The sequence below is a fragment of the Pelodiscus sinensis genome, chromosome 6, assembly GCF_049634645.1.
Source record: "Pelodiscus sinensis isolate JC-2024 chromosome 6, ASM4963464v1, whole genome shotgun sequence".
NCBI classification, from domain to species: domain Eukaryota; kingdom Metazoa; phylum Chordata; order Testudines; family Trionychidae; genus Pelodiscus; species Pelodiscus sinensis.
Window position 1 is genome coordinate 96,817,484 of NC_134716.1, and position 498,559 is coordinate 97,316,042.

At 43.8% G+C, this 498,559-nt stretch overlaps 6 protein-coding genes and 2 long non-coding RNA genes across 16 annotated transcripts; 5 read left to right on the plus strand and 3 right to left on the minus strand.

Moving 5' to 3' along the window:
- The first annotated feature begins 19,094 nt into the window (after nt 1-19,094).
- Nucleotides 19,095-108,979, plus strand: SLC38A9 (solute carrier family 38 member 9). Of its 4 annotated transcripts, none has more exons than XM_006139553.4 (15): nt 19,095-19,292; nt 31,953-32,104; nt 44,324-44,456; nt 45,103-45,224; nt 45,361-45,424; nt 45,540-45,633; nt 46,684-46,854; nt 51,525-51,584; nt 53,554-53,751; nt 56,246-56,353; nt 64,552-64,658; nt 77,543-77,656; nt 79,337-79,485; nt 100,874-100,963; nt 103,642-108,979. In XM_006139553.4, exons 2-15 carry the CDS (start codon nt 32,001-32,003, stop codon nt 103,805-103,807), a joined length of 1,680 nt encoding a protein of 559 aa, XP_006139615.1. In that variant the 5' UTR covers nt 19,095-19,292; nt 31,953-32,000; the 3' UTR covers nt 103,808-108,979. The 4 variants fall into 4 exon arrangements, with proteins under 4 accessions (XP_006139615.1, XP_006139616.1, XP_014437238.1 ...); XM_006139554.4 differs by lacking the exon at nt 19,095-19,292 and adding an exon at nt 19,312-19,546; XM_014581752.3 differs by lacking the exon at nt 19,095-19,292 and adding an exon at nt 22,249-23,036.
- Nucleotides 108,980-109,113: 134 nt separating this feature from the next.
- Nucleotides 109,114-132,090, minus strand: LOC142829951 (uncharacterized). 2 transcript variants are annotated; one of them, XR_012904910.1, is made up of 4 exons: nt 131,940-132,090; nt 118,816-118,945; nt 110,101-110,243; nt 109,114-109,769 (listed from the first exon to the last, which is right to left on the minus strand). It is a non-coding gene; the product is annotated as an uncharacterized LOC142829951 (long non-coding RNA). The 2 variants fall into 2 exon arrangements; XR_012904909.1 differs by having other exon boundaries at nt 109,114-110,243.
- A 289-nt stretch (nt 132,091-132,379) lies between these two features.
- Nucleotides 132,380-300,886, plus strand: PLPP1 (phospholipid phosphatase 1). 3 transcript variants are annotated; one of them, XM_075932459.1, is made up of 7 exons: nt 132,397-132,619; nt 161,880-161,984; nt 163,230-163,384; nt 200,179-200,459; nt 241,326-241,383; nt 297,019-297,195; nt 300,404-300,886. In XM_075932459.1, exons 1-7 carry the CDS (start codon nt 132,562-132,564, stop codon nt 300,530-300,532), a joined length of 963 nt encoding a protein of 320 aa, XP_075788574.1. In that variant the 5' UTR covers nt 132,397-132,561; the 3' UTR covers nt 300,533-300,886. The 3 variants fall into 3 exon arrangements, with proteins under 3 accessions (XP_075788576.1, XP_075788574.1, XP_075788575.1); XM_075932461.1 differs by lacking the exons at nt 297,019-297,195; nt 300,404-300,886 and adding an exon at nt 280,298-281,894 and having other exon boundaries at nt 132,380-132,619; XM_075932460.1 differs by lacking the exons at nt 161,880-161,984; nt 163,230-163,384 and adding an exon at nt 190,482-190,633 and having other exon boundaries at nt 132,402-132,619.
- On the minus strand, nt 259,329-260,043 carry LOC142829950 (uncharacterized). Its single transcript, XR_012904908.1, has 2 exons — nt 259,755-260,043; nt 259,329-259,632 (listed from the first exon to the last, which is right to left on the minus strand). It is a non-coding gene; the product is annotated as an uncharacterized LOC142829950 (long non-coding RNA).
- Nucleotides 300,748-398,111, minus strand: MTREX (Mtr4 exosome RNA helicase). The gene is made up of 27 exons (XM_075932456.1): nt 397,854-398,111; nt 396,987-397,124; nt 392,381-392,447; nt 388,237-388,299; nt 387,612-387,724; nt 386,423-386,597; nt 379,933-380,023; nt 377,032-377,156; nt 373,954-374,052; nt 373,029-373,131; nt 372,729-372,860; nt 370,553-370,632; nt 363,771-363,881; nt 360,490-360,591; nt 358,294-358,419; nt 348,682-348,832; nt 347,574-347,746; nt 347,121-347,189; nt 338,607-338,735; nt 329,654-329,764; nt 329,071-329,259; nt 327,721-327,884; nt 314,402-314,507; nt 311,328-311,384; nt 309,962-310,124; nt 301,948-302,052; nt 300,748-301,028 (listed from the first exon to the last, which is right to left on the minus strand). The coding sequence occupies exons 1-27, from the start codon at nt 397,955-397,957 to the stop codon at nt 300,976-300,978; spliced, it is 3,099 nt and encodes a 1,032-aa protein (XP_075788571.1). The 5' UTR covers nt 397,958-398,111; the 3' UTR covers nt 300,748-300,975.
- Nucleotides 398,112-398,176: 65 nt separating this feature from the next.
- Nucleotides 398,177-443,335, plus strand: DHX29 (DExH-box helicase 29). Of its 3 annotated transcripts, none has more exons than XM_014581743.3 (27): nt 398,178-398,538; nt 401,046-401,119; nt 402,363-402,476; nt 403,813-403,942; nt 406,396-406,535; nt 407,193-407,318; nt 407,859-407,985; nt 408,600-408,749; nt 412,104-412,269; nt 412,861-412,981; nt 413,940-414,542; nt 416,965-417,108; nt 417,216-417,392; nt 419,568-419,708; nt 423,332-423,476; nt 423,727-423,847; nt 424,812-424,896; nt 426,174-426,262; nt 427,687-427,815; nt 429,831-429,906; nt 431,301-431,525; nt 434,272-434,408; nt 435,682-435,775; nt 436,850-437,044; nt 438,686-438,817; nt 441,858-441,954; nt 443,036-443,335. In XM_014581743.3, exons 1-27 carry the CDS (start codon nt 398,349-398,351, stop codon nt 443,089-443,091), a joined length of 3,984 nt encoding a protein of 1,327 aa, XP_014437229.1. In that variant the 5' UTR covers nt 398,178-398,348; the 3' UTR covers nt 443,092-443,335. The 3 variants fall into 3 exon arrangements, 2 of the variants coding, with proteins under 2 accessions (XP_014437229.1, XP_006139610.1); XM_006139548.4 differs by having other exon boundaries at nt 398,179-398,538; nt 436,742-437,044; XR_001369342.3 differs by lacking the exons at nt 438,686-438,817; nt 441,858-441,954; nt 443,036-443,335 and having other exon boundaries at nt 398,177-398,538; nt 435,682-435,880; nt 436,742-436,882.
- A 2,061-nt stretch (nt 443,336-445,396) lies between these two features.
- On the plus strand, nt 445,397-448,906 carry CCNO (cyclin O). The gene is made up of 3 exons (XM_075932458.1): nt 445,397-446,882; nt 447,613-447,798; nt 448,171-448,906. The coding sequence occupies exons 1-3, from the start codon at nt 446,550-446,552 to the stop codon at nt 448,648-448,650; spliced, it is 999 nt and encodes a 332-aa protein (XP_075788573.1). The 5' UTR covers nt 445,397-446,549; the 3' UTR covers nt 448,651-448,906.
- Nucleotides 448,907-454,809: 5,903 nt separating this feature from the next.
- Nucleotides 454,810-465,930, plus strand: MCIDAS (multiciliate differentiation and DNA synthesis associated cell cycle protein). The gene is made up of 7 exons (XM_075932463.1): nt 454,810-455,030; nt 455,325-455,403; nt 455,564-455,649; nt 458,378-458,450; nt 458,851-459,059; nt 459,368-459,478; nt 459,772-465,930. The coding sequence occupies exons 1-7, from the start codon at nt 454,926-454,928 to the stop codon at nt 460,216-460,218; spliced, it is 1,110 nt and encodes a 369-aa protein (XP_075788578.1). The 5' UTR covers nt 454,810-454,925; the 3' UTR covers nt 460,219-465,930.
- The last annotated feature ends 32,629 nt before the right edge of the window (nt 465,931-498,559 follow it).

Genomic DNA, 498,559 nt, shown 5'->3' on the forward strand with positions numbered 1-498,559 from the left:
TAGTATGGGTTTTTCTCCCTTCCATGCACACAACTTTCACAAATAAACTAAAAACAACAAATAATCTGGTAGCACTTTAGAGACTAACAAAATATGTAGATGGTATCATGGCACAGCCCACTTCTTCAGATAACCGGAGTTTTGAGTTTAGGACGTCCAGACCCAAAATAAATACGTGAGAAGGGGGTCGGGGGAAGAAAAAAATGGAAGGGGAGAGGGAAACAAGAAGCAGAGGGTATGTAAATAACAAAGGGAAAATCAAACAGGCAAAACTGGTAATCTGTAAGCACCTGGATAGTTAAAAGAAGCAGATAAGGATCATAGGACAGCAATTAGAAGGGAAGAGTACTAACACAAGAATCTATACAGACAAAGAGCTGTTGGCGCCTTCATTGTTTGTTTGGTTGATATATCCCAGCCATCCATTATCTCGATTGAGGCCATAGGTGTGAGAATTAAATTTCTGGATGAATTGTAATTCCAACCCTTCTCTGTGTATTTGACTTGTAGAATTGGTCTGTAAAAAGACAGCCACTTAGAGATCTTTTAGGCCATGGGTTCCCAAACTGGGGGGCATGAAGAAATTCCAGGGGGGGCGTGAGGCGACCCAGACCCCCTCAAAATTAATCTCTCTTCCCAAGTTTTGCTGCTATTTTTGTTTTCCAACCCCGGTCAGTTCCTTTTTTTTTTTCTCTCAACAAGTTTTGCTGCTATTGAGGGGGAGGGGGCATGAGGGTTTCTCAAAACTAAAAAAGGGGGCGTGATGCCAAAAAGGTTGGGAACCACTGTTTTAGGCTATGTCTACGCTGCCAGTTTTGCAGTGAATTTGCAAATGAGGTGCAGATTAGCATATTGTGCCTCATTTGGATAATTTATGCAAGCTGTTTTGGAGGGGGGGGAGTAGTATGGATGTTTTCTTTTTGCTTTGTGGATTGTTTTTCTTTTTGTGAATGACAGTATGTTGGAATCCTAAGCAATTCAAGTATCAGAGGGGTAGCCGTGTTAGTCTGAATCTGCAAAAGCGGTGAGGAGACCTGTGGCACCTTATAGACTAACTGAAGTGTAGGAGCATAAGCTTTCGTGGGCAAAGACCCACTTCGTCATGCATCTGACAAAGTGGGTCTTTGCCCACGAAAGCTTATGCTCCTACACTTCAGTTAGTCTATAAGGTGCCACAGGACTCCTCGCCACCTAAGCAATTCAGTTTGCTCTCCCTATGAAATTACTTTTGCGGGAATTCTGTACACAACATTAAAAATTCTGCACATAATATTTTTACATTTTGCAAAATTCTGCATATTTTGCTTGCCAAAATAACATAATATAATCATACCATTTTCATTTATTGTTGGTAATTTATTTCAAAAATACCTGTCAATAAGTATGTCTCTTACAATGCAGATCACAAAAAAAATTCAGGAAATGTTTATTTGACAAATAGATTTCTTATTAGGCATATTAATACAGAACTCTGAGTAATAATTAATTTAAACTATAATACAGAACTGTATTTCTCACACCCCTCAGAAGCCATACAGAGGCTTGGGGAGGTCCAGGGCAGTGTAGCTAAAGGAGGGGGAAGTAATTGCAGGGAAGGAGCCTGGGTGTAAACTTGAAGGATTGTTGGGTATGGGTATGAAAAATATAAAACAGGTCTTTTGCGGGAGCAGAAAGGAATTAAGGGACCTTCCCCCATGCAGTCCCTGGCTGAGCCAGCCTCTCCCATTCATTCAGGCACATCTGCCCCTATGGACATGTCTCTCCCCCCTTCTCAGACATCCATCCGCGTGTGGTCCTGTACACCCTTCCACGTCCCCATTTGTCTCTGTGCCCCCACTCAGCCAACCACTGCCCTTAGGTGGCTCTGCATCCCCTCTTCCATCTCCATGTGGCCCTGTGCTTCAATTCCCATTCAGCCCCTGCCCTTGTCTGTCCTCCCACAGTAGCAGTAGCCCTTATGAGCCCCTGTCTGACCCCCAGAAGCTCCACTCTGTCTGTCCTGACCTGGCCCCATAGTAGGCACCAACTTCCTCTGTATCTGGAGGACGTGGGTGGTTGGTTTCCCATTTCATTTCAGGCCAACCTCCAACCCACCCTTTCCTACAAGCCCCCACCCAGCCTCTTCCCACTTCTGCTCCATCCCTAGTCAACCCCGTCCCCACTCATTCCCTTCTGCCTACTCCTCTCTCCTGCCCTGCTGCTTCCCTCCCAATGTATCCTGCACACCACAAAACAACTGTTCTGCAGCATGCAAGAGATGCTGGGAGGGAGGGAAAGGAATTGATCAGCAGGGCACTGAAGAGGTGGAGGCACTGGGGAAAGAGAGGAGTTTGGCTAATTTTTTTTCATGCATGGTCTAGGGCATGGTTTCCTAACCTATGGATCGGGACCCAAAAATGGGTCGCCATTACATTTCAAAAGGGTTGCCTAGTGTCTCCCCAGGTGTCTCTGCCCCCTCTTCTCCCCCTGTTTTTGAATTGCCTTGGGTCACCAAGTCTTCCTGAATTGTCAAATGGGTCCCCATCTGGAAGAGGTTGGGAACTGCTGCTCTAGGGGGCCTGGCCTGACAAGCATGGTGAATAAACCAGGCTTTTCCTCTTCCCTCCCTAGCTATCAGGGAGCTGTGGCTCTACTTTAGCACCACCGAGCCTCTGGTGGTCAAAAGGCGGAACTGCAGTAACTTTCCAGCAGTCTCAGTTTCTGCCCAGTTAAAAATATGCACAACTTGTTAGTTATGCACATGTACAGTGTCGCAGAATTTCTCCAGGATTAATATCTCAAATGCACCATTACAGGAGTTACAGCGTGAGATTCTGAGACCCTGCATCAGAATGCAAGAGTTTTAAATGTTTGTTTGTTTACTCACTCTGTCAGGTTTTATAACAAGATGCAGAATTAGTTTGGTTAACTCACCCAGATATATATCAGGTGTGATGGGCCTTGTTACCTTCAATACATATTGGAGTACTTTCTTCAAGAAAGTGTGGATGAGAGGGGACGTGAATAGCAATTCTATCCTAGGAACAGCTAGACTCTGAAGAGAAAAAAATTTTATGTTAACAATACAGAAAAACTCAAGGAGGGGAGCAACTTTGGACTATATTCACTGGGTTTATACTTCATTTGGAAAACGGTGGGAGCTACAGTTGTTTACAATAATTTACACTGACTGAGAAAAACTTAATGTTGTGCTTTTTTATTGCTCTGTGTATATAAATAAATTCTGAAAAGGTTTCTTAAACTATTTTATTTTTTGTTAACCTTACACATGTGAGGAATATCAAGTCTGATCTTCCTTTGTTAGAAGATTTCTTGGGGATATGAGAGATGATCATTCTGATCTTAAGAGAAAGGGTGAGACCTGGACTGAGCTAGAAAATTAGATACATTTAACTACATTGGTTAAGGGTGAGAATAATCCACAGACTTATGCAGCATACTTAAGACAACCGAAGTCCCTTTCTTCCATTGAATTCTTCTGGTGACATAGTTACTGCCTCTCAAGCAGGTGGACCACTTGCACTGAAGCCCTGCAACTGTAGCATTTTAAGTGTAAACAGATTCTGAGAGTATAGAATCTCTTAAGTGTTCATCAGACAAGATGTGAAATTTGTGTTAACAAAACAAGCAACACACAGTCTGAATAATTAAACCCCCAATCAAGCAGAAAAAACAATTTGACAAAAATGTCAAGATGTTCTATCTACATCATCAATATTAATAACAGTGACAAAATACCCACCTCGGCAGAAGCCTAGGGTATGTCTACACTACCCCCATTTTGCGTTAAAATATGCAAATGAGGTGCAGCGTGGAATATCGCTGCACCTCATTTGCATAATTAATGAGGCTCTGTTTTTGGCTTTTGCGCAAAAAGGAGTTGTTTACACAGGTTCTTGAAAAAAATGACGAAGAACAGCTCTTGCGCAAAAGGGGGGTTTGCACAAAAGCCTCTTGCGGAAAAACAGCCTAATTAATTATGCAAATGAGGTGCGGCGACATTTCACGCTTTGCCTATTTGCATATTTTTTGCACAAAACGGGCAGTGTAGACATAGCCCCTGTGTTTTGTGATAGCACTTTCTCAAAGGTCAGTCAATCGCAGGCAGTAAAAAAAGTACATAGATACCTCAGGGTATGTCTACACTACCCCCTAGTTCGAACTAGGGGGAGGTAATGTAGTCATACGGAGTTGCAAATGAAGCCCGGGATTTGAATTTCCTGGGCTTCATTTGCATAAAGCCGGCCGGCGCCATTTTTAAATGCCGGCTAGGTCGGACCCCGTGCCGTGCAAAATAGACACCTAGCAGGTATAATTCTCATCCCTGCGTTCCAGACTTGGCGTGACCAGCATCTTTCAATCCCTAGGGAAGAAGTAGGACGAGGTTGGGCGTCCCACACACCTCGGGAGACAATCAATACCTGCCAGCAGGTGTAGATGATTGGAGCTCAAATGGGGTGGGCTACTAAACCCCTCTTTATACCCCTTGGGTCATATAGGCTTCTTCCTGGGCTCAAGTGGCCAATTAGGAAAAATGGCTTTGAATGCCAAGTTTCCCACGAAGGGTGCAAAGCATAATTCACACCTGGGAAAATGCAGACAATGGGCACCTCTGGTATGTGATGGGCGAAGATTCCTCTCCTGGGACAGTACAGGCGTGTCAACTACTGGTACTAGCCATCAGGGTGACGGGAGGCCCCAGGTCGTCAGCTAGCCCATTTACTGTCTGGTTTCTGTTTATGGTAGAGTCAGGGACAGGCAGCACACCTGCGTTCCCAGGGCATCAAAGGCTGACTGCCTTTCTCTTGCTCTCTGGCGGGGGGGGGGGGTAGAGGGGAAAAACAAGATGGGGTTCATGTCTGGCTACAGTGGCAGAGCCTCAGCCTCGGTGCTTGGGCAGCTGGGGGTGCCTCTGCTGCTGCCGGACTGGAGGGTCCCCGGCTTGAGCTTGGTCCCGTTGCAGGGAAGAGAAGAAAGGTTGGGTCAGTCAGGCAGCCCGGCCACTGTCCCCACACCTCATGCCCTCCACCCCTGAGCCCAGGTGACACTATAGTAGTGTGGCTTGGGCCCACTCGGTTCCCCCCCCTGCCCTCTGTGTTGTATGTTTGCAAAGAGGACCGCCCCTGGAGTAGGGTCCTCCTCCATGTATTGTAACCACCAGTCTGTGTCCTGGCCCCGTGGAGGGCGGGAGGGAGCTTGTGTTGCATTAACCTGTAGAACTCTCTGCCGGTGGAGGCTGTGAGGCTTTGGGCTAATCACTGGTGTTTGACAGGGAGCGAGATGAATCCCCACACAGTGCCTGGGAGCACATCTGGCAGACGTGGTCTGGGCTCTCAAATCCCCATCATGTGGGTTATCTCCTGGACGGAACCAGGAGAGTGACTGGGGAGTGTCCGATCCTTGTAGCAAAACTCAGGCGGCCCTAGGGGCTGCCCGAGCACTTCCCCCCCTTCTCCCTCCCACTATCCCTCACACATGTAGCCCAGGGACATGTGTGGCCGCAGTGGGGACTTCCCTCGGGGAGCCAGCCAAGGCACTGGGAGCAGGCGAGGGGCTCAGTGGGGGCCACGTTCACAGGGCTGTGAAGCTGTGGTTTTCCCAGGAGCAGCTGGCTGTGCCTCACAGCCAGGCATGGGACAGTGTGCCTGCTGTTCTGCGTGCTGCACCCTTGCGGAGGTGCAGGCTCTGGCCTGAGTCCCTGGGGCCCTGGCTGGTTCCAGCCGGCATCCACCCTTCCCCCTGGTCCCGCCGGATGTGTGTGAGCAGCACGGTTCCAGGCGTGCCCTGGAGCTGCTTGCCGCGGCCACATGCCACTTGGTCTCCAGACTGCACGTGGTTGCACGTGCTGCTTCCTGCCTAATGCTACACAGCATGCAGCTCACGTGGCCTGAGTGACATGCTCCTCCCCCCCGCACCCTTGTGAGTGCAAAGTGCAAGACTCACCGGTGGATCCTTCCCCGGCCTCCGAGGATGCGCGGGAGACGTCGGGGCTGCCAGAGGGTGCCTGCAGGGTGGTGGTGCTGGTCTCGTCTTCCGACGCACTGCTGTCTCCTTCCCCCGGCTCGGTGGTCCTGGTGACGGGGGGGCGCACACTGCTGTCGACAGGGACGTCCGGGGCTTGCGGGGCTGGCTCGCCCAGGATGGCGTGGAGCCAGTCGTAGTGGGGACAGGTGTCTGCTCCTGCCCCCTGGCCCTCGCTGGCCGCACATAGCCCAGGCGCAGCTCCTTCACTTTAGCTCGGACTTGCTCGAGGGTCCGGGCTGGATGGCCCTGCTGGGCGAGCGCCTGGGCCATGCAGGCAAAGATGTCAGTGTTCCGGCGCCAGGAGCGGGTCTCATGGAGGGCCTCCTCCACCTGCCACAGGTCAAGCAGGCTGTCCAGCTCCCCCGAGGACCAGGATGGGGCCCTTTGTTTGTTCAAATTCTTTCTCCTTTTCCTAAAGGAGGGATTATTGAAGTTGAGTCTGCCAAATTACAGCTACGCATTCTAATCCAGTTACAAAATGAGCAGCAGTACCTCCTCCTTGGACAATTTTTGTGGAGCAAGGGTGAAGCCTGGCTTACAAGAAATAACATAAGCTCCTAAGTCAGGGGTGTCCAAACTTTTTTCAAAAAGGGCCAGATTTGATGAAGTGAACATGCGTGAGGGCCGACCATTTTGCCTGACATTCTTTGAACCATTAAAATTAAATGCAAATTAACTATTTTATGCAAAGTTTATTGCAAATGGCATACTTTTCATTTCGTCACATGGATGACAAATCTAAACAGGTGTTAAATCACTCTGCCTTTCATATCTGAAGGCCAGATGAAAAAAAAATCCAGGAAGCTGAAATATATGTCAGGAACATTGTAAAGTACATTACATATTATTGGTAATAAAGGTTTTCTGTCAACTTTTAAGTTCAAAAAATATGAACAGGAACATAACACCAAGTCTACATGTTGTGTCCAAATATATTTATAACCGATTTAGACCGACTGACATTAACTGAGATTTTACAATGTATTCATCTCAATACATATGGATTCGTTGGGGGCCATAAAAGATAGATATTGCCAAATTACCTGTGGGGCCGTATTAAACCAGAACACGGGCCGCAATTGGCCCGCGGGCCGGACTTTGGACATGCCTGTCCTAAGTCATCTGACTCCAAGAAAGGTGTTCCCAGGAATGAATCATAAGCATCAGTAGGCACCAACTTGCAGCCTGGATTTCACAGCCTATTTCTGTTAAAGGAGAGGGTCTCAGAGCACACCACTCTCAGGCACATCTCTCATTTGCTAGTTTAGGCAGCTTCCTACTTAGCATATTGGCTTTGCAGGTTTCAGTCACTTCTTTCATTGTTTTGGGGATGTCTACATGCCTAAGACAAGCTTTGTGGATTGCATTGTTGTTCCAATGATTTGTAGGTGCCTAAGTCCCTTTGTAATTCGTTCCTTCCAGTATAAGATGGTGTAAGGGATATTGGAAAACTGAAGTATTTTTTCTTTCTGAACAGGACTACACTAGAGCACTGCAACCAGTTCAACATCACAGATAGGCAGTTTGTTATAGCACCATCTGCTTCTGAAATAACTTAGTGTATCTGCATGCATTTCCTCCAGTGATGCACAAAGTTATCCTCAGGTTATCAGTTCCACAGTTCTAACCACCACACATTCCTAAAACCTGGGTTTGTAGGATCCAAAGAATGTTTGAGAAAACTGTGTGTTTATCCCTCAATGATCTAATAATCACTATTTTCTTCAATTATCCCAACAAGGGTAATAACTCCTCTTTGCCATTTTCTGATGGACAGACTGGTAATGCAGAATTGAATGGCTGTCAAGGCTGAAAGACAGTCCTAGAGGAAGATTCGGCTGCTAGAAGGCAGCTTCCGCCGCAGCAGCTTTTTTGTCTTCAGTATGCCGGGTTCCCCCGTCTTTAAAAGATGTGATACCTGCAGAGACATGATGCCTACCTCTGATGGCCATGCTTCCTGTGTCAAATGCCCCAGGCGCACGGCGAATGCGTGGGGCCCGCCTCCCCTACAGAGCACGGGCGGGGGCAGAGAGTGCATGGCGGGGGCAAAGAGTGGTGAGGGGGTAGGCATCAGGGAAAAAGAGGGCAAAGGGGGCAGGGGCAGTGAGGGAAAGGGAAGGCACTAGGAGGGTACAGGGCTAAGGGAAGTTTCAGGTGCCAGGAGATTCTGGGGGTGAAGCAGAAGGGCAGACACCTGCAGGGGAGGGACCAGCACCAGAGGAGAGAGGCAGGGCAGGTGTGTAGAGGGAGGTGTTAGAAGAGGGGATGAGGAGGAGTCGCTCACATGATCAGAGTGGGGCTACTGGAGGAGTGGGCACAGGGAGGAGAGAAGGGCTGGCAGAGGGGGGCAGGTCGCAGGAGGCCTGAGGGCAGTGAGAAGAGCAGGAGTCAGGACTACAAAGGAGGGTGAGGAGTTGGGGGGCAGCAGGCACCAACCCTGATGGAGCAAGGGGAGGAGACATAGCAGCAGAGGGAAAAGGTAGAGGTTTATAAGATGTTTATTAATAACTTGGGTGCCACAGTGGCACATCCAAACAAGCCACATGTACTCAATGCAGGTGCACAACACAAAATCCATTCTGCTAATGGGAGGAAACTCTTAAGCTATGTCTACACTGGCGGCTTCTTGTGCAAAAACATCTTGCACAAGGGATCTTGCCTTGTGCAAGAACACATCCATACAGCAATGTGCGAGCTGAGCTCTTACCACGCCATACTGTATATTTCCTTGCGCAAGGGCAGGTGGGCAGTGTGGCTGCTCTGCGGGTTCTTACGCAAGAACGGCTGTACTTGCGCAAGAAGCCACTAGTGTAGACATAGCCTTAGAGGGAACACTTCCCCAAGCCTCTCTGCCCCCGAGTTAATGTCACACACATTGGGTTAATGCAATTGCAGGATAATTGCATGAGGGGGGTTTGGTGGGGGCCAAACTAATCCCTGTTGGTAGGAGGATGGTGGGAAAAGTCCTTCGAGAGGGGTGACATGACACCTTTTACTTCTGGTCATGTGTCCATCTTGCTCTGAGCGTGTTACCTCCAGAGGCCTGGTTAATGGGGGTCAAAGGGTGTGTCTAATAGGGATTGGGGCATGGTTAACGAGTCAGGGGGTGTGGCTAATGGGGCACCACCAAAAATTATACAAACCTGCCGCCCCTGCCAGGCACGCTGCGGGTGGGGGTGTCAGCCCCAGAGGAGGAGTGCGTAGGCTGCCTGTGAGTTAGCGCAAGGTGTTCCTGTGCCACGGGAGGGGGGGTATTGGCGGGGGATTTTTTGTGTGCTGTTTTTTTTTTCTTTGCTCAACCAAAATTGCTGTGGGGCCCCCATCGAAATTGTTCGAATTGGGCTCCACACTTCCTGAAGCTGGCCCTGCAGCCCAGAGTTCTGGCCAGGTTGAGTTCCAGGAAGGAACTAACTGACCTTTACTCAACAGCTCCTTATATACCAGGCTGCCGAACCCTGATTGGCTGCAGGGCCGGCTGCCCTTGTGCCCTGCTTGGAGGCCCTCTCCACGATCCACACTGCTGACCAGGGTGCTGAACGGCCTCCGGTGGAAGACAGGCTCTATCCCCCTCCATCACAGGCTGCCACAAGTTTGTAGTCCTATTTGCAAGGCTACACATGAGATGCCTTCAATATTGGCTCGCAATCAACTATATACAAACCCGACACAGCCTCACGAGGCATCTCACACTTCCTCCACCAGTACTGCAGTCTCTAGAGTGGTGGACATCTCCAGTCAATCTGCTTGCCAGCATACCCTTTCACTGGCCAGACCCCTCAGTCACCATAATGACAGATGCATCACTCATGGGCTGAGGAGCCCATTGTGGTGTGGCATCAATACAGGATACATGGGCCCAACACGAGAGACACCTCCACATCAACATCCTGGAGCTCAGGGCCATTTGCAGGGCTTGCGCCCTTTCCTTCCACTGGAAATGGGCAGAATATCCATGTCCTCATGGAGAACACACCTTCTATGTTTTATGTCAATCAACAGGGGAATGCCCGATCCCACTCTCTATGTGCCGAAGCAATCAGATTTTGGAACTGGTGTATTAGGAACCAGATAACTCCAACAGCCATGCATATACCGGGACAACAGAATGTGAGAGCCGACAAACTGAGCAGACATTTCTCAGATCAGCACGAGTGGAAGATCAATACCAATATCGTCCTCTCAATCTTCCGCAAATGGGGCTTTCTGACTATAGACCTCTTTGCAACACCTCATAACCACAAATGCCACAGATTCTTCTCCTGGGCAGGACTGGGCAAGAGGTACAAGGGGACGCCCTCCCCATTCGCTGGACAGCTCCCCTACTCTGCATTTTTCACCAGTTCCTCTTATCCCCAGAGTGATTAACCAGATTCGGTTTGATTGGGCCACAGTAATCCTAATAGCCCCTGCCTGGCCGAGACAATCCTGGTTCCCTTACCTCCACTACCTGTTGATACATCAACCCATCCCTCTCCCAATGGTGCCAAACCTCCTTACGCAGCACATGCCACCTCAACAACAAAACTCTGAAACTTATGGCATGGCTTCTTCATGGTACCAAAATGAAGAACTCACCTGCTCGGACAGAGTCCAACAAGTCCTACTAAATAGTCGGCATCCTGCCACAAGAAGCATCTATCAGAACAGATGGACATATTTTCAACAATGGTGCTCAATGCGCAACTTGCATCCCACTAAAATCTGTATACGCACCTTAGTCGACTACCTAATGGACCTTAGCGACAAAGGCCTCTCCATCAGCCTTTCCACCATCTACCTGGTGGCAAATACAGCTTTCCATGACCTGGTAAATGGCTTCTCCCTCTTCGCACATCCCATGGTGCAGCGTTTTCTCACAGGTTAACAGAAAATGCAGCAAAACCTACGCCCCCTGGTACCACTGTGGGACTTCAATTTGGTCCTTGACACTCTTACTAGTCCATCCTTTGAGCCACTAGCCACTACACCCCCACAATACCTTCCATGAAAGTGACATTCATAGTTGCAATAACATCAGTAAGAAGGGAAGGAGAAATCATGGCCCTCATGGCAGACCCACCTTTCACTACCTTTACCAGGGATAAAGTCATACTCAGACCTCACCCCAAGTTCCTCCCTAAGGTTATATCTGACTTCCACATAAATGAACCCATTTACTTACCTGCCTATTTCCCCAAACCTCCTGCCTCCCCAAGGAGGCTATATTACATACTCTGGATGCAGGGAGGACAATTTCATTCTATGTTGATAGAGCTAGGGCAACCAGGAAATCGGACAGACTCTTTGTGGCATGGTCAGGACCACGCACAGGAACAGCAGTTTTGGCACAGTGCCTATTCAAGGCTACATATGTACCGTTTATGAACTTAGGGGCAAACAGCCACCACAGTCCATCAGGGCTCACTGTACACGTGCGATGGCCACTACAACGGCCTTCCTGACCAATGCACCATTGGTGGACATTTATAGGGCAGCCACATGGTCCTCACAACATTCTTTCACACAGCACTATGTCCTACAGAAGGGGCCAATACCCTTCACATCTCTAGCAGATATGGTCCTTCCTTCTTCAACTAAAAAGATGCCAGTGCCCACCTCCATCAGGCAGATACTGCTATGGAGTCACCTGAGTGGAGCACCCACAGGGACACCACTCACTGAAGAAGAAGAAGTTACTCACCAGGTGTAGTAACGATGCTTCTTCAAGATGTGTGTCCCTGTGGGGCTCCACTACCCTCTCGTCCTCCCCTCTGCTTGGAGTCTCCATGGACTTCAGGTAGAAAAGGAACAGATGGGACTTGCACCACATGCGCACGCCACAAACAGCGGGGGGAAGGAGAGAGACACTAGGTGCGCAGGCGTGGTGCAAGAGGCACTGCTAACTAAAAATCTCCGATCAGTGGTGCGAGGATGCACTGAGACCTCAGTAGAGCACCCACAGGGACACACATCTCGAAGAACTATCATTACTGCACCTGGTGAAAACTTCTTCTTCATGCCAGGATGGTGACTTGAACAGTTGTGAACTAAGAAGCATGGTCCCCTTTACCTCCCAAAAATTGCTTTTCCCTAAATAACATATTACTAAAATACTGAAAATTGGCATAATCTAGGAAAAAACAAATTGTAAATGGAAAAGACACTGAAAGTTTTATAAATGCTGAATTGCAATTTCAAATTACCTGATTTCATAATAATTGAGATATAACTCCTTGCCAGAGGATGTTGTGAAGACTAGGACTTTAATAAGGTACAAAAAAGATCTAGATAAATTCATGGAGATTAGGTCCATCAATACCTATTATCCAGGATCAGTAGAAATGGTGTCTCTAGCCTTTGTTTGTTTGGAAATGGATGACAGGAGAGGGATCACATGATGATTAACTTTTGTGCTTACTTCCTCTGGGGAATCTGGCATTGGCCACTGTCAGAGTCTCTTGGAGAGCAGCGCCACTGGTGAGTGCCACACATCTGAACAAGCGCACATGACCTCATTGTTGATGCACAAGACAAAACTCTCTCCGCTTGTGGATGGAAAATCTTAGAAGGAACACTGGTAGGGCAAGGTGGAAATTTCAGCATATCTTTACTTTTGTTCCAGAAGTTAAAAGTAAAAAGCCCCTTTCTTTGGTCTGACCCAGTATGGCCATTCTTATGTTCTTATAATTTATATGTGATCAAGAGAAAACTTTGTTCTCCATTTTTGTTTTTTGCATGTGAATCATTTTTGGCATCTGCAACTTTGATCCTTTCACAAACTTTAGAATAACTCCTGCGCCCTCTCCCCCACATCTTTTCTAAACCACAACACTGAGTTTGCAAGAACTGATTGCTCAATCAACTTCTCTTTTTCTTTTGTACCACCAAAAGTTAAAGTAGTAATAGTCACTGAAAAAGAAACAGTTTTCTTGTGGTGCTACGTTCAGCTGAGGTTTGAAATGAATTGGATCAGCCTGGAAATCCTATTCAACACTTTTCCCTTGTTGTTACCTTACCAAAAAAAACCAACCAAACAAAAAAACCTGCAACCTACTTAATGATGTAGTGCAGCGTTTCCCAAAGTGTGATCCTGAATATAGACCCAATACTGGTCTTTGGAAACAAAATATCGGTCCTTAGAAAATATACAAATTATCACGCACAATCCTATTAATTTGGTACATTTAGTATTTTCCCGTGTGATGCGCACACGTTTTCATGCGGCTTAGTCTGTGTCATCGGTTTTTGTGTCACGTGACACAGCAGTCTCGGTTTGTTTCTGCGTGGTGCGACAATGTATACATCTTTTTAGGTTAACTGCTTAAGTTTTCTTCGTTTATTTTCAGTTAAATACACTCTTGTTTTCATCTTCAATATGGATAAATGGCTGAAGAATGTGACTGGACATACAACTAACAAATGTTCAAATGATGTGCAGCCTAATACAAGTGAGGATAAGAGGAGAAAAACTTTTTGGACCCACAAGTTTTCCGACAAGTATTTGAAATTTGGTTTTATAAGTTTTGGTAGTGATAATCATTTGCCATTATGTATAATCTGTCACGCAGAACTATCCAATGAGTGCATGAAACCATCAAAACTGAAATGCCATTTGGAATGCAAACATCCAGAATACACACAAGTAAGCCCATAGATTTTTTCATAAATAAGAAAAATGAATTATATTCTGCTAAAAAAAGCATGAAAAGTGCACTTTCTATGTGCTCTTCAAATGAAAACTTTGTTGGCTTCATATGAAGTTTCAAAACTAATAGCCAAGACAGGTTATCCACATACTGTTGACGAAAAGTTAATACTTCCTGAATTGTATATTATTACATCTCGTATTTATGGAGGAAAAAAAGGAAATCAGTTGGGTTCGCTGTCTTTATCCAACAATACAGTGAAACGTAAAATTGAAGAGATGGCAAAAAATACTGATGAAACTCTTGTACGTCGAATACAGAATAGTCAGTTCTTTGCATTACAATTAGATGAAAGCGCTGATATAGCAGAGGCTGCAAATTTGATGTGTTTTGTTAGATATGATTACGAAATCTCCATTCAAGAAGATCTCTTATTTTGTAAGCCACTTCCAACAAGAACAATGGCTGACAAAATTTTTAAGTTAATCGATTATTTTATTATTCAAAGCGATATTGACTGGAAAAAATATTTTGGACTCAGTGCTGGCCTGAGCCCTTTTTGGCACCCTGGGCCCAGGCGTGTGGTGCTTCCCCCGGGCGCAGGGCGCATGCACAGGCCTGCCTGTGGGGCGCGGGCCCGCCCCCCCTCCAGGATGCGCAGGCCCGCTTCTGGGGTGCACAGCACATATGCTGCCCATCCCGGCCCAGGGCAGCACTGCTAGCACACGCGCCGGGCCGTGCATAGCCCCGCAGCCGTAGGGGCAAGGGCACTGCTGTCCGACGCTGCGGGAGCCGGGCGCGTGGCTCCTGATGGCAGCTGCACGGGATGCTGTGCACCTCTTATAGCTGCCATGAGGCGCCCCCCGTGGGTTGGCGCCCTAGGCAGCTGCCTGGCTTGCCCATGCCTCCGTCCGGCCCTGGTTAGACTGAGCAGTGATGGGACTCAAGCAATGGCAGGGTCTTGCACTGGGCTTGTCCCGTGGATTCGAGCTGTAGCGCCAGACTGTGCATGAGTGTATTGTAGTATTCACAGAGAGGCACTATCTGTGAAAACTATGCCATCTCTTTTGAGTTCAGCTCTTCAAGAATGTGTGAAGCTTATAAATTATATAAAATCTTGACCTTTGAATTCCAGAATCTTTACTGCTTTGTGCAAACAATTAGGAAGTTAACATGAGCATCTCATATTACACTGTGAGGTTCGATGGCTATCGAAAGGAAACATTTTGAAATGACTCTTTGAAATGAAGGATGAAGTTTTATTGTTCTTGGAGCAACACTCTCCATCAGCAAAAGATGCTATATTTAAATTTAAACACAGGTTTCATGAATTTGATTGATTAACAATGGTGGCTTATTTATGTGACAGATTTTGTCTTTCAAATAAGTTAAGTCTGAATTTACAAGGCACTAAAATTAATATTTTCAAAGTTCACAAAAAAATTGAGGCAACAATTAAAAATTTTTTGTTTATGGACATAGGGAGTTAGCAAGAGAAACTTTAAATCTTTTTGTACTTTAACTGAATTACAAGAATAATATCCTGAAACTAATATCTCAGATGTGATTTCTGTAACAATCAAAGAACATCTCTTGGGGCTACCATCAAGCTTAAATGAATATTTTCCTCCAATTGACACCAGTAAAATGTGGATTAAGAACCTGTTTACTGTTGACACCAAAAATGAAGAAATATTACAATTGAATGCATCAGAAGTGGATCCATTAATTGAACTTTCCTGTGTCTCTGCCTTAAAAGAGATCTTTGTTAAACTCTCCAGCTGTGTCTAGACAGGCCAGTTTTTCCGGAAAATTAGCCACTTTTCCAGAAAAACTTGCCAGCTGTCTACACTGGCTGCTTGAATTTCCGCAAAAACACTGACTTCCTACTGTAAGAAATCAGTGCTTCTTGCGGAAATACTATTTTGCTCCCATTCGGGCAAAAGTCCCTTTTGCGCAAAGCTTTTGCGCAAAAGGGCCAGTGTAAACAGCTCAGATTTGTTTTCCGCAAAAAAGCCCCAATCGTGAAAATGGCAATCGGGGATTTTTTGAGGAAAAGCACGTCTAGATTGGCACAGACGCTTTTCCGCAAAAAGTGCTTTTGCGGAAAAGCGTCCATGCCAATCTAGATGCTCTGTTCCGAAAATGCTTTTAACGGAAATCTTTTCCGTTAAAAGCATTTCCGGAAAATCATGCCAATCTAGACGCAGCCTCCTTGATTGATTTTTGGTTTGAGTTGTAGAAATGAATATTCACATTTATCTGAGAAAGCAATCAAATTCTTAATGCCTTTCATCACAACATGTAAGTGTGAAACTAGTTTCTCGTCTTTGGTTTTCTTCAAAAATAAATACAGAAGTAGATTGAATGTTGAACCAGATTTGAGGATAAAACTTTCTTCTTTTGCTCCTGACAAAAAGTTGCTATGTGATGCAAAACAACATCACCCTTTCAATTAGTTCTCTTTTGAGTTATTTAAAAGCTATAAAGTGTACACATAATAAATGACTTATATTCAATTCATTAAATTATAAATAAACAAACTTTACAATTGTTGAAGCAAAACACAGGACTATGTAGCACTTTAAAGACTAACAAGATGGTTTATTAGATGATGAGCTTTCGTGGGCCAGACCCACTTCCTCAGATCAAATAGTGGAAGAAAATAGTCACAACTATATATACCAAAGGATACAATTAAAAAAAAGAACACATGTGAAAAGGACAAATCAAATTTTAGAACAGAAGGGGGATGCGGGGGAGGGGGGGAGAGAGGTAAATGTCTGTGAGCTAATGATATTAGAGGTGATAATTCTTCCACTATTTGATCTGAGGAAGTGGGTCTGGCCCCCGAAAGCTCATCATCTAATAAACCATCTTGTTAGTCTTTAAAGTGCTACATAGTCCTGTATTTTGCTTCAGCTACACCAGACTAACACGGCTACATTTCTATCACTATTTTACAATTGTTAAAATTCTACTGGTTAAATTGTAATTAAGGTAATAACAATAAGTTAGTCACTTAAGTATTTTATATCAAGATTTATATTATGTACTATTATTATTGTGAATAAATAATAAACTGTGAAAATTTATTCATTTTTCTTTCTTTTTTTTTAATATGCGTTTATATTTTTGGGCCGCAAAAAAAGGTACAGAAAAAAACGGGTTCCAACTATATAAAGTTTGGGAAACCCTGCTCTAAGGGATAGGGTTGGCACTGGGGGCTCTGGGGACTGGGCTTTTGGCAGACCGGTAACATTTTATTTGCACAGTCGCATGTTCATCATTTGTATAATGAATATGCAAATAAAATGTTGTTGGTCCGCCAAAAGTTTGTGACTGGGTTTGCTGTCCCTGTATCTAAAAGATTAGGAACCACTGATGTAGTGTAATGTTGAAATATTAAAGACACCAAACTTGTTACAATAAGATGGTTAAATCCTGTCTATGTTAAAAAAGTCTCAGTGGCATAGCTGTGTTAATTGTGTATCTGCAAAATCAGCAAGAAGACATGTGGCACCTTAGAGATGAACAGATTTATTAGGGCACAAGCTTTCATGGGTAAAACCTATTTTATCAGATGAACTGAAGTGGAAGTCACACAGGTAGGGGTGTATATATTGTGTTCATTAGGCTAATCAAGTTAGAGTGGAAGTTGCTCATTCATGGCATTTGGTGTAGAGATGTGACTATTAACAGGGGAAACTGCCTTTATAGTGTGTTAACCAATTAAATCCTTATTCCGTCCTATATTGTACTGACTTTGCAAATGAACTCATTCAGCTGTCTCCCTTTGTAATTGGGTTTTGAAATTCTTTTGTAACCATCCAATGTGATCTTGAGTTTGTGTTTTAATAGTTATACAACTTTAATTTTTTAAATCTTAGCATCTTCTGTTCTTATATACTTATTGCCCAACCTATCCATATTTTCCAACAACTATAAAAATTTAAATGTAAAACTTTTAAACACTGAGCTGCAAAAATCGATAAATATTCTAAAAGCTTAAAACTGAATGTAATCTAGCACTGTGTCAATTAAGACCATTTGACCCATGCAATTAACTCAATTAATCATAATTGCAATTTTAGTTACACTTTTAGAAACAGAATCAATTGAAATGTATTAATTATTTTTGGATATTTTTCTACATGTTCAAATATACTGATTTCAGTTACAACACAGACTACGCAGTGCACAGTACAATATCTTTTATGCCACCATGTCGGTCTTGATCTCCTGGTTTTCAGTTTCTGTCTCTTGCCTACAGAGGGTGAACTCAGGGCGCCCAGGCCACATAACCCACCCACCTGGGGAAGGGCTAGGACTGGGGTGTCCAAACTTTTTTCAAAGAGGGCCAGATTTGATGAAGTGAACATGCGTGAGGGCCGACCATTTTGCCTGACATTCTTTGAACCATTAAAACTAAATACAAATTAACTATTTTATGCAAAGTTTATTGCAAACGGCATACTTTTCATTTCATCACATGGATGACAAATCTAAACAGGTGTTAAATCACTCTGCCTTTCATATCTGAAGGCCAGATGAAAAAAAATTCCAGGAAGCTGAAATATATGTCAGGAACATTGTAAAGTACATTACATATTATTGGTAATAAAGGTTGTCTGTCAACTTTTAAGTTCAAAAAATATGAACAGGAACATAACACCAACTATACATGTTGTGTCCAAATATATTTATAACTGATTTAGACCAACTGACATTAACTGAGATTTTACAATGTATTCATCTCAATACATATGGATTCGTTGGGGGCCATAAAAGATAGATATTGCCAAATTACCTGGGGGGGCGTATTAAACCGGAACACAGGCTGCAATTGGCCCGCGGGCCAGACTTTGGACATGCCTGGGCTAGGACAACCCCTCTCCGCTCAAGGTCCCACCTCTTCTCTCAACTGAGCCAATGCAGAGTGGACGGAGAGGCACAAAACAACTGCAGCTGCCTTGCTTCCTGTCCCCCATCGCTGCCAGTCTGTGTGTGGGGCGGGGCAGGGCGCGGACCTCTGCTGCCGGCACCTTCCAGCCCCACTAGCCCCCTAGCTCCCTTCCAGAGCACTGAGTGAGGCAGCCCAGCGACAAGTGGACGCCCGCCTGGGCGCTCAGTGCGCGGAGGGGACGGGGCTCTCCGCCCAAGGCACTCTGGGAGATGTAGTTTCAGAGGGGTTTGCATTAGTGTCCGTCTGCAACTGAAAAAACCATACAGAAGCAAGGAACAGTCTGATAGCACCTTAGAGACTAACACAACATGTAGATGGTATCATGAGCTTTCGTGGGCACAGCCCACTTCATTGTTTTTAGTGTGGTTTTTTTTCTAGGAGATGTAGGTAGTCGCTCAATCCTGCTATTTGCCCTCCCCTAGAAGAGGGCCCGGGAAGAGCCTAGCGCAAGGCTCTCTGGGAGTTGTAGTCCGCCGGAAGCAAGCGTTCCCTTCGCTCGCCTGAGAGACTCTTCCAGTGAAAACTTCCGAGTCCGCGCGCCCTTTGGGCTCCAGCCGCGCTCCCCGGCACCCGCCCCGCCCTTCCTGTTTGCGCTTCGGAAACGCCGGGCTCTGGACTTCGGCCGGCCGGGCGGGCGCGAGGGAGCTGTGGTGGAGCGCAGGTCCCGGCTGCTGAAGGTAGAGCTCTCGCATTGATGCGTGCTGGGCCCGGCGCTGCCGTTCGCGGGGAGCCCTGTGTGGGGGGCTCCTGCCTCGGGCCAGCACAGCTACCCAGACACAGACAGCCTGTTATCGCTGCCCCCAGCCCGTAGACCCTGCTTTGGGCGCTGGCTGCAGGGTGCTGGCAAAATCCTCCCTCGGAGGCCAGGGGAAAGAGTTATGAGGAGAGGAGCGTAGCGTGGCAGGTAGCTGTTTCCATATGCAGAGGAAAGGTAAAATCCGAGCCCCACTGCTATGCAGGGGAGTTTTGCCATTGAGTTCAGAGGGGCTAGCATTTCACCGTAGATCTTTATTGCTTTTCATTGGCGGCTGCGATTAAAGTGACAGCCACGTTTAATAGTCGCAGTGACTATCTTAGAATTGTAGGTAACAGATCTTGTATCACATGGAAATGACAGCTGGAGCACAAAGCTTGGAAACGAAGTATCTTTAAATGAAGCAGTGGTCAGCATGAAACTACTTTAAACTGGACTGAACTAGGCTATAGCCACAAAGTTGTGGAGAGTTAAGTTTTTGTTATTTTGTGGTGTGTGTGTATATATATATAACAGTGACATAGAGCTTATTATTTATCTGCATTGATGAACAGTACAGCATGTATTGTGATAGCCATAAAGTCTTGCAATGCTCTGAACTGTGTGACTTACAGCATATGATACATATCTCTGTTAACAGGGCTGCCCTGTTTTACACATAGTGCTTTTTTACACAAAGTTGTAGAGATTGTATGTACTGTTGTAATGAAAATGAATGTGATTGTGCTCTATCACATCATAATAAAATTTAAGCTAGCTATGATAGCTATATATCTAGAATTAAGTGATTGATATCTTCTACATCTAATGTAAAAGCTGCATTGGAGAGATTAAAAGACTTGAGGGTCCACGAAGTGGCTAGTGCATTTCCTGGCTCTGTCTCATTCAGACCCTAGAACAGAACACACATTGATGAGTTTAAATCAGTCTTATCATCCAGATGTTGCCTATTCTGCTATTTCCCTTCACCCTAAGGAAGGTAGTACGAGTTGTGAGTTGGTCTGTGGAGAAGAATTTTTTTTTTAATTGAATGTAGTTTGTAAAAAATCTTTTCAGATGGTGTCCAGTAATATTTGCAGAATCTTGAGTTTTTAAAAAGGTTAGGTAAGTTACACATTCAAATCATTCTATTTTAGGCTAAGATACATTGGCTGACTACTGCCACATTTATTGATTTGTTTCAGATACACTTCCTTGGAGTCTGCATTAGGGATTTCAACTTGTAGTCGACTATACATTTAACCAATAAGTCTAGGCTTACTTACTGGGTAATCTTGTTGATTACATGCCTCTTCTCCCCCCCCCCCCCCCCCAACCCCCGCTCTTGCTGCCTCTGTATCAAAGTCAGCAAGAGGGAGGGAAACAGGAGCTGGCTTAAAAGCTGGTTCCCCTCAGCACCAGCTCGGCTCCGCAGTGCTGCTGCCTCCTGAGCTCTCCTTGGACAGAAACTACTCCATCTCTCATGGAGCAGCCTCTGTCTGCAGTGAGCCTAGGCCCACCGTGCATGGAAGTTGGTCTCCAGCAGCAGCCCCTGTCCACGGGAGACCCAGGCTCGCAGTAGACAAAAGCAGCTCCCTGGGAGGTGGAGCAGCTTCTGTCCACAAGGAACTCTGGCCCATCACAGACAGAAGCTGCTTTGCAGCAACCTCCCATATCTCTCTATGCTGATGGGGGGGAGGCAGCACTATGGAGCTGGTGCTGGGGGGAACTGGCTTTTAAGCCAGCTCCTGCTTCCCTCCCCCTTGCTGCCTTTGATACAGAGGCAGCAAGGGTGAGGCTGCTGCTGCCCCTTTTCCTCCCTCCCACAGTAGTCTATGTCTGCAGGGAACTTGGACCCCCACAGATAGGGGCAGCAGTGTGGGGTAACAGGTCTGTGTGGGGAGCTTATTTTTAAACTTGCTTCCCTCGCAGACTGGCTCCTGCCTGGCACCCTTTGCTGCTGCCTCTGATACAAATGCAGCAGCTCAGGGTGGAAGGGGGCTCCCTGGGAGTAGGCGCACTGGCTGCTGGCCCCACCTCTGGGGACTATAGAATAGTCGAGTAACCAATAAGAATTCATGCGGTTGTTCAACTATTCAATTCCCCGATATCCAACATACCTCGTCTACACCCTTTTTATGTAGTATTTTCTTTCACTAATCCAGTATATATTATGTTCTGTGATCAGTGAGATGGCCTGGAAATGGTTTAGTTAGGAATGATGCATCATAATTTGTCAATACTTCAGTTTCTTTTGAGTAGATTGTACCAATTTCATCTGACTACTGCCATTAACATTAAAAAACTACAAGTTTATTTCATTATAAAAATGCTATGAAATCTCTTAATAGGAGTTATGTTTAAGCAGACTGGGCCATCTGTGGTTGGTTTCCAGCCAAATTCAAAACTGGTCAAAGAACAGAATTTAGGAAACTAGTTTAAGTACAGTAGCTAAATTGTTAAAAGCCAACCCACCAAACCAAATCTCACAAGTCATATTTGAAGTGTGTTAAAAAGACATGCCTTAAATATGTTTAAAATGTAGTTCTGACATAGTTTAGCTTTGTTCATAAAGACTGGACAAACCATAATGGGCCTTTTTACATTAGGGAATCTTAGAAAACTGTTTAACATAATATGCACAGTTTCAAGAGCTTTTGTAACAATGGACGCCTCTTACTCCCAGGGGAATTATGTACCAAAATTTTTAAATTCTGTACACATTTTAAAATTTTACAATTTTTTTGTGTCAAAATAACACTGCATAATCACTCCAGTTTCAATTATTTAGAGTTTTATTTCAAAATATCTGTCAGTAAGTAAGTCTGTAACAATACAGATACTCACAGAAATTCCCTTAGAGATAGAAACAATCCTGCCCCTAACCCCACTACTTTTCTGCCTCCTTCCTCAAGCCCAGACACTCATACTCCCTCAACCTACCTCCCCCCTGGCCCACACTCACACACATTCGTTCCCATGTTCAGCCCTCACCTCACCTCCCATGGCCCAGAGACACTCCCTTGTCCCCAGAGCTCAACTGCTGGGACCCCCCCTTGCCAATATGCTCTCACTCCTCCCTTCCCCAGCTGCTGCCCTCCCAAATGAGTTACTAACACCCCCAGAGCTCAGGTGCTCCTTCCCTCAGTTCACACACCCATGTCCCATATTTCCCAGGGATCCAGAGGGAGCAGCTGAGTCTTATGTCTCCATGGAATTTCCTGTGCACTACTCCTTCCTTCAGGGTGTGCTGGGAACTGCACCTGTTGGGAAGTCCTCCAAGATCCTCCCCCTAGTCTTGTCTTCTATTTGGGAGCTGGGCTCTCCTGGATACTGTGGCCCCTAATGGTGTTCAATAGCTTTGCAGACCATTTCTGTGGGGGAAAGTAGGAAATTATGTGCACCTAACATTTCTATGCTGCACAGTGGCACAGAATTCCTGCAGAAATAACTGAGTGTTAATGGAATTTTGTTGTTACAAGTCTTCAGGAAGAGTAGGACCATTAAGTCTATCTGTTCTGTTGTGTGGTTGTATTACCCAGGTTAGATGTCTGTTCTAACAGTTTTGTATCTGTCACAGGGTGGGCACTTACTCCCATATCACCTCCTGCTGGTCAATTTGGGAATTGGTTCTTCAACCCTGGAGCGACACCTTTCAGCTAGTGTTCCACCTGCTGGTACCATCTAGGTCAGAGCTCCTGCACTCTAGGGTCCTTCCTTCAGGCTTGGTTTGTTGGGGGCAGGAGACAATTACTCCAGCCTTTTTATGGCTTCTACGTATCACCTCCATTTAGTTAATGAGTGTTAAAACATACATAAATACTGTTTCTAGTATTTGTTTTTAGACCAGTGCAGATAGGACCTAAAGAAAACTATCTCCAGCTAACTGTAGTTGCAGACTACCAACCATTTCACCTTGATTACATATTAACTTGAAAGCCATGTTGATCCAAAGCTAGGAGAAAAAGACTTTACCTTTTCTTCTGATTTAGGATTCCTCAAGATGGCCTCAAAGGTTTGTGTTTACTGTATGATTTGTTTTCATTACAGATTGAAACTTCCTAGGGTACAAAAGTCATGAGTCACGCACTCAAGTTACAGGGTGCCGGATATGGGGTTCAAACTCTACCTCTTCCCCTGTCCACTACACCGAATCTCAACCGGGCATCTTTACATAAAATAAAGAAACACTTTGGCTGTCTACACTACGGTGATTTATCGGAAAAAGGTACGCAAATTGTGAAGCGCAATTTGCCTACCTTTCCTCAGTAGTTTTTTCAGAAGACTCTTCAGAAATTTGGCCTGTCTACACTGGGCCAGATTTCGGAAAAGTCTCCTCTTTCGGAAGAGCCCTTCTTCCTCTTTCGGAAGAGCCCTTCTTCCTCTTTCGGAAGAGCACTTCTTCCTCGTGGAAGGAGGAAGACAGGGCTTCCAAAAGAGTGTCTGCTTTTCCACAAAAAAAGCGGAAGAACAGACGTGTTCCCTGGATGCAGGGGAGTGTTTCCAGGATACCTCCTGTATCTCAGAAAACCCCCATAGTGTAGACATAGCCTGCAATAACACACAAAAGAGTGCTAAGCATCAACCAGTACAAAGATCTGTTCCCTATAGCAGTGATCTTACACATACTACTGAAGCCCAAACTTTTTCCAGCTGTAGACATGGAGTAATAGCTTTGTAGCACAGTTGAACTGATTAAAGCTTTTTGGAACTCACCCGTGGCATTGTGAGGTTTAGGAAATTAACTTCAAATATTTAACAAATATTACCCGTCCATTTTGAAAGGCAGTCCTAGGACACTTTAGATTATAAACTTTCCCAGGTATTTCTGTAGCATATAATTCACATAAGCATCATGTGCACAGTTTACAATAAAACCCTTTTGAATTCTCAGACAACCCACAGGTTTTTGATCAACAGCATCCATCTCTTACCACAAGTTCACATATCACTCACAATTGTCAGCCAGTTATCTCACCAAGTACTCTTCCTGAAGTGAGACATTCACAATGTAGCATGCTTTCTATAAATTGCTAGCTTCTTGACAGCTAAACTTAGGCTATATCTACACTAGCATTTTTGTCAGTACAACTTATGTTGCTCAGCTGTGTGGGAGGGGAAAAAACTACACCCCTGACTGTCATAAGTTGCACTAAGAGAAGCACCAGTGTGGACAGCATTATGTCAGCAGATGCTCTCCTGTGGACATAGTTACTACCACTTGTGGGAGGGAATTTAATTATGCTGATGGGAGAGCTTGCTCTGTCAGCAATGAACAACTATGAGAGCAGGGAACTGGACTTGATGTAAATGTGTAACTATTGAAATTTTCAGCAGTTTCATGTTTATAACCCCTCTCCTCTGCTTTTTAATATCCCTAATAACTACACAGAAGATCTTATAGCTGTAAAGTCACTAGTGTAGATATAGCTAACAAAATTGATTTGTAATATGCTTTGAAATTCTTGGGTGAAAAGCCCTAAATAGGATTTCTCTGGCATTTCACAGCTGTCCTATATCTTATCAAAGGCTTTTTCATTAGGTCAGTGATTCCCTGAAGCTTTTTCCCTTGGAATCCCTGGCTATGTCTAGACTGGCATGATTTTCCACAAATGCTTTTAATGGAAAAGTTTTCCGTTAAAAGCATTTGCGGAAAAGAGCGTCTAGATTGGCACAGACGCTTTTCCGCAAAAGCACTTTTTTCAGAAAAGCGTCTGTGCCAATCTAGACGTGCTTTTGCGCAAAACAAATCTGAACTGTCTACACTGGCCCTCCCTTTTGCGCAAAAGCTTTTGCACAAAAGGACTTCTGCCTGAACGGGAGCAGCATAGTACTTCCGCAAGAAGCACTGATTTCTTACATGAGATAGTCAGTGTTCTTGCAGAAATTCAAGCGGCCAGTGTAGACAGCTGGCAAATCTTTCTGCAAAAGCTACTGCTTTTGCAGAAAAACTTGCAAGTCTAGACACAGCCCCCATGTATACCCCTGCCTTTATACTGAGGCACAGTATAGTAGTCATGTCTATTTTTTTCTGTCTGTGCTCATCTCTTTCTCCACCCTCTCTCCCCCTTTTCTATTTTCTCTTTTTTTATTCCTATTTTTCCTCATTTACAAGGAAAATTCTGCAGTGTTTTTGTTCCTCTCTCTCCTCTAGAGATCACCAGAAGCCCCCACACCACTTTTGATAGTGAATTGTCTTATGAAGGCAATGCGCTATAGGCCACATTCCTCTTGCAGCTGAGTGGTGTTCTAAGAAGAGACAAGCTTATGCTCATGAGCTGTTTTCCAATTCCCTGTATGTGAAAGTTGCTTCTATGCCCATATCTATTTGGGGCTCCCACGGGCACAATAAAGATGAGTTTCAAGAGCTGCCCTCTACTTAACCTACTACATATTTATTGTGGAATATCTGCACTAGAGCCAACTCCTCTGTTTTCTTGTCTTTTCTGCCTCATGTGTTCACTGGATTAGACAAGGAACCCCAGACTGGAAAATACTACTTGTAGTAAGATGAAGGCCTAAAACATAAGCCAATATAGCACAGGCCTGGTCTGAGGCCTAGCTACTGTAACCCTTCTGCCAGGCTGAGTTAATAGCAGCAAGGGCTGGGTTCAGTATCTAGGGGCTACGTCTAGACTACATACCTTTTTCATAGTTGCTAATGAAGCAGGGATTTAAATCTCCCCCACTTCATTAGCATAAAAATGGCTGCCGCTTTTTTTTGGCACGGAGCTTTGCCGGAAAAAAGTGCCAGTCTAGATGCTGATCTTGCGGAAAATAAAGCCTTTTCCGAAAGATCCCTTATCCCTCTATGAAAAAGGGATGTAGTCTAGACGTAGGCAGGGGCTCCCCTCCCAACAAGGTAATACAACACCAGCTCTAGCCCCCACCCTGTGACCTGGGAAATCTTACATACACCTCTGGGTGCCTCAAAGAGGCCATTCTTCCCCTCTCGCAAGCACAGAGCCTCAGTATAGCAGCAAACCTTTAATAACATGAGGTAACAGACATCAGCATTAACTTAGGAAAACACCACATCTCGGATTCATAGACCAAACATGAGTAAAGACCCTCCCCCCAGCCACAAATCCCCAAAAGTCCAACACCCCAAGAGTCTCTTAAGTCCAGCAACCCGAAAAATCACCCAAAGTCCAACACCGAAGGCTGTGTCTACACTGGCCAGTTTTTCTGGAAAATGAGCCGCTTTTCTGGAAAAACTTGCCAGCTGTCTACACCGGCCGCTTGAATTTCCACAAAAGCACTGACTTCCTACTGTAAGAAATCAGTGCTTTCTGCAGAAATACTATGCTGCTCCCGTTCGGGCAAAAGTCCCTTTTGTGCAAAACTTTTGCACAAAAGGGCCAGTGTAGACAGCTGAGATTTGTTTACCGGAAAAAATCCCCGATTGCGAAAATGGTGATCGGGGCTTTTTTGCGGAAAAGCGTCCGTGCCAATGTAGACGCTCTGTTCTGAAAATGCTTTTAACAGAAAACTTTTCCGTTAAAAGCATTTCCGGAAAATCATGCCAGTCTAGACGTAGCCCAAAAGTCTCTGCCCTGGGTCAGTGCCGCCCCAGGGTTCAAAAGTTCACCCGGCAGGGTTTCACCATCCCAGGGTTTTACCATCCCAACCTGGAGGGGTGGTGATGGATGGCTCCGCCTCTCTGTAGGGTTCTGCTGCCACCGTCAACGTGAGTCACTCCGCCACACTCTACCTGTCGTCCAGTGAACCGCCTCAGCTGTCCCACGAACTGTCCGGCTCCACCAGCAGTCTCGGTCCACTCCCCTGGCCGCCAGCTGGTTGCTCCTGCAGCTGCTCCACTGGCTGTCTGCTGCCGCTCCTACCGGCCGCAGGTCATTCCCGCCAGCCGCTCTGCTGCACCCCCTGGGGCAAACTGCTCTGCTGTCAGCCTGTGCTTGCTGGTTGTCCCTGCAAGCTGCTCTGCTAGTAGCTCAGCAGCATAGCACCAGGCTCCCCACAACAATAGTGATTTCAGCTCTTTCGCAGTATAGCACCAGGCTCCCCACAGCACACAGTGATTTCAGCTCTTCAACAAGTTCAGCTCACAGTAGAGAAGCCTCAGTGCTAGGGTTCCACAGTGAAGTCAACTTTGCAGCTCACAACTAGACTTCTAATAGAATCTAAATTAGTTCTGATATTCTACAGAAAAAACAGAAGGGGGTACAACCAGTATTGTTTAGGCCCTCAGACAATGCCCCACCATCAAGTATAAGGACCTGTCCCCAACCTCTTTCAATTTGACTGGGTTTGGAACCCATGCCCCATGTGTAGTGAGTGCTCCTTAGTTCATGGAGAATCCCTCTGTCATAAACAGTTCCACCATTCCATTGTCCTTGATTTGCATAATCAGGGTAACAACACTTTTATCCCCCCTGCCTCAATAACAGAGAGACTGGGGATCCCACAAAGGCCAAAGTAACCATTTGGGCTGCTGTGAGCATATACTGGATGTGGTGGGTGTGTCTATGCAAATTGGGATCAGCCCCTGAAGTCTCTTTGCACCACTTGCCACAGTTCACCACCTGATTTCAGGATAGAGCTTACCCTGACTCCGCTTACACTACCAACAGTCAAAACATGGCTAACAAAGCTAAGCTGTGAGCAAGAGGCAGGCCCCTGCTCACAGAACTTGGCATGAACAGGGCTGAGAGAGCAAAACATTAATTAGTAATAGGCCCAGGTGTAGAACAGTAATTGGTACTGTTGAAAGCACATGGTACCACCATTTCATTAAAAAAGACATTGGAACCCACTCCCCATAGATACAGACCGAAGTTCAGGAAAGGGTCTAAAATGACAGCATAATGGATAGAGATGATCTAATCAAACCATGAGGTGATGGGTGATATCTAAGTAGCATCAGAGAGTGGTAACCTGACAGTGTCAGAGGGTAGCATCCTGATACGTCAGCAGTGACATGTAAGTTGTTAGTACCTGTATATAAGGTGGTATCTTGGAGGAACAGTCTTTGTATGACTGATGGGGGCAGTGGAAATTTCCCACTGATTGAGTCATTCCATTGTTGTGGGGTACATATGTGTAGTGGTTCAGTAGAGTCTACTGACAACTATTACTGTCGTTTGCTTAACAATAAACCTGGCCGTGTGCCTTTGATCCTTATCTGGTTTGTGGTCTTTGGGGGCTCTCTTGGGATCTGCTGTGGAGACTTAAGTGCACAAGCTGATACAGCCCACATCATTGAGAACACACGCAAGCAGCCTTCTGGTTATCATCAGCAGAGCCAGAGACCTGTGAGGACACCTTCTCCGCTGTAAATCCTGACCACCTCCTAAATAACCCCACTGCTTAGTTATTTCTTAGCATTAACACAATTCTTGCACTATTAATAGTATCAGCACCAACAAGCTTTTCTTCATAACTCAATTGGTGCTATACAGCTTTTGCTAATTTTAAGTTCTGTCTCTTCCTGTTTTAGTCATGGAATGTTACTTTGTGTTCCTGTTCTTATAGTTCATTTATTTCTTACCTTTCTCCCTTTTAATCTGTAAAGTATTCACTAGTTTCACCTGTGGGAGCCTACACCACACAGACTTCACTCATTGTGACAAACTTTTCTCATTTACAAACTTAAGCCATCTGCAGATCAGGATTCTCCTCAACCTGAGTTCAAATAAATATTTTAAAACACATTCTGATAAGCTCACTTCAAGGCTGCAAGGAGATTGCTGTACAATAAAACCTAGTAAACTGAATAAATATGTTTCATGAAAAAAGTCTCTTTCTGTCTTACTATAGTGAGTGTCCTATATTGGGGATTTGTAAGTATTGTAGGACTCAAGTTTTGTTTCTGCCATTACAAAATAAAGACATTTAGATCTGGGATTGTAGTTTAAATCCATCTCTGTTTTAAAGGCAGAATTCTGTAAAAAGAGGGAAAATGGTCTTTTGGCCAAAACACAGGACCATAAGACAAGAAGTCTAGGTTCTTATTCCAGACTCCTAGAGATATCCCATGTTGCTGTCAGTAAATCATTTAATCTTTCTGTGCTATGTGGTAAAGTAGACACTACAGCAACTTAATTGGTTTTTCCATCATGGTAGTTAATTTACCTCTCTGAGCGGCAGTAGCTAGGTAGACCGGAGAATTTTTCCATCCATCTGCTGATGTCTATTCCAGGGGTTATGCACAGGGCACAATTTTTTCACATCTTCAGCAGTGTAGTTAAGCCAACTAGACTTAACAATGTAGATCAGCCTCTAATATGTTTGAAAAAGAGTGGTAGGGAGGAATTGGAAGTGGCAAGGCAAGTTGCTGATGCCTTGGGAAAGAGGTAATAGAAGAAGCTGTGTGACAGGGTGCAGTAGCAGAAGTGATGTCAGATGGTAAGAGCCAGGTTTCAGGGAATTCAAGGATATGGAGAGAAAATGAAGTGGAGAGATTATGAATATTGGTAAGTTTTGTAGTTGGAGCAGGAATTCTAGAAAGAAGAAGCCAGAGAAGGAAAGAGGCAGGAATGGGAGAATAAGCACAAATTGGTTAGAAAAGAGCTATTGGGACAGAGGTGGTAGCAGAGAATGAATCAACAGAGGGATGCTAACCAACATTAAAATAGAGATTGCCAGAGGTGAGACGAGTCATTAGAAGAGGATGCAGAAGTGTACATGGATGTAAGAGGTGAGGATTAACTAATCAAAGTCAATGGGATTTCCATGGACTATTTGATTAGTTGATAAGGACTAGTGCAGCATTCCACCTTTGAAATAAGATTGAAATGCCCAGTGCAGCCCCCCTCTTTCTGACAGAGGCAGCAAGAAGTGTGGGGAGCGACTAGTTGACTAGTGTGTTGACTATCCAATAAGCTTTTGCTTATCGGATAGTTGACTAGTCAATTAATCGCTTATCTCCCTAGTTTGGGGAAGAGCTTAGAGGAGAGATGGGTTAAAGGAATAGAAGATAATGCTTCTGGGAGGAGAGGTAGTGAAGGAAAAGGGGAGGAGACTTTGATGAAATAAGTGATGATGAATGTGTTGAAAACCGTGGGAGAGGCTGTGTGGAAGTGAAGTGAGGAAAGCAAATAAGCATTTATGGCAAAATGATGCCACAGTGCACATGCATGTAGGATAGATTTTCATTTGTAAGAAGATTGTCACATGTTCTCAATATTCAGATGTTTATCTGCCATATTCTGAGACACCTATGCATAGTTATGCTGGTATTTGTTGCCTAAGTTCTTAAGCATTTAATTTCACAATTCAAGCAAATATTGGAAATGATGTGCAGTATAAAGGATAGGGAATGTATTTAAATTGTCCTCTCCAGGATTTCCTCATGTCATCTTTGACACATCCACAAAATTCTCATTAACTCATTCATTGTCCAAGATTCCCTTGCTGAGACATGAAGATTAAAATAAAATTTTAGATTCCTAATTTTAAAGTTTGATTCTGATCCCATATGTTTTAGTTTCAAACTGTTGCAACTCATTTGAAGTCTGTGAAATTACACCAATGTAAAAACAACATAAATCAGATTAGAAGCTAGTCAATATCTTTTTCAAACTACCATGCACATTTATAAAGCATTTTAAGTAGAAATTTTATTAAGTGTGAGCTGAGCTTGGGGTAATGGGTTAAGATGAGGGAGGGGGTTCAAACTGTAGAAGAGTGCTCAGGGAAGAGGTTTGTTGTGGAAGGGGGTCGGTGTAGGCTCCAGCCAGACAGCTTATGCCTAAGGCAGCTCCAAGTCCTGGTCAGCAGCATAGCGACGCTAAGGCAGCTCGCTGCCTACCTTAGTCCTGTACTGCTCCTGGAAGTAGCTGGCATGTTCCTCCCTGTGGCCCCTAGGTGTCTCCATATGCTGCCCCTGCAACTCCTAGAGGCCCCATTTCCTCATGCAGGGCAGAGGCAACACACTGAGAGCCAACCCGCCACCTGCCCGACTAAGGGTCACAGGGAGGGATGTGCTGGCCTGCCTTTGCTCCGCTACGTCACTGGACTTTTAGTGGCTGATCTCCCAGTTTGTCTTCAGGAGCCTCCTGAATATTGAGTCTGATTCCAGAAGACTGCAGAAGGGTTAGATATATGGCTGTGAACTGAAAGTAGTTTCATTGGAATCAGTGAATTTATTTGAAGCTTACACTGGTATAACTGAGAACAGAAGGTAGTTTCATGTTATGAAGGTCTGAACATGATGAAAGTTTAGAAGGAAATCACTATATTTAACATTTATTTGAATGCCATGGGCCTGATTTTCAGTTGTGATTAGCATAGTTTGGGAAAGAGGAAGAGTGATGGTTGTGGCCCCTGGATCCTGAGGCCAGCTAGGAAGGGACTGATCTAGTCCTCAGCAAGGATGCTCTAATTCATTTCTGGCTGTTCCAGAAGCTGGAGAGTATTGGTATTTTGGTTGCGTCCCTACACTGGAAACAGTAGCATGCTGTAGAGAGACTCTGTGCTAGCTATCCACCACCCCAACCTCCTTCCTTTTATGAAATGGGAGTTTCTAGGTAGCTAGTTAACTTTCTGGCTGCTTTGTATGACCTGGATGAACCCTGTGCCCAGATAAACTCATAATGGTATCAGGACCTTAATTGCTAATAATTGTCTTGTTTCACTTGTTTAGGTCAGAATAATTTACAGGACCTACAAGAAAAAAATACATTATTCAAATATGGAAGAGGATACCAAACCTTTCCTGATCCCAGTTGGAGGTGATGAGGGTGATTATGGAATCATGAACATTCAGTTTAATCCAGCAGACCTAAAATGCAAGAGGTAAGGGGAAAGTTTAACCTTATACAATGATGATGATAGTGACTTACCTTTACCTTTAAAAGAAGATTTCAATGAAAATAGAAGCCAAACCTTTCTGGTCTGGTTATTTTAATAACTAAAATTCCTATTTTGTGTCATTTGGTGTTATTTTTAAACACACAAACACATCCTGAGTTGAGTAATAAATATTCTTTTCTGGAAAAAGATTTCTCTATGGAGTTTTGTGATACTGCTGAAAACTTAACAATTCAGGGAGGATAATGCAGGATTCCTGTCCTTTTACACAAGAACAAGATAGAAAAGAGATTTTGAAAGTTACCAGTACTTATTAAACTGAATAGATGTAGTGAGTACATCTTGATTCCCTTGTCTATTAAGACTTTTAACCTATATTATAAAATGTAAAACCTCAGACTTAAACGGTGAGATTATGCCAGTGACAAAATGCTCCTGGACCTCAGGGCTGGGGCTGTTGCTGCCACTGGCTCCTGGCCCTGCTGGGGCAGCCCTCTGTCCGCAGCAGGCTGTGGGCAGGGGGACTGCTCTTGGGGTACCAGTTAAATAGTTACCCGTTCACATCTCTAGTAATAGGTTGCTATCTTCTCTATGAACCAGCATTAGAGAACATTGTGCCAGCTTTACAGTTATTTGCTGATGCAGAGGGATGATGAGACTCAGGAATCTTGGGTTCTGTTCCATGCTTTGGAGGGGAACTGGCTTTAGTGGGCTTGGACTTTTCTGACCATTTCCCAAACCTTGACCCCTTTTGCCAGTTCCCCTCTAACCTGTCCTTATCTCATTCCTATCACTTCCCTAGCTCCAGATTCTAATCTGTCTCCTCACTTAGAAGGCTTTGTTCTTTCTTCTTCAGGTTTCAAATCCCACTCTCCTTATCCAGCAAGTCTTCATCTCTCCATCCAGACACCAAATCCCAGTCGCGCTGCCATACCCAGTCTTTACCACCACAGTCTCCTTGCCCAGCCAGTCTCAGATCTTCCCTCCTAACTCATCATATGAGCTGACTCTCTTTGAATGTAATGTGATGGCTTCCATTTTTCTCCTCCTCCCACTTTTTTCATTCCCATTCATTCCCAGTGCCAGTCTTCTTTCATAGGCTCCTCATCCAATCTCCGTGACTCCTGCTCCAACCTTCTTGTCCAGCCTGTTTCAGTTCTATACCCACAGCATGGCTCCTCAAGAGATGAAGGAGGAGGGGAGAAATATTTGCTGTCTCCAACTCACTGATTCTTAGTCTTAATCTCGTTACCCATCAAGTTCTAGTCATCCCCCTGTTCCTCATATTAGTCAAGTCTTCCCCATGCCCTCTGCCCCAGGCAACCAGTCCATCTCTGCCTATTTCCATCCCCACTTCTTAGTCCAAGACTTCTTAGTCCAAGAATTCTACACTCTCAACCCAATTGCCATTTCATATTCTAGTCATCCCTGGCAGCCTCCAGGATCTCTCTGTGTACTTCCTTATTCGCCCCCCCCAAAGACTGGTACTTTGCCCATTACATTCAAATCAGATCAATTCCTCTTTCCTGCTGCCTGGGCCCAGAATGGGAGGCTATTGAGGGCACAGGAGAAAGAGGCGCTCAGCTATGGTGCTTGGTCTGCCCACAGCTGTGATGGCAGGGGAAGTCTTGCTCATCTCCAAGCAGAAGCATGCTCGAACAAGTCTGAGGATCTGCAAGCTTCACGTTTTAAGAGGTTTATATCTTGCACAAATTTGAGAAGATTTTCACAGGGACAGCAAAAGACACATCCTTGACACAAAGGTCACCTTGCTGTCAGATTCCTGCTCCAGTGGGTCTTAAAGCAGAGGGTCTGAAAGAAAATGTTGAGGTTTTTTAATATGGGCAAAATGGCATACTTTGCTCAGCCTCGTTCTTGGCAATTGATTAACTATTTTGGCTGAAAATTTCCAAAAAAGTTCAGCTTGAGGCAGACATGACTATGGAAACAGATAGAGCCAGAATTGTTAAAATTTGACAACATTATAAGCAGCTGACAAGGTCTTACAATGGGAGGTGCTGGGAAAACTTAATGTTAGGTGGTGCTATCAGCCCTGTCTATTATACACATTCTTAAAATTCAAAATTATCGTATAGCTAATAGAGTAATATAATATGCCAGGTACAACTGCATCCCTTTAATAAATACTGACTGCAAGACAGTAAAAATATATTGAGTAAGTGCTTGGAAAAAGCCTGTATCACCATTAATGGACCCCCTGTCTAATCATCAGGTGGAATGAGCCGCACCACTTTCTTTTGTGAAGTTTACTGATTGATCTATTTTACTCTACTACTTTGTCTTTTTACCAAGCACTGTGTCTCTGGCTGCAATTTGCACAAAAGGACTACAGATGGCAACTTCTCTAAAAAGCTTGACTGCTCAGTAAGGATGTAAAAGAGTAATCAATTAGTCTACTACCCGATAAGCTTAAGATTATTGGGTAGTCGAGTCTACTACTCACATTCTCCTCCCCCCTTGCTGCCTGTATATGAGAGGCATATAGTTAATAGAACTTTTATTGACTACACGATTAGTTGACAAGGGCAGAAGTGTTCAGTCCTGACTTGTGCTGGGTCCAGGAGCTACACCTGTGGTGGCTCTGCCGTTTAAAAGTAGTAAGAGCCAGGTGGGCAGGCAGTCCGGCCCCTACTGCATTGAAACTGCAGAGCTGCAGCAGGAGTAGATCCCAGACCTGGCGTGAGCTGGGACTGACCTGGGCTGTCTGACCAGCTAGAGCAGCCTCTGACTGCAGCCAACCTTGGCCTGCCGCGGGCAGAGCCTGCTTCACAGCAGCCTCCTTTCCCCCCCAGCTGCTGTCTCTGATAGAGGCAGCAGGTCAAGGGAGGCAGCATCGCAAAAACAATGCTTAGGGGAACTGGCTTTTAAACTGGCACCCCCTCAGGTCCTGCTCCTCTCTGCTTGCTCTGATAGGCAGCAAGGGGGGGATGCAAGTAGTTGACTCAGCTAACGATAACCCTAGGTTTACTGGTTAGTCAACCTGTCAACCAGTTGCTTACATCCCTAAGTGTGGTTCATGCACTGCACTCAGGATGCGTTGATGTCATTTTCGTAACTATGGGATATTCAGCAGGGTCATCAGTGGTAGCGAAGGGTTGTGTTTATGTTTTCAACTTGTATTTACTCATCCACCAGAAGAAACTGAAGCCTGGACTTTGTTGTTTGTTAGATGAGTGGGAGACTCATGGGAGGGACACAAAGGGGGCTCCAGCAAAACAGAGGCAGGTGACTTGCCCACATAATTCCTCCCAAACTCAGCCCTGAGTACAGGGCACCCATGCTCCCCCATCCCATCACCTCCCCATTACCATTCACCATAGACAGGTTTCTGAGCCATAAGGCTCTTTGGAACCACAGTGGTGAGAGAAGCAGAATGGCAGCCCCCATGCCAGCAGCTCCTTTGGCATGGTTGTACCATCTCCAGCTCTTCCACACAGCTGCATTTCCTGGGCTCTGTACAGCCCTGTTGGAGAACAAGGCTGTAGGTGAGGCCCAGCTGAGGAAAGGTTCAGTACAGCCACATCAGAGGAGCTACCAGTGTGGGGCAACTCCACATTCTGCTCTTTTCACCATGCCGTTCAATTCAGTGCTGAATCGGACCACAGCAACAGAAGGAGCAAAACATGGGACCAGCTGGTGGCCCCATGCTGGCAGTTCCTTAGACACAGCTGTACAACCCTCAGCCCGACCATCTGCCACAGCAGAGGGAAGGGCCAAGCCAGATGCCCTGACCCATTTCAGCTAAAAGCAGTTTGAGAGAAACTGCTGCTTCTGTCACCCAGATGTAGCTTTTCATCTCTGCTCTGATTACCAGTTGTGTCTGGGGTGCAGTTTGCCTAAAAGACCCAAAGATGGCAGTTGTGTCTGTAGAAAGCCTCTTCTCTGACATATGCTTGAAAGCTAAATAGTAGCATAGACACCAGAATAAGTATGCATCCCTGTGGTCTGTGTTGCCTCAGTCTCTCATTCCTGGTAAGCTTTTGCAGTGGGGTTCTCCACTCACTACTCATCTGGTGCTTCTTCCTCATCACTCTGGCAATAAACTCTCAACATTAATTCTTCCTGTGGTTGCATGTGGTATCCATCTCTGGGTCTTTCAGGTCTGGACTTAGCACACCAGTCCCATCCCTTAGCATTCTCCCTTCTGAGGTATGTCAAAGTCCTAGGCAAACTTCCCATTCATTGTCTCAGGTGCTATTGACTCAGTGTCCTGTAGGGGAATCCAGGCTTTGTTTCCACTTTACATTCTAAGCTAGCAATCCCCAACCTAACAATTCTGCATCTTTCCTGGGATGCTTTCTACTACTCTTGTTGTCATTCCTTTCTGGGGTATATGCTCTTCTCCAGAGAATAATTGTAGCATTTCCTCACAGCCCTAATCTGTTGCCTATTTCCTGGCTTTGTAGGTCCTACCTATTCCTGCTCAGCTGAGCCTACTTTCAATCAGTTCTTTGCTCTCTGACTCCACTGCAGCTGCAGCCTGTGTGGTGTTAATTGGCCTGCCTGGCCATCTTACTCCCTTCCAGTAGAATGTGGGGTGAATTGACTAGTGCAATATGGATAGCCTGATTTTATGGTTTTAGGAGCCAGAGATAGGAGAGGAAATATTTGTTGTTTGCTGAGTAGAGGATGAAAGAGATTCATACATGTGTACTAACCAGAAGGCTTTAAAAAAAAATCTGTTCCTGTGGGTATCATGATCAGAAACAGGTTTGTGATGTTAATAGTAATTTTTATTGGTTCTAGAATATTATTTTATTTTGTTTATATCTTACTTTGATTAGTTAGTTTCATAGTTGAATACTCTTTGTCCAGATAATTGGTCTTGTTAATTATTCTGAATAGTCTTAGAGGGGTTTTTAAAAACTGTAAGTTGGTCTATTGGGTTAAATTTAATGTGTTTAATTACATACCTGTTATAAACTATTTTTGTGCAATTATGTCTCTTAGAGATGTAAATGGTTTTTTTTTTTCTAGCATATTCTATTAATCTGGTAAAGATTAAAAGAAACAAAAGTAAATATAGTTGCTTTTTATTTCTTTAGCAGTCTTAACTATTCAGACTCAATTATTTGCTCTATAATTCTTAGGCTGGTGTACATCTTGGTATAGTGATTTTGTAGAGATTTTAATGTTAGGACGTTCCCATGCAGGTGTAGCAATGGTAACAGCTGATTTTGTGCTTTTCAGGCTTTTTTATTATAATATTCTCATGTAAATACTGTAACTATCTTAAGGAACATTTGATGTTGTGAGGATGATACTTGAAGTTGTTAGTGTTAGAACTTACTCTCCAATATAAATGTTTTTGAAAACCATGGTAGTGGATGTCCCTAATGTTCATAGCAGAAGGCTAGGAACATTGGGACCATCCAAGAGAAACTAACGAGAGCGAAACACAGGGGATTTAAAAAAGAATGAAATGGTGAAAGTTAGACCTCACTGGAGGCTAAAATCTTCTAACCACGGAGCTTGTGTAATTAAGTACCTACCACAAAGAGATAATGGACTATTTAATTGAGCAATAAGCTTCTTCTTACTGTCTTTCTTCTTACAGGAAGAGATTTGTTACTTTCACAGTATCCATAGCATTAATTATGAAATTACTACAAAATTCAAATATTGGGGCAAGGGAAGGTCTATGGTGAAACCTGAAATAATGGTAACGTTTAGTATTATTGTCAGTTTGTAAGGCATATTGTAGTAAAAAAGCTACATAAAAAACTACAAATAACTAATATCGGTACAGTATACTGATACATGCCTCTATCAATATAAGAATATGGATAGATATTATAAACTTAACATCTTCTGCTTTCAATAGAAAGATATGCTATACAAATAGTAACATTCCTGCCATAAAGAGTTTATGGGGCACCATTCTTTCAGTTGGCTCTGTATTAGTAGATACTTAGCCCGTGCAGTTCTGATTGCAGGATAGGGGTCTGCAGACACAACTACATAAAATATACATGGTTATGACCCCAAATAGCATATGGGCAGTACTGTTGATGAGTTTTACAGAGCAGATGGATTTCCATGAGTGAACTGAAGGAGAGGAAAGGCACTTGGTTCTGGTCTGTAGATGTTACTAAGTTGAGGTCCCATTGTATGATTGTGGAGCTCCTAGCACAGTGAATGGAAGTGCTTGTCAAAAGAGATTACAGCTAGACATTTTTCTGCATTAATAATTTTTCCCTCTCTTGAGCCCCAAAATATTTTACATGTTAGGGAACATACTGATAGCTCACATGTTGTTTCCTCTTCAGTTTTGTAACAGCTGTAAAGCTTCATGTATGAAAGCAAATGGTCTTTTTGAATTAAATTAAAATGGAAAAATTGTCTCCTTTTTAAAGGCCTCATATTTTGAATATCATTCAGCAGATGCGCAGCATTGGTTATTCAGTACTGAGTAAAAAATGTTTCATCTACAAATAAGGTAACTGTGTGCCATGAAATGTTGTTGTCAGAGTGGTTCTATATATACCCCTTTCCAATTATTCTGAAATTCATTCTGTTTTGAAGGACTCACGAAATATTACTCACCATTGAAAATTGACATCTTGCTTTTCTGTAGATAAAGTTACTGAAAATGCAAGCAGATCTCTTTCAGTCTTCCCTCAGAGGTCATGTTTTCTAACCTTTAATCTTTTTTGTTCTTTGGACCTTCTCCAATTTCTTCACATCTTTCTTGAAACGTGGTGCCCAGAACTAGACACAATATTTCAACTGAGACCTAATCAGTGCAAAGTAGAGTAGAAGAATTATTTTTTTCAGGTCTTGCTCACAACATTCCTGTTAATGCAGTCCAGAATCATGTTAGCTTTTATTTGCAACTGTGTGACACTGACTCCTATTTAGCTGGTGCTTCACTAAGATCCCTAGATTCCTTTCAGCAGTACTCCTTCCCAGACAGTCACTTCCCATTCTGTATGTGAGGAACTGATTGTTCCTTCCTAAGTGAAGAACTTTGCATTTGTCCTTAATAAATAGGATGGAGTTTACCTCAGACCATTTCTCTGGTTTGTTCAGATCAGTTTGAATTATGACCCCAATCTCCAGAGCACTTGCTACTGTTCCTAGGTTGGCATAATCTGCAAATTTAATAAGCCTACTCTGTGTGCCATCATCTAAATCAATGAACATATTGAACAGAACCAGCCCCAAAACAGACCCCCTGAAGGACCCCACCTGCAGATGAATCCCTTCATTACTTGCTCCATTATCTTCCCTGGCACAGAAGTCAAACTGATCTGTAGCTTCATGGGTTACCCTTTTTACGGATGGACACTATGGGTACGTCTACACTACAGGCTTTTCTTGACAGAGGCTTTGTCGACAGATTCTGTCGACAGCAAGTGTCTAGACCACAGCCAGTTCTGTCAACAAAGCAGGCTGCTTTGTCGACAAAGTCTAGATGCTCTCTTTTTTTGAAAAAGTACAGTGTGGATGAAATAGCGCCTTTTGTCAACAGAACTCTGTCGACAAAAGGCGTTATTCCTTGTAGAATGAGGTTTACCACCATCGACAAAACTGCCGCGTTCTGTCAACTTACTGTCTACAAACTTGGCGGTAGTATAGATGCAGGTATAGTTTTGTCGACAAAACCCTGTAGTCTAGACACACCCTAAATTTGCCATTTTCTAGTCTTCTTGAATCTCTCCTGACGTCCATGAGTTTTCAAAGATGATAGCTAAAGAATACTCAAGGAGCTGATAGAGGAGGTATTTCATCAGGCCTTGGTGATTTGAAGACATCTAACTTTTCTAAGTAATTTTTAACTTATTCTATTTTTGTTTTAACTTCTAAACCTATCCTATTTCCACTACCACTCTCTATGTTAGGCATCCCATCACAACAGTCTTCTTGGTGAAAACCAAAACAAAGAAGTTATTAAGCACCTCTGCCATTTTCAGATTTCCTGTTATTGTTTGTCCCTCTTCAGTGAGCAATGGACCTACCCTGTCCTTGGTCTTCCTCTTGTCTCTAATATATTTGTAGAAATCGGGGAAGAGAGGAGAGTGATGACGTGGGAAAGGATATAGTGCAGCGGTGGGCAAACTTAGGCCCAGGGACTGGATCCAGCCTGCCAAGCATTTCTATCTGCCCTTCTCAGCTGATGAGCAGAGGTGCGAACTTAGAGCTGTGTGATGTACTGAGCCAGGTCTGGGCACAGCTGAGGGCATCTGCTCAGGGTGAATTGCTCAGAACTCGGGGCTGCTTACGGGAGACCTTACCAAACAGGCCACAAACAAGTCACAACAAGTGCTTCAGCTGGCTAGCCTGAAGCCTCACGAGCAAAACCCCTCTGACACTCCAGCTCTCTCTGTGCCCCAATCAGCCCCAGGCCTAACACACAGGTGAAGGGTTTTAGAATCCAGTCTCACCTATCCTGAATGGGTTCTTCCGGTCCCAAGAAACCAGCCACAGGTCCCAATCAATTTACACTCTGGACCTTGCCCACAAGAGCACGCTGAGCCAATCCTTTAGAATCTAAAGCTTTATTAATAAAAAGAAAAGCATGAGAGGAAGTTTGTTAAGGAGAATGCATTACAAGCATCGAATCACCAAGTTCTCAACGCAGGCTCTTAGCAGCGATGTTATAACTGCTATCTTAAGTCTCTGGTGTACATCCTATGTGAGGATGGGTCCACGGTCCTTCCTGGCTTGTTGTTCCCTGCAAGGCTGCATCTGAGTTCAAGAGCTGAACTCAAGACAAAATGGAGTCTGCCACATGGTATTTTATATCCATCCCTGGTCTCTTTCAAGCTGGAGTGGGTCACATGGCCCAGGGACCTATTCTGGTGTCCCAAGTCAGAAACCATTATTCTAGCTGGTCTGCAGGCATCCAGATTCATTCCTCAGGTGTATCTTTGGCACCTAGAGATCTATTGTCCCTGGAGCCTCGCTAATTAGCATAGCCATTGAATGAACATTCCTGGTACATTGCTCTGCCTCAGACAGAGAATTTTCCAGCATCAACACAGAGTACATATTTTTAACTCTACATACAGATATTATACAAGTACATGAATAGCATATACAGAATCAGTAGAACATAAGCTTTCATGTGACACCTCACATGACCCCCTTTGTACAGACTTTTGGGGCAAACACCCCCTCTTCCCCCCATGGGTGCAACAGTGATCTTAAGAATCCAATAATGTGACAAGCTGGCAGTGGGCACCATGTGTTCAGCCATCCCTCCCCCACCTGGCTCTGTCTTTCAGCCAAGCTGCTTCCAGGATTCTCCTGCTAGCTGTGTGGGGGTGTGGAGGGGAATGCTGAAGTCAGGGTATCCCCCTGGCCCTGTACTCCCATCTCTGCAGAGCAGTGACAGTAGAGGGAGACAGTCAGCAGAGCTGCTCCAATCTGAAGCATGTGACTCAGAGGATTGCAGAAGGGGTGTGGTGGGGGAAACAACAGAGCAGGACAGATTTTCCTTAGAGACGGAGTGTGGCTTCTCTCAGAAATTTAGCCAGCACACACACACCCAGTCTCTGCACCACACACTGTTACGTACACATTGCCACACACACTCAATCTGTGTCACAAAGTCTGTTTCTCCCTGTGTATCCCCATCCTTCTGGGGGGGAGGGGAAGGCAGAGCTGGCCATGTATTACTTTCCTTTCATGTTTGCAGATGGACAGAGCATCATGTTGTTCCTATCTGCTTACATCAGGTCAAAATAAAAAGTGCATTTTTGTCTTGTGCTGTTGAGAATGGGGATTCAGCATTCAGGGATTGGGCAGCAAGTTCCATCTCTTTCATCATCTCCTAGCAGCCGGTCACAGAGCTGCATAGCAGTTCCAGATCAGGCTTTATTAACCTCCTGATGTAGTTGTCCATTCAGGAGAAATTCAAATGCCTCCTAGCTGATCAACCGAGTCTACAGCTAGGTTTGTTTCTATTCATGGTGCAATTCACCATGAATTTATGTGCCTTTGTGCACATAAAATATTTATTCTGCACAAGGATGGAAAAATGCACATATGAATGGGAAAGATTAGAGGGAATATTAGATATAGATGCTTAATTTTGTAGCTAGGAGGAGGACTATACCTTTGGACAAAGAAAATGGTTTGCATAGGGAGCTGGTTTTTAAACCAGCGCCCTCCTGCTACCTCTGATAGAAAGGCAGCAGTGTGGGATGGCAGGAGGGTACCTGGAAGCAGGAGCTGGGAGAGCACTGGCTGCTGGCCCCGCCTCTGGGGATTATTGAATTTGATGCGGTTACACAACTACTGAATTACATGCAAACATTCCTACTCCCTACCTGCTTATGTTTTGCAAAACTACTGGGTATGCAGCCTCTAAGAAGTCTTTCTCACTGCTATCACTGTGCTAACAGTAGAGATGCCAGAAGGAAAGGTGGAACTATTACTCAGTATTGTATATGCTGCCAAATGACTGCTTAGGGATGGGCCATGAGCTGTTCAATATCTTCATCAATGATTTAGGTAATAGTGTAGAGTATATTTATAAAGTGGTTCATAACAGGCTGGGAGGGGGTATATGTGCTTTGGAGGAAAGGATTAAAATTCAAAGGGCTAAGGGAAATGGCCTGAAGTAAATAGGATAAAATTCAATAAGGACTAATGCAAAGTACTCCAATTACGAAGGAACAATCAGCTGTATGCATACAAAATGGGAAATGACTGTCAAGGAAGGAGTACTGTGGAAAGGGATTTGGGGTTCATAGTAGATCACAAGATTAATATGAGTCAATAGTGTAAAGTGTTGCACAAAAAAAAAAAAGCAAGCAAGATATTAAAAGTAATTCTTCCACTCAGTTATGGGTGGCATATTTCAGGGAAGATGTGGACAAACCGGAGAAGGTCTAGAGAAGAGCAACAAAAACTAATAAAGTTCTAGAAAATATGACCAATGCAGGAGATAAAGGAACTGGGTTTGTTTAGTCTGGAAAAGAGAGGACTAAGAGAGGACATAACGGTTTTCAAGTACGTAAACAAATTGTTACAAGGATGAGGGAGAAAAAATATTGTTCTTAATTTCTAAGGATAGAACAAGAAGCAATGGGTTTAAATTGCAGCAAGGGAGATTTAGGTTGGACATTAGGAAAAATCTTCCACAGGATGGTTAAGTGCTGCAATAAATTGCACAGGGAGGTTGTAGAATTTCCATAATTCTCTAACCTGCTCTTAGAAATCTCTAAACTCCTGTGAAGGATGGTCTAGATCAAAGGTGGGCAATATTTTTTGATGAGGGGCATTCCAAGATTTTGGTAAATGGTCAAGGACCATACTTTTCTTTGGAGGGTATGTGGGGTCTGGGATGGAGTTTGGGTGCAGAAGGAAGGTTGGGGTAAGGGACTGTGGTGCAGGAGAGAATTTGGGGTCTGAGGGAGTTTGGGTAAAGGAGGGTGTTGTGATCTGGTGCAGGAGGGGATGGGTTGCCACAGGTGGCTCACATCCAGCATACCAGCAGTACCCTCAGGCAGTGGCTCGTTGCTCCATGCGCTTGTGGGGGCAGAAGGGGAAAGACTTTGCATACTGCCCTCGCTCACGGCACGATTATAGCAGCTCCCATTGGCTGCAGAGAGGCCCATGGAGGGAGCAGACAGCCACTTTGTGTGGTCTGGGGCTGTAGCAAGCAGGGAGACTGCCTGAGGGTCCCAGCAGGGGAAGCTGCGGCCTGAATCAGCCTGCAGGCCATATCTTGCTTGTCTCAATTTAGATAATATTTTGTCCTGCCATGAATGCAGGGGACTGGACTAGATGATCTTTTGAGGTCCCTTCCTGTCCTATGATTCTCTGATCTGTCCCTTAGGATTTTTTATTTCATGATTTTTTTTATCATGTTCCCAGTGAGTCATCAAATGCCATTCCAAAGGAAAATGAGGACTAAAGTTTTTAAAAAATATACATTGGGACAAAATCTGGTATAAAGCTAGAATAACTAATAACTTAATTGAGCTTTGGACTTAAGCTAATGTAACACAACACAATGTAGTCCATTATTTTCAACTAGATAATATGGATTATATAAGGAGATTAAATATTTCATTTTTGGTATGCTTCTTTGCATCTTGCAGTTAGAAAGCAGTGCAATATACAGTTGACTTCTACTCCTGACAGACACACTTCATTCAGAAGATGATTTTTGTAATTTATTTCTCTTCTTTTAACTGTTGCATAATGTCTGTGCCTTTTTTCCTTTAGACCATTCCACATAGAGCCTTCAAATATTGTTAGCGTGAATGATGACACACACAGAATTACAGATGAAGCCTCGGCAATGAATAAACGGATTCATTACTATAGCAAGCTCATGGCTCCTTCAGATCGGGCACTGGTAAGGGAAAGATGGGTTAAAGATGCTGTTAATTAATAGGCATGACATACAGAGTGCAGTGGGTATTGTAAGTGCCTGATTTCTGCAATACACAGCTGAAAAATAAAAAGGAAAAATCCCAGTTAAAACAAACCTTGAGGATTGCTTGCTAATGAGAACTTGCTGACTGAACATGCTTGAATTTACATAGAACCACAAGTCACAACTGCATTCTTAGGTGATGGAAAAATATGACCAAAATATGCAGACAATCCTGAATCTTACAATATTGACCCAGTCTTAACACTTTGTCACCAGAACCTTCATAAATATGTATTTAAGTTATCAACATAGAAATGTAGGCATTTAAACTTAGGTAATACAGCCTGACAACTTATGTCATTTTCTGTGTATAGCCTGACACTGAGAAAATACTTTCATAAAGTAGTTGGTGAATTGTGATGTGTATGGTAGCAAATGCGGTATTCTTCTACTGAAGAGTAAATCAGGCCTCAGGTTTTCTATAAAAATAGAACAGATTTGCTTGAAAATGTACTTTTTAATGAGAGTTTCATGTTTTTGTTTATAGTAAGTTGTTGATTTACTATAGTTGGAGCATTGGAGAGCTTTTGCTGTTACTAATACATTTTGTTTATCCATCTATTAGGTTGCTCCAGATCATGTACTTCCAGCTCCAGAAGAAATCTATGTCTATAGTCCATTAGGAACTGCTTTCAAAATTGATGGTTGCACTGATGGTTATGGTAAAAATTCCAGCATAGTTACAATGTATGTTAAATACTTCTTTTTAGAGTAGCCCAAAATTGCATTGTCTGTTGTAAATTTAGTAACTTCTGTGTTGTTTCTAAAAAGGTTAAAAGGTTACATGAAATAACAGTGCTCCTTAATTTTCTGTGTTTTTCAGATTTATGATCTGGAATACAATGATGGGCACATCTATACTAAGTATGCCATGGGGAATAAAACAGGTAAGATCAATGTGTATTAGAAAAAAAATATTTGTATGGAAAATATTTTCAGTGTTCCGTTCATGTCAACAATAAATATTGTTAATAAACAAGTGTATTTCTTCTCTTTAAACAGGCAGGATTCACCACTGGAATCTTTTTGATCTTGCTAATGGGCAGCTTGACACTTTATTGCTGTTACAGAGTTGTGAAATCACGAACAATGATACGTAAGAATTTGTTACGCAAAGGGTTCTTGTGTAAAGTGTGAGATCTTGAGAACCTGAATGATGATTTTGTATTTTATTTTTATTGTTACTGGGTTTTGGGTGGGTGTGTGTGTGTGTGTGTGTGTGTGTGTGTGTGTGTGTGTTTCTTTCTGCCAGTGTTTGCATGTCTTCAATTTAGTGTTCATTAGGCATGGAATCCAAAAAAAATCATTTGGATGCCCCTGACTTTTGGGGAAGTTTGGATTCCAAGCTGAGATGTGATTTGGGGCCCATCTCCATCTGTCATATTACTGCTTTACTTGTAAGGACCTGTGTCTTTTTAAGCAAATTTAGCCACATCTGAATTCCTACCATATTGTGTTTTATTGTCCACCAATATGTTTGGAGAGCACATCAAGTATGTGTAAAAGAGAGAAATCATCATGACACCTTCTGGTACCTAAATAAAACTATGTAATCTACAATACTAGAGTATGTGTTATCTCTAAAGTACATCTGTATATTGCATATGCTGAATTATATTGTCAAATGGAATTTGTCACTAACCAAATGGCTATTGACAACACTCTCATTTTTTTCATTTATTTTAAATATATATATTTTCAGAACCACCTTCTTTATAAATACACATATTCTAGTTCATGCAGTCTGGTTTTGTGGATTAGCTGATTTCTGACTTCCTAAAATACATAATTAAGGGCTAGATCTGAAGTCATATTCCACACTTATTGGGGAAGTAGCCAGCAGCAGGCTGGAGTCTCACTGACTTAGCCATCCTTCCACCTGGAGGCAGTGCAGTGCAGACTCTATGCCCCATTCCAGTGCCCTGAAGGCACTCAAAGCAGGATGATGGCCACAGTAAAAGGTTACAGCTCTTCTTCAGCAAATTCCTTGCTGAATGTTTTCCCCTAACATGTGTTGTACTTTAAGCTTATCTAACAGTAGAAGGAGACTTTTTACTTAGAGTTCTATATAAACAGCACAATCTCTCAAAGTATTCTGACGTTTAATCATCTTTTTATTTTTATACATATTTTTGTCTTTATTCAGCTTTAGAGGATACCTCAAACTGGGAATTCCCAGATGTTTGCAAGTACTATTTTGGATCCTTTGGTCAATGGTCCAGTCTTTTATTTTCAATGGTGTCTCTAGTGGGAGCCATGGTTATTTACTGGGTGCTTATGTCCAACTTCCTGTTCAATACAGGAAAATTTATATACAGTAAGTATTGGTGTTTTAAGTCTCTCAGCTTGGTTTGAATCAAAATTCTAGGAACTGAAATGCAGAATGAATTGTCCAAAGTCTGCTTCTCAGTCTGTGCTTGCAACTTTGTTTGTCACTTGTGTAACCAAAGAATATTTGCATACACAAATTGAGTAGTCAGGCTTTTGTGCTATTCTTTTATATGCCCACATGTTCTGAGGTGTTGTTTTTTTGGTTGTTTGTTTTTTTAAAATTGCAAATGCTTCTGCAGGTAAAGGTGTAGATGCAACAGTTTTTTTGTTTTTGTTTTTTTGTTTTTAAATTTGGCTCGTGTGATTTAAACTAGTCACTGTTTAGTAAAGGCAACTGTTGATGGCTATATCCCAGACTCTTTGCACAGCCCCATACAAATTTTTCACCATTGCTAGAACAATAGTAGTGATCCTTATACTTAGCCAAGACTGTTTTTAGCAAAGGTGAACTTGGGTTTCTACCTTCACAGAAGAACATAGTTACTAATCAATAAGATATTACAATTTGTGAATATTAAATAAAAATTAATCATTAACATCAAATTTCATACTGCTTGAAAAGTTCCTACTTCAGGACTAATAGTCAGGCTCAGGCTGTCAGCTTCCTGGGGTAGCAGCAATAGCATAGATGTGCTAACAGCGGCTGAATCTGGACGCCAGTTCTGACTTACATACGGATTCAACTTAAGAAACCCAGGCGTCCCCAAGTCAGCTGCTGCTGAAACTGATCAGCGGCTGATTGCAGGAACCCCGGGGCAGAGCAACTCTGCCTCGGGCTTCCTGTAGTCAGTCCCTGGTCAGTTTCAGCAGCGGCTGACTTGGGGACGCTTGGGGCAGAGCTGCTGGGTTGCTCCAGTAGCGCCGCTCTTCGGCACTACTGGAGCAACCCAGCAGCACCCCAGCTGCTCTGCCCCAGGCGTCCTGATTCAGGTGCTGCTGAAACTGACCAGGGGCTGACTACAGGAAGCCCGAGGCAGAGTGCTCCGCGGCTTTGCTCCCGGTCTCCCTGCAGTCCAGAGAGACGGGGAGCAGCTTTTCTCGCCCTGGAGGATGGGGGCGGCGGGACTGCAGCTCATCTGGGCGTCCCGCCGCTCCAGTTCTCTGGGGCGAGAAAAGCCCCGTTCATAACTGCGGATCCGACATAAGTCGGATCCGCGTAACTCGGGGACTGCCTGTATTTATATCTGTAGCTTATTTATAGAGAGTAGCAATATCCCTTTTCAGCCTTCTTTTTTGATAAACTAAACAAGCCAAACTTTTCCAATATCATCTCATGGGACAGATACTCCATTCCTCGATCATCCTAGTAACTCTTCTCTGAACTTATTTCTATTTTAATTTCTTTCTTGAACAGGGGTGACTACAGTGGTACACAGTATTTCCTGTGTGGTCTTATCAGTGCCTTGTGTAGTAATTTTATATACTATATAGTGTAATAATTCTGCATGGCTGTTAGAAATGCCTCATCTAACACACCTTAAGAGCCCACTTGTTTGTTTCACAGCTGCATCACATTGGTGGCTCATAGCCCTCTTCTCTTCTCTTCTCTTCTCTTCTCTTCTCTTCTCTTCTCTTCTCTTCTCTTCTCTTCTCTTCTCTTCTCTTCTCTTCTCTTCTCTCTCCAACTGATGAGGCCCCAGTTTGTTACAGAAATTCTTCTTATTACAACATACGTGCATGATTTTGCATTTTATACCACTGAATTTCATTCTACTCCCCACTTTCTTTAGAACATCAGAAAGGCCATACTGGGTCAGACCAAAGGCCTGTCTAGCCCAGTATCCTGTCTTCCAACAGTGGCAATGCCAGATACCCCAGAGAGAGTGAACAGAACAGGGAATCAAGTGATCCCTCCCCTGTCACCCTTTCCCAGTTTATGATTAACAGAGGCTCAGGGGCACCATTCCTACCCATCCTGGCAAATAAGCAGGGCTCGACAAATACACTCACTTGCAACGAGTAGATTTCACCAGCTGGCGAGTGCAGGGGCGGATTGGCCCGGTGGGCTGTTGTGACGGGCTGGCTGAAGCCCTCATTATGAGCAGCGCAGCCCCATCCAATCTGCCGGCCAGTGGAGGAGCAGAGTGCCGCTGGGAAGGGGGAAGTGTGGCGACTCTCAGCGCCCGGCTGCCTGTGTGCAGCTCCAGCGCGAGGGGGCAGGGCACAAGCCAGAGGGCGGGACACCGGCAGATGCCAGGATGCTGGCGTGACGTGACATCCGGACGTCACGGCTGGTGACCATCGGATTCAAAAAGGCTCCGGCAACCCCACAAAGTGGAAGGCAGAAGCCGGGAAGGGGCGGGGCTTGTGCTGTGCTGTGCTGTGCTGTGCGGTGGGAAGGGAATGGAAGGGGAAAAATTGGGGAAGGGGCTTGTGCTGAGGGGAGGGGAAGGGGATGAGGTCAGGAGAAGAAGAAGAAAGGGGAAGGCACCAAGGGACGGGTGCAGGAGAGACAAACACCAGGGGGCCAAGTGCAGACAATGAGGAAAAGGGCAGGAGGGGAGGTGTCAGTGGGAGGGGGTACAGGGTGATGCTGGGAGAAGAGAGGGTAAGGAAGGTACTGGGAGAAGGCTTGGAAGAAGGGGGGCATGAGGAAGGCAGGGATGAAGCATGGCATGTGTGAGGGCACAGGGGCATGAGGGGAACAGGGCAGAGGATGGTGAGGGGGTTGGTATCAGGGAAAAAGGGGGCAGGGGCAGTGAGGGAAGGGGGAGGCACCAGGAGAGTGCAGGTGCCAGGGGATTCTGGGGGTTAAGCAGAAGGGCAGACACCTGCAGGGGTGGGACCAGCACCAGAGGAGAGAGGCTGGACAGTTGTGTAGAGGGAGGTGTTAGGAGAGGGATGAGTAGGGGTAGCTCACATGATCAGAGTGCCTACTGGAGGAGTGGGCACTGGGGGGGAGAGAAGGGCTGGTGGAGGGGGGCAGGTCTCAGGAAGGCTGAGGGCAGTGAGAAGGGCAGGAGTCAGGACTGCAGAGGAGGGTCAGGGGTTGGGGTGCAGCAGGCACCAGGGGAGCTGATGGAGCAAGAGGAGGAGACATGGCAGCAGAGGGAAAAGGTAGAGGTTTATAAGATATTTAACAACTTGGGTGATATTTATTAATAACCTATTAGTAATTACTGTTCTTATTCTTATTAGGAATTTATGCCATTAAAAAAACACTTTTTTGGGGGTAGGGGTGGCAAGTCCCTTTTTTGTCTGGCAAGTAGGGTTTTCCATAATTTGTTGAGCTCTGCAAATATGTATTGATGGACCTAACCTCCATGAATGTATCTAGCTTTTTTTTTTTTTTTTTTTTTTTTAAAACCATGTTAAAGTCCTAGTCTTCACAACATCATCTGGCAAGGAGTTCTACAGGTTGACTGTGGACTTCGTGAAGAAACACTTCCTTTTGTTTGTTTTAAACCTGCTACCTATTAATTAATTTGGTGGCCTCTAGCTCTTACTTTGAGAACAAGCAAATTAACTTTTCAGTATTCATCTTTCTCCATACCTGTCATGATTATATAGACCTCTATCATATCCCCATCTTGGTCTCCTTTCCAGAGCACGCTTACTCAGGGGAACCAGGGGTGTATGCATTTGCACCCTCATGGTCCACATTTAAAAAAACATCTCACACCCCTACAGAAATTCCTGTGTATGGTCCTGACCTAGGGTTAAAGCCCAAAGGCTTCAGCCCCAGGCTCAGATTACAAGCCCCTTGTCTGAATGGAAGTCTTTGGCCTCTGGCCAAGGGTGGTAGAGATCAGGGAGACTTAGGCATCCAGCTCTCCTCCTGAGATCATGTAATAATTTTTGTTCTCAGAAGAGGATTGCAGTGCAGTGAAGTTTGAGAGAAGAAATCCCAATTTAAACAGCTTTCAAAAACAGCTCTTTCAAAAAAGACACACTAAATAAAATGCAACATTGTGTCTCATTTATTGTGTGTCCTTTAAAGTTAGATGCAGCAGTGTCATTTGATAGTTTTAAGACTCTTTTTGCAGCGCTGGAAAATTTTTAATTTTGGTCACCAGTTTATAATCTCTAAACATTCTCTAGATGCATTCCTTTGTCTGATCTCCAGTCAAGACTTTTTTCTCCCTCTTCTTGAGGAGCATCACAAAGCGAAGATGACTTTTTTTGTTACATCTTCTGCTCACTTGTATCTATTGTGTGTGTTACTTTTCCATGCGGATGGACCTGTCTTTTTTGGTGTGCGCGCGCGCGCACACACACACACACACACACACATACAGAGTTTGGTCCAATAGATTTCTTTAATTCAGTAAATGAGAATTTTTTTTCAGAGGTGTAAATCAAAGCCTCTTATACAAAGAGGACAATGTTATATTGATCATCATGCATTATAATGCCCTGAATCACTGGAAGGTCTCCTATAACTATGAGAGAAGTTTAATGGATATATGGGAACTGACACCAGTAAATGACCCATGTCATTGAAAGTTGCTTTTAACATTGTGGCAATAGGACAGTCAAGCTGCTTGTGACATAATCAGCTGTCTTAGCGGGTTTCAGACTATTCATTTGGGCAGTACAGAGAAACTGCAAAGCTATTCTACCCCTCTCATTTCAGTTCCATAAATTTATAGAAAGAAAGAACAGGCTAACTGCAGGACTAGAGAATCATAGTAAGATTATTTTTCTTCTTTTCAGATTACGTTCATGACATTAATGTAACAGATCTTGTTCCTGGTACTAATGGGAGTAATAGAGGTAAGAAAAGCATAATAGTACCTCCACAATAAAATAACTCTATTACAGTACTGTACAACAATAACAGTATTGTTGTAGCCATGTTGGTGCAAAGATGTTAGAGAGTATATGGGGAAGGTACAGGAGAATGGATGTTGTTTGTAACTCTGAACAAAACATTATGGTTGTTCATTCAGTTTACAACTGAACACTGACCTAATGCCACTTTGAAATTTTAGTAGTCAGAAGCGAATGCTGCTTTCTCTGCCTGTTTTTTTTAGAAGTTTGCATTCAGCACAGTAGTGTACTGTACATACTTTTTTTTTTTTCATCTCTACTGCGTATTTCCAGTTCCAAATGAGCTGTGTGCAGTTAACTGGTCAGTTTGCAACTCAGGTGTTCATAACTCTGAGGTTCTATTGTGATATTTTTCATTGGACCAACTTCTGTTGGTGAGAGAGAGAAGCTTTTGAGCTTACATAAAGCTCTGCTTTAGACCTGAAAAGAACTCTAAGTTCAAAGGTGTATCTCTCTCATAGCAGTTTGAGGGAAATCCCATGAGCCTGGCATTTATTTTCCAATAAATGCAGGAGAGCTGAGGGAACACTCAGCCCAACTCTGGGAGCCCTTTATCAAATATGTATGACCATAAGCTTCAGCTTTTATGGTCAATACACCATTCCAGGGAGAAGAGATGGAACTGCACAGAACATGGAGGGAGGGGAGAGAATGAGAAATAAGTGTATTGGGGAGGAGGCATGCCTGCTTCCGTCGGTGGTGCTGCAGGGTTTCTGGCTGTTGTGATGTTTGGGTGTGGCTTAGGGGTTTCTGGGTTCAGTGGGTAGGAATGTTGTGTGGGTTGAGTGGGTGCTGAGGTATATGACAAGGGAAATGGTGTGCCTCTCTTTGGGGTACTAGTGGTGGGAGGTTCCTGGGAAGAGGCTGAGACACTCTAGGGTCCTGTCACCTACTGTCCCCACCAGTCAGGCTACTTGCTGCTGTTGCTGTCACCCTTGTTGCTCTTGCAGGCTCTCACTATTGCTGCACCTTCTCCATTCAGATCGAATAGGAGGTACAGCCAGAGAGGCAGTCAGTGTGTCAGACTGCCTGAAGCCTTGTGCCACCATCTTCTACAGTGACCAAAAGTTGCAACTGCAGATTCTGCAGCCAGGCAAGACAGGGATGTCCTATGCTTGAGTAAACTTAAAAAACAACGAATAGCACTGGTAGCACTTTAAAGACTAACAAAACATGTAGATGGTATCATGAGCTTTAGTGGGCACAGCCCACTTCTTCAGATGACCAGAGTGTTGGATGGCTGTGTGTTGCTTGGCATCCCTGAATTCTTTTCTGCTAAACAGAGATCAAATCAGTAGGGACAAAAGCATTTTTCAAACGTTTGTGAAACAACAGGGAGAAAATAAATTGGAAAACAGTAATTAAAATTATTCTGCGTCCTCACTTTAGACATTATTTTGACTTTTCTGAAATTTAGAGTTTTGTCTTTAGGTTATTGTAACCTGGCAGGCATGCTGCCAGTGGGGGAGGAAGAGATTTACAGGGTACAAAGAATTCTGAAGTACGAAGGTATAATGGAGTTTAGGAAAACATTAGGACAGGTTTGTATTTCAACATAAGGCAGGAATTGCTCTCCAAGTGCACTTTGTGTTAACATTTTAAGTGTCCCCTGTTCTAGGTGTCTCATCCTCCATATTTTTTGGTGGCTATGGTTAGTGGCATATTGTTGATGTACCAACATGCATTAATTCAGGCATTTCCGATCAGCCTGTGATGGTTTTGTGCACATCTCAGAGTGCTACCACAAGTCACCTATGAGCAAAGCAGAACAGCAGTAGCTGAGCTGCTTGCCTGCTGCTGAGTGCTCCTGGTGGCAGAACTGACTCCCTTGGAGTTTCAGGTACTGGCAGTGTTAATTCATTGTGCAGCTTTCATATACACAAATCCCTGATCTTGTTTGTTTGCTTTTCAGTTATCTGTCCAGGTACTCCCAATGAGGATCAACAGGGCAACAAAAGTGGGATGTGGACAAAAGCAAACCATACTGGCTTTGAGCTATTTGAGGAGTGGTGGAGCAAATCACAAACTGTACCATTTTATCTGATTGTTGTTCTTCTGCCCCTTTTAAATTTTAAGTCTCCCTCTTTCTTTGCCAAGTTTAACATCCTAGGTAGGTAATAGCATTCCCGTATTGTTGGTTTATTATTAATCAAATACACAGCAAATCCATAAAACCTTCAGTAATTACCTCACTGTCAGTCGCCAGCTCCTTTTATTAGGCAGCCTCTTTGAAATATCTCCCAAGATCTCCAGTACTGGGTTGTTTGAATTTGCCTGAATGATCAGCCTATGCAAGGCAATTGGGTATTGCTGCTCCCTTGGGTAAATAGTTTTCATTGTATTTAAAGTTAATATTAAGTGGTTAAATGTGTATTGCTCTTATTTTCTATGTAAACAGCTAATATCCATACAACAACATTCAGCAGAATTTCAGTCCTCTCTTGTGTCCATGCTTGAAAATAGACTATCATTATCTGACTGCTCAAAACTGATACTTTATAGAACACTAAAAACTGAAACATTACATAGAATAACTTACAATGCAGTGCTATTCCTTTCTGTGTTGACTTTCTTTTTAAGCCTGAAAGAGCAATGGTTGAAGAAAATTGTTACTGTGGATTTAAATTTGTGAATGTTTTGAGTCAGCAAATAGAGAGCTTATTTATGTCTTTAGTCCAGGCCAAGGCAAAATACGGCCTGTGGGCCGGATCCAGCCCACGGAGGCAGCGGGGAGCCCCAGGTAGACTTCCCTGCTTGCCTCACACGCCTTGCAGAAAACTGGCTCCAGGGCTCTGTTTCTATTTTGAAACTGGAGTGGAGGGGGTAAATTTTAGGAGCTGCCAAGCCCCCAGCACATTTCCATTGGATGGTTTCTGGCAGAAACCAGTCAGTGTGAGTTGCTTGTTAGAATAACATGCAGCTAAGAAGAATCATACCCCCTGTCCTGGGCTCAGTTATTCATGAAGCACGTGGCCAGGCAACCAGGCTGGCTGGCTGAGAAACATTTTAAACTTGGCTGGCAGGCAGGCAGGCATGCTAGTTTGTCAGCTGACAAGTAAGTCAGTCTTTTGGCCACAGCCTGCTTCTGGCACCCTAGCCCTTTCCTGCCCCAACTCTGCTCTACCCCACAACACACCCAAACCCTCTGTTCCCTCTTACACCCATACCCCCTCCCAGATCTGGCACTCCAATCTCCTGCCCCAGATCACAATCCTCTCCTACCCTAGGTCATACCCCAAACCCCTGCACTGCAGTCCCCTGCCCTAAGTCTCAACCACCTGCTTCATCCCAACTCCCTCCCAGACTCCAGTCTCCCTCCTGCACCCCAGTCCCTTACCTCGAGCTTCCTTCTGCACCCAACCTCCATTCCAGACCCTGCATCTCCATTAATATCATGGAAGAGTGTGGCCCTCAACCACTTTCCTAAATCTTGGCGTGGCCCCTCCATCAACAATTATTGCCCACCCCTGTTTTAGTCCTACAGAAACCTAGGCCAATTTAGCATGTTAGAAGATTGTGCAGCATATTAGCTTTTAAATTGATCTCCATATTCAGAACTTCTTATTGAATTCCTTCACTTGTTCTTTTATGTTCAGTGACTGAATCATTCCCTTCATTTATTTTATTACCTTGAAGATAGCACTTGGCTGGAGTAACGTGTTCCTACCTGCTCAGTCTGTTTTTTAAACTATACAAGTCCTGCATTCTTCTCCCCTGTCCCTGGCCCCACCCCCACATATATATATTTAAGTATTTTCTCTGATGTCCATCACTGTAGCATCAAAGTACATCCCAATTATATAGCATTAAAATAAATGGACAGATTACCCACAATCTGAAAGATAATTATTACTGTCCTTCTTTATAATTTTCTTGGGTTATTTTCCCCTTCTCAGACTTTGAGAGCCAGAACTGCACACTCTTTCAATTGTAGTCACATTAAAGCTTTACACTTGGCATTGTTATCCATCTCTGATCACTAACATGGTTCACCTGAGTTAGTAGTCTGGACATGACAGGATCCATATTACATCATTCTCAGGAGTCACAGCACCCACAATTATGCTCCATGTACACACAGAATCATATAAAAATCAAAGGTCACTGCTGCTAGTCAATCCTGATCTTACTAAAGAGTTTGCACAAATTGCCGTCTTGATAAACTTTCACCCAAAGGCCAGCAACTAAATGGGTATAGAGCAAGTTACTTTGCACTACTAGGATAGTTCCTACAGGCACACTGGAGGAAGTTGGTTGGTAATCTCATTCTGCTCCTGCCCGTGCTGTGGATAATTGGGTACTTGAATTTCCAAGGTTATTAATCTCTGCACCTGTTGAGGGCACTAGACTCCTAAAATTTAAATAAATGGATGGTACAGTGCAGCAGCTCTCTTTTTAGCTTTGTAAAAAGGAAATTTGGAATCTCAGAATTAGTGTTTAAAAATTCAGATTGGCCTGCAGTTTTGGGATTAAGTACCCCCAATTCTTTGAGTTGGTGGCAACTAATTAGATGGGGCCAATATAGAACGGAGCATAAATAATTTTCTATAACAATTTAGCCTAATGATTTGTTTGTGGGTTGTAATTTTTTTTTCTGTGTGTAGGTACCATTTCAGTTGTCTACTTAGTTTTTCTTGTTACTCTGAAGGCTTCACATCTGGGATTCCATTTAGAATTCAACTGGTTAACCGCGAATGAATTTTTTGTACCAGGTAAGTATCTAAAATTAAACACCGTGATTAATTTGAAGCATGTATGTGGTGTTTTGAATCTTTAAAACATGTTAAATCTTCATTATTATCCTCGCAACACTCTTGTGAGGAACAATAGGTAAGTAAATGTTGTTTGCTAATGCTGCCAGAGACTTTGGGGAACACTGGACTTACTGGTGCTTCCTGAAGGTTGAGTAACAATGGTACAGGGAACCAGGAGTTGAAGGCTATTCAGTGCTTGGTACCTGCATGATCTGGCACATAAAAGAAAATGTGATTCCATCCCTCCTGTGTGCTGGAAAATGCTGACTTCACTTTTTCCTATGATTCATTCTTAAAATAGTGCTCAGTAGTCAAACTTCTAAAAGAGAGTGATTTCATAAAGTGTAGCATGTACTCCACTAATTTCTTGTATGGTATTCATCATCATATGTCCAAATGCACTTCACCTTTACTCTCTGCTTTCTCCTGGTCCTCAACCTTTAGCCCTGAATTTGTAAACTCCCATTAACTATCGTATACTTTTCTCTGTTGCTGGCAACATTGGTTGCAAATTTTTTAAGGGATATTGCATTTCAACATATGGCTGTCACAAACACAAGGATGTATCATCACTGGATAAATGGTGTAGGAGGCTATTCATGAAAGAGAAAAGATTCTAGTGGAGAATAAATGGCATCTATTTCTTGGGTAAGGCTTGGGAAGAGAATCTAATATTCTCTCTCTCTCTCTCTCTCTTCCTTTACAAGAGGAAGCATCACATGGGAGCTCTGAAAGGTGGTATGCCTTATTGGATCATTGTGATTTTCTTCTAAGAATGGGGGAGTAATTTTACCTTTCATTAATATTTAATTATTGACTCAAGCATATTATGAAGCTCTGAGGTATTCATCCATCTGGTACATTTGTTTTCTGTTATGGAAGAAAAAATGGAAATCCACTTACTGTATTTCAGAAGAAAGAAAAATATGTATGTTTCCCAGTCGTGATACAAATTACACCACCACCTTTACAAATGCAAAACTTGGCTATTGTTACAAGTGAACTAAGAAAAATGACCTGAAGAGAAGAAAAAATATGGGAAAGAAAAAATATGGGAAAAAATTTTGAATTTATATAGTAAAATAAAAGAGAACTAGAAGATGGGTGGTTCAACAAATGATGGGCAGAGGTGGAATCTGTGTCTCAGTGAAATTAAATAGCTGCCATTACCACACTACATTGTTTACTTCCTCCATTAGGATGTTGATTAACTGGTAAACATGAAGCTTAATGGTATCCTTACCAGTTAACTAGCCCTTGCACCAGCAAAATCCAGCAGTAGCCAACCACAGAGGGGCCAGCAGACCAGGTTGTGGAACATCATGGTGGGGGAAAGGGTGCAGGTCCTGAGTTAAAATGGCTAACTGGTTAACCATTTTAATATCCCTAGCTAAGATCAGTGATCAGTCAACAAGCCATAAACAAGGAAAACACCATATTGGTTTTAAAAAATGGTTTAGAGGTAAAGGGAGGCCAGGAACATGGGAGCTCTGAAAGAGTTAATTTCAATATAATTAACTATATTTTGAAATTAACTCTTTTCAAACAAACAAAAACAGGGAAGCTGAGGATGATGAATATAAATTAGAAGCTAGGAATTGTGGAAAGTTGATAAGGGGAACAAAGGGACAAAAGGAGAGATCTATGGCCAGCAGAGTTATGGACAATAAGCAACAGTCTCTTAAGAAGTATGTGGGAACAGAAAGAATATTAACAATGGTATTGGTCCATTACTACATGGAAATTGCAGAATTATCAATAATGCAGAGAAGGCAGAAATATTCAATAAATATTTCTGTTCTATATTTGTAAAATAAACAGAATATATAAACATGTCATATATGATATATATATTCTTTTCATTCCACTAGTTTTTCAGGAGGATGTTAAAATAGTAGCTACTGAAGTTAATATTTTAAAATCAGAAGGTACAGAGCAATTGTGTCCAAGAATTTCAGAAGTGCTGCTGAAAATCTTTGGACCATCAGTATTGATTTGTCCATAAGTCTTAGAATTCTGAGTAGTTCCAGAGGTTTGAGAGAAAGCTAATGTTTGCCATTATTTAAAAACATAAATGGGATGACCTGGGTCTCACAAGTCCCTTGCAAGATAATAGAATGGTTGATACAGGAGTTTATTAATAAATTCAAGGAGGGCTATGTAATTGATGTCAATGAACATAACTGTATGGGAAACTGATCCTAACTAACTTGATATAATTTTTTTAGGATATTATAAGGTTTACTGATAGTTAACAGTACTGTATTGATGTGATACCTTGTGCAAGTCCAAGTCTATTTGATTTACTACCATAGAGCTTATTTGATTTTTTTTTAAAAAACTATAACAGTATAAATTTAATGTGTCATATATGAAATGGATTAAAGGTTGGTTGATAGGTCTTAAACTGTAATCCCAAATAAGGAATCATCCTCGAGCTGATGTGTTTCTAGTAGGGTCCCTCAGGGGTCTGTTCTTGTTTCTAAGGTTTTTTTTCCCCCCTAGGTCATTGTTATTTAAGATTTTGTTATCAATTAGTGACATTTTTGTGTTTCAATTTGACACCTAAATTGGTGAAGTGGTAAGTAATGAAGAGGACAGGTCATTAGTATAGAGCAATCTGCATTGCTTCATAAGCTGAATGGAAGCAAATGCTATGCATTTCACATGGCTAAATGTAAATGCCTACATCTAGAAAAAAGAATATAAGCCATATTTACTGAATAGGGACTCTACCCATGGAAATAGTGACTTCGACAAGATTTTGGGGTGATGGTAAATAGTCTACTGAACATGGGCTGCAGTAACGTGCTTTAACTAAAAGGACTAGCACAATCATTGTGGCATGAACCGTGGACTCTCAAGTAGAAATAGGTAGAGGTTATTTTACTTCTGTATTTCGCACTGGTGTGACTGCTGCTGAAATACTGTGTCCAGTTCACATGTCCACAAATCAAGGAGAAGGTTGAAATTAACTCTTTTCTGAACTCTCTCCATGAGACTTACTAAAGGATTAGAAAGCAATCCTTTAGAGGTTGAACCTCTGAAATCCGCAAGCCTCTGATTTGGCAACATCCTTGTCCCTGAAGAGAGCCCCAGCTGGCCAGGTTCAGGAGCTGCGGTGGTGTGGAGCACAGCACCAGCTGGGACTGGTGGTAGAGAGCACAGCCCTGCCCAGTAGCACAACCCTGGTGGCAGTGGGGCTGGCACAGCATGGAAAGCAGCCCTACCCAGCAGGATGCAGCAGTGCTAGCAACCAAGAACACAGCCCTGGCCAGCAGTGGCTGACAGCGAAGCGCAGGCCAGGTCAGCATAGCGGGGAGCATAGCCCTGCCTGGACCAGAGGCAGCAGGACCGGCACCTGAGAGCGCAGCCTGGACTGGAGCTGGGGAGTAGAGCCCCAGGCAAGATCAGCACTCTAGGAAGCACAGCCCCAGCAGGGTTTGGGAGCAGCAGGCCTAAGGTGAGGATCAGAGCCAACAGCTGGCAGGAAGCCTTGATCACGGTCCAGCAAACTCTGTTGTTTGGGAATGCTCAGGTCCTGAGAGTGCTGGATCAGAGAGGTCCCACCTGTAGTGATAGATTCCAGGTGCTCAATCTGTTTAATTAAACTAATAGAAGGTGTGATTTAATTACAGTTTATAAGTATTTACAATTGGAACAAATATTACTGGTGGGATTTTCAGACTAGCAGAGAAAGGTGTACCATGATCCAATGGTTGGAAGTTAAAACAAGACAATTCAAACAGGAAATAAAGTAGGCATTTATAACAGTCGAGTAATTTAATCATTAGAACAGTTTACCAATAGTTGTGGTTGGTTGTAGATCACGGTCTTTTAAATCAAGAACGGATTTTTTTCTAAAAAGATATGCTCTAGAAAGGATTTTGGGACAGTTCTATAGCCTGTGCAATTGCTGTACGCAGGCTAGGCCTATAGCTGATCCGTAGGGTGAGTTCTCCTGGGCAGCTACAGGTGGAAGTAGGAGTTTTTTGCAGCACTGGGTTATTGGGCATTCTGCACCAAAAGGCTTAGAGCCAGTGAACCAATTTATCAGTCTGTGGAAAGACACTTTGCATAGATGGAATTAATGAATAGACAAATGCTTTTAGAAAACGTGCTCATTGGTAAAAGCCAAATAAAATCACAAAATAAATGTTACTGTAACATAAGGAAATAAATGCTTGACTTTACCCAGGACAGCTTGACATATAGTGCAGTATTTCCATCAAATCTGCTACAAACTTCTCTGGAATGTTTCCACAGCTATGTTGGCTGACTTACTGCTGGAGGTGAAGAGTCTTGCAAAGAAAGCTAAAGTAATAGACATTATTGGAATAAACTCTCTACCATAGTACAGCATTATCGAAGTATTATACAGCCACAATTTCTGTGGTGGTGTGTGTGGATTTACTTAAATTTAGAGGGTATGTCTACACTGTGGGACAAGGTTGAATTAAGATACACAACTTCAGCTACATTAATTGTGTAGCTGAAGTCGAACCTTAACTTGACATTTGGTGGTGTCCATGCTGCAGGAAGTCAAAGGGAGAGCACTCGCCCTTTGACTTCACTTCTTCCTTGTGGCAGCAGGGCTACCAGCATTGACCAGAGTGCCCCTCTCAGTTTGAATTAGCATGTCTTCGCTAGACCCGCTTATTCATACTCTGGAAGATTGACAGCAGCAGCTTTGATTTTCCTCTGTATAGACATACTCAAATTGAAATGGCGTAGAAGGTAAGAAACTAGGCAGCTTGAATAGTATGTTCTGTGTATTCCTGGCTAAGAATACTGCTCTAACATCAGTTTTCTAGCTAGTACCTAGTCACTAATATTTGTTCTTTAATGTTTCCATGAATGGAGGTCAGTGGTATCTGTTTTTGGAAGGAGAACCTGAGTGCCAGACAACAAAGGGGTACATGGGTTAAGTAGTTCCTTTATCTTAGCCAAAATAATTTTCCTTTCTTATTGCAACGCTCACCTTCTGAGATGATGAATTCTTGCTGGTTTCAGCTGTACACAAGACCAGAACATAAGCCTTTAGGGTGTATAAGCGGCAAGAATGAGACTGTGAATCTCAAGATTCTGAGAGCATCAACACACAAAGCACCATGTCAGTGATATCGAACCTTTTCTCTTAAAAATAAAAGCAGCAGAGGGAGAGAGACTGGGAATGAAGGGGTAAGCCAGTTAGTTTTATTTGTCTCAGGTAAAACAATTTGCACTCAAAGCATTTGATTCCTGACCTCTATATTAATGATATATATATCTGATGGTATAACGTTATTTCCTCTAACAGATGGAATTCAGAGTAATATGCTTGCTTGGGCCACTCAGAGTCAGCTGATGAGACACAAAGCTTATGTCTTTGCTCTGATGCATGACTTGTATAGATAAGATGGACTGCTATCCACACTTCCAGAAGTTAGGCCTTGGAACTTTTCCCTTAGTAAAATCCCTACAGTAATATGTGTGATTAAAATGAGTCCTAAAATAATTGGTTTCCAGCTAATGGTTGGTAAGTTTCCAGCAATAGCTAGTTTCTAGCTGGCTAATGAAATTAATGATGAAGTGCTATAGTTGGCTGCTTCTTGACAATCTCAGACAGTGAGAATACAGTGAGGCTAGGGTTGCAAACCATATATATAATGTACATGGTGTATCATGGAGTTCAGATGAAATACAGCCTCTGCTCTTGGTCTCTGAGAGACCTCAAACTGAGCTTTGTCTGAAAACCTTCTTTGATTTCAAATTGCACCAGCAAACAATCTCAAAATGTTCAGTGCGCTCATGAATATCCGAAGAGGTCAAAAAAAGTTCATCTCCAAATTTCCTGAGAAGTCTGGATGTTAACTAGCTGTAGTTTGTTTGAATTTTGTTAACAACCATAGGGCAAATGTGAAACTAGACTGGTTTAAAGTGCACTTGAGGTTCAGGTCTAATGTTCTATTGAGCAGCTTCAGTATAGATTGATATATAGCAATCCATAGTGCAGTATGTGGTCATAAGATGTTGAGTGTTCAGCTCTTATGAATACAGGCAGTCCCCGAGTTAGGCGGATCCGACAGCCCAGACGTGCCGCGGCTGTCCCGCTGCCGGCGTCCTCAGAGGCTTTGCTCCCCGTCTCCCTGGTCTGGGGAGACGTGGAGCTAAGCCGCGGAGCACACGGGCAGCGGACAGCCCAGATGCGCCGCGGCTGTCCCGCTGCTGGCGTGTTCCGCGGCTTTGCTCCTCGTCTCCCTGATCTGCTGGAGACCAACAGACCAGGGAGACTGGGAACAAAGCGGAGCAAAGCCGCGGAGCCCCTGGGCAGCGGACAGCCCAGACGCGCCGCGGCTGTCCCGCTGCTGGCGTGCTCCGCGGCTTTGCTCTGCTTTGCTCCCCATCTCCCTGGTCTACTGGAGACCAGCAGACCAGGGAGACGGGGAGCAAAGCTGCGGAGCACGTGGGCAGCAGGACAGCCGCGGCGCGTCTGGGCTGTCCCACTGCCCCCGTGCTCCGCGGCTTTGCTCCGGACGCCTGTGGTACAGCAGCTGGGGCACTGCCAGTTGGTCCCGTAGCACCGCTCTGGGCGCTACTGGACCAACCCGGCAGCACCCCATCTGCTCTGCCCCAGGCGTCCTGATTCAGCCACTGCTGGTCAGTTTCAGCAGCGGCTGAATCAGGACGCCTGGGGCAGAGCAGCTTGGGTGCTGCTGGGTTGGTCCAGTAGCGCCAAGGAGCGGCGCTACTGGAGCAACCCAGCAGCACCCAAGCTGCTCTGCCCCAGGCGTCCCCAAGTCAGCCGCTGCTGAAACTGACCAGCAGCTGACTGCAGGAAGCCTGAGGCAGAGTTGCTGTGCCCCGGGCTTCCTGGAATCAGCCGCTGATCAGTTTCAGCAGCAGCTGACTTGGGGACGCCTGGGGTTCTTAAGTTGAATCTGTATGTAAGAACTGGCGTCCAGATTCAGCCTGTTGAAACTGATCAGTGGCTGATTCCAGGAAGCCCGGGGCAGAGCAACTCTGCCTCAGGCTTCCTGCTGTCAGCCGCTGGTTAGTTTCAGCAGCGGCTGAATCTGGATGCCAGTTCCGACTTACATACAGATTCAACTTAAGAACAAACCTACAGTCCCTATCTTGTATGTAACCCGGGGACTGCCTGTATGTCTGCAAAGATAAGTATGCCAACGATATAGCAACTTTGGCTGATGTCATTATGGTGGGAAGGATAAAATGCTGAGTAATGAGCGGTTTTGAATCTGCCAATGTGGTTTATTGTTAGAATTAAAGTAGTGGGAATTAAAACTAAAGTGAGACATTGTTTTCTATTTGTTAGCATTGGTACTGCATCAGTGCTAATAAAATATTTAAAGACAGAGAAGCCAGCATAATGCTGTAGAGATAGACAAATGTTCTATTCTCTTAGACCAGCTGTCTCTTTGCTAGTATTTGTGGTATACAAGCCAAAATGGTGCTTAATGATGTTCTAGCATAAGTGAATTAGCACTCTGGCACTAAAAGCAACATTGCTGTTTCCAGAGGAGGTAAAGACATTTGTTGACTGGTGCCCTTTATATTCTCCCGGTTGAAGGTATCTTGATATTTTTTTCCTAAGCCTTTGTTTTGTAAACAATCATTTGACTCCCCTCTCTTCTAAAAAGCAATAGAGATATCACTTGTCTTCCTAAAAATGAGGGTCAGCAGCCTCCTTCACAATTGGTCATTGGTGATGCTCTGTGTATTGACCAACAAGAGGCTATCACACAGCAGACAGCTTTTCCTGGCCGCCGCCATCGCTGGTACAGATGGAGTTTCTCCAAAATGAGTTTGCCTATCAAGGCATTGAACTGCTCTCTTGAGAAATAGAAAAATGTATATTGTTTAAGTCCTGGAATAACAAGACTTCTAAGTACGGCAAGTTAGGAAGAAACTTTTCTGCATAGTATGTTTATAAACAGTTGGCTTTTACTGGGTATTTGCTCCTTCTGCTGAAGCATCTAGAAATAACTGCTGTCAGAGACAAGTTACTGAACTAAATGGATGGCCTGATACTGAATAGCAATTCCTACATTCCTGTCATCCAGAAATAAACTTTGGAAATGAACATTTTGGCAGCTGTTGTTTATTTCACTGATAGAAATAAAAAACTAATTTTTGTTTTGTTTTTGTTTTCCTAGAGTTTAGAATTCAGTTTCCTCAGCTCACAGGGGTCCTGACACTTGCTTTCTTCATTCATAACTGTGTTATCACTCTCCTTAAGAACAACAAGAACCAGGAAAACAATGTAAGTAACTTCATGAGAAATTATTCATTTAAAGATGATAGGCCACACTAATGCTTCCTTGTTGGACATCTCTCAAAACGGATATGGAGGCTGTTATAGGTGCAGAACACAGATATCTCTTGTTTTTTCCGGTAAGTGTGAAGGAGTAATTTATGTGTGTGTGTTTGCCACTGCCTGCTGACACACCAAAAGCGCATTTGTAAGTGTCACTCCAGGTTTTTCATTCTAGAGCAATTAAAAAAAATTGTAATGACCTGAATCAACAGTATGCACCCTTTTAGTACTATGTTGGTTAATAACTACTCAATTCTTCTCTTTGAATTGGTGTTCGTTAATACAATGCTGTTTGTTAATGCTGACAGATTCAAAGAGATTTATTAATTGTGAGGCTATTAACCAATATAAAGGCATTTGGGGACATATTGTAGACTTGTATAACTAGGATTTCTATGTTGGTGAAACTGCAGCTCAGAATAGCACTTCTGTGTATCCAGAGGTCTAGTTACCCAAATATTTCAGCTGTGCCCCAGGCATTTGGATAAATGAGAGGGTACTGTCACTGAAATGTAATCAGGCTTTTCAAATTTATTTGCTGTCAATTTGACGACAAACTGTCAAATTTCAACCAAGAAGATACAAGTTTGACATCTTAAAGGCTCTAAAAAAATCATTTAAAATGAAAACACTTGAGCAGCCTTAACTATAATTATCATTATGTCCAGAGAATTGAAGTATGATATTCACAACTAAATGCAATTTCCCCAGAGTTTGGTGTGTTCAGATTCAGGGCTCCGGGACTGGCAAATCAAGATCTTCCATGAAAATGTAATTAGCCTGGCATCACAAAATAGATAAATGTTCAGCTGTGGTTGAATCTCTGACTTGATAGCTTAGAAGTGGAGTTGAAACTGTCCCTAGGTGTACAAGATACACAATAAGATCACCTGCTATTTAATGATCCTAGCAGTACCTTCTTAGGCACATTGTGGTAAGTCAAGGATTGATAGCAAAAAAAGTAAACTCCTTTAGGCAGGGCCAGACCTTTTCTGTTTGGGAAGCATCTGGAATGTTATGGTGCTAATGGTAATAAATTTAATTAATTAAAAGCTGGGGTCCTGGAGAAGGAAACTTGCTGAGTTTTCTCACATTCTTCCATTATGGAAAGAGGCAGGATTTTCCCTCCCATCATCAAGAGAAAGTCAGTAATTTTGGCCAGCCAACACTGTGGATCCCTCAGGAAACCAAAGTTGTCTGTGTGGAGGGGACCTGATGCCTTCACACAAGCTTCTAGGTCTCCCCTGTGGTTTTCCCCTCTCACTGACGGTGCAGCTTTGTTTGATTCCTCTGCTGACTGCAGCATGAGGAATCCCTTCTTTAACTGTATAAGGAAGCAAGGTCTGTATTAACTTTTCCAAAGGTTTTTCCATGGGTTTGAGGAGGAGAAAGGGGGGAAGAATGTGTATACAGACCAGCACCACACTGATCTCAGATACTCCCCCGCCTCCATTCCCAAACCTATTGTAGGACTCCTGGGCATCAGTCAGTTCCACTGTTTGCTGTTTCACCATTTCCCCTCCTTTCATGGGGAGGAGGTACAGTTAGAACCCATTGTCGTGCATGGTTTCAGGGGAACAATCTAGCCCACAATCTCTGCCTTGGTTATAAAGTGCATTGCTTATATAAGCTCAAATAATATCTTTAATCCATCAAGGCTGTATTCTTAATTTCCGTTGATACAACATTGAGATCTTTGGATGAGAAGGTACCATAAAACTCAAAGCACTTGTTAGACATTAATTAAGCCTGAATGCTTCTGTGTAGCTGATGCATCTTTTAATCCAGCCAGCGGTCAACAAGCAGAAAGAATGTATCTGTTGTTAAGTGCTAGCTTGTGCTAAATGTTCCTGACCGTAGTGGTAACTTTTACAAATTTGCCCTGAAGAGATTTTCAAAGTTAATCAGAATTTACACCCTGACTAGTTTCGAGACCAAGTTTTCATGGGCTCATGTGGAAAGTTCATTTTTAACACAGCCAAACCCATTTTTTCCCTTGAATCCTCTTTTAATGAGGAGTCTGTGAAAAGGCACAAGTGCACAAAACTGAAGTGTGTTATAATATAGGATCATAAAATTGGAGAAATGTAGGGCTGGGCTGACCTCAACAGGTCATTTGCTCCATTTCCCCTTTGCTGTGTCAGGATCAAATAAACCTAGAGCCTCTCATGATAGAAGTTCCATAACCTCCCTTAGCTACATATTCCTACACTTTTAGTTTAGCTAAACTTTTAGTTAGACAGTTTTCCCTAATCACTAGCCTAAATCTCTCTTGCTGCAGGTTAAGCCCCAATACTACTTGTTCCCCTTTCAAGGGTAGATGGAAAAGAATTGGTCACTATCCTTTATGTAACAGCCATTAATACATTTGAAGACTCTTATCTGGTCCCCTCAGTCGTCTTTTCCCAAGATGAAATAAGCTCAGTGTTACAAATCTTTTATCATTTTATTACTCTCCTTTCAGCTCTCTCCAGTTTCTCCACATCTTTCCTAAAGTGTGGTGTGTAGAATTGAAGCTTCACCGTTGCCAAAAAGGGTGGGAAATTTAGCTCCTGTGTCTTAAAAACTACACTCCTATTAATGCACCCTGGAATTATATTGGCTCAGGTTCAATTTATGATCCACTATAATCCTCCAATGTTTTTTCAGCAGTACTACTATCCAGCCAGATATTCCCTATTCTGTATTTGTGTGTTTGATTCCCCCCCCCCACACACACACACTTCTGTTCCTAAATACAATCGTTTGCACTTAGCCTGTCACTTACCTCTTCTCTCAACATTTGTTTGCCTCAAGGGGTCCTGAAGAGAGGTGCATAGAATGAGCATGTAACCTAGACCTTAGAACAGAGGTCTTCAATCTGTGGGGCATGGCCCTCTATGGGGGGCACAGAGTAACATTTAGGGGGGGGTCTGGGATCAGCCTCCCACCGGGGCAGGGGGGAAGGAGCACTGCCCAGCTCTGCTTCAGGCCCCGCCTGCCCAGAGATCGACTCCTACCCCCTGCTCCCAGCTATGACCCTAGCTGCCCACCCGACTCCATGGGAGTGGGAGGGAATAGACAAGGGAAACTCATGGAAAGCGAGAGAAATCCTGGATGATTGGAAAAAGGCAAATGTAGTGCCCATCTTCAAAAACGGGAAGAAGGACAATCCAGGGAACTACAGACCAGTCATCCTTACCTCAGTCCCTGGAAAAATCATTCCATTTTGAAGCACTTGGAAGAGGGGAAAGTGATCAGGAATAGTCAACATGGATTCACCAAGAGCAAGTCAAACCTGACCAATTTGATTAGCTTCTATGATGAGGTAACTGGCTCTGTGGATATGGGAAAGTCAGTGAATGTGATATACCTTGACTTTAGCAAAGCTTTTGATACTGTGACTCAGCGACCAGGAACAGCTAACAGGAGAGTTTGGAGAGGGAGTTCTCCAGGTAAAAGAGGTGTAAAAACGGGACCCTTGTGGTAAGTGGCTGTCTGGAGTGTGTGTTTGTGTGTGGGGGAGTTATTTGCAGTGTGCTGAGCTTGTGTTTGTCTGTTTGGTTTGTTTGTTTGTTTGTTTGATTGAAGGAGCTTCTAAACGGTTTGAAATCTAGAAGTCTCTGTTAATTGGCTGAGCCTCAGTCAGGGGGAGGGGCTACCAGAGCTATATAAGCCTGTGACTCAGCGACCAGGAACAGCTAACAGGAGAGTTTGGAGAGGGAGTTTAGAGGGGGAGGTTAGAGGGCACTAGTGACTTCTGACCTTCTTTAAAACATAACTCTTAGAATAATCTATATTCCAGAGGTTTAAAAAGAATCCCAGTTTATACTTAAACTTATTCATTAGAAAAATGGAGACAGAAGCCCAGCAGCAGAGTGGGGGCTATCCTTTTTATTGCGTCGAGTCTAACATGTATGATTACCTGCCCTGTGGGCGGGTGGCATATGTGTGCACCTGTTGCAAGGAGCTCCTGACTCTCAGAGACCGAGTTCGGGCTTTGGAGGCCAGGGTGGCTGAACTGAAGGAGCTAAAGGAGGTAGAGAGCTATGTTGATGAGACTTTCCAGGACAGTGTAGTACTGTCCCACCTCCAGTCTGAGAGCCCCAGTGCTCTTAAGGAGGATGAAAGTCTCAAGAGAACAGAGCATTCAATGGGAGCAGAGGGAAACCATCCCGTAGTTGGGACCCTCCTCCCAGAGGATGTTGCGGTATCCTCTCGCACTGAGGATACCTCTGAGGGGGAGGGAATGCCAGTTAGGAAGAGGCAGGTGTTAGTAGTGGGTGATTCGATGGTTAGAAACATAGATAGTTGGGTTTGTGATGACCGGGAGAACCGTATTGTCACTTGCCTGCCCGGTGTGAAGGTTGCGGATCTCTCGAGGCATCTAGACAGACTTATGTGTAGTGCTGGGGAGGACCTGGTGGTCGTGGTACACGTAGGTGCCAATGACATAGGGAAGGGTAGGAGAGATGTCCTGGAGGCCAAATTTAGGCTGCTAGGAAAGAGACTGAAATCCAGGACCTCTATGGTGGCATTCTCGGAAATGCTTCCAGTTCCACGCGCAGGGCCAGGTAGGCAGGCAGAGCTTCAGAGTCTCAATGCGTGGATGACACTATGGTGTAGGGAAGAGGGGTTTGGATTTATTAGGAACTGGGGACACTTTTGGGAGAGGGGGAGCCTATACAGGAAGGATGGGCTCCACCTAAACCAGGGTGGAACCAAACTGCTGGCACTAAACATTAAAAAGGCCGTAGAGCAGTTTTTAAACTAAGAGATGGGGGAAAGCCGATTGGTGTGGAGATGCACGTAAATCGGAGGGAGACTTCTCTTAGAGGAGAATCCATTGATAGGGATTCTCTAAGCTGTATTCAGAAAGAGAGGATGGGAGAGGGCAAACTATGGGCCAGAGCAGACAAACAACTGCATACAAAGGAATCCAGTGCATCAGAGAATGGCAGACAAATAAGCAGGGGCAAATTTTTAAAGTGCTTGTACACAAATGCTAGGAGTCTGACTAATAAGATGGGCGAACTAGAGTACCTCGTATTAAATGAGGAGATTGACATAATAGGCATCACCGAAACCTGGTGGAATGAGGAAAATCTGTGGGACACAATTATACTGGGATATAAAATATATAGAAAGGATAGAGCAGGCCGGGTGGGTGGCGGAGTGGCACTGTATGTGAAAGATAATGTAGAATCAAACGAAATAAAAATATTAAGTGACTCAACATGTTCAATAGAATAGCTATGGATAGTAATTCCATGCTCCAATAATAAGAAATTAGCAGTAGGGATATATTACCGACCACCTGACCAGGACAGCGATACTGACATTGAAATGCAAAGGGAGATTAGAGAGGCTACCAAAATAAAAGAACTCTATAATAATGGGGGATTTTAATTACCCCCATATTGACTGGACACGTGTCACCTCAGGAAGAGAAGCAGAGAGAAAATTTCTCAATGGCTTAAATGACTGCTTCTTGGAGCAGCTGGTGCAGGAACCCACAAGGGGAGAGGCAATTCTCGATTTAGTCCTGAGTGGAGTGCAGGATAAGGTCCAGAATATAAACGTTACAGGACCGCTTGGGAATAGTGACCATAATATAATAACATTCGACATTCCTGTGGTGGGAAGAACACCTCAGCAGTCCAGCACTCTGGCATTTAATTTCAAAAAGGGGAATTACACAAAAATGAGGAGGTTAGTTAAACAGAAATTAAAAGGCACAGTGACTAGAGCCAAATCCCTGAAAGCTGCATGGAAACTTTTTAAAGACACCATAATAGAGGCCCAACTTAAATGTATACCCCAAATTAAAAAACATAGTAAGAGACCTAAAACAGAGTCACCGTGGCTTAACCACCATGTAAAAGAAGCAGTGAGGGACAAAAAGGTATCTTTTAAGAAGTGGAAGTCCAATCCTAGTGAGATAAATGGAAAAGAACATAAACACTGTCAAATGAAGTGTAAAAATGTAGTAAGAAAAGCAAAAAAAGATTTTGAGGAACAGCTAGCCAAAAACTCAAAAAGAAATAACAAAATGTTTCAGTACATTAGAAGCAGGAAGCCTGCTAAAAAACCTGTGGGTCCCCTAGATGATCGAGCTATAAAAGGAGCAATCAAGGACGATAAAGCCATTGCAGAGAAACTAAATGATTTCTTTGCTTCAGTCTTCACGGCTGAGGACGTTGGGGAGATTCCTGAATCTGCATTGTCCTTTGTGGGAGGTGAATCTGAGGAACTGTCCCGGATTGAAGTGTCATTAGAGGAGGTTTTGGAACAAATAGAAAAACGTAATGTTAACAAATCTCTGGGACCGGATGGCATTCATCCAGAGGTTCTAAAAGAACTCAAATGGGAAATTGCTGAGCTATTATCTGTGGTTTGTAACCTATCCTTTAAATCGGCTTCCGTACCTAATGACTGGAAGGTAGCCAACATGACACCAATATTTAAAAAGGGCTATAGAGGCGATCCTGGCAATTACAGACCGGTAAGTCTAACTTCAGTACTGGGCAAATTAGTCGAAACAATAGTAAAGAATAAAATTGTGAAGCATGTAGAAGAACGTAATTTGTTGGACAAAAGTCAACATGGTTTCTGTAAAGGGAAATCCTGTCTTACTAATCTATTACAGTTCTTTGAAAGAGTTAACAAACATGCGGACAAGGGGGATCCAGTAGATATAGTATACTTGGATTTTCAGAAAGCCTTTGACAAGGTCCCTCACCAAAGGCTCTTGTGTAATTTACACGGCCATGGGATAAGAGGGAAGGTCCTTGTTTGGATTGAGAACTGGTTAAAAGACAGGAAACAAAGGGTAGGAATAAATGGTAAATTTTCAGATTGGAGAGGGGTAACTAGTGGTGTACCCCAAGGGTCAGTCCTGGGACCAATCCTTTTCAACTTATTCATAAATGATCTGGAGAAAGGGGTAAGCAGTGAAGTAATAAAGTTTACAGATGATACAAAACTGTTTAGGATAGTCAAGACAGAAGTAGACTGTGAGGGACTCAACAAGATCTCACCAAACTGAGTGACTGGGCAACAAAATGGCAAATGAAATTTAATGTGGATAAGTGTAAAGTAATGCACATTGGGAAAAATAATCCCAACTATACGTACAGTATGATGGGGGCTAATTTGGCTACGACAAATCAGGAAAGAGATCTTGGAGTTATCGTGGACAGTTCTCTGAAAACTTCCACGCAGTGTGCAGCGGCGGTCAAAAAGGCAAATAGGATGCTAGGAATTATTAGGAAAGGGATAGAAAATAAGACCTAGAATATCTTACTGCCCCTGTGTAAAACTATGGTATGCCCACATCTTGAATACGGTGTACAGATGTGGTCTCCTCACCTCAAAAAAGATATTTTGGCCTTGGAAAGGGTTCAGAAAAGGGCAACTAAAATGATTAGGGGTTTGGAATGGGTCCCATATGCAGAGAGGTTAAAGCGACTGGAACTTTTCAGTTTAGAAAAGAGGAGATTGAGGGGGGATATGATAGAGGTTTATAAAATCATGAGTGGTGTGGAGAGGGCGGATAAAGAAAAGTTATTTATTAGTTCCCTAAATAGAACTAGAGGACACGGAATGAAATTAATGGGGAGCAGGTTTAAAACTAATAAAAGAAAGTTCTTCTTCACACAGCGTGTAGTCAACCTGTGGAACTCCTTGCCAGAGGAGGCTGTGAAGGCTAGGACTATAATAGAGTTTAAAGAGAAGCTAGATAATTTCATGGAGGTTAGGTCCATAAAAGGCTATTAGCCAGGGGATAAAATGGTGTCCTTGGCCTCTGTTTGTCAGAGGCTGGAGAGGGATGGCAGGAGACAAATCGCTTGATCATTGTCTTTGGTCCACCCTCTCTGGGGCACCTGGTGCTGGCCACTGTCGGTAGACAGGATACTGGGCTAGATGGACCTTTGGTCTGACCCAGTACGGCCGTTCTTATGTTCTTATGATACAATCTCCCACAGTATTCTTGCCAACAAGTTAAGGAAGTATGGATTAGATAAATGGATTGTAAGATGGATAAAAGCTGGCTAGACTGTCGGGCCCAACGGGTAGTGATTAATGGCTCTGTGTCAGATTGGCAGTCGGTTTCTAGCAGCGTGCCCCAAGGATCGGTTCTAGGGCCGGTTTTGTTCATCTTTATTAATGACCTGGATGAGGGGATGACACTGCAAGTTTGCAGACGACACTAAGCTAATAGGAGAGGTAGATATGCTGGAGGGTAGGGATAGGGTCCAGAGTGACCTAGATAGATTAGAGGATTGGACCAAAAGAAATCTGATGACTGAGGTTCGACAAGGACAAGTGCAGAGTCCTGGGATGGAAGAATCCCAAGCATTGTTACAGGCTGGGGACCGAATGGCTAAGTAACAGTTCTGCAGAAAAGGACCTGGGGATTACAGTGGATAGGAAGCTGGATATGAATCAACAGTGTGCTCTTGTAGCCAAGATGGCTAGGTTGCATTAGGAGAAGCATTGCCAGCAGATCTAGAGAAGTAATTATTCCCCCTTTATTCGGCTGTGGTGAGGCCACATCTGGAGTATTGTGTCCAGTTCTGGGCCCCCCCACTACAGAAAGGATGTGGATACATTGGAGAGGGTCCAGTGGAGGGTGATCAAAATGATTAGGGGGCTGGAGCATATGATCTAGGAGGAGAGGCTGAGGGATTTTGGTTTTAGTGTGCAGAAGAGAAGAGTGAGGGGGGATTTGATAGCAGCGTTCAGCTTCCTGAAGGGAGGTTCCAAAGAAGATGGAGAAAGGGTGTTCATAGTAGTGACGGATGGCAGAACAAGGAGCAATGGGCTCAAGTTACAGTGGGGGAGGTCTAGGTTGGATATTAAGACAAACTATTTCACTAGAAGGGTGGTGAAGTACTGGAATGGGTTACCTAGTTAGGTGGTGGAATCTCTATCCCTAGAGGTGTTTAAGTTTGTTTGACAAAGCACTGGCTGGGTCGATTTAGTTGGGATTGGTCCTGCTTGGGTAGGGGGTGGGACTTGATGACCGCCCGAGGTCTCTTTCAGCTCTGTGATTCTAAGGGAAAGGTGGGGCAAGAGGTAGAAGTTTGAGGACCACTGCTTTAGAAGATGTTATAGGAGCTCTTACATTACAGTGATTTTTGTTTAGGGGTGCAGTAATTCGCCATTTTAAAGTGTGGCTGCCCTTCGGAAAGAGAAACATTTTTGAATGGTCAATCACAAGCATTTAATGTATTGTATGTATTTAGTCATACCTTGCAAGAATAAATTTATTTTCTAAGGGGATAGATTGTTTGGCTAATTCCCCAACAGAATTGTTAAGCGCTGTTAGTACAGGTTGAACTTTCTAAAATCCAGGCCTCTGATCAGCAACATCCACAGGCCAGAAAGACTATGGATATTGTTGGATTAGAGAGAGCCCCAGCTGGGCAGGTTCAGGGTCTAGGCTAGTGGTGGGAAGCTCAGGGCTGCCGTAGTAGGGTGCAGTCTGGGTGGCAGCGGTGCTGGCACAGAAGAGAGCAAGTCCTGCTTGGCAGGAGGCAGTAGGGCCAGGCTAGCATAGCGGGGATGAAAGTCTGCTTGGGCTAGAAGTGGGGTGGGGGGGGGAGACCGGGGGGCTGGAGCCCAGGAGCCTGGCAGGGCTAGAGGCAGCAGGCCTGCTATGGGGAGCAGGGCCAAAAGCTAGAGGGGAACCTTGATGGTGGGGCAAACTCTGTTGTTGGGGACTGCTCAGGTCCCAAGGTTATTGGACCAGGAAGATCCCACCTGTAAAACCTTTGTTATGTGTGAGTCAAAAGAACCAAACTTGCTGGATATTTCAAAAACCATTTTTGTACTGGCAAACTACATATTTAATCTGTAGACCATTGGGACGTAGTACCTAAGGGACGCTGCAATGCCATTTTAACAGTCATTTTCAGAACAGAACCATACTTTTATCAAAATATCTTTTTTTGTCTACTATTCCATTTTCAAGGTAGAATATATAATACATTTCCTGAGTGTAATTCCCTTGTATGGTGGTCAAGCATTAAACATTGCAGCTTTTTGTGTCTGAGTCATCCTCTGCCATACTTCATTTTGAATGGTTGTATCCACCTTCTCTAGGTGTCAGGTACATTCTGGCCAAAACTTAATTGTTAATGTGGGGGGGATGCACATTTTCCCTTGTCCTGCTAACTACTTCATTTCTGTGTCACCACCATCCTTGTGTTAGAGAGATATGGTGGGCGAGGTGGTATCTCTTACCTCTCCAACTGTTTGAGCTTACACAGAACTCTTCCTCAGAACATCATCCCCATGTAACATTTATATCATCCATTCAGGTAAATTAGTTAAGCAGCATGCTTTGTCCTGATGCCTCCTTGTTTGCTTCTTGTCTAGGTAGTAGTCTAGCATTCCATGTGCACTGACAACATTTTCCAGCAGTAGGCTGTAAATTAAACTCTTAAAATATATATGAACATAGTTGTCATTGTATATTTGTGTAGTTTTGTAATGTGTTTAAAGAGCACTAATCACAGTATATAGGCACTGATATGGGTGTTGGTATATTTGCTTGGAGTAACTATTCTATATGTTGTTCATTGTTCTGTGTGCACACCTGGTGCAGAGTCAACTTACATGCTTGTGTTTGAAAATTTAACCCCAGAGATTTTTTTGCTAAATATGATATAACTTTCAGCAGTTGTTTACCATTCTTATTTTGAATGTGTTAGCTGAGTTTCTAGTGGCTAATTTGGAAATCTAACACAGTTGCAAGCCTAGAAATGACAGGCTTATGTTCTGGCTACAGAAAGTCAGCAGAAGTAGGTGCTTTGATGCATCCTATAGTGGGAAAAATAACTGATAACTAGAGAGAAAAGGGATCTTTCAGATACATTTATAAAAATATAGTGTTCCACTGGGGTCATGCACATCAACTTGGTTCTTCTTGGGTGGGTGTGTGTGTGGGGAGGGAGGGAGGTAATTAAAGAAAATGAGTATTTGATTAGAAGAAAAACATGTACCTATGTGGACTTTGTGAACATATATAATAAGCAGGGAAAATTAGGACTGATTTGGAAGCCGACTAAGCATAATCATGTTCCTATAAGTCCTAGTAAAATAAGGCCATGTGTCAAAAGTGTTGCCTGTAATCCTTTAAGAAAGCTGATTATTAGCATCATCTGAACAAATTGTTTGGCAAGTGGTAGTGAATGACCTGGAGAAAACATGCAGATATAGTACAGAATTTAGGTAGTTAATAATGGTGTCATCATGTAGTCCTAAAAAAGTGATTGATGTAGGAAATTAAAGTAGCTTAATTGTGACTAATGTACTTAAAAGAATCATGTGTCAGTGAGTTCTACAGTTTTGAATTTTTTCAAATGCATAAGTGATTGCTTTCCCACTAATTAATATTCTTTGTTATGTGAAATTTATTAGTAATTTAAAAGTGTAGTCCACACAAATTTTGCATGTATTACATTGTAGGTTAAGGTTTTCAGTGATTACCTAAAGTTAGATTCCTAAATTCATATTTAGGTACCTAAATTAGAGGTCTGATTTTCACAGGTGCTAAATGCCTAGCAGTTCTCTTTGACTTTGTTGGAAGCTATTGCATCCTCAGCATGTTAGGAAATTTCATGATTTATAATTTGCTACCTACATATGAATTTAGGAGCCTAACTTTAGACACCAACATTTGAAAATCATAGCCATAATGTATCGAGAATGCTATAGTGAAGGCAAATAATTATAGTGACAAGATTTACTATAAAATATGTTTCTAAAAGCATATAATGCCTCTGGGAGGAAGGGAGTGATTTAAATGGAAAAATATGGTTATTCTGGATTGTGTATCTGGCCTTGAAAAGTAAGTACATGCACTCAGAACCAGCAGTCTTTCCAAGCTGTGCTCTTGAAGCATATTTTTATATATATTATAGTATAAGACGTTAGGTTATGCTCCGTGGTTACATCCATAGGAACTAATATGATAAATGTGTGCATTTTGAAGGCTCCACGACTATAGTCTTGAGTTTCCAAACACTTTGTATTTTTTTTTAAATATCATTTTCATTTATAGCTGGAATCTGGCCTGTTGATGTGTGTAGCTGCCAGTTTTTAGTCTTGCCAACAGACTTGACACACATGGTTTCAATGGGCTATTTAGCTATCACTGCTAGTTGTGATGAATGTGTCCTGAGACTTGTTAGTGAGTGGGGGTATATGAAAAGGTTGAAGAAGCTCTATTTAGTCCTTGTATTCTTTGTGCATCTGTGGCATTTAGCAATAACCCCCTACATCTGTTGAGGAAGCTTTCCCTGGGTTCTTGTTGTTGCTGTCTGGATCTTATTCATCTTTAATACCTGCCTCGTATCTACTTTTGTGTACAATCTTCCTGCAAAAACAGCCACATTCTGAAGCCTTCACTCAGGCAAATCTCCCATTTAACCCTGTAAGAACCGTACAGATTAAGGACCACGGGATTTGGCTCATACGTTATGCACTAGACTTCATATTTTTGTAAAACGGGGGAGCATACTTAAATCTGTGCATGGATCCAAATCCCAATGGGAATTTTTCCATTCACCTTCAGTAGCTCAGACCCCAAAACTTATGGTCATTGTCTAAACTAAGCTAAAATTATATTTGGCTCTTTATCGCTGTCTGTTTTGAATCTTGCAATGATTTCTTTTCATGTAGCTGCAGTAATGATCAATGTTTTATCAAATAACTTGCTTTACAAAGAAACTAACAGCATGGTATATCTAGTATATTGTTGACCAGTAAGATAGTTCACCATATTTGTACTTTGCTGTGCATGTTAATACCAGAATAAAAATAAAATTTTGTTTTTGCAGGTGAGAGACCTTTCCATTGCTTATTTCCTGGTGGGATTAACCTATCTCTATGTTGGATTGTTCATTTTTGCTGCATTTCCTTCTCCACCGTTGTCCAAAGAGTGCATTGAACAGGTCGGGAAGACACTTTACTGCACTGTTTTCATCCCTGCTCTTCTAATTACTGTGGCAACAGCTACAATATGACTTTTGCCGCAAGAGGCAATGCAAATGAAGTGTAGATTAGCATTTTCCCACGCTTCATTTGCATACTCTCTTTCATTCCATTTTTGCGCTAGGGGTTTTTACACAAAAACAGGCAGTATGACCATGGCCATTTTGCACAAAATCCCCTTTTTCCGCAAGATCCTTATGCCTCTCTGGGACAGGCATACGGATCTTGCAGAAAAAGGGGGTTTTGTGCAAAACGGCCGTACTGCATGTTCTTGTGCAAAAACAGAACGAAAGAGTATGCAAATGAAGCGCGGAAAAATGCTAATCTGCGCTTCGTTTGCATTGCCTCTTGCGGAAAAAATCATAGTGTAGCACTAACCTGTGTGTATAAAATTCTGTAATTGTTCCTCATCCACTAAACTTTTGTCTGTATATTCCTGTAACTGGTGGCCCTTGGGGTCAGGGACTGTTCTCAAATGTGTTGAAAGTGACTGGCATATTGAGGGCATTTGTACAAACAAATACTAATGATGGCATTACATTTCTAATCTGCCTGCCTGCCACTGATTCCATACCCATGTAAGGATAAACATGGTCAACAAAATGTCTAATCATTGTAACTGAAAAGTAACAGAGAGGCAGTCATGTTAGTCTAAACTTGGTAAAACAAAAAAAGCAGTCCTGTAGCACTTTAAAAAGTAACAAAATGGTTTATTAGGTGATGAGGTTTCTGAAAAAGTGGGTCTGCCCCACAAAAGCTCATCACCTAATAAACCATCTTGTTAGTCTTTAAAGTGATACAGGACTGCTTTTTTTTTGTTTTACATTGTAACTGAGCAGACCAAAGAGTGCTCAAAAACAAAATAAATCAAACTTGTGAGCTGGTTAATTTATTGGAGGACTAATAGAGCATGAGCTGAACAATTGGGCCTTCTGAAGGCTCTGATCTTGCAAAAACTGTCAAACACATGTTTCTTTTATTGTTAGTGATTATAAGAAAATAGTTATGGATTGGTTTGTATAATTAACAGATATTTCAAGTTGTTGAATCCATGCATTCCTTATCTGTATAGGATCCAGCTTGAATTATTACATGTAGGTCACAAACAAGGTGGATTTGTCATGACAGCTGCAGTTTCCAAACACAAATGTAAGGTTTCATAAATATTTCACGGGGCGAAGGATCTTCCACTGGCATCAACAGATATTTATGCACTTTTGGGGGCGATTGGTGCCTGCTAGAGCATCATTACTCCCAAGGTAAAGAAGCCTAGAGCCAACAGAATATTCTTATGAGTTATCAATAGCCTCAGTTTATTAATGTAAACACATTACTGTGGATAATGGGGGCATTTGAAATCTTTTGCATATGGTGCCTGGTCTCAGCTCCATATTCTGTATTCAGAAATGTATGCTGTATGGAAAAATGGCATTTAATGATGACCATATACAAATCACTAGCCATTCGTATTTCAAACCTTAGGTTATATTTAGTTGTATTCAAGCTGTACAAGAAAGTTCCATTTTATATCTTTGATTTGAGAAATACAATTCATACTTCCTTTTTTCTCCCTCACAAGACTTGTTAGGAATCTAAAATCACTGTTGTCAATCCTGCCTAATTAAACTTTCTTATCTTAGAATTTTTTAGATAATTTTCCTAGCAATGACATCCTGACATTTGTTGCAAGATTGTTCCTGCTGTTCCAGATGATAACTGTATACCCTCTGCTGGGCTATTTGGCACGAGTTCAGCTATTAGGACATGTCTTTGGCAATGTTTACCCCAGGTAAGGACTCTACTCTGTGTCAAGGGGTTCACATATGATGCTTCACTGGTTTCTTGTGGTGCCAGAAATTCTGCAAGCATTGTGGAATTTGCAGTGGGGAGAGGTAAGTATTTCTGTTTTGCAGTGACATTTTTAATGGCCATGTTTAATGATTGGATGAGCATGAAATATAAGCCACACTTTTGCCTTTGGAAGTGGGCCCTACAGGTCAGGACTCTGACACATGTTGTTGGGGCAGGATGAGAAATCTTGTATTTCAGCTGCCTGTTGTGTGGACTGCTTAAACTGGGGAACGGGCTCATAGAGCTTAGGAACTCAGTGGGACCTCTCCAACAGAGTGGACACTGACTAGGGTTCTGTGCATTGTGTCCCTTCTGACTCCCTGCTTGTGACTCTGTGATCCCCATGCCCTTCCCTGTGTTTTCATCTGTTGCCTCCCCCCATTTGCTTCAGCCCTGGGTTCAGTGGCTTTTCCCCTTAGGCTGGGGGAAGGGTCTTCAGATCTGCATTTTCAGATGTGGGTAGGTTTGCACACCACCCTCTCAGGAACTCAATAGGTGTCTGTTCTGTGAATAAACAGGCAAAGCCAGAAGTCTGAGGCAAGAGAGGAGCAGGAATAGGAACAAGGACAAGCACAGCTGTGGGCATGGGTGGCATTGATCCGCTCCTAAACTGTTATGGAGGAGTGGGGGAAGGCTTATGAGCAGGATTGCTAAAGCAGTATCTAGCTTGGCTGTGGCAAATCAGTTGGCTGAGGCAGTGCAGCTGGGTTCATTAGTTGCCTAGCAGCACTGTTAGTCAAGGAGCAGGCCAGCAGTTGCTTTGGGCTAGTCTGGTCCCTGACACTATCCAACTGTTTCTTCCCAGCTGCAATCAGGAACAGAGTTTAGATAAAGGATAAGTATTCCTCTCTGGGCAGAATCTGCTCTCTTGTGTTGACTCCATAACTCAGATTGGTTGAAGGGGAATTTTTTTGCTAGTTTACATTCCAGCAGATTCCCTTAGCCAAACCAGTGCTACTCAGTTCAGACATTTTAAACAGTTATAGCTTACTTGACCCAATAAGGACAAAAAGAGCTCCAGGAGATCTCCATAGGCAAGTCTGATAATTCTTTACAGAGGAAGAAAGGGAATGCCTCATTGCTCTGATCTGTTGTGCTTGGCAAAAAGTAAGCTATCTCACAAATGTTCCAAAGGAAAACTTGATCTTTTGAAGAGAGTGGGTTCTCCTCACTGCCATGTTCCACTTCCTGGTACATAAGTGAAGGATTTCCACCATTGCTCTCCCCATCTCCGAAAGATTATTTCAAATAGATTAGCCCTCTGGCAGATACTCACACAGTGAATTGTGTAAGTGTCTTTTTTTCCATATGTTAGCCTTGCTGTTTTTCTTCACAGGTAATTGAAGGAGTTAAGTCAAAAGGACACAGGCCTGCTGATGTGGGGGTAGGCGGGGAGCGGGTAGGCAAAGAGGGCAAGTACATCAAGACCCGGTAATTCTAAGGAGCCTGCAGCTCCAGCTGCCATTGCTGCAGCCAAGCCCCAAGCCCTTTAAAGTGCTGCACAGCGAGCTATCAGCGGCCCTTAGGACCTCCTTGGGAGGTAGGGGTGCCATGCTCTAAGCTGTGCTGGGGGGGACACCCCGCAGTCTGGCAGCACTGGTGAGCTGGCTTCCCTCAGCTTTGTCCCTTCCGCCTGAGGCCTTGCGTTTTCCGGGAGTGCAGAGCCAGCCCCCGCCACCTTTCCCAGGGGCCTGCCTGGCTGAAAGGGCAGGTAACATTCTCGTGGTCATGACATTGCCAGGATGCATCCTGAGTTTATAGAGTGCTAGTGTAGGAATTACCACACTGGGTCAAACCTAAAGGTCATCTATTCTGGCATCCCGTCTTCAACAGTGGCCAGTACCAGATGGTTTAGAGAAGGTAAAAAAATGTTGTAGTGGAATTATGGAAAAATTGGACAATTAAAAGGAAGCATCTTTCTACTCATTACTTAATGATTGGCTTATACTCTGGGCATGAGTGTTTTACGTCCTATCTAATGTAGCTGTGGATGTTCTCATTGCCTTTATAAATGGCTAATCCTTTTGGAATCTCACTGAGGCTCTTGGCTTTCATGATATTTTGTAGCAGTGGGTTACCTATATGTTGTGGGTTAGGTATAAAAAGAAACGTCTGCTCTTCAGATTGCTTTTTAGCTGTCTTCATGTCCACCTTGTGTTTCATCTGCCATGTTTTGTGCTTTCAACTGGCATCACTTAGGCTGGGTTTCCAGTTAGGAAGAATAGCTCTCTTTGGCTTCAGTGACCTGGTCAGGGACACAACTCCATGTTTGTGTGTCCCTAAGCCTCTGACTGTCAAAAATTGTCCTGTTCTGACCCTTTATCCTAAGTGCCACTCAGTAAGAGGACAGAGTTAGGGGTGGAACATAAATGGCTTTCAGCCATCTTTGTTGCGTCCAAATTGTGGGACCATCTGGGGCCCTGCCTGGCTTCCAATATAAATTAGAGCAGCATTGGGAGAGTTCTAATGTGTGTTTGAATGCAGTGATTCGTAGGGGACTTTTCTGGCAACCAAATATAGCTCGTGGGCCACAAGCTCATCTAATCCTCTAGCCTCTCCCTACTATATTTTCCATGATGGGGGCTGTGAAGGGTCAATCCTGAGTCAACTATTTCTCACCAGGATGCTTACTTCAGACTGCTTCCAGAAGCAGCTGGTACATCCCTCCAGTTCCTTGGTGCAAGGACACCTGGGTGTTTCCACACCCTGCCCCTGCCTGTGGCACAGGCACAGCTCTAAGCTCTGGTTCTGCAGCTCACATTGGCCACAAACTGTGGACTATGGGAGCTGCAAGGGTGGTGTCTATGGATGGGGGCAGTGCACTGTGCTCCCCTAGCCTCCCCCTTGTCTAGCAGCCAGAGGGGGACACTAGCAGCTTCTGGGAGCTGCCTGAGGTAAGTGCTGCATGGACCCTGCTCCTCAACCCCTTGCTCCAGCTCTGAGCCCAACCACCTCTAGAGCCTGCATCTTCTCCTGCACTCCAAAACACTTAGCCCTAGCCCAGAGCCCCTTCTTTCATGGCAAACCCCTGAGCCCAACCTCCTGCCCTAGACTAGAGCTCCCTCCCACATCCTGAACCCCCTCAGCCTCTGCTCTTTATCTGCACCCCGGCTCCTGCACCCCAACTCGGGCTCAGTTTGGTGAAAATGAGCAAAGGTGGGGAAAGTGCGTGGTGGAGGAAGGGGGGGATGGAGTAACTGGGGGCAGACTGTAACTGGGTGTTCTGTTTTTTGCAGTTAGAGAGTTGGCAACCCTAATGGCGATCATTCAGGTGCTCAATGTAAGACCACACCTCCTCTAGTCAGATTATACCCAAACAGATTGTACCTACCCTACTGCTCAAAATTCTGTGTAATAACCATCCTTTTGTAGGCTGTTTCTCTCAAAATTCCTAATATTTGAGAGCCTTTCTCTTGCAGCTATTGTGTCTGACCTTTGTGTGCCTGGAGCTCTTCTCTACAGGCCTCTTTTATTAGTTACCGTCTTTTAGCAAATTTAACCCCGGCACAGTCGTGTATACCATGTGGGTTATACTTGTGCGCGGGGTATACAAGATTCTTTTTTTTACTGAAATAGCAAAAACCGGGGGATATATTTGAGTGCGGGGTATAGTTGCTAAAATATGGTAGTTGTAAGGATAACTTTGTTTATAGGGATTTTGTTTTCATCTTTTCACACACATCCTCCTGAATTATATCAAGACTAAAATGGTCATTCTTCCCTGTGCCCTCTTTGGTAGAGGAGTAAATGAGGTATAGCCTGGAGATTATATGGGCCGTGAATTTGTACTTAAACACTGTGTCTAGACTACATCCGTCTGTCGACAGAGGGATGTAAATGAGGCACTTAGAAAGTGCAAACGAAGCGGGGATTTAAATATCCCACGCTTTAGTTGCATAATCGCATCACAGTGGTCTTTCGAAAAAGTGCCATTTTGAAAGTAAAACCGCGGTCTAGATGCGGTTCTTTCAAAAATGGCAGGCTTTTTTGAAAGATCCTGTAAACCTCAGAAAAAGCCTGCCTTTTTTTTGAGAGAACCACGTCTAGACCGTGGTTTTACTTTCGAAATGGCGCTTTTTCAAAAGAGTGCCATGACGCAATTATGCAAATGAAGTGTGGGATATTTATATCCCCGCTTCATTTGCACTTTCAAAGTGCCTCATGTACATCCCTCTGTCAATCACAGAACCATAGAACTGGAAGAGACCTCAGAAGGTCATCAAGTCCAGCCCCCTGCTCTAGGCAGGACCAATTCCAGCTAAATCAACCCGGCCAGGGCTTTGTCAAGCCGAGACTTAAACGCCTCTAGGGATGGAGACTCCACTACTTCCCTAGGTAACCCATTCCAGTGCTTCACCACCTTCCTAGTGAAATAGTTTTTCCTAATATCCAACCTGGACCTCTCCCACCACAACTTGAGACCATTGCTCCTTGTTCTGCCATCTGTCACTACTGAGAACAGCCTCTCTCCATCCTCTTTGGAACCTCCCTTCAGGAATTTGAAGGCTGCTATCAAATCCCTCCTCACTCTTCGCTTCTGCAGACTAAACAGACCCAAGTCCCTCAGCCTCTCCTCATAAGTCATATGCTCCAGCCCCCTAATCATTTTGGTTGCCCTCCGCTGGACCCTCTCCAATGCATCCACATCCTTTTTGTAGTGGGGGGCCCAGAACTGGACACAATACTCCAGATGCGGCCTCACCAAAGCCGAATAAAGGGGAATGATGACAGCTCTGGCTCTGCTAGCAGTGCTCCTCTTAATGCAACCTAATATGCCATTAGCCTTCTTGGCTACAAGGGCACACGGTTGACTCATATCCAGCTTCTCATCCACTGTAACCCCCAGGTCCCTTTCTGCAGAACTACTACTTAACTGGTTGGTCCCCAGCTTGTAACTTTGCTTGGGATTCTTCCGTCCCAAGTGCAGGACTCTACACTTGTCCTTGTTGAACCTCATCAGATTTCTTGTGGCCCAATCCTCCAATTTGTCTAAGTCATTCTGGACCCTATCTCTGCCCTTAAGCGTATCTACCTCTCCCCCCAGCTTAGTGTCATCCGCAAACTTGCTGAGGGTGAAATCCATCTCCTCATCCAGGTCATTAATAAAGATTTTGAACAAAACCGGTCCTAGAACCGAACCTTGGGGCACTCCGCTAGAAACCGACCGCCATCCTGACATCGAGCCGTTGATCACTACCCGTTGGGCCCGGCCTTCTAGCCATCTTTCTATCCATCTTACCGTCCATTTATCCAATCCACATTCCCTTAACTTGCTGGCAAGAATATTGTGGGAGACCGTATCAAAAGCCTTGCTAAAGTCAAGGTATATAACATCCTCTGACTTTCCCATGTCCACCGAGCCAGTTACCACCTCATAGAAGCTATCAGATTGGTCAGGCACGACTTGCCCTTTGTGAATCCATGCTGACTATTCCTAATCACTTCCCTCTCTTCCAAGTGCCTCAAAAAGGATTCCTTAAGGATCCCTTCCATGATTTTTCCAGGAACCAAGGTGAGACTGACCAGCCTATAGTTCCCTGGATCGTCCTTCTTCCCTTTTTTGAAGATGGGCACTACATTTGCCCTTTTCCGGGATTTCTCCCGATCTCCACGACTTTTCAAAGATAATAGCCAAAGGCTCCTCAATGACATTTGCCAACTCCCTCAGTACCCTCGGATGCACTAAATCCGGACCTATGGATTTATGTACGTTTAGCTTTTCTAAATAGTTCCTAACCTGTTCTTTACCCACCAAGGGCTGTCCATTTTCATCCCATCTTGCGTCACTTAGCGCAGAATTCCAGGAGCCGACCTTGTCCGTGAATACAGAGGCAAAGAAAGCATTGAGTTCTTCAGCTTTCCCCACATCAACTGTCACTAGGTTATCTCCTTCATCCATTAGGGGCCGCACACCCTCTCTGATCACCCTCTTCTTGTTAACATGCCTGTAGAAACCTTTCTTGTTTCCTTCACATCCTTAGCCAGTAGCAATTCCATTTGCGCTTTCGCCTTCCTGATAACCCCCTGGCATTCTTGAGCTATACCTTTAAACTCCTCCCTGGTCATTTGTCCAAGTTTCTACTTTTTGTAAGCTTCCTTTTTGTGCTTAAGTTCACCAAGGATTTCCCCTGTAAGCCAATCCGGTCTCCTACCATGTTTGCCTCTCTTGCTACATGTCGGGATGGTTTCTTTTTGTGCCTTCAATAAGGCTTCTTTAAAATACTGCCAGCTGTCCTGGACTCCTTTGCCGTTCATGTTAGCATCCCAGGGGATTCTGCCCATCAGATCTCCGAGGGAGTCCAAATATGCTTTTTTGAAGTCCTTTTACTACTCTCTTTTCTTCCTTTGGTCAGGATCCTGAAATCTACCATCTCATGATCACTGCTTCCCAGGTTAGTGATAGAAATGTAGCCGTGTTAGTCTGGTGTAGTTGAAACAAAATACAGGACTATGTAGCACTTTAAAGACTAACAAGATGGTTTATTAGATGATGAGCTTTCGTGGGCCAGACCCACTTCCTCAGATCAAATAGTGGAAGAAAATAGTCACAACCATATATACCAAAGGATACAATTAAAAAAAGAACACATATGAAAAGGACAAATCAAATTTCAGAACAGAAGGGGGATGCGGGGGAGGGGAGAAGGTAAATGTCTGTGAGCTAATGGTATTAGAGTTGATAATTGGGAAAGCTATCTTTGTAATGGGTAAGATAACTGGGGTCTTTGTTGAGACCCACGCGTAGAGTGTCGAATTTTAGCATGAATGACAGTTCAGAGGATTCCCTTTCAAGTGCAGATTTAAAAGGCTTCTGAAGCAGGATGCAGGTAATTAAGTCGTTGAGTGTCCTTTCTGGTTGAAATGGCAAGAAACTGTTTTTTCTTTGTGATCCTGTCTAATATCTGTTTTGTGGGCATTGGTCCTTTGGCGAAGTGTCTGAGACGTTTGTCCAATGTACAAAGCAGACGGACACTTTCGGCACATGATAGCATAAATTATATTTCTGGATGCGCAGGAATATGTATTCTTGATCTTATAACTCACTTGGTTAGGTCCAATAATGGTATCAGCAGAGTGAATATGTGGACAAAGCTGGCAACGGGATTTGTTGCAAGGGAAGGTACCAGGGTTGGTATTAGTGTGGTATGTCCTGTGGTTGTTGGTAAGAATCATCTTGAGGTTAGGTGGTTGTCTATAGGAGACTATGGGTCTGTCTCCCAGAGCCTCTTGGAGTTTAGTATCCTGTTCCAGTATAGGCTGTAGTTTATTGATAATGTGTTGGACAGGTTTAACCTGCTTCCTAGGTTGTCATCCACCTCCACTTCCTCTATTAGTTCCTCCTTGATTGTGAGCAGAAGGTCAAGCTGTGCATGGCCCCTGGTGGATCCTTCAGCACTTGTGTCAAGAAGTTATCCCCAACATTCTCCAAAATCTTCCTGGATTGCCTGTGTACTGCCGTATAGGTTTCCCAGCAGATGTCAGAGTGATTGAAGTCCCCCACAAGAACCAGGGCCTGCGATCTGGAAGCTTCGCTCAGTTGTCCAAAGAAAGCCTCATCTATCTCATCCACCTGATTCAGTGGCCTGTAGCAGACACCAACCACAACATCGCTGCTGTTGTTTGCTCTTTTAAACCTAACCCATAGACTTTCAACAGGTTTTTCTCCCTCTTTATACTGGAGTTCAGAGCAATCGTAGTGCTCTCTTACATATAGTGCAACTCCTCCTCCTTTTCTCCCCTGCCTGTTCTTCCTGAACTGTCTATACCCTTCCATGACAGCGCTCCAGTCATGCGATTCATCCCACCAAGTCTCTGTTATCCCAATTAAATCATATTTCTTGGACTGGGCCAGGGCCTCCAGTTCTTCCTGTTTGTTGCCCAGGCTTCTCGCATTAGTGTACAAACACTTCAGGTAACCAGTTGATTGCCCTATCTTCTCCATTCGAAACAGGGGTCCTCCTTTCTTGCTCCTTCCTCTCTGCATTTCTTCCCGGTATTCGACTTTCCCACTCCCCTCAAGGTTTTGGTCACCGTCCCCCAACGAACCTAGTTTAAAGCCCTCCTCACTAGGTTTGCAAGCCTGCCCGCGAAGATGCTCCTTCCTCTCTTTGTTAGGTGGATCCCATCTCTTCCTAACAATCCTTGTGTCCGGAATAGAGTCCCATGGTCGACGAAACCAAAGCCCTCTTTGCGACACCACCTGCGCAACCACGCATTTACGTCCTCAATTCGATGATCCCTGCCAAGTCCTTTCCCTTCAACAGGGAGGATGGATGAGAACACAACTTGCGCTCCGAATTCTTGGATCCTTCTTCCCAGTGCTACATAATCCACAGTAATCCACTCAAGGTCATTCTTGGCCGTATCATTAGTTCCCATGTGGAGAAGCAGGAAGGGGTAGCGATCTAAGGTTTGATCAACTTGGTAAGCCTCTGTGACATCCTGAATGCGAGCTCCTGGTAAGCAGCCCACCTCTCGAGATTCCAGGTCCGGACAGCAGAGGAATGGCTCAGTCCCTCTTAGGAGGGAGTCCCTGACCACCACCACCCGTAGTTTTCTCTTGGGGGTGGTGGCCGTGGAACCCCCATCCCTAGGACTACGCGTCTCACGCCTTCCAGTAGATGGTGTTCCCTTCTGGTTTCTTCCTTGTGAGGTCCCTTCCAGAGCTTTCAGCACTGTAGAGCCTGTGGAGAGAGCTTGAAAGCGATTACTTACCTCTATAGCATTGTGGGATTCCCGTGTTGGCCTTTTTCCCCTTCTAGAAGTTACATGCTGCCAGTTCTCTTCTTGGTCACGTACTGCCCTCTCTGGCTCCTCTGCCTGATGTGCTTGAAGGATTAAACGCTGCCTTCTATCGAGGAAGTCTTCATCCTCTCTGATTGAGCGTAGGGCCGACACTTGGGCCTCTAGTCCTCTAATTTTTTCTTCCAAAATGTCGACCAACTTGCACTTCATGCAGATGAAATCCATTCTTTCTTCTTTCGGGATGTCCCCGCGGGTGCTCCACTATGGGTGCTGGGCTTGCCCCGGCACCGCAGATGGAGACTTGTCATTAGCAGTGTCCGGCCGGACCACGCATGTGCCGCAGGCTCGCGGCTTTCGCGCTCTTTCTGTCGCGTGGTCCGGCCCTCCCGCCAGTTCCTCTTCACCGCCTCAGGCTGCAGACGCCTGTAACCGCGCTCCTCACTCCACAGAACTAGACTGCTTCTACTTCTCCCTTCTCCCTTTTCCTCCCTCTTCCCCATAAAGTAAAATAAATAAATAAATAAAGTTTCTTTCAAGAGAGGAAGGACAAAGAAAGAAAGAACTATTGGGAGTGAAAGCAGAGACCGCTCTTACCCTCCCGCCTCTCAGCTGTTCTCCTGTCAGCTTCTCCGTATATAGCTCGGTTCACCTTTTTAAAAAAAAAAAAAAAAAAAAAGAGAAGACAGACTGTTAAGATAAAAAGAACAAAGATAGCTGGGCAGAGCCATTACCGGGCTATCAGCCTTAACAACCACCTACTGTTCAAAAACAAAAGATAAGAAGCAGCTGGCTGCCGACAAATGTCAGGGACCGGCTTTAAAAAATGTGGCTCCTGCCGGGAGGCAATGCCAGCCACTGAAGGCCATGCAGAGTGTATTTGTTGCCTGGGAGAGTCTCACATCCCCCAAAAGAGTCACCACTGCTCAAGGCTCACCTCCAGAGCCAGGAAAGACAGGGAGAGGCGCCTTCGTATGTTCCTCTTCGATACAGCTCTACAGCCGTGGCAGGCTGACTCGAATCAGCAGCCTCTTAAGCGCCAGGCTTCCTCCCCTACTGCGGGACTTCAAAGGAAAAGGACCTTGTCCCCAGCAAGATCCCTGCCAGCTGCCTTTAATGGCAGGGACAGCCAGGCAGAGACACCTGGGACCTCTGGCATTCCAGAGCCATGTCCCCCTGCCTCAGTGGCTTCAAACCATAAGTGGCTGCAGGAGTCTGCAAAGATGCCAGCTCCCCAGCCGGCATCAGCACAGTCGCTTCTCCCTCCTCCAGCGTCGAGCGTTGAGCCGGTGCCGGGAGCAGCCTCGGACCCGACCACGGCACTGGCCCTGACACCGGCCCCGGCACCGCCTTCGAGTCACCGCACGGTGCCGGACTGCACAGCGCCGGCCTGTTCCGCGGCCAGCGCGGTGCCGATCGCTCCTGCACCAGGAGTCGATCAATTCAGCGGCTAACGCTTCAGCGCATGCCGCAACTCAGTCACCTCGGAGCCCTGCAGCTCTCCGTTCCCCACGCCGTCGCAACTGCTCCCACTCCCGCTTCTTCTCCCCGGCACCGTCCTCTTCTCTGCAGGCACTGAGATCCCCTCGCCGGTCTTCTCATCGGTGCCGCTCTCCGCGCAGGTCGTCGAGACTGCCCTCCCCGTTTCTAGCTGCTGCATCTCCCCATCGCAGGCACCAGTACAGACATCTCTCTGCTTCTCCTGCCTCGTCCAGGGCATCACACCTCCACTCCTGCTCGCCATGCTCCCCGTACCATTATCGGTACGGAAGCCGCTCCAGCTTCCATGATGACCGTTCGCCACACCATGGCTCCTACCATCGCGACGACTGCAACTTTCGACCGGTTTCATCTCCTCCGGAGGTTGCAGTGAACCCCGATGACAGCTCTTCTCCAGACAACCTCCGTCAATTCCAAGAATTATTTAAGCGGGTAGCGATTACACAGGAGATTCCGCTGCAAGAGCTCAAAGATAAGCAGCATAAGCTTTTCAGGAATCCCCAACCGCGACACAGTTCACGCCTCGCCATCCCTCTCGACGAAGGCATCCTGGAACTGGCTGATGAGGTGTGGCATGCTCCAGCATCGGCCCTTCCCACCAACAAAAGAGCAGACAAGAAATATTTCGTGCCACCAAAGGGCATGGAATTCCTCTTGGCCCATCCACGGGCTAACTCTTTTGTAGTCGACGCAGCTCAACAGAGATCTAGAGCCCCTCACCTCAAACACCAGGGCTCTGATAAACACTTAAAAAGGCTCGACGTCCTGGGCAGGAAGGTATACACCTCAGCGACTTTACTCCTCAGAATCGCCAATTACTCGGCGCATCTCTCCAATCATACATTCGATACATTTCACGCCTCACTCCTCTCATGGATCATCTCCCTGATTCAAAAAGAGAGATCCTGAGATCAGTCATCCAAGAGGGCTACACATCAGCTAGAACGTCCCTCCAGATGGCCATGGACGTGGCTGATACTGCTGCTCGTTCTGCCGCTATGGCTATTGTTATGCATAGAGCTTCTTTCCTTCAAGTGGCAGGCGTTCCAAAGGAACTACAGACAAAAGTTGAGGACTTACCCTTCGACAAAGATAAGCTCTTTGCAGAGACCATGGACGCAATCTTGCACTCATCTAAGGACTCTAGGACAACCCTGCGAACTTTGGGGATGTATACGCCCCCCTTTAAGAGACGTCGCTACTCACCCTATCAGCGCAGATATGATTACCCCTACATTAGACACCAGTGGCAACAGCAGCACCAACAACAGAGGCCTTTTGATAACCAGCATTCTCGCCAGAGGCCTCAGTGACGCAGAAACCCTACCGGCAGACCAAACATGCCTTCCAACAGCAAGCAACAGATTTGATGTGTTGGTCGAGGGCAAGCACACAGCCACAGGCAGCACCGTGAATCGTTCAACCCAACTATTCCACTACTGTCTAAGACCCTTTCTACATCAGTGGGCAAAAATCACCACGGACAAATGGGTCCTCGAGTTTGTTCAGTTCGGCTATCCTATCCCTCTTCAATCAGTCCGATGGTGGACCAGCCACACACACCTGCTGCCGGGCGTACCATTTCACCCTCAGCAGCCTCTCCATCAAATCACAACACCAAATCTCCCTACTAGGCTGGGGGGCCCACATGGGTTCCCTTTCGGTACAAGGCCAATGGTCCCCACAAGAAGCAAGGTTGCACATACACCTCCTAGAGCTTCATGCTATTTTCAATGCATGCAAATCCTTCCTCGTCTACATTCGGAATACCACTGTGACGATACTTACAGACAACATTGCAGCCATGTACTACGTAAACCGCCAGGGCGGCGCTCGCTCCCGTTCGCTATGCACGGAAGCTATCCGCTTTTGGAATTGGTGCATTCACCATGGGGTGACTCCTTTGGCATCCTACTTACCTGGCACCATAAACGTGATGGCAGACTTCCTGAGCAGACACTTCCACTCGAAACACGAATGGGAAATGCACGACGGCATATTACGCGACATCTTCCAACGTTGGGGGACTCCCCGAGTGGACCTCTTCGCAACTCCCGGCAACACAAAATGCCGCAAGTTCTGCACCAGAGCGGGCGTGGGCCATGCATCTCAAGGGGATGCCTTCCTCGTGACTTGGCGCGGACCCCTCCTTTATGCATTTCCCCCCATACCTCTCATTCCCAAGGTCCTTCAGAAGCTGAAGGCGGACAGGGCTACGCTGATCCTCATAGCCCCAGATTGGCCTCGCCAGCGCTGGTTTCCATTCCTGCACCTCCTCTCTGTGCGGACACCGATCCACCTTCTCCCTCTCCACGACCTCCTCACACAATACCGAGGATGCCTGAAACATCCCCAGATACAAATGCTGAACCTAACAGCATGGTTCCTAACTGGCTAAACCCACGTGAATCTCTCTGCTCTGCCACAGTCCAACACGTCCTAGTACAAAGTAGACAACAAACCACGAGGAAAACTTACCTTCACAAGTGGCACAGATACTCCTCCTGGTGTACCTCGAACCACCACGATCCAACACGTCCGTCCATTTCCTCCGTACTGGACTATGCACTTCACCTAAAAAGCAAGGGTCTTGCGTTAGCCTCCATCAGAGTGCACCTCCCAGCAATATCAGCATTCACACCACCTATAGAAGGCGTTTCTATCTTCGCCCATCCTACGACTAAACGATTTCTCAAGGGCCTTATCAATATGGACCCACCACGCAACCCAGCCCCTCCTGTGTGGAGCCTGGACCTGGTACTCGACGCCCTAATGAGGCCACCGTTCGAGCCTCTGGCGACCGTATCCTTACAATTCCTCACTTTGAAAATGGTTTTCCTGCTCGCAATAACCTCTGCATGCAGGGTTAGCAAGCTTTCTGCCATGATGGCCATTCCACCATATACGATTTTCTGTAGTGATGGGGTAGTCTTGAGATTACATCCGAGGTTCCTACCCAAGATTGTCTCCAATTTTCACGTTAATGAACCAGTCATCTTGCCAACCTTTTTCCCGAAGCCCCATGCCTCGCCACGAGACGCGGCCCTACATTCCTTGGACATACGCAGGGCCTTAGCGTTCTACATAGATCGTACTAAATCGTTCAGGCTTACGGACCATTTATTTGTCTCTCTGGCACACAGGTCAAAGGGTCAACGTCTGTCTTCCCAAAGAATTTCTAATCTTGTGACCGCATGCATAGTGCAATCGTACGCAACGAGTGGGTTACCCCTTCCGTCTCAACCACACGCTCATTCCACTAGAGCCATGGCCACATGTACAGCGTTCCACAGAGACGTATCTCTGAAGGACATTTGCAGGACGGCGAACTGGTCCTCTCATGAGACCTTCGCTAAGCATTATTCTATCTCTCTCTCTCACTCAGATGAGGCAGTGGCGACTGCGGTGCTCTCCACGGCGGATAAATAGGGTCTCCTTGCCCTCGTTCTGTTTTTGGCAACTACCGCTACTCAGTCACCCATAGTGGAGCACCCACGGGGACACCACCTCGAAGAACAACAGTTACTGCACCGGAGGTGAGTAACTTCGCTTTCTTCCGGGAGGAAGACACACATGGCACACGCTGCGCAGGTAACAACAGCAGACCCATCACCATCCATCGCTGCTGTCCTGGAGAAGGGATTTAAAAAGAAAGGCAAGAGAACCTCACGCCCTTCCCAACTCCCTCTCTAAACTCCCTGTTAGCACTCAGCTGTTCGCAAGCTCCTTGGTCGCTTCTCCACTGCCTTATAAAGCCCTGGAGTGCCTGAAAGTCCCTCCCCCTACCAAAGCTGTCAATCAGCAGAGGCTTCTAGAATTCAAACTTTAATTAGAAGCCAACAGTTTTCACCTACCAATCATAGCCAATCACAGCACAAACTCCATCAAGTAGAGGAGGAGGGCAAACGGGAAGTGGAAGAAAAAAAAAACCACAGAAGAAGGGATTTGCCTATTAGAAACGTACCAATTTCTGTATGAGATCAGACTAGTAGTCTGGCAGTGAGTTTCACAGACTAATTATGGGTGTTGCCTTTTTTATTAGCTTTAAATTTGCTACCTTTCTATTTAAATGAATCTCTCCTTATTCTTGTATTCAGAAAAGGTAAAGAGCAATGTGCAATTTACCTTCTGAAAGTCATCACTAGCATTGCCAGCTTTTGCAGTTTTACCGGAAGACTGAAGAAATCACTGGTAGTTCAGTTAATTCAGAGAGAGCCAGAATGGCTCAATAAGATCTGTCACCAAGACAAAAGAAAAGACATGACAGCAGAAGGAAAACGTCTAAATCTGGAACAAGATGAATATATGGGCTAAAACATTACAGCAAGTAATTGATGTTACATTCATGTGGATTTAATGGTGTTGGGATATAGTTAAATGAAAACTATAACGAACCCAAGATACTTTAGGGCATGACTACATGGCCCTGTAGCCTATATTATGGGGATCCGAATAGCAACATGCATTGAAGTGCTCCACTGAAACTCCCCCATGTGATCACTGCAGGCATGCACTTAAAGGTTCCCAGTTCGCAGTAAGGTAATTTTCTAACAGGAGTATATTAGTGTGAACTAGGCACTTTAAATTCATGCCTGCAGTATCCTCACAAGACACTCCCCACATTCCCCTTGTACACCAGAGCCCAGGGAGACCCAGGCTAGTAGATTGTGTGCTTTAGCCCTGTGAGTGAGGGGGGACTGGACCACCAGTGCAGGCTCTCCAATGCTGAGCCTCGGGCGTTGGACCCAGGCAAGCTGGGGGCCATATCTGGCCTCTGGGATTGAGGTTCCCCACCCATGATATAACTCCACAGGAACTTAAAGTATATAATAAAACTAGAAGACTTAGCCAGCATTGCTTCGGTCCTTTGGGGCAGGAGGCTGCAGGTGTGTGGGGTGTTGGGAGTCAGGCTTGGGGTGTGAGGAGGGGCTCAGGGCAGGTGATTGGGAGGAGGGGGAGCTTAAGAGATGGGGTGAGGACTAAGGGCAGGGCGAAGGGGTGGCTGCCAGCTTCTCTCTGGGGACAGGCTGCATACCCCACCTGCTGACTTCTCCGGTTGTACCCATGGAAGCTTCATGATCCCATCTACATGTTTTGTTAGTCTTTAAGGTTCTGCTAGACTGTTGTTTTTTAAGTTTTTCCGGTTACAGACTAACTTGGCTACCCCTCTAAAGCATTAGAGGTTTAATCTGTTACAAACAGATAAAGCTGAGCAAATGGATGTACTAAACAAAAACATAATGAAAAAACCAGTAAAGCTGATAGGCTTTAAGCCAGAAAGTTGACAGAACAGGATAAATCGGTTATCCCTCGGATTAGAAATAAAAAGGAAATTTAATAACTGGCATCCCATAGATCTCTAAAACATTTGCTAACTTTTTCCATGCTTTGTACACTTCAGAAAAGCCAAATTCTGAACTTCTAAATAGGTATTTGAGAAACGTGAAACTACCTCAGCTGTCAGAGGATAACATGGCAGCTCTTGATAGGTAAATGGCTGCACAGGAAGTTGAAGATGTAATTAATAATTTAAATCCAATAGAGCTCCCAATCCCAAGAGGCTTTCTGGGAAACATTACAGAGCTCTTAAGCAAGTGTTGGCCCTACTCTAACTGAATTATTTAATGGTATATTGCAGGGATTCCAGATTCATGGAAAGAGGCAGATATTGTGGCCATTTCTAGCGAGGGAAAAGATCTTACAAATTGTGCATCACAGACACATTTCTTTGATGTGGCTGCTAACATTTATGTCAAGGTGCTAACAAACAGATTGTGTCATTTTACCCACATGTGTTCACCCAGACCAGTCTGGATGTATTGCTGACCAGCACCTGTCAGATATATCAAAACTCTGAATTTGATTCATAATGTTTAATTCTTACAATTCTTCCTGTGTGCTGCTTTCACTGAACACTGAGAATGACTTTGATGGCCTGTAGTTGGGAGTACCTCGGCCAGATATTTTGGTAAGGTTTGGTTTTGAAAATGAGTATTACAGGGGCATATCAATCCTGTATGTTGATCTTCCGAGTATCTACTTTGGCTAATGGTCATCAGTCTCTTCCCTTTAATTTGTCTTGGTGTACAAAGCAGGGTTGCCAATTTGTTTGCTTTAGCAATGGAGTCATTTGCCATCTATGTGAGAATTAGCCCCTTGAGAAACATCTGTTTTAGAACACAAAATTGCTCTGTATACTACTAATGTCCTGTTATATTTGCAGGATCCAGAAGCCTCATTTAAAAATTATAGAAAAATTGACTTTAGAATTTGGGCAGGTATCAGGCTTCAAATTAAACTACAATAAAACTGAAATTTGGGGAATTAATGTACCTGAAAGGATGAAAACCAACCACTGGCAGCTACATAAATGTAAATGGATAAGAGAATCTTTAAAATATGTTAGGAATAAATATTGTGGAGAAACATAAAAATCTTTTAAAGGCAATTTTTACTCTCCAGTGCGGAATAAAATAACAAAAAAATTTTCTTGGGTAAGTAGGGTAGCCATGGTAAAGATGAATGTCCTCACAAAGTTATTTCAGTGGGTGCTGATTATTACTAGTCTCTTGGTTTCCACCAAGAAATTGCTAATAATGAAGAGTTGTCAAACAAAAGGCAGGTTTACAAAGCATCAGTCACGGAAAGAAACATTGGGAGCCCTGGCTCCTGTGTTAGGGCAGGATGTAGCCCAGAGAATGCAGGGAGCGGTACCCACAGTACTCCTCCTTGCCCTGACATCCAGAGGCAGCTTCCCTCCCTCCCTGCTTTTCTCAGAACCCTTCAGCCCACCCCATAGCATAAGTGTCCCCTTCTGGGCAGTGTTGCTGGCATTCCAGCTCTTTACCTTCTATGACAGTGGTCACCAACCAGTAGATCAGAATCTACTGGTAGAGCTTGGAGCCTCTGACAGGTGATCTTGATTGGTTTGGCCAGGAAGCTATCAAGCACTAGCACTTCAGTTGCCCCTCCATCCACTGTCCTGCTGCTCCTGCCCTCTGCCTTGGAGCTGCCCCCTGGGAGCCTCCTGCTGGTTGTGCAGGGTGTGGGAGGGAGAAGGGGGGGCACTGATGTCAGGGTGGCCTTCCTCCCTCCACTCCTGTATCTTATCTCCACACAGAGAGAAGGGGGTGCAGCGAGCTTGGCAGTACAAATCTGTCACTCACACAGTGTGTCTGTCTGTCTCATTCTCACAAACACACTGTCCTTCCCACTCATCTCCTGACCCAACATGTATGTGGGTGGTGGTTGTTATACTTTTACTGCTTGCAGACTGTTTTATTTTGCGGGTTTTGACTGGTCTGTTTATTTCATCATTTTCATTTCTCTCTTACACTTAAATTTAATTCTTGGAGTAGTGAGTTCTAAAATGCCTAACCTCTTGTGGCTGGAATAATTATCCCTATGGTAAATCCTGCTCCTGGAAATGGCTGGCATGTCCCTGCAGTCCCTGAGAGAGGCAGAGCAGGAGGTCTCCACATGCTGTCCCTGCCTGCAGACACCACTCCTGCAGTTCCTATTGATCAGTAACTGGGAGCCGTGGGCTCAGTGCCTATAGCTGGGGGGCAGCGCATGGCATCATGGAGCTATTGATGTGCATGCCAGCTGCCTTCAGGAGTGGTGCAGTGTCAGGGCAGGTGTAAGCCTGCCTTTTCCCCCACTGATTCACCACCCGGAAGCCATTTCAGCCAGAGCCTGCTTCATGAACCCCTGTCCCAGCCCTCAACCGCCCCTGCACCCAAACTCTTTCCCAGAGCTTGCACCCTGAAGCCCCTCTTGGACCCCAATCCTCCACCTTGGGCTAAGCCCTGAGCCCCTCCCACACTCCAAACCCCTTGGCCCAAGACCAGAGCTTGCACCTTAACCTCCTACCCCAGCCTGGTGAAACGGAGTGAGGATGGGGGAAGAAGGGGAATGGAGTCAGCAGGGTGAGGCCTTGGAGCAGGGGCAGGGCCTCAAAAATGGGTGTGAAGGAAGCGGGGAAGGGTATTTGGGTTTGAGGTAGATCTTGCGTTGCACTTAAATTGAAAAAGCGGTCTTGTGGTTAAAAAGCTTGGAGACCACTGTTCTATGAGGATAGTGGGTCCCCAGCCACAGACAGGTTTGCAAGGCTGCAATCAGAGAAGGAAGTATTGGAATGTGCTGAGCCCAGGCTCCTAGTTCCAGGGCAGGACACAACCTGAGAGCACAGGGAGAGGTACCAGAAGCTCCATGTGCCTCTTTCTCACTGCTGCCCCACACACCTGCCTGCTGTGGGATCCTTTCTTCTCAAGAAGGTTGTTAGTAAGTGATATTGACATTGCTGGTATCCAAATCCCATTAACATTGAATTAAATGTCATTATTAACCAAAAGTTGTTTAATTTGGGGAACACTGATAAGTAGCATCAATTGTATTTTATGTTAACATATGGACTTCATTAGTGCAACCGGCCATGTTTTTAGTGTCAGGGATGAGACAGGGATGCAGTGAAACAAAAACAGAAAATACAAAGGGTGAATTCTAAGTTTTAAGCTTGCAAAGTAAGGTGGGCCAGTGTTCCATAGTTTGGTTTATTTATGTATCACAATTAAGACATGATCAATTGGCTAAACAATAGACCATCCAAACACTAGGTAAAACTGGAACAAGAATGGAGCCCATATTAACTATTCATCATAATTGTTGGATTAAAAGAAAGTCAGGTCACTAAAAATAAAAAATTGCCCATTCATCTAGACCCCCTTAGAATTTTTGCTCCAGTTTTTTAAATTCTAATTACTTAGATACCTTTCCCTAGTTACTTTGATTAAAAATCGGGAATGTATCTTTAGGATGTATGTTGCTGTTTGTTGTGGGCAAAGAGCAGAGACTAGTCAGTTGGGGCAGCTGTTCCTGGTTCTGAGCTGAAATCCTACCTATAGGTATGTAATAACGTAAAGATTTCACATTTTCAGTATTTATAAATCAAACATTTTTATGGTGAAATCTAAGTCTGAGCTGGCTCTAGCTGGACCTTTAACAAGCACTTCAGGAGTTAACCCAGAAGCAGGCTGGAACAAATGGTGTATACAATTCATAATGAAAAAGATGTTAAGAAAACAATCCAGATGGAGGGGGATTTGGATAAAGAAATTGATCTAGTTAAGTTATTCTCTGTATGGGAAATGGGATATATATCTTTAATTTTTGCAGCTCATAATTTTTACATATATTACTGCATAGATTACTCCAATTAGTATCAGTCATATCTTTGCTATTAGGAAGGTGCTTGGTTGGAGAGGCTGCAGGAAGAGGGAATGTTCTTGTATACTTGTTGACTCGGTTCATGAATTTAGATGATTTTGGGAGGAAATCTTATTAAGACAATTAATCTTATGACAAAATGCTGGCTTCCTGGTGGTCCCCTGACTTTCTTGCTTAATGCTTCAGTAAAGATTTACCATTTAAATAGAAGTACAAATTACTTTTTATCTTTTGCCATTACTCTATATTGCATATTATGGGAAATACTTGACTCCTCCTGTGGTAGTAAAATATGGTGTGTCCTTGTAATGGAAAAGCTTTCACACCAAATATATACCCAAGAAAAGTGCTTAAAAAAAAGATGGGCATTTAGAAATTTGGCCACCCTTTCTAGTGTACTCAGAGAAACAGAGCTTTCCAGCCAGCAAGCCAGAATCTTTAACCAGGTTCTCTGAATACTAACTAGATGATGAATAAGTAATAGATGATGTAGTATGTTCACGTTTTATTGTAATTTTGCCTTAATATAAGTTTCAAATATTTGGTGTTTTTCTTAAAGCCCCATCTAGTATTTCTCCAAGTTCAATCCAATGCCTTCCTACCTTTGTGCTACTATTAAAATGCTCGTTGTTTAATTAAGGATATTAATTTTACTCTTTCTGAGAGTTCCTTTAAGAACAGTTGTTAGTGCTGTCTATTTTAGTGTATTCTTTTATGCTTAAGTTATCCACTCTTGCCATAAGCTTTTATAAAACTCCTTCATTTTAATAATTTTCACTTCCTAGCTTGTAAATTAGCACTTAACATTTCAGACCCTTTAAAGTGGTCACTTATGCAGTTCAAGTGCAACACACTTAGAAGCTAATCTAATTAGAGACTGGCCTTTTCCATCAGAAAAATACACTTTTATGTGTAGGACAAAAAAATGGTGACTGCAATCAAAATGTAATAAACACAACAGAAGAGTGGGTAAAAACAAGCCATAAGTATTTGTCATTACTGTGTTTGGTATTTTTCATTCCCAGGTTAACAGCTGTGTGGCTAACCTATCCCAACATTTTCTAAGTCAAATCTTTCCTAATATTTGGATATTATAATGTTTTACAGACTCTAAAGGCAATTGACTTTCAAGTATTTTCTGGGTCCAGAATTCATGCACAGCCTCATCATTAGTATCTAAACAAAGTTAATACTTTTTGTGCATTAGAAGGTTCACACAGAAAACAAAACCTGTTCAAGTTTACTTACTAAACATAAGAGTGTAAAACACATTGTTTATCCGAAAAACAATCTAATAGAAATTATAGGTCATACCTTAAGTGAAGTTCAGAAACCTAAACTTTTACCTTATCTAGCAACCAAAATGTGAGAGGTAGTATATTAAAAACAAATCCTATGTATTCTATTTTCCATTCTATAATACTTTCCATTCTGTAACGTGTTTCTTTGGTGTCCATTAGTCCACTCATATAGCTTAGTTGATTCTCTAGATCCAGGCACTTCATTCATGTGGGAATTCAGTTATACAGTAATGTTTCTTTGTCTTCAAATGTTTCAGATGGATTTTCATATGCCAAAGTATTAAATGTGGTGGTTCCAGAAGAAATGTCGAATTATAAATTTCTGTGGAGAATTATTTGATTCCAAACATTTGAGTCTTTTTTAGAATCTGGCACTGGCAATGTTCTGTAGTGTCATGTCAACGATGAAATTAATTACCTCTAATCGGATGAGTCCTACTAATAGAGACACTACTATTGCATGTACATTTACATTTTAAAACAATAAGTGAAAAATGTTCTTATTTCATAGTAGTACTGTACATATATTAACTTTGTTTGCTCGCCTCCTCTCTCTAGTATATTCCACGTGTTGGTTCTGAACATAGCAGTTGTAGGACTTGGAGTGACAATTGCCATATTTTATCCAAATATAGGAGGTATTATAAGGTAGGTACCCCTTTCACTCTGAACTAGCCCTAAATAATAATTAAATGTAACTTTTGGTGTCGAAGACAAATTATCAGAGATAAAACTGTCTTATTTGTATTATTTATTATGAACACAGATTTGCAGAGAAATATCAGAGATTGACATGTGGAGCTTTGTATAATACTAGTTCTTAGAAAGGGACGTTGAAAGAGTAGAGATTAATGCCAGACAAATGTGAATTTTTAATTAAACTGACTACTGTTGCACTTAACTTCTTCAATTACTGTAATTGAGAGAGACCGAGAAAATATTGTTGATTTCTCTTCTGCATTTGGAAATGCTTTTGGAAAGTCAGTTCCCTCTGTTGTTAGTATGGCTCTTTTGCACAAAACGAGGAAAAGAAGGCATTTACAAAAAAATAGGAATATGTGTTTATAAAACCACTGCAATTGGCATTGGGACCAGTACAGTCACTGTAGCTGCTCTTCACTCACTCTCTGATCGGGCTGACTCAGATTTTTTTTAATTGTTATAATCTCTAGTTGTTTTATTTGTAGGTAAAATTTCTATCATCTGATAATAAAACTATAGGTTGAACCTCTCTATTCCGGCAGCCTCAGGATCTTACCGATGCTGAACCAGAGAATTTACTGAACCCCAGAAGGTCAATATTAGATAGAGGGGTGGGCAATATTTTTTCATGGGGGGACCACTTCAAGAATTTGGAAAGTGGTCCATGGTTGCACTCGTCCACTCCTATCAATGAAGGAGGTGCAGGGTCTGGGATGGAGGTTGGGTGCAGAAGGGAGCTTGCCGTAAGAGACTGGGGTGCAGGATTTTGGGTTGTACCTAGGACAGGAGGGTAATTATGACCCAGAGGTAGGGGATATGGATGCAGGAGGGGAGGCAGAGGTTTGGATTGCCAGAGGCTAGTTATGGCTGGGAAACTTAGCTAGTTAACTCCCAGCCAGCAGCCTTCTCAGGCAGACTCCCTGCCTGCTCTACCCCTTCACTGGCTGCATGGGCCATACGGTCTTAGAATAAATAATAGTCTAAGTGGGGGGGAAGGGTGTTTTGCAAGCTGCCTGTTGACAATAGTCAGCTCCCACTGGCTGGAAACCAGCCAATGTAATTGGACTGGGTCATCAATTGAAGACTCTTCCCTCCGTCCCTGGGCTTGCAGCTATTGAAACGGGTCCTGCAGCCACCACTCTTCTTGGCATGTAGGGAGCAGAGAGGGAGCCTGCCTAAGGCTCCCTGTTGTATCCATGGGCCAGACATGGCCCGCAGGCCATATTTTGCCCAGCCTGGGTCTAACAGCATTACCAACACTTCCTCTGCTTACAGCATTTAGTGGTAAATTAGAGCTAAAGAACAGTGCAGAACCAGAATTGGTGGCTGTAAATAAACTTTATGGGACTATGGGAAACTTGGCTCCACCCATAAGTGGACATCAGGCTAACTAAAATCATGCCAGATGTTGCCGAACTAGAGAGATTCAGTCTGTAGTAAGATTAGTCACTGAACATAAATTACATGGAGTATGCAGTATGCTTTTCCATATGTGAATTGATTCTGATTTTTGTTTATTTATTACTGATATTTGCCCCACTGTTTAGACAACCAGTTTTCAGCCTGTTGGTGGTTCATGAACTGTGGTGTTCAACTATTTGCTATTCTTGGGTGTGTGATTGGTTACCTAAGGCCATGTCTACAGTCTAGAGTTTTTCTGGGATACTGGAGGTATCTTGGAAAAACTCAGTCATGTCCAGGGAACGTGTCCGCTCTTCCGAATTTTTTTTGGAGGAGCAGACATGATTTTTTGGCATCCCTGTAAACCTCATTTTACGAGGAAGAAGGGATGTTCTGAAAGGGTTTTTTTCTGATATTTGGCCCAGTGTAGATGGGCCAAATGTTGGAAAAGCCTCTCTGAAACAAAGAAGCAGAAAAAGCCACACAATTTGTGGTTCATAATTTGCGTAGTTTTTTCCAGAAGAACAGCGTAGCGTAGACACAGCCTAAATAAATGTTTTTGTTTCATTTGTCTATCAGGGAGCAGAAACTTTTTGAATATGGAAAAGATGACTAAATAATGAGTACTTGACTGTACCAGGGCTTTGATAGCTCTCTGAGAATCAGACTGGCACTGGGAAAGAGTAGTGAGAGGATATTGGTAGCTAGTGGAGAGTCAGTCAGGAAATTAGTTGGTTCTCACTGGTACTTGTTATATTTCTTGCAGTACCAAAGAAAGGCTTTTTAGCAGCTTTTAAAGTATTGAAATATGCAATTGCATGTCTAATATGTCCTCATACACATTTCATTTAAGCCCCTGGGATGTTACCAGATTCATATCTTTGATAGTTACATTACACAGTAACAGAAGATTCTGTCTGGCCTTGTTCTGACATATGTAAGCAGATTTTCCCCAAAGAAAGCAGCAACAACAACAAAAATCAAGATCAGAGTTAGGAAGTCTATCTCCAGAAGCATCTGGTTCATTTGACAGTAGGACTACCCTAGGGAAAATGTTTTACCAAGTAATTACATGCCATTGGAGGAGAAGGCGGCAGCAGATAACAAGGAATGGAAAATAATGTTTTTCGATTGTGACAGCAAATTATCATTATTAAACAAGACTGTTTTAGAAAAAATCCCAAGGAAGAAGAGTTAACACACAGCACTTTCATTTTTTGCAGATATTCTGGAGCAACTTGTGGTCTGGCCTTTGTATTTGTGTACCCATCCCTCATCTATATGATCTCTCTGCATCATTCAGGGCAGCTGACATGGTCAACGCTCATCTTTCACATCTTTATAATCATTGTAGGACTGGCTAATCTGATTGCACAATTCTTGCTGTGAAATCTCCCAGCTCTCATGTTGGTTTTCACAAGTTGTATTGTGCGGTTAGAGAACAGTCTTTGGCAGATTCACTATAAATGATGAGAACTTCCTGGGTGTGTCACTCACTCCCTGAGAAAATCTGCACCTTTTGAAGGCAAAGGACAATTGTGTTTTAGTAACATGTTTTCAAGGGTTTGTAGGGAAGCACATATTTGGAAATGCTACATCATAGTAGATAAAATGGGCCAAATTTGTAAATGGTATAACTCCACTGACTGCCTTGAATGTACATCATTGATTTTGGCCCACATTTTTTTTTATTTTGGAGCGAGATTTTCACATGGATATAACTGCCAACCTTCATTTTTAGAAGTAGTTATTTTTCAGTTTTGTGCTACAGCATTCTTTTCTTCTAAAACAGTGATTCCTGCCCTTATTAGCAAACAAGCCTACATAATAGGCCACGGAGACAGTTGCACTAAATTTCTTGTATAGTTTCGGACTCTTACTGATGAATGAGTTGTATTTGTAAAGCTAATGTCTAGCCATTCAGATGACCACATACTGTTAATATAATTTTGGGTAACATTTTAAATTACATACACAAGAAACCTCAGGTATAGAAACAGCATAAGAAATCACTACCTATGCCCTGGATGCAGCATGCACGCTATCTGTCCTTCAAGAATAGGTCAAATAATGAGGGGTGTCCAAAGTTACAGCACAAGTTGATGGTTCAACTAGAATTAGGACCGGGATCCTCCTTGCTCCAAGGTGCTATTACCATTAGAATAGATATTTGTGTATTTTCATGAGCAGGTGTACTTGACACATGTACATTCGATACAAATGTGCAGAGCACTCCTGTCTATCCAGTGGAGTTTTTATGCCCCTGCAAGATTTCAGATTGAAAATTCCTCATTGTGGGATAACTGTTTTTTCAAATATCCATTCTATACATGTTATACAACAGTATAGTCAGATGTACAATGCAGACAAACAGACAAAAATAACAAATTCACATTTGTGAACATTCAAAAAATCCTGTTTCTATATAGCTGCTTAATATTTGCTATTAAAATGTGCTGTAATTGAATATACAAAATATATGTGCTATATTCTGTGAGTTATGGTGCAGTTTTAGAATCACTAGTGCAAAATTTCTAATGTATCATCCTTAATCCATGCACAACTGTATCTGCAGATGTTCAGTCAGATGATTAACTGGTCATGTGTACTTGGAATTATTGTGACTGAATGCAGCGTTTCATGTGTGTGACTCTCTGAAAATCTAAGTCTGTCAATGTGTAGTGAGTAATAGCAAGGCACTGCCTTATAGAAATGCCCTCGGGACTTTGAAAAATCTCAGTCTTCTTGGTTTATCTATATGCATTTCCAATTATGTGCATATTTTTATAAAGTCAACTTCTGCTCCTGTTGAAGACAACAGGAATTGTGCCACTGACTTTGTTGGAGAATTTATCCCATTTTGGTAGGATAAGAGTCTCTCTGAAAAGCTGTTGCTCCATAACCAGTATCTGTTAAACACCCACATGATGCAGGCATAATGTTGGTCTCTGAGAGATGTTTTCTCCGAGAAGTTAATGTTCCATCAAATGGAATCTCAATCTTGCATCTGATGTGAGTACGCAGAAATATGAATGCACTTATTCAGAGAGGGAATTCTTGGTGTGATGTTTCTAGATGCGGTAATTGTAGCACTCAGAAGCCTGGTGATAGAATTAAATAAATGGCAGCTTTCATTCTCTCTTGCCAAAATGGAAAATGAATTTAGAAATGCTTTTGGCTAGAAGCAGCAGGGTGTATAAGATTGGTGAGGAAATTGAAGCCTAAGTTGGTAGAAGAGAACTTGGAAGCTGTCTGTGGGTCAAGTTAGTGCCCTTTGTGGAGCTAGCCCCAAAATGTATAGCCAGTCAGTGTTGTGACAACAGTTTTATTGTGCACGCTTATTGTGAGGGAGGGGTATGCGCTAAGCCCAACATCACCCTGCACATATAATTCTTGCCAAAAGGGCTCATACATAAACCCACATCTGACCTAAAACACTTTATTTATGTGTGTGCCTCCAGTTGCAGGGTGGCAGTGTAGGGTTAAAATTCTCTTAGAGACAGATGCCATTTTGAGAGCCCAACAACAACAGGGACTCCATTTTGGCCACCCTTCTTTTCCCGCCCTTTCTGTGTTTTGGTGGGAAACCCAGCAGACATGTGATCTTAGTCTGCCTGGTAACAGCAGGTTACTTAAGGGCTGCCTCTGGCTTTGCCCAGGGCTGTCCATCTGAGTGGCAGAGTGCAGGAGTCATTCAGATGGGTATGCCAGGGTCCACGCATATTAGATATTGGGGTTGTAGGAGGTACGCTCACATGCGAGGAGTGATATCCATTGTCACTCCTCTCTGGCTAGGACACACTTGCACCCATGGCAGCGTAGGGGAAAAGGGTTGGTTTGGCTGAACAGATCCAGACGAGGGAGGTTCCTGCTGTTCCGATCCTGCTGCTGTTCCAGTTGACTGAGACCGCGTCCAGAATCTGGCATCCAGGTGCTGCCGTGAGGGTCCCAAGCTGTGAGACATGGTATTGTCCCTGTGACATTCTTTCTCCAGTCACCTGGGTTCTTACCTGGTACTCACCTTAAGTCACAGCCAAGCCTGTTTTGTTCTGTTCCCTGTGCGGTCCTATCTTATTCCTGTTTATACTTACTTGTTTGTTGTTTAATAAATCCTGTTGTTCGTTCACCTTGTCTGTCTGTCCTAGTCCTTGGAGAAGTCCTAATAACTCCCAACCATAGATGTGGGTTTGGGGACTGGCCTGAAAGTCAGCTTAGTTTAAAATCATTAGTTTTCTGGCTAACAGCAGGGGAATGTTTTCTTTTCAGATTTTGGGAGAAGGAAAAAACCTTGTGCTTGCTCCTAGCATATGCCCACATGCACCTAGTTCTATTATAAAGCCAAACATTTGGGGCTGAAATAGAAAGTTGAAAGGCATGAATTAAGTAGACTGGTCTTTGGAGAAACTGAATTGTAGACTAATTGAAGGAGAAAAAGGTGAATAATGTTTCAATACTAATAATGATGTGGGGATTGAGAGAAGCTGAGAACTGTAAGCTTTGTGATGTAGCTTTAGCTTATGTGTTTGAGGACTCTTGGTCTAAAAGGACAAAGTTTGATGCAACTAGCAGGCCAAGGATGGCCTGCTAGTTACTGAGTCCTTTAAATATTGTTTGAAGTTAACTGTAGATACTCATTACCTCTCCAGCTTAAGTTGCTATTGGCCTTATTCAAAGTTGGTATATATGGAGACTTGAGTTTTATGGTGTTGGAGCTGGTGTAAGGAGGCCAGTATGGGTGCATCTACACAGTAGTGTTATTTTGGAATAACAGACGTTATTCCAAAATAATAGTGCGAGCGTCTACACATCAGTTCCTTTATTTCAAAATAAATGTGAAATAAGACGGCTTATTCCGACATCTGTAAACCTCCTTAAATGAGGAATAATACCTATACGCTCCACTACTGCTATTTCAAAATAGCTCCACCCCAGGGCCATTCAAAGTAATTACTCCCCAGTGCCTCCTGAGTATCTAAATCAAAGTAGTGCATCCATATTAGGAGAGCCTGTCTTGGACTCACTGTGAGGCTTCTCTGTAGTGTAGATGTGCTCTTTTGAAATCCACTATTTTAGAGTATTTCTTCTGGATTAGCTTATTTCAAAATAGCGTACATCTTCACTGCATGCTTATTTGATCCATTGGATGTAAACCTGGCTCCACTGAAATCAATAGCAAAACTGTCACTGACTTCGGTATGGCCAGGATTTCACCCAGTGTAATTTACCTTTCTGAAGAATACTGGTGGTTTTAAATTCTTCTGGTGTGGTTCTTTTTGCAATTATTAGAAAACCTATTTAAACTGATTTGGTTCTGAACAAGTTGTGATGAGCAAGTTAAAGCAATTATTTTTAGCGTATTATGTAACCATTAACAGAAAAAGGGAAATTGTTTAATGAAATATTTCAAAGTGAGCATGCCACATTATGTAGCAGTGCAAGTTCTTGAAACCAAATGATTGTTTCAAACATAACTCAGTTTTTTAAATCTAGAGAAGTCCTCCCATTTAAAAAGGAGACTCTCTGGGATCTATGGTACATGCTACAGCTGAATTTGCTGTTGTGTTCAAAGGAAGATGACAGCTGGGATAGGCTTAACAAAAATTGATGATCCTGACATAGATATGGCCTTTTAACTGAATCTGTTTACAAGAATTTTGCTAATTCTTGGGAATCTTTTTACTGAGAAGTCTAGTAACTTGGCTCATAAGCAACATTTAAATGTTACCATTCAGCAAAAAATTCCTGAAAGAGATCAAGTCCATGGTGACACATCTATCTACATCTCTAGCCTCTTTCCTGTTCTTTTTATGGTGGTACAAAGCACAGTCAAAGTATTAAAAAATCACAATGGGCTATAATGGGTTAATTATTTGTAATAATGGATTGTATAATGCATTTAAAACAAAAAAGCTCCACTTAGGTCAATATTATAAATATTTGTGTGCTGTTAAACTGCTCAGAAAAGGGATATAAACAATTTGGGCCATAAAGGGAATTACATGTTGATTTTAGTACTAAATGAAAGTGGTGATTTTAAATATCTTGTAGCAGTGCCTCCATCTAAAATATTTTCACAGTAGAAACTGAAGCTAATTATTAGAACATTCTAATGCTTAAAGGTTGGATTTTCAGAAGTGCCTAAGCCAGTTAGAAGCACAGGTTTCCTGAAAATCAATGTGCTTGTGCTCCTTGCTTGCCTAGGTTCCTTTGAAAATACAACTTGATTTTTTTTTTGAGGGGGGGAGAAGGGCAAGGGGCACTGTTTGAATACAGCTTAAATGCTGAGTGTCACACGTGAAGTTAGACAAAAAAATTGATTGTTACATTTGTGTGCCAGGATTAAACTAATTCTCCCACACATACACACACTTAATACTTAGTGTTGATCCACTCTGGAATTTACTGTATGTAACTGTGGCCATCTAAATTTGACTCTCTATGCTATGTCATCACATATTTTAACAGAAGAGTGAAAAGAACATCCTGACCCGAACACGGTTTTGTAAAATGTAATTTATTGTCTTTTTATAGGAAAAAAAATAAATTTGACTTGAAAGATCAGACCTGTGTGTTTCTTTGCCAAAAACATTTAAACAAACATAGCTCTCTCCTGAACTGCAGAATTCCCAGCTTTTTGCAGTCTGGGAATTCAACACTTCATATTATGTGATAGTTTTGTGATGCAAACTAAAATCCTTGTTGCACAAGCTTAAAGCCACTGTAATCAGTCTCTTTCACAATACAAGTCACATTGGAATCCAGGTCTTTGGCTGTGTAAAAGGCATTAAGCCAGACTACCACTTTGGCACACTATCACCATTGCTATTGCTGTACTAGGAATTCTGGGGGGCTGCACAACTTTTCGGAATGGAAGGAGTGGAGAAAAGATGGATCAGGCTCCCAACCCCACGGCCAGCATATGGTCCAGATATATATCTCACTGTGGCCACCACATGAGCTAGAAGGTTACTTACCTCCTAGGAAGAAAGTGAGAGACTTGCAGAGCTCCCTTCCAAACTATCTTATTTCTACCCACCGGACTCAGTACGTGACTCCAGCTGCATTCTCCCCCCACTCCTTAGTTCTAGGGAGGGAGGGAAGAGAGCACTAAGCTGCCAGGGTTCACTCCTTTTTTTTGCTTTTTTGTTTTTTTTTGTTTGAAATAATAGTTTTTGGCTACTGTCAAATATTGTGGTTAGTCTTGTAGTTCAAGTGCTTGAAACCTGAACCTTCAGCTTTTCAGCACAGGACTCTAACATGATAGCATGAGCAGTAAGAAAGCTTGTTGGAAATTAAAGCTTTAGCTAATGTGGTTTGTTTGCTTGGCACTGCATGTGATCTCAGGCTGGTTCTGTAAAATATAATGAAAATGTCATAATTAATTTCTCTTTACTTCTGCTCAGGACTTGTGCTAATCACAATAAAAATGAATGTCATATTAAAAAAAATACTTTGAATAGCAAAAAAAGTGAAGTCAGTTTAGAATTGGCTAGCCCAGCAGCTAACATATACTCATAGCTCAGACTAATGATGATAAAAGAATGTATCCACTGTATTACCCTACTGCTATTTTATAGCATCCAAAGATGTGCTAAGTGTTTTACAGAATCCAGGAAGCTATGGCCATTCCCGAAAGAATTTACAATCCTAAATTAGAGAAGGTTCTTCATTCTGGACAGTACCTTTCAGCATCCAGTCATATTGCCTCTTCCTAGTCCTCTCAGTTTTCGCTCTCAGTATATGCTGGAAGAAGGAATATTTCTTCGTCTCTTGATTTGATGGCACCCTGATGGCTCCATGATTACACAAGAATTCTAAGCAGCATCTGTATTAATTACATTAAAAACCTTACACTAGAAAGGTTATTTAGGTTACAAACTAGTCCTCAAAGGTTAGGAAATGCTACATTTCCAGATGTTCTTGCCACCTTAATTCTGCCTCTATTCTGCATCCTGAATGAGGCAGGGGGTCAGCATTAATAACAGGGTTGGAGCATATAATTAATGGACTGGAACAATGCACAGGCACAGGAGGGCAGAATGAAAGTCATGTGCCTATTTTAAGACTGATATTTCTTAACTTTTGAATGATTGAGTCTGTGGTGTAAATAACATGCTTTTTATATCGTGGTGGATTTGTGTGTGTAGTTGCTGAGGTTTATTTTTAGAAGAAAAAAGGTAAAGTATCTATGCTACAAAAAGAAGTTACTCACCCTGTGCAGTAACGATTGTTCTTCGAGATGCGTGTCCCGTGGGTGCTCCACTGTAGGTGTCAGCTTGTCCTGGCGCCACAGATCAGAGATCTTTTCTAGCCGTAGTCTGCCAGACCACGCAGGCGCGAAATACGGCTCGTGGCTTTTCGCGCCGTTTGAGCGCCGCTGGTCCGGCTCCCGCCAGTTCCTCCTGCCTCCTGGTCTGAAAGACAAAATAATAGATTCCAAAGAGGGGAGGAGGGCGGGTCGTGGAGCACTCACGGGACACGCATCTCGAAGAACAATCGTTACTGCACAGGGTGAGTAACTTCTTTTTCTTCTTCGAGCAGTGTCCCGTGGGTGCTCCACTGTAGGTGAATGTACAGCAGTAGCTCGCAAATGGAAGAGGGTTCGGAGCTAGCGTGCCCTAGCTGAGGATAACACCGCTGTCGCCACCGTGGAATCAGGTATTAACAAGTTCGGGATGGCATAATGCGTGGCGAAGGTTAGGTTGGAAGACCACGTAGCAGCTCTGCAGATATCTATCAAGGGGACTCCCTTGAGGAATGCAGTGGACGTAGCGACTGCCCGAGTCGAGTGGGCCCTCAGGGTTGAGGGCAGTGGTTTCTTACGTAGTTCATAACAGGTCCTTATGCACTGTACGATAGTAGAAGAGATGCGTTGAGCGGACAATGGGCGGCCTTTAGAATGGTCCGTCATTGATATTAATAACGAGTCCGTCACTCGAAAGGGTCTGGTCCTCTCGATATAAAAGGCGAGAGCCCATCTGACGTCCAAAGTGTGCAGGCGTACGTGTTCTGGTGACGCATGTGGTTTGGGATGGAATACAGGGAGGATTATAGGCTCGTTGATGTGAAATCGAGAGATCACTTTGGGGTGAAAACGTGGTTGCGTTCGGAGTATTACTGCTTGGTGCGTAAAAATTGTATAAGGAGGAGAAGCTGATAGTGCAGCTAGCTCACTCACTGTCCTCACGGAAGTAATGGCCAATAAGAAAATGACCTTCATGGACAGGTCATATAAAGTGCAGGTCGCTAGCGGTTCGAAGGGTCTGGCCGTTAGGGAATTGAGAACCATTTTGAGGTCCCAAGGATCCGCCGGTTGAGTATAATACGGGTACAGGTTGGACATTCCCTTCAAGAACCTTTTAGTTGTTGGATGGGAAAATACTGAGCATCCGTCGACCGGCTGGTGAAAGGCTGCAATTGCAGCGACATGAACCCTGATGGAAGCGCAGGTGAGGCCTGAATTCTTGAGGTGTACCAGATAGTCTAGGATACACTGCAGGGGTGAGGAGACTGGGTTCAGATCCTTTTGGGAACACCACGATGAGAAGCGTGACCATTTGGAAAGGTAAGTAGTCCGCATAGATAGTTTTCTACTGTTCAGTAAAATGTGTTTGACAGATTGTGAGCATAACACTTCTGACTGTTGGAACCAACTAGGTACCAAGCCGTCAGCGCGAGATAGTTCACCTGCGGATGAAGAAGGGAGCGATGATTCTGGGATAGGAGATCGTGTCGAGCTGGCAGAGGAAACGGAGGATGCATCGACATGCGATGTAGGTATGGATACCATGTTTGCCTGGGCCAGGCTGGGGCTATTAGGATTACTGTGGCCCTTTCTCGAATTATTTTCTCCACCACCCTTGGAATTAGGGGTGTGGGTGAGAATGCATAAAGTAGGTGACGCCCCCAGTTGTATAGGAAAGTGTCGCCTTTTGAATTTCGTCCAATCCCCGCTCTCGAGCAATACCGAGGACATTTTGCATTGTGAGAAGTGGCAAAGAGGTCCACTAGCGGGAAACCCCATCGTTGAAATATTATTGAAAGCACTGCAGGGTGAAACTTCCACTCGTGATTGAGAGAAAAATGCCTGCTGAGGGCGTCTGCCGTTACATTGTGATGGCCCTGGAGGTATTCTGCGATTAGGAAGACGTTGTGTCTATTGCACATGTTCTATAGACGTACTGCTTCCGCGCACAAGGAGTGGGACCTGGCGCCTCCTTGTTTGTTTATGTAATAAACGGTCGTCATATTGTCTGTAAGGACTCGTATGACCTGGTCGTGAATGATGGGAAGGAAGTGTTGACATGCCTTTTACACTGCCCTGAGCTCCAGGAAGTTGATGTGCATCAGCGACTCGTCTGGTGACCATAGGCCTTGTACGTGTTCGGGCCCGAGATGCGCACCCCATCCAGTGAGTGACGCATCTGTTGTCAATTGCACCGACGGTTGGGGGCGATGAAAGGGTACGCCCAACAGCAGATTGTTTGGGATTGTCCACCAAGCAAGTGATTTCTTGACATGGGTGAGAACTGTTATTGTCCTGTGGGCATCGCGTACATTGGGGGGGCAGATTCGAGCCATCCAATGTTGAATGCATCGCAAATGTAACCGTGTGTGTTTCACCACATATGTTGTGGAGGCCATGTGTCCCATAAGCTGTAGGCACCGTAGTATGGGAACCTTTGGGCTGACGAGTAAAATCTGGATCAAGTCCTGCATCGTGTGGAACCTCTCCATCGGTAATGATGCGCGTTCGGTCGTAGAGTCTAGACGAGCGCCTATGAACTGTATTGTTTGGTGTAGTTCCAATGATGACTTTGGAACATTGAGAATGAGACCCAGTTCGTGGAAGAGCATGCGTGTTGTCTGAGTGGCACTGAGCGATTCCTGTAACCATTGGGCTCTTATTAGGCAATCGTCGAGGTATGGAAAAATCATTATGTGTAGGCGACGTAGGTATGCGGTCACCACAGCCAGGGTCTTGGAGAAAACCCATGGAGCCGACGAGAGACCAAACGGCAGGACCTTGTATTGGAAATGGTCTGTACCAATTTGGAAGCGTAGGAATCGTCAGTGCGCCGGATGGATCGCAATGTGGAAGTATGCGTCCTGAAGATCGAGGGATGTGAACCACTCCCCATTCTGAAGTGCTGGGATGATTGTAGTTAGGGTAACCATTCGAAAGCGTTGTTTTCGCAAGAAACGGTTGAGGTCGTGAAGATCTAGTATCGGTCTCCATCCCCCTGATTTCTTTTCCGTTACGAAGTACCGGGAGTAAAAACCTCTGCCCTTGAATTCGTCCGGAACAGGCTCTATTGCTCCAATGGTGAGTAGACGGGCAACTTCTTGCCTGAGCAAAATCTCGTGAGATGGGTCCCTGAAAAGGGACGGGGCAGGGGGGGATGGATGAGGTAGCGACGTGAATGGAATGGTGTAACCGAGATGAATTGTTTGGAGGACCCATTTGTCGGTGGTGATGTAGGCCCATCGATGAAGGTACAGCCTGAGGCGGTGATGAAATATCGCCTTTGTAGCACTCAGAATGGCATTGACAGGAATGGTTCTCAACCCCTCGAGGGACGCGTCAAACTTGCTGCCTGGTACCCTGTTGGGAAGTTGCTTTGGGCGGCAGGCGTCTGTGCTGTTGCCGCTGCCTACCCCTTTGTTGGTCCTGAGGCCTATACTGAGGGGATTGCCGAAGGGGGGGCCTCTGCCTCTGGTAGGGCGTATATCGCTTTCTACGGTATGGAAGAGTGTACACGTCGAGTGTTTTCAGAGTGGTTCTGGAATCTTTCCCCGAGTGGAGAAGTCGGTCAGTCTTCTCGAAGAAGAGGTTCTGCCTGTTAAAGGGTAAGTCCTCAACCTTTGAAAACAGGTCCTTAGGAGCAGAGGACTGTTGCAGCCAGGATGCTCTGCGCATAACTGATGTAGCTGTCGTGCGCGCTGCCGTGTCAGCTGTATCCAGAGCAATATGTAAGGCTGTTCCGGAGGCTGCGTAGTCCTCTTTTATAACAGCCTTTAGAATGTCTCGTTTTGTCTCTGGAATATGTTGAAGCAATGGCACAAGCTTGGCGTAGTTGTCGAAGTTGTGATTCGCCAGCAGTGCGGAATAATTGGCCATTCGTAATGTGAGTGTTGCCGAGGAATAAACTTTACATCCGAATAAATCGAGACGCTTACTATCCCTGTCTGCGGCAGTAGGCTTGTGCTGTGGCATCTTTGCCTTCTGCTGAACTGCATTCACAACCAGGGAGTTAGGTTGTGGGTGCGTGAAAAGAAATTCCATCCCTTTGGCGGGGATAAAATACTTTTTATCCGCCTTCTTATTTGTCAGCGGGGTGGATGCCGAGGACTGCCAAATGTCGTCCAATTTCGAGAATGGCCGCATCCAGTGGCAGCGAGATCTTTGGTTGGTGAGTGTGCTTGATATTGCGAAGGAGATGGGTGTTGTTTTTGCTCCACGTTGCCCAACTGTACGTTTTGACTCTCCGCTACCCTTTTGAATAACTCCTGAAACTGGCGCAGATCGTCAGATGGTGAGGTGTCTCCCTGAAAAACTGCATCGTCGGGGGACGATGAGGAATGGTGTGCGGGTGACTGATCAGGTTCGGGATCCCGAACGGGAAGAGGTTGTCTGACGTGAGAGGGAGACCTGGAGGAAGTTGAGGGGGCAGAAGAAGAATGGTGTTTTTGCACGAGATGGGTTTGCGGAGACCGGCGTTGATGATAGGATGACCTATGATGATGATAGGGGGACGTGGAACGACGGGATCTCATCGAGTATCCCGAATGGGTTGAAAGCTGTGGTGATCTTGGTGATCGCGACCTCTCTCTATAATATGTGCTGCGACTGGGTGAGCGAAGATCACGATGGTAAGAATGACTGGAACGTGGTGATGTATGGCCGGTACGAGAGTACTCAGAGTACTGTGGAGATGGGGAGCGTACTTCGGGAGAGAACTCAGGGCTCAGTGATAAAGAAGATAATCTCCTGGGTGTATGGACCGGTGGTGCTAGCAAATGCTCCGGTGGAGAGGAAGCCGGGGTGGAAATGACCAAGTGCGGGATTATTTCCACTGACATTGGAGGAATCCGTGCCGAGGTGGTCCCCATCGCTGTCGTTGATTGTCTCGGTACAGGTGATTGCCTCCGCTCCGGAGATCTACTCAGAGGAGAAGGTCGTCACGGTGCCGGTGAACGTCCTTCTGATGGCTGCCTGTGGTGAGACAATCCTTTCGGTGCCAGAGGACGACTCGGTGCCAGCATGGTTGAAGCCGGGGAGCGCCCCGGTGCCGATGAGCGTTGAGGCTCTTGCTGTCTGGTGGGAGGCGGTGGTCGATTCGGTGCCGACAGAGCAGGATGGGAAGGATGCTCGGGAGTTCCCGAGTGTCGTCTCGTTAGAGGTCTAGCCTGAGGCAGTGCCGAAGTGAGGTCGTGCACTGGAGGATGACTAGTCTCCGCCGGTCGTTTGGGCGCACCTTTCGGCGCCGGTGAGTGTCCCGGTGCAGGTGAGCGCCTCAGTACCGGAGAGCGTCTCAATGGTGGAGAGCGTCTCGGTGCCGGTGAGCGGCTCGGTGCTGGAGAGCGGCTACACGCCTGAGAGCACCTCGGTGCCGGGGAGCGCCTCAGTGCCGGGGAGCGGCTACGGCTCGGTGCTGGGGAGCGGCTCGGTGCCGGTGGGCGCTCCGTGCCGGGAGCGGTTCTCAAAGCCGTAGAAGTCCCTGTGAATGGTTTAGAGACCAAGGGGATGGCTGAGATGGTTGAACCCGATATAGAAGGGCTCGGGGCCGACTTACTCCGGCTGTCTTTAGGCGGCCTCGCAACACTTGCGTGCGGTGCCGTTGACATCCCTGGCTTGTCGTCTGCACCCGATCTTGAAGGTGGAAGGGATCGCGTCGGAGATGGTTTTCTCTTAGCTTTCTTAGTTTGCTCCGCGTGTCCCTTGGATGGTTTGACTTCAGGCTGTAAGGCTTTGTCAAACAAGAGGACCTTTAGACGCATGTCCCTGTCCCGCCTAGCCCTGGCTGTCAGTTGGGAGCAGTGGGGACATTTCTGAGGTATGTGGCCTTCCCCAAGGCGCCTGATGCATAGGGAGTGGCCATCAGAGGCAGGCATTGCCTCGTGGCATTCGCCACACTTCTTAAAGCCCGGCATTTAGGAAGAACAACTAACTATTGAAGAAAAATGTTTTTTTTAAACGACTAACGACTAGATTACTAACTACAACTTTAAACTCTATACAATAACTCTATACAATAACTATATTTCGTCTCTCTATATCTGTAGTGAAACAGTGTTCGCAAGAGAGACGTTGTTCCGTCCGCTGCCGAGGACAGTCAGGAGGAACTGGTGGGAGCCGGACCAGCGGCACTCAAACGGCGCGAAAAGCCACGAGCCGTACTTCGCGCATGCGTGGTCTGGCAGACTACGGCTAGAAAAGATCTCCGATCTGTGGCACCGGGACAAGCCGACACCTACAGTGGAGCACCCACGGGACACTGCTCGAAGAACAACAACCCTTTTCCCCCCCCCATTCATGTTTTTGTGTTTGAAACCTGAACCTTGAATTCTGCAGCGCACACTTCTGTTACTTGAGCTACAAGACCTAACGGATACGTCTACACAGCAGTGTTATTTTGGAATAACTGATGTTATTCCAAAATAACAAAGAGCATGTCTACACTACAAGCCATTATTTCAAAATAATGTCAAGCTAGTGGACTTCTTACTCTGACTTATTGTAACCCTCTTTTTAAAAGGAGTAAGAAGTTGAAGGAAGAGTGCTCTTCCTTCGACTTCTTGCTGTGTAGACAGCACTAAAAGCTGAATTAAGCTATTTTGACTTTAGCCTTGCTGTGCAGACATATCCTATGTTACCTGATAGCAGGAGAAAGCTGTTGTTTCAAATAGGGAAACAGGGTGACCCACTAGAGACAGATGAAATGTAGACTCTTCCCCTTTACTTAATAATTAACTGTTCTTTGGGTCTCTCACTCTGTCAAGGAATCATGATTCAGATTCCTTTCATTATTGAGACAAGCCAGAACAAGTATGACTTAGCCAGACCTCCTTCACTTCTCATACTTTAGGTTTGGAATTAAATGGAATCCAGATCTCATATCATAATAATTGTACAGTTTGTGCTTCAAAACAGCAACTGATCTGAGGCTTTGTTAAAACTCATCCTGCAGTAGCTTGGTCGGTATCTCTCATTCTGTAATCTGTAAATACATTACAGAGACTGGATGAGAAATGCAGCACAGTCTGTAACATTGTTCAGTCTTTTTTTCCTGTGTTTATTCACCAGCTTGGCTAAAGTATATTGAAATGTGTCCAATCGTCCCAAAGAATTTTTAAAAACTGCTGCTTGTGTGTTTCTTTTCATCTTTATTTGAATGTTGTTTTTCAAGTTCATGAAACTTGTTCATGTTTGACATTTAGTTAAACTGTTCGGGGGAAGCTGAGATTAATTAGGTCATTTCAAATTAGCAAAGCAGAATCATTCAACCACAATGTGTGGGGAGGAGAAATGTCTTCACATTACATTCCAGATTCTAAATGTCACACACAATAGAAACAAAGTAATACTACATAACAAAGTTAACACACGGGAATCACAATATACACCAAGTTTGAGTTTTACACATTACTTAAAAAAATTATAATATGCTTTTGATGAATACTCAACTGTTCGCATGGAATAACAACAATAGTCCAGATTGTGCTCTGTGGACAGATGCAGAACTGAAAATTGGTAAAATGGAGCACAAGAATATCACACCAGCATAAGATACTCTCTGAGATCAGAGCCAGGGAACCAGACCTATGCAGGATTGGGGAAGTAGGAAAGACACCTTTGTACCAAGTTTTCCTTGTCTTCCCCCATCCATAAGCGGCTCTGTGTACTCCATAGCAATAGAGGAGGATATGGGCCATTTGCTTTCATTTATACAGAACTTTTCTTCCTGAAAGAGCTCCACATCTGCACAAACTATAGTCTGACTTTTAGAAGTCTCTCGTGGAACAAGGTGTACCGGTAGTTCGAATTAGAGAGCCTAATTCAAACTACCTACTCCGTGCCGTGTGTAGCCGCGGGCCCGGAGTCTGCACTAACGGGGATTTAAAAATGGCGGCACCCGGCAAGATGCAAATGAAGCCCGGGATATTTAAATCCCAGGCTTCATTTGCAACTTCAAATGCCTACATTAGCCATCCTAGTTTGAACTAGGGTGGCAGTGTAGACATACCCTTAGAAAGTGAGTAGTTCTAGGCTTAGGGATTCCTCAGATGTATCTTCGAAATGACCGGTTATGTCCTCACTACCAACCATCGAGGGCACTCTTGTGTGTAACTTTTACAAAGAGATAAAATGTTATAGACTGCAGGGATTTACTCACATTCTGTAGGAGGGTTGACATAGTCGTAAGCAATTTCAGGAGTGCTGTTTCTCCCTCTGGTTCCCAGGCACGTGTAGGTCTCCTTTTCCCTGACTCGGGGAGCTACCCCCTGAGGTAGATCAAAGCTGTACTAAAAAAAATTAGTAGATCAAAACTGTGTTTAGTGAGAGAGTTGCATCTGGCCAAACCCTATGTATGCATCTAAAAAGCATGGAACTAAAGCATTAAGGGGAAGGACTTGTGCATTCCTTTTCACCTCTGTATTGCCTACAGCACTGTCCGTAGTACAATCCAATGCTCCAGAAAGCTTTTCATTTCCATCTCCAACTGATACCTACAAGTAAATACATACACCAGCCTCATCAAATTGTTACTCAAAACCTTAACAGTGACCTCAACAGTGTTAAAGCACAATAACTTCCCAACTGTATGTAATGAACAACAGTCTACTATGCTGAATTGATTAGAACTGATATAAAACCATCTCTTAATGTCTTGAGTCAGAGTGCAAATCTTAGGGAGGGTTGGACTGCATTATCAAACAATAATATTGCAGGCAATGTGAAGGTAGAAAACAGGGCTCAAGTCTTTCTCTTTATGGATTCTTATTCCCAGGCTTTTCAGATTTTTGTGGTTGTGTGTCCTACTACAGCAGGTAATTTTTGTTTGCTAATTTAAATTGAGTCTTAGAGCAGAGAAAGAAAACCCTCAGGCTGGCCCAGCATTAAACAAACAACTCGATCTTCATATGGTACTTTTTCTGTTGTGAAACAACTTCTATTATAAACATGGCATTTAGAGTTGCTTTTTCTTTAAATTTCAAGATGACCAAATTGTTTCATAAATCTCTGATCTCACTGCCAGTTTATTAGTGCTGCTGGCTATAAACCAGTTGACTGATGTCAATTTCATAATAAAGAGTGACAAAACTGGACAAAGGGCTCATGGAAAGTAGGAGTGGGACTGAACAATTGTAAATCTGAATATGAGGCTATAGCAGTAGTTCCCAACCTTTTCCAGATGGGAACCCATTTTTACAATTCAGGAACACTTGGTAACCCAAGGCAATTAAACAAGGGGTGGAGAGGGGGCAGAGCCATCTGGGGAGACACTTGGCGACCCTTTTGAAATGTAATGGTGACCCATATTTGGGTCCCAACCCATAGGTTGGGAAACCCTGGGCTATAGGTTCTTTTGTGAGATGGTTTTTCTGCTTTTATAGTAAAAAAAAGTTTGTGTTTTCTTGTGGGGCATATGTCCATGCATCCATCTCTCTCTCTCTCTCTCTCTCTCACATCATCCTTATTTCAATGTCATGTAATAAAGTACATGAATATGCTTATTTAACATTACCAAACAATACACTATTTAGCATGACACCAGAAAAGATTCTTCCAGGTTAAATTATGAATTGAATTAGCTACACTGCCAGTTGGTATTTCAGTTTTGCTCCTTATTACATATATTAATAAAGAAGTAATCTTTGGTGTCATCCCAGACCTCAAATGCATTAATTCAGCTGTCCTGTGCACAGCCACCTCCCACCTCTGAACCCACACACAGAGACCTGTTGACTTCTGTGGTGTTTACTGGGTAGAATCATCTGCCAAATCATCACTCTGGGAGCCCCTATAGTCTTTGCCCGGTTTTCAATTTGTTCTGTTCTCTCACTATTCCCTGCCCTGTTTGTCACTGAGGGTACGTCTAGACTACAGGGTTTTGTCGACGGAAGTTTTGTCGACAGATACTGTCGACAAAGAGCATCTAGACACATTCAGTTCTGTTGACAAAGCAAGCTGCTTTGTTGACAAAACCCTGTAGTCTAGACGCAACCCTACAGGCAATAACACCTTCTGTCGACAGAACTCTGTCGACAGAAGGTGTTATGCCTTGTAAAATGAGGTTTACCAGCGTCGACAAAACTGCTGAGTTCTGTCGACATTATGTCGACAGAACTCAGCGGTAGTGTAGACGCAGGTATAGTTTTGTCGACAAAAGTCCACTTTTGTCGACAAAACTCAGTAGTCTAGACATACCCTGAAGCCTTTTTAAGAAAAGCTTGTTCCAATTATGGTCCTTACTAGTAGGTTGCTACTATAGTTTTCTTGGTTAGTGCAGACAGTAATTAACAATATTCTAAATTACTTTATTAGGCTGCTTAGTGCTTATCCATAAAACACTTGCAGTACCGATAGATAGGGCTTTAGGCATTGGTTCCTGATTTGTCAGACATGTGCTTGCTTAATTATGCCTTCATGAGACTTGACCTCAACTGCAATGCTCAAAGGCTTAAAGTTACATAAACACATAAGTATCTACAGGATTGGATCCTGAGGGATAACTGCTGCTTTAATATGTCTGCACTCTGTGGCTTGTTACTAACAAAGCCATACTGTTAGTTATTTTTGAAGTGAGGTACATTTGGAATGTACCTAGATGTCAAACATTTCAATAAAAACTTTATGGCTAAATACACAGCACAACAAAACCATTCTTAGTCATCCCAGGACACTGAGGTATTTTTATTTTAATTCATTTCAGAGACAAGTTCCAACTAAGTAGTGTTGTGAGCACAACTGTTAAAGGGAAAAGATGCAAAAGGGAGACAAAAAAGACTGACTGTTATAACCCACGGACTGTGTTAAAAGCATAACTAATAAAAAAATTGGAATCTTTTGGAAATCATTGAAGCAAAAATGGTGTGTTGAAAATTAGATCTAATTTGTGGAGAAAATAATGGAAAGATGGGCTATTCTGCCCATTACTCATTTTTGGGATTCTCAAAAAGAGACTTTTGGTGGGGATAAAAAGCTAGCTACATAACACAGGCTTACTGCAGGATAGGACAGGAGCCAGCTTCACTATCATGACTGTCACTTCTGGGACTCCAGATCTTCTTTGTCCTCGACCTGAGAGATGTCCTGACCAGGTCAATCCAGAGAGAGGAAAACAGATGACATTGACGTTGGGGCTATGTCTACGCTACAGAGTTTTTTCAGAAAAACAGTTTTTCTGAAAAAACTTGATATACATCCACACTGCAATCGCGTTCTTTGGTGGCAAAAAATCAAAAGAACAGAGGGTTTTTTCTGACATTGGTAAACTTCTTTCTATAAGGAAGAAGCCTTTTTCCAAAAGAGCTCTTTTGGAAAAAGGCGTGTGTGGACGGGGAAGAGGGCATTCTTTCGAAAGAAGAGGAAAGAGGAAAAAGCACAGGTGTTCTGGTGGCCATTCCATCCACAGTAATTACAGCTTAAATCGAGATAGTGTGGACACACTCTTTTGGAAGAAGTTTTTTTGGAAGATCTCTTCCGGAAAAGTTTCTTCCGAAAGAAGCCTGCAGTTTAGACTCAGCCGTGATCAAACACTGCTTGGGCTATGATATTTTGTCTCAGTGTGTTCTTTTCCTTTCTTACCTTATTTTCTCTCTCTCTGATCTCTCTGTTCTTTCTGTCTAATAAATGTCTGGGGTAGCTGGCCAAGACTGCACATGTTGCCACACTGCCAGGACAGCTATAAACAAAGCCCTAAATATCATGATTCTAGTACAAATTTGCCTAGGCTGAGAATGGCTGATCAGACCATGTGCTGGCCAATGTTCTCCAGTAGCAACACTGCAAATCTCAGTCAAGAGCAGAGATAGAAGCTACATTTTCTATCTGTTCCTGCCTTTTTGTGTGTGTTTATCTTGTTCTGTCTTCCAGGAAAAAGGATTAAGCTGTACCAACATCAGCAAGTACAGCTCCAGTTCATCTCAAATATTTATCTTTTTCCTCAAAAGAATGGTTCTGACCATCTTTAATAGTATATAAGAGACTGTCAAACAAGGGCAGTGGTAGTTTCTTCTAAAAGAGGGAACAGGCAATGCTGTTAACATGAAAATATTTTTTAATACTTCACATCTCAAATGCTTTAATCTTTATCCCCCTTCTTTTCTGTGTCTTTAGTAACAAGTCAACAAAAATGAATGATGTGCTTGGTACTAAGCATGGTACTAAACAGACTGGGGTCATTTTACGCCAAACCCCAAATCTTGTTTAACACTGTTTAACGTTGGATAATAAATGGGTCATGTTAACGCCTTTGACTCTTTGGATCCATGTATTTCATCTGAATTAGTACAATAGGGTCAGAAAGAGGCTCCCCTTGCTGTCACAGGGTACCAAATGAGTGAAGAACCAGGCTGTTGTCTACCCTGGCTGGCAACAGCCATGTAGTCACAATCCTGCTGTCTCTAAAGATGGGGAACAGAACACCAGAGATGTGATCTCACAAGCCAATTTCCTCTCCTCTACCTTGACAGCATTGAGAAGAGGATATTGGCTTGTGAGACCACATCTCTGGTCTCCCGCAACCCTGCTATCTTTAGGGGGAGAGAGGAGCTGGGGACCTCAGAAAAGCGTGATAGAGGTCACTAAGTCCATTTTTTTCCTTGCGGTAGCATAGGCTGGCATAGTGACTATAACATAGTTATCATAATCCCTCCTGATGATGTATCATTTATAGACATAATCTGTAAGTAATATTGGAGGAGAGCTCCCAATATTCAAGAAAGAAGCAAAAAAGAGCCTTAGTTCACTTTCATGCCTATTTCCCAGTTCTTACATTGTCATAACTCTATATATTCCTGTATAGTCTTAAGAAAAGATCTGAAGCCCTGATTAAAGCTTGTAATGCTAGGAAACTCCTTTAATTTTTTTTAAATGTCAGTGTTTTATTTAGCTTCTAGGCACTGTCTGTGGGAAGAGAGGATTAAAAATCAGAGGTGAGGGAGATAGGAGGGTAGCCTAATGGGGTGTTCAGTGAACGAGGAGCATGTATATTATTGCATATTGAAAATGAGCAAGCCATATTGAGTAATAACCAGTTAAAACCAGAACAATGAAGGAAGGATATATTTGTGATGGTGCTATGAGCAAGGAGAAATGAAGAAGTCTCTGGGGCTATGTCTACACTGCAATGCTATTTCAGGATACCAAAGTATCCCAAAATAGCTATCCTGTGTCTTTACAGCAAGCCTGTTATTTCAGGCTTGCTATTCTGGCGTCCCTGTAAACCTCATTCTATGAGGAGTAAGGGACGTTTTGGAATAGCGCTTTATTTTGAAATGTGGTGCTGTGTAGACCGTCAAATGACAAAATAAGCTATTTTGAAATAGTATTTAAATAAGATATGCAATTTGTGAAGCTCAAATTGCATATCTTATTTCAGTTATGGTGCAGTGTAAATGCACCCTCAAATGTCAATGATTGCAACTGAGATTTAAGTAGTGTTCATTAGCTTACTCTGCAGCAGCTTTCAGTGAAAAGAAGCACACTGCATTAATGACAGTACTTTAATAATATTTTACATTTGTACAGCTCCTTTCCCCTATAGATTGCATTACCATTCATGTAAAGGGAAATTATAAAGTTGTATTATAATGATCCACTGTTAAGATACTGGATAAGTTAACTTTGCAGACAACCTTTTGTGCTTTCCAGATTAATTACATATCAGTGTACCTAGAACAAACGCATGCAAAAATGAGTAGCAAATTCCAGAATGATCAAATGAAGTGACTCAGGTATTTCCAAACCAGTGTTATAACAAATTAATGTCTGGATTTTCCACCGTGCTATATCTGATGCACAGAGCATAGTGTACTTGCACTTTTCCCTCTGAGTCAGTTCTGAACTGATGCCCAGGCTGAGTGTTAGAGTTCATGCTGGAGGAGTCTCTGTTTTGGAAAGGGATGAAAAAGAAATGCCTTGATCACCTGGGTTCATTAATATTGCCTGGCCCATTTTACAAAAGTAGGCATACTATCTCCTAATTTATCCCTACAGGGCACCCGGTAAATCACAGGGGACAATGGTGATAGGGTCAGAGGGGCAGTCGTGTTAGTCTGAATCTGCAAGAACAATGAAAAGTCCCGCGGCACCTTATAGACCAGTGGTTTCCAACCTTTTTACACCCAAGATCACTCTATTCTCCTCCTGTCCATCACTTGCTATCCCCAGCCCTTACTTACACACTCTGATAAACAGTTTATTTTAAATTATGCGATACATACAATTAAAATCACGAGTTTATAGTTATGAAATAAATGGTCTGTTTTTTATTCATGCTATTTAAATCTATAGCATTTATAATTATACATTTTGTGGGGACAGAGTACTGCGGCTGGGGGTAGGGGGGAGGGAACAGGGTGCTAGGAGGGCAGAGGACAGGGTTCTGCAGCAGGGGACAGAGTGCCAGTGGGGACAGGTTTCTGCAGCTGGGGACAGGGTGCCACTGGGGACAGAGTTCGGGGAGTGGGGACGGGAATGGGGACAGAGTTCTGTAGCTGGGGACAGAGGAGTGGGGACAACATTCTGTAGTTGAGGACAGGGGAGTAAAGACAGCGTTCTGTAGCTGGGGACGGGAGTGGGAACAGCGTTCTGTAGCTGGGGACGGGAGTGGGGACAGCATTCTGTAGGTGGGGACAGGGGAGTGGGGACAGCATTCTATGGCTTGGGAGTGGGGGCTGCGGAGTGGGGTGCCAGTGGAGGCAGAAAGTCCTCTGCATCTCCCTCCTCCCAGCATTCTTCCCCCTCCCCAGGGAAACCAGCGCATGCCTGCCCCGGGGCCGACCCCCCCCCCCCATGCAGGGAAGCCCCGCGCGCGACTACCCAGGGGACCGACCCCCCTACGTGCGCAGGGAAGCCCCGTGCATGCGCGCCTGCCCCGGGGACAGCACTACCCCCCCGTGCAGGAAAGCCCTGTGCGTGCTTGTCCCCGCGCCAACCCCCCCGCGCTGCGAAGCCCCACGCAAACGCCTGCTCCGAGGCCAACCCCCCCGCACGCGCGCTAGGAAACTCCCTGCGCCCCTCCCACGGGGCTGACTCACCCCTCCTGTGTGGTGCAGGGGGCCAGCAGAGCAGCTAGCGCACTTCTGGAACTGCCGGAAGTGGCGCTAAGCTGCGGGACTTCAGAAGCCGACACTACCTCTGTTTTCTCTTGAGGTAAGTAGTGGGGCTTCTGAGGGGTGGGAAGGAAATGGGGGCGGGGCGGACAGGACGCCTCGCGAGCGACTGGTCGAGGCCTCGAGATCGACCAGTAGCTCGCAATCGACATGTTGGTGACCACAGCCTTAGAGACTAACAAAAAATGTAGATGGTATCATGAGCTTTCGTGGGCACAACCCACTTCTTCAGATGAATGACCCTGCAAACTAAAGTAATAGAAATTAGATGAAATAGTGCAAAGTGCAAGGTTGTGCATTTAGGGACAATCAACAAAAATCTGTGCTATTCCCAAAATTGTTTGTAGAAACCCAGTTGAATGCTTAGAGCCCCTAGCAAACTGATCATCTTTAATGATTCAAGGCTGGATTTTTCCCAGATTGCACTATTTATCTGTTAAAAAGGAGAAGTTTTACAAAGGTTAGGTGTTGCTTCCAATGCGTTTGGAGATTACCTTTGCAAATTTAGCGCATACTAGGATGAGACTTTAATTGCTGGAAAGATTTACATATTTATATTGCCTAAAGGTTTGGAAACTTTTTATCAGTAGCAAAGCACCATAGATTACAGAAATACACATAAGTAGAAGCAAAGAAAAAATCAAGTGAGGACACTAATTGTAACTGAATTTTTCTTTATTATTTTTAAAAAACAGAAGGCCAGATCCTCAGATGACTTCAGTGGAGCTACACTGATTTACACCAGTGGAAATTTTTTATATAACTCACTGAAGCAATGAAGGTCCCTGGCCTGGCAGAATAGATCTCTGTTCTTAAATAGGGTTCTTCCTATTTGTTATAGTGTGCATATAGCTGATGCTAGTCTTATCTGGATTCTTGCTGGCATGTAATGTTCAATAAGAAGTTAGGACAAAGGTCTTGATTTAAGCCTGCATGAGGTCACTGAATTCAGTGGAGTTATGCTGCTGTGAAACTAGAGTAATGCAGTGGAGAGCCAAGCTTTGTGGTCTTTGACATTTAAGCTATTTTTAATAGATCTGTACTAGAGAGCGGGCTCAGTTGAGCTGCATGCTGGGTACCTTTTCCAAAGTGCATCTTTGAGAGGACAGCTCTCATTTATGCTTATTTGTCCACCCCCCCCTCCTCCCCCGTAGGGGCTCAGATGCCAACCTGGGATCATGCTGTGGACTTTTATGTTGGGAGAATCCTCAAATGGCTGTTTTATGCAATTTTAAGGCCTTTTTATGTCTATAGTAATGTAAAATGCCTGTATTAAGGGCCAGAATTTGGCCCATTAATTTGTATAGGACTCTAGGATTAGGGTCTGTATATTTGTTCCCAGAAACCCAATACCTCAGAACAATCTGAAACATGCCAACTGGTAAGTACCAAAAGTACCATCTGCTAATTATAGTACTGGCACAGATCTATATCAACGTTCCCTGTGTTAATGCCCTTAGAAAGCCGTTCTGACAAGTCCCTCTCTATAATTGAAATCATGACGGCTTTTCATGATTGACAATTACTACAATGTAGTTATAGGGAATCCAATGAAAATGGGTGAGGTTCTTAATTTAAAATGCAGAGATTGTGCTATCTGAGGAAAAAATCTCATCTAAAACTCATTTTTAAACTCCCAAAATTAATGGATGTTTGGAATTGCTTAATAATAATAATAATAATAATAGAATAATAAATAAAATTTCCAAACACACCTTCATTGTGAAGGAGTTAAATCCTAATTCTTAATGTGAATTAGCACCAGTATTTATGAGAGTTCTTTATAATGCTGTGTTTCTGTTCTCTTTTGTAATCACAGAATAACCTTTTTTAAAAGCAGTAAAGTTAAAAAGACCAGAGAGTGGCTTTACAATGATACATAACACATTGTTTCTATCATGTAAGAATTGCTAAACTGAAGTCTATTTCAGAAGCACAAGTTATTGCAAATGTTGGAAGTGATTTTAGGAGCCCAAGGACCTTGTGGACCATGAACTCGCTCCCTGCAAACTTAACTAGGCAGATGGCTGGAAATGTGCTTTTGTACATTCATCTGTTAATGCGAAGGTCCCAATGCAGACATTAACACTTGAGAGCATTATGTGGATTTGGAACAATCTCTGGAACAGTTGGGTTCCATACAAAATTATTCTGACAGTCTGCAACAGAGATAATCCTGCCCTACTTCCATGCCAAACACCTGACTTCAAATGAAGAAGCAAGATATACTGAGCCAGTCTCACTCCTAGACCCACTCCTGTAATGGGGTTCAATTTCCTCCACTCTTCACAGCAGCACCCCAACCCAGTGATGACATAATGAACAAAAAAGAATAGTTAATAATTATTTTAGGTAAAAAAGAAGCACTGTGCAAACATAGTAAGAAAAGGTCTCAGCTCTGAAGTGTAAATACAAGACAGATAAAGGATGAGAGAGAAAACAGGTGATCGATCCATTCCACTCTCTCAGGGAGTCAGGAACAAAGCTCATGTTTCCTAGTTTCTAGCCAGGTCTCCTAGTCATTGGACCACACGTCCACACACGGTCTACAATGTTTTACAAGTGTTCTCACACTATGGCAATTTAAAAGATATCAAGAAAGCCCGAACTTTTTTTCTTTAAAAAAGAAGGGGAGAGAAGAAAAGAGGTTATGTTTGGTTTCATTATTAGAAATGTAGGTGCAGCATACCTAGTTCTTTTCAGAAAGACTCTATGAACAACTTGAGAATGAATACATTTATGGTGATGTTATCAGAGACACCACACAAGTAAAATTGGATCCTCCAAGTAGAGACAAACACAGAAGAAAAATCCTGTTCCTCTGATAGACTCATATACTGTAGAAGAAATTTGGTATGGGGTTCTTTTCAGAGCTTTCCTTCACCTTAGTCTCCTCCTGCAGGTATTACTGCACAAGTGGGTGTTCTGACTCAAAGGACTAATTTCTGACTAAGGTAGGACTAAGGATGGCAGAATCAGGCTCTGAGTGTTCCAAAAGTACTAATTAATTTTAATTTTGCATGTATAGTATAATTACTGACTTGCCTTCCATGAAAGTGAAATACTGAGATGGGTGGTTCATCTCTTAATCTTAGGAAAAGCTCGTCACACAATGTCTGTTTGATTGTTAATTGCTTTTAATAGTCCTGTTTGGCCAGTTCTACCCAGCAAGTATCACCAGAGACAGGTAGTAGATTTCTTAAGACATGGATAATAGCATAAACAAAGCTAGCAAGGAGAATAGGGAAAACATTACTGATAATTTCTGGGGTAACCAACAGAGGCAAAACAAATTCAGAGGACATTAAGTGCACGTGTACACTGCAACAATATTTCAAATAACTAGTGCTATTCTGAAATAACTTAGTCCGCGTCTACACAGCAGGCAGTTATTTTGAAATACTGTCAAAATACTGTCAAGCTGGAGGACTTCTTACTCCAGCTCCTGTAACCTTCATTGTACAAGGAATAAGGGAAGGCGGAGGAAGAGTGTTCTATTTTGAAATCAGTGCTGTGTAGTCACTCCCTATTTCGAAATAAGCTATTTTGAAATAAGATACGCAATTGACATAACTCGAAATGAGCTATGCAAATTGAACTAAGCCCTGAAAGTTTAGATGCACCCTAACTTGGTCTTAAATATCCTTTATTGCTCAACTGAAATAAAGGGGAGAGGGATAAAAGAAAGGAAAAGAAAAGAAGACAGGAGGAAGGAGAGGATATTTTATGGTATCTGGGATAAGTTTATTATCAAGAAAGGATGTATTCTAGTTAAAGGACAATATGTTTTTTGAGAGTACATCTCCTGCCTTCTCCCATCTTTCTTCTCCAAGAAGATATGTATAGATTTTAATATCAGAAGAGACCATTCTGATCATGTAGTCTGACCTACATAATACAGTCATGACAACATAAGTTGAACTTGAACATCATGGCTGTGTCTACACTGGCATGTTCTTGCACGAAAACGGCCGCTTTTGTGCAAAAACATGCCGCCTGTCTACACTGGTCGCGCGTTCTTGCGCAAGTAAACTGACATTGTACTGTAGAAAATCAGGGCTTCTTGCATGAGAACTCTGACGCTCCTTCTCAGGAATAAGCCCTCTTGTGCAAGAGCTCTTCCAGAAGAGGCCAGTGTAGACAAGCAACATGAATTTCTTGCGCAAGAAGCCCCTTTGATTAAAATGGCCATTGGAGCTTTCTTGCAGAAGAGAGCATCTACACTGCCATGGATGCTCTTGCACAAAAGCACATCTCTTACGCAAAAGCACATGCCAGTGTAGATGCTCTCTTGTGGAACAGTTTTTGCACAAGAACTATTCCACAAAAGAGTACTTGCGCAAGATGCTGCCAGTGTAGACGTAGCATGTGATTTCAGTGCTTTACTAGACATTCCTAAGAGGCAGATAAAGTGAAAGACAATGCATATTGTAGGAAATAAACATTTCAGCCATATTTTGTGTGCCCCGTTCAGCACGTCTAATTTTAAGCAGCTGGATAGTATCACTGACATAAATGAGACTAATTCTGTGCTTAAAGTTAGATGTACCCTGATGAATTGGTGCTTGGACAGGAAAGGGTCTCTCTTTTTTCGTAGTCGGGAACCCAATTCATGGTTTATGAGACTTAATAACAGTTCTGCCAGTGTAAATGAGCCATAAAATCATTGTAACTGATCACTACACAATGTTCCTGGCATAGGGAAAACTGGAGTGAGATTTGAAAGTTCTAATGTTTGTTTTGTATGTATTGAATATTTTTTTAAAAATCTTGATGTTCAACATGATTTCTTCTTCTGCTAGACATGGGCACTACAAGCTACATAACCAATGATACAGCTCAGCAACAGAGCTATTCCAAGAATAGTAAATGTGGATCACACATGACAACAATCATATTGATTTTTATGTTGGTGTGTGAGTAGGCAAAAAACCTTCCTGAGGGAATGTTCCTCCCAGAGGCTGGGTAGAGTGAAACTACCCCCAACCTGAACTATATAACTAAATGGCCATGGCTATTCCCCTAATTTCTGTGGGCTGGCTTTTGGACTGAGACCTCCATAATGGCACAAATAAGCCACATGCCACAAAGACATGTATCAGCAGGAATTACTTCTCCATCCCCTGTTACTTATTCCCAGCTTCTGACAGAGGCTAGGGATACCATTCCTAGCCACCTTGGCTTATAGCCATTGATGGCCCTCTCCTCATGTATTTATCTAGCTCTTTTTGAACCCTGTGAAAGGCCTTGGTTTTCACAACATCCTCTGGCAAGGAGTTCCACAGGTTGGCTGTGGTATGTGAAGAAATACTACCTTTTGTTTGTTTTAAACCTGCTACTTATTAAATGTACTTATATGTACCACCCTAAATTTAAACTCCAAAGAACTGGTGATAGAGCATCTTCTTTCCTTTGTCGATTTACCTGTTTTCGACCTCCCAGGTAAAGCACAAAGCCCATTCATTTACTGACATATTGTGGGAGGGATACATGGGAAACCTCAGAGCACTTTGGGTCTAGTGTTTCTATGTGTGGTGAATGCCAGGAATCTGCCTACAAGTTTCTTAATATGTAGATGTTTTGAGAAGCTTGAATGATTTTTTTGTGTTTTATATCAGTATTCAGATGCTGATTTTTCCATCAGCCTTTTCAATCAAAACAAAAATGCTTACAAAAGGATTTCACTAGGGTGAAAAATTTAACTTTTTCAATTATGTTTCTATCTTAAAAACATCTTTTTATGAGGGACACTCTTTTTCACACACACATCCCCAGCCCTTTTTCCAGAGGTGGTGGTGAAATAAGTAAAAAACTAGTGTTTTAAAAAATTATACTGACAACCTTAATTGTGGAATTCATGGGTGTTTTAGGGCTAGACTTTGCCTACAAGGCCTTACTCCGAGTCCTTAATGTTCTGTTTTGGTTGTAATGTCCTAATTAAAAACAACCAAAACTATCCATTGGAACCATATTGACCCCACCTCCACCTGGGTTATCAGGAGGGTTTGGACAGCTAGATCCACAGCACAAGCTGCTGCAGGTTGTACCAGGAGAGTGACTGATAGCAGCAGTAGGCTGTTACCCTTTGTGTGGGCTACAGCTACTGGCTGACATCAGAGCACTCCAGAGACTCTGGACCCCTGAGATCAAGAGGGGAAAATTGTGTAGGCTTACATACCACTCTGCCCCTTATTCCTCCCCCCGCCGCCCTGGGGCGGTCACACCACCAGATGGAGCCTTGCCCTCACACCAGGCTCTCCAAGGCCTGGGCCAGTGGGGTGGCTGATGAGGCGCGGACTGCACGAGGCTCCTGCACGTTCTCACCACCCAGCGCGAGCGACTGCACTTCGGCCAACTCCCGCCTTCCCTCCCTGCAGTCAGGCGGCTACCGCCAGGGGGCGGAGCCGCTGAGGAAGGTGAGGGCGGCTCCTGGCCAGGGGGCGGGCAAAGAATCTCGGCGCGCGGGCGGCTGCGGGGGAAGGGAGACGCAGCGCGCTGACGATCAAGGCGATTGGCAGGTCTGCGGTTGCGCGGTGCCGGAGAGAGACGTTTCTTGGCCCAAGCCCGGCCCTGCGCGCGCCTCACCTCAGGGGCCGCCCCTTCCTTAAAGCCCCAGCCCGGCTAGGAGCCGCAGCGGCGGCAGCAGTAGCAGCCAGTGCCAGGCGCCGTTGGCCCCAGCGCTTCGCCCCGTGGCGCTGACTGAATGCGGCAGAGCCCCTCCCGCTCCACCGAGGCTCCAAATTCCGCCGAATCCCGCACCCCTCGCAGCGCAGCCTTCGCCGGCACCCAGGGCTGGCAGGATGTTTGACAAGACGCGGCTGCCCTTCGTGTTCCTAGATGTGGTGTGCGTGGTGCTGGGTACGTCTCGGGCCGGTCTCCGGTTGCTTCGGGGCACTGCTTTCTCGCGCTGCTCCGCTTGCTGTCGCTGTGCGGGGCGCGGAGCTTGGCACCCTCCCTGCCGCGGTGCGGGCTCCGCGCCTGGCTGCAGTAGGGCTGCGCTCGGCTCGGGTAACGCGCTAATCACGGGCTGTCCCTCCTCCCCTGGGGAAGAGGCTGCTCTGGCTGCCAGCACAGGGGCAGCTTTCCCTGGCGCTCTGCTTCCACTGTTCTGCCCTCACCATTCCGCCCTTCCCCGCCCGCTGTCTTCTCCCTCCGCCCCACGCGGCTGGGAGCCTTTCGCCGGCCCTTCTCTGCCTTTCACTCGGAGAAACCTGGTCGCTGTGGCTGTCCCAAAGCCAGATGGTCAGTAGCTGACTAACGTAGTTAATGGAGTTAAACAAGAAGCACTTACATAGTGTCATCGTTGTCTGTAAACAGCCAAGGTGAAGCATTTGAGGGGGTTATCATCAAGCAGCGCTAGTTCCACCACAAAAATAGATGCCTCGGGCTATTTTTCTATAGGTTTTTTTTGAGGTTTACTAGGACTTTGTCCCTTCCTTTGGCTAGGTATGTTAAAGTAGTTGACCTGCTTGTGACAGTGGTGATGACGAGGACATGAATATCTGTTTCTAGAAGGCTAAGCCTTACTAATTTTGTCTTGTGTAACCTGATGCAAATCATCTCTCAACTTCTTCTCGTGGTCTCTAAACCTGTTCAGTTTTTTAGTTTTCATCTGCTTTGACAGTCAATGAGTTGCAAATTCACTCTGGTTCCAGTACAGGGAACTTCTATATTTCCTAGGCTTTGTCTTTTGGAAAGTTCTTTGGTTTAGATAACCCACTTTCTTCTGCAGAAAAAGCTACAAGAGGACTATCTATTTGTTTTGTGGCATGAAAGATGGTACAGCATTAATAATGCAGAAGATGAAATATATAAATAAACCCTTTTCATTTAAAATGAGTGGTCTTATCCAAAATGCTCATTCTCAATTTAACAGTTTTTTTTTAAATTATAAAGCTGGTTTAACAAACCCCTGAAAATTATCTGGTTGTTTTCTTCCACTCTGCAACTCTAGACACTCCTAAAGCTAACCGCCAATTAACATAGCTAGTAGAGGGAGAGCCACTCTTCAGTAAAAGCTGATACTTGAAAGTCCATCGATTTACTTGTATAACCCATAACCTCAACAAGTTCGCTGGTGATAATGTCGCATCTTCTGTAACCAGAATCAGGCTTGGTAAGATCAATTGGAATGTTTAAGATGTACAACTTCTTTCACTAATACTAGTTCATTTACTAATGTACACGGTCTAATGTGCCTTCCCCCACCCAGATCAAAACTGTGCACAGTTGGTGTGACTGAACTGGCATTAGTATCCATCTTTCAGCAGCCGTGCAGCTGCATTGTTGGTATAAATGACATAAGGGCTAATGGATGATTTTAGCATCATATCATCAAAACCCTGCAATGCTGCTGAGAGGATTACATGTCTGATCTTTGGCTGTAGGTGGAAACCTAATTCAGTTGCTCCAAAACCTGTCCTTTTTTTAAAAAAATTTTCTTTCTCCCCCTTTCCTCTCCCTCCCTGGATCTTGAGGGAAGAACAGGCATGGCCTTGCTGAAGAATCGATTTCATTTTAATGGATAATAAATGTAGTGGAATATTTAATGTCTATTTGGAACTTGTTCTTATCATTTGTATCTAGTTCTGTATGTAATAGTCACTTAAAAAAAAGTTAGTGTGTGTAAGCACACACTAAAGACATTTCCAAGATGGCTACAAGCATGCAACCATCTCATCAGGATATAGCAATACTGCAAAAGGATTTGAGTCAGATTATAATTGGCACTGGTTGGCTAACTTGGAACTGTAGCATTCTCTACCTGCAGCCAAGGAGGACTTTTTTTTAAATATTTGTTTTAAAAAAAATATTTTATTATGAAATGCTTTTAGTCATAATACATCAACATCAATAGGGCACTACCTTAGGAAGGGAGCTTTGGCTTCATGTAGTAAATAGCTACAAACTGATCTGTTAGTCTCTAAAGTGTCAAAAGATTCTAAGTTTAACACTAAATACATATATACTATCATGAGCTTTTATGGGCAAAATCCACTTCTTCAGATGAGTTTGAGTGGAGCTCTTTTTCCCCACTCAAGCTCATTTGAGGAAGTGGGTTTTGCCCATAAAACCTCAGAGACTATCATACGTTGCCACAGAACTACCATTTTTAAAATTACAGATTAACATGGCTACCCCTCTGAGACTTAACTTCTTTAAATAGTCTCACTATTAAATTTGATTTTTGAAATCTTTTTGTGGCCTTTCAGGCAGTTAAGTCTTAATTTTATATGGGGATTTTTTTAAATGACTTTTTAATGGCTCAGGTATTTAGCATGACCTGTAATTTTACTCTGGAAGTTAAAATGCTTCTTAATTTAAAATCTTTTAATTTTAAACTTGCTGTGAAGTATTTATATACTTAAGGAAAAGTGATCAAAATTATACAAACCTTCAATTTCTGATGGTGGATAAAAATAAAATCTCAGCCTGTTTCTCTGATTTCCCCTTAAGGATATCTAATTCAGTTCAAACTTAACCAAGAGCTCTGTTTTAGCCTTTTCTCCTCCTTACTGTTGTCTTTCTTGATCACTGTGGGAAATGGTATCCTGTACCATTCTGCTTAGTATTTGGGCCTGGGCTTCCTTTCTGACTCAGTGAAGCTGTAACATATAGGCTATATTGAAGTCTTGAAGATATATTTTTGCATAACATCTGTAAAATATAGCCATTTGTATCCCTCCATATAGCTAAACTTCTCAGTCAGGCTTTCCTCCTATTGATTAATACATAATTATATGGCTCTTTCTCTCTCTCTAGCATTGATACAGCAATCCTTCTGTCCTCCTTCCCGCTCAGAATGTTTCTGCAAAGATCATTTTTTCTAAGCTGTTTTGACCGTGTCATTGTTTCTTTGAATCCCTCCTGGCTGATCTTTTTACTATAGCCTCAAACACAAGCAACTTGTCTTCACTTTTTCAAGGCCCTTCATAATTGGTCCTTAGCCTACATGTCCTGCCTATATCAATAGCTAATGAAAACATACCACTGGCTCACAGCATCAGTCTCATTTGCCCATTTGCTTATTTGAAAATAATACCATTCTTTCGCACATGCTTCCCCCTCATGCTTGGAATAAGTTTCTTGTAAATTTCTGCAAAACCAACTCATTCTCTTTCAAAATGCTCCTTAAAATTTTCCTTTGTCATGAAGCCTACAGAAAACTTGACAATGGCAAGGCTGTTGATGTGCTGACATCATACCCTAATTACTCTGTCTGATGCTGTATCGTTGTTTCCTTGTGCTTTTTCCCCATCTGTATGCATCTGGTGTCTCTTGGACTGGAAGCTTTTTGGAGCTTTTTGGCACTCTTTGTTCTATGTGCAGCATTTAACACTGGGTGGGTTACAGTCCATGACTGAGGCTTCTAGGTTATACAAATTATCTCCTGCATGGTCCATGAGTGAATACTCCTCTTGCCCTGCAGCAGAATATTCTTCACACTCTGGAGGGGAGGGAGATGAGGAACATGCCTTACTGAATAGTATAAACTTAAAACCTGGTCTGGTAGCACTTTATAGACTAACAAAACATGTAGATGGTATCATGAGCTCATTTATATGGCACACTTTAGCCAAGCTGTTCGTGAGTATTCTCCAAAATAACTGCAGCACAATGGATCTGATGGTAAGAGGTTTCCAATTCCCTAAGTCTTTCAGAGCCTCAGGGTCCATCATTTTGGGGATGAGCAGTGATCAACATTCCTTAATCCCATCAGGAATCACCCCTGTAACAAGCCAAGTATTGAACAGCCCAGCCAACGTATGGCCCTCGGGATCCATGCAGACCAAGTCTCTCAAGCTGACATTGTCAGGGCCCAGAGCCGATTTCATACTCATTTCTTTAATGTTTTTCATTATCTCTTTTGCTGAGATCAGGATATTGAATGCAGAGTTGTCTGCATTTGCATGAAGAAGTGGGACTGTGCCCAGGAAAGCTCATGATACCATCTACATGTTTTGTTAGTCTATAAAGTGCTACCAGACCACTTTTTGTTTGTTTATCTTGTGCAGACTAACTCGGCTACCCCCTGGAGTTACTGAATAGTCTCAGAGTACTGAATAGCTGAGTCTCTTCCACAAACATATCTTCCTTAACCTAAGATCAACAAAAGGAAAAATTATATAGCACTTAGTCTATAAAGTGCTACCAAAGTGCTATATAATTTTTCCTTTTGTTTTACCAAGATCAGACTAACATGGCTACCTCTATTACTTTTTAACCTCAGCTAGTTAATAAGATTGGGGAAAAAGTGTGACCAGTGTATCACAGGAAAATAATTGTTTCACACCTGCAGGCTTAAATGCATTGACAAAACCTGACAGACAAGGTGGAATAGGTAATATTGGACTGATTTCTGTTTGTCTAGGTTAGAGAGACTAGCTTTCACACTGAGTTCTTCAAGTCAACTGTAGTTTGCCAGATATCTAGGCTGTTACTATCTGTAAAATAAAATGTAGGGAATGGCTTAGTTTATATATTAAGGGATGGGGTGGGAATAGATTTGGGTTAATGCCAGAAGGTCTGTCTTGACTGGGAAGGGCACATGATTTTAGTTCAGTGTATTATATGGAGAGTGTGGCTTTAGCCCGAAGTCTCCATGGAAGATATTTACATTTCAGAGGGAAAACTCCTGCCTGATGTGAAATGCTACCAGTTTTTCAAACATCCTTGGTTCTTTCCTTGTGCTATTCAAATGATCAATGAGCCTCTGGGACTAAAGAGGTCCACCGGTCCTCTACTGGAGACTGCACTTAATATTTCATGAATGTGACCACTGGGAACTCTCTGATTAGAGTACAGGAAACCCTGCTTAGCAATGTGATTGAAAACACTTCTAACTTGATAGACCAGCCAGTGTCAGGACCAGCTTCAAATTTTGATATGCTGTCACAAAAAAAGGTTAATGCACTATTAGGTCTGCTAAGTTTTTTTTTTTTTTGTTTGTTTTTGTTTTTTTTTTTGTTTTTTTTTTTTTTTAATATATCAACTTTCTTTTGGAGTTATCTACAAAAAAATTTAATTTGGAATTTTCACGATTCTTTTTTTTAAAAAGATTATTTTTCTTTCTCCAAGTAGCTTAGTATGAAATTGCAATTTGAGCTAGATTGATACTGAAATTATGCTTGTATAAAACATAATTTTGAACATTCTGAGCTGCAAACCACAGCAGTATGCACAGTAAATTTAAAAAGTGTGGCACGGAGGTACTATACATCTACCCAACATGGCTATGTCTACACTGTAGGCTTCTTGCACAAGAACTGTTTTGCACATGTTCTTGTGCAAGAGCGCATCCACATTACCATGTGCTTTTGCGCAAAAGCGTCCATGGCAGCGTGGACGCTGTCTTGCATAAGAAAGCTCTGATGACCATTTTAACCATGGGGTTTCTTGCTCAAGAAACCTCTGTTGCCCGTCCATACTGCCTTGCGCAAGAGGGCTTATTCCTCATGGGGAGAGGAATAACTCTTGCGCAAGAAGCCCTCTGTTCCCATGCTTTACTGTAAATTTACTTGTGCAAGAATGCACATGCAATGTAGATGCTCTGCAAGTTTTTGCACAAGAACGGCTGTTCTTTCACAAGAAGCCTACTGTTTAGACGTAGCCCATATGTTTTGTGCTGTTCTCCTTTAGTGTTTCCTATCCAAGTGTGCCTGCTGAGCTGTGGGTAATTCCCTATTTTCAAGGTGATTGTACTGCATATCACTGCTGAATGTGAAATACTTTTTTTTTTCTTCTCTAGAAAATACAGGTGGTCTGAAGTACAGGCCATTTCCTCCTCCTGCACACTCCAGAATGTCTATTTCTCCCCCCCCCCCCCATAGAAAAGTGATGTGTAGGTTGCCAAGGTTTCTTGCACTCAAGCAAGACCACATAGTCTCTTACTAACATATTAAAATTACCATGGAGGTATGCAGTGCTTATTAAAATACAGGTTGACCCTGACCAATGCCAAACCAGAATTTGCTGAACCATGGGAGGTCAATATTATATAGCACAATTAACAACACTTCCACTGCTTTCTGGTCTCTTAGAAGACATTTGGGGTAAATTAGAGCTAATAAATAGCAGCACAGAACCCTGAGAGCCAGGATCAGTGACTGTAAACAGACTTTATGGGACCAGAGGAAACTTGGCCACACCCATAATTGGACATCTGGCTAACTAAAATCATGCTGGATCATGGATGTTGATGGACTAAAGAAGTTCAGTTTATAGTAAGATGCAATCCTTGTCCCCCAAAATATAGTCTAATATAAATGAGGAAATGCTTTTTTTTCTTCCCGTTGATGACAACTTATTGACCCTTTTGATTTAGCATTGTGAATGAAACACTTGGGACAGTGTTAGAAGTATAATCTTCTAACTAGGTTGTCAAACAACCGTTCTTCCTAAAAAGAGAAAAGAGGTTTTCACGATTCTTTTGAAAAAGGGTTTTTTCTCGAAAGAACCACATCTAGACTAGTGTGTGTTTTTATTTTTTTTATTTTTTATTTTTAAAGAACCTCTTTCAAAAGAATGATTGGAAAAAGATACGCAAATTCACACCAAATTTGCATATCTTTCAAAAGTGAAAGCAAGTCTAGATGTGTCCTGAGACTCTTATAACACACATCACCTCCAATAAAGCTGGTGCAGTGTGGCAAAATCAATAACATACAAATGTCAATTAGCCACATTTGATTTATGGCATTGGGGGGTGGAGGAGAGAGCTCTTGTCCGTCATCTTCTACTTGGAAGATAATTATGCTAGTTTAATAAGTACTTCAGATAAGGTAGAAGAATGCTGACCCTCTGTTAGATTTAAATCAGTCGCATTTTTAAAATCTTGAAAATGATGGATTGAATCGTGTAACTTGCAGAAGAGTATTGGATCACCTAGAGCATTGTTAGAATTTGTCTGGAACAAATGTTGATCGCTGTCTGTCTTCCAGATAGAGACTAAGGTGATGTCTCTACTGCCAAAAACAATAATATGGGCCTACAATAGGATAGCTGAAGTGTTTAGTCATAATTTGGCAGTTAATGAGTATAAACCTAGGATTTTTTTTTAAACTATCTATTTTTAACCCCCCCTTCCAATTCTCCTGTCTTTCCTAAATTGTATGTCTATGCTGCATGTTGCTTTCGTGGACTGTAGAGTACATGAACATGTATGCCCCACCCTCAGTCCAATTAGCAGAATAGCTGGTGGGGCACAGCTTATATTAGCAGTGAAAGCACCTGAAAGATGCAGGTAGGTATGTGAGTACACACTCTACACACTTTCTGCTTAACTAGCCCAAGCTTTGCTTCCTGTCTACTCTGCTATTTTTGGCAGCATAATGTCCTGCTATCTCTATGTTCCGGTAGCCTTTCTGTAGAAGAAAGACTGCTTCAGTGCAGGGGATGGTCTGGCAAGGGGCCAGCTGCAGGGTAAAGCTCTAGTAGCTCCTTGTTGCTGGATTCCTTCCCTGATGCAGAGATACTTCAGAAAGCTGATCTATTTCTCACCTCTCTCTCCCCTCCCACCCCCATTCCCTTTCTGTCTCCTTCCCACCAACAAAGCATTTAACTGACATGTAACTGCACATTGCAGTGGTTGCAGTTGTGGCATGTAACTTACATATCCACTAAATGCAGCTGACACTATGTAATTTAGATATAGTCCCTAGTGAAGAAATAATTTTAAATGACAGTGGAGGAATCAGTGCTGATCGAACAGTGTCTCTTTCTGTGTGGGGTTTGCAGTTTCTAAATGCTGTAGTTCAACCAGCCACGCCACCTTTACTTTGACTTCTTGTGACTCTCAAACACTATTAGTACCACTTCTCACATTCTCATCACATGAATGTTAAACTGTGAATACAGATTGTCAAGTCTTCACAGAATCTGCTGAAAGGGGCAACTTGTCTTCAAATTAATTATAGTGCATGTGAGATTCTCCAAAGTGAAATAGTGATAGAAATGTAGCTGTGTTAGTCTAGTGTAGCCGAAACAAAATACAGGACTATGTAGCACTTTCAAGACTAACAAGATGGTTTACTAGGTGATGAGCTTTTGTGGGCCACTTCTGAGGAAGTGGGTCTGGCCCACGAAAGCTCATAATCTAATAAACCATCGTGTTAGTCTTTAAAGTGCTACATAGTCCTGTATTTTGTTCCAAAGTGAAAAGCATTTCTTCCAAGATCCTACTGAGAGCAAAGGTGACTGATCAAAACTGCAAGGCTTTTCCTCATCCTGTCTTCATTTGTCCTAATCCCTGAATACTTTTGCTGCTAAGAACAGCACCTGCAAGAAACTCTCATTACGTTACATAATGTTATCCACCTTATCCAGTGTGTGTCTACACAGCACCTTTACCTCGAAATAAGCTAAACAATTTGCATAGTGCAAATTTCAATCTTTTTTCGAAATAAGGCGCTATTCCGTGTAAACCCCATTGCACAAGGAATAAGGGACTTTTCGGATGTCAGAATAGTGAGCCCTTTATATTTTGATATGACAGGCTTGCTCTTAAGACGTGGAACTCTGCCGTGTAGACCAAGCCCTAGTGTCTTCCACTTTTGCCATATTAGAAAGCAAAAATTCAGAGTAGTCAAAGGGTACGTCTAGACTACATGCCTCTGTCGCCAGAGGCATGTAGATTAGGCTACCAGACATAGTAAAATGAAGCAGCGATTTAAATAATCGCCGCTTCATTTAAATTTACATGGCTGCCGTGCTGAGCCGACAAACAGCTAATCAGCTGTTTGTTGGCTCAGCACGATAGTCTGGACGCGCGGGTGGCGACATCAGAGGTATTTGTCGACCACCCAGGTATGCCTCCTGGGATGAGGTTTACCTGGGTGATCGACAAATACCTTTGATGTCGCCACCCGTGCGTCCAGACTATCGCGCTGAGCCGACAAACAGCTGATCAGCTGTTTGTCGGCTCAGCACGGCAGCCATGTAAATTTAAATGAAGCGGCGATTATTTAAATCGCTGCTTCATTTTACTATGTCTGGTAGCCTAATCTACATGCCTCTGGCGACAGAGGCATGTAGTCTAGACATACCCTTAATCTAATATTTACTAGTTAGTGAGCCATTGTCTTATGCCACTGGTCTGGCATTTAGCTTCCCAGATGGAAGCAACTGGGTTTTAGTAGCTTCAGTTCAAATTCTATTCAGTTTACTTACTATACTTGTTTGCCAGTAGGGAAAGCTTTTATTTTTTCTGCTGTAGTTTATATCTCTATTCCCCATAGCTCCTGATGGATTACATTTTAAAACCGTATCATTCTGTCCCTAGCACAATGTATGAAGATGTAGATTCAGTTCATCAGTAAACCTCTCTGTCTATATTTGGTGGTTGTGGGGAGGGCGTGGTGGTGGAAGGATGGAGCTTGATTGTGACCGAGAACCTCTATTACTTTCCTTTGACTTAACCAATCAGTTACACTGCAACTCACTAATGAGACCTCTTGCATTGGGCAACTTAAAGGGTGCTAGCTCTTCCTGCACTCCCCTCCTCAGTCTGTGACTGCTGGCAGTACTTGAGGATGGAGGTGGGAAAAATCTTAGGTTTAGCTCTGCTGGGCCAAATATGTGGGACAAATTATTAAAAGTGTGGTGACTGGAAAAACATGACATATACCCACAAGTCTGAAAAATCCCTGCTATAGGTTGAACCTCTCCACTCCAGCACCCACGCTGAACCATTGGAGGTCCATATTGTCTAGCAGCTTTATCAACATTTCCACTGCTTACTGGGCTCTTAGAAGACATAGAGGGTAAATGAGAGCTAAATAACAGCACAGAACATTGAAAGCCAGGACTGGTGGCTGCAAACAAACTTTGTGGGTAACTTGGCGACACCCATGATAAGTGGTATTTCAGCTAATTAAAATGATGCTGGGCCAGGGATGTAGCTGGAGCAGAGTGTGCCAGACTAGAGAGGTTCAACCTGTAGTAACAGGATTAAGTTCTCAGAAACCCTGCTAATTACTTCCTTTTTTAATTGAAACTGTTAGAATTCTAGACTGTTTGTAGAAAGGTAAGACCCATAAATACAAACAGCCCATCCTTTTGCTATGTCAGTGGGTTTTGTTCCCTTTTTTATGGTCGTCAGTGTTCAGTCTATGCTGCTTTTTAAACTATCCCTGTTGTTAAAAGGGAGGTTACCCTTCTCTTTGTTGGGAGTCTGCTTCAGCACACTGAGTTGGGGTCTTATTTGAAGCCAGTGGAAAATATTGACTTGTAAAAGTAATTGTCAGGGTTTCATGTGTTCATGTAATTTTAATCCAAGTTCCAAAGAGAAAACTCCCAGTCTTGCCAATTCTGTAAGGTCTGTTTAAAGTCTGTCCCTGAAGCACAGAAACCTTACTGTAAACTTCTTCACCATCATCTGTCCTACTTTTGCTGAAGTCAATGGCAAATCTTTGAGTTGACTTCAAAGGGAGCAAGATGGTGAGATTAACATCAAGATATCACAGTGATGCTGTGTGTAAGAAATGGAATTTTTAAAATGTATACTTTAACTTCCGTATTGCATTCTTACATGTCCATAGCAGTATGTATTACTGATGTGTGACTGCACTTCTAACCACAGAATCAACTTGCAACATAAAACTAAAACATAACTTCAAATATCCTTACTGGGGAAGGAAGGGAGAAGGGGAGAGAGTTCTTCAGTGCCCCTTTTCAGAGAATGAAGGCTGGCTTTTTGAGATACTTGTATTGTACTGCATGGTGTATGTATGATTGTTTATCTAGTGATACTTGAGCACAAGTATGCAGATATGGACAATTTAGCTCCTTTTTATTAATTGTGACTGTGCTGTTCTCATACTGCAGACTTAGTCATGGAAGACTAGCCATTCTTCCAAGATGACAGGAACATGAGCTCACCAGTTGGCTATAACTGCTTTCCAATTGCTTTAATAACATTTCTAGAGTTCTATTTTTAGCTTCCCCAATTAAAATGTATCAGAACTAATTAGATGTTGTCAATTGTATTAATTTTAATATTAAACTTTTGAGCTATGTACGTTATTGAAAAGATTTAGCTTGTGAAGTCAAGTTTTCTACAAAAGACGTAGAAAAATATAAAGCAGCACAAAACTTAGAAATCAAGGAAAAACCAGAAAAGAATAAACCTATGCTGAGGACATTCCATGGGCCTCCAGTCTTCACTGTAAACTCTTAGGGTACATCTGCACTTGCTACCTAGGGATGCAAATGTAGGCGACCGAAATTGCTAATGAAGCGAGGATTTAAATATCCTGCGCTTCATTAGCATGATCTCGCTGGTGCGTTACTCCTCTCAACAGCTGTTTTAAAAGTGAAAGTGTGCGCCGGGATGTGTTAGTTTGAACCAAACCCCTTGATGTTTAAATCCCCGCTTCATTAGCAATTTCGTTCGCTTACATTTGCATCCCTAGCTCAAACTAGGGAGCAAGTGTAGACATACCCTTATAGATTAATTGGAGGGGTTATATCAGTTCTTTAGCAGACATCCTTTTTACCAGATAACAGCAGGTATTTAATTTAAAAAATCTTGATAGGTTAAGTAAAAATGTCTCCTCTCCTTTTTTCTTTGGCTCAACTTTCAGTCTCTCATGATATCATTTCAGAGTTCTTCAGTTACTATGGAATCTTCCAAAAAGGAGAGAGCTGACTCTCTTTTTTGTTTTCCTTTTTTTATTTAGAATTAATCTTTCAGATCTCTTACCTGTAAAGGAACCTACACAAGAGGGAAAGTCTGCTTCTTCTCCCTTGCTTTCTGCACTCCCACACAATATTTGCCAATCCTTTAGAGTTTTCTGTGACCTGTATAAAATCAGGCTTTTCCTCACTCTCCAGACTGACACTGTGGTCACATCAGCACTGTAAACTGAACTCTTTTTCCCAGAGGGGATGTTTTTAATAATGAACACCTAAATTGTATGGCCAGGCAGTTTGTTGACTTGTATATAACTAGTGGTTCTATTATCTTCAAAAGGACAGATAATTCCCCTCTCTGCGTGAAAATACTGTTGTATTGAAGCACTTACTTCCTTGTATTACCTAACTTTTTCCCTGTCCATACGAATACAAGCTGAGATGTTAATTAATATGTATTGGAACATATTGTAGGAGCACTTCCTGTGCTCTTATGTGATGGTGTTGCATTAAAGGCTTCTTTTGAAACTATCTCTGAACTAACTTGTCCAGATTCAAAAGCAGACATAGTATTTATTTATTTTTGCAAAAATATTTCTAATTACTTAAATGTACATTAAAATGCAGTTTTTCAAACATTACTATAGTTTACAGACCTCGTATACTTCGGAACAGTTATGAAAACAGCAGTTTGCCAAAAGAAGGCCTGGCTCTAATTACTAAAATAGTTCTTATATGTATTCTGAGGCATGCTATTACGATACAGTATAGAAAAATGACATTGTCTTAGGGATGATGCAGTGTGTTAAGGAAAACCTGTACTTTTATGAATGTTGCCATTATAAAACCTGGATCAGCTGAGAACTTTAGTGGTTATTTTTAAACTAGAACATTGCTGTGCTACATACCTACTAAGCTGCGCAGGAAAGGAGAACCTTTGTGTCTTTCTCAATAGTTAAAAATCAGTCATGTGTACAGAGTTCATGGTCATTGACATGAAATTCCTTTCAGAAATTGCAGTCCAATGTATACTAGGTAGAGTGGGGAAATATTCAAACCATCTAACTTGATAGACCTAGAAAAATCGCTAGATTAATTTTACACATCATAGACTTTTAAACAAGAAACCTGTGATATTTGTAGTTGCAGAACTTCTCCACCTATTTGACACCCCGTTTCCTTTTATGGGAATAGGGGAAGGCAAGATCTGAATGGGCTAGACAGCTACAAAATCTGAATTGACAAGGTTTTGACCCTAGGTTAATTTTCTTTTCATTAACTTTAAGAGACAACACTAGTACGGCCAGATCTTATTCACTGTATACTCCTGCCTATACCATTGTGGTAAAATCAGTTACTCTGATGTGTACTGAATATTTGCAGCAGAATGTACAGATGAAGTTCAGTAGGACTTGCAGGCACGTGGTAGCTTTGAAAACCAGACCACTGACCTCGCTACCTCCGTTTTCTATAAAATCTCAAATTTGTACTTGTTTTCCTGCTTAAAACAGGGATGGCGAAGATTAATGAGCTCATGTTTAGAAGGCACGTAAAGGTGTAAAAGGTTGTGTAATGGTTCTTTAAGTGTATCTACGTTGCTATCAGGTAATGTAGATAGTAAATAAGAGTTGCCCATAGGAAAAAAAATTAAATAGCTTTAATCTTTATAATAAACTATTCCCTCACTTCTAATTAAGTTTCCCTATGTACTAGATTTTTCAAGCAGAACAACTCTTTCTCTCCTCTCCTCCCTCCCCCTTTCCCAGTTGCCACAGCAATCCTTTTCTAGCAGAAACTGTACAGTAAATGACTTTCTCCTTTTGAGGTGTCATCAGTATCACACCACCGGCTGGGCCAGCAGAATAGCTATGAAAGAACATTGTGGGTGTTTCTATTACTTTTATTCCACCTTAGCCACCCAGGAAGTTGTTAGCATGTTCTTTTTTGTTAATGAGAAGTTGCAAAGTGTATGAAAAGAACAGGAAGAAATGTTAGCTCAGAGTATAGTGTTAATCTATAAACATGTATTTTCTTTGTTTGCCAGAAGGCTTCCTTAAATTACAGTATCAGAACCATTAGGTTGTTATAAACAGGATAGTATTAAAATACTTCAGCTAACAATCTTAGGTACACAGGGCAGGAAAGAACTACTAGCCAGGTATAACTATGAAAGATAAGGTAAGGGAAACCTGCCAGTGAGGTGTAAGGGCAGCATTCTGGCAAGCACCTGTTAGTTGTCTCTTCGCTCACTCTTGGCTGCTGGGAGTAGAGAGTGCATTGATCTACACCTCTGTATCTGCCTGCCTATGTCTAGCTACTAGCTGTTTTGACAAATTCTAAGTGCCTCTTTCCTTCAGTGTTTCAAAGAGCTTTCTGTCTCGTGTCTTACTTGCAGTCATTCCAGAACCGCTGGGATGTGTCTCTCTATTGATCTGTACTTTTGTGCCAGCTTCCTTGGCTGCTCTGGGTAAGGAGGAGGGGTGGGCAGGGAAGAGGGATCTGCTACTTCTGTTTCTCCAGCTATGATGGTTGTTTTTTTTTTTTTATTTTTTTATTTTTTTAAAGTGGTTTTCTCTCAGTGAATAGTCTCAGCACCTTTCTTGGTTGCAGCTGCTCACTGACTTTCCACAGCAATATGAATCTGACTTGACTCAGCCTTTGCAGAAAGTTGACATAAGGTACATAACTCCAGCTATGTGAGTAATGTAGTTGGAGTTGATGTAGGTTGAGTTACTGTCTACCGTGTGGGGGTTGACAGCAGACACTCTCTTGTTGTTTCACTTTACTTAGCCACTGACAAGGAGAGTACAGGGATAGACAGCGAAGTGATCTGTGGATGATTTGATGACTGTTTGCTAATCTCACTAAATCAGAATATAGATCTCCATTGCAGTATAGATGTACCCTCAATCTCATTGTTGCCCATAGGGTTCTGAGTTTTGCCACTGCTAATCCTTATGTTTGCCAAACTGGATTTTAATAGTCCTGGGTACTCTTCTGCTCCCCTTCTCTCCCCACCAAATTTTGTTCTACAGGAAAGTTTGTACAACCCATATTTGCACAGTTTATAGTGAAAACTCAGCTTTTCCCTATAGTTGAAGCAAAATGCAGGACAATGTAGCACTTTAAAGACTAACAAGATGGTTTATTAGATGATGAGCTTTCGTGGGCCAGACCCACTTCCTCAGATCAAATAGTGGAAGAAAGTAGTCACAACCATATATACCAAAGGATACAATTAAAAAAATGAACAAATATGAAAAGGACAAATCACATTGCAGAACAGAAGGGGGATGCGGGGGGGGGGAGGGGGAGGAAGGAAGGTAAGTGTCTGTGAATTGCTGATATTAAAGGTAGGGAGAGTGGGATGTTTGTGAGTTAATGGTATTACAGGTGATAATTGGGGAAACTGTCTTGGTAATGGGTGAGAGAGTTCAAATTCTTGTTAAGTCCTTGTTGGCAAGTGTCGAATTTTAACATGAATGACAGTTCAGAGGATTCCCTTTCAAGTGCAGATGTAAAAGGTCTTTGTAGCAGAATGCAGGTGGCTAAGTCATTGAGAGAGTGTCCTTTCTGGTTAAAGTGGCAAGAAACTGTTTTCTCTTTGTGATCTTGTCTGATATCTGTTTTGTGGGCATTAATCCTTTGACTAAGTGTCTGAGATGTTTGTCCAATGTACACAGCAGACGGACACTTTCGGCACATGATAGCGTAGATTATATTTCTGGATGCGCAGGAATATGTGTTCTTGATCTTATAACTCACTTGGTTAGGTCCAATAATGGTATCAGCAGAATGAATATGTGGACAAAGCTGGCAACGGGGTTTGTTGCAAGGGAAGGTACCAGGGTTGGTATTAGTGTGGTATGTCCTGTGGTGGTTGGTAAGAATCATCTTGAGGTTAGGTGGTTGTCTATAGGAGACTATGGGTCTGTCTCCCAGAGCCTCTTTGAGCATGGTATCCTGTTCCAATATAGGCTGTAGTTTATTGATAATGTGTTGGACAGGTTTAAGTTGGGGGTTGTAGGTGATGACAAGTGGTGTTCTATTGTTGGTTTTCTTGGGTCTGTCTTGAAGTAGATGGTTTCTAGGTATTCGTCTGGCTCTTTCAATTTGCTTTTTTATTTCTCTGGGTGGGTAGTTGAGATTTATAAATGCTTGGTAGAGATCCTGAAGCTTCTGGTCTCTGTCAGTGGGGTTAGAGCAGATGCGGTTGTATCGAAGGGCTTGGCTATAGACGATGGATCGTGTGGTGTGTTCTGGATGGGAGCTGGATGCATGTAGGTAACTGTATGAGTCGGTGGGTTTTCTGTAGAGAGTGGTGTCTAATTTTCCATTGTTGATTTGTACGGTGGTGTCCAGGAAGTGGATCTCTCGTGTAGAATGGTTCAGGCTGAGGTTGATGGTGGGGTGTAGGTTGTTGAAATCTCTGTGGAATATCTCCAGTGTTTCTTGGCCATGCGTCCAGATCATAAAGATGTCATCGATGTACCGTAGGTAGAGGAGGGGTGAAAGGGGACGGGAGTTGAGGAAACGTTGTTCTAGGTCAGCCATAAAGATGTTAGCATACTGTGGGGCCATGCGTGTACCCATGGCTGTGCCGCTGATCTGGAGGTATAAGTTGTTCTCAAACTGGAAATAATTGTGGGTGAGAACTAAGTTACATAGGTCTGCTATCAGGTTGGCAGTAGTGTCCTCTGGGATAGTGTTTCTAATTGCTTGTAATCCGTCTTCATTTGGGATGTTGGTATATAGAGCTTCTACATCCATGGTGGCAAGGATGGTATTATTGGGGAGGTTATCGATGTTTTGTAGTTTCCTTAGGAAGTCAGTAGTGTCTCGGAGATAGCTGGGGGTATTGGTTACGAAGGGTTTGAGAAGAGAGTCTACATAGCTGGATAGACCAGTAGTGAGCGTGCCAATACCAGAGATGATGGGACGTCCGGGGTGCCCAGGTTTATGGATCTTGGGAAGTAGATAGAACAATACTGGTCGGGGGTCAGAAGGTGATTCTGTGAGGATTTGTTCCCGAGTAGCTGTGGGGAGGCTTTTAAGGAGACAGTGTAGTTTCTTTTGGTAGTCCAAGGTGGGATCAGAGGGGAGAGGTTTGTAAAATGTGGTGTTCGAGAGTTGTCTGGTTGCCTCCTGGTTATAGTCGGCCTTATTCATAATGACCACAGCACCCCCTTTGTCAGCTGGTTTGATTACAATGTCCAGGTTGTTTTTGAGACTCTGGATGGCATGGTGTTCAGCGCGGCTAAGATTGTGTGTCGCTTGTTGTCGTTTGCGAATAATGTCAGTCCGTGCGTTGTTGCGGAAACTGTGTATATAGAAATCCAGATTGTAATTCCGACCGTCAGGGGGAGTCTGCACTTGAAAGGGAATCCTCTGAACTGTCATTCATGTTAAAATTCGACACTTGCCAACAAGGACTTAACAAGAATTTGAACTTTCTCACCCATTACCAAGACAGTTTCCCCAATTATCACCTGTAATACCATTAACTCACAAACATCCCACTCTCCCTACCTTTAATATCAGCAATTCACAGACACTTACCTTCCTTCCTCCCCCTCCCCCCCCCCCCCGCATCCCCCTTCTGTTCTGCAATGTGATTTGTCCTTTTCATATTTGTTCATTTTTTTAATTGTATCCTTTGGTATATATGGTTGTGACTACTTTCTTCCACTATTTGATCTGAGGAAGTGGGTCTGGCCCACGAAAGCTCATCATCTAATAAACCATCTTGTTAGTCTTTAAAGTGCTACATTGTCCTGCATTTTGCTTCAACTACCCCAGACTAACACGGCTACATTTCTATCACTTTTCCCTATAGGCTCTCAAGAATCAGACTATACTGCTATATAAGTTATACAGTAGTGATGTTAAATTTTGATTAATGAACTAATCGAATAGTCAATGGGATTACTATTGACTGTTCGATTAGTCAATAAGAACTAGTGCGTTCTGCCTTTGTAATGTACAAGAGCCCTAGCTAGGGTGCTTGTGCATTGCAAAGATTGAAACGCCACGTGTAGTCCAGGGCCAGCGGGGAGGCCTGCCGACCTCACACTCCATGTGGTGCTTCCTCTTTGAAGTGTATAAGAGCACCAGTGGGGACTCTTGCACACTTCAAAGCTGACTGCCGCTATACCCCTGGCTCCCTCCCATGGAGCTGGGGGAACTGGCTTTTAAGCTGGCTCCCTTCAGCAACCCTACGTCTCTCTCCTGCCCCCCACTGCCTCTTTGTGACTAGTCAACTAGTGTGTCAACTACCCAATAAGCTTTTGCTTATCGGATAGTCGACTAGTCAATTAGTTGCTTACATCCCTGTTATCCAGTCTGTGATGTACTATAGGGATGTTAGCAGGTAATAGAGTCAACTAAACAAATGAATTCTTAGCAGTTAGTTGAGTATTCTGCGCTCCTTGGGAGTGGGGCTGGCAGCCAGTGCAATCCCATTCCACTCCTGAGGAGTCCTCTGCGCTGCTGCCTCTGTATCAGAGGCAGGAAGTGCGGGGTGCCAGGTGGGACACCTGGTCCATGATGGGAGCTAGTTTAAAAAGCAGCTCCCCTTGTGGGCCAGCTTCCTGCCCCTCCATGCTGCTGCCTCTGATACAGAGTAGGGTTGTTAGAGAGTGAGTAATTAGCTAAATGTGTAGTCGATAGAATTTTTGTCCACACAGAGGCAGCAAGGGGAGGAGATATGAGTAGTCGACTAGCTTAACAGATCAGCCTACGTTTATCGGTTAATTGCCTAGTTGACTACTTGTTCACATCCCTATTGGAATATTGGTTGGATGCTGGGACAGATCACAGCGTTCTAAGAATGAACAATGTGACCTATAAAGGTGTATTTTAACTTTACGATTAAAGCTTAGTGATTTTTTTTTTTTTTTATTCAGTTGGAGACTCCTTGTATAAAGGGGTGTGGCCTCCCTGAATGAATAGTTGTGCATGTGTGGTGTGTTTTTGTTTGTCTTTTTTTTTGCAAAGCAGGAATACCAGATCTCCAGGTGTGGCATTTTGGGTTTGTCAGACAAGTTCTGACTAATTTGCAGGCATACTGAAATAAGACATTGGCAGATTGATAGTACACTTCTATTACTGTACATGTGTATAAAAATACTGGGTTTTTAAAATTGGTTTTGAACTAGAAATTTGATTTGAAATTATGGCAGCCTCTGTTAAGGCCAAAGCTTACTTTAATCATCATTTTGATTAATTAAAAAATATTAATTAGTATGTTTATTGGCCTGAATTTCTTGCGTAATAAATTGCTGAAAGCCACTGGCTAAGGACCTGGAACTAGTTAAGTGCTAAAACAGCTATTTTAAAAAATGCTGTTAGCCTCTTTTTACAAGTATAGAGAGAACTTTATTTCATTTGTTTAGGTAGTTTAGTCAATGATTTTTTTCAGATGGAAAAACCAGGAACGCTTCCACTTCTAAGATATCAATCAAATGTGGGCGTGAGGATGAGATTGTTCTCTTTTGATTAGTTAAATAAGGCTACCTTATATCTCCTGGATACATAAGAAAAGATGCGTCAATTTATCAAAATGTGTTTCTGCATTTATTAAACAAAAGCACTATCAGTCCGTTACGAATTGGATTGTGAACAATCAGCTTCAAAATGCTGGGTTTTTTGCATTTGAATTCCCTCCAAAATAGTTTTGACACACATCACAAATAAAATAATTAATCATGGAAAATAATGAATTACGCATTCCTTTATATAGCAACATAAAACTAATTGGAATAAATATAGGGTAATCTATATAAATTCTCGAATACGAAGGTCATGCTTGGTCAGACCAAAGTCCATGTAAAAAAAACATTACTTACCTTGTAACTAACTGTTCTTCGAGATGTGTTGCTCATGTCCATTCCAATTAAATGTGCGTGTGCTGCGTGTATGGATTCCGGAGCTTTTTCCCTTATTAGTACATGGTGGGCCAGGGAACCCCCAGGAGTGGCACCGGCATATTGGTGCATACATACCCCTGCTGGTCCCTCACCCTCTCAGTTCCTTCTTGCTGGAGTCCTCCAATGAAGGGGAGATGGGTGGGATTTGGAAGGACATGGGCAACACATCTCGAAGAACAATAGTTATGAAGTAACCATTTTTTTTTCTTCGAGTGCTTGCTCATGTCCATTCCAGTGAGGTGACTCCCTAGCAGTGGTGACCTCTCTTTGGAGGTGGGGTCAGAGACTGACCCCATCTACATGTTAACAGACTGTAGCATAGCCCTGCCAACGGTTGCATCTGGCCTGCTGAGTAATCACACAATGCTCTAAGAAAGTATGCACAGAGGACCATGTGGCCACCCTATGTATGTCAAGGATAGGTACTTGCGCTAGGAACACCGTGGACATTGCCTGCACCCTTGTAGAGTGTGCCATCAGTGGAGGCGTTGGTCCACCCACGCTGTCCTAGCATTCCTTAATGCAGGAAGTATTCCAGGAGGATAGGCATTGGGCCAAAATTGGTGAGTCTTTCATCCTCTCAGCTGTTGAAATAAAAAGTTGTGGAGATTTACGAAACTTTCATCCTTTCTATGTAGAATGCTAGGGCCCTTCTAACATCCAAGCAATGTAGAGCCTGCTCCCTAGTCGAGGCATGAAGTTTTGGGAAGAACACCAGTAAGTAAATGTCTTGTGACATATGAAATTGAGAGATCAACTTGGGGAGGAAGGCAGGATGGGGATGCATTCTAACCTTGTCCTTAAAGAAAATCGTGTAAGGGGGCTCCCAAGTGAGGGTCCTCAGTTCTGAGACCCTCCTGGCTGACGTGATTGCGATCAAGAATGCCACCTTCCTTGACAAGTGCTTCAGAGAGTAGGTGCCCTCATGAGACCCATCATGACCAAATTGACATCCCAGGGTGGCACTGGGAGGTGTCTATAGGGAAACAACCTGTCTACCCCTTTCATGAACTTCTTTACCATTGTATTAGTGAACATGGATGGACCTGTGACACTCCCCTTCTCCCCCCCCCCCCCGGTTGAAAGTCTGCAATCGCTGCTAAATGCACCTTCAGTGAGGATGTAGGGAGGCCTTGATGCCTAAGATGTAGTAAATCTAAGATTGGGGGATTGTAGCACACGTCGGATTTACCCCCTTCTGCTCTGCCCATCAGGCAAACCGTCTCCACTTGGCCTCATACAGTGCTCTGGTAGAGGGTTTTCTACTCTCTAGCAACACCTTCTGTACCTCCTGCAAGCAAAGTTGCTCTAGCCCTGTCAGCCATTCAGGTTCCATGCTGCTAAGTGGAGGGCCACTAGGTTCAGGTGGCACAGCCTCCCAAATCCTGGTTGATCAGGTCTGGAACTAGCGGCGGCACCACAGAAGCCTCCCACACCGAGGTCAGTGCACTGCGCACCAACAGGCCCCACTTCAGAGCCAGCAGCTGTAAAGCAGACTCCATGAGGATCAACTTGAGCCTCGAGTCCTTTTCTCTCTTGGTCCTCGGTTTAAAACTCTTGCAGATGTTGCAGCTTTCTGTGCGATGGGCCTCCGAGACACTTCAAGCAAGAGTCACGTGGATCCCCGTGGGGCATAGGTTTCAAGCATGATGCACACGGCTTGAATCCCTAGGGCCCTGGCATCCCTTCCCCAGCGGGGGAGAGGCAGTAGGGGAGAGGCAGTAAGGGAGAAGCCCTTCTTATCTAAAACTATTTACAGAAACTAATGAGGGACTAACTAACTGAGAAACACTTAAAGATCTAAAGAACTTTATACAGGCTAAGGGTAAAGACTGTCAATCTTGACAACCACCCCAGCTACTGTCATGGGTGGTAAGAAGGAGGTGAGGGGCCAGCAAGGGTATGTATATATGCACGGATATGCCAGCACCAGTCCAGGGGGCTCCCCTGCTGGCTCAGTGGGTAGTGTTAAGGGAAAAAGCTCCGGAATCCGTGCACGTGGCTCACGCATACCTAATTGGAATGGACATGAGCAAGCGCTCAAACCCAGTATTCTGCATTCCAACAGCAGCCAATGCCAAGTATTCCAGAGGGAATGAACAGAAAAGGCAGTCCTAAAGCAATCCCTCCTCTGTGATCCATTCCCAGCTTCTGATAGACAAGGGACACCATTTCTACCCATCCTGGCTAATAGCTATTGATGGCCCTATCCTCCAAGAATTTATCTAGTTTGTTTTTTAAACCCTGTTCACAACATTCTGGCAAGGAATTTGTTTGTTTTTAAACCTATTAATTTAATTTGATGACCCCTAGTTCTTATTTTACAGGAGAAAGTAAATAGCATTTCTATAACTCGTTAGCAAGTTGGGGTACGGTTTGATAATATCAAGTGTTCCTCCATTCTACTCCATTACATATATTAAATTAAGGAAAATGTTAAGTGCTCAGTTGCAATTCAGATTTCAGTTTCCAGTCAGGCACCCAGGGAAAATAAGAACACACAAGTAGTGAAATACACTAAAATTTGATGCAGTTACATGACTATTCAGTAAATGCAGAGCTGCAGTGGGGGGTAGCTCCCGGACCTAACCAGGACAGAGTGTATTCCCTTATCGACTAATTGTGTAGTTGATAGAATTTGGATCGACTACACAATTAAGAGTTGGGTAACTGGCTAACATTCTTATTCCCACCTGCTGCCCTACTTTGCTTATCTTTTATGAATTGTGTAGAAAAACAAAGTTAATGCCTTTATTTAATTTTGTTCTGTGATACAGAGGCAGCAGTAGTGCGGGGTAGCAGCAGCCCCTGTCTGCAGGGTGCCCAAGTTCCCTACGGATAGAGGCTGTTTGTTCCTGTCAGTCCCCGTAATACACGAGGTTCGAAGGGATGCCGGAAAGGATGAGACCACAACTGGGGGGTTCAAAAAGAACAAACTGATTTTATTTTGATGGCGCCAGACAATCATCAGAACAAAAATTAAACAGATTGCCAGACAACACAAAACAATTCCCTGAGGCTTTTCTAAATCACAATAATTCCCAATAACTGCCCAGGGGTTAGGAACAGTTGAATTAACACTGGTATTATCCATAGGGCTGACTATTTACACAACTTTATACAAGGAAACAGTAAAAAACCTAAACCACAACTATTTATAAACTAACTTAGTAACATTTTAGCCACTGTCACTTGGCAAGCAATAAGGACAACTAAAAAATCAATTAGGATAGGGATGATGGTGTGTGGGGGGGGGTGTTATACCAGTTCTGGAGACAGCAGGAACACAAGTACCGGTCACACGCTCATAAACTGTCTCCACTCGGGTCGACCAACTCGGAGTACGCTCAGTAAGACTCAAGAGCGGGGGGTGCAAGGCGTCTGGGTGATCAGGCCAGGCGTTCACTCAATGCGAATCCCCAGTGAGAGAGGGGCTGCCTGCCTGTTTTATTGCCTGTGAACTTATCACCCCATAGGTTGGTTTTTGCTGCAGTGGGTGGAGTAGCAGGCCTGAGCACCAGTCAGCCCACTGGCTGATCTGTTACTGCAATGGGTGGAGCGAGCAGGGGAAGATTATTAATTTACATGCCCTTATATGGAAAACACTCCACCTCACAGACAGAGCCCCCTATACCAGCCTCAGAGGTATTACAGGCTATGGCTCCCTGCGACGGGCAGTCATTTCTGATGTTCTGTCTTGGACAGTTCCCAGTCAACAGAGGTGCATGGAGAGCTGGTGTGAAAGCTGGTTGCTCACGTGTATCACCTCCAGTCTGCCCCCTTGACCCTCTCTGCTGCTACCTCTTTATCAGAGGTAGCAGCGTGGGGGTGGGAGGGCAGGTGTATCCGGTGGGGGTCAGATTGCACTGGCTTCCGCCTCTTCCTCCTCCCTTCCCTGCCTCTGGTATAGAGGCAGCAAGGGAAGGGATATGTGTGGTGGTCAGGATTAACTGAAAAGCCCAGGCATATCAGTAAACCGTGTAGTCATCTACAAGCTGACATCCCTATTGTCTGTTGGACAGGAAGTTTCAGGAGCATACTTACATGCTTTACCTTTATATTGTGGTCTTCTGACTAGTTCTAATGCATAGGTATAATGTTATTTTTTGAATTTAATAAACACTTGTGTATATGACTGCAGTGCAGGTCTAGACTATTGAACTTGTGTGTCTAAAGCCTCTTTTGTTTGAGGTTTAGTTAAACAGAAGTGTGTGTTCAAAACATTCCCCTATAATGTTTGCAAACTAAGTAGAATAGCGTGTTTAGTATGTGAGAACCAAGAAGTGAGAACAGTGATGGCTAAGACTGAAAAGTGGTATAATAGTTTTCTGATGACTCAAGCTGAGGGAAGGGTAAATAACAGCATGATTTTAAGTAAGCTAGACTCTTAACATAGCCAGTTTTAATACTGGCAGCATGAGTAGGGAAATTAAACTTAAAATCTGATACTTTAAATTCTTGGTGTTGCTGTTTTAAAGAAACAAGTCTTTAAATCAAGAGTAATTTGTGGCTTTTTTTTTAAATATGAGGAAACATTTTTCTTATCCTGAACTGTGACTCTGCTTATGACTGTGTAGTTATGTCTTTGTCCTTTACCCTCACTCAGTTCAAAGGCCATTATGTAACCGATACTACAGTAATAATCACTTTGGCTTATCTTTTATGGATTATGTGAAAAAACAAAGTTAATGCCTTTATTTAACTTTGCTCTTCCTCACTTTATAGAGGTTATGACAGAATAATCTGTTAACAGAATGTGGGTGATGATGTGGCTGCAATAAAAGACAGTTGCAGCCAATATCCCCCCCTTTTTTGGGGGGGGGGGTGTAGTAGGACTCATGTTGCACAGTCAGGGAACTTGAAGAGGACAACTGTACATGGAGTGTACACTTCAAGAAACTTCTAATTCTCATGTAACCCTATATATGAATGAATTATGGAGCGTGTATGACCTGCATTGCCAGTGTAGTGGTGAACAGCATGCATCTGAACTCAGGTTGCCAGTGTTTTGTTGAATGTTTCCCTGAAGTCTTCATCACATGTGATATTCATTTTAAAATGAATCTTTAGATGGAGGGCTGGCAATCTCAGTCAGAATGTGTTCAGATTAGGTGCTGTACTTGGCCTTACTAAGTGATTTAAATTTTTTTTCTGAATAAGTATCATTGGCCTTTTGATTGTATATCTGCTTCCCACAGCTCTCATTGGCTGGGACAGTGAGAGCTGCAGGGACCCATGCCTGTGGATAATCAATATAAACAAAATGTTTTGCAGCCTGCTAGTACGTTAGCCTGATAGGCTGAGTGCTGAAGTTTGCCAACCTCTGGTGTATATGTTAACTGCTAACATTAATCTTGACGAATGAATCCAGGAGGACATGTCTTTTCAAAAACACAGGCTTTCTCTGAAGTGTTGTGAAAGTGAAATGAACTGGATTTTTAGATCTGCAGCATCACTGACAAAATTAACACGAATAACTTCCTTTGCAAACATTGATGTTAAGTTTGTTCTCCCACAGCACACTGATTTACTTTCTGTTCCTTCAGGTTGCAAAAGCCTTTGGGCATCTCAATCTTTGTGCCATTTATCTGACTATTCCTGTGTTCTGATGTATTAATCTGTACTGTAGACTTGTCTTTTTACCCTGTTTCTTCTCCTTTTAAAGTCACTTAAAAATTAGGGCTTTTTCAGTGATGCTTATTGGGGATAAGAAGTGCATGCCTCTTTGACTTCGTTCATAGCATTGTATTCTTTAAATTAAAATTTTGAATTGTAAATTCTCTTTGGCTAAGATTTTGAACCTTTTCTAATTTAAAGTATTTTACTTATCGTCAAGTATTGCATTTCCTCTTGTTGTTACGTAAATAAAAATAAAAAAGTCTGGACTCATTAGATTAGAAGAGAGTTCTAAGTCCCTCTGTGGTTCTAAAAATCTCTCATGTGAAGAGTTCTGAAGGAACTGTGCTGCTTACTATAAGAGGAGAGATGGCATCAGGGCCAGCTCTAGGTTTTTTGACGCCCCAAGCAAAAAAAATTTTGGCTGCCCCCCCCCCCCCCTTTTTTTTTTTTTTTTTTTTTTTTTTTTTTTTTTGTCCAAGGAGGGTGCTCACGCAAATGCAGCTTGTGCGGCTCCTGGGGGGATGGGGCATGCGCTTCAGGGGGAGCCCAAACCCCAGGACATTTTCATCTCCTAGGAGAGCGCCTGGGACTCCCCACGTGAGGACAATGGGAGGGCAGGTTCATCCACAGCAAGCCAGTTAGACTTCCAAAGCATGCAGCTGTTCACATCACCTAGTGCTGGAGTCCAGGTCCCACTCCTCACTCTGCAAATGGATTTTATTATTAGAAGCCTTATAATCACTCAGACTCCAACCCCAACACATAAGCTGTCCAACTCTTGGTGTCCATGGACAAAAATCCGCCTCACTATACAATGAAACAGTTCAAAGGGATTAAGAGCACTTTTGTTTCAACTCCCCAGCTCAACTGTCCAGAACAAGACACGCACCAGACAACAAAACCCCACTAGCCTAGGACCTATTCCATGAGTGCAGCCCTGTGCTTTCTTTTTCAGGGACGGACCAAACAGCCTCTGAAGCAGGGTGGATTGGTTTAAATAGCTTTGGTTTAAATCTCTAATTTTAATCATGATTTAAATAGGCAAGCAGGAAACCTAGGTTTAAATGAGCAATTAATCATTTAAATTATACTTATAAAATTTTTTCCTAAAGGATGGTTGAGTCCTTTTGATTAGCAGCCTTTAAAACATGTTGTGTTACAACTAAATATAACATTTATGCCAAATTTGGTGCTTCTATTTACTAACCAGGAGAATATACTCAGTACAGCTATCAACTAAATAAATGCCCAACTAATTGTGTAACTTACATGTAATCAGATTCTTAATTATAACATTTTTATTCTATTACAAAATGGTGTGTAATAGGAACCCTTAAGAGGCAGGTTTTAACCCATTTATTATTTGCTACGTGGTGGCTATTTTTTTAAAAACATATGATTTGCATCTACTTCTGTCTGGATGGAAATTCTATTTAAACAAAACTAGCATTTAATTTTTGTATGAAATAAAACTACCTAAAATGTGAAGGACACAACAAAAGTATCCAAACACATTTTGCATCTAAAATTAATTTATTAAACAAAGGAAATATCCATAGTGAATTTAACAGATTGAATCTAGTGATGATCTTCTTCAAGATGTTAGAATGCTCTCATAACCAGTTTTTTTACTGAGAGAAGAGGAAAACAAGTTTTTCTGGTTTGTCAACTCTTGGTTTTGCAACAGTGAACGAACTAATCATTGAATTGAACTAGCTGAATAAATCAAAGTGATAAAAACATTCTCTCTTCACCTGCAGAAGAACCTACTGCTGATGTAAACACTGGTTCTGGGTACTTATACTAGTGAACTGGTAGAATTTATTTAAAAGTTGACAGACATGTTCTATTTAATTTTTAAAATTAATTTGTAAGTTAGGTTATGATAAATTTAGGCTATAACAATTTAATTTAATTTTAAAGGGGTGTGTGTGTGTGAGTATTTGTTTTAAATAATATACAGTTTAAATGGGATCACAATTCCAATTTTAATAAAGCTCTCCTGCCCCAGACAGGAAGGGACTTGGGGACATGGGCACTGGGAACACCGGAGTTCCCCTTCCTCAGACAAAAAGAGAGGGAGAATCTCTTGGGTCCCAGGCAGGGGTAGGGTTGTCAGGACACAGCACAAGGGGGCTGGGTTGCTTGGTAGGGGTGTGTTGGGGGGAGGGTACAGGGCCCAGAGAGTAGGGGGAGGGGAGACTGTTTAGAGAACCAGACAGGAGATGGGTATCGGGGGGGGGAGGGAGTAGATGGGGTCCCAGCAGGGTTGCAGTGGGCCAGGAGATGGGGTTGCTGGGCAGAGACTGAGCTGGGAGAGGAGAAGGGGGGAGGGGTTGTGGGACAGTGGGCAGGGGCACACAGGCCGGGGGGGACAGCCGGGCAAGGGGAGTTGTGTGTGTGGGGGGGGGGGAGAACACAGGCAGGATGGGCAGGGGAGTTGCGGGAAGGGTGCACGGGCAGGGGGTAGCTGGCCGGTTGGGGGGGAGGGGGTGCACTCATGAAGGAACAGAAAAGGCGGCTGGGCTCAGCCTCACCAACTGTGGCCGCCCCCCAGCAAGCATCCCAATAGGGGCCAGGCCCGGGGCCACCCACACAGGGCTCCCGAGGCCAGGCGCAGTCTCCAAGCAGCAGGGTGCGGGGGTCCTAGCTCGGGGAGGCCTCTGTGGGGCTCCCTGCTCGGGGGATGGGGCCCCACCGCAGCTGAGTCCCAGCGCCTGCCGAGCTCCTGAATTCCGCTCCAGTGAGCCAGCTGCCGGGAGCAGCCACTGTGGCCACGGCCTGCCCCGCCGGGCTCAGCATCACCAGCCGCAGCTGCCCTGCCCTGTCCTCCCAGCGGCCCAGGGCCAGGCGCAGGCTCCCATCTCTGGGCGGCCTCCACAGGGGCCGGAATGCTGCCCCTGGCAATGTGCCGCCCCAAGCACCTGCTTGTTTTGCTGGTGCCTTGAGCCGGCCTTGGATGGCATTAAGAGATGAATCAAGAAGGTGGTGCTTTGGATCTGAAATAGATGTAAATTAGGATGTGGCCCAAGTCAAGGTTAGACTGCAAGTCTGAAGGTGCTAAACTCTGAACTGTCCCCTTAAGGTTTGTGTCTCTTAAGGTACATATCTTACTGTGTGTGTGTGGTGTGTGTGTGTGTGTGTGTGTGTATATATATATAATAATCTAGTTTTGGCTGTGATGCACAACCAATACTGCAGGGCTAGTTTGGATTTTGGAGTCACTTACCCCTATCGACCTTGTGATGGGGTGTGGTTACAGAAGATCCCTTAAAATTTTTCCCTAGTGTGCTGATTATGCCACTGCCTTGCTCTTTTGGGGCTCTCCCCCATCTTGTCCTCCTGGCTAGAATCTCTGGTCTCCCCTCAGACAAATTTTGGGGTTACGGCCCACTGAACAGCAATGCAGAATGGGAACCACTTCAGCTCCAGGAGAATGCAGTTCTAGGGCACAGCACCCAGGTAACCAACTCTAAAAAGGGATCAAACCCCCAAATAAATCCATCTTTGTGTAGACGTTTTACATAAGGAACACTCATGAGGATTGTTACCTGCTTTATCAATGAAAGAGATACCTGCACACTCGTTGTCACTCTCCCCACCCCCAGTAACAATTACTTACACTGGGCCTGATAGTAAAGAAAAGTGTACTTAACACCTATTGTGTTTTATTAAGTAGCTGTGAGGGAAAGCAGATTGCTTAAAGTTAGTTACTAATTTAAAATGAAAAGAAAACTCATAGCTAGTTCTAATACACTAAAATAATTAATGCAAGCAGATTCTTACCCTAATGATATGTTCTTTTGTTCTAAGCATAATCTTCAGGTCACAGACAACCTTTCTTACTCTGACTTGGGTCCTGACCCTCTATGTTCTTCCAGGGTTTTCCAGACAAGCTGAAATCAAAGGACTGAATCTTTTATTCTACTTCCCCTTTCCAGGAAAAATACCTGGGTCAAAATGGAATCCCAGTGCCAGGTTGCGTGGTTACATGTCTTACTATCCAAGCACCTTTGGACTTACAGTACAAACAAGGGTTTTTACAAGTTAAGTTGATCATCAAATTGTTAAGGCTTCGTGGGGGGCACCAGTAATGGCTTTCATTAGTACATTTAAAACTATAAATAGCCTCATACTTGATATTTTTAACTTGACATACAAGAATGATACATGCACCAAAATAGGATATATAGATCCCAGCAGACTGCAACATGAAAATAGATCGGTTACATGAGGTATTTTGTTTAGAGCATCACTGAGTTATGCATCTTTATATTCATAAGCCAATTTTCATAAAATATTGTGAGGGGGAGGAGGCTGCCACACACCTGTACTCAAATTTTTTTAGGGATTTGAATTCTAGGGTTAGCTTTCTTGCATCTGCATCTGGTTTCTGATTTTCAGGAGTTGAGAGCTCTTGACTAGGTTACTTGGAACTAGGCAAATGTTATGAATAGAATAAAGTGGAAGAAAATTAAGTTTGGCATTAAGGAATTGACACAGATTAAGAGACTCTTGAATTTGAATCTTTAATGAGAATTAATATGTCTACAAACTTGTGTCCTTGTTAGCATAGTTAAAATTTAGTAATGATACTGGAATAGATTACTGTCACTGACTTCAAAGGGCTCTTTAGTTACCGGGGCATTTTCTTTGCTCTTTAGAGGAACGGAGTCTTTCTGTTCTGCTTTATTTAAAAGCTCTATCAAGACTTGTAGGCACTGCAGAGAAATTAAGAATCTTTCAGTAGAAATCCTTTTTTTGTAAGCAAGCTCTTGAAGTCTCAAAAGTGAAGGGATTAATGTAGTCTTCATGATGAACTTTTTATAATATTTGATTGTGGCTCAGCGCTGCCCTTCAGAAATATTTTATTAAATTGATCAAATTATTGCAGAAAGAGCTCTAAATATAAGGGCTATATCCTATTAACTTTTATGTATGTTCTATTTAAAGCCTATAATAATTGAAATGAGGCAAGCAAATTTTTGTCAGTATGTTGTGTGTGGCTTTTTGTTAAAAGAAAAGACTGAACTCCTGTACTTCCATTCCGTTTCTGCAGTTCTTGGCAGGTGGTCTTATGTATTGTCCCTAACTAAGAGACCGTCTTTACATTGGCTATAGCAGGGGTTAGGTAAATGTTTGCATTGCATGGTATTCAATATCCTTCACTGACTCAAGGGAAACTTAAGTGTTGCATGCTGTTATGAAACTTTGTCCATGCCCGCTAAAGTGAATTTTAATTTAACCATCTGTGTCTTTTTTTTTTTTTTTTTTTTTCCTTCCCCCAACAGCTGGCTTACCCCTTGGTGTTCTAAACTTGGCCAAAATAAAGCCATATCAGAGAGGCTTTTTCTGTAATGATGACAGCATCAAGTATCCATTCCATGACAGTACCATCACATCCACTGTCCTCTATTCAGTGGGGTTCACCCTGCCCATTTTCTCTGTAAGTAGCTGAATTTCTAGCCATCTGCGTGTGGGGGAAAGACTTAAGAGGGTTCCAGGAGGTCATCATTGTAATAGCATTTTGGAGTCAGAGAGATGGTGTAAACACTGGAGAAATGTAAATATATAGCCCTATATTTTTGTTGATTGCTGTGTGTAATGTGTGGTGGGCCTTCCCTAGATGGGGGCTGCTGCAGCAGGCCTACCCCCTTGCTCAAGATGGGCAGGGAGCTGCTCCAGCCCTACTGGTTAATCTTTTACATCTCTATGGAAAAAGCCATATGTAACAAATGAAGTCCCTTGTTCTACAGACCTTGGTATGTGAGCAACTCTGCTTCATAATGTATATTGTCTGCAGGGGTTAACACTTTTCATAGACCAAAAGATACACATGATGAATTCTTGGATCCTTCAGAGCCTACCTGCAGGGAGACTTGGGTGCTTAGAATCAAATTAGATGGCTTGCAGAAAAGGGGCTGTGTGCTGTGATGTTACGTAAATTACCAAGGAACAAGTTGCCTAGTTCAGAGTAGTCCTTGATTTGAAAATGTTTGTGGGTTGTGGAGTTTTTTTGTTTTGTTTTTTATGCTGACCATTTCATGTTAGAAACATTCTTAATCTCTGTTAGTCTTTTTAATCATGTGGCAACATGCTAAGACTCCAGGTGCTAAACTAGTCACTGTGAAGTATCTTAAAGAATTTCAGGGGTGGAAGTGGCTATTTAAAGCAAACAATAGCATTACATAATCCATGTAAACCAGTGATCTCCAACCTTTTTAAGCACGAGATCGCTTTTTGAATTTAAGTGCAATCGAAGATCTACCTCACACCCAAATACCCTTGCCCTGCCTTCTTTGTGCTCCTTCTCCAAGGCCCCATCCCTGCTCACTCCATCCTCCTTCCCTCCCCAGTCCTCCCTCACTTTCACCAGGCTGGGGCTGAGGATTAGGGTGCAGACTCTGGTCTTGGATTAAGGGATCTGGAGCATGGGGGGGGGGGCTCTGATCTTAGGGCAGGCAGTTGGGGTCCTGGAGGGGGTTCTAGGTGGAGGCTCTGAGAGGGCATTGGATGCAGAGTACTTGAGGCTAGAGCAGGGACGTGGGATGCAGGAAGGGTTCATGACTGGGGCAGGGTTTCAGGATGTGCGCTCCGGCTGGGCCCTGCTGACCTCAGGTGGCACATGGGTGGTGGTGCAGTGGGGCTAAGGCAGGCTCACCCCTGCCCTGGCCCTGCTCCACTCTCAGAAGCAGCCAGCTTACTCCCTCCATCCCAAGTCCTGTTGTGTCCCCTCTCTGCTCTGTGGAGATGGGATACAGAGAGGGAGGGGCACCTTGACATCAGCACCCTCCTCTCCTTCCTCTGTCCAACAAGCAAGAGGCTCCTGAGAGGACCGCTCCAAGGCAGAGGGCAGGAGCTGCGCAGCAGCACAGGGAAAGGCAGCTGAAGTGCTGGCATTTGATAGCCTCTTGGCTGAATCAGTCAGGATCACCTGTCAGAGGCTCCAAGATCTACCAGTAGATCCCGATCTAGTGGTTGGTGACCACAGATGTAAACTGTGTATTTTACTTAATGCCAACCAGATACTGTATATGCATGATCACTCCTTTAGCAGCACTGCATTGCATTTGCATTTTGTGCAGATAGAAGGCTAGATCTTATGACTGCTTTCTGAAAATAGATAAAAATGGTTAAAGAAAAGCTCTACAAATGTTTCAGGAAAGGAACGAACATATAGCTCTAATACACTAATTTGTAGAGCTGTCCAGTTAATTTCAGTTAATGCTCCACTCTAAAAATTAGCTAATTAACAGTGATTGATTAGTTTTTATCACTGTTTAAAAAATACTGTCAATTGAAATGTATTCAATATTTTTTAATTGTCTACATACAGTGCACAAAAGTGTACAGTGTTCAATTTATATTTCAAATATTTGCACTGTAAAAATTATAAGAAATACTATTTTTTAATTCACCTACTACATTTTTAAGTTGTACTATAGTACTTGTATTTTTTGGGTTACATAACTGAATTAAAAAAATGTGAAATTTTAGAGCCCACAAGTCCACTCCATCTTACTTCCCCCCCCCCCCATGTAATTGGCTGAACAACAATTTGTGGGAGATATCACCTGAAAGTGAGAACAGGTGTTCACATGGCATTTTGTAACTGACTTTGCAAGTGTGTATGTGCCAAATACAGGTGGCCCCTGACTTGTGATGCGATCAGTTCCTAGAGAAGCGTTGCAAGTTGGGGGCATCATAACTCAAACCCTCATTTATGATAGGTGTCGTGCTGCATTGTAAATGCGAGTCGAGGATGTAAGGGGAGTTTTTTTGGCCCCTTCTGCACTTATAAAAATAGTTGTAAGTACGGAGGGTTGCAACACGGGGGTTTCCTGTATGCTGAACATTGCTATACTCCTTCATTCTTTGGTAATCATTCCAGAGGACATACTTCAATGCTGATTATGCTTATTTTTATGAAAAAGTATTAATTAAACTTGTAATTGAACTCCTTGGGGTAGATTTGTCTCCCACTCTGGTTTACCCCATTCTTTTGCACTTCATGTTAGCATGTGTTCATTTTACTGACTTGCTGTTTTATGGTTAGTGTGTCTTAATGCAAAATTCAGAATTCATAGAGGAAGCAAACTTTAATCTCAGTAATCAAAGTGAAACTTTGCAGAAAAGCATGATTCAAGTATGTAATATAAAAAACAGTGGGGAAAAAACTCCCCCATGGATTATCACAAAGATGCAGGCTTTATCAAGTCTTAACATTTATTAGCCAAGATACAGTAGATTTCTTAATCTTTTTCAGGCGTACTTGTGAAGTCACCCATATGGGCACAGGTGAAAGGTGAACTTGGTAACTACTAGGGGTGTGTAAAAAATTTTAAAACTATTAACCATGTAACCAATAGAATTTCTATCGGTTACATGGTTAACTGCAGCTCCCGACAACCATATGAAGAGTTTAACCCATGCTGGTAATTATCGATTAACCAGTTACCCATTTAAACTCTTGTATCCCTAGTAACTACATGTACATTTTTCCATGATGAAAAGAGATAATTAAGAATAGCATAAGAAAAAAATGTAAAATATACACAATAATATGAAATCTATTCTTAGACCTGAATTAAAAAACAAACCTAAAAATGGTCTCACCATCCCAAGCTTATTTGGGCATTAAGTCTTTTTTTCCTTTTCAGACGGGAGGAAATCAGGTTTAAGCCTGCTGTGACACTAAGTTATAGAAGACCTGTTGTAACTGTTAAGGAAAAATATTTACACCTATGTATTACTTTTTAGGTTGTATGCCTGAAATAACTTTAACTGCATAGATTTTATTGTTGACTTAAAACCAATCTGCTTCCTGAAGCTAATACTCTGTTCAGTTTATAGGACTTTGTATGCAAACCCTGCAATTCTTGGCTTTCGCTTCTTCAAGTGCTTGCTTATGTCCATTCCACCTAGGTGCGCATGAGTTGCAGAAGCATTTTACTCTTAGCAGAACTTGTTGGGTCAGCCAGGGAGACCTCTGGGGTGGCACTGCTGTAACAGCACACACACATCCCTGCTGGCCCTCTACTCCCTTCAATTCCTTCTTACAGCCCATGAGGGTTGCTGGAACACTTGGCTTGCTCTTTTTAAAGTGCGCCTTTAGCATTCGTTACCTTATTTGTAAATAGCTCCATCTTGTAAATAATTAGTTTAGTAGCTGTTAAGTGAGGAAACTACAAAACATCAGTAATCTTCCTGAACATACCATCCTGGCCACCATGGACATAGAAGCCCTGTACACCAACGTTCCACATGAAGATGGATTACAGGCTATCAGGAACACCATCCCCAATGACAGCACTGCACACCTGATTACAGAACTCTGCCACTTTTGTCCTCACCCACAACTACTCCTGATTTGGTGACCATTTGTATCTTCAAGTCAGCGGCACAGCCATGGGCACCCACATGGCACCAAAATATGCCAACATCTTTATCGCGGACCTTGAACAACGTTTCCTCCGCTCTTGCCTCCTAACACTTTTACTCTGCATATGCTACATCGATGACATCATCATACGGACCCACGGGAAGAGACCCTTCAAGAATTTCACAAGGATTTCAACAACTTCCATCCCACCATCAACCTCTGCCTGGATCAGTCCACCGAGAAATCCACTTCCTTGACACTACAGTACAATTAAATGATGGACACATTTTCACCACAGTATACCGGAAACCTACCAACTGCTACACTTAGTTTCATGTCTCCAGCTTCCATCTCATACACATTTCTCAATCTATTGTATACAACCAAGCCCCAAGATACAACTGGATTTGCTCAGACAAAAACCTACAGGATCTATATAAAGCATTGTTAAAACTGAAACACCCACCTAGAGAAGTGGAAAAAACAAATTGACAGAGCCAAAAAATTACCTAGATATGAACTCCTTCAAGACAGGCCCAAAAGAGAAAACAACAGAATTCCACTTGTCATCACCTACAGTCCACAACTTAAATCCCCCCAACTCATTATCAGAAATCTACAACCTATCCTGGAAAATGACCAGTCACTCTGAGGCCTTGAGGGAAAAGCCAGTTCTCGCTTATAGACAACCCCCTAACCTGAAACAAATTATTTCCGGTAACTATGCAACACAGCTACATCATAAGCATTCAGGAACTCACCCCTGCAATCAGCCCCAGTGCCAGCTATGCCCACACATCTACACAAGTGATTTCATCACTGAACCCAACCATATCCGCCACCAAATCAGAGGCTCATTTAGCTGCACATCCAGTAATGTGATCTATGCCAGCAATGCCCCACTGCATGTATATCGGCCAAACTGAACAGTCTCTACGGGAAAGAATTAATGGACACATCAGATAACCAAAAAGGCAGCACAGACCTGTTGAACACTTTAATCTTCCTGGACCAACCAAACAATGAAGGTGCTAACGGAAAGGAAGATGACCAAAACCAGATTCTAAACAGACCTCAGGAACCAAGTGCTAACTAATGGTTCTTATCAGCCTCTTATACTACTCAGTCTTTAAGATGCTACTTGTCTGTTTAAGTTGTTCCTGTTACAGACTTACTCGGCTATACTTCTGAAGCGTATCTACTCACTTGTCTCTTTTTTTCCTTTCCTCCCCTTCATTTTTTTTTCCTTTTTTCTCTCCCCCCTCCCTCTTCCCTTATTTATCCTTGAAGCTGGACTTCCAACACTCGGGTCATCTGAAGAAGTGGGTTGTACCCACGAAAGCTCATGATAACATCTAGGTGTTTTGTTAGTCTTTAAAGTGCTACCAGACTATTTGTAGTTTTTTTTTTTTTTAAGGTTTTTTTCTGTTACAGACTAACTCAGTTACCCCCCTGCAACTGTTAACGTTAATTTATCTTAGAGTAGTTGTTGTTTGACCTTCATTTCCCCTGGTTTTGCGGGGGGGGAAGCAATGGTGGTGGGGGCCCTCTCTACTTCAAGCTTTGTGTGAGGTGCGAAAAGCCTGTGCCCTGTGGGGAACTCCATTGGGAGTGCCGTAAGTGCCTAGGAGAGGGATATTTAACTGACTCTTGAATGACTGACAGATTTTACAAGCCCAGGACAAAGCAGGAGCACAACTTGTGATTGAAACTGCTCCTCGTGGAGTCAATGCTCCAACCTGCAACATCTGTAAGAAGCACACTGACAGAGACAGGCACTGTGCTGAGACGTTTGTTAACAGGCTGATCCACGGCACTGGTCCCATTCCCTGCACCAAGATCAAAAAAGACCCCATCAGGAAGGGACCAAGAGTTGTGTCCGCAGGTGGGACACCAGAAAGTTCCATCCCTACCCTAACATTATGTTTCTCCCATGCTGCATAGGTCTAGGTGGAGCTCTGCACGGGCCAATATTCTGGAGATCCAGGACTTGTACAGGGAAACGGTCTGGGAACCCTTGATCCCAGACACATTTGTTGAGGCTCAGGAGCCGATTTGAGCTCACAGCCTCATCAGGCCTGGCACTGTCAGGTGGAGGCTCCTGTCTGTGCCATGCAGAATGACTTCAGCACCAAGGGGCTCTCTGCCACTGCTAGACGCAATGGTGGGGCCTAGCACCTCCAGTGGCATCGGGCCCCAACAGGACAGCCTTCGACTTCAGCTTAGGCTGGACCACAAGCAGTACCACAGGTACCCCATCTGCACTCTGGGCCGGCACTGGCATATTATATGCTGGCACTGCACTGGAGGAAGCCAGGAGCAGTGGCATGTCACTTTGCTGCTGGCCGCATTGTCTTGGTCGGCACTGGAGTACTCATCAGTCAGACGTGTAGTCGATGATATCAAGGGCATCATCATTGCACTGGTGTGGTCCTGCTACCTGCACCGGTCACGTTCACGGCACTGCTCTGGGCACACCAATCTGATAACCTCCCAGATGTGGCTGCTGCAATGGCAACCACTGGCCTAGTGTCCTTTTTGGACCCCCTAGACACAGCACCAGGTGTTGGGGGTGTCAAGGTCGTCCTCTGCTTCAGCCTCCGTGTCAGTGCACTCAGGACTTAGAGGCACACTGTCTGCTACCCTGCTCACCCGGGCTCCAGTGTCAGAATCCAGAGCAAGTCCCATGGGAGCATCTGGTGTCCAGTTGGAGCCATCTGCGTCTGCACTGCCTGCAGTGGAGTCTCCCCATCAGCACCCTCCTCAGGCCCCGCAAGGGGTGCTGCCTGAGGATTTAGGGATGCCCAGATACTCATTGTCATCTTCCCCTGTGTGATGGGGCGGAACCTGCGCCCCGCACGGACCCGGCGCCGTTTTCAGCCCTGCGCGGCTTGCTCCGCCGCGGACGGGGCCAAGCCCGGGGGGCGGGCTGGCTGGGATTGGGTGGACAGCCCCGGCCCCGGCAAGGCTGGAAGGACGGGGAGCTGGCAAACCGCCACGGCATGGGCCGGTGCAGGTGCCCTCGGTGTAGGCGGTGCCAGCGAGCAGAGGAGACATCCCCGCCCCAGTTGCAGGAGTCGTCACCGCGGCAGGACGTTTAAAAGAGGCGCCGCAGCCAGCAGCGGGGGGGGAGGGGGAGGCGGAGCAGCCCAACACTGGGAGGCCGGATGGAGGCATCTCGGGCCGCTCCTGCGGGGACCCAGGGACCAAGCTGCCACGGCAACCTGGCAAGGGAGGTAGGAAGCGACCCAGGGCAGGGTACTGGAACCCGGGGGGTTGGTGTGTTGCGGGGCGGAGCTTCCCTCCCCCCTCCAACCGGAACTGGGGCCGAGAGCCCCAGTCCTTAGGGCCCTGGGTCGGAGCTCGGAGTGAGGGCAGGCCCGAGCCCCCCTACCTCACCTCGCGAACTCCTGGGGATCTTTGGGTGTAAGGCAGAGCAGGATGGGGCCTGCGTGCCCCTGGGGGGGGGTATTGACACCACGCCCCTCAACACCCCGAGAAGGGCACTGGCAGACCTTTCTCCGACCATACCTGCCATGGACATGTACACCCACGAAGAGCTTCTTAGGAGACTTGCTCAGAACCTATGGATGCAGGTGGAGGAGATGGCAGAAGAGTCAGACCCTTTGGTGGATATTCTGATGGCGGATGCCCCAACCAGAATTGCTCTGCCCCTTAACAAGAAGGTAGCAAAAATTACTAAAACCCTCTGGCAGACACGGGTGTGGAGAGGTGGTACTTTGTTCCACAGTTGAGCCACGAACTTGAGTTTGCCCATTTGCCTGCTGACTCCATTGTGGAACGTGCCACAGAGAGGCAGAGCCAGCCCGGGCCTACCTCCAACAGCAAGGAACCTAAAGAGCTGGACTTCATGAGGAGGAAGGATTATGCCACTGCATGATTACATGTGAGGATTGCCAACCAACAGGCAATGCTCAGCAGGTATGCCTACAACTCCTGGGTGGCTGTGGATAAGTTTTAAAGACTAACTCCCTAGGGAGTTGCAGCAGGAGTTGGGGCCCTCACCAGAGAAGTCAGGGTGGTGTCCTGTACGGTGCTGCATTGGATGCTGCTGACTCAGCAACCTAGTCAATGGTCACGGGGATTGTAATGCGGCAAAACTCATGGCTGCAGATGTTTGGCATTACATCTGAAGTTCAAACAATGCTGCAAGACCTGCTCTTTGAGGGGTCGGGGCTCTCTTCAGAGCAGATGGACGGCCAGCTGCACAGCCTTAAGGACTCAACAGTGACCTTAAGTCCTTGGGCATACATACTCCTGCCCTGCAACATCACCTTAAACCCAAGGCCACAGAGGCCTTACCAACAGGGACCCAGGCAGGAGGGATGGCAGGTGGCGTAACAGGGTTAACAATAGTAGGGCTGGCAGGAGAAGGTCAAGATTCATCCCTGACCAGGACCAAGGGCTCAAGGTCAGGATTTTGAAGTTACGCCCAAGGGCAGAGTAGCAGTTCCCAAAATACAGACTATTTCCATTTCACCGTTCATGGCTCTACATCACTATAGACTGCTGGGTCCTCAAAACAGTGGCGGTGGGATACTCTATTCCGTTCCTGTCCCTCCCATCTTCCTTCCCTTTCCCTATTCAGGGACCCCTCTCATGAGAACCTCTTAAGTCAGGACGTTTCCTTGCTCATGTTACTGGGGGCAGTGGAAGCGGTTCCACACACATTTTGGGGGAAGGGGTTTTATTCTTGGCACTTCTTAATCTCAAAGTCCAAAGGAGACCTCTCCCCATCCTAGACCTCAAGGGGCTAACTACCTTTTTAAGAAAGCTGAGGTTCAGGATGGTGATACAGGCCTCCATCATTCCCTCCTTTGATCTAGGGGACTGGTACACTGCCTTCGACTTGAAGGATGCGTACTTTGATATTTCCCCTCCCACAAGAGGTTCCTCGGTTTCACAGTAGGCACAGACTGCTACCAGTTTACTGTCCTATCCTTTGGCCTGTTTACTGCTCCCAGGATGTTTACCAAGTGTATGGCACTGGGGGCTGGGTTTCTCAGGAGGGGAGTAAAAGTCTTCCCCTATTTAAACAACTGGCTCATCTGAGGTTGCTCCAGGTGTTGAACCACATAGATCTGGCCAGAGAGACCTCTTGCCGTGTAGGGCTTCTGGTGAACAAAGCAAAATCTACTCCCATCCCCATGAAAGTACTAGAATTTGAGGAGGCAAGACTGGGTGCCATGACAAGGGGTGTGTGTCTTCCAAATACCAGGTTTGCAGCAATGAGGTACATTATTCTGAGACTTATAGTCACACCATTGACAACCACTAGAAACTATATGAGACTACTGGGTCATGTTGTGCAATATGCCAGGCTACATCTATGCCCACTGTAGGTGTGGCTGGCGAAGGTCTGCAACCTGGCCCACAGTCACATTGATATGGTGATGACTGTTCCACCAGGGGTCTTCAGCACTCTGTACTGGTGGTTGCAAGAGGACAAGGTGTGTGGAGGGGTTCTCTTCACCTTGCAGCCCCCCTTGATGCAGCTGGTGATGGACTCCTCAAATACAAGATGGGGAGCCCACCTAGGCGAGCATAGGATGTAAGATATGTGGTCCCGGGCAGAGCAGTCACTGCACATAAATGTCCAAGAGTTAAGAGCAGTGTGCCTTGTGTTCCAAACATTCCTGGTGTTGGCTCACCATGGATCATGGCCTGTATTAGGGCATGCTATGACCTGCCAGGGAAGCTGGCCACCCCGATCACAGCCTGTTCCACTAGAGCTCAGGCCCCCTCTACAGCTGCAGCCTTACCCAAGGTGCTGATCTTGGATATCTGCAGGGCAGCTACTTGGTCTTTGGTTCATACCTTTGCTAATTGTTATGTGATTACTCAGCAGGTTAGAGAGGATGCAGTCCTTGACAGAGCTGTTACAATCCATCTCCTCCAAGGTTCTGACCCTCCTCCATGGGTACAGCTTGGAATCACCTAGATGGAATGGACATAAGAAAGCACTTGCAGAAAAAATGGTTACTTGCCTACTAAGTGTTGTTCTTTTAGATGTTGCTTATGTCCATTCCAAGTCCTGCCCACCTCCCCTTCATCGGCAAGAAGGAACTGAAGGGGGTGGAGGGCCAGCAGGGATATATATGCACTGTTATAATGCCGCCACTCTAGGATCTCCCTGGTTGGCTCAGTGGGTACTGCTAAGGGTAAAAAGCTTCTCGAATTCATGCATGCACTGTGCGTGCACCTAGGTGGAATGGACATAAGCAACACATCTCGAAGAGCAACAATTACAAGGTGAGTAACCTTTTTTTCTCTTGTGTTTTGCCTTTTATTTCAAAGGCACATGACATTCCTGTGATAACAATACAGGTCTCTGTTAAGGCAAACAAAGCGTTACCTTCAGATTTGCCTATGTTGCTTGACACATTCTAAACAAATAATGTAACTGGCATAAGAAATTGTGCCAAAAAAGCACAATAGTTTTGTATGTTATCCTAGATGAAGATATTCTCATGCTTTTTTTTTTTTCAATAAAAACATAGATGTAGAGCCAGAATTTACAGTAGAAGTTCTCAGTTAATGTGTCCTCTTTCCAGGGAAAACCTTCCTGATCATGCTTTACTTTATCAGATTAAGGTCTCTAAATCTATTTACAGTTTTCCAACTGAGTCACTGGATTTATTTCTTTGTGAAATCAACCGATTGATTCTTCTGTATAATTAGTTTGGCACTTTATAGAATGCCACTGACGTGGATAATTAAACCACACACACTGAGGTGCAACCACATGGCCTTAGAAACAAAATGACTTAGCTCCTTCAGATTGCAAATAAAACTGATATTCTGTGTGTCATGTGTCTGTAAATCATGCATGGAGGAATTGAGAATACAGGTTCTGCTTACAGGACAGGTATTATTTTGGCATAGTTGGGGATTTATGCTGGATAACTAATTGAACTTGAGTTTGTGGTACATTGTAGTGGCAGAGACTAAATATACATCTAACATTTGGAGGTAGAGAGAATGTCAAGTAGCAGCAAAGTGGAGGTGCTGCTGCTTTATATAGCAGTGTTGTTCAATTGGCAGCCTTCCATTTGGCTGACTTTGGCATCTACTGTTCCATCCTGCTCCCCTCTGGGGGCTTCAATACAAGTACCACTAGCTGGTTCCAGCTCTGCTCTGGGGTTTCTGGCAGCCCTACTGGTCCTGGCTGTAGCATCCCTGTACAAACCTGCTTTTGAGACAACCCCTCCCCACCAGCCTCCCTACCAAACTGACTTTACTGTACTTGGGATAATAGTAAAAAAGAGGGAAAATAAATGTAAGTATATTCTTAACAGTCTGCATGACATTTTAAAAATCAACCACTGGCCATGAATTTTTAATCCCTGATACCTATGCAAAGAATTGACTTGGTGTCTAGGGATGTTAGATTTCAGGTTAATTGACTGGTCGATTAATTGCATAAAATCGTATTGGTTGCTCAACAGTTTTGTAGCCCCAGGGGCCAGCAGCCAGTACACTCTGATCACACTCCCTAGGATCCCTCTGCTACCCCTTTATTAGAGGCAGCAGCATGGGGCGCCAGGCGGGAGCCAGTTTAAAAAACCAGCTCCTCACAAAGACCAGCTGCATGCCACCCCATGCGGCTGCATCTGTATCAGAGGCAGCAGTTTGGGATGGCAGCAGCCCCTGTCCATGGGAGGGATGTCCAACCTTCCTGTGGACAGAGGCTGCTCCACCTCCCATGGTGGACAGAGGCTGCTGCTGGAGCAGCCTCTGTCCGTGATGGGCCCAGGCTCCCGGTCGACAGAGGTTGCTCCATGGGGAGCTCAGACCCCCCGCGGACAGGGGTTGCTGCCCAACCAGCCTCTGTCTTCAGGTAACTTGGGCCCTCTGTAGACAGAGGCTGCTTCACAGCAGCCCCTCCCCCCCACATGCTGATGCCTCTGAGATATAGGCTGCAAGGGAGGGGGGAAATGTGTGTAATTCATAAGATGAAGTGATAAGCCTAGTTAATCGGTTCATCATATAGTTGACTACACACTGACATTCAAACTAGCTACAGGCATAAAGGGAAACAAGACATTCTATAAATATAGTAGAAGCAAGAGGAAGACCAAGGACAGGGTAGGCCCATTGCTCAGTGACGAGAGGGAAACAGTAACAGGAAACTTGGAAATAGCAGAGATGCTTATTGACTTCTTTGTTTTGGTCTTCACCAAGAAGTCTGATGAAGGAATGCCTGACATAGTGAATTCTAGTGGGAAGGGGGTAGGTTTAGAAGATAAAATAATAAAAGAACAAGTTAAAAATCACTTAGAAAAGTTAGATGCCTGTAAGTCACCAGGGCCTGATGAAATGCATCCTAGAACACTCAAGGAGCTGATAGCTAAAGGCTCAGATACTTCCTCTATCATCTTTGGACAATCATGGAAGGCAGGAAAGATTCCAGAACATTGGAAAAGGGGGAAATACAGTACCTATCTATAAAAAGGGAAATAAAAACAACCCAGGAAACTACAGGCCGGTCAGTTTAACTTCTGTGCCAGGAAAGATAATGGAGCAAGTAATTCAGGAAATCATCTGCAAACACGTAGAAGATAAGGAACAGCTAGCATGGATTTGTAAAGAACAAATCATGTCAAACCAATCTGATAGCTTTTTGATAGGATAACGAGTCTTGTGGATAAGGGAGAAGCGGTGGATGTGGTATACCTAGACATTAGTAAGGCATTTGTTACAGTCTCGCATGATATTCTTATCCATAAACTAGGCAAATACAGCTACATGGGGCTACTATAAGGTGGGTGCATAACTGGCTGGATAACCGTTCCCAGAAAGTAGTTATTAACGGTTCAAAATCCTACTGGAAAAGAGTAACAAGTTTCATGAGGCATAAAGGATCTGCTGATAAAGGGTTCTGGGGTTGGCAGGTCCCTAGACTGCTGCGCTGAGCTGACAATCAGCTGATCGGCACAGCGTGGTGGCCATTTTGATTAAAATGAAGCCCCGATTATTTAAATTGCGGCTTCATTTCCCTTTGCTGTCCTGACTAATCTATATGGCACTGTCGACAGACTCATGTAGTTTAGACACACCCTATGAGGTGCCTTCTATCATGTATCCAAGTAAGAGGAGCCTTTGATAAACCTATCCCTCAAGTAAAGATTTATATTTCTGCAAATGATGTCTGGCTCTGTATGTGTCTTCATGTCTATCAGTATTCTTTGTAACTTCTGGTAATAACACAAGGAGGCAACATAGGTGATGGCTTTTAGAATTATTTTAAATACATGCAGTCCCCGGGTTACGTACAAGATAGGGACTGTAGGTTTGTTCTTAAGTTGAATCTGTATGTAAGTCGGAACTGGCGTCCAGATTCAGCCGCTGCTGAAACTGACCACCAGTTCTGACTTACATACAGAATCAACTTAAGAACCCCAAGCGTCCCTAAGTCAGCAGCTGCTGAAACTGATCAGCAGCTGATTCCAGGAAGTCCGGGGCAGAGCAACTCTGCCTTGGGCTTCCTGTAGTCAGCGCTGGTCAGTTTCAGCAGCGGCTAAATCAGGACGCCTGGGGCAGAGCAGCTTTGCAGACCAGGGAGACGCAGAGAAAGCCCCAGAGTACACGGGCGGCAGGACCGCGAGGTCCCGCAGTCCGTGTACTCTGGGGCATCCCCGTTCGTAACTGCGTATCTGACGTAAGTCGGATCCGCGTAAGTCGGGGACTGCCTGTATTGAAAGGTAACATTAACAGCTTCTTGTTTGTAAATAGTATGAAGCATTATGGAAGAGTTAGATATTTCAAAAGTGGCAACTCTTTTTCGTGGCTTTTTTCCCTACTTTGGGTTTGGGTTGGTGAGCCTGTTAAAGGTCTTGCAGTAGTTTAAAATTTTCTCTTGCTTTGAAGGCACAAGAGATGTTTTAAAATATGTAAGTTTGGGTGGTCATGTAGCTTTTTTTGTCTGCTGGTTTTAAATTAAGACTTATTTGATTTGGCAAAACTCGTCTCTACACGGCATTATGCCTGTCTAAAGGGCATGTATTACCTTTGTTCCTGTGCCAACTTTAACATACTAAGTATGAAGTTTAATGATAGCTGTGGTCAAAGAATTTAATCAAAACATCTAAATGGAAATTTTGGAAAATAATACTGTGACTCTTAACTTTTTTTTCTCCTCCAGCAAAATATAGTGATGCATGCTTTGGAGGCCTCTTTGTCAAGATGTGTGGGGTGCTGCTTTCATAGGGAAAGGGCTTGTACTGCCCCACATTAGACAGTAATAAATGCAGGACAGTACAAGTACATTACATCTCTGCAAAAACAATATAAAATAGAACCTGTTTTCAGACATGTAGTAACTGATTACATTTTTATTGTAAAACTGTCAAATAACAAAAGGATCTAGCTGCCACTCCATCACTTGGAAGAGACTTAATAGTGGAGTACTGTATAAAGTCACTTATCTAAATCTTCATTACATTGGCAAAACATGCAACTGTATACACTTTGTCTATCAGTATTTTTGTAACTAGTTTAAACATATATCTTTATCTAGTTTGTGAATAATACTGTATCCTTTTGTCTTTGTTCAAAGTAAAAAGGTCAAGTATTAGTTTTAAATAACTGTATTCTGTTAGGAACTTGTTTTGGTGTAAGAGGTGCATATGCACCCGGAATACTTTTTTTTTTTTTTTTTTTTTTTTTTTTTTTTTTTTTTAAATGGGCAATAAGCTTTAGTATCTTACTGAACTTTGGTCCATTTTTTTTTCCTGCAAAGTTTGCTTATCTCATGGAAAGATTTCTGGGTAATGACAGTGAGTTTTGTAATCTAATAATTTTTGAGCGCACATCTCAAAATAATCCAATATCCTCTATTTGATTTCATATTAAATTTGGTTTATCAAAGTGTATGAACTGTTACATTTGTTAGCTGTTTTCTCAGAATGGAAATTGTGCCTTTACCATGCTGTGCTCAATGCAAGTGAGATACTGTACAATATTCAGTTGTTTTCACTGAAGGGTAGATCTTGCAAATTAATGATTAGATCTTATAAGAGGTAGTTTAGTTTAGTGAACAGTAATATTTTGGTGGGTTGGCTCTTTATGTTCTGTAGAATTGGCAGTGGCTAGAGCAGAGAGGGTAGTTTGTAGTACTTATCTTATAAAAGATATAATCATGGTATTTATTTGAAGAACAGGTATTATGGAGACAAATTCTATAGATAAGTTTGTAGACATTATAGATGTAATTGAGGAAGAGAATTTAGATATGTAAATTTTTGCAAGGTATTTATCTACTTGTATAGTACATCGGCATTTCCATATTGATCAGTTCAAAGGTCCATCTAATTACAGTAGTTTTATCAATGGCAGCTACTAGATGAAACCCTAAACGTTGCATATTAGGAGGAAGAAGTTTGCATAACTTGTCAGTTACTTATTGTGTTACACCTTAAACCAGTGGTTCTCAAAGTGCAATCTGTAGACCACTAGTGGTCTGCAGCTATCTCCCAGATGGTCTGCGGCTGGAGCTCTGCCCCTCACCCCATGCAGTAGGGAGCCTGTGCTGCCACTCAAGCCTTGTGGTTGGCACGTGGCTGCAAGGCTGCAGCACCAGCTCGGGCTTCCAGCTTAGAGGGTGTGCAGGGGGTAGGCATGCAACAAGGTGAAGAAAGCAAATTCACTCCGCCTCCCTGTGGGCTGCGGAGGTGGAGAAGAGCTGCCCTGCCCCCTTCCAAGGGAAAGTCCTGTCTGCTGTTGAGCATCTGCCTCACCTAGACCCTGCCCAACTTGTCATCACCATGCTAAGTGCCACCTCCCTTGGTTACTCCAATGGGACAGGCAGCAAGTAAGGCTGTTTGGGTCCCAGCCAGTTGGGGCAGGCTCTTGTGGGGTGCAAGTAACCAGTGACCTCTCCTTTCCCCGGCAGCAAGTTAGACTGCACTGTGACCGGTGGTGTTGGGAGGAGGCAGTGCTGGGGCTGAGGAGCCTGCACTTGCAGGATGCAGGTGTGGGTCGAGAGCTCTTTGTGGCTTTCACCCATGGGGATTCGGTCTTTCAGGGAAGGGTTGAGCCTTCTCAGCCCCTGCCCCCCAAGGGCACCATGGACCAGACCCCCATGGGACCTCCAGAAGTGCTGGACACCCCGGGGCTACCCATCCATCTCCTCCTCGCAGTGCCCAGTCCCCTTCCCCCGAGGTGCCTAGCCCTGCCATTTCTTTGAACCTGACCCCAGCCCTATTCACAGGAACTGCCTGCCCTCCATCTCCCTGAATCCCCTCAGCCACTCTGTCCTTCAGATTTATCCCCAAGCATTCTTTGCCCCATTTCCCTACCCCAGTTAGACACCCTACTCTTGGCCTGCTTCCGCACCCTACCTCTTACCCAAACCTCACAACTTCTCCTTCTGCACCCCATCTCTATCCTGTTCACAGGTAGCCCTGTCCTGCACACTGAATCCCTCACTTTTGTTCCTACCCAAGAGCCTAAGCGAGTCCATAAAATCCAATAGCTCCAGAACCCCAGAAAAGTAAATCTGACTTATGGGAAGCCCTGAACTTCAGTCCTCCCTGTCCCTTCTCCTTGTTCTGTGGGCCTGAAGCGCCAGAGGAATGAGGGGTCTCAGTTGGGGACCACATTAGGGATGTTGAATTTAGATTAATTGGCTAATTAGATAGTTGATAAGGGCTGTTGCTGCACTTCAAAGCTGAAAGTGCTGCGGGGAGCACAGGGCCAGTAGGGGCTTCAAGCAGTGTCCTGCTGGCCTCGTGCTCTCTATGGTGTTTCAAAGCAGCAGTGCGGCATGGAGCTCAGAGGCTAACCCCAGGCTCCACATGGCACTGCCGCTTTGAGGCACTTCATTCTCTTCTCTCTCCCCCCCCCCCACCCCTCCCCTCTTGCTGCCTCTTTCTAATAGAGGTAGTGGGGGGGGGGAGAGAAGAGAAGAGACTAGTTGACTAGTGTGTTGGCTATCTGATGAGCAAATGCTTTTCGGATAGTCGACTAGTTCACATCCCTAGGCCACATCAGTGAGGGTTGGGGGGGTTTTGGAGGAGTTTTTTTTGCTTCTCACTTGTGTGCTCCTCAACTGATTTTTTTTTTTCCCCCCCCCCCTGTGGGTGAGTGGTCCTGACCCAAAAAAGGTTCCCCACCCCTGTCATAAATAAAGAAAACATTGAAACCTTTTGTATTGCATTGCGCATAAAGTAAAATATTAATTTATTTTAAATAAATTAACATGAGTTTTTAAAATTCTGTTTAATAATTTAAATTAAACCATTCTCCCTAGTTGCAGCATTAGCAAAATGGCTTGGGTGTAATTATGTAACGAACAGTGAGTTGCCATTAGCAACTGGTGGTCTGCGGAAAGGGTTACATTGAGCCAGGTGGTCCGTGGTCCAAAAATTTTGAGACCCACTGCCTTAAACCTTGAGGATTAATACCAGTCTACACTGATTTTATTTGTGAGTTTCTGAATTTCTAATATAAACATTAAGTTGAAATTTTTTAAAAATCTCTGGTCTAAGACCAGACTAATAAAATTATGATATGGGATAAAGAGGATGAAAACTGAGCAGAGAAGGAACAGGATTTGTAGGCCATGCATGTCGCTCAAATCAAGGGAAGTTGCCAATATTGGTTACTAGTTGGTACTCACCATAGTGCATATTTTGTAAAGCTGCTATTTGTGCTTGTGGGAATCGCCCACAGTGAGTAGTGGTGTTTGCTCTTGGTACCTTTAGTCAACAGCTGTAGCGGTGTAAACCTTTCTGTAGACTTGTATGTAGCACACTTTGCAACTTAGTTATCTTTGAGGCAAGTTGTACTTAACATTGACACAACAGTCTACCTCATCTGGCTAAAAGAGAATTCTGTATGTCCTGCCTATATTTGTAATTTAAAATTGCACATTTTATAATGTTAGCACTTCTTTATTCAAGTTAAATTAATGTCAATGACTGACATCTGCAAAACCAGAAAACAGATTTACCATTCATGTATGTGAGAAAATATTTCACATCTTTCAAGTAGATGTTGTGGTCAGATATTGACTGTGTGTGTGTCACAGCTCTGCATAGGTAACAGAGATAGATCTCAAACTGCTCAGTAAAGCCACAGACTAGGATTTCAGCCAAGGAGCCGAGGTAGGTTTATTGTCGATGAAGCACTGTGATAGCATCTGCGGCTGTGACAATGGAAGCAACTCTGAATGGCAGAACTTTCCACTCCTTCCTGGGCTGGCCAAAGACACTCGTAGTAAAATGATAGAAATGTAGCCGTGTTAGTCTGTTGTAGCTGAAACAAAATACAGGACTATGTAGCACTTTAAAGACTAACAAGTTGGTTTATTAGATGATGAGCTTTCGTGGGCCACACCCACTTCCTCAGATCAAATAGTGGAAGAAAATTGTCACAACCATATATACCAAAGGATACAGTTAAAAAAAAAAATGATGAACACATATGTCCCCTGCCCTCATGGCAGGACCTAGTACTGTATAGACCATCCCTGATAGACATTTATCTAATCTACTCTTAAATATCTCCAGAGATGGAGATTCCACAACCACCCTAGGCAATTTATTCCAATGTTTAACCACCCTGACAGTTAGGAACTTTTTCCTAATGTCCAACCTAAACCTCCCTTGCTGCAGTTTAAACCCATTGCTTCTTGTTGTATCTTCAGAGGCCAAGAAGAACAAGTTTTCTCCCTCCTCATTGTGACACCCTTTTAGATACCTGAAAACCACTATGATGTCCCCTCTCAATCTTCTCTTTTCCAAACTAAACAAGCCCAATTTTTTCAGTCTTCCTTCATAGGTCATGTTCTCCAGACTTTTAATCAATCTTGTTGCTCTTCTCTGGACCATCTCCAATTTTTCCACATCTTTCTTGAAATGTGGCACCCAGAACTGGACACAGTACTCCAACTGAGGCCAAATCAGCGCAGAGTAGAGCAGAAGAATGACTTCTCGTTTCTTGCTCACCACACACCTGTTAATGCATCCTAGAATCGGGTTGGCTTTTTTTGCAACAGCGTCACACTGTTGACTCCTATTTAGCTTGTGGTCCACTATAACCCCTAGATTCCTTTCTGCCATACTCCTTCCTAGACAGTTGCTTCCCATTCTGTATGTGTGAAACTGATTGTTCCTTCCTAAGTGGAGCTCTTTGCATTCGTCCTTATTAAACTTCATGCTGTTTACCTCAGATCACTTCTCCAATATGTCTAGATCATTTTGAATTATGACCTTATCCTCCAAAGCAGTTGCAGCCCCTGCAAGCTTGGTATCATTTGTGAACTTAATAAGCGTACCCTGTATGCCAATATCTAAATCGTTGATGAAAATATTGAACAGAACCGGTCCCAAAACAGACCCCTGTGAAACCCCACTTGTTACTCCTTTCAAGTAGGATTGTGAACCGTTAATAACTACTCTTTGGGAATGGTTATCCAGCCAGTTATGCACCCACCTTTATAGTAGCCCCATCTAAGCTGTATTTGCCTAGTTTATGGATAAGAATATCATGCAAGACTGTATCAAATGCCTTACTAAAGTCTAGGTATACCACATCCACCGCTTCTCCCTTATCCACAAGACTCGTTATCCTATCAAAAAAAGCTATCAGATTGATTTGACGTGATTTGTTCTTTACAAATCCATGCTAGCTGTTCCCTATCACTTTATTATCTTCCACTTGTTTGCAGATGATTTTTTAAATTACTTGTTCCATTTTGTTTCCTGGCACAGAAGTGACTGGCTTGTAGTTTCCTGGGTTGTTTTTATTTCAGGCCCTGGTGACTTGTAGACATGTAACTTTTCTAAGTGATTTTTAATTTGTTCTTTTATTATTTTATCTTCTAAACCTACCCCCTTCCCACTAGCATTCACTATGTCAGGCATTCCTTAATCAGACTTTTTTGTTTCGGTCTTCACCAAGAAGTCAGTAAGCATCTCTGCCATTTCCAAGTTTCCTGTTACTGTTTCCCCTTCGTCACTGAGCAATGGGCCTACCCTGTCCTTAGTCTTCCTCTTGCTTCTAATATATTTATGGAATGTCATCTTGTTTCCCTTTATGCCTGTAGCTATTTTGAACTCATTTTGTTGCTTTTGCCTTTCTTATCTTGCCCCTGCATTCCTTGCCTATATTCTTCCTTTATAATTTGTCCTAGTTTCCATTTTTTTATGACTCCTTTTTTTTATTTTTAGATCACACAAGATCTCCTGGTTGATCTAAGGCGGTCTTTTGCCATATTTTCCATCTTTCCTACACAGCGGAATAGCTTGCTTTTGAGCCCTTAACAATGTCCCTTTGAAAAACTGCCAACTCTCTTGAGTTGTTTTTTCCCTCAGTCTTGCTTCCCATGGGACCTTACCTACCAGCTCTCTGAGCTTACCAAAATCTGTCTTCCTGAAATCCATTGTCTCTAATTTTGTCATTCTCCCTTCTACCATAACTTAGAATCGTGAACTCTGATTTCATAATCACTTTCACCCAAGCTGCCTCCCACTTTGAAATTCTCTACTAATTCCTCCCTATTTGTTAAAATCAAGTCTAGAACAGCTTCCTCCCAGTAGCTTTTTCAACCTCCTGAAATAAAAAGTTGTCTTCAAGGCAGTCCAAGAACTTACTGGATAGTCTGTGCCCCACTGTGTTAGTTTCCCAACATATATCTGGATAGGTGAAGTCCCCCAGCACCACCAAATCCTGCACTTTGGATGATTTTAAGTATCAGAGGAGTAGCCATGTTAGTCTGAATCCGCAAAAGCGGCGAGGAGTCTTGTGGCACCTTATAAACTAACAGAAGTGTTGGAGCATAAGCTTTCATGGGCAAAGACTCACTTCGTCAGATGCATGTAGTGGAAATTTCCAGAGGCAGGTATAAATATGGAGGCCAGAATCAGGCTAGAGATAACGAGGTGAATCCAATCAGTGAGGATGAGGCCCACTTCTTGTTGCTGAGCTGTAGGTGTGAATACGAAGAGAGGAGAAACTGGTTTGTAGTTATCTAGCCATTCACAGTCTTTGTTTATTCCTGAGTTGATGGTGTCAAACTTGAAGATGAACTGTAGCTCAACGGTTTCTCTTTGAAGACTGGTCTTGAAGTTTTTTTGCTGCAGGATGGCTACCTTTATAGCAATGAATTTTTCACCTTCAGTCCATTTCAGCAATCCATTGTTATAAAGGTAGCCATCCTGCAGCATAAAATCTTCAAGACCAGACTTCAAAGAGAAACCGCTGAGCTACAGTTAATCTTGAAGTTTGACACCATCAACTCAGGATGGTGCCACAAGACTCCTCGCTGCTTTTTTGGAAGATTTTGTTACTTTAAAAAAAAAAAGCCTCATCCACCTCTTCCGCCTGGGTAGGTGGCCTGTAGTAGACCCCTAGCATGACATCACCCTTGTTTTGTTTTTTGTATCCCTTTTAGCCTAACCCAGAGACTCTCAACATGCATATCTCCTATGTCCATCTCCACCTTAGTCCAAGTGTGTACATTTTTAATATATAAGGCAACACCTCCTCCCTTTTTTCCCCACCTGTCCTTCCTGAGTAAGCTGTACCCTTCTATACCAGTATTTCAATCGTGTGTATTATCCCACCAAGTCTCTGACGCCAACAATATCATAGTTGTATTTCTTTATTAGCACTTCCAGTTATTAGCACTTCCAGTTCTTCCTACATAAGACAGTTGTAAACTGTCTTATGCAGTTTTCAAAGGAGACTGTAATTTGCTGCAGTAAGCAAAATTCTTAAATCAGTATATTTGTCTCTTACAAACAAATATTCTCCACTATGTATTTAATGACTTCTCTATGAGGACCCTCCAGCACAAGATAGCACTGGGAGGGGGAAAGGAGTAAGAGGCTTCTAGTCTTCCACCTACATTCCCTTCCAATTTTCCTTTATTAGCTTCTTCCCCCCATTATTTTGCCCCTCCCATAGGATTACAGGGCAGGAAGGAATCTGGAGAGGTCATCTAGTCCAGTTCCCTGCGCTTGTGACAGAACTAAACACCATTTAGACTATCCCTGACACTTTTTTGTCTAACCTGTGCTTCAAAATCTCCAGTGATGGAGATTCTACAGCCTCCTTTTGCCATTTTAGTGTTTAACCCCGCTGGCCATTTGGAAAGTCTTTCCTAATGTCCAACTTAAATATCTCTTGGTGTAATTTGAACTCATTGCTTCTTGTCCTATCATCAGAGAGTAAAGAAGAATACCTTCTCTCTCTCTCTCTCTCTCTCTCTCTCTCTCTCTCTCTCTCTCTCTCTCTCCCCCCTCCCATGTAACAATCTTTTAAGTACTTGAAAGCTGTTATGTTCCCTCTGAGTCTTGTCTTTTCCAAGGCTAAACAAACTCATCTTCCCTAAGTCATGTTTTTCTAGACTTTTAATCATTTTTGTTGCTCTTCTCTGGACCATCTCTAGTTTGTCCATCTTTCCAGAAATGTGGCCCCCCCCCCCAGGACTCAGAACACCAGTTTTCAGAGAGGTAGCTGTGTGAGTTGTTTTTGCTGAAACAGACTAAGACTCTGGTGGCCCTTTTAAAGACTTAATAAATTGATTAGGCTATTAACACATAAGCTTTCTTGTGCTATAACTCACTTTTTTCAGATGCTGAAGAGTAAAAGAAAGAAACAAAGACAGAAAGGGGAGGGGGGGAGATCCAGAGATGGGAGTGTAGCATCAGTGCTAATTAAATTGGAATGTATATGGCTAGTCTCCTGCAGTGGTTAGAGTACCTGAATGAGAAACTACTTGTTGTAATGGGAGAACCACTCAATGTGTGTGTTTAGATCTTGGTTCAGGGTGTTAAATTTGCATATGAATTCCAGCTCCGCAGTTTCTCTCTGCGGCCTCTCTCTGCAGTCTGAGAGGTAGCCATATTAGTCTGTATTTTTAAAAACAGCAAGTAGCCTTGTGGCACCTTAAAGATTAACATATATATATTTTATATATATAAAATGAGCTTTCATGGATAAAATCCACTTTTATCAGATGAGTTGGAGTGGAAGTAAGCGAAAGAAAGAAATATGTACCAGCAAAAGAAATACCTGTCAATTGTAGGGGTGTAGATGAAGCTAATTGAGTGGGTTGGATGTGTCCTATGCATAGTTTTTAATGTGAAAATGCAGGTGTTAAAGACAGAAGAAAATGGCTTTGTAATGCGTTAACTAGTTAATGTTTTTATTCAAACTCAGGATAACAATGTCAAATTTGTAGATGAGACTGCAGAACTGGAATTCTTTGTAATTGGGTGGTGAAATTCCCCTGTAGAAGAACTAGGGAGCTATGCCCCCCAGCTTGCTATGCTCACTAATCCCCTCTCTCTGGGAATAGGTGTCTGACTGGAGGGAGAGTGCAGGAGTGGGCTGGTTGTATGTGGTCTTGATGGAGGGTGTGTGTGAGGGGGGGCTATGGATGTGGAGTTTTTGCAGGGAGGAGAGCGAGGGGGCTGGGAATGCAAGGTCTCAGCTGGGCAGTGAGTGAGGGGGCTCGGGCTGTGCTGCTGCTCTAGCCTGCTTCCCCTCCCCCACTGAAACCTGTACCTCCCCCCCCTCGCTCAGAGTGCTGCTGAGCAGCGCGAAAAGCCTCCTTGGGAGTGTGTCCCTGTGCTGCTGTTCCCCCAGCTGGGGGATGAGAAGGAAGTCGCAGCACACGGGGTGGCCTTGGGGCTTTCTCCCCTGCGGGAAGCTGGCATTGGCACCTGCTATATGGGCTCTACCCTGCCTTGTCTCTTCAGACCCCTTACTCTCCTTGTCCCCATGCCTCAGGCCTGTCTACACAGACTCGTGAGGAGGTAACACGGCCAAAGGGGTGTGGCATGATTGTAGACAGGGGAAATCTGAGGCTCTGTCACCCTGACCTTGACAGCAGGAGGCAGCAGGAAAGATTGACAAGAGTCTGTCTCTCCTGTTCCTCCCTGGGACAGGCTTCATTCCTTCTCTTGGGCTTTTTTTGTTTGCACATGTCAAGTCCCCGACATCTCGGGTCCCCTCAGGAGCAGTGGCTGCTGTGCATTCATGGTATTTCAGGGCAGGGCACTCAATGGCAGCTCCAGCCCCAGACTACACATAGGAACTCCTGCACACTCTGGCTTCACAGCCACTGCGTCTCTCAGGACAACAATTCTCTCCTTTGTTCCTTCCTCCACCCCCACGGGCTACAGTGGGAGCCCACGACTCCCCTCCTTGTTTGTGAGCTTCCCTCCCTGCCAAAGCTTCCTTTCTTTGCCTCCCCAAACTCATTCAAACTTTCTCTGCTTCAGCAGGGACAAGATCAGTTGGTGAGGAAGGTGCCTGTGGATGCAGAGTAACATGATGACATCACTCTGTCATCTCACAGGAAATGATATATATATAGAGAGAGAGAGGGAGACTTTCAAATCCTTGTTTGGGTGACCAGGTAGGCTAAAATGCTCCCTTACAAGTTTGTGTCACCCTTTATGTCTCCGGCTAGTTTGACCTCGTTATGTGCCATGGGCTTTCTAATTTTGCCCCTACGTACTTGTATTATTTGTTTATATTGATCTTTTGGAAATTTGACATACTTTGTCCTTTTTTGTAGGACTCCTCTTTGATTTTTAGATTATTTTAGATCTCCTGGTTCACCTTAGGTGGTGTCTTGCCATACTGCCTATGTTTCCTATGCAGTGGAATATTTTGTTCTTATGCCCTTCATAATGACTCTAAAATACTGCCCACTGTCTTCAGTTGGTTTTTCCCTTAGACTGGCTTCCCATGGGATCTTACCTACCAACTCTAAGTTTGTTAAAGTCTACCTTCACAAAATCCATTTTTTATTTTGCTGTTCTCCCTCTTACCATTCTTTAGAATCATGAATTCTAACATTTCATAATCACTTCCCACTTTTCAGATTCTCAACTTGTTCCCTCCTTTCTATCAAAATATAGAACTGCCTCCTCCCAAAAGCTTTCTTCACCTTCTGAAATAAAAAAATATCCCAACATTACAAGAATTGTTGGATAATCTATACTGTGCTATATTCCTTTCTCAACAGATGTCTGCGTAGATGAAGCACCACCAACTCCTGTGCTTTTGGATAATCTTCAGGTTTTATTTTATTTTTTTTAAAAGCTTCCCCCACCTCTTCTTCCTCCTGTTTAGGTGTTTTGTAGTAGATCCCTATCATGACATCACCTTTGGTGTGTGTATGTGTGGTTTTTTAAGCCCCTTTTTTATTCTTATCCAGAAACTCAACAAGTCTGTCTCCTGCTTCCATCTTAATCTCAGACCAAGTGTCTACATTTTCATATATAAGGCAACACCTTCTCTCTTTTTCCCCCCCTCCCTGTCTTTCTGAGCAAGCTGTACCCAATACCAATATTCCAGTCATGTATTTTATCCCATTAAGTGTCTTGTGATGCCAATTATGTCATAGTTGTGTTGACTAGCATTATGAGCATTCTTCAAGATTATTCCCATAGTTTTCACATGAGTGTACATACAATTTAAGATACTGATTTGATTTCCCCTGCCCAAGTTCTGTCTTCTCTCCTTTTATCCCTTCTGTTGCCACCCATGTACCACCCCCCGCCCTGCAATTTCTGACCCTTCTCCCGGATGTCCATTTTTTTTTTTTTTACTTGCCTGTGGGTTTTGGTTTCCTTGTCAAACCTAGTTTAAAGCCCTACTCACTTAGTGCACACAGAAGTTCACGGGAAGGGAACTTCTGTGTGCACTAGGTAGGCAGGCTAGAACTGCATCTTCCTTGGTGGTCTCTGCCTCTGGGATGAAGGAAGACAGAAGATGTCAGTCTTTTTTCTTCTGGGCCCTTGCAGAAGGATTGGCGGTTCCTTCCCCTTTTCACAGAGGAGGGGTGTTTCTCTTGGCAGAGGTAGCAAAGTTCTTCTTTCTCCTCTCTGATCGGCAGTTTGGTAGGTATCAGACAGAAAATTCCCTCCATTTCTTTCTTCCATGATGAGAGAACTGAAGAGCAGTATTGCTGCTGACATGATATGCTGCCTCATACTAGGTCAAAACTTATGTTGTAAGAGTTTTGGTCACAGCTTTGTATTGAGAAGCATACAAAATGGAGCACAGAGTGAAGTTGCTCCCCTGGCACCAGCTGAGTCACTAGGCCTTCATGTGAGACCTTGGAAAGGGGGAGAATTAACTTCTCTCTTTTTTGGTTTTTGTTTTCTCCAGTTTATTGGTTTCATCTTTAATTTCTATCCGTTCGATCACTTATCTTTTCCCCCCCCCCCCCACTATCAAATTCCACTACATCCCCTTTTGGGGTTTATTTAATGATTTGCTTTTTACATACTGCAAGAAGAAATAGCATATATACCCAGACAGCTGAAGAAGGACTAGGATGATGATGTGTTTTTGAGTTTTAGGTACTGTACTGCTATTCTGAACCATTGAGCTAGCTGATGAAAGAACTAAGTCTACTAAAAAGCTACTGAGTTTAAGCTTCTGTACACTATTCACGAGGCAATTTCTGTAGATCATATAGTGTTTAACGTGATCAAAAGTATTTTAAAAAAACCCACCAAAATAGTGGACTGGGAATTCATGTTGACTCCTAAGGCTTTACAGCACAGACAGTGACCATGTTTGTTCTAGAGGGCTATCCAGTATGCATGAATTGGGGAAAGCACGTGTGTAAAGCATTCTCTCCCTCCCCCAAACTGCTTTACTTCTCCTCAACCTCCCTGTCTTGGTGAAGATGACATGAAACCGAATTTGCACTCTCTGGAGTTAGGGAACCTGGCCAGAGTATAAAGAGCCAGTTGTGCTTCGCTTAAGAGTAGGAAGAGGGCAGAAGAGACAGACTGAGCAACTTAACAAATGCCACAAAACTGTGTGTGTTTTAAATCCTGTTTTCAGAATATTTTTATACTGGTTACACAGCCAGTACACTGGTGAGGTTGAAGGGAAATTCTGATTATTCTGTCCTTCTCTGTGTTTATGCATATGTATGTAGCAATCTTCAACTAAGGGCTACGAAGTCTAGAACGCAGCTGTGGTTTAAAAATAAAACTTTTTTTTTTTTTTTTTTAAACCTATAACTTTCTGACTGGCTCTGTCTGCTCATTCCTTTTGATCACTTATTTCTCTCTGATAGAAAATGTTTTGGAATAGTCTCTGATTTTAAATTTCTGAATATTCCTGTGTAATATTTTAATTTTATTCCTTTTGCTAGTGGGCCTGCCTTTTGCAATTCTCAATGTGAGGCATATCCCCTTCCAGAGAGGAGTTTTCTGTAATGATGAATCCATCCAGTACCCTATCAAAGATGACACCATTTCTTATGAGTTATTAGCAGGAATAATGGTTCCTTTCAATATAATTGTTGTAAGTGAAACCTATTTTTTTCATTACATTCAATTTTTAGAAAGTGGGAGAGTGTGTGTGCGTGGGGGGAGGGGAATAAATGGTTATTACATCCTCGTTATTTAAAAAAAGCCCATTGTCCTTACTCTGTGGTATTTGAGTCAGAATACCAAAAGGAATTCATTAAGTCTTATTTGGTCCCATCAGAGAGAAGGATCTTGACAGCAGCATATATGTTTTGATTATAAATGGCTTGTACTACTTCGATTGATGGCTCATGTCCAGTATAGGTACGCATGCGCTATAGGCACAGATTGTCAGAAGGTTTTTCCCTCAGCAGTACCTGTTGGGCCAGCAGGGGAGCCCCCTGGTGTGGCACCTGTATATGTGCGCATATATACCACTGCTGGCTGGCCACCCCTTCAGTTTCTTCTTACCACCTGTGATGGTCATTGGAGCGTTTCTCGCTTGCTCTGCAAGCACACTTTAGCGGTTCTTGTTTTAATAGCAGTTCTAGGATTATTTTTTACAGTTAGTTTTTAGTTATTTAGTACTAAGTTAGTTTCATAGTGTAAATAGGGGCTCACTTTTGTATCCCCTGCGGCAAACTGCACAGAGCCTGTCTAAAATGCTGTGGAGATGTTCATCTCTCCATCAGCTGTGAGACTTGTTGCAGCTTCAAGCTCTGTACCAAATGAGAAAGGGACTTGCAGCTGAAGATCTTGCTAATGGAGATGGTTCTCCACCCAGCGCTGACTGCCGAAGCATGATAGGCCATCCTGAGCGCACTTGCTTCAGTGCAGAAGGCACCTAGACCTTCTGGGGTGTCACTGATGCTGTGGTACAACACAGCTCAGCACCGCTCGCAATCTCTGGTGCCTGAGAAGAAGTGGAGACCTAGCAGTGGCAGGTCTCCATTGTGGCACATGCCAAAGTGTGTCCCCAGGTGGGGCACTTGGCTGCTTCGGCCATGGTGCCCTGGCCTTCAGCTCCTGGTCGGCACCAATCAACCCTGCCCTGGGATCCAAGCTAGGAGAATGAGTTGGCCGAAGTAGACCGGCCCTCCACATCCACACGTTCGAGGGATCAAGGGAGCTTACAGAGCAGAGGTGGCCAGCCTGTGGCTCCAGAGCCACATGCAGCTCTTCAGAAGTTAATATTCGACTCCTTGCATAGGTACCAAATCTAGGCCTGGAGCTACAGGTGCCAACTTTCCACTGTGTTGGAGGGTGCTCACTGTTCAACCCCCAGCTCTGCTCTAGGCACTGTCCTCCTTCACCCTAGGATCCTGCCACTTCCCACCTGCTCCACTGAGCCTGTCACATCCATGCTCCCCTCCTCCCCCAGTGTCTCTCACTGAGAGAGAGAGCTGATCACAGTGGGTAGGAGGAAAAGGAGAAGGAGGCACTGACTGGTGGGGCTGCCAGCGTGCAGGATGTGCTGAGTGTGACAGTGGGGAGATGAGCAGGGCAGGTGATATATTGCTGTTGCTTTTTGGCAATGTGCATTGGTAAATTCTGGCTCCTTCTCAGGTTTAGGTTGGCTACCCCTGTTACAGAACTGACCTCCTCTCCAGCCTCCCCCTCCGGCCCAGTGCACTGGCAGGATAACCGTGCCACCTACACCAAGCCACTGGCTCCAGCACCAGCAGCCTAACCTCGTTTGAGCCATAGAGGACCCTTGGTACAGCCCTGTGTGCTTTCCCTCTGTACGGTGGCCTTTGGCACCATCATCTACACCAGCTCCACCAGTGGATGTGACTTTGTAGCAGCCGATGCCTCCTCCGTCTCGGCACTGAGTCGATGGCCAGGCATCTTCTCCGGCGCTGACCTCTCTTTCTTGCCCCAGAAGTGCCTCAGTACAGCCATTCCAGGTGTCATGGCCTCCGCAGTGGCAGCCTCTGGTGCCGTGTCTGTTCTGGACCCCTGGACTTTCCCGCGCTACCTCTATTTACTCAGATCCTCGGGTTCCACAATCTGCTATCCTCCCTCCCCCCCCTTTGACTTGTTCTCCACTGTTGATCTGTGCCCTCTACAAGCCTTTGCCCAGACCCTCAGGAGACAAGGTAGTAGAATCAACCCCTGAAGTGAGCCAGGAGCAATCGGTGGTCTCTCAGGATCCGAAGCAGCAGCAACAGCAGGAGGCACAGGTGTTGAGGGAGTTCTCTTCCTCATCCTCAAATGAGGCATTGCAGGAGAGCGAGGTCCACACCATCTATGCCATCAGTGGACACAAGATCTCACCAAGACCTTTTAAAATGCCTTGCACAGAGCCTGGGGGTCGAGGCTGAGTGGGTATCAGAGGCTCTTTTCCCCTGTACCAGGAAGCCCTTCTTTTTGGGATTTTTGCACAGAGAAGGGTATTCACTTGGTGTCTTCTTACCTGCCGGGGTCCTAGAACACCCTGGTGGACCAGCAGAGCAGGTCCTTCTTGGGCCATGAATGGTCCTTGAGAGCGGATGTGGCCCTGTGCATCTTCCAGAGGGGTTTTTCCCACCCTGCAACCTACAACAGGAAGTGTCCCCACTTTTGCTCCTTCATGAACCACAGCCTGGGATCTCTGGGGATGCTGTTCTCATTCCCTGATCTTCCAGCCTTTTGTATGCTCCATCGTGGCCACAGCAGCACTGGTTCACAATCCTTCTAAGCCTCTAAGTGGCTGATGGCTCTCCTGCTGTATCCAGACCTGATATCATGGGACAGTAGCAGACTTTGCAACCCAAAACTGCAGTCACTGCACCACATGGCCTGTAAGCTCTATGGATGTCCACTCTAAAATGACAGTGCTTGGAGTGAATTCAAAGGGTTCTGTTGGGGAGCAGGAAGCCTACCAGAGCGACATATTTTGGCAGAGTGGAAGTGCTTTACCATCTGGGTGGGCAAAAGGAGGGAGTCCCCCTGATGGATGCCCCTATCCCCTCTGTCCTCGATAACCTTCTGGACTGTAGGGTGCAGAGACTGTCTGCATCCTTGACCAGGGTATATCTGGCGGCTATCTCCACCTTTCACTTGGCCTCTCAGGGCAAGTCGCTCTTAACAAACCCTATGTTTCACCGTTTGTTGAGGGATCTGGGCAGGCTTCACCTACAAGTTCACTAAGTAGCCCTCCATGAGATCTCAGTTTGGTCCTTACCAAGCTTACCGGTTCCTTCCCCCCCCCCCTCCCCCCCCCCCATTTTGAGTCCCTAGAGATGTGCTTGCTTTTGCACCTATAATGGATGGTATCCTTTCTGGTGGCCATTACATCAGCCAAACGAGTGTCAGAATTTAAGGCTCTAACTTCAGACCGCCCCCCCATACTGTTTTCTTTAAGGATGAGGTCAGGCTTTATCTGTACCCTGCTTTCCTGCCCAAGGTGGTGTCCCATTTTCATGTTAATTGGAATATTTTTTGCTCATGTTTTATCGCAAATCTCATATTTCTGGTAAAGAACAGACTCTACCTGCATTAGATGTACAAAGAGCTTTTTATTTAGACAGGACAAAGCCCTTTCACAAATCCCTCTCCCCTCCAACCTACCCCGTCTAGCTCTTCATCGCAATAGCTGATAGAATGAAGAGCCTCCCTCCTCAGCCCAGCATATCTCATCTTAGATCACCTTTTGTATCTAGGCTTGCTATAATTAGGCAGGTCTACCAGCGCCACCCCTCACAACTCACTCCACTAAGATCTAGACTTCCTCAGCCACCTTCGTTGCTCAGGTACCTATCATGAACATTGGCAGGGCGGCCACCTGGTCTTTTGTTGACATCTTTTGTTAACCAGCTTCAGAGGGCCATCTTCATGTTTTGTTTGTCTTTAAGGTTCTACTAGGCTATATGTTGTTTTTGAAGTTTTTTCTTTTGTTAACCATTATGCTTTAGCGCACCAGGCCAGGGATGATGTGACCCTTGATATGGTAGTACTGTGTTCCCCACCTCAAGACATGCTGCTTTGGGAATCACCTATATGGAGTGGACATGAGCAATCACTCAAAGAAAAATGGTTACTTGCCTCTCATAACTGTTGTTCTTTGAGTTATGTTGCTTATGTCCATTACCAATCCCACCTGCCTCTCCTTCACTGGAGATTTCTGGCAAGAAAGAACTGATGGGTTGGTGGACCAGCAGGGGTATATATGCGCCACTGCAGGGGGCTCCCCTGCCAGCCCAATAGATACCTCTGAGGAGAAAAACCTTCCGACAATCTGAGTACATGTGTGCACACCTGCATGGAATGGACATAAGCAACACATATCAAAGAACAACAGTTATGAGAGGTAAGTAACCATTTTTTCCCCCACATTTGAGGCATTGGAGGATTGATGTCTCCCTTTTCCTAGTTAAGAATATACATCTTAAACCATAAAGTAAAATGTACCACGGCCATGTGTGTTCTCTGAGAGTTTCACTAAAATATAAGAGCTGGGGACAACCACTTCAATTTAAGTAGTAATTTGCCACCCAGTGGTCTGAAACATTCATATAGAGAAACAGAGCTGTAGACCAGGGCTGGGCAAAATACAACCCGCAGGCCGGATCCAGCCCTTGGATGCAGCAGGGAGTCTGAGGCAAGCTCTGTGCCTGCCCTGCCCCTGTACACCAGACAGAAAAGCTGCAAGTGTTTATACCATTTGTCTTTGAACAGCTGAGTGCCCTGGAAGGGAGGGGGAAGAGCTTCACATGCTGTCCTCAGTTCAATCTCATTGGCTGGTTTTCAGCAAAGGGGAGCTATCTGTTTAAAGGACAGGCAGCACACAAAATACCTCCTCTCCCCTCCCCTCCCCAGGCTCTCAGTTATTCAGACACACATGGCCCCTGCCTGAGAAACCTGATGGATAGTTGCCCGCATCCCCTTCTACAGCCCAGTCTCTTACCCTAAGATTCCTTTGCACCCAATCTCCCTCCCCGGACCCTGTACCTCCTCCATCAATATAATGGAAGAGTGCAGTCCATGACCACTTTCCAAATTCTTGGAGTGGCCTCCTCCCACCAAAAACTATTTTCCACCCTTGCTGTAAATTCTGACTTCTGAAGAGTAGAACACCGTCGTTTCCAGTCAGAATTGATTGCAAACAGTAGCTTGTAGAATATCTATAACTTAATTTACACCAAATAAGCAGGATAGTTTTTTTTTTTTTTTCCAAGTCCTGTTACATTGGATATTTTGTTTATACCAAAAGTAAAATTGTGCTTGGTGCAAAAGACTACCATTAGAGTCAGTAGTTAACCTTGGTTATAGTTAATGCTGCCTGCTCAAGAAGTAGTTCAAGGCTTTTAACCATTTTAAAGTAAGGATCATGGGACTCAGTTACTTTTTTTTTTTTTGTTTTGTTTTGTTTTTTTGTTAAATGATGTATTCATAGTGTCTGTGCTCAGTGGAGTAATAGAGGAAAGCTGAAATACTCTAGCTATTTATTCCTCTGTAGAGCATGAGTGTGTTCTTGACAGGCATAAATTAAAAACTGTATATGTATGAGGGTGCTCTAAATTTAAATCTGAAAGGGTACATATGAATATACTAGGGGGCAGTGCCCCCTGCTCGCTATGCTCACCAACCCCCCTTTCTGGGGGGTAGGCAGCCCTGGCTCTCCTCCTGGCCACCAGGGAGGGCCAGGTGCTGGCACCACTCTCCCCACTCCAGGCACCAGAAAGTTGTGCCAGATGGAGGCAGGCCCGGCTCCCTCCCTGTGGCCATCCTGGCGGGGGCAGTTGGGCTGCCCCTCTCCCTTGGGCTGGGACGGGGAAAGGAGCTGGATGCCCAGTCCTCTCCCTCCAGCTGCGAGGGGGCAGGCCGTGTCGCTCCTGTGCACTCCCCTTATCCCAGACCACCGGGAATACAGCGTAGGTACTGCATGCCCCTGCTTCACCCCACCTGAGCCCCTTTGAGGCTCTGTGGCTCCCGCACACTCCCCTCCCCACACCTGAGCCCACGCAGCTGCTGCCCCCTCCCTCCTTGTCCTCTGCCTCAGACAGCGGAGCACACAGCTCAGTTTAAACTCCGGAAGCTGCGAAAGGAACAATCCAGTGCTGTAGGCACCTTGGCCCCATAGCCAGGGCTGGCTGTCCCTCCAGAAGCTGCCACAAGGGTGGGCAGCTGCTGGAGGGACATCCAGCCCTGGCACAGGGGCTGGGGTGCCTCCCAGCTCAGTCGAGGGGCTGGAGTGACCCCCACTTTGGTCCTCTCCCACCCTGCATTGGGTCTCTGCAGCAGGACCTCCTGTCCCTGCCATGGGCCTTGCTGCCAGCCCCTCCCCTGTGTAGTGCATACCCAAATTGAAGCTCCAGGCAGCTTCCCACATGGCAGCTGCTAGGATTACTTCCAGCTCAGGGGCCAGGGTGCCTCCCAGTCTGGTTCAGAGGCTAGATGTCTACCAGTCTGGTGACCCTCCCCCCACAACTGCAGGCCTCTCTCCTGGCCCCCTCGCGCCCCACGATTTTCCACCCTCCTTCCACCCTGAATCCTACCAGCAGCAGATTACCTTCAGTGCTGCCGCTGCTTAGGAGCCCTGAGTTGCCGATCACCCTGCTGGATTAGTGGTGGGAAAGAGGGAGGAAGGGAGGAGATGCGGGACGACTGAGGGGAGAGGGGCTGTGGGACGCAGAGTGATGTGGTGATGTCACTCTGTTGTCCCACAGGAAAAAACTTAAAAAAAATAATATAAATAGAAAGCTTAACATTGTAACTCTTTTTCTGGGTTGATAGGGCTTTTTTTTTAAAAGGCAAAAGTGATTATTTGGTTTAATATGCTACATAACATAGGCTGAAGCATTCGCCCTGCATAAAATGCAGTTTCCTGCATAAAATGCCTAAGTGCAACTGCTACAATTAAAGGATTTTCTGTAATAGAAAGGTCACAGCCACGTTTCCACTTTAAGTAACAGAACTGGAACTTATAGCCAGGTCAGCCATGTTCCAATCCAGCACCTTATCACCTGGGTCTTGCCTGTTGCTCTAGAAGCATGTCTTTTGAGTACAGTACCACTCTGTTCCATGCTTAATGCATGTGCATTTGTGGAAGTTTTTATCGGGTGGTGGGGGAGAAGGGGAATCAGCCCATTGATATAAGAGACGTCTGGCCACTAATAACATCACCATTTCTGAAAATGACTATGAAAATGCTAAACTTGTAAAATATCAGGTTTTTTTCTTATCTATTTTCTGGTGATGTCAGCAGCCATCTTGCTGAAAGGGACTTAAAAAAAATTCACTAATTTATAAGACGGTGAATAGACCTCCCACCAGAGATTTTTTTTTTTAAAGCTGGCATAGCAGTAAATAAGCACTTTTGTTACAAACAAATTATGGTGTCTTGTTTCTCATTAATTTCTCCTCGCTTTGTGTGCACCAAGTATTAAAGGAAGAAATTTGGTTTCAGGGCCCTGCTCTGATTTCTCTATATTGATGTACCCCTATTGTCTTCAGTGGGGCTCTAGTTGTTAGCAGGGTGAGATCAGACTCCCAGCCAGTGGCCACAGTAAGATAGCCTTTACTTATAGTCACTTTTTTGTAGCCACTGCCACTACAGCAGTTCCAGAACTGCTAATTGTATTTTAAATATTTTTTTTATAGGCAATTTATAGTTTTGTGTGAGCAAAACTTTTTCACTGAGAGCTTTCAAAACCCTGGACTAAACTCTGCTCTGTTTTTGCTGCTGTAAAATGAAGTAACTGATACTCACTTACTTACTTTGACACAAAAATCCCCCGTCATGAACCATCCTTCCAGACGAAGATGGAGCTGAGGGTCTGATATGGTACCCATTTAAGTCAATGGAAAGGGTCTTGATTTGACTTTAGGGACATAATTCAAATGGCCATTGAACAGTACTGGCCATTTCTGTACTGGCTCCCTTTGTGACCATTATGATCACAGCAGTAGTTAGCACCTGTGTATTAGGGATGTTGGAGTTGAACCGATTAACTGTTTAACCGATTAGCTGATGCTTACTAGTTAGTGGTATCGGTTAAACTCACTTGGTTCCCGGGGAGTCGGCTTTGCTGCAGCAGGGCAGCGAAGCCTCTTCCTTGGGAGCTGAGTGGGCAAGAGCTCCTACTCCAGGGGAGCACTCCACTACTAGGGAGGTGGCTCCTAGGAGCTGCCAACCCTGATCCCAGGGAGGCTTTGCTGCAGTTTCACTGTAGTACTATAAAGCTAAGTGTTGTACCGCAGAGCCCCCACCACATGTAACCTTGTAGCCAACAAGATTTTTAGTGGTTCCATGGTTACCATATTACACTATTTTTAACATCTCTACTGTCTGAGAGATTGTAGGAAAGAGGTTACTAACTTTTTGTTGTTGTGCCTAAATAACATTTTACATTCGACGAGTTTACAAACTTTTATGTCTTGCTCTGACACAGAGTAAAAACTCAGTTTTGTACACATGGTTGATCATCCATTGCCTTATCTTTTGTAGCTACCTACATCTGTACAAAGTGGATGTAAAATCACAGCAGCAGCATTGTACAGTTATTTTGCACAGGTTTAAACAACGGAGACAGTGGAAAAAGCTATAGAGAAGCCCTCAAGCTCTGTTTGGTTTTTTTTTCTTATTTGTGTCTTCAGAAGTAGGACAATGCCATGGTTTGTTAATTAGAACCATTCCAACTATTTTCAATTATTTCTAAACTGCTTTTTCATGTGTGTATGGAAGGAAAAAAATTGTCAGTTGCCTTAATGGGATGGATTTCTCCCCCCTATCCCCATAGTTGATTGATTCAGATCCTACACTTCTGCTTCTTTCTCCTCAGTGACTATGGACATTAGTTTATATTTATATTAAAATCAATTTTACCCATTTCTCACAAGAGCCTGAAGTGAAGGGAGACAATAGTGAAAGCCTCTTGGCTTTATGAAAACAGAGAGAATAATCTTTGTTCTGCCACTACAATGCCAAAAATAGAAAAAAAAATTCAGAAGTATGAAGCCTTCTCCTCTATTATTTGTATTAAAACGTAATTTCCTAGAGGAAGCCTGTCTTAAAGATTCTGTTTAACAGAGGAATAGGAGGTTCCCATTTTACATAATTGGCCTTTACCACCTTTGGCACCAGTATTCAGATTCAGCCCCTTCAGTTAAGTTCCTGACTTCTGAAAACCATCGTGCTTTTGACACAGATGTTCATTTCCATTAAGAAGAAGGCCAAGAATGAATACAAAGTTTACTTAGAATAAAATATCTCTTGGGAAGGGGGCTACTCATCAGTTTCAGTGTGAAGTAACTGCATGGGAACAGTGTGGTTTTTTTGTTTGTTTTATCTGGGGGGGGGGGGGGGGAAGACTCCAGTGTTTCTACTCACACTATCACCATTACAACTGACTATAAGGCAGGGAATGAGAACAAATTTTCCTGTTTATATGAAATCTATTTAAAATGTCAGCTTGGTTATTGGAATATATACTTCTGAGTGACTCCCAGAAAATCTTTGCTGCTTCCCTCAACAACAGTACAAGATTTAAAACAAGAAATCATACATGTATTAATGTCACTGAGACTTTTGACAGTTGCTGTTGCGGCTTTTTGACTCTGAAGAGACATAGGTGTGTTTCTCCATTTAACTTGTCTTTGTCTCTTTCTGTTTTTCAGATAATCGTAGGAGAAACCTTGTCTGTCTATTATAACTGTTTGCACTCAAATTCATTTGTCAGAAATAACTACATAGCCACTATTTACAAAGCCATTGGGACCTTCATTTTTGGTGCAGCTGCTAGCCAATCCCTGACGGACATTGCCAAGTACTCCATAGGTAGACTGCGACCTCATTTCCTGTCTGTATGCCAGCCTGATTGGGCACAGGTCAACTGCAGTCTAGGTTACATTGAAAACTTCCCATGTCAAGGAGACAAAGCAAAAGTTAATGAGGGAAGGTGAGTAATCTAATGTACTTTGGCCTTGAATGATGTTGTGTTGTGTTGTAAATGAGGGTTTGATGGATTGATTTCTATTACAACATGTTCCAGGAGTCTACTGGACAGGATTTAGTCATCTAATAGACATACAGTGAATCTCAAAGCACATGCTCAGGCACTGGCCTTTCTTTTCTCTCTCCCTCCCCCTCCCCCGCTTTTCCTTAAAAAATAAGTTTGTGGGATTATAAGACATAGGAATGTGATAATCTACACACACACGCACACACAAAATATTCTTGCTGAGGGAATAACAAGCTATCTGAAAGCTATCTTCCCAGGCTTTTCTGGGGCAACTTTAAGGAAGGGAGAAAAATTTGATTCATGTTTAAGATAAAAGAATAAATTACAAAAAGATCATCTATATAAAATATGCAACAGTCAAGAGGATAGTGTTGAGCATTTTGTCTATTATCAAACCCAAATAGCTAGTTTAAACAAACATTTAATACCCAGTAAAATTAAGAGGTGAAAAAGGGAAACTAATTAGCTACAGAAGCAGATGCTCTGTGACATACTTCAAAAGAAACCAGTACTAGTTTCTCTTCCTCCTCTCAGTGGTCTGTAATTTAATACCTGTCTGAAGAATGTCCTCTAACATGACATTATTAGTTAAACGTTGAATATTTAGTTTTAGTTGGAAGTTTTTATTTATTTATTTAAGACTAAAATTTTTTTTGTTATTAAAATTAGGGATGTAAGCGACTAGTCGATTACCTGATAAGCCAAGGTTTATTGGGTAGTTGAGTCACTACTCACCTAGTTGCTTTTTCCCCTCCCTGCCTTTATCAGGCAGGAAGTTGGGGGAGCAGGAGCCAGTGCTGGGGGGGAGCAGGTTTAAAAGCCAGTTCCTCCCACCACCATCTCCAAGGGGGGGAGGGAAGGCAAAAGCACAGCAGAAGACTGGGCACAAGCTGGGACTCAGCTGTCCTGGCTCATGCCTGGTCCCGCGTTGCGCCTCTGCCTTTTAAACGTAGTAAGAGCTGCCTGGCTTTTCTGCAGTTTCTCCCTTATCGACTAATCGAGTGGTTTGGTGGAAATTCCATCCACTAATCAAATAACTGATTAAACACAATTTAACTTCCTTTATTAAAATTTTGGCTGTAACTCCTGGCAAGTCCTTTTTGTTCAATGTAATTGGAATGCTTGCATTCAGGGAACTTCACCAACTGACTTCCCTACAAAACAAGACCCTGGGAAGTTAAATCTGTGGAAAAAATTCTCCCTATTAAAGAACATCTACATCTCTTTAGTTCCATTATTCCACTTCTGTATTAGCCAGCTCTGCACAAAATCTCAGTCCCTTTCAGAGCAATAGTATCCATAGTAACCTCTTATTGCCAAGAGAAAATATAATGACTTGAATACATTTGGGGCCAGATTCTTTCCTTTGATGCATGCATGGCCTCCATTAAAGTCAGTGGAAGCTATAAATACATTACATACGTTAGCCAATAGAACTTGGCCCCTGACGTGGAAAATTGTTAGTTTATTTTGTTTGTAATACATACTCTGTAGATAAACTGCATCTTACTCTGAGTGAGTTGTGGAACAAATGACATTTTTTTGGCTTTCTATTTGGGGCTGCTTTTTTCTGATTGATTATATTGTAGCTGAAGACCGCTTTTGTTCAGTTAGCTTGAACTCATTCAAACTGATAGGATTTTCATGGGAATAGGGTTTTCTTAAAACTCTGGAAAAGTCATCTAGACAGTACTCCTGGAGAAGAAGCCAATGCATTATACAAAGAACTCTGACTTAGTTGAACAGGCTTAAGTAGCAGGAATAATTTAGAGAAGTTGCTTTTTTTTCTTGGATTTTTTTATACCCGGGGGGGTGGGTGGGTGTGTGTGTGTGTGTGTGTGTGTGTGTGTGTGTGTGTGTGTATTTGTACTTGTTACGAAGGTCAGTAAAACTGAGGAAAAGAAGTATCCTGAGGTAAACAGGAGCAGAGGCAAGATATTGGCAGTATGGTAACTTGTCAGCTTTGCTTGAGTTTAATACAAAATAAAAACATTTACAACATCCAGAAACTAACTCTGAAGTTCAGGTCAGCAAAGGAGGGTAAGTGATAATATATGTGTAGTACTGTTTTGTATTTTATATGATGTGTCGGCTGTGCAAGCTCATTTTGGGTCTATACCCGTTGTGTCCTTCATAGCGATTTGTATCAATATTTGTTGTATTTGACCATTGTTGCACAATTATTTGCTACATATGGCACTTATTTTTGTTGTTGTACTTCTACATAGAGAACTAGAGGGGTTTGTTTGAAACTTAGACTTAGAACTCTGTCTTAAACAGGGAAGTGAAAAATCTGCAAAGACAGCTTATTGAAGAAGAATGAACTGAGGGTTTAGTTGCATTCAGCACAGAATCAGGGTCTAAATGCAGCTCTGACATTTAACTCCATTGATTTCTTCAGTATGATTTGCTTAGATCCAGGGTGGGAAACCTTAGTTCTGGGGGCCGGATGCAGCCCCTGGCTTGCCTGGATCTGGCTCCCGAGGCTTAGGGCTCCCCCCCAGAATTGGGGAGCCCATGCTGGTGTGCCAATTTCCTCTGACTGATTTTCTGTGGGTCAGCAGCCCCGACCCAAAAAAGGTTCCCTAACCCTGGCTTAGACAGTGGCTGAACTGACCTCTCCTTTGAGAAATTGCATTTGCGTGGGGAGGTGTGCTTGTTTCTCCTTCAGTTTTCTCAAACTGTCTTGACTGACATCTTCATGGGGTGGGCGTGGGAAGAAATGTTTGCATTGCATGAAAGCCCTGATAATCCAGTTTTTGTGTGTCTTGGAGTTGGATGGATGGTCTAGAGGTTATTGCACTAGCTTAAGATTTAGGAAACTCTAATTCAGGTCCATGTTCTGGTTGTGTACAGGCAGTCCCCGAGTTACGTGGATCCGACTTATGTTGGATCCGCAGTTACGAATGGGGCTTTTCTTGCCCTGGAGGATGGGAGCAGCAGGATGCCCAGATGCGCAATGGTCCTCCCGCCCGCGTCCTCCGGGGCGACAAAAGCTGCTCCGCGTCTCCCTGGTCTGCTGGGGGGGGGGGGGCCCTCCCTGGTCTGCTGGGGGGGGGAAGCCCCTCCCCGGTCTGCTGGGGGGGGGAACCCCCCCCAGCAGACCAGGGAGATGCGGAGCAAAGACGCGGAGCACGCGGGCAGCGGGACAGCCCAGAAGTGCCGCGGCTGTCCCGCGGCCAGCGTCCTCCGAGGCTTTGCTCCCCGTCTCCCTGGTCTGCTGGAGGGAGGCCACCCCAGCAGACCAGGGAGACGCGAAACAAAGCCGCAGAGGATGCGGGCGGGACCGCGGTGCGTCTCGGCGGTCCCGCCACCCGCATTTCCCTGGTCTGCTGAGGGGGGGGGGGGGGGGGGGCGTGCAGCTAGTGCGTCCCTCCCCCCCCAGCAGACCAGGCTTTTGTCGCCGATGACTGGGGTAGAGCAGCTGGGGCGCTGCCGGGTTGGTCCCGCAGCGCCGCTCCTCAGCGCTACTGTACCAACCCAGCAGCACCAGCTGCTCTGCCCCAGGCGTCCCCAAGTCAGCCGCTGCTGAAACAGACCAGCGGCTGACTACAGGAAGCCCGAGGCAGAGTTGCTCTTCCCTGGGCTTCCTGGAATCAGCCGTTGATCAGTTTCAGCAGCGGCTGACTTGGGGACACCTGGGGTAGAGCAGCTGGGGTGCTGCTGGGTTGGTCCCCCCAGCGCTGAGGTGCTGCGCTGTGGGGACCTACCCAGCAGCGGCCCAGCTGCTCTGTCCCAGGCGTCCAAATTCAGCCACTGTTGAAACTGATCTGTGGCTGATTCCAGGAAGCCCAGGGCAGAGCAACTCTGCCTCGGGCTTCCTGTAGTCAGCCGCTGGTGAGTTTCAGCAGCGGCTGAATCTGGACGCCAGTTCCGACTTACATACAAATTCAACTTAAGAACAAACCTACAGTCCCTATCTTGTACGTAACCCGGGGACTGCCTGTACTGGGGTTGTAGACATAGATCTTGTTACAGTAACTGAGTTAGGTCACTAGGGGTTAGCCCAGCTGGTTTGGGCTGGTTCTAGTTAGTTCGGTGCTATAAAACAAATGGACACTTGCAACTGCTTAAGCCGGGGTGTCCAACTTTTTTCAAAGAGGGCCAGATTTGATGAAGTGAACATGCGTGAGGGCCGACCATTTTGCCTGACATTCTTTGAACCATTAAAATTAAATGCAAATTAACTATTTTATGCAAAGTTGATTGCAAATGGCATACTTTTCATTTCGGCACATGGATAACAAATCTAAACAGGTGTTAAATCACTCTGCCTTTCATATCTGAAGGCCAAATGAAAAAAAAATCCAGGAAGCTGAAATATATGTCAGGAACATTGTAAAGTACATTACATATTATTGGTAATAAAGGTTGTCTGTCAACTTTTAAGTTCAAAAAATATGAACAGGAACATAACACCAAGTCTACATGTTGTGTCCAAATATATTTTATAACTGATTTAGACCAATTGACATTAACTGAGATTTTACAATGTATTCATCTCAATACATATGGATTCGTTGGTAGATATTGCCAAATTACCTGTGGGGCCGTATTAAACCGGAACACGGGCCGCAATTGGTCCGCGGGCCGGACTTCGGACATGCCTGGCTTAAGCTCTCTGTTTCCAGTGATTTCTTTCTAAACTGTGGCACTCCAACGATATAACAAAGTGGCGATGAGAGTGGGATACCTGTGCTGCCCCCAGCAACAGAAGTAGAAGTCAGTGTAAGCAAACAAATCTTTTTGCTGTTCTGAAAGGTTGGGGTGAGAACTGACTGCTACACTAAGATCAGTGGAGCCCAGACGCTGCAAAATAAAATTAAAAAGAAAGAAGGGAGTTGCAGCAACCATGGCTACACTTACAGGGCCACTGGGATCTTTTGAGGAGACCGTATAGAGTAATGGCATGTATATACTGAGTGTTTTGAACTTTTGTTAATTGTAAATGACATTAAGGAAGAAAAGAAGGTGCCAGTATGCTTAAGTGTTGTAGGGGCTAAGACCTCCTCTCTGCTATGCAATTTGCTGCTCCATGTTAAACCAGAGACCAAATTTTATAGTGACATTGTGGAAATCCTGGTGTCACATTATGCCCTAAAGCCATTGGTAATTGCAGAAGGGTATAGGTTCCATAAACAAGACCAAAAAGAAGTGAAACAGTTGTACAATTTGTAGCAAATTTGAAAACACTTGCAGAAAAATGTGAATTTAAGGAAATGTTAAATGATGTGACGGGTTAGTGTGTGACCTGCACAGTGAAGCTTTACAGATGCATCTATTAACAGAAGCTTAACTCACCCTACAGAAGGCTGTTGATATTGCGGTCTCCATGGAACTTGCCACCCGGGAGGCGCAATAACTTGGAGTACTCGATTGAGTGCATATAGTGTCCCAAGAACCTACCCACAAAACAGTAGGGAGCTAGGAATGTTACTGCTGTGGTAAGTCGGGTCACCATGCATCAGAATGCTAGTGTAAGGACCTAATGTGTTGACCGTATAGGGGAAAAAGGACACATTGAGTGTGCCTACAAACGAAAGAAAAAAAATGCCTGTGGTGTGGTGGACCAAAAGGGAAAACCTGCATGCCATCGAGCAGATTCATGATGATCAAGGTGACATCCCATCTGAAGAAGTGCCCTACTATGTTTTGTCTTTAGCAGGGGTCTCCCATGAATACTGGGTAACCCCATTGTTCCAACCTGTACGCATGGAAGTGGACACTGGTGCAGCAGTTTTGTTGATCTCAGACACTGTGTATAAGGAAAAACTAAAACATCTTCTGCTTAAGGCAACAAAGATCATTCTGAAGACTTATTCAGGAGAAGCAGTACCCCTATTGGGCACTATTGATGTTAAGTTGGAGCTCAGTGAACAGACTGCTGAATTGCCATTCTTTTTGGTAAAAGGCAATTACCCAGTGTTAATGGGTAGATTGTGCCTTAGGAAGATCCAGCTGAACTGGGAAGAAGTGCACTGGATGACTAAAGACCGATACGTTAAAGAAACATGCTGCTGTTTTTGGAGACTATCTGGGAAGTATGAGGGGAATCACTGTGAAACTGAACATTAAACCTCGCAGCCAACCAAAATATCTGAAGGCCAGAACTGTGCCATATGCCATCAGGCCAAAAGTTGAAGCAGACCTGGAGCACCTAGTCAAAAATGGAGTCCTAATACTAATTACCCATAGCCCATGGGCAACTCCGATAGTTCCAATATTGAAGAAAGATGGAACCATTTGGATTTGTAGAGCTTTTAAGGTCACTGTTAACCCAATGTTGTGTGCAGAGCAATACCCTCTTTCCCACATCAGTGACCTCTTTGCACTCTTGGCTAGGCGACATCAATCTTACTGAGCTTTTCTATCAAACATATTTACAGATCTTGTGTGGCTTGTCAGGAGTCCAGTGCTATCTTGATGACATCCTGGTCCTGGGTAGGAATGAGGAGGATCATCTTAAGAACTTAGAGACTACCCTACAAAGACTGGAAGAGTATGGCATACAAGTTCACAAAGACAAGTTTACATTCTTTCAGTCCTCTGTTTGAATATTTGCGACACATCATTGATGCTACCAGCCTTCGTAAGTCCCCTTCAAAAGTTAAGGCTATTGTTGAGGCTCCGCCCCCTCAAAATGTTAGTCAGTTTCGCTCATTTCTAGGACTATTGAATTATTATGGAAAGTTTATTTCACAGTTAACCACACTGTTAAAACCGCTTCACAAGCTCCTGAGACGGAACAAGACCTGGAAGTGGACTGAAGCTTGTGATGTTGCATTTTACAAGGCTAAATGTGCATTGCCAAACTCGGAGGCCCTGATGCATTTTGATCCATCGTTACCTTTACAGTTGGCCGGCGACGCCCCCCCACGTGGAGTGGGAGTGGTCTTGTTGCACATTATGCCTTTGGAAGAAGAGAAACCAATTGCTTTTGCTTCATGCATCTTAAGCAAGGCTGAAACTAACTATGCACAAATCGAGCGTGAATCGTTTCTGGACTTTGAAAATTTCACTAGTACCTGTTTGACTGGAAGTTTACACTTCTCACTGACCATTGACCTCTGATGGCAATTTTTGGTCCACACACTAGCAGGCCTTCATTGGCAGCTAGTCATGTGCAGTGATGGTAATTGTGGCTTTCAGGACATATATTTGAGATCAGATATTGTAAATTCACTCTGCACGGCAATGCAGACGGTCTCTCTAGGCTGTCTTTGCCAGTCAAACATCAAGATAGTGGCCAGAAGGAAATCTTCTTCTACTTTAGACAGGTAGAGAACATGGCCATTACTGCTGCTCAAGTTGAGAGCAACTTGTGTTGACCCAGTACTGTCCCAAGTTATGGACCTAGTGATGCATGGAACATCTGTACAGGTCTCTCAGGTCTCACCTGACCTTATTTCCTACATGTTCAGGAGGACCGAGTTATTAATCCATTCTGTGTGCTTGTTGTAGGGAATGAATGTCATTATTCCAAAGCTACTGAGACAACAGAAGTTAAACAGCTGCATTCAGGTTGCTGTGGAATGGTGCGCATGAAAGAAATAGCACAACGCTATTTTCTTAGACTGTACCATTGAAGAGAAGGCAAGAGCTTGTACTTCATTGCCAGGGTGTGAGGAATGCATTGCAGTAGGCACTTCTGTGCCCATGGGACTGGCCTGAAAAGCCATGGCAACATTCATATTGATTTTGCTGGTCCATTTGAAGGTAGCTTGTTCTTGGTGGTGATAGATGTCCATTCCCAATGGTCAGAAGTCTCTCTAATGATGTCCACTACTGTTGAGAGTACTATCCAAAAATTATGGGGAATCTTTTGTCATTTTGGTCTTTCAGAACAACTTGTGAGTGACAATGGTCCACAGTTTGTGTCTCGGGAGTTTGGAAATGTTATGAAAACAAATGGGATTCATCACATCACTTCAGCACTGTATCGCCCATCCACAAATGGATTGGCTGAAAGGTTTGTTCAGACAACTAAACAAGCTTTGAAATTGGCTAGAGGATATTGATTCATGCACAAATGCCTGGACAGCCTCTTACTATCCTACAGAAATACACTTCATGTTACAACCAAGGTCCAAGCTTTTCTAATGATGGGATGTCAGCTGCACCCTTGCTTTGATCTGCTGAAACCTTCTGAACCGTGACAAATTGTGCAACATCAATAACAAAATCAAATCATCAGGCTTGCATCCAGTGCAAAAGACCTAACCTTTAGTCCTGGGGAGCTGGTTTTTGCTCAGAACTATGCTTTTGGAGCTAAATGGGTCACTGCTACTGTCATTGCTCAAACAGAACTGCAGAGGATCTCATCTAGCAGTGCCATGTAGATGAGTTATTGCCATGTTATGCCTGCATCCAAGACACATCTCCTCCAATTGAGATGCCTGACCTCATCACTGCCAGTGAGCTACTGCATCAAGAAACACCTGTTCCTGACTTTTCTTCTCCATCAATGCCTGCGGTGAACATAAACCCCCTCCCTGAACAGGCTGATCTGACAACCTCATCTGTTTACGCTTCAAGTTCCCAACCCATTGTCAGGCCTGCAACCGTAACACCTTCAGGTGCCAGACATTTGCTGTAATCCACCTAGAGAAAGAAGGCTTCCTCAACGGCTGAACCTTTAGTTAAGGTTAACCCACAGATGGGGCAAAATAATCTCCGGGGTTAGCTGGGAACTTGAGGCAGACTACCCTTCTTCCCTAGTTTAGTGTTGGCTTTATTAAAATAACATTCTTATTAAGGGGGAAGGAATATTTTGTGTATTAGGGTTGTAGATACAGGTCTTGTTATTTTAGGAACTGAGATGGGTCACTGGGGATCAGCTCAGCTGGATTGGGCTGGTTCTACTTAGTTCTATGTTATGAAATAAATGGACACTTGCAATGGCTAAAGCTCTCTATTTTCAGTGATTTTTCTAAACTGTGGAACTCCAGTGATATAACTGAAGTTATATGCCTTGAAGTTTCTCTGTGAACTTGGCTTCTCTGTACCTCCATTTCCCCATCTGTAAAATGGAGATAATAGCATTTCCTTACTTTACAGGAGTGTGTGTATAGATACATATATGTTTGAAGAGCTTGGATACTATGGTACTGGAGGCTGTAAAAGCACTTAAAATAGATCTTAAAATTACTATGGAAGAATAAAAATTTGACCTCAAACTAGTTGTTGCCTATAGCCAAGAGTCCTTAATGTGGGCCTACTTCATTATTCCCCACCTATTACCTCCAGGGGTAGCGCCATTATGAATACCTTTAAAGCTACATTCATTCCATGCTGTACAACATATCATTATTATTGCTGGTATTATCTCTAAGGGTATGTCTAGACTACATGCCTCTGGTGACAGAGGCATGTAGATTAGGCTACCCGGCATAGTAAAATGAAGCGGCGATTTAAATAGTCGCCGCTTCATTTAAATTTACATGGCTGCCGCGCTGAGCCGACAAACAGCTGATCAGCTGTTTGTCGGCTCAGCGCGATAGTCTGGACGCGCGGGTGGCGACATCAAAGGTATTTGTCTCCTGGGATGAGGTATATACCTGGGTGGTCGACAAATACCTTTGATGTCGCCTATCGCGCTGAGCTGACAAACAGCTGATCAGCTGTTTGTCGGCTCAGCACGGCAGCCATGTAAATTTAATTGAAGCGGCGATTATTTAAATCGCCGCTTCATTTTACTATGCCGGGTAGCCTAATCTATATGCCTCTGTCGCCAGAGGCATGTAGTCTAGACATACCCTAAGTCAAGTCCTGGGCACCATAATTAGCCTTACGCTGATACCACATTGTGACATGTATAAGGCCAAATCTTAAATCCACTATGTATTTGCACATACATGTTCTTGTGTATGCCAGTGGCATAGGAGACTAGGTTTGGGCTCCCATTGTTGAATCACTGTTGCTACTGAATTACTTTAATCCTAAAATTTAGTCGTCTTCCTACATAGTTTTAATGCATTTATAAACTCTCCATTTTGAACAATGGAACCAACGATTTGCAGGTATATGTGCACTGGTGTTGTGCAGTTCATGCGCAAATTGTTAGTCATGCACATAGGCATTTGAGGGGGCCAATCACTTTAAAAATCCAATTCTAACATCACTAAAGTCTATGTCTGCAATACAGCAGCTCAACTAAAGTGTGGCAGGTTTTTCATTATAAAACTATAGTTGAAGATGCTTCCATCGATGTGGTTAATCCACTTCTCAAGCAATGGAGGAATTCTTTTGTTAATCTAGCTACCATTGACATACTTTGTCTACGCATAAGTGTAGAGTAGGCCTAAGAGTTCAGGAAACAGACTGCAGTTACAAAAGCCTAACTTTCATGCATACCTGTGGTAATTAGACACACAAACAGTTATTCTAATGCAGTGGTCCCCAACCATTTGGGGTTGCCGGGCGCCAGGGGGCGTGGCCGTTCACCCGCCGGGGGGCCCCCCATAGCCGCGTTCCCGGGGCCAGCGCTGGCGCTGTCTTCCCCCCCCTCCCCCATGCGCCGCAGGGGGTCAATCCGCGGCGCTCCCAGGGCCGGCGCTCACCGTGCGCCCCGGGGCCGGCTCCGGCACCACGCATGCGCCACGTGCCCGGGGCCAGGCCAGCCCTGAGCACTTGGCGGGCGCAGACAAATGCCCCCGCGGGCGCCGTGTTGGAGACCACGGTTCTAATGCATCTAGACTCTGTAGAAACTTGGAACTGTACTGGGCTGCCGACAGAGGGGGCAGACGCCCTGAGGCCCAGGGATTTTTAGAAGGGCTCGTGTCTCCAATTATCACAGCTGCTATTGTGGCAACAGCTGGAGCTTTAAATTGCCACCAGAACCCTCTGTGGCGTGGTCTGGGCAGTGCTAAAGGTTAACACCCCTCAAGCCCTGCCACTTCCACCCTAGTCCCTTCCCCTCCTGGGGTGGCAGAGCTAAGCCTTCTCCCCTACCTTGCCCAGAGCCAGGCGAAGTCTGTTGCCAGCCCTGCTATTCTATGATATAGCAGAGAGAATGACTGAAATACCAAATCTTGGGGCTGTCTATGCCTTGGGGCTATCTGTGCCTGTGGGAATTGAAAGCTTTGGCGTGTGCAAAGACCAGGTGCTTCAGACAGCTGAACTTAAAATGTTTTCTTAGGGAGCCCATAATAGACTCCAGCCATAAAATACCTCTGACATATATATTTAGTGAGACACTCATTCTAAGCATTTCCATTTCAAAGAATTCATAATTAACTAGTTTATTAACAGATAAATTTTTAAGCTGAGTTAGTTTGTAACTGGAAAATCTTAATCCTCTGAATCCAAGGTATTTATCTTTTGGACCTCTAGCCCTTAGAGGACATAGATTTATCATGTAGATACAAAATACTACATCTGCCTTGGTACCTCCATACTACTGATGTAATACTGGCCATTGGTAAATGAGGCTCCAAAGATTGCAGTCAGGCCTAACCGTGCTATTTTTGAATGCCAGGTTGGTATCCCATAAAACAGCTATCATCCAGGATTTAATCCTGGATCAAGGGGCCAACATGGCCTATATCATTGGCTGGGAGTGGAGGGAGGTCTTGACCTCTCACAGTTGTGCATGGCTGGGTTCTTGGTCCAGCACCAATGTCGACTTCACAATGAGGGAGGGGAGGAGCGGTAGTGATTGTTGGTCGGGTCCCTGGCCAGGGAGATGGTATCCTGATAGACAAAGTGTTATGTTTCATAGAATACTAGAACTGGAAGAGACCTTGAGAGGTCATTGAGTCCAGTTCCCTGCCCTCACGGCAGGACTAAGCACCATCTAGACCAGTGTTTCTCAACCTTTATTATTAAAAAAAAAAAAAAAAAAAAAGTTGTAAGTACCCCCCAGTACCTTCAGTTTTCAGACACGCGATATTTTTCTTCCACAGTAACACATTTGTTTAAAAAGCTTAATAACAGCCACGTAGGGAATGAAATTTTTGAGTGTAAAAAGTATAAAAATAATGAAGTGCTGTAAAACTTAAAACAAAATTTCTGTTTTTTTCCAAATTTCTCCCAGACTTCTCTCAAGTACCCCTAAGGGTACTAGTACCACTGGTTGAGAAATACTGGCCTAGACCATCGCTGATAGAAATCTTTCTAACCTGCTCCTTAAATATTGCCAGAGATGGAGATTCCACAACCTCCCTAGGCCATTTGTTCCCAACCTCCCTTGCTGCAGTTTAAGACCATTGCTTCTTGTCCTATCCTCAGGGGCCAAGGAGAACAATTTGTTTCCCTCCTCCTCCTTGAAACACCCTTTTAGGTACTTGAAAACTGCTTTCATGTCCCCTCTCAATCTTCTCCTTTCCCTACTAAACAAGCCCAGTTCTTTCATTCTTCCCTCATAGCTCATGTTCTCTAGACTGTTAATCATTTTTGTTGCTCTTCTCTGGACCTTCTCCAATTTCTCCAAACCTTTCTTTAAATGTGGTACCCAGAACTGGACACAATACTCCAATTGAGACCTAATCAGCACAGAGTAGAGTGGAAGAATGACTTCTTGTGTCTTGCTCGCAATACTCCTGTTAATTCATCCTATAATCATGTTTGCTTTTTTGCAACAGTGTCACGCTGTTGACTCATATTTAGCTTGTGGTGCACTATGACCCCTAGATCCCTTTCTGTAGTACTCCTTCCTAGACAGTAGCTTCCCATTCTGTTTGTGTGAGTGGAGTACTTTGCACTTGTCCCTATTGAACTTCATCCTATTTACCTCAGACCATTTCTCCAGTTTGTCCAGATCATTTTGAATTATGACCCTATCCACCAAAGCAGTTGCAATCCCTCCCAACTTGGTTTTATCTGCAAATTTAAGAAGTGTACTCTCTATGCCAATATCTAAACCGTGATTAAGATATTTAACAGAATTGGTCCCAAAACAGACCCCTGCTGAACTCCACTTGTTATGTCCTTCCAGGAAGATTGTGAACCATTAGTAACTACTCTCTGAGAATAATTATCCAGCTAGTTACGCACCCACCTTATAGTAGCTCCATCTAAGTTGTATTTGCCTAGTTTCTTGATAATAAGATCATGCGAGACTGTATCAAATGCCTTACTAAAGTCTAGGTATACCACATCCACCGCTTCTCCCTTATCCACAAGACTCGTTATCCTATCAAAGAAAGCTATCAGATTGGTTTGACATGATTTGTTCTTTACAAATCCATACTGGCTCTTACCTATCACATTATTTTCTTCCAGATATTTGTAGATGAATTCCTTAACTATTTGCTCCATTATCTTCCCTGGTACAGAAGTTAAACTTACTGGTCTGCAGTTTCCTGGGTTGTTCTTATTTCCCTGTTTATCGATGGGCACTATGTTTACCATTTTCCAGTCTTCTAGAATCAGTCCTGTCTTCTGTGATTTTTCCAAAGATGATAGCTAAGGGCTCTGATACGTCCTCTACCAGCTCTCTTGAGTATTCTAGGATGCATTTCATCAGGCCCTGGTGACTTGCAGACATCTAACTTTTCTAAGTAATTTTTAACTTGTTCTTTTTTTATTTTATCTTCTAAACCTACCCCATTTCCACTAGCATTCACTATGTTACGTATTCCTTCATCATCAGACTTTGTAGTGAAGACTGAAACAAAGAAGTCATTTAGCACCTTTACATTTCCAAGCTTCCTGCTATTTGGGTCAGGGTCCCACAGAAAAATTAGTCAGAGGCCCACACGTAAGTGAGAAGGAGGAGGAAGCTAGTAGATTGTGTGGGTGCTTCAGTCCCGTAGTGGGAGGCAGTGGGGATTGGAGCGCCAATGCAGGCTCCCCAATTCTTGATCAGGAGCAAGTGCTGACTGAGTGCAGGCATGACTCTGGGTCATGTGCTGCACTGCTGTGTAGTTTCATGACCACAGACTGCTTAGTGGTGGCATGGCCTGGGAAAGTGTTCTACCACAGAGGCTGGAATAAGGCAGGCCTTTCCAGGAACCTTGAGAGAAGGATTGAGGGGTTTTTGTGTGAGACCAACATAGAGTCGAGTGCTCCAGACTGCTGCTCCATCTTCAGACATGTGAACAAGCTGTTCTGCAACCCTCATGTCAAGCAGGCCACAAGAGGAATATACAGCCTGTCTTCTGACACCGATTGTAGATGGACAGAGTTTGAGAACTCCCCGGAAGTGCCCGCCCCAGGGTCATCAGAAGCCTGGGAGATCTCCTAGGGGATGGGGGGGGGGGGGGCAGCTCCTGGCTTTCTGGCATTGTCCCCTGGCTGCCCCCCGCCGCCTGCTCCTTGTTCTCCTTCTGTGCCACCCCGTCCTCCTACAGACTGATGCCAGGTGGGTCTTGGCTGGATTTTGTAGAAGTGACCAGCTCTCCTCTCCCAGGATGGCACCTAGCCATTCATAATAGCGGCGGGTGTGAGGTGCTGTCCAGAGCACCTTCTACGTCTACAGGTATAATTAAGGTTGATAATGATGACTCTGAGGCACTGCAAGATCCTGAAATTCCTTCTGAATCATCAACGAAAGATTAAATTATGTTCAGTATAGATTGTGTTAAGTATATTTTTAGTGATCTGGTTATATGCCATGTACAATCCATAATGCTATGTAGTTTCCTAAGGTAACTAACTATATAGCAAACTTTGCTTCTGTATACCTAAGTGCCTCAAGAAACCAGTCACTGTACAGTGCAGTATTACCACTCAATTGGTGAGTACCTGTGTACTCGAATCATTTTATTGTGTTCTAATTGTTTGAAAACAGGCATTCTGTTGGTAAATATAACTCAGTTAACCAGAATTTTTGACTAACCGTCTCCCCATCTCAATTCTCCGGACATGACAGATAACAAAGTTTTTATTGTACAGAGTCCTTTGAGTTGGAAATCCTTTTGATCTCTTTGAATTGTGTTTAACTAGTACTTGGCAGTATTATGGCTTATGGGGGAATTTTGAGTGTCTATTTAGTGTTATAGATATTCAGCCCCATTTATGTGAATATAGATTATACAGGATCTGGTTACTTTTTGGTTGCATAGAGTTAATAGTTTTCTCTTTCTCAAATATCTTACGTAACACTTTGCTCCTGAGGCAGTATCCTCCCTATTTTAGAAACTATTTCATGCAGATGTGAACAGGTTAGAATTTCATTTAATACAGTGAGTTTGGATCATTGAGTTCTAAATTGTCAGTGAACAGCGAACAGCTTACTAGCAATACAGTTTATTTGATGCACTCTAGTTTAGTTTTTGAAATGTAGTTCTGGAATTGTCACAGTTCATAGTACATTTAATCATTTTTGTATAATAAAATAGTTTTAGCCAATCTGGCAGCCTCTAATTGCATCATGCATTAAAAATGTCTCCAGATATGTTTCTACAGCATTGTTTAACTAAATGGTGTGCCAAATCTGACTGGAAGGATGAGCTGATATGTTGCTTATGGCATTTGTGACCAGTTCAACTTGCTGAAGAGGTGCTCCTTTAACTGTAGAAGATGTGCAGTGTAGCAACAGTGCCTTAAGAAATCACAGGAATGTGGTATTACTGTAATCTGATCAGAGATGACTAAGTCAAACATAGCAATGAGTATATTAAGTGGAAAAACTTTTAGCTATAGAATTGTGACCAGTGTATCAATTTAGAAAAGAATTAACTGACTGTTCCTAATATGCTGTGGCTCAGATTAACTGAGCATTACAGGTAAATTGCTCAAATAAGAATGTAGTTGGTACTTGGTCCTGCCATGAGGGCAGAGGACTGGACTCGATGACTTCTCAAGGTCCCTTCCAGTTCTATGAGATAATATAATATTTAGAGAGATACTTATTACATTCAGGCTACATCTAGACTGCGAGAAACTTGTACAAGAAGCTTTTGTTGGAAGAGATCTTCTGCAAAAACTTCTTGTGCAAGAACGCATCCAGACTGCAAAAGCACATCGAAAATGCTATGCGCTTTTGCGAAAGAGCGTCCAGACTGCATAGATGCTCTCTTGAAAGTACGCACTGATTAGTATGCAGAGAATGGCCACAAGGGCACCTGTGCTTTTTTCCCTCTCTTTTGCACAAAATCCCCTCTTCCCTGTCCAGACACGCCTTTTTGCAAAAGAGTTCTTTTGCAAAAAGGCATTCTTCCTTGTGGAAAGAGGAATACCTATGCTGGAAGAAACCCTCTGTTCTTTCGATTCTCTTGTGCAGAAACATGCTTCAAGAGTGGATGCTCTGAGTTTTTGCGGAAAAACAGCTATTTTTTCCTCAAACTCAGTAGTATAGACATAGCCTCAGAGGGCTCTGTCAGCTCTTTTTCAAAAGCATTGAAGAGGTTCTGCAATACCCATACTCTAAAACGAGAGGAGTAACCAGGCTGTAGAATTGGCACTTCCTGTGTTACTGATGGAGGCATTGCATTGATTTATTTTATGGTGCCAAAATATTATCAAAGTTTGCCATAAAAATCAGATTTTGGATCCAATTTGTGGAGGTGCAAAATGGATGTCTTGCTAACTCCCTGATCATCCAAAAAGTTTGAAAAATTTTTAAACTTGCTATCTTCAAGTTTGTTTTCTCTCCCAACATGCTAGTTTTTCCACAACACTTGGCATAAATACAGAGATGGATAAGATAAAACATGTTTTTGTAATGGTGGTTGAGTGGGAGATTTAATTACAGGCAGTCCCCGACTTACGCTGGATCCGCACTTACGAACGGGGCTTTCTCGCCCCGGAGCTCACAGGCAGCAGTCAGCCACCTTGACCTCCGGGGCGAGAAAAGCTGCTCCCGGTGCCCCTGGTCTGCTGGGGACTGTTTCCAGCAGACCAGGGGCATCGGGAGCAAAGCAGCAGCCCCGGCGGGTTTGCTCGCGGTGCCCCTGGTCTGCTGGAGATGGTCCCCAGCAGACCAGGGGCACCGCGACCAAACTCGCAGCCGTGGCGGGGTCCCGCGCTTCTGAGGCTTTGCCAGAGCAAAGCCTCAGAAGCGGGGGAACACGTCGCTGCTGCGGGTTTGCTTGTGGTGCCCCTGGTCTGCTGGAGACCGTCTCCAGCAGACCAGGGGCACCGTGAGCAAAGCGGGTCCTGCGCCAGAGCAAAGCCTCAGAGGCGAGGCACCCCTCCGCTGCGGCTTTGCTCCCCGTGTCCCTGGTCTGCTGGGGGGGGGGGGGGGGGGACGCAGTTAGTGTGCCTCCCCCCCCCTCCCCCCCCCCGCAGATCAGGCTTTTGTTGTGGACCCTGGGGCAGAGCAGCTGGGGCGCTGCTGATTGGTCCCGCAGCGCCGCTCTGGGCACTACTGGAGCAACCCGGCAGCACCCCAGCCCTCTGCCCCAGGCGTCCCCAAGTCAGCCGTTGCTGAAACTGACCAGCGCTGACTACAGGAAGCCCGAGGCACAGTTGCTCTGCCCCGGGCTTCCTGGAATCAGCGGCTGATAAGTTTCAGCAGCAGCTGACTTGGGGTTCTTAAGTTGAATCTGTATGTAAGTCAGAACTGGCGGTCAGTTTCAGCAGCGGCTGAATCTGGACGCCAGTTCTGACTTACATACAGATTCAACTTAAGAACAAACCTACAGTCCCTGTCTTGTACCTAACCCGGGGACTGCCTGTACCTGCTAGCATACTGGACTTATATGTAGATACTGAAATCAGTAATTAAAACTAGGGCTGTCAAGCTTTTAAAAATTAAACATGATTAATCACGCGATTAAAAAAATTAATCGCTATTAATTGCACAATTAATTGCACTGTAAAACAATAATAAGAATACTATCTAAATATTTTTGGATGTTTTTTACATCTAATATATTTATTTCAATTACAACGCAGAATATAAAGTGTATAGTACTCACTATATTTATTACAAAACATTTACACTGTAAAAAGAAAACTTCAGTTCACCTCACTGAAGTATTATAGTGCAAATTCTGTTATGAAAGCTGAACTTAAATTCTTCTGTATAATCAATATTTGTGTCCTATTCAAGAGTTGTTTTTTAGCTCAGCCCCAGATGCAGGTGGCACAGGGCCAGAGGGGGATAGACTCTGATGTGGGCAGTGCAGAGTTTGGGAGGGGGGAGCTCAGCCTCCAACTGCAGGTGGCATAGGGCTCAGGGGAGGGGGTCAACCCCTGGGCTGACGGCGGGGTAGACCCCACCATGAGCAGTGCAGAGTTCAGGAAGTGGGGACTCAGCCCCAGAATCATATGTAGGGGGAGGGTCAGTCCCAGCCCCAGGAGGCAAAGAGGGTGGCTTGGTTGAGCCCTGCCTGGGGAAAGAGGGAAGGATGGACAGCTAGAGCAAGCCCCCCACCCCCCCAGGCTGGTTTTTTTTAAAGATGGTCATCTGGGAGGGGAGAGGGACGGGTGTCAGGGTCTTTACTTTTCTTGTTTACTTCTCTGTTGAAGCTGGAACCACATCTTAAGGTTTTTTTCCTCCTTTCTGGCTGCTTGGTTTTCCGTGCACCCTCTGGTGGCGGCTTGCGTTACTGTGCCTTACCAGAGACGGTCTCTGAAACAGCTCATGCTGATTTGCTGAACTCTGTGATTAATGCGAGTTAATTTTTTTAACGCGTTAATTCTGCCCTGTGTTAATCACAGGCATTAATGCCCACTAATTGACAGTCCTAATTAAAACTATTAATAACTATCTATATTGACTGGATCAAGTATAATAACTTGGTGGATTTTATGGGATAACATGATATTCTCTCCTCGTGATACTGAGGAGCATGGAGCCACTTAGGTGTAGAGCAGCATTTCCCAAAGTGTGCTCCGTGGCCCAGTACTGGTCCTTAGAAAAAAAAATACCGGTCCTTACAAAAATTATCACGCACGATCCTATTAATTTGTGTGATGGGATAGCGGCACCCCGCACTGCTGAGTGCGGCAGTGCGGCCCTCTTCGGGGAGAGCCTACTGCCACGGCATCTTTGCCAGGCATGTTCCCAGGTGACAGGGCTAGATCCGGTGAGTGCTAGGACCCAGGGAGAAGGCTGGGCACTGTGCGCACATATGCAGAACACCGGGCGCTGGACGTGGCCAGGATTGGGGCCAGAGGAGGATGGGGGCGTGGAACGACCCGCCAGACAGGTAGGGCCAGCAACACAATTTATTTGCATATTCATCATTTGCTTAATGAATGTACAAATATGCAAATAAATGTTACCAGTCTTCCAAAAGCTTGTGACTGGGTTTATTGGTCCCCAGTATCAAAAAGATATACCACTGGTGTAGAGGAACAGACCGACCGTCTGCATAATTGTGAAATGCAACTCAAGTAACTATTCAAGATCATTGTCAGTTTTATGAGTGTCTAATCTTTCTATTATGCTCAAGTTGTTTCCCAAATGTTGAAATCAATATCAGAGTGGAATAGCAGTCAATTCTGACTTTGGTAATTGATGGGCTTGACTGCAACTGGGCCCTCTTCAACTGAGAGAACTACTTCGATTGTGGTCCCTAGCACCCCTTGATTTCAATAATAAAAGAATGGTCACTAGCAAGGTATTTGATTGTTCAAGTAGGACTTGTGTTCTAGTGAAGGATTAAGAACATGATGGAAAAAGTAGCAATGGCTGAGATTTGATAAACCAAACCTAAGTGGCACACCAAGTAGAATAGCCTTTTCCTGTTCTGTCTCTAAACACTCGCAGATAGTGTTGTAATCGTGTATATGAGCTTTATTTAATGTTGCACATCTGGGCAATCTTGGTAAGTTGTTGAAATTTTAAAATATTGTAAGTAGTTGTTACTTGACTTTTTTTTTTTTTTTTTCCTCTTCCACATATGTTCTTTAGCCTTCCTCTTTATCCTTCTTCACTTTACTGGAATATAAAAGCATTTGTATCGGTGTAGTTTCCAAGCTGTAATTTGCATGTTTGTAATGTATGCACCCATTAAAGTTACACTCCAGTCCTTAATAAAAAGTTGAGAAATTGTCTCAAACAATAGCTGTACATATCAATCTAATGCAAAGTTTCCTCAAGTGCTTGTGAAACTTTCTGGGCTAGATGATAAAATTGAGCAGTGATGAAACTGTGCACTCTAAAATCCTGTAGCTTTTTACAGGCATAGATTGAAGATAACTGGGGGTACCTCTAAACTATGTCGTGTTTTCGAAAGTGGATATGTAAATTCTGTGGGAATTTGCATATCTTCTTCCAATCTCACTTTCTAAAGTGGATCTTTCGAAAATGAAAGTAGTCTGGATGCAGGGTGTGTGTGTGTGTGTGTGTGTGTGTGTGTGTGTGTGTGTGTGTGTGTGTGTGTGTGTGTGTGTGTGTGTGTGTGTGTGTGTGTGTGTTTTGGAAAAAAAAAAAACTCTTTTCAGGGGGGGAAAAATGCGTAAACCTCTATTTTTTTAAAGGGTTTTTCCCCCCTGAAAAAAATGCGGCCAGACAACTTTCACTTTTGAAAGAGCCACTTTAGAAAGTGAGATCGGAAGACGATATGCAAATTTGTTTAAAAATAGAATATAATCTAGACATAGCCTAAGTCTGAAGCAATAACCTTAAACTAGTTTTTAATTTGGTCTTCCATTCGATACAGGAAAGGTACTCGCATGCAGGCTCTTCAGGAGTTGAGGACAGGCTATGAAAGGAATAAAATGTTACTTTAGTAAATATAGTGGGAGTTTGTTTGTTTTAAAGTAGCCCGGCACATGAGAGGGGAGGAATGGGAGAGCTAACTCTTCTGTTTCTCTCATGTAAGGTATAACTTAATTAGTTTGGAATTTATTCAGTCCTACAGATTCTTCTTGTGGATTGCTAACCTGTTCTTCACTATCATGTAGGTGCTAACATTACTAGTCTTGGACTCTCATAAATGCTTGATAGAAATGAGTTTGGAAGGAAGAAGTGACCCAGCGTCGTCTTAAAATTTTCCTACCTAGGTTGCAATGGATTATGGCATCAAGCCATATGAATCCACAAGTGCTTTTTTTTACTGCTGAAACAATGATTCGTTAGCAACAAATGGAAATGAGAACACACAGAACTCTTAAACTAGGAAAAAAAATCAAGATGTAATTTTTGAAAACTGGAGCTAAGCCTGTCCCTGGTATAAGTGCCTCCATTGAGTTGTCCTGGTCTAAACTCAATGGTCAACTTAGTCCAGGTTCAGTTGATTTCTCCCCCCCCCCCCCCCCCAAACAATGAGTCTACACCAGTGGTCTCCAACCTTTTAACCATAAGAATACTTCTTCAACTTAAGTGCAATGTAAGAGCTACTTCAAACCCAAATACCCTTGCCTCACTTCCTTCCCACCCCTTCTTTGAGGTCCTGCCCCTGCTCTACCCCTTCTGAGTTCTCACCCTGCTCACTCCATCCCCCATCCTCGTTCACTTTCACCAGGCTGGGGTAGAGGATTGGGGTGCAGGCTCTGGACTTGGGCAAAGGGATTTGGCGTGTGGGAGGGGCTCCAGGCTTAGCCCAGGGTTTGGGATTGGGGTCCAGAATGCAAGCTCTGGGAAGAAGTTTGGGTGCACGGGGACTTACACGACTGGGGCAGGAGGTTGGGTGTAGGAGGAGGTTCAGGGCTGAGACAAGGGGTTCAGGAAGCAGGTTCTGGCTGGGCACTGTTTTAATGAGACTGCTTCCAGTTGGTGGAGTAGTGGAATTATGGCAGATTTATTCCTGCTCTGGCCCTGCGCCATTCCTCAAAGTAGCAGGCATGTACAGCAGTAGCTCCATGTGCTGCCCCTTATCTACAGGCACTGATCCCACAGCTTCTACTGGCCACGGTTCCCCGTTATTGATCAATGGGTGCTGCAGGAGTGGTGTCTGCAGGCAAGGACAGCATGTGGAGACCCCCTCCTCTGCCTTTCTCAGGGGCTGCAGGGACATGCCAGCCACTTCCAGGAGCAGCAATTACCACTGGGATAATTACTCCAGCCATGACAAGTTAGGCATTTTAGAACTTACTAATCAAAGAATTAAATTTAAGCGTAAGAGAAATGAAAATTATGAAATGCACAGACCAGTCAAAAACCCAAAACAACACACTTTGCAAGCAGTAAAAGTAGTAAAGACAACTCCCCACATATGCGTTGGGTTGGGAAATGGGAGTGAAGGACGGTATGTGTGTTTGTGAGAATGACAGACACACACAGTGTGTGAGTGATAGATTTGCATTGCCAAGCTCCCTCCATCCCTTCTCTTTGTGTGGAGATAGGGTATAGGAGTGGGGGGAGGAAGGACACCCTGACATCAGCACTCCCCCTTCTACCTCCCACACTCTGCACAGCAAGCAGGAGGCTCCCAGGGGGGCAGTTCCAATGCAGAGGGCAGGAGCAGCATAACAGTGGGTGGAGGGGCAACTGAAGTGCCAGTGCTTGGTAGCTTCCAGGCCAAACCAGTCAGAATCACCAAGATGTACCAGTAGATCTCGATCTACTGGTTGTTGACCACTGGTCTACACTATCAACCCCATTCCATTGACTTTAAAGATGGTTCAAGTTGATTTCTGTACTCCAACTTTTCACAAGGAGTAATGCTAAATTTGACCATGTGAGATCAACTTTACAGCAGTGCAGATGCAGCACTGTGAAAGTCTAAGTTCTTGGCCTCTGGGAGGTGTCAAACACTACCCTGCAGTGACCTCTTTGGCGAGGATTTTCAACTTTACTGCTCTCCAGGTGCACAGGAAAAACCCCAGGAAAATTTGAATTTCATTTCCTGTGTGGCCCTCAGAGCAGGCAGCACACCTGACCATGAGTTCCTAGGCTCACAGACAAGCACCAGCATGGCATGTACAGGATATCCTTGACCTCGTTGCTGTGTGGGGAGATGCATCTCTTCTTGCAGAACTATGAACCAGCAAAATACACCCATATATCTATGCCAGTGTCACAAAGGACATGAAAGAGAGAGGAATCACTGGGGACAAATGAAAATAAAGGATCTGACAGTCGTACCAAAAGACAAAGCAGGCAAACAGTCTGGATCATCACTGCAAATGTGCCACTTCTGTGAGCAGCTGCATGCGATCCTAATGGGAACCTGACCAGCTTCCCTAGCTAGTCAGTGGATTCCTTCCATGACACTCCTCTGGCAACCTCAGGTAACAGCTTTGAGGACAGCATCCATGAGGAAGAGGAGGAGGAGAGTGGTCAGCAGGCAAACTGGGCAACCAATGTTACTGACCACGAGGATCTTTTTATAACTTTTGGAGACGATCCCCTCCTTCCAGAACATTTCAGCCAGGCACTGTTCAGGGAAGACATTTCTTGTGAGGTCACACTTTTTTAATCTTGCTAAAAGTGGTTTAAAACAATTGGCTGTGATCTGTGGTAGCCACTGTTCTTACAGAGAGGGAGGAGGGGGTACCCAGAATAGCTTGTTAACATGTCTGGAGAGGGAGTGGGAATCCTCCCCGCACTTCTTCATTAAGTTTTCATAGAGGAACTTCTTAATCTTTCTCACAAGGTTTCTTGGGGTATGTCTACACTACCCCCCAGTTCGAACTAGGGGGGGGGTAATGTAGTGATACGGAGTTGCAAATGAAGCCCGGGATTTGAATTTCCCGGGCTTCATTTGCATAAAGCCGTTGGTGCCATTTTTAAATGCTGGCTAGTTTGGACCCGTGTCGCGCGTCTACACGCGGCACGGACTAGCTAGTTCGGATTAGGCTTCCTAATCCAAACTAGCTGTACGCCTCAAGGCCTAATCGGAACTAGCTAGTCCGTGCCGCGTGTAGCCGCGCGGCACGGGTCTGAACTAGCCGGCATCTAAAAATGGCGCTGCTTCTTACTGCGGTCCAGGCTGCCTATGTATGGCTTTATGAGGAAGGAGTAGGTTGGATTAGGTCTTCATGGATTCCTCTGGGCATTTCCAGGCCTCTGATGACAATTTTCTGGGGGGAAAGTTCCTGCTTGCCACTTTCTGAAGAGGCAGGAATTCCTAAAGATGCATGTGTCATGCACCTTTCCTGACCATCCCATGCTGAGGTTGGTGAAACAGCTCTTGTGGCTGGTTAACATATTTGGTTTATTAGAATTCAGCACAATTACTACTTACATTCCAGAAGCCCCCTCAAAACCATTTGGAAATAATTTGTGGATGTGTTTGATGAAGTTGGTTTTCAGCAAGAAGTATTTTGCTGTTTTTTAATATTAGACTTTCTGTGATGGAAGTGGGGAAATGCTCTACAGGTGAAATCTGGAAATCTGAACACATTGTATGTTCCCCAAACAGAAAAAGTGGAAATGCTATGCCATCCACACACTAATCTGGCAACTGAAATTCTGTGTAATGCTGATTCAACATTTGGATTGTTGAATCAGAAGAAAATATTCTGATTTTGTCCCCTGTTACATTGTTATTAGATGTTTGACACCTAGAAAGTGTGGTCTGACCATGGGATTGGGACATAGGAGCTTCTGAGTGCTTGCTCTAACATGGACACTCAGACATAGTCAAGTTATGTAACCTTTTGATCTCCTTTTCCTAATTGTAATATGGGGATAATACCACCACGCACTGCATTTCCAGTGCCTACAACATTGGCTAGTGTCACTGTACGTTCCAACAAAGTACCATATTCACAACAAGTCACCCCAACACCCAGTGTAATAGCTTCCCTCTGATGGTGGACCAATCCTTGCAACCTTCTTGCTGGAGTGCAATTTCATCACCCTCAACGGTCAGTCCATATCACCGCAGATGCCTCCCTCCTTGGTTGGGGTGCCCATATGGACAGACTGTCCATTGAGGGCCGATGGACACCTTGGGAGACTGCTTTACGCATCAGCATATTAGAGTTCAGGGCTGTTTTCAGTGCTTGAAGACATTTAAAAAAGCATATCCTCAGTGCCACAGTCAGAATTCTCACCGACAGCATTGCTATGATGTATTCTATCCATTGCCAAGGAGGAGCCCGTTCCTGTTCCCTTTGTGCAGAAGTAATCCGCCTATGGAACTGGTGCGTCCGTAACAGGATCACACTTATAGGATCACACTTACCAGGAGTCAACAACACTGCTGCGGACGCCCTAAGCAGACACTTCGCACCAGACTACGAGTGGGAACTTCAAGATGTTTTCCTACACATCTTTTCCTTTTGGGACTTTCTTTGGATAGACCTCTTTGCCTCCGACAAGAACGCAAAATGCAGGCTATACTGTTCCAGAGCCGGGATTGGCAAGGACTCGCTAGGTGATGCTTTCCTCCATGTCTGGACAGGTCCACTGCTATATGCAGGGCTCGACTATTGCAGCGGAAACCACTTGCCAGCCCCGCACTGCACATGTGCAAACTACCACTAAACGGGGCGACGGGCTGAAATCTACTCTCCACGGGCGAGTAGATAAGCAGATTTGTCAAGCCCTGGCTATATGCATTCCTGCCCACCACACTGTTCCCCGGAGTCATAGAAAAGATCAACACAGACAAAGCCAGAGTGACTCTGATAGCCCCAGTGTGGGCTTGCTAGCTGTGGTTTCCCTTTCTTTATTGGATGTTTCTCTTCCCACCCTGCTCCCTCCTCAAACTCCCCAACATACTGACCCAGAATCACGGGACCCTCCTTCATCTGCAGCCCCATGCTCTCCAATTGACAGCATGGTTCCTCATTGGTTCTTTGATACCAAGAACCTCTGTTCTGCACATTGTAAGCAAGTCTTGATACATAGTAGGAAGGACACAACGAGAGTAACCTACATTCACAAGTAGTGTAGATTTGTCTCCTGGTGCACTAGTAAGTAGCTGGACCCACACATCACACTTTTACTTGAAATCCTTGAATACATTCTGTCTCTAAAACACTCTGGGTTAGCTATCGCATCACTGAAAGTTCACCTAGTGGCCATCACGGCCTTTCGACAGTCCTTAGAGGATATATCCATATTTTACTACCCAATCACCAAACAGTCCCTGAAGGGGTTAGTCAATCTCAATCCATCCCACAGGGTCCCACCACCTCAATGGGACCTGGACCTAGTCTTGGACACCCTCTCCAAATCGCCTTTTGAACCATTAGTGACAGTTCTGCTTCAAATGGTGACAGTGAAGTTGGTTTTCCTACTGGCGATTGCTTCTGCCTGCAGAGTCAGTGCACTAGCTGCCCTAATGATATGTCCATACACTGTCTTCAATAAGCATAGTGTGATACTTCACCCTCACCCAGCTTTCATCCCTAAGGTGTGCTCCAAATTTCATATTAACGAGCCCATCATTCTTCCATCATTGTTTCCCAATGATCATTTCTCCTTGAGAGGCATGGTTGCATACTCTTGATGTAGAAGGCTAGTGCCCCTCGTACATTGACAGGACACGAGACTTCCGGAAGTCCACCGCCTTAGTATCTCTAGCAGATAGTTCTAAGGGTCTTTCTTCTCAACTTTCTTCTCGACGAATCTTGAACCTTATAGTGTCCTGTATTGTCAAGTGCTACACCATTCATAACAGATCACCCAGGGCTCATTCTTCCAGAGCTGAATCAACATCCACAGCATTCCCATGAGGGGTCCTTCTTAGAGACATTTGTTGGACAGCTACATGGTCTTCCAACAACACTTTTGTGAAACATTATGCTGTACTACAGCATTTGGCCACTAATTCATCTATAAGCTCAGCAGTACTTGCCACAGCTATTAGACTATAACTCTGAGACCCGTCACCTAGGTGTTCTCGAACACTGCTATGAAGTCACCTACAGTGGAGCACCCATGGGGACATCACTTGAAGAAGAGGAAGTTACTCATCTTGTGCAGTAATGATGGTTCTTCGAGATGTGTGTCCCTGCGGATGCTCCACAACCTGCCCTCCTCCCCACTTCGGAGTCTCTTGTTTTTCTCTTCCAGATCCTTGGGCGGACGAGAGGAAATGGGGGGAGCTGGACCATGCTCATGAAGAAAATGGCGCGAACGGTGCAAGATGCTAACTGCGCATGCACGGTCTGGCTAACTTCTGCTGTTCAAGTCTCCGATCTGCGGCGCCGGGACGATCCCGACACCTACAGTGGAGCACTTGCGGGGACAAACATCTTGAAGGACCATCGATACTGCACAAGGTGAGTAACTTCCTCTTGCATTTTGAGTGAAGCATTCATTGCACATTGCAACATACTAGGCTTTTGAGTTCTGTGATATCAAGGTTCAAAAAAGCATTTAGATGTGTTTGGCTAACAAGAATATCCAGAGTTGTGAAAGTGAAGATTAAACATATACGGTTGACATTCTGAAGGGATATAAAATCTTAATCTTGGTTCATCTCTAACTAGATGGGATGGCAGGAATGGCATAATGAAATTTTCTCTATAACTGCCATAAGATCGTCCATAACTGCTTGCTGCAAGATTTATTCTTCCTGACGGAGCTGGTACTGGCCAGAATTAATGAGAAAACACTGGATTTGATGGTTTGATCATCTGAGCCAGTTGGGTAGTTTCTTTGGTTACTTGTACTTTTTCATCTAAAAAAAAAAAGAATTCCCCCCTCCCCGCCAAAATACTTATTTAACAAAAAGTTTTTGAGTGCATTTTGTTTTAAGGGGTGGGTGATCTTTTCCAGAGCTGTTTGGTTTGCCTAAGCCTTAACTATGACGTGGATCCATCAACCAATCATTTACCTCTGAGTAGTAGAACCAGGCATAGCAGAGCTCTTCTGGCAATGCAGCATCTACCATGAAATGACAAGTGGGAGCTGCTGCAGCATGGTGACAGCTGTTAGCTATTTCTAATGGTATGTCTGCACTTCACATGTCTCTCTGGGGGCATGTAGAGAGTACATTCATTACACACTTTTTCACCATAGCATGTAGATGGCAAGGCACTGCTGAGGAGAGTAGAGGAAAGACGTGCCTGGACTCTGTGGGTGTACATAGATCACTGCTCCCCCCCAAGCAGTGCCTTTTCTGTTTTACTCTATTTTGTAGCTGTATTTGTGTCCTGATGTCAAAGTATTTTCCCTCTATTGCTTCCCCCCTCCACAGCCTTTTAACTATGCATCTAGTTACATGTCACTTCTTGAACACAGTCTACTTTCCATTCTGGCTTGTAGCTGCATATATGCTGCTGCAGCTGGTGTACAAAGTAGATGTAGCCCAAGGATATGAATTCAATGCAGAGATAATACAACTGCTAGTCACCCCTGTGTGGGCAATGGTGCTGCAAAGCCATGTTTGAGTGATTCCACTGAGCTGTGTCCATATTTTCTCAGGTCAGGAGCTATGACTTCTGGAGTCCTTAGTGCTGCAGGAAGGGGAGAGAACTTCTGTGCACACTTGAAGACTGTCAGCACTTAGGTGGTCTTCATCCTTACTGAAAAATAGACAAGTTTACTAACCCAAGTGTAAACAACATACTGGCCTTATTAATCTTGTTTATTTGGCTCTTGACTTGACTTACAGTTTTTGATTTTGGCTGCCTGTTTTTGGATTTTTTTTTAATTTCAAAATTGATGCCTTTTCAGATCTCTTCTAAGCTCTTTTGAATGGCTGTGGATAGTGTGATTTTTTTTTTCTAATGTGCTTAGCAATGATTTATAAAACTCTTCACAAAGATTTTACATGACTTGACCTTTATAATAACATATATTTTCTACATGTAATTTAAAATCTTTTGCAGAATTGTATATGTAATAAAAATCATCTGTCCAACAGCAGTTTGCTAGTTAGAATAGCATTTGTACTGGTTGCTTAATGCTTAACTGAAAACATCTATGTCTTTGGTACATTTCAGTGTTTGTAACACGTCTGAACTCTTTGTCTTGAGGAGCTTCAGCTAAGTCCTTTGGAAGGAACACGTGATTGGCTCCAGTCTAGCTGCCCCTGCTGTGTCTCCTTTTTAAGCCTGGAATTCTTTCTGAAGTGTGGGGTTATTTAATATTTCTGATCGGTTTTTAATATTGCTCAATGTCCTGTCTGGGTAGAGGGAAGAGAGGAAAGAAATGGAGCATAGCTTATATCTGTGGGTTGCAATCTTTTTTTCATTTGCAGACCTCTTAAAGTTTCAAATGGAGGTGCTGAAGCCTTTGGGAGTCTTAGGCATAGTACATCTTGAGGTTTTTAAAGATGCTCTTAAAGTTGATTTCAAAATACAGGCTGTGTTTTAGCAGCTGTTGAAGGGTGTCACTGCTTATCCCTTTTTGTCTTTGAATATATGTACTAATTTAGCCTTCTGTCCAATGAATAATTATATTTTAGCCTGCATTTCTCTACCTAGTTCTTTTAAATGATTGATCTCTAAAAGTGTAATTATTCCTGTAGCTATACAAACTGTTCACACACTTTTAAAAGATACTTTTTTGGGGTCTGTGTTCTTACTTAGTTATTTAATCAAGGAGGAAAATATTATCATGTATGTCTATAAAGTGCATTAGAAAAGAATCACTTGAGTCTTCTAAAAAGAAATTTTTCTACAGATGTTACTTGTGTCCTTTCCTACTCTGAATGTATATAAATGCACAAGCCTTAAAATCCTGCTGTTTTCAGAACTTATAGCATGTACTTACATGTGTATAAATATAGAATATTTTTATAAAATAGATCTAGTTCTTTGTTGCTGGATGATGGCCTGCTTGCTCCTTCTAGCTTCAAAGAAAATATGATATTGTACACATGTAGACTAAAATAGTTAATTTATTAGATCATGCCCTGATAATTTGAAAATGTTAGAGATAATTCCCTGTTGAGTTTACAGAGTTCTTTGGCGTTTCCAGCTTGTGCCTCATCTACATTTATTTCCATTCTGTGGTCCAGTCCTCTTCCCTACCATGAAGGGGTTGTTCCTTGTTGTAGATTTGCTAGTGTTTTTGGCTAGACGAGGTTTAATGTTCAATGGAAGGGGCTTACATCATCTTCCTTAATCAGTCTAATACAGCTCTATATCAGGAAGGTTTCCGTAATATTCAGCCTCCATTTCCCTTTCATTTTCGTCCCATGTTTTTCTCCAGGTTGGACTTCTTCCCTGGTTTGGCACTCGTGGGACTGGACCAGTTCTGAACAAGGGAATTTGCCAAACCCTGGGAGGTCCACTGGACCTCGTCTGCCACTCCTCCCTGCTGCCAGCTTCTTCCTCCACCCCTCCTGCCCTGGTGCCAGCCTTGGCAGGGCTGTCAGCTGGCCAGCCCCAGCTCTGGCCCTATTGCTGGGCAACATATGGCCCCAGCTCTGCTACTGGCTGCCCCTGCCTGGCTGTTCCAACCCTGTAGTTTGAAGTTGCATGTCTCCAGTAGGGAGACTGCCATTGACTTTGAGAGCGATGTACTGTGGGTAGCTATCCCACATTGTCTGTGTTGCTTTGCATTCTGGGTTATGCTCCCAATACACAGTGGGACCAAAACTGGGCAGTGGGTGGTTTTGGATTCGTGTCGTCAGCATCCCGTAATGCGCTCGTTAATTCCCCCCCATCCCTTTGCTTGAGATGAATGGGAAACTGTCTTTATGTGCCTTTTTTGGTCCTGGTTACCCATGCAGACACCATAGCAGCACAAGCATTGCCCTCCTCCCCCCTTATAAATCCTGATGTGCATCAAAGCATTGTGAGGTTTACCTTGATGTGCCTAATGGTGGAGTATGTCAGGAATGTTTGCATGTCACTCCAGCAAGGGGATGAGGAGGAATCTCTGGATGCAATGGTCATGCAGTTCATGCAAGCCCTTGTGTTGAGTGAATAGGAAACACAGCTGGCGTTCGATCCTCTGGAAACAGTGGAATGCTGGTTCTGGTACTATGAGACAAACATAGACTGGTGGGATTGCATAGGGCTGCACGTATGGGATGATCAGCAGTGGCTGCAAAACTTCTGAATGCACAAGGCCACTTTCATGGAACTTTGTGAATGGCTTTTCCCTGCCCTAAAGTGCAGAGTAATTGCCACATGCTCCTCCACTGCCAGAGCTGGTCTCGTTTGGGGGGAATGGTAACTTCCACCCCATCACCTTGCCAACGAGTACATAACAAGGGGTACATCTCAACAAGGGATATAGCTGCAGGTGCTGGTGGATTGCAAGGGCCATTTCACCAACATCAACATGAATAGTTGAAAAAGGCACATGATGTGTGTATCTTTAGGAACTTGTGCTTCTTCAGATACCTGCAAGCTGGAACTTTTTTCCCAGCCAGGAAAATTAAAATTAGAAAGCTGGAAATTCCAGTAGTGATCCTTGGCAACCCAGCCTACCCCTTGCTTCTATGACTTGTGAAGCCATACACGGGCAGCCTGGACTGCAGTAAGGAGCAGTTGAACTACAGGCTGAGTGAGTGCTGAGGGGTGATTGAATGTGCTTTTGGGTGTTTCAAGGAAAGGTTTAGGAGTTTCCTGATTAGGTTGGACCTCAGTGAATGCAACATTCCCTTTTGATAGCAGCTTGTTGTGTGCTCCATAATATTTGTGAGAGCAAGGGAGAAAGTTATCTAGCAAGGTGGGGTGCTGAGGCCGAGGGCCTAGCCAGAGATTTTGAGCAACCAAGCATCAGGGCCGTAAGGTTGATGACAGAGAGGAAGTGCAAATCAGAGAGGCTCTGAAAGAAAGTCTTACGAATAGCCAGTTTTGAAAATTATGCATGTTGTTCTCAAGGAGGTGCATTCACTGTGTTTGCCTGTAATCCTTCACCTCACCCCCTGCAAGACAAGCAATAACAAGACCGTGTTCAGAAATCATGCCTTTTTTATTTAAGGGGAGATGGCAAGGACAGAAAAGGAGTCCACGATGGGACTCTTGGGAGTGGGGGGGAGGGAGGAAATTAGAAATGTGAGGACAGCTTTTTGCTTTGCAACACTTCCCTGGAGGTATGAGGCTGCCCTGGAGTTCTCCCCTTCCTTCCTCCCCCATGTTCTAGGGCCCCCGGGGGAGGAAGCTACAAAACTGGGTGAGTAGGCAAAGTTGTTCTGCAAGGGTTGGTGGGGAACCTCTCCAGGTATGCCACCATGCATTCCATCACAGCTGTCAGGAACAAAAAGACATTCTCCTGGTGCTTTGCATGCAGTTCGCTGTACTCTGTCCATTCCTGCAGCTCTGCTTGTATCTTCTCCAATAGTCTATTCCTCCATTCCATTTGTTCCTTAAACCTGTCTACCCTAGTCCATTTTTGCTTGCAGATTTGTGCAAGTGGACAGCTGCTGGAGCCGGGGGACTTCACCACAAGCTCCCTGCTGTTCCTTCTGTGACAAAAAGTTACAAGGGCATACATTACCGGAGATACATTGTGGAGCCTAAAACCTAATCTGTTAACATACAGTGCAGGTCTCTCTAAAGCAGTGGTCTCCAACCTTTTTAAGTATCAGATCACTTATTTAATTTAAGTGCAATCTAAGATCTACCTCAAACCCAAATAGTCTGGCCCCGCCTCCTTTGTGCCCCTTCTCCGAGACCCCGCCCCTGCTCACTCCATTCTCCCTTCCTTCCCTATACTCCCTCACTTTTATCAGGCAGGGGTACTGGTTTGGGGGTGCAGGCTCTGGTCTTGGATTAAGGGATTTGGAATGTGAGAGGGGCTCTGAGCTGAGTGTGGGGCAGGCGGTTGGCTTGCCAGAGGGGGTTCTAGGTGCAGGCTCTGGGAGGGTGTTTGGATGCAGGGGTTCTTGGGGCTGGAGCAGGAGCCTGGGGTGCTGGAGGGGGCTCATGACTGGGTTGGGTTTCAGAATGTGGGTCGATTGGGCACTCCTTACCTTAGGTGGCTCCTGGGTGGTGGTGCAGTGGGGATAAGGCAGGCTCACCCCTGCCCTGGCCCTGCACCACCCCCAAAAGCAGCCAGCAAACTCCATCCCAAGTCCTGCTGTGCCCCCTCTCTGCTTTGTGGAGATAGGACACAGGATGGGAAAGGGGGCACCTTGACACCAGCACCCCTTTTCTCCCCTGCCCTGCACAGCAAGTAAGAGGCTCAGAGGGGTGAGAGAGGCAGCTCCAAGGCAAAGATCCGGAGCTGCACAGCAGTGGGGGGAGGGGCAGTTGAAGTGCCAGCACTTGATAGCCTCTTGGCCAAACCAGTAAAGATCACCTGTCAGAGGCTCAAGATCTACCAGTAGATCCTGATCGACTGGTTGGTGACCACTGCTCTAAAGACAGTGGAGATATGTTCTATGCAAGGCTGAAGTTATGTTTTAAAGCAGCCATTGTACAGCAAATACACAACAGAGTTCTCAAAGGAACATCTGGACTCATGCAGTTTGGAGGCAGGCATGGTAAGGGGTCTGCCAGTTCACGATCCTGTGAGTTGGAGGGTGCACAGCGGGGACAGGGAAGCAGCTTGGCAGCTTCTGTCCTCTGTGTCCACCACACCTCATTTCCTGGGAGAGTGGTCTTTCCCATCCTGCAAGAGCCTTTGGGTGGGAGGGCAGGAGGAAGAGAGTGGGTACCAGAGACTGAAGCCATGCTAGTGGTAGAGGCATCAGCTAATAGCTTCCTTTCCTCTTTCATCCAGGTTTCCATGTTAGATATCTGTCTTCTCCGAATTACCTAGTGATAGGGAGCTGATACTAACTGAATGTGGCCAGAAACCTGGGCCTTGTGTTGCAGTCACGCCAGACTACTTACTGCTAGCTTGGTTTGGGAAGATGTCCTACCATGGAGGATGCAATAAGGCAGGCCTCCCCAGAAACCTTGTGAGAAGGATCAAAGAGTTCCTATCTGAGAGCTTCATGGAGCTGTGCAGGGAGGATTCTCACTCCATCTCTAGATGCATTAACAAGCTGTGCTGGCCCCCCTGCACTGTGTAGGCACAGTGTGTGCCACGTATCGCACCCAATTGTCTTAATTCTCTTGTAGCAAGAAAAATAAATGTGAACTCACCTGAAATGACCTCCTTGGCACAAGTGCCTAACCGTGAGACATCCTAGGAGGAAGGAGTTGTCTCTGAGCTTATAAAAATGGCTTTTGCTGTAAACTGACTGGCCATTCTCCTTGCCCTTCTCCTACTCTCTCCTGTACACTGCTGTCCTGAGTGTCTTGGGAAGATTCCATGGTCTGAGTTGAATCTCCCCCTCCCCCCCTCCAGGATCACATGCAGCTGGTCATAGAAGCGACATGTGTGCAGTGATGTATCAAACCATCGGTTTGCCTCCTTTGTCTTGTGATAGGACTGTCTCAGTTTCTTTAACATAACACTGCTGAGCATCCCTGACGTATCCTTTCTCCACCATGCACTTTGAGCTTTTTGCAAAGATATTGGCGTTTCATTTGCTGGTTCAGAGCTCGGACAGAATGGAGTCCTCTCCCCATGACTCAATGAGGTCCAAGATCTCCTTCACACTCCATGCTGTGGGTGCTCTTCTGTGTCCCTGGAACTGGAGCTCATGTAACTTGAACTCGTGGTCACATGTGCTGCTCAGGTGTCCTGTCTGCTCTAAGGTGTGCTCACAATGCTAGCCACATGGGAAATGAAAATCAGACTTTCCCAGGGATTTTTCCTGCTCACCTGGAAAGCAGTAGAGTCACAAGTTCTGTCCAGAGCAGTCCCAATGGGACACTGTGGGATGCCTCCCAAAGGCAAAGAATATCAACCTTTGCAATGCTGGGTCTGCACTAATGTTAATTCGACCTTGCAAGGTTGAATTTTGCATTACTACTTGTGGAAAGCAGGGGTACTGAAATTGACTTCAGCAGCTCTTAAAGTCAATGGAATGGGCGTGGTAGTGTGGACTCGTTTTTAAAGTTGACTTTATATGCCTAAATTTGACCTACACTTCCTAGTGTAGACCAGGCTTTTCTTGTGATATGAGGTCTTGCATATTTAACCCAGGGTACCTTTTTGTCTTGTTTGTGGCCAGTATATTATGACATTCAAATTTAACATGCAGTTCATTATCATCCTTTATCTTAACATTGTAGCTCTTCATATTATGAAGATCATATTATGTGATCTTGTTTAGTATGCGCCAGATCTTTTTTCACATACCCTTTTTTCTTTTTTTGTGTGCAAGCTATTCTGTTTTCAACCCATATCTTTTTAATCTGTATTCACTTGTGTGATTTATCTATCCTCACTGGGGTTATAAAATCCTTGTATTGTGTTCAAATTTCATTAATGTGTACTTGACTTCGGCTAGTCCTATTGCTAACCCTGGCAGTAGCCTACTAGTTTAACTTGACACCATTTGCTGGGGTTTAACCAAAATCTGTTTAATTAAAACAGGTTTATATTGGATTATCTTAATTTGGCAAGGAATCAATTTAACTCAATGTTAATGTCTTGTATTGAAGAGTTTCCATGTGGTATTTTGTACCAGTTTATATGGTGACTTAAAAACTTTTTTTTTAAGTAAAATGAACAACCATTTTTTGTGTGTAGAATGAACTTCATTTTCTTGACTTTTTCAACTTTCTAGCCAGTTGTCCAATCACAGGAGTTTTTCTATCCACTCTGAACTGGATTTCCGTTTCCAAGATAATGTGAGAGACAGTACCAAATGCTTTACTGAACTCCAGATACATGACTCGTACAATGTTTCTTCATACACTAATTTGGTAGTGCTCTTAAAAGAACAAGGTTTTACTGGCAAGATTTATTGACTTAAGTCATGCTGTTTCTTTGTTTCAAAGAGGTCTGTAATGTCGATGTTTTTTCCTCTGTACATTATTTCATTATCTTACTAATGGTACAAGAAAGACACACACAATTGTAGTTGCTAAGATCACTCTTAATTTTTCTTTGAAAATTGGAGTTATGTTTGCTTTTCTCCAATGTTTTCATAACCCTCTAGCCTTCCAATCCCAAAATTTCTAGGAAGGATCACAGAAGTTAAAAGGGCTTAGAATAAATTATACTTATATCATTAGTTTTTTTTAGTAGACTTAATTGCAATGCCTCTGATTCAGGGCTTGCTTTCTATTAAACAGACTATAGAGGTATCAAAGGACTCCAAAATATTACTCAGTGAATGACTTGGATTCAGGTATGCTTTTCATTTTGCTTGGGTACCTGCAAAGATATCTCCATGTCAAATCTTATCTTGCCACAGGAAAATTTCTGGAGCACATTACAGAATTTGAATGCTGTACTAGGGTAGCACAGTGCAGTTACTCAGAGTAATACTACCTGCATAGGGGCTTATAGGTGGAAGTTACCATTCCTCCCCTACTCTTACTAAACTTCCTTGTTCAGAACATCATCAACCAGACTTTGTACAATGTACAGCATTAATAGTAAAGGTAACTCTTTTAAAATGGTGTGATAAGTCTATTTGTAATTTAAAAGGGATCTTTTGACTTGAGAATGAACGTTTCAAACTGGAATGTGTTTAAGCTAGGAACTAGCCATTTTGAAGGAAATTGATTATCTTGAATAAGGGAAATCAGGTTAAATATATTTAAAATAGCTCCTTACAAAAGTCTCTTTATATTTAGAAGAACAATTCAAAGACAATTCTGTGAAACATGAATTTGTATTAACATGCTGAAGTAGTTTAATGTCACTGGGTTATGTTGCTAACTTGGAAAGTGTAGCTGTCAAATTTACTCTGACTTTTAACACAAACCATGTGAAACTTATGGCACAGTTATTGTAATGGCATTGTAAAAACTCTCTAGCACTTGATTAAAAGTTATGGGTCTCTTCCAAAAACTACCTTGTTTAAATGTACTTTGCTTTGTTTTAAAATCTTGCTACTAATCATGTCAGAAGTTATTGTAAATTAACATTGTTTTTTCTGAAGGGTTTTTCAAATGGGCAGAAGTGAGTAAGTTACATTGAGCCTGCATTGCCTAATTGTAAGGAATTAATGTTCTATTCTTTCCTGGTTAAGTGAAGCATGGCAGTGTGCTTTGTGGGAAGTGATCCATTTATGACGTGGCCTTCTGTGGATTAATAACTTGCCTTTTTTTTTCCTTCAAAAGAAGGATGTCGGCATTCTCCACTAAGGTTGCTGAGCGTAGAATAAAAATATGAAATGACATACGTTTATATCATCAGATTTATTGAAATAAACATCTCTAAGCAAAATTGTATAAAGCCAGTTTTCATTAAACAAACCTGCAGCTTGACAGCTAATATGCCTGATGCATGAGTTGTGACTGGAGTGGCTTACATGTGGTTTAAACTGTTTTAAAAAGAAAAAAACAAAAACTGGCTTTTCAGAGATAGGTTGCTGCTGCATGTGTGACTACGTGTCTGTGGTGAGGAAGCTTGGAATGCTCAGCCTTTTGGTTGGCTTGACAGATGGATTATTCTGATAGCTGCTTTTGGAAGAGAGGTTGTGTTCAGAGAAATGTGGAACAGACCTTTTTGCTTTCAACTGCCTCAGTTAAAACGTGGCAAAGAATTTGTTTAGCAGAAAGGGAAAAACCTTCAGTTGGGTGCCTGTTTTTTTTAGACACTTTCTACCTGGACTCATCAGTGATGTTGCCCAAAGTGCTTCATTAGGGTCCATTTTTTCAAACATTTGCATTCCTTCATTTATTTTACTGAAAACTGCAGCTATTTCTTTCATCACAAAGTTTTTGGGGGTTTCTTCTTCTTGGGCTGTTTGTCTCTCTTCCTTTACTACCCTCTCCGCCTCGAGCTGCATTAAATCTTCATTGCTCAGCTCCTCCCCAACATCCTCAACCAGTTGGTGTATGTCTTCATTATCCATTTCCAGAGCCACTTCTTTCGCTAGCTGTACAATGTTATTAGAAATGTCTTCCAGTGCCTTTTCTTTTTCAAAGCTTTTGAAACAGTTGACAAATCTTTTTAGGATTTTCTTCCATATGCAATTCATACATTGTGAAGTGACTTCCTCCCACCCTGCAGCAATGTTCCTTATGCAATGCAGAATGTTGTAGTCCTTCCAAAATTCACGTAATGTTTTGCCGTTTTTGCATTCTGTGGCAGCTACTGCCTTTGCAAATGTGTTGTGAAGATCATATGCTTTGAAAGCAGCTATGGCCTTCTGGTCCATGGGTTGGAGAATAGATGTGGTGTTGGGAGGCAGAAACACCACTTTCAGGTCAGAATGTAAGTCATTTAGGTATTGAGGGTGACCTGGAGCATTATCCAAAATAAGCAAAATTTGGAAAGGAATTCCTTTCTTCAGAAAATATGACTTGACTTCAGGGATGAAGCAGTTCATGAACCAATCTTCAAAAAGTGCAAGCGTCATCCAGGCTTTCTTATTAATGTGATAATGGACTGGCAAAGTAGCCTTGCTGATATTCTTGAAGGCTCTAGGGTTTTCAGAGCGATAAATCAAGAGGGGTTTCAATTTATACCCAGAAACATTGCCTCCTAACAAGACTGTTAGACGATCTTTGAAAGGCTTATAACCAGGCATAGTTTTTGCTTCTTTATGTATGTAGGTACATTCGGGCGTTTTCTTCCAAAAGAGACCTGTCTCATCAACATTAAAGATGTGTTCTGGAAAATAATTTCCTTCTTTTATCAGCTTATCCAATTCTTCTATGAAAGGTTCTGCTGCTTTCGAATCAGCACTGGCTGCCTCCCCACTTAATTTCACATTATGAAGGTTTGCATGCATCTTGAAACGGTTGAACCAACCATGACTGGCAGTGAAAATTTGGTCCTAGTCATACCCCTCCTTTTTCTTTAAGTCTTCAAAAAGACTACGAGCCTTAGTTTGTATCGTCATGAGACTTAATGGCGTGCGTTTTTCAATTTGGTCTTCCATCCAAAGCACTAAGAGTTTTTCTATTTCTAGGATGGGACCTACTCTTTACTTTGTTAGAATTTTTGATTTCATAGGAGCAGACTCTTTCACTGCTTCACAAATGCGATCGCTATCCTTTATAATGGTGCTGATAGTCGATTTTGATAGCCCTAACTTACGTGACATGAAGGAAACTGTTTGACCCCGTTCATATTGTCTCACTATCGCTATTTTCTGTTCCAAATCAATAGTTTTTCTTTCTTTTCTCACCACTCTTATCACTAGCCTTTTTTCTTTTACTTGACATGATGGCCACAAGCAAACACCGAAAATACTGTGAGGGAATGAAATGTAAACACGCTGCCTGACCGCAGACACGCAAATACAACGTGCTGCCGCGAGGTTGGTCATAAGTGCAGATGGTCGTAAGTCGAGGTGGTCGTAAGTCAGGGAACGGCTGTATTAACTGTTTTTTATATCTTATTTCCATTTTAGATGGGAGACAAGGGTAGTTGCAGCTTTTCATCCTTAGATTTCAACATACAAGTTAAGAATGGGTATATCTACACTGCATAAAAACCCATGACTGGCCTGGATCAGCTGACTCGAGGTCATGGGGCTCAGGCTGCAGAGCTGTAAAGTTGCTGAGTAGACATTCGGGCTCAGTCTCTGGAACCATCACCCATTACCAGTGCATGGTCTGTGCCCGGTGATCCTGAATCAGCTGACCTGGACCAGCTGCTGGTGTTTAATTGCTGCATAGACATAACCAATATGTTTACAGTATGGGGACTATACTGATGTAGCTATGGTGCAGTAGATATACTTGCATAAACACAGCCTACACCAGTGTTTCTTAAACTTTTTAAGACCGAGGAACACCAAACAAAATAAATAAAATATATATTTTAATGTGGAACACCAAGGATTGAGCGCCAAAAAACAAAAACAGGCATTTCCTTTTCGGGGCAGCCATTTTGAACTCTGTTCTCCATGGCACACCTCTGACTGCCGTGTGCCATGGAACATACTTTAAGAAACACTGGCCTACGCTGATGACACGGGTTTGTCCAATAGTATAGGAATACCACCTCCCAAGCAAATGGAAGAATGCTTCTACTGTTACTAACAACTTAGTTGTGTTTAAATTGGGGGTAGGTTAACACAATTGTCACTCAAGGGTGTGGACTTTTCACATTCCTGTACCTTGTGGCTATGTTGAACTAAAATTTTAAGGGTACACCATCTGAAGCATAAGTGAAGTCTAAACTGATAGGCAAAGAAATCTAAACTGCTTTTAGAGGAAATAATGATATTAGTAATGACTAGAATTTGGTTTGGAAAACCTTGACTAGTACATGTATTGGATGTGATTTAAAACCTCCTACATTGGTAATTTAACACATTTTAGATACCTTCTTTTTTCTAGCTGCAAATTTAAAGTATCAGTGAGATGTCATTCTTTCCACAGGAATACTACCACTACCACCGCTATGATATTGTTTTCAATAATATCCCTCCAAGAACTGGAAAATACTGATAGTGTCCATGAATCAGCTGTAATCTGAAAACAAAGTAATGGTCTTCCATCCTTTACAGCATGGGTGGGGAATCTGCAGACCTGGCTACTGCTTTGCACAGCTCCCATTGGCCAAGAATGTTGAACCATGTCAACTGGGAGATGCAGAGCTCTGTTCCTGTGGACTCTTGGTAAACAAATCATCTTGCAGCCACGCCAGCAGCTAATCCTGATGAAGCGCATGTAGCCCATGGGCCAGAGGTTCCCCACTCCTGCCTTACAGGATTTATATATACTTTGACTGATTCAGGCTGCCCCTGATATGTGAAGTCAGGTCTTTCCTCTTTTCTTCAGATTATATTGTATATTTGTTCTTTAGATTCTGTCTGTCACAGGACTGGATGAATTTTGTTTCTGTTAAGAACATTCAGGTGAGAATGATGGCTCTTTCATATCAATCTGGGGAGATAACACCAGTGTTGTGTTGCTTTACAAAAATAGTTAAATATTTACATTTCAGGAAGCACTCCTTTTCTACTTTTGCTTTAATTGGCAAATTGTCATTTTGAGAGCTAATTTAAGCTGCTCCTGTGCAGTTATTAGATAGTTAAATCCATTTAAGAGCAAATATATCAATTTGCATTGAAATAACTCCTTTTCTGGAGGGTGCAGTAAAGCACATTGCTTTTGAATAAGAGAGAACACCTGTGTGCGTTACTTGCTCACTTTCTAGAGAGACTGTAATCTATCTTGCAACACTTTATTGTTTTGTAAGTGAAAAGTGATTTACATATATATTCTTTTTTTTCTATCTTCCAGATTATCATTTTACTCTGGGCATTCTTCATTCTCCATGTACTGCATGCTGTTCCTAGCAGTAAGTATATTCAGCTCATCTAACCTGTTGGTTTCAAACTATGAAGGTGCATCAGTATTTTCCTTTGGCCTGTCTTGTGAGAGATGCATTAAATCATAATGCTTTTGTGTGTGGAGAGGTGTTGCTTTGAATTGATTTGAATGAAGGTTGCTTAGTGATGGATGAGGGTGGAGACCAGCATAACATTAAGGAGAGGAGGGAGGTGGCAAAATAATATGAGTAGGTGTTCAAGTGTTAGTAGGGATAAAAGATACTTCACAAGGTGGATGGCTTTTATGTCCTTACTCTCTATTGAATTAGATGACAGTGGGTTTGTAAAATATGTAGTTACTTAAGTTTGTGGTTGAAGTATTACTGGGCATTAAAAACAGAACCTCTTTCCATAAGATGAAACTGATACAGGATAGGAAATGTCTGCTTTCATAATGTATGCAAAGCCTCTAAGAAAAATAAATTAACCTTAACTGAACATTGGCATGTTTATAAGTACAATGCAACAAAATTATCTAAATGTAAATTGTTCTTAAACCTACTCATTTGCAGACAAGCACAGTGGTGATGAGAGAAGCATTTTGAACAAAAATTGTTCATAAAAAATTCTAAAATCTGGCTACATAAAATAAAACCCATCAGATTGACAACCATGAGTCAGTGAGTGGTGCATATGTCTATTCATGGGATAGGAGTGTGTGGCAGTCAACTTTACAGCATTGCAGGCTTAATTAGCAGCATACTAAGGCAGCGATTAGTTTTTGTTTATATATTTTAAAATAAAAAGAGATTGCACACAGCCATGGAATGGGCTTGAGTTTACATCTTCCTTCACAGATGAATAAAGGGTTGTTTATTTTCTCTTGAATTGCCCAGTATAAAAACTTTTCAGTTTGATAAGCTATAGTTATAGGAAGGCTGCAAGCTGCCATGAATTTCTTTTAGCTGTATTTTGGGCACCTTTATTCTTGATTTTTATGCTGGAAAAAAAGGAAAAAACAGTTTATATATTTTGCTTAGTAAGTTCCTTGCTGCTGCGAGCAGCCATACCTGCAGATTTTTCGGTAGTACGTGGCAAAAGACACCATGTCACAAGACCTATAACTTGACAGAGTTTCTAGTATAAGTCCCAGGCCCCTTTGATACATAGGTGCTGGAATTAAAAGTGCAGGAGGTGCTGCAGCATCCTGGGCTGGAAAGGGTTTCCAATTGAGTTAAACAGCTCTCAGCATCCCAACTATAAAAATTGTTCCAGCTTCTCTGTTTTGATAAGTACCCAAGAGCTCACCTGAACCATACAAACCAGCTCAGCAGCAACCTTCACCATATGCGGCAGCAGCCAAAGCCAGTCAACCTTTTTTGTAAAGAAGAAAATAGGTAAAAATAACTACAGCTTTTCTACAATACATACCCCCATATTTACCACTATGTGTGCAATGTGCTCTCCTACTAAGGCCTCCATGAAAAAAATGAGTCCTGTAGGCTGCAAGTATGTACTGTTTTTGATTAGGTTGCTGAGCTGAGGGGCCCTCACTTATATATCAAGGGGATTGCAGCTTGAGCATGTAGATAAAAATCAATGTACAGCAATGGAAAATGATGTGGGGAAGTGTTCAGTACCACAAGAATCTAGGGCAAACAACTTAAGTATTTATTTAGACTAGTAATCATATACATTGGCATCAGACTCTCATGGCAATAGAACTGCTAGACTCTTCATGTAATGGATGTCCTTTCCTTTAAGAAGCATCTAGTCTCCCCGTATCTGGCCTTCCCCATGCTGGGACCAGAACCACTGCAGCTATAACCATGTTTAATGATGTTGGTTGGTGGAAAGATCATACCACAATTTCCAGATTGGGCTAGAAATCTTTAAGACAGTCTGTGTGATATAGACTATTTAAGGAGATGACCCATTTTAAGAGTTATCAAGTTAATCTTCCAACCACAGAATGATTGCTCTGTAAAGCAAAACTGAGTGCTTTCCCACTCTATTTTGGAATTAATCCAGTTGGTCTACTCCAATTTGTCTGGGCTTAATCCAAGCAAGATTAAAATCCAAATAGCTGAATGTTGTATTACTGTGGACTAGCTTCTTTTTTCTCTGCTTTCCCCTACTTCAAAGCATGGGCTCTCTTTAGAGATAGTGACAAAAAATGAAAATACCTAAGTACGACTACAGAAGGGATTAAAACAGCTTGTTTTAGAGTCTTGTCAACCTGCCCAATAGAATGCTTCAATCTTCAGTGTAAATTTGGTGCATTTGGAAAATCCTTATTTACTACACAGTTTTTAAAGTTCAGGGTTACAGTTTTGCAACTCTGATCAAATTCAGAGTTTTGGCTTCTCCATTTTGGCTGCATACTTCAAGATTTTCATCTTATATTTTCTTTTGGCAGCAGAATGACATCTGCAGTAGTTGGATAGTCTATTCAAAATGGAGACTTGAGATTTTGTTTTAATCTTTGTAAAAAAAAAAATTGAGCATGATTTTCAGTGAGGCGTAAAGAGAAAGTTTTCAATATGGGCCTATAAGCATGACTTCCTGGAAAGTTTTAAAGTTTAATAAAGCACTAAAAGCTGCCATTACACAGACATAATTCTAGCATCTAGGTTAGAACTGCTTTATGGAGGAAGACTGACATGAGATATATATTTTTTATTTTTTACCTCTTCCCTATGACCCCTGTCACTGTCTGTGTGGGCTCTTTTTCACCATCCTGTAAATCCAATAGCACGGTGAAGGGGGTGTGGTATTTTTTTATTTTTATTTGTTTAATATTCAAGTAGGCTCCAGCAAAGTGTCAGGGTTTGTGGGTGTTTTTTGGAGATATGTCTCTGTTGGTGCTCCACATCAGGTTTCGGTGCACCCCTGCGCTGTGGATTGGAGTCTTCAGAGCAGTGTCCCTGGGGCTGGGCATGTGTGCATTCTGAGCCACATACTCCCTGTGTGCTGGCATCATGCATGTGTAAGCCCTTCCTACCTCAGTTCCTTCTCTACCATCTCCAGCCAGAGACGGAACTCTGCAGTGTTCCTGACCTTATTCTGGATAGCTAGATAAGTAAACCTATTTCATCTGTTTTCTTAATTAGTTCAGTCAGTTAAATGTTATTCTTCCCTGTTTAAAACAAAAAAAACCAAAACCTTTTTTCCATTGTTTCCTCCCTCCCCCCGTTAGTTTAGTGCTGTGCCTGGTTCACCAGGATTTAAATGTTGCTCCTCATGCAATAACCCTATTCCAGTCTCAAAGTGTCCGCTGCCTTGAGGAACCACGCGTGTCTCAAAAGTGCCCCCGTTGCGCAAAACTAAAATCAAGAGGTTGTCAGGACAGAGGTCTGTGACTCAAACTTACTTTACTTGAAAAATCATTATGCCCTGCCTCTGACCCAGGACAGGATTCTGAGGCTTTCTAGGTGCATAGAGATAGAAGGCCCACCAAAAAAAAAAAAGTGTTTCCTTGATCCCACAGAATCCTAAAGCACCAAAAAAGCACTCACCATCAACCTTGGTGCCGAGAATATCAGCAGCTCCGTGCCACAGCACTTACAATGTGCAGGTGTCTCCAGCACCGGTGGTACTGCAGCAATACTGGGTGTCCAGAAACTGCCAGGCACCAGTGATGCCACAACACCACCACAGGCACCTCTGTTGGCACCTAACATTCCCACGACACCTGCCAGTAGCACGATGGCACCACCAACAGACAGCACCTGTTTGGATATTTGCTGAACTGCCACATGGGCATCAGACCAGACCTTCACCAATCGCTGTGCACTAACTGAAGGCCCATTGTCCAACCTTAAGTTCCCTAAGGCGGTCCTTTCTACCACCTTCCTACCAGATCCCTGCCTCCTGAATCATATAGCCTTGCAATCAACTGATGTGGAGAACCCATTGGGACATCTCTCTCTCTCTCTGTGGAAGATACTCACCTGTGCAGAAACTGATATTCTTCAAAATGAGTTCCCCTGTGGGTGCTCCACTACCCTCTCTTCCTCCCCTGTACTTTGATGTCCTTGGGTCTCTTCAAGGGGTCTCGCTCTTAGATAGAAAAAGAACGGAGGAAGGGGGGCTCATGCATGTGCGATGCTAGCACAATAGGAGCACGTGGCTCAGGCTCCGCGCATGCGTGGCTCCAGGGATACTGCTCTGAAGGCTCCGATCCCTGGTGTGGGGGGTGCACCAACACCTAAAATGGAGCTTTCCACGGGGACGCTCATATCACAGAATGTCAGTTACTGCACAGGTAAGTAACCTCCTCTTCCTCCATATATCAGCTTACAACAGGGATTGACAACCTTTTCAAACCAAAGTTCAAACCAAACTACATAAAAATTCAGGAAAAAGTGGTCAACAAAGAGCCATATAAGAATGCCTATTTGCATAACTGAAAATATACAACTTAATATTATTGATAATTGACATCATGATTAATAGCATAAATGAAAATTGTACTCACAGACTTTATTTAATGGAACTTGTGCTGCTGCATCTTTTCACACCTTTCTTTGAAACTTACATCATAGCTGGTCAAATCCAGCTTCATGCATGCATTCAGGCTGTCTTCTGTCAATCTTATGATGGGGACTGGGGATGTGGGAGTGCAGGAGTTTGGTTTGGGATATATGATTAGCTCAGGGAAGTTGGATGTATGATGGGCTCAGGGCACAGATTTGGGGTGTGAGGGTGGTGCATGGGTGTTATGGCAGGGCACTGGGGATGTGGGGTGTGTGTAAGAGGGGCTCAGGGCAGGGGGTTCAGGTGTGGTGTGGGCTCAGGATTGGAGTTTGTGGGGGTGTGCAGGAGTATTAGGGTTCTCTAGGCAGATGTGGGGGGCTGGGCCCTAATTGGGGGTTTGTTGGCCAGGCTTCACTTTTAAATAAAGTAAAATATGTCCAACACACAAGGTTTCAACGTTGTCTTTTTTTATGGCAGAGGTGGGGAACCTTTTTGGGTTGTGGGCCGCTGACCCACAGAAAAATCAGTTGGGGACCACACAAGTGAGAAGCAAAAATACATCCCCTCCAGAAACCTCTAACCTTCACTAATGTGGCACCCAACTGAGACACCTCACTCCCCTGGTACTCTAGTCTCCTGGAGGAGGGGGGAAGGGCATGAAGGACTGAGGTTCGAGGTCTCAGGCCAGGTTAAATCTTCTGAAGTTCCAGGGTTATTGGATTTTGTGGGCCCTCCAGGCTGTAGGGTGGGGCCAAAAATGAGGGGTCCAGTGTGCGGGACAGAGCTTCCAGTGAGTGGGATATGGATAGGTGTGGAGGTTTGGTGCAGGAGCAAACTGGGAGTAGATGTCTGGCCGGGGGGAGGGTGCTTGTGGATGTCTGTGCAGGTGAGAGGGGGCAGAGTGCTGGTGGACCTCTAGCCAGGGGAGAGTGGGTGGGGGCACAGACAAGGTGCTGGTGGGTGTATGGCAAGGGGTTTAGATTGTGACCTAAGATAGGGGATTGGGGTGCAAGGTCTGGGAGGGGGTTATGGGCTCAGGAGGAGGGCAGAGGGTTTGGGTTATGTGGGGTATGTTTGGGTCATATAGGAGTAGGGGGAGGGGCAAAGGGCTGGGGGGTGAGAGGGGTTGGGGTGCCAGAGGCAGGCTTTGCTTGGGACACTTACCAGTGAGGCTTGCAGCTCAGCCTGTATCTCCTTCAGGAGTCTGCTGTGCTACCACACAGGCTGCCTGGCCATGTACTTGGTAACTGAGAGCCTGAGGGGAGGGGAGGTGCTTCACGTGCTGCCTGTTCTTGAAACGGGCAGCTTCCATTGGCCAGAAATGGCCAATGGGATTGTGCTAGGGATGGGAGCACCCATGAGGCACTGCTCCCCGCCCGCCTCTCCTGCCGGATCTCAGTGTGTGAAAAACAAACAGCCCACCGCTGCTTTTCTGCATGGCATGCAGTAGCGAGGCAAGCAGGGGGAGTCTGCATGGGGGCTTCCTGCTGCCTGTATGGGCCCAGTCCAGCCATCAGTGGGTGTTTTGACCAGGTCTGCTGTAGTGCCAGTGAGGGCTGCCTGCCACCAGGGGGACCAAAGGGAGGTAGCTGGCCTTGAGCTTCAGAAGAGCCATATCATGAGCCATAGGTTGCCAACCCCTGGCTTACAACAACACAGGTTAAGTTCTTTTTTTGTCTGCTTCACAGCAGGACTGAGTCTAACTGTCTTGATAGTATAGGATCACTTCTTTCTTTTTGGAATTGTTGAGTCATTTGGGTTAAAATTACCATTTCTGTAGTGGAATGAAGCAATTAATTACTAAACTGTGGAAGCACTAGATCCTCTTCTCACTCAATATTTAAGCTGTTTTGTCTGTTTGGTCTGTACTGTGAATAGGGCCCTACCAAATTCACAGTCCATTTTGGTCATTTTCACTCATAGGACTTTAAAAAATAAATTTAATTCCAGCTATTTAAACCTATAACTATAATAATTGCAGGTGTCTTGACCCAAAAAGGCACACCCCATCCCAATGCACTCACCTCACCTCTGCCCCAGAGCTAGCCCCCCCCAAGACCCTCTGTCCCAATGTACTCACCCCAACAGCCCCCATTCCACTGCACTCAGCCCTCCCCCAGAGCCAGCCTTCCCCCAGAACCCCCCATCCCAACGCACTCATCCCTTCCCCAGTCAGGCACCCCAACACTCCCCATCCCAATGCACTCACTACTCCCCCTGAGCCAGGCCCCCAGCACCAAGAGTGCACTCCATCAAATCCCCTCTCCCCCTCCCCCTGCAGAGCCAGGCATCGGAGGAACATGATGACCGGGTAAGGAAACCTTTAAAGTGGCTGCTCCTGCCATCCAGCCCTGCTGCCTCCACTAGTAGTGTGTAGAGAGCCGGGAGCACATAGCCAGCTCCTAGGTCTCTGTTCAAAAGTGTCACGTGGGCCAGAGAAGTGTGCGCTTCGCTCCCACCCCGGCCTGGTGTCCTCCCCTAGCGTGGTGCTCGGAGGCAACTGCCTCCAGTCCTTCATTCACTACGCCTCTGGGCTAGGCAGCCGAATCCATGAGCAGCCGAATCCATGAGCAGCCGAATCCATGAGCAGTTCCTGGACAGTATTCATGTGGAGACAGCTGAGGCTGAGGTAGGTGTCCCACTACAAAAGGCCACTGACACACCACTGGTGGAGGAGGAGATGACTTGGGGGAACACTTGGCAGCTGGACACTTCTGGCAGCAGTCAGTGCTCCATCCCTTCTCTCAACCCTCTCACTGTTGTATTGGAGAACCATTACTCTGTTCTTGATACAGAAAATAAGAAATCACCCCCTACAGCAGAGGAGAAGAAGCCTTGTACCCCCAAGGGTGGGAGGTGTGCTGCCACCACTGCGAGAAGGAAACATAGGGTAGTGGTGGTCAGAGACTCTCTTCTGAGGGGGACAGAGGTGCCTATCTGTTGCCTTGACATGTCATCTTGGGAGGTATGCTGCCTGCCGGGGGCCCATATTCAAGACGTTAGAGGCATTGTCGAGTATTATCCAGCCCTCTGACTACTACCCTATGCTACTCATCCAAGGGAGGACTAATGATGCTGCAAGGTGTGACACTGAGCAGATCAAGAGTGATTACAAGGCTCTGGGAGTATGGGTGAAGGAGTTGGGAGCACAGGTGGTATTCTCCTCAGTCCTTTCTGCCAGAGGTAGGGGCCCAAGCAGAGACAGGTGCATCCTGGAGGTGAATGCCTGGCTGTGAAGATGGTGTCACCAGAAAGGCTTTGGTTTCCTCGACCACGGGCTGTTATTCCAAGGAGGACTGCTTATGGTCTACTCTGCACTGATTACGCCTCAATTGTAGTATTGTGTCCAATTTTGGGCACCACATTTCAAAAAAGATATAGAAAAATTGGAGAAGGTCTAGAGAAGAGCAACAAGAATGATAAAAAGTCTAGAGGACATGACCTATGAAGGAAGACTGAAAAAATTGGGCTTGTTTAGTTTGGAAAGAAGAAGACTGAGAGGGGCCATGATAGCGGTCTTTAGGTATCTAAAAGGGTGTCACAAGGAGGAGGGAGACAAATTGTTCTCCTTGGCCTCTGAGGATAGAACGAGAAGCAATGGTCTTAAACTGCAGCAAAGGAGGGTTAGGTTGGACATTAGGAAAAACTTCCTGTCAGGGTGGCTAAACATTGGAATAAATTGCCTATGGAGGTTGTGGAATCTCCATCTCTAGAGATATTTAAGAGCAGGTTAGATAGACATCTATCAGGAATGGTCAAGATGTTACTGGGTGGGTCCTGCTGTGAGGGCAGGGGACTGGACTCGGTGACCTCTTGCGGTCCCTTCCACTTCTAGTGTTCTATGAAATTCTATAGAGACCAGCAAGCAGTGGCTGTGCTGATAATGCTGCTAAGCGTAAGAATGATTTTCTTATGCTTATCTGCTTATGCCAATATACTAAAATTGTGTAGTACTAACGCTTTGTTATGAAGAGAGCTGATAAACTTTCGATAGATGTATCAGTATAGTTGTACATTATTGAGCAGCATTACAAGCTTGTTCTGTTTATTTGCCTTGGTGAAAGAAGAGGCCCACTTGGTACAATTTTGAGCTCCTGTGGGTTAGCAGATTCTCTGATTCAGCACTGGTGAGGTCTCGAAGGTGCCAGACTAGAGAGGTTCAACCTGTAAAAGCAGTTTTATGTGATAGGGCATCCCAGAACCTCTTCCATGCTGCTGCTTTGTTATCTATCTAAGCAGACTTTTTAAAATGGAAGTCTCCAGCTGTAGTGGTTGCTAAGGTATTCTGTTTGTGCTTGAAAAATTGGCAGAATTTATATCTGTGCACATCAGTTACATTTGGATGAGGTAGTAGATCCTGGACTGCTGCTAGATGCCTGAGATGTAGCTCTGGCCAAGAGCATTTTCTCAATCTCTGCTTGGTGAGGAATTCAGCCTTTCTCTCTTTCATGTGAGCCTGATTGTTATTAACCACACCTTTTGTCATCTTGAGAATAGCTTGCTAAATGTAACTTTCCTCTGGAGCACACCTTGAGATTGCTCAGAAACTGAAGTTAGTGAATAATGCACTGGATGGACTTTGGAACATGCCCTGCCAAATGTGGTCCATCAGATGTTAGGTTTATTGACGTTATGGGGCCTCTGGAAAGCCCATCTTTACTTCCAGCTTTTGGTGAGGGAGCGGGCTGAGGTTGAACTAGTTAACCTTTCACATCCCTCGTTACTACAGATTTAATAAGCACTAGGAGTCAGGTAAGGCCCTGCCATAGACAAGAGAAGGGAAGGAAAGCTGACTCTTTGTTTGGAGGAGTACAGTTGTTGACCTGAGGATCAGAGTGCTAGGAGAAGGGAAACCCTGCTCAAGCGGAGCAGAGGGTCTCCCAAGGCACCTTGACGCATCATGTGAAGAAGACGCACGGAACACACTATAATGGCATTTGCCACAAGTGACCATTTTAATGCCTGTGTAAGAGCTGGAAGGGTATACCTCTATATCCCTTTGTATCAAAACAGATTTGAATTAATGTGTACCTTTACAATTATTTTAATATAATTGTTTAGTAATAGCACACAATGAACTAATTACTTAGTATGAAATATTTAAATATCATGACTATGCTAGTAGTTTATCAAGATAGTAGAATACAGGTACAGTGAACCCTCGCTACTTCGCGGTTCGACCATCGCGGATTCACGACTTCGCGGACTTTTTTCATTACATTATGTATATACGTGAATCCGCGATGGTCGAACCGCGAAGTAGCGAGGGTTCACTGTACTGTGAACATAAAATTGATCCTTACCAAAACTTTAAAAAGCCTCGGGGGAAGCCGGCGGGGGGGCATCCCAGGCGCGCCTGGGCTGCTCCCCCGCCGGAGCCGCTCCGCGGCTTTCAAAGCCTCGGGGGAAGCCGGCGGGGGGGCATCCCAGGCGCGCCTGGGCTGCTCCCCCGCCGGCTTCCCCCGAGGCTTTGAAAGCCGTGGAGGGGCTCCGGCGGGGGAGCAGCCCAGGCGCGCCTGGGATGCCCCCCCGCCGGCTTCCCCCGAGGCTTTGAAAGCCGCGGAGGGGCTCCGGCGGGGGAGCAGCCCAGGCGCGCCTGGGATGCCCCCCCGCCGGCTTCCCCCGAGGCTTTGAAAGCCGCGGAGGGGCTCCGGCGGGGGAGCAGCCCAGGCGCGCCTGGGATGCCCCCCCGCCGGCTTCCCCCGAGGCTTTGAGGATCCTACTTCGCGGATTTTCAGCTATCGCGGTCTGGTTTGGAACCTATCTACCGCGATAAACGAGGGTTCACTGTAACTTAAACTCTTCCAAACGTACTTATTTAAAAGTTTCTATTTCGTTTTAGGAGTGAATAGAATTATATTAATAGTGACACTACAGAAATATCTTTTGGGGATGTTCCAACACAACTCAGGAAAGGTACCACCCTCTATTAATATTCTAATAGTTCTTTTTTACATAATAGTCTAGCACAGGGGCAAGAAACATGAGCTCACATATCTCACACATTCATCAAGGGCTATATAGAAGCTATATGATGTAGGGATGTAAACCTAGACTTATCAGGTAGTTGAGTTGCTACTCAACTAGTTTCTCTCCCCCCCCGCCTTTGTATCAGACACACCAAAGGAGGGAGCAGGAACCAGCTGAAAAGTTGGTTTCTCCCAGCACTGCCTCGGGGGGGGGGGGGGAGGGGGGACGGACAGGGGAGGCACAGTGGGGAACCCCCACAATCTGGGACAGAAGCAGTCCCCACTCATGTGGGGTCCTGATTGCTATGCCTCTCCCCTTGAAATGTACAAGAGCCACCCACCTTTCTTGTACATTTCAAAGGAAGAGGTGCAGTGGGGAATATATTTCAAAGGGAGAGGCGCAGCAGTCGGGACCCCGCAGCTCTTGTACATTTCAAAGGCAGAGGCACGGTGGGATAGTGAACACCTCCCACTTATCGACTAATTGAATAGTTGATGGAAATTTCATTGACTACTCAATTAGCTGATTAATTGAAATTAACATCCCTAATATGATTAATTTGGGAAACATGTCCATGTAAGAAAACAGTAATTCATAATTTACATTCATTAGGATGGAGTTAAGATGACTGTGAAACCATACCTCTTCCTGATGTGTGCCTTGCTTTATAACTTTCAAGATAGCTTAATGTAAACTCTCATTATACACCTTTTATATTGAAACTGTTTAAACAAACCCATTATTTCTGCCCCTTGTAACACCTGAAGAGTGGGCACGTTGCTTGTCATGGAGCAGTATTACACATCTTAGCATGGCTGTGGATTTATATATGCCAGCTGAGAAGTAACAAATTGCTCCCGCATCACAGATGAACAAACTGTTGCTGAGGCACTGTAGATTTCCATCTTTGTTCTGGGGGGGGGGGGGTGTGTGTGTGTGTGTGTGTGTGTGTGTGTGTGTGTGTGTGTGTGTGTGTGTGTGTGTGTGTGTGTGTGTGTGTGTGTGTGAGAGAGAGAGAGAGTACCGACGACAAATTTACAGGGAAGAACATTGTGGTGGTATGTAACAAGGAGTCTGACTGAAATTAGATTTTCTTTGGTCTCCTCCTATCCTACCAGACAGGCCTTTAGTGAAACATGGTAATCAATAGGTATGTGGCCAAAATTGATTATTTTAATGTTAGCTAAGTCAGTTTTTGCATACTTAACTAGAAGCTGATTAATAGGGAAGTGGCATTGCTACATTTCCATCAGAGTACCGGCTGCATTGCTCCTCTTCCATGTGGTCAATTGTAATGGAGACTCAGTATAAGATTAGGAGGCAGGTATGTAAGCAAAATAATTTTCTAACCTTTCCCAGGTGGCAATTCAGAGTGAAGCTGGTAGAAGAAAAATCACCCTACTTTTGTTAGCCTGCATAACTCTCAGACCTGGTTTAATCTTACTGTGTGCATATTCATTCCAGCTGCATTTTGAGTCACAAGCAGCACACAGGCTTTAACATGTGGCATTACTCAGTGTTAATCATAACCAGACTCTGAAAATATCCTCCTCTGGAGGGGCAGAAGAATCTGCTGTGTATTAATGTGTTGGGGGAGGCAATCTAGCATAAACTATACAAAGCATATAGTAAATGCTGACAGCTGAATATCTGCTACCTTGACGGTGTATTTCAGAAGGAAATAAGCTCTTGGTAGGTGTGGGAAAAGAGAAAATCACTCTGCTTCTTCCCTGCTATGTCACCAAGTAGCTTAACCTTTCAAGCCAAACCTCTTAATTCCTTTAATTTTAATTGATACATTTCCAGCTAGGTGTAGTGTTTGCCTCATCCCACAGACAGTTGCCACAATGTATCAGTTACTTAGCACAGAATTGCAAAACCAAGTTTGTGGCTAACATTGTCCATACCAGAGAAGTGCAATTTTAACAGTTTAAACTGTTAGCAAGTTGAGGGCAATAATCTTTTTTACCTCTGTTCATGAATTGCTTAAAATATAAAAGCTTCAGAGAGGCAGAGTTAGTCTAACAGGAAAAACAACAAATAGACTAGTAGCACCTTAAAGACTAACAAAACATGTAGACGGTATCATGAGCTTTTGTGGGCACAACCTACTTGTTCAGATGACAGCTTGCACCCACAAAAGCTCATGATACTGTCTACATGTTTTGTTAGTCTTTAAGTGCTACTAGTCTATTTGTTTAAAATATAAAGCAGTTTGTCTTTGGCAAATATATATATATATTCATACATTCATAACATTTAGTTCATAAATGACATTTGAAAAGTATTGAAGAGGTCTGAAATCACTCCCCTAACTTTTGGGGCTATTTAGCACAGTCTGTGGGACCAGATAGGAATCTAAGTGCCTTGACTAACCCAACTTGAAAAGTGAAGCCTTTTACCTCAGGTTGTGATTTTTGAATATCACTCTGTATTTGACATAATTCTGCTCCTGTTGAAGTTAATGGGAATGTTATCCATGATTTAAATATAAGCAGAATTAGTCAAGGCAGAGTCTTTTTAAAAATCCAACATTAAATAAACTTGAAAGTTCTTTACTACTTTGGTAGCAAAATCTTTGTTATTTCTAGTTATTGAGGGTAGAATACAGCAGCTCCCCGAGTTACAACCACCTCCACTTACGGCCATCCGCACTTATGACCAAAGTGGTCATAAATGCAGATCCGAGTTACGAACACTTTGGTCCGTAACTTGTTCGTAACTCGGGGAGCAGCTGTTTCCTATTCAGCACTCAAATTAGGCTGTGGCATTCCAGCATTGTCCACATTGTTCTCTTTCTAGAATTTTACTTTTCACATAAAAGCGGTGGTTGCACGCCGTTCTGCACATGCACGGATTGTTCCGCACATGCGCGGATTGCTCTGTGCCGGCTCTTCCAGGTCGTAATCTACTCACCAAGGGCGAGTAGATTACATTATTTGTCGAGCCCTGCTCATGTGCATTTGAATGAGGTGTGCGTGCACTACGTGCACAGTTTCCAGAGAGTTTTTTCCCCAGCAGTACCCGTTGGGCTAGCAGGTTGCCCCCTCGAGTGGCACTGCTATAGCGGAGCATAAATACCCCTGCCGGCACTCCCCCTCAGTTCCTTCTTACCGCCCATGATGGTCCTTGGAGCTTTGCTGTTATCACAACAGATCCTAGTGAGTGCTAATTGTTGCCCATTGGCAGTTCTTTCTTTCATTGTTTAAATAGTAGTAGTTTAAGTAGTTAGTAGTGCTTGCAGTTGGTTATCCCTCCCCTCTGGGGGAGAGGGGATGCCAGGGCCACATGGCTTCAAACCTTGTGTGTCCTGTGCTAAACCAATGCCTCAAGGAGACCCCCATGACTCTTGCCTAAAGTGTCTGGGGGAAATCTCATCTTACGGACTCCTGCAAGATCTGCAGGAGTCTTAAGCCACGTACTAAGTGAGAGAGAGAGTCCCGCTTAAAACTGTTGCTTATGAAGTCGGCTCTCCAACCTGCACCTTCCCAGGATGTTGCAGTGCGCTGGCTTCAGTGCAGGAGGCTTAACCAGGACTTCCCCGTACTGCAGCACCAAAGATGATGGCACTGAGGCACCGGTCGCAGTCTCCGGCACCGAAGAGGAGAAAGGAAGGGAGAGGACGATCACCGAGCCGTAAGACCCACGGTGGCTGGCACTGTCCATGTTCCCCGCACCTGGACTCCCCAAGGAGCAGTCAAGCAGGGGCGCAAAGGCGGGGTGATGACCTGCCACGTGCTCAGAGCCTGGGGTCGATCCCCGCGCACCGCCCATCCATCCCGGAGACTTATGATGCAGCTCATGAGCTCATTGAGCTAACAGTCTTGCCTCAGTCGCCCCCACATCTCTGAAGGGTACTTGCCTTCGGCACCAGGGGCCATGTCGGCACTGGTTGCGATGACCAAGCCAGTAGCCTGGTCGGCACTAGCGACATCAGCGGCACTGATGCTGACATCGACACCGGAACTGACCCCGGCGCCCGCAGCAGTATCGGCACCAGCACTGATGGCACCCCAGCATGCAGAGGCAACCCATGTGGCACCAGCTGGTGGCACCCATCACCAGGACTCACATCTGGCACTGGCACCACATGCTGTGGAGGCACCGCCTACCTTGGCGCCGGCACTGCCGCTGGCACTGTCCTCAGTCTTTGCTTATGGCTCGGGGCAGCAGTTGTCCAGCACTGCTGCTCCTGTACTGCAGTTAATGGGACGCCCCACGCAGGGAAGCCAGAGTCCATGGACAAGTATAGGCCGAGCCATGTCTCCAGGCAGTCCTCCACGGCACTGCCCTGATCCGCTTCAAACTATTCTTCGGCGTTGGAGCCAGAGTCAGTGTGTTCGTCGAGAGTCTCTTCCTGGCACCGTTTCCATTCTCGGCACCGCCTGGAAGCAGACAAGGCCCCCGCAGGCCAAACCGCCCTGGCTGTTCTGGACGCCTTGGGCTTATCAGTGGCAGGGGCCGATGCAGCCTTCCCAAGGGTCCAGTGTCTTACATCGGAGGACCACTCTGTCCACCTCAGCATCAAGACTACCCGCGTCATCTAGGGTTGACAGCCCACAGAGACAGGAGGGGGTAGGGGAATCGTCCACTGTGGCAGACCTGCCACCTGCCCAGGTGGAGCTTCCGGAAGCTACCCAGTCTCGGTAGGTAGCGGAAGGTCCTGTACCCACTCAGGAGCCATCCTCGTTGTCCCCAGATGAAGCCCTGGTGAACCCTGCCCCATCAATGGATGCTAGAGTGCACCAGGAGCTGCTTCGTAGATTGGCAGCTAACTTGGGGGTGCGAGCGGAGCCGGTGACTGAGGACTCTGACCCAATGGTGGACATCCTTAATGCTGTTGCTCCTGCTAAGCTAGCTTTGCCCTTGAACAAGACTGTGGCTAAGGTCACAAATACCGTGTGGCAGACCCCAGCATCTCTTACCCTCACTCTCAAAGGGGTTGAGAAGAAGTACTTTGTTCCTCAGTCAGGGCATGAGCACCTCTACTCGCACCCAGTTCCAGGCTCATTGGTGGTCCAGGCAGCTGCTCAAAAAGAAAGGCAGGGGCAGCTTGGCCCTACGCCAAAGTCCAGGGAGCCTAAGTGCCTTGACTGGATGGGTTGCAAAGTCTATGCCATAGGTGGTGTCCAGCTCCGCATCGCTAACCAGCAAGCGATGTTGAGTCGATATGCGTATAACACGTGGCAGGCGATGGATAAGTTCCGGGACAAGTTGCTCCTGGATTCTAGGCAGGAGTTTGCGGCCATGGCCATGAGAGGAGGACCATAGCACATATGGCCCTGTAGGCTGCACTGGACACAGTGGACTCAGCTGCTTGGACCATGGCCTCTGGTGTGGTCATGCATCGAGGCGCATGGTGTCAGGGATCCCGCCGGACGTGCAGGATACGATTCAAGATCTGCTGTTCGACGGAAAGTCGCTGTTCTTCAAACATACTGACTTGAGGCTGCATAGCCTGAAGGATACTAGGGCCACACTCAGGTCGCTGGGTACTCATACACTCATACATTCATACAAAGGAGGCTGCTCCCTGCTAGGCAGCCGGGAAGGTTGCAGTTTCAGCCTTCCCGGCTGGACCAATGGAGCCGTCGCCCTTGTAGTTCGAGTGGGGTATCAATAGTTCTGCAGGGGCCCTTTCATCTTGAGTTAGGTATCATCACGTACGGGGCAACGCAGATAGGGGTGCGGGCCCACCCTCCAACCAGCAGGCTAAGCAGACGTTTTGAAGGTGCGCCTGAGGACCCTGTATCAGCCCTCGCCATCACCCCGCCATTAGGGGACAGGTTGTCCCATTTTTTCCAAGCCTTGGGCCCTCATTACTTCCAACAAGTGCTTGGTAAGGATGGGTTACTCCATCCCCTCTGTTTGCCACCTTCCCTCTCTCCCCCCTAGTCCTTCTTCAGGGACCCTTCTCACAAGGTCCTCCTCTTTCAGGCAGTCCTCTCGCTCATCGAAAAAGGAGTGGTAGAAAGGGTTTCACCTCACTTGGAGGGCAGAGGGTTTTATTCCTATTATTCCCAAGCTGAAGGGTGGGATCCGGCCTATCCTGGATCTCAGAAACCTCAACAGATCAATAAGGAAAACGAAGTTCAGGATGGTGACTCTGGCCTCCATCATTCCGGTCCTAGAATTAGGGGACTGGTATGTGGCCCTCTATTTAAAGGACGCCTATTTTCAAGTGGCCATTCGGCCAAGTCACAGGAGATTCCTCCAGTTTGTAGTGGCGCAGAATCACTTCCAGTTTACCGTACTCCCCTTTGGGCTTTCCACTGCCCTGAGAATTTTTACAAAGTGTAAGGCCGCCACTACAGCCACTCTCAGAAGACATGGGGTACAGTGAACCCTCGCTACTTCGCGGTTCGACCATCGCGGATTCACGACTTCGCGGACTTTTTTCATTACATTATGTATATACGTGAATCCGCGATGGTCGAACCGCGAAGTAGCGAGGGCTCACTGTATACATGTTAAATATACATGTCCCTACTTCGCGGATTTTCAACTATCGCGGTCGGGTTTGGAACCTATCTACCGCGATAAACGAGGGTTCACTGTACAAGTTTTTCCATACCTGGATGACTGCCTCATTCAACGCCAGTCCAGGGACCAGGTGGTAGCCCATATATCAGGCAGTCCAAGTCTCAGGTCATCCTGATCGCCCTGGACTGGCCCAGACAGTTCTGGTATCCCATCCTGTTGGAAATGGTGCGGGACGAGCCATGGCCTCTCCCGCCTGTTCCAGACTTAATCATGCAGACCTGGGCAGGAAGTCCCCTTTACCACCTGAACATCAGGTACCTCCACCTGATGGCCTGGCTTATCGATGGCTGATGGAGCTGGAGATCACTTGCTCTGAGGGTGTGCAGGCAGTTCTGCTGGGGAGCAGAAAACCAGCTACCAGGTCATCCTATTCAGATAAATGGAAAAGGTTTTCCCTGTGGGCAGCCAGGAAGCGAGTAGACCCTTGCTCAGCCCTGATACCGGTTGTCCTTGACTACCTCTTTGAGCTGCGCCAAGCAGGCCCATCTACCTCATCTATAAGGGTCCATTTGGTGGCTTTCCACCATGGGGTGAGCCAACAGATTTCTGTTTACTAACCAGGTGGTTAAGAGGTTCCTCAAAGGTCTCAACAGGCTGTTTCCTCATGTACCAGCACCTGTGCCTCAGAGTGACCTTAATCTGGTACTCACTAAACTTATGTCTCCCGCATTTGAGCTGCTAGCCACGTGCTCGCCTAAGTACCTGTCGCTCAAGGTGGCCTTTATAGTAGCCATTACTTCACCATGCAGGGTGTCTGAGCTCAGGGCTCTGACCGTAGAACCTCCTTACCTGGTGTTCACTGCAAATAGAGTCAGGCTATGCCCCCATCCAGCCTTCCTCCCCAAGGTCGTTTCCTCATTCCACATGTCACAAGACATATATTTACCGGTGGTCTTTCCAAAGCCCCACCGCTCCCCTAAAGAGCGGGCTCTACGTTCTCTGGATGCAAAAAGGGCATTAGCTTTTTACATAGAACGAGGCATTTTCACAAATCATCTCTGCTATTTATTTCCTTTGTGGAGAGGATGAAGGGATTGCCAGTATCGGCCCAGAGATTGTCCTCTTGGATCTCCTCATGTATACAAGAGTGTTATATCTTGGTGCACGTTAGGGCACACTCCATCAGAGCGCAGGCGTCCTCTGCAACCTTTGTAGTGTAGGTGCCAATAGTTGATATTTGTAGAGCGGCAACGTGGTCCTCTGTTCACACGTTTGTGGTGCAGTATGCCATTACCCAATAGGCTAGGGGTGTTGCCGCTCTGGATTCTGCAGTTCTTAGTTCAGTTCTGGGGGAGGGAGGAAGGGAGAGTTAATATATTGTGGCAGGGTCAGTCCCACTCCTGGGCCCCCGACCCTTGCTCAGCCCACTGTCCCATAATCTAAGAGTCACAGTACATGGCCGACTCACCTTGATTTGGGGTCTGTTGCCTCCTTGTAGCCTTTGCTGCTCTTTTGGTTCTCCTGGTCTCCTTCTCAGGTGCCTGTCTTTCTCCAAACTCCTCCTCAGTTCTCCACACTCTTTCACAGCTCTGCAAACTCCTTCTCAGCTTTCTCTCCCCTCACCCACAAGGAGGGTACTTAATAGGCCTCCAGGCAGCCCCAATTAGTTTCACCTGGGCTCTAATTGATTTTGTAGCGACTCTGTCCCAGCTGCCCCTAATTAGCCAGGATTGCTGACTCTCTGCAAGAGCTGCCTCTTTCCCCTTCCACCAAGCTCTTTAAAAGACGGTTACTTACCTGTAACTGTTGTTCTTCGAGATGTGTTGCTCATGTCCATTCGATTCCTCCCCACCTCCCCTTCATTGGAGTCTAAAGCAAGAAGGAACTGAGGAGGGGGAGTGACGGCAGGGGTATTCATGCTCTGCTATAACAGCGCCACTCCAGGGGGTGACCTGCTGGCCCTACGGGTACCACTGGGGAAAAAACGCACCAGAAACCATGCACACGGCACGCACACACATCTCCATTTGAATGTACATAAGCGACACATCTCGAAGAACAACAGTTACAGGTAAGTAACCATCTTTTTTTAGGTAAAGAGGGTGCATTACATTAGTAGCAGTTTAATTCCTTTACAATACAGGAATAAGCCATACCTGCTAGAGTTGTACTTCATTAATTGTATAAGTATATATTTAAATTTGGTACAAGTCTTGTGTAAACAAAAACTACATTTCAAGCTGTTACGGTTTCAAAGACAATATGAACAGAGAGCTTGTCTGCATGAGGGATGTAAGCGAGTAGTCAACTACTTGACTACCTGATAAGCATAAGCTTATCGGGTGGTCTAGTGGAGTACTCGACTACTTGCTTCCCTTCTTCCCCTTGGTACCTCTGTATGAGAGGCAGCAATGCGGGGTGCGGGGGGGGGGGAGCAACAGGAGCCTATGCTGGGAGGGAGCTGACTTAAAAGCTGATTTTCTGCCCTCCCCTCCCCCCCGCACTGTCTTCATCTTGTCAACTCCCTTCCCCCACCCCGCTACCTCTATCAGAAGCAGTGGGAGGTGGGGTAGTGGAAGCTGCTATAAAGGAGCATCTGCTGGTGATAGGCTGGGCCACTGCAAGCAGGAGCTGCTGGATTCGGCACAAGTCAGGAGTAGGACCGCTGCACTTCTGCATTTTAAATGTAGTAAGAGTCTGGTGGCTTCTACTACATTTAAAATGCAGAGGTCCCAGAGCATGCCTCCCCTTATCATCTAATCGTTCAGTCAATACGAATTATATTGACTACAATGATTGGGAAAATACTCATTCCTTTACATCCTTAGTCTACATACAAAGTTTAATCACAGCTTTTTGAATTAATCCTCTTTGTAAACACTTGTGTACATATTGCAGCATACTGACTCAGCATTCATCACAAACTTTGGAGTCCTCTTTCAAATTGAATTGACTTTTTGCTATGAAGCAAGTTGGTCCAGTTTGTGTGCATCCAGTGCTACTGCAAACTACTTTGGCAGTCTTTGAGTGGGTATCCCCGATGCTTTCTGGGTCACTGTTATTGACCTGGTTGTTTTACCTGTGTGCCCTCCCTTTACTTTGGAGTCAGTTAATTGGATTTCCTCTACCCATTTATAAGCAGGCATACAGCCAGATTTTGTCCATTTCACTCCTGGATTCTAATTATTAGAATAACTTAGACAATGCTCCAGAAGTTCTCCAACATGCCTCAAGTAGCCCTTGTAGCTGTACTGAGATTGCGGATCTCCTCACTGTCTGGGTAGACGTGCCTGTGAACAGCCACAAGAATCAAGATCTCTGTAGGCATTCTGAAGTAGTTCACAAGGGGCCACAACCAGGATGTCAAATGATGATATATGAAGTGCAAACTGCTCAGGAGCACTTTCATTAAAAAGAGAGACTGGGAAGAAAATCTGCCTGGGGACATGTAACCTTTTTATTATTTTTGAGCGGACAGACAAGATTTTACATGTAAATTTGCCCATGCAGCTTATAGAGCCTACTAACTGACTCCTCTCCCTCAACCAAAACCATAAACTTACTATAAGGGTGTTGTTTTTTAAAATTGTACAGCTGTGCTAGCTTCTGTTTTTAGTTCCCCATTGCTGAAGCCACTGGTATATGCAAACTCATAGCTTTTTCTAAGTCCAAGGTCTCTGGTTCCCCTTCTTCTCTTCCTTCATTTGTCCACACTGCCTGTTCACGCTCCCCTCAAATATTTTTCCAAAATAGCAGCTACTCTGGACCTCTGGTCTCAGTCTCATGCTAATGCTGTAACTATCAGCCATTTTTCCCACGTATCTATCTTTCTTCCCCTTCTCTCAGCTGTCCTGTTTGGTGAACACTCTCCTCACCCCATTCACTACCTGAAAAAGTCTTATGACATAACATAAATGTTATTTAATGTCTTAAAACACATGAAGACAATGTTTGTTCTCTATGTCAGCAGGCAAGGTATAATAGGAATTGTTTCAATGTTGCACTTCCCTGCCTTGCTCCCTCTGCCCTCTAACAGCTGGATGCACAACTGCACAAATTCTGGCCTGTGACTCAAAAGAAGAGCAATAAGGCATCCCTAACAATATTGGCTTGGCTATTTTGGATTTTTGAATGCCTTGGTGACTGCCCAACCACTGAGAAAGCAGGCTGATGTGCAGAGACTATCCATCTCTAAGGCTTTCTGCCATAAATATTGTACAAAATGGATCATGCTGCTATAATCTTTGGGATGTATTTCTTACTGCTTCCAGTCTGTTCCACAAACTGCACCATCTCCCTTTCAAATGGCAAAACGTACATTCCACTGTCATTCTGCAGTAGTTAAATTTCCTTCCCTCTATACAAGTGGCCTGTGAATGGTTTCATTAACCAGAGAAGCGCCAGGTAAGCCAAGATATATCCCAGGATAACTGGAATCATGTCCACAGTGTTGATGTCCATAGTGTTTCCAGGGACAAACAGCCCTTTCTCCAATAATTTAAATAGAGCTGAATTTTGAAAGATCCTAGCATCTTGGACCCTTCCACATCCACCTGACAATGGTTTATCAGTTAATTGTTGTCTTCCCCATCTGTGTCTTACTTCTACCATAATGGAATATCCAGCTGCTGCTTGAGGAGCTGCTGCCGCTGCCATGTCCTCTGCTCTGTGGTGCAGCAGGTGAAGTTCCAAGACTAATTCATTAGGCTTCCAGGGCTAATATACAGCCCAAGCAGTCCCTGCATATTTGATGTTAGCAGCAGAGTGGTATGAAGCATTATTGGTCCATGCTGTCTAATAGCAATTCAAATATGGTGATGACCCACCCATAAAGGAAGTTTGGAATGGAGACAGATCGGGATATTTTATTTTTAAAAAAATTTGGAATAAACACTGTTTTCTGCTATGCATCCCACAATACACAGTCTCAGAGAAATCCCAGAATGCCCATAACTCAGCAGCAAAGCAGTATTGAGTAGCTTCCAAGAATACTGTCAGTTTGCACTAAGCTGCTGTTATCTATACACAGTGATGTGCATTGACAGACTGGATACCATCCCACGTGTACATTTACTGTTGATTAATGTGTAGCAAAAAGCTGCAAGGATAAATCTAGGCTCCTCACTGTAGACAAACCTGGATTTTAGCTGAAGCAATGGTATTTGCAGAGAGTATGGAAACAAACTCGGACGTGTCCCACTTAATTAAAAACACACCATTTATATAAGATGCCAAAGATACTTAGTTCTTTGTTCTTCAAAACATAAAAGAAAAAAGAGACAATATCAAATGTATTATCAACTCCGCCCATTGGTTTGGTTTATATATTATACTGATACCTCTGACCAGCAGTGTTGTATGGAAAAAAACACCTCTGACTGACATAACTATGCTGACCCCAAAATCCCAGTATAAATGTACACTGAACACCGAGTTGACCTACAGGATCCCTCCTACAAACTCTACAAGAAAAAGATTTCTATGTGGACCCCTCCTGATGGTTGAAATTATCAGGTTTTGAACATCTGCTCAATGTACTGATGTAACTTGTGTAACTTCATGCTGGCGTTGCAAGTATGTGGATCTTTGTGTAGATAGCACTTCAAAAAATAATACTCCTTTTGACCCCCTGAGACCTTAAAAATACCATAAATCTCCACAACAGTGAGGTGACTATCAGGCGGGGTGAGCGTTGAAAAATGCAAGCGGATGGGCTGGCTGGAACAGACAGGTGCAGGGTGTTTGGCATTTCTAGTCCCCAGGGAGGAGGTGCCGGGAATGTCGGGGCATTGTGAGAAGTGCTGGCCACTTAGCCTTGTGGGTAGAGCCTGAGAGATGGTGACAGGCTCACACTGGCCATGTTTGGGTCCAGTGTTACATCTTAAGGCTTAATCTTTGTATTCATGCCCGTCATTGTGAAAGAAGCTATTTGTGTGTGTGTGTGTGTGTGTGTGTGTGTGTGTGTGTGTGTGTGTGTGTGTATATATATATATATAAAAAAAAAATATGCAACCACACTTTAAGTTGCTGCCCTCTGCATCTGCTGTGAGTATCATTGTGGCCCCCCAGGGCTTCCAAAATTGAGTAGCCCTGGTCTAGACTCTTATGAGAATTGTCCTTTGGGCTGCACATGCACTAAAACACTCAGTGTTCTAAACAAAGGGCATAAAATGGAGTAGGCAATAAAATGGTGGCAGTTCACCAGGGTTAGTCCCTGGCAGGGCGCTGCTGGTATATTTACCTGCACCTCTGCAGGTATGGGTGATTGCAGGTCCCATTGGCTAGGAATGGCTGTCCACAGCCAACGGGAGCTGCGATCCACAGTACCTGGAGAAGCTCAAGTGAATACAGCAGCATGGGAACCTGCCAGGGGCTAACCTTGGCAGACCAGATCTGGCCTGTGAGCCAGTATTTGGTCACCCTAGCATAAAAGGTAGTGTGGGGCAGTGCCTCGGCACTTCCTTCTTATTGCCACATTGTCTGTCAGACTTTTTGGTGTCATTAGCTCCACTTTGCAGCATCATTGCTGTGAGTTTTTAGAAGTCTAGCATAGTGTAGTATTTTTCTCTATTTTCTTCAACTCCTGGGGAGTTTCCCTACCCTCAGGAATGCTGGGATTATGTCCCAGATTAAAAAACAAACAAACTGGTTTTCTGTCTTTTCCTCTTTTTCTGTGAGTGACAAATCTCAACACTGCTTGGGTGAGGATCATGTTTCTACCATGAGCAATAGCTGCAGTCTCTTCCCCTCAGAACTCATGAATTGGAGATTGTGGAAGGCACCCTAGAGTCTAGATACTCATGATAAATTCAGGAGTCCTGTTTGCTATCGTCTGACCATCCACAACCAATCCCACTAGAGTATTCAGAGAAGGAAGGTAAGCCAGTTTGATCCAAGAGCAATGTTGTTGTCCACACCAGATGACATGGTCACTTTACCTTCTCATTCTCTGCCAGAGGACTTTAAGCAATATCAGAAGCTTCTGCACATGGCAATGGCACAGCTACAGATTACATTTGAAGTCCAGGTGCCCCTCAGCACAGTTTCTAGACATTCTTCAACCTTCTGAGCCCAATTGAGTGGCCCTGCGTGTCATCAGAGCCATCATGGACCAAGCAAAGATGGCTTAGTATATACTAGCTTCTTGGCTTCAACTCAGAGGACCAGGAACACTTATGTTTCCCCATCTTGGGGCGACAGTGTTTGTTCTCTCTCTCTCTCTCTCGTTACATAAGAACGGCCGTACTGGGTCAGACCAAAGGTCCTTCTAGCCCAGTATCCGGTCTGCTGACAGTGGCCAGCACCAGGTGACCGAGAGAGGGTGGACTGAAGACACAATCAAGCGATTTGTCTTCTGCCATCTCTCTCCAGCCTCTGACAGAGGCCAAGGACACCATTTTATCCCCTGGCTAATAGCCTTTTATGGACCTAACCTCCATGAAATTATCTAGCTTCTCTTTAAACTCTATTATAGTCCTAGCCTTCACAGCCTCCTCTGGCAAGGAGTTCTACAGGTTAACCTCAAGCTGTGTAAAGAAGAACTTTCTTTTATTAGTTTTAAACCTGCTACCCATTAATTTCATTTGGTGTCCTCTAGTTCTTCTATTTAGGGAACTAATAAATAACTTTTCTTTATCGGCCCTCTCCACACCACTCATGATTTTATAGACCTCTATCATATCCCCCCTCAGTCTCCTCTTTTCTAAACTGAAAAGTCCCAGTCGTTTTAACCTCTCTTCATATGGGACCCGTTCCAAACCCCTAATCATTTTAGTTGCCCTTTTCTGAACCCTTTCTAAGGCCAAAATATCTTTTTTGAGGTGAGGAGACCACATCTGTACACAGTATTCAAGATGTGGGTGTACCATAGTTTTATACAGGGGGCAGTAAAATATTCTGGGTCTTATTTTCTATTCCTTTCCTAATAATTCCTAGCATCCTATTTGCCTTTTTGACCGCCGCTGCACACTGCGTGGAAGTTTTCAGAGAACTGTCCACGATAACTCCAAGATCTCTTTCCTGATTTGTCGTAGCCAAATTTGCCCCCATCATACTGTACCTATAATTGGGGTTATTTTTCACGATGTGCATTACTTTACACTTATCCACATTAAATTTCATTTGCCATTTTGTTGCTCCATCACTCAGTTTGGCGAGATCTTCTTGGAGTCCCTCACAATCTGCTTCTGTCTTGACTATCCTAAACAGTTTGGTATCATCTGCAAACTTTACCACCTCACTGTTTACCCCTTTCTCCAGATCATTTATGAATAAGTTGAAAAGGATTGGTCCCAGGACTGACTCTTGGGGGACACCACTAGTTACCCCTCTCCAATCTGAAAATTTACCATTTATTCCTACCGTTTGTTTCCTGTCTTTTAGCCAGTTCTCAATCCAAGAAAGGACCTTCCCTCTTATCCCATGGCCATGTAATTTACACAAGAGCCTTTGGTGAGGGACCTTGTCAAAGGCTTTCTGAAAGTCTAAGTATACTATATCTACTGGATCCCCTTATCCGCATGTTTGTTAACTCCTTCAAAGAACTCTAATAGATTAGTAAGACAGGATTTCCCTTTACAGAAAACATGTTGACTTTTGTCCAACAAATTATGTTCTTCTACATGCTTCACAATTTTATTCTTTATTATTGTTTCTACTAATTTGCCCAGTACTGAAGTTAGACTTACCGGTCTGTAATTGCCAGGATCACCTCTAGAGCCCTTTTTAAATATTGGTGTCACGTTGGCTACCTTCCAGTCATTAGGTACGGAAGCCGATTTAAAGGATAGGTTACAAACCACAGATAATAGCTCAGCAATTTCCCATTTGAGTTCTTTTAGAACCCTTGGATGAATGCCATCCGGTCCTGGAGATTTGTTAACATTAAGTTTTTCTATTTGTTCCAAAACCTCCTCTAATGACACTTCAATCCGGGACAGTTCCTCAGATTCATCACCCACAAAGGACAGTGCAGATTCAGGAATCTCCCCAACATCCTCAGCTGTGAAGACCGAAGCAAAGAACTCTTTGCCTAACTCTTTGATGCAGGCAGCTATAGAGTGATCCAAACCATATCCGTAGGCTACTCCTTCTGATAAAGAACATAAGGGGCTCGACATGCTGGGAAGAAAAGTCTTCTCTCTCCCTCAAGTTCAGAATCTTGAACGATCAGGCCCTCTTGGCAAAATGTGATTTTTACCAATTACGTTATGTTTATGGAATCTAAGAACAAGCTCCCTGAGTATAGCGCCTGCTTCTTGACATAGAGGTCTAGGGCAGAATGGTGGCCAGAACTTCCATGCAGTCTGTGGTTGGAAGCAACAGTGACTGTGTCTAGGGACATGGCTATAGCCATTATGAGGAGAGATTCATCATAGTCTGCAGGTTTCCCTAGATTGGTGCAAAGTACCATCCAAGATCAGCCCTTCGATACAGTCATCCTGTTTGAGAAGACTGACGCTCTTTACTCTCTCAAAGATTCGAGCAGTGCTTTGCCCACAGGGTGTTTATACCCTTGCTCACAAGAGAAAACCACATAGGCAGTAGTAAATGGCAAGCCTGCCCTCTCAGTCCTTTTTTTTTTGGGGGGGGGGGGTCAATGTCCTCAGGATCCATTATGCTAGAGACAAAGGGTTTATATGCCTAGGAACTCTTAACCTCCAGGAGAAGAGTTTCTTTTGACAGAACTTTTGAGACTCACATCCCCCTTATTGATGCATCTTCATTCTTTTCCTCTGATATTGGGAGGCTGCCTTACCCAATTAGCTAGATACTGAAGGGCCTTAAGTACAGCTAGATTAGAGATGAGTTGTGGTGGCTATCTGACTCATTCATCAACTGAGAATACACATATGAGGATAGTAGTATTTTGGTCAATTATGACTGCTTCTGCATTCTCCCATTCAGCCTGTGTCTGAATTAATATTGTTTGTTAATCTCTCACATGTGGAATAAACACAGAGATCATCACTTGAGGAAGAAATGGAAGTTACTTACCTGTAAGTAGAGATTCTTCAAGATGTGTGGTTCCTACCTGTATTCCACTACCCATCTTCTCTGCTGCTGTTTGTACTGTGGAAAAAATGAGAAAGTGGAGAGAGGTCTGCCTGCAGCATCTTTTGTGCTCCTGATTCCCAGCATGAGGGGGTCAATGGACACTGTTTTAAAAAAAAATCCAAACTCAGGCACAAGGTACACATGTGTATAGATTGGGACCACGCAGCTCAAAGAACCTCTGGTTACTGGCCAGGATTGTAGCAAGTTTTGACATAGTTCCACATGATATTATCATAAGCAAACTAGGCAAATGTGGTCTAAGGGAGCAAACTGATTTAAAGACTGTATCCAAAAAGTGTCGTCATTAATGGTTTGCTGTCTCACTGGGAAGCCATATTAATTGGGTCCTGCAGATATCAGTCCTGAGTCCTATATTAGTCAATATTTTAATTAATAACTTGGATAATGGCATGGAGAGTGTGCTTATAAAACATGTAGATGGGAGTTGCGAGTTCTTTGGAGGACAGGATTAGAATTTAAAATGACTGAAAAATTGAACTGGTTTGAAATTAAGAAGATGAAAGTCAATAAAGATAAATGCAAAGTACAGGAGTGGCCAACCTAAACGTGAGAAGCAGCCAGATTTTACCAATGCACATTGCCAAAGATCAACAGTTATATATCACCAGTCCTGATCATCTCCCCACCACTACTCTCAGCACACCCCACCCCTTGGGAGCCCCACCAATCAGCGCCTCCTTTTCCTTTTCCTCCTCCTCCTGCCTACTGTGATCAGCTCTTTCTCAGTGGGAGACACTGGAGGGGAGAAGCATGGGTGTGACCAGCTCAGTGGAGGAGGGTAGGAAGTGACAGGATCCTAGGGAGAAAGGGCCTAGGCAGAGCTGGGGATTGAACAGTGAGCACTCTCTGGCCCAGTGGAGAGTTGGCACCTGTAGCTCCAGCCCTGGATTTGGTACCTATGCAAGGAGTCACATATTAACTTCTGAAGAGCTGCATGTGGCTCTGGAGCTACAGGTTAGCCACCCTGGCAAATAACTATATTTAAAAGGAAGCAATCACATCCACAGTTCCAAAATGGGGAATCATTGGTGAAGTGATAATGGTACTGCTGGAAAAGATGTGGACAGAAATATGGACAGTGGAGAAATGTAATGACTAAGCAATATAACATGTATTAAAAAGAGTACCTTATGTAATTAATCATAGAATCATAGAATAATAGGACTGGAAGGGACCTCGAGAGGTCATCGAGTCCAGCCCCCCGCCCTCAAGGCAGGATCAAGCTCCGTCTACACCATCCCTGACAGATGTCTATCTAACCTGTTCTTAAATATCTCCAGAGAGGGAGATTCCACCACCTCCCTTGGCAATTTATTCCAATATTTGACCACCCTGACAGGAATTTTTTCCTAATGTCCAATCTAAACCTCCCCTGCTGCACTTTAAGCCCATTACTCCTTGTCCTGTCCTCAGAAACCAAGAGGAACAAATTTTCTCCTTCCTCCTTGTGACACCCTTTTAGATATTTGAAAACCGCTATCATGTCCCCCCTTAATCTTCTTTTTTCCAAACTAAACAAGCCCAGTTCATGAAGCCTGGCTTCATAGGTCATGTTCTCTAAACCTTTAATCATTCTTGTCGCTCTTCTCTGTACCCTTTCCAATTTCTCCACATCTTTCTTGAAATGTGGCGCCCAGAACTGGACACAGTACTCCAGCTGAGGCCTAACTAGTGCAGAGTAGAGCGGCAGAATGACTTCACGAGTTTTGCTTACAACACACCTGTTGATACAAACTAGAATCATATTTGCTTTTTTTGCAACAGCATCACACTGTTGGCTCATATTCAACTTGTGGTCCACTATGACCCCTAGATCCCTTTCCGCCATGCTACTTCCTAGACAGTCGATTCCCATCTTGTATGTATGGAACTGATTGTTCCTTCCTAAGTGGAGCACTTTGCATTTCTCTTTATTAAACCTCATCCTGTTTACCTCTGACCATTTCTCTAACTTGCTAAGGTCATTTTGAATTATGTCCCTATCCTCCAAAGAAGTTGCAACCCCACCCAGTTTGGTATCATCTGCAAACTTAATAAGCGTACTCTCTATCCCAATATCTACATCATTGATGAAGATATTGAACAGTACGGGTCCCAAAACAGACCCTTGAGGAACTCCACTTGTTATCCCTTTCCAGCAGGATTTAGAACCATTAACAACAACTCTCTGACTACGGTTATCCAGCCAATTATGCACCCACCTTATCGTGGCCCTATCTAAGTTATATTTGCCTAGTTTATCAATAAGAATATCATGCGAGACCGTATCAAATGCCTTACTAAAGTCTAGGTATATGACATCCACCGCTTCTCCCTTATCCACAAGGCTCGTTATCCTATCAAAGAAAGCTATCAGATTAGTTTGGCATGACTTGTTCTTCACAAACCCATGCTGGCTATTCCCTATCACTTTATTACCTTCCAAGTGTTTGCATATGATTTCCTTAATTACCTGCTCCATTATCTTCCCTGGGACAGACGTTAAACTGACCGGTCTGTAGTTTCCTGGGTTGTTCTTATTCCCCTTTTTATAGATGGGCACAATATTTGCCCTTTTCCAGTCTTCTGGAATCTCCCCTGTCTGCCATGATTTTTCAAAGATCATAGCTAAAGGCTCAGATACCTCCTCTATCAGCTCCTTGAGTATCCTGGGATGCATTTCATCAGGACCTGGTGACTTGCTGACATCTAACTTTCCTACGTGATTTTTAACTTGTTCTTTGTGTATCCTATCTTCTAAACTTACCCTCTCTCTGCTTGTATTCACTACGTTAGGCACACCTCCAGACTTCTCGGTGAAGACCGAAACAAAGAAGTCATTGAGCATCTCCGCCATTTCCAAGTTCCCTGTTACTGCTTCTCCCTCCTCACTAAGCAGTGGGCCTACCCTGTCCTTGGTCTTCCTCTTGCTTTTAATGTATTTATAAAAGGTCGTCTTGTTTACCTTTATGCCTGTAGCTAGTTTGATCTCATTTTGTGCCTTTGCCTTTCTAATCTTGCCCCTGCATTCCCGTGTTGCTTGCCTATATTCCTCCTTTGTTAGTTGTCCTAGTTTCCATTTTTTATATGACTCCTTTTTTATTTTGAGATCGTGCAAGATCTCCTTGTTAAGCCAAGCTGGTCTTTTGCCATATTTTCTATCTTTCCTACACAGCGGAATTGTTTGCTTTTGGGCCCTTAACAACGTCCCTTTGAAATACTTCCAACTCTCCTCAGTTGTTTTTCCCTTCAGTCTTGCTTCCCATGGGACCTTACCTACAAGTTCTCTGAGCTTATCAAAATCTGCCTTCCTGAAATCCATTACCTCAATTGTGCTGGTCTCCCTTCTACCTTTCCTTAAGATCATGAACTCTATTATTTCGTGATCACTGTCCCCTATACTGTCTTCCACTTTCAAGTTCTCAACTAGTTCCTCCCTATTTGTTAAAACCAAATCCAGAACAGCTTCTCCTCTGGTAGCTTTTTCAACCTTCTGAAACAGAAAGTTGTCTCCAATGCAGTCCAGAAACTTATTGGATAGCCTGTGCCTCGCTGTGTTAGTTTCCCAACATATGTCTGGATAGTTGAAGTCCCCCATCACCACCAAATCTTGGGCTTTGGATAGTTTTGTTAATTGTTTAAAAAAGGCCTCATCCACCTCTTCCACCTGGCTAGGTGGCCTGTAGTAGACTCCTAGCATGATATCACCCTCGTTTTTTACCCCTTTTAGCTTAACCCAGAGACTCTCTACACAGCTATCTCCTACATTCATCTCCACTTCAGTCCAAGTGTGTACATTTTTAATATACAAGGCAACCCCTCCTCCCTTTTTTCCCTGTCTGTCCTTCCTGAGCAAGCCGTACCCTTCCATACCAACATTCCAATCATGCGTCCCATCCCACCAGGTTTCTGTAATACCAATGATATCATAGTTGTATTTATTGGTTAGCAATTCCAGTTCTTCCTGCTTATTACCCATACTTCTCGCATTTGTATATAGGCATCTAAGATACTGATTTGATCTTGCCTCCCTGTTGTGCCCTGACCCTCCTTTCTCCTTCCCATTATAGGCCGTATTCCCCCCCCATTTCCAACCCATCTCCCAGTCCCGCACATGACGCACAATTGTCCCACTCTGGCACTGGTGAGACCTTATTTGGAGCATTGGGCTATTTCAGAGGGTCTACTCTCTAGGAAATATGTGGGCAAATGGCAGAGAAAATCCACAAGAGCAAGAAAAATGGTTAAAAACTTCAAAAAACCTGATCTATGAAGGAAATGCTTAAAAAAAAAAAAAAAAAAAAAAGCTTGTTCGGTTTTGAGAAAAGAAGACTAGTGGTGGGGCCTGACATGAAGAGGATGATAATTGGTGGTTCTCCATGTCCACTGAAGGTATGACAAGATGTAGTGGTCTTAATCTGTAGCAAAGGACAGGTAGGCTAAATATTAGGAAAAACTAACTAGGGGTAGTTTAAGCTCTGGAATAGACTTCCCTGGGGGTATGTCTATACTGCCACCCTAGTTTGAACTAGGGTGGCTAATGTAGGCATTCGAACTTGCAAATGAAGCCCGGGGTTTAAATATCCGGTCCGCCACCATTTTTAAATGCCCCGTAGTTCGAACTACCTGCCATGCAGGAGGAATAACGGTAGTTTGAATTAGGAGCTTTAATTCGAACTACCTACTCCGTGCTGTGTGTAGCCGTGGGCAGGTAGTTCGAACTACGGGGCATTTAAAAATGGCAGCGCCCAGGAACATGCAAATGAAAACCGGGATATTTAAACCCCGGGCTTCATTTGCAAGTTCTAATGCCTACATTAGCCACCCTAGTTCAAACTAGTTTGAACTAGGGTGGCAGTGTAGACATACCCTGGGAGGTTTTGGAATTAGTCACGGGAGGTTTTTAAGACCAGGGTGGAACTAGGTTTACTTGCTCCTGCCTCAGCACAGGTGGTTGGTGCTGATGTTCTCTTGGGTCCCTTCCAGCACTACATGTTTGACTCGGTTGTTCTAAACTGTATGAGGAATGGTCACATAGTATAGTGAGGGCAATGTACACAAAAATGTATACTGTAACTTAGTTTTTCATATTTGCTTTGTGGATTATATTCAGGGAAAAAGACTGTTTAATTTCCTAAACTGTATCCAAGTAGTTGGCTGTTTATCCTATTGTGATGCTTATTACTTCAATATAAGAAAGCGTCCAACTTCCTGAAGACCACAGAAAAAATGTTTTGTTTTGGGGGTCTGTGGATAGTACCACTTGTCACATTGCCCTCTTTGCCATAGGAGCCTGCAGAGAGACTACATAAGTTTCCTAGAAACTGAATAGGGAGACAATGTACAAGCATCCCCTATGGACAATTAAGGAGTATTACTGAGTCCCAAAAGTCATCCAGCTTCTCATTGTTAGGCAAGATAAATGCATTGGTGATGAGCTCTGAAAAGGGAGTGGGAGAATCTAAAGTCCTTATTGACAAATATGAATTTTGTGCATATAAAGAGCTTTAAAAATAACTTGAGATTTACCTTGCCATCTACAATGCAATTAATACATTTGTTTGGGAGCTTGAGGCCATTCTCCTTACAATTTAACTCTTGGCTAGTAGGATAGAATTGGGCAGCTGTGCTGAGTTTTACTTGCTCAAGAAAATAAATATTTACTTTGATATGAGTTGGATTTGTATGCCTGAGAATGCATAACTGTACTCTTGCTCTCTAGCATTTGTATTTATTCAAAATATTTTTCCACAAGGGAAAAAAAATTATATACAAATTACTTTTTTTTTTTTTTTTTTTTATCTGTCACGTGCAAGCAGTGCTCTGCCATCATCCATCTAATCACAAGTGTGGCATGCATCAAACTTAATATGTCACCAAAATATAAGCACATATCTAGGGTTGCTAGGTGTCCAGTTTTGAACCAGACAGTTCAGTATTTGAGCTTGCTGTTCTGGAAACAGATTGAGAAAATATAAATGTCTGGCATTTTCTAAATAAGATGTAATGTAGATTGTGATGTAATGTCAAGTGTGTCCAGTATTTTTGTTGAAACCATCTGGCAACCCTACATATATCAGGAGGAGTACTTTTTTCAGAGTCAAAGGGGTAGCCGTGTTAGTCTGAATCTGCAAAAGTGAAGAGGAGTCCTGTGGCACCTTATAGTCTAACAGATTTATTGGAGCATAAGCTTTCATGGGCAAAGACCCACGAAAGCTTATGCTCCAATAAATCTTGTTGGTCTATAAGGTGCCACAGGACTTCTCATCACTTTTTCAGAGTGGATTTCAAGCACCATATCATCTTGTATATCTTTGCAGTTAAAATTGCTGTTTCCTTGTAATAAAGACTGCTTGTACCCTGCTCCAAAGCCCTTACTTTGCTATTATAAAGTAGAACACACAAATAGTCCTGCGTGAATACTAAGATTGTATTCACATCTAATTTCCAAACATGGTTTGTGGATATCCGCAGTAGGGATGTTAGTGACTAGTCCACTATCCGATAAGCAAATACTTATCGGATAATCGAGTAGTGACTCGACTAGTCGCTTCCCACCCATACACACACTGCCTCTATCAGAAAGAGGCTCGCCCTGTGCTCTCTGCGGCACCCTCCCTCCCCCCTTGATGCCTCTGAAAGGCAGCAAGATGGAGGGACGGGAGCCAGCTTAAAAGCTGGTTCCCCCAGCACTGTCTTCAGGCTGCTCTCAGAGGCAGTGGGGGGATGGGGATGTTGCTGCAAAGCAGCCCCTGTCCACAGGGTCTGATGCCTGAGCAATCTCTGTTCATGGTGGCTAGCCCTGGCCGCCACGAACAGAGGTTGCTCCAGCACCGTGCCCTGTTTGTGGCAACCAGGGCACCAGCCCCTGTTCATGGCGGACCGGGCTGTTTGCTGTTAACAGGGGCTGCTAGACTCAGTGTGAGCTGGGACCAAGCAGTCCCAGCTAGTGCCAATCGCTGAGCCTCTGCATTTTAAAAGTAGTAAGAGCCGCTGGGCTCTTACTACATTTAAAATGCAGAGCTGCAGCGCGCGTGGCTCCGGAGCCAGGACTACTCATTCCCAGCTGGAGTGGACTCCTGGAGCTATCCCTGCTGTAGCTCTGCCCAGAGATGCTTATCAACTAATCGTATAGTCAATACAAATTGTATTGAGTGTGCGATTATCTGGCTAACTGTATTTTAACATCCTTAATCTCCATATTTCCAGGGCTTTACACTGAAGTCCATCTTAAACTAGTTTTGTGTCCTAGATTGCTGGGGTTTTATAACCATTATATACAGCAGCTCTTTCCTTGAAATCCTATAGCTTCATCTTTCCTATAGTTCACATGAGAACAAACCGGTGAGGAGAGTGCTCCAGGCCTTCTGTTGTTCGGGGAATCCATTTTCCATTAATCTAGGAGAAAATTGGATACATTATTGTAAAATTAGTTTAACCAATGTTAGTGTTTCAAGGATGATCAGGTATATTGTTTGATGATGTTTTTTGTTGAAGTAAATGTTTTGGAGAACTTTCAGTAAACATTCAGTTAAATAGTTCATAGTTTCTGGCAAACTGGGCAGAATTCATTGGCACGGGGTGTTTATTTCTATCTCATAAATACACAATTTTCTAACCATATAGGACTAGAATAGAGAACCCTGCTGTTTAGAAATGGTGTTTCTATCACACACGTCAGTAGACAGTCAAGCTACTTAGTACTCCATACTGGAATCCAAGCATGAGATCTAATTCTAGGGTTAGATTAATTTGAAGTCTCCTAGTGGACATTTGTCAATGTTGCTAAAGCAGTCACTACAACATCTTCTCAATTGCTGTGGGTCAGAATAAATGCCTGAGTTTGATTGGCAAAGCTCTGTGTGAAAGTTTGGCTCTAGGCTAGCCAGCAGTGTTAGTCTTTGAAATGAGCTCATACTTGAACTTTTTTGCCAGCAGCAGAGCATGATGTGTACTGCCCAGGGAGTTGGAGCAGTGGCAGAGTCCATGTGAACGAAGTGACCTGATGTAAGCAGGACCACAATAACTGTTTTCCCAGACTTTGTTTTTTTTCCTCTCTCTAGCCAGCAGAGAAAATGGGTCTGCATTCTACATGAGCAAAACTGGCTTTGCTCCTTCATGAGAGGAGGCCTGGAAAAGAGCCTAATTTATCATCTTTTAACTGCAAATGTCTGTTCTACTGAACCAGCACTTTCTCTTTCCAGCATAAGACCTGGTGCAATGAATCTTTCATTTTTATGAATTCCAAATCCAATCCTAAAGGATTGGTTATCTTTAAGAGGATTGAATCTGAAAATTGATGCAGATTCTTAGGGGCCAGAAGCTAGCCTATAATCCTTAATATGCCTGCTCTAGAATTCCAGTATCAATAGTTGTATGAGGCTCTCTTAGAAGAGGTAGTCCCTGAAGTGGAGTAGAACCAGTGTTGGGGTATATGTTTCTCTTTCCCCGGAGTCCTGACACTAATATGAGAGCAGTGTCATTAAAAACTGTGTTGTGCTCCTGAGCCCCAAAGATCCTTGCCATTAGAGCAGCCCTGAATCTGTTGTGACTTGTTCTCAGGACCAGCCTATTGGTTTGAGGATCTCAGAGTTATAAAAGGGTGTATCTTCACTACAGTTACCCCAGAAGATTTGTACCCATCTTAGCCTACCCCAGGTGTGAGCTGCCACACTGCAAAGCTACATTCAAGTTATTGCACTTTATTTGCCCATGTGTGTCCCTAGGACTTGTATGTAGAGCCCTACAAATCCTCAGATACACATGTAGATGTGGATACAAATTTTGTATCCATACAGGGCTCTCCACTGAGCCTGTCACACTTATGCTTCCCCCCTCCAGTGTCTCCCACTGAGAAAGAGCTGATCACAGTGGGAAAAGGAGGAGGTGGCACTGACCAGTGGGGCTGCTAGTGGGTGGGATGTGCTGAGAGTGGCGGTGGGGAGATGATCAGGGCTGGTTACATAATTTGCTCTTTGGCAATGTGCATTGGTAAATTCAGGCTGCTTCTCATGTTTAGGTTGACCACCCCTGCTATGGTTATTTGTGCTGCAGTAAGCAGAGATGCTCTGATTCTTTTTCCCAGTGATTGTGGGGAATATGTCTGTCCCTTTGGGATATATCTGGGCAATGGTGATTAGACACTGGATGACTATCAACACTTGAGTGATTTTTTTTTAAGCCTGTGATCTCACTGCAAAGGATGTAGGTTCCAAGTCAGAGTAAAAGCAAAATTTCTGCTCTAATCCAGACCCCTAACAATGCCAGCCAGCCCAGGTTGGAAGCCCCATTAGAACTGGTGAGACTTGTGTGTAGAAAGGAGGGGGAGTAGAGGTACATCCAGGGGAGAACCCTGATTTACTCCAGTGATGACATTACCAAAGTGGTTTACAGCTTTTCTCTAGCTAGCAAAATTCAGGAGTAGGCAGCAGAGATCAGTCTCAGAATGTAGCCCTATGTTTGCACTGTATTTGAGGACCTGGTGTCCTTGGCAGTAAACTAAAAGACATTGTTTTGTGCTATCTGTACCAAGAAATGTTGACTCCCAGCACCAGGGACTTTGAAGATATGTTCAGGAACACAGGTGAAAAAGTTAATATTCATGTTGGAGAGGGAACCAACTTTGTCGGGAAGCTATGTTGTGACACGTGCTCCCCAAATGGTAGTCATTAACATAGATAGTTAGATTCCTTATACTGCTGTCTTCATGTACTCTGTTGTTAATCAGTTACTGATCCAGAGAAAAGGTAGCAGTACCAGTGGTGTAGTCAGAAGGGCCCACTTGGCTGGGCCCTGACTTCAAGTGAGTGGACAAGAATGGTGGCTTAAGGGGAGCAGGACAAGAGGAATGGAGGGGGATGCCCCAGCCCCGCTTCATGGCTGGAGCGCTGGGGAAGAGTGGGGCAAACCCAACCCCTTTCTCTGGCTTGTTAGCTAGGCGGGCTGGAGGGGGTGGGCCTGGGTGTAGAAAGTGTGGGCTACAGCCCACTTAGGCTCACTCCTGGCTATACCCCAGATCTGCTGGTCTTCTGGCATTATGGCAGTCAGCAGTAATGAAGTGCCCTGTTGTGATATGAAGAAAGGAATGCCTGCAGTGTTCTCCTCCCTCTATCTAAGGACTCTGTGACCTGCTGGACACAATAGAGTTTCTCCTTCCATCACGAAAGAAAATGTCAGTTCATTTTTTGTTGTTGGAAAATGGTCAAACATTGCAGTCAGTTGTATTATTTGTGTGAAGTAATTTCTAGTTCATCTATCTGAAAAAAATTCAAGCATTTTCAGTTGGTCTTCCAGCATGAATTTTTTACCTTCTGTTGGTGTTTTTATTGTTTCAGATTATGTTACTAGTTTAGTAACAGAAGTGGTTTGTGTGGTATGATTCACACCCATACAAAGTGGAGGGAAATGTGGAATATGTTCCAGCAAGTGTTGGCTGACTCAGAATTGATCATCTGGAGTCTATCTCCTGCTTATGTGGTGTCACTGACTTTCTACTGTTCTGATACGATAGGCTGATAATTTTTTTAGAAAAAGTGGTTGCTTCATAGACATTGCCAACAGCAGAAGCAAACTAATACTGAAGTGTTGCAATGCATATACGTATCCCCCACAAAAAATTAAGGTGCAGCTAACACTACAGACACCCAGTGCTTTTTTTTTGTTTATATATAAAAATCCCAGTACTCCTTTCCTGAGGAAAGTAAATTTGAAAAATGCTTCTCCCGCTCTTCTTTCTTCGTCCTATATCATGTCAACATATGCATGGACTTAAGCAAAAAGCACAGTTTTCATCTTGCTGTTCCTGCCGGCATGGCACGAGCGCTCCCAGGGCTGGCTGGGGGCTGTGCAGGGGGAAAGCAGTGCGGTGTGAGTGCTCCCAAAAAAAGGTGATGGTACACTGTACCAGTGTGTACCATTACAAAAAAAGCAGTTAAAATGCCTAATAGTATTATGTCATGTAGCATTTGTGGACTGAAGAAGGTGTAGTGTCTTTTCATGGCAGAAAACCATGAGATCCAGAGTTAACTGTAAGATTGTACTTCTCAAACAGGGCATCAACTCACTCAATCAATAACTATCTCAACCCCACCCTTGTGTTTACAACATGGTGTAATGAAACACTAATTCTTGCACTTCTGTTTTTGTACTTGGTGAAATTATAGGGGGAGTCATTTTAATGTTCTCATATATCAATCTTAAAGAGGTGCCAAGCTGTAAATTGTGAATGTAAGGGGATTTGTGGCCTCTTACTAAAACTCAGTGGGGGGTTTTGGCTGGCTAGTTCCCAGTACCAAAAGGAAGGGGGAAGAGTCTGAGAAATCAGAACCCTGAGGCTGACAGTTCCCAGGAACATTGGGAAGAGGCCAAAGCGCCAGGTCAGCTTGATTGATGGGGCAGGCAGGCTAATGAAGGCATCAGGAGGCTGGGGTGGGAGGTCCGTCCTTCATGTGAGCTAGATTTTCCTGGTTCAGATGGGGGTGGGCTGAGCTAAGGAGAATGCAGTGGCCTCAGCTGATCTAAGGAACAGAACTATGACACCCAGAGAGATCCTGAGACACAGCACAGAGAGCGGTTCCATGCAGGGAGGAGAGCTGCAACCACGGAACCAGAGGGGCCAAGGAACCAACTCAGGAGCTGGAGGCAGCGCAGCAGTGTGGAGCTGGGCATGAGCAGCTTGGAGCTGGGTGTGGTGAGCTTCAGGGGAGAGCGGGGGTGGAGGGAGCTCAGGACAGAGGCCCCAGCACAAGCAGATACCACCAGCCAAGAGGCCTGTAGGGTTGCCAGATGGTTTCACCAAAAATACCAGTGTCTCTCCCCCCGAAAAAAAAAACAGGAAAATTTTGTTGCGGGGAGGGGGAAGTGCCGAGCTGCCGAAATGCAGTTGCGGCCGAGCTGGGAAAAGCAGAAAATACCGGACATTTTATATGTCTGGTATTTTCTCAATTTCTTTACCAGACAGAAGGCGCAAATACCGGACCTCCTGGCAACCATAGAGGCCTGGCAGGCCAGACTTGGAGGGGGATATTAACCCCATTTGGGGAGAAGTGTCCAACCACTTAGAGCCTGAAAGCATGTGGCCACCACCAGAGCCAAATGTCCAACCCACAGCATCCCTGCAGCACAGCCAGGACCTAGGAAGGAAGTCTGGGATATGTGAAGAACAGAATGTGACTTCTCTAACATTCCGAAGCTGCTGTTAGTGATGTCCCTGTGTCACAGAGTGTGGTTATGAGTTTTCCTTTATACATTCCCATTTGTCCTTATTCATTTAAAAATTGCTATTCAATAAATTGTACTTGCTTTAAACTGTGTGTAATGACCAGCATATTAGGGAAGTGTCCAGTGTAGAGAGAGCACCCTGGAGGGCAGGACACCCAGGCCCTGGCCCAGGTGACCACAAGATTGGGGATCAAGCCTCCCAGGAATCCTGTGCCCAGCCTTGTTGGGGGTGATTAGGATTCTGCCACGCAGGAGAATGGAAGAGGAGCCCTAGAGGTCAGGGAGGTCTCTAGGTAAAGGAAGTGAGAGCAGGGACTCAGATCCTTTTGCTAGCCCATTTCACCAGAGTAGTATAGAAGCTAGGAAAGTTGCCCTCAATAATGGGGACCATTCACTTGCTTACCTTAGCTCCACCCCATTCTGTCTGATCCATACAAATCCACCTCACATGGAGGACAGGACACCCCCTCCCCCTGCCTCTGGGCTCCCTCATTAGCCTGCCCACCCTGTCAATCAGGCTGACCTGGAGCCTTGGCTCTTCCTAGTTTTCGTGGTGATTGTCAATCTCAAGGTCTTGATTTCTCATTTTCTTTTGGTAGTGGGTCTAGCCAGCCAAAACCCCCCACTGAGTTTTAGTAAGGGGCCAACAGTCTCCTCACACATATATTCTTCTCTGCTAGGGCTGTACTATGGAAGAGATCTGCTTTGAATGTGCTTGGAGTTCTTTCATGTATCCAACTCTGTGTCATAAAATATTGTGCTGTATTGAGTTGTGATGTATGGAACATTTGCATTAACACAGTAATTTTTGGGGAGGTGGGGATTATGGACTTTAGAAGCCGGTTTGTCTTTTTTGATGTTACTGGGGCAGAATAAAAGTTGTTGACTGTTTCTGACAGTCAGCACTTGGAGAAATAAAACCCTACTTCTGAATTTGCAGGGTTTCTTGAATTATTTTTTAATTCCAAGGTTTGTGTCAGGCATTACACACTCAGTATGTCGGCATGTACCTACCAACTTAACTTCTCAAAACATTACTTTTTTTCTTAAGACCGTATCCATTGTATTTATGGTTCTAGGGGCCCACAGAAGAAGAGCCCTGTTGCAGTAAACACAGCAAACTTTAGGAGGAAAGGAAAGAGAAAATGCCCTTTTGTTCTGTAGGTCAAGGTCTTTGGCTAAATACAGTCTCACCCATCCTCTGTGGTGAGGTCTCTATGCTACAAACATCTTATGGTCTGTAAGAAGGAGTCTGACTTGTTTGCCAACCCTTGTGACCCCTCACTATTACAGCTTCCTTATTTCAGAGCCCAAGAAATGCTGAGGGCTCCGTCTGTACTGTTTGCTTTTTGTGGAAGAGGAAATGCAAATGAAGTGCTCATTTGCAAATCTCACACTCTCATTTGCATATTTTCTTCTGGTTCTTTTTGTGGAAGAAGTTTTAGCAAAAAAAAAAAAAAGCAGTATAGACAGGGCCAGTTTTCGGGGGGGAAACCCCTTTTGCGCAAGATCCCTTATTCCTCAAAAAATGGGGTTTACAGGATTTTGTGCAAAAGAGTTTTTTTTTCCTGAAAAATGGCCCCGTCTACACTGCATTTTTTTCCGCAAAAAGGATTGGAAGAGAATATGCAGATGAGAGCGTGAGATGTGCAAATGAGCACTTAATTTGCATTTCTTCTTCCACAAAAATCAAACAGTGTAGACGGAGCCTAGGAGTGGGGATCTTTCTGTTGCCCTCCTAATGCTTATAGGAGTGGGACTATGCTAGGTGCCTCAGAAGGGTGTCTCCTGTTGGTGGGGAGAGACATTATAAAGGATAGGAAATGGGTTCTGGAGGGGATTTGAGGGAGTCCTAACCCATGATATATAGCAGAGAATGCACACAGAACCACATCTGGTACAAAGGTTTTTAAAAAATGTTGTAGAAAGGATAGAGCTTAGCTACTCCATGCAAGATGGAACTGGAATAATGGTGTAAGTGGTTGCAGAGATGTAGCAACTGCAAGCTGCTCAGCAATAGCAGTTCTCCAACAGCAATTGCTACAGCAGTGAGCCTCCTGCAGTAGCAAGTTTAAATCGCACAACTATTGTACAAGGAAATGATGGCTCAGCAGCAGCAGATGATGCAGTAAATAGTGCCATCCTTACACCTCTAGGAGTCCCAGCAGCTCATGCATATACCAAGGGGGTTCCCCCAACAGTTACCAGGAAAGCTAACCAAGGTGGAGCTGACCTGAAGCCTTCCTTTGTTACATTTGAGAGTGTGGCACTAGCAGCTCGGTGACCCCAAGAACAATGGACTGTAATCCTGGCTCCACATTTGATGGGTCTGGTCCAGGTGACCTGTTGTAACCTAGATTTTGAGAGGGCAGTAGACTACAAACAAGTGAAGTCCACCACTTGGATATTGCTGAGAAGACCTACTAGCATCAACCATTTAGAGCAGTGAGTCCCCCAAGGGGCCATACTCCAGATAGTATTGCAAAAGTTGAGAGAGCTCTATTTGAAATTGCTCCACCCAGAGGACCTATCAAGGAGCCACAATGTCTGAGATGAGAAAAGTTCATAAAAATATTACCCACAACAAACAAAAAGTGGGCACTATGGCACTGCCTAGAGATGTTACCAGAAATGGTAAGGCATAAGACTTTGTAGAAGCCAAGATGACCAGAGGCAAAGGATTACCAGGCTTCAGCAGGGTGCAGGATGGAACAGCAGGAGATCTATGGGAAGGAGCAGAGAGCCAGAATCAGCAACAGTCTGTTTGATCTTCTGGGAAGATGTGTTAAGGGTTGGGTTTATCAGACTACTGCTCGGATCATGAATAGTCCAGTCCAGGCAACTCAAACAATGGGAGCAGGATACAGCTATCTTTCCTTCCCCATCCCCGAAACATAGCTGGGCCTGCACTCAAGGCTCCCTCTAAGTTGTGCAATAGCACAGTCCCATAGCGAGTTTCTCCCAGATGGTCCAACCAGTTCCCCAGACCATGGTGAGACTTGGGAAAGCCACTGACCCTAAAGAAGGAACATCTGGAGCAATGTGGCTGCTGACACCCACAAGGAAAGAAGAGATAAGCAGCTGGAAGTCCTCCTACAGAGCAGGAATTTTGGCCAAGGACAGAGGAACCACCCTCATTTAGTCTTCATGGTGTAAACAGTATGGGTACGTCTAGACTACAGGCTTTTGTTGACAGAGGCTTTGTCGACAGATACTGTCGACAAAGCTTCTGTCGACAAAGAGTGTTTAGACTGCATCCAGTTCTGTCGACAAAGCAAGCCGCTTTGTTGACATGAGTGTAGATGCAAAGGACAGTGGAGATGCAATATTATCTTCTGTTGACAGAACTCTGTCAACAAAAGGTGTTATTTCTCGTAGAATGAGGTTCACCGCTGTCAACAAAACTGCCGAGTTCTGTTGACGTTATTTCGACAGAACTCGGCGGTAGTGTAGCTGCAGATATAGTTTTGTCGACAGAAGTCCACTTTTGTCGACAAAACCCTGTAGTCTAGACACACCCTATCTGAACTTCACACTCAAGGAGGTGTGTTTGTGTTAATTGAAAGGGGTCAGCAAACTGGGGCTAGTGACGGTCCAGCTGTTGGTGCTGTGCAGGTACCGTCAGGGGGTGGTGTAATTTGTGCACAGTATCCCATGTGTTGGACACCTGGGTAGAAGGAAGACATTGTATTGGATATTGGTCTGATTCTATTGATGCATCATGAGGTGAGAATGCTGTTTCTCTTACCTGGAACGTCAGTGAGGCAGAAACAAAGGTCCCTGATCAGCGTGTTCTCTAACTTTTTCCATCCAGAATAAATATTAAGTGCACCACCATTAGACACACATGCCACTAGCTATGGGTGCTCTACTAATCAGCTAGGCGGTATTTGAATCTCTCCTGGGTAGCCACCAAAGCATTCAGTTTATAGGGAATGCTGTCCCTGACCTTAATTGAGTTACCATTTGAGATTGGGCCTCTTGTGACGTTATCAGCTTAAACTACAGCCATACAGATAATTGTTGCAACCACTGTTATATGTTTGCATCAAATCTTGTGCAAAGTGGGCCAAGTGAAGTGTTTATAAGGCTTATGATTTGCTGGTTCTGTTCATACATATATCATTTTTGTATTACAAGTATTGGCTGTGTATTTGTATTACAGAAGTTTGCTTCTGGTAGACATCAACAGGAGACTTGGCTTGCCCATTGTGAAAGGACTACTAGTTAATAGAAGTACTTGACTCACAAAGGGCTTTGGGTGATGTCAGTCCACATCTGATGAGCTTTTCTGTGAACATTCAGACCACCATGAGGGCAAATGACATCCACCTGTAAAAAACTGAGTCATGCATAGACTTGCTCACGTAACAAACTCAGGTGACTTGCTCATGTGATAAAGCTTTTCTTAGGATATACTCTTGCATAGAAAACAATGGGAGTCCCTCCACATGGCTGAGGATATATAAAGAAGCCTGGAGATTCCTCCATTTTGTTTTCAATCCTGCATCTTGCCTCTTGAGTATCTTTACTATGAACTGAAGTTTGAAACCAAGGACTAACTGGATATAGTCTAGAAATATGATTTAAACCACCAGGTTATTCTATCTTTGCTACAAGCCTGCATCAAGAACTTTGCAGATGGTGTTTTGTAATTCAATTTCTTTAACAAGTTTGACTTGTCTTTTGTTTTTCTTTTAATGAATAAACCTTTAGATTTTAGAATCTAAAGGATTGGCCATGAGTGTGCTTTTTTGGGTAAGATCTGAGTTGTAAATTTACCTGGGAATGTGGCTAGTCTTTTGTGATCATAAGAACCTTTTCATTTGGTGAGATTTTCATAATCTCTCATCTGTATAAGGAGTGGTACTGGTGGTGGCACAGGAGAACTGGAGTGTCTAGGAATTGATTGTATGATTTCTTGCTAGCCAGTGTAGTGAATATAGAAGTGCTCTTTAACTGGTTTGGTGTGCTTTTATAGTGGAGGACTGCCAGTCTTGTGCTTTAATAGCCTTGTTTCCCTAAGCAGTTCACCCTGAAGTGACACTCCAGGCTGTCATTATTAGTATGTATTAGTGATCAACTATGCATCTGTTCCTCTACACTCTCTGAAAGCTACAGCAGTAGCTCCAGAACTCTTGAAGCTCTTGTGTGTTAGTGTCCTTTATCTCTTCATATTTTTTCAGGGCAAACTTCTCCTTCTGGTTGATAAGAGAATTATGTTCCTTTCTGAAAGTCACATCCCTCAAAACCTTGATGTACTACCCATAGCCTAATTGCCTAATAGAGTGATTTAATAAGATGCTGAAAGGAACGTTGAAATGCTTCATCAGTGACAACTACAAACAGTGAGACGAGCTACTCCCGTCCCTCCTGTTTTACCATGAGGAAATCCAGCAAACATCTATAGCATTCTCCTGTTTGAGTTGCTTTGCAGTCATCAAACTTGCAGAATATTGGACTAGGTTTTTTTCTCCCATCCCAATCTTTCTCTAAGATGACATAGGGATCTTAAAATATGCCTTACCATTAAGGGAATAACTGAGAAACCTAGAGAGAATTTGAGAGAGGCCCAGCATATCAAGAAAGAAATTACAATAGAGGGGCATGACTACACACTTTCCAACTGGGTGATCTCCTGCAGCAGAAATTAATGGCTCAATGACAGGTTGAGAAGACTAGCATGGAGAAATAGAACAAATACCTATCAAGTGAATCATCTCAAATTTTGGAAGACACAGGAGGCTCCTCCAATGGAACCTGAATTAAGGTCCCAAGTACCTTTATGGCCAAGAATCAACAACAGTACAGAGGTATGTGAGGGGCTCTAAATGTCTGCTCCTCTAAATGTCTCAGATTTCATTATTTTCCACCTGCCCAGGACAATGCAATTTTTCTAACATCTAAAGGCCACTCTGGGTCATCTAGTTAGGGAGAGTCCATATCTGTTGTGGGATACAGTTTGAGAGGAAGTGTGAGCAATGCTGGAGATGAGGGTAACTAGAATCCAAAAGCGAATGGAGGTTCTTGCTCCAAAGCCAGATGACTGAGTTTGGGTTTACATTGACTTTAGAAAGGTTAATTCCATCTTTAAATTCAGCTACCCATTGCCAGGGTAGATGAGTTACTATAGAAGCTGGGACCAATGAAACACTGGAGCGCTATTGACTTTAGGGATGTTAATGGGTAACCCAGGTGATGCCTTACTGGGTAATGGTTAACCGGTATCTGGGGACCAGCCCCCTGCCTGTGGCTTGCCATAGTTGGAGGGCTCCTCCAGTCCTGCATTGGGCTGGAAGCAGCAGCGGCTCCGCTGGCCCTGTGTGGGGCCAGAAGCAGCAGCCCCATTCCGGCCTGCCAGCTCTGTTGGCCCCATGCAGGCTGGGAGCCAACAGCCCTGCACAGGGCTGGAAGCAGCCACAGTGGAGCATCCCCCCCATGTGCTCCCATTTAATCAGTTAACTGGATAAAGTTAACATTTAACTGGTTAACTAATTAAATGGGATTTTACATCCCTAATTGACTTGACTTAAAAGGGTACTGGCAGATCCTCTTATCCCAGGGCTGGGCAAGATGTGGCCTGGGGGCCATATCTACTCCACCTAACATGTTGATCCAGCCTATGAACTGCATTTGGCTGCTTTCTATTTATATCCTGCTTCCCGTGCAACCAAATTTACAGGCAAGTGGCTCAGGCATCAAGATCCTATTTAAATGGCTCCTGGTTGCGGCATTTCCCAGTTGCGGTAGGGGTCGGAGCCGCAAACCTTTTAAATAGCCGTAGCAACCCTGGGAAGCTCCCAGGCGTTGTGATAGCAGTGGAGCTGGGAGCTCTTTGCTGTGTTTTTTACTTCAAAGCCCCCAAGCCCCAGATAACACTGTTGGTGAGGCTAGTTCTCAGCCCCGCCCTTTCCTCCTTAGGCCCTTCCCCTTCTGGTGTGGAGTCAGCCTGTGACCGCACACCAAAATTCATTGTGGCCCACCCTGCAAAAATTATTGTGCACCCCGGCCTTATCCCCTTCCTTGCAACATAAAACCACTCTCCACTCCTTTTGGGCACTTCCGGTTCATGATTCTGCCTTTTGTATGGTGTCACAACTTTCCAGTGACTTATAAACAGGATTCTCAGCCCGCACCATCAATATTCTGCAGCCTACATAAGCGACATCGTTTGTAGCCATACCTGGGAAGACCACCTACAGCTCTTAAAAAGCAGTTTTTAAAAGCTGTACAGGATACAGGGCTTACTTTGCAGGGCTATCTGGAAGTTAGCCAAAAATGATGTAACTTATTTGGAAGTACTGTGCTGGAGGTAGCCTTTGGAAACCAGCAGTCAGCCAGGTACAGGCCCTAACACAGTGTGCCATTCCCCAGACAAAGAAGCAGTAAAGGCATTTTCTTAATGCAGCATGAAATTATTGGAGGCTTTTTGCCTTCATCACAGCCCTTCTTATGGACTTCATTAAGGCAACAACTCTGAGATGACCTCGTGAATTGACAACATGACCATGCCAGGTGCCTGTGTTCTTTCACCCTGATTTTTTTTTTCCTGGGAGCTCATACTGAACACTGATGTCTCAGACGTCTGGCTTGGTGCTATACTGTCACAAGGCTTTGAAGATGATGATGACCCAGTCCTATGCCTGAGTAGGAAGCTCATTCCTAGAGAAATGGCTTGCTGAAGCATGGAGGAGTTAGTGATTAAATGGGCTGTGGCTATTATCTGTTGGGTAGTCCCTTCTTCCTGGTAACAGATCTGTGCTGGATTCATATGCTGGAAAACACAAACCCCCAGGTTCAATGTACACCAGCAGGTGAGAAAGGACCATGCCAGTGAGTCGTCTTTTCATGGGAGATGGGGATGGCAACAGACAGCCATAGAATAGCCTTTCCAGCTTGAAGGGTGAGGTATGTGAATGGACATTCCCATCCAGTGAGGTGACTAATGAGCTTCTCTGGGCCTGTTCAACATGAGGCACATCTCCAAGGCTTATTCTGCTTGGAGGGTGGGGTGAAACTTTAAAATGAAAAATCCACCCCAGGAAGGGGTGGTGAACAAGGAAAGTGCTGCCATATCTTGGGCAGTAGAGGGAAATCTGGTAAGAGAGACAGTGGCAGGCATCCCTGCTCTCAGAGCTGCATGACCCAGCATCTAAGAGCAGTATGCCCCAAGACGAGGAGTTGGAGGCAGATCTCATTTTAGACTAAGCCCAAAGAGCTGACTCGGGAAGGTTATCCTGGTCTCTCTTGCCTCTATCTGCTTATGGATTCCCCTCTCTGATGAAAGAAAAGGGGAGAGGACTTCTGTTTGCTTGAAGAATTTCCCATTGGGTGTCTGCAGGAGAGTGGGGATGGTGGAGAGAATTACATACATGGGGACTTGAGGAAGCTCCTGCTTCCAATGTGGTTGCTACACAATGTTGATATCTGCTGCTTCTCCTCTTCTAGTGTATCTTCCCTTTAACTCTTTTGCATGTGTCATGAAACGTATCTTAAGACTCGGATTACTGTCCAGCAAACCATGGCTGCACCTATTTGCTCTCTACCACAGATTATAGCATGCTAGTCTCTCCAAAGCCTTCTTGAAAATATTTATTTCCTAGACGGACGGACATTCATTTTTGTGCTTTCTCCTCTATTGTGTATAGAGGCATATTAAAATGTCTTGCTTTAGATCCTCCAGCTCTTAGGGAGTATACCTATCTAAGAAACCTGCAGTGTCTCCCTGCTGTGTATTACTGTAAACTACCCAAGCCAAGTGATGGCTAGAACTAGAAGTTAAGGGCTGAAATCAACGGATAATGTGGGATGACTATTGAAAGCAATGGCCCAGGAATGAGATACAAGGATTGCATTTTAATAGCTTGAAGGCTATGTTCCATGGCTATGGAACAACCTTCCCAAGAAATCTGTAGAAACTTATTGCTGAACTGGAGGAAATACTATAGTAGCAAATAATTCTGTGTGCAGGGATATTGACTGGAGGAGATTAATAGAAATTACCTATCTGGATTTTCCCTCTTTTGAAGAAACAGCGTTGATTTTTAAAAAATCAAAGATTCACTTTCCATATTTCCTTTTTCCTTTTAAATTACATTTTGTATGGAAACAGTAAACCTCTTGAAAACTGACACATGAAATAACGGACAGGTGAAATGCATGGTGTGTTTTGTTTCAAAGCAATTGCAGAATACCTGATCTGCAGGTATTTTGCTGACTCTAATTTAATGTTTGCAAAGGGCTTTGAGGAGTACCATAGAAGCAAGAAGTATTATAAGCTTGCTTTTAAATACATGACTTGATTTTAGTAGTCTTTAAGATGCTGCTAGGCTATTTGTTGGTTTTAGCAGAGTTAGCCTTAAGTGGCCAAGAAAGAGCATTGTGTCCTAAGGGCAGGGTTGTAAGGCAGCTAGGTGAATAGAATGGTTAATTATTTCAAATAACATTTGTATACTAAAGTTGTTATATTTTTCTTCCTTTTTTGGTTTTATGAAGTAATTGTACTTATGTCCTGAAATGGGAATGTCTTAAGTCTTTTGAAAAGTATTTTTCTCAAAGGATTTCTGAACTTTCTTCCCTAGAACTACAGAATTCCATCTCAGCATTTTTTTGCTCTGTGGGAAATAGAAGTCACTACATCTTAAAATAAACTTCATAAATACCTAATTATTGTTAAAGTTTCCCCCCTCTCTTTTAATGGGGAGAGGCAATTTTATTTTAACAGGAGTGAAAGATTCTCTAGTTGCAAAAACCTTTCCATTTGTGTCTGTGGCTTCTGAAAAAAAACTCAGAGTGGCTGTTTTTTCAGCTCCTATGTTGTATTTTTAGAAATGCAGTATTGGACCATAGGCTGGGAGGAAATTTGTGTTCAGGATGTGTGGTATAAAGCCCATACTTTCATTATAGGGTAAGCATTAAGTGAAAAATAGCTAAAAATTCTTTAATCATACTCTATGAAAACTTCTTCTATAAAATACATCTGTATCTCAGCCTTGTAAATTAAAAACACCATAGGGGAGCTGACCACCGTTAATGGCACTTACCCTTTGAAAGGTAACTTCATGACAGTTTATACAGGGATAGAGGACAGCAAGAGAGGGAGGATAGAAAATCAACACTCATACATGCCATTTGTGCTTCCCTCTTTATAAATGTTTAATTCTGAAATTCAGCCTGTTTCCAATTATGCAGGAAACCTTTCACTGCACTTCAATGAAAACACAGCAAAGGGGGCTGGTTTCAATCCTGTTCCCATTTGAAGACTTTTTCGCCAATGACTTCTCAAATAAGAACAGTATTGGGCCCTAAATAAATAAAATGGAATATGCCATATGCATATACAGATATACTCCACATGTCGAACCTATATTTTTTTTTATATATGTATCTTATGTTGCGATAACTCCGAATGTAAGAGAATTTACACCTACAAGTACCTATAGAATACACATTTTTTCTGGAGCTGACAACTTTTACAGACCTATACATTTATGAGACTGTTGTGGGAGAAGTTGTATTCCTTGTGAGACTATTATTTTACTGCACTAAAGCAGTGTCATTCATCTTTTTTTGAACTGTTCATGTCAACTCAGGTCTTTCTCTTCTTGCTTAATTCAGTTTTTAAGAGTGATTAGGGGGCAACCCTCATCCCCAAACCACTGGCTAACCATTAAATGTAAATCCAGTTAGATGCAACCTGATAAAAATAACATGGGAATTAACCACTGTAGCAGCTAGCTTATGAAAATAACCAGCGCAAGCACTTTTATCAGAAAATGCACTTGTGATAAACACATTTTAATATCTTTATTTGGTAAACATGTACCTGCTGAAATTTTCAGCGCTTACATGTTTACATGCCTGGAGAGTGCCCCCACCATCCTGTACTGCTACCTCTGTATAAAAGGCCACAGTATAGGGGGAGGGGAGGAAGAGGCATGTGGCTCCCTGGGAGCTGGTGCTCACCAGGAGTCCATTTAAAAACTGGCTCTTACCTGCCCCCACTCTGCTGCTGCCTCTGAAGGGAAGGGAGCTGTGTGTAACCATGATTAACTGATGAGCCCAGGCTTATCCATTAACCGTTTACATGTGTACACTATCAGGAAAACTGAAAGAATTGGGTTTGTTTAGTTTGGAAAAAAGAAGATTGAGAGGGGACATGATAGCGGTTTTCAGGTTTATAAAAGGGTGTCAGAAGAAGGAGGGAGAAAACTTGTTCTTCCTGGCCTCTGAAGATAGAACAAGAAGCAAAGGGCTTAAACTGCAGCAAGGGAGGTTTAGGTTGGACATTAGGAAAAAGTTCCTAACTGTCAGGGTAGTCAAACACTGGAATAAATTGCCTAGGGAGGTTGTGGAATCTCCATCTCGGGAGATATTGAAGAGTAGGTTAGATAAATGTCTATCAGGGATGGTCTAGACAGTACTGGGTCCTGCCATGAGGGCAGGGGACTGGACTCTATGACCTCTCGCGGTCCCTTCCAGCCCTAGTATTCTATGATTCTGTGATCCCTCTGAAGCAGCAGCAGCTGTTTTTCTTTGAAAGTAAATATAGCAGCAGATAGTCACAAAAATGCTTTGTGAGGTGACTGACTTGTTCCTCCTTCCCAGGTTGGGAACCTACTTTTAGACAAATGTGGGACTCTGTCACCTTTTGGCTGTGGCTTGTGGAAGAGCTCAGGTGTTTCTTGCACTTACTGTAGATGTCACTATTGAGAGTCTCTAGAATGTATGGATGTTAAAACAGTGGGTAATTGGGTAATCGTGTAACCAGTGAAAATCTCAAGCGGTTACATGCTGTAGGCTCCCAGAGGGCAGAGGTAGCTGGCCTCACTTCCAGGGAGAAGAAGGCTGGGCTGGGCTTCAGGCTCTTCAGTAAAAGATTTATATTGCAGAGCTTGCAGTGTGGGGCCTGGGGTCATTGTGCAGAGGCTGCTGCCACCCTGCGCGACTATCTCTGTATCGGAGGCAGCAGTGTAGGATGGCAGGGGGCTTCTCAGGAGTGGGGCTGGGAACAGGGCTGGGAGTGCACTGGCTGCTGGCCCCACCCACAGGGACTATTGAATAATCACGTAACTGCTAAAATGTGATGTGGTTACATGATTGATTAAACAATCGCTATCTTCCATTCCTACTTCCACCTGCAGCCTCACTCCCGCGGAGCTGGCTGCTGCCCTTGTGCTGCTGCCTCTGTTTCAGAGGTAACACAGTAACCCAGTGCTCCCCAACCTTTTGGGGCTGCTGGGCACCCGGGGGCGGGGCCACTCACACACTGGGCACCGGGGGGTGGGCCTGCGCCCGGGCCTGGGGGGCAGGGCCACCCATACGTTGCACTCCTGGGGCTGGCATTGGCGCTGCTCCTGTGCCATGTGCCTAGGCGCAGGGACGCCCGCGTGCTGCATGCTTGGGGCTGGCCCTGAACACTCAGCGGGTGCACAGAAATGGCCTGGCAGGCACCACTGCAGTAACCAATAAGCCCAGGCTTATCAGTTAACCATTTCAAGTGTTATTTTGTTACATCTCTACTAGAATGAGTAAAATTTATGTACCTGTGTGCCTCCTACTCATAATAGGATACCTCCAAATCTTGAACTGCTGTGGCTAGTAGTTACTTTTTTTAATGTGGAACTGACTGTTTAAATATAAAACCTGGCTTTCTGGTTTGCCAGCTGTCTGTTATGTAGAAAAGGACCAATGTTTTGCTATGTCCTGTTTGAGGACTGTTCAAAGACAGCATTTGACCGTTAGTTCAACTTTCTGAAGGCTCTTACCATCTCTATTAATCTGCACCAGGATCTCTGAAAACACTTTGCTAGTATAGACCACTTCTTTGAGGAAATCATGTCAGTCCCATTCATGATCACATAGACCATTTCCCTCCAATTCATAACAGTAGAATATCCTTCTGCCAATTAAGTGTTTTTCTATGTAAGTAATTGATATCAAGTATAAGTAGGTGTATTTAGGGGTCTTGAGCAGCAGGGGGGAAAGAGAGTGAGCACTGAATGATCACTCAACTCTCTGCAAACCCTTGTGTGTTCTGTGGCCCACGGAGAACCACTGAATATATCCTACTGTGAAAGCTGAGCTAACATAAACTACGGCCCTGAGTGAAGATGAAGACCACAGAAATATACCGGGTGAAAAGCTCAAATTATACTGTCTGTCAGTTAATATTAATAGTAGGAACATAATGGCATGCTCTGTGTTGGAATGAAGGCATGTTTTAAAACCAGTGTGCAGAATAAGCTGTGTCCTAAGAGGACCTGTCTGACATTTACAAAAGTATACTCTTATTAAACTTTAGCTTACAGTTGCGTCTTCTGGGACTGATTTCATCCTGATCCAGCCATGAGGGTAGAGGCAGGCGGTGGGGTGGGGGAGGGAAAGAGGAGTTGGTTCTGAAAAGGGTTGATCTTTTGATACTTTATAGCAGACTGAAAATGCCAACATGATGTAATAGTTACTTTGAAAAACCAATGGAACATTTGCCAAATATTTAACTTGGGAAAGTAGTGTCTGTGAATGTACAGTGTGCACACTGTACATGTATTTACACAATAAACGTCATGGTTCTAACAGATTCACATGGTTTTTGAAGTTGACTGTAGAAACATTGACTGTATCTTGTTTGCATATCATCATGGTTAACACATGACTCCTGTGTGACTCAATTGATAGCACATCAGCTTCTGGATGCCAAGATTGTGAATTTAGTGTCTCAAAACTGCAGCAGCAAACAGCTTAAATCTTGGTGTAAGACTTGATCACCTATCCCAGCTACATTAGCTCTGTCTTCCATAGCTTTTGTAGATATTAGGAAGATATCAGTGTGCTTTTTATGTGATTACTTTTACATCCCTAATCTATTTAGTTGAATAATTGACTACATGCATTTCTTCCTGCTGCCTCTGTATCATTGGGGTGGGAAGCAGGAGCCGGTGTTGGGGGGAGCTGGCTTAAAAGCATTTCTCCCCCCCCCCCAGGGCATCATCTCCACGATGCAGGAGGGTTAGTTCCCAGGATCTGTGCAAGCTGGGACTACTTCGCCCTGACTCATGCCTTCCCCCAGGAGCTAACCCCACTGTGGTTCTGCAGTTTAAATGTAGTAGGAGCCGGAAATTCCATAGACTACTCGATGAGCTAATAATTGCAATGTAACATCCCTAAATTGGATTTCAGTATCATAGACTGTTTGAGTTACTGGTGAGATCCAACTGGGTGCTGGTCAGTAGCAAACACTATTCAAAAACAACATTGCTGCTATTAAATATACTGTAAAATAATTTCGATTTCCTGTGTTCAGAAGAGACTTGGTAAAATCTTGTGAACACTAGACACAAAACACAGTTCAGAACAACTGAGGTGAAGTGAGTTTTGCTTAAAACAGTATAAATGAAAAGTTATTCTGTAAACTTGCGTGGTGTATATCAAATACTAATCTTCATAACATGTTCATCTTGCTTATATCCAGTACAAGATTTCTTAGGTGCATCCAGGGCATTGGAATTCTCAGCTGTATATCAGATGGACTGAGGAAAAGCTCCTCTTGAGATGGAGCATGTCTCCATACTGGAGATAGCGCACTGTGATACAGAGGTAGTGTCTTGTGTGGGTTATATAAGACCTTATGACCGGTGTTTTGTACTCACTTCAAAAGGCGAAAGTTCTGTGGGGAACATTGGGCCAGTGGGGGACTCAAGCAGTTCCCCACGGGCCTCCTGCTCCCTGTAGCATTTCAAAGCAGCAGTGCCACATGGAGCCCAGGATGTGGCCTGGGTTCCATGCTGCTGCTTTGAAGCACTCTGTCCCCTCCCCTCACTCCCTTCCTGCCTCTTTCTGATTAAGGCATCGGGCTGGGGGAAGCAACTAGTAGACTATTGTGTCACTATCCGATAAGCATTTGCTTATTGGAAAGTTGACTAGTTGTTCACATCCCTAGTTTTCAGGAGGGAGCATGAAAGCTGTGGTGGAAGGACAGGATGATAGGAAGTGAGAAAGTTCAATTATGTTTAAAATAGTTCATACCCTGTCTGAGCATAATAAACTTTAATACAAATCTAGTCAACCTTTTTCCTTGAGGGGGAGTTGTCACATTCTGTAGAATAAAACATCAGCTAATATCCAAGGCAATAATTTAGAGCCGAGGCAGGTTAAAATGCAGTTCAGTTCTGGGTTTTGGCTCCTATCACTCTTCATATGTATTTATTTATTATCACGTCTGGCCCCTGAATGTGTGAGGGGGTTGTTTTAAAAACTTTGTTAAAGCAGCAGAATGAAGTGAGGTGGCCATTTCATCAAGAGGCAAAGAGAGAAGGGCGGGGGGGAGGAAAAAGAGGTCTCACGCTTTAGTTCTTCCCACCCCCACACTAAAATAACTTTCCAATATTCCAAGATGTTTTGGGTGCAGCCTGTAGAATAACTGTTTACCTGTATTTACACTCACTCAAGTTAGAGGTGACTAAATTATTTAAAAAACTAACCATGAATAGCCCTTCTTAAAGACTAACAAAACATGTAGATAGTTTCATAAGCTTTCTTGGACACAGCCCACTTCAGATGACAAGTTTAAATTATTTAAACTATGGTCAAAACAACTCAAACACATTTGTAGTTTTGATGACAGCTGATGAATGTTGGTGTCCTTGTTACATTGTAATAGCTAAATTAACTTTCTCTTTGGCTGTATTTTTCCAGTAGAACAAACAAGTGCTGATGTGCAGAGATACTTACTTGCTGATGTATAGTTGTACTGCTGGAAATTAAGTGTAGCCATGTCCTGAATTACTGGCTGTATTAGCACCAGAGTTATTGCAATTGTGTAGGCAATTCAAAGGCCTGTTTACTTCTACTTATAGGATCATTGTATAACTATTTATTCTGTACTCATGTTGTCTCTGCTTCCTGTTTAGAGTAAGAAAAGTGTTTGAAATCCTGTAAAATGTGTCACATTTTAATACCTTAAGAAGATGGCTTAGCAAGGGACAGAGCTGGCTAACTTTAATCAGTAGAAATAGATATCGATCTAATCTCCTTTGTTCCCTGGAATCCTTGTTCGCTCCTTAGATGGTGTTAGTCTAGCACTAGCAGCTTATGGTTTTGAAAGCAATGCTAATGCACCGTATTCCTTTACGCAACATCATAAACCACGGGTGGGGAATAGCATAACTATGCACATCAAGACTATATTTGAATTCACACTGAAATCTCTGCATTCATATCCTACTGAGCAGTTGGGTTTGTACAATAGAGTAATATAGACTGGACTTGGTATTTCAGAATTGTTCTATGATTTCAAACTAACTTAACATTCAGAACTATGGATCACATTATGCTTCTGAACTGTGAATACTGAATCCTGTAACTTCTGATTAAACTTGAGTAATCTGAGCCCTAAGCTGAGCAGTTCTAAATGAAAATTGCATTGGAGGTGCATCATAACAACTTTTCCTCTCTTTCAGCTATATCTGCAGGCCAGAATGAAAGGAGATTGGGCAAGACTTGTGCGTCCTACCACACAATTTGGTCTCATTGCAGCATCTGTATACGTGGGTCTCTCCCGGGTTTCTGATTACAAACATCACTGGAGTGATGTGTTGACTGGACTCCTTCAGGGAGCGGTGGTAGCTGTGCTCATTGTAAGTATTAGTTCACTGAGACAGAATCAAAGTAGGTTGTTCACCATAGGTGGCAAGCAAAGGGTCCCTTCACGGGAAAGCGTATAGAGCTTCCCGGTGCTCTGAAATGCAGTGGTGTTAAGGTGAGGAATAGAAAAAAATTGTACAGAATTAATCACATTATTACCCCATAGAATACAGAAGCCCAAGTCATGGACTGGGAACTCAACTCTGTTTGGTTTAAGAGGGATATGGACAGTACAATACCTAAGAGATTGAGGTATGGGAGAGAGCATGAAGGTATGCGTTTAAAATCTAGCAACTGGGCAATGAAGGATGGTGCATGGCTAGATTCAGGGCAAGACTTGTCAGCCCTAGGAGTGAGGGGCAGGTAGGGGAGAATAGGTAGTGGAAGCCTTTGAAAATGAAGACAAGTAACTTGTTACAGGAGGTATATAAAAAGGGGAATCAAAGCTAAAAACAACAGGTTAGGAAAGCTATTTTTGTAGCAGCATTCCTAATTGTGTGCAGCAAAACTGTATTAAGAACAGAAGGAAAGGATGTTCCTGTAATTGACATGAGACTTAGCTGCATGTAGGTTTAGGAGACTTACAGCTTCTCCTAAACCTCCATGCAGCTATCTTAGAGCTTATGTAGAAAAAAAAAAATCTGCAAGATAAAACACAGCCTGGGTATCCAGACAGAAGTTACAGTGGAAGGGAATGCCAAGTTATGGGTCTGACAGGATGGTGGTAGTGTCCTATGCTTGGTTGAGGAACAAAGAGCAGGAGAGGAAAATCAAAGCTGCTAGCAAGATTGAGCTTGAGCCTGACAGTTCAATATCTATGAGGAGATGCGAGAGACAGATTTTAGCATGGATAGATGGCAGGCCTGGCAAAAATATATATATATATATATATATATATATATATATATATATATATATATATATATATATAGAGATCTGAAACTTTCAGTACAGGTTGAACCTCCCTGATCTGGAACACTCTGGACTGGAGAAGTCCCAAATAAGGGAATTTGCCAGACCATGGAGGACGTCAGGTGTCAGGGCTATCCCAGGGTTCTCCTCCTGGCTGCTGTGGGAGAACTCAGAGACCTGACCTTCTTTTGGCCCACCTGCCTGGCTCTGTTCCCAGCCCCCAACACCATCCAGGGCAGCAGCTGCTCCCAGGTTTTCCCAGCTGGGTGGCAGCTACTCCTAGGGCTCCCTGTCCCCAGGTCACTGGCCTTGCAGGCTGCTATGAACCAGACCAGCTCCAACTGTTCTCAATCTTTGCAGCCAGGGCTCTCTGATATAGTAACATCTGTGGTCCTGCTGGAACTCAGATGCTGCTGGGAGAGTCCCAGATGAGGTTCAACCTGTACAGCTGGTCCCCAAGTTGAGAGTGGTCAATTTACAACAGTTCGCATTTATGACCAACTCCCATTGAGCGGTCAAAGGTGGTTCTCGGGTTACAAATGTGACCCGCGCTTATGAACAGCATGGTTGCAATGTAACTCAATGGGGTCTGAGTAACGAACATTGAGTTACAGCCAAGTGTTTGGTCCATAACTCTAGGAGAGGCTGTATAGGGATGATAGCTGAATTGGTGCCTGTGGCTTAGATTACCCAGAAATACAATGTGAAGGTGGTGACCAGTCCCTGTGAAAACCAACAAAGTTGGGGGTAGAGGAAATGAGGAAGGTCCTCTGAAGGACATACAGATGAAAGCACAATTTTGAGAGGTAAGAGGAGAAGCAGGAAAAGACATAAGGAAGTCAAGAGGACAGTATTACAAGAAGAGTACAGTTAGTGTCAAACACAGCTGCCAGGTCAAGGATGAGGGTAGAGTACTGCTGTAGACACATGGCTAGGAAAGGGTCATTAGAAACAGAGTGGTTTTGGGGAGTGCAAGGGGGGAAAAGCTGAACTGCAGGGAATCTAAGATTGAATTGGAGGTGAGGAACGTCAACGTTTGTAACTGGTGTGGTCAATGAGCTTAGGGATTAAAAGACAAACTTGTAAGTGGAGACAAGGCTGGGTGTAAGGTGGAAAAGATTAAAACAGATTTTTTTAAGAGGGGAAGGAGCCAAAGAAGAGCTGTTATAAGAGATGAGATTAAGGGCCCAAAGGAGACCAAGATCTGGGATGGGGTCATTTAGGGCAAGTGGAGAGGTTAAGAGAAGGCAGAAAAGAAAGCTCATGGAGTCCTAAACTAGCATTTTGAAAAGCCTCCTCTTTCGAAAGAGCCCTTCTTCCTTGTGGGAGGAAGAAGACAGGGCTTCTGAAGGAGCGTGTCTGCTCTTCCACAAAAAAAGCAGAAGAGCAGATGTGTTCCCTGGACTCAGCAGAGTTTTTCCAGGATACCTCTGGTATCCTGGAAAAATCCCGTAGTGTAGACATAGCCTCAACCAACTCTGGTTCCATGGACTTAGTTAAACCACTGAACTGTTTGAAAGCACTGGCTATTTAAAAACTGGCTGTAACTATGTACTGCTTAATATTTTATTCAGCAAATAAGAGCACATTACCAGAGGTTAAGAGTGTGCTGATGGACCTCTGAATATTTTGTTCTGCTTCAGTTCAGTGCATAGTACATAAATGGTAAAGTTAACCACAGACATTCCTACAGAAGCTTTTACATTTTAAAATTAGAATGTTTTATAACAATTTCCAGCTTATTTAAATATGGAATGCTGTAGTGTTTGAAACTACTTTCCAAGCCCCAGTTGTAGGATGAAGTACAAGCACCTAAATGAATATACATAACTTCTACCTTCAAAATAACCACTTACAGGGAAGGTTTTAGTGATTCTCCAGAAACTAGTGCTTGACTGTGTTTATCAATCTTAAAACTGAAGTCCCAGCCAATTAATGGAGTTGACTGAGCCAAAGTTTTTTCATTATTAAATGAATAGCATGTCACTTTTCTGTTGCATCCAAAAATACCATAATGAAATATTTAGTTGTAGATTTGACAGGTTTTCCGGTAATTGAGCAGAGCTTTAATGTAAGTAGCTCTTGTAGTCACTGTTCTGCACAGAACCAGTTAAATTAGTGCCATGCCTGTACATAAGACCAATCAAAGAGCTTACAAGGTACAACTACCTCCTTAATGGTTGATAGGTTAGGGTACAATCAGTAAGAGGTAGGTTTTAGAGGATTCTAGTGCTCAAGAGGACAGAAGTGCCAAATACAGATTCTAATACTGTAAACTTGTTCACTTAGGTTGTATACGTATCAGATTTTTTCAAAGTGAAAGGCTGTACATTTAAACCAAATGAAGAAGATTCACATACAACTCTACATGAAACACCAACAAATGGAAATCACTATGGCAGTAATCACCAACCATGAAGAATTGTTGAGCATGATCCTGTGAAGCCTCCTGCTTTCTAAAAGGAAAAAAAAATAATTGGTCTCCTCCAGCATGTAAAATAAATGCCTTTAAGGGACTGCTGCTGCTATACCTCTTGGATGCTCACTTTAAATGTATATAGTAACATTTAACACCATTGTGTATATCTAATAGCTTTAAAAATCTTTTTAAAATTCTATTGGTTCAAGCTTACTGCTTATAAAACAAACAATTTTTTATTAAAATAACATGGCAACACTTATGTACAAACAGCAGTGTGTATGTAATATACTTTGCTAGAATGCTTCTTGTTTAAATAAATGTCTGTGTGGAGGGTGAAGATGGCAAATTGGTCTGACACTATCAGTCTAAAATTATTCTGCTCGATGAGCAAATCTCATATTGCTCCCAATCCATACTTGGCTTCCAGAAAGCAGATTTCTTATAGGTAGAGGCTTGCAGCAAACACTATGTCTCTCTTGATTTTGGTAATTCCTATTAAAAAGAAAACAGGTGTCATAAGTTGTGTGTACCTAGAACCTAAACCTTGCCACACTAGATAAGAGGGACTACTACAGGTACCAGCTGAGACCTAGACTGTGAATATAGAATTCCTAACTTTAAACTCATGAATAAAGAACAGTGAAGCTTTGCTTGGAAGGATAATGCATCTATTCTCCCAAAGGGTAGTTGCTGGCATCTTCCAAATAGTTCATTGAATCATAGAGCTGGAAAAGACCTCAGAAGGTCATCAAGTCCAGCCCTCTGCTCTAGGCAGAACCAATCCCAACTACGTCAACCCAGCCAGGGCTTTGTCAAGTCAGGACTTAAAAACCTCTAGGGATGGAGACTCCACTACTTCCCTAGGTAACCCATTCCAGTGCTTCACCACTCTTCTAGTGAAATAATTTTTCCTAATATCCAACCTGGACCTCTCCCACTGCAACTTGAGACCATTGTTCCTTGTTCTGCCATCTGTCACTACTGTGAACAGCCTTTCTCCATCCTCTTTGGAAGCTCCCTTCAGGAAGTTGAAGGCTGCTATCAAATCCCCCCCACCCCCCTCTCTTCTAGTCTGCAGACTAAACAGACCCAACTCCCTCAGCCTCTCCTTATAGGTCATATGCTCCAGCCCCCTAATCATTTTGGTTGCCCTCCTCTGGACCCTCTCCAATGCGTCCACATCCTTATGTAAAGATAGCTTTTACTTCTTCTGCAAATAAACTCTCTAAAGTCAAGATGAACCTCTCCAAATTGAAGCACAGATTCCTCTCTATATAAAGAATCAAGTTGACAATGTGTGTCCCAATTTAGCACTTTTGGTAATTTAAAAGGGAAGAGCATAGCTTGAAACTTTACTTGATGAAATGGATTTAGTTCATAGGTACAAACTTTCACCATTCTAGTTACATACCTTCTGCAAACTTATTTTCCAGCTCTGTGTTTCCAATGGCCTTTGCTGCCTGACACATCTGTCGAAGCAATTCTTCTAGCCTCCTCATGCAACGAATTATGCTACCTAGATAAAAATAAGCCTTTTAATTTTAGTCACTTCAATTAGTAACCACAAGAAAGCTGACTAAATTCTTTACATGACATGTCATTAGTTATAGGATGCAGCATCAGGCCTACTTCCTTAAAAGGTATCTTTCACAAAGTACGTGAAGACAGTTAATGGTGTAAAACTGGAATTCTTACAAATTTAAAGCACTCAAGTTCTAACTTTTTCCCCCTACTGTGCAACTTTCATTTCTAGTTATTAAGTGTATTGGCCATAAGACCTAATTTTGCACCTGAAATATCAGTATTTCTCAATAAGCTGGTCAAGAGTTTTAGAAAGCCCATTTATTGAACAAGAAATTGGCTTGTTTTACACAGGTACAATAGCTACAGACTCTCAAAATACCATTCTACTCCCACCATAGCTATGCACTCATATGCCTTGACAAAAATCACTATGTGCATCCGTATGACCATATTCTTCACTGCCATTATGTCTACTACAGCAATAGTAATTCCTGTGAGGAGACAGTATCTGTAAAAACAGTTGCAGCTAGTGCATGTTAAAAGCCATATAGAATCAATTACTGAGATAAAGCACAAGTCCAAAAGAAATGAACCATCAGCAGTTCTCCTGAGCACAGCCACGCTGCATTTGGCAAGCACTAACGCAGTATTCTGGACATTCCTGCTACAATTTGTTTACAGGAAGATAATTCCACCCAGTGCCAGCTTAAACAGATATGTTTCATTTTAGCTAGGATGTTGCAGGCAGGCTTTTTATACATGCAAAACAAAGTTGTACTTTGCAGCCCGTTATTCATAACCCTATCACCTTCCTCTTACAAATATAATTCAATCAAGCTATAAGGCTACATCAGGCCTGAACAACGCGGAAAGCAGCGAGGGCCATATTACTCCAAAGAAAACAGCTGTGGGCCGCAAGTAGGTATGCGCTCCCAAAAAAATACCAAACATGCGGGCTAAATATTTTTGTCGAGCCTCCCCCCCCCCCCAAAAAAAACCCACCCACCACCATGCATGTTTCCACATGGCCCCCTGACATTTGTCTCTCCTGCACCCTGCCCCTTGGTGCCTTCCCCTTTCTCCTTACCTGCCCTCCTCCCCTCAGCATAAACCCCTTCCCCTCGCCACATCACACCAGCATCCTGGCATCCCGCTCTCTGTCTCATGCCACAGCTGCATGCAGGCAGCCCGGCAGCAAGAATCACTGCACTTTCCCCTCCCCAGAAGCACTCGGCTCCTCCGCCCAGCCAGCAGATCAGATGGGGCCATGCCGCCCGTAGTTGGCACGGGCCACACAGTGAACCCCTGCGGGGCCGCATGTTGTGCAGGCCTGGGCTACGTCTACACTGCAGGCTTTTTGCGTAAGAACAGCTGTTCTTGCGCCAGTAAATTTACAGTGAAGTGCTGGGCCAGAGGGCTTCCTGAGCAAGAGTTATTCCTCTCCCCACAAGGAATAAGCCCTCTTGTGCAAGAAGGCAGTGTGGAAGGGCAACGGGTTTCTTGTGCAAGAAACCCCTATGGCTAAAATGGCTATCAGAGCTTTCTTGCGCAAAACAGTTCTTGTACAAGAAGCCTGCAGTGTAGACATAGCCTAAATGTTTGAACAGATTATTGCCAGGCTGGTGATCTCTTCAATTCAGCCCTCCTCCACCAGCTTGCAAGTATAAAACCCTGTCATGGCCACTTCACTTCTGATTGATAGGGACAGAGTTGATTTCTATTCAACCCTTCCCTCCCTCTCTCCCTCCCTTTAAAAAAAACAAAACAAAAAAACCCAACAATGCTACTGCTTTTTAGCAAGAAACTTTCTTTGGGAATGGTGCAGAACACTCCAACCCAATTTTAGGAACAACTTCCTGTACTTAGAGGCTGTAGGCAACAGAAACATTATTGCAGTCATTGCATTCCCACAGCTGATGATAACTGCAGTGTAGGACAGAGGTATTTCAGATCTAATAAATCTTTTGTTCAAACACCAGCCAGGTTTCTACTGGAAAACTGCAAGTGTACCAGGGCCTATGGCTTGGTAGCAAGGAGCCAGTAGCTCAGATCTCTAGGGGTATGTCTACACTACCCTCCTAGTTCGAACTAGGAGGGTAATGTAGGCATACCGCACTTGCAAATGAAGCCCGGGATTTGGAACGAGGTGTACCGGTAGTTCGGAATAGGAATCCAAGTCTGAACTACCTAGTTCGAGCCCCGTGTAGCCGCGCTACACGGGGTTCGAACAAGCGGGGATTTAAAAATGGCGGCTCCCCGCTTATGCAAATGAAGCCCAGGAAATTCAAATCCCGGGCTTCATTTGCAAGTGCGGTATGCATACATTAACCCGCTAGTTCGAACTAGCGGGGTAGTGTAGACATACCCTAGTAGTTCTTGGGGAGTCTCTGCCCAATGACGGTCTGCATGACAAGGCTGTCAGACTTTGGAAATAGATCATTCAAACCTGACATTGTCAGTTCCATTTTTTTCCCCCTTTCTGTCCCCTGAAACAGTGTTTCAACTATTTCCATAATGATGTTTTTGTCTCATGGAAACTTTTCAGCAAAGTGGGTTTATTCCAATCGGGAATAAACCACAATTCTGAAAATCCAAAATTTCTTAGACCAAAAATCTTAACCAGCTCTAAAAGGGAGATTGTGTGCATGTTTTGTTTTGAACCCATTCTCTCTGTTAGTGTCCCTCATTACAACTTTTAGTGATGGGAGCTATGCTGTTTCATTAATTATAAAGCCTAGTTGTTTCTCCCAGGGATCCTGTCCTGGTGCCTTTGTCCAGAGCATAAAAATCTGGATCAGAATGTAATTATCTCCTACATAATCGGGAAGAACATGTCCACTAAGCTAGCCACTTGCTGTGAAGAAAAAGGGGAGGAAAAAGCAAGTTGTAGTACCCAAAACAATTTGGCAGCATTTTAACTTAGTATAACTTGCAGTGCAAGTTAGCACCATCCACATTAGGGATGTTAGATACTGTGTAACTGAATAATCATATAACCACATCAAATTTTAGTAGCTGCATGACTACTGGATAGTGCCCGGGGCGGGCCCAAGCAGCTGGTGTCTCCCAGTCCCAACTCCTGGGGAGCCCCCTGCCACCCTGCAGTGCTGCCACAGGGTGCAGAATGGCAGGTCCATGAGAGGCAGCAGTATGGGAGAGGGGAAAAAAGACAGGTGGAGCCCATGATCATGGGAAGCTGGCCCCCAAGCACCAGCTCCTGCCTGCTCTGCCTCCCACAGAGGCACCTCTCTGCTACTGCCCCTTCCACACTGAAAGTAACATGTAGTATGATGGGGTAGAATAGGAGCAACTAGAAAGTTTTGCATATAGGAAGGAGGGATTTGACACCCATGAGAGAGTGTGGAAATCTCAGGCCCCTGAGAACTCCATATATATCTTCCATTCCCCTTTGAATTGTGGGCAAGGGTAGAAGTGAGGACACAACATTCTGTGGAGCAGGGGGAACTTAAATCTGCACACTTTATTCATTCCTCATTAGTACAAAACACTAAATTCCCTAGTGTGCACTGACCTACTGCAAACATCTAGATGAGCCCTTCAGTGAAGACAAAAAAAACCAAACCAGCGTTCCTTATTATTCCTTTTCATATTCAGTTTAATAAAAGCTTGTTTTAATTTACTTGAAACCACAGTGTCAATGTACCAAAGGCTTCAGTGTCACAATGCTACAGAAACTCAAGTGCTCTGTGTAAAGCTGCCATGTGGCACAAAAAGTCCACAATGCCTTATCTGGGTAAATCGTCAGATTCAGCATTTATTTTTAAACAATTCTGCAGAAACTGTCTGCTTTTACAAACATCCTTATGGGACGAATCATGCATCTTTACCATGAAAAGAGTCCTCATCCTATGAAAGGTAGACCCATAAGGTCAGAGGAAAAGTTTGCTGGTTCTGCCAATACAAAGTGATCAGAAGGCTAGGGTAGCCATAAAGTCAAATAGCTACACTCTGGGCTGCACCTCTGTTCCCATTTTCAGTCAGCAATCCTCTTTTCCAGAACATAGGCAGTATGTAACAAATGGAAACATCCTATTTTTAATTCCCTTTATGTGGCCTATTCAGTCAAGAGTGAATAGGGAACAGGAAGAGCAGCTACTAGCTGAGAGTAGCTCTCAATTTCCATCATCTGTTTCCCTCCCTGTACCTCTAGAGCATATCTCCAAGGAATACAATTTCTTCCAATGGTCAGAAGGTAGTCTCAATAGGAGTAATCTGCTGAGTCCAGATGTACTGACTGCCAGGTTTTCTGTTGGTCACAGGAAACCTAGTTTAATAGGTTTTTGGCACTATACATCAGATTTCCAGCATAAATAGATGATGGCCAGGAATTCAGAGTAACTGAGCAAGAATGTGTCATTTTCCTTATTTCAAAGATTTCCCAACTTTATTAAACACAGTAACATTATGTAGGGGAGAAAAGTGCTAGCCAATACAGAGCTAGCCATAGTGCTGCTTGCAGGGCAGGCTAGGATATGTCATGTTCAGCATGTCACCTAATCATTATTAAAACACTGGTTCTTTAAATCAAAGACAGCTCAACAACGCCCCCAATTTTTCATCTTAAACTGATAAGATGCTGAGCACCATTCCTCCTCAACTGCTGCCTGCGTTGTCATAGTCAACATTATGCTGGCTAACTTCATTCTCCACAACCACAAGGAAATTTGGTGGTATATTTCCCCTAGAGAGCAGGGGAAATTCTGTTTTAATCCTTTTGCTTTGGAGAAACTTGCTGTCCCTTTGGCCATGTTTCCACTTGCTGTGCCAGAAATCGATCTTCTGGTGTGGCTCTAGTAAAGCTGAGGGCGCCCTCAGTCGGCGCTGGTGCTCCTCGCAGTTACAAATAGTAAAGGGAAGCTGATGGAACTGTTTGCTCCCACACACCTCTCACTGCGAAACGGTGCCAAACTTGGCTTAAGGTATGCAAACTCCGGCTACGTTATTAACATAGCTGGAGTTGCAGACCTTATGCTGACCTTCCAAGTCTTGTATAGATGTGCCTTATACATGCATGTAGATAAGTGCACGCTACAGAAGTGGAATCCTAGAGCAGGATAATGCAACTGTAGAAGCATCCCTTCTTCAAAGAAGAAAAGAGGAAGAGGAAGCTATTTTTGGATTGAGACCCAATTTCTTGAAGACACCTGAGGGTTGCTGCCTTCACTGAAAGTGTGTTACGCCATTTGAAAAGAGACAAAGGAATCAGGAAAGTTCATGCTGCAAGCTTTTATATAATCATGAAGTCACATCAGGGACATAATGGCTCCCAACCCTCCTCAACCTCAGTGGAATCAAGAATTTGGGACAATCCAACTCCTTAAACTCTAGCTTTCAGACTCCTTGATAAACAAAGAACAAAAGCCACCAAGGGCTATAGAATCAGCATTGTTTTCATAAGGACAAGATGTGGTAGTGTGGATACTCCTTGGCTGGAGGGTATTGAGTATTATAGCTTTGCTAGAGGTAAGGTCAACTTAATAAAAAGAGTTATCTGAGTACAAGTAGCATAAAAAGAGTCTGCAGCTGAGACCTGATGGATGCTTTTGCACACAGTACACTAAGCTGTACCAGAAAGACATTAACTGTATGTGAACTTTCCCTCTATTGTGCTGAATCCTTGAATTGACAGGAGACAACAAGCTTCCCTTTACTGACATACATGTTTCATACCACAAAATGACATGACCCACTGGTGCTACAGACAAGCAATTGCCTTTTCCTTTGTTCTCCTCCACAGCCCAGAAAGTTAAAAAATACCTACAGGTCTGTCTACACTAAACAGACCCCTAACAGGTAACCAAGCAAGGTTGCAAAACTTGTGACATACTTACACGTAGTACAGGGTGCGAATCATATTTGTTCTCTCCTTACCACTCAGTTAAGAGTTAGCAGTATGTCATTTAAGAATGTACAGAAATTAAGTTTTAGAATTCTTAGCCCAACTATTATTACTACTAATACCGTTGTTTCATATGGCAGAGGACAGACCAAAGTGCAATGTTTTACTTTGCTAATGACTTTCTGCTAGCAAACGACAAACTGCTAATGACCATACTAATGATAAGGAGCTTCTAAATCTTTGCCAGAGCCTCTGACATTATTTAAGTTTGTAGCCCTTTTTGGGTCTTATAGGGAGTAAAATCTTTGACTGTTATCAAGCATTATTTTCTTAGAAAGCCTCTCCCAAACAAGTTTCCATCTGCAAATTTTAAGGCATAAAATAGAAAATGGAAAACAAAGAGCAAGAATACAAAATCATGCAGCTGTTTTGAAGGGGAACATCACTGGGAAAACAAATAGATGAGAACAGGAGAAGGAATAAATTCATCTCATTTTCCAAAGTTGCTGCACCTAGGAAACTACAAATATTTTAAGAGGATTTTCTGAAGATTAATATTTGTATGGCACTTTGCAAAGTTTTATTAACAGTTAATTCTCACTCAGCTCTTCACTCATTTTTCTTCCCATAAATTAAAGCTCAGATCATATTGCATCACAAAAAAGTAATAAAATATTAATAGCCTTAAAATGCTAAAGAGGAAGAAGTAAATTGTCACACTATAAAAGCATAACATTTTGCAGAACACCAAACAGAGCCAAGTAAGCAAAAAGTAAACAACTCTTTTCTAGTGTTCCATTTTTAAAGGAAAATAGTTTTTGATAACCCGCATAGTTTTCTGGGCTGGCAACAGAACAAACAAAAAAATAAAATAGAAATTAATAAGAGTAGAGATCACTGTCTAACTTTTGATAGCTGAGACTTCGGCATCAATTTTAAAGGTCAGAAAGAACTCCCTACTTTACAAAATACAAATTTCACATTTTGGGCTCTCCACTAAATCAAAACTGCATGCAGAGTTACCCAAAAGTGTCTTCAAGGGAAGAACTACATAACTACACTATTGCATTTTATTGTCAGTAAACAATACACAAATATTCCTGAGTGCATCTGACACTGAGCTGAATCGAACAGTCTATGGATTTGTTCATACAAGTCAAGTTCATTTGCATGTAATTTAAAAAATAAATATGAGAACTTAGACTTCCAGGAAAACAACTTTGTTCCTTTAGATGTCAAAATGAATCAACTTTGTTATGGAAATGAAAAGCTGATTTTACTATGGAAACTCAATGAATTAGAAATCTCCCTGAACTTCTGTAATCATAGCTAAAATTAAATCAGGATATATTCATTAAAGCTCACTTCAGGAAAGAATCTTCCCTGTTCTAGGACATTTTTAAGATACCCTCCTAACTTCTTTTCAAAAATGCTTTCTCCTCTGATTTTTTTAATTTAGTAGGGGCTTAACTTCTACAAAACTAAAGTTGTGAAGCAAAAAAGTCTCCACTTTCCCTTTCATACTGTTTTGCTAGTCATCATTAATTGATGTAACAAGACATAGCTTTTTTGAGGCAAGCATTTCTGCTTTGAAGAAAAAATTGAGCATTATAATTCTTGTAAGCATAACATAACTGCAATGTTTTGGATTTCTGTATTTTATAAAAGCTACTCTTTTTCGTTAAATGTATGTTTTTTTATTATCAAAGGATGAGACCCAAACTCCTTAAAGTATGTAAAGTTTCCAAATTACCAAAAACAGTTAAGTAGACTTAAAACGACTTATACACAAACTGGAAAATGTTTGTGGTTTTCTACAACAGAGAAAACAAATCTTGGAAAATATCTGGCTTAAGTAAGTTTATAGTTCTTTCAGAAGGATATTAAAAACTAGCTTTGGACCTTTCCGATTTTTAATTTTCTCCTCCAACAGAAGAACACAAACTTAAACTACTTCACAAAGAACAAAGGTCAATCACACAGAATTTGTGAATTGCATCACACTACCATTTCATAAAACAGAAGTTTAAAAGCAACATACCTTCAAAGACATCTGTCATTTTGCAGATGTGAGCAAAAGTAGCTCCATTTGCCCAAGTGTATACTACATCCATCAGGTTAGGTCTGAAAGAGTTTAGGTAATTTTCCTCATCAATTTCCAATTTAGCTTCTGCTGAAACTTTGGCAATTCTTTTAGCACATTCCTTTAACAATAAAAAGGTTAGTTTTGAAATCAAGTTGCAGTGTGACAAATTCTTCTAAACCAGAAATTCATTGTTTACATAGAATTTGAAATCTAATTAGAATAAATGTAACTAAGCAATGTATAGTGCACTTATTAATCTATATGTTAAAATTTAAGACAGACATGTTTCACTGGCTAAACTCATGAAGGCCTCGCATTCAACTTCATGGCATTTCTGAATGTAACATGGTAACTTTTAAAGTCTACATCTGATCAATTTCGAAATTTCAGGTAACAGTCTAGAGTACCAAAAGCCCTATTGATTTCAGGCAAAACTGGAAAACCAAAAAGAGGAAATCCAGGGGCATATGAAGCCTGTTGCATCAATTAGTGAGCTTCAAGAATCTCAGCAGTTGTCTGTAGAGCAAATAAGTCACTGAAAGCATCCAACTAATGCCTTCCAGCACATCACCAATGTGCTCCTCCTCCTAGTAGAGTTAACATGTTGACACTCTTTATCCCCAACTAACAATGGATGGTGAAGAGAACAGACGCATGCATACAATCCCTAGTATGGGGAGAAGCGGGGAGAACAGGTGACCCTGGTATATGGGACAAGAGAAGACAGAGCATGCAACCTATGGTGGAGAGAAATGGGAACAGAGCCCCAGTAGGGGGACTATTAGGGGATCCTGATGTGGAGAAGGGAGCATACAGAACCTTTGGCCTGGGGGAGGAAAGGGGGAAAATGGAGGTCATCAGAGTTCACAGCAAACTCCTGGCTGTGGGGAGCTTCAGGGAGTTCCAAAAATAGAAGGGGACAGGATGAGGAACACAGGGAGCCCTGTGGGAGTAGGAATGAAAGAATTCACAGGAATACATGGTGCATGCAATAAGCTTGGACTACAGAAACTATAATCCTCTAGTTTACATATACCTCAAAAACAGAATTTATAAACAATAATATAAAAATGCACTATGTTGGCAAGGTCTTGTGCTACTACAATTAGACAAAAGAATTCCCCAGTTTTACCAGCCCCAGGTTATGGCTCCCTGGATAACCAGCCACTCTCACTCCTTCCCAGAGCGAGTCATATCTCAGCGAGCCAGGCTCCCTGGATAACCAGCCTGCTACACTCTTCCCCAGAATTAAGTCTGACTTCTGTATTTCCACATGTGAGCTGTCCCACTGAAATCAAAGAGATCTGCATTGGAAAACTACCTGCATTTGCCGAAGTGGTCCTGCCAACTGCTCTGTCAATTTGGGCATCTCGCTAGACTGAAAAGGAAAAGAACAGAAACTCCATATTCCTCATGTAAATCAAGTTAAATGCAGTCTGCAACATTACCAGATATTTTAGTGCCATATTAAACATTTCCAACTCCCTCTGAAATCTGTTATCTCAAATACTAGACTCTACTTCAGGTAGGTTTATTTAAAAACAGAGGAGCTATCCATTTGTCCAGGTATTTTTAACATAAAAGTTAAAATATAAACAAACTGAACCCCAATACAAGTTTTGCTGTAAATGCAAATTTGCTACCTTTATCAGAAACACAGCAGTTTCAACAGTTACATTTACAATGTAAGTATGATTTCCGCTCAAAGCCAAGAGTGGATACTGTTGTGGTGCTCCTCCATTGAAATCTTCCCTCTAGTATCCAGAGAGGGCTAGACACATGTATTTTTGCTGGTTTGCTCCCAGCTTCCGGCCCCACTCCCAGAGAGCCCCACGCTACTGCCTCTGTAACAGAAACACAGTGTGGGGTGGCAGGGGGAGCCTATCCACAAGGGGAACTAGCTTAAAAATCAGCTCCCTGTGCAGACTGGCTCCTGCGGACAGGGGTGGCAGGCAGAAGCTGTTTTTTAAACCAGCTCCCTGCACAGACTACCTCCCACCTATAACCCTGAGTGGGGGACAGGGTGTTGCACTTAATCAGGACTGTTAACCGATAAACAATCGTTTGGCTAGCCACTAACATCCCTATTACTGAGAATGGTGGGACACAAAGCACTCAGCATTCAAACTGGACATGAAATCAGTTGCTGACTGGGGGAGCAGAACCTAACAGTGCCAGCGAATGATGCTGCAATGAGCATCAATGTTGGCTCATGGCAGTAGGCTTGCCATAGTGTCTCTGTGTCAGCAGTGCAGAGAAGGGTGCCAGTGCCAAAGGTGCTAGGGGGAGTCATAGCAGGGGCCACATACTGCACCACAGGAAGTTACTTGTGCCAGCTACAAGGCACTCTAAAGTTCACCAGAGGTTGACTTGGTGAGTGTGACCTGCAGCACCAAGACTGGACCAGGAGGTGGAGCCACAGGAGCTTACTGTCAGTGCCATCTTTGCCAGCAGTGCCACTTGCAGATGGAAAGACTGTTCAAGCATCATTGGTGCCGTAAACTCAATGAGGTTCCACATGGAAAAGGTACCAGGTGTGGAGGGCAAGTCCAGGTCCTCCTCCACCATCACGGGCTCTGGAAATTCACAGACATTGGACTTGATGGGGCCGCCCTGGGCCAACACCGCCCTGAGCCAAGGACAAGGTGCCTGACTTGGATCAGTTTGGCACTTTGCAGACTGCCCCCAGGGCCTTACCAGACTGTGCTGAGAAGCCCACCTTATGCATGGTGCTAATAATCCTGTTGCTCCTCCTGTCTTGAGGCTGGCATGCTATGCACCAAGGGAGTTAAAGCTGCCAAAGTGCCAACTCCATTAGCAGCATCTTATGTGTCTGACCTGTTTCACATTTAATTTGGGGCTCAAAACTCCTGCAGATGCTACACTTGTCTTGTTGATGGCCTTCTTCAAGACACTGTAAACATGCAGCAAGTGGGTTGCCTCTAGGCATACGATTCCCACACCTAGCACATTGTTTAAACCAGTGGTCCCCAACCTTTCAGGGCTGCCAGGTGCCCAAGGGCAGAGCCACTCACGCACCGAGCACCCGGGGGCTGGGCCATGCACGTGTCCTGGGGTAGGGCCACCCATATGCCGCGTGCTCAGTGCCAGTGCCACCCATGTGCTGCACTCCCGGGGCAGGCGCCGGTCCTGTGCTGCACGCCCAGGGATGGGGCTGCCCATATGCCATGTGCCCAGGGCCAGTGCCGCTCCTGTGCCACACACCCAGATGTGCCATGCACCCATACTCCGCATGACCAGAGCCGGCGCCAGTCCTGTGCCGTGCGCCCAGGAGCTGGCAGCGCCCATGCGCCACGTGCCCGGGGGCAGGGCCGGCCCCGATCACTCAGTGAGCACACAGAAATGGCCCGGTGGGTGCCACGGCGCCAACGGGCACCACGTTGGGGACCACTGGTTAAACCCTTGGGGCCACTGCATGCCCCACAGGCTTCCTGGATAGCAGACAGGAAAACCCCACAGAATAACTAATTCTGAGGAAGTGGGTCTGGCCCACGAAAGCTCATCATCTAATAAACCATCTTGTTAGTCTTTAAAGTGCTACATAGTCCTGTATTTTGTTTCAGCTACACCAGACTAACACAGCTACATTTCTATCACTAATTATCTAAACTAACTAATAACTCAAACTTCACACTATAAAGGAACTACTTGCTAAGCAAGAAGTCAGAAGTTCCAAAGACTGTAACTGACAGAAAGAAGGAATTGAAGCAGGAGTTGGGTTGAGATGGGTTTATATACAATGCTGTAAGGCATTGTAAAGGGGTGCTACAGCCGACCCAACAGGTACCAACAGGGAAAACTCTTCCGATGACCGTTCATGCGGTGCTCATGGACACATATAGGAATATATATACATGAGCAATCACTGAAAGAACTTTTTAGATAATGCAGAGATCATCCCTCCTATGTGGTGTTCTGCGCAAGGCAGAAATTAATATCCCTTTAAAGAGTACTTTAGGCAAACAAAACAGATCATAGTATTCCAGGTGCATCATGACACTTCCCATTCCCAACATGATCTCTTCTCTTTTGTTTGAAACTTCTTTTCCTTTTACACATAACCTAACATGCTGCTAGATTCAGTTTGTGCACCTGGGTATCGCACTCATCAAGGTAGTGCTCATTACACAACTCAGTATATGTAATTGATTCTTCTATCTCACCATGTTCATAATAAGGATGTTAAGTATCAGGTAACTGACTAATCAAATAGTCAATGCAGGAGAATAGTCAATTCTTGACCATCTGTACTTCAGTGAAATGAAAACCTGGAAATCTGATTTCAGTGTGGGTTCTAGGGTTTCCTAGGAAGCGAGTTTAGAATTCTGCTATAGCTTTGACAGAAACAAATCTGATTTATGAAGAGACACTCACATTCTCTTGAAATACAAAGCAGCTTAGTAATGCAGTTGCTTGTTCTGCAGATAAATCATTGAAAAGCCCATTAAACATCATTTCTGTCAGGAGCAGTTCGTCAGCACTACAATAAAGAAAAAGTAACAGACCTCTTAAAGTACTATTCCAATTTAAATACATTATAAAGTACATTGCATGCAAGAGAGAACAGCTTTTTAATTTGACAGTTTTCTGGAAAGCTGAAAATATTGACTTATGGAGGAAGGGAAAGAAGAAGCAAAATAGGTTTCTGAAAAAAAGTCCTTGTTAAACCAAAAAAACTTCAGTCAATCACAAAGAATCTCTTGCTAGTTTGAGAAACTAGGACTGCAGTTGTTACAGAAGAGATAATTAACAGGATACAATTTACATTTTCAAGATATTTAAGGGTATAGCACACATTTTAGTGTATTTATAACATATAAAGTAAACTTGGTCCTGAGTTTATATAAAAAACACATTGGCAGACAAATCATGAGTTCTCTTTGATTGGGCATCAGCTAAAAATACCATTGCACTTTTACTTCAGGCTTTTTCTAGGCAAATGTAGAATCACAGAATGGGAAGGAACCTCGAGTGGTCTAAGTCCAGCCCTCTGCACTCAAGGCATGACCAACCACTATCTAAGACCGTCCCTAACAGGTGTTTGTTTAACCTGCTCTTAAAAATCTCCAGTGAGAGATTTCACAACCTCCATAGGCAATTTATTCCAGTGTTTAACAACCCTGAAAGTTAGGAAGTTTTTCCCCTAATGTCCAACCTAAATTATCTTGCTGAAATTTAAGCCCATTGCTTCTTATTCTATTCTCAGGAGTTAAGAAGAACAATTCTTCTCCCTTATCACTGTAACAACTTTTTAGATACTTAATAACTATGTCCCTTCTAAGTTTTCTCTTTTCTAGACTAAATCCAGTTCTTTCAATCTTCCCTCATAGGTCATTGTTTTAATCAGTTTTGTTGCTTTTCTCCGGACTTTATCCAATTTGTCCACATCTTTCCTGAAATACTGCAATACTCCAGCTGAGGCCTAATCAATGCAGAGTAAAGCAGAAGAATTACCTTTTGTTTCTTACATACAACACTCCTGCAACTACATCCTAGAATGATGTGTGGCTCAGACCAGTTATCCAGTTTGTCTAGATACATTTGAATTATAATCCCTTCCATCGTGGTATCATCCACAAACTTTACAAGTATATTCTTTAAGCCATTCTCTAAATAACTGAGCAAGATATTGAACAGAATTGGACCCAGAACTGATCCCAGCAGACCCCCACTTGTTATGCCCTTCCAGCATGATAGTGAACCATTGATAACTAGTCTCTGGGAAAAGTTATCCAACCAGTCATGTGCCCACTTTATAGTAGTTTTTCCTACTTTGTTAACGGGGTCAAGTGAGACTGTATCAAGTCTTACTAAAGTCTAGATATACCACATTTACCACCTTCCCCTTGTAAACAAAGCTTGTTACCATGTTAAAGAAAGCTGTTTGGTTTGACACAATTTGTTCTCGACAAACTCCTGCTGACTATTGCTTATCACCTTATCTTCCAGATATTTGCAAACTGATTCCTTACCATCATCATTCCTGGTATAGAAATTAAGCTGACTAGTTGTAATTTCATGGGCCAGTGGTCCCCAACCTTTCAGGGCTGCTGGGCGCCCAGGGGCAGAGCCACTCACACGCTGAGCACCTGGGGGTGGGCACGTATATGTGCCCGGGGGTGGAACCACCCATATGTCGTGTGCTCAGTGCTGGTGCCACCCATGTGCTGCACTCCCGGGGCAGGCGCCGGTCCTGTGCTGCACGCCCAGGGATGGGGCTGCCCATATACCATGGGCCCAGGGCCAGTGCCGCTCCTGTGCCACGCACCCAGATGTGCCATGCACCCATACGCCGCATGACCAGGGCTGGCACCACTCCTGTGCCGCGCGCCCAGGAGCTGGCAGTGCCCATGCGCTACGTGCCTGGGGGCAGGGCCAGCCCCGATCACTCAGTGGGCACACAGAAATGGCCCGGTGGGTGCCACGGCTCCCACGGGCACAACGTTGGGGACCACTGTCCTGGGCTATTCTCATTTCCCTTTTTAAATACAAGCATTATATTTGCCCCTTTTCAGTCTTCTGGGCTCTCTCCCATATTCCATGAGTTTTCAGAGAGAATAACTAATGGCTCAGATATCTCCTCAGTCAGTTTCTAGAGCATTCTAAGATGCTTTTCATCAGGCTGTGGTAAAAGGGGTAACCTACCTCTACAGTAACTGGTGTTCTTTGAGATAAGTGTCCCCATGGGTGCTCCACATTAGGTCGGTGTGCCACTGCCGAGCCCAGTGACAGAGATTTTGACAGCCACACACTCCCTGAGACAGCCACACACTCCCTGACTGCGTAGACTGCACATGCATGAGCCTCCTCCCTCCCCCAGTTCCTTCTCTACGCTGGAATCTGCTATCAGATGAGCATAACCCCAAAATAGAGAGGAGGAAGGGAGGGTAGTGGAGCACCCATGGGGACACTCCTCTCGAAGAACATCAGTTACTGTAGAGGTAGATAACCTCCTTTTCTTTGAGAGAGATGTCCCTATGGGTGCTCCACATTAGGTGACTACAAAGCCATGTCTCCTCAGGGAAGTAGGGATTTCGGGTCAGGAAGGAAGACAGCAGATAAGACAGATTTTGAGAATTTGAGATTCAATAGAGGGCCCTGTAAGAGTGCATAGTGTTTCCCAAATAGTGGTCTAAGGACCATGTAGCGGCAAAGCGTACGTCTGCTAGGACTCATCTAGAATGCGTTAGAGTGTCGAAAGAGGACATGCAATTTCCGCAGGAAATTTTCGGCAAACTCCCCCCCTTTGTCAAAAAGCCGCTCTTCCTTAAAAAATGAGGTTTACGCAGCTTTTCGACAAGAGGGAGGTTCGCCAAAAAAGCCATGTTTAACTACTTTCACTTCTGAATGCTCTGCTTTTGAAAAGACAGGGCTACTCAGCACTTTAAATACTAACAAGATGATTTATTAGGTGATGAGCTTTCGTGGGCCAGACCCACTTCCTCAGATCAAATTGTGGAAGAAAATTAGCATGACCATATATACCAAAGGGATACAATAAAAAAAAAGTGAACACATATAAAATTGACAAATCAGATTTTAGAACAGAGAGGGGGAGGTTAGTGTCTATGAGATAATGATATTTGGGGTGATAATTGGGGAAGCTATCTTTGTAATGGGGAAGATAATTAGCATCTTTGTTAAGGCCCATTTGTAAAGTGTCAAATTTAAGCATGAATGACAGGACCTAACTGTTAGTTACAAGATCAAGAACACATTTTCCTGTTTATCCAGAAATATAATTTATGCCATCATGTGCCAACAGTGTCTGTCTGCTATGTATATTGGACAAACTTCTCAGACACTTCACCAAACAATCAATGCACACAAAACAGACATCAGACAGTTTCACAAAGAAAAAACAGTTTCTTGCCATTTCAGCCAGACTGGGCATTGTCTCAATGACCTGACTACATGCATCCTGCTTCAAAGGGACTTTAACACAAGACTACAAAGTGAAGCCTCAGAACTGTCATTCATGCTTAAATATGACACTTTACGAATGGGCCTTAACAAAGATGCTAATTATCTTCCCCATTACAAAGATAGCTTCCCCAATTATCACCCCACTATCATTATCTGAGACACTAACCTCCCTTCCTCGTCCCCCCTCTGTTCTAAAATCTGATTTGTCAATTTTGTGTGTGTTCACTTTTTTTTTATTGTATCCCTTTGGTATATACGGTCATGCCAATTTTCTTCCACAATTTGATCCGAGGAAGTGGGTCTGGCTCACAAAAGCTCATCACCTAATAAACCATCTTGTTAAGACTTTAAAGTTCTGCATAGTCCTGTCTTTTGTTTCAGCAAGACCAGACTAACACAGCTACATCTCTATTACTATTCTGCTTTTGAAAGTGAGATCGAAAGAAGATATGCAAATTCCCGTGGAATTTGTATATCCTCTTCCGACACTCTAGTGTAGTCTAGATGAGCCTTGGTGGGACCTTCCTGAGGAAGGCAATAGAAGTGGAAACAGCCCTAGTGGAATTCTGTCTGGAGGAGCCACTCGGGTTTCCTCATAGCAGAGTTTGATACAGTCCGCTATCCAATGCGACAGTCTCTGCAAAGACAGTGCACAGCCCTTATTGTGGTTCGCTATAGAGACAGAGTCTACGAGAGAATAAGAAGGGTTTGGTGCATTATAGGTAGAAAGAAAGAGCTCTAAAGAGATCAAGGGTATGCGTCCTGGTTTCAAAGTCATTTACATGAGGCTTTGGAAAAAAGGTAGGCAAAGTGAATGGTCTGGTTGAGGTGAAATGAGGAATGTATCTTTGGGAGGAATCTGGGAGGGGTGCATAATGTGACCTTGTCCTTGAAGAAAATGGTATAGGAAGGATCGGCCATGAGGGCTGCGATTTCTCTAACTCTTCTAGCTGAGGTAATGGCAACGAGGAATGCTGTCTTTATGGACAAGTGCAGCAAGGAGCCCAAATCCATGGGTTCAAAGGGCTTCTCTCATACACGTTTAGTACCAGATGGAGGTCCCACGGTTGTAGAGGTGGAGCTATGTCCAGATAAAGTGCTTGGAGTCACTTCAAAAATCTGCATAAGTGGATGCGCAAAGACTGAAGTGTTGTCGATATTGACATGGAAGGTGGTAATAGCAGCAAGATGGACCCTCATGGAAGTTAGCGCCAGGTGGGTCTGTTTGAGGAGAGGAGTTAGTCAAGGTTAGTTGGTATTGGTGCTGTGGATGGTGACAGGTTCTTTTGAGCGCACCATACTGAAAACCTCCTCCACTTGTGCACATAAGTTTTGTGCGTGCTAGGGACTCTGCTGTGGAGGAGAACTGTTTGTACTTTGTGGGAACATGAAAACTCTATGCCCGAGAGCCATCGAAGAGCCAAACCATGAGGTGGAGAGAGACGAGATTCGGGGGCTTCGTCTGCGACAATGGGAGGAGGTGGTGGTCCCGGAGGAGACGTAAGTGGATGGGCTGACCGAGGGACATTCTGATAAAGAATGGGAAACGGCTGTCGAGGCCTCGTCTCTCCTGATTTTGTGTAACACTCTGTTTAGTAGTGGTATCAGTGGGAAGGCACAGAGTAGGTGTTGTGCCAAGGTGACTAAGAAGGCATCACCCAAGGAACCCTTGCCGATACCTGCCCTGGAACAGTAACGTTGGCACTGTTTGTTCGTGGCAGTGATGAATAGGTCTATGACTGGTCGGCTCCAGCGGTGGAAAATGTCAGACAGAATGTTAGGGTTTAGTTGGTATTAGTGTTCTGGAAGAAGCACTCTACTTAGGGCATCAGCAGTAGTATTGAGTACGTTTGGGAGGTGGATTGCTGTGATAATGATTATGTGCCTTATGCACCAATACCATAATGTGACAGCCTCCAAGCAAAATGTGAGAGCGTGTGCCTCCTTGTCGATTAATGTAGAAAATCGCAGCTACATTGTTGGTGTATAGCTGGATCTGGTGGTTTACTAGAAGGGGCAAGAATTCTGTTCATGCATAGCGGACAGCCCTCAGCTCCAAGATGTTTACGTGGAGGAGTTTTTCTTTTTGTGACCATAGGCCCTGAGCAGTGTGTTGGCCGATGTGAGCTGCCCATCCCGATAAGGAGGTGTATGTGTTCATGGAGATTGTAGGCTCTGGAGCGCGGAAGGAGATGCCCACAAGTAAACTGCGGGGATCTGACCATCATAGGAGAGACATTTTTAACCAGTGTCGGTAGTTGGATAGACTTGGAAAGAGGATGTATGTTGGGCCTGTAGATTTGTTGAAGCCACCCCTGCATGCATCACATGTGTAAGTGTGCACTGGGCACCATGAAAGTGCATGCCGACATGTTCCCTAATTCTCGGGCTGATAACCTGGGCTTGGCCTGTAAGGAGTGGAGTAGGTACTTGATATTTTGCAGGCATTTGGGGGGAAGTGATGCTTTGGCTAGGGTGAAGTCCAGTATGACACCTATAAACTGGATCCTTTGGGAAGGAACTAGGGAGGACTTCAATTTGTTTATCAGAAGGCATAGTTGGTGGAAAACGTGACGAGTTAGATTGGAAGCCTCGTAAGCCTCTGTCTCTGAGCATGCTACCAAAAGGCAATCGTCCAAATAGGGGAAGATTGCAACATCGTCCTTTTTGAGGGCAGTCACAAAGACGGTGAGGACCTTGGAGGAAACACGTGGGGCAGTGGAAAGGTCAAAGGGAAGAACCCTGTACTGGTAGTGACCGGTGCCTGCAACAACATGGAGAAACCATCTATGAGCGGGGTGAATAAAGATAAATTTTTGCTTCCTGACGAATTTATTTAAAGCACACAGGTCCAAGATGGGTCTCCATCCCCTCGATTGTTTCTGGGTTAAGAAGTAGTGCGAGTAAAATACCGTTCCTTTGAATTGCTCTGGGACTGGCTCAATGGCACCTAGGTGTAGAAGGTGTTGGACTTCCTGATGTAGTGTTGTCTTGTTAGAGCGGTCCCTGAAGAGGAACCAGGATGGGAGATTGGAAGGGGGTATAGATTCAAAGGGAATAGTGTACCCGTTTAATGATCTGGAGGATCCATCTATCAGATGTGATACACAACTGGCAACGTAAGAAGGGTTTCAGATAATGATGAAAAAGACTGGCTGACAGACTGCACTGAAACGGGGAAGGGAATTTCTGGACCTTCGACTATCTCATTAAATCTGTTTGCCAGACAGCTGGGATTGTTGCGAAGTAGCCGACTGAGGGCGCCTATGCTGCTGTCTTCCCCTGCTATGCTGGAAGTGAAATGCAGGACAATGTAGCACTTTAAAGACTAACAAGATGGTTTATTAGATGATGAGCTTTCATGGGCCTGAGGAAGTGGGTCTGGCCCACGAAAGCTCATCATCTAATAAACCATCTTGTTAGTCTTTAAAGTGCTACATTGTCCTGCATTTTGCTTCAGCTACCCCAGACTAACACGGCTACATCTCTACCACTATGCTGGAAGTGGTCTTGCCTAGGATACTTATGATTATATTGATTGATGCAAGGTCTGGGATAGGGTTGGTACCTAAACTGCCTCGTCTTCTGGACACCGAGAGAGTGTAAAGTAGCTCTGGAATCTTTCATAGAGTGCAGTAATTCATTAGTGTTTGCAGCAAAGAGTTTCAACCCATCAAAGAGGTGGTCTTCTACAGAGGATTGCACCTCTCTGGGAAAAGAGACGGTTGTGAACCATGCTGCCCTTCTCATCACAATAGCTGTCAAAGTGGCACGTGCTGCCATGGCAGCCACGTCAAGGGAGGCCTGCAGGGCCATTCTTCCTATGGTCTGGCCCTGTCAGTAGAGCTTCAAATTGGTGTCTCTTTGCCTCAGGTATATCTGCGGTGAAGTCCCGGATCTTGGCGTAGTTTTTAAAATCGTATTTGTTTAGTAAGGCGGCATAGTTGGCCACCCTGAATTGGAGAGTGTATGAGGCATATACTTTTCGGCTGAACATGTCAAGCCTTTTGCCTTCACGGTCAGAGATAGTGGACCTAAATTGCTGCTGCTGTTTGCTCTTTTGGTGAGCTGCTTCCACCACGAGTGAGTTAGGTACGGGATGGGTAAAGAGAAACATGGGGTAGCAATGCCGGGATCCCTCTGATTTAAGCGTTGTGTTACCTATGTCAATATGGAAACACATTTGCCTGTAAGGCCTTCATGGCCCACTTGACAAGCAACAGCCACCGCCTGTAGTTCCCTAGCATTTATGTGGAGTTCCGTCTCCATCACAGACCACATACCTTGTGTATGCAGGTCTCCCAGGTGAGCTCCCCATACGGTGTCGGAAGCGTCCGTCACCAGCTGGATTGAGGGAGGAGGCTGGACAAATGGGACACTGCCTCTCATTCTCTCCTCTCCGAGCCACCAGTTCAGGGATGACAGGACCCAGTGAGGGACCCTGACTACCATGTCTATGTGGTCACGGGCTGGCCTGTACACCAAGGTCAGCTAGGTCTAAAAGGGCCCAAGGCACAAACTGGCATGCTACACTACAAAGGTGCATGGCGCCATGTAACCTAACAGCTTCAGGCAGTTTCTTGCAGTAGTCATTGGCGATGTCTGGAGCTGCTGTATAATGCTCTGCAGGGTAAATGAATCTGTCCCATAGGAGGGAGGCACGACCCAAAATGGCATCTAGCCTGGCCCCCACAAACTCTTATCCCCTGGGTGGAGGTGAGAGTAGACTTTTCCTCATTCAGAATCAGGCCCAAGGCAGAGAAGGTGTCCCTGGCCAGAATGATGTGGGAGAGCACCTGCTTTCTGGACCTGACCCTGACCAGCCAATCTTCTAGGTAAGGACAGACGTGCAGGCCCCTCCTTCTGAGGATGGCAGCCACCACCGTCATGCACTTGGTAAATACCCTGGGGGCTGTGGACAGGCCAAACAGTAGACTTGTAAACTGGAAGTGTTTCCTGCCCACTGTGAAGCGCAGGAATTTCTCATGGTGTGGGACAATTGATATCTGGAAATACACATCCCTGAGCTCGAGGGTGGCGTACCAGTCTCCGAGATCAAGGGAGGGGATGATGGTGGCTAACATGACCATCCTGAACCTCAACTTCCTTATGTGGGCACTGAGCCCCCGGAGGTCAAGGATAGAACAAAGGCCCCCTTTTGACTTCGGGATTAGAAAATAACAGGAGTAGAAACCCCTGCCCCGAATGGTAACGGGACCTCTTCTATTGCTTCCAAGATTAGGAGCGAGGAGACCTCCTGCCTAAGCAGGATCTCATGAGAGAGATCCCTGAAAAGGGACTGAGAAGGGGGGTGGGAAGGTGGGGAGGCAAGAAAAGGGATAGAATATCCCCTTTCCACCGTGTTCAGGACCCAACAGTCCAATGTAATGGAGTGCCAAGCACAGTAGAAAGGGAACAGTCTAAAACAGAAAAGATGACCTGACTCTAGCACTGGTTTTCCATCACTGGGTGTACCTTCAAAAGCCCGATCTTGGGCCTTGGGGTCTATTAGATGGTCCTTGGCCCTGGTAGATATTAGGCCGCGGACCCCTACTAGATCCCCTATTGTTATTGGACCTATTCGTCCTCCTGCTACCGTACCTAGACCTTTGTTGCTGACCTCTCTGAGGTCTCTGGAACAGTTTACGGCGCTGTGAGACAGGCATGTGTATCCCTAGTGATTTCAAAGTTGCCCTAGAGTCCTTCAGGCTGTGGAGGCTGCTGTCAGTTTGCTCCAAAAAGAGCCCCGAACATCCAAAGAACAAGTCTTGGAGTGTCACTTGCACTTCCTGCAGGATGCCAAAGACTTGCAGCCACGAATACCTGCGCATAATAATCTCCCTTCCCATCAACCTTGCTGCCGAGTCTGCAGCGTCAATGGCTGCCGGGAGGGCTGTCCTGGATACTATTTTGCCCTCTTCATTGAGCGCTGGAAACTTTGCAGGAGCTGAGCCTTGAACTTTTCCATTGCCACCCAGGATTTGTAAGCATATCTGCTGAGCATTGCTTGCTGGTTCGCAATTCTCAACTGCAGACCCGCTGTGGAATAAGCTTTCCTCCCCAGCAAGTACAACTTCTTGGGCTCCTTGCTCTTTGGGATGGGTCCTGGCTGCCCTTGTCTTTCCCTCTGGCAGGCCGCCTGAACACTGCAAAGCCCAGAGGCGGGTGAACAAACAGATGCTTGTTCCCATTTTGGGTACAAAATACCACCTCTCAATCCCCTTCTGAGTAGGGGGAAATCGAGGCTGGTGTCTGCCACAAGTTCTTTGTGATCTTCGTCACCGTCTTATTGAGAAGAAGTACAATTTTAGATGGAGCGCCTGCCGTGAGGATGACCACCACTGGGGTCAGCCTCTTCTTTGATTTCCTCAGCGTGGACCCCTAGGTTTTGTGCCAGTTGCTTAAGCAGCTCCTTGTGGGACCGCATGTCCATTGTCGGCATGACCGGGGAGGGATCAGCCAGGGCCTTGTCCGGTGGAGAGAATGATGATTTCCTCTGCTCTGGGTGATTCTCAACCTCTGTTCTAGGCTCAGGCTGGGTATCGTGGACACCTGAGGACCTCACCGAAGGTGTTCGAGGAGGTGGGTGGGCAGGGGTTCCTACCGAGCCTAGGGGAATAGGTCTGGACTCTGACCCCTGCTCTCTGATAAGTGGGGTAGCTGAGGGAGCCGTTCTGTGGGTCAAGTATGTTGACGTCACAACCAAACCCCGTCTGGAGGGATCTGGATCTTGGGCTTGGTGGTAGGCCCAAGGCGTTCAGAAGGACCACTGCGGTGGTGGTTGCCATTGTGGGGGCCAAGTTTGGTCTTGGTCCCTCTGTCGGTGCCGGGACTGGGATTTATGCCCAGATTGGTGCCACTGCCTCGCAGCCTGTGAGGACCGTGACCCTCTGGAGTCCACAGTACAGAAGGAGGATGCCCTGGACACCAGGGACTCTCCATCTGACTCTGAAGAGAGTTCACATGCAGACCAGGGCAGTGCCGTGGAAGAGGCATGCTCAACTCCTCTTACATGCTGTGGCATTGCCAACGGCTTACCCCTGTGCGGTGGCGGCATGTCTGGAGCTCCTGGCACCGGGAGACATAGTACTGTCTACAGCTCTAGTGCTGAATGTGACAGCTACACCACCTCCTGCACCAGCTGTGATGGTGCCAAATGAACCGGTGCTGGGAGACCTGGGGATCGGTGCCTCGGTGCCATCTGTGGAGCTGGTGTCTGTACTGAGGAAGGGACCGGCCTGGCCCTGAGAGTCTCTCTGGTCTCATACTCTATGGCACCCCGCGGTACCAGAGCCGTCGAGGATGTCAGTTCAATAAGCTCCCGAGCCGCGTTAAAGGTGTCTGGGGTAGATGGCCACGTGATCTCCTCCAAAGGCAGGTCCTGGGCCTCTGGGGTGCTGGCCCTCGGAAGGCTTCGCCATCTGCTTGACGAAGGCGAGGTCCCACGGCACTCTATGTGGTCATGCCTGGCGGGCGATCTCCCTCTATGCGACTTTTTTGAAGTCACTGGTGGAGAGGATTGGAACCGATGCCGTGGTGCTGACCGGTGCCGCTGAGTGCCTGGAACCATGTTCAGTCTCTCTCGTCAACCCTAGTGTGCTCATAACCGACGGCTCTGACTCCGGTGCCGCAGGGCAAAGCGCCAACTCCATTAAAATCAGCTTAAGTCTGGAGTCTCTCTCTTAGGGTTTGTCTAGACTACATGCCTCCTTCGACGGAGGCATGTAGATTAGCCAGATCGGAAGAGGGAAATGAAGCCGCGATTAAAATAATCGCGGCTTCATTTAAATTTAAATGGCTGCCCCGATCTGCCGATCAGCTGTTTGTCGGCAGATCGGGGGAGTCTGGACGCGATGCCCCGACAAAGAAGCCTTTCTTCATCGACACAGGTAAGCCTGGTTTCACGAGGCTTACCTGTGTCGATGAAGAAAGGCTTCTTTGTCGGGGCATCGCGTCCAGACTCCCCCGATCTGCCGACAAACAGCTGATCGGCAGATCGGGGCAGCCATTTAAATTTAAATGAAGCCGCGATTATTTTAATCGCGGCTTCATTTCCCTCTTCCGATCTGGCTAATCTACATGCCTCCGTCGAAGGAGGCATGTAGTCTAGACACACCCTTAGTCCGAGGCTTAAACAACTTACAGATTCTGCATGAATCTGTCAGGTGGCCTTCCCCCAGGCACTTGAGGCAATCTTTATGTGAGTCCCCACATGGCATGGGCTTGGAGCACCAGCGGCAGGGCTTAAAACTGTGGGGCCCTGACATGCCTGGGGGAGCAAAACAACTAACTCTAGTTAGAACAAATACCTAACAATTAACTGTGAACTACTCTATTTATACACTAAAAGAAAACTAAGATAAGCTAAGGGAACACTTGCAATTGATCCCAAGTCCGAGGGTTCCAGCAACCATCACAGGTGGAAAGAAGGAACTGAAAGGGGGAGGCAGGGCCAGCAAGGGGTTCCCTGGCACCACTCCAGGGGGCTCCCTGGCTGGCCCAATGGGTGCTGCTCAGGGTAAAAATCTTCCAGAATTTGTGCACGAGGCACGCCCACACCTAAACGGAATGGACATAAGCATGCACTCGAACGTATGATACTGGATATATAAATAATTGCAGCAAGGTATTAGGGAGGTTAAAATATGTTTCTTTGTGTAAACATGTATCCACTGAAATTTTCAGCAGATACACGTAGGGAGCTGATTCTCTGTGTTCCGGCTCCAGCCAGCTCACCACCAACTGCCCCCCGCCAACGGCAGGGGAGGATGGTGGTGGTGGTGGTGGTGGTGGTGGTGGCGGCGGCGGCAGTAGCAGGGAGCTGGGTTTTAAACTGGCTCCCTCCAAGCACTGACTCCTGCCCCTCCCACTTCTTCTGTGAGAGGCAGCAGCAGTGGGAGGGGTGCGGCTTCCCATGTACCCTGGCTCCCCCTCCCCCCCCCGGTCTCTCATACAAAGGCAGTGTGTGTGGAGGGGGGGCTGCATGTCACAGAGGGTTATCCAATGTGCCCAGGCTCATTGGTTAACCATGTTTGAACTACACAGTCACATCCCCAGAAGATATGGTCCTCCTTTAAAGACAAGTTATTGTTCTAACCTTTTAACAGATCATTTTCTTGTAAGTTCAAATTTCTATTTTATTTTATCTTTATGCAATTAGAATTTCATTGCTTTAACTAGCATATTGCTTTTTCTGTGGAAGGGATTAAAGAGAGTCACTGTTCTTTATAATACACAGAAAACTACGGGGCAGCCCCTTATACTCGCCACACCCACTCTTGCTGGGGGTAAGAGTCTGGCCAGAGGAGAGAGGTCAGGTGCAGGCTAGGGGTCTGGATGGGGGAGGGGGCAGGATAGGGCGGGGGGGTGTAGGAGTTGGATGGCGTTGGGGACCTGGTGTGGCCCAGGGGTGTGTGTGGAGGAGTGTAAAGCAGAAGACGGAACTGAAGCAGCCCATGCCCATAGGAGATGGCACAGAGGTTGGCCACAGCAAGTGGCTGAGAACACAGGTGGAGGTGGGCAGCAGCAGCATGAGGACGCAGATGATGTCAGTCTGTCATCCCTCAGGAAAATTTTTTTAGATGGGAGAGGGAAAGATAAAGATAGAGAGAGAAGGGTATTTTTAACACGTGCATTTCTACGAAATATTTTAAAGAGTGGCCTCTATCATGCTGTAACTAGGATTAGAAATATAGGATTTGAAGCATCAGTAGAGTTCAACAAAGCATATATGTATGCATAATACTACCATAGGAGCCCTCAGTTACCTGCTGATTTCACAAGCAACTCGTCCTTTCATCTCTATGACATCAGAAGATGTAGCAAAACCCAATCTTCTCAATACACGTTTGCGGCACTTGAGCTCATCCATTTGTAAGACAGTTCTAGCTTTCTTCAGTTCACGCTTTGCTGTTCTAATATCCACTGCAATCTATGAAATCCAGAAGTATACAAAAAAAACCTTTCAGAACCTGTCTTCTCAACACAGGCACTTAGATATCATCAGCAGAAGACAAAGATACAGATAGGCATTTAAAAATATGTATTTACACAGCTTCCACCATCATAGTATTTGAGCAACACAAACATTAATTTATCTATGCCCACTACAGGATGGAAAATATTATCCCCATTTTAACTGATGCACAAGAAATCAAATGACCTCATGAAAGTCACACATGAAACTTGTGGCTGAACTGAGAATTATGAATCCCAGGTCAGTGCCTTCACCACAAGACCATCCAACAATAATCAAATACAAACAAATTGTGTCTCAAAACTTGCAATATACTGATCAAATAGAATGACAGATGCCTTCTTTATAATTGTAGGGTAGGATAAAGAGTTTCAAAACAAATACATTTAGAACCTTTGATGCCAAGAGCCTTCCAATAACTGTTCTTCCCCAGCCCTCTTGGCACCACGCAATTAAGGAAGTCTAGACTGGAGAGCTAATTCAAGGCTAATTTATCATCAGCCAGACTCAGATATCCTAACAGGAGCTAAGCAGCACTTTAGTCCAACAGTCCTATTCATTTGCGTATGCTCACAGAAAATGGGCACTGTTTCAATATAATAATGAAAGAACCAGGAACTAGTGACTTCTGTGAGATTAGACTGAATATAAGGCAGCAGAGAATTTGTCCCAGCATGTGATCTCACTTATTTTGCTTATCAAATATTTCATTTGGATTTGTTTTTAAGGAGACTTCTTTACATCATTCCTATCAATGTAGTAGGCATGAAAGTAGTCAGGGTAGTCTGAAAGTGTAGAAAAACTAGTCAATTATATATCTGGGATGTGTGAGAATATACATTATTTGTATTAAGAACATTACTAAATTATCTTTACTGATTAGGATAAGTGACAAATGAACAGCCTTCTGGTCCATGTCAATTTGTTCTGAAAAAGATTAGATGTGCTTACTTTATATCAAATACCTGAAAAAAGTGAAACGTTCTCCATGAAAACTCAATGAGAGCTACTGAGATTATGCAATATTGCTTTTTTGGAGGAGGGTAACTAGCATTTTCTTTCCAGATAAAATGTATTTAGTGAGAGGTACACACGTAGTGACTGTGCCTTGAGCTAACTGCCAATATAGCTCAGACCTTACCTGTGCTTTTCTTTCGCAGAGCTTATATACAGTTTCCAAACTGGAATCATTGTGAAGTGGATGTGAATACATCCTATGTTCAAAAGCCTCTATTTTTTGGATGACTTTTTTCAGTCCTTGGTCTTTGATGCCCATATCATCAATGGGGTCCAATAATGGAACTCCATCGGGGAACCTCTTCTGTACTTCCTGAAACAAAAAAACAAAAAAAACATTTCTGAAAAGCAAATATTAGTAGCAATACGAGAATGTATAGCTTCAAATTTACATTTAAAAGGACAGATTGAAAAACAAAGCAACTGGCACAATTAGATTATTTAAAGGATGTATGAAACTTGAACAAAAAAGTTTCTTTGATGCTGAAACTTAGCATATTTCAGTTTTTAAAATAACGATGTAAGTCGTTTTATTTGAAGACAGCCAGTGTTTTACATATCATATATTCAGTTTCTAAAACTCAAAATCTCAAGAAAAGAAGCAAACCTGAATGTGAATGTTAAGAAAGCTCTCTCATGCCCTATTGTGACTCACTGTTTACTGCTTGTTTTATTATTTTATTTTTATTCTTGTGGAACTTACATACCTGTATAGATTTTAACACACTTTGCCTGTTGTCAATTGGCCTCAGGTCTTTGGGTATGTAAAGTCGGACACTGCTGATAGCTGAGAGAAGATGCACCAAAACAGGAACAACCTGACAACAACAATCATGTGGAAAATGATAAAGTACAATACAGGAGATTTTTATTGATGCCTTTCAATTGTTGTAAAATTCATTTTTCATTAATTTCGAATTTCTTAGCAGAAAGCAAGCTGTGATTTCATTATTCCAGATCTGTAATAACTGTACATTGTACCTAGAACAGAAAAACTAATTCATGTTGAAATATTGGCTAAAGCAGTGGTACCCAACCTTTTTTATACCATGGACTGAGCAAACTCATTCAAAAGTTTGTTGGCAGACTGGCACTGAAATATTTGAATATTCATTATTGTAATTTTAGCCCACAGTATATCAGGTAAATCGTGGTAGAGAGGGGGGGCATGATGATAAATAAGAATTTGAAAAACTGCTGCATACACACACATTTAAAAAAAAAAACAATTAAACAGTTGCTAATTCTTGTTAAAACTATTCTTCAGTCCAAACCTTTTACTATTCACTTACTTAATAATGCATAATCATGTGTGTGTACCTGCTGCCTGGGAGCAGCTGGAGGCCAGGGAGAGGCTGCTACTGAGAAGGGAGGGAGGGAGAATCGGGTTCCTGGGGCAGCCGCAATCCACACGGTACTTGGCTCCTCTGGCCCGATCACGCAGCAGCCACCAGAGCTAAAACTAGAGCCACGGTGAGACTATCCCAACAGGGACAGCCTAACTGCGGTCCTGGTTCCAGCTCAGTACGCTTGCCTGCCCGTCACCCCACTCACCCTGCTGCTGCATGGGTAAGCTGGTGGGAAGGGAATTCCCTGGGGAACCTTAGAAGGCAGGGCTAAATTAATCCTGGGGGCAATGTACCACAGCCTGGCAGAGAAGGGTTCGCGGCTAAAGCAGCAGTTCTCAACCAGGGATTGGGGCTCCTTGGAGGGCGTCAGGGCTGTTCCCCACTCTGACACTCCAAGTGCAGAAGATGAGGTCCCACAAGAGAGCTTAAAAACCTTGCCTCTACAGGCACTGGTTACAAAACCCTTCCCTCCAGAATCACAACACACAGATTACGGGGAATTGCTGCCACCATCAAGTGATTTTCAGCCCTTAAAAAACCAAGGATGAATACCTGAACCCACCTCCAGAGGTACCCCAAGCTCTTTTGCCCCAAAAGAGCTTGAAAAAAGAAAGAGAAAAACAAGTTGCAGTCTCTGGTAGCTGACCTCTCAATCTGAAGCATGCAGATAGACACAGACAGACAGACCGACCTTCCAGGACACAAGAATCAAATCACCACCTTAAAAAAGTGATTTTTATTACAAAACAAAAGATAAACTTGATAAAGCATACTTGGTTGCTAGATGTTAGAGAGCAACCAAGGAAAACAAATTAAAACATAGAGAAAAGTCTCTAGACACAAAGCTAGATGGTAAATGGGGATGGGAGGCAGAGATTCACACAGAACAGTTCAAACCAAACCACTAAATAAAGAAAAAAAATACCCTGAACGCAACTAGAGACTCACTTTACTTACTTCTAATCTTCTCTTTATTCAGTTCACTTCCATGCCCCAAATTCCTTGGAGGCTTGGTAGTCCTGCCTAGGTTTAAATCATTCTGTCTGTCAACTCCTGGTTTAAACTTTCCCCCACAAAGAAAGCAGGCAAGGCACCTTATACAGCAGTGGTCTCCAACCTTTTTACACCCAAGATCACTTTTTAAGTCTCAGAACAGGCAAAGATCTACTGCCCCGCCCCTTCCTTGAAGCCCCACCTATATTACATGAGGAAATCTAATGTAAATGTACTGCGCAGGTACGCAGTTCAGAGAGGGCTCAAGAGCTACTCTTAGAGCCCCTGAGATCTACCGGTAGATCACCACGGTTATACAGTAATTACTTGCTTAACATGTTTCTGCAATAGCACGATTTTTTTTAGGGACCGTTTTTTGAATAACACTACCATCCCCAAAATAACATGAAAATAATCAAATGGCTGACTACTTCACGCAGTGGTATAAGTTGGTGAAAACAGTGGTAATACACAAGTGGATGAATACATGTGGTCACAGCGCTCCTCCGCTCACTCAGGTGTTTATCTTTGTGTTTTAACAAACCGCAGAGACTTGTGTTGCTAGATAGCTAATGTTGACGTTGACGACACAGCACCAACAAAAAATTGACTTTGCCACCACCACCTGAAACACAACCCCTACCTATTCCATTATTTGTAATGGGAAAATTGACCTCGCATAGCACGTTTTTGCTTAGCACAAACATTTTCAGAAACGCATCTATAGTGCTAAATGAGGAATTACTGTATAATTCAAATTCCAGTCCTCCATTTTGATTGGTTCTCCCGGCCCCTTGGCCAACACCCATGCTAGCTATCTGAGTTAAACTCCTTAGCAACAGGGTGCTAATCAGCAGTCCTCCTGTCCATTACAGAGGGCCACAAGCAGCTTTCATGGGGTCCTTCAAGCAGCATTAGACTTGTTGGATTCAGAGCAGAAAGCTAAGTCCCATCACATGGGGCTGAAGCCTGTAATCCTGAGCCCTACCACCCTGAGTTGAAGACAAAGCTGGAGCAACTTAGCTTCATGGCTACTAATGTGGCATGGGGGCCCTAACACCGGCCCTAAGAAAATAAGAACAGCCATACTGGGTCTGCCAACAGTGGCCAATGCCAGGTGTCCCAGAGGGAGTGAATCGAACAGGTAATGATCAAGCAATCTCTCTCCTGCCATCCATCTCCACCCTCTGACAAACAGAGGCTAAGGACACCATTCCTTACCCATACTGGCTAATAGCCATCTATGGACTTACTCCATGAATGTTTCTATTTCTCTTTTAAACCCTGTTATAGGCCTAGCCTTCACAACCTCCTCAGGCAAGGAGTTCTACAGATTGACTATGCACTATATGATGAAGAACTTCCTTTTATTTGTTTTAAACCTGCGACCCATTAGTTTCATTTGGTGGCCCCTAGTTCTTATATTATGGGAATAAGCAAATAGCTTTTCCTTATTCACCTTCTCCACACCCCCTCATGATTTTATATACCTCTATCATATCCCCCCTTAGTCTCCTCTTTTCCAAGCTGAAAAGTCCCAGTCTCTTTAATCTCTCCTCATAGGGGGACCCATTCCAAACCCCTAATCATTTTAGCTGCCCTTCTCTGAACCTTTTCTAATGCCTGTATATCTTTTTTGAGAGGAGGAGACCACATCTGTACGCAGTATTCCAGATGTGGGCATACCATGGATTTATAGAAGGGCAATAACATATTCTCATTCTTATTCTCTATCCCTTTTTTAATGATTCCTAACATCCTGTTTGCTTTTTTGACTACCGCTGCACACTGCATGGATGTCTTCAGAGAACTATCCATGATGACTCCAAGATCTTTTTCCTGATTAGTTGTAGCTAAATTAGCCCCCATCATATTATATGTATAGTTGGGGTTATTTTTCCCAATGTGCATTACTTTACATTTATCCACATTAAAATACATTTGCCATTTTGTTGCCCAGTCACTTAGTTTGGTGAGATCTTTTTGAAGTTCTTCAGTCTGCTTTGGTCTTAACTACCTTGAGCAGTTTAGTATCGTCTGTAAACTTTGCCACCTCACTGTTTACCCCTTTCTCCAGATCATTTATGAATAAATAGAATAGGATTGGTCCTAGGACTGACCCTTGGGGAACACCACTAGTTACCCCTCTCTATTGTGAAAATTTACCATTTATTCCTACCCTTTGTTTCCTGTCTTTTAAGTCGTTCTCAGTCCATGAAAGGATCTTCCCCCTTATCCCATGACAACTTAATTTACGTAAGAGCCTTTGGTGAGGGACCTTGTCAAAGGCTTTCAGGAAATCTAAGTACACTATACCTACTGTATCCCCCTTGTCCACATGTTTGTTGACCCCTTCAAAAAACTCTAATAGATTAGTAAGACATGATTTCCCTTTACAGAAACCATGTTGACTTTTGCCCAACAAATTATGTTCTTCTATGTGTCTGACAATTTTATTCTTTACTATTGTTTCAACTAATTTGCCCAGTACTAACTACCTGTCTGTAATTGCCAGGATCACCTCTAAAGCCCTTTTTAAATAGTGGCGTTACATTAGCTATCTTCCAGTCATTGGGTACAAAAGCTGATTTAAAGGATAGGTTACAAACTATAGTTAATAGTTCCTCAATTTCACATTTGAGTTCTTTCAGAACTCTTGGGCGAATGCCATCTGGTCCCGGTGACTTGTTACTGTTAAGTTTATCAATTAATTCCAAAACCTCCTCTAATGAAACTTCAATCTGTGACAAGTTCTCAGATGTGTTACCTACAAAGGACGGGTCAGGTTTGGGAATCTCCCTAACATCCTCAGCCGTGAAGACTGAAGCAAAGAATTCATTTAGTTTCTCCGCAATGACTTTATCATCTTTAAGTGCTCCTTTTGTATCTCAATCGTCCAGGGACACCACTGGTTGTTTAGCAGGCTTCCTGCCTCTGATATACTTAAAAAACATTTTATTATTACCTTTTGAGTTCTTGGCTAGCTGTTCTTCAAACTCCCTTTTGGCTTTTCTTATTACATTTTTACACTTAATTTGGCAGTGTTTATGCTCCTTTCTATTTTCCTCACTAGGATTTGACTTCCACTTTTTAAAAGATGTCTTTTTATCTCTGCTTCTTTTACATGGTTGTTAAGCCACGGTGGCTCTTTTTTAGTTCTTCGGTGTTTTTTAATTTGGGGTATATATTTAAGTTGGGCCTCTATTATAGTGTCTTTGAAAAGTGTCCATGCAGCTTGCAGGGATTTTACTTTAGACACTGTACCTTTTAATTTCTGTTTAAATAACCTCCTCATTTTTGCATAGTTCCCCTTTTTGAAATTAAATGCCACAGTGTTGAGCTGGTGAGGTGTTCTTCCCACCACACAAATGTTAAATGTTGTTATATTATGGTCACTATTTCCAAGCAGTCCTGTTGGACCAGATCCTGCATGCCACTCAGGATTAAATCGAAAATTGCTTCTCTCCTTGTGGGTTCCTGAACCAGCTGCTCCAAGAAGCAGTTGTTTAAGGTATATGCCTTTTATATGAAGAAAACCAGTTGCTGTAGCATAGCTGGGCCATAAAGTTTTTATAGCATCCCCATGTTAAAGAATTCTTCCCACCTGATTTTGTAACATTTTCTGACCACATGAAACTGACTGAACAGTGGTAGCATGTTTGAATTATAATTTACTGTGTGGTTTCTTCTGAAAAATTAATAATGATCATTGTACATGTTTGCTTTAGGAAAAAGACCCATATTTTTTAAGGCATTTTGCCTTGGCTTTGCACAGTACAGGCAGTCCCCGGGTTACGTACAAGATAGGGACTGTAGGTTTGTTCTTAAGTTGAATTTGTATGTAAGTCGGAACTGGTACATATTGTAGGGGAAACTCTAGCCAAACATTTTTTTTAGTTTTGGATAGCATAGGGAAAGGTTAACTCCCCTCTAATGTTTGTTTTGCTGTCTGTTCCCCTGTTCAGAAGATTTCACATCTATTTCTGTCCCTGTGACAAACTCAGGACTAATGGAGTAACTCATCAAATACCAAACAGCTCTGCACCATGCTTTGAGCTAATAGCTTTATTTCCACACACCACCCAGGGTTCTAGGAGGAGGGTCCTTTTTTTGCTAACACAATGAGGCCAGCACTTTGTTTGTTTTGGTGGAGTCTTTGTTTTCCCAGGGAGCCCAGCATGTATAGGGGGAGGAGGGGCGGAGAGGCTGCTTTTGTCTGCTGTTCAGCAGCCTGTTGCTCAGGGGAGGGGGCAGCCTGTTGCTGGCAGGGGGGTGGAGGGAGGGCAGCGGGCGTGGGGAGGCACTTTTCCTCTGCCCGGCAGCTCTGCGGGACCCCAGTCGGAGCCGGCCCGAGGAGGAGGAGGATCCTAGGACCCAGGTGAGCGAGCCCCGGGAATGCTGCTGCGCATGTGCGGGAGTTGCCTCACCCCGTTCGTATCTAGGGATCCGACATAAGTCGGATCCACGTAAGTCGGGGACTGCCTGTATTGCAATGCCTGAGTTAATCTCTGTATTCATGCCCATCAGTGTGAAAGAAGCTATTTGTATATATTTGCATGTATATCCAACCACACTGAAATTGCGGCCCTCGGCATGTGCTGTATCATTGTGGTCCCCAGGGCTTCCAAAGTTGAGTAGCCCTGGTATAACTGTTAAAGATGCAGTAGTAAGAATAGCTGCTGATGTAAGAAATCCTCTCTGGCAAACAAATAAGCGTATGATCCTTTCTGAGTACAGATTGGACCTCCCTGGTCCAGCACCCTCATGACCTAACTGGTCCCGAATGAGGGATTTTTCTGGACCAGGTAAGGTCATTTCAGGCCCCTGCTACTGCTGGCTGCCACCCTCACTGGCTTTCTGGCTCCCCCCCACACCTGAGTCACACACCAGCTCCCGGCCTCTCCCCAGCCCAACTGAGCTGCGTGCTAGGTCCCTGCTGCCTCCTCCACCCGTAGCTCAGATGAGCCATATGCAGGCTCCTGCCTCCCCCTTCAGCCCAGCTGAGCTACACACTGGTTCCCTCACCCTGTCCCCCGGCACAGATGAACCATGTGCCAGCTCCATGTCCGTCCCCACTTTGCAGCCCAACTGAGCCATGCACCTGCTCCTGGTTCCCCCCTTGCAGTCCAACTGAGCCATGAGAACTGGTTCCTGGGCCCCCACTCCTCCTGCAGTGCACCAGGACTCTCTGATCTTGGAACATCCATGGTCATGCTGGACCACAGATGTTGCAAGACCAGAGAATTCCGGATTTCAGAGGTGCAACCTGTCCTAACAAGACAAACATGGAGGGATAAAAAAAATAAATCTTCAGTTTAATGAGAATTTGTAGACTAAGGGATCAAGGACATAGAACATGCAGCAGGTTGAACACCTATCTCTGCAACCTTGAGATTAAAAGGTTGATACCATTTTATGTGGCTGAAAACTGCCAAGTCTGCTTGAACTTTTAAGCACATTTCCCATAAAATTTTGCTAGATATTTTCCTGAATTGTGGTTCTTATCTCAAAAATCAGGCATTGTGTTTTATTATATTGCAAAATGGAAAATGGCTAGAAGTGTGCTTTCAAATGAAAAGCTGTGAGCTGGAAAAGCTCAGCAGCTCATTAAAAGAAGAATCACATTTAAAACTTCTCCATCCCTAGAGGTTTTTAAGTCTTGGCTTGACAAATCCCTGGGTAGGATGATTTAGTTGGGATTGGCCCTGCTTGGGGCAGGGTGCTGGACTCTATGACCTCCTGAGGTCTCTTCTAACCCTAGGATTCTATGACAACAAAAATATGAAAAGGTCATGATATTCAAAGATGAACAAAACTCACAAGATGAAATTAGTTTGTGTAGAACTGTGTGATTAAGTCAACTACAATGCTTGGGATTTTCAAACTAAGAAATTCAGTCACACATCCTACAGCTACACATCTTCCATTACATTTAAAACAAGATGTGTAGCTGTCCTTGAACACTGAAAATTTCAACTAGAAACCTTTTTAAACACAAGATCACATTTTGAATTTAAGTGCAATCCAGGATCTACCTCAGACCCAAATACCCTTGCCCAGTCTCCTTCGTGCCCCTTCTCTGAGGCCCTACCCTTGCTCACTCCATCCTTCCTCCTTCCCCCACCCATTCTCCTTCCTTTCATCAGGTAGGGGCAGAGGGTTAGGACACAGACTCTGGTCCTGGGCTAAGGGATTTGGAGTGTAAAGGGGGCTCTGAGCTGAGTCTGGGGCAGGGAGTTCAGGATACAGGCTCTGTAAGGGAGTTTGGGCCTTAGGGGCTCAGGTCTAGGACAGGGTCTTGGGGTGCAGAAGGGGATTCATGACTGGGGCAGGGGTTTCAGGATTCTGGCTCCAGCTGGATACTCCTTACCTCAGGTGGCTCCTGGATGGTAATGCAATGGGGCTAAGGCAGGCTCACCCTTGCCCTGGCCCTGCACCATTCTCAAAAGCAGCCAGCAAACTCCCTCCATCCCAAGCCCAGTGCCCCCCACCCATTCTGTGGAGATAGAAAACAGGGACTGGGGGGGGGGGGTTGGTGTGCACCCTGAAATTAGCACACTCTCCTCTCCCTTCCCTGCTCTGCCCAGACTCCGGGGGGGGGGGGGGGGGGCTCTCAAGGCAAAGGGTAGGAAATGCGCAGCAGTGTGGGAGGGGGCTGCTGAAGTGCTGGCACTTGATAGCCTCTTGGCCAAACCAGTCAGGATCACCTGTCACAGGCTCCAAGGTCTACCAGGAGATCCCGATCTACTGGTTGGTGGACAACTGTCCTAGAGAAAGCAAAGATACTCGTACACCTGAAAGCTATATAATTCTTGGCAAACTTTATAAACTCTGAAGATTTAAGAGTCTTCCATCTAGGGATTTCAAAGCACTTATAAAACATTAACTACATCTCACAACACTCCTTTAAGTTAAGTAACAAATATAGAAGAAGCACTTTGTTCACCATTGAAGAGCAGCTATCTTTGAGGTGTACCCTAGCAGCTGTTTAAGAATGCAAAGCTATATCAATGTATTTACCTTCATTTCCTTAAAGAATAAAATTTCCCTCTTTTCTCAACATTCTTTTATGATATACTCTAAAAGATGCTATATAGCAGGTGTAATCAACTACTTTCTGCCAAGGACCAAATTTCATGGTCAAGTATAGTCAAGGAACGGACTCCAGAGGGGGAAAAATACAACAGAAAAATTGTGGGGTCCATTCAAAAGCATCAGGTGAACTGTGGCCCAAACCCAGATTGCTAGTCAACTACCCCCGCTATATAGAATATATTTGAATAGTATTGACATTTGACAAAGAAATTGATCTACCCACCTGCATCTCTCCTTTCTCATCAGGCTTTGCTGGCTTTGCAGCCTCAGTAGCAGAATTTTTCAAACTCTCTTTGCTACAGTGTAACAAGACTTCAACCACGTATAATGGGTCCAGTTCACCAGAGTTAGGCTATTGTGGAGAGAAAGACAGCAACAGTAAATATCAATTCTTCAAATACTGGTAATAACTTAGACATTCAAAAATGTTGAGACATGCTCCCCAAACTTTACCAGTTTAGTACTTCGATCCTGAAACCAATACTAGAAGTATATTTTAATATGCATGTGTCTCCCAGGTGTGCACACACATTATATAAAGGTTTTGCAATTTAATTACATCCATCCCTTTAACTCCATCCCAAACCTGCCATGTACAGAACTGCTTGTAAAGGCATGTTTTAAGCATTTCCCTGCAATGTAGGAACTGCTAGATCAGGGGTGGGAAATAATTTTTTGCCGGGGCCACTTCAGAAATTTTTGAATTGGCCCCAGGGCAACCCCAGAAAGGGCAGGGCATCAAGCGGAAGGGGTAGGGCCAGGATACTTCCCTGCTTCTCCACCCACAGATCATAACTGGTCTGGGGGTAGGAGAGTGTGTGAAGTCTTTGCCCTGCCCAAAGGTTCCCCCTAGGCACCCATGCCTCTGGCAGTGGGAGGAGACTCTGCATGCTCCCCCTTCTGCCCCTAGGCCAATCAGGGCTTGGGGGTGGGAGAGCATGCAAGTCTCCTCCCACCCTGCCAGGAGTGTGTGGTGATTCTAAGCATTGCACGCTCCTGGCATGGCAGAGGAAACTTTGTGTGCTTCCCCCTGCCCTAAGGCCCTAATTGGCCCGGGGGCAGGGGAGCGGCAGGGCCTCCACGGGACAGATCAAACCACTTTGTGTGCCAGATCCAGCCCACGGAGGCCCTTTTGCCCACCCCTTTGTAGCTGTTGCAAAATTATATAGTCTTATGTAACTCCTGAAAGAAGTGTCAGAGTGGGAAGGGCCTCCTGACATCAATTTTAGAATTCAGATCTCCCAAAATCTTAACTCTCAGTATCCCGTATCCCTTTTTCTGGTAGAGAACTGAATCCTGTTTGATCCAGTCAGTAACGGCATTCAGCTGGTCAGGCAGTCTCTGTTCCACAAGTGATGCACACAGTCACCACTGGGTGAGAACACTACTACCTAAGAAGTCCTAACTTGTTTTAGTTTGGACACAGAGACTAGGCTTAAGTTAACAAATCAGCATTGCTCACACTACAGCACCGGACGCTTGCATGATACTACCAAGCACGGTTTATATTTAATATTGGCAAAGGTTTGCAAAAGAGTTAATCTACAGGTTTGCAAGTCATATTCCCTCCCCTCCAAAACAACAGAGGTCCTTCAACAAATCTTTGCAGCATAATAGCATTTATTGTGGGAGAGAGAAGACAAGGAAGGGAAATGGCATCTTGTTGCCATATGATTGAGTAAGGGGCAAAAATATCTGACTTATATTTACATAAGACACAGGTATGATTTTGAGCAAAGTAGCGTGCTTTACACAGTCGTAATCTTAATGCTACCATTTTATTTTAAAAAATTACAACTTGTCTGGAATAACATGCAGCAGTGTTACTTGCTAGTAGTGCACTGCACTGAAATATTTCCTTTTATCTGGCAACAGAATCAAAGTATATAGCCACAATAAATGCTCCAATGTAAACTATGACGTACACCAGTCCAATTGTGCTACCTGTGGTGGTGCCGGGGGCCCCATGGGTGAGGTAGGGGGTTAAATTGTTCAGGGGCAGGAGGCAGGTCCAAGTGCAAGTCCTCAAATCCTCCAAATAGGCCAGTGGGCACCCCTCTCTAGCAGCACTTTGTAGGGGGAGGATAGGTCTCCACACATTCCCCACCACATGTCTGCTAGCTTCACCCACCAGCGCATGCGCTTTCCCCCGTCTCCTCCCATGCATCCCTCAAATCAGCTTGCCACCTCCAAACAATGAAAACCCTCCCCCCCCCAACCTCTGGGGGCCCCCAGCTTCATCACTGGCAGCACAGCACGATTAGAGCAGCTTCTGGTGCTAGCTCTGCACCTCTGCCAGCATGTGCCCATGGTCCACGATGAGGCAGCTGCTCCAGGCCCAGTGCTTTGGAGAACTCTGCAGCAGCTGCTCCAATCGTTCAATGGACAGGATGGTCCCGCATACGCAAGTTAGCCTATGGGTCCCTGGGCAGGCTGGAACCAACAGCAGGCATCAGGTCCCACCCCCATACTCATCATGGCAGCTGCAAGGAAGAAGAGCTATGCAGCAACCTGCTCTGCTCCGCTGCCATCTCCCAAGCCAGTCCACACTAGGGTACTCTGCTTCCTGCCACTGCAATGAAGCAGAGCAACTGGGCTGACTAGGAGGCAATGGCAGAGCAGAGGCTGCTGCACTGCTCTGCTTCCCCATTGCTGCAGTGAGTACGAAGGGGATCCCTGCTGCCACTCTGTACCAGATCCCTCAGTAATCCCTGAAGTAATTGGGGAATGGGGCTCAAGAGAAAGGATGCAATGAGGGGAGAGAGCAGAGCAGGAGCGAGAAGAAGCAGAACAGGGCTGGAGCAGACACTGGACTTGGGGTAACGGTATGGACCCACCCCCACCAGAGCTCTATGAACTCACATGCCAACAGCCATGCACAGGCCAGAATGTGGATCATCTGGGCTGCAAGTGGCTCTCCCCGGACCATGAGTTTGATGTACACCTTTTTTTAAAGTTCTAATCACAGGTTAACCTAAAGATTTTACAAAAAGTGATATAAACAAGATCAGCTTTAAGCGTCTCCAACTGCTCTGATGAAAACAAAAACATCAAGAGATTTCACTTTGTAGGTACCTGAAGCAGAATATAGGCAAACATTCTCTAAGAGGTTCTCAGCGCCTTGTACATAACTTCCATTTGTCCAATAGTAAACATAAAATATCAGATTGTCCAGTGTGACACCCAAGTCGTTGCTGTTTTAATTTAGAAGTACAAAACCCATGTGAACACTGCCATCATCTGAACTACATGTGAAAATGAAATCCACGTGTAGTAAAGCAGTGTCAAGCCAAAACTTAAAAGTATGCTGCCTATTTGAACCTAGAACACACTAACATACATTAAAATAAATCGATTAATATAGTTTCAACACTGGAACCCCTGTAGTAGCAACAGGTGATTAAATCAACTATGTAATCTGATATTTGCTCTGAAGCATCTGATATCTGATGCTGCTGGAAACAGGATAAGAACAAGTGGATCACTATACTTCCAATGAAAGAGTTGCAAAGATATGACATTAGGATTCCTGTATGGATGATATTCAGTTTTTTGTTTTTAAAAAGCCCTCAGATAATGGTATATCATGCTGAAAAGGCCTCAACCATCGGGCTAGATGGGATCACAAGAGTCACACAGGTTAACTCTCTATCAATATATGCTATATTTAAGTGTTTTCTAAATGTAGCTTTTTGCTATAGGGAGACCTGAGAAAATATGAGAGAGAGATTACATTTTAGTTGGCTGTACTGAATGTTCTCAAGTTTGAAACTGACCTCACTTCCTAGAGACTCCGATATTCAGGATTCTCTAAATATCCAATGATACTGTGGACAACAGTGTGACAGATATATAAACTCCATCAGTAAGACGGGGTTAAGCAGTGCAGGTAGTCTTACTCCACCTCACCAACAAAGCATGAATAACTTGCAGGAGGAGTTCACAAGGAGAGAAGGCCAAATCAATATGCAACAAACACTTTGAGTTCTTGCTGTCCAGGTCTGATTAATGACGTGGCCAAACCCAAAGGAAGAAATTTAGGATTCTCAGAAGGCTGGAGGATTTCATCTTTGCTTTCCAGTTAATTCCTTTGAGGAAAAGGGGATGGATAAGTACCACCATGTTTTAGCTTATATAACCCATGGGTTATGCAAAGTTTTACAACCCCCCACGGGCTATACTCATTCGTGTGTACTACAGGTGTTTTGGTTTTTTTTACTGAAAGTACAGGAAGACCAGACCGACTCTTACTTGATAAAAGCAGCATATTTTAATTTAGTAATTGAGGTAGTTATGTGAAAGTACATTAAAATACATTCAACTAGTAAAAGAATAAATATATGGTAAAACTATTTTTTAAAAAGCCATCTTCATATTGTCATAAAATACGTAAGTTCATTCACTCCGATCTCTAGAATCAGTGCCAGCAGCATCCTCCTCTGCAGTTTTCAAAACCATCAAAACTATCATCATAGTCACTGTCACAAAAAACATCCATAAAATCCATAGCCAAGGCTAGGTGAGCTTTGATGACAGTTGATGTCTGTAGTGCCGAATCAGAATCGCTGTCGTAGTTGGATTCAGAGCTAGAAGAGTCAACGTTGCTAAGAATGTCACATTTACGGAACCCATTACAAATAGTAGCCAGTTTTATTCTGTTCCAAGCAGCCAAAACCCATCTACAAACTTCCACATAAGTTGCACGGCGCTGTTGACCTGCCGGAATGAATGTGTGTTCCCCATTTGTCATCCAATTGTCCCATTCCTCTTGGATGAAGCTCTTGAACAGGTGGTTGACAGCCACATCAAGCGGCTGCAACTTGCCGTCAGCCCACCTGGAATTATGTCGATATGTGCACCCACGGAGTTTATAGGTTTCTGAACTAAAGTTTCTTTGTGGACGGCCAAGGAATCTAAAACCAGCAGAGATTTAGGATTAAAAAAACCACCTTTTCGTGCACGAAAGCAGGTGTCTGTCCACGTCTTCATAACATCTGTGTTCATCCAGCCCTTTTTGTTACAAACCACACAAACACCAGCCGGCAGTTTCTCTCTGACATTACCGTCTTAAAAACCACCATACGTTTTAATATATCACCATTTGCCGTGCATGCCAACACTACAGTAAAACAGGTGCATTCATGACCAGTGGTTGCTACACAGACTGTTTTCGTTCCCGTTTCCACAACAGAACGAGTAGCGAATATATCAAATGACATGGGAACCTCATCCATGTTAATAATGTTGCTTGGTTTCAAGCCCAGCTGGTGAATTTCTTTATGTACAAAAGTTTTAAAATCATCCATTTTCTTTTCCCATTCATCGGGAAGTCGTTGGCCAGCAGATGTCCATGCGCGAACTGACACCGTTTCTCCGCATAAATTTGTACACCCTATTTCACGAGCTCCCCTTAAAATCATAGATTTTCTGTTCCATAGCCATAAGTCGAGCCTTGAGTTGTATGGCTACCGTTGACACCGCTGTTTGCTCTCTCTCTGTGTACAAACCCGCTTCAAGTTTTCTTCCAGGTTTGGCCACTTGGCTTTCTTTCCACTCTTTTCCTAGGTTGTAATTTTTCAAGCTCTGCTTCTTCCTTTCTCAGCTCCCGAATAAACTTTTCATTCACAGAGTATTTTCTCCCTGCGGCTCTCTTTCTATTGTCCTTTGCTTATGTCACAACACACAATTTAAAATCGGCTGTGTAGGATTTGCGCTTAGGCATGTTTAAAAAGTTTAAAATATCTTTTTAAAATTCAGTACAAGTTACAACTACTAAAGGAATAAATGAATGGTAAAACGGTGGTTAAAAGGGGCTATATACCAGCGATAAGGGTTGTTGCGTACTTACTGCTCAGCATTATCAGCTGTGGCTCATTAACACTTCCTTACAGGTGCTGTTCATTAATAGTAACCTCAGTTCATCTCCTGCGGGCTATACACGCGCACGGGGTATGTAAGACTATTTTTACTCAATCAGGAAAAACCGTGAGTTATATATGGGTGCAGGTAATACTCATGTGTGGGTTATATACGCTAATTTACGGATAATCCAGGGAAGCAGCATCATAGAACTCTGGTAGTGCAGGATCCAGCTGCTTACACTGGGTCCTAGGTCAGAACCAGTGGAAAGGGTGAGGTTGGGTTCCCCTACCAACTCCTAGGGGTGCCAAAGGCATAAGCTAACCCTGGATACGGGAAGTCTACAGGAGAGAAGGGCCTGAGGAATAAAGGGTCAAGATCTCAAACCAAGAAGACCTCGAGATCCTTGCTTAACCCAAGGTTACCCTGTTGCTGGACTCTATATATATTCTGAAAGGGAAAGAAATGAAACACGTGACCTGGCCAGAGGGCTTAGTCACAGAAAAGGCTGACCACTAAAGCAGTGGTTTTCAAACTTTTCTTCTTGTGACTCAGTTGGGAAAAATCATTCATGCCTGTGACCGCTCTTTTTAGAGCGGTCCCATGTCACCTCCAGCTGCTGGGGAGCTTTCCCCCGCACCCTTCCCCCAGAGCGCTGGCTGCTGATAGAGTTGCCAGGTGTCCGGTTTTAAACTGGACAGTCCAGTATTTGAGCTTTCTGTTTGGGGAAACAAATTGAAAAAATATTAATGAGAAAATATAAATGTCTGGTATTTTTTAAATCAGATGTAATGTAGATTGTGATGTAATGTCAAGTGTGTCCAGTATTTTTGCTGAAACCGTCTGGCAACCCTAGTTGCCAACCAGGGCAAAAGTAATTTAAGTTTCTTATAGATACTGTACTATTACAACCTGTCACCTCTGGGGGGGGGGAGGGGGAGAGGGTGGAATAGGGAGAATGTCAGGTGGGGTGGCAGAGGTGTTTGCAATACAACAGTACCTATAAGAAATGCAAGTGTGTGACGGAATGCAGGAGGTTCAGAGCAGAGGGCTGTGGGCTGTAGGAGTCAGGGCAGAGGACTGGGGCAATGGGTGTGGGGGGAGGAGTGGGAAAGCTCCCCAGCAGCCAGGGGGAGGGGGAGGAACCACTCTAAAAAGATAAAATTATTGGGTCACAGGCAGAATGATTTTTCCCAACTGGGTCACAAGAAGAAAAGTTTGAAAACCACTGCTTTAGTGGTCAGTTAACATGCCTGGTCCAGACTGCAGCCAATTCCACCTCCTTTCCTGCCACCACCACGAAGGAGCAGGGCTGAGGTACTTGGGGAAAGACTGGGCCACTGCAGCAGGCGTGGGGCCACAGACAGATGGGGACCAGACTGCGGAGCCTGCCCCAAGATTGGGGCCCAGCTGCCACAGCTGCTCAGAGAGCGATTCTGGTCCCTTCCTCTCCTGCAAGTGCAACGCTGGGGGCATAGCAGCAGATCAGGGCCACAGCCAGAGCCGTGCTGCTGCAGCCATGGCACAGACAGACAGAGGCCAATTCCGTGCTCCACCTCCCCTGCAGGAGGCAGGCTGGGGCTTGGCCACAGCATCATGAGTGGGGCCATGGCCAGATGAGGGCTAGACCACCGGGCCTGCCTCAGAATTGAGGCTGGGCTTCCGCAACTGTAGCCAGATGGGCCAATTCTGGCACAAACATGCCCCCGCCACCCACCCACACTAAAACCAGGCCGTCACAGCAGGAGCTGGGTCACCATCGCCCGTCCTTCCTATTTGACAGACCAGAGCCGAAGCTGGGGCTGTGCTGCAGCAGCCGCAGTGCAGTCGGAGGGGCCCAATTCTGCACCCCACTCTGAGGCAGGAGCGGGGCCGGGCACCATGGCCAGATGAAAGCTGTTGCCAGCACTTCCCAGTTGCCTGGCTGGGAACATGCATGCGTGACTCCCCTACAGAGTGTACCCAGCCAGCCCCTTTAAATTTTCTGCCTGCCTCCTGCAAAGCAGCGTGCCCAAGCCAGCTCTTATCAGAGCTGCACTCCAAGGCTCACCCGCTTACTTTCACCTCTGCTGCCGACTCAGTGCCCCAGTACTGAGTCACAACCCTAAGTTTGGGAATCACTGCACTAGAGAGTGACTGTCAACAGGAGTGCCAGAAAAATAAAAAGGCCCTGCCATACTCTTGATCTGACCCCTGCAGAGAGTAATCCCTTTTAAATGCTGCAATATGTAGGCACTGCACAGTGTATTGGAAATAAAGCTTAACCAAATATAGCTGTACTTTTTATTTTATTCATGTATCTATTTATTTTTATTTAAAATATTTTTACCCTGCCTCTCTATTTAAAATAATCCAGGCGGCTTACAAAAATTTTAAACACAATACAAATATACATAAAAATTTAAAATACGAGACCCCAGGGACATAAAATCTGCTAAACACTTATCGAGAAAAGGAACATACACATACAGACTCAAACATTAATAAAAGCATGAGTAAAAAGGGTGGCTTTAGCCTGATGCCAAAACAATACTAGCATTGGAGCCATGTGAATATCCCATGGAAGAGAATTCCATCTCAATGAACCCATTTGTAATTTTCCAAAATCTTGGAATGGCCCCGACCAAAAGATAGGACTCATGGTGAGGGTCTCTCCCCCAACTTCCAAGAACCTTTTTCTTTGTTCCTTCAGTGTGAAAAGTGTGCAAAGGCCTGGGCCTCTTGTAGTTTTTCTACCAAGATAACAGACTTTTGGGAGGGGGTGCTTATGAAAAAAAAAAAAAACTAAAAATGCAGATTTTTACCCTTCCATTTCATCTTTCTACACATTTAGCGAAAACAGGCATCTTTAATTGGAGGGAAAAGTGTATAATTTTACCTTAACATTTGATTTCTTGGAGAAGTTAACAACCACTCCCCAGCCAAAATCATCATCTTCATTTTTTACCTGAAAAGATGAGTGTATTATAAAAACTAGAGAAAAGTACAATGATAAGTATACTTTAAGGACTGTGGTAGCCATGTTGGTCCCAGGCTAGTAGAGACAAAACAAGGTGGGTTTTGGACCAATTTCTGTTTGAGAGAGACATGGTTTTGAGTTACACACATCTCTTCCTCAGTCTGTTTATGGATTGCTGTAATTTATAACAAAGCAGACTTTGAAGAAAACCTCATTAAACACTCAACCCTAAAGAAAAGTTAAATAATTTGATTAAAATCAAATTTACTATTCACCTGGGACAAAACATTTTTCCAGAGAATCAACTGGCAAGTAGACCCAAGCCTTGAATGTTTGATGGGCAAGGGAAGATGAAAAAGAGAAGCAATTTACCTTTACCAGCCGGCCTGGCTGTAAAAACGGCAAGCAGTATTTTGGCTTGTGAACATATTCTTCAATTTCTTTACCCAGCTTAGCAAGCTGCTGCCGGATTTTATAGTAGATGACCACGCTTTCCTCATTTGGAATTTCTATTTTGTTGTACTGTTCTTCTAATTTATTTACCTCTACAATAAAACAAATCAATCTTGTGTTAATGTACAGATTCACATATAAAAGCAAAGACTCGTTAAAAAAATAGTATTTGAAAATCACTTTCTTTATAAATTTTCTATTTAAAATTAAATAGAAATGGGATGCCAAAAAACAAAATTATAAGGCTAGTGTAGATCTAATTTTTCCCCCATTAAAAAGGTGGATCACTTATTCTTCACTGGCAGAAGTAGTAGATACATCTGCTGTGGTTTGGGGATTCCATTGGGTAAAGGTCCTGGAGGAGTTTGAACTGTTAACAACTGATTGACACTATGGAAATTCATCTTAGTTCATGGAAATACAGTTTAAAGCATGCAGGGCAAGGATCACAAAGCTAGTCACTCAAAGGAGTAAAAAAAACAAAAGCTTTGTTTCCATCTGGAGTTTTCTTCATAGCTCACCAATTTTACAGACTATTTAACAAAGCCCGACTACAGTATCTTTTTTCCTGGTAGTTTAGATACCATAGGACTTAATTTTCTTTTAGATACTGATATATGCTATTAACATTAATTCAGTTTGATTTATCTCTGTTTTAACATGAACAGAAACCTTGCCTGTATCTCCCAGGAGTCCAAAGATACTTTTTATTTTGGCTCCTCTTCCTCTCCTACACAATTTGCAATGTAATGACAAACTTTGTCTTATCCAATGGAACAAATTCAGTTCCCAAAAAAGGCGCACATGCCAGGACAACAGAAACCCCTCCCTGTAAACCCCTCCCACCCACAGTCACAACAGCAAGTGCACTAAGCATTCTGCTACAAGTAAAGGAAAGGCTGGACTAGAATCTTTGAGTGGATTATCATTACAAACGTAACAGTCTCTCTTAGCTATCCAACCCCATACTTAACACATCCTGACAAGTCTCTCACATTGGTAAGTATGCAATATGCATAAAACTTACTTTCTACTACTCCTGGAATAGCTCTGTAGTGTTGAAATTGGTAGAACGATTTTTCTAACATGTATTCAGGATTAATTTCTTCTACCCGGAGCAAGTTCAATACCATGTTGTAAGTCAAGTGAAAAGCACTGTTTAGAGGATCCGCCGAGCCCTTTAAAAAAAAAAAAAAAAAAGACACCCACACACAAAATATTAGTTATAGCACAATCAAAGCAATGCACAATACTTGACACCGTGTCACATGAAAAAATGATTACACTGGTACTTTGTATAACTTTGGATATAGGCTTTGGATGTAGGTTCCACAATATTTTCTAGATCTCACATCTGAGCCTAACTAGCTGCATGATGAACATCCAAGAAACACAACAAAGCTTTATATATCCCTGTGAAGCAGGAAAGTTCGCTAAGTCAGTGGCAATGAGAACCGCTTACATCAGGCCTGGGCAAAATACAGTCCATGGGCTGAATCTGGCTCGCCGGATGGGGGAGAGGTGGGGAGGGGGAGTTTTAGGAGCCCCCAGCACATTCCCATGCCAATGGGAGCTGCTTGTTTAAAACAACAAGCAGTTAAGAAGAATTATGCCCCCTCTCCTGGGCTGAGTTATTCACGAAGCACATGGCCAGGCAGGCTGGCTGGGAAACATTTTAAGCTCTGAAGGCAGGCAGGCAAGTTTGGCAGCTGACAAGTAAGTCTTTTGGCCACACCCTGGTTCTGGCAGTGCAGCCCTTTTCTGCCCCAACTCTCCCCCCGCCTCCAACATACCCAAACCCTCTGTCCCCCTCTTGCACCCATACTTCCTCCCAGATCTGGCACCCCAGTCTCCTGCCCCAGATCACAATCCCCTCCTACCCTAGATCACATCCCAAACCCCTGCACTCCAGGCCCCTGCCCTAGGTCACAACCGTCTGCCTAATCCCAACTTCCTCTCAGACTCCAGTCTCTCCCCTGCACTCCAATCTCCCTTCTGCACCAAACCTCCATCCCAGACCCTGCATCTCCTCCATTAATATCATGGAAGAGTGTGGCCCTCAACCACTTTCCCAAATCTTGGAGTGGGCCCCCCCCATCAAAAATTATTGCCCACCCCATCTTATTTAATTGATCCTCATTTATAGGAGAATGATTTATATAATCATGAGAATGATTTATTTGTATAAAATAATCTAGTGTCTCCATTAGCATCTTTAAACGTATATATACTGTGGCAAGGTGTTGCCCTGCCCTAGCCCTTTACGGGGCCAAGGAGCTGGAGGGAGGAAAGCCCAGCTGAGGGCTATAAGAACAGCTCCTAGGAGGAGAGAGGGACCTGCCTGCTGCTCTGGAGGAGAGAGCAGTTAAGACCTGATGGCCAGGGAAGAAGGCTCCCTGGAGTGGGCAGGACTGGGGAGGCTCAGGCAGGAGGAACCCAGGCTACCTGGCCTGAGGCCCAGTGCTGCATAGGAGGCAGTCAGGAAGGGCCGGGGCGAGGAAAGGAGGCAGCCCTAAGGGGCCGAGCCGCATAGGATGCAGCTGTGGTAGTCAGGGGGAGGCCGAGCCAGGGAAGCCCCAGGAGGCAACCAGGCAGGCAGAGGCCCAGGGAGTAGGGGCCTGGAGATCCTGCAGCCTGCCCAGAGGGGCTGTTAAGGGGCTGGCAGGGGTCCTGAGGCCAGGACAGCACGAGCGGAGTTAAGAGTCCCCCAGGAGAAGAACTGGAGGTCCCCAAGCATCGGGAGGACCCTGGAGAAGTGGACTACAACAACATGGACTCTCCCCCGGAAGGAGGGTGCAGAACAACCGAGGAGTCACTGCAGGTAGGCAGTGTCCTGAAGCCACCATCACACCCAAATGGGGCGTCCGAGCAGCCAGCTACTTCCCCCAACTGGCTACCTTGGAGGGAAGAGCCAGGCAAAAAGAAAAAAAGGGAATGAACCCGCTACAATACATATAGGCCATATTCACCCTCTGTACCACATCTTTAACTATTTAGTTACAAAAAAAACTTTTTCATAGCATGCCACCTGTGAAAGAGTATTTCCTCTTCACTTATCAAAAATCTAACAAGACAAAGACTGCAAGATTTGTCACCACATTACACACAAGCAGCTATGATAATGCATGTTCTGTTATGCTGCTAGGGATTAACTTATTATAAAGGACAGGACTCTTTTAGATGGAAGGCACTGTTGTACCACAAGGAATGCCTACATTTTGGAAGATATTCATAGCTTGTTTCACTAGGCCAGTGAAGCATGGGTCTGTTAAATCAGTAATTTACTTCAGGCAGGTCTAGTGAGGTGTGCTTGACCCAGAAGCTGAAATTCACAAAAAGCCAGTTTGGTAGCTGTGCTTCCCTGTTAGGGAGACCTGCTTTCCCACTGAAACTGATGCACTTTGATCAAACATTAACATATCATAATACTTCAAGACATTTTCCATTTTAATCTGTTAAGGAATGTACAACTGACAGCTCTGCAGAACTTGACAAGTATGTCTAACAGTTTGGAAGAAACTGAACAGAAATTACATATTAATCTACACACTTTGTGAAAGTGAAATATGAGGTCACCTCATTTGATGAAAAATATTCAATGGCTAAAAACAGACTGGAAGTGACAAAAAGCAATGCAGTTAAAAGGATTTATTTGTGAAAGGAAAATAAAGTGAAAACCAAAGAAACTAGTAGACCACTATATCTGTCTAATACCATGATATCAAGATATAAGGCAAAGGTGGGGAACCTTTTTTGGGTCAGGAACCACTGACACAGAGAAAAATCAGCCATGTGCTGCACACAAATGGGAAGCAACCCCCCCCCCCCCCCCAAAAGACAACCGCATCACACAACCCACCGCCCACACTGATATGGCAGTAGGAGGGCTGGAGCAGACTCCTCAATGCTGGGAGGGAGGGCTGAGACTTGGGGGTCAGATCCAGGCAAGGAGGGGGGCCACATAAGGCCCCCAGCTCTGAGGGTTCCTCACCTCTGATTTAAAGGGAAAAATTTGTTTCCTCCAAAAAAGTGTTAACTGCGCATTATACCACTGTAGTTTGCTACTGATCAGCTTTCCATAGCTTAATTCTGGAAGCTATAACTAAAAAATTCACATAGGAGTCTTGGTTTTGCATTTATATTTGAAGATATAACATTTTTTGCCAACTGGTATCAGTATCTATTTGATAAATTTGCTGATCAGCAACATAGTTACTATGGGAGCTATGAAACAGGCACTTGAGAATGTCCAATTCCAGTCTAACCATTCCTTATAATATACTATAATTCAAACTTCTAATACATTTTAAGAAGAATTTGAGTATCAATGAGTAAATCATAATACTTATTAGCAGGGCTTGACAAACTTTAGAATCTACTCGCCTGAGGTGAATAGATTTCAGCTGCGCACCCCGTTTACCAGCAGCACGCGCATGCTCAATGTGGCTCTTGCGCATGCGCAGTGCGGGGCTGGTGAGCGGTTTTGTCAAGCCCTGCTGATTAGAACTGACAAAATATTGATCATACTGGTGAGAAATAATGTTTATAATCAGAATCAGAATCTAAAACAGTGTTATACATTTGGGCAAATTTCTCTCTCTCTCCTCAGAGACTTCATCGCCATTAAAAAGTAAAGACTGGTCAAGTAATTTCTATCAATAAAGTAAACATCCAGGAAGTCAATAGTTAAACCATCGTTCACATCTCTAGTATCCTTTAATGACATGTTTTTACCAATGTCATTAATGCTTATTCACAGACTCTTTTGCTCCACAAGTCTCTTCCAATTCCAGTATTTTATCCATAATGCATTTATCCATTTAATTACAACCCCCAAAAATACACAATTTTAATTCCCACCTCAGGTAGGTTAAAATATTTTCTTTATTAGATATGAAGTCAAGTCAGTATATAGCATGAAAACACGAGGCTGGAATTAACACTAAGTGGATGTTTGATCTTATGCACATCCATTGTGGTAGCTTACATCTTGGACTTAAAAAGGACGTGTGTTGTAGAGATAGATAATCTATGGTTGCCATCGCCCAACCATCTCCTTCCCCCAAATAAACAATAGGGAGCAGAGGGGGGAAATGTAAGAAATTGGGCTTAATAAATATTCACTTCTCTACTTTAAAAGGATAGAGATTAGCATAATTTACACTAATATTGTCCTTAAACTGTCCCATGTTATCTCCTGCCTTTTACTCAGACTGTAAGCTCTTTGGGGCAGGGACTGTCTGTTCTGTGGCAAAGCTCTGGCTGTGCCCTGAAGGTCCTGTGCTTCTGACGGATTGTGTTTTCCTCAGAGGCTTGCTGAGGGTCTCCGCACAGCCTCATCTTTTCTAGAGGCAAGGGTCACAGCCTACTGAGCCATACTCAGTTTGGTATAAAAACCCTTCTGCAGTCCTGGTCTCCCCTTTCAGGGGCAAACTCTATAGTGACATGGGAACGGTTGGGGGAAATCCAGACCAATCCACTACTTCAGGTTCTGGCCCAGGGACCCAAAGGCAATGGCAACAGACAGGGTTTCTTTTACTCCCAGTCTTCCCTGGGCCACTTCTCCAAATAATCACTCCGAGTACTTTTCCTCTGGTGCCTGAGCAAGTCTGTCTCGCTCCTCCACAGCACTCTGTCTCATTGCAGTCCTCAGTGTATAAGGGAGGCTTATAAACAAGCCTCAGCAGGCCTTAATGGGCTGCAAGCACCCTGATTAGCCTGCTGCTTCAGGGAAGCTTTTAATTGGCCCCACGTGCCTGACTGATTATGCTGCACTAGGCTCAGCCCCATTTACTCAGGGAAGAGGAAATCATTGCCCTCCATTGGAGTGTGGCAGCCAGCTGGTCTGGGTCTGTCACAGTTTATATAGTGCTTCCCACATGGGGCTCTTAGACTTCATCTTAATACAAACGAAGAGAAGAAACAGTCACTCTCACATTTCTAACTTTATCTGGACTGACACTCAGACATCAGTCAAAAGGGACTATTTGTGATCACCTAGTCTTAACCTCCTGCACATTGCCACAAAACCTCACTAACCCACTCATATAATAGACCCCAATCTTCTGACTGATTTTCAGAAGTTCTCAAATCATGTTTCGAGAACATTTTCAGAAACTTTTTACACTGAACTTTTAATATAAAGTGAAGTCATTTTTCAGAAGTTACAGAATAAAAAGTGTTAAATTTAAATTTTATCTTGGGGGTCCAAATGGAAGTATATACTAAGAAGATTCAATGCAATGCTTAACATTTGCTGCTTGTTTTAATAAAAACTTTGTTAAACAAGAGCTTCTGAATGTTGTCATTTCAAATAGGCATACCAGTAACTTACAGTTTTATGACTGAACACTTTAATCCAATGATGGGCAACCTAAGCTGGTTCGAGGACTCCGTGAGTAGCCCTTCATCTCAATGGACCATAACATTGTCATAGCCAAGACCATCCTTTAAGGACAGGGTAATTTTGCTTTCTGCACTTGTGTACCTGGAATTTGTAGGGTGTGCCAACTGAACTACAGAAGTACTCTGACTGGGTACAGAGGGAGCACATGGCTCTAGCAGTCAATGCAATCAGAACGCACCATTTCATATACCTTTGCTTTATATATGTGTCACTTTAGTAATACCAATAGGAAAAAAACTAAGTGGCTGGAAACTCGTGGAATCTACAACCCTGCACATGGACAAAATGTCTCGTGGGCCACACACAGAACCTCAATAGGCTATGGGTTGCCTTCCATTGCCTTAACCTCTGCTGAAACAATAACAAACCTCTCTGAGCTGAACTACAGGTTTTTAAAAACTACAAAAGAGAGGTTGATGATTTCAAGATGTAAGTATTCTTCCCACCAAAGTGAAATAATTTTTAATTTTATCAATTTATACATAAACCAGTAGAAAGGTTACACTTAACTGCCCCCAGTGGCCCTGCCACCATGTAATTCATGTCAGCCTCTGACTGAAGGTCAAGTCATCTAGCAAATTAGGGTCTGGTACATTCTACAAATGATGCCCACACAAGTGGATACTTGGTTTATAGCTGAATGAGCTTTGCATCAAACCAGGCTTCAAGGCTGCAATTAAGTTGACGTGCTCAGTTGATGTTTATAAATGGATAGTGTGCAGCTGGAATGGTTCTGCTTTTGCAGTTTATACCACACTTGAAGTCTTTTGATCTCTAATATGGTTGCATCACAAGAACAAGGTCAAACACAGAAAATTCATATTTATCACTCAGAATCAGGAGTAAGGAGAAACAAAGTACAAATGTTATTCCTCTGTAAACACTGTTAAAATAGGGAAAAAAATAAAAAAAAGCAAGTGTACTGTTTTAGGTGGGATGGAAAAATCAAGAACACTGAAGACTCCACTATATTTTCGTAAGAGAAAAGATGTCAGTCATAATGTTCCACCCAAAGTCCAATTCATGTCCATGTTGCCTCAGAAAATTCACTATACATTCTAACAAATAGCATATATCTTTCCCTTCTTGGGCTATACTGCCACATTGTTTTGCTGTATACTGTTAAACAATTACCATATACCATCCAAGAACTGGCTACATCCTGCTTTCACTGATTTAGGGAATGGGAAGGAGAACAGCATTGTCCTCACCTTCAGTGGCAGCTGTGTACAGTAAGGGGATGCAATAAATCCCCACTTCAGACAAAATCATCTGTTCTGTGTTTTCAAAAGAATTTGTGCTGTAGCCTTAATCATAGTTTTAATCCTTGCCAGACAGCAAAGACTAGAGTACAAATTCCTGAGCAGTTAGATATAACAGATATTGGAAAATACTGGAAGCAAAAAACAGGAAACACCCCAGTATAGTTACATGAACCCCCAGATCCAAAATTGGGACAACTCATTAAATTTTTGAGTTTTTCCTTTATATTGCTACTGTTACAGCAGATATGTCACAATAAAACCAAATTATTTTAATAGACCAGATATTTTAGTACCCTGAATAATCATACTTGCCCAATAGGGTTATGAAATTAAAAACCAGAATCCCTATCTCCATATCATGTTCTAATTCATTAGAGCACATTTATAAGTTTTGTTGTATAGTCCAATTTAAAATCATACATGTGAGGAAACATGCTTATGAACATAAGTGCTTTATGGGATCAAATCAGTGCTCTAGTCAGTTCTGTATCTCTTAACAATAATTTATACCAGATTCTTCAGAGGTAGGAACAAGAAAAAACAAAAGGAGAAATAAAGGAATAACCTGGCCATGAGGGAAGAATATCTTCTAATCCTATGGTGCTTGATCCTTTATGATTCAGGGAGATACATATGTATTTTTTCTTAGCTAATTTAAGTTCAGATAATCTCCATATCCATGCCATTTTATTAAAATTAACACCTCCCTGCATACTATCCTCTTGGCCCCAATGACATTTTGTATCAAACTGTTCTGCAGATATCCTTTAAAGAAAAATATTTCCTTCTATCAGTTTTAAATATGTTGCATTCAATTCAATTGAATGTCTGTTTGTTCCTTCCTTTATGGCAAAGAATAAATAGAAGTATTTAATTTATTTTTTCGGTACCACTCATTTTATATACCTCCAGCAACTCCCGTCACCCCACGTTATGTAGGAACACTCAATTGAGCCCTTTTAATTAACTGCACAGAGATACACAAAAGATCATGTGTGTGTGATGGATAGAAAAATCTGTGATAGTTTGCTGGAGTAACAACATATGAATTAAAATTAAATTAAACAAAAGACGACTAGACATTTCTGGGTTGCCTGCAGGATGAACAAGCCCTGAGCTGCGAACTGATTAAATCAAGATTCTGCCAAGCAGCCAGATGGTACACCATCTACAGATTGGCACTACAGCTCTGAACATTCCATACACAAACAAAGAAAGCAAAATATTGGATATTTTATCTGGCCACATTTTAAAATAAATAACATATTCTTTCAATTTTTCAATACATGCAATTTTCCCCACAAACAAGTGGATGCTAAAAATGATCCACTCAAGTCTTTGTAGTGTACTTACATAAACACATTCTTTTTTATTATACAATTAGTTATTTCCTTCCTATAATTATGCTAGGATTTTCAACTTTCGTGAGACAAAACAGAAGGCCAGATTGCATGAGTTCATTAAACACCACCACAATGCTCTTTATAAAAATACATAGTAATACTGGTGCCTTGACTACATCACAGCTGTGGTAATTGCCATTTAATTTAGAAAGAAACTTTAATTCCTGCTTAAATTAATGTTGCTGCTCACTATTAAACTGCTGTACTTCTCCCTAGTAATGGCTGTATTTCCATAGTGGACGAAGCAATTTCTATGCAATTGGTATAATTATAATTAGTATAATAGTTTGAATTTCTAAAATGTTTTGGAATGAGACAAAATATATAAATACGTGATTGTTTAATTTTTACTACTTGAAAGTTCTACAACTGCACTATACGCATTTCATTTTATTAAAACATGTTTGTGTCAAACAATTAACTATCCACTGGTCAAACAAATGCTCTGGATAAACAATATTAACTACAGTAAACTTCTGATAATCCGGCACCTTTGGGACCCAGGGGATGCCGGATTATCAGACATGCTGGACTATCGGAAGGGGGGGCTATGAGGGATCTGGGGTGGGGGGGATGCCACCCCAGACCCATTATAGCCCCCTCTTCCAATAGTCCGGCTCTGCCCCAGGCATCCCTGATTCAGCCGCTGCTGAAACTGACCAGCAGCTGCTGAATCGGAGACGCCTGAGGCAGAGCAGCTGGGGTGCTGCTGGGTTGGGTCCGCAGCGCCACTCCTCGGGGCTGCGGGACCAACCGGGCAGCACCCCAGGTATCCCCAAGTCAGCTGCTGCTGAAACTGATCAGGGGCTGTTTCCAGGAAGATGGGGCAAAGCAGCTCTGCCTCGGGCTTCCTGGAGTCAGCCGCTGGTTAGTTTCAGCAACGGCTGAATCGGGGACACCTGGGGTGCTGCCCGGTTGGTCCCGCAGCCCCGAGGGGCAGCGCTAGGGGACCTACCCGGCAGCGCCCCAGCTGCTCTGCCTCCGGCTTCCCGGATTCAGCCACTGGTCAGTTTTAGCAGTGGCTGAATAGGGGAAGCTGGGGGCAGAGCAGCTCCAATGGTCCGGCTGCCCGAAGCACTTCTGGGTTCCTGATGGTGCCGGATCATCAGGAGTGCCGGACCGTCAGATGCCGGACCATCAGAGTTTTACTGTATATTACAGCTGAGATTCGCCTGCTTCTGAGTTTAAGAAAGAAGCTTGACAAATGTTTATAATAAGAAAATGCTCAAAGATTTGGAAGGTTTTTGATAAAAAGTCAAAGTTTATGGGTTGTTTTTTTTTTTTTTTTTTTTTTTTTAAAGCAAGAAATATTTTACAGGCTACTAAAATTAATGATGTTTCAGTCAAATGCAACTTCTGAAATACTGAACTTATTCCTAATGCTTCTCTCGTAGGCCATTATTAGTCTGTATTAACTATCTGCGATTAGGTGCTGCAGGATTCTTTGTGCCACCATTTGAAGAGAAAGTGGAGTTTCATGCAAGGAAACTTTTCAAATGCATCACGTTTAATTCCATTCAGCTTTCATATCCACTGTATTTAAATAATCATAATGTTCAGTATACCTTAAGAAGTTGTTTGCCAATTGTTGGACTCATTTTCTCATCCACCATAAGAATTACTATTCCTCTGTCATCCATACCGCGACGTCCTGCACGACCAGACATCTGAATATATTCACCTGACGAGATCTAGAAGAACAAAACCCCCAAAACCACCCTTAATTCTTGTTGTAATTTAAGCGACAGAAATCAGGCAGCGGCGCATTGATCCAGTTGTATGTTACAATGACCAAGAATTGCATTACTAAATACGACAGAGTGGTAATAACAGATGTGAACTTTTCATTGTGAAGAAGCCCACAAGTCCACAACTAAGGGATTGTCTATAATGCCTCCCGGGGAGATGGTGGGGTGGGGAAAGGGGGTGAGGAGGATGTGAGCTGCAGTACACAGTAAAATGACGTACTGTAACTGCAGCTCAACTTTTCAGTTCGTACTGCAAATCACTTCTATTGTCCACATTGCAGGGTCATATAGTAGGGATGTTAGATACCATGTAATTAGTCACATAACATCTTAGTGGTTACATGATAATTCAATAGTCCTCAGGGGTGGGGCCAGTCAGTCCTCCCCCAGTCCCACTCCCCGCAAGCCCCTTGCCACCCTGTGCTGCTGCCTCTGTAGCAGAGGCAGGGAACACAGAATGGCAGACAAAGCTGGTTCATGAGTGGAGCCAGTTTAAAAATCAGCTTCCCATGCAGACTGGCTGCCTACCGCCCTGCATGTCTGCTTCTGTCCCCAGGGACCACAGAACCCCCGTGGATAGGGACTGCTGCTGCAAAGCAGCCTCTGCCCGCGGTGGGCCCAGGGTCACTGCAGACCAAGGATGCTCCCTAGAATGTCAAGCAGCCTTGGTCCACAGGGAGGTCAGGCCTGCTACAGACAGAGGCTGCTTTGTGGCAGCCTCTCCTACCGCCCCTCCCCCCGTGCTGCTGCCTCAGATAGAGGCAGCAGCATGGGGGATGGGGCAGGCAGCTCCAGCTCATGCATGCTCCACCCCCTGCCTCTGTAGGACAAAGCAAGAGAGGGGGCACGTGGGTCTGTAGAAGCAATACCCGTGGGGAACAACTTGAAAGCCAGCTGCCTGTGTGTATCGGCTTCAGCCTACCCCCCCTCACCACTACAATGCTGCCTCTTTATCCGAGGCAACAGCACAGGGGGGAGAGGCAGGCAGATTTGGTATTCATGGGGAACATGCTTAAAGCCACTCCTCATGCGCACCAGCTCCCCTGCCCCCAACTGCCTCCGAGACAAAGGCAAGAAGTGGGGGGGGGGGATGCACGCAGTCGATAAGATTAAGGTTTATCGGTTGATCATATAGTTGACTACACATTAACATTAACAACAGGTGTGAAATAAAAGTGGATTGGTTAAACTGTATTACATCTCTGTGTGGATGGTCTCATTCAGAATTTAAATGACCTGAATTTGGTTGAAACTAAAAAAATTAAAAGCACTTTGATTCTGAATGCGAGTCCACATACAGGTTTAATACAATTTATCTAATCCACTTTTAGATAATACGGAAAAACCCTCTTGCATGACCTTGCATAGGAAAGCCTTTAGATGTCAGTGGTGGGTTATTTGTTTGTTTGAGGGGATGGGCGGTTATGCAGCGAATATATCGGGGCTACTGGGAGAGGAAGAGGTTAGTGAAAAAGTATAAACCCAAGTGTCTTTGGTATGCTGATAATAGCAAACACTGTATTTCCATCCTGATCAACTCAAATTGTGGTGGAGAGTGTCACCTAAGTGCCTAATGACTACTAGATTTTGCATTAGATTCTAGAAAGCTACTTTCTGAGATTTTTCATAGGAACGGGGAAAACAATCAATGATTTGCTGGGGAAAATTCTGACAGATTGTGTAGAATTTTTCAAAGTTTTTGGACATATAGATCAAGCCTATGTTTGGGTACCTTTTTGCTATTTTTACTAATATGAAGTGCATCTTTATGCATACCCTATAATAAACCTGGAGTTTTAAAGAGTACAGTTACAGATATGAACATTTTAATATAAATTGTAAATTATTTAAAAATTACATTGATTATGAACAAAATAGAGCTTTGATGTATGAATTTTTACTGCGGTGGATAAAGTGTCTCTAAAAAAATTCATTTCTCAAAACTATCTTCAATATAAATTTAAACAACTAAAATCACAAATTATTCATCAGTGTATGCTGAACTGCACTTACCCATCTGAAATCTTTCCCATCAAATTTACGGGCACTTGTGAACAGCACTGTCCTAGCCGGCATATTAATTCCCATAGCAAAGGTCTCAGTTGCAAATAAAGCCTAAATAAATAGAATATTAAACTACAAAATAAGAACTTTTAATCTGATAACATATAAATGGTTAGAAGTAGTTACTTAAGACTTTCCCACATTTTAATCAGATTTACAATGTACAATACATGCCTGAAAATGCAAACATTTATTCACCTGAACTGTTCATTACATTACATAAAATGCTGTCGTTATTTTTCTTAACACTTCCAGTATCTTATTTATGATACTTAAGTATTTATGATACAGTACTTCTGTCCCCCTTCCTTATCTGGCAAAAGGAAAATATCCAGAGCACTAAAATCTGGAACAAGAACAATCTTTCCTCCCGCAGGAGAAACATATTAAATAATGTCTATGTATGCACACGTAAACTGGACAGAAAGCAAAAGTCTAAGAGATGAACCTTGCATTAAATATTGCACACCATGAAGTCAGTAGTCATTCTAAACTATTCTGTTAGTAAGACTTATCGTTTTGACCCAGATTCTGTGATCATTTAGTAACCTCAGCTCCCAACAGGATTTTTTGTTTACATCAATGCACCAGGAAGGTCTCTATTATTTAAACCTCTTGATCAAGCTGAGAATTTAAATATACAGGGAAAGGGTACGAAAAAAGACAGATGCGGGGGGGGGGGGGGGGGCGGGGACCGACGACAAAAATGAGAGCACAGAATTCTTTCTTTCGCTGTTCTCTTTAAAATATTTTTTTTAATCTTTCAAACTTTATCACAACTTTGCCAAAATTACTGCAGATCAATTATATGAAAATTGATTTAAATTTTAACACATTATTTTAACCCAAAAAGTCAGCAATGGTACTTCAGTAATGAAAAATATAGACAAATTAGTGATTTACAAGCAATGCCTTCAACAAGAGCTTAGAATATTGTTCTTTAAAAAAAAAAATCACAATTACAATATATGTGGGTACAGGTTGAGCCTCTTAAATCCAGAACTCTGGTCCTGCAGCATCCATGGTCATGATGCTGTTAGATCAGAGAGCTTCAGTGGCTGGGAGTGAGAGCTGGCCGGAGGCCAGCAGCCGGGATCCCCAGCCTGGGCCGGCAACAGAGGGGGTAGCAGTGGCCAGGGAGCCCCATCCCCAGGGAATCATGGCTAAGCGGGGCAGCAGCAAAGCCAGTGAGCCAGTGGGGTGCAGCAGAAGCAGGGCCACTGTAGGGAGCCCTGGCAGGACATGGCAGAAACAGGGCCACGAGCAGCTAGTGAGCTCCTTCGCTGGGGAGCCCAGCTGAGTGGGGAAGCAGCAGGATGGAGGTTGGGGAGCCCCAGCCAGCAAGAGGCATCTAAGCCCAAGCCATGTGGCAGCGAGCTGCTGGCCAGTAGTAGAGGGGCTGGAGCAGAGCCAGCTACGGGGTGGGGCAGCAGAAGACCTCCCAGTAAATTTCCTCATTCGTGACTGGTCAGGTTCCAAGGGGACCAGACCAGGGAGGTCCAACCTGTATGTAGTTGTAATTTCTGCTGGGAATATTTCTACTCTCCACCCCATACTAGTAGCAACTATTTTCATTCCTTGAAAGCACTATTCATTTTAAGGCTTTTATTTTAATTAAATCTCAATACTGAGAGCTGAATTCAGCCTACAATAAACCTAGGATGAGTGCGGAGTATATAGACGATCAGCTACAAAGGTATTAAATAATGTGTTTCCAGTTTTGCTGTAGATGTGCTAGTCCCAGAAAATGAGACAAACAATGTATGTGGAGAAATATCTTTTATTGGATCAACTTTTGTTGGTAGAAGGGACAAGCTTTCAAGCTTCAGAGAGCTCTTTTTCAGGTCTGGAGAAGGAAACTAGAGGATAAGATAAATACAAGATGGAACTAGGGATGTTAAATATCGGTTAATTGAATAGTCGAGTAACCGCATGAATTCTTATAGGTTACTCAATTATTCTATAGTCCTGGGAGGGGTCAGCAGCCAGTGCACCCCACTCCCAAGGAGCCCCCTGCAATCCCATTCTGTTGTCTCTGATACAGAGGCAGCAACTTGTCTGCGAGAGGAGCCAGCTTAAAAACCAGCTTCCCTCGTGGACCAGCGGCCTGTCACCCTGTGCTATTGCCTCTGATAAAGAGGCAGCAGCATGGGGTGGCAGCAGCCCTTGTCTGGGGGCAGAGAGTCAGCTCCTTGGACCCAGCGCAAGCTGGAACTGAGTTGGGCTGTCTGCTTGCCCAGCTCATAATACACTTTAAATGTAACACCACAGTAGGCGTAGGTCCCGGACCCGCTGCAAGCCAGGACTGAGCCGAGCTGCTGGCCAGCCTGCTAAAAAAATGTACTGGCAGGAGCATGGGGAAGAAATGCATGTAGTCTATATTATTAATCTATAAACTTTTGCTTATTGGTGGAACGGATTGTTAAGCATACGAGACTCAAACATGTTGTAAGAGACAGCTTAAAATGAAATGGACAATTAATACTTTTGAAGTTGTTGGACAATCAAGAGTTTGTAGGAAGCAAGGTGGGTTAACAAGTTGTTGTAATGGGTCATAAAACTAGTATCTCTGTTAGGTACATGATTTTTAGCGTCCAGCAGAGTTATGAATATAAATTTCCAGCCTGTCTTTTGAAGATGTGTAATTTTCCTACGACGACAATCTTATATTGAGCATTAGGGCTCCCGGCTTTAGCACAGGGAGAGGAAGGGGACTCTGATGCTGAAACCAGCATTACCAACACAACTAACCCCTGCTTCCTCCCACAACTGGGAACAGAGAGCTCCAATCCCCCGTAACCCATCTCCCACAGAAACCAGGAGCAGAGCTACAGGGCTCAAGCCCTTGTGCTCTCCTGGGTCTAAAGTCCTGAGTCCCTGTGCTCCCAAAGATCAGAATCCCCAAGACTCTAACCTCTGGCCTTAAGGCCCCCTTCTCCCTCCAGTGGCAGCCCCAACACTCTAGTGGATGAAGCACTGATGCAGTATAGTATTTGCTGCTTTTTTGGTTTGTTTTTTAAAGTCTGTGCAGTACAAGCAGCCTGACTGAGGACTTCTGGTTTTACAGGGTGTCGGTTAGATAGTACGTTTGTATCTCTGATGTTCGTATCTTTGAGGTTCTACTGCCCCACGATGCACTACTGTACATTTTCAAGTTAGACAAAGCTAAAATAATTATGAAAAATAAACACTCAGAATTGCACTTAAGTATAGAGATATTAACTATATACCTTTATCAATCCTTCAGAAAAAAGAATTTCAATTGTTTCCTTTAAAATTGGGAGCAAACCACCATGATGGATGCCAATTCCTCGCTTCAAAAGAGGAAGCACATGCTCAACCTGTGAACGTAAAGAGTAAACAAATATGTCTATATTGATATACTTTTAAAACAAAAAAGATAACAGTTGTGTGTAAAGCATTTAACAATTTTAAGTACAAAGAGACACAGACCTTTAATAAGTCAAACATTCACCCCCAATAAAGAGTGGTCAAAAGACAGGTCTGTTTTAGCTACTTGGTCTCACACCACAGATCACTTATAAGAGAAGTCTCTGAGCCACAAGACTTACTAGCGTCTAGCCATTCAAAGTTAACCAGGAAAATTCTCTCAATTCACTGTGAAAGAGTATATAAGTGACTTTGGAAAGAAACAGAAGGCTCTACATTCTTGTGGTCCTTGAGCACTCACTGGAAATGGATGTGTTTATGTAGCCAAATAGAATGAGAACATATGGGATGTTTTGATATTTCCTCTCCCAGTCAGTGGAAACAGATATTCCCAAAGTCATGAATAGTATCCAGTGAAACAAACTTGACCCTGCCAGTATGCCCAAGTAGCACCTTACCTATTGCTTCCAAAGGAGAAGGAAAATAAGACTACTGAACTGATAAACTCATATATCCAGACTAGCAAATAAAAAAAAATGAAGACTATAATCACTGTCAATTTCAGCAAATCAGATCCCTTAGTTAGTCAACATTCTGAATACTCAAAGCTTTGTTCAAGGACATTCATTATGAGTTCAACATGCTGAACATCATTCAACACTGTCTTACTGCTAATCACATTTCTAAATAATTTTTAAAATTTGAAAAGCTTCTCTAATAGTTTTCCTACCCACATGCAGCACTTTTGGTAAATCAATGTCTTCAAACACATATAAAAAAGGCTTTGTTTGGCTACCATTTGATCATAAATGTATAATCTCGAATTATCTTGTTCTATGAAAGCAAAATGTTCTGTTTGCAAACACTATGTAGTTCAAATTCTGAACAATTTAAATTATTTTAATCAAATCTAAGAGTCCAAAATTATTTTTAAGCAAATATACTCACTTGGCTAGCTTTATAAATTAGAACATGTTTTGTTCAGCTTCAGCATCAAAAATTATCAACTTTTTTGTTTCTACCCAAAAACTGATCCAACTATTCTTTAAGGATTTGGTGTCTTTGTCTACAACAGACAAAATATCAACCTCTCTCATATCCCATGCATATAATTACATGGTTACAAGCATCATATCTATATCTCTGTGTGTATATCTAGAACATATATAACACACAAGCTACAGTTTAGGCTGTAAAATAGTTTAAATTTTTTCACCACTCTGAATGTCCATTTTCAATTGCTCTCAACTTTCCCAAAAACTCAAAGGCTGAACTTTCCCCATTGATAGTCTCAGAACAAAACTGATTTTTTAAGACCAGGAAATAAGAGGTGTAAACTACATTAAAACAGTTATGTAAGTTAAACGGACTAAAAAAATAAAAATCAATCTTTCTATTGTTCTGTCAGCTGTTCTTATAAACATAAGAATGGCTCTACTTTGAAAGCTATAACTCTGCATACTAGTAGTCCATAATAGAGAGTAGCATCTTTCTTAGGTTTTGAGGAAGATAAAGTAGTATAAGTGATAGAAAAATAATTTCTGAGCATGTTTACTGGTTATGTACACCAAGATTTTTCAACAGAGATCCTTATGAAGTCACATAAGGAAGTAAAGTTAACAGAAGTCAAAAGCTTCCTGTACTGCCTCAATGGCTTCATGTAGGCTAGGGACTTTCAGGAGATTTTTAATAAAAAAATATGAATCCATTATTTTAAGCAATTGTTACAAATGTATTCTTTTTACAGTATCAGAGGATGAAGTGGGTCTTTGCCCACGAAAGCTTATGCTCCCACATTTCGGTTAGTCTATAAGGTGCCACAGGACACCTCACCACTTTTGCAGATTCTTTTTACAGTATTTTACAAACTCAGTTTTTATATGTTTATATTTTTAATTGTAAAGATGCAACCATTGTTCTATAAATCTGTGTGCAGCTGAGCTGCTCTGTTAACTCGACTACAAAATTGCAAATGCAAAATTTGGTAGAGAGTAGAGGATCAATATCACTCAGTGCATTTGAGCAACTGTAGATTAAAAAATGTTTTCCACCTATTTGGAGATGTACACCTTATTAAAAAGTCAGTCATTAAAAGTTACCTAGAAAATTGAGTACACGTCATTCTGGTAGCACCATGTGGAGTCAACCCTGGGGCAGTCAGTTCTTGAGATGGAGCTTGTGGATGTCAGGATGAAGAACATTGCCCTGGTCCTGAGACAGTATGTTCTGCCACTATAGAAGAGGAATCGAAGGAGCAGCTGATAACTGAGACAGATAAGGAAACCAGGTCTGCCTGGGCCATAGGAGTGCTACCAGAATGATTCTGGCTCTGTCTTGTTTTATATTCTTTATGACTTTGTTGAGGAAGATAAGAGGCAGGAAGGCATAGAGGAGGTTGTGAGACTAACTGATTATCATGGCATCTCTCACTGAGTTCTTTCCCAGTCCCACTCTAGCACAGTACTTGAGGGAATTTAGCATTGTGGAATGTAGCAAATAAGTCTATGTTCACATAACCCCAAAACTGGAAGATGGTATGTAGCACTTAGGGGTGGATCTCCCACTCATGTTTGTGGTGGAATATTTGACTGAGGTGGTCTGCGATAAGATTTTGCTTGCTTGTGAGATATACTGCTGATATGGCCATCCGACAGGGGATGCACCAGCACCACAAAGCTGTTGCTTCTTTGCAAAGATGGTATGTCCTGGCCCCGCCTTGGCATTTTATATAAAAGCTGTATTGTTAGTGAGAATACTCACTAACTTGCCATGAATTAGGGCAGGGGTCTCCAAACTACGGCCCGGGGGCCGGATGCGGCCCGCGAGGCCCTCTCATCCGGCCCGTGGAGACCTTTTTGGATTCAAAGGCAGAAGAAGTGAGATTGTTTCAAAACCCATTTGAAGCAGATGTGGCCAGTTGCCCAGATGAACTGCAGCTGGAAGTCATTGAGTTGCAAGCAAATGACCTCCTTAGGGACAAGTTCAAAATAGGACTGGTGGGTTTTTACCAGTTTTTGCCCAAGGAAGACTTTCCTAATGTCAAAACTTTTGCATCAAGGTACCTTTCAATCTTTGGAACAACATACCTGTGTGAACAAACATTTTCAAGAATGAAATACGTGAAGAACAATTTGAGAACAAACTTGTCCGATGATAATCTCAGGTCACTGTTGATGTTAGGGACAACAAATCTAAAGCCAGAAATGTCTGCTATTTTGGCATCCAGGAAACAATTTCACCATTCACACTAATACAGGTGTTCATGTGTAGTGTATGAATGTGTTATTAAATAATAACTGAATAAAATAATATTAAATAAATAATTAAAAACAACATCCATGTTTTGATTGTTTTTTATTTGGACCTCAAGTGTGTAGTCGGCCCCCGAACTGCTGTTTGATAGTTAATGCGGCCCTCGGGCTGAAAAGTTTGGAGACCCCTGAATTAGGGGAAGAAAATACTCACATGCTTTTCTTACTGTGCAGAGTTCTAGGACACTGATGTGTAAAACTGATTCTGGAGATGTCCATCTTCCATGGGTGCTGTAGTCAATCATGTGCACACCTGAGCCCTCCAGAGAAGCGTCTGTGGTTAGTTTGTTAAAAAAGGGATGCCTCTGCAGAGACTGTCAGCCTGCAGCCACCACCATATTCTTTCACCCTTTTGTAGAGCTCAGCTTGTGTAAGTGGTTTATGTGGCACCACACTTGGAGGCACTGCATGTGTAATCTGGTGTAGGGGACCACATATGTTTTGAGGACGTGTGTCCAGGTACTTGTAAGCAGTGACGGCACTGCCCAGTACACAGTACCAGCACCTCCAGACGCAGTACCGGCACCTCTAGTCAGAGCTCAACAATTTTTCCCCTGGAGTACCAGCATTTTTATTTTTTAAACAAAAAAAGGACTGGTTGTAAGCACTGTCTGGTTAAGATTATGTGACTGTCTATAACTGTTTGAGCTAATGTGGCCAGTGAGTGGAAGTGTGTGCTGGTAGTCTGGCTTCAGCTTGTATGCAGTTGTGCCTATGAATTCTAACTTCTGGAATAGAGTAAAGATGTGACTTTTGGGTATTTTTCTGTAGGCCTAGTGTGTTGAATAGTTTAATTGTCTTTGAAGTGGACTCCAGGGTCCTCTGCTCGGTATGAGTGACTATGAGGCAATTGTCTAGATAAGGGAAGATTATTATCCCTGATTTTCTGAGATGAGCTGCAGCCACTGTAAAGGTTTTGAAAAAACTCTGGGCATTGAAGATAGGGCAAAGGGCAGGACTCAGTACCGATAGTGCTGGTCCTTCAGAGCAAACCTGAAGAAATTTTCTGAGACACAGTCAAATCACTAGGTGAAAGCATGCATCCTGTAGGTCAGCCGTGGCCAACCTGAGGCTCGCAAGCCGCATGCGGCTCTTTCTCCCCCCAGGTGCAGCTTGCGAAGTACTCCTGTGGCTGCCCCTGCACCCTCAAAAACAGCCCTCTCCTCCCAGCTCCCTGTGCTGTCCTGGGCAGGGGAGCCATCCAGCACAGCCATGAAGGCTGTAGAAATAAAGATGGCGGCAGGAGCCTGCTGTGGCCCAAAAGCCTCAAAACGTATTTAAATACAGTTTCTTAAAGGAGCAGTCTCCCCTCGCCCCCCTTTTATTTGCTCAACAACTTTTCCCTGGCTCTTTGCGCTGGAACCACTGCTATCTTGGCTCTTTGCCCAGAATGGGTTGCCACCCCTGCTGTAGGTCAAGGAAGGACGTCCAGTTTCCTTTTTCCAATGATGGAATTATCCTTGCCCATGTTAAAAGCATTGCTATTTTAGGTACCTGTTCAGCCTGCCTAAATCCAAAATGGGTCTCCAACCTCCTGATTTTTTGAATTTGAAAGTATCTGGAATAAAAGCTCTTTCCCCTCTAAAGTGATCGTATCAGTTCTATTGCCCCCCATCTGGAGTAGCTTGTGAATCTCTTGTTGGAGCAAGAGTCTCGTGAGAGAGGTCTCTGAAGAGGGACAAGGCAGAGGGCTGGAGGGAAGGCCAGGAAAGGAATCATGAGGTCTTTTGAGATTACTTCTAGAGCTCATCTGTCAGTTGTAATTTGGGACCAGGCACGGTAGAAGGGCTGTAAGCTAAAGCAGTACTGGTTGGCTGGCAGAAACAATGTTGAACCCTTGACCAGATGCTCAAAAGGTCTGTCTACCATTGGAGGACTGAGGCACGGCAGGATGTTCTTGAGGTTGCCTGCATTTTTGTTGCCTCTTACAGCGTCTGAGGTCAAAGCTCCTCTGCCTCATGGAGTGTAGAGGCGATTTAGCTTCTTTTTAGGTTGAGGAACATACATGCCCAAGGTCTCGAGCATGTCTCGTAAATCTTGAGCCTATGTAAAAAAGTGTCTGTTGTGGTAGAAAATAACTTCTCCCCCTCACAGGTGCGTATTCTACACCTCCTTAGGAAACCCATACAAGTGCAGCCCAGAGGCCTTATGCATGACCACTGACGTTGCAAGCAAGCATGTGTCCACCGCATCCAGTGAAGCCTGCAGCGTGATCATGGCTATGAGGACCCCTTCATCTACGTTGGATATGAATGAAGTTTTGTACTTCTCTGGCAGATGCTCAATAAAAATTGTCATTTTCTTGAAGCAGTAGTAAGTTTATTTTGCCAGCAATGCAGAATAATTAGCTATTTGTATCTGGAGATGCGAACAAATACAATTTTTGACCCAGGATGTCCAGCTTCTTCCAGTCCTTGTTATATGGCATGGACTTAAATTGGATTTATTTATCCCTGGTATAGACTACGTCCACCAAAATTGAGTTTGGAGCTTGAAGGGTAAACAGATATTCTGTCTCTTCAGCAGGAACATAGTACTTTCTGTCCGCCCCTCTTGGGGTTGGAGAAATGGAGGCTAGAGTCTACTAAGCGTCTTTACTGGATCCAATATGGCCTCATTGACTAGCAGAGCTATTTTGGATGACGCTGATGCCTGGAGTATGTCAGTCAATTTATGTTGTATCTCAGGTACTTCCACGAGGGAAAATGTCCAGGGAATCGGCCACCTTCTTACGTAGGGTGAAAAGACTTGAAGTCGTCACCTACTGTAGGTGGAGGGAGCATTATAGACTCATCAGGGGAGGATTAGATAATGTGTGATGGAGGTAAGGTATCATCCTCCTGCGTCTCCTCAAGATCTTCTGTCTCCTCCTGAGTAGTGTCCAACCGGGTAGATCCAGGGGTTTAGGTACTGAGGCTATCACTTGTGGTGCTGTGATTTGTGCGCTAAGGGGCCCCTACAGAACCCATTCTTGCCATGACTGTAAGACTGGAATGGGAGGGAACCATGAGAATGGTTACCACATCTGGGATTGGCTCTGATGTTGTTGCTGCAGCTGGGAGGATGGCTTGGCTAGGAGTGGCATGGAAAGAAAGATTTCCTCCTCATATTTACTCTCTCTGGAAAAGAGTGGTGCCAAGTCTGCTGGGGCCCTCTAAGGTAGAGTATGGCATTTGCACAGGCACTCGGGGGGGAGGGATATTGCTGCTATAAAGTTCCGATTATAAGCGCAGGGGCGCCAAGAAACCTGCAGTGGAGCGCGCACAGAGACACCCCTCAAAGAATTTTTCTTATGCAACCTCCTCACTCACCTGAGGGAGCTTTTTGTCTTCATCAGACAGACAGTCAATTGCATTATTAAATACTTCTTCAACCATCTTCTTTTCTTCATCTGAAAAAAGGAAACATCTATACATAAGAAAAAAAATTCCTGCAAATGCCAACATGTTGGTTTTGTAAACCATATCAAATATTGCTGTTAACTATTTTAAAGGTTACATTATAAAAAGTAATGCTGAAAATTGGAAAGTCAGCCTACATACTCAGCTAAAGAAAGTGACCTCTTAAAGTTAACTAGTTTATACAATTGAAACAGTCATTTCTCATTTAACACTATAGATATGTTTCAGAAAATGATAGTGTTAAGTGAAAACATGTTATGCTAAGTCAATTTTCCCATTGAAAATAATGGAAAAGGTGGGAGTTGCATTTCCAGCAGTGGTGTTTGTTGGGACCGGGACATAAGGTTGGGGGAGAAAGTGGACTGGGTTACAGCAGGGAGGAGAGGTGTTTGGCCCTGGGGAAGGAAAGGGGAGGAGAGGAGAGAGGGATTGGGTTGGGAGTATGCCCCTGTGACGGGTCTGCTGTGAGGGGGGAGGGAGAGGAATGGCGCAGTGAGCGGCGAACCCTCCGCCACTTTGCAGGGAGGTGAGGGAAGCCCCGCGCAGCCGCCAGTGACAGGCCAGCTGGGGAAACCCAACTGCTGTCCTGCAAGCGGGGGCAGAGGAGAGAGGGCAAGGCTTCCGGCGAGGGGAGTCAGTGGAGAATGGTGCGGCAAGTGGCAAACCCTCCACCGCTTTGCAAGGAGGCAGGGGAAGCCCTGTGCAGCTGCCAGCAACGGGCCGGCTGGGGAAATCATGTTATTCCAGCAACAGTCGTGTAATTCAAAAAACGTTCCCTGAAAAAAAAAAATCGTGCTATTGTGAAAACGTGTTAAGAGGGCACGTGATAAATGAGGAATTACTGTACATAAATTAACAACAATGATTGCAGTGTTTCGAAGCGGCAGTGCCGCACAGCTGATCCCAGGCTCAGCTGTGTGGCACTGCCATTTTGAAGTACCCCCTCTTCGCTGCCTCTATCTGATAGAGAGAGCAAGGAGAGGAGGGGGGGAATTGACTAGTCCTTAACATCCCTACTACACGCATTTCCCCCGCCAGTACATTTTTTTAGCAGGCTGGCCAGGAGCCCATCTCAGTCCTGGCTCCCGCTGGGTCCAGAACCTACCCCTGCTGCAGCTCTGCATTTAAAGTGTCTTAGGAGCTGGGTGGGTGGGCAGGAAGCCCAGCTCAGTTCCAGCTTGCACTGGGTCTGGGAGCTCAGCCCTGCCCATGGACAGGGGCTGCTCCCACCTCACACCGCTGTATTCTGTGTCAGAGACAGCAGCATGGAACAACAGGCAGCCGGTCTGCAAGGGGAGCTGGTTTTTAAATTGGCTCCCCTCGTGGATCAGCTCCAGCCTAATACCCCACGCTGCTGCCTCTGGGTGGCAGCAGGCTCCTTGGGAGTGGGGCCAGAGCACACTGGCTGCTGGCCTCATCCCCAGGGACTATAGAATAGTTGAATAACTGATAAGAATTCATGAGGTTAATCGACTAATCAATTAACCAGAACTTAACATCCCAACTCTAATGAAGGGGAGTGGAGAACCACTTGGCACATGACCAATCCTTTCTCTCTTTGTGCAACTGTTTCTGAAAGTAGCTGCACTATTACTGCTGTTCCAAGATGCACGGCAGGTAAAACTATGGGCATGTCTGCACAAATACTTACTTCATGGCAAATGGAGGTGTAAATCCTCAGTGCTCCAGTATGCCATGCATTAACTGTCTATGCAGACCTAGCTAATGGGTACTACAAATTCCCTAGTTGCATTGATGTATTTATTGTTCATTCAAACCACAGACCATCAATATGCACTAGAAAATTTAGAACACAGTAAGAGTCCACACAGAGTGCACTAGAGTACTGCTGAATGACTGTGTTTATATCCATGCCCTAAGGTTCAGAATTAAAAGCCTTCTCAACACTGTGCTGATTATATCTTTTCATGAGGCCAGCAATTTCCAACTACAATTAGCTTCCATATCTATGAATTGCAAGTCTACTTTTTCATATTAGATACAAAAATCTGAAACAAAGTAGAGAACTGACTAGAAGGCTCCTCACATCTTGTATGCAAATCCTCTACAACTTATTTATCCATACCTGTATTAAAGTCTAATTTTGTCATCTGAAGGGCATAGGCTTCACAATCTTTCTTACTGAAACTGAATATAATTACAGGCTGGAAATTCCTTTCCATGATCATTTTCACTATCTTAAATACATTTGATGGTCCTAGAAAGACAAAACATTATTTTAGAAGTTGCATAAGTAGAAAAGTCTCTTAATGAGAGGTAATCTAGAAAAAAGCACTGACAGCATTCTTGTTTGCAATTTTAAAATAACTCAATTAATCTCTGTAGCATATAAGAATCATTTTAACATACAAGGTTTCAAACTCACCTTTTGTTCCTCCTTTCCTGCCCTTCTGGTCTCCTTTTGCTAAGTCACCTGCATCTCTAAGTACTTGCATTGCCGTGTTAAAGTTATCTTCTCTGAAATCACCCTAGAAATATATGTGCTTTTGTAAACAATTTCACTTTCCTAATTAAAACATTATAATTGGTCAAAATCAAGACATTTTAGATCAGATTAAAAAGCAAAAAACCCCTGATATTATTTATCAAAAAACTAAAGTACGTACACTACCACAAGTTAGCCAGCAACCCCTTTTATGGGGGGAATGTAGAAACACGTTTGCATGCAAGAATATAAACTTACAAAGAAACAGTATACCATGCTGTCAATATTTGGGTCTGTATTGATACTGACAACTGCTGGACCCTGAATCATTAGTAGCCTTATTTGAGTCTAGTCCAGCTCCCAGTGACATTAAGCTGGTATGAGATGTGTTTTAAGATTTTGTAATTCTGGATCATGAAGGGCTGCTTTTTGTTTGTTTCTTTCTTTCTTTTTAAAGTTTTTTTCACATCCGGGGAGAAACGGTGTTTTTAAAATAAGGGAAAACTGTGGAGATAATGAAGTCAGTTCCTCATGAAGGGTAAAGCTCCTACTCAAACTCTTGAGCACCTCAATGTTGCACATAATACCAATCTGAGTTACGGGTAACTAAATAAAATAATTGGTGTCCCATACAACTGTGATATTTAACAGCACTTCGGAGTACAATGGTAAGGAATTTGTTGTTCATTTAATTTTAAAAAGGGGAGAAAGAAGCTTTCCCACAAAGTCATTTTGTCTGTCAAGCAGGATAAGATACGTTGTATCAGTGGTCACAATTAAAATTCAGTGTCAAATGTTAAAAAGAACAGTCTAATAATTATTAAAAGCACAGAAAATCTTTCAAACAAACTGGAAAATGTCTCACATTTTCATCAACCACAAGGTGGAGTCCATCCCCTCCTGCTGGGAAGATATAATGTTGCAGAGGAGTAGGTCGATAATCTGTGTAAATGACATGGCAAGGCTGGGGAAGGAGGGGAACAAAAACGATTTACTTATCGTTATAATACATTTTAACATGGTATTATTCAGGGAATAAGTATGCCCCCTTGACCACAGTCTAGAAACACTTTCCAGAGAAAAATAAAAAATATTTTAAATCTCAGCATAATAAAAGATTGTGATTAGCCACACTTCTCTTATTACAGTACAACCAATGTTTGCTTTAGCCTCCCATACATTACTGTTATAGCAGTATTTTAAAAAGGCCTGGCTACCAAGACTAAGGGATTATGTGCACAGTGGACAATGCACCGGTTTTATGAAAACACTGCTACAGTGCAGCCACGGTCCCAGAATGCATTTAGAACAACTTTGCTTAAAAGCATAGTACACGAAGCCACACACTGAAAGTTCCACTGTTCTGTAGCAGTGTCCATATGAAGAGCTACTGTGCAACAAACTCTGGCATGCTGTAGGTTTGAACCCTGGCTTACCATATATAACTAGTGAGAAGGACAAGCCCTGACAAAAGTCAGGTCTAATACATATTATCCAAAATAAACTTGTATAGTACTAACAGTGACTCCTGAGGAAGAAAAAAAATATATATACAGGCAGTCCCCGAGTTACGCGGATCCGACTTATGTCGGATCCGCAGTTACGAACGGGGTTTGCTCTGCATCTCCCTGGTCTGCTGGAGACCAGCAGACCAGGGAGACGGGGAGCAAAGCCTCTGAGGACGCCGACAGCGGGACCGCCACGGCGCGTCTGGGCTGTCCGCTGCCCGCGTGCTCCGCGGCTTTGCTGCCCGTCTCCCTGGTCTGCTGGAGACCAGCAGACCAGGGAGACGTGGAGCAAAGCCACGGAGCACGTGGGCAGCCCAGACGCGCCGCGGCTTTCCCGCTGTCGGCGTCCTCAGAGGCTTTGCTCCCCGTCTCCCTGGTCTGCTGGTCTCCAGCAGACCAGGGAGACGGGGAGCAAAGCCGCGGAGGACCCGGGTGGCGGGACCACGGTGCGTCTCGGTCCGCCGCCCGCGTCTCCCTGGTCTGCTGGGTGGGGGGGCGCAGCTAGTACGCCGCCCTCTCCCCCCCCCCCCAGCAGACCAGGCTTTTCTCTGGACGCCTGTGGTAGAGCAGCTGGGGCGCTGCCAGTTGGTCCCGCAGAGCTGCTCTGGGCGCTACTGGACCAACCCGGCAGCACCCCAGTTGCTCTGCCCCAGGCGTCCTGATTCAGCCGCTGCTGGTCAGTTTCAGCAGCGGCTGAATCAGGACGCCTGGGGCAGAGCAGCTGGGGTGCTGCTCTGCCCCAGGTGTCCCCAAGTCAGCCGCTGCTGAAACTGACCAGCGCTGACTACAGGAAGCCCGAGGCAGAGTTGCTCTGCCCCGCGCTTCCTGGAATCAGCCGCTGATCAGTTTCAGCAGCGGCTGACTTGGGGATGCCTGGGGTTCTTAAGTTGAATCTGTATGTAAGTCGGAACTGGCGTCCAGATTCAGCCTGTTGAAACTGATCAGAGGCTGATTCCAGGAAGCCCGGGGCAGAGCAACTCTGCCTTGGGCTTCCTGTAGTCAGCCGCTGGTCAGTTTCAGCAGCGGCTGAATCTGGACGCCAGTTCCGACTTACATACAGATTCAACTTAAGAACAAACCTACAGTACCTATCTTGTACGTAATCCAGGGACTGCCTTTATACAAATACTTTTCAAGAACACATAAGCTCAGAGTGAAATCCTCAATTACTGGAGGGATATAGCAGTAAATAAGTCTTCATCCAAATGTAATGGTTACAAAGAAATCCTGTGACTCAACAAACACTAAGACCTACCAGAATATAAAAATGAAAACAAAACAAACATAAAAATCTCCTACTTCCATTTCCACTTACTGTTACACATTGCAAAAAAGTTTGCATTATACATACCCCCCCCTCAAAAAAACCACAGAATATTCCTTTTATAAAAGATTAAAAGATTGTTGTGAACTTAAAAATTGTGTTCTACCACCAGTTTTATTTTCCAAGATTATGTCTAAACAGCAACATTACTTTGGAATAAATAACAGTGCACATCTACACTACAAGCCTTTTTTTTTTAAATAACATGTTGCTGGAGGACTTCTTTTACTCCAACTCCTGTAACCCTCATTTCAGGAGGCTTAAGGGAAGGTCAAAGGAAGAGTGTTCTTCCCTCGACTTCCTGCTGTGTAGACAGTGCCAAAAGCCGAATTAAGCTACTTCGACTTAAGCTACACAAATGACATAGCGAGGTTGTGTAGCTTAATTCAACTTTAGCCTTGCTATGCAGACATACCCTCAGTTACTAGAATTGGGCTGTTGAAACTGAGCATTTTTAATCCAACTCATATTTCACAATGTTTTTCACATTTTGTCGTTTAGATAACTGAAAAAATACCAGTACTATACTTTTCTATTTTTACTGTCCTTCCCATCCAAACATTCTTGTTGTTTATGGCCTCTGTTCTGCTGTGTTTCGGATGCAAACCCTACTGGGAAGCATACTGTTTGTTTAGAACCGTGGTCACCAACCAGTAGATCGCGAGCTACCGGTAGATCTCAGGGGCTCTAAGAGTAGCTCTTGAGCCCTCTCTGAACTGCGCACCTGTGCAGTACATTTACATTAGATTTCCTCATGTAATGTAGGCGGGGCTTCAAGGAAGGGGCGGGGCAGTAGATCTTTGCCTGTTCTGAGACTTAAAAAGTGATCTTGGGTGTAAAAAGGTTGGAGACCACTGGTTTAGAACAACTCCCACCATTGAGATTTAAAATATATAATCACTTATTTATATTGTTTTACAAAAATCTATAAACAGTAGATTTGTTTTCATATAGTCAAAATGGTGTGCCAATTTTAAGTTGACATCTCTTTAATTTAAACTGTGAAAACACCATAACCCATCTAGGTATAGGGTTCCACACATTTATTAGACAGTCCAACTTTTCAGATGGAGATCTTGTGGATCAGTCCCCACTAACAGTAATTCCAAACCTGTTTATGAAGATGGCAAATCCACTCAGCAAACTGGCGGGCATTCGGAATAGTGGCAGAAAGAAACACATAGTGAACATTGTCAGGTAGCAAAATAATGGTCTCCTCCCATACCACACCACGTTCTGAAAACAGAAGATACAGATGGCAAATTGTATGAAGGCCCCACAAACTTCCCTTCCTCCTCTCGCCTCAGTTCAGAAGCTAGAGTACAGAAGAATATACAGAAATCAAAAGATGACTTCTTCCTTCCCAAAGGAAATGCAGACATTAATGCACAAATCTTATTATGCATTTATGCAACATCTTCTCACACTTTCTGCAACTCAGTCTCACCAGCAAGCCCACTCCTGAAGGAAAAGGGATATTGATTCAAATGATGATCTGATGGAAAAACCAATATTTGTTCTTGTTCTACTTACAACTTTGGCCTGAACCCAGCAAAAAAGTTAGATAAGGTTACAGGGGTGTGGGATGGTGACACAGTGCTGGTTAACAGCACCTACTTAGTTCTGAGGGTAATCAAACTGGTCATTGAAGCTCTAAATTACTCCAGAGCAGAACATAAGGAAAAGCTGGTGCCTAACTGATGGGCCAAGGAGCACAAGAGGCTAATTAGGCAGACGGTACAACAGGCACAGCAAGGAAGCAGGCAACACACCCCTGCACCTTTCTTCCCTGTGACTCTCCCAGTGTGTAGATGTAATGCTATCCAGCATACAAGATGGTGGGAATCAAGATAGTAAGTAAATGGTATTATGTGTTTTCCCAATTAAAAAAATCTGAGCTGTTTATGGACTGGAGTAGAGGCAGGAGCAAGTGAGCCATGCCATAGATGAGTAGAGCCCTGTGAATCTGCAGCTATCTGGTTCATATCCATGGATCAGATCACTTTCGTTTTCAAACCATTTTTGCAGATAGTGGTGTGGATGCAGATTTAACGGGCGCAGGGCTCTAAAAATGGAAGTAGGGGTTATTTATTTATTTAGCTCTAAGGGCTTGTCTAGACTACATCCCTCTGTTGAAAGAGGAACGTAAATGAGCCCAATTGAAAGTGCAAATGAACCAAAGATATAAAGATCCAGCACTTCCATTTGCATATTTGTGTCCGATCGCTGTTCCAAAAAAAAGTGTGTCTAAAGTGAAACCGCAGTCTAGAGAAAAACAAAAAAACCGTACTCATTTTTTCAGGAAGCACAGCTCTTGCGCAAAAACAGCTGCTAATTAATTATGCAAATGAAGCACGGCAATATTCTACTCTGCGCTTCATTTGCATAAGCTTTTGCAGAAAAAGGCTGCAGTCTAGACATAGCCGGGGGGGGGGGGGGGGGGGGCGGGACTATAAAGCCCCAGCAGGGTTTGTTCCCGGCCCCAGGAGCTAACCCTGCTGCAGCTCTGCCTTTTAAATGTATTAAGAGCTCCTAGGCTCTTAATACATTTAAAAGGGAGAGGCATAGCTGAGGGACCAAGTGTGAGCCGGGAATCAGCTGATTCCCAGCTCATGACTGGTCTCTCCACCACACCCTGCCTCCCTGCCCCTCTGCAGAGACAGTGCTGGGGGGAGCCAGCTTTTAAGCCAGATCCCTCCCCCCCCGCCACCATCAGCTCCTGCTGCTCCTCAAATGCCTCCCTCTGATAGAGACAGTAAGGGTGGGGAACGACTAGCTGAGTCACTATTCCACTACCCGCTAAGCACATACTTGTCGGGTAGTTGACTAGTTGCTTACATAACCGTCTTCTTTTTCCAGCCACTGCTCAGGGAGGGTGTCTGCCCCTCATGCTGATGGATATGGGCAGCAGCATCTCTGAGTTCACCGTGAGTGGGTGCATCCCTTCTGCAAGTATTCTTGGAGCTTCTCCAGAGTGTGCTGTCCCCTTCCTTACCCCTCTTAGTGCAAGCTGCCTGCAAGCTGTGGGCATGGCAGGCAGTGAGCAGGGGCTCCTCTGGGTGGCATGTAGCATCAGCATATGGGATTCCCAGAAGCCTCCTTGGGCCTGGCTTCTCTGTAGCCTTCTGACAGAGCACACCTAAAAGGAGCACCAGCTGCCTAAGCCTTGCTCACCAGTGAATGTGGGAAAGTTAGGCTCGGTGTCTCTGGCTTGCAAGGAATTTAGTCCCATATTTCTTTGCCAGATGGAGGGCAGGCAACCTCCTGCAGACTTGATTTGCCTCCTCTTTGGCAAAGGGGGGAGTGGAGGAAGGGAGGTATGTCTGTGGTAAAGGAGGGTGGTATTACCTAAACATGAAACATAATCACTCCCAAAGCTTTGAAATCTTCCTATCTATTATTGTTTGGCTTGGGAGCTCTGTTTCTGAATTTTTTTCCTTAATATGAACAGAAGCAACAAACCCAAGCCAGCTACAAAAGTTCTTCACTTATTTATTTAAAGGAACTTTCCTGCATTTACTTTCAGCTGGCCTTAAGACACTAAAAAAGCAGCACGCAATGTGACACTTCCAAAGCCCTCCTCCACAATGCCCCTTTGAGAGCCCGCTCCATCCCTTACCCCCAAAATCCCTGCCTTTGCACTGCTTCTTCCCTACAGAATCCTGCCCCCACCCTTCGCTCTCCTATCTCTGATCCCTCAAGATGGTTTGCTACTGCAGGTGCAGATAGGGATAGAGCAGCAGTTCCCAACCTTTTCCAGATGGAGATCCATTTTGACAATTCGGGAAGACTTGGTGACCCAAGGCAATTCAAAAACAGGGGGAGGAAGAGGGGCAGAGCCACCTGGGGAGACACCTGGCAACCCTTTTAAAGGTAAAAGATGACTAGCAGATGTCAGATTGAATCACAGGCTGATCCTAGCAGACATGGATCTACACTTTTGTGTCAATGTAGGGATCTACAGATGGAAAGAAAAATATACAACTTATTTCAGAGAAATTGTACACCATACCTGAGTCTCTCATATAATGTATTTCATCAAATATAACCCAAGCAACTTCTCGCATAACCTCAGAACCTCTGTAGAGCATACTTCTCAAAATCTGAAGAAAATAAAAGGGTGCAAGTGATGCAACTAGCACTTAGAGATCATGTATATTCAGAAGTAATAATTAACAGCTCTTGCTTTCAAGGACCTCTTTAAGAAAGTTTCTCATAGAGATGTCTGGTTCATATTCACATGCTAATATGTAACCTTAATTTGCAAATAAAAATCTACACACTTAGATATAGGCTCTAAGAAAAGTACCTAATCGGTATCAAGCTGCTCCCAGCAATAATTATAAGATACGCTTTACAATCATCTAACTCTAATCATGTAACTCAGCAATATGATCTGAACCTGTTCCCTCTGAGATACAGTGAAGAAACAAAGGGCTAAATTTATTATCATTACTCTGATTCTCCACTTGATTGTGTATTACCACTAGATTTCAGGACCAGTTCAGCTGAATGTTCTTTTAAACCTTCACTTACCCAAAAGATGCCACAAAGGTAATTACTATGTTAAGGGGAAATACTGTAAAGTCTAAAAGATCTTCTCATTCAAGTTTCTCTACTAAAAATGATTTACTTCTTTGAAGTGATTTGTACTTATTCCCACTTTTAGGAATCTATTGAACAGTACAACTCCCCCAGGAAGGTAGACTGAGAACTTTTCACTCAACAGAAGTTACAGTATTGGTCTCCCAGAATAAGCATTAGACCTAGATGTCAAGCTGAGGGAGCAGTGCTGTGTAAGGCTGTGTCCAGACTCAGGGTTTTTTTCAAAAAAAGTAGCCTTTTTTCGAAAAAACTTCACCTACGTCTAGACTGCAGCCGCGTTCTTTCGAAATTAAATCGAAAGAACGCGGCTTTTCTTTCGATGGCGGTAAACCTCATTTCACGAGGAAGTACGCCTTTTTTCGAAAGTGTTCTTTCGAAAAAAGGCGTTCTTGAATACCAACAGGGCTTTTTAGAAGGAGAGCATCCAGACTCACTCGCTGCTTTCTTTCGAAAAACGGCTTGCTTTTTCGAAAGTTCCGCTTGCAGTCTAGACGCTTTTTCGAAAGAGGCTTGCAGTCTAGACATAGCCTAAATGTGTACAGTGAATTGCAGATCTGTGTTCTGCAGACTACGTAATACTGACATCTTAGAAGACTTGTAATCAATGCTGTCTTAGCCACAGTGGGGTGAGTCATAAGGTCCAGAGAAACTGACATGCAAGATAGCATATAATATATCAAAGTGCTCAATTTCCTGATGCAGAAGATAAATGGAAGTAGGATTCCTTTTAAAAAAAATGGATTCACGAAAGCTATACATATTCTTGCTAAATTTAAGTACTTTAGTTCTTCCCAAATAAAAACCTTAAGTCCTCAACATCTAAGGTATGGACTCCTAATTTTCCCCAGGTGATAATGAAATTTTGAAAAGACTATCAGGAGAGCAATAATCTGAGTCAGGTGGAATTCAAACCACCACTTTTATATAAGCCTGGATTACTTAATACCTGTAAAATATGGAGACAAGAAATCAGCTATTAGAGTATACAACACACACTTTTCTTGCAGATATAACTGATTAAAAATACTGTCTTTAATGACAGGTAGAATCTTCAAAGGTCTCAAAAGAAGAGTCCATCAAACCAGTCCGCACCATGTTAAAATACCATTTGCAATGGCTTTTTTGACAAGTGGGAAGATTGACCTTTGAGGAATCTTGTGACTTCTCTAAAAACAGAAGAACTGTTTGCTGACATATATGGTTAGAATGTACCCAATTGCACTCCACAGAAAAAGAGAAGAGGTGAAGAGGCCACATATAATAATTAACCTAAAAATAGTATATGGATGTAGTATGGACACAGATTAGACGCTCACAGAGAAAGCCATTTCAGAGCAGAGGGCTTTTTGGACTAAGGTAAAATTTCCCTACACTTCCACAGAGCACGTCAGGACAAAATTAGGCTGTCTCCTGTGAATAAAAAAACAAGGTGAACTGAGATGTTCAGATGTTCTTCCTGAAAGACCCAATTAGATGACACCACTAAGGAAAACAGGAGCTTCATGGTAAGATCCATGCATCAACATAGTCTAGACCAGTGTTTCTCAACCTTTGTTTGTGGTGAGCCCCTACTTGAAAAAATGTGTCCCCTTGCTTTAAGCTGGGGGATGGGCTTCAGAAAAAACACAAAGCTGCTGCTGCAGGCTGGAAATGTATAATCTTTACACAATAAGAAGCAAGCCAGACTTCCCCAGACAGAAGAAACAACAGGGATGTGAATCCACTTCTGGAACCACAGTGAAGCATGAGAGATACTACTGAAGTAAATTCTTAATGACTTGACTGGCCATGAAAAAGATTGAAGGATCATACGTCTAGAATAAAAACTTACCGTGCAATTAGGCCCACTACCTAACGTTTACTAACAGTAAATACGGAAACATTACCATTAATCTGCAGCTAGCTGAGAAAAGGAAGAAACTGTGATAGTTGAGGCCACATCGCTCTTTTACAATCTAGTTCTAAAAAAAATCCATACTTTAGAAAGGAAAAACATGCAGCCCTATTAGGCACTGCTTTCCAGAAGTTTCTTAAGGCTGTGCAGTTCCTGGGACATCTTTAAAATGTGAATGCAAAAATCGTTTCAAAGTACAGGTTGAACTGAGTGATTGGGCAACAAAATGGCAAATGAAATTTAATGTGGATAAGTGTGAAGTAATGCACATCAGGAAAAATAACCCCAACTATACGTACAGTATGATGGGGGCAAATTTGGCTACGACAAATCAGGAAAGAGATCTTGGAGTTATCGTGGACAGTTCTCTGAAAACTTCCATGCAGTGTGCAGCGGCGGTAAAAAAGACAAATAGGATGCTAGGAATTATTAGGAAAGGGATAGAAAATAAGACCCAGAGTATTTTACTGCCCCCTGTATAAAACTATGGTACACCCACATCTTGAAAACTGTGTACAGATGTGGTCTCCTCACCTCAAAAAAGATATTTTGGCCTTGGTAAGGGTTCAGAAAAGGGCAACTAAAAAGATTAGGGGTTTGGAACGGTTCCCATATGAGGAGAGGTTAAAGCAACTGGGACTTTTCAGTTTAGAAAAGAGGAGACTGAGGGGGGATAGGATAGAGGTCTATAAAATCATGAGTGGTGTGGAGAGGGCCGATAAAGAAAAGTTATTTATTAGTTCCCTAAATAGAAGAACTAGAGGACACCAAATGAAATTAGTGGGTAGCAGGTTTAAAACTAATAAAAGAAAGTTCTTCTTCACACAGCGTGTAGTCAACCTGTGGAACTCCTTGCCAGAGGAGGCTGGGAACTATAATAGAGGTTAAAGAGAAGCTAGATAATTTCATGGAGGTTAGGTCCATAAAAGGCTATTAGCCAGGGGATAAAATGGTGTCCTTGACCTCTGTTTGTCAGAGGCTGGAGAGAGATGGCAGAAGACAAATCACTTGATCATTGTCTTCGGTCCACCCTCTCTGGGGCACCTGATGCTGGCCACTGTCGGCAGACAGGATATTGGGCTAGAAGGACCTTTGGTCTGACCCAGTATGGCCGTTCTTATGTTCTTATGTAATATGGGACCCAGGTCCGGCAAGACCTGTGGTCTGGAAAGGCCATAGATGTTACTGGACCAAAGAGCCCAGAGACTAGGAATGGGAGCCAGCTTGGAGACACATGGGCTGGAGAGTCAAAGGGAATTAAAACCAATAGTAAAAGGTTTTATAGCCATATAAATAGGAAAAAAACAATAAAAGAAGAAGTAGGACCACTAATTACTAAGGATGGAGTGGAGGTTAAGGATAATCTAGGAATGGCCCAATATTTGAACAAATACTTTGCTTCAGTCTTTAATGAGGCTAATGAAGAGCTTAGGGATAATGGTAAGTTAACAAAAGGGACTGAGGATAAGGAGGTAGATATTACCATATCCGAGGTGAAAGCCAAACTTGAACAGCTTAATGGGAGTAAATCGGGGGCCCAGATGGTCTTCATCTAAGAATATTAAAGGAACTGGCACATGAACTTGCAAGTCCATTAGCAAACATTTTTAATAAATCTCTAAACTCAGGGGTTGTACCATTTGACTGAAGAATTGCTAATATAGTTCCGATTTTTAAGAAAGGGAAAAAAAGCGACCCGGGTAACTATAGGCCTGTTAGTTTGACATCTGTAGTATGTAAGATCCTGGAAAAAATTTTGAAGGAGAAAGTAGTTAGAGACATTGAGGCTAATGGCAATTGGGACAAATTACAACATGGTTTTACAAAAGGTAGATCGTGCCAAACCAACCTGATCTCCTTTTTTGAGAAAGTAACAGATTTTTTTAGATAAAGGAAATGCAGTGGATCTAATCTACCTCGACTTTAGTAAGGCATTTGATACAGTACCACATGGGGAATTATTGGTTAAATTGGAAAAGATAGGGATTAATATGAAAGTTGAGAGGTGGATAAGCAACTGGTTAAAGGGGAGACTACAGCGGGTCATATTGAAAGGTGAACTGTCAGGTTGGAGGAAGGTTACTAGCGGAGTTCCTCAGGGATCAGTTTTGGGGCCAATTTTATTTAATCTTTTTATTGCTGATCTTGGCACCAAAAGTGGAAGTGTCCTAATAAAATTTGCAGATGACACAAAGTTGAGAGCTATTGCCAATTCAGAAAAGGATCGGGATATCATACAGGAAGATCTGGATGATCTTGTAAATTGGTGTGATAGCAATAGGATGAAATTTAATAGTGATAAGTGTAAGGTTATGCATTTAGGGATTAATAACAAGCATTTTAGTTATAAGCTGGGGACACATCAGTTGGAAGTAACAGAGGAGGAGAAGGACCTCGGAGTCCTGGTTGATTATAGAATGACTATGAGCCGCCATTGTGACATGGCCGTGAAAAAGGCTAATACAATCTTGGGATGTATTAGGCGAGGTATTTCCAGTAGGGATAAGGAGGTGTTAGTGCCATTATACAAGGCATTGGTGAGACCCCATTTGGAATACTGTGTGCAGTTCTGGTCTCCCATGTTTAAGAAGGATGAATTCAAACTGGAACAGGTACAAAGAAGGGCCACTAGGATGATCCGAGGACTGGAAAACCTGTTTTATGAAAGGAGACTCAAGGAGCTCGGCTTGTTTACTTTAACCAAAAGAAGGCTGAGGGGGGACATGATTGCACTTTTTAAATATATTAGAGGGATAAATACCAGGGAGGGAGAGGAATTATTTAAGTTTAATACCAATGTGGACACAAGAACAAATGGATATAAGCTGGCTAGTAGGAAGTTTAGACTTGAGATTAGACGAAGGTTTCTAACCATTAGAGGAGTGAAGTTCTGGAACGGCCTTCCAAGGGAAGTAGTGGGGGCAAAAGATCTATCTGGTTTCAAGATTAAACTAGATGGGTTTATGAAGGGGATGGTTTGATGAGATAACAGGATCTTGGTATCTAATTGACCATTCATTATCAGTGGGAAATAGGTCATTGGAGGGATGATAGGAGTTACTATAGAGAACTTTCTGGGTGTCTGGCTGATGAGTCTTGCCCACATGTTCAGGGTTTAGCTGATCGCCATATTTGGGGTCGGGAAGGAATTTTCCTCAAGGGTAGATTGGCAGAGGCCCTGGAGGTTTTTCGCCTTCCTCTGTAGCATGGGGTACAGATCACAGCTAGAGGATCTCTGCATCTTGGGGTCTTCAAAGTATTTGAAGGCTTCAATATCTGAGATATAGGTGAGGGGATTATTCTAGGAGGGGTGGGTGAGATTTTGTGGCCTGCACTGTGCAGGGGGTCAGACTAGATGATCATAATGGTCCCTTCTGACCTTGGAGTCTATGAGTCTATGAGTCCTGGCTGGGCCAGGAATTCCCAGCCCTAGCCAGGAAATCCCCAGCTGCAGCAGGCCCAGACTGGCAGCCCTGGAGGGAGACTCTTGGGAAGCTCTGGGTGACAGGGGTTTGTGTGGCCAGGCAGCCCTGGCAGGAGAATCCCTGTTGGCAAAGGGGCAGGCAGTGCCTGCAGAGCTGGCTGTGTCAGGGCAGCCTGGCAGGGGAATCACCAGCAGCAGGTGAGTGGCAGTGGGGCACTGTAGCTGGACAGCATTAGTGGGACAGCAGCAGGGCGGGGAGCCCGTAAAAGAGGAGCCAGCAGCAGGATAGCCAGCAGAGGAGAATTAACCAACAAACTCCCTGGTCCCCAGGGTCCCTCAGGTCCCAAGGGTACCAGATGAGGGAGATCCAATCTGTAGTTAATTCCCCACTCAATAATTAGAGAAGAAATTGAAGGCAGGGGAGGCTGTGATGACAAAGGGAACATAAAATGCTTTGTTGTTTTTTTTTTTTTTAACATAAAACTATTTCTATTTCAGCCCTCAATAGCATGGACCAAAAATACTCCAATAGGGACAAGGAAAAGTAAAAGGACTAAATATTAACTACTTAAAACATACCTCTGTTGTCATAACAAGACAAGAAGCTGTAGGATTAATGGTGACATCCCCAGTCATCAAACCAACATCCTGAAATTCTTCATACATCTCACGATACTTCTGGTTACTCAGAGCTTTAATGGGACTGGTAAATATCACACGCTGTTTCTCCCGCAAAGCCAAGGCAATTGCATACCTACAATATACCATTAAAGTACATGGGAGACATTTACATCTTTCTACCCTTCCATAACCTTCCATGAGAAGTAAAATCAAAAAAAGAAAATTGGTAACAAAATAGAAAGCCTTTCATTTATTGGTTACCAGCTTCAATTTATTCCAAGCTGGTAGAATTTATCTATAATTGCCAAGAAACATCGTAAGTTACAACTGGCAAATTAGATTACTTAAATAAGTTAAATAGTAGTGACCTGACATTATAGACATTTCATAAAGAAAAAAACGTGAGAGAAAGTATTAAATGTGAACAAAGGCTGAGCTACTGTTTTATCTCAAGAGGTGCTCTCTCTAGCTAAGGGTAGAAGCTCTTATTCCAAAACAAAAATATAGGGGGGAAATTTATAGAATGGCTTCCTATGTCCACATACACTTTCTATGGTTAAATAATAATAGACATTGGCCTATAATAAAGTCAAACCAACACACCTCTCTCTCTCAAAAAAAAACACCACAATGATTTTACTATAAATTATAGCCTAGGGACAGAAAACAAAGCACGGTGATTTTCTAAAGTCAGTCAACCTGAGGAATGAGATGCCAGGAATGCTGGGAAGGCCAAAATTGTAACAGGGTTTAAAAAGGAACCAGGAAATAGAGGAAAGGTTTGTCTATGGCTACTAGACAAGATGGTATGGGGCATCTCTAGACTTTGATCGCCAGAAACTTGCAAGTTGACATATGGGATAGATCACGTGGCAATTGCTAGGGCTGGTCCCTCTGAAGCACTTGGCACTGATAACGGTGAGAAGACAAGATGGATACTGGGTTACATGGATCATTGTTTTAATCCAGTATGGCTGTTCCTATTTAAATATCTGTGTTGCAACAAGTATTTTCCTTTCATCCTACATAAATAACATTAACAGAAGGAGACTGTTTACTTTTCCCTTTGAGTCTAACATATAGTTCAGCCAAATTAACAGGACGACCACCACACTACTCTTACTAAAATTATCATAAAATTACTTACTCTGCACACACAGTTTTGCCAGCTGATGTATGAGCCGACACTAAAACAGACTGATTATTATCCACACAAAGAATGGCTTCTCTTTGAAAAGCATCAAGAATGAATGGATATTCCTAAAAAGAAAAAAAAAAGAAAAAAAAAAAACATCCTTCATATCTTAATGTTGTTTTCCAGATTGACCTAGTGAGCAAATAAAATTTTGTAACTAGTTACCATCTCATTCCACTTGAAAATAGCATAAGAGGTTTTTTTTTAATTTAGATTAACTTATTTTTATACTTAAGTTTAAGTGTCTCAACCAGATCCTTAATTCATATAAAATAGCAAATCTAGGCCTTTATATGGTCAGTTTTTGTATGGGGTCTGTTACAAAAAATCAGAACAAACCCATTTATACCACTGGAGCGACTGAAATGAGTGGTAGAAACCAAACCAGAGCAATCTCTCTACCTAGCTCCAACCAAAATTACATGAAAGACAAACATTCATCTACTCATTCAGGACACAGACCAGTTTTTAAAAGACTTCCATTTACTTCCCTGCTACTGGTAGGGCCCATTTCTCCCCATATACCTACTTATGGGCTACAGGCTACAATTTTTTTTCTTTTAAACGCATCACGTACCTTTGCAGCTTTTCCACTTCTCGGCTTGAGGGCTACAAAGTCTTCATTTGCAGGAAGTGCAACCTGACATACATATATGAAATACAAACAGTGGGAAAATGTGTTAGAAAGCTTTCCAAAAAAAGCAGCTCCTTGGCATCTACTCAATCCAAACATTCTCCTGTAATGCAGGGCTTTTGGATCTAATCGGTGGTAGTGGAGGAGGAGGGAGAAAGGGGGGGGGAGGGAGATAACTGGTGCAATCACAGCTGTGAGTGACCAGTAGAAGCCAGGACATTTACAGTCACAGTTCTTTAGCTCTGTGTGAGAAAGGGCATGAGCGAGTCACCCTGCAATGTGGAGCCAAGATCAATGAACTCCGGCAGGCCTACCAGAAAGCAAAGGCAGCAAATAGCAGGTCTGATGCTACGCTCAAAACATGCTGATTTTATAGAGAACTGGAAAGAAACCTAGGTAGCAACTCCACAACCAAAGCCCAGGATACTTTGGATAGTTCTCAGAGAAAACAGCCAGAAATCTCCAGGACACAGACACAAGTTGGTGAAGAGATTGAAGAGGGCCAGGAGATGAGGGCGAATCTGGTGACAACCTGTGTGCCCAGCAGTGAGCAAGTGTTCTCAAGTAACAATGATTGCGAGGACGTGTATCCTCAACTCCCTGTGAAAACAGCAATGACAGCTGGACTTTAGCACAGTGTGAAGTTTTCAAAGACAAAGACACATGTTTCCAGGAGTTTTTATTTTCTGTTAAACCCACACCAAGCCATCTGGCCATAACCCTTTGGTTCTATGGGAATGCCTAGCTCAAAAGCAGGGAAGCAAATCCAACTCTCAGAAATGTCAGCCCTCCTCATTATCAAAGTGGTTCCTCAGAGCCTGCCTGATATTGATGGCCACCCTATGCACTCCTCTGACAACATGAGTGTCTGGCTGCTCAAAGCGTGTGTCAAAGCACTGTGCCTTTGTGCTCCACCTGCAAGCAAAAACTTCATCCTTACTCTCACAGAAATCACATAAGCAACAGCATGCGGACGCCACCATCACTTTGGGGATATGATCCTTTAAAAAGTCCAGCCTGCCCCAGAGACACCGCCATCTCCCTTTCAATCTGCCAAAGGCATGTTCAATAACCATTCAGCAGAGGCTTAACTGGTTGCTGAACCACTCCTTTCTGCCATTCAAGTGCCCTATGTAAGGCTTCATGAGCCAGAGCTGCAAGGAATAGGCTACCTCACCTAGGATTGCTATAGGCATTTACACATCTCCCATTGTAAAATCCCAGCATTCAGCCTTCTGTACAAGCCACTGTTCCTGGAGATGCGTGCAACATAAACCTTTCCAGACCATCCCACAATTATGTCTTTGAAATGTCCACGGTGATCCACAAGCACCAGAAGCACCGTGGAGAAGTACTCCATATGGTTGATGTACTCAGAGGAAAGGTGAGAAGAAGCAATAATGGATGGGGATGTACTCCCCATCTATTGCCAACACAGCTAGGAAAGCCCTCTACAGCAAAACCAGCCAATACGTCATCCACATTTCCCAGAGTCACAGACCTGTCCATCAAAATGCAATTTATCATCTCACGTGCTTGCAGAAGTAGTACTGCCCCAGAGGAAGGCCTGACCACTCCAAACTGCTGACAGAGGCTGCGCTGGCATCCCACCAGCTCCATCCTCACACTGCCCTCTGATATAGACACAGCAGCATGCGTGGGGGGGAAGGGGAGGCAGGATAGGGATGTTACATTTTGATTAATGAACTAATCGACTAGTCCATGGGCTTTCCATCAACTAGTCAATAAGGACTAGCATGGAGTTCCACCTTTGACATGCACAAAAGCCCCATCAGGAGTTCTTGTGCATTTCAAACACTGAAATGCACAAAAGCTCCTGCTGGGGATCTTGTACATTTCAAAATTGGAACGCCCCAGCCTCCTCTCACGAAGATGGAGGGAAACTGCTTTTAAGCCGGCTCCCCTCAGGACCCCTCTTCCCCCCACTGGCTGCCTCTGATAGTCAACTAGTTGCTTACATCCCTAGAGGAGGGATAATCAACTAGTCGATTAGTTGCTTATCGGATAGTCAACTAGTCGATTAGTTGCTTACATCCCTAAAGGGAGAGAAGGCAGTTCCGTGGGAGCCAGTATGTGTGGATAGCCGGATTGGGAGGAGGTGGCTCCATAGGATCCGGTGCTTGTGAGGAGCTGGCTCCCACCTCCCACCCCCCTTTGCTCCTGCTGATAGAGTTACATTAATGACACAAGATGAGCAGCGAAAACAGACAAGGAGTCCTGTGGCACATTATAGACTAACAGATGTATTGGAGCATAAGCTTTCGTGGGCAAAGACCCACTTCATCAGATGCAAAGTGGGTCTTTGCCCACGAAAGCTTATGCTCCAAAGCTTCTGTTAGTCTATAATGTGCCACAGGATTCCTTGTCACTTTTGCAGATCCAGACTAACATGGCTACCCCTCTGATAAGTGAAAACAGACTAGTTTTTCGCACCTTCTGCCTATCATGCATGTAACACAATACTATTTTCTACAAAAGTCTTATGTAGGTCTATGCTGAGTTGACAAGTTCTTTCTATCTCCTGTACTATTCTATAGTATCATCTAGAAATGCTAAAAATATTTTTAAAAAGTAATAGTTAAAAATCCTAGCGGTTATATGCACTGTAGGCTGGCTTCCCAAACTCTTACTGTGCACTGGCTTTCAGCTGCTGGTCCCGCTTGCAGAGAGCTGGCTGCTGCTGCAGGCTGTGCAGTATGCAGTTGGCTTCCAGGAGCCTGGCCAGCAGCCAGGAGCTAAAGCGTGCTGACAGGGCAGAAGAGTTTAACCTCTTACATCCCTAGTATCATCATGCACTGTTGGAAACTTGAATGATTTTGGGATCTATTTTCAATGCAGAGCCATAGCAGGGGTTGTTGCTAGTACTCAGCGTGAGCTAGGACTAAGACAGCATGCCAGCCTGCTGGCTCTTTCAAAATCCTTTAAATGCAGAGCTAGAGCAACAGCAGCCAGCACGAGCCAGAACCGAAACAGCATACCTGCCCACCAGCTCTCAAAGTCCTTTAAATGCAGAGCTACACTGGGGGTAGCTACTGGGTCTGGTGTGAGCCACGACTGAGCCAGCCTGACTGAGTGCTGGCCCCCAAAATACTATAAATGCAGAGCCGTGGGAAGGAAAGTGGGTGCATGTAGCTGGTAGCATTAACCAATAAGCATTTGCTTATTGGTTAATCGTTTAGCCAGATACACTATTACATCTATAGTTTCTATGGTCAGCTGGTTTCTTACAAGTTTAAGAACAGAAGTGGGTTGAGTAAGCACTGTATCACTGAAATGGATCACCATTCGCAGTGGATGCATTCCGGGCACCCACTGCAAATGGCGAAACCCATGAATATTGGGGCCATGGCTCCCACCCCCCCAGTGACATCCTTGTGGCTCCCAAATTCACTGCAAGGGCTAGGAGCTGTAGGGAACTCACTGCGGCTCCTGAAAGCCATGAGAAACTCACTGAAGTTACCAGGAGCTGCAGTGAGTTACCCGCAACTAGCAAACTAACCACAGCTCTAACTCACCGTGAGGGTTGGGAGCCAGCGAATTCCCCATAGCTCCTGGCCCCCACCATGCCCCCTAGGCCCAGACAGGAAACACCCACAAATATGCAGAACCACAAATAGCAATTCTGTGAATTGCAAGGGTCTCCTGTACAATCTAATTTAGAATTTGAGCACTTAAGAAGGGCATTTTCACTGTTACAAAGAACAAAATCATTATGAGCATTCAGTAAGTATTCACATATAATGATGGAAGATTGCAGACGAAAGGCCATGTTGAAATGTAGAGTACAGAAATACCCAAACAAAAAACAATCATTACCAGGGCTCGACAAATAATGCAATCTACTCGCCCGTGGCAACCCGGAAGAGCAAGGTTTGGGCAATCTGTGCATGCGCAGATCGCCGGACAGCGTGGCTGGCGAGCGGGAATCACGATGGTTCAGCGAGCCCTGATCATTACAGTACAAAGATTAAGAAACATCTCTAAAAAGTTGTAACTCAAAGGTGAGAGACAAGAAATTCATATAAAATATCTGTACACATAAAATAAATGCTGTCATGGTGCTCACCTCATGTGTACAACCTTCAACAGTCTCAACAGCTTGCACTTTTACTTTTGGCATCAGGTCTGCTAGACTAAATAAAAAAATATTAATTAGTACTATTAAATATACTGAAGGCATACCTCTACATCTCATTTCTACATCAATAAATTAAATGATAAAAAAAATGACATTATGACAGAGGGAACTGCTACCAAAACTACTATAAGGTATCAATATTATTAACGTATATACTTTACTTACCAATTTTGGATTTGCAACACTATTTATAAAAGGAATTATATAAATAAAAAAAAGTCCTTATTCTGTCAACACAGCAGTGAGCATATGCTGAAAGCCTCTTAAATAGTCTTCAATACGGATTAAAGCAAAGTATAAGCATAGTGTGTATTGCAAGGAGGGATCTGAAAACAAGATTCCTCTCTTGATTTCTGAAAGTGACTATACCTCAGAAATTAAACTGCATTTCAGGCAACAGCCTGAACTGAATCTGGCTAGCTTCTTTGCTGAGCAGCCTGTCCCACTTACGGTGACAAAAAGGGAACACCTCAACAATGTGACAGGCAATGTAGGCTAAGAGAAAAGGCACCAGACTGAGAACACAAAATGTAGTAAAAGCTCCAACATGGACTTTCTGCCCTTGATCAAATCATAGGCATTCTGCTTTAGTTTCTCTTCTTTAAAATGTGAGAATCATTAAGTATTTTTGATACTGCTACATTAATTCTTGCAAAGAATAAAAGTTTTAAAATTAATCAAAATGCATGCAAAACCCTTCATTGACCTACTCCACTGGAAAAAAAATTAAAATGTTTGCAGCTATAAATAGATCACTGCACCAAAGGTCTATTTAGTTGTTCCCCTAAACCAGTGGTGCATAACCTTTTTTAATTCGCAACCCCCACTGCCAATGGCTGGGCCCAGCCCATAGCCAGATCAAAGCACCACGCAGCCACCAACAGCCGGGCCCAGCCCCCGGCCAGCTGGATCAAAGCGCCGCACGGCCGCCAATGGCTGGGCCCGGATGGCCGGACCAAAACGCCGCACGCAGCCAGGCCCAGCCGCTGGCTTGCCGGATCAAAGCGTTGTGACTCCCCAGAAAGACAGCCACAACCTCCTTGGGGGTCGCAATACACGGGCTGCACACCACTTTCCTAAACCAACAGGCTGCAAAGACCAGAATGAATCCTCGAGTTAAAAAAATTAGCATGTACTCCTAGGGATGTTAAGAAGCAGGTATCTGACTAATTGTGTAGTCAATAAAATTTTTATTGACTTCATGATTAGTCGATTAGAGAAGATGCTCAGTGCCAGCTCGCATTGGGTCAGGAAGTGACTCCCCGCTGTGGCTTTGCAGTTTATATGTACTAAGAGCCGGGCACCCTTCCTGCCTTGCTTTTACTACATTTAAAATGCAGAGCCACAGTGGGGTAGGTTCCAGACCTGGCGTGACCTGGGTCCAGCAGCCCGTCTGCAGGGGGCCCCAGCAGGGAGCCAGGACGCCTTGCGGACAGGGACTGTTGCCAGGTCAGCTCTGTTGCCAGAGGGGACTCTTGTACATTTCAAAGGAGAAATGTGCAAGTTCCTATCGACTAGTTAAGTAGTTGATGGAAATTCCTTCAACTAGTAAATTAACCGCTAGTTAACATCCTTACCATGGACAGGAGCTGCTTCATGCAGAGATTGCTTCATGCCCCCTCCACCCGTGCTGCAGCCCAGGGCAGCGGTGAGGGAGAAGAAGTGTCATCATGGAGACAGTGCTGGGGAGGGAGGGGGATAGCTTTTATGCTGGCTCCCCCCAACCTTGGATCCTGCTTTCCCTGCCTTGCTCCTTCTGATACAGAGGCAGCAGGGAGAAGGAAGAGGGAAATGCAAGTAGTTGACTTGTCTACTCGCTTACATCCCAAGTACTCCCCCCCCAAAATCCATTCTCAAAGTCTCTCAGGTCAGCAATAGGCATTGTTATTTGATTATCAAGAATCCATTATACTTAAAAATGGAGGCGGGAGGCACAAAGATCCACGATCATTAATATTGGCTCTGACCTCCCAAATTTGCTCGGATACAAATTCTAGCCTGCTCAGAATACTCTAATTTTATCCCTAGCAAGCACAAAGGAAATTCAGTCTTAAAAGACCTCTATCCACTTCTAGATCCATGACAAGATCACAGGTCGTCCGCACTATTCATGACTACGACCATCCATTATCTTGTCTATCAGTGGTGGTAAATCTGCGGCACATCAGGATAATCTGATTGTGGGCCGCAAGACATATTGCTTATGTTGACCACTGCTCCCATTGACCACAGTTTGAGGTTCCCAACCAATGGGAGCTGCAGGAAGTGGCAGCCAGCATGTCCCTGTCTGCCCCATCTGTCCCATTGGCTGGGAATGGTGAATTATAGCCATAGGGAGCTGCAGGGACCAGTCAATGTGGACTGTCAACATCAACAAAATGTCTCACAGCCTGCAATTAAATTACCTTGATGAGCTGCAGGTTGCCCACCACCACTCCATGTAGTCTCAATGCTCTTCAGAATACCATTTTCCATCATTCACAGACAACGGTTTGTTTCAATAAGCTGATGTGGCAGTTGCCGCCTTGTGCCGCTCTCATTTTCCAATACCTTTCTATAAAACACAAGCCACAAGTTCATCACTTTTAAGGGGGCTTCTATCAATAAACTGGGCTTGTAAGGAAGTAGTCAGACAGACAACTACCCTGATAACTACCTTATCAGGTAGTTGAGTTGACTACTTGCTTCCCCTCCCTTTGCTGCCTCTGTGTCAGAGGCAGCAAGGGAGGGGGGGGGACAGGAACCAGTGCTGGGGGAGCCAGCTTAAAAGCTGGTTCCCTTCAGCACCATCTTCACAGTGCAGGGGGAAGGGCTCAGTGGTCCCAGCCAGAGCTGGTATGAACCAGTACTGCTTAGTACTAGCTCGCGTTGGCCCTGGGAGCTAACCCTGATGCAGCTCTGCCTTTTAAATGCAGTAAGAGCTCACCATGCTTTTACTACATTTAAAAGGCAGAGCCACAGAGGGGTTAGCTCCCAGGGTGGCTTGAACCAGGACTAAGCAGCCAGGCTCCTACTACATTTAAACTGCAGAGCTGTAGCAGGGGTAGTCAATGGAAATTCCATAGACTATTTGATTAGCTGATTAACCCCAATTTAACATCCCTACAATAATCTGTTGATCAATTTCCAATTACAACACTTATTAACCACCATTTAGACCTCATTAGCTATTTGTGTTTGTTGTAGTCATTACCTGTAGATCTATTGATTATAAGATGTCCAGTGTTACTATTCCCTCAGAGAAGCTTCAATTATGGTTGTTGGTTAATAGCAGTTAACTCATGCAATTAATTCAAAAAAAATCATGAATAATTGCTGTTTTAATCACACTAATAAACAACACCAATTGAAATGTATTAGTTTTTCTACAGTTTTAATGACAACATAGAATACAAAGTATATAGTATAGTACATCTAATTGACATGTAAAAATGATAAAAGAAATAGTATTTTTCAACTTACCTCACATAAATATTGCTGTGCAATAGATCTATTGTGAAGATGCAACTTACAAACGTACTTAACACTCAAAAAAATATAAAGTTCAGAGCTTACAAGTCCATTTAATTCTGCTTAATTTCTGAACGCAGTTATTTTCCTACATAATTCTTCATTTGCAAATCAAACCTTCATGGCAAACAGATTGCACTACTATACTAGTATTTTTCAATTTCCGTTATTTCTTTTTTAAAGTATAAATATTTGTAATATAAAAAAGTATAAAGTGAGCACCATACACTTCATTGTGTTATAAGAAATTTGACAACATAAGCAATAGAATACTGATTTCTAAAACATTTTTGAACAGCGAGATTAATTGCACAATTACATTTTTTAATCACTTGACAACCGTAATTTCTTGCCCACAAAAACTAATGTTACTATTTATATTTTTGTAAGATACCATATATGTGTTTTGTTAGTCTGTAAAGTGCTACCAGACTATTAGTAGTTTTTAAAGTTTTTCCTGTTGCAGACTAATTTGGCTACCCCTCTGAAACTTTTAGTCTCTAAGGTGCCCCTTAAGGATGTTAACTAACGAATAATTTACTAGTCAAGTAGTCGATGGAATTTTCATCGACTACTTAATAGGCACTTCAGCATTCCTCCTTTGAAATGTACAAGCGCCCCCGCTGGGGCTCTTGTACATTTTAAAGGAGGAACGAGGAAGCCGCATGCAGCCCAGGATCAGCAGGAAGTGCCGCTGACTCCGGCTCCACATGGTGCTTCTGTATTGAAATGCACAAGAGCCCCTGGGGCTCCGTTCAGTGCTGCTGCTTTGAAGTACCCTCTCTTCAAAGGCAGCAAATGGGAAGGGAGAGGAATCAAGCATTTGCTTATAGGATAGTCAACTAGTCCTTACCATCCTTAGTATGACTACTTACCTCTTTAATAACTTTCCAAAGCTTTCCCATCAATTTAACTAAAAACATATTTCTTTAAATAATCCTAATTCTAGAGCTTCAATTTGTGATATAATTCAGATGATATTCATAGCAAACACTGTACCTATAGCAAATAAACTAATTCTTACTTAATATCTTCTGAAACATCCTCTATCTTGGTTTTCTTTCCAAAAGTGGCATAATCTGTGCTATCAATCTCTGCTTCTCTTTTGGTTTTCCCTGGGATGTTCGTAGTGCCTGCTGGAGATTTGCCATCTGAGCGTTTCCTACGATGCAAACAAAACATTAGATTTCAGGTTTGCCTTTTAAATAGCTCTGAAGGAGGGGCTGGCTCAGCTAGCTATAGTGGCATATAGCTTGAAAACCCGTATTCATGTAAAATGCTGGTTCAAAAAAAAAATCCCAACTAGCTTCTAGAAAATGCTAAACCCACCTCAAACTCAGGAACCTGGAGGAACAAACAACAAGGAATTCTGTGGCACTTTAAACACTAACGTGTATTTGGGCATAAACTTTTAGGGACAAAGACCCATTTTGTGAGTCTTTCTTAAGCGAATACACAAATAAATGTGTTGGTCTTTAAAAGTGCCACAGGACTCCTCCTGCAGATATCGACGAGCACGGCTCCCGGCTGACACGCTGCTCGCGGAGCAGATCACAAGCGGTCTTGGGAAGAGACTATGTGTGTGTACCGCACTGTGTGTTCTGCGGCCAAAATCCAACACGGATGTAAATCTCCGCTAACCCCGCCGCGGGCAGAGGCCGCCTCAGCCCCCAGTCGGACACAAACATGGCCTAGGGCTTCAGTACGGCGGGCAGGCCACGTGCAATCGCCGCATCTCGGCCCCCGCCATGGCGACGAACCGCAACCCCGTCCCCAGCGCGTGCGGGCCGACGTTGGAGGGGGAGGGTTACCCCGAGAGCAGAGCCACGGCCCGCTCTCCGGCACGCGCCTCCTGCTACCTCAGCAACGGCCGCGCCGCCCAGCCCCTCACCCAGCCTTGCCGGCAGCCTCGGCCGCTTTGCCCTTCTTGGCCCCAGCGGCGGCGGAATCGTCCTCGAACACGCTGAACAGCTCGTCTCCAAAGGCGTCCGCCATTGCCCCAGCCTGTCCCACAAGGCGGCGCGCGCCTGACGCTGCCACTGCGCCGGAAGGCGAGAGCGTCAGGCGCGAGCCGAGCTAGCAGGAGCGGGGAGGAAACCCCGCAACACCGCCTCCGAGAGCTATTCTCCCACAATACAGCGCGCGCTCAGGCGGCAGCACTCCCATCATACACCGCGGCGCCATCCGTCTCCAAACGTGACTATTGACGGAAGAGGCGGCGGAGGACATAGAGCCCGGGATTTCCAGCAAGTGCCGGCCAATCGGAGTCTTGCTCCTAGCGCTGCGTGAGGCTCTGTGGTACCCGGATGTAGGCGAGTCCCTCGGGCGCTGTGGGGCCGGCCGGCTGCGTTGCCTGTGCTGAGGCGGCGACCCTGCTGCGTCCGCTATGGGCGGCAAAAACAAGAAGCACAAGGGGGGCGGCGCGGGGGCCGGCGCCGTTCACGCCGCTGTATCCGCGGCCACCGCTGCTGCCAGGGCTAAAGCGGCCGCCGAGTCTGGAGCCGCAGGAGAGGCTGCGGGCAAGAGACCCGGCCCGAGGCCGGCCCCGGTATCCAAGGAGCCACGCGTCAAGCAAGGTAGCAATGACGGGGAGACCCTCCTCTCTCGCCGTCCCTCTGCCCCTGGCGCGCCGCTCCCTGCCCCCCACGGCGCGGTCACCCTCTGGTCTAGGGCGCGGAGGTGCAGTCGGGAAACGCATTAGGACGGGCTTAGTCAGTGTCGCTACTGGGAGCTCCCTGGGCCCGGATACTGGCCTGGGCGTCTGCTCTTTTTATGCTTCATTGCAGCAGGGTCAACGCCGAAATCATGGGCTGGATACATGGGCTGAAAAATCAGGATGCTTTAAATAAAAAATAAACGTTGTTGGTGGGATTTGCCTTTGTGGTTGAGATTTCCATCCACAGCTATGAGAGCTCAATCAACGACTTAAACAAAAGTTGAGATTGACTTATAAACACTGAGGTATAATCAAAGGAATTGAGAATTAGGGAAGAACAACAGTCTCCGGTACCATATGAATTGTCTGCACTGTGATCGCTAGCAGTCGGTGTTCTGTAGCAGCAGCATCGAAGTGAGACCACTGCACACCCATCCCATGTGGCATTACACAAGTGTCACTGTGGGCAGAATTTGGTGCTGAAGTAAAATTTTCTGATGAAATGTAAGAAAGACTAGTATCCAGTTTACTTGCCACAAACTGTGTTGGCCTTCCAGGATTCATAGGAGTAAAAGAGCAGTAAACATTTATTTTAGTGAAATGTGCAGATTTATTTAGCTGGATAGTTATAGGTTTATATTGCTGTACTATCTAAGCACCTTCTGGTTAAAAATATAAGTAATATCTTGTGGGGGGGTTTCTAGCTTTTAAAGAGCTTTTTTGTGAAAGAGTATCTCTATACATATGAAATATGTGATAGGAAAATTAAATACATTTGGCATTTAGTTCTGAATATGGCTAGCTCTGAAGTGGTTCTTATCCCTTCAGAAAGTGAGTTCCAGTCAAATTCCACTACTTGTCAAAGTTTAGTAATCTATATACATGAGTCTTTTTATTAGATAATATAGAACATCACAGAAGCAAACTCCAGTGGAGCTATGGCTAATCACAGATGGCCACAGTTACCTTAAACATAGACTCAATTCAATGGGGAGCCAAGTTCAGAGAGCAGAACATTAGAATGGGAATCCTGACAGCTTGTAGGGATGTGAATAGTTAACTAGTAAGCATCTCCCTAAATGGTTACTGGTTCCAATTGACCGGTAGGTAACCTGTGGGGGCTGGAGCAGCTTCCTACCTGCTGTGGGTTTGTGGGCCAGCAGCCAGCTGAGGAGGTGCGAAGGGGGTGTCCTGGGGGCTGCCCAGATCCACTTTAATCGATTTACCAGTTGGACAATAGATTAACATTTAACTGGTTAACTGATCAGAATTTTGCAGCCTAGTAGCTTGTGCTGTTATGCAGACATGCTGATGGCTTTTGCATTTTGAACGAAATACATACAGGGAGAAGATCGCTCTACATAATATATATGTAGCACTCTACCAAATTCATGGTTCATTTTAGTCAATATCACAGTCATAAGATTTTAAAAATTGTAAATTTCATTATTTCATGTATTTAAATCTGTATTTTCACTGTGGTGTTATTGTTGGGCTCCTGATCTAAAAAGGAGTTGTGGGGAGGTCACAGAGTTATTGGGGCTGGGGGGGTGGTACTGCTACTCTTACTTCTGTGCTGCTAGTGGTGGCAGCACTGCTTTCAGAGGTAGGCAGCTAGAGAGGGTCAATGTTGGCTGGAACCCCACTCTGAAGTAGAGCTACTGAGCTGGGCCCTCAGTAGCCACCACTCTCCATCCTCCGAGCTCTGAAGGCAGCAATGCAAAAGTAAAGTGGATTCTATGTGTATTGCCCCTCTTCTGCATTGTTGGTGGCAGGGTGCTGCCTTCAGAGCTGGATGTCTGGTTGAACAGCTGCTGTTGCCCACGTGGGCAGCTCTGAAGGCAGAACAGAAGAAAGGGTGGCAGAATTAGAGCTCCCTTGTGACCCCCCTCCCCTGCAATTCCCTTTTGGGTCAGAACACCCACTTTAAGAAATACTGGTCTCCCCTAAGACAGGGGGATAGTAATGGGTAAAAACACACAGCAGACCAGATTACTGGAGAGACCAGATTTCATGATCCTTGATGAAATTTTCATGGCTGTGAACTTGATAGGGCCCTATCTATCTGTTAAATCAACTGTGGAATAGGGAAGCAAACAGAAAGTGTAATCCAGAAAATTATAACACTAGAAATCTTTGCCAGAGGCAATATGTGTCTACCAAACAATATAGAATTGCAGTAAAACCATCTGCTTACAAGATGTTTGACAATTTCAATTGCAGTAAGTTGTCTACTGAGAAGTGTATTCACAACCAACTAACAAGTAACTAAAATAATTACTTAAGGGTTGGAAATGTCCATCTATTTATTGGGGGGCAAAACCCTTCTATTTCTCTATTGGTAGGACTTGTGTTCTGCTTTACATTACATGAATATGCTAAGCAAATAGGAATGTAATTTAAATTATGTTTTTACTGAATTTGCAGGTCCAAAAACCTACAGTTTTGGTTCTACGCCTGATTCTAATGCTCCTGCAAATCTGGATAAATCTATCCTTAAAGTGAGTATTTCTTTCAAGAAAAGAGCAGCTTCATTCTTCCTAATATTTTCTTGTAAATTTATTTTTTGTTATTTAGTCTATAGCACACAAAAGAGTACTGAACTCTAGAAATTTGCAGACTTCTGTTCTGTTGAGTTTTATGGGAAGGGTGGAGCAATTTCAAGAAAACAGTCAAGGCATTAGTATTTTCATCACGAGGAAACTATTTGTTCAAAAATAAAATTCTGTGAACCTGAAAATATTTTATCTCTAAACTTAACTTTGGTGTATTATAAAATATATTTTATGCCAAAGTGCTGGGCAAAACCAATTTCTTTTCGTGGTGGGTTTTTAATAAGATTTTAGACTTTTTGACAAACTTTATGACTGTGGCAGGGTTTTGTTACTTATGTAGGATCTAATCCTTTTTTACATAAGGAGTTTCAAGAAGATGATAGATAAAGGGCATTATTTCTTCAGGAGGGCCACGTTCTTATTGTTTGAAACTGCCTCTGCTATTTTTTGGAGCAAGAGTATAGTATTGTTTTGTACATCTTTAAGACCTATTGTATGTTGGGATAACTGACAGGTTTGGGGTTTTTTGTCTCTTGGGGTTTGTTTTGTTTTCCCTTGGTCAGAAGGATACATTTGTCTCCTATTCTCATGAACAAATCACATTTCCCAAAAAGCAAAATAACCTCTCTTTAATGAAAAAAACTTTCTCTACATTTAGTGAAAAAAGTGAATATTCTCTCTTTTGAAAAGTTATGCTGTTCTCTATCTTGCACAACAATATGTACAGTATAAGAGGTTTCATAGAATAGGAAAAAATTGGAAAAACAAGGAGGCTTATAGGTGAGGAGTCTTCTACTTTCCTTACCTCTTTTTTTCCTATTTGTTTCTGATATTGTAGTGATAGAAATGTAGCCGTGTTTGTCTGGTGTAGCTGAAGCAAAATAAAGGACTATGTAGCACTTTAAAGACTAACAAGATGGTTTATTAGATGATGAGCTTTCGTGGGCCAGACCCACTTCCTCAGATCGAATAGTGGAAGAAAAGTGACTATTTTCTTCCACTATTTGATCTGAGGAAGTGGGTGTGGCCCACGAAAGCTCATCATCTAGTAAACCATCTTGTTAGTCTTTAAAGTGCTACATAGTCCTGTATTTTGCTTCTGATATTGTTGTAGTATTCTTGTAGTGTACCTTAGTTTATATCTCTAAGATTTTATTTAGTTTATAATGACTAGTATCTCTCTCCACAGGTAGTGATTAACAGTGACTTGGAAAAAAGGATTATTGGAGTAATCAATGAGCACAAAAAGCAAAATGATGACAAGGGAATAATTTCTAGAAGACTCACTGCCAAAAAATTACAGGTAAAGTGCAATTTTTCCCTTGAGAGCAACATTTATTTGTTGCTAGTAAATAGGTTACTCTTCTGTCACTTTCATTGTATTATTTGGTATAAGTCAAGTTTTCTCATTTTACAGTCAGTGTTTCCTGTAAGCTGTGCGCTTGTGCGGCTGCTCAGGAGAGTTTCAAATGCCACCCAGCTGATTAGTTGTGAGGAGTCCACAGTTAGGATTTTTTGTTTTTGCAGGTAGTGCATATTCATACATACCTCTGTGTGCATAACATTTATTCTGCACATGGATGGAAAGAATCCGCACATACATTGAAAAGATTAGAGGGAACATTGTTTGCAATACCATATACTTTTATAGAACTTTTAAAAATCTTGTATATCAAATGGAATTGGTCAGTTAAATGTACTCACCAATGGAGGTCAATAGTGAAGTTGCTTGGGTATGGGATGAAATAAATAATTTAAATGGAACATAAAAGGACTTGAAAACTCCAGTGGTGAATAGAAAACTCTTCTTGTCAGGTATGAGTAAACCAACTATTTTTCGGAATTTAAGATTTCATTTTAAGAAGTTCCAGTTTTTATGATAAGACAGCCTTGCAAATGTAACCAGCTGCAGTGTTATCCTGAGCGTGCATACAGATCTAGTGCCTTCCTTGTTGCAAGTCATATCCCTGTATGGAGCAATAACATTGTCAAGTAACATTATTTTCATGCTTGGAAATGCAATTGGTTCATTGAACTTTCTCTGGAGAAGAACACTGAAATAGAGGACACTGAGGGGAGGGGCGGATTACCAGAGACTCTTCCTCCATAACAGCCAGTAGACTGTAAAAAAGAGAATGGTTGTTTCCTCCCCCCCTTGCTAACTAAGGAGCCCTGATATGAAAGTGGGGAAAAAAACACCCATTCCTGCTCCCTTCTAGAAGATTGATGAGAGTGATGCTCCACCTCATCAGATAAATCATAACATAAAGCTGGAGTCCCCATGCAAGATGTAGGGTTAGAACTCTCCTCTTTCCAAAAGCTGGGGGTGGCATGGAATTGTGCTCATCATACTTCTGTGTTTTGGATCATTGAAGGAGATGCCCACTCTTGTTTCTCCGGTTGGTTAAATATGTGAACATATTTTAAAAAAATATTTAAATGGGGTTTAATAATAATTTTAAATAGTAAATGTTATTCAGTATGTTTCCTGGTGCATGAACCGTTGAAGTTTGCATCTTTTTAAAACTAAATTTCTAATATTTTAAACATTGTACAAATCTTTTTCTAAATTGGAGGGTTTTTATTTCCCACAGTTTAAATATTTTTTTCTTAAAATATGCTTTTATCTTTATTTGTAGGATGTATATATGGCTTTGCAAGGATTTTCTTTTAAAACTGAAGACATTGAGGAAGCTATGAAAAATACAATTTTGTATGGTGGTGATCTTCACTCTGCACTTGACTGGCTATGCTTAAATCTTTCTGATGGTAAGCATCATGCCTGAGAAGTGACTTAGGTACTGAAGTTTTTTGAATCTTTTGTAACCAATATCTATTGAGGTTTTGTTTAGCAAATGACAGTGTACATTGCTTATTCTTAAAGAGCAACAAGTCCTCTTTTTCCATTTTCTTTCACTAGCTGTACCATTAGGCGTTCTCTAGCAAAACTATTCCCATAATGGTATAGAAAAAGACATGGTGGTGAGGTAATAACTTTTATTGGACCAACAACTTTTGGTGAAAGAAGTTGGTCCATTAACATATTACCTCATCCACCTCCTGTTTCTCATAATCTGAAACCAACAGGGCTATGACAACACTGCAGATGGTATGAAAATATATTCCTTTTGCAAATTGAAGATGTGCTCTGCAGCAGAGAAATCTTAGCACCTAATGTCCCTCGCCAGGCTCAAAGGAAATTCATTAAATCATCCATGTATACATATAAAAATCTCCAAGAAGGCCTCATTATGATGGGTGGAATTGCAGAGTTCCCCTTGTGACTGTCACCTGGTGTGCTGATCATACTACTGAGCCCACCTACCTGCCCCCTGGAGTGCCCCTTATGGGCCAGAAGCTCCAGTCACTTCAACTCTGTGTCTTTGCTGGGAGAAGACAGTCCCCAGCAGAGCAACTCAGATGCAGAAGTAGCTTAGCGCTGGGAGCACTCAGTTATAGGGATTTGACAGTATCCAAGAGCACGGTTGTCAAAAGGTGCCAAAACCCCAAATAAATCCATCTTTCTCTCTCTCTCTCTCTCTCTCTCTTAAAAGTTTTAAACAGAGTAAGCTCTTAAACGTGTTCTCCCCCCTTTATCAATGAGAGATCTGCGCAGTTGTTGCTTCCCCCAGGTAACAATTATTTATACTGCATTTGAAAATAAACAAGTGTTTCATTTAAATATAAAAAATTAGGATTTAAGTGACTGTAAGTGAAAACAGACAGATCAAAGCAAATTACTAATCTAAAATAAACAAAACACACCACCTAGTCCTTATTCTAGGTAAAGTTCTTCAAATTAGAGCTGATCTTTTCTCTGGCCTGGGTATAACAGCTTCTTGTGTATTTTCTTAGGGTGGAGAAGCAGTTTTCAAAAGGCAGCTGAAGATGATCATTAATTTCTCCCCATTCCTTAAATAGAATTTCCCCAGGGTAGGAATCCTTTATTTTATCCTCCCTATTCCAATGGAAGAATACCAAATTCAGGATGGATTCCAGCATAGATGGCATGGTCATTAGCAGGGCTCCACAAATAATGCAATCTACTCACCCATGGTGAGGTTCGGGCCAGGTTCGGGCAATCTGCACATGCACAGAACGATCTGCTCATGTGCAGATCGCTGGACAGCATGGCTGGCAAGCGGGGCTCGCCGCGGTTCGGCGAGCCCTGGTCATTAGTCTTTGTAAGAGCAATTGCAGTTTGTGCTTATGTGACACAGAAAACCATTTACGGATCATTGCCTTGCACATCAGGCCATTGAATACCACTAGTGGCTCTCACTAGACATTTTAGATTGGTAAGCAGGTTTAGAGTTTATATTTCTAACCGTAACATACAAGAATAATACATGCACACAAATAGAATATACACATTCAGGTGATCACAAGCTCTTGTTTTGCATAAAGCATATTTGAGATGTATATTCATGTTTAAAACCATATTTCCATAAAATATGGTGGTCAAGTGTCTCACTCATATTCTACAGTTGCCTTTAAAGATGTGAATTATAGGTTTTAACTAGCTGGAGTTACCCGTCGGTGTTGCTCGGGAAAGGTGATATAACTGAGGTGAGGAGCCTGAGGGAAGGGAGCCAGCCACGCGCCTGCCACCGGCGCCCAAGCCCACCCTCTGCTTCCTTGTCCCTCCTCTGGCCTTAGTGAGTGACTGTCCCTGCCGCTTCCCCCCGCACTGCCAGGCTCCGTGCAGCCCCTGGGAAAAGGTGTTGGTCTCTCATCTCTTCCCTCCCACAGGACCTTAAAACCTTCTCCCAGATGAAAGATTATCCCATGCAAAGTTTGGTTGCGGTAGCTCTTATAGCGTTCAAGTTATTAGCGCACAAACATTCTCCTTTATATATTAGATTTAACCCTGTTATAAAAGCAATAATAACCACTGTGGTTTGGAAGTGCTACATAGTTTAACAGTTTATTTCAATAGGATTAGTAATTTAAAACCATGTACCTCAGAGTTGCTACTCTTTCTAGCGGCACTTTGGTCTTTCTGCCTAACTTTGGACACACTATTTAATCTCTCTGCTTCCATTGATTCATCTACTAAGTAGGCATACAAACAGATATCAGCATCTGCTCAAGTGAATATCAAGACCTGAGTTTGATTCAGTCATACATGGTGTTTGTTTCTTATTTTTAGTTTGCACCTCGTGCTATTGAAAGTATCTTCAGTTATTTTTCCATGATCTGGATTTAATTTTATTTTAAAGATGCATTACCTGAAGGATTTAGTCAGCAGTTTGAAGAAGAGCAACAGAAACCTAGAGCAAAATTTCATTCTCCTGTGCCACTAAATGAAACTCCCCAGTTACCAAACAACAAGAAGAAGGAAGATTGCCCCGAAATAAAGGTAATTTAAGGAATTATGGGAAGATGTTTTCAAATGGTTAAACTCCCCATGACTTGGAAAAGAGTTATGTCAACATAGAACGTTTTTTAAAATCCCATCCAATGTGTTCAGTAATTTAAAATATACAGAAGGATTTCTGTTCCCTAGAGTGGAATATTTGTAAAAAATGAAAGGGTTATGAAGTTTCAGTGGTAAAAATTTGACTTGTTGGAAAAATACCAAGTCCCAGTTCAGTTAAATCTACTCTGCAGACCCCACAACCCATTAATTCTGTTTACTACAGCTGTAGTTTGTAGAACAGCACATAACACCTAGATGTCAATTTTATTGAATTGTGCCTACATAAGTTTGTCTCTGTGGTTTAGGAGTCCAGTACTGCAAGTTGTTAAACCTTAATCAAGATTCCCTACATAATCCTCTTTTTCAGTTTTCCCCCATAGTAGTTGTAAAAATTTTATCTCAATATCAAAAAAGTGTGTGTGTGTGTGTGTGTGTAAATATAAATTGTGTGATATTTTGCCTGATCTACAAAGTCTCTTCTTTTTTGTTGTTGTTCTGAATTTCAAGCAACATTTCTCAAATATTGGTAAAATAGTTGTTATATTTTTTCAGTTGCTGTACAATTATCTTTCTTATGGTGGCTGTTCTTCCTAATAGAGAAATACTGGGAAAGACAAAGAAATGAGTATGAAGGAATGGATTTTACAATATGCTGAGCAACAGAGTGATGATGAAAAAAGCGAGTCTGTGAAAAACTCAGAAGAAGAGGAAAAATTTGATCCTGTAAGCTGGGGAGCAAATTATATAGGGATTCTTTCTGAAATCAAAACTGCCATGTGGTATTTATCTGTAAATTATGGTTCTATCATGTATATGTGTTTGTGTATTTTGTGTAAAATCAAGGACTGAATTGATTTAATCATTGTCTTAGTTTTTTGTAGGTTTGACAATATTTCAGGCAGAAGGAAGATTAAAAAAACAAACCCCTAGAAGTAATGCTTCCTAAGTCATTCTCCACTTTTGCCTTCAACATAAAAATAAAACTTTTGTTTCATATTGCTAGAATGGAAAACGCAGTCCCCTGTGAGACATAAACATGTAGGATAACAGTTGTTTTCCATTCCCACCTTTGGTGAAAAGTAATGCTTAGCCTTTTTTATTTGTATTTGTGAAACTAGAATTATTCATTCTCTCTCAAAAGGATTTATTTCATATAAATATTGTGTTGGCATGATTGGGTAGTTGGGAGGGAATAGACTTTATTATGTAGTTAATTTCACTTACAAAATATGCAAACGTAACTAATGATCTTGTTTGGAACAGAATGAAAGATATGTGCATTTGGCTGCAAAGCTTTTGGAAGCAAAGGAACAGGCAACTTCCTCCAAGCAAGACAAAGACAAACAAGGCCAGAAGGTGGCACAAGAAAAAATAAGAAGAATTCAGCAGGGTATGGATGTTCATATTATCTGTACATTTTAGTGAACTTATACTTTTAATTGTGTACACACACTTTTGCTGGTAAATCTGTCAACCTACACTTGAACCTCTGTAATTCAGGTATGTACTCTGTCGGGGGAGGCGGAAACAGCTCTGCACCAGTTGGGGGAACGGCAATGAAATGCTTCGCGGGAGGCTTTACCCCGTTGCTCCCAAAGCAACAGGGGGTGGGGCGCCTGACGTGTGGGGGAATGTAGAGCCTCGTGTGCTCCTGGGAGTGGGGTGCAGGTAAATGCCCCACCCTAAACCCCCTCATGCATGCACCCTCCCAGATCCATCCTCCTCCCCTCTAACCTCCATGATTAATCTAGCATACCCTGTTTCTCAGGGTAGCTAGGTTAAAGAGGGCCAAGTGTATTAGGAAAATTTTCTTGAAGATGATTCTTTAATACCTTTTAAATTGGATTAATATCATTGCTTGAATTGCAGACCTTCATAAATGTCTTTGTAGTATGACCCGAGGTATTGAAAAACAGCTTATATTACTGACTTTCTGGTGTGTCACATCTTTAAAGGATGAGTGACAAGCCCTTAAGAAAAAACAGCATCTATTTCCTTTTGCAGAAATGGCAACACTGGAAGAACATCCTGTGTTTAATCCAGCTATAAAAATTACAAACCAACAACAGAATGAAAAGAAAAAATCTCCTTTGCCACCTGAAGCAACTTTGAACCTGAACTTACTTGAAAAATCTGGAGCTGAGGAAGAGAAGGGTATTATTGAAATTAAGAGCAGTGCAAACTTGATTTACTGTACTGGGACCCCAAACCCTTATTACAGTGAAGATAGGATGAACCAGTTTAACTTCTGAGTTGGCCTTAAAAGCATTATATTAGTTGTAGTACAAGTTTATATATATATATATATATATATATATATATATATATATATATATATATATATATATATATATATATATAGCCACTGATTGTCACTTATGAGTCAGATAACGATTTGACTATAGGTTGAACTTCCCTGGTTCGGCATCCCTGGGACCTGACTGGTCCCAAGCCAGGGAATTTGCCAGACCAGGGGAGGTGATCGCCAGCACCTCTATTACCGGCTACTGGCCCTCAGGCCCCATCCCCTTTACTCGAGTATGGGGTGGGGAGGAGAGCCAGAGTTATAGCTAAATACTACATGGCCGTTTTCATTTGAAAGGCTCCCTTATAGTTTTTTCCTTCTCTCTGCTGTACGGGGCTCCACTGCTAGTCCCTAAGGTGCCAGGCCTCTGCTCCCAGTCGCCGACCCTCTCAACCCCCGCCAGTCCCTAAGGTCCTGGGGCTCGACTGTTGGCCCCCATAGTACCAGGCCTCTGCTTCCCCATCTTGCTGGGCTCCACTCTTCCTGGCCCCGTAACACTCTTGACCCAGCTCCCTGGTTTTTCCCACTGAGTGCTCCAGCCTGGAGCATCCACTGGGTTACTGACCATGATGGACCAGGGGTGTTGTCAGATTAAAGAAGATTCAACTTGTGCATGTTTCTGTAGGTAGAAGGCTAGTGTGTTGATTCACTGCATCACGCAGTTAGACATTAATTTTTTTCAAGAAATATTGTCGATGGTTGAAAGCTTTGACTATTGTTTAAGTATAGCAGCAATGAGCTTGAGTGGTATCCTAGGCCAGCATTTCCCAAACTATGGTCCACGGCCCGCTACCGGGCCGCGGAAAAAAAAATGGCGGGCCTCAGCATGCCTGGTGGCTGCCGGCCCTTAGGCCGATTGACCCATCTGGTCGAATCGGGCCCCGCGCCCCTGCACCCAGAAGTGCCAGCGAGTTAAGAGCCGGGCCCTGCTCCAGTGCTATGTGGAGCTGGGTCTCTCCCTGCCCCCGCCTGGAGCAGGCCCCACCCCCGCGCGTCCTCTCCGGCCCCGCCCCCAGAGCGTCCCCTTGGCCCCGGATGTCTCTGCTGCGCGCGGCTCCTCCTCGCCGCCTGCCGCCCATGCGCGGCGTTGCACGTAGGCGGGGAGGACGTGACGTCACGGCCCAGGGTTTTGAAACCCATGCGAGGCACGTGGCGGGGCCTGGCTGGCTCCGGGTTCTGCCTCCGGGGCCTGAGCGCGGACCCTGGCCCTGCAACGGGGAAAGAGAAGGTGGGAACCGACTCGTGCGGCGGCAAGGAAAGAAGAGGGGTGGGGAAAGGGGTGGAAGGAGAAGGGGCTTGGGAGGGAAAGGCACCAAGGGACAGGGGTGCGGGAGAGAGAGACAAATGCCAGGGGGCCCAGTGCAGACCATGAGGGAAAGGGCAGGAGGGGAGGTGTCAGTGGGATGGGGGACCGGGTGATGCTGGAAGAGGAGAGGAGAGGGGAAGGGCACTGGGGGCTGGAGGGGGAGGTGCTGGGAGAAGGCTTGAAAGAAGGGATGGGCATGGGGAACAAATTGTGTGTGAGGGCACAGAGGGACAGGAGGGGAATGGGGCAGAGACTGGTGAGGGGGTGGGTATTAGGGGAAAAGGAGGCACCAGGAGGGTGCAGGGCTAAGGGAAGGTGCAGGTGCCAGGGGATTCTGGGGTGAGGAGGAGGGAAGAGCTGGCCACTGGAAGCAGAACTGGACAGGGGAATCAGGGCAGGCTGGGGATATTGAGGGGCCGGTGGAAGCAGGGCTGCCGGGGGGTGCGAGGTTGGGGGCAGGGAGCTGGCCGGGGAAGATGTGGGCGGGGTGGAAGAAGTGGCTGCTGGAAGGAGGGCTGGATGCAGGTAGCGGGGCTGGCCAAGGGAGATTGGGAGGAAAAGCGGGGGAGAACTGGCTGCCAGGGAGAGGGTTGGGGGAAGTGGGGCTGGCCAGAGGCGCAGCAAGGGGAGCAGGGGGGAGGAATGAATCAGCCTGCAGGGAGTGGGACTGACCCGACCCCGTTCGCCCCCACCCACAAAGCACGAGTTAGTCTGGCACAGGGATTCTACTGTGCCCCCCCTCCCCACACACACACACACACAAACCCCTCGAGTAGTTGTGAACTATCTGGCTGGTAGACACACTCATGCAGCCTGAGCACATTTACCAGCCAGGCAGTTTGAAACTACAAACTGATACATCTAGAAATAATACAACTTACCTACTGAGAAAAATACCAGACATGTTATATGTCTGGTATTTTCTTTGTTTGTTTTTCACATGTTTATATTTTTGGGCTGCAAAAAGCAGAACTGAAAAAAAAGGGTTCCAATTAAAGTAAAAAGTTTGGGAAACCCTGGTCTAACCAGCTTTCTGTCTCTTACAGCCCATTTATCCAATCCATATTCCTTAACTTGCTGGCAAGAATATTGTGGGTGACCATATCAAAAGCTTTGCTAAAGCTGGCACTGGGAGATTTGGGAGGACCAGAAACAACTTATTTGAATATTCATAATTTGATTAATGAATATGCAAATATGCAAATGAACATTACTGGTCCTCCAAAAGTTCGTGAATGGATTTACTGGTCCCCGTGTCAAAAAGTTTGGGAACCCCTGTCCTATGCTGTTTCTGTAACCACCAATGTCAAATCTAGGGTTTTTTTTTTTGGGGGGGGGGGGGGGGGTTAGGAATTATAGCAGTGTGCCAGATTTGCTATAGTTAGATATAGGTGTTGCTATACTGAACCAGACCAGTATTCTCTGCTTGACAGTAGATAGTATCAGTACGAACTTATGAAAATTTTTACTTTCTACTAAAAATGCTTAGGTCAAGAGAGAATTAATTTGGATTCATTCAAGATTAAAGAAAGTTTGGACATATGAAACAACGAGTCTGGTGGTACTTTTAAAAACTAACAAATTTATTAGGATATTTGGGCATAAGCTTTCATTAGATAAAAGTCCCTTCCTCAGATGCTGAAGAGAAAAGAAAACAGTAAAGGAAGCGTTATAGAGAGGAGAGTGTGACTTTAGCACTGATTTCGCATTCCTATTCCTGTATCCCTTCATTTTCTGTTTTCAGCATCTGAGGAAGTGAGTTTTAGGTCACAAAAGCTTATGCCCTAATAAATTTGTTAGTCTTTAAAGTGCCATCATACTCTTTGTTTTTTGCTGAAACAGACTAATACAGCTACCCCTCTGAAATGTAAAATAATGTAAATTTTGTTCATTGTAGTGAAAAAGCGGGAGTCTCGAGATGTAAGGAATTTTGACTACACTGCTCGAAGTTGGACTGGTAAATCTCCTAAACAGTTCTTGATCGATTGGTGCAGGAAAAATTTCCCCAAGAGTCCAAATCCTTCTTTTGAAAAAGTTCCGGTGGGTAGATATTGGAAATGTAGGTATGTACTTCTAGTAAAGCTGAATTTTTCTACTGAATCTAGCCATTTCCATTCAATTGAATGTCTCTAAACTTACATATTTAGAATGTTATATTTTTTGGAATTTTTTGACTGAAGCAGTTTGACTAATTTTACACATTTGTAAAATCTGTGTTCCTGAATATGCATTTTTCACTGAAAACAGCATTAGATGAAATATTTTACCAACTCTATTTGTGGTTATATTTCATACAATATTTTTAGATAATGTCCACATCATCTAAGTAAATGTTTGTTTCCATAAGTTGGTCACTTCAGTTTTATCAAAGAAGCTCTGGTTCTACTTAATTTTGCTTTTTTCAAAAAGCAGACATCCCACGGGCTGCTGCAGGCTAATCTAGAGAACAGTTCCATAAACCTGTTCTTTTACTTCCCTTTGTTTTATGTTGAAATCTTAGCAGTTAATGATTTTATTTGTGTTATGGTCTTTGTCTGATAACCTTCAGTTTCCTCTTATTTGAATGCTACATATTAAGTAAAAATAGGAGGCTAGTAAGTAGAAATGTCTGACCGAAATATGATTTTATAGTACTGGTTTTTCTGTCTTTGAAGGGTTAGAGTTACCAAATCAGTTGATGTAATGACAGTGTGTCCTACAATTCTGACAGAGGATAGCATGCAAGCTCAACATCTGGCTGCTACATTAGCTCTCTACCACTTAGTCAAAGGGCAGGTAAGATTTTTACTATACTAATTTCTTAGGACGGAATATATTGTGGAAATATATCCATATTCATCTTTTAAAAATCTGAATAAATAAAGATTTTTTCAAAGTTTGACTTCTCCGTGTAAATTACAAATTTGCTTGGCCTAATTAAAAGTGCCAAACATAATCATGTGAAGCTGTAATGTACGGCAAACCATCATGATGTGTGTTAAATATTATAAAGTTTTTAAAACAATTCTACTAGTTGCACTACCACAGGTAGAAACAGATGCTCAGTATGGTTACAAATATATAATTTTCAACTTTTCTCCCCATCTTATTGGACTTTGGTCATTTTGAGAGAATTAGTGATCTCGGGTATTTAAGTTGTTTTTTGAAATAGTTTTTGATAATGTGAGAAATTATCTTCTGTCTGCTGTTCAGCAGTATAATTGTTGAATAAGTAAAACAGCAATAATTATGCATCAGAGTATAAGACATAATATTTTCATTTACTCAACTGACACATAATTTTTGTGATAATGTACAAGCAAAATGCCTCTAAACATCCTTGTTGTACATTTTTAATATGATCTGTTGAAATAACTGGTATTCCTTAGGTTTCATATATACATTTTCCTTATTCTGTTTTTATATTTATAATTTATTCTAAATGTAGGATTTGGGAAAACTAATCACTCTTTAGCTGCAATCAAATACTAGCAACATATATTTTAAGGAAAGATTTGAGGTCTCAAATAAAAATGTTATCATAGAAAGTACCCAAACAGACTCTGAAGACAAGTGATTAAAATCTACATCTATAGAGAGGAAGTATTTAAGGTTTTGGAAAAGTGATATAGTCTTTAATTTCTTAAAGAATCTTTAAGGTAACATCTAGAATTTTCAAATGGATTTGTAAGTGAAATGTCAGTAAAGCTACAGAATAATGCATATTGTTGTTTTTTCTGTGTTTTCTCTAAAGTCAGTCCATCAGTTGCTGCCTCTCCCATATCGAGATGTTTGGTTAGAATGGAGTGAAATTGAAAAGAAAAAGGAAGAAGAAAGCAAGTTAGAAATTAACAAGCCTCGTGATCACTTTATTGCTAAGTTATTAAACAAACTCAAACAGCAACAACAACAGCAGCAGCAATCTGAAAAACCCAAAGTATTAGAAGATCCTGAGGACTCCTGGGAAGACTTAGTTTCTGAAGAGGACTTCAGCAGACTCTCTGTTGAGTCCACAAGCACAGATGATTTAGAGCCTGTGAGGATCCTGTTTAAAAAACTTCAAAGTTCCTCCAAATACCAGAGACTTTTAAAGGAAAGACAACAGTTACCTATATTTAAACACAGAAATGCAATCATAGAAACACTGAAAAAGCATCGTGTACTTGTTGTGGCTGGAGAAACTGGCAGTGGCAAAAGTACCCAAGTACCCCATTTCTTGTTGGAGGATTTGTTGTTAAATGTGGGGGTATTGAGTAAATGTAATATTGTCTGCACACAACCCCGAAGGATTTCAGCAGTGAGTTTGGCTACCAGAGTTTGTGAAGAACTAGGCTGTGAAACAGGACCTGGAGGAAGAGTAAGCTACTACTTGATTTATAGCTAACAGCTTAGAGCGCTGGTTATGTAGGAAGCTTATTTTTCTTCATGTAATGGATGCCACATAATGATGTTTGACATGATTTTACTTAAAGGCCTCTTTCCTTGCTTTTTGTTAAACTCTAGATTACTAACTGATAATGAGCATTGAGTGATTCTCTAGACACAACAAATATAGGGGCACATATTTAAAACATAACATTTATAGCCATATTATTTTCCCTTTCTGAATTACTTGATGACAAATTTTTAGTTTTCCACAATGAACCAATGCCATGAAATCTATTAATGGGGAAGAAAACACATTTTACAAATTGTTTTGAATTCAGAATAAAATGTTTGTTTTATTTATGGTACAAAGAAAGATTTAGCATTGACTTATTTCTTACTATTTTAGAACAAATGCAGTACCCAATAATAGAAACAAAACTTCACACAATATCAATTTCCTTACAGAAATAACATGTTTCGAGAAATTTCAACATTCATTATGTGAGGTGCAGGGAATAGTTTTCACAAGTGAATACTAAGCATGTTTTTTTCTCAAGTATTTTAATTTGTACTGGAGTTAACATGAGCTTTCCTTTGGATGTTATCTTCAAATCCTGGAATTTTTAATAACCCAGCAGAAGTTACACCATCCTACTTCTAATAAGCCACTTTTAAAGGTACACTCACCAAGGTGAAGTTAACTTATGTAACACTTGTTTATCCATTTGATTTGTATCAGAAGACATTCAGTAATTCTAATTGAAGAATTTATTTTATTGTTATGGGATATATATTTGAACTTCTAAAGGCCTATTTAAAGTACTGATTAAAATAAGCTTGTGGTCTTACATTCTGAATTTTATATCTTAAAAATACTGAAAAGCAAAGGAAAACTTCTTACAGTGGCTGTAGAAAATGTAAGGCTATCGTAAATGAATAAGTACCATGAGAGGAATAAAAATGTTTGTGTGAAGTAATTAATATGAAATCGCTTTTTGAGGCACTGCACTCAAGTCTGTCTCTCTTGGCAATAGCTGAAATGCAAAATATTTGCTTAGATAAGCATCCATTAACTTTGGTAATGATCTTGATTTTTTTGGCTGTTTTGGAAACATCATCCATAGTATCACTGTTCTTCCACGTTTTTCATTTCTCTCAATCATGCAATAGTGAGGGAAAGAGAACGAGGGCATATTTGTGTGTGTGAGGGAAAAAAAACACTGATACAGTTATGCTGAGAATCATTGCCTTAGTTTCCCAATATGTGAGTTTTGTGAGGATTTATTAATTGGTCCTTGTACAGGTCATATTTAAATTTTACAAATACTTTTCTAATTGCCTCATTTGTTACTGTCAGTGTAAAAGTTGGACCTCCCTGGTCCAGCACCCTCGGGACCTGATTGGTCCTGAAAGAGAGAATTTGGCAGCCCATAGGTAGTCCCCTGCCACCGGCCCCCAAGTCCCAGCCTGCTGTCAGCTAGCTACCACCCCAGCATGTACCATGTCTGCACACCATGCACTAGTCCAGCCAAGCTGCTTGCCCAGCTGCCACTGACTCCCTCGCTTGCCGGGGGCTGCTGTGGGGCCCTAGCCCCGCCAGCTAGAGGTTCGTCTGGCTGGGCTGCTGGCCTGTTGCTTCCAGTCATGGCTGACCCTCCTGCCATTAGCCTCCTGAGCTCTCTGGTCCAGGAGCATCATGGTCTTACCAGACCACAGATGTTGCCAGACCAGAGTGCCAGTTTTTGGAAGTGCAACTTCTACGTAACTTTCTAGTTCAGTACCTCCTTTAATATATATTGAATAGAAACAAATAATTATGCCAAATGTTGTTTGGAATTGAAAAAAAAATCCACCATGCTACTTTCCTAGTAGTGTATGCAGTGTCTGAATCAAGTGCTTAATTTTCACTTTAACCTTTGTGGATCTATGGTATACAGGCGACTCCTGCATTTACAACCTAATTGGTTCCTGGAGAACCATTGTAAATCGAAACATCATAAGTTGAACCTTTATTTCCAACAGGCACAATGTTATAAATGAGGGTTCCGTTCCTGGCCTCCTTTGCCTCCTGTGAGTTGTGGTCCCCAGCGTGCTGGTCTTGAGAGGCCACGCTGCACCGGAACAGGGCGGTCGCTAGGGACAGGCTGCGCAAATGTCCCAGGCACACAGTGGCACTGATCAGGGCCCGGAGCAAGGCCTGGCGGGACACCAGTTCAAACGCTGCCCACTTTGCCTCCTAGTAGTTGTGGTCCCCAGCATGTCAGGCTTGAGAGACTACGCTGGGCCGGATCAGGGCAGTCATAAATGCAGGGGGCCGTAAGTCCGGGTGGTCGTAAGTCAGGGGTCGCCTGTACTTAGTATTTTATGCCACTGCTATACATTTAAATAATATCATATACGTTGTTTTCTAGAATTCCTTGTGTGGATATCAAATACGTATGGAATCCCGAATGGGGGAAGCTACTAGATTATTATATTGTACAACAGGAGTTCTGCTTCGGAAACTGCAGGACGACAGTCTTCTTTCAAATGTATCTCATGTTATTGTTGACGAGGTTAGCAGTTCTCTTACAATTGTGCAGAAGCAAAGTAGAAGTATCCTTCATAAGAATTACTTGTATTTATATCTCAGACTAATTTGCTATTACATCTTTAATTCAAGGTCCATGAAAGAAGTGTCCAGTCTGATTTTTTGCTGATTATTCTGAAGGAGATCTTGCATAAACGTTCAGACCTGCACTTGATTTTAATGAGTGCTACTGTTGACAGTGAAAAGTTTTCCAGCTATTTCACCCACTGTCCCATTCTAAGGATTTCAGGAAGGAGTTACCCTGTTGAGGTAGGTAAATGTTTCTTTTTATCTACACACACAAATAAGCTCCAATAATATGTCCTTCAGTTGTATCTACTGCAGCAGCAAGAGAAGGGGTAGTCTTTTGTCTGAATTTAAAACCATTTTAGCCCATTTCTTTAAAAATCTTCAAATTCCTTCAGTGATCCTAAGAATTCTGTGGATTTACATCTTTTTTTCCCCCTGACTATTCAGTTATAATTAAGACCATGCATAGAAATTCTAAAATGCCATTTTTATTATTGTGCATATTTTTTTAGAAAGCAGTTCAGTGTAAAGAAAACTTTTAGGTTCCTTCTGTTTCTATGGCCTTGGTGGTTGTCCTTTTGCTTTGATGTGTTCTGTTGTATTAAGTTCTGATGGTGGGAAAAGGTGTGAGCATTTCAAAATGTCTCTCCTCTTACTAACGGTTGAACCTCTGTAATCCAGATGTCCCTTGTCCAGCAACATTCCTGGTCCAACATTGTCGGTGATCCTATGGGTGCTCCAGGGCTGGAGTAGTCCTGGGGAAAAAACAATGGGCTGGGATCAGGAGCATTGCTGGACCAGGGAAGACTGGAGCCCCACGGCCCAAGCAGGAGAGCCCCGTGTGGCCAACAAATGGAACTGTGGTGATCTGGGGGCCAGAAATAGGGAGCTGTGATGTCCCAGGGGCCAGGCCAGTGGAGCCAACATTGACCTCTCCTGGTCCAGTAAATTCCCTGGTTCATGACCAGTTAGGTCCTGAGGCTGCCAGGCCAGGTTCAACCTGTATTTATCTTTCATCTTGTCATTTTTTTTTAATCAAACAGTAACTTTGAGATGCCAAATCATATTAAAGCAATGTATATGAAGTATTTTATGCAAATTGTTGCATATCAATACTAGTCGCTGTATATCTGTTGCTAAATTAAATGAACAAGTCATCTAGTAGTAAACGACCAACTGTGCTTTAATGGTTACTTGTTGTTGTCATTGTTTTTAATTTGTTTAAAAAAAAAAGTTAAATAATTAAAATTCTATTTATAGGATTTCTAATAACACAGTGCACCAAATATACAGCCCATCATGATTTACTTTTGTGATCTCGCATTGTTAAAGCTATGATATGCAAAGATAAAGCCTCTAACATGTCATTCTTGCTGCTTTGTTAATTTGCTTTACTGACTTGCTCAGCTTCTTGATATGCTCTTAAAGTAACTAGGGATGTTTGATATCGTGCAATTGAATAGTTGTGTAACCTCATGAAATCTTAATGGTTACACAACTATTCGATAGTCCCCAGTGGCATCAAGCGGGAGGATGCATGTAGGTTTATCAGTTAATCATGTAACCGTCTACATACTGACATCCCTAAAAATAACAGTGTGATTTCTATTCTGTTTCCATATAAATAATAAGGGAAAGATCTCACTTCTCTTCATGTAACTTTACCGCATACTTCTTTTGACATTTTTCTATCTCACTTCACAGACCTGTGGGCTGCAGTTTAGATGGTAGGGACTGGACAGAAAGTGGCTCATTACCCCTAGTATAAATACCTCAGGCTACGTCTAGACTACATGGCTCCATTGACGGAGCCATGTAAAATAGTTTATTCGGCAGAGGCAAAGAAGCGGGGATTTAAATAATCCCTGCTTCATTCAAATAAAAATGGCCGCCGCGCTGTACCGACTATCTTCTGATCTGGCACAGCGCAGCAGTCTAGATGTGGCACGGTCGACAATGGCTCGACGAGACATACCGGAGCAGTCGACAAAGGCTGCCCTTGTCGACCGCGCCGCATCTAGACTGCCGCGCTGTGCCGGATCAGCTGATCGTTGGCACAGCGCGGCGGCCATTTTTATTTGAATGAAGCGGGGATTATTTAAATCCCCGCTTCTTTGCCTATGCCGGATAAACTATTTTACATGGCTCCGTTGGCGGAGCCATGTAGTCTAGACATAGCCTCACAGCTGTAAATTACTTTTCCTTTGAAATGGCAGTCACAGAAAAAGGAAGTGGCAGCATATGTTTGAAAGCAACATATAATTCCACTCTGGGTTTTTTTTCCTGCTGTTGAAGAGCAACTGTAGAAGGTAGTGTTATAGGAAATTCCCTTTTTAATGCTAAGAATGTCTGCATAAGAAAGACAAAAGGTGAAACTTATTTTTTGCATTTACCCCTCTCAAACTACTTCTGTAGGTTTTCCACGTTGAAAATGTTATTGAGGAAATCGGTTATGTTCTGGAGAAAGACTCAGAATATTGTCAGAAGTTCTTGGAGGAGGAGGAAGAAATAACAATAAATGTTACTAACAAAGGAGGAGGAATTACAAAGCATCAGGTAAAAGTATTTTCTGTTTGGACAGTCTTGCTTAAGAAGGTAAGAATGGTCATGTTGGGTCAGACCAAGGATCTATTTAGTCCAGTATTTAGTCCAGTATCCTATCTTCCAGTGCCTGAGGCTTCAGGAATCATGAATAGAACAAAGCAACTTACCGAGTAATCCATTCCCTGATGTCCAGATGTGGAGGTTTAGGGACACCCAGAATAAGAGGCTGTGTCCCTGCCTATTTTGGCTAATAGCTATTGAGAGAGTTATCTTCCATAAATGTCTCTAATTCTTTTTTGAACCCAGTTATGGTTTTGGGCTTCACAGCATTCCACGGCAATGAATTCCACAGGATGACTGCTTTGTGCAAAGTACTTTCTTTTAGACCTGATGCCTATTAATTTATTTTCGTTATTCCTAGTTCTTGTGTTACGAGACTGAGGGTATGTCTACACTTGCACCCTATTTTGAGAGAGGGATACAAATGAAGACATTCGAAATTGCAAATGAAGCTGGGATTTAAATATCCCGTGCTTCATTTGCGTTATGGCGCTATTTCAAAATACAAGACGCTGTGAAGACGCGGTTATTTCAAGAGAAAACCCTTCTCTCGAAATAACCCTTATTCTTCATACAGGGTGTATCTAGCCAACAAGGTTTTGTCGACAAAAGTGGACTTTTGTCGACAAAACTATACTTGCGTCTACACTGCCGCTGAGTTCTGTCGACATAATGTTGACAGAACTCAGCAGTTTTGTCGACGGCTGTAAACCTCATTCTACGAGGAATAACGCCTTTTGTCGACAGAGTTCTGTCGACACAAGGCTTTATTGCATCTACACTGTCCTTTGCATCTACGCTGTCATGTTGACAAAGCGACTTGCTTTGTCGAAAAAACTGGATGTAGTCTAGACGCTCTTTGTCAACAGAAGCTTTGTCGACAGTATCTGTCCACAAAACGTCTGTTGACAAAAGCCTGTAGTCTAGACACACCCACAATGAGGTTTACCAGTTATTTCGAGAGAAGGGTTTTCTCTTGAAATAACCACATCTTCACAGCGTCTGTTATTTTGAAATAGCGCCATAACGTGAATATGCAAATGAAGCGCGGGATATTTAAATCTCGGCTTCATTTGCAATTTCGAATGTCTTCATTTGCATCCCTCTCTCGAACGAGGGTGCAAGTGTAGACATACCCTGAGTAAATACTTTGTGCCTAGTCAGCTTTCTCTACACTGTTCATAATTTTATAGACCTATCATATTCTCTCTTACTCATCTTTTTTATGTTGCATAATCACAATCTTTTAAATTTTTTTTCTTGTATAGAAGCTGTTCTGTACCTCTGATAATTTGTTATCCTTCTCTGCACCTTTTCCAATTCTAATACACCCCCCACTTTTTCTTTTTTTTTTTAAATGAGATGCGATGTCCAGAACTGCATGTAGTATTCAAGGTTTGAGCGTACTATGAGTTTATGGTGGTGGAATAGTAGTTACACAGACTCTCTAAAATATATAGTATTTGTCTGTGTATCCATCCATCTGTAAGAACTCTTAAATGGTAACAGCTTGGATCACCAAACTTGGTACACAGCTTTCTCTTTTCATAACTTAAAATAAGCTCAGGGTTTTGTTGTGACAGGACAGTGGGATGCACATGAAATGCAACTGTTTTTCCTCAAATGGAAAGAGAGAGGTGTGAGAGAATAGGAACAGTTTTATACTCGTGAATGACGACATGGGGGCAGTAGGCACCCCAGCCCTGGGGAGCAGCCATTGGCTGGTAACACAGCCCTCACAGTTTCATCCTACCCAGGCCTGCCTGCCCTGCCCCGGGGAGAAGTCAGTTGGTGGGCAGGGTGGGCCTGGACCCAGACCCGGGCAATGACACGTAAGTCTTCTAGTAGTAGTAGGGAGTATGTGTGTTGGGGGAAGGGGGTTTTGGACAGCTGAGCCATTTGTACGATGGTATGAAATCCTCACAATTAATACAATACTAACCTAGTTATATACATTTATGATATTTCCAATGGTTGTGAAACCATATATTCAGCAACTTACTGGGTCATCAACTGTGTGTCTTTTGGTGATTTCATCAACAATTATTTGTGGCTGCCCTACTGTCACTACATTTTTAATTTTGATTCCCAGTTAAATTACACCTTCAGCATCTTTTGCACACTCCCAGCTCTCGATATATTTAAGCAAAGACTGAGCAAAGATCTTGAATAAACTCTGGAACAATACTACTCACTTATGAAGATAAACTCCTCATTCCAGGAGTAACGGTAGTTCGAACTAGGAAGCCTAGTTCAAATTACCTAGTTCGTGCCGCGTGTAGCTGCGCGGCACGGGGTTCGAACCAGCCGGGATTTAAAAATGGTGGCGCCCGGCTTATGCAAATGAAGCCCGGGAAATTTAAATCCCGGGCTTCATTTGCAAGTGCGGTATGCCTACATTACCTAGCTAGTTCGAACTAGCGGGGTAGTGTAGACATACCCTCCTTCTCACTGGTTAGTTGGCTGGACGTACTATGAGAGAGGGAGGACAATAAGTGGGAGCAGTCTCTTGTGCACCATCCAGTCAGTACTAAAAATGAGACATTGCAGTAGGTAGGGCAGATTTTCATATAATATGATTGTCCCTCTCTTTCCTGAATGATCAGCAGTGAAATTGTTGTCAGTAGTGGCACTTAAATATCATTAGACTTAAGGATTTTCTATTACTGAAATAATTAGAGCTTTGAGATGTGAGCTGCCCCAAAGTCAGGTCGTGTCTACACTTAAAATGATACAGCGGCTGTGCTCCTTTAGTGCTATGACCTACACCAGTGTTTCTCAAAACAGTCCGCAGACCTACTCTGAAAGAGCTGCTACTGAGCTGCAACGGTTTGTTTACTTACCAGCTTTTCAGCCACAGGGAATCACAAGGCTCCATGGCTGCAGAGCTGGTGAGTAAACAAACTGAAGCAGCTTGGTAGCAGCTTTCTCAGAGTGGGTCTGTGGACCACTTTGAGAAACGCTGACCTACACTGATGGAAGGGGTGGTTCTGTTGATGTATGTAATCCATCTCCCACTTCCAGGATGCCTCTCCCTAAATGTCTTGCAGGGCTCTCTTGAATTAGATGGTAAGTAGATGAATAAATATTAACCTAGTACTATCCACACTGGGACTTAGGTTGGCTTAACAGTGCTACTCGGAGGGTGGGTTTTATACAGCCTGTTCAATATAGTTAAACCAACTGAATTTCCTAGTGTAGACCAAGCTTCAGACAACTGACTGCCTCAGTTTACATTCAGTTCATGTTTTTTTTCATTTTTTTCTTTTTATAGCCATAAGGGCTAGAAACTTGCTTGTTACTTATTAAATTGAAGCAGACGTTCTAGAGCACAGGATAAGCAGCCTCAAAAGCAAAAAACGCCAGTTGGCCAAGTGTTTGTGAGTTGGTACAGTGTGAGCCTGAAGGATGGACACAATGGTACCAATGGAACTTTTTTGTTGTAAAATGGACTCTGTTAGTCATGACTTCATAAACGTGTATGTATTTTGTCTTGCAAAACAGGAATAAATGTCTCTATTCTCTCTTGCCTTCTCTTGCATAAAGTTATTGTTAAAATTGTTTTTCCCTCTTAGGAGTTTGTTCCACTCCAATCTGGATCAGGTATTGATTTGGATCCTTACTATCAGAAGTATAGCAATCGTACGCAGCAAGCAATCTTCTACATGAATCCCTACAAGATCAACCTTGACCTTATTGTGGAATTGCTTGCTTTCTTAGGTATGTTGTCACTTTCTAAAATGTTTGTGAATTTTTAAAAAATCATTCAGTGATGACTTTGGTCATATCTTTGGACTCTGCTTTCATGGATTTCTTATTGTTTAATAATGCTTGGAACAAGTAAGGATGTTCGATTTTATCCCTCTTCATGATGTCTCTTGGAAAGGGCCCAGCTCTTTCAAACAGGAAATGTCAAATAGGATTTTTTTTCCTAAATTTTTTATTGGATTTCTATGTTCTATCCCCACAGATAGAAGTCCCCAGTTCAAAAACATAGAAGGTGCTGTATTGATCTTTTTACCAGGGCTTGCTCACATCCAGCAGTTATATGATCTCATTTCAGCTGACCGAAGGTTTAACTCAAGGGAAAGGTAATAAAAGCATTCTCATTTGAGAAATGTGTGGTGTTTTCATCTTAGTTTCTAAAACTGGCTGTTTTGTGTTATAGGAATTGTGTTGTGAATTGTATTTAGTACGTAACTTAGATTTTTTCAGAATGTTTTCTATTTTCCTTCAAATCTGAGTGTAAGCGGTAAATATTTAGATCATTCTGCCATCAAAATGACCTTATTTTTCCTCCAAATAAACTTCTTCACTTCAACAGTGAAGGAATTCTGTATATTTTGATTTTGTCCTTTTTGCTTCACTGGGCATTCAGTAACTATTTTAAAAGTAGTCATCCTCTACAAAATAGCTTTAAAATCGGATTACAAAGGGAGACATCTGAACTGGCATTCATTTGCAAATTCAGTACAATCAGTTTAGGACTGAGTAAGTATCTTAACTGGTTTACACATTACAAAGGCAATTTCCCCTCTCTTGATATTCCCTTCACAATCAGATGCTGTGAATGAGACACATCCACCCTGACTTGATTAGCCTCACTAACACTGGTCTTACATTTGACAAGTAACTTTTTATTGTTTTTATATATGCCGCTGCCTCTGTAATTTCCATTCCAACTCATTTGGTTAAGTGGATTTTATACACAAAAGCTTATGCTGCAGTAAATCTGTTCGTTTCTAAGGTGCCGCTGGACTCTTTGTTTTCTCTGCCAAATACTGTCAATGTAATTTATAGTCAACATAGAATTGGATTACAATGTTAAAAATGTTTTTTCATCATCTTCACCAAACTGTCATTTACATATTTTTTCTTTGATATTTTAGTGTAATCTTAATTTTAGTATTGCATAATCATAAATTAGCAATACAGAATCTTACTATTATTTATGTATATTTTCTTTGCTTCCTCCAGCTCACCAGCCATTACCTCGAGCATTTTTAAACATCTGTTAAATAGTGTGGCTTAATTGTGAATAACATCTTCTTTCAGGTATAGGTTAATAGCTCTGCATTCTATTCTTTCAACACAAGATCAAGCAGCTGCATTTACATTGCCCCCTTTTGGAGTTAGAAAGGTATGACATATTTAAACAGGTAAAACTTCACTACTGTAATATAAATCATCTTGCTCCCTCTACTTTATACTCACATACAAAAAGTATATGAATTGTCTTAATAAAAACATACAAAGTTGTACAAACGTGAGTTGTCTTTGAAAGCCTCCTGCTGAAGTTACAACATTATACTCAATTATCCAGATGTTCAGGGCCATTTAAGAGTTAACTTGAAATAGTTGTCAGCATATTAAATCATTTAAATACAACAAAGACATTAATTTTGTTGTAATTTCTGATTTACTGTAGCTTTCTGTTGAATAAAAAATTGATCTGTCACATTCTACAAAAATATTTTTAGGAATCTTTTCCTTTGAAGTATTTTGTACATTTCATACTGTACACTTCATACACACAAGCTTGTTGAATACTATGTTACTTAATATGCCAAATTATTCAGTAGAAAGTCAAGCACACTTTTTTCAAGCACAAGCAGCAGTTTAAACCAGTAATACAATGAAAATCTAGTACAAGAGCATTTAAAGGTCCCCTTTAGCTCTTTAGTTCTCCCAGACATTTCTGCGGGGACTGCTCTAATCAAATTCTCTGCAAGTCTGAGTTGAAAGGAATGAAATCGATGAAAGGGCTAGTCCCCTAAATCAGGGGAGGGCAAAAGGGTCTCCATGGGCCGAATCTGGCCTGCTAAGCAGGTTGATCCAGCCCACAGAGGTCTTGCTGATCCCCATCCCCAGGCCAATCTGGGCCTAGGGACGGGTGAGCACGCAGCGCTTATTCAGCCATCAGGGTTGACGCTATGCACCAGGAGCCCAAGGGCAGGGAATGAGAAACTTTGTGCGCTCCCACTTCCCCTCATAAGTCTCCCACCCTGCAAGGGGCTTGGCACTTAGTCAACCACCAGCTGCTGTTCAGCTGGGGGGTGACTCTAAGTGTGGCGTTCCCTTGTAGGGCGCAGGCAGACTTTGCGTGTTCCTCCCCACCTCCAGGCCCTGATTGAACTGGGGGCAGGAGTGGGGAGTGCACAAAGTCCTCTCCCACCACCCGGGACCTAGAAATCGGTTATCTCAAGGTAGTGGCAAAGACTTCATGCACTCGCCTACCCACAAACCCATCTGGGTCTGTGGATGGGGAAGCAGGGAAGTATCCTGGCCCTGCCCCTTCTGCCTGAGGCTCCAACCCTTCTGGGACAGCCCAGGGCTACTTCAGACATTTCTGACAGCCCCCAGTCAAAAATTATTGCCCACCCCTGTCCTAAATTCAGTTATCTGTTTCATTTGCAGATTGTTTTGGCAACCAATATTGCTGAGACAGGTATTACAATACCAGATGTTGTCTTTGTAATTGACACTGGGAGAACAAAAGAAAACAGGTAAGGATTGATCTTCCTAAGCCTTTGTGTTGTGTAAATTTTTGGAAGTAGATACCAGAGGGGTTTTGCACTAGGATTATATATCTTTAGATTTAAATTCTGCCTTTGGTTTAAAAAAAAGTGTATTGGTCTCATAATAAAGGCCACAAAACTATCCTACAACTTGGTACAAGTCTGCTGATTTTCAAATAATAGTGTTGTCACTGATCCTGTGGATCTGTGACAATATACCCCTAGTTTTGGAACAGTCTCTTGGAAAGGATCCCTTTGGTGGGCCAAGTCCCCCAAAGGGTCACATTCTTCAATCAGGGCAGGTCATGCAACATTGTCACCTCCTGAAATTGAATCACTGGACTTAAGCACTCCTGCTTGTCACTGTGAGTTCTGTTCTGAGAGTCTAGCTGAGCCAGACTCCTAGTAGAAACTTGTATGCTTTTCGTGGGTTAATGCACCTCACCAAATGTTACAGTAACACCCAAACAGCTTTTCAAAAAGGTATGATTTATTAGTTGACCAGAATACAGGAAAATTAAGTCCTTAGGGCAGGGGTTCTCAAACTTTGTGATATCGTGACTCCCTAAAGTGCTAGATGAATTTGTGACACACACACCCTCCCTCTCACCCTCACCAAAGTTAAGCAAAAAAAGGGGGGGGGGGCAAAGTTGCACCACTTTGTCCAGTTTGGGACTGCACACTAACCGCCAATGCACCCACCCCTTCCCCTGAGGCAGGCCCCCCTAGCGGTCCCCCCCCCCAATCCTGGTGCATTCCCCCCTCTCCCTGAGGCAGGCATCCTCAGCATCTGGAGCCCCACTCCAATCAAATCTCCTCCCTCCCCCTCCCCCACAGAGCTAGACACGGAGAAACACACTTACTTTTAAAGTGGCTGCTCCTGCTGCCTGGCCCAGCTGCCTCAGCTTGTAGGGGAGGCATTGCGTGTCCAGCTGCCGGTCTCTGCTGCTCACGTTGGCCAGAGCAGCACGTGCTTTGCTCCCACGCAGCCCGGCGCTCCCTTAGCGTGGCGCCCGGCAACTGCCCCTTCCTGGCCCCCTTCACTAGACTCTATGGCGCTCCTCACTCCCCCGCCCCTGCCAGACGCGGCAGGGGAAAATTGTCCTCGACGGGCTTCCATCCAGTATTTCATGGGGTTTTTTGTCTTGTTTTTTTGGGGGGGGAAGGGGGCTATTGGACAGAGCCCGCAGGGGGGAAGAAACGCTTTGAGAAACGCTGCATTAGGGTAACACGGCAAAACAAAGGTTAAAGCATAGTCTGTTGTGGACAGCCCAGAACACTAGTCAAGATGTAATGAAACTCCGTTTTTACCCTCATGATGAGTAACTTTTTAAAAATCAGCTTTAAATTAAATTAGACTTTGAAACTGACCATAATCTTTATCTAAACATTCTGTACAAATGTTTTTTCAGGTACCATGAAAGTAGCCAAATGAGCTCTTTAGAAGAGACCTTTGTCAGTAAAGCAAGTGCTTTGCAGCGTCAAGGGAGAGCTGGACGTGTTAGGGATGGATTTTGTTTCCGAATGTACACAAGAGACAGGTAAAAGCTTTATTGAGCAAGATTTTTGTAAGTCAGACAACTGTTATGGTGTTAATTGAAAAAGCCTGTGTTTTAAATGAAGTGTAGTAGTTGCAAATTAAACTGATCTGAGGAAAAACAGAAGTTCAGGTTCTCTTAACTACTTACTTGTTGTGTGTAATATGAATGACTTTATGCTATATAATCCTTCTGCATTTCCTGGCTTTTTTTCACATTGAATTTATACCCTTAATGTTTCTTTAACAGAAGTGACTCACATTTTTCATTTTCTAAAAAAAAAAAATATTGAGAAAGAATCAAGCTGCAGCACTTTTTTTGACTATAGAATTATATTTTACATATTACCAAAAATTGCTTCCGTGTCAGATATAAACAAGCCTTAGCTCTGGAATCTTGAAGTATAGCTTCTTAAATGTCTGTAAGACATGCATAGACTTAAAGTGGGCTGTCTGTGGATGAATGACAGGGCTGGTGAATTAACTAAAATCATAACTAAAAACCTTAAATACCTTTTTTTTGCATCTGATTGAAAATGATTTGTCCTTAACTGTAGTTCAGTTAAATGTATATATTCTTTCCAGTAACTTTTACTTTGAGGGTTTAGCCACATGTAAAGTTTGAAGTTCCACTTATTTCAGTTAAGCATGAACAAAAAACATTAGAAATTATTTCAAAATAGTGTCGTCTTATCCATTACTATTCTGTCTTCTTCATAGTCCCCCTCCTCTCGTGACTTGTGCATATGCTTAGCTCACAGAGGGGAAATGTATTCTACTCATGCTTTACTTTAAGATGCATATGCAGGTACCCCAGAAAGGATTGTCTAGCTGAGAAATCTGCATATGATGATAAGAGATGGTAACTAAAGATGAGTTGTAATTATGACATAGTCTTGCATGATCTTCTTAAAAATAAACTAGGGAAATACAACTTCGACAGGGCTAGTATGAGATGAGTGCATAACTGGTTGGATAACTATTCCAAGAGAGTAGTTACCAATGGTTCACAGTCATGTTGGAAGAGCGTAACAAGTGGGGTTACAATGGGATCAATTTTGGGACAGATTTTGTTCAGTATCTTCATCAACTATATAGATAATGGCATAGAGAGTCTAAAGTTTGTGGATGATATCAAGTATGGGGGGGTTGCAAGTGCTTTGGAGGATAGGATTATAATTCAGAATGATTTGGACAAATTGGGGAAATGATCTGAGGTAAATAGGTTGAAATTCAGTAAGAACAAATGCAAAGTACTCCACTTAAGAAGGAACAATTAGTTGCACACGTACAAAATGGGAAATGACTGTCTACGATGGAGCACTGCAGAAAGGGATCTGGGGAACATAGCAGACCACAAGCTAAATATTAGTCAACAATATAACAGTGTTGCAAAAAAAACCCTAAATATTATTCTAGGATGAATAAGCAGGACACAAGAAATAATTCTTCTGCTCTACTCTGCCCTGATTAGGCTTAAACTGGAGTATTGTGTCCAATTCTGGGCACCATGTTTCAAGGAAGATGTGGTCAAATTGGGGATGGTCCAGAGAAGAGCAAGAAAATGATTAATGATCTAGAAAATATGATTTATGTGGGAAGATTGAAATTGGGTTTGTTTGTTCTGGAGAAAAGACGACAGAGAGAAGACATGACAATGCTTTCAAATATTTAAAAGGTTGTTACAAGGAGCAAGAAGAAAAATTATTCTCCTTAACCTCTGAGGATAGGAAAAGAAGCAATGGGCTTAAACTGCAGCAAGGTGGCTAAGCACTGTTAAAAATTGTCCAGGGAGGCTGAGGGAATCTCCATCATTGGAAATTTTTAAGAGCAGCTTAGACACACCTGTCAGCTAGTGGTCTAGAATAGACGATGCTTAGTCCTGCCATGAGAGTAGAGGACTGGACTTGATGATCTCACAAGATTACTTCCAGTTTTAGTGTTCTATGATCCTGATGTCACAGCTTGTTATAGTGAAATTTGTAATATGTGTGTCTTTTTATTATTATGGTATTGCAGATTTGAAAGTTTCATGGAATATTCCATTCCAGAAATATTGCGTGTGCCTTTAGAAGAGTTATGCCTTCATATTATGGTACAGTCTTGTTTTATTGAATTTCCCTTACCTTTGTTCTTTGGAATCAAAGAAAAAGGTGCTTGTCCATTATTTGGGTTGTGTGAATCTATGGAGACTTTTGGGTCCTCTTGTTAGAAAATCCACTATATGTAAACACTTTAAAAAATCCAGAGCATGTTGCTGGGCGAAAAGAGCATAAACCCATCCATTAGTACATAATACTATCTAATCTGTAGAATGGAACTGTTGTTCACATTTCTTCCCAACATCAGCAGGAAGAAAATGTTTTTTTTATGAATGAAGGACTAAATCCCAGTATCTGTCCATATTACAAGTTTATTGTATGTCAGGGTGGGCAATAATTTTTGACTGGGGACCACTTCAGAAATTCAGAAGGGGCAGAACATCCAGCAGAAGGGGCAGGGGCAGAGCCAGGACACTTCCCTGCTTTCCCACCCATGGACCCTGATTGGTCTGAGGGTGGGGGAGAGCATGAAGTCTTTGCCCCTGCCCCTTCTGAGAGAACCACCAGCTGTTCTGAACAGCTGACAGTTCCCTCTAGGTGCCCGCACCCCTGGTGGTGGGAGGAGACTTTGTGTACTTCCCTCTCCCTGCCCCCAGGTCAGTTAGGGCCTCGGGGAGCATGTTAAGTCTGCCCCAACCATTCAAGGGAGTGCCACACAGAGTCACCCGTCAGCTGAGCAGCAGTTGGTGGTTGACTCTTAAGTGCCACGCCCTTTTCAGGGCGTGAGGAGACTTTGCGCACTTCCCCCAAGCCCTGGTTGGCGTTGGGGGTGGAGGGAGCACGAAGTCTTTTGCTCTCCCAGGGTTGACTCTAAGCCCTGTGTGCTCCTCTATCCATAGGCTCTGAATGGCCTGGAAGCAGGAGAGCGGCAGGACCTTCGTGGGCCAGATCCGGCCCACAAAGGCCCTTTTGCCCGCCATTGTTGTATGTGCATGGAGTAACTAAGCAGGGGGTTGGAATCCATCTTTCCCTAGGAATTCAGGAATGTGTCATTCAAGTCATGACCACATCTTCTGCATATAAATTCACATTAATAGATTTATGAAGTTGCAACCATGCCAATGCATCTCCACTTCCATAGCTCTGCAATATAGGCCAGATTGAAGCTATGGGTAGTGGGTGCATAATCCATTTCCCTGTGCTCTGGCCCTCCCTCTAAAGTGGAGCCATCATAATGCCACTGTGTGGGTCTGCATCAGGGAATTCTTGGCACATATGAGGAAGATGGAGTGTGATGGGGGAAGAGGAGGACGGTTGGCCTGGAAAGACTGAATAGACCACATGCCTTGTAGATATCTTCGGAGCCCATCATTTAAAAAACAATTATCTAGCAAATGTTAACCAGAAGATATGTTTAGATTGAATTATCTACCTCCTTAATCCACAGAAATGCAATCTTGGTTCTCCTGAGGATTTCCTCTCCAGAGCATTAGACCCTCCACAGCCCCAAGTAATCAGCAATGCAATGAACCTTCTGCGGAAAATTGGCGCTTGTGAATTAAGTGAGCCCAAACTTACTCCATTGGGCCAGCATCTTGCAGCATTGCCTGTCAATGTGAAGATTGGGAAAATGCTTATATTTGGTGCCATATTTGGTTGCTTGGATCCTGTGGTAAGTTGATAGATACTACAATTAAGAAAACTAAATGGAATTTTTATTATCAGTACTTTGTCTTGCATCCTGTCCCTGCCAACACAAAAGAAAGTAGCCAGTTTCAGTGTTTTAGCATATGGGCAGCAGGTATAAAAGATGGGGGAAGGCAATGCCTTCCCAAACTTCCTAGCTGGCTCCTACTACGCTCTGACCCCAGCAACACCTCCTCCATATTTAGCACAGCTCCTCCAGTCTCTTGGGGCTGCCTTGGCTTCCATCCTGCTGAGCTTGGGGCCATGTAGCCAGCCTTCCCAAGGCTGAGGAAGCAAGGGCCCTTCCAGGCCAGAGGAGCAGTCTTCCCAGTGCTCCAGAGGGGGAGGGGAGAAGAGGCTGGGACCATATGCCTCTTCCTAGGAAGGATGGGTGGCCTTGCCCCTATATATAGTGGGGGGGCCTTGGGTGAAAGATGCAGGGCTGGAAGATGCCTTCCCCAGTCCTAGGTTTGCCTACTGCCCATGCTCTTCTAGTCAGTCTCTTCCAATTCTATCTATCTGTCTGTCTACTACAGGTAGAACCTCTCTAGTCTGGCATCCTTGAGATCTGACCGGTACTGAACCAGAAAATTTGCCAGTCAATAGGAGGTCAATATTGTCTTGCAGTATTACCAACACTTCTCCTGCTTTCTGGGCTGTTAGAAGATGTTTAGGGGTAAATTAAAGCAAAGTAACAGCATAGAAAAGTGAGAACCATGACTGGTGGCTGTAAACAAACTTTGAGACTGTAGGAAACTTATCATGGGTGTGGCCAACTAAAATCATACCAGATCACAGTTGTTACTGGACCAGAGAGTCCCAGATTGGAAAGGTTCAACATGTAGTGATCTTATGAAGTGCTGTGTTAACATAAACTATCTTCTTAACCTCCTGGTTTTAAAGTGGCATTGACTATTGAATCACATCTGTCTGAAACTTTGATGGTCTGTTGTTACAAACAATACTTAACATGGTTATTTTTCAGTTTGTGTTACTTTGAGTATGTGGCAGTACTTGTATGTGTTCATTTTCAGTCTCTTCTGTTTGTGTGGCTCTTTCAAAGAGCAATGGGGAAAGAATACTTCAAAAACCTTAAAATGTGATTCTAAAACTTCTTATTTTTGCTGCACTCAAAGGCTGATGTGGGACCTGAAATTGCTTTTAATCCATTTTTAAGTTGACAGACTTCAGATTAGTGTCCTTTTTAAAATTATTTGAAAACAACCCATTCATGGTAGTATGAGTCTGCAGCAAGCATTCTTTTCTTCAAAGGCAAACTCATTTCACCTAAGAATCAATGCAGTAAATTAACTTAATCCAATTAGTATATCCAACTAATCAGTGCTGGAAACTTTCCCTTCTCCTCTACCAAATTTAACAGTAGCCTTATTAAGATTAAGTTGCACATGGTGCAAAGGATCTAATTAGGGATGTAAGCAACTAGTCGACTACCCAATAAGCCTAGGTAATTGTCCCAGTAATTGTCAAATGTAGTTTGCAAAGGCCAACATGCCTAGACTATCGTGTAGTCGAGTCACTACTTGACTAGTTGCTTCCCCCACTTGCTGCCTCTGATACAGGTGCAGCAAGGAGGGGGAGCTGGTGCTGGGGGGAGCTGGCTTAAAAGCCAGTTTCCCCCCAGCACCATCTTCATAGTGAGGCAGAGGCGCAGCGAGGGAAATTGCATGAGCGGGAACTAAAGCAGTCCCTTCTCACACTGGGTTCCAACTGCTGCGCCTCTGCCTTTTAAATGTAGTAAGAGCCGTGTGTGGCTCTTACTACATATAAAAGGCAGAGGTGCAGTGGGGATAGTGAGTACCCTACCCCACCCCCGCTATAGAGTAGTTGATGGAAATTTCATCGACCACTCAATTAGCTGATTAATTGAAATTTAACATCCCTAATTCTTATTCCCCTGTATAAAACAGAATCCCTATAACTGTCATGTATAATTAGCAAAAGCCAACAAATGCTTGTATATCGGTTTTGTGTTTAGGGAAACTTTCATATAATAAAATACTCCAGTTTGAAAACAACTATTCAATATTTATTTCACTATAAGAACCTGTAATTCTCATTTTAAAGACCAGGAGTGAAGCTAGCCAGCTTTTCAATCCCTTCATCAAAAAGCCTCTCTTCACTACTGATATGTTACTTCAATAATTTTCAAGTATCCTCACTCGGTATCACTGTAATTTGATATAGAAACAGTGCAAAAGGAACATCACTGTTACAAAATTCTACTAAATCAAGAAACTACCATGAAGAGCAGATCTGAAACAAGAGTTTGTACTTCATTCTATTATGATACTTGATCAGGTCTTGCTATATGACTCAGTCCATCCTTAGAATTGTTGTCATATAATAGTCTATCATAATACTTTTCACGTGCATCTAAAGAAGTAGGGTCTTTGCCCACAAAAGCTTATGCCCAAATAAATATTTTAGTCTTCAAGGTGCCGCAAGACTCCGTTGTTTTCAGATAATCCTTTGAAAGATTTCAAGGTGCTATGTAGATACAGTGCAAGATTAACTGAAGACACTGTAATATACGACATAAAATGCTATCACTCTGTCCTTTCGGCCCAATGTGAAGCAAGACTGTGATAAGTCTTGTTGAAAAGAGAAATCTAGATTTTTAGTGTGGTAAAGCTTGAAGCCTTGTATTTTATTTTTTCTTTATATGATGTTGTTTATATTTTAACTTTGTAATACTTTGCAATTGATTACAGGCAACATTAGCTGCTGTAATGACAGAAAAATCCCCTTTTACTACACCAATCGGTAGAAAAGATGAAGCGGATCTTGCAAAATCTTCCCTGGCATTGGCAAACTCAGATCATCTGACAATTTATAGTGCATATTTAGGGTAAATAAACTTTTCTAAAATATTAAAATGTAAAGCAAATAGTATAGTTTGATTTCTAGTAACACATTCATTAAATATTGCTATTAGATACATGATCCTAAATGGTTTTGTAATTATCCTTTTAGAATAGCAGAAACGTGACACAAGTACTATGCTACTTGAGTAATAAATGGCCCAGATGTTTAGTTACTTGGCCTTCTAATACCACGTATATCGAGCAATGCAGAAATGTATTGCTGGTGGTGTCCTAATGCTTCAGGTTTTCCTGTAGCTGTTTGTAGAGAGCTCTACTTTAAAATAAACAAAAAATCCAACAACTGCCTATTTAAGGTTACATCCTTTATGACTTTCAACCAGAAACATTGCTATTCTATTTTCAAGTGTCAGAACATACAATCATATCTGTTTATAGAAAAAACAAATCTTTGTTTACTCATCAACATGTAATTTTAGATATTGTGAAATGCTTGCCCTCTCCTGATCTTTGGTAGACATACTTTGTTCCAGATTACACCAGTTACTGTTTTATCAATAAGTCATTATCATTTTTGTTATGTACAGTAGAGTCCCTATCATCCGACCTAAACGAGACCGACACATGGTCGGATTACCGAATATGTCGGATGATGAAGATTCTACCGTAAAGAACAAGGGAACAACTGATGCCGCTCCTGTTGGGGACAAAGTCCCCGCAAAGCAGCATCAGTTGTTCCCTTGCTCTCTAGGAGGAGAGGCGGCGGCGACGCTTCCAGGCAGGAGCGGCAGTAGCAGCTTCTCCTAGAGAGCAAGGGAACAACTGATGCCGCTCTTGCAGGGGACGTCCCCCGCAAGAGCGGCATCAGCAGTTCCCTTGCTTTCTAGGAGAAGCTGCCGCTGCCGCCAGGACGCTTCCAGGCAGGAGCAGCAGCAGCTTCTCCTAGAGTGCAAGAGAACAGCTAATGCCGCTCCTGTCCCCTGCAGGAGTGGCATCAGCTGTTCCCTTGCTCTCTAGGAGAAGCTGCTGGTGCTGGTGCTGGTGCTGCCTCGAAGCATCCTGGCAGCAGCAGCTTCTCCTAGAAAGCGACTGGGCAGCAAGCGGGGCCGTTCTCTCGGCCCGCCCTGTATCCGACCCTTTGTCCCCGGGAGCTGCAGGGTTGGATAAAGCGCAGTGTCGGATTACTGGGTGTCCGTTACTCCAGACTCCATTGTATTTGAACTTGGATTCCTCTTCTGTTTTGTAAATAGTCATCTGTGTTACTTTTGTAACTGTAGTAAACCAAGACTTTTTGTCTAGGTGGAAAAAGGCTCGTCAAGAAGGAGGGTTTCGCACTGAAATAGCTTACTGCAGAAGGAATTTTCTTAACAGAACGTCACTGTTAACTCTGGAGGTATATCAAGATACAAGCCATGTGATTCTGCCCAGGAAGGATGACTGTTAATTTCCTTCAGAAAATTCAGCATATAACTTTAAAGCAGTGATATACAGTACTCATGTTAGTATACAGATGATAACAAATATGAGCAAATTGAATGTTGAGAATGGGTGAATAGATTCTTACTCTAAATCTATCCTTTACACCTTTTTTGGGGGAAGCCCCATTGATGTACCTCTTTGCATATAATTGTTCTAAGGAAATTCATACTACAACACTTTACGCCAAGTAAAACTTGTAAAGTAAAATATTACTTAATAAGGGTAAATAAAATAGAACATGGTTAGACTCTATAATTCCTTGTTAAGTAATTGGATTTTAGTGTCAGACTGGGAGGATCGTAGGTACTAGTAATCTTTTCTAAGAGAGGTTGTGGAATCCCCATCACTGTTGGACTTAAAAAAAAACAAAACAAAAACAGATTAGACCAACACCTGTCTGGGATGATCTAGGTATATATGAATCCTGCCTCAGAATCGGGGCCTGAACTAGATGAATTCTCAAAGTCCCTTACAGCTCTGCATTTCAATGATTCTGTGATCCCAAATTGACCTTTCAAAACATAGTCCTTTCCTAGAGCACAGGAGAAGGGTGTCTAATGTAAATGTGTGCAATTTTTACTGTGAATTTGTCTCCCTAATAGCTGGGAGAACAGAGACATGCTTGCATCACTTTCAGTTGCACATTCTCAGTGCCTGAATCCTAGAAGCCTTATTTTCTTTTGGTTACTCATCCAAACAACCATAATTCTAGGCCACTGAAGATCTGACTATTTTTTTTCTAGATATGATTCTCTTTACTGTGAGGAATATTGGGGAGGGGTCTCCATGTGTGCTGGTGGCTTGATAGTATCCCTTTTTAATAATCATTGTTTTACTATTAAGCTATTAACGTACCTGTTTTGATCAAAACTAATTTCAGGATGTGAAACAAGAGCTAATAAAGGTGGTCAGAGCAGCAGGATTTGCAGCACCTATAACTCCTCATGGGTGGGATGGAAATGGAACCACACAATCCCTTTCTCTTCAGGAAATAGCCCTTCTTAAGGCTGTGCTGTCTGCAGGGCTGTATGACAACTTGGGGAAGATAATGTATACAAAGTCTGTAGATATCACAGAGAAATTGGCATGCATGGTGGAAACCGCTCAAGGCAAAGCACAAGTGCATCCCTCCTCAGTAAATAGAGATTTGCAGACTTTTGGATGGCTACTCTATCAAGAGAAGGTAAGTATCTTGTATTTGTATCACTGTCTTATTACTTAGAGGCAATGAGATGAAAATCTTAAAAGCAGTTACTAAATGGAACATAATGAGCTTGGGCATCCAGTTCATCTTAAGAGCCATAAATGCCTTGTCCTTGAAATCAGTGTGGCTTTTAAAAAGTGCACCAGGTCCAAAATAAGGCACACAAATTTGGCTAGAAATGAAGGCCAGTAAATCTAATACTGACTAAACTGAGAAGTGTAAAATGAAAGTACCCTACTCTTTATCAGTCAACTTTTCACAAAGGGTTATAGTATTGTCTATAGTACTGTTTATTTTTTTAAAGGGTTGATCATTTCTGTTTGGTGACTTAATTAAAAGTAAAATGTAGTCAAAGCAATAGTCATTTTTGACTTGTACTGTGCTATATGTCTCTACTTACCTCAAAGTCCTTAAAACACACTTCAGAGCAGGGCCTTTTTGAGCCATTAAATGCCCTCTCGTAAGCCTGATGAGATACTAGCTCTGTGGCATTCAGCATGCTAGCCACTAGCCATATGTGGCTATTTGGATGGTTGAGTGTGGCTAGTTAGCTTGAACAGTGTGACAGTTTGGCTGGTTGAGTGTGTCTGGTTCACTATAGCAGTAGCCACTATAGGCTAATGTTTCAGTAATGGTTGGACACCACAAAAACTTAAAACATATACACACACAAATTGTGAAATCCAAGATATGCTGAACTTCACAACTGAACTGCATTTTGTTGCTCACCTTTTCCCACCTACTTGCACACCCTTATATATGTGGTGTCTTTTTGGACTGTCAACTCTTTTGGGAAGACCTATGTTTTATATCAGTGTGAAGCATCATAGCAATTATTTTCAAGTGTGTGTTGCCATATCAACGAACATTTTATTGTAAGGGTGCGCTAATCTACCTGTTGATATTTAATGTAGTACATATACACTGCACTTTCCAAACGCAGACAACATTCCCTGCCCAAGGAGCTTGTAGTATAAAGCAAGATGTATGGTAACAGCTACAGTTAGAAAGGGAATTGGCAGACTCTTGAGAATAAGTTTGGAATAGTTACTGAAAGTAATGTATTTAAAGAAAGGGAGAAAGAATGCTTTGTTAATAAGAAATGTAAGATTTGCCAAGCCTAAAAGCACAGATAAAGAGAAGAGACAACATGCATGAATCATTGGGCTGGAGAAGGGGAGCCCAGGCATATCAGTAGGAATGGGATTATCAAGGGAAAAAAACTTGTTCAGTAAATTTTACTTGATAAATTTTATGTAAACAAAATACTGTTTATCAGCGTTAGTGCACATTCAGCTGTATAACCTGCTGTAGGCACCATTATCTTCTGTTTATAAACTTAACCACATAATATGGTCTTCCTGTTCATCCAGTGGTTTTTAAAATTCACCTCTGAAGGATCACGGAAGGAAAACTTCTCCCAGTGACACAAGCCTTTTTAGATAGATCACAAAGTATAGGGAAGATAATCAGGCATAGCTTACATTCTTCACAGTTATTAATATAGGTAGGATAAGGTAATAAGGTCTCAGGAAAAAAAATTGATTACTTCATGAAAGTAGTATTCCAGTTAACTGTTGTAGCTTTTAAATGCTTTTGTTTGTGTGCATTTCTATGCAGATAAGATATTCCAAGGTGTACTTGAGAGAGACTACTTTAATTTCCCCCTTTCCGGTTTTACTTTTTGGTGGGGACATAGAAGTTCAGCACCGTGAACGCCTCCTGTCTGTTGACGGCTGGATCCATTTTCAGGTACACATGGATTCTGCTTATTTTTATGCCTTTAAATGGCTGTGCATTTTGTACCTGAAATATTTTTTATTAAGGAAATAATGGGGAATTTTGTACCAAGACCACTGGAAACCATGTGCTTCCAAGAGATAGCAAGAGTAATTTAATAGTATGCTATTTTTAAAAAAGAATGTTTGCCTTTCTTGATGAAGAAGGAGTGAAGTATTATAAGATATTATTGGAAACACTCACATTTACTTAATTTAGGATATATCTGTTTTCAGTAAGTATCGTATTTGAAAATGTATTAATTTGGAACATTTTAAGTCAGAGTTCCTAATCCTGTAAACATGTAGGCACCTGCTTAATTTTAAACCCTTGAGTAATATCATTGATTTACATCTTAGATAAGTTTTTTGTCTCATGATTGTGAAAGCTGTGAAATGACAGATATTTAAGATTTAAAACAAACACTCATTCGCTCTGTCTTTTGAAACAAGAAAATCTAAACACATTTTCTGAATGCAATTAATCTGAGGCTGAAAATAGAGCAGGTGTCCAGTTTTCATGTCTTGATAAATGCTGTCAAATAACAGAAGAAATATGGGAGTTGTCCACCTACTGTCAAATGGGTTATATTTTTTTTCTTCTATCTCTGTTCATTTGCACCACCTGCTCCATGCCAGGAAGAGTGCATGTTGCTAATTTTGTGTAAGCATGCCCTAAAAGCAATAGTTCCCAACCTTTTTTATACCACAGACCAGCAAACCCATTCACAAACTTTTGGTGGACCGGTAACAGTTTGTTTGCATATTTGCATATTTATTATACAGATGATGAATATGCTAATATGCAAATAAAATGTTACCTGTCTGCCTAGCCCCAACACAGCCCCTTGCTCCCCAGTGCCTAACACCATTTAACCTCTGACCCTTACAGCCCATGTCAACTCCTTCTTGCCGTGTGACTCATCACACCCTCATACAACACCCATTTGACCGCATCCAATCCCCGCACTCCCCAGACAAGGCTCCACCACCTCCTGCCGCCACCTCAGTCCCAGTGCAAAAATCGGCCACCACGGTTGCTGGAGCTGAGCCGCCACAAACAACAAGCTTGAGCTCCAGCAGCCGTCGCATCCTGGCAGCCAACCGTTTGCGGACCAGCACTGGTCCATAGACTGGCAGTTGGGAACCACTGCCTTGAAACACAGAATGGGGATACAAATTCTGATACAAAGAAATACCACTTAATGACTGAATGCACTTGTTACTTAAGACACAGAGTTTTTAAGATCAGCCTTTCTTTTTGAGAGACACACATAACACAACTTTCTGGCTGCGTGACAGAAATGGGAGACAATCAGTGTTCTTATTGGCAAATTCAATTTGAGATCCACATTTTTCCTGGGCAAGTCAACATTTTTTTTAAAGCCTGTTGGTGATAGTTTGAGTATGGGAGGTGAGGGGTATCAAATCTCTACCATGTCTGTTATGTCTGAACAAGCTGAACCTCTCTAGTCCTGAACTCTCTGGTCTAGCAACATTCATGATCCAGAATGATTTTAGTTAGTTGGATGTCCACTTAGAGTGAGTGTGGCAAAGTTTCCCCCAGTCCCATAAAGTTTGTTTACAGTCACCAGTGCAGGTTCTCAGTGTTCAGTGCTGCTGTTTAGCTATAATTTACCCTTAAAAGTCTTCTAAAAGTCCAGTAATCAGTGGAAGTGTTGGAAATGCTACTAGACAATAATGACTTCCTGTGGTTTGGCAAATTCTCTGATTTGGCACCAGTCAGTTCCCAAGGGTGCCAGACCTAGGATTCAATCTGTAATTTTTCTCAGTCCTTCTGCCTGATTTATACGTGCAGGGCTCAATAAATATGCTTATCTACTCGCTCGTGGCAAGTAGATTTCAGCCGGTCGCCCTGTTTACTGGCGGTCCACGCATGCGCAGTGCGGGTCTCGCGCATGCACGGTGCAGGGCTGGTGAGTGGTTTTCGCCATGATCGTTGAGCCCTCTATATGTGTGTACTGTTGGTCTGTAATCTGCAGGCAGTGATATTAAATTCCCGGTCACCACATTGAATTAGTTTAATATCACTGCCTGCAGATTACAGACCAGGGTGGGCAATAATTTTTGAAAGGGGGCCACTTCAGAAATTTCTCAGGTAGCTTTGGGCCACCCCAGAAGGAGCCTTGGGCAGAAGTAGTGAGGACAGGAGACTTCTTGTGCTTTCACCCACACCCTGATTGGCCTGGAGTGGGAGGAGCACAAGAAGTCTTCCCCTTTCCTTTCCTGCCCCCTAGAGAGAAATGCCAGCTGTTTTAAAACAACTGGTGGTTCCCTTCAGGTGCCCTGCAGGAGGAAACCTCACGCGCTCCGTCTGCCCCCAAGGCCAATCGGGACCTAGTGGCGGGGGAGAGCGCAAAGTCTCCTTGCCCCTGCAAGAGCGTGCAGTGTCTAGAAAGACAACTATTTTAGAACAGCCAGTGAGTGTCTCTAGCCTCTGCATGCTCCTGGCAGGGTGGGGGACAAGATGCGAGAGACTTCATGCACTTCCCTCCCCCAGGCCCTGATTGGCCTGTGGGCAGGGAGTGCACAAAGTTTTCTCTACCACCCTGCCAAAGGAGCACGGCAAATAGAGATGCACACTAGCTGTTTTAAAACATCTGGCATTTCTCTCTAGCCACCGTGCGCTCTTGCATGGGCGAGAAGACTTTGCTTGCTCCTTTGTCCCTATGCCCTGATTGGCCGGGGGTGAGGAAGCAGCAGGGTGGCCATGGGCCAAATCCATCCTGTGGAGGGTCCTTTGCCCACCCCTGCTTTATACCTTGCTCCTAATGATGTCAATGGGACTCCTCACGTGCTTAACTTAAATACATGTTTAATCCTACTGACATTATTAAGAAAACATGAAAGTTTAACATGTGCTTAACTGTTTGCAGGTTTGGGTTCTTAGCCTCTTGGAATGATGGGTAAACTTTAATCTTGGGTTTTCTTTATATGAAACTGCTTTGAGAAAAATGTAAATATATTAATATTCTCTTATCTACTGTCTACAGGCCCCTGTAAAGATTGCAGTAATTTTCAAACAACTGAGAGTTCTTATTGAGACTGTTTTAAAGAAAAAGCTTGAAAATCCAAAAATGTCCCTGGAAGGTAATTTTATTGCTATATTATTCATATATTATACATGTGATACATATAGATTGGTAATGCACGTGTATAATTCTTTAAACAAATATGATAATAAACTTCATCTTTGCTTAAGAGACCACATTGTAGCCAGGGTGCGACTAATTCAACTCCCCTTGAGAAACAGTAACTCATCAGTTCATTAATGAACTTGGGTCTCTTCCATGGTATCACCCCAAAAATCTGGGGCTGTATGGGTGTGGCTACAAAGCACCCTAAACTTGAAATAAGACACGCAGTTTGCGCTATGCAAATTGCATATCTTATTTTGAAACTATTTCAAAATAGCTTATTTTGAAATTTGGCACATCTACTTATCCTTCATGCAATGAGGTTTACCCGGATGGCAAAATAGCGCACCTGTTGTTTAAAAAAATATTTAGAAATAATCGGCAACTTGTATAGATTCAGGGTAGCTATTTCAGGATACAGGAGGTATCCCGAAATAGCCATGCAGCGTAGACGAACCCTATGTGATTGTCTCTGGCATAGACTCACTTGTCTACAATCAGAACATTAATGGTATCAGTAATAATGGTTACTTTCCATTTGTTAGTGTTTTCTCATGGGCATAGATGAATTCTCACACTCCATTCATACTCCAAAGCTGGGCCACAGCTGTACGACAGCATCTAATGTACTGATAAACTTACCAATAAATAGTGTGGGATAGACTACATGACAACCCCAAAAATTAAGGATAAAGGGGCATAATCCAAACCTTGGAGGAATATCAAGAAATAAAATCCTAAATGCAGTGAAATGTTAAAATGTATCTATGGAAGTCCTCTTTTCTTGTCTTTCTCCAACTTCCTTATGCAGGCAATTTATTAGCAAACTATACAGCATACCAGTCTTTAGTGTCTATAAGGATAATTTCTTACCTGTGAATTTGGGTAGTTGCATTCTTCCTTCAATATTGAGTCTGATACAGCCTCCCCTAATTAAAGCTTTCTCTGTTAAACTGTTGAGAGCTACATATGCATCTCTTCTTTTTTGTTAAATTTAAGTTCTGTTCCATTAACTCCTGTTTTTTCATCCCCAGAGGACAAGATTTTACACATCATCAAAGAACTGATAAAAACAGAGAATGCCAACTGAAACTGATGTTCAGTAACAAACTACAAAGCTCAAAGCTTCAATATTGATAGGGGAAAAACTTAAAATGTGATGAATACCAACTGGAAAAACTGCATGAATTTGACAAGTAATTTTGTAGGTTATTTTTAATTACGAGCATAATGTATTATGTTTACAATAAATTTTGGTGCCATTTGTTTGAATGTATAAATGATGGTAGTAATTCCATTTTCTTCAATATAAAAATGAACATGACCAATTCAAATGTGCTTTGTTTCAGTTTACTAAAAATACCTTAATGTACTAGAAATTCAAGATCAGGTTCTGGATATGTATGAAATAGCTTTTAACTGCTCTACAAAATAGCTTGTCCTGTTTAGATATGTAAAAACTGATCACAAAACAGATTTTTGTTCATTAAGAACGTTGTCATTTTTTTCCTGTGTGGCTCACTCTGAGTTGAAAACCACAAACTCCAGATCAGTAGTCTTTAGCTTGGGAATTTCACTAGGCTTTTGAAATCCTTTCTCTGATTCATTTAACACTGAGCCTGAAAACAGTATTTACAGCCAGATGACTAATGCTGAAGTTTTCTTAATTTAGTAAATATTGATTAATGCTTCCAGGGGCTAATAGTATTTTCCATCAGTGTAAGGAGAAAAATCCAATGTATACTTGAAAGATCACAGTCTACAAGATAGACCAGAATATGTTGAGCCATCTAACAAACATTCATTGGTAGGAACCGCACCAATTTACAAAAGTCATGCTGTAAGAGGGGAAAAAATACAGCTGTTCAATACCACTAAAAAGGCTATCTCATCAGCCACCTGTGATTTTTAGCAAGAATTCTGTAAAAATAGCCAATTCTCCTTCTAGCTACACTTCCCCAGGTTGTGAAAAGGCTATTAGTGTTCTGAATTTCTTGAGAAGCTGGCTGCTGCTAGTTTTTTTTTTCCTTTCACTGCTTTAAGGTATATTGAGTTGCCTTTTATACAAAGTAACAGCTTATACATTGAAAATATAACTTGTAATCTTTAATTTGGAGCCAAAATCATTATTTATTTTCTAGATGTATTCATATCTTACCCTCAGAGAGAGGTTTTTCAAACCTATATGCAGAACTTTTGTGCATGACACCACCTTTGAAAAAAATAATTAAATGGACAATCCCATTGATCAAAGTTTAAGATCATAAATCGTTTAGCTGAATAACTTTGGATTGCTTTGATGATATACATCTTACTTTTTTATATCATGTTTTTCCTCACAAAATTAAAATAATAAATTTATTTCATTAGACTGATTACAGAAGAAGATGTCTTCTCTCACACCTATCTGTAATGTGGCATAGTTAGTTAGTTAATGCCTATTATGCCCGCTGGTGTGTAGGGTAACAATGAAGGTTCTCCATTTTTTGTTTCTTTGGCCATTTTCTCCAGTGTGTCCCAGTTGTAATTCATTTTCTTTAACATGTTAAGTGTAAATTAGTCTTATTTTTAAATGACTAACCTCTATTGAATGTCTTGGCTAAAAAAACATAAAAATAAGAATAATGATTGTGAAGAGTAAAATTTTGCCATTTATGTCCGAGAGTGGTAGTGAGACTTAAAATTCCTCTGCAGTGGGTGGAGACGGTCCTTATCAACTTACCTATCTATAGTATGTTTAGAGAGATACTGCCTCATCCACTTACCCATCTTTTATTGGATCCACTTCTGTTGATGAGAGACCAGCTTTAATAGAGCTCTTCACCACTTGTGTAAGCTCTAATGCTTGTCTGTCTCTCTCCAACAGACGGCTAATAAAAGATGCTGTCTCAGCTACCTCTTTTTTACATCCTGGGTGGCATACTGCACCACTACCACCATATATAATAATCTGATTTGTTGTATTCAACCTAATAAGCAATCTTACTGATAAAAGCTATTGGAAACACAATCTACTGGAAAAGGGATCAACCTGCTACACTTAAGGATAGAGGTACAGAAATGATGAATGCTTAGAATGACCTTCAGCTTCTACCATGTAGTTTAGCCAGGGATGCTGGAACAATTTTTATAGTTGGGTGCTGAGAGCTATTGAACCATAGTATAAACCCTGCTTATAATAGAAACCATTTCAAGGCCTGGGGTACTACAGCACTTATGAATGTAGCTCAGTTCTTATCCTTGCTCCCCCTGTAGACAGACAGCCTTTGTATGATCTTCTCCTATATGGTCTATTTCAGCCCTTGGGCAGCAATTTTGATCTACATAAAGCATTTTGCAGACATAAACTAAGTACAACAAAAGTTGCGATTTCTCACAAAATTCACTGTGTGCCTCTTTGGAAAATGTATTTTATTGTGAAGGGGTAGCAGGAAAACCCTTGGCCTTGTCACAGTGTGGGGGCCCATTTCCTGCACTCTTCTGGTACCTAAAGCAATCATCTTTTTTTATTCTTTTTTTCTTGACCTGTTTTCTCTCCCACTCACCTTCCTCTGGGAGTTATTCATTCACTCCCTCTTTCTGTAGAACTTTCCAAGCCCACAGATGTGGTCAAATCCCATAATCTTGGTACAGGTGATAGCAGCTGCTTGAATCAGGAGCATTATTTGTGGTTCTCCTTTCAATTGGTCCCTAAGCAAAGATGGTGTCTGGCTGTGTTAGGGGAAAGTACCACTGGTAATACAGAATATTTTTAGAGATTCATATTCTGTATATTGCTTCTGTCTCATCTGTAATAGAAAGTAACTGAAATAGGAGACCTCCTTGTGTAGGATGGCAACAGGTTAACCTGGAAAATGGCCTGACAGAACGGTTATAGGCACAAACCCCAGTTCTCTTCACAGCCTCATCCCTCCCGTGGCTGCCTGTGCTCTTTTATTGCGCTAATCTTAGCTACTCGAGGGAAGGGGCGTTACAACTCGGTCTCGTGTGGCGCGCTGTCCTTCGCTCTTCAATCGCCCGACCGTACCGTACCCCGGCAGTCAGGGGCAAAACTCCCTGACTGCAGCGGCCGCAGGCCTCTTGCAGTGAAACGCACCAGCTGCTTATCCCTGAAGGGCCACTCCCACCCTGGGCCACCATCAGTGTCCCGGCGTGACAACTCCTGGCCTAGGGGATTCAGGTGCTTCCGGAAGGGCGGCTGAGAGGTGCCCGGCGCGGCTCTCCCCGAGAGGCTGACAGACGCGCTGTCATTACTGCCCCCTCCCGCCCCTGCAGATGCCGGCGGCGCCCGGGGCTCAGCTGGGGCTGAAGCTGCCAGAGCTGGTGCCGGCTACGCTAGTGCGGCTGCTGTTCCCCGAGCGCCCCCTGCCTGGCCCCGCCTCAGCTCGCGGGCCGGGAGGCTATGGCGCTGGCGGCTGAGCCCGCTGAGCGGGGCTTTAGCCGGGAAAGCTCCGCGAGTGATGTCAGCAGGCGGGGGCTGGGCGGCTGCTACATAGGCCAGCGCCGCGGCAGCCGCCTCACACGGCCGGGCCCGCAGCGGGCAGCGCCATGGTCACTCGCCCGCTCAGCCAGCAGCGCCCTGGCGGGCCGCGCAGCCCCCCTGGCAAGCGTCGGCGGGCGGGCGGCGCCACCCCCGAGGAGCGGGCTCGGGCCCTCGGCCTCGACCTCGGGGCGCCGGTGAAGAAGAGCAAGTGCCCGACCTGCCCGAGGAAGCGGCCGCTTCAGGGCGACGACCCGGGGCACAGCCCCCCCGGCAGCCCCAAGCCCGCCGCCCGGCTGGAGCTACAGGCCTTCCGCGAGTACGGGGCCAGCTGGTACCGCTTCCGAAAGGGGCTGGAGGGCAAGTTCCACCCGCGCGAGCCGCTGGCCCAGCAGCCGCAGGTAGGGCAGGGGTGGGGCCAGGGGCCAGGCACAAGCGCACCCCTCGCCTTCGGCGGGCCGCAGCGCTCCCCAAGGCCCCCGCTCTGTGCCCCCATAGAGCCCAGCCCGGGACTCCCCAGCGCCCCCCGCTCAGTCCATAGTGCTGTACACACGACTCTCCCTAGACACGTCCAGCCACTGCACTGCACGCCCACTCCCCGCGCGTCTCCGCTCCGCACGGACACTCGCCCCCTGCCACCCGGCCAGCGCCTCTCCGTGCCCTGCTCTGCCCCCATGCAGGCTGGAAAGGGCGGGCCCGGAATCCCTGGTGTCCCTCTCACTGTGCGCAGCGCGCATTGCTGCGGCGCCCTCGGGGGCGCTGGGTCCTGGGCCCTCTTCTCAGCCTCCCGCGCCCTCGCTCCGCTGCCCTTTAGCGTTCGTATCGCCCAGCTCGTCGCGGTTCAGTCTGTAGGGTCAGGACGCGCACGACAGTGCTCCGCTCTGCTTTGTGTGCGGGCCTCAGCCCAGCTCGCTCCGGCGCGTGTGCCCAGAGCCTTCTCCTGGCTCAACGCTGTGGCAGTGCCATGAAGGGTTTGCCCGTGGCCGCGGGGAGTAAGAGTAGCGCCAGCTGGCGCTGCCTGGCCACCTGACCTCGTTCCGCGCTGTGGCTTCGCTGTCCGGAGTCGGGAGCATCGGAGCCCCGCCGCGCAGAGCGGTGGCCGGTCGCTTACAGCGCGTCTCTCCCTGGCAGGTGACGGCAGAGGCCCGATGTAAGTTGATCAGCTGGTTGCTCCCTGTGCACCGGCACTTCGGCTTCTCCTTCGAGTCCCTGTGCCTGGCGGTGAACACTCTGGACCGATTCCTCACCACCACCCCGGTGGCTGCCGACTGCTTCCAGCTGCTGGGGGTCACCTCGCTCCTCATCGCCTGCAAACAGGTACCGGGCAGGCGTCGCGGGCGGCGGGGCCCCATTTCCCCTCAGTGCAAATGACCGGGATGTCAGAAGTGAAGTGAGCTCAGTGACGAAGCTGGTCAGGCACGAGAGCTCCCCGGGAGAAGCGCTCAGGCGCAACCCTGCTGGAGTCGCGCAAGTTCCTCTGCTTCGGGCCCGCGGCTCAGGGTTTCTCTCGCGTCCCTGTGCTCTGTGCGGGGTAGCACAGCGCTAAGCACTGCGGGGCCTGCGAATGCGGAGCCGGCCGCGTCTCGTTGTGCTCCCGCAAAGCTACCTTCTGCTCTATGGAAGCGCGGGTTGCTCTCCTGCCTCTGTGGCTTTGCACTGCAGTCATGCGTGTGCTGGCATGTCCTGCAGGTGGAAGTGCACCCGCCCAGAGTGAAGCAGCTCCTAGCCCTTTGTTGCGACGTCTTCACTCGCCAGCAGCTCTGCAACCTGGAATGCATCATCCTAAACAAACTACACTTCAACCTGGGGGCACCGACCATCAACTTCTTCTTGGAGCACTTCACCCATGTGCGTATGGAGTCCTGCCAGGAAGATGCCAGGGAGGCATACAATGCCAAAGCTCTGGCCAAAGGGGTGGCCGAACTTAGTATGGCCGACTATGCTTTTAACGATTATGCCCCGTCCCTTCTGGCCATTTGCTCCCTGGGACTGGCAGACCAGATGTTGCATCACCAAAATCCACTGGACTTGCATATAAGTGGCTACCCGGAGGGGGTTTTACAGGAATGCATGGACAAACTGCATTTACTGGTTTCTTTAAATGGGGACTCATTACCACATGTGCTACCCCTGGAGATTTCTGAAAAGTGCCTACACCTAGGAAGTTAAGCTAACTGGACCATAATACTTAAAACCTTTTTATGACATCCAAAGCATCTGTGACGTTTAAGAGCAGTTTGGTCTATTTTCATGAGTGCATTGTGTTTTTATAAATTCATCATTTCTATACCTCTAAAGATAACAGTATTGGCCTTATTCTCTTGCTTAGTTGGCTAATCAATGTATTATATTTGTATTTATTTATACTAGATAGTGATGGTTTAGAGTTTTGATATGATAAAATTAAATCACATTTTGCACATTTCATTATTGTATGTTAATTGCACTGACTGATTTTATAGATCTATATTCAATTTGTATATACTGTATATCATCCAAGTACTGTATAGTTTATTTATTTAGAAGATGGTTCACTACGCACACCTTCATAGCAACCAAGGAAGAGTGAAAATGGAGAAGTGTTTCTAAATAATTTTTTTGTCTCTGATCAATAATGGTCTGTGTCAGTGTGACTTTTGTACATATACCACAGAGGAAATTAATTGCCAGAGAATTAACAACATGACAGGACCAAAAATACTAATGATGCATTATTATATTATTTGCCATTAAAAACATTTGCTTCAATTTATTTATATTCCACATCTGAAAAATTAGATGATGTAACACAGTCAGTGAGTCTGTTTATACTGCCTGCTGGGCTAAGCATCCAGAAAGTGGCAGCTGCTGGCTGAGGGCTTAGCTCTGCAAGGAGTGACATGGTTGTAGTGGTGGCAATGCCATACTGTGCCATCTCTGCTTCTTTGTAGTGCTGCTGACAGCTGTGCCTTCAGGGCTAGGCTCCCGGACAGAAGCCGCTGCTCTCCAACTGCTCAGCTCTGGGGATAGTGGCACTGCAAGCCCCACTCCAGTAGCCTTGTCACTGCTCCCTCTACCCCCCTCCCAACTTTTTGGGCCATGACTCCTACAATTACAACACCATAATACATCTGAAATAATGAAATTCATTCATTTTGAGGTCTTATGAGTGAGGCTGGCCAGGGTGGACCATGAATGTGGTGGGGCCTTAGCTGTTAGCAAGGATGGGCTGAGATGGTGTCCCTAACTCTTTTTACCCAAAGCTAAGAATAGTCAACAGGAGATGGATCATTTCATGATTACCGGTTCAGTTCATTTCTTCTGGCACTGAACACTATCAGAACACTGAACCCTAGGCTAGAAAAACCTTTGGTCTAACTCAGAATGGCCCTTTTTATGAGTCTCATCCCTGCCTCCACCCCAACAAGTAAGTTCATAGGGGTACTATGCCTCCTTTTTTCATGGACCAGGCAAGTCTGTAATGTGGAAGCACAAAGCACAGTAATGTGAACAGCATTAATAATGCTGCCATCTAAATGTATCCGTAGACATCTATGATCTGTCTAAAGCACATTCAGCAACCATTCTGCACTGTCTGAGAGTATAATTAGTCTTTTGCCAGGCCTCTGAAATCAAGCCATGGTTTGATAAAGCCAGGGTTCCCCAGAATAATGGTGGGGATAGTAACTTGATTTATGACAATGTAATTTGGTGGGATCAGACCAATTAGCAAATAATTATTGCATTTTTCCAGGGCATCTCACAATGACATTCATAAACATTCTCTGAAAGAGCTGATTACCTCACAAACCTCTGCCACTACTTTACCCACCATCAACTTCCCCACACCAAATGGGTTTGCAATGGACTGTCTTGGGCACAGCTTTCATACAGCAACAGCAATAGCAATCTCTTTTAGGACAGGCAAGGATTCTCTCATACATATGTCTTTTTGCTGGAGGGTTGGGACTCTCAAAGCTCCAGAAATGTAGCTTTCTTCATGCAAAAGTTCTGGATCCATTGTTGGTCAATGGATAGTCTGCATGACTATGTGACCCCACCAATCTGTGCCTTTGGCCCTGCACCAGAAGCACCAGTGTTTGGGGGTGGGGGTGTCAACAGCTATACTGAATGTTATAGGAGGCATCAGTCAGCTAAAGTCTACCATGCCTAAGTTCTCCTTCTGCTGTTCTGTCACCACCAAAATGTTCATGGCAGCTCTGCCCATTTCCTGACACAGGAGAGAAAGCACAAACAAGATAAGTTGTTGAAAATATGCTTTGCCATGTCACTGGCTTTGGTAGTGTGCAGACCAAAATGACTCCTTGGCAGGCTGTGTTGGGGTTTTCACATGTCTGGAAACCAGTAATGTGGACAGTCAAGTGTTCCTACCATCAAAGGTCTACAGTGGTCACATTGCAGGAAGGTGTAGGGGAGTCTGGGCTATGGCTGAGGTCTGTGTGCGGCAGTGTGTATAATAGAGTATGATGCCAAGTCTGGGTTTCCCCAAATCCTGCAGCCCCGTAGCAGCAAGAACAGTCTTTGCCAGCCAGAGAATAAAGAAAGTTTATTGCTCTTCCAGGATACAGCACAGCATAGATGTGATATTGCTACAGAAGTCTGGGCCAGGATGCCTCAGATCCCTTGGGTTAGGGGAGGGTCCATCACCCCCCTAGGCCTTCAGCCCTCAGTTTAGGCTCACTCCCTCCTGTTTCCCAGCCATCAACTGACCCTTCTCCTGAAGCCTCCTGTTGGTCTCCACCTCTCTCCGGGTATGTCTACACTACCCCCCTAGTTCGAACTTGGGGGGATAATGTAGTCATACGGAGTTGCAAATGAAGCCCGGGATTTGAATTTCCCGGGCTTCATTTGCATAAAGCTGGCCGGCGCCATTTTTAAATGCCGGCTAGGTCAGACGCCATGCCGCGTGGCTACACACGGCACGGGGTCCGACCTAGCTGGCATTTAAAAATGGCGCCGGCCGGCTTTATGCAAATGAAGCCCGGGAAATTCAAATCCCGGGCTTCATTTGCAACTCCGTATGACTACATTACCCCCCTAGTTCGAACTAGGGGGGTAGTGTAGACATACCCTCCCTTTTTCTCTCCCCTGGGAATCCCCTGTTATCTCCTCAGGCTGAGCCCAGGTGTCTGGGTTAATACACATTTGGGTGAGTCAGTGGGAATCACACATCAAAGTGCAGGGGGACCCTGACTTATAGAGCAGACAGCACCCCCACTATTCCACATAGAGTCCCAGGTTCAAGTCCAGAAAAATCTTAATTTAGGGTTAACAATCAGTATAGATGCTCAAGCCTTGGGTGACTGGTGTCCCACTAGCTCCAGTGTTTACAGTGTTGTATAGGTGCACCCTCAGACATCATTGTTTCTCCTTCTTTATTCTGCTATCAACCTAGTTTTAGAAAGGTTTTGGTAGGTCCTGACTCTGAAATATAATGTACCTATTAAAGAAAAAAAGCCAAAAAAGGGCCCAGCAAAGTCAAACCTATAGCTTGATTTAGAAAAAGCAGTACTGTAAATACAATTTTAGTTAAGGAGCTAAAATGCTTCCAGGAGAGAGAAAAAGCCTTCCATCTCTTAAGACACTCTTACCTGATGCACCAATAATGTAGAGAATGCAATTCATTTAAATTAGTTACAATTATTGACACATTCAAACAGGCCTGTCTGCATTTATTTCTCACTGTAATGTATTGTGAGAACCACAAGTAACAGATGGTTTGAAAAATCTCACTGCCTACTTTTTACTAGGACCCACTTCTATTCTGTAGTCATGGGGGGGGGGGGGGGGAGGCACAACTTACTCCTTTTATTATATATTTGTATTATCATATGGTCTAGGATCTCTGTTGTGGACCTGGATCTCATTGTGCTAGACACAGTTCCTGCCTTTCTTCTCTTTCAACTGTGACCCAGCTGCCAGCAAGTCTGGTCCAGTTTGTGCCTTTTGCAATAGCTCATATGCCCATCCATCATTATAGCCAGTTGTGGTTTGATCTTTTTGCACACAGGCTTGTGTCTGCACAGAGGTTTTGCTGAAGTTTGTGTTACAGCTTTCAGAAAACACAAGTTTTCCACACACCGGTGATTATTTTTAGCATTTACACACAAGCATGTATGCACACAGCATTCTGCAGACCAGAGGGAAAAAAAGACAGACGGACACAATCTAAATGAGGGTGAAAATATAGAGACAAGGGGCCTTGGTTTTAAAATTGCTCTGGGCCAAGCAGTACCCAGTGTAATATAGGGAAGTATCCTGTTTTGGCAGAGAGATGGTTTGGAGAAGCTAAGGAGGTTTTCACCTTTGATTTCCATGATGCTGGGATAGTTACATTGCCCTCCCACCCCCTTTTTTTGGCAGTCCTGTTTGAGCCTTTAGCTATGATTTTTGAAAAATCATGGCAGACGGGAGATTCCAGAAGACTGGAAAAGGGCAAATATTGTGCCCATCTATAAAAAGGGGAATAAGAACAACTCAGGAAACTACAGACAGGTCAGTTTAACGTCTGTCCCAGGGAAGATAATTGAGCAGGTAATTAAGGAAATCATATGCAAACACTTGGAAGGTAATAAAGTGATAGGGAATAGCCAGCATGGGTTTGTGAAGAACAAGTCATGCCAAACTAATCTGATAGTTTTCTTTGATAGGATAACGACCCTTGTGGATAAGGGAGAAGCGGTGGATGTCATATACCTAGACTTTAGTAAGGCATTTGATACAGTCTCGCATGATATTCTTATTGATAAACTAGGCAAATATAACTTAGATATGGCCACGATAAGGTGGGTGCATAATTGGCTGGATAACCATAGTCAGAGAGTTGTTGTTAATGGTGCTAAATCCTGCTGGAAAGGGATAACAAGTGGAGTTCCGCAAGGATCTGTTTTGGGACCCGTACTGTTCAATATCTTCATCAATGATGTAGCTATTGGGATAGAGAGTACGCTTATTAAGTTTGCAGATGATACCAAACTGGGTGGGGTTGCAACTTCTTTGGAGGATAGGGACATAATTCAAAATGACCTTAGCAAGTTAGAGAAATGGTCAGAGGTAAACTGGATGAGGTTTAATAAAGAGAAATGCAAAGTGCCCCACTTAGGAAGGAACAATCAGTTCCATACATACAAGATGGGAAGCGACTGTCTAGGAAGGAGCATGGCGGAAAGGGATCTAGGGGTCATAGTGGACCACAAGTTGAATATGAGTCAACAGCGTGATGCTGTTGCAAACAAAGCAAATATGATTCTAGGTTGTATCAACAGGTGTGTTGTAAGCAAAACTCGTGAAGTCATTCTGCCGCTCTAGTCTGCACTAGTTAGGCCTCAGCTGGAGTACTGTGTCCAGTTCTGGGCGCCACATTTCAAGAAAGATGTGGAGAAATTGGAAAGGGTACAGAGAAGAGCGACAAGAATGATTAAAGGTTTAGAGAACATGACCTATGAAGCCAGGCTTCATGAACTGGGCTTGTTTAGTTTGGAAAAAAGAAGATTAAGGGGGGACATGATAGCGGTTTTCAAATATCTAAAAGGGTGTCACAAGGAGGAAGGAGAAAATTTGTTCCTCTTGGTTTCTGAGGACAGGACAAGGAGTAATGGGCTTAAAGTGCAGCAGGGGAGGTTTAGATTGGACATTAGGAAAAAATTTCTAACTGTCAGGGTGGTCAAATATTGGAATAAATTGCCAAGGGAGGTGGTGGAATCTCCCTCTCTGGAGATATTTAAGAACAGGTTAGATAGACATCTGTCAGGGATGGTGTAGAGGACCTTCGTCCTGCCTTGAGGGGGGGGGGGGCTGGACTCGATGACCTCTCGAGGTCCCTTCCAGTCCTATTATTCTATGATTCTATGAGAACTGCCCCTATTGCAGGAGAATTGCCCCTATTGTTCCTGCATGGCGGTGTCTGGAGCTATGGCCCACGTGAGCTCCTCCATCGCCTTGCTGTTTAAGCCCCGGGCCTGTGACCCCCCAGCTCCTTGCTACCGCCCGGGGCTATGCGCCCCGTCGGATCTCCGGCACGCTGGAGCCGGAGACCCGGCAAACAGACTGAGATCGGGGCTGTGTGGAAGGCCGGCCCGGCCCTGTGGCGGCGCCAATGCGCGCTGCGAGGGCGCAAAGCTGCAGCTGCTGCGGCCCCAGGCGTTGCCCTGTTGCCAGGCTGGCTTTTAGCGCCTCTGCAGGGCGCAGATTGTGCCAAGTCGAAGGCGCCACCTCTGGCGCTCACTCCGCAGCCAGCCCCGCCCCGCCTCCGCTCCCCCTGGACACGCTGCCCTGGAGACCGCTCGGGGCCCCTCCAACGGTGTCAAAACCAGCCCCGTAACAGCCATGTGCAGCCCCGGGCCGGCCGTGCCTGAGAAGATCCGGGCGCAGAGAGCCGCGGACAGGGCGAGCCGCTGGGTTCTCGAAGCCAGAGCAGCGCCCGAGCCCCGGGTCCAGAGAGCGCCATGCAGAGCCGCAGCGGCAGGAAAGCCTTTGACAGCATCTGCCCCAACCGGGTGCGAGATCTGGGCAGCCGGCTGGGCAAGAAGCCAGCCAGGGCAGAAAGGAAGGTGCGTGGGAGACGGGCGCGCTAGGGGTGCGGGTGGGGAAGTTGGCGCTGCCAAGTGCAGCTCCCCCGCCCCCGCTGTCCCTCCACAAGCGACTGGCAGCCTCCGGCAGGGACAGTTTGTGCAGCGGGGGTGCTGGTAGCCGCGGGACAGGATCGTGCAGCTTGGCGATAATGGAAACCGCGTCCAGCCAGGGGGTGCGGCAGCATCCCCAGCACCCCAGTTCCTCTGGCCGGGGCGGGTGGGGAGCTAGTTCCGCTTGCGCCTTTTGCCCACCTCTCGCCGTTTTCCCAGTAGCCAGTGCCGCGGAAGAGCTTGGCCAGCGCCACTCCCGGGGTAGTGCACCGCGACCAGCCTCCCGACGCGCTGGAGCTGGGTGAGTCGCATGAAATGGGCATGGGAAGTGCTCGGACCCCCTTCCCCGCCCCGGGCTTGTGCCCAGCCTGCAAGGCGCATGGCGAGACCGGAAAGTGTCCACGGGGCTGCGCTGGCCTCCAGCGAGCCCTGGCAACCCCCAGCTTTGTTCTCTTCCCTAGCGCTTGCAACCATCGACTGGCAAGAGTTAGCAGCCTGCACCTCGGTCTTTCAGCAGGAGCCGCCCAGTGCTGCAGCTGCTCAGCAGGTAATTGAACCCTCCGTCGCCCAATGGCACCCCCTGGTATCTCCAGACCCCTGCCTCCGAGTCTCCCCCTCAGACGCTCTTCTTCCTCAACTTCGTGGGAGAGGAGGCATTTCCACGCTCGCTCGAGACGCGTCTCTTGCCTCCTTCCTCTCTCTCCTTAGGCAAGCTGCGGTTAACCAGCCTTCCAGCGAATGGGCAGGTAGCTAAGGCGGTCGGCTACTGACTGCCCCCATCCGGTCAGACATACGTGAGGGGTGGGATTTGTGAACCCACGCTAAGAGAAGATCAAGCCGCCCTTGCGATCTGGTAGATACCAGTGCAAGCTGTGCCCGAGTCTGTGTACACAAATACTTTCCCTTTGGCAGCTGACTTTTGGGGCAGTCCATGAAGGATAAACACGTGGCCATCTTACCAAAGCATCCAGAGTCGTTGGTCCCCTGCTGCAGAAAGAGGATAGTTCATGCCAAGCCATTCAGCCCTACTAGTGTATTCCACCATCTCTTTCATCACGATTGTCCACCTGGGGGCAGGGTGTGTCTCTTGCAGTGATCGTACCACTCCTAGCTCAACGGGGATTTGGTTATAACCCCTGCTACTACCGTAATAATATTACCGTAGAGGACTTTTAATCAGCAGAGCTCAAAGTGCTCTACAAAGCAGAATCGATATCCCAATTTTACAGATGGGGAACTGAGGCACAGGCAGGAATGTGATTTGCCCAAGGTCATCCAGTCCCAGCAGACGAGAAGCAAAGCAAGGAATAGAACTCAGATCTCCTGAGCCCCAGTCCAGTGCTGTATATAGTAGGTACTAATAAAATGAATGAAGCCCCCCACAGTACGGTTTCAAAGCTCTCTGAATTAGCTACACCACTTGAAACGTTTTGCAGCATGCTCTCTTCTATTTTCAAGATGAGAAGGATTACAGAGCCCCTTGACTTGTCAAAAATACTCCATTTTGGAGGGTTGAAATGAAGATAAAAATTACTGGATTTCACTCCAAAAGTAAAAGAGATAAGAAGAAGATAACTTTCTGGTACACATGTACAGAAAAGTGGGGATGGTTGCAGTGGCTGCTCACTGAGAGGGTGGGTGCTGCTGTAGTTAGAGTACAGAACACAGACATCTCTGTGCAGGTCTCTCACCTTGTTGAGCTTCAGTTCCCCTATCTATAAAATGAGCACAATTTCTGTTCCACCCCATATCTATATCTCCATCTTTCTTGAGTGGGGTTATTCTTTATTGTGTCTTTTGGTGAAAAGAGCTATTTTGCAGCCATCATTGCTGGGCAGGGCTTGTATAACTTCTTAAAAGTGACACACATTGCTTTCATCCTGGTCTGCATTTCTAAAGAGGGTCTCCTACCAAGTCTTGTCCTTAGGTTTTATATATATATATAATCTCTCAGTGTATTTCTGATACATCCAATGACTTTGATATGCAGACCAATAAAGCTAGGCTCTGAGCTTCATTAATAGCAGCATCCAGTTGACCACAGTTGGTGGGAAATGGAAAACCAGATGGTTTGAAGGATAGCTAGGCCCAACCCCATTCAGGCCTTGAAAGATTAGGAAGAAAACCTTTTTCTGGATCCAGAATCTGATAATAAGGGCAGAGTGGCATGCCCTGGTTGCTCTCTTTTAGCTAGGACTTTAGTTGCATGTTTAGAAGATTAATATATAAAGATAGAAAGTGGAATTGTATATATGGAAGTCACATATACAGCGAGCTGTGTCCCTATAGTAACAACTGAACCTGGAGGGAGGAAGCCAGAGAGCACAGGCGGCTTTTGTTGTGTCTGGAGCTTTATGTGTGTGTCCTGGAAGAGAAAGGCAGAAAGGAGAGAACGTAGGAAGAACAATTTTTTAAATAAGGTGCTAACGTGTAACCAGACTGCACAAAATCCTCTCCCCCATATTCTGTAGGGAAACTCTCCATACACCATGCGCGGAGCGCTTTTTTGGCACACATTTTCTTTTCTCCGCGACGTAGTCAATGCCTGCGTGCTACCGCGCACGAGCCAATCATGTATTCAAGGGCTTCTATTTGCCAGCATGTTCTCTGATCACACTGCGCTTCTGTCCACAGGCAGAGCGCGATATCAGTTACACAAGAAAGTGTGTTTTCTTCTGCCCATCGGGGCGGCGGGAAGGAGGGAGGGGGAAACGAGTAAAGCGATCCGTAGGAAGGCAAGTGTCTGGGTGTGAACAGTCACCTGCCCAGGCGCTCCGTGTCTGGGACCTGGAGGTGAAATGCTGTTGTCGCACAAGTGCTCAGGTTAATTTTTACCGACTCTGGAGGAATGCCCAGGCTGGACTACTATGGTTGGCTCATGTTGCTATCCAATGAGAATGGAGTGAGCGCCCTATATGGGGACGCCGGGGCTGGCAGGCTGCAGCACAACTTCTGTCAGCGGGGTTGGCCGTATCCGAAGGTCTATCCAAAGCCTATCAGGTGGTTAACGGATCAGAGATCGCTCTTGTCCTTAGTTACTAGGTCACCTGCCCCATTTACCTTTCTACCGGGGGAGACGCTAATTGCCTCTCATCCGCTATTCCATTGACCATGGCAGTACAAACTTGCCCTTTCCAGTGCCCAGCTTGGGGACTAGAGTTCCAGGTATGTGTGCGTGTCTTTCCCCGTGTGCGTGTGTGTGTACTGTGGGAGCAGGTCTGATGGACGAACCTGAATGCACGGATTAACTCGCATGTTTCCTTTACGTATTTCAGAGCCCCTGCTTGCAAACTGAACCCGAGTTCGACTTCCAGGAGTTCAGAGATGCCGTCGATAGTTTTATATGTGGCAAGTACTTTTCTTGTTGATTATTAACACTTTTATTTACACAGAGCACCGGTTGCCTTTGGTCGCTTACCTTCATTCATTGCAATTGGTCCCCTGACAGGCTTCCATCTTGTTGGGTACCAGTTTAATTTGCTATCAGTTTACTCACTGGACATTACATAACTGAACGCACCAATCCGGCATTCATTGAGAAAAAAATTGCACTGACAAAACTCCCAAGGAGATGCAAACGAAATGTGTGTGTTTGGTGTATCCCAACGCTGACGTACTTTAGTAGTGCGTCCAGTTTTACAATATTGAATTACCCCCCGCTGAGATATTTCTAATTCTCTGCAGCAGCACCAAGAACTTGGCGAACGCGTAGTGATACGACCTCTCACTCCTGTGATTTCCTCTATAGACCCATCTTCCTTAATGCCTCCTCCCCTGAACGCCGCGGATTTCACTTTCCCGCTCGGCGACGCATCAGCCTTTAGCCCTTGCATTCCACGGTCACAGAACGACCCTCTTCCGCAGATGAACTTGCCAAACTCTGCGGAACAGTACTGGAAAGATGTGGCCGACCAAAACCAGAAAGCGCTAGGAGATGCACTGGTGGAAAACAATCAGGTAGGATGGAAAGTAGAATGAATGCCCCAAAACTCCTCCTGATCAGGTATTCGGCGATTAATCAGAGGAAGTTTTCTTCGTTGTATATTCCGTCCAAACTCACTGATCCTAGCTGGAGAGCTAAGTGGCACACACACCGGGCACCACTTGCTAGTTTTGTTCGGCTAAGTCGTCTGGTTACTTATCATCAGTACGGTTTGCAAAGGTAAAGGGGCTAATTCGGTTTGTGTGCACACTACGGCGCCTCACGGTGACGTTCCATGGGAGAGGAAAGGTTTGATTTCAAACTGACACTTGTCATTCAACAGCTGCACGTGAAATTAACCCAAAAGCAGGAGGAGATCACGTCCCTGAAGGAAAGAAACGTGCAGTTGAAGGAGCTAGCCAGCCAGGCGAAGCAGCTGGCCTGTGTGCTCGATGTAAGTGCTCCGATTTCCTCCACCTTTATTTTCCAAAGCGTTAGTCACCACCCCCGGGGACTGGGGCAGACAGGGGCGGGCGCGATGAACGGATGCAAGGCCGAAGAGCGATTCCTTTCACCACGCGAGGCTTGCAGCTGTCAGACCCCCAGGGGGCGCCCGTGGGCCAAAAAGCTAAACTCCCCCGCAGCAGGCAGACTGGTGTATTGCAACTCCCCCGGCCACTCGATGCCCACAGTGGGAGCCACGGCGCTCGGTTTAAGGCAGCCAGTTGCATTTTATTTCACCTACAGAAATTGATGATCCATCAGTCCAAGGAGGGGGCCGACGCTCTGCTCCCCAGGAGCTGGGCTAAGCGGAGCCTGGAGCAGCTCTCCGCGGCCAGGCAGGAGGACTGCGCAGCTGTGGATGGGATCCTGCGGGAACTATCCGACACCTGTCTCGCTGCTCTGCAGACCATTGGCGAGAGCAGAGAGGCGAAGCGCCCCAGGCTGCAGGCGGAGCCCGCAGGAGCCCGGGGCAGCAAGGCCGGCAACATGCACGGAGAGTTCATCGGGCTGCAGACTTGCAGCAGCCGCAGGTCGGTGGATCTGAGTAACAGCGAGCTGGAGGAAGGAGTGTCTTTCCGGACCTCCATCACAGACCACGGCACAATCCGGACACTGGCGTTCCCCCAAGGAAACGCTTTCACTATCAGGACAGCCGCCGGGGGCTACAAGTTTAGATGGGTTCCCAGCTGAGCCAGGAAACGATCAGCTAACTACACTGGCCAAGGTCTCCAATGCAAACTTTGCACTGCCTGCACTTGAAATTAGCCTTGTTCCACCTACCTAGTCCTCCAAGGTGATTTCCATTTATATGGGACAGTTGTCTGTTGCAGAGACTGGAAGCGATTTTTTTAAAGAAAAAGTTGCATTTACCAGAACATAAGAACATAAGAACGGCCATACTGGGTCAGACCAAAGGTCCATCTAGCCCAGTAGCCTGTCTGCCGACAGTGGCCAACACCAGGTGCCCCAGAGAGGGTGGACTGAAGACAATGATCAGTGATTTGTCTCCTGCCATCCCTCTCCAGCCTCTGACAAACAGAGGCCAGGAACACCACTTCTATCCCCTGGCTAATAGCCTTTTATGGACCTAACCTCCATGAAATTATCTAGCTTCTCTTTAAACTCTATTATAGTCCTAGCCTTCACAGCCTCCTCTGGCAAGGAGTTCCACAGGTTGACTACACGCTGTGTGAAGAAGAACTTTCGCTTATTAGTTTTAAACCTGCTCCCCATTAATTTCATTTGGTGTCCTCTAGTTCTTCTATTTAGGGAACTAATAAATAACTTTTCTTTATCCGCCCTCTCTACACCACTCATGATTTTATATACCTCTATCATATCCCCCTCAGTCTCCTCTTTTCTAAACTGAAAAGTTCCAGTCACTTTAACCTCTCTTCATATGGGATCCATTCCAAACCCCTAATCATTTTAGTTGCCCTTTTCTGAATCCTTTCCAAGGCCAACATATCTTTTTTGAGGTGAGGAGACCACATCTGTACACAGTATTCAATATATGGCGTACCATAGTTTTATACAGGGGCAGTAAGATATTCTGTGTCTTATTTTCTATCCCTTTCTTAATAATTCCTAGCATCCTATTTGCTTTTTTGACTGCCACTGCACACTGTGTGGAAGTTTACAGAGAACTATCCACGATAACTCCAAGATCTCTTTCCTGATTTGTCATAGCCAAATTAGCCCCCATCATACTGTAGGCATAGTTGGGGTTATTTTTCCCGATGTGCATTACTTTACACTTATGCACATTAAATTTCATTTGCCATTTTGTTGCCCAATCACTCAGTTTGGTGAGATCTTTTTGGAGTCCCTCACAGTCTGCTTCTGTCTTGACTATCCTAACAGTTTGGTATCATCAGCAAACTTTACCACTTCACTGCTTACCCCTTTCTCCAGATCATTTATGAATAAGTTGAAAAGGATTGGTCCCAGGACTGACCCTTGGGGGACACCACTAGTTACCTCTCTCCAATCTGAAAATTTACCATTTATTCCTACCCTTTGTTTCCTGTCTTTTAACCAGTTCTTAATCCAAGAACGGACCTTCCCTCTTATCCCATGGCCATGTAATTTACACAAGAGCCTTTGGTGAGGGACCTTGTCAAAGGCTTTCTGAAAATCTAAGTATACTATATTTACTGGATCCCCCTTGTCTGCATGTTTGTTAACCCCTTCAAAGAACTCTAATAGATTAGTAAGACATGATTTCCCTTTACAGAAACCATGTTGACTTTTGTCCAACAAATTATGTTCTTCTACATGCCTCACAATTTTATTCTTTACTATTGTTTCGGCTAATTTGCCCAGTACTGAAGTTAGACTTAACGGTCTGTAATTGCCAGGATCACCTCTAAAGCCCTTTTTAAATATTGGTGTCACGTTGGCTACCTTCCAGTCATGAGGTACGGATGCCGATTTAAAGGATAGGTTACAAACCACAGATAATAGTTCAGCAATTTCCCATTTGAGTTCTTTTAGAACTCTTGGATGAATGCCATCCAGTCCCGGAGATTTGTTAACATTAAGTTTTTCTATTTGTTCCAAAACCTCCTCTAATGACACTTCAATCTGGGACAGTTCCTCAGATTCATCACCCACAAAGGACAGTGCAGATTTGGGAATCTCCCAATGTCCTCAGCCGGAAGAAAGTTGTGGAGTGTTTTTTTTCTTTTAAGCCATTGTTGTTTAAAATAAATAAAAGGAAGTTTTTCTTCACTCAGTTCACAGTCAGCCTCTGGAACTCCTTGCCAGAGGATGCGGTGAAAGCTAGAACTTTAACTTTGTTCAAATAAGAGTTAGATTAATGGAGGTTAGGTCCATCGATGGCTATTAGCCAGGATGGGTAAGAATGGTGTCCTTAACCTCTGTTTCTCTGGAGGTGGGTGACAGGGGAGGGATCACGTGAGGATTACCTATTGTGATTCCTCCCTCTGGGGCATCTGGTACTGGTCACTGTCAGCGGACCTTTGGTCTGACTCAGTATGGTCATTCTTATCATCCCTCTCCCCCCTGCCCCACACACACTTTTGAGCAAGTGCAGAGAGATACTCTGGATAAATTATAGGGACACTCTCAATCTGGATTTAAAAATACCTCTGTAAACTGTATGCGCCTTGAAACTTTAAAAAACGTAATTCAAATGTGAAAAAGATGTTCTCTGCTCCTTTACTGATCTTTACGAGGATCTATTCAGCAACTAAGTACAGAGGAAATCTGACTATATACACAGTCAAATACACACCCCAAACAAACTGAATATAAAAAGACATTTGCCTCAGCAACTCCTTTCCATTATAGCGATCGTAGGTATTGTAACTAGAGCAAGTAGAACATTTTTTCAGATGGAAATGTGACTTTGTTAGTGTTCCTTCAATGACATAATTATTTATTATTGGAAATATTGCTGTTGCTGAGGTATCTTTGAAAGAAATTTATTGCCTAGTTTCGGTCACTGAAATTTGAATGCAAAATTATAACATAGTGATTATGCATAATAGCAACTTTGGAAATGCACACACTGTTTGAAGTATATTAAGCATACAGCATTCTATACTTTATTACTACTGGAGTTTTAAATCCAAGAAGTTTACAAGATCACATTTTAGACTCTGACATGTACACAATTTTAAATATGTTTTTACACCTACTGTGAGCACTAAATGATTATGTACATAAAACTACAATGGCTTTTTAAAATTTCAAGTAAACATTGTTTTGCATCAGTCATGTTCCTTTACTTTGGTTTGTGCAAAAATAATCTTATGTTTATTAACAGTAGAAGAAATACATCTTTCTTATTGGAAGACCTGTTCTGACAAAACAGGCAGCTTTAAAAAAAAGACACACAACCTGTGGTCATCCAGTAGAATTATTTTTGGTAAAGATAAGTGCAAATAGCAATTTCAAAGGTTGAATGGATATATTTAAATTGGAGCTACCTATTCAAAATTGAGTGTTTAGCTTGTGGCCCAAACCCTTAACACTGTAATCAATACATCATAGAAGAATTTTCCATTTCTATGGTACATAAGACAATAAAGTCAACAGAATTGATCCCTGCCCAGCATTGCTTAGGTGAGGTTTTAAAGGCAGGAAGTCAGGAACTTCCCAGTTAAGGTTACAATATCAGTCTCTTGTTGCATATGGCCATGCACATTGAGGGAACGCTATAATTATATAGCATGAAGGTGTGCCTAAAGGCAGTATACTAAGTACAGTTTCCTGTGAGCAATGCTTCATCTGATCTGAGTGGGCAGGCTCCTTGGTAAAGTTGCCATACATCCAGGAAGTAGCTTCATATTTTTCATTTTATTTTTGTTTGAGCAAAAGACTATCTTGTTCAACTTTTCCTGTTTATTCTCAGGAGGTATCTTCAGAAATTTGGACACTGTATTTGGCAGTTTCCTTTTCAGATGGAGCATCAATAGCATCAAGCAGGACTATTTTTTTTCTTGCATGAATGTTTGTAGCCATTAATGGGTCTTTTCTCACATTCAATCAAACTTTTTGCATTAGCATCAATGTGGACTTTTCTGTTTTTTTCCTTTAAAATTGCCCTTTTATTCATCTGGAACATCTAGTAGTGGAACTGTGAATTTAAATCTGCCTGGAATCATAGAATACTAGAACTGGAAGGAACCATGAGTGGCCACCAAGCCCAGTCCCTTGCCCTCAGAGCAGGACCAAGCACCATCCAGATAATCCCTGATAGATGTCTATCTAATCTGTTCTTGATGGAGATTCCACAACTTCCTTAGGCAACTTATTCCAGTGTTTAACCACCCTGACAGAAAGTTTTTCCTAATGTCCAACCTAAACCTCCCTTGCTGAAGTTCAAGCCCATTGCTTCTTGTCCTATCATCAGAGGTCAAGGAGAACAATTTTTTCCCCACCTCCTTGTAGCACCCTTTTAGGTACTTGAAAACTGCTATCATGTCCTCCTCCCCGTCTTCTGTTTTCCAAACTAAACAAACCCCAGTTCTTTCAATCTTCCCTCATAGGTCATGCTTTCTAGACCTTTAATCATTTGTGTTGCTCTTCTCTGGACTCTCTCCAATTTCTCCACATCTGTCTTAAAATGTGGTGCCCAAAACTGTACACAATACTTCAACTGAGGCCTAATTAGTGCAGAGTAGAGCAGAAGAATTACTTCTCATGTTTTTTCACAATACTCCTATTAACCAGATCTTACCCCAAAATCACACTGACGGTCAATCCTTTAGTATCTAAAATCTAAAGGTTTATTTGAAGAAAGAAAGAAAGAAAGAAAGAACTGCACTTGTGAAAGGAATCAAATACATACATCAACTGCAAAGTTATTGTTTCAGGCTTGTAGCAGAGAGGAAATAAACTGCTGGCTTAAGTCATATTGAGAATATTTGCATCTTGGATGGGTCATTTGGTCCTTTCCTTAGAGCTTCAGTTTGTAAGTGGTAAAAAGCAGGATTAAAGACAAAAGGAAGGATTTCCAGGGCCTTTTATATCTTCTGCCATGTGGAATAAATCCCATTGTTCTTGCTGTGGAAAAGCACATCAACAAGATGGTGTTTGGAATCACATGAGCAAGTCACCTATCTGTCCATGCAAGACTCAGTACTTTGAAGGTAGAAGCCATTGCTCCCATGCTACTGTGAACATTCACAGGAAAGCTCATTAGATGTGAATTGACCCCATGCAAGGCCCATGGTCAGTCAAGGACTTTTATTCACCTTGAATAGTCTTTTCACAACAGTCTCGCCAAGTCTCCTATTAGCATCTTCCAGAAGCAAACATTTGAAATGCAAGTATATAGCCAATGCTCAATGTAGTAAGATGAAGGCCTAAAACAAAAGCCCACGTAGCACAGGCCTGAGGCTTGAGGCTTAGCTAACAATAGACAAAACATGGCTAACATAAAGCAAAGCTAAGTTGTGAGTAAGAGGCAGGCCCCTGCTCACAGAACTTGTCATGAACAGGGCTGAGAGTGCAAAACACGAATTGGTAATAGGCCCAGGTGCAGCACAGTAATTGGTACTGGTCATAAGTTGAAAGCGCATGGTACCACCAGCTCATTAAAAAAAGACCTTGATACCCACTCCTCACAGATACTGACCCAGGTTCAAGAAAGGGTCTAAAATGAAAGCATGGTGGATAGAGATTATCTAATCAAACCATGAGGTACAGGGTGATGGGTGGTATCTAAGTAGTGTCAGAGGGTGGCAACCTGACAACATCAGAGGGTGGCAACCTGATATGTCAGCAGTGATGTGTAAGTTGTTTGTGTCTCCATATAAAGTGGTGCCTTTGGGGGGACAGTCTTTGTTCAGCTGGGGGGTGGTGGGAGTTTCCCACTGGTTGAGCTGAGGCCATTGTTGTAAGTACATGAGTGTAGCGATTTGGCAGAGTCTACTGACAACTATTACTGTACTTTGCTTAACAATAAACCTGTCCAGGCTCCTTTGATCCTATCTGATTTGTGGTCTTTGGGGGGGGGGGGGCTCTCATGGGGTCTGCGGTGGTCATTGAGCCCACATCATATAGCACAAATAGAAGCAGCCTTCTGGTTATCATCACAGAGCCAGAGACCTGTCCAGACACCCCGGCAGTAAATCCTCCTAATTATACTCATAACTTCAAGTACAAACATGATACATGCATATGAATGGTATAATCATAACGAGCAAACTGTAAGCTTTTCATAGACTCCTCACTTGGCACACTCTGTACAAGATTTGTTGCAAACATATCACTGTGGGTACAATAGCGATCTATCAGGTCATATCATAATCAGATAATGTCACACCTTATAAAGTGACTCTTGGGTGTGGTAAACTGCCAAGACAGCCCTATGAGGCACTTTTAAGCTATATTAAGATTTCACCCTTATGCAGCACTATGTTCATAAAATGTGTGTTGCTATACGAGAGAGTGAGTTGTGATATTTAAATGAAATCACCATTTAACCTAAATCTGTGAATATTTATAAATTAAGTAAAAATATGTACAATGTATTTTGGGAATTCTTGGTTAGGCTTTGCTGCACTTGCCTGGGCTGACAAGCTGCCCCTGCTTGATACCAGCAATTTTTCTCTAAAATGAACATCAGTAGTCATGAGGCAATGGAGAATGCACAGTAATGGGACCGAGTAATTGCTGTGGAATCTCAAATAGGATCTGGCTTGTCCAGTCACATGTCCCCATCCTCTTCCTCCATCTCCTTGTTTCTACTTCACGCTGGGGCTCTTTGGAGGTATCTGTCATTGTGTGTGGAGTGGTGGTGATGCTATGCAAATCTTTGTAGAAAAGGCAAGTCTGCAGCCTGGCACCAGATCAATGGCTGTACTATCTGGTCTTCAATAGGTTTTCATGCAGCAATTCTGCTGGTCCTGGTTGTGCCCTTTCTCCTGTATCACCCATGCAATCTGCTCATAGACATCGGAGTTACTTTGGCTTGTTCATAGCTGAGCTTGCACAGACCCTTATCCACACCAGAGATAAAAGATCTCTTGCCTACTCAAAGCTGGAACATGCCTAGATGGTCAGCTGGGTATTTTCACAAAACAATGAAGAGATGCTAGGTGCACTTGCCATGCTGGACAATCATGAAAAGGAATTTAAAAAACTTGCAGGGTATTAAAGGAGAGGGGGACCTTTTGGTCTTCATGGCCCCTGGGCAGTAGAGTTCACAACTGTGACCAGAGCAATCAGTGGGCGTTTTGAGACTGCCGAGATAAGTAACATGTCTACACTCAAGCTGTGTGAGCCTCAATACATCGATTATGGATCCATGCTACTTGAGGAGGTTGTATTAATGTGTTGCTGTAATGGAGCACTTACATGTCTGGCAGACAAATTTAAGTGTAGATGCATGCACAACTAAGTCAACATAAGCATCTTACATTGACTAACTTTGTAGTGTAGACTAGGCCTAAAGACCAAATCTTCAAAAGTATTTAGGCTCCTAACTTTCATTGAAATATCTAAAGACCTTTTAGGATCTGGGCCTAAGTGAAAACTGACACAGTATCTCAGGATTTGACCTGGTTTAATTAAAAAAGCACTTACTTACTTAGGAGGTGTGTTGGGTCAGAGGCCTAAATCTCCCTCAAGGTGCCAGGAAAAACAAGGGAATTGAGAGGATGTGATTAGGTAAGAGGTACAACATTACAGGATATTAATAACGTCTTGATGTTTCAGATGCTTCCATTAAATGCAATAATAATTGTATCTTGGATAGGTGACATATTAGGCTTTGGTGTTAGAGTTTTCTCAACCAGGATAGATTTATAGCCTTGCAAAGAAGAAGTACCTTCGACAAATAATCTGATTGTCACATATGTGTACTTGTCTCAAACAGCAAAAAAGGTGAATTTTTTAAAAATTCTATTCAGCAAACAAAGTGGTTTTTTTAAAAATTCCATTCAGCTACATGGCAACATTTAGCGTTACCATTATTATCCAACATTTACCAGCTCATGTACCATAGAACCTTAAGACTTACAAACACTGCAGGAATGGAGATTGTTCATAACTCTTATGGTCGTTCTTTCAAAAGTTTACTACTGAATATTGGCTTAATATGATTTTGATACTTGACTATGAAGAAGAAGAAGAAGAAGAAAATGCTTCTTTTAACTATCTTAAATTACATGAAAAAAGCACATAAACAATTTTTTTACCTTGTCAAATCTTTTTTTAACTTTCCTTTTTTTAACGTTTATCACAGTAATATATAGTATTTGACTTTTTGTTTTATTTTTGCTTCCTGAGTGTGTACTTTTGATTCTAAATGAGGTGTGCAGTTTATTAGTCAGTTTGTAACTCTGTTTGTACCTGAGGTTCTACTGTAACTACCTTTTGTAAAAGTAGCAGGCTTTTTTCTATAAAGTGTTCTCCTTCCACCCTCAAATTAACTGTATTGCTATAAAGCACTATATTGTATCATTTAGGGCCTACTGTGTCCTTGATGCATGCATATGGAGGCAAATATATAGGCCCGTGAGTTGTTCCATGTAAAGCAGCTGTTGCTGTTTGAGGCTTTTCACCTTAATGTGGGCTGCAGAGAAATGGAATTTTACTGACCTTTCCCCCCTTGTTTTCCGGAACATTTTTATGAAGTAAAATTGCACATAACTCTAACACTGGAGAAAAAACAAACATTTTACAGACAGTTTAATATGACAGCAGCAGGCCTCTTCATCTTTTCTAAACATTGACTTACTCCTGGTCAGTGGCCATTATTTACATTTTGCATTGTACATTCTTGACAAACAGCTCAATCTACTGAGGTCAAAAGAGGCAATAGTTTGCTTTGGCAGAAGTGTTTCATAGGTGTACTAGAAATAGTCTTAATGTCTCCCTTGCACCTAACACCTGTTCAAACTCTTATAGCTAATGACTATTTATTTTCAATATTTACTTTATACTTTGCAACAAAGTACTAGGGAAATCAGAATTAGTAAATGTCCTCAAGTTTATTCACATGGCTTGAGCTATTTTAGTAAAGAATCAGGACTGTTTAGTAGAGATTGGCAAAGCAATGCAGTTATAATTAGAAATCACTCATTTTAAATAACCATGTGAACGTTTCAAAGCTGACATGCACTCTCTCTCTGTGGGTACGTCTACACTTGCCCCCTAGTTCAAACTAGGGAGGCAAATGAAGGCGACCAAAGTCACTAATGAAGCGTGGGATTTAAATATCCCACACTTGATTAGCATAGTCGCGGCCGGTCGCCATTTTGGAAATTGACTGCCCGTTTAACTTGCTGCATATAGCTGTGGTACTCCGAGGAAAGCCCCTTAAGTCGAATTAACTGGTACTTCTCATACAGTTTGAGGAGTACCAGTTAATTTGAGTTAAGGGGTTTTTCTTGGAGTACCGTGTCCATACGCAGCAAGTTAAATTGGGCTAGTCAATTTCCAAAATGGCGACTGACCATGACTATGCTAATCAAGTGTGGGATATTTAAATCCCGTGCTTTATTAGCAACTTTGGTCGCCTTCATTTGCCTCCCTAGTTCGAACTAGAGGGCAAGTGTAGACGTACCCTCTCTCTCTCTCTCTCTCTCTCTCTCTGTCAGTCCAGGAAGCTATCATTGCAATAGCATGAGCCTTTATTCCCTAGAACAGTGGTGGGCAACCTGTGGCCCATGGGCTACATGTGGCTCAAAGAGGTTCAATGTGTGGCCCACAATACATTTTGTTTATCATTGCCCACATGGGTGCCAGATTTCCTACTGGTATTGCTAAAGTGACATGCATATAAAACCTGGGATGCATCAAATGAGGTGTGTGCTGATTGCACACAATCTTGACTGTGAAAGCCATGTGCTCCCTCTGAATTCAAAGTGCTGCTATGGTTCAATCAGCACATCCCGCAAATTCTAGGTATGCAAATACCATTAGCAAGACTTCCCTATCCTGGAAGACCAGGCTATGCCAATCTTGTAGCCCACTGCAATGGAGAGTCACTCATGTGACCCACGCACTAGCCTATATTGCCTATCATTGTCTTAAAGTGTGTAAGAGACCTTCTGCTGTTTTCTTAAAGCAAGAACAAATGCATTTTGTTAGAGATGATCTCACCTTTTCTTCTGGTGACCAAAGGCATCAGCTGTGACTGAGGATAGACTTCAAAGGCAGGAGAAGAGCCAACAGGAAAAGGAGGCAGGTTCTGAAGGCAAGGGGATTGCACATCAGTAACCAAGAGAAGCATTTGAACGGAAGAATCTTCATTACATTCAAATAGGCACAAGTCAGAAAAACTCAGCTTGACTTTCCAATCATAGACAGAATTTGCAGGGCTATCAATTAACACACACACATATTTATACACATATATCTACTATATATATTTGAGAGTGTCTGTCTGTCTTTTCAAGAGCTCCTCCTAAATGGTAAGAACTAGGACCATCAAATTTGGTGTGTGTGTGTGTGTGTGTGTGTGTGTGTGTGTAAGAGATAACATCAGAGCAGGTAGAGAATCAAATTGTATACAGAATTGTGCGCTTTGTAGCAGATGGCCCAACAAATAGCTTTGAAGAACTCCAAAAATGTTTGAATTGGATCTACGTACGAGAACACCTAGTTTAAAATCTATTTTTTAAATTATTTCTGGGAAGTTCTTTTCATAATTGTTCTTCTAGTCACAAATAATATTTGCTTAGATTGCCTGATTTTTTTTACATTCCTATGATACTGTATTCCAAACTGGTTCTGTTAGTTCATGTTCATATATATACTACTAATAATTAAAACAGCATTTAGAAAAACAGAACGTATTACTTTTCTATTAATAGAGAAAATATTTTTGCAGAGGGGTATTTTTTTCTGTACTCTATTCAATACATTTGTTTGTCTGATGTAACTCATCTACTACTATAAAACAATTCCTATGACACTTTAATTTTGTTCTTTTCAAGCATTATTAAAATGACTAAGCAGAAGAATTGATAATCCAGTTGAAATGGCTGGAGTTGATTTTGTGAAGCATTATAGAACTTACCACAGCTGGAGCAAAAATTATATGAAATAGCTTTATTTGTGACCAATGTACCTCTATCTGTCACACTTTCAGAAAAAAAGAGACTATATGAGAGGTCACAAGGGCAAAGCAGACAGTATCCTCCTCTTGAACTTCACTGGCATTTCAGGTTAGCTTCATCAGAGATTAAAGTGACTATGTAGAGCAGAAAATAGAAGTGAGTGGGAGGAGAAGTCTTTTTACAAACCAGCTATATCAAAGGAACTTTTTTTTTTACAAAAGTGAGGAGGGGGAAACAACCATGAATAAATGAGTTAAAATACTATCAATAGGCTGCTTGCTTTACTCAGTCTAGATTGGATTCTGTTGCCTCAAGATTTCACTATATATTTTAAGAGCTGCAAAACACTACACAGTAAAACCATTAATGAATTGTACATTTGACACAAAAATGTCATCTATTTTCAGGCTGCATCATGAAGGGCTTCTGAGCACTTGGAAGGATAAAGGCTCTTTGGTCTTGTAGAACTGTTCAAAGGTTGCTCACAGTGGGCCTGATCCTGCATCACTGATTTAAATTGGAGCAAGATCTAACCCAGTAGTAAGTCAAGCTGTACTCTGGGTAGTGTCTGGGCTGCTTGATCCAGTGCTCCCCTGAGGCATAAGATTCCAAAAAGGAGTGGGTGGTGCAGAGCAGGACATGATCTTGTTCCCTCTCACTAAGCTATGAATTGGGACTGAATTGAGCTATGGAGCATTGCACTGCATCTTTATGCTCCAACTGCTAAGCACAAGAAACAGCCTCAATTGACCCTGAGCCTGCCTTCTTGGGGGAGAAATGTTTTTGGCTGCCTCTTCTTCTCAGAGTTCTGGCTACAGTAATACAGAGTGCATAAGCCACATGGTTCTGGAAAAAACAGAACAAAATAACTATTTGGCTTCACCTCCCTTATTTTTCATGGTGTTTAAAAAGAGTTATACAAATATTTTCTTTCATTACCATTAAAACTGGAATCAGCCTTTGAACAATGCCTTTCACAGCTTTTCTGGGGTCAGGTTCTGGCTTTGTTAGCACCATGCTGATGAACTACTGGCCACATTGAAATCAATAGCAAAACTCCCATTCACTTCAGTGGGGCAAGTCTTAAACCCATGGTACTACACATTATGGTGATGGGTGCATTAGAAATTTCTAGCTATCTTCATTTTCTTAAACTGTCCAGGCCCACTTCTGCAGGCCTTACACAGGTAAAACTTCTATTGACTCCATGATGAATTTTACCAGAGTTTGAACTTCATGATTGAGCCCATTACACATATAAGATTATATGATCTATATATTATTCAAAGGTAGCCTAGTTATTATTTATGTCTTTGACCATGTAGTTAAGGAAGGGCAAGAGTCTTGGTTCAGGGTTTACTAAAAACTTATAGGCCATGTCTACACTAATGAGTTTACAGCAGCACTACTGTATTTATGCAGCTGTGCCACTGTAAGATTGCTTGTGTAAGCCACTCTATGCTGATGGGAGAGAGCTCTGCTGTCAAAATAATAAAATTGCCTTCATGAGTGGTGGTAGCTATGTAAGTGGGAGAAGCTCTCACACTGACTTAACGCTGTATACTACAATTCATGCTGGCAAAAATTTTGTTGCCAAGGCTGTGTTTTCTTCACACCTTTGTGTGACATAAGTTTTGTCAACATAAGTGGTAGTGCAGGAACAATTTTAATCATATAGCTTTGGCCTTGCAAAATTAAAGCCTCAGATTCATGGCCTATAATAAGCAGTAAAAGGTCCCAGACCCGTTTGGCTACCCAAGAAGTACTATTGTTATTTATTGCTTATATTGCAGGAGATTCCATGTTTAGGTTCTATACAGACCTAGAGGTAGATGCAGTCACTGCATTGAAGAGTTTATAATCTAAAAGACAAAGAAACAAGGGATTCAATATTTTGATTTATGAAAGGTATCCCACTGGTGACTGTGTGTTCTGTATCTCCTTCTGAGTCTGATTCTAAGCAGATGTGTCTGCTAATGCAGAGGCTTAGGCCTCACTTCAGCATAGTATTTGAAAATGTACCTAAATTTAAAGCTAGAAGTTGTCCCGGTGACTTAAATAGGCTTTAATATCTCTGTGTGTGTGTCTTACTCCCTAAGCTCATATTTCTGGCTGGGGTTCAAGTGTTGGGAATGACCAAAATTATGGTAATTATATAAGTGTATGGTTGATTCCCTATTGTCTCTCCATGCATGCATGATTAGTAAGTGTTGGAAGGAAGGAAATGAACGGTTAAAGAGAGTACATTAATTACAGCCTGAGAAGAGCATATAGAAAGAATAGACTGGAAGTTAGCCCTATGAAAGCTGAATGACATACAAAAATGCTGCATTCAGATGAAGTCTAGGGCTTTATTGTCTCCTGAAACCTTTTCAAGGATTGCATGTTGTCATCAAAACTTGCTTGTGAAAAAACACCAACATTTTCAGAATAAAAGATATAGGATAAGTGACTTTACATCATTGCTAACAACAATTCATGTTTAAAGTCTCAAGCAAAGCAAGCAGTCATGGGTAAAAAGGAATGTCCTCACATGGATCAGTAACTAGCTAAGGGTATGTCTACATTACAGAGAAGATTGAAGCTGCAACTGTCAATCTTCCAGGGTTCGAATTAGTGGGTCTAGTGAAGACACACTAATTCAAACTGAGAGGGGCACTCTGGTCAATACCAGTAATCTTGTTTCCACGAGGAGCAAGGGAAGTCGAAGGTAGATACTTCAACTTCAGCTATGCAATTAACGTAGCTGAAGTTGTGTATCTTAATACAACCTTATCCTGTAGTGTAGACGTACCCTAAAAGGCAAGAAACAGAGGGTAGAAATAAATGGTCAGTTTTCAGAATGAAGAGAAGTAAGTAGTGGTGTCCCCCATGGATCTGTATCAGGATCAGTGCTTTTCAACATCTTCATAAGTGATCTGGAAACAGAAGTAAAGAATAAAGTCACAAAATTTGCAGATGATATAAAATTACTCAAGGTTGCAGTCTGCTTTGGACTTAACTAAGAGTTACATGGGTATTTCCCAAAAATGGGTGACTGGGCAACAAAATGGGAGATGAAATGCAGTGTTAATAAATGCAAAGAAATACAGTTTAATACAATCCTAAGTATACATACAAAACTATGGGTCTAAGTTGTTACTTCTCAAGAAACAGATCTCAGAGTTACTGTGGGTAATTTTCTGAAAGTATCTGCTCAGTGTGCAGTGGCAGTCAAAACAGCCAAGAGAATATTAGGAACCATTAGAAAAAGGATAGATTATAAAACAGAAAATATCAGAATTTCTTCAAGTAAATCCTTTGTATGCCAGTAACTCAGGGTATGTCTACACTACCCCCCTAGTTCGAACTAGGGAGGTAATGTATGCATACCGAACTTGCTAATGAAGCCCGGGATTTGAATTTCCCGGGCTTCATTTGCATAAAGCCGGCACCGCCATTTTTAAAAGCCGGCTAGTGCGAACCTCGTGCCGTGCGGCTACACGCGGCACGGACTAGATAGTTCGGATTAGGAACGAGGCGTACAGATAGTTCGGATTAGGAAGGCTAATCCGAACTATCTAGTCCGTGCCGTGTGTAGCCGCGTGGCACGGGGTTCGCACTAGCCGGCTTTTAAAAATGGCGGCGCCGGCTTTATGCTAATGAAGCCCGGGAAATTCAAATCCCGGGCTTCATTAGCAAGTTCGGTATGCATACATTACCCCCCTAGTTCGAACTAGGGGGGTAGTGTAGACATACCCTCAGTTACTGAGAGGAGTTCTGGTCACCTCATCTTACAAAAGATATAGTTAAAACTGGAAAAGATACAAAGAAAAAGAAAAAAGATTAACTGTATGCAACAGTTTCCATATGAGGAGAGGTTAAAAAGACTGGTCATCTTGGAAAAGAGAAATCTAAGAGGGGATGTGATAAGAGGTGGGAGGGGCACAGGGGGAAGGAGGAATAAGGAGCCAGGGTTTGGCTCAGTGTGCTCCTAGGTGGAGTGAGAGGGGAGTTGGCTGTCTGGACTGTAAATGTTGTAAATAGAAGGTGGTGGGAACCTACAATAAAGGCATGGGTGTTTGCATCAGGAGGCTTGTGACTGATTTGTGTACCAGCCCGGGTACCAGCCCAAGGGGTTTGAGCAGGGACTCCACTACACATGGTGCCAGCAGTGGGATTTGCATCACCAGCGAACTTGGTTGGTGGCCCAGAAATGGAGGAGACCCTGCAATGGCTGGTGAAGGAACAAGTGCAGTAGACCCTGCAAGGTTTTCATCAGGCTCACCATGTGGAGAGGCAGTCTTTGCTAACTTGGCAAGCAGAGCAACAGCAAAACCTGCAGGAATTTATAAAAGAGCAAAGCAAGGTGCAGCAGCAGCTCCTGGACAAATTGGTGAGTCCTGGGGAAGGGCATGGCACCTGATTGCCAGGCCAGGGACTTTGTAAAATGGGGCCAGCAGATGACCCGGATGTATTTTTGAGGACATTTGAGTGGGTAGCCATGGGTGCTGGATTGGAGAGGGCTACCTGGGCTCTGTGTCTGGCTCCTTACCTGGCAGGGAGGCTCAAGCGGCCTACATGGCTTTGGGGGATGACCAAGCCTGTAGCTATGATGCAGTGAGAGCAGCCATTTTGGACCGGGTGGGTCTGTCCATGGAAAAATACCAGCAGAAGTTTCGGTTGGCTCAATGGACATCGGCTGTGAGGCCCTGGGCATTTGCCCAAAAGCTGCTAGACTGATAACTCGTTGGCTGAGGCCCGAGGCACGGATGGTGTAAGAAATGCTGGACTCGCTCTTTCTCGAGCAGTTGCTTCAAGCCCTTCCAGAGAGTATCCATGTGTGGGTCAGGCACCACCAGCCTGACACGCTTGATGCAGCGGTCAGGTTAGCTAAGGATTATGTCAAAGTGGAGGTTCCCTGGAAAGAAGGCTGACAAGGAACCAGGAAGGAAGCCAGAGGAGCCCCTTTCTGGGAAAGGTCTGGAGAGCAGGGAGTCACCACGAGGAGCAGCGGGGGGCTGGCACTATGACCTGCTGGCAATGCGGGAGGCCAGGGCATAGAAGGCAAGACTGCCCAGACAATATGGATTGTGGACATGTGGAGTTTTGCTGGTTGACTCAGGTGAGAGGACCTGATCATCTGCCCACTGTCCAGATCCAAGTGGGGAGAAAGACCCAGCATGGGCTAATGGACTCTTCATTGGCCCACTTGCTAGTGTGGAAGGAGCTGGTGAGGCCACACTGGATGCTCTCTGGTGCAAGGGTGGCACTAGAATGTGTCCACTAGAATGTGTCCTACCTGGTAGCCCAGATGCCACGAAGTAAGAGGCCAGTTCTGGTGGAAACGGGTGGGGGTAATGGACTGGTTACCGTACCCGGTGGTGATTGGTCGGGATTGGGACCCATTGGCTACAGAGAGCAAGAGAGGAGCCTCAAGGGAAATGAAGAGTTCCCCATAAGGGAGACAGAGGTGTAGCTGTCAGTGCTATAGATGTGGGGAAATAAGGAACATTGTTGGGCAGTGTCCCAACCTGGTGGGGACAGACAGGTGGGAAGCAAATTTAGTGGTATGGGGTCACCCTTCTACCTCTCAGGGAGAGAAGACTCAAGTGGATTGCTCCCTGGAGCAGCCCCCAGAAAAGAGACATCTTCCCTGGTTGGGGAGGTGGGAGAAACTGAGGCACAAGTGGTGCTGCTCAAAGAGGAGACAGATGCTGATTTTCAAGTGCAGGTTAGAGCTGTACCCGAGCAGAGGCCCCAATGAGGGTGTGGGTGGTGTGAACACCTCTGGGCAATGCTGGAAGTATCTGGGCCAGGCCCTTTCCCCTGTGACTTTGGCAGGGAGGGAACAAAAGAGCCTCCGGGAAAAGCCCTAGGGGTGGGTGTGGACACAGCCAGGGATTTGCCCAGAAAGGACCCCCTTACTAGTAAGGACCAGCGTGGCCCAGCCAGGGTGGAACCCCAGGGCAAGGGACAGCTCCCCAAGAAGGGCCCCAAGAAAAAAAGAGGGGAAAAGCCAACCCCTGGGCAGAATATGTTAAGGAGAGGCAGGCCCGAAGCTGACACTTCATAAGGGGGGAGGAGTGTGACAGACTGCTGGCTAAGCCAGAGCTCTGCCTTAGTAGCCTGGTTAAGGGGAAACAGCTGAGCAAGCCCAGGCCAGCAGGGCTATCAGAAGCAGCTGCGGGGCTCACAGCAGGAGGGCAATATAAGGCAGAGGAGGGGAGCCAGGGCATGGTTTAGTGTGCGCCTACGTGTGGAGAGAGGAGTTGGCTGTCTGGACTGTAAATGTTGTAACTAGAAGGTGGTAGCAACCTGCAACAAAGGCACGAGTGTTTGCATCAGGAGGCTTGTGACTGATTTGTGGATCGGCAGGTGTAGCAGCCCAAGGGGCCTAAGCAGGGACTCTGCTATAGCAGGTCTTCACTAGACCCACTAATTCAAAACTCTGGAGGATCAACTGTGGTAGCATCAGTCTTCCACATAGTGTAGACATGGCTAGAGACCTCACTCATCACTTATTCCTCTTTTTTTTTCTCCTCAGGTTTCTCAGCCTTGATTTTTTTTTTTTTTTTTTTGCCTGTGTATATGGACTATGATTCAAGCCACTTAGATTTGGATTATTTACCCTTGTAACCTGATATCTTTAGAATCCTCCAATCTTAAATGCAAATATGTTTTGCTTTCAGTATAGGAAAAAAGGAGAGTCCACTTCTCTTCTAATAATTGAATTAGAAGAACCTGCCAGTTCTTTAATTTGCTATACTTCTCCAGCATTTTCAAACATGTATTTTTATATTTTGGAGGCAGCAAAGTTAATTATGAGGACACAAATATGACCTGTTCATGTTTAAAAGTGATATTTTATTTATATAGCCTATAACTTTCATAAATTGGTGCATCAGTCTAAAAAACAACAAAAAACCCAAACCAAAAACTCACTAAAATGTCCAAACTGAAGTATTGCTTAAAAATAACCCGTAGGCTATGTCTAGACTGTAGGCTTCTTAAGGAAGAAGCTTTTCTGGAAGAGATCTTCTGAAAAAACTTCTTCTGAAAGAGTGTGTTTACATAGCAGATTGCTTTTTCTATTTGCTTTTGCTTTTTTGAAAGCTAGCGTCCACACAGAATGGATGCTATCTCGCATTTAAGCTGTATTACTATGGATGGAGTGCCCATCAGGGTACCTGCACTTTTTCCTCCTCTTGTGAAAGAACTCCCTCTTCCCTGTCCATGCATGCCTTTTTTTCTGAAAGAGCTTTTTCCTTGTAGAAAGAGGATTACCAACGCCAGAAAAATCCCTCTGTTCTTTTGATTTACTTTAGAAAGAATGCGATTGTAGTGTGGACGTAACTCAGGCTTTGTCGGCAAAGCAGATAAAACTCTGTAGTGTAGATATACGTTGAGTCTGGCTACCTGCGTAAAACAGGCCATAGAAACTTAATCCAATAATTTTTTTCCAGCAAGCCCATAACTTCTTGTTGAGCAACAGCATAGCTTCTAGAAAGACAGCTAGCATTAATTTAAAGACTTTGTATTCATTCTGGCAATTGTGACCTTGCAAACCTCAGCACTAGGTCTTTTCATGAAGTCAGGATCAGATTACAAGGAAATAAATTGAAAATGAAGTGAAGTGAGGAGTTTTTAGTGGCCTTTCTCACCAGCTGCTCATGTGATGGATGAATAGGACTGAACTGCAGGAAATCAGACATTACCATACATACCCTGATGATGCAAGAAAGGGATTTCTAGTTAGAGAATTTCAATTTCTCAGTAAAAAGTAGTACATCTTTTTACTCTGTCCAACCAAATGTGTCTTCTAATGCAAAGCATTTCAGTGAAGTTTTATATCTTTCAAGTACTGGTAGATATAAGTGAACTTGTTACTATCCGTAGAAAACTTTTTTGGCACACTTATTGCTTTAAAGGTCTTGAGCCCACAACTGCATGTGTATGAGTACATCTCATTCAAAGTCAGTGGGAGTTTTGCTTGCATAGATGCAGGGTCTATATGGGAGAACCCTTGATTAATTAATGAATGTGAAACATGCTGCTGCAGGAGGAAATATAACCTTTGGTTATTTGAAATTTATTTTTTGATATTAGAATTAATTTTCAATGCTGAATATGGTACTTTGAAAATGCCAAGAGCTATATGGGTCTATCAACTGTTCTTGGAGCTCTCTCCCTGAGGTTCAACTTCAGTTAGCCTAGTCCATCAACTTGATCTAAAATGAATCAATCAGTCCTTAAATTCCAGGGCTTGCAGTTGTTCTTTATTTCCCTGCCAGTTTCTTAGGGTATGTATATATTTCAATAAAACACTTGTGGCTGGCCCATGTCAGCCAGCTTGGTCTAGCAAGCCTCAGGCTGAAGAGTTATAAAATTGCACATTCAAACTCAGCTCTGGAAACCAACAAGGGGGAGAGTGCAATTATATATGAGAGTTTCTGGATCAGTTACGCGTTATTTCAGAGAGAACATAACTGTACCAACAGAATTGCACTTTTTGAAACAATTTCATACTCATAGATTGCTTTTCTGCTTGAATATTCTAAGTTTGTGAATTATGGAAAATAACTACAAATACAAATAGAAATTAGTGATAAGAGATTTCTTTTTACAAATTTCAACTTGCCTTCTCACTGCTCTTTGTACCCTCAGGGCATTTTATAACCTTTTGAATGGTGAGACGTTAACACAGAGCTATGATGAAAATCTCTAAACCGTGACACATTGTAGTTTGTGTTTTTTAAATACCCTGATGCAGTCCTTTCTGCTTTGAGATACTCCTTTCTATCATTCACATTATAATTAGCTGTCTTTCCAGGAAGACTGCATATATGAGGAAGAATTATATCTGGTATAAGTGCAATAGATTCTTTTGGAACATTAACCAAAATGTTCAAAAATGCACTCAGCTTAGACTCTTGTGTATTCAAGTGATGTGCACAATGAACTGTACAAAAATACACAGCAAGTCCCTGCTACAAAGAGCTGGCAATCTAAGGAGTTTCTTGGATTGAGAACTGGTTAAAAGACAGGAAACAAAGGGTAGGAATAAATGGTAAATTTTCAGATTGGAGAGGGGTAACTAGTAGTGTACCCCAAGGGTCAGTCCTGGGACCGATCCTTTTCAACTTATTCATAAATGATCTGGAGAAAGGGGTAAGCTGTAAGGTAGTAAAGTTTGCGGATGATACCAAACTGTTTAGAATAGTCAAGACAGAAGCAGACTGTGAGGGACTCCAAAAAGATCTCACCAAACTGAGTGACTGGGCAACAAAATGGCAAATGAAATTTAATGTGGATATGTGTAAAGTAATGCACATTGGGAAAAATAACCCCAAGTATACATACAGTATGATGGGGGCTAATTTGGCTACGACAAATCAGGAAAGAGATCTTGGAGTTATCATGGACAGTTCTCTGAAAACTTCCACACAGTGTGCAGCGGTGGTCAAAAAGGCAAATAGGATGCTAGGAATTATTAGGAAAGGGATAGAAAATAAGACCCAGAATATTTTACTGCCCCTGTATAAAACTATGGTACACCCACATCTTGAATACTGTGTACAGATGTGGTCTCCTCACCTCAAAAAAGATATTTTGGCCTTAGAAAGGGTTCAGAAAAGGGCAACTAAAATGATTAGGGGTTTGGAACGGGTCCCATATGAGGAGAGGTTAAAGCGACTGGGACTTTTCAGTTTAGAAAAGAGGAGACTGAGGGGGGATAGGATAGAGGTCTATAAAATCATGAGTGGTGTGGAGAGGGCGGATAAAGAAAAGTTGTTTATTAGTTCCCTAAATAGAAGAACTAGAGGACACCAAATTAAATTAATGGGGAGCAGGTTTAAAACTAATAAGCGAAAGTTCTTCTTCACACAGCGTGTAGTCAACCTGTGGAACTCCTTGCCAGAGGAGGCTGTGAAGGCTAGGACTATAATAGAGTTTAAAGAGAAACTAAATAATTTCATGGAGGTTAGGTCCATAAAAGGCTATTAGACAGGGGATAAAATGGTGTTCTTGGCCTCTGTCTGTCAGAGGCTGGAGAGGGATGGCAGGAGACAAATCGCTTGATTGTTGTCTTCTGTCCACCCTCTCTGGGGCACCTGGTGCTGGCCACTGTCGGTAGACAGGATACTGGGCTAGATGGACCTTTGGTCTGACCCAGTACGGCCGTTCTTATGTTCTTATGACTCAATCAAATGTGAAGGGGGAGGAAAACAATCAAAATATATAACTATTTTAGATATGTTTTAATTGTATTAAACTCTCTGGCCCTTTGTGCATTGCTTGACTTCTTACATCTCCACCCCCAGCTCAGTTTCATGCAGAGCCCCATTTATTCCAGTGTGACTTTGTGTGTGCAGACATTTACTCACCTGGAGCACATTGTTGTTTTGGGGTTTCAGACTATAACCTCTACATGGCATGGACCGAAAGCACTTATATTTTTTTCTGTGTGTAGAGAGTACTTAGTACATTGTGGGTGAATACAAATAATGTAATACAGTTCTGTGTAGGGAATACTAGCAGGCTTACCTGGCATTGCCCAGGTCCGTCAGGGCAGGGAGCTTGCGGTATGGGGGGTACAGGAGTCATGCAGGGCCTTGGGGATGTGTGGGGGAGTGCAGGAGGCTGAGGGTGGGTGATGTGAGAGTGAGGATTGGGAGGTGAGGAAGGGCTCAGGGCCACGGGTCCCATCTGGCACTGTGGCTAAAGTCTGGGAGGGGGGGAGAAGGGTTTGGGGTAGGAGGGCTACTTACTTGGTGTGCTGGCAGTGGGGGAGTGGGTAGGGGGCAGACAGGAGCCAGTGCTGGGGGGGATGGGTAGGAAGCAGCATGGGGGGAGGCAAGCTCTCTGCAGACAGAGGCTATTCCATGGCTGCAGCCCCTGTTCGCGGGGAGCTCAGACTCCCCCACAGATAGGGGCTGCTGCTGTGGAACAGCCTCTGTCTGCAGCAGGTGCAGGCTCGCCATAGATTGGTGCTGCTCCATGGGATGTGGAGCAGCCTCTGTCCATGGGGAGCTTGGACCTCCTGTGGACATATGCTGCTTGCAGTACCTGCCCTGTGCCGCTTCCTGTCCCCCCACCCCCACACCGGCTCCTGCCTGTCCCCACCCGCTGCCTCTGTAGGAGGCAGTAAGGGGAGGGGCAGGCGGGTCCATGGGAGCTTATTCGTGCAGGGGGCAGGATAGAAAGCCCGTTTCCTGCATGTATTGGCTCCAGCATACCCGCCTCACCCTCCGTGCTGCTGCCTCTGATAGGAGTGGGGGTGGGAAGTCAGATCTGGTGCTCATGGGGAGCTGGCATCTGCCCTGCCTTGCTGCTTCTGATATAGAGGCAGCGGGGGACGGGGAAATGCCCAGGCTTATTGCTTAATTGTTTAGTTGTCTACACACAATGACATCATTTTCATCCACTGAGTTTATCGAGGATCTTGAATATTTCCTGCCACATTTTCAGGTTGGGATTTCTTTGAAAAATAAAAGTTAAGCTATTGTGCTTGCTTTGACAAATCTCACATAACACAGAAGCTGAGTTCTTCCACGTCTGTGGATTCATCAAATGTCAGTGAAAAATATGGACTCTTTTCATCTTGTTCTTAGATGACTGTGGATGTTTTTGGGTCATCAGAACCATTTGCTTGTGCACCATCATAATTTTCTACATCTATTTCTACTAGAAGTAAAAGGGTGTTGCAACAGCATGAGCTTGTTTGCAATCTACATGGCTGAAACACATGCTGCTTCTGAAGCTTTTTGAGGAACAGTTGTTTCTTTAAACATGGTTCTTTCTTTGCCACTTTCCTTTTTTTCTAAAGGAAAAAAGCCACAACTCTTGTTTACAAATCTGTGTGCATGGGTTCTAAATGTTTCCCTGGCCCCTTACTTTCATTTACTGGCACTTGACAGCAAATTGTGGCTGTGGACTTTCTCTAGTGGTATGGATACATGAAATCCAAACCTAATGTAACTATCAACATATTGTCTGCTTTTCTTCCTTTACTGTGTATCTTTATTAATCTTCTTCAGTCAAAGATTTGCTACTTGCTTACCTCTTGGTAATAATCATTCCATTGTAAAGATAAGTCTTCTCTTGTCTCTCTCTCAGTCCTCTTCCTGCTCGCTGCTAGAGCTGGTATGGGTGCTGTGACTGGGCTTACATTGTACAAGGCAGGTTACATTATCCTGTATGAGGCCCCTCAGGGAATTCTGGCAGGTGAGGTCAGGCATGGGAAGAGCATGGTGGGAGGGAGGTTTAGGGACACAGTATGTGGTACTAGGGGCCCTCTAGTATCTCAATTGGTCTAAAATATTTACTGAACTTTCCCAAACTTTTACCCAATAGAATCAGCAGCAGAGGGAGGAGATTGGTAGACACGCCCGGGGGTGGAAGGATAGGGGCTGGAGTTTAATGAGTCAAGGAGGGCAGGGGACAGGACTTACCATATGTGAGCCTTAGCCATGAAGTTGAATTGCTGGTGGAGCCCTTTGATCCAGCCAACTGCCTGGGACTGAGTCAGGCCAGCCCAACCCTACACTGGGGTCACATCAGATGCTACTGGGAGACAGAGGGGGAGTTTGTGCTTGTAGGTGGGGACTGAGCAGCTTGCACTGTGGAAAAAGCATGGTAATGCTGATCTGCAGGTCACCACCTTGTTCTCCCGAAAACCAGCTCTGAGTCCTTGGCACCTGCCCACCCCCATGGGCAGCATGGACAGAGTTCCAAAGAGGCAATGCCTCCTCTGCCAGCAAGCAGCAGTCGCTCCTCAGTTGGCCTGCTGCTTTGGTCCATGGATGGCCGGAGGAGACCTGTTTGCTTGGTTCCAGGCTGTCTCTGAGGCCAAGCAACAGCACTACTAGGGGTGGAAGAGACACAATTTTACAGAATGCATCAGGAGCAGGTGTGGGGGACCTTGGCTCCTCTCCCTTCCCCTCTTTCAGGCACCCCTTGTAGTGCCATACTAGCGCTTATGGGTAGCACAAAGGTGGTTCAAAGCCATGTTAGCCCAGCCTAACCTCTAGATTAGAGGTCACAAAACATACAAAGAGCACAATTCAAACTGACATCCTAGATAAGAGCTTTAAGGTGCCCATGTTTGGGGGGAAAAAGCTTCCAAGGTGTGTGCAAATGTATGTTCTGAGGACTAATAATGGCTAGCAGTTTAATTTTTTTAGTCAATTTATTTTATGAGTTGTGACAATGATATTAGTGTGCTGTCCTGGTATGCTCCCAGCATTAGAAAACAAGCCCAGTGAATGATTATAATTGGAGATTGGTATCGTATGTTAACTATGTGCCATACCTCATTTGAAATCACATGAACAATTTATTGATGATAACAAGTACAGAAAAAAATACTCCCCTTCAAAAGTGAAAGTTAAATGTTAATGTTGTTAATCTGTAATAAGCCATTTTGACCTCTGACTTTCCATACTCCAACTCGACCTCTTTCCAGCTCAGCCATGAGTGCAAAAGTGGCTATTAAGCACTCGCTGTAGACATACAGATGTTTACTTAGAGTTGATTCTGATAGTGATTAATTGATTTAAACCTATTTGATATGAGAGCTGAATATTAACTAAAAACTGGCTACATTTTTTAGATTACCTTGCTTTTTCTACATAGAGCCCAGTACAGTGGGTGCTCTGATCTCAGTTATGGGCCCCAGGTGCTACTATATTACAAATAATAATAGTTATTTGAGATACAGATGACAGAGGTAAAATCTCTTGTACAATTCCCTTCCCACTGATAAAGGCAGCCTAGTGGAAGAAATCTGATTCACAGATTGGAGGGTAATTTTATGCAGCTGTGGAAAAAAGATGAGAGCTATAAGAACAGTTTTATTCACTTTCTCCCAGTCAGTCCCTGCATGTTTGATAGGAACTCAGCATGATACTAATTGTTTGTTTTAGCTTGCATTCTATACTGGCTCTGTATGCCCATGCTCTAATGCAGGTTATGTACCATCAAAAGTCATTTGAACAATAAATTATTTGTTAAAATAGAGAGATTAGGGATGTAGTGTGGATTCATGCATATAGAACATCACATCAGTGTTTTCCGAATTCACACAGCCTGATGCCCAGGAACAAATGCCATGGCGATAAAATAGTACAGTAGAGCCATGTATCTTTTTCTGCTTTTCTTTCGAAAAAGGCTTTTCCAAAATTTGGCATGTCTACGTGGGGCCAAATTTTGGAAAAACCTTCTCATTCAAGCCATCTCTTCTTCCTCATGAAACGAGGTTTACAGGGGCGCGGAAAGAACAAGTACACTTTTTAGGAATTTATTTCTGAAAAAGCCGACACATTCCTTATGCGGAAAAGATCTGCAGTCTAGATGTAGTCACAGAGACTGAAAGATCTATAGGAATCCCCCAACAGAGAGAAATAAGGAATTGGATCAGGAAACATAGATCTTCCTCTCTGTGAGGGTCCCGTTGTTCCCCCTCCCTTTTGTAGTCTTCCCAAATTGCGTGACTATAGCTAATAGCAGTTTTTTCTGTTCCGTTGTGCCTAGGGTGCGCGGGGTGGGGGGTCTGGGCCCACCCTCACTCCCAGACCCCAGCCCAGGGCCCTAAGGACAGAGTCTCTCGGACCTGTCCCACCGGAGGGGTTTATCCCCTTAACCACCCGGAGCGCCGGCTCCGTACCCTGCCCTGGGCTACTTCCACCCTACCTGCTTCAATTCCCCTATATCCCTCATCCTGTGCTCCTCGCTCCTTTCTCCCCAACCGCTCCTCCCTGAGTACTCCCCGGGGGGGGGGGGGGGGGGGGTTTAATACCACCCGGATCTCCTTCCCCGGGCGTCTGACATCACTCCTCCCCGACTCTCGTCGTCACTTCCGGCCGCCATGCCTCCCCACTTGCGTGGGGCGCATTGCCTAGCAACGCCAGTGGTCCCGTTGCCCGGCTGGTGCACGGCGGCGCTGCACTGCCGGCAAGTCGTCAGTTCCCGCCACGCCGTCCCCAGGAGTGAGAGAGCGATCGCGGGATCAGTGCGGGGTGGGCCTGCATCGGTGGAGTAGGCGGGTCCCACCCCGTCACACTCTCTTAGAAGAGTTTCTAACTCCTTGCTTTCATCATAATGTGCTGTGTAAACAAATCATATGGTAAATTGTAACCTTTACCTCTCAAAGTGGTAAGTTAAAAACCCACCCGTTTTGAACTAACAGTGCAGTGCATAACACTGAAATCATCATACTGTTTGTTTAATTTCTAAATGATAATTCTCTAGGGTAAAGGTTTCAAATAGAGTAATAATTTTGTTTTGTTTATTCAATTTTTTACTTCTTAAACAAATAAGCCACCATTTATGAACTATAGATTGACAGCTGACGCAAATCCTATCCAATGCCAAAGTATTTCTTAGTCTACTTACACATGCACTTGCCAACTATATTAGTCATTATTGCTAAATTTAACATGAAAAATAAAAGGAGATTAAGCAATGTTAAGGTGTGGTACTAGCTGACAAAAGCCTGAAAAAGTTAAGGATGAAACTCCATATTTTGTGTGCCAGTTTGTGCCTACATAATGCAGCACATATACTTGAGGTTAGCTATTTCCTGCAATGTTTATAATACCTCCACACAATAGAGCACATGCAGAACAGAGGTCCAGCTTCAGTTTTGTATTTCCTGGTTTGTATCCATTTGTATAACAAACTTAACATTATTTAACCTCTCAACTGCTGAATGGACATAATTATTTTTTGTTGCTACAAGAAGAAAGCTTGGAATGAAAAGTTGTCCAGGGGATAGACCCAAGTACTGGAACTTGAAAGAGCTCTGTAGCTTTACAAGTGATCAACTATATTACATTAGGCATGTCATTTTATCTTTCTGGGTTCTGTTTCCTGTTTTTCTTGCTATCCTGTTTCTGTCTTGCCCATTTGGACTGTAAGTTCTTTGGAGTAAGGGCCTGACTTTTACAATATGTTTGTGCAGTGCCTATCACTATGGGGCTCTGATAATTGTTGGGGTTTCTAGATAATAAAAATAAATATTTGTTCCCGTGGAGAAATGGTGGAAAGTAAAGGATGGTATCCTATTCTTTGACAGTTGCAAACCAGATACATCAGATTGCATCACATTCCACTCACTTGAATGGGAAAACAGAGCATTGTGTACTGAGGATGTGCCCTATGTATTTATTTATATTATAGAAATCCCCAGAGATTCCATTCACGATCAGGACTATTTTATTCTTAGCACTATAAAAGCACAGTTAGAAACAATACCTGTCCCAGTAGTAAGAAACTGTGGTTATGTAGAGTAGTTTCTTCCCTGTCAAATATATTTATTTGTATTGAATTTAGCAGCTTATACTGCATTTCCATCACTGTGATCAGCTAATCAAACAAGGTTCCTTGAAGCCCTGCCACACTTTCTAGCTGCTATCCAGATACTTGTCTTATACTTTCCAGAGCCCAAGTATTTGGGAAGCAATTGTTATATGGCCTTCTTAAATTTCACATATTTCTATAGAAAAGGATTCTGGTATTTCTGTGCAATTCATCTGAAGCCCTTCCTCTTCCATTGTTTTTATTCTTTGGGCAGAATTTCACACAATTGCTTTGCAAGCATTCAGGAAAGCTTAGAATGGAGAATGCTCTGATTAATACACTATATATAGCATTGTTGTAGTAGTCCTGATCCCAGGTTATTAAAGACAAGGTGGGTGAAGTAATATATTTTATTGGACCAGCTTCTGTTAGTGAGAGAAACAAGCTCACCTATAGCTTACTCAGAGCTCCACTGAAGGTCTGGGAAGAAGAGCTCTGTGTAAACTTTCTCACCAACAGAAGTTGGCCCAGTAAAAGATATTCCCTCATCACCTTGTCTCTCTAAACCACTTGGATATATCTAAACGGACAAGGGGTGGAGAAGAAATAAAGAGCTCTTTTCTGAACTAAAAAGTAATAGGGACAATAGTGGAAGAAAAAAATATCATCCTTCACTGTATGAGTCCACAAGAAAAATGTAGGTCAATGTTGGGCACTATGTAAGTCTTCTTCCAGGTAACTAGACAACTGGGAGTCCTACAGATGGATCTGTTAAAAAAAAAAAAAGAAGCTTCAAGCTAACAAAAATGAAAAAGATCTGGGAGAAGCATTGACAGATATTTGCCACCTAAGTGATCCAAGACCCTATTGTACATATTACTTCCCCTGTGTCTGATAGAAAAATGGTTCAGAAGTTAAAGAACAAGCTGAAGCAATTCTCGTCACCTAAAGATGGACAAGGAACGTGACTCGACTATGTCTATGTCTACACTACCTCCGGTATCCCAGAAAAACTCCACTGCGTCCAGGGAACACGTCTGCTCTTCCGCTTTTTTTTGCGGAAGAGCAGGAGCACTTTTTCGAAAGCCCTGTCTTCCTCCTTCTACGAGAGAGAAAGACTCTTTTGAAAGAGGAGGATTTTCTGAAATTTGGCCTAGTGCAGATGGATCAAATTTCAGAAAAGCCTCTTCTGAAAAAAAAAAAAAACTATTGGAAAAAGGTATGCAACTTGCAGAGCGCATTTTGTGCACCTTTTTCCGATAGATCATTTTAGTCTAGACATAGCCTCAGTGACAAGAACTATGAGACAAGAACTATGACAAGTTCTTCATTTGCATTGCATACTTCTACAGCTGATACCGAAGACACTAAATATGAATGAATAAATACAATAAAACCAGTGGTTTTCATCCAGAATTACTTTGACCTCACTTTCATCAGGACGTCTACTAAGCAAGCATTTCATAATACTGGGACCATATTTTATTTTTGATGCAAGGGTAGAAACTTGAACTCCTAAAACTCAGACATTCCAGCCAAACTTAATCCTTGAAAAACTGACAATTTTGCAAAAATATAGTCAACATATTTTCTTTCAATTTTGTGTAGAAACTCAGAATTTGAGTTTCACTAAACTTTAAAAATGTCCACTGTCTTCAGTTATAGTTAAGTTACCTGGTTATTTAGGAAATGTTATAGGCTATTCTGTTAAATTTTGGAAGTATTAGTTTGGGCAGCAAGTGTATGGACTATGGTGAAGTGAACATTCTGACTGGTCACAAGTCTTCAGCTGCCTCTAGTTCTGCTAGGATGCAACTTACAAGTCAGGACTAGCAGTAATATTACTCAGAGGAAAGTTCCAATGCTCTGTAATTAGATAGCAAAGTTTCTATTTCATGAACAACTCCAGTTAAATTCAGAAGGCCAGATTCTCATTTACTCAAGTCACTATTTCCAAAGCAGTGTAATCTGGTTTTAGTTAAATAGAAGTCAGGCCCAATGGGAGCTTTGCCTGCATGAGGCCTGTAGGAAGGGTCCTATAACGACAAAACTAATTGGTATGGGAAATACAGGCAGTCCCCGAGTTACGTGGATACGACTTACGTCGGATCCCTACATATGCACGGTGCTCTTCTCGCTGCGGAGTACGCGGGCGGCGGGACCGCCCAAATGCGCCGCGGTCCCGCCGCCCATGTCCTCTGCGGTGAAAAAAGCTGCTCCGTGTCTCCCTAGTCTACTGGGGGGGGGCTCCCCAGAAGACCAGGGAGACGCGGAGCAAAGCCGCGGAGGACGCGGGCGGCGGGACTGCGGCGTGTCTCGGTGGTCCAGCCGCCCGCATCTCCCTGGTTTGCTGGGGGGGGCACAGCTAGTGCGCCCCCCCGCCAGCAGACCAGGCTTTTCTCGCCGCGGAGGATGCGGGTGGTCCTGCCGCCCGCGTCCTCCGTGGCGAGAAAAGCTGCTCCGCATCTCCCTGGTCTGAGGGGGGGGGCCTCCCAGCAGACCAGGGAGATGTGGAGCAAAGCCGCGGAGGACGCGGGTGGCGGGACCGCGGTGCGTCTCGGCGGTCCCGCTGCCCACGTCGCCCTGGTCTGCTGGGGGGGGGCGCACCTAGTGCGCCCCTCCCCCCGAGCAGACCAGGCTTTTCTCGCCGACGCCTGGGGTAGAGCAGCTGGGGCGCTGCCGGGTTGGTCCCGCAGCGCCGCTCCTTGGCGCTACTGGACCAACCCGGCAGCACCCCAGCTGCTCTGCCCCAGGTGTCCCCAAGTCAGCCGCTGGTCAGTTTCAGCAGCGGCTGACTTGGGAACACCTGGGGCAGAGCAGCTGGGGTGCTGCCGGGTTGGTCCCCACAGCGCTGAGGTGCGGCGCTGCGGGGACGTACCCGGCAGCGTCCCAGCTGCTCTGTCCCAGGCGTCCAGATTCAGCTGCTGTTGAAACTGATCAGCGGCTGATTCCAGGAAGCCCGGGGCAGAGCAGCTCTGTCTCAGGCTTCCTGTAGTCAGCCGCTGGTCAGTTTCAACATAGAAATTCAACTTAAGAACAAACCTACAGTCCCTATCTTGTATGTAACCCGGGGACTGCCTGTAATTGCTTTTGGTTATATGACATACTCTCTTGTTTTCATGCTATTGTAGCTTGGTGAATTATATTTCTTTTAAATACATGCATTAATTTTACAGAAAAGATAGGGATTTTCAGATAAAAAAACTATTAAGATAATGAGTTAAAAAGTTAATTTTTCTAATTTATTTATGACATATGCATCCTAAATGGATAGATCATTTGTCTCTAGGATAATTTGAGAGACAAGGTGGGTGAGATAATATACCAGCACCATCTAGAGCTAGTAAAGGCAAACGACACTGTTTCCATTTACAACCTCTGTGCTTTAGGGGTTTAGTCTGGGCTACAAAAACTTACTGAAAATTAAAAGATTATATTTTTTGCATGTAGGTGAAATAATTTTTATTTTCCAAATTTCTAGTATTTGTATTATTAAATTAAGTTAATGTGATATTTAAGAGGTCACCTACCCAAAATATTTTCAGTTTAACTCTGAAGAAAACTCAGTTAAAAATACTATAGATTGATTTCTCAGATGCTCTACATAAGCACTGAGGACAAGAGAAGATGTCAGCATTTTTCTGATTCTTAGACTAATTTTCTGCTAGCCCAGTCCCTACGGAAGTATAAAGCAGTCTCAGTGCTATTTAAAAGGACACCTGCTTGTATCATTACCATAGTTGGTGATCACCAACTCACAATGTGAATACAGAGTGATGCAAAGAGACCAGCATGGGATCAAAGATTTAATTCTGTGTAAAGTGAGGCCCACAATCTAATTGTTCTATAGGACTGTTATAAGTGTTGTTCTTTTCTTTAACTTTAATAAATCTTCTTTCAAAAATACAATGGTTAGTGAAAACAGAATGTGTATGAAACATGGTATAGAGGAAACTTGCCTATCTATTTGGAATTAATTAAAGGGGTACTTGTCTCTGAGAATGGTTACTCCTTAACTCCATCCACCAATTTTATTCAGCTCCTGAAAATACATGCAAAACCCCAACTGCACACAATTTCACAGAGAAGCTGCTACAGGCTCTGAGGACGGTCTCTCACATCCTCCTTCTGCAAATTTAGGGTCTCCTTTCCACTGCTTTCTGTTTCATTTTCCTTTGCATCTCACAGGTCCTATTGACATATAGAAAGCAGGGAGCAACTGGATAATGCAGAGAGAAAAGAATCCTCTGTGTATTTGTATATACTGTTTTACCTGGACTCTGGTTCCCATTCACTCCTAATGCTCTCTCTCTCATAATTCTTCTGTGCTAAAAAGTACTTGATGGAATAATATGTAGCACTTTTCTAACACTTCCCATCTGAAGGTCTCAAACCACTTTACAAAGATTCATAAACACTGCAGCCACATCCCTATTTTATAGATAGTGAACATGGGGCACTGCAAATTTAAGGCCAAAGGGCTCAAATTTAAGTGCTTAAAGTTAGGAAACTCAATCCAGATTTAGGCACCTAAATAAATTGCTGGCTTTTCAGAAGTACAGAGCACTCACAGTTTCCATTGCCTTCAAGAGAGAAAGGATGGGAAGGAGAGTGAAGGAAGGAGCAACAGGAATGAGCAAGGTATCTTTTTCTTAGTAAAGAGGCCTGATTAAGTGTGGTAATACTGTTAGTGACTATCAGCTTGGCAGAACTCTTTGGCAATCAGAAGAGGCGTGGAAGTGCTAATCTGACCCACCAATAATAACAGTAGGGAGTGTGTGTATGTGGGGCAAGATTTTCTTAGATTCTAGGGCAAAAGGAAATGCCCAATGAAAAATATAATGTTTAATAATGGAAAGAAAGGCAGCTTAGTAGTTTCATGATCTATGTCAGAAAGTGCTCAGCTCTTAACTGCTATTCTAAAAACAAAACATTTTTTGTTTCAAAATTCAGTTAAGGTTCCTAAGTAACAACATTGTACTTACCGATCACATTGTTTACAAACCTTGACACACTTAAAACAAGGAAATGGGTATAAAGGCTCATGATAATTCTTACCATATTCATCCATAAACACCTTTTTCCTGATCAAGTACAAATAAATTCTTATTTCACAACATCCCTAACTTTAAACTATGGATTTTTTCAGTGTGATGGGTGTTTATCTATTTATTTATTTATTTCAGCCCCTCAATATGTTTAAGATACACTGGTAAATTTTTATTATACTTTGTGCTTTGCTACCTAGAGTGCATAAGAGTTTTAGAAAAAGTTCCTCCCAAATCTACTATATTATTTTCATTCATATTTCTCCTTAACAATCACTCATGATGTCTACACTTAATGAATAGAAATATAGTATGCTGTAGTTACTGCTTATATATTAATCATAATAGTTTCACAATTACAATATGCTTTTCCCTCTGCTTTTTTATCTACCTCTTTTCTCTTCTCATATTATTTAACTGTAAGTGTAATAGGCTGCAGGTGGATTCAAACACCTCGGACCTCAGTGAAGGAGCCTAGAATCATAGAACTGGAAGAGAATCATAGAATCACAGAGCTGGAAGAGACCTCAGAAGGTCATCAAGTCCAGCCCCCTGCTCTAGGCAGGACCAATCCCAACTAAATCAACCCATCCAGGACTTTGTCAAGCTGAGACTTAAACACCTCTAGGGATGGAGACTCCACTACTTCCCTAGGTAACCCATTCCAGTGCTTCACTACCCTCCTAGTGAAATAGTTTTTCCTAATATCCAACCTGGACCTTTTCTACCACAACTTGAGACCATTGCTTATTTTTCTGCCATCTGTCACTACTGAGAACAGCCTTTCTCCATCCTCTTTGGAACCTCCCTTCAGGAAGTTGAAGGCTGCTATCAAGTCCCCCCTCACTCTTCGCTTCTGCAGACTAAACAGACCCAACTCCCTCAGCCTCTCCTCATAGGTCATATGCTCCAGCCCCCTAATCATTTTGGTTGCCCTCCGCTGGACCCTCTCCAATGCATCCACATCCTTTTCATAGTGGGGGGCCCAGAACTGGACACAATTCTCCAGATGTGGCCTCACCAGAGGGGAATAATGACATCTCTGGATCTGCTGGCAATGCTCCTCTTAATGCAACCTAATATGCCATTAGCCTTCTTGGCTACAAGGGCACACTGTTGACTCATATCCAGCTTCTCATCCACTGTAACCCCCAGGTCCTTTTCTGCAGAACTACTACTTATCTGGTTGGTCCCCAGCCTGTAACAATGCTTGGGATTCTTCCGTCCCGAGTGCAGGACTCTGCACTTGTCCTTGTTAAACCTCATCAGATTTCTTGTGGCCCATTCCTCCAATTTGTTTAAGTCACTCTGGACCCTATCTCTGCCCTCAAGTGTATCTACCTCTCCCCCTAGCTTAGTGTCATCCGCAAACTTGCTGAGGGTGTAATCCACCCCCTCATCCAGGTCATTAATAAAGATATTGAACAAAACTGGTCCTAGAACCGAACCTTGGGGCACTCTGTTAGAAACCGACCGCCATCCTGACATTGAGCCATTGATCACCATCCACTGGGCCCGGCCTTCTGGCCAGCTTTCTAGCCATCTTACCGTCCATTTATCCAATCCACATTCCCTTAACTTGCTGACAAGAATATTGTGGGAGACCGTATCAAAAGCCTTGCTAAAGTCAAGGTATATCACATCCACTGACTTTCCCACGTCCACAGAGCCAGTTACCTCATCATAGAAGCTAATGAGATTGGTAAGACACGACTTTCCCTTTGTGAATCCATGCTGACTATTCCTAATCACTTTCCTCTCTTCCAAGTGCCTCAAAATGGATTCCTTAAGGATCCCTTCCATGATTTTTCCAGGAACAGAGGTAAGACTGAACGGCCTATAGTTCCCTGGATCGTCCTTCTTCCCTTTTTTGAAGATGGGCACTACATTTGCCGTTTTTCAATCATCCGGGATTTCTCCTGACCTCCACGACTTTTCAAAGATAATGGCCAAAGGCTCCTCAATGACATTTGCCAACTCCCTCAGTACCCTTGGATGCATTAAGTCCGGACCCATGGATTTGTATACGTTTAGCTTTTCTAAATAGTTCCTAACCTGTTCTTTACGCACCAAGGGCTGTCCATCTTTATCCCATCTTGTGTCACTTAGCGCATTAGTCCGGGAGTCCACCTTGTCCGTGAAGACAGAGGCAAAGAAAGCATCGAGTACTTCAGCTTTCCCCATCATCTGTCACTAGGTTACCTCCTTTATCCAGTAGGAGGATTTATCGTGAAATGAGGAGTAACGGTAGTTCGAACTAGGAAGCCGCGCTGCACGGGGTTCGAACCAGCGGGGTTTTAAAAATGGCGGCTCCCCGCTTATGCAAATGAAGCCCGGGAAATTCAAATCCCGGGCTTCATTTGCAAGTGCGGTATGCCTACATTACCCCGCTAGTTCGAACTAGCGGGGTAGTGTAGACATACCCTTACATACTTCCCCTAGATGAGGAAGGGCATCCAGAGGTTCAGAGACCCAGCTGAGATCCCAATGAGCCCCCACTTGTAACAGCCTGCAAGTATATTCAAATCTGGGACCTCTGGAGCTTAGTGCAGAAGTCTCTACAGCTTGAGTTATAGAGTCAGCTAACTTGCAGCTTAGGTCATTAATTCTTATCTCTCACTGTAAGTAGTCTAAGTGCCACTATGTGGGTCAGTTAACCACAACCACTAGGTGTGTGGGTTACATATACTCTTTGGGGAATAGTATCAGAGGGGTAGTTGTGTTAGTCTGAATCTGCAAGAACAATAAGTCCTGTGGCACCTTATAGACTAACAGATGTATTGGAGCATAAGCTTTCGAGGGTGAAGACCCACTTCATAAGATGCATGTCTTCGTCAGAGATTCTTGGATCTGGACTTCCAACACTCCGGTCATCTGAAGAAGTGGGTTGTGCCCACGAAAGCTCATGATACCATCTACATGTTTTGTTAGTATTTAAAGTGCTACAAATAAATAACATTTTTTCAAGCAACAGTAGATTTTGGGAATGTATTTATACCAGGTTTCTTGAGAATGAAATCTTATATGTAGTTCTGTTAGGAAGGAGCATAACTATATATCCTTGGGAAATTTTGCTATGACTGTTGACTTGCATTTGAGGCAGATGAATATATATGTACATGTATAATATTTGTTTCTTCTTCTAAAGAGACATATTACTTTTATATTTTTAGATGACTGCTGAATGAATATTATTTCATTTGGATTGGTCTTAAGGTTGTGATGAAATGTACATTTTTAAATCTTAAAAAGCAAAGAAAAGTGGGATCAATAGAACAAAGTTAGGCCAAAGCTGAACACTTTTGAAAATCCCACATTTTAATAGATCTTAATATAAATCTATTGCTCACATTGTTGAACATTTAAACATGATTAATCCCATTTCAAGCATTTCAGTGAGGCTTCTCAGGGGTTCACAATCTGGCCCAAACTGATAATTCTATATTCATAATACAATAAAACTCCAATTGTCCGGCATCCAGTGGTCCGGCACTCCTGATAGTCCGGCAACAACTGGAACCCGGAAGTGCTCTGGACATCCGGACAATTGGAGCTGCCCAGAGGTGGTGACGGAGAGGGAGCGAGAGGCAGGCAGCTGTTTAAGAAAGGAAGGAAGGCAGGTGGGCGGGCAGGCGAGGGGGAGGAGGGAAGAGTGTCGGCGGGGAACAGTGTGGCGAGGGGCGAACTTTCCACTGTGTTGTGGGGAGGCGGTGGAAGCCCCGCGCAGCCGGCTTGCAAGTGGGAAAGCTTGTAAGTGGTGGTGGCAGAGAAGGGGTGAGAAGCAGGTAGCTGTTTAAGGCGGGTGGGCGAGCAGGAGGTGTCGGCGGGGGACGGTGTGGCGAGGGGCGAACCCTCCGCCATGTTGTGGGGAGGCGGTGGAAGCCCCCGCAGCTGGCTTGCAAGCGGGAAAGCTTGTAAGTGGTGGCCGCAGAGAGGGGGTGAGAGGCAGGCAGCTGTTTAAGATGGGCGGGCGAGTGGGGGGTGCCATCAGGGGATGGCGCGGCAAGGGGCGAACCCTCCGCCATGTTGCAGGGAGGCAGTGGAAGCCCTGCGCAGCTGACTTGCAAGCGGAGAAACTTGTAGGCAGCGGCGGCGGAGAGGGGGTGAGAGGCAGGCAGCGTTCCCTGCCGACCCCCCCAACCCCTGCCCACCCGCCTTAAACAGCTGCCTGCCTCTCGCTCCCTCTCCACCATCGCCACTTACAAGTTTCCCAGCTGGCTGCGCGGGACTTCCACCGCCTCCCCACAACATGGTGGAGGGTTCGCCCCTCACTGCGCCGTCCCCCGCCGACACCCCCTGCTCGCTTGCCCACCTTAAACAGCTGCCTGCCTCTTGCTCCTTCTCTGCTGCCGCCGCCTACAAGTTTCCCCGCTTGCAAGCCGGCTGTGCGGGGCTTCCACCGCCTCCCTGCAACAGTGCGGAGGGTTCGCCCCTCGCTGTGCTGTTTCCCACCGACCCCCCCACACGGTGTGGGTCCCAGCAGATATGTCACAGCACCCCGCTAGAGTACCTCCGGATACTCCAGCATATCCGATAATCCGGCACCCCCTGGATCCCAAGGGTGCTGGATTATCGGAAGTCTACTGTAGTTAATAATTCTTACTTGGTTATTGCTTATTCATGGAGTATTCATCCACCGTATTGGTGGTTGCACATGCTGTAATGCAAGCCAGCACTTACTACTGTCCCATTATTTTGCACTGTAACATTATATAACAATGTTTACTGAAGGCTATTATTGTAAGAGGAATTCATATTCAGTTTAACGATCATCTGAAGTGTTGCAAATATGATCCTGCACAGGTGAGATGCTTACAAAACCGAATGTATTATTTGTTTTTAAAGAAAGCATTGAAAAGAGGTTTAAGTGACTTTGCATTTCACAAATAAATTGTGGGATTATGAAATAACATTTTTGAAATAAAGTAAGCAGACAGTATATTGTATTTGTATTGTGTGGCATTCATTTAAGTATTACTCAAAGCTAAAGTGCTAGCAAATCATTTTCATGACCTTACTTTCCCAGTGCCTCACTGTAGGAGTACAACTATTCAGATATAAAACTAGAGCTGATTGTGAAACTGGGATTTTTTTCTGCAAAATAATTTGAAGGAAAAATCATCTTTTAAAAATTTCTCATCAGCATAGTCCACGACATTTAGAAAATCTGGAAAGTGTTTTTACTCCACTTTACACCCTACTGGAAGGTGGACTGGTAGTGGCTCATCTACCTAATTCAATGCATTCTGTGATCTTGAACTGGAAAATAGTCACATGGGCAAGTAGCTCCAAGCATGTGAATACAGTTAAACCCTTGTCCTTTGCAGTGGATGCATTCCTGGCACCACCACGAATGGTGAAATCCATGCAGTGAGCTCCCCACAGCTCCCAGCTCCTGCAGTGAGTTCCCCGTGTCTCCTGAACTCACCATGGAGGTTGGGAGTTGCAGGGAGCTCACTGTGGCTGCCAGGAGCTGTAAAGACCTCACCATGGAGGCCGGGAAGCCACATGGAATTCACTATGGGGTCCAGGGTACTCACTGTGAGCTCAGCGCAACTGCTGGCTGCTGCAGTGAGTGTGGAAGAAGAAGGCCCTTACACTGCTGCTGTCTAACAACAGCCCCTCCCAAGGCTGCATTCTTCCTCCCACTCCACCCCCCACCCAGGGAATGGGTGCAATAGGGGGATGGGACAGACTCATGAAGATGCAAAATCAAGAACAGCTATTCTGTGAATTGCAAGGGTCTCCTGTATTCCCACTGAGTTCAAAAATATCTGAGATATTTTTATGTGGTGTGTTTAATGCTGTAGGCCAGCAGTGTTTCTAACACTGCTCTCCACACGCCATACACAAAATATGAATGACATATCCTTTTAAAAACAATCCAGAAGTTTTTGGTACAACTTTAGGCATACCACTTACTGTACTTGCAAAATGATGTCACATGAGTGATGCCAGCTTTGCATCCAAACCTGGCCAGGCAGCGGTGCTGGAACAATTTTTATAGAGGGACTGCTGAGAGCCATTGAATAAACTGTAAACCGGGGTGAGGAACCCTTTAAGGGTTGGGGGGGCCACTGACTCAGAGAAAAACCAGTTGGGGCTGCACATAAGTGAGAAGTGAAGCAAACAAAACAAAACATGCCCCCCCCCCTCAGC

What these genes read in the sequence shown, in the direction of transcription:
- SLC38A9 (XM_006139553.4), top strand. Translation starts at nt 32,001, where the DNA reads ATGGAAGAGGATACCAAACCTTTCCTGATCCCAGTTGGAGGTGATGAG. An exon ending in AATTCCAGCATAGTTACAAT is followed by an intron (nt 45,225 to 45,360) that starts GTATGTTAAATA and finishes TGTGTTTTTCAG; the next exon opens with ATTTATGATCTGGAATACAA. An exon ending in TACTAATGGGAGTAATAGAG is followed by an intron (nt 51,585 to 53,553) that starts GTAAGAAAAGCA and finishes TTTGCTTTTCAG; the next exon opens with TTATCTGTCCAGGTACTCCC.
- PLPP1 (XM_075932459.1), top strand. Translation starts at nt 132,562, where the DNA reads ATGTTTGACAAGACGCGGCTGCCCTTCGTGTTCCTAGATGTGGTGTGC. An exon ending in ACAAACAAGGGTTTTTACAA is followed by an intron (nt 161,985 to 163,229) that starts GTTAAGTTGATC and finishes TTCCCCCAACAG; the next exon opens with CTGGCTTACCCCTTGGTGTT. An exon ending in GCAAAAGTTAATGAGGGAAG is followed by an intron (nt 200,460 to 241,325) that starts GTGAGTAATCTA and finishes TCTATCTTCCAG; the next exon opens with ATTATCATTTTACTCTGGGC.
- MTREX (XM_075932456.1), bottom strand. Translation starts at nt 397,957, where the DNA reads ATGGCGGACGCCTTTGGAGACGAGCTGTTCAGCGTGTTCGAGGACGAT. An exon ending in AAAATTAGACTTTAATACAG is followed by an intron (nt 370,633 to 372,728) that starts GTATGGATAAAT and finishes TCCTTTTTTCAG; the next exon opens with ATGAAGAAAAGAAGATGGTT. An exon ending in GGAAAATAAGTTTGCAGAAG is followed by an intron (nt 301,029 to 301,947) that starts GTATGTAACTAG and finishes TCTTTTTAATAG; the next exon opens with GAATTACCAAAATCAAGAGA.
- DHX29 (XM_006139548.4), top strand. Translation starts at nt 398,349, where the DNA reads ATGGGCGGCAAAAACAAGAAGCACAAGGGGGGCGGCGCGGGGGCCGGC. An exon ending in AAACAGGACCTGGAGGAAGA is followed by an intron (nt 414,543 to 416,964) that starts GTAAGCTACTAC and finishes GTTGTTTTCTAG; the next exon opens with AATTCCTTGTGTGGATATCA. An exon ending in CGAATGTACACAAGAGACAG is followed by an intron (nt 427,816 to 429,830) that starts GTAAAAGCTTTA and finishes ATGGTATTGCAG; the next exon opens with ATTTGAAAGTTTCATGGAAT.
- CCNO (XM_075932458.1), top strand. Translation starts at nt 446,550, where the DNA reads ATGGTCACTCGCCCGCTCAGCCAGCAGCGCCCTGGCGGGCCGCGCAGC. An exon ending in CGCTGGCCCAGCAGCCGCAG is followed by an intron (nt 446,883 to 447,612) that starts GTAGGGCAGGGG and finishes TCTCCCTGGCAG; the next exon opens with GTGACGGCAGAGGCCCGATG. An exon ending in TCCTCATCGCCTGCAAACAG is followed by an intron (nt 447,799 to 448,170) that starts GTACCGGGCAGG and finishes CATGTCCTGCAG; the next exon opens with GTGGAAGTGCACCCGCCCAG.
- MCIDAS (XM_075932463.1), top strand. Translation starts at nt 454,926, where the DNA reads ATGCAGAGCCGCAGCGGCAGGAAAGCCTTTGACAGCATCTGCCCCAAC. An exon ending in TCCCGACGCGCTGGAGCTGG is followed by an intron (nt 455,404 to 455,563) that starts GTGAGTCGCATG and finishes TCTCTTCCCTAG; the next exon opens with CGCTTGCAACCATCGACTGG. An exon ending in AGCTGGCCTGTGTGCTCGAT is followed by an intron (nt 459,479 to 459,771) that starts GTAAGTGCTCCG and finishes TTTCACCTACAG; the next exon opens with AAATTGATGATCCATCAGTC.